This window comes from Cydia fagiglandana, chromosome 14 (genome assembly GCF_963556715.1).
Source record: "Cydia fagiglandana chromosome 14, ilCydFagi1.1, whole genome shotgun sequence".
Lineage (NCBI taxonomy): Eukaryota > Metazoa > Arthropoda > Insecta > Lepidoptera > Tortricidae > Cydia > Cydia fagiglandana.
In genome coordinates, this window is record NC_085945.1 from 4,811,941 (window position 1) to 5,277,799 (window position 465,859).

A 465,859-nucleotide genomic window follows, 5' to 3' on the forward strand; every position below is an offset into this window, starting at 1 on the left:
TGATCGTGATGATGATGTTGATGAACATTGAGGTAATATTTTTTTTTAATGTAATTGCTGATGCTGCCTTTTCGAGTGTACATTTTAATTGTAATCATTTATATTCTCTTTCTCTCTCTCTTATATAATAAATCTTACAGAACAAAAATATGATTGTTTTACTTGTTTTATTTAATATAACCAAATTAATTTACAAGGTGTTATATTATTTATTTAAAAAAAATTGTTCAACAATATTCTCTTTAGCTATCCAACTTTTTTCATTGAAGCCAAGCCATTTTACATTCACTTTATTCCCGCGTCGTTTCAAATCATTCCACTAGATAAATATCACTGTTTATAGAACTTTCTCACGGTCTTTGTTTCGAAATGGCCACACCATTTATATTTTACCACTTAATATTTTATATACATAATTTATTTCTGCTTCTCTCGGTGAAGACAAAATCGAATAAATCTAAGATTATTCAAATCGTTTCAGACGTTTTTGAGTTATAGTTGAAATTACATAGAATGGAACTAAATGCGAAACAGTACCTACACAAAGCACCGTTGGCACAAAAAAATCAATCAACTATTTTTTTCTTTAGATACAAAATACTTAAGCACAAAAATAAATTATTCGATCGAATTCGTGTGGACAGCCCTCAAAGTCGGTCGTGTCAATTGCTATTTCTGAATTTTTTATATAAAGAAATAAGATTTCTTTGAATGGTCTACAATCTACTATGCATGACTCTGTCGGTAAAGTATAAGTTTACTTAGCAAGACCAACAGATAGCGCTGCCACCGTCATCGCTACACTATCGGTAAAACAGGATTTGTTTTGGAAAGATGGGGAATGTGCTGTGGTGAGGTTATAAAACCGGAGAGTGAAATACAACAAATTAAATAGTTTGAAGTGTGAAGTGACATGCCAACAAATATGCTATGCTATGTAATATGATATGGCAAATGCCCACTTTCCGTGTTTAACAGTAACGTTTTGGTTTAAACGCACATGCTTGTATCAGAGACAATCTAAGGACTGTATCGTTTATTTTATACAGATAAAACCTGGTCTAACTGTTGACGTGTGTATTATTTTGTATTACTATGTTCTTAAGGTATAATCTGGGGGTATCTTTAAGCCATATTTGATATAAGAAGGTTTTACATTTATTTTATTTTAGGGACTTTATGATGATTTTAATACCGTCTAGCAAATGTAATTCGGACAAGCCTATCGAGCTTAATTTAAGACTATTTCACCGATTCCTTGGTCCGATTTAAAGAAACAAAAGGTTAATATGCTGCCAAAATATGCCATCTAAGTGTCCTTTTCATGATTGCTCAATTGAACATCCACAGAATAAATGTGGTGAATTTTTATCTTTACATGAAAACGACTTTTTATGCAACATTTTGGATTCCCGTCAATTTCTGACGCCAGCGAAATGAGGGAAACAGCTAAAAGAATCTACCGAAATCCAAAGCCTAACGGACATTCATGGCGTTGAACCATGGCTAGAACAGGTCGATAGAAACGCTCCATGATGGTTATATTGTATACCAAAGTCGGGGTTGTCGTAAGTAACATGCCATATTCTCTAAAAGGCCACCAAGCACAGATCCAAAACTTTTTTTCCAACTAAAAGAAATGATTAGACTATGCCCAGATGTTTCGCTTTACGAATCATATGTAATTGCTGTTTACATAGTACGATTTTTTTTGTGTAATATCTCGTCTTGTTCGCAAACCGTAAATTTTCTTGTAGTATTTGTCCAAAATCGTTGTAGTTATTCGGGAGGATTGGGTAAATATTGTCCAAACCATATGCTTTACGTGATCTCCCAGGACGAAATGTTACTTATTATTAAAGCACTAATTAAACTATATGTGTAATTTTTTAATAAAAATATAATACCAGAAAAAACGGCTAAGTAAAGTTGTATTCATAACAAACGATACAGTCCTTACGTGTATAAAAGGTTATAAGGCATGATGAAATAAAGGAGATTACTATAGAAGACTACACGCGTGGTATTACCTACTCGCCTACATGACTCTCCTGTTTCTGCCCGGCCACCAAGTAATCCGCATCCCTTTTGAATAACAACTACGGTTGTTATTGCAGGACGGTGGGAAATGCATTAATTAATTATAAAGATTGGATTGTGTTATTGGGATGTGTTGGAGCGGAAGTGTTTTCATGTGTGATGTTTACTTTAAAATCATTTAATTACGTACTTAATGTAATATTTTGTGTAATTGGAGCAAACATCATTGACGTTGGGGCGTGTGTAATATTACATTTAGTACGGAATTAAATGATTTTAAAGTAAACATCACACGTGAAAACACTTCCGCTTCAGTGTTTTCACGTGTGATGTTTACTTTAAAATCATTTAATTCCGTACTAAATGTAATATTTTGTGTGATTGGAGCAAACATCTATATATTATAGTCTTATAGTTCTGACACCTAGAGACATTTACACATCAAAATATTATAGTTTTTTTTTGTGTTTTGTATCTACATATTTTTATGTAATTCGACATTAAGAGACCATATACATCCGTTAGTAATTTTAATGCGTTAGATTGAATTGTTAGTTGTATTTTATAAAATTGTTGATGTATTGTTATTATTTTTGCTTGTATGTAAATTCAATGTTGACGTGTAAAAGTGCCCTTGTGGCCTTTTTGCTGAATAAATGTTAAAGTTTGAAGTTTGACAACATTGTGTTGGAGCGAAAGTGTTTTCACCTGTGATGTTTACTTTAAAATCATTTACTTAATTACCTACTAAATGTAATATTTTGTGTGATTGAAGCAAACATCATAGCATCACCTGATCATAAAGATGATGATTCTGATGAACATTGTGGTATTTTTTTTTCAATGTGATTACTGATGCTGCCTTTTCGAGTGTACACTTTAATTGTAATCAATTATTGAACTTGGCTGGACACCCTACCGCGTGTCTAGATATTCTCTTTCTTTCTCTTATATATAATAATACATAGAGGTGTTTTATTTAATTAACCAAATTAATTCACAAGGTGATTCAAAATAGAAGAGTTTATTTATTTATGATAAACAATATTAGCTTTTTTCATTTAAGCCAATTCATTTTACATACACTTTATTCCGGCGTCGTTTCAAAACTTTTTCCACTAGATAAATATCACTATGTTAATTTTTCTGTAATTCTTGCTTATAAAAACCTCCAGAAATAGGTTGATGATGGGCATCTTCAAGTAAATACGTCATTGGGTTAGTGTTTGATTACTTTAAATATTTCTGTATTTCAGTAACCGGTGTAGCCTTTCGCGAAAGTTGATTCATCATCATCATTATTTAAGAGCTATGCTCTTGTCGGTGGAGTAATCGCCACTCTTCTTTAGGCCCAGGCTCACATATCTCAGCCAAATAAAAGAAAAAGTTTCTGTCGTGTCGTACGAGGGAGTTAAAAGGCTGGCCCAGCAAAAAAAAAAGAAAGTTGATTAATGTTTTCTAATTCTCACGGAGTCACGGAATAGATTAATATTATGTTACGTCATAAGCGATTATATTTGACATTGAAAAATTCTTTTCCGTCATAGGATTGAATATTTTTAGCATTTCGCTCGTTTCAACTTAAAATCTTGCGCATTGCCTTTGTAACATCTTCAGCGCTCTTGGATTTAACCCAACAAACAAAAATTCCGCTTCTAGTGGCTTATATTGCCAAAAATAATATTCTTATATGAGCCATATTATCGCTAATAAGGGTGCATTTGGGCACAAATTATAAGGACAATTACCTTATATCCCCCTTGTATTTGCTTTATTGTGAGCTTTCTTATTCTTGTACGTGCTTTATTATGACACGCAACAAGAAAGTCAAACTTATAATGGCAAAGAAAGTGCTCTTAAAATGATAATATACTTATAAGAATCATATTGAAAACATTAATAAGGGCAATAGCCCTTATACACGTTTTGTTATCGTCAGATATAAGGGAGTAAAACTGATAACGGCTAAACAGAGGCTATTAAAAAGTCTTTGGGATTTATAACTGTGCGTTTATGACTCTGCAAAAAGTGTTTTTTCTTAGTGATTTACTTTTTTGTAACAGTTTGACAAAAAGTAAACATGTAAACATTTTACTGAAAAGAAAACGGTAAGTTATTGAATTTTTATGTATAGATTACTCGAATATTTGCTTTTACTATGAAAACTGTGTGGGAATTTAATTTCATGGTAAAATGTGGTATGCAGTGTGTTGTTTTATCAACGCGCCCTTGTATTTCAGCGGATTTGTGCTAAAAATGCGGATAATTATTGTGTCATGTTTTGAGCAAGGCCATTATAAGAGCAAAAGGAATTAGCACATCGTCTACAAATACTCTATGAGAGTTAACACTTTATAATAGCAACAGGTGTTGCTTATGATTCGCCATTTTACATATAGTTAGGGTTCCTTTCTCACAAGTGAAATCCCGTGCCTATCTATGTACTCATATAAATTTTGCTTGTCTGCAGATTATACAATGGAATTCGCGGATGTTGACAAATTTTTAAAATACAACGATCTCGATTTACATAACAAGAGATGGCCTTGGAACTGGACACATTTTATACTAAAAAATAAATGTTATAATTGTCGACATCCGACTCATCCAAATTTACCTTTACACTTTGTGATTGGTCGTGAATACATAAAAGTTTTGAAACAATTAACTTTCATTTTCTGCCAAAATTGTAAAGAGTATTTGATTTACGACCACTTTATTGGAGATGAATGCGAATATTGTAATCCATAATTAAAATAGTTACAATATTTCAAAATTAAAAACTATCAATAGGAAGAGTAGGTAAGTAAATTGAATATTTCTATAAGTTTACGTACTTGCCTAATAGGTTAAGTTTACATATTTAATTACACAAACGGGTCTACCGCGATATAATTTCATTGTTTTTACCTTTAATTCCGACTCAACTCAGCAACTGCAACTCAGCAGCTGGTGCAACTCAGCTGAAACGTCGGAATTAAAGGTAAAAGCAATGAAATTATATCGCGGTAGACCCGTTTGTGTAATTAAATATGTGTACAAAACGCGAGAGTTTAAAGTGTTAGGTTAAGTTTAGTAGCTTTGTACTATGCGCAAAAGCATGGTATAATAATATACTCCGCCTGGTACTCCATTCCCGTCTTTTCTAGGTCACCTAACTGACACGGGCCTACGTCATCATGCGACAGCGCTATATGATAATATGCGATAGCGCTATATATAGCGGCCATGTTGTTGTGACGTAGGCCCGTGTCACTCTGGGAATGGAAGACCATGTTTTATTAGACTATGCGCAAAAGCACTTGAGATATATCGGTCTCCCTCCCACAACTACGGTACGAAATCAGTCATTCCACGCTACGCTACTTGCGCCTGCGATATTATAAGTAGGTATTTATACGATGCCACGTTGACGTTGGCGGTTGTGGCGCGTGTTCAGTGTCGTTCGCGAGCTCGAGCCAGACGGGCGTACACGAATGCGTAAGTGTCTCTTCAACGTGAGCTAAACGGGTATTTTTTGCAGCAGCTTATTTATCTGATTATAGTTCGTTTTTTTAGCATGAGAAAGAACTTGAAAGAAGGTAAGCGATCTTGACATGTCTATTAATTGAAAAACGCTTTTTAGAAATCAGTAACTATTACTTATGAAAGCAGAAGAATATAAATGATCGTATTAGATTCATAATTGTTACATATTTGCCGTAACTTATTTTTAAAATGTGTTTTTCAATTAAAAGACACATAAAGATTGTTTACCTTATTTCTAATGCTAAAAAAACGAACTATAGGAAGTACAACGAATATTGCCCAATAATAAATATAAGGTTATGGTACTTTAGGTACCTAAAGAAATTATATACTTAGTAGTTACTTTATTTTAAATTAAATTTTTTTAAGTTTTAATTTGTTTTTCTTTTCAGATTTATCAATAATGCCATACAAAATTGTAAAAACTTATGAAAAGGGGGTCACACAACTAACAGCCGTACCAAGTACTTGGGAAGAAGATGGCGTCCTACGATGGCCTAGATATAACGAAAATAAATTAAGAAGAATTGAAGGTTCGCTTCCTGATAACAGCTGGCGAAAAATAAATTGCCAAGTGAAGAGATCCAATCTAATTACTTTTCTTAAAGCGGAACAGGAAGTAGACAAAATGTGTAAATACTCTGAAACAGAAACAGACGCTGATGAGCAAGATTTAAATTATGTGACAGACAATAGAGATATAACGTTCGAGGAAATTGTTCGAGATTGCATTGAGGTAAGTAACCTTCAGTAAACCTTCCACTGAAAAACGTAGGTAGCTACAGTCGGCCGACTGTAGCTACCTATTATGAGGCCTAATAAGTAGCTGAACGCCTAAGTACCTTGGTAGTTTAATGGTTATCGCACACCAATCACCCGGCAAGGGATCAGCACCATTTCGCTTCACCACTCGCCGTCAGCATAGCTCTGGTGGAAAGACACCCTAAGTGTGCGTTGCAGTATGGAGTTTCATACAAATAATACTGAACGGCTCGAGGTGGCGGTGCGAGGGCGATTACTGGGGGCTGATTTCTGTTTGACATTTCATGTGGCAAGAGCCGGGCGCACGCATGTCACGACACGTTTTAAGCAGGCCACTGACGAGCCTTCCAAATGGACGCCGTTACAATGGATTCATCCAAATGGACGGCATCCTAATATTAAACATTGTACGTTTTTGACATTCACGGACCGATTTTGGATTGCAGCCACGCTATTTGGACTGTTGGAAGGCTCGTCAGTGGCCACCTTTACTATTTAAGTCAGTGACGCGCTAGGTGTTTGCCACACGAAATGTCAAACAGAAATCAGGCCCCTGTGCGACACAGTACAAAATTTCCTTGTGAGGCCAACCGTAGATATCCTATTAACCACGATCAGGTTTGCATTGTCTGCTGGCCCTGTCTCGCATAGGTAAGCGGGCCACTCACACACCTGCCGCAGGGGCAATATTGGAATTGGATCCTTAATTGCCTCTTTAATTGTGATGTGCGTAGAGAAGCAGAGGCAATTTTTAGATTGGGCCTGCAGCAGGGCGGCAGTGGCGCAAGACCTTCCTAGCTCCCTAGATTGTATCTACCGCCCTGCTAGGTTGTTAGATGTGTAGTACGATTGGGGAAATTCCAGTCAGTTCATTGGCGACTACCGAAACAAACGGAGGTCACTTGTCACAATGAATAAAGAACGTGAAATTTGGACACGGATAATAGATGTATATAAAGGCCGGCCCCACATGTGGGATAAAAAAAAACAAAAAATATTTTGACCGCGACATGCGAAACCAAACTTTCGAATTAATGTTCGAAATATATCGCGAATTTTTCGGTAGCACAGAAAGTGCCAAGGCGATACCAATCCTTTGGTGCGTTGATAACACAGGAGCCATTCTCGTCGACGTGCGTTCAGTGGGACTATCACTTACACACTGAGTGGCAGGCTAGTGTGTAGAAAACAGCCTAAAATTGCTCCGACCGCCGTGCGACCGGTATTGCCCCTGCGGCAGGTGTGTGAGTGGCCCGCTGTACTTTTGTTATAAAAAAATAAATGAATCATTTATTCAGATGAACTTCTTCTGCCAAATTGCAGGGCAGTGTGTTGGCAGAAGGAACTCCCTTAAAACATAGATGGGTAGACTTAGCTAATTGCCTAATGAATTGTTGACTTAAGTACATCTTATTGCTTATGCTGGTAACTTTAACTTAATTCTTAATCATTCTTAATCAAAAGGTACCACGTTGTTGCTTATGGATTCCGAGATATCAATGATTTTGTAAATCAAGTCGAAATTGACGAAATATTGTTTTGTTCAGAAACAGTCTCTACCGCTATCTCCTTAACTTTGCACTAGAACTTTTTAGAATTATTTTTTCGTGTCTTTTAACCCCCAATGCGTGTCTTTACACCCCTTTGTTGTATCTAATCACCCCCTATGGCGTAACTGTTCACCCCATATGCGTGTCCACTGACCCCTTTATCACGTAAATTTGCTTGTTATTGGTTTATTGCAAAGAAATGCTTTATTATAGAGAAAATTTGTGATATTATTTATTATTTCGGTACTACAGATACTATATTATCAGGTTAGCTAACTTTTACTTAGTTAATGTCAAAACATTTACCGCTAGAACAAAGTTCAGACAGGCTTCATTTCTTACCTCGGCGAGACCTTACTTTAGAGTCAAAAAAATCTAACTTTTAGGCAGTTTGATTAAGTTCTTTTGGTATCAATGTAGAGAATAAATAGTCTACTTTATACGCATTCCAAAAAATCTAATTTTAGAGATGTACGTTTTTAAATATAACAACTTAAAAGAAAAAGTTCAAAATTTCTCTATTCACCCCGCGATTTCTGTTCACCCCGTTTTACGGTACCTAAATAATAAATAATATCACTAATTTTCTCTATAAAGAAGCATTTTTTGCAAAAAACTAATAACTACCAATTTTACGTGATAAAGGGGTCAGTGGACACGCATTTCAAAAGTAGGTATTTACTGAAATGTAAATACCCATTTATTTTTACCGATCTTAATTATTAAATTTTCTCCCTCAACTTACACTTTATTATTGAATTTAATAATGCTTTCGAAGAGGTTTCATGGAAATCGGTTTACTACTTGGAACCAGATTCTGAGTTTTTTACGTCTAACAACTTGAATTTCGAAATAAACATGTACATAAATGGGTATCGATAACAGGATAAAATCTATTTATTTGTTCAGTAAATATACTGGAAGCGAAGACATTTTTGAAATGAAAACTTCTTTAGCGGCGCTGAGCACTTTTTGTGATGGGGAAAAAATGTTGAACTCGTAACAGGTGTCACGTGACCGTAAGACGTAACCCTCTTTTTCTACCGCGCGGCGAAAATGTATGCCTGAGCCTGCTGTTTCGTTTAGGCGGCGCAGGGGGCTTGCGTGACGTCACGTGTGACGGACACTGTTACAATGTCATTGTGTTTTTCTTTTTCGTTTAAATGCCATCTAGTGAGTTTCCCTCAAACTGGTATTAATATAACTCTAGTACACGCAGTGATGTGCTTAGGGGTTTCAAGTAATACGACGAAATAACGCTAGATGGCGTTAACCTCAATTATACATAGTGCTGCAGACATTTTGCACTAGATGGCGCTGTTATTAATATTTTGAGTTATAATGTCGTTGAGTTTTCACTTCTGCCGGCACTCCTGGAGTGCAATCCGTTGTTTTTTTTATTATATGTATATGTACTATTGTTATATTTATGTCATTGCATAATTCAGACAGACGGACGGAAATGTTGTTTTTTGTACCGATTTTGATAATTCCTTCACATATCTTATACCACAGTAGTATGCGGCGCTCCCAAATGATTTATCACAACCATGTGATTGCTTTCAATTGCAATTTTTAATACAATTTTTAATTCGTTTGTTTGTATTTTCCTTGCAGCGCGATAGTATTTCTCCAGGAGCATTGACTAACATAGTCGAAGCATCATCATCAGAGAGGCAAGAAAATGATGTACTATGTCAAATTGATGAAACAAGCCCTTTAGAAAACGCACCAATAGAAATTCATACTGATTCCAACGTTCAACAAAATGTGTCTCAGCCTGACAAAGCAAGAAACTTAGGAAACTCACTAATATTAATTCAACCTCAAGCTACCAATACTGATTCCAATGCTCAGCAGAATACGACTACCGAAGTACAAATTGATAACGCCTCTTTAACTTTGATGGTTCTGGGAAAGATAGAAACTTTGCAAGAAAATTACAAAACTCTCAACGAGAAAGTAACAGAAAATATCAAAGCCCAACAAGATGACAGAAAATTTATAAGTGAAAGCATACAGTCCATTATGGCCGCTATATCCAATATTAGCGTTCAGTTTGAACATGTAATGAAACAGTTTAGCAGTGCAGAAAATAAAAAGCAAAAAGTAACCATACAGAATATTGCAAGTGAAAACGATCTTAACAATTTTGAAAAAGAGTTGGAAAATCCGGATACAGAAGTAGAATGGAAGAAAAAGTTTTTGATTATTTGCGGGAAAGGAAAAGGTCGGGGGATAAATAACGCATATCCCCTCGTCAGTGACTAGGCCCGATTTTAACATTTTGCCCACCGCCAGCTTCTGTGGTGAAGCCCGATGTTAACTTCGTTGGCGACGTTACGAATTTATGTAATAAAGCAGACAAACGTGCATCTAACTCTTTTACACTCATTGACGTGTATTGCCAGTGAAATAGGACAGACAGTAAGCTTGACCTTGACCAGTGTCCCTAAGTAAAAAACCCGCGAAATCGCCAGTGTTCTTACTAAGCGTTGCAACAGGTGGATGTTTTGGCGTTTTAACTGTATTTTTAATAGTACAAGGAAGTTGTGTATTTATTTGGAGCCTTCTGCATATTAAAATGTAAGTACTCATACATATTTCATCCATAGTATATGTGTAGGTTATGTTTATCCAACAGAAACACTAATCAAAATAGCAGCCTAACCTATGCCGTATCATTCATTCAAAATTGTTTTGTCTGTTCCAAATCTTTTTGTCTATTAAATGCGTTGCGTAAACTTCTGTATCGGTTGACAATGTTATTAAGATTTATAACAGCTTGCTACATAGATGAATCTTTAGTGAAATCCTTATTTATCTAAAGAAAACTAGCAACAGGTATATTTGCGGCCCGATTGTGGCCGCCGCACAGATACTGGGCGGCCCGGATCGGGCCGCAGAACAGACAGCAACTAGAGTTAGTAAAATGGCCGACCATGCAGTTTGCATAGTATGGATACGCTGAGAGCAGCATATTCAATACATTATTAATTATATTTTTTTGATCCGATTTATTTAACACTTAATAACAAATGTTTCTAAGTCGCTTTTTTATAATTTTACATAATTGTTTAAAAACAGCGGTTCTTAAATTGAATAACTATATTAAAAATCTTAATAGACATATTATGATTTTTAACGGACACTCATTGTTTTTTCATTGGTTTGGTTGTCACCCGCATGGAAATTTTTTGGCACTTTTATGCTTATGTGCACTAAACTAACTGCATGCTATATTTTTGTGTGTGTGTTTTTTTAATTTAAGGCCACGAGTCTCAAAAACTCGCGGCAGCAGAGGTGGTGGTCGTGGCCGTGGTCGCCATACTAATAATGATCGGGGCCCTCAAGAAGGTTTGGGCACTCGAGAAGAAGTAGAGACTCGGGGGATTGTGCACGCTAGGGGCAGTACACGTACTAGGGGTGGTGTGCGGAGTAGGGGTGGTGTGCGCACTAGAGGCGGTGTACAGAGAAGGGGCGGTGTACGTACTAGGGGTGGCGCAAATACATCGCACCCGATTTGTCTAGAAAGGTAAATATAATATTACTTAACACAAATAGAGGTAAATAACTATTGCGTAGGTACTATTACAGTCAAAATTTAAATCAGTATTTATTAATTTATGTTTCTCTATTTTTAGCATTTATTGTGGCCCTCTTAAAGACTGGCCAAGTGGCTTGGCCATCGAAGTTCCTTTACGGAAAAAGTAAGTAACTATCTACATTATATTTAATTTAGATGTTTTTTTTTCGTATTTTAAATATTCTTTGTATTTCAGATTTTTTAGGAGGACGACACCGAGTCCCGAACCCGCACGTTCAAGAACTCCCATACTAGTACAGCATGATGAAATGTAAGCTTGTTTTAAATCTACAATAAATGACTAGCAACAGGTAGATCCTATAATCCATATATTGTATTCTTTATCCCATAGACTATCTGCAGCTGAAACATTAGCAGCGCTGAGTTCAGCCCCGCCATCGCCTGGTTTAGACCAAGGAGCCATATCCCATATATTATCGGCAGCTGAAACATTAGCAGCTCTGAGTTCAAATCCGCCGTCGCCTCTTTTAGACAAAGAAGCCAGCTGGCCCTCGTTGCCCCGTGATTTTGAGTTAGTATAACAACTAGTACAATTTTCTCGTGCCTACGCAGATAATTATTTCTTGACTAATTTTTGCACTTTTGCAGATTGTTTGATACTGCAGTTGCATCACGAGTCGTTTCACCTGCACTTTCATTAGTTTCAAACGCACCTTCTCCAATAGTGTGAGTATTTTTATTACTTATATAAATTATTTACTTCTATTTTCTTTATTACTTATTATTTTTACAATATTGTGTCCCAGAAAGATTACGTGGTTATATTTTGTTTTTATTTACAGAAATATTGAAGTCGACACGGTTCAGACATCTGCCCTTAGAACAGTGCGCCTTCCCAAACGCAGAGAGGAATCTCCTTCCTATCAGTAAGTATCACTTCATAATTAAAGAATAATATACCCGTGATTCTTTTATGTTAATAATAATAAAAACTATCTTTTCAGATCTCCTGCAGTTTGTCGTGGCCCTCCTCGTCCATTAAAGGACTCAGAAATAGAAAATGTCCTTTTCTATGGCAAGTACCTACTTTAATAATCGCTCATTTCACGTTTAGATAAATAGCTTTGAGTTTGTTATAATGAGCTGACATTATATCCTTTGTCTGGCAGGAAGCGAGGAAGATGATAGTGATGACGAAGAGACTGAGGAGCTGGCGCCTGTTATTGTGCCAAGGGTGGCTCGAATTTACCTTCCGGACGAAGAAGACGAAAGTCCCAGTCAGGCTCAAGCAGATTTGCGTTGGCCACCAATCCGGCCCGTCCAACCAGCCCAGCAAGAAGCTGCGATTCCAATTGAAGCTCCTACTGAAACTCCGACTGAAATCTCACTTTTTATGCCTTCAACAGATGCGATACAAATGGAGCCTATTAATAAATTTGATTTTAAATGGAGACAGATGCCAAACCCTCAGATTCCACCACAATTGAGGAGGGAGCATTTTATACAAAATAAGGGCCAACTCGGGCATATGTCGATCCATATGATGCATTTGTTGCTATTTGGGATCGCCCAATTATGGAGCATATTGTTAGAGAAACAAATAAATATGCAGAACAGCTTTGCGAGGCAATGATCGTCCAAGGCATTGCCCCGAATAGCCGGATTACAAAGTGGGTGGATACCTCGGTAGATGAGTTATACACCTACTTTGCGATAATACAAGCCACCGGTATTGTAATAAAATCCCGCTTGGAAGAGTATTGGTCAACATCAGCCAATATTTTTATCACCCCTGAATTTTCGGCCGCAATGTCTTATGACCGTTTTTGTCTTCTGAACAAATGCCTACATTTTAATGACAATGCTTTATGTTCGACGGAAAGATTAAACAACAGTGAGGCGAAATTACATAAGTTGCAGCCAATATTGCAGCATCTTAATGACAAATTCACTTCACTGTACATGCTAGGGCAAAACATTGCACTTGATGAAAGTTTGACGATGTGGAAGGGTCGCTTAAATATTAGGCAGCACATCCCAAACAAAGCAGCGACAGTAGGCATCAAGACGTACGAAATATGTGAATCTCAGACGGGATTCCTGTGGCGTTTTGAGGTAGAAGCACGCCAAGCCTCCACGAGCGAAGAAAAAACAAATCCGCTGTCAGGGAAGATACCGACTTTGGTGCTTAGGCTTTTACGAGGATTAGAGCACAAAGGACACACTGTCTGGATGGACAACTTCTACAATTCCCCTACTCTTGCAAGAGAGCTCAAAGTACAGGGGTTCGACTGCGTCGGAACTCTGAGGACTAACCGCCAATATGTACCTGCTGAGTTGACAAATTTACAACTAAAAGACATGGCCGTTGGTCAAGTTTGTGGATGCACCTCTGGGGACGTCGATCTAATTGTGTGGAGGGATAAAAAGCGAATAGCTCTTATATCTACTTACCATGGCTTAACTACAGTGGAGGATGCAGACACAATTAAGCCTGCTTTAATAGCTGACTACAACATTTGCATGGGGGGAGTCGATAAAAAGGACCAAATGCTTGCCATGTACCCCATAGAGAGAAACCGAAATAGAATCTGGTACAAAAAATTTTTTAGAAGACTTTTAAACGCTAGCACATTAAATGCATTCATTTTGCTTAAGGCATTCAAACAATTTACTCATAGGCAATTTAGGCAAACATTGGTGTTACAGTTATTAGAACGCCATAACACTAACAGAAGTCGCAATCGACCTGCTTTACTATCCCAACGGCATGTGCCGCAACACTTTGAGCGACCCGCCGCAGGGTCTAATGACACTAAGCGTCATCTTCGACGCAAATGTGTTGTTTGCTCGAAAAGAACGACAACTTTCTGTGAAGGCTGTAGTGGCAAGGCTCTTTGCGTACCTAAATGCTTTTCTCAGTATCATGAATAACTTGTGCTTATTTATGACATTGTGAGAATTTGGTAGATAATTGTCTGTGGTAATACAAACACAAAAAATGGAGTGTATGTCTCTATAAAATAAATATACTTACTTACTTTATTGCGTAAGAGAACGGTAGACCTATAGAGCATTGTCATTAGTTTTAATTAAGTTAGACGTAAATCGACCTATTGTTGTTCTGTTAATGTTCTCATATTTTTATACTTCGTCGGTGGCTAACAAGCGTACTACCCGCCTGGTGTTATCCAGATTTAGCAAGCTATGTACTACTACAACCTCCCAAAGACTCTCAAGGCTTGTTGCTGTGAAGATTGGCCGTGTTGAAAGCGAGATGAACAAAATGTAACACATAATATTATTATCATTTTTTAGCCATTTTTAATTATAATAATATTTTTAAATTTTTAATAAAAAAAATTTGGGATACTTGTTTGTTGCTTTGCCTGTTTACAAAACTTAATAACAACCAGCCCCTGCTTCTTCTTGTTAGCTCAAGTATTAGCCCCTCGCCAGTACGTTTGTCTGCTTTATTACACAAATTCGTAATGTCGCCAACGAAGTTAACATCGGGCTTCACCACAGAAGCTGGCGGTGGGCAAAATGTTAAAATCGGGCCTCGTCACTGACGAGGGTAAGTAGCTTTTTGACAATTAGTCGTATCCATATTATTCAACGCTGTTGGTTGCTTACAACAGTAGCGTTTTTGTTGGGTTTATAATTAAAATATTTCTATGCTTCTGTTAGAATGTAGTACTTTTATTAACTTTATCTTGTTGTAAGTATATCGAAATTATCGAAACATATCGTTTCTCTCACCAGAACATAATGATTAGTCTGCTATAATAAAATATGTAAAGGTGTTAATTTTGAAAGACTGAAATAGACTTTTTTAAACCATGTACTGGAAAAAATGTACTAAATCTAACAGCTTCGTTTGTCTGTGAAACTGAGCTACTGGATCATTTTTACTGTTTAAAAAAGAAATAATATACAAATAAGAGTCATTCTTTGAATTATAAGCATGTAAAGTACCATCTACTTAAGGTAGTTCTAAAGACATACCCATTATGGTATGTCACTTAAAACTGTTTTTTTGTATTTTTTTTCTATTGCAGGGTATTAAAAAGGCTAATGTTTAGCAATACTTAGTGGTAAAGGCATGTAAATAAAGCTAATTTGAATAATTATACTTGTCTATTTAATTTAAAACACTAAAAATACCCGTTAAGAATTTGATGTCTTTGGTTTGCTCGTCCTTGTGAACCACAAGGAATAGATTAACTGTATGATGATGATTATTATTAGATAGCAAAACTAATAAAGATACAGTTTTCTGCTAATAGTCATACGTATTATGAAAACAAAGCTGCACTTTAAGGTGGAAGCAAGCCGCTTTGCATGGTGATAATAGACACCAAAGTAAGCGATTTTTTCCGAAGCACCCAAAAATTCACCCCTTAGGAGCCGAGATTTAGCGAGGTCTTTTAGGAAAAAGAAAAAAATTCCACAAGTTTCAGGGAACAACAAATATTGAAAAAAATTATATCATTTGAAAGAAAATCACTTTTTTTAACATAAAAAAAATAAATACAAAATCTTTTCAAACAATATTAGTGTGAAATTAGTAAAAAACATTTTTTTCTCTTTTGCGCTTTATTCTTGCAAATAATGTCTTCGACTTTGAAGAATGTCTGAAAATAAGTATTTTTGGTTAAAGTCAAATATATTTCTTACTAAATAACGAAAACCGCATCCAAATCGGTTCAGCAGTTTTTGAGATACAAGTTTCAGAAGTTGGCTTACTTTTATTTATATGGGATTTTTCGTCTTACATAGTCCAAAAGGCGAGTAAGTCGTAGTAAATTATACGTAAATTAGAAGGTACTTAATTTATCTACATTAGGGATATGTATATAATATATATTTATATGTGGAAAACGGCCATAGTCACTATCTTACATAAAAAAGGAGATATATCGAAGCCGAATTTTCGCCCCACAAGCCTCCTTTCCCATACGTACAAACTCTTTGTAAAAGTTTTATGCAACCGCCTAACTTGTATCCTCGATGAATGCCAACCTCCCGAGCAGGCTGATGTCCGGAGCGGATTCTCTACAGTCGACCATATACATGCGGTAAAGCAGTTAATGGAGAAAAGTCACGAGTACAACCGGACCCTGTGCATGGCCTTCGTAGATTACGAAAAATCCTTCGACAGTGTCGAGCATTGGGCGGTGTTTGACTCTCTCCATCGCTGCTCAATCGACAATCGCTACGTGGATCTGCTCTAGGAGCTATACATATATACCTCGGCAACAATACAAGTTTGGCTTTACAAACTTAGTAACCCAATATCTATCGAAAGGGGATATCAGTTCAACTAAGTTTTTGACGGCAGTGCTAGACGACGTCATAAAAACGCTTGCATGGGACAGAACTATCATCAGTATCAATATCCAAGGGTCTTCTTGTCACACCTGCCGCCTTTTTTGTTTGCCGAGTCCCTGGAAAATCTTCAAGGCATGGTTGAAAGCCATGCTTCTTTGAATAGATCTTAAGCTGACTACGTCCAAGACTAAAGTTATGACGAACATCTCTAGTAAATCGATTCCAACCATTACGGTTAGGAACGAAAGACAGGAGGTGGTCGAGAAATACGTGTATCTTGGATATATTCTATCATTTGACAAAACACATCAGCAGAAGGAGGTCTCGAAATCGGTTCAGCAGTTTTTGAGATACAAGTTTCAGAAGTTGGCTTACTTTTATTTATATGGGATTTTTCGTCTTACATAGTCCAAAAGGCGAGTAAGTCGTAGTAAATTATACGTAAATTAGAAGGTACTTAATTTATCTACATTAGGGATATGTATATAATATATATTTATATGTGGAAAACGGCCATAGTCACCATCTTACATAAAAAAGGAGATATATCGAAGCCGAATTTTCGCCCCACAAGCCTCCTTTCCCATACGTACAAACTCTTTGTAAAAGTTTTATGCAACCGCCTAACTTGTATCCTCGATGAATGCCAACCTCCCGAGCAGGCTGATGTCCGGAGCGGATTCTCTACAGTCGACCATATACATGCGGTAAAGCAGTTAATGGAGAAAAGTCACGAGTACAACCGGACCCTGTGCATGGCCTTCGTAGATTACGAAAAATCCTTCGACAGTGTCGAGCATTGGGCGGTGTTTGACTCTCTCCATCGCTGCTCAATCGACAATCGCTACGTGGATCTGCTCTAGGAGCTATACATATATACCTCGGCAACAATACAAGTTTGGCTTTACAAACTTAGTAACCCAATATCTATCGAAAGGGGATATCAGTTCAACTAAGTTTTTGACGGCAGTGCTAGACGACGTCATAAAAACGCTTGCATGGGACAGAACTATCATCAGTATCAATATCCAAGGGTCTTCTTGTCACACCTGCCGCCTTTTTTGTTTGCCGAGTCCCTGGAAAATCTTCAAGGCATGGTTGAAAGCCATGCTTCTTTGAATAGATCTTAAGCTGACTACGTCCAAGACTAAAGTTATGACGAACATCTCTAGTAAATCGATTCCAACCATTACGGTTAGGAACGAAAGACAGGAGGTGGTCGAGAAATACGTGTATCTTGGATATATTCTATCATTTGACAAAACACATCAGCAGAAGGAGATCTCCAGGAAAATCCAGCTGGGTTGGGCGGCATTCAATAAACAAGCGGACATCCTCAAACCCGTTAACATTCCACAATGCCTGAAAACTCGCCTCTTTAACCAATGTGTCCTACCTACCATGACCTACAGTGTCGAAATATGAACGCTCACTAAAGAGGCTGTGTATAAAATCCGAGTGGCACAGAGAGCCAAGGAGCGCGCCATGCTCGGCATCAAATTTCAAGACCGAGTGAGGCAGGTCGAAATCCGACGCCGCACCAAGATGCAAGACGTTGGAGGCGTCATCACCAAACCTAAATGGAGCTGGGCGGGACATGTTGCCAGGCAGAGTGATGCCAGGTGGGCCAAAATTTTAACGGAATTGTGGCCGCTTACAGACGAAAGAAGTGCCTGGCGTCCGTTGGCTCGTTGGGTGGACGACATTCCGAAGATTGCGGGTCACTTCTGGATGAGATTGGCTCAGGACCGGGATAAGTGGCGTACTCGAAGAGAGGCCTATGCTCAGCAGTGGGCGATTAAAGGCTGATATGATGATATTATATATTTACAAGAAAAAGATTATTCATCTTCAGCTTCATTCCCACTGGCTAAACTGGTTAAACTAGAGGATGAAATAAAAAAGAGAATAAAATGTAGATCTTTTTACAGATAAATATACTTTATATTGAAAAAGCGATATTTTTTATAAAATTATATGTTATTATACGTTCTTTAATGTACCTACTAACTTTAAAACTTTGATTTGCCCAATATTCGGTAGGGATTAAAGTACTAACCCTGCTTTTAAACACAATGCCTCATAATAAAATTTGTTTAATGAATTTGAAGATATATGTATAAATGTTTATATAATACATAGATACAGCTAGGTGTGTTTTATATTAATAAGAAAAGCACAACATAGTTAGAACTTAATACAGTACTTAAAATTAGTCACTAATTATAAATCGTCATGTCAATAAAACTAGGCCAATTTCTGGATCATGAATCTTATAAACTACTTAACCGATTTTGATGCGGTTTTCAGTTTCTGATAAGAAATATGTTTGACTTTATTATTAAGTACTTATTTGCAGACATTTTTCAATGTGGAAGACACTATTTGAAAATTAAAACGTAAAAGGTATTTTTTTAATAATTTTACACTAACACTATATTTCTTTAATATATTTTTTTTATATTTTTTTTACATCAAGAAAAGATATAGTCTTTCGATTGACACCAAATTTATCTTAATCGGACGATCCGTGAAACTTGTAGATTTTTTTTTCTGTTTTTAACAGACCTCGCTTTTTCTCGGCTCCTAAGGGACGAAATTACGGGTGCTTCGAAAAAAATAGTTTTATTTGGTCTCCACTATTATCGTGCAAAGTGGCTTGCTTCCACCTCAAAATGCAGCGTTACAGCAAAAAAGCTCCATAATTAGTATGACTATAAACAGCCACCCGCAAAACAATAATCACGATAGAAATTACAGTTTAGTAGCAGTAGGTGACCTGGCCGCGTAGCCAAGATGCACATCGCTTACGCTCCGTAGCGATCGAAACGCAACTGTCACTGTCAGACTAATACGGAAGAGTGATAGAGAGACATGATGCTTTTCGTTGTCGAAGCGATAGCGATTGTAACCTCGGCTAGGCCGGCTGACGTTCCTTATCTGTGACAAGGCCCGATTCGGGATCCACAGACAACGACTTTTCGCCATTTTTGTCGCCACTGACGAGGGGCTATCTATACTTTTTATTCTTGATAGTTGAAGATGAATTTCTCTTTTTGATGAGAATGATGTACAGTCAGCTGTTTTTTATATGTTGTACTAAATTTATTACTGTTTGTTCCGGAAGGTGGTTAATTTAAAATTAAATAATATTACTTACTATAGATGTGTAGGAGAATAATTAAGTACAGTCAGTCACATATTTGGTGCTGTTTTTACCTTAAATATATTATTACTAGCTTAATGATAGTGAATTGCGGTTTTATAAATGGTGGCACAAGATATTCATATTAAATATGTAGTACTTTTGGAACCTTAACACAGTAAGTTAAACATGTGAAGAGCATACAGGGTGATTCTAAAAAAAAAATTGACATCCATTTAAGTTTTGAATAACTGGTTGACCTCTTAATTCTTTAATAGTTTAACTTAGTCCAGCGTGCGCATTTAACAATATCCGGGTTCATTTCTTTGAGGTTTGTCTTTATTGTTGAATCTTATTGTAGTTGTTTCGTACGGGAGTTATGTTAATTACCTACTTTTCCTTATCTATTATCTCGGCTTAAATCGAGTTTTTCCTTATTGTTGTTACTTTAGATGGCGTAAATACTTACTTATTAGTTAACTATCGGTGATTGCGCGTTTTTTTGTTGATGTTTCGGTAGGAGTTTTTTTTTATGGTTGCGTGCAGGAGTTTTGTTTACGTATTACTTTCTTTCGATCGTGTCTGAGCAAACGTAACTCAGGCACGTGGTTTGTTTGTTGTTGGTGGGCGAAGAGGACGATTTAAAGACTCTTCGCGTGTTTTACCGGGGTGCTGGCGTTTTAAACCAGCATTCCAATCGGCACTGGCTGGTCGGGTTTTGGCGGACTTTAAACCGTCAAGCTCTTAATAGCAGTGCCGTCTACCTTGTTAACGCTTTGCGGTATGACTTAAAACATATGCGTGAACGTTAATGTTGATGTTAGGGGGTTGTTATGCGGTACACGCCTTAAAGCGTTGTCCGCAAACATCGGATTATTGTGTGTCAGACTGACAGACTTGCATTGCCTGAAATGGAGCCTGTACAGTCGACTTCCTTGTGTGTCTCGTGTTGTTTCGAACGTTACCGTCTGCTTGTCGTTCAGACACAGCTGGTCAATGTATCGTCATTGTTGTTGTGTTATTGTCTGATTACCGCGTTCAGACCTTGACGTCTGATAGTCACGGCCTGATATGCGCGTATATATATTTATATAATATATATTTATATATATTTAAATTAGTTGTAGTACAGTCACCGATATTAGTTAGTTTAATTTCACTTGGCTATATGCCGTCTTCCGCTATATCACTTGGACGCATAACCCGCGGCCTGGGCCGTTCGTTATGTCACCAAGAAATATACGCGATGCGATGTTTTGTAGTATTGTAGCTTAGAGCTCGACTTGCAAACGTCGTGTTTATTATAAAGTAAGTATAGTTTAGTGCGTGGGTTCGATTTGGGTGGTTGTTTTTGTGGGAACACACTTGGATGGCTAATCCCACAACGCAGCAAAATAGAATCGACGCGCGGGACGCGCGGGGGGTTAGCGTCCATGTATGTTCTCACGGGCCCCGCCACTTCTGTCTGTACCTTTCTTGTGAAAACACGCAATAAATTTATTAGTAATTTACATCGGAGTTTTCAATGGGTCACCACCTCTCCTAGACCTTGAGTGTGCGACACTAAGACCTAAGTCGCACAGTGGTGACCCCGACGTGTTTATCAAGCGTGATAGACGAGATAGGACTATTTTCGTACATAATGACTTGCTCACGTGCACGCATGTTTTCCTTAGAGACGACACGGTGCGCAAGCCATTAAAACCGCCGTATGATGGACCCTACAAGGTCATCGAAAGGGGTGAAAAGGTATTTTTAATACAACTTCCCGGCAGACAAGCTCGTGTGTCTATCGATAGGTTAAAGCCAGCATTCTTACTTAATTTGGATACTGACCAAGACGTCACCGAAAATCAAAGTGGCACAGGAAATAAGAGTACGTCTCAGGATATGGGGGATCGGGAAACGCCTTCAGCGGCACCATCGCCCATACCTGTCCCGGTGACTATATACTATACCGGTGACTAGGATAAATAAATAAATATGTGCACATTAGATTTTAGGATCGATCCGTAGTATTAGTATATTTTTTTTTTTAATGTGTAATATTATAGTGTCATGTAATTAAGTGTCGATTTCCGTATAAGGGGAACTTAAGCATTCTTGCGAAAAGAAGCAAAGTCCTCCTGAATACAAGTTTTACCTACTGTTATGTTTTATTTAAAATATGACTTATTACTTAATAGTTATGGCACCAAGTTGCATTGCTGTTGTAACATCGCACGGTTCGGCCGACCGAGATGCAACGTCAGTAATGTTTACGAGGTCCGCTGTAATGCAAATGAATCATTAAATTGTGATTAAATTATACTTACCTATAGCGCTATATCTTAGGTTGCAACCTAGTTAAGTAGTGTTTAGAATTAGACATACTTTTTAATAAATCTTGTGTAATTTTATTTTGTATTTTGCATGTACGCAAATTTTGTAATACTTAAATAGCGATTTCGATGGGACGTAACCAATTTCTATCAGAGACCAGCGTAAGCGCTACTGTCTTACGTTGTGTTATTATTTTTTATTAATCATTATTCTACTTGGAAGAATGGGTCTGGGTCAAAGTAAAGACGAGAAGTCCCTGAACAGCAACATCGCGATAGCCCAAGTACAGTCGATCTCCGGGCAGGTCGAAGCGAAACTAAATTACGTGGGAATAGGACTCATAGCAGTTGGCGTGGTCCTGTGCATAGTGCTGGCGTATATACTACGGGCCAGATGTAAGAGTCATGTTAGAAATTGGTTGCGCAAAGCCGTCGCATCGCTGCCGCCTCCTACTGCAACTCGAGCCGGCAATGTGATACCGGAGCAAGTGTATTAAGTGTAAACAATTGTGTCTATCTTTAACAGTGCTATTTAAGTAAGGTCCGTAATTATTGATTATTTTTCTTTGTGTTTTTTTTCCTTTTTTTTTTCAAAAAGGGGGGGATTACTGTGGGAACACACTTGGATGGCTAATCCCACAACGCAGCAAAATAGAATCGACGCGCGGGACGCGCGGGGGGTTAGCGTCCATGTATGTTCTCACGGGCCCCGCCACTTCTGTCTGTACCTTTCTTGTGAAAACACGCAATAAATTTATTAGTAATTTACATCGGAGTTTTCAATGGGTCACCACCTCTCCTAGACCTTGAGTGTGCGACACTAAGACCTAAGTCGCACATTTTTTTTATTAAATTTATTATTTTGTGCGGGGTAACTATTGTTTACTTTCTGCGGATAGATGTCTGGAGCTGGAGACCAGCTCAAAATTTTGCCTACGTCAAAATTTTATTCGGGGAGGGATGTACTGTAACAATATTTTTTTAAAGCCTCATAGGTATTAATATATTTTGTTTCTAATATTAAGGCCATCTAGCGTTGATCGTTGGTAATGCGTGTCTGGAGGCTAATTAGTTGCTGGAAGGATCGACAGAGGGCGTGAGTTAGCTCGCTATCTGCATTTTCTTAAATAAAAGGTTTTCTTTTATTAAGTTACAAAAATTAAAACCTAATTAAAAGTATAATTGCTGTTCTTCTTTCCTTTTTGGAAATTATTATTAGGTATCCTTTCTTATTGAAACGAGTTTTGGAAGCTGTATCTACATCGTGCGCGCAACGAAACGCAGCGCAGCAGTGGAAGTATCTTCGGTTTGATCTGTCAGCTGTCATTTTCAATTCGGATGAGATGGTGTAGTTCGATTCGTTTTCTTCAAAGGCCAGTGAGCCACATTGTTTTTAAATCGCGGCTTAAACCGCTTAATCGTAAGTATATTTCTTGATCTACGTATCAAATTGTTCGAGACGTGTTCAGTGCTTATTGTTTTATTACTTATTTTCAGGGAGAATATTATGTTCCTCGTACCATAACCTCTGAAGGCCCCATGCATCGACATGAAAGCACGGACTTACAAGCCGGCTTCTTTTCTGCATTGGGTAAGTTGCTCAACCGTTCTGGCGAATTTCAACTCTCGTCGAGAATCGGCAAAGCCACATACTTATTGTTTTTTTAAATTATTTCCAGGGCCTTCAGGAAGGGCTTTCAAGAAAGGGTATTTCAGAAAGAGGTTTTTTAAGAAGAGGTTTTCGTTTACCCCTTCAGTCCCCTAGTTAGTCAAGGGCGTCGGCATGGGCGAGGATGTGCTCCAGGCCGCGCTGAGCTGGTGCTTCCTTGGCGGCTTAACTAGCATGGACGTTCGGAGGCGGCAGCTGCGGCACCGGGGTGGTTGAGCTCACCACCACGAAGCTGCAGGGATCGTTTCACATACTTTATCTAACTGGAGGACAGACTGTTCTTTTTTTAAATTTTATAAAGGCGCCCATAATTTAAATATTTTTACCCCTAGTTACCAAGGTCTTCCAGCCTGTTGAAACACAGACTCACCCCCTGTGCTCTAAAATTAATACCTATTTATTTAAGTTACGACTGAGCTAGCTATTATTATAATATTGCCACTTAAATTTCTTGTCGGAATGGTAAATATACTTGTTAATACCAATTTCTTTATTTTTTTTATTTTATACCACCATAGGGTCCCCGAACCGTTACAATACATAATTTATTTCTGCTTTTCTCGGTGAAGACAAAATCAAATAAATCTAAGATTATTCAAATCGTTTCAGACGTTTTTGCGTTATAGTTGAAATTAAATAGAATGGAAATAAATGCGAAACATAGTACACAAAGCACCGTTGGCACAACAAAATCAATCAACTATTTTTTTCTAATATTTAGATTTATATATTTAAGTACAAAAATAAATTATTCGACTCGATTCGAATTCGTGTCGACAGCCGTCAAAGGCGGTCGTGTCAACTGCTATTTCTGAATTCTTTATACAAAGAAATACGATTTCTTTAAATGGTCTACAGTCTACTATGGATAACTCTGTCGGTAAAGTAGAAGTTTACTTAGCAAGACCAACAGATAGCGCTGCCACTGTCATCGGTAAAACAGGATTTGTTTTGGAAAGATGGCGAATATGCTGTGGTGAGGTTATAAAACCGGAGAGTGAAATACAAGAAATTAAATTGTGTGAAGTGGGAATCGACATGCCACTTAATATGCTATGTAATGTGGCAAATGCCCACTTTCCGTGTTTAACAGTAACGTTTTGGTTTAATGCGACATAAAAGCATATTGCTTGTATCAGCGACAATCTACGTGTATAAAAGACTAGGCATTATGAAATAAAGGAGATTACTATACAAGACTACACGCGTGGTATTACTCGCCTACAGTACTCCCCTGTTCCTGCCCGGCCACCAAGTAATCCGCATCCCTTTTGCATAACAACTACGGTTGTTATTGCAGGACGGTGGGAAATGCATTCATTAATTATAAAGATTGCATTGTGTTATTGGGGCGTGTTGAAACTTGAAGCGGAAGTGTTTTCACGTGTGATGTTTACTTTAAAACCATTACTTTAATTACGTACTAAATACGTATAAAATAAACGTAAATACGTATTTTGTGTGATTGGAGCAAACATCATTGTGTTGTTGGGGTGTGTTGGAGCGGAAGTGTTTTCACGTGTGATGTTTACTTTAAAATCATTTACTTAATTCCGAACTAAATGTAATATTTTGTGTGATTGGAGCAAACATCATTGTGTTGTTGGGGTGTGTTGGAGCGGAAGTGTTTTCACGTGTGATCTTTACTTTAAAATCATTTAATTACGTACTAAATGTAATATTTTGTGTGATTGGAGCAAAAATCATTGTGTTGTTGGGGTGTGTTGGAGCGGAAGTGTTTTCACGTGTGATGTTTACTTTAAAATCATTTAATTACGAACTAAATGTAATATTATGTGTTTGGAGCAAACATCATTGTGTTGTTGGGGTGTGTTGGAGCGGAAGTGTTTTCACGTGTGATCTTTACTTTAAAATAATTTAATTACGTACTAAATGTAATATTTTGTGTGATTGGAGCAAACATCACTGTGTTTTTAGGGTGTGTTGGAGCGTAAGTGTTTTCACGTGTGATCTTTACTTTAAAATCATTTAATTACGTACTAAATGTAATAATTTGTGTTATTGGAGCAAGCATCTATATAATCTTTAAGTTCTGACACCTAGAGACATTTACACCTCAAAATATTATAGATTTTTTTTGTGTTTTGTATCTATATTTTTTATGTAATTCGACATTAAGAGACCATATACATCTCTTAGTAATTTTAATACGTTAGATTGAATTGTTAGTTGAATTTTATAAAATTGTTGATGTATTGTTATTATTTTTGCTAGTATGTTAATTAAATGTTGACGTGTAAAAGTGCCCTTGTGGCCTATTTACTGAATAAATGTTAAAGTTTGAAGTTTCACATTATTGTGTTGGAGCGGAAGTGGTTTCACGTGTGATCTTCTTCTTCCTGGCGTTATCACGGCATTTCGCCACGGCTCATGAGAGCCTGGGCACTATGGTTCGCGTAGAACAAGCTAGCTGGACAAAAGTCACTTTCACATTCCTTGGAAATTCTTATCAATACTGATAAACAAGACCCTGACGATAATGAGTCCACGTCTAATTATTTACATAATTACTTAATAAGGGAGTAATTAAGGTGAGTATAGAATGCATAGTGATATTTTTGCAGTAATCATTTGCAAAAGTGCGTTTGGATTGTCATCTTACTGTATGTGTATTAGAAACCTTGTGAATAATTTAAGTGTTGAATATGGAGCATAAAGGTAAGGGATATCTACTGATATTATTATTTTAGTAAAACTATTATCTATTATATTTTAAATCGGGTCATGTTTGCCAAGAGTAGTAGGTATTTTCCCTCTTTTTGAACTTCATTGGACAATCTATTACATGTACCCGCGTGTACCCGGGCCAATTTTTACATATATTGTAGAAAAATTTATCTACTTTCATATAAATGTAGTTTGACATTGCACACGAGAGTACAACATTATTTGTTTTCTTTTTTTCTAGATGCCGTGTATGAAGTGTCAAGGAAGGACTTTTTTGAAGAATGGCTAAAACACTGAAAGTTAACCAGAAATTAAGATTTGTTTCGCTTTGTTTTATCAATACATGACTTCAGTGGGGTTGCCGAAGAATCTATCAGAAATATAAAAATGAAAATTGCGAAAATTTCAGCTATTATTGATGAAAAATGGAAACACGCAGGAAAAAAACCAGAACGGTTTAAAAATAAGCACATAGAGTGGTTACAAGGTGCAGATTTATCTTTTGGAGTGTCAATAATACCTTGCTCCCCATCACGGTCCTCAGATTGCACTGAAAAACCTGGTCAACCTAAGACAGATTTTTCAGATTCGAGCCTTAAAACTAAGCGTCGGCGTGTTGATGACTTAATCCAGACCCGAAATACCGACGAGTTAGTCTATGCTGCAGAATTATCAGTGCGTTTATCTGGCAAAAGAAACACCGCAAATGCTATAAAACATCTTAGTGAACCTTCGAATAGTAAAGAAATAAATAGTTCAATAAAGCCAAGTGTAAATAGTCACGTATTGCTACGAATAGAGATTTACTTAATATGTTGTTGATAACCTCTGACCCTGTTATTAACAGTTTAAGAGATGTACCGCGAAAAAAAGTTGGAAAGTTACCTTCTGAGGTTTTAGATTTACTAATATCCTCTAGTATATAGCGGTATCTAGTAGTAGCGGGATAAGTAATATAAGTTTAGATACTAACCATAATATTAATGTCAATAATTCTCCCGATTATTCCCCAAATGATTCATCTGATGATAGTGATGACGACTAACAATATTATTTGTATATTTAAGTAAAAAAAAATTGGAAAAATGCAGTTAATAATATTTTTTGTATACATTTTTTATTTATTTTTCCAATAAATATATTTTTAGATGTATGTTTTCCATGTAAAGGAACATTAAATAGGTTAAGTATATTTAATAAGTTTTTTTGTAAATTTTTGAATACGTTTTTCCCAAAAAAATATTTTTTTTTTCAATTAAAACCCTTAAATATAAAAAATAAATATAATAATACATAAGATATACATACCAACCGATATAAGTAATAAAATAATTTTGTCCAGCTAGCTTGTTCTACACGAACCATAGTGCGACCACCTTCATATTTTGTCGGTGGTTTGGTCGGGGCAAAGTCAAGTGTGGGAGGTGACTCGGCGGGGGTAGATTCGTCAGGGAGACAGGGAGAGGGGAGATAAAGTCATCGCGCGACAGAACATAACCGGACCGACCACCTTCATATTGCAAATAAAGACTTCTTGCAATGGTCTTTAGAAATACAAGAAATTTCCAACAAAGAGTCGGCAGCTTTATATTATACACCGTACGTGTCTTGAGTTATACCGAAAAAAATATTTATCTACAATACTACCAGGACGTATAGTATTTAAAAATATACCTACTAAAATCCAGTAGTAATAACAATGTTGTATCGTGTAAAATTTGTTTTTTAAACGTGACTGTTTAATTGCAATTTACTTTGTTTATTTATTTTGTTTTGTTTAAATGCAATTTAGTACTGCTTACAATTTCCTTGTATATGTAAAGATGCAAGTGTTGTAAATATTAAACGTTTGTCTCGTTTAATCTATGCATTGTAACACTAACTATTGATATGTAAAAATAAAGATACGAGTGTACCCTGTACACGTTACAAGTTATTATGTTATGGTTACTATAATGCAATGTATTCGGAACAAATCAAACAGTTACGTCAACACCACGGTGTATGCGCGGGTGGCGGGGGAGGGTGAAAGGAATTGCGCAAGTCACGGAACAGCCATTGCGCCAGCGTCTTTCGTTGCGCTGGTCGGTATTTTTATTTACTTATATCCTGTCCATAATATTATTGTAAACTAGTATAAGTGTGCTTAAAAACTTGTCTGTTTTGTGAACATGGACGAAGACCTAAGAAACCTAATAACGTGGAACCTAGAGGAATAAAAATACTTTTTTTGAAAAAAGTAAGGTGAGTGTGATGGACACTTTACGCCTCATAATGCACTTTTTTAGGAAAGATAAAGTAACACAGGCGGCGCAAGACGTAGGCGTAACAAAAATGACCGTCATACAAATTTATCACTACCTCAGAGAGGTATGTGAGGTAGCGGAAGCGCATGACCGAACCATGATTGGCGGTCCAATGGATATTGTAGAGGTTGACGAAAGTCACCTCTACACGAAAAAATATCACCGGGGGCCAGACTTGGTCATTCGGCTGTGTCAGCCGTTTGACGAAAAAAGTGCACGTGGAGCTGATTAAAGATAAAACCCGCGCCACTTTGGACCCCATTATACATGCCGTAGTGCAGGAAGATTCCTTTATCATGTCCGACATGCACCGCGCGTATACTGGGGTCCATTTGCGGACTGTGCAACCGCACAGGGCAGCGGCTGAGAGGAGCACAAACTCCCCAAATCTTACAAGGCCGTAGAGAAAACGCTCAGCAAAAACCAACCAAAACCCTGCAAGAACCAGAGGTGGCGGGGCGGGGCACTAGCAGGGGAGCAGAGACTGAAGTAGCTTCAGCACAGCTTCAAAGAACTGATGAGCGGCACGCACCCACTCCAGAAGGGCCGAACCACGTGGGGTATACGGGCGCCGCACGCCCGTGCGGAGAGGCGGAAGCTGGCACTGAGGAGGTGAGGTCCTTCATAGACTTCGAGAAAATCGACAGTGGCAATTTGTGGAGCCAGGGGCAGGAGTTGGGGGAGGGAGAGATGCCCAGGGAGTCAACCCCTAGCACGGACAAGGAGGAAGCCCAGTGCTTAAACCCTACACCGACGGGGAAAGACCCAGAAGACGGGAAACTCATCTTACCAGAACTGAGTGCTGCCCTGTGTGGATGATATAAATGAAGAATTGGAAGGGATGGTGGGAAATAATTAATTATTAAGATTGGATTGTGTTGTTGGGGTGTGTTGAAGCAGTAGTGTTTTCACATGTGATGTTTACTTTAAAATCATTTAATTACCTACTAAATGTAATATTTTGTGTGATTGGAGCAAACATCATAGCATCACCTGATTATGATGATGATGAACATTGAGGTATTTTTTTTCAATGTAAGTACTGATGCTGCCTTTTCGAGTGTACATTTTAATTGTAATCATTTATATTCCTTTTCAATCTCTTATATAATAAATATTTTTTTCTCAAAAATGGACGGCAAAGTCGACTTTGCCGTCTAAAAAATAGGTCGCGAAGCGCGCAGTTTATGGTCACTTAAAAATTAAAAAGTTAAAAACATTGCAGTCTCGCTTTTGGGACTGCAATGTTGCATACAAATTCCATTATTTGTCGCGTTCCAAACTTTTTAAAATTTGAAATGGCCATATTAAATGAAGGCACAGGCCTATTAAACAGCCAAACAGATGATTAGTACCGCGACTATTTAGTTGTCTCAAATAGGTTGGCGTATTTTCGGCAGAAAAATACACTTCTATTTTTTTATTAAAAAAATAAAAAGGCGACAAGGGCTTTTTTCTGTGAAAATATATAAGTAAGAACGTTGGTTTTGTAAAATATTTCTATGATATTTATATTTCTTGCACCATTTTTGAGAAAAGCACTATATATGACTCGGCTGGAAGGCTACTTGCTGGCTTCGGATTCAATTAAACGGACTCCCAAGGTCGTCCGTTTAAAACGAATCCTCAGCCTGCAAGTAGCTACTTCCGAGCCTCGACAATAATGTACTAATACACAGAATAGAAAAGCAGCAGCAGCGAAATTATTTTTTAATGAGAACCAAAAAGGGCGCTCCGCGCTTCTTTATAACGGGCACAGGTACAATTTAAGTCACAACAACAAAAAATTCTAACCCGTTTATGTTGGTTTTACCATGGTAGAATTAAGTAAAACTTTAATGTACAATTTTCATTATGACTATAAATCTACCTAAATATGGTGAAAATGAGAGGCTGTTATACACAGACACCGATTCTTTTGTTTATGATATAAAAACAAACAACTTTTACGAAGACATTAAGCCGGACTTACAAAGTAGATTTGACACTTCGGACTTTCCGGAAAATAATGTCTATGGCTTACCACAGGTGAATAAAAAAGTTGTAGGCGTGATGAAAGATGAAAACAAAGGCATAATTATAAGAGAATTTGTAACATTAAGATCGAAAATGTATGCTTATATATTAGACGAAAAAACCAAGGACAATAAAAAAAGTATATAGAAAAGAATAAAGGTGTCAGCGCCGCTGCCGTCAGATGATTAAATTTTAATAAATACTACAAATGTTTAGATTTAAGTCAAAAACCGCTTTATGATGACTTGTATAACTTGATTAGTGATAGCATAACATGTTCACTCGAATTAAAAGAAAAAAAATCTCTCTGGCAGAGATGAAAAGAGATTCATCTTAGATGATGGTATCAAAACCCTAGCATGTTGACACAGACATTTCTTTGGTGGATGAAACACAAGATACTACACATTCTGAGGTCCCGGTATATGCAGCTGGTCCAAACAAGCAAATTCCGAGAAAAAGAATACAAACGAACGCGCCTACCTTCTTGGAGATGGGGCATTTGCATTAAGGTAACATGTGATGAAACCATTTCCAGGAAACCATACCATTGGTTCAGTACAAATGACTTTTAATCAACGTTTCTGTAGTACCCGTGTCATTGTTGAAAATGTATTTGGAGTTCTAACATCAGATAATTGGATTGGAATTTGGAGTAATATGTATAAATGTATTTGCATGCATTGTTCTATATTTTTATCTGCAAATAAATGATTGATTGGTTGAATTCCAGTAACTGATCATATTCCACAAACTGGATCCGATCCGAAATTAACATCCTGTGAACCGATTGTATTGGATAGATTCCAGGAACTGATCATATTCCACAAACTGTGAAGTTCGATCCGAAATGAACAATCTGTAAACCATTTGTAAAAGAAGCACGGACGCGGCCGACCCAGACGGAGATGGCGGGACGACTTAGACGCCTCCATCAGTAACTGGCCGGAAAAATCACTACAACGGGAGTTGTAGAAATCAAGGGGAGAGGCCTTTGCGCAGCAGTGGGACACTATTACGGGCTAAAAAAACCATTAGTGAAATTGCACAGAATGTTAATATCTGAACTTAATCTTTATTTAAAAGATATTTGCACATATTATCCTTCATTATAATTTCGCTATCCAATTGTTGTTTTGAAAAAATTGCCTATATCAGAATTATTATCGGCCTAACAAATTTCACAATAGGCTCTTTCATTGTCGTATTTACAATCTGACTGTGTTTTTGGAACGTTTTCCAATAAAACAAACAGTAGGTAGCTATCGATATTAAGGGGAAAAAACCACGCGGGCGACCCAAAAAAAATAAAGGGGTACGTATGGAAGCGAAACGAATGCTCACTTAAGGCAGCTGGAAAAATACGTCGGGACCGGGAAATTCATAGAATCACTGTGATGTGAAATATTCTCAACAATATCCCGAAGTTCAAAGCTTTGAAGAAACTGACACTTGAAAAGAGACAGTTATAGGTTTTTGTGCTAGTGCGATCACAATAACCACTTTTATTTTATTTTATGCAGCTCACTACTGATACCTACGATATTAGTCCAAAATATGGGAAATATAGGTATTTAGAAATTAAAGGTGTCTCGAGCTCCACCTGCGACAAAACCAAGCTTAGTGAATGACCTTGATGATATTGACTTGGGTGGTATTAGAAGAATAGGGCACCAATTTTATTTTGCAAACAAAGTTCGATGCAACAACCTATGATTGAAAACAACATTTCCATGCAAACCCGGATGGCATCCAGCGCAGCGCATGTACAAGAGATCGTGGAAGTTACATAGTCGTGAAACGTACCTATATATATGTGGAATAACCGATACATTCTACTACACTTCTCATTCAGCACAAACTCTAGGCAAAAAGTTATTGGTAAATGGTTAGGTAGTACTTTACTGCAGTTGCTGCGCACATCTCCGCGCCAGATTGTCTGCGCAATTGTTAAAATGTCTGCGTGGCATGTCAAATTCAATCCTTCAATTCAAACAGTCAAATCCTTCGTTTCGAAATAAAATCTTATATTAAAATTAATTATTAACGGTTTATTCAAGGTGAACCACCTTCTTTTTAATGCAAAGCTTGCTGTTAGCATGTTACTGACTTTACGTTATGATATTACGAGTATTATGAATTTATATTGGCTTCAAGACTGCCAAGGAAAGGGTAAAATATATAACCACTACGTTCTATGAAAGCTGCCATTTCTCCAGAAAACTCTTTGAGTATAAACGTAAAAGAAACGCGGACAAGTGCTGCCCAATTCCAACTTCTGGTGGAATTCATGGAAAGGTACCTATGTATGTTACAAGTTTCACCGTCATTATATACGATGATATATTTATTGGAGTTGAGGATTGTAGTTTAAGAGCCCTTATTCCTTAGAGCGTTCGCCGATTTTGCGAAATAACACTCGATAGATGGCGCTGGCGCTTGATACGCGAGAGCCGGCAAAGCTATGCGCGTTTCAACGCAGACGAGAATAATATTGATACTTTTCAATTTAATTTGCAAGTAAATTTATTTTAACGTTATATTGGCACTCTTTTATAAGCTTGATAGTAGTGAATAGAGTGTATGTGTTGAGAAAATATATAACCAACGACGAATAAATAATAATGATTTTTTCTCAAACATGCAATGAAATATTGATGTTATGTTCCTTATAATAGGCTGCGAAGTATGACGTTTCAGGTGCGGCTAGGACAAAAGGTCGTTAATGGAATTTCATACACATCTTGCAGGCCTAGGCCGGCAAAGTCCTCTTTTTTAATTTTCATTTCACAGATATTTGTGAAACAGCATCGTGGCATTCATCCATTAAAAAAAACTAGAGGCAGTATTTGCTTTATGGTTCGTAATGACACTCTGGCACTACGCCGATAAAAAAAAAACAAAAAACAATGTTTGCTATAATTTGCAGTTTTATTTGTATAAAATCAACATGAACTTAATAAATAATACATTCTATAATTTTAAATTATAAATTTAACTACACAAATAAAAACATTTAAAATATTTCATCTTAACGTTCGCGGTAAAAAGGTCTATTCAAACACGCGTAGTTATATTTTTTAAATTGCTATGGAGTTGAAAAATATTCATTCTGTTTTATTGGATTTATGGTGCGTTGTTGATTTTTTGACTTTAATATGAGTTCCGACGAAATAATGAAATTAATATTAATTGTAATCGTAGGTGTTGGAATTGGCAGCGTAAGCAGAATTGATTTTAAATAACTTGCTGCCTCTGCCGCCAAGTCAAAGACGATGTATGTATATGGTTGCTTATGGCAATTTTATTATTTGAGAAACTAAGAAAAATGCCTTACAGTTTATTAGAAACAATTTTGTGGCATATTTTAAATGAATGTAACTACAAATTCGTCAACACTGTGGAAATTATACTTATTTACTCCATGCATAAAGCAACGATGTATGTGAAACATGATATCAACATGAAAGACTATGTAAACTTATGTGACGAAAACGACAGTCAGACGGATACAAGGCGAAAAAATCAAAGATACATGAAAATATACGGGTAGTACAAATACACTACTCGTGTAAAACATACGCGTGATAGTGATATAGGTACGTGTTGGTTATATTTTGGGTGTAGTTTACTTTTAGTTTTTTCTATAAATAAAACTTGGGTTTCGTTGATTTTTTATTTTATTTATTTCATTGCATGTTTGAGAAAAGCACTATACATACCTCGGCGGGAAATGGGGTTGCCCGCGCTCAGACCTATCCGGCCTCGCTTCGCTCGGCCGTCTATATGTCTTCGGCCGGCAACCCCTTTCGTCCCGGCCTCTGTAGTAATGTACTATTTACCTATGTCATGGAATTATTGCGACAATTTCATCCATGAAGTCAAGGAACTATTCAAGTCAGTTCACCAAGGAAGTTGAATAATTAAATATTTGAAAGATAATATTATACTAAATTATAGTATATATACATACGGTGTTGCTTATTTCGTCGAAATTGAAAGGACCATGGGCAACTTTGTATGGAACCTTGCCCCAAAACCAACACAATTGAGAGTTAGGTCATTAGATAGGTATTTCTCTGTACTTCATTTCGTTCTATGGGCACCAAGCGGAATTCCATTGCAGGACTGAGATACTGGTATTTTAGCCAAAATGTCGTCACCCTTATTACCTAGGCAATAGAGTCCACCGCCGGGCGAGCGCGGCAAATCATTCAGTGTGCTCGCCCGGCGGTGCGCGAACATCTACCCTGCAGCAATTAATTTACTTACTTGGACCCTATTGCCTAGGTAATAAGGGTGACGACATTTTGACTAAAATACCAGTATCTCAGTTCTGCAATGGAATTCCGCTTGGTGCCCATAGAACGAAACGAAGTACAGAGAAATACCTATCTAATGACCTAACTCTCAACTCTGTTGGTTTTGGGGCAATTTTGACGCATAGTCCTTTTCTATGTCTCAACCCCTTAAATTGTTCTCTTTCACTAAAAAACAAATGTGTATTTTTTTCAGAATTTTCAATTATGTTTTAGGGGTCGCTACCGAATTTTGAAAATTTGCACCCTCCATACAAGATTATTTTTTTTAGTCTTTTTTCTTGTTTTTTTTATATGAATCAACGGGTCAGGATCAGGGTGTATTAATGTGCAGTTTAACATAAAATAATACCACTATTTTTTTAAAGCTTATTATGCGTGTTTTAGGCGTTCTAAATATTCATTCAGCAGTGCGCACTCCTAAAATAGGAATAAAAATTAAAATATATTGACTATACCTAGTATTGAATTACATGTAAATAGCTTCCATATACTTTGACTCACTGTCTCACTAATTAAAAACTAAAAATTAAAAAAAAAAATCATAATGTATGAAGGATTCAAATTTTCTAAATTCGGTAGCGACCCCTAAAACGAAAAAAAAAAAATTCTAATTGTTTTTTAGTGAAAGAGAACAATTTAAGGGGGTGAGACATAGAAAATTTTAATTTCGACGAAATAAGCAACACCCTAATAAATACCTGTATGCATATACAGGGTACCCAAATATAAGGGCATTCCCGTTGCCAGGGAGCTTTAGTGATTATACTGAGCAACTTTTAGTATGGGACCTACACCGAAATCGCAAAAAAAAATTACTGTTTCATAGATTTTGGCTAGTCCATTTTCTATGGGAGGGTACATTTTTTAGCAACCATTTTCTTGCCAGGAACGGAAAAGCACTTATTTTTTGGCCACCCTGTATAAAAACAATAAATTTGAGAGTACTAACAATGTAACAACTCTCTGCCACCCAGATTTTTGATGTAAATTTTTAGGGGGCGGAGGGGGGGGGGGGCGGGGCTCACAACTTGATCTTGATATCTGTATCATTTAAGCCACTAGGCCAAGTTTAGTATCATTTTCGTATAAATCGGGGGTGCCGAATTCATTGTCATTATCATCATCATCATCAGGTGTCACCATTGCGAAGTAAAAACACATAAAATATGAAGAAAAAAAATACTTTTTTAAATTCCTCTTCACACTTAAACTGCTGAACCAATTTAGTTAAACCCACATTATAGACGGGTCTAACGCGGGTATGTGAGTTAATATGTGTTCAAAACGCGAAAGTTTAAAATATTCAATTTATTTATTTATTTTTATTTTTATTGAGAAGTTCAACAGCGTTTACATTAAATAATATACAAAAAACATGAGAACTTATAGCATAGCCAATAACAGAACTTCCTGGAATTTATACATAATAAAAAATCATCTGTGGGTAGACTTGTAACTTGTGCTGTACAAGAATTGTAAATATAACTTAATTTGTAAGTCTTTAAGGTACAAGGAAAAAGAGAAAAATTTAATATTAACTGTAAACTGGAAAAAAAATCCTAAAATAGTAGGTATAGCTCTAATTTCGCGTAAACAATAAATAAAAAATGGTACAATAAAAATACATACAGTACATAAACGAGCGAATCTATTAGTTTGTATGCATTTATTGGAATTTATGTGTTCGTGTGTGTGTGTGTGTGTGTGTGTGTGTGTGTGTGTGTGTGTGTGTATGTGTATGTGTATGTGTATGTGTGTAAGTGGGTGTGATAGTGCGAGACTACCAGGAAAGTTGCTTTGCAATTTGTGATTTGAAAACACGTCTGGAGGAGAAGAAAGGGTCGATGTTTTGGAACGATTTATTATAGGTACGTGCGATTCTACTCAGGATAGAATTTTGGCCATAATTGGTACGATGACAGGGAATATGGAATAGTGTGGTGTGACGAGTACGGCGCGTGGGAGCGCGGAGCCCTAACTGTGACAGCAATCCAACGCAGTCTAGATGCCCGTTGAGAACATCGTGGAGGAACATCATGTCTGCTACAGTTCGCCGATTACTAAGTGGGATAATGTTATGAAATTTGCATCTATCCTCATACGTTTCAGGGATTTTTCTTAAGCGATAATTTAAAAACTTTGTAAATTTTTCTTGTATGCGCTCGATCCGGTGTATGTGGGTTATATAATGCGGAGTCCACACAGTGCTAGCGTATTCGAGTATACTGCGCACATACGCGTAGTACACAGTTTTGATACAGGACAGGTCAGTCATAGGGCGGCATATTCTGAAGTTTTAGTTCATATTTGGTAGGTACAGAGATAGTTTGAGTCCCAGGGAATAACATAGCAAACTTTTAATCTCAAAAATTATCCCTTAAGGATGTGAAAAGGGAGGAAGCAAATGAAGCTTTATTTGTAAGTATATAAAATAAAATAATATTAATAATCTATCAACCGCATCTAGATCGATAGTGCTCGTCAAGGCAAATCTATTGAGCCCAAATACGATGGAGTTATGATGAGTAGATTCGGAGTTCTGGTGACCAACTCCTGACTCCATCATGAGAACCTGGGCTTCATCTAGATCGATGGTGCTTGTCGGGGCAAATCTATTGATCCCAAACACGATGGAGTTATGATGAGTATTGAGTAGATTAGGACTTCTGGCGACCAACTCCTAACTCCATCTCATTAATGGAGTCAGGAGTTGGTCACCAGAAGGGGCTCGTGACTCTGGACATCATCTAGATAGATGGTGCTCGTCAGGGCAAATCTAATGAGCCCAAACACCATGGAGTTATAATGAGTAGATGAGGATTTCTGGTGACCAACTCCTGACTCCATCATGAGAACCTGGACTTCATCTAGATCAATGGTGCTCGTCGGGGCAAATCTATTGAGCCCAAACACGATGGACTTATGATGAGTAGATTAGGACTTCTGGTGACCATCTCATCATGGAGTCAGGAGTTGGTCACCAGAAGGGTCTCATGACCCTGGACCTCATCTAAACAGATGATGCTCGTCAGGGCAAATCTAATGAACCCAAACACGATGGAGTGATAATAAGTAGATTAGGAGTTCTGGTGACCAACTCCTGAGTCCATCATGAGAACCTGGACCTCATCTAGATCCGTGGTGTTCGTCAAGGCAAATCCATGGAGCCCAAACACGATGGAGTTAAGATGAGTAGATTAGGAGTTCGGTGGCCAATTCCTGACTCCATCAAGAGAACCTGGACATCATCCAGGTCGTCCGGGTATAATTAAAATGCAAACCCTAACCAGAATTCAAGTAACACTGAAAATCTATCACATAAGCGGGAGTCGGTTGTTAAAATGTAATATGGTGTGAAAAATGTACTCTCCCTTGGATCAAGATTTTCTAATCATAGTATACAACAGTTCTCGGAACTCGCTCAATGTTTACGAAGCAATGAGCGCCTGACGATCGAGCGCAGGTCCGTTCCCTAAGCGCGCTCGGCGGAGAATGAGCGCGCGGCGTCGCTGCAGCGTGATTTATAGGTCTTTTAAAAAAAAATATATTTACGGCAAGGTAGGTCCTATAGTTATGATTTTTTTTAATGAGTAAACATAAAGTTACTGTTTGTTAAAAGATTTTTTTTGTGGCAAAATATAAGTCCAATTAGCGATAAAAAAATGTAATGTAACCCTGTTTTCACCAAAAAAATGAAGAAAACTCGGAAGGTATTTTATCATGTTTTTTAAATGAAAGTTCGATTTTCAAGCATGTAAGCCCCTCGTATAACATATGATGAGTTGAATTGTAATCATTCATATACCAAATGATTCTTGTTTACTGCAAAATTGAGAGCCGAAACGACCCTTCTCACAGCAAATTTTGAAAAAGACTTCTAAGAAAACTCATTTATTTTAGGTTCAAAAAGAGAAAATGAAAATTAGAACGTTTGCAGCCCCTAGTTTAAGAAATGATTATTTAAGTACGTTATCAGTTTTTGAATAAATACTAATAGTTACGTCGTAATCTTGAATGAAAAAGGAAGCATTTTGCAAAATACGCTCGTCTGTAGGAGTAAGGACTCTTAAAGTGTCTTTTCTCTCCTTACAGAAACGGCGACCTAAGTAAGCCGACTGATGGTCCACTAGGAAAGGCTGCCAACGTTCGCATGTGGAAACGTTGGAAAAACGTTGGAAAAATAATAAAATATCCATACAAAACTGATATTAGTCCTAAATATGGGTGTCTAGAAAATTAAGTTCCACCTACGACAAAACCAAGCTTAGTGAACGAACTTGATGAAATTGACTTGGGTGGTATTCGAAGAAAAGTGCACCAATTTTATTTTGCAAACCGTAAGCAAGATGCTTGAAGCTGTGAACAACGATGACATTGTACCAAATTGATCAAGAGCTTTACCCGGCATCACCAACAGGAAAGTCCAGGCAAAATTGTCAGCATCTCACAGTTGATGAGGCCAGGGAAGGGATTTATTTATTTCTGCAAGAGAACGCTGAGGAGTGTCAGTTCTCTCTAGAATACTCTAGATGAACGCATGGACCAGATTGAAGGAGAACGACCTCAACCACGTACAGTCAAAAAAAACTGGTTGAAAAATGGAGAAATTGGAGGACATTTTGATCGTTGAGAGATACCAAGAAACAAATGTATCAAATTGTCACAAGAATTGAACTAAAACATTTTTGCGATTTGGGCAGGCTGACTCCAGTCGAATCTCAGGTGAAAATTAACTCGGATGCGTACTCGGCACGAGGTATAGCAGGTTCGCCACTTCGTACTAGTATTTACGGTTAGGTCAGGAATACCTAGTTAATCAAGTCAACAGCGATTCAGGAGCAGAATTAAACAACGAACTCATCAAGGAATTTGTGACACTTTATAAATTAAAAATGCCTCTCAGAACTCCAAATATCCCTAATTCTATAGGAATTGACTTTAGTATACATGGATGGTATGAACATCTAGAGTTCTAATGACTGACAAATTTCCTGAAAATGTGATACACCAATTACACCTTTTGTCTCCTAAAGGTCACTTTATTTAATTTCACATCCTGTAAACTAATTGTAAACACAACGAATTTCATCGGTCTATACATTCAAGACGATAACGAGCGTTAAAGAATCGTTCTAGGTAGAAACATCGACCACCTCCATGGTGATCATATCCATTTCACACTTCATGCATAAGGTCAATCCCTATATATAAATATGTATATCCAAACGTTTGAGCCGCAACCCTTCCAAATGAGCCAGGATTATTCCCAATGGCACGCACGTGATGATGTGATGGTGTGATGCATTCTAGACTATCAGTTGGACATATACTAATGTCAACATCCTGTCTTACTGTCAACTGTTTTCTGTTATCTTAAACAGAGTCTTGTTGATATTTTGCTTTTTACTAAGTTAATTAGTAATTAATTTAACCGTGGATACATGTGATAAAGGCTAAATCGTGAAATCAAATGATAAAAGTTACCATTAATCGGAATATTGAACAGAATCATGAACAAATCACGCGATTGATCTACCAGGTGAGCTTTCTTTCACTGCTAAAAATGTAAGTCTGTATACTATGTAATAGGCATTTGGCCAGTCACAAACTCACTGCCATCAGTACACCGAAAAAAATATTATTCTACAATACTACCAGAACGTATAGTAGTTTAAAATATAGTTATACCTACTAAAATCCGGTAGTAATACCAAATAATGTTATATCGTGTAAAACTTTTTTTTAAACATCAGTGTTTAATTCTAATTAAATGCAATTTAGTATTGCTTACAATTTCGTTGTATATGTAAAGATGCAAGTGTTGTAATTATTAAATGTTTGTCTCGTTTAATATATGCATCGTAACACTAACTATTGATATGGTAACATAAAGATACGAGTGTACACGTTACAAGTTATTATGTTATGGTTACTATAATGCATTGTATTCTGAACGAATTAAACAGTTGTGACAACACCACGGTGTATGCGTACCCACGTACGCGCCCATGACGCCGCCATACCCACCCCCCGCGACGTCCACGTACCCGCTAGTGACCCCGTACCCAGCCGCCACGCCACTACGCCAGCCGCGGATGGAGAAGGCGTCAGGTCACACAGTTATAACATCCTTTGTGTGTGGCCAGGATCCGTCGGAAAGTAGGATCCGTGACTACAATTACAAAAAGCCAATTATTTAAACTTAAATTAGCTTTAGCTGTAGGTATTTGCTATGCAGCTATATCAACACGTGTCGATTGAGGGGATTGACGCCGAAGTCCTTTAAATATTTTTCGGTGGTGTGCAACACGAACGCGTGCTTCATGGACGAATGTCGCTTAACAGACAGTCAATTTGAACAGTGGAAACTTTTGGCAGCTGGCACCAACATGGACACTGACATCAAATACAAGGAACGCACAGTGGTGGAAAAATGCTGTTAGCACAGTGCCGCAAATCACTCGCAAAAGTTTAAATGTGATGGGTTTTAAATAGCATTGTGTAAAATAAGAAATGTGGATTGTTAGATCAGATCTGTTGCTTGATCATGGAGGTTGCAACTACCTATGAATATGCAGAACTTGGGAACATATGTGCAAACAAGCGGACCACAAGATGCCATCGGCGAACGAACAATTCAGTACGACTTTAACAGGCCACTCCCGAGTACATAAATAGTTCTATTCTATTCTATATTCGTCTGTGAATCCTTGTGGAAGACCTACAACATGATAGTATGACGCAACGCAACGTTGATACATAACTGATAATTTTTTCTTGATTGGACTTACTTTATAACATTAATTATTATATATATGTACACTTGATACTCGTTTGGATAAAGTGGTTGTTCGAACAATGCCTTTTCACTCCTACCGCACAATAAGGTAGGTAAGAAAGAGATGAAACGCAGACAACAGCCTCGCTGCATGTGTGGCCAGGATCTGTCGGAACGGAAAAAAGTAGAATCCGTGACGACAATTACAAAAAGCCAATCATTTAAACTTAAATTAGCTTTAGCTGTACATACGCGGATGGCCGGTACTGGCATGTGACCTGGCGCCGAATGGAGTAGCTGTCGGCGTTGGGACCGCTTTGGACGACATATGGATTTAGAGGTTTTGCTGAACGACGTTGATGATTTGTAACCGTGTAGTAATGTGGCAAATGTCCACTTGCAGTGTTTAACAGTAATGCTTTGGTTTACTGTGGCATAAACGCATGTTGCTTGTATCAGAGACAATCTACGTGTACAAAAGGTTAGGCATTATGAAATAAGGGCCCCCCCCACATCTGGCGTCTTTCGAGCGTCGGCGTCTACAATTCTATGGCCGACGTCGACGCAACGTCGACGCAGCATCGACGCAACTGCGCAGCGACGTCATTTTCCATAGCGCTGGACCGACGCCGACAGACGCCGACGCTCGAAAGACGCCACATGTGGGGGGGGGGGGGGCTAAAGGAGATTACTATACAAGACTACACGCGTGGTATTACTATCCTACATTATTCCACTGTTCCTGCCCGGCCACCAAGTAATCCGCACCCCTTCTGCATAACAAACACATTAAACGCTGCTATGCTCTCACGGTAGAAATAATGTTCTTGTAGAAGTAGCAACGTCGACGTCGCAACACAACGAAGTTTAGGGAGTACACTGCTCTCCGTTTTTTCCCTTCCGGTTCAAAAAGGCACAACGACGACATATCGTTAAACGAGTGGACAAACATTGGAATGGGAAACGAAATTAAATGTTGTTAAAATTTCTATGATGTCTTATGAAAATTTGCGTATGACACATTTACGGCTGCAAGAGTTCAAAAGCAATAATTCCTTGTTTGGAGGTGTGAATGTATTATTATGTGGCGATATCATGCAACTACCACCATCAAAAGGGCCTAAGTGTTTCGAACAACCAGCGTGGTTAAATGCAGAAGTACATTTATATTTATGGCGCCAATTCTCCTTTGAGAACTTACTATCAGCATGAGACAAAGCAGCGATACAGAATTTACACTTCGGGCTGGTAAAATGTTTGCATACCGATTGATAGACACAATGTTATCGTGAGAAGTTGTCCCGTTGTGCTCCTGGTTTGGAGAAGCCGGGGAGAAGTTTCCAAAATAGCTATGAAAAAATAACACATTGTTTAGATGTGGTTTAGATTTTTTTAGATCTGGTGCGTATCGTTCATGGAGTGCTACCTTTACCATTAAAGGCACAGAAAAGTTTATTAAGACGACTTTGAAAAATTCTATGAATAGAAAATCCATGAAGGCCTTACACAGGACATTAAAATTACTCAAAATGTATAAAAATACATCTGTAAGGACACAGTTGTCCCCGCCTTGCGACCTGCCCGGTAGTTTTCCCAAAAGTGTAATCACACTTGTAAACTATTGTAACAGTTTTGGCTATCAATATTTATTTACCTTCAGTGTTAACCCAAGTTTTAATACAACAGTTGTGGAACTTTAAATAAACTTTTATCTGATATTTAGTGATTTTAAATTGACAATTCCATCCTTCTGATCCCGGAGCTCAAATAGTGGATACGGACACCCATACACATCCTCAGAAGAAGGAAGAGTTATGTATTTATATGTTGTGTGCCGTTACAAACACATATTTCAAATATTTTTTTACATAAGAAGACGTCAAAAAACGTTGGATCTAAATAAAAATAAACCCAAACGCGGGCAAGCTGCCTGCTCAGGTTTTTTAAAAGCGCAATTGCAAGACCGTGGCAATGGCATTGCTAGCAGAGTCACGGTCTTGGAGGAAGATCAAGTCGGGGCGATGACGAGCACTAGCCGAAGAACCAGTGCCTGGATGTTCCGGAACGCAACGGTCCATGGATTTACCTGATAATACAGTGGAAGCATCTTTGCCCTCAAACTCAACAGATACACAACCGCTTAGAAGATTTATATACACACTTAGAGACTCAAATCGGGGAATCAGCCACCTGCCAATAGTTCACGTCCAGTACAAACAGTGTGTTCCGTAGATCTTTTAAATTATTTAAGGGGGATGGATTCTACGAGTAGAATAAACAACCACTTGGACGATTTTAGCAAGCACATTACGTGAATTACGCAGAATCCCAAGTTCTAGAAAATTCGCAAATATATATATGAAAGTGTCCTCAATTTTGAACGAAAACATTTTGGGTGGATTGACTCCAGTAGTCTCATGTGAAAATAAACTATGATGCTAACTCGGCACGAGGAATAGCAGATTCGCTTCTAGAAGTACCAGTAATGAAGATTTTCCTGAGGATCGACTGGACGCCAACTCGTTACATGCATCCTCGGAAGAGGATGTTCAGCAAAGACCCGAGAAAGAGGAAATATTAAAAAAATGAGACAAGGGAAGAATCAGATGAAGACGTGGCATCAGTAAGTGATGCTTGCAAATCAAAGACTGCCTGCCTGAGAAATATTCCAGTCACAAAGCAGTCGCAACAAAAGTTACTGGATTTACAAAATGAAATGGCTCTTTGTGTTCATTTCCTTTCAAACATTCTCAAAGTGTTTTTAGAGCCATGGCATTAACAAACGAAAATTATAGACAAAGATTTCGTTGGTACTTATAGTTGCTGGGTACCCATACTCAACACCAACATATTATTATGGCCCACTACAAAAAAGGCTCTTGAATTGGACCGGTTGAGAGCGGAAAAAAATTAAGCCCTCCAACTCCAACGACTGGGTCCGATTGCGGTGCGTAGTAAAGGCCAGTGAAATTAATATGTAGTTACATCTAAGGTCACAAAATTTGTAATATTTACCCATTTGATAAACATAGTGATCGTCCCGCATCGCACCAGCAAGGCAGAATTTTATTACAGCACGTGTGGAAAGCTCGTTGGCGCCGAGTATTGGATTGCATGACCTTGAAAATAATTGATAAGATTCCTCAATATATTTTAGCAACATGCGTACTACACATATGTATTTTAAATGGTGACCTGGTGTCATTTCAAGAACCCGCAGCAAAAATACAAGAAAGCTGGGGTCAATTATCAGGTCTCCTGGTCATCTGACATCAGCTGGTACCATCAAGCGGAACTAAAAACTATTTTTTATTAAAAAAAATTGCTATGCTGTTCGTGGACTCTGTAAGTTGGCGCGCGATAAGGCTGTGGCCTCCGCGGCTGCGCATGGCGTAGCCTTGCTCGGGGTCGCGGTGCGGTCGGTGTGGGGGATCGTGCAATATATTGCCGTCTTCGGGACCGAGGTCGGCCATCCGCTAATGTGTCCTTTTAACCCTGCGCCCGGGCTAGGAGAAGTTTTGGCCGATATTGCAAACATAAAAATAATGCTACATTTCCTTCAACCTTGTGCTTAGGACTCGTGTGAAGAACAAAGGAAATGTTTTCCTATATAAACCCGCACATTTTATTATACAATACAATTGATGTCCAACCGTTTCGTGTATCAATCATAAACCACCTTCTGTAAAGTACGGTTCGTCGAACGGTGACAAGTCCTAGACAGCTGCACGAGGCTACCCGCCGAGCTCTGCACGAGAGATAAGTACCACTACGGGCACCTCCGAGCTTTTAGCGATCCAACGCCACCGCATCATGTCGGTGGAGGAATATGGACTCCCCGGAGCCCATTACTACCTGAAGAAACTGAGTTGTAGAATTTCCCGTAGAATAAGGTACTGAAGTTCACTACCTGAAGAAACTCGAGTTGTAGAATTTCCCGTAGAATAAGGTACTGAAGTAGTGTAAATTCATTTTTATTATTTTTCATTTACCTTTCATTAGAGACAAGTTATCGCTAAAACTCATCAAGACAAATACATTTCAAGTAAATTATAGAATTCATTTGGACTGTAAAAACTGGAATGGACTGGAATTGTAATTTATACGGTAAAAAAACTAAATGGGAACATTTAAATCTGGTACACCACCACAACAACTCGACTCCGACTCGTCACTTTTCTCTTTCAGTATTATTTCCATATTACTCATCCTCGTCGTAGAAACCACGGTATCAAAAATGCGCCCTAAAAAGGTGCAAACTGTAACCGATGAACTCTTCCAAGAATTAAAAGTAGCATCAAGATCGGCTTAGTATTTGCACGCGATTTGTGTGACAAATTTCCACAACTATATGATAGAGATGCTGATACAAGAGAACTCATTGGAACACTTTTTTTACGTTGAAGAAAGAGTTCATTATCTCCAAAGGCCGAATAAAATATTGAAGAGAGCCATACGTGACGATGCCTTAGGATCAAGAAAAAAATCTAGAGTCAACAAAAACTTGACTTCGATCTTGTTTATACCAAGTGGTCACAAGACTAATTACTTTTTTATTTCCATATTATTTAACATGTATATAATGAGTTTAGTGTATTATGTAAACGGGTCATATCTTCCAAATAAATCAGTTGTCAAGTCATAAAACCGTGTCTTATTCCAAGCCACATATAACACATTTTGGCGCAGTCGGTAGGATGGGTTTTAACAAAGAACAATCCTACTGCCTTTAAAGTTAAAATTATCAAAACGCGTTCTAATTCTAATGAGACCAATATGTCTCTATCGGGACATTCGTGTTGGCGAATGGCGCCACAGGACTACTAACTGATCCACTCCCTTCCTATTCTAGATTTTCCTATAAAAACGATGGAACAATGTTCCTTAGCGACGAATCCTGGAAACCTATAATCCACCGAGACTTAAGACCCCTCTTGCAAGACTCACTCACGTGATTAGCGACCACATTCGACATTATCTCGACCCGATAATTTTACCCATTAAAAACAAATAATACTTAAAAATAATCCTTGATAAAATTAAAAACAGTCGTGCTGAAGTAAACATTTAACTAGACAAAACGCGAATTGACAGTTAACCCCATCCTTATATAGCTCATTGTACGATTGCTGCATGAAGCGACTCGCAAAACGAGGGAAATTATTTCCATTGGCCACGGAGAAATGGCAAGCTTCAAACCCAAAACTGCTAATTCTATGGAAGTAGTCATTGAAACTGTTGATTTAAACTAGATAAGACTGGTTGTGTTCCCGAATCAGTCACAAATATAGAGAACAAATTCTATAATATACTTAATGTCTAAAATGTAATGGAAACCAGGTCAAAGGTTAAGGAAAACAGGAAATGGCATTAATATACTGGTAAAAACTAAATTAAAAGCCCTAAAAGGTGCAAACTGTAACAGATGAACTCTTCCAAGAATTAAAAGTCATCAAGATCGGTTTAGTGTTTGCACGGGATTTGTGTGACAAATTTCCACAACTAAATGATAGAGATGCTGATACAAGAGAACTCATTGGAACACATTTTTTTAAGTTGATGAAAGAGTTCATTATCTCCAAAGGCCGAATAAAATATTGAAGAGAGGTATACATGACAATGCCTTAGGATCAAGAAAAAAATTTAGATGATAGCAAAAACTTGAAATCGATCTTGTTTATTCTAAGTGGTCACAAGACTAATTACTTTTTTATTTTTTTATTTTTGTAACAAGTATACATATAATGAGTTTAGTGTAAGTATTATGTAAACGGGTCACATCTTCCAAATAAATTACAAAACCGTGTCTTATTCCAAGCCACATAACAATTTTGGCGCAGTCGGTAGGATAATAGGTTTTACCAAAGAACAATCCTACTGCCTTTAAAGTTAAAATTATCAAAACGCGTTCTAATTCTAATGAGACCAATATGTCTCTATCAGGACATTCGTGTTGGCGAATGGAGCCACAGGACAACTAACTGATCCACCCCCTTCCTATTCTAGATTTTTCTATAAAAACGATGGAACAATATTCCTTAGCGACGAATCCTGGAAACAATCCACTGAGACTTAAGACCCCCCTTGCAAGACTCACTCACGTGATTAGCGACCACATTCGACATTATCTCGACCCGATAATTTTACCCATTAAAAACAAAAAATCCTTAAAAATAATCATTGATAAAATTAAAAACAGTCGTGCTGAAGTATAAACATTTAACTAGACAAAACGCGAATTGACAGTTAACCTCATCCTTATATAGCTCATTGTACGATTGCTGCATGAAGCGACTCGCAAAACGAGGGAAATTATTTCCATTGGCCACGGAGAAATGGCAAGCTTCAAACCCAAAACTGCTAATTCTATGGAAGTAGTCATTGAAACTGTTGATTTAAACTAGATAAGACTGGTTGTGTTCCCGAATCAGTCACAAATATAGGGAACAAATTCTATAATATACTTAATGTCTAAAATGTAATGGAAACCAGGTCAAAGGTTAAGGAAAACAGGAAATGGCATTAATATACTGGTAAAAGCTAAATTAAAAGCCCTAAAATGGTGCAAACTGTAACAGATGAACTCTTCCAAGAATTAAAAGTAGCATCAAGATCGGTTTAGTGTTTGCACGGGATTTGTGTGACAAATTTCCACAACTATATGATAGAAATGGCATACAAGAGAACTCATTGGAACAGACATTTTTTTTACCGTTGAAAAAAAGAGTTCATTATCTCCAAAGGCCGAATAAAATATTGAAGAGAGCCATACGTGACGATGCCTTAGGATCAAGAAAAAAATCTAGAGTCAACAAAAAATTGAGATCGATCTTGTTTATACCAAGTGGTCACAAGACTAATTACTTTTTTATTTCCATATTTTTGTAACATGTATAAATATAATGAGTTTAGTGTATTATATAAACGGGTGATATCTTCCAAATAAATTACAAAACCGTGTCTTATTCCAAGCCACATAACAATTTTGGCGCAGTCGGTAGGATAGGATTTAACAAAGAACAATCCTGCTGCCTTTAAAGTTAAAATTATCAAAACGCGTTCTAACTCTAATGACACCAATATGTCTCTATCAGGACCTTCGTGTCGGCGAATGGAGCCACAGGACAACTAACTGATCCACCACCTTCCTATTCTAGATTTTTCTATAAAAACGATGGAACAATATTCCTTAGCGACGAATCCTGGAAACCTATAATCCACCGAGACTTAAGACCCCTCTTGCAAGATTCACTCACGTGATTAGCGACCACAGCCCACATTATCTACACTGGAATGTAGGTATAAGTAACATAATCTATTATTGTAGTAGGTACATATAAGGAGAAGCATGTAATATCACTCTCCTCCATATTAGGTTAGGAATGTAGTCCATATACGGAGACTCATGTAAGATGACTCTCCTCTATATAAGGAATGGAATTCAGATCAAGCTACTGGACACCTGAACTGGATACCTTCCACATGTAAGCCTCCCCACCTAAACACGTATGACCTACATTCCCAAGTTTATATATACTAGGTTTTAATCAATAAATTACAGTATTTACTCTGCACGCATGTGTTTTACTACTGTCCTGGGTCCCATCCTTACACGCGAATTGATAGTTAGCCCCATCCTTAAATAGCTCATTGTACGATGACTGCATGAAGCGACTCGCAAAACGAGGGAAATTAATTCCATTGGCCACGGAGAAATGGCAAGTTTCAAACCCAAAACTGTTAATTCTATGGAAGTAGTCATTGAAACTGTTAATTTAAACTAGATAAGGCTGGTTGTGTTCCCGAATCAGTCACAAATGTAGGGAACAAATTCTATAGGTAATATAATGTCTAAAATGTAATGGAAACCAGGTCAAAGGTTAAGGAAAACAGGAAATGGCATTAATATACTAGTAAAAACTAAATTAAAAGCCCTAAACGGTGCAAACTGTAACAGATGAACTCTTCCAAGAATTAAAAGTAGCGTCAAGATCGGTTTAGTGTTTGCACGGGATTTGTGTGACAAATTTAAGCAACTATATGATAGAGATGCTGATACAAGAGAACTCATTGGAACAATTTTTTTTTTACGTTGAAGAAAGAGTTTATTATCTCCAAAGGGCGAATAAAATATTGAAGAGAGGCATACGTGACGATGCCTTAGGATCAAGAAAAAAATCTAGAATCAACAAAAAATTGAGATCGATCTTGTTTATTCCAAGTGGGCACAAAACTAATTACTCCTTTTTTCCAAATTTTTGTAACATGTATATAATGAGTTTAGTGTATTATGTAAACGGGTCATATCTTCCAAATGTCACAGAATGGTTACCAATAGACACATCGAGAAAACAGAAAAAACCGAATACTAGATGGAGAGATGAGCTACGAAAATTCGATAGATTCTGGTGGAGAACAGCACAGAATAGGAAGGAATGGGAAAAACAGGGGGAGGCCTTTTCCGCACACGCGGCATGCAAATGAAAAAAATAAATTGAAAAACAATAAAAGTTAAAAAATAATAATAATAATTTAATAAATAAGTGTAATAACAAAGAAAGTGTAAAAATAACAAAAACGAATGAAATAAAGGCTATTACTATTACTATCTTCCAAATAAATCAGTTGTCAAGTTATAAAACCGTGTCTTATTCCAAGCCACATAACAATCTTGGCGCAGTCGGTAGGATGGGTTTTAACAAAGAACAATCCTACTGCCTTTAAAGTTAAAATTATCAAAACGCGTTCTAATTCTAATGAGACCAATATGTCTCTATCACAGTGGTTCTTAACCTTTTCAGTCCGGTCACCCCTATGACTAACTAGGGAACCTGATTTTACCCCTCCTCCCAATGGTAATAAAAAATAAAACGTGTACGTTTGTTGTATTATTATATTAGGTTCGTTTATTACCCCCGTAAAATACCAGTTTTACCCCCACGGGGGTAATTACCCCCAGGTTAAGAACCACTGCTCTATCAGGACATGCGTGTTGGCGAATGGAGCCACAGGACAACTAACCGATCCACCCCCTTCCTATTCTAGATTTTTCTATAAAAACGATGGAACAATATTCCTTAGCGACGAATCCTGGAAACAATCCACCGAGACTTAAGACCCCTCTTGCAAGACTCACTCACGTGATTAGCGACCACATCCCACATTGTCTCGACCCGATAATTTTACCCATTAAAATCAACAAATCCTTCTTAAAAATAATCCTTGAAAAAATTAAAAACTATTGTGCTGAAGTAAACTGTTAGCCCCATCTTTAAATAGCTCATTGTACGATGCCTGCATGAAGCGACTCGCAAAACGAGGGAAATTATTTCCATTGGCCACGGAGAAATGGCAAGCTTCAAACCCAAAACTGCTAATTCTATGGCAGTAGTCATTGAAACTGTTGATTTAAACTAGATAAGGCTGGTTGTGTTCCCGAATCAGTCACAAATATAGGGAACAAAATCTATTATACACGGTGTAACATGAGTAAACCGAATAATTTTAACAGCGTATTCCTGATCATATTTAGAGACAAAAATGTCCTATAAACTTTTTTGAACTTCGCCTAGTTTCAGAGATATTATTAATTAAAAAAAAGCAAGTTTTTATTGTTACATAGTTTAAAAGGCCTTTTTGATGGTGATGTTGCTGCTATGGGACGTAGTCTAAATATCCTTATTGATAGATTTCAAAAAGTGACAAGTAACACTTTGCAAAAAGTAGGTTCTACGAAAAAAAAATGTAAAAATCAATTTTAAGTGACAAGTTTACCAATAACATTTATTATTTATGTGCAAATACATCCAAAAAATTGAAAAAAACAAAACAAAAAAAAATTTTTTTTTGGCGAAATTGACCTTAACTCATATTACATTTTTTACTTCTTTTGACCTCAGAAATGCGTGGTTAAAATTATTCGGTTTACTCATGTTACACCGTGTATAATGTCTAAAATGTAATGGAAACCAAGCTTAGGGTTAGAAAATGGCATTAAAATACCGGTGAAAACTAAATTGTACTGAGAAACATATGAAGGAATTGGGTATAGGCAGTTCCACAAAAGAGGTCGACAGTGAATCGAATTAAAAATAAAAGAGGATTCGTTGACAAAATAAATTCGCACACAAACACATCAACTTGTAAAATTAATTAATTTAAGAGATCATTAAAGTGAAACGAAATGTGTTACACATGATAAAAATTTGTAATCCATTAAAGTTTCTTTTTCACACATGTCAAAAATATTGAATAAAAAATAACAGCCCATTGTTCCTAATCTTATGGACTTTGTTTGATTATGCTGTACCTTTATTCTTTGGTAGCAGATACCATATAAAAGATCATTGCGCTCCAATCCTAGGTGTTCCCATTCTCAGAATACTCAGAATATACCATCAACACAGTCATACAGAAAAACTATCTTAGTTCAAAGGCGACCCACGCATGCGCTTGGTAAGATTTATGATGTAGAGGCTCACTCAGGCTCTGCTATGAATAAGAACACCTTGCTTCATAATGTTGCGACAATAAATTCCAACTCTTATAAACCGCTGTTTCAATGAATAGCTAAAATTGAATAGGCACTAAGATAACAACACCACATTAATAGGACAGGACGAGAACAAATATCAGTCTGCTCTACTATCAACAGGATGCATATGAGAATGATACCGCTACAGAGATAAGGTCTTTTATTAAGTATAGCTATTTATTTATTTGGTTATTATTTCACAACATCACAGACATTGGTTTAAATAAAATTTGAAGTCTGACAATAAATTATACCAGAGAAATATAAGCATGGAAAAAATAGTACTATGTAGCTTTTGGGGATAGCAGCAAATAAACTGAAGAATTATAATATCACAATAACAACCTCATGTAGCTAGCTTACTGTGAACTAGACCGACTAAGTAATGTATCTGATACAAACTTATATTCAATGTTTAATATCCACATTAAAACAAGAAATAACTTCAGAAATAAGCACTAATTGTGTTTAGTGACCGATAATAAAATATATTTATATATATTTGTTTAGATTAGTTATATTTATCTGGGGGCATGGCAGTACCCAGTGCTCATAGCACAGCAATCTAGATGTGAATTATTATAACTGACTGCTGACACTAGACAGATTTTACAGCAATTACTAAACAACATTAAATATATTAAAAGACTGTTAATTTGTACTTTTGTACTCTTACTACAAACTATTATAGTATAAAGACAAGTATCCACCACTCACAATGACTGACTGACTGCGACGCATCTGCGACTGCGACGTCTGTGACAGTGACAGCATGGTGAAGTGAAGCGCACCGCACTGCGTTCGTTCGTTATGGTTCCTCTACACGATGGAGCAACGCCGGCCACTCCAAGGGACGCATTTATGCGTTAGAGGGAGCACGTGATATTGCTATCTCATTCTACCGCATAGCTGCGTCCCTTGGAGTGGCCGGCGTTGGCCCATCGTGTAGAGGAACCACCCAGCCCCACGTAACCTTAAAGTTCTAATAGACGGACGTACCGGACTGCGATATTGGTCCGGTCTGAGACTTATTCAATCGTGGTAGGTGCGCCGTACTCACGTCAAGGACGCAGCTATTGGTGAAAGCGAGAAAGAGGTATGGTGACCGGAACAACATCGCGGTCCAGTACGCCCGTCTGTTGTGTAGTGGCTTCTGAATCACGCGCATAGTCTGGAGGGGGCTTAAAGCGCCCTCCAGACTATGCGCGTGAATCGCGGGCGAAGCCGCGAACGCGAGTGTGGAGTCTAGTTCGCTGATATGCGAAATCGACTCCAGACTCGCGTTCGCGGCTTCGCGCCGCGATTCGCGCACGAGTGTGGAGCGGGCTTAAGAACGGGACCCTATTATGCCGGCTACATACGTAAAGCCCGCTCCAGACTATGCGCGTGAATCGCGAGCGAAGCCGCGAACGCGAGTGTAGAGTCGATTTCGCTGTCTGCGAACATCGACGCCACACTTGCGTTCGCGGCTTCGCGCCGCGATTCGCGCACGAGTGTGGAGGGGGCTTAACGATAAAACTGTGCAGTCCGATAATCGACAACGATTTGTCATACACACGGTTCGATTTATCTGCACAGTCGGACTTGTACTTGTACTCCGGCTCGCAGGACTACGGCGTAGGATATAGCTCACTCACCATCCTACGTTGTAGTCCGCCTCGCAGGACTACGGAGCAAGAAATAACTGACACACGGCGGACGGACGGACAGCGAAGTCAGGCGAAGTCTAAAGTAGCTAACACACTATCGCACCGCACCAAGGTCATTGTGGGACGCACCCATAAGTAAAAGGGAGAAAGCGATATCTCTTTCTCCCTCTTACTTATGGGTGCATCCCACAATGACCTTGGTGCGGTGCGGTAGTGTGTTACGGCTCTAACCCCGGCTACATACGTAACGATAAATCGTTGCGATAAAACTGTGCAGTCCGACTGTGCAGATAAATCGAACCGTGTGTATGACAAATCGTTACGATAATCGACAACGATTTGTCATACACACGGTTCGATTTAGCTGGGGTAACCCCGGCTACTCACGTAACGATAAATCGTTGCGATAAAACTGTGCAGTCCGACTGTGCAGATAAATCGAACCGTGTGTATGTCGATTATCGTAACGATTTGTCATACACACGGTTCGATTTATCTGCACAGTTGTCAATTTTTATCTCTTTTCATTCCCGATTCGATTGTATAAAATGACCGAACGGGATAGTCTTATCTTAAGCCCGCTCCAGACTATGCGCGTGAATCGCGGGCGAAGCCGCGAACGTGAGTGTGGAGTCGATTTCGCTGTTTGCGAACATCGACGCCACACTTGCGTTCGCGGCTTCGCGCCGCGATTCGCGCACGAGTGTGGAGGGGGCTTTATGTAGAATATGTAGTATCTTTCAGTAGGAGTACCAGAGAAAGCGCTATTATTGTTTGTCCTTGTCTTAGTTTCGCATTTTTTTATTCTCCGTCGTAAATTTAGTATAGTGTATGGTAGGCAACAAATAAATTCGACAAATCATAAGCCCCCTCCAGACTATGCGCGTGAATCGCGGGCGAAGCCGCGAACGCGAGTGTGGAGTCGATTTCGCTGTCCGCGAAAATCGACGCCACACTCGCGTTCGCGGCTTCGCGCCGCGATTCGCGCACGAGTGTGGAGGAGGCTATAGTGTCGCATTGCTATGCGTATAAGTATTTTGTCCATAGACTTATAATATATAGAGACGGGGTCTCAGCGAGCTGTCACTGTTGCCACTTTTGTTTAGTGTACGATTAACAATTTAACACCACCTTGCTGTAGCCATGTCGATAAAGTCATATCGATAAACTAGCGACATTTCTGACAATTTTAATTTTACTTCAAAGGTTTGACGATATCTAAAATGAACAAAAACGCTTTTATTCTTTATTGTGGTTATCAGATCATAATTTTATCGTCACGCCCCAGCAGGGAACCAAGGGAAAGTTCAGATATTTAATTAAAATACATAAATACCTACTTAGATATGTGTTCCGCAATAATTGAAATATTTTATTATATTTTAACATATTTATTATTCATTAGCATTTCAATTATGTATATGTTTAACGAAGATATTGAAGCTTCAATTAATAGGTATTTCGTTCCGCTGTGTAGCGTTTATCGATATATAACATGATTAAAATCGACTTTTCACATCCCTAAAAGAGCACACATACACGGTTTTACGCACACATACACAGCCTGGATGCATCAAAAAAGGCAACACTTGATTTGAAGTTCACCTTGTCAACAGTATGGTTGTCCTTTTTTGACAAATGGCATTTTAAAAGAGCGAGGAGAGAGAAATGATATTAGTTGCTGCGCCGTGAAAGAGAACAGAAAACGTTGGGCCCTTGATTTTGTCCCTCACGGATGCACGCATATAGCGCGTCTATAGGATCATACCATCTATGAGTTCCTCGGAGTAATTAACAATGGAGCCGCCATTAACAGGCGTTCCCCTCTGTCGAAAATAGGCGGCCAATGGTCAACCTCATGTCAACCATATGTATGGACTGACGTTTATCTGACATGACGTACCTATACATTTGATGTGCCCCTCCCCCGCAAAAAACGGCAGACTATTTTGTACCGAAAATTTTAGACATGGCGTCTCCGTTGGTTATATCCTCCAAGATGAGTTCAATTCATGCCATGTTGTGGAATCGGTGCGGTAGTGTGTTGAGGCTATAAAATCGGATGCCATTTGTTGCAACGTCTGTAGAAGCCTTTAACGTACGGTAGCGTCAGTACTGACAGGGGTGCGAAGCTCCTGACTTCGGCCTAACTCGGCTCCGCTCGGCTCAGCATTGCTCCGAGCAATTTTTAGGGTTGGCACCACTTGACTTCCTTTTGCGTGCACGACCACAGATAAGATAATCACTTAAATTTTGACAACCCTAAATAGCCGAAAGGGATAGTGCCATATATTAGAAAGGGATAGTATGATTCGACCCTGAACCGCTGTCAAACTTCGGTTTTGTAGGAAGCTTCCTTTCTGTACGGTAGTACTATTATTTATTCTGTGGTACTGATTATCTGTTCTGTCTGCTGTCTGTTCTGAGGGGCTACCGCAAAAACCGAAATTCGCAAATTGCGTGGATCTTTCTCTCTCCAATGAAGGCGTAATTAGAGTGACAGAGAAAAATGCCCGCTATTTGCGAATATCGATTTTCGCGGTTATAGACCTGAGTGCTCTGTCATTCTGTGGCGTGTAACGAGACGTCTCGGTTGGGTGTGCTGTGTGTTAGCGTGTTAATTGATCTATTTTTAGATTGTGGTATTTTCGCACTATTTCGAGTAATTGCAGATTTGCAACTGATTTTCATTGTGTCGCTTTTGTGTTCAGCATTGTAATTTATTCGCCAAGTTCTTACGAAATATCTGCATCTGTTCTAACGAGTTCGCATGTTGTCCTTGTAGGCAAGATCCTACAACTTTCATTTTTATTGTTTTGTGACGAAATCTATTGCGTTTTCTTTTCGTTGTGTTGATATGTTCCACTGTTAATAAGGAATCTTGAAAAAAAATCGTGAGTGATACGATATTTTTGTCCGTCACCAGCAAGTTGAGTCTTAATATAGGACGCAAATAAAAGACGCCATTCTACATTCGTACTGCAGGCGATTGTCTGCCAGATAATTTCGAGGTCCTGCGTTGAGTCTAGTCAAAGATGTATTTACAAATGCCCTGTGTGTTTAGAACAATAACTTCTTTTTATAAATGTTAGTCACTGTGACAGTGATTTTAAGAATATCCTTGAAATTAAGCTCTTTCTATACTCTAAAGGGCACAGGTCAGACAGGGTGGTAAGCTTACGTCACATTATGAGGCAAATTATTCACCCTTTCGGATGAGACTCCTTTATTATTAGAAATTTTTATAAAATATGTTGTTGTTAATTAATCTGAATGTCAAATAAATATAAAAAATGAGTACTTTTAAAATGTTTTATCAAACAAGCAACAAAATCGTACTAGACTATTTGAAATGGTTAAGAATGTCCTATGTTGAAACTGAGCTCCTTTAAAATTGCTCAAATTTTATTGTCCTGCGTTGAAAATGAACTAGGTTGTTTTTGGGGCAATATTACTTAATTAATATCTTATTAGCGGGTAATCTGGGGTATTTCAGAATGAGCTGAAACAAATAATTATTCATTACTATAATACCAATAAACTAGTCTATCAAAATACTATACAGTTAGATTAAAGGCAGACATTCTCGATCGCTTCGTCGTGATCACAGCGTTGGTATACACTATAATTATTACAAAACATGGAAAACATTGAGCCAAATGTCGTCAAAGTTTTCCAAGTCTCTGTCGTCTTCGTCGGACAGTAAATGTTTTGGATCAAAGTTTGGCATGATAGGTCTCAATTTTGCGAAATTATACATAATATTTTTTGTTTTTGGTGTACCAAGTCTGCGAATAATAATTCTATCCCATCTTCTAGATAAGTGAGTGTGTTAGTTTATTCATTTTTTAATTTGATCTGTAACATACTCCTTTCCATTCTATTCTGACACACTTACAGTTTTTCCAACGGGGGTATGGAGCGCTCGGTAGGGGTGGGTGTGTTGGGGGGGGGTTGTTGGTGGTGTGCGTGGTGGCTGTCCTTGTGGTGTGTAGGCCTGTACTTCCGCCGGTTTGCCTTCCAGCTCAGGCAGCAGCATTGGTGCAGTCAACTCGCCAGGGCTGCTAGGGCCGTCGGACATCGCCAATATTGATGACAGCGACCTGGTCCTCCTTCTTTTTTTTCCCCCTGCTTCACACTCTGGCCGTTTGCATTCTTCTGTTGCAGTGCCGCCTCCCCCGGATCCGCGAACCCCAGATTGGACGGTTGGATGAGGTCCGTTTCGATGATGGTCGTGAGGTCCATGGGCTCCTCGTTTCCTTCGGTTAATGTTTTTGTCTTTGTTTTTCCGTGGGGCCCATGTTTAGCTCCCATAGGTAAGACAGGGTAATATACATGTGTTAAAAACTTCCTTCTTGTAATGAGAATTTTGGATTTTCCATAACTTCTTTTAGCGACCAATACCTTTTCCATGCATTTTCTATTCTGGTTGCTATTTCCTTCTGAATTTGATCCCCGGGTCCGGGTGAAATTATTTGTCCTAGGTCTGTGTGTGGTGTACATATTCTATATTGCTGTTGTTCTATTTTACATAATAAATTCTTAAGGCACATTTCAGTCGACTTTTTTATTTAATAGTATAATTTTTTCTATTGGATACATAAATTTATATAGTTCGGTTAACTTTTTGAAGACGGTGCCATTAGTCTGTACTCCTTGTGAACATACATGTCTCTCCGAGTTTCCTATATTGTCAGGAATTTTATGTAACAAATGTTTATGTTAATGAATATGGATGTCGAATAAATATATTAATACTTTCATAGCGTTTTTGAAATGGTTAAGAATGTCCTGCGATGGAATTGAGCACCTTTAAGATTGCTCAAGTTTCTTATGTCCTGCGTTGTTTTCGTCCGTGGAGTAACCCTTACTACAAAGTTAAATATCTATTAAATTCTCGTATCTCGATGTACGAGTATTCAAATGTATTTCCAGTCCATTTGACATTATTTTATTAATACAGATCAGAGCATATGGTTTTCTTTGATCATGGTCTTTGTGTTTATGATATAGATAACTCGATCATAACAAATCATTTACAGTAATTCTAGTGCTAGTCATATAATTGCTCTTTTACATGTCTGTCTCTACTAGCGCTTCTCATGTAGCATAATGAATTAATTAATGTTGTAACCTGGTTGGAGTGGACGGTTGAGATTGAAACGACGGAAGTGAAATATAGTTTATAATGGAAATGAAGTCAATTACGGTACAGAGTAGGTACACTTAATTTACCGCCAATTACTAAAGTAACGGTTCGGGAGCCGAACACATCACATTAGTAGTATAGCAGGATCGTATCTAGTGAGCCGGGAGTCCGTCAACACCGGGATAATCCGTTGAAGAAAGATGTCGTGCAAAAATAAGCAAGCCAACTTAAGGAATCTACGTCGACCAAGCGTTCGCACTATCTATCTCTACGCCAGCGGCATCTTTCGGAATAGGTAGTCCCTAACGGCGTAGCTTTGCTACTCGCTATCTGGGTGGCGTTAGTAGTGGTGCCAATCTGTGATTCTAGTTTCGCCCAAACATTTGTCTCTTAGTCTAGTAAGCAGCCAATCATGATCACCATTACAGGTGATTGGTTACAACGATAAGTATACATTTTGATTAGGCCTGAGTTACACTTGTAAGTTTTATTTGTCATTCTGTAGTATAGCCGTGTCCCTACTTACGTAAGTAAAACTTACAAGTGTAACTCAGGCCTTAGGATATCATCTTCAGTATGGATTTATTTATACATATAGTTCGGTCGGTTGGAAAACGATCAGTCTAGTCCGTGTGAAGTGTGATCGTAGACGTTTCACCGAGTCTCCTTTATTATCAGGAATAATATATAAAACATGTTTATGTTAATAAATCAGAATATCGAAAAAATATATAAGTATTACTTAAATACTTTCAAAACGTTTAATCAATGTCGCGTTCTTGAGCGTTCTAACCTACTAGATGTCCCGCTAGGGATGGGAAATTATAAATGAGTAGGCAGAAGAACGGTACAAAATAATTATTTATTACCACAACCAGCTCAGATGGTAAAAATGGGTAAATGTCGTGGTTCGCGCTAATACTTTTTAACGATCGGATTCCGCTAGTCGTTTGCAGCCGAAGTACTCCCCTGACGGTGCCGAGGTGGTAGGCGCTGGTGTTTCTGTCCGGCGCTGAGTTCAGCGCAGCTTCGAACTGCGTGGCGCTGAGTCGGGGAATGGGCCAGAAGCACGCCAGTAGCAAAACGGCAAGCGGGCTGCAAGCAGGAAGCCAACAAGTCACTTTGGACTTTGGACCCCAATTCGGGGTACACTTAAAAACATAATTAAACACCACAGTGATTTTATAATGGTTGAGGAACACGTAGGGACGAAGTTAAAATTCGATTACGGTTTCTATATTTGATCCGTAGCAGAGATCGATAATTAAGCGACGTGCGTTCTACTCAACTGCAATGGTAAAAAATGAACGAGCCAACGCCGTGCGCGATGACACAGCGCACCGATCAGTGCATTCGTTCATGCACTCGCGAATGTGAACATTATTGTGAGTGAATGTTATAACTATGGCGTGACATATTTAAATTAACCAGCGTGATGATGATTTTATAATCTAAATTACCTAGTTCTAAGACAGTATTTTTGTATATTTTAGTGTGTACATTAGTTTAGTATTGTAAATATATTTTAATTAGGTAAGTAGTAGTTCTTAAGGTCTATTTTTATGAAACATGTAACGTATTACGTTACATCAAACAAGCTTATCAAATCAATCTTTGAGTTTTTGAAATGGTTAAGTTAAGAATGTCCTACGTTGAAACCGAGGTCCTTCAGAATGGCTCAAGTTCTATTATGCCCTGCGTTGAAAATATCCGTCCATCTGTCCATTTGTTAATGTCCATGTTGGGGGCGAGCGCCTCGACGCTCGAAATGAAGAGAATGTTATTTTCTGTCCCATCTCCAGCACGTTTGTAGTTGTGTACTTCATTATCGAACCATAATTTAACGCACAATGCAATAGCGTAATCCATTTTTTATGTATTTTAATTTAAACGTTCATAGTGTTTGCTGGTCTATAAAATAATGAAGACAATAAATTGTTAAAACACATCCGATGCAAATAGAGGAACAAGTGACCCAATTACGCAATTAGATAATAGCGAATGAAATCTGCTGTAGTAACTGATAACAGAATAGATCAAATCACTCGCACGCTATATTTGATTAAAACAAAAGTACAGCCAATGCGGGCTTCAGGCCCTCGACGTTGAATTGAGCTGGATCCCGCTTCCGAACTCTTCTCTTGAGGTAGTCCCATGCATGCTCGATCTGATTGAGGTCCGGGCTCAGAGCTGGTCAGTCCAGCGTTGGGATGCCGACTTCATGAAGGTAACCCTTGGTGATAATGGTGATTCTTGCGGTATGACAAGGGGCGTTATCCTGCATCAGATGGAACCCCTCGTCGAAAAACCCCGCGAAAGGAACCACATGCTCCTCCAGAATGTCGGGGATGTACTTTGCCGCGGTCAAACCACCTACAATAACAAGAGAAGTTCTTGTTTCAAGTGGTGTCTCTAACTGACGACGGAGTGGTGATGATGAGGGAAGAGCAGCGTAACGGGATAGGCGGAACGAAATAACTCGAATAACACTAGATGATTCGACAGAATGCATTTACTTCGTAAATACTTCTCATTATATACATGTAGGTTGTCGCTGACACAAGCAATATGCGTTTATGTTACGGTATAACGGTGCTACCGTTAAACACTAAAAGTGGCTAATTGTCATATTACACCGAGGTCCCCTTTTACGATCATGAACGTTGCCATCTATATCAGTCTACTCCGTGTGAAGTGTGATCGTAGACGTTTTACCGAGTCTCATTTATTATCAGGAATAATATATAACATGTTTATATTAATAAATCTGAATATCGAAAAAATATAAGTATTACTTAAATATTTTCAAAACGTTTTATCAAATCACTCTTAGTTTTTGAAATGGTTAAGTTAAGAATGTCCTACGTTGAAACCGAGGTCCTTCAAAATTGCTCAAGTTCTATTATGTCCTGCGTTGAAAATATCCATCCAACAGTCCATTTGTTAATGTCCATGTCGGGGGCGAGCGCCTCGACGCTCGAAATGAAGAGAATGTTGTTTTCTGTCCCATCTCCAGCACGTTTGTAGTTGTAGGTAGGGGAGAGTGGGGGAATTGCGAACACTTAACTTATAACGGTAAAAAATAATAGAAATAGGTCAAAAGATAAATCAACTTTTATTTAAACTTAAACTTTATTTATCTATCTATTCAGGTATCATTAAAAAAAACTCAATAATCAACGTTCTGTTAAAAATATAAGCAAGAAACAAAAAACTTGCCGTTCCATTTTACCCGAGCCCCTATGGGGTAATTGAGATCAGGCCACGGGGAAAATAGGAACAGGGGGGGTAAATAGGAATGGCACGTTTATCAGACTTAATAATAACTAACATTTCTTGTTATGGCACATATCACACACATAACCTTTACTAGTCTCACCAGAAGTACATTGTTCATGTGCCCAGAGCTTACAAATGGCGCACATGATCCAATCTTCCGTTGGTGGGGTTACATATTTTTCGTTACACATAATGCAATAAAACTCTTCTTCGTTTTCAGTTCTCTTGCTCTTTCCTTTCTTAGTTTTTGTCTTATTTTGTGCTGTTTTTGAAGTGTTTGATTTTTTTATTGGAGATTTTCCACTTTTAGATGGAGCTTTTGCAGTTTTAGTGGAACTTTTTTCTTTTTTCATCTGTAATAAAACCCGTCTTTTCTGTTTTTCTTCTAACTGAGTTTTTATTGGAGTGCTGGATAAAATCTCAGAATGTTTCTTGTTGGACCTGGTGGTTCTTGTTGTAGGAATTACTGGCACAGTAACAATCGCATCAAGAGGCACAGGGGTGCTTTTTATTTGTGTAGCTGGAGTGGATGGTGGTAATATGGTCACGTTTTGGTTATTTTCAGGAGTAATCTGCCCGGATTCAAGATCATGTCGTGGCGGTGTTTGATTTTGCTCGAAAGTTCCAGGAACATTTCGTGGTGGTGTTTGATCTGGACAAACAGTATTTACAGTTTCAGGAATATTCCTTATCGGCGCTTGACTCTGGCTGACAGTATTAGAACTTACAGAAATATTTCGTATGGGTGTTGAAGTCTGAGCAACAGTGTTTTGAGACTCGTCCAAACTTTCCTCAACTGCAGTTTCATGAACAATTGATTCTGGATTCAGGTTATTCTGAGCTTGCTGGAACACCAAATTTTCAAAGTTATCTTTAAATTTGTCGGGATCAAGAGGATAAATTCCAGCGGCTCTAAATCCATTAATAGCCTTGCTTATGTTTGCCGTTTTATTGAACGCTTTTGTAAAAAGTTCACCAACCTCGTACTGACTTATGCGTTTACCAGGATTGTTAACCATGTAAAGCTCACATTCTTTGTTATACGCCATCTTCAGTGAACTGAAAATCGTCAGGTCCAATGGCTGCATTTTGTGAGATACATGGGGTGGCAAGGAGAGCACTTGCATGTTATGTTTACGGAAAAGCTCGTAGGCTCCCAGGCTGATGTGGCTTTCGTGATTGTCGAGTATTAATAATACTGGTTCTTCTTTGGTGGGTTTGACAAAGGATATGAAGTGTCGCATGTAATCAATAAAAATAGACTCATTAATCCAACCGGAATCAGATACTGTGGCAACCATGTCATTATTACAGCCCCTTATTAATTGTTCATTCAGCCTTTTTCTTTTGAATATGAACATTGGAGGCACATATATGCCACTGGCGCTGACAGCACAAACTACTGTTGTTGTGACACCACGTTCTCCACTTGTCGCTTTTGCTATTTGTTTTAGTCCTTTTGGAGCCAAGATCTTGTAATTTTTTTGAACGGTGCTAATACCGGTCTCATCAATGTTAAAAATACGATGGCCAGGTATGTTGTGTTTTGTTTGGATCGATGTTAACTGATCAAAAAATCGATTTACTTCCGTAGCGTTAAAAGCTGTAATTCTGTTGAGTGAAGTAGCCTCTGGAACGCGCAAGCTGATATTCGGATGTCGATCCAAAAAGCCATAGTACCAATCTTTGCCTGCCAGCTGAGTTTTTTTGTTAAAATTGTGTTTGATTCCGTTTGCTTCGGCAAACCTAAAAGCAATTTGGCGTAACGAAATCGGTGTTACACCATAAAAGGATTTGCAGCAGTCGAGCACATATTTTTCCAGCTGACTTTCTTGTTCTGTATTAAAAACCGCGCGCCGACCTTTTTTGGGTGGCTTGGGCTCTTTTTGTTTTATTCGATTATATATCGTTGTTTTTGGTACAGAATATTGCAAGGCAGCCTTGCCTAATGAAAGTTTTTTATTTTTTACATCTTCAACTGCACGCTTAAGATCTTCAAAGTCGTACTTTGTTTCAGTCTTTCTTTTGTAATTACGAGGCATCTAAAACAATTTTATAAAGTTAAACAATGCTATATGATTAACCAGCAGCAAGAAGGGGTAAATAAGAACGCAAGGGGTAATTGAGAACGGTCGCAAATACCCGCCACAAGCCGTTCCCAATTACCCGCCATGGTCATTTCAAAACAAACCGGCCGCCATCTTTAACAGTATTTTTTGTGAACTACGAACGATGCGAAATTTAAAATCAGATACCACGTGCAAGATATTATTAAAACAAGATGTCATTGAATGCAAAAATGTGATCATAACATACATTTTAACACACTACCAAAATTACATCAAAAATGCAAAAAATAATGTTCGACTTACGGTGACGTCGCGCGCGCAGCCTTCCGCTCCCACTTTCACTCACGCACTGAGGGCGCTAGAAGCGTCCTTAGGATAGGTGTGGGACAGGGTCGTGCGGGGGGAAGTACTACTTATTTAGTTGTTCCCAATTACCCGCCGTTCTCAATTCCCCCACTCTCCCCTAATGCCTTCATTGTCGAACCGTAATCTAACACAATGCAATCGCAATTGCAATCGCGTAATATTGCATTGTGCAATATTACAATACAGACAGACCATTGAAAAAAACGGATCAAGTCAAGTGTTATTGCCATACAAGACAATGATCATTTGTCTAATGCGACTCCACAGAAAAAGCGTGGATGCGTTAAATATTTTGCGAAATGATACATAATATTTTTTTGTTTTTGGTGTACCAAGTCTGCGAATAACAATTCCATCCCCAGTCTTCTAGATAAGTGAGTGTGTTAGTTTAATTTTATCCTTTAATTAGATGTGTAAGATACTCCTTTCCATTCTACTCTGACACACTCTTAGAGCCCTTTGTTTTTCCGTAAGGGTCCATGTTTAGCGTTCCTAGGTAAGACAGGGTAATATACATGTGTTAAAAACTTTCTTCTTATCTTTCAATGAGAATTTTGGGTTCTTCATAACTTTTTTTAACAACCAATACCTTTTCAATGCATTTCCTTTTCTGGTTTCTATTTCCTTCTGAATTTGATCCTTGGGTGAAGTTATTTGTCCTAGGTATGTGTGATGGCCTGCGTTGAAAATATCCATCCATCAGTCCATTTGTTAATGTCCATGTCGGAGGCGAGCGCCTCGACGCTCGAAATGAAGAGAATGTTGTTTTCTGTGCCATCTCCAGCATGTTTGTAGTTGTAGGTAATACCTTCATTATCGAACCATAATCTAACGCACAATGCAATCGCGTAATATTGCATTGTGCAATATTACAATACAGACCAATGAAAAAAACGGATCAAGTCAAGTGTTATTGTCATACAAGACAATGATCATTTGTCTCATGCGACTCCACTGAAAAAGCGAAGTCCACTTTATTGCTCTATGCCTCTTGGCGGGAGACAGAGCAGAAATATAGATTTAAATGTTTCTGCAATAAAAAATGCTAATGCTAATAAGTTTAATCGTGAAGTATCAAATTTAACATCAGATATAGGTAAAGAGTGGGATCTCTGTGAACAAACAATAGGGTTTCCACGGAGCATGACGTGTTTTGGGAGCTCTTTTTGGGATTTTTTATCCACCCTGATTGAAAATTCGACACCTATATTGTCTCGCACCACTTGCGTGTAGATGTCTTTCGACCATGTCTGTTTAACGGTCACCTCTCTACGCTTGCGAACTAGTGTTCTCTCTCGTGAAATTTCCCATCTAATCACATGTTTATTTTAACAGCAACTTTGACCGTGCTTCTGGTGTTTTGTTGTTGTTGTTACAGAGAGAAGATAATATTTTTTGGCACATTCGGTGGTATTATGTTATTTTATTATTTATTACATCTTGATTCTATTTTGTTTCCACAGTTGTTCCACTATCCGGAATGGGGGCGGTCATGGGATGGTAATAGTAGGTATTTTTCATTTGATTGCAGGGCATTGGCAGGGTCGCCATGAAGAGTAAAGAATGAATGCTTAAAAATGCATGCCTTATATACTAGTTTATCATATGTTAATTATTGTTCACTAGTGCGTGAATGCATCTTAGGAATGCCGTTTGGTTGGGTTATTATAAATTAAATGTCTATTTTATGGGTAACAGCTGATCAGCTGTGTGGCCCCACTACACTGCTTTCCTGGTACTCGGTTAAAGGGATTTCGAGTCTTAAGCGCACATTAAGCAAATGGATTTTAGGAGTCAAGATTCTTTAAAATTGATATCAACGCTTCTGCTCCCCTAAATTTTATATGCTCTGCTATAGGGACGTTGATTAATACGAAAGTCATATAGTGAGTGCCTGCAACCTGTTATAAAAGTTTTCTATTGGGTCCGTGTGGAAATAGGCGATTGCATATTAGAATCAAACTTTTCAGACCGTAATATTAACTTCTCATAAGTGTCTTATGACTATTTAAGGTTAGGACACGTTTACACGTCAAATTTTAAAACTACAGGCGCGATTTTCTATTACCGGTCGCGCGGTCGTCATGGTATTAAAATCCTCGTTGAGAAGAACTGGCAAGAAACTCAATGAAATTATTGATGTGAATAAAATTATGAACATCGCTTTTTCTATTTCGTCACGACGATAGCATCGAACGATAGACAGATTTACGTAGCGCATCATTTTGGTTTGCAAATTTTTTTTTTCATTGAATGCTCATACATTTGTGCCGGTCATTTCGATTAATGAGTACAAGTTCGCTGATATGTCCCCATTGTTTAGACGTATTAAATATAGATTAAGGTGCTTGCGTCTTGTTCCGCAATCTCGAACGTGTGGACAGAAAAGCTTCCAAGGGCTTTTGCGAACGTGGTTATAAAATTTTCGTGATGTCCAAAAATCTCTAGTGTCGGAGCTACTAAAAATTGTAATCTGATTCGATTTCGATTATTCATAATGTCTTGCCTGTTAGTCTCAGAATATTTTCTGAATTTACTTGCTAGGAGCCTGCCGTACAACTCGCAGTCGTCCTCTTTAGTTTTTTCGTCTTTATTATTGAGCACTTGGTTTAATGTGATGAAAGCCTGTGACATTTATTTTTCGGGTTAAATGTTTTACAGTCTGTAAATTACAGTCTGTACATACAACAGTCGTTGCCCCGATGACTATTTTGAAGCGAAGCGATGATTGCGTAACCCGATGTATGTATGCTACGATGTACCGCTGCGATACTCGCGCTGATGACGATGACTTCTAAATATCGTGCTGATTCTTCCCCCTAATGGGAACACTAAAATGTCGACGTCAAAGGCGGGCAATCCTGAATTTCGAGACCGCTCTAGTTTAGTTTAGTTTATTTATTTCATAATGATAAATTACAGTATAAATTATTCTTACGCTAATCTATATGAATTTACATTATGATCGTCAATAAAATAGTTCTCTGTATTTGGTGCTCGTAGTGGACGTGTGCCACACCACCGCTCGTTTGTGTGATGGTGACGGTGGTGGACGAGGACGTGAGAGACGAAGTCGAAGTCAGTGGTAGTGGCGAAGACGGTGGTGGTGACGTAGAGGATGGAGATGACGATGGAGGTAGTGTTAGTGGGGTGTGCACTGTACATCACCCCCGGTTGTTGTGAGTGATCTCTTGGTAACACCACCCTCCCCCTCCCAAGACTATTTATAGGTATGGACGAGGTAATCGTATCCCCGTCCCATGACCAAGTCCTACCGGTGATGGAGGTGGTGTTGGTGGAGTCCACATTGTTACAATGAAACGACGACTGAAGATAGAGCTTTAAATTGTCCTTTGATATGCGAGTGTCGCGGTAGTGAGTAGGGGTTAATTAGGTTTAAAGTACTTTATTTCTGAAAGAAATTTACATTTCGCTTAATGAGAAAAATTACATATTTATCTTAAATTAAATTACAAGAGCATCAGAAAAGCAGTTTACATGAGTAGGTATTCACTATTTTATCTAAAATAAAAACTTATATTAAATACATATAGGTATCGAGTACCTTTATATATTATTTAAATTTAATAGTATTGCTTGTGTTAATGAGCGATAATATACATACTAACGAATTTTCTGATATGTACATATAATTATTACATTCCGTGGAATGGATGATAAATGTAATGATTTATGTTCTAGTTCTTATTCTTCAAGATTTTGTTTTACGTCTACGAGTCTAAAATAAAATCTAAATACATCTCCTGTTATTTTTATATTAGATTTATATTTTATATTTTCATCCAAAAAATATTTTGGATTTTGGATTATACTTTTCGATTAATATTTCAGTAATCATGATTATAAAACATATAACTATCAGTTCGCGGATTCGCGGTATGTGGCGCCGCAACGGCGTCGCTCTGGCAGGGTCGCCATGGGTAAGGTTGCGGGAAGTAGTAAATAGGAAAACGTCTGGCTTGTGTTAACGACTATTTATTAAATCATTTCCATAATACAGTGAGTGATATACTTACAGCTATCTTATACTCACAGTATAACAGTTACTTTCATTTTCTCTGAAGTCTTCAAATATCACTACGGTGTAACTTTTCGCATCATAACATTCTTGGGTTTTGCGTACACACAAACTTTTCCCAGGCCTGAAATCCAATCATGTAATTTGCGTGGATGTAATCGGATATCTCATATCACGCAAAACGAACTAAGGATGTGCGAGTATCATACGAGTATGCAACCCGCTCTCCGTGGCCATAAGACAGATAACGTACGACTCACGGTTACGAGGACGATCGGCGCTCCGTGCTGACGACGATCCAGGCGAAGACGATGTTAATGCAGCTGCGCGGCGTGCGCAGAGCGGTCCTACGCCCTCAGCGCAGGCTGAGATGGCGCGGGGACGTCGGCCGCCATTGTGTCCCTTGCCCACATTGACTAGGAATCGCCCCGTAACTTGCGGCGGCGTGGTACAAAAGACAGCGGCGCCAGGCCAGATTAGACCTGGGCCCGCGCCGTGTGCCGGGGAATTCGCGCAGGTGCGGATGGGCCTATCCCGGCCCGTGCGAGCATGCCGAGATGTGAACCGTCGGCCGCTCGCCCATCAAGATAGGATCTGACTAAATTTTTTCGTATCTTGCTTCACTAGCTGCCCGTTTTGCAGCTAATAATTTTTCACTCTGCTCCATGGTAATTTGTCTGTAACGAAATTCACAAATTAAATTTAAAAAACTGGCCAATTGCGTGTCGAACCACGCGCTATGTAGTCTTCCACAGAGGAGATAGACATCGCGGACTTTTTGTAGAACTTTTAAAGATATACAATTCTATAGTACATTATTTTGATTCATCTTGTCAGACTTAGGGCGAGGCCAAACGAGTGTGGTTGTGGTGACGATAGAGGTAGTGTTAGTGAATTGCACATCACCACCGGTTGTTATGGGTGATCTCTGGGTAACACCACCCTCCCCCTCCCAAGACTGTACATCAGTATTGGACGAGGTAATCGTATCCCTGTCCCATGACAAAGTCCCGTTTTTCCAATTTCGTAATAGGAATTTATATAATTTCAAAATTATCGTATATATTGCAAGTCATCTTTTAAATTCCGGTTTCTCCCGCTGCGCGCCTGCCTTCATGCCTGGCACCATCTCGTCTCCATGGCATGTCGTATCATTGTCACAAGTTTAACGTACAAATACTAAGAGATGTATATGATCTCTTAATGTCGAATTACATACAAAATACAGATACAAAACACACAAAAAATTATAATATTTAGCGGTGTAAATGTCTCTAGGTGTCAGAACTATAAGATTATATAGTTTATCAAGTTATCCTTAGAGATGTATAGGGTCTCCAAGAGTCAATTTCCTGTCTCTTCTTGGCGGTCTAGTAGCTGTTGAATTCGCCGGCGTTCTTTTTCTCGTTCCCTCTGCTCTTCGTATTGCCGGCGTTCTTCTTCGCGTTTCTGGCGTTCGACTTCGCGCTCTCTCTCCTTCAGCCCGTGGCACGACTCTGCAAGATTTGTATTTTCTCGCTCGATCGAGTAGGAAGCTTCTCTTCGAAGGTTAGTTTTGAGATGCTGCATCTTTGTGCCTTGTTGATTGTTGGATTGTTATGGACGGTTTCTATCAAAAGATCTTTGAAGGAAATCCATTGGTTATAGTTTCCTGAGAACTCGGGGTACCGAGATGCGCGGTGCCGATTTTTGATAATGTGACGTTGTCAAACTCAAACTGCGCCATAAAGTGAGTTATCGGGGCCATAAAACGTCACACGCGCATGCCGCTCTGCGCTTCGTGCGCACGAATACAGACGCAGGGTCCGACCACGGCCAAGTCTTCTGTCGTGTCCTCGTGTATAGTGCTCACCCGCACCTCGTACTTCGTGTTCGGGTATGGGCCCCTCCCGTGCCCAATATCGTCGTCGTGTCGTCGTCGTAGAATTTAGAATATCGCTCGCAGTTGTATCTGCATGTTTAAAGAATAGTTTATACATTATTACGATTATAGATTAGATTTAATAGACTTTATTTAATGATAATTTTCGAGAGAAAGAGAGAAAAAAAAATGTGTAAAGAAGATTATTTAGTTTGATGTAGGTACCTTTGTCCAGTCTTCATCCTGGTCTTCTATTGTAGTATTATTGGTGGTTATGGTCGCTTGGATGTGGCGTGTGGCTCGCCCTTTATTAACTATTCTTCCTTGACGTGTTGGCTTGGTGGTATTGCTGAGTACGCTGTACTGGCGGGGTTGTGGCGGTTGGGGTCGATGGCGGGTATGTGGCTGCTTCCTTGTCAATTGTGCTGTTCTTGTAGGCTGTCCATCAGTGTTTACCTTTACTGTTACTGTGATCGTATTGCCGCACTGGGCTGAAGCTGTGCTCGGTTCCATAGTTGTTCAGGGTCTAGTGCTGTGCTTAGTGGTGCTGGCTAGCTGGCTTGCTGGTTGACTGGGTGGCTGGCTGGATGGCTGGGCGGCGCAACTTAGACGATTCCGAAGGTGGTGATACCAGAACTGCTGAGCAGTTCCACTGGCAGGGTCGCCATGTAATGTGGGGCGTTCGGGTAGTAATGAATACTATGAAAGTCTGCTGAATACTGAACGTCTTTATTGAGAAAATTGGTGCTTATATACTAGTGGCCTACGTGAGTGGCATTTAGGTGACCTTTATGAAAATGTAATTAGAATTATTGTTTATTTTATTAAATATATTTTCTATTTATTAAATGTCACATGACGTGTTGACCCTAATACTCAACACGTCATGTGCCTACTCACAGTACACACGAACGCGAACTTGCACTATCCCTCATCATAATAGTCATCATCACAGCGCACAGACGTCGTGTCTGCCTGTCACCATTCATCTCTGAATGCTGGCAGCCGAAACTCCACTCTATACACACAAGTATCGTGCGGCTACGGAAGTATCTTTTATCCTCCAATTCTCCTTTTTTAATCTTCTTTTTAATTTGTTTTACTACGCATCCCACTCCTCGTCTAACTGATCGACGAGGTTGATGGGTGGTAGTCCTTGATCCCGCCGCTCCAACCGCTCTTAAGTTCAGCTGCTGGCGGTGAAATAGGTCCAACAACCGTTGGATCCTAAGACATCGATCAGGTTCCAGTTGGTTAGGTCTAACCACAGCCGACCCAAGCCGTGCCGGTCTGGCGACCGCTCGTCAACATTGACAACAATGTCGGCATCAACAAATGTGTCAACATGTTCAGACATGATCTGTGGACAATAATATATACATGTACACACACAATAATAATAATAAACACAAGTAAAATAAAAGAGAACTTACCAGTTAACAGGAACACGTTGACGGAAAAACTATAGCCAGGTACGGTGCTGAGTAATAGGGGCACCCGCAAGTCTAGATAAGATAGCGTCAATCAAACGGAAATACCCGCATGCTATTTGCATTTGCAATCATTATGCACTTAATCAGTATGCAAGCACCCGCATGGGAATGCAGTTTCTAGATAAGCGCGAATAAATTGCATCCGCCGAAGCGGGCTTGGTGATTGGTATAAAAACACGAGCGAAACGGTGAATAGAAATGTTTAATCGCTTATTACTCATAAAGTAAATTGATTACACAATATTTTTACATGTCATCCTAAGCGGCTTTATAAACTCTATAATGTGTGCAAGTTTCATAATTTTCCTGAGTAATTATCGTAAATATCATTCGAAAATTTACTTTTTTGTCTTGCACTTTTTACGGAATTTTTTGATCTTAATTACTTGTAATCCATTAAAAAATAAGTTTAAGATACTTTGAATGAATGTCATACACTTAGAATATCTGTAATTGGAGTTTAAAGATTTTATAATTTCAATTGAATGGCGTAAAGTGTAGTTGATATTGATAATAGAGTATGATTTTTTAACGCATTAGAAATATATTACATAAAACAGAACTCTGATTGGTGGAATAGTTCTTGAGATATTCACGTTGTAATTTTTTAAAAGTTGAAATTTCCCTTTTTTTGACATTGCCACGATGTAGGTTAATGTTTAAGGGGTTTTGAGTTAGGTTTGGTTTTGTGTTTTTTTTTTGACATTACCGTTACGATATAGGTTAATGTTAATGAAGTTTGAGATTAATAGATTAAGTTCAATTGAGTTAGGTTTCATTCATCATTGTTGTATTGTATTGTATTGTGTTGTGTTGTGTTAGGTTAGGTTACTACTACTACTACGTTACACGTGCATGGCACATGTAAACGGGGTAAGGGGTAAAGAATAAAAAAAAAAAAAAAGAAACCATAAACATATATTACGTCACATACATCTATATTAATATACAAACATATTGTCTGTTTGCCCCAGTAAGCCCCAGCCGTGCGATCTCCTTGTGAGCGGTCTTCAGCTCGACAGCCATAAGGCACATGGGGCAACCACGGCTGCTGCAGTCATGCCGGCAAGCCATATCCCTAAAATAAGAATAAAACACACAACATAGCACACAAAACACAAGCATTACACTCGCGTGCAAAAGTATTGCATCACTTTGCATTTTTTCGTCCGCACCCAATATCTTTGTAATTCTAGAGCCGATTCTGAAAATTTTGGTATCAACTGAAAGCTTATAATCTAACGCATTAAAAAATTGGGAAATTTAATGAAATTTCAAATCTGAAGACTAAAAAAATCAGAAACTGAAAGTAGCGACATAATGGCCGAGAAATAAATTTAGGAAAGTTAAGAATAAAAGTCATTTATTTAATACAAAATAAATTATTATTATTAAATTAATACCTGGTGTTGCCACCCCTAGCCCTCCTCACAAAAATCAAGCGGTTTTTCATAGACCTAATTAATTTTCTAATGAAATCTTGTGGAATAGCGTCCCACTCCTCCAGCAAGGCTCCCTTCAGCTCCTCAACATTGGCCGGGGCAGGATTCCGCTTCCGAATCCTCCTTTTCAGGTAGTCCCACACGTGTTCAATGGGGTTAAGGTCCGGGCTCATCGCTGGCCAGTCCATGGTGTCGATGCCCACTTCTAGAAGGTAGGCTGCGGTGGCCCTAGCGGTATGACACGGGGCATTATCCTGCATTAGGATGATCCCCTCATCAAAAATACCGGCATAAGGAACAACATGTTCCTCCAGGATGTCAGTAATGTATTTTGCAGCGGTCAATCCACCGCCACGGCCCCCGCCAGGCACGAAAACCACAGCTCTGTTCGCGCGTCGTAGGAAACGCCGCCCCAGAACATCACGGATCCACCGCCATAGGCGACCCTTTCCGAGAAGCAACATTGAGCGAACCGTTCTTCTGGCCTTCTGTAGACTCTTCCTCTTCGGTCACAGCTATAAGGGTTCTAAAAGCTACACGCTTATCAACCTACTTAAACTTTTAATCCAACAGAAGTATTTCTTCTCACCATCTTTGATTATAAGCATATTTATATGACGGTCGCGTCGCTTTTTCGTATGATACATAGGTTCCGCTATAGACTGCTCCATGATTTCAAATACGTTAAAACTTATATTATTCATACTTCAAAACGTTTAATCCCACTCAATGAGATGGGAAAAGACACTCCCTCAAGTTTTTTAGTTTAATATCCTTATAGTGGGGAGATGACGAGGGACGATAGGTACCCATGTTCATCGACTGGATATAGAGCACTAACAACGGCCCACGCAAAGCATGCGTTATATCATATTTTTTTTACATTAACACGTTCCAGACCAGAAAAATTGTCGTGAAACCATTCTACGAGTAGTACGCGTTCCGGGGTGACTCAAATCGTGTACAATTTGAACGCTGTCTAAATTTTTCTGGTATATATGGTCGTACCTATTCGAATGACATTTCGCAATACACGGATTTATTGCAAGTAGGTATTGTTATCAATTTCAAACTTATGTTACTATTTCCGTCCGGTTGACCTGATTGCGTCATGTTTTTCAACCATTCGTCTTTTCCTTGTTTATCAGCGAGTTCTGAGTAATCGAGCACTGTGGGACAAACAATGGTCTCTATGCGAGACAAAGTACTTATCAACAATAACGTTCTCTTTCCCACTTATGTGCCTAATGTCGGTTGTGTAATGTGTGTTGATGGGTTAATGATGCAGTTTATAGTACAGCATCGCAAAGCGATAATTGCTACAGTACTGTCTGGTTGACAATACCTACTCATATGTGTTATCTAAGTAGCGATAGAAATTGTTGAGATACAAATTGTAAAAGTGTACTTTAGACTTTAGTAAATCTGTTTTGTTACAGATGCAAATTTTAACTAATTATTGTGTCATGAATTTAATATTTTATAAGGCCGCCATTTGTTATTTATATCCAATGTTAAAAATCTTAGCTTGGTGTGCAGTCAACACGCAGCGCGTGTCATAGTCGGGGGAGAAAAGTCTCATCTCTTAGGCGCAGGGATGACGTGTTGATGATGATAGCAATGTTGTGAAATTTGCACGTGTTTCAGTCGACTGGGGGACAAAATATCACATTGATTAAACTATTAAAAGATTTCGTATTGAACACTGCGCGTGAAAAAGTTGCGCTGTAATACCGCCTAAAAAGACAATCCAGTCTTGATAGTTGATTTGAGCGTCTGCCACTGTCTCTTCCACTTTCGTTTACTGCACGTTACACTATCACTACCTCCTCCTTTCTATTGAAAAACTTTAGTTCCGAAATTGTTACGACAGACGTAAGAAAAGTAAAGTCAGCGATAAAAGCTTGTATCAAAAAGGAAATTTTTGCTAAATATTTATTTAAAGTGCCTCCTAAAACTTATGGCAGCAATCGCCGTTAGCCCAAACGCATCGCGCAAATACGCGCTTCCTGCCAAACTTTGTTGCCTTTTGTTTGTCGCAAAATGTCATAATCTGACAGGAAGCTCAAAAGATGTTTGTCCTCCTCGAACGAAAATGGTTCTTTATTTCGTGCTGCAGCGGTCAGCAATTCGGTCGAGGACGACAAAGGTTCTAGAAAGTTTGGATGTAGTATGGATGGGGATACAGGGCGATTCGACACGTACTTGCCTATCTTGCTTTGCACGATACGTTTCGGCGGGCTTTTTGCAGCTTATGTGCACTATCGTTTAAATTAACCGGTAAACATGACAATCGTCATGGTGACCTTCGATATATAATTGTTTTAATAATCTCGCTACTTCCGCTCTAAATGTGTGTAATGGCACGGGGAGGCGCTATCTATTAATCAGAGTATTCTTCTGGAACGCTTTCCACTTGTTTTTTACATTCTTGATAAAAAGATTTCATTTCACCGCTGGTATTTCTCTCGGAAGAGCTCTCATGGCAGTAAAGTGTTTTTTTCGTGTCTCCGTCACCTTGTGTTTTTGCTATTGCCATCGGTTGTGAAGTGATCGGCGATTGTGAAGTGGAGCTGCTACAGCCACCGTCACAGACATCGTCATTCATCATTTATTTAAACCCATCATACTTCTCGATCTCCTTTGTCCATCGCCGGTGGTCGTCTCCTCCATTGTTTTGAGAAGAAGGACAGTTTTCATGTTGGCCCTGAGAGGCCCTTTGTAAGGTTTATATTTGAAACTTTCATATAAATCCTACGGCTAGGGTGACTTAAGCTGCACAGCAGGTCACCCCGATATCATGGTCCGCAATAGGGGTTTGTGGGTTTTTCCTAAAGGAGTAACGTTAATCAAAGAAACAAAACACATCCAGTTTTCCAAGAACCACTGGCAAAACTCAACACGGGGTTCAAAGGGTCGGAAAACTATTGACATCGCCGGTGCTGGTGGTAGTCTTTTAAAATACGCCAAATAACTACGTGGTTGGCAAGCATTATCACGAAAGTACTCCAAAACTGCCTCTTCGAAATCTTGATGGCGTTGGATATCTCTTTCTACGGCCATTGGTGGTCGAAAAGTAGCGTTACCACGTAAAACGTCGTAACGCTACTTTTCGACGCTCCTCTTGAAAACGTCGTACTGACTAAATTGACGTTATCGTTGCAGCGTGCTACTGCTAACATCCGTAGCATTTCGTAGTATTGAACATTATCTTGTGATGAGGTCACGTTCGCCGGGGCGGGGCTCATACAACTTCCAAGTTCAAGACGGGAACCAGGGTTTCCTAGTTAGCTCAGAGGAGAGAGGGGTACAGGGTGGTTAATAGAAACACCGATGCAAATCGACGGACTTTTATGCCGGTTTATTGAATCTAAACTATTTAGTGCTTAAGTTTAGGTATCCTAGGCTAAGGCGGTTGTGACATTGGGTGGTATGCAACTTCCTCTCTTGATTCCGGTCGGTATTTTCCTGGGTCCAGATCCAGGAAAATATTCGGCGTCTTATTCCCTGATCCATTTTTGATGCTTTGGTGTGACGTGCGTGCCGCCCCGTTTTTATATCCTTTATTACGGTGTAAATGTATGGGTTTTGCTCTGTGCATATTTCGAGTTCACTATTTTACCTATTTTTATCGTGATTGATTCTGCGTCTTATATCCTGTTGCGCTGGGTCCAGTTTTCTGTGGCTCGCTTCCCGATCGGCATTGCTCGTGTGCGTTGTGTTTATTTTCTTCGGGGGTAGTTTTGGAGTTATCTTTTTAGTTTTCCATCCCTAATGGTTGCTTTTGGTGCTAAAATTACATTTAAGGTCCCCAGGTTTCATTTCTGTAGGTAGGTAATGTGTATGCGTAATATTTATTTTTAATGAATTGTTGAAGGCTAGGTTTTTCCCATTTTTGTTCTTGGCTCGTTCTTGAAAGACACATTTTAGTGTTAATGTAGTCATTTTATTTATTTTATACCCTTTAGTGACATATATGAACTACTTTCATGAATTTAGGAGTTATGAAGATTCCTCAGTCGATTTAGTTCTTCGAGTGACTTTTTATCATGTGGGTCCTTAATAAGTTTTCTAGGATCCAGGGCGTTAATTGCCAGACCTAGAAGGTTAAGCGACTTATGTTGCCATACCTTTGGCAAATATTTTGCTTCCAAGATCTACGACAGCCTTGTCTAGCGTAGTGCCTTGCAGCTTGTGCACTGTCACAGCCCAGCACAATATTAGTGGCAGCATACGTCGCTCTACTTTACCCTGGCCTCAGCGCTTGAAATGCTGTCGTGCTTAGTCTCAATTTTGATCCCCAAACCCACAATATTGTTAGATATAGTTTTGTCGCCGAACTCTATAAAAAACAGCACGAGGCAGCTCCCCAGGTTCGAGCTTGTCACGTCACGGCGCAGTGCCCACTCGATTTTCTTAACGACGTCCATAGCTCCGTTGACTAAGCCGTGGCCAACATTTAAATTCTTTCGCAGCATTACTCTTGAACCTACAGCGATCTTTATTGCTTTGGGAATTCCTCCAGCTTTGTTCGGGTCGGAAGATACAAATTCAGCCTTCGGTGTCTGTCGATAGGTTTTAGCCTCTAAACTCTAAAGACACGTCTACCGCCACAATATCATACATCTAATGTTATTTAGTCTTTCGCAATTGAAAATCACGTAAGCGCCATGTATGACGTTTAACGTCTTATATATCTGCAGCAAAGCTTGGGTAGGTCAACCTAATATCATTTATATCCCACTCTCGTAAATATATGTATCTGTATTCGTCGCCCTTTCTTGTTTGCAATTTGTATTGTATGTGTCTATACTCACTACATGAACTCCGGGATCAGAAGGATGTTAATTTAAAAGTCATTGAATATTAATTAGGGTTTAATTACTGTTTCTGCAATGGAATTTACACGAATGAGCAGGTCGCAAGGCGGGGAATAATTAGCGTGCATCTAGAATGCGTTGGCAGCATTCCTGTTACATTGTGTCCCTACAGCATCAACTACAAAAGTTTTCCTCAACTGACAGGGGAAGAACGGAACCAGTTTTACTGGAATATATTAAACACATATCAATTGTATAGACCGGCCAGTGGAGGACAACCTTTTAAACTATATCTATAAATAAAACAATACACTTGTATTTTTATTTCGCAAAGCAACACAAAATACATTAATTCGCATCAGGCTCTTCTTCATCAAGCAATACTTCAGCCAAATCAGTAACAGAATACAAAGAATACATTGTTTTCCAACACATTGAACAATTAATTGTAGGACGATAGGCACTATCGTGTTGAGAGGGCTTCGAATAATCAATCATTTTAACGCATCGAAAATTAGTACACACTTTACGAATACAATCATAACAATATGAATGCCAAAATTGGACAGGCACAAAACAAGGCATATACATTGTATAGGTGAGACGTACGAGAATCTTGTGATTGTGAGGCCGAGTAACTGCGTCCAAATGTTCGTAAATGTTGACGCCGCCGAGGTCCTCGGGCGACAAGACTTGCGGCACCAAACCTTTATTCATTATTTCACGAACAGTTTTGCGGGCGTCACCCAAGTTGCGCTGATGTCCAAGCTCGTGTTCGTTCAAGGCGTCAATCATCTCGGCGATACGTTCACGGGAGGACGACATGGTACTGTACATAACACATAAAAAAAAAAAAACAAATATATAACAAACAAAGTTTCGTATGCCTGTTCCGTCCACTGATCGATGCCTTCCATTCCACAGCAATGTCGTGCGCACTCACAAGTTTTAATAAGTTGCTTACTGAGAACGTCTTGTAACACTTGACGACCATTGCCAGAATAAATATACTTGCGTATACAAGCAAGACAGTTAATAGAGCTACATTTGTAGGGTCTTTCTGGAATAATTCGACCCAGTTTAGAATTAAATCCCCACTTTATTTTTAGATATGTATATGAGGTGTCAATGCCGTCTCCTTGTTCCATCATGGATAGCGTTGAGTTTATAAGGTCCGTTATAAACTCCTGGCAACGTACTTTCCTGTTCTGGTCTTTACGAACCAACTGCAGATACTTGTCCCACGCTTCCATCGTTCTCTCTAATTCGTTCGCAGCTGTCTCCTACGAGGGAATATCTTCTGGTTCTTCCATTTCGCCATAATACTCTGTACTCGCAGTGAATCTTCATCCTGTCTATTTTATATAAATAAATATACAGTTTTTCTTACCAATCACATTTTATCCTCGGTGTTTTTATTTAAAAAATCGGGTGTTATTTCTGCAACAACTTTTAAGTCTCTCATAAGGATCTGTATACTACAACACTGCACGCACACGTGCACGTCACGCACACGCAGCCAGTGTGCACAGGCCTTTAGTCTTTAAAATCACTCAATACTTTTATTTGTCGATGTATGCTTAATATGCTTTGCATTTGCCAATTATTTCAGTAAGACACAATTCGCAGCGGATCAATACTAACTACGGAACTACTGAAAAAGCTACAAACCTCCATGATAGAGCCTCCATCAGGGCCAACGCAGGTTTTGCATACGGCCATTATAAATATGATCACAAAATTAATGACCCACCATGTATGGAACTAAGTATGGTGAACGAACTTAATTCCCACCTGGTGATTATTAAATTGAGGCATTAATACATTATTATTTAACCAATGTTCAGTAATACATAATTGCACCAGGTGGGTATACTTTCCATGTTTGCAGTATTTTTCATTATATTTATCAGCGGATCAATACTAACTACGGAACTGCTGAAAAAGCTACAAACCTCCATGATAGAGCCTTCATCAGGGCCTGCGCAGATTTTGCATACGGCCATTATAAACATGATCACAACTGGGAGCAGGCGACCGCCCACATCGGGTAAGTGTACTGGCCATACGATGCCGGCTCGTATGTAACGATTTTCAATAGTAAGATGACCTGAAATCAAAACATGGACACATCACCGACTTATACTTTTACAGTTTTCCTTACCAATCAGATTTTTTTCTTTAACGCTTTTATTCTCAAAATCGGGTGTTATTTCTGCAACAACCTCCATCCATACTCTATTTTTAATTGTATTCCGGCTAGTGGAGGCGAACCTTTTAAACAAGATCTATAAATAAAACAATACACATGTATTTTTATTTCGCAAAGCAGCACAAAATACATTAATTCGCATCAGGCTCTTCTCATCAAGCAATACTTCAGCCAAATCAGTAACAGAATACAAAGAATACATTTTTTTCCAACACAATGAACAATTAAATGTAGGACGATAGGCACTATATGGTGTTGAGAGAGAGGGCTTCAAATAATTAATCATTTTAACGCATCGAAAATTAGTACATACTTTACGAATACAATCATAATAATATGATAGCAAAAATTGGACACGCACATACATTGTATAGGTGAGACGTACGAGAATCTTGTGATTATGAGGCCGAGTAAGAGTAAGACCATTGACCTAAATTAAGCACATACATTTAAATACAGTACCTATAGAGCAATACAACCACATAATACATATAATGTTTTGTACGAACATGTAAGTCGTAAATAAAAATAGCATACAAAAACTGATAAAAGTAGGACTATTATTCAGTTTTTGTATGCTACTATCTCTATCTCTTGATTGCACAGAAGGGCTACGTCTAGAAGGGTAACTTTTTTTTTCTTCTTTCTCTCTCTTTCCTTTTCTTATCCGCCATCTAACCTGTGTAAGAAGTGATAAATCAACCATTAAAAGAGAAAAAAACCGTACTAGTGCGAGTCGGACTCGCGTTCCAAGGGTTGGTTTGGTTCAGTTGTTTTGGAGAAAATAGGTTGTGTCAGACGGACAGCCAGACGCATTAGTGAACCTATATATATGAGTTCCGTTTTTTGCTTTTGAGGTACGAAACCCAAAAAAAGAAAAAATAATTTAAACAGAAACATACCGATACTTACTTTTTTTCGAATTTCTCTCCCGTGGTCAGCATAAAATTCGCTAAGGCCGTGGTTTTTCTGGCCCGTCACACGCGACCGGCGGCGTCTGGACGTGCGTCGCACGCTGTGCCACACGCCGTCGGTCGCGGGTGCGTGGGTTTTCTGGCCCGCGGCCACCCGTCGTCGGGGAAGGAGCTCAGTCGCATTGTGCCCGCTTTGAGAATTGGTGTGCTGTGCTTTAAATGAAATGAATAGAAAAATACTAACATTTTTATTGTTAGAAGAAGAAGAAGACGATGAAATATTAATATTATCAAAAAATAAAAGAGAGCCAACCGATATATTTAAAAATCGGGAAAATGAAGGTGCATTTTTTAACCTGGTTCTCAAACACTTGATGTGCAATGAAGAAAAATTTACATCTTATTTTCGACTAACTCGAGAACAGTTTGCAAAAGTATTGAATCTGATTGAAAGTGATATTACTACGAAGCGAAGTAATAAATATCCTGTGCCTATTTCTCCGGCTCAAAAACTAGCGGTGTCGATAAGGTATGATTAATAATACGTATTATTATTAAATGTACATTTAATAAAATAAATCGAAACAAAAATAATCATTTATTTGTAATTGAAAATTAGATAGGTAGCTTTCATTTCCTATCATCAGGTAACAAAATTTAACAAAAAGTTAATGTTTACAAATATGTAGCCATATACTTAGACAGTTCTTATTTGCTTAATCAAAAAATCAACATTTTTTTATAATACATAATTAGGTTCACCTTACTTTACTTATTAAATTTAATAAGGCCAACTATCAGAAGAATCGTAACTTGACGGCATAGGTGTTAATGACAATGATTGGCTATTCTTTATTTCTAGTTCATTAACCATTTGACAAACTTTCAAGCGGGCCTCAGCAATAAGATGCGGTGGAAGTTCGCAAACAATATCTGCCATCGACTCAAAAAATTTGTGTATAGGAGACTTTTTTGGGTCTGATAATAATTTATCAAAAACACGTGCTCTTTCGTCTTGCCTGTGTTTTAAAAGAGAAACTAAATCATTCGTTTTTTTACGTTTTTTTACAGTAGGCTCCACAAACGAGTCATCAGTATTTTGTGGAGAATCTACACTCATATTTTTATCTAGATCTAGATACACACTATCTTGAGATGTATTTTGAGGTGTGTTTTCTTCACATATACTCTCGTTTTGTTCTTCACTTATTTGAACCTCTGATTCTACATTTGTAAGCGTGTGTCGCTGTGATGGTGCTTGTGACAGAAAAGTCAATTGTGACATATATTCCCATGTGTTATTATCATTTTTCGCTTGGCCAGTGCCTGAAGCCGCTTTCTTTTTCTTCATATAGTGATCTCTTAAATGTTTCCAGCGTTTTTTTAAATCTGAAACTAAATAAAAGTTTTCATTAAAGTTACGTTTAATACTTACTTATATTTTTTCTGTTTCAGATACTTGGCAACAGGAGAAAGTTTACGATCGCTAGCATACCAGTATCGTATTTGTCATTCACATCTGTCAAAAATATTTTATGCAACATTTAGAGCTATTTGTAAGCATTTAAAACCATTATATTTACCACAAGTGACAGAAGAACTTTTAAAAAATGTTGCAAGTAACTTTTTAGCTAAATGGAATTTTCCTAACTGTTGCGGTGCCTTGGACGGAAAGCACTGCCGTGTGCAATGTCCGCCAAACAGTGGATCGTTATTTTATAACTATAAACATTTTTTTTCTGTCGTGTTAATGGCCTTAGTGGATGCAGACTGCAAATTTATATGCGTCGATATTGGATCTTATGGAAAAGAGGGAGACAGTGGTATATTTTCAAAATCGGTACTAGGAAAGCAGATCGAACATGGTGGATTTCCTTTTCCTGGTGACGCAAGATTACCAGGTTCAGATATTTATTTTCCACACTTTGTCATAGGAGATGGGGGCTTCAAGTTATTGCCTAGACTTATGAAGCCATATTCTAATGCCCAAAGTCAAGTAGATATTCTTAAACGACAATACAACTACAGGCTTAGTCGTGCACGAAGAACTGTGGAAAGTGCGTTTGGTATATTATCTAATGTTTTCCGAGTGTTTCATACACCTATATTACTCAAAAACACAGACACAGTAGACTACTTAATTCTCGCAAGTTGCTGTCTTCATAACATGCTAATGGAAAATAAAAGCAATGAAAACCCCACAAACTCTAATACCAGCAACAATAACACGAATCAAAGCAATTTGACGGCACTTCGACGGACTGGTGGTGTAGGTGGAGTCGCAGGAATAAATTTAAGAAATGAGTTGAAAGACTATATATGTTCACCTCAAGGGTCAGTGACATGGCAATTAAATATGGTGTAATTATAGGTACTAAGAATGTAAAATTGTAAATAAACACTCACCTGGAATTTTCATTGTTTCACTAATATTTTCCCATTTTCTGTGCTTTAAATTGTTATTTTTATAATCTTTGTCAGACGCGTCGAACAATATAGGATTACAACGTATTAGATTTATTAATAATTCATCGTTGTCTTTATTGAAATGAGACATTTTCAATATCAAGACGCCACCCGCCGTTCGTCGCTATTCTACAAAAATGATAGCGACCGACGCGTAATGGAGCGCATCCAACAAGACGCGGCTCGTCCTTCAGCGCTAATATGCGTGACCGAGAGAAAAAGCGTCATCGATTGAATGTTGCATTGATCCTGGCTCTCTTTCCTTTTCTTATCCGCCATCTTTAACCTGTGTAAGAAGTGATAAATCAACCATTAAAAGAGAAAAAAACCGTACTAGTGCGAGTCGGACTCGCGTTCCAAGGGTTGGTTTGGTTCAGTTGTTTTGGAGAAAATAGGTTGTGTCAGACGGACAGCCAGACGGACAGCCAGACGCATTAGTGAACCTATATATATGAGTTCCGTTTTTTGCTTTTGAGGTACGAAACCCAAAAAAAGAAAAAAATAATTTAAACAGAAACATACCGATACTTACTTTTTTTCGAATTTCTCTCCCGTGGTCAGCATAAAATTCGCTAATGGAGCGCATCCAACAAGACGCGGCTCGTCCTTCAGCGCTAATATGCGTGACCGAGAGAAAAAGCGTCATCGATTGAATGTTGCATTGATCCTGGCTCTCTTTCCTTTTCTTATCCGCCATCTTTAACCTATGTAAGAAGTGATAAATCAACCATTAAAAGAGAAAAAAACCGTACTAGTGCGAGTCGGACTCGCGTGCCAAGGGTTTCGGACATTACGGAATGACCATTTTTTGCATATTTTCTTAAATAACTTTAAATAATAAAAAAAAATATTTTATATTCTCACAATGAGCACTTTCATTTGATATATGTATAACAGGTTATAGTTTGCAAAACTTTGTTTTATAATGGTATCATTTACCTTACACACGTGTGGTTTACATAATTACATAAGTATATGTACCAAATTTCAACTTAATTGGTTCAGTAGTTTTGGAGAAAATAGGTTGTGTCAGACGGACAGCCAGACGCATTAGTGAACCTATATATATGAGTTCCGTTTTTTGCTTTTGAGGTACGAAACCCAAAAAAAGAAAAAAATAATTTAAACAACAACATACCGATACTTACTTTTTTTCGAATTTCTCTCCCGTAGTCAGCATAAAATTCGCTAATGGAGCGCATCCAACAAGACGCGGCTCGTCCTTCAGCGCTAATATGCGTGACCGAGAGAAAAAGCGTCATCGATTTAATGTTGCATTGATCCTGGCTCTCTTTCCTTTTCTTATCCGCCATCTTTAACTTATGTAAGAAGTGATAAATCAACCATTAAAGAGAAAAAAACCGTACTGTCCTCACCGCTTCCTTTAATAATTAGCTTGTTACTTCTGTTTCTATTACTGATGTTAGCGGAAGTTCGGTCCGTGATGGCCTTCGTAGATGTTGCTTCTGCATTAGAAGCGGGGGACGGAATTACTGGAATTCTGTGGGCGCTAAATACTAACTGCAGGCTCCGTAGTAACGTTTAGTCTTGGTGTAGACATAGAGTTAGACTTACCACTCCTGCGGCGCCTGTTACGCTTGGTACCCGCGGGTGAGGCAGGTATTATGGATGGAGCCGTTACCTCTGGGGTAATTTTCGTTGAATGGTACCCGCGGGCTCGACGAGCATCTTCGGTTTGGGTGACTGGGGAAGCGGTCGGTCCCGAATTTGAAAACTCACAGTTAGGACATTTAGTGCAAAGCGTTACTGTTTGCATCCAGTTTTTTAATAGGGAACAAAGTTCGGCTATTTGATTTTTTGGGGGTTCTTTTCTACTTTGGTCTTGGTGTTTGGACTGGTCTAGGGAGTTCAATCTTTCGTGCAACAGCTGGTTTTTGTGCCCAGTAGAGACCACCTCTGCTTGGAGGGACGTTACTGTGCTTTCTAGCTTGTTTCCTCAGAGTTTTTAGTTTCCTCTATCCTCGCATATAACTCCGTTTTTATACTAAGCAGGTCCCGGGATAATTGATCAAGTTGCTGCGACTTTTCGTTAATTTGCCCCAACAGGGTTTCTGTGTCTATGCTCACAATCGATGGTGGGTTGTCGCTATTGTCTGGTACTTGCTCGTTTAATACGACAGAAGTCTTGGGTGAGTTCGTTGTAGATGTTTTCTTTGTTAACTTACATTTAGGACATCGCTATTTTTTGATGTTCATAGGCAGGATTTTTTAAAACTCTGTTTCATAGAGACCAGCGCAACCATAGTGTAGTTTATCGGAGCATATCGTGCATTTAATGCAATCTTTTGACAACAATTCTAGAGTGCATTTGTTGCATTCCATTTTGCTCGGGTCTAGAAGCTGTTCAATCCGTAATAGACTCTTAAGTTGTTGTAGATAAGGTGCCGGTTCAGACGCATATGTGAAAAGGGCTGTTACTAGGGAAAGCAACAGGGCTCTGCCAATGTACTGACAATTTTGTTTCGAGCCCATGCATGCAGCAGTGCTGTAGGAGAGGACAATAAAGCCCGTCCACGAAAAAAAGTGGTCGGTGTTACAACGACAAATTAGAAAAAAAACTAAGAAAAACAATTTCATGGGCTATTTAAATTAAAGTTTTATTAGTGTTCTTTAAAATTAATAAACCTCCTGTTTAACAAATTAACACTGGTAAAATGCCCTGACTTTGCTTCGGACTCCTTCCATCAATCTCTGTACATCACTTTCGGTCACCTTTTTACATGTCGTATCCCACATTCTTTTGAACTGTTGCTCATTTGTAGCAATTTTACCACTATTTTTCAATTTTCTTTTCATTATTGCCCAATAATGCTCTACCGGCCGGAGTTCTGGGCAGTTTGGTGGATTTGCTAATTTCGGTACAAAGGAGATATTATTTTCAGTGTACCATTCTAAAACAGATTTGGCATAATGTGAGGACGCTAAATCAGGCCAGAATATGACAGGCTCGGTGTGGTTTCTTATAAACGGCAATAAACGTTTTTTCAAACACTCTTTCGTGTAAATGGATTGGTTAATCGTACCCGTAGTAACAAACGATTTGCTTTTTTGACCACATGTACAGATGGCTTGCCAGACAAGGAATTTTTTTGCAAATTTATCAAGTTTTTTTGTTGTAAATTTTTTATCGGCATTCCCTCTTTGATTTGCCACATAGAACTGCAAACCTGGTAATTGCTTAAAATCTGCTTTCACGTATGTTTCGTCGTCCATCAAAATACAACCAAACTTCGTCAAATATTTTGTATACAACTTTCGAGCCCGGGTTTTACATAATTTATCCTTTGTAGCATCGCGATTAGGAACTGTAGTTGCCTTGTACGATCGTAAACCTGCACGCTGCTTGATTTTTTGGACATACGATTTCGATACCTTACATTTTCTGGCGACGTCACGGACAGAGAGAGTTGGATTCTTCTTAAAATGCTCGATTACTTTTTTTGCCTTAGTTTTATCAGCAGGACCGCGTTTTCTACCCGAACCACCTTTTCTTGAAACAGACAATCTGGACTGATAATTAGCCAATACCTTTTGCACGGTTGACTTCGGAACTTTTAATAATTTGGCTAAGTTTCCTTGCGATATACCGACATTTTGGTTGTAGGTGTACACGATCTTTTTTCGGATGTCCAGTTGGCTAGACGACATTTTATAAATGTTACGAATTTATAAACTCCAAATAGCCCTAAACGATAGTTTATTCTTCCCGCTATTTAACAATCAAAGTGACAGATGTCAGTTGTCTTTTATTTTATATTTTTTTTTTATTAAATGCTGACCACTTTTTATCGGGGACAGACCTTATGATTTGGACAACGTTTTTGAAAAGTACGTTTTTTCAGCAATAAAAGTTTCATGCAATTTTATTATACGATCAAAATAAACTACATTAAACATTACTATTATGGTTCCCAATACTGGGTCATTTTATGTTCATGTGTAAAACTGTAAAATTTATTAAAATAAACAAAATTGTTGCGTGGAACTAGACGAAATAATTTGCATCGGGGCTCGTACTATATTTTGATTTATTAATATAAAGTTATATAATAAGAAATACTTGTCCGTCATATCAGCAGATTATTTATAATCATCTTGAATTTAAATTAAATTAATTTAAGGTCAACTGCCTTTAAAGCACGTTCGAATTATGTTTTTATCTTCCGAGTTTAAGTACACTTTGTTTTATTGAATATGAAGCTTACTATTTATTTTATTCATAATATATGTATTTAGTTTAACACATACAGGATTTTTAAAACTTCATGGTCATATCATGTCGTTTTTCTTCAGCCTATAGTTCCGAATAACTGTTAGTTAATTTGCTATGTTTATTAATTAAGTAGTATGAATTCAATATACACATACATATTTAAAACTAACAATCATTTGTATTAATTTGGATAGAAATATAAAAAAAATATGTTTCTTGTGCCGACAGTGCTCTGTGTACTGTTTCGCATTAGGTTCAAAACACCTAAGTAAGTTTGTACTGTAAAACGTCACCCTTAGATTTATAAGATTTTGTCTTCACCAAGAAAAGCGGACATAAATTATGTATATACAATATTAACTCCACACTATTTCGAAACAAAGACCGTAAGAAAGTTTAATGATGGATGTCATATCTCATATCGTATAAGTTCAAAATTAACTTTACACACGTATGTTTGAATAATCTATAAGCTGCTTTATTTTGTTTCGAACAGAGTTCATAAATGCATCGTTAGATCTGAGATTGGAGTCGTTTTTTGATGATATACATTAAATTACAATACGTCTCAGAAATGCTGACTCTACGACTTCAACGTCATCGTTATGAATTTTACTTGAACCCGCAATTGGCACCTGGTGATTATTAAATTGAGGCATTAATACATTATTATTTAACCAATGTTCAGTAATACATAATTGCACTTTCCATGTTTGCAGTATTTTTCATTATTGTATTTATTTAATTCTAAATTGCCAGAGACAGAAACTTTTGTCTCAACAGCTAGTAGTTTAAATCATTGGTTATGACTGGAACCAATTCCAAGTTCATACTGGGCTGCTCAATAGGAGCAGAGTTGTCTGCCAAATTCTTGGTAGAAATGTCAAGTAAATAGGATAGCAATAAAGCTATTTGTCTTTTGTAATAATTTGAAAGGCAACACTTACCTTTAGGTACCCAAAAACACCATAGGCATATGGTATTTACTAACAAATTTGTTAGTGTCAATTATGCTAAACTTACTATTATATGTACAAAGATTGTATAGAGATATATTTACCTTATGTTGTTTTCTGCCTCTGATATTTGCTCACAATAGGGGAATGTGAAAAAAATAATTTCATGTGCTGAGAGCTTAAATTTAATGCTTTTTAAAAATAAAGGAATGTCTCCTTTAAGTAAAATGAGCCAGCTTAAGGATTTAAGGTAGTTTTATCCGACCCGACTTATTTTTCCACACTGTATGGGTAGAATCACATCTGTCAGCATCGAGCCGCATTTTATATATGAGAAATTGCTCGTTAGTATAAAGATGCGTACGCATCGGAAAGCTGAAAGCCTGCAATAAAATGCGGCTCGATGCTGACAGATGGGATTCCACCCCATATATATATATTTCATGCATATTGATATATTATTTGCAAGTTTTTTTTTTTAATTTAATTTTAGTTATTAGAAGCATTAAATTTACTGATTAAGGTCAGTTTTATAAAATTTAGGATGTGTTCATTAAATGGTTATATTTTGCCATTAAGTGGCCGTTAATGTATCATCATCATAATTATAGTGATTTTATTGTATCTTTAATAAGATGGCAAGAAAAAAGAAATATTACTTATCAGTTGGCGTGTTTGCTCTCTTGTCCGTCTTCATATTCTCTTCCTTCGTCTTCTATGGTTTTCGATGCTGTTTTGGTCGTCATGTTCGCTTGGCTGCGGCATACGTATCGGCTTCGGTTCTGCTTCCTGGAAGTGTTGACTCTGCTATGTCCATGAGGCGGTTGGTGATCCGGCCGGGTTGGTAGTTGGGGTCGACGGTGAATACCAGGTTGTTTTGTGGCCCACTGGACTGATCTTGTTGCAGTTTTCTGTCCCGTGGTATCTACCGTTATCGTTATTGTTATCATTGTCACTGTGCCGCTGTGAGCTTGGCTGGTGCTTGCGCTGTTGGACGCCTCGTTCGGAGCGATGATGACCTTTCCTTTTTGGTAGGTTTTAGCGGGCTGGCTGCCCATGACCTCGGGTTGGTGCTTGGTTCGGGTACGGCTTGGCTGGAGGTGGGCGGCGTCTAAGCCGGGGCTGCCTCGAGCAGCCCGACTGGCAGGGTCGCCATGAAAAGATGCGGAAGGGTAGAAAGTAACACCACTATAGTCGGTTAAATAATGAACGCTTTATTAGTAAACTGTTGGCCTTATATACTAGTTACATCCTTTGTCTGAGTTCAGTCATGTGGAAAATCGCAATGAGTCATAATATTATTAATTGTATTAACCTTTTGGCCGCCGGACCTAGTCCGCAAAGACGTTCACTCACACGCCAGAGCAAATTTTAAGTAAACAACTAATAAAAAGTTTAGGGATTGCAAATAGTGATATCGATATTTACAATTTATGGTAAAAATCTTTTTATTTTAGCTTTGTTCTTATCCTGTTTTAATTTAATTCCAAATTGCCAAAATTAAACATATGTTTTACACCCGAAAATGTTTAAAATATAGGGATTTAACATAAAAAACAACCACTAAACAATGTCGATTCAAGACGTGATATCGCCGCACTAGGCTGTACGAAAAGTCTTTTATACAAGACAACGGCGCGCATGGACTGCCCGCAGTGCAGATCGACAAGGACTGTTTCCGCGCGGATCAAGTAATAATAGTCTCTAGGTCAACGGCGTAAGCGCTTGTCGGTACGTAAACTTTATTGGCGTAACGTTAAAGCTGCGCATCATGTGTCGATAAAGTCAATATACCGGAACTGTTTTAGTGAAAATTACACGTGGGTTGAATTTTTAATGAGTGAAGATATTATTCCGGAATTAGACTCTATCATTATAATTTCAGTTTGGTTTACATTAACATAGGTAAACTCTTATCAAAAAAACGTTCAACGACTTGTTATAAAAAAATTACACATTAACTTCAATGTTATAACAAAAAACTAAAGTCTGATAAACAGGTATGTCCCTGTACCACTCTTGTGCGAAGCGGTCGCTGCGGTGTATCCCTTCCCACTAAGCTATAAAATAACATCAATTATTTTTTTTATTTATCTCTTCTGCAATTAAATAGTCCACAATCTACAAGGGCAAATTTACTTGTCTGACTCTAGTTTATAGAACTAAAGAAGCTGCCTGAACTTTAAATATAGTTATGCCTGTCTGACTCTCGTTCTACGTATTCTAGTAAGTAGTTATACCTACTATTCGTTGAAAAAAATTGGCGATTAACAAGTGTTCAAATACTTAGATAAAAACATATTTCTGACTTTATATTTACTTTACAAATTCCCATATCGAGTTAACATTCCCATCCCTAGCTGTCTTTTATACAAGACAACGGCGACGAGGAACATGAAAAATGTTGAAAATTGGAGCAATTTTTTTAAATGCCTTATTATCAAAGAAGGGATTTATATAGCGGCTTAAAATGCAAATAAATGAAAAAACAAAGACCTTAAATATGAACACGAGTGTAAATGAAATTGCAATTGTTATTATTTTCACATTAACTCAGTGGTTGAATTTGTGTCTTGTATACAAGACGACGGCGCCAGCGTATCGTTCTATCGTTGTCTTCTATACCGGACAACGGCGGTCAAAGGGTTAAATTCGTCGTCTTGAGTTACATTGGAATGCCAATGATTATTGAAGCGTGAAAATGAATTATAATTTATCTATTTGCCAGCTGATCAGCTGTGGTCAGCTGTGTGGCCCCACTACAAACCTTTTTCTATCCCGACTGTACCTATTATGTGTTTGCCGTTCGTTATTAATAGTTACGCCGCTTGGTTATTCTGATAAACACAACTCTTGCTAGAAGTTGTTCAAAAGACTGCCAATCACTCCCTTTAAAACACAAGCCCTTGTCACTTAAGTGACACACACGGAGTTTACTGACTTGGTGTTATTTTTACGCCTGCAAACATGGCAATCTCGTCGTTACTTCCTAGTGGGAATACGAGGCACATGCACTACGTCCCTCCTCAGCCGCATATCGTCCGGAATGGAAATAGTTGATATTTGTCGGGCGATGTGCCATTATCAATGAATTGTATACGACACTTTGTGGCCTTTGAAAACCTCGTTTCACGGAATTTGAATTTATCATTCCAATATTTTGGTGATTTCTTTAAACCATACAAGGACTTCTTTAATTTAACAACATTTTTATTACCACTATATGCACCTTCTGGTAGTTTGTAATAGGCACTTGGAATTGTGATCCTGAAGTATTTATAATATTTTATTTTTAAAGATAGACACTATGGAAGACACCGTAGTACTTTAGAGTAGGTAAGAATCCCCAAGTACTCACTACTCAAAAATTCTAAAATACTCACGGCTAACGAAGGGTATAAGATAGGGTCGCGGTTCAGGCCACTATGGAGTGAGAATATAATATATCCATATATTTAAAATAGGACGCCAGGATACTATTCTCATCAAGCGTATGACATGTTCAAATGAAAATCAACATTTATTTAATAAACAACTTTAATTAATAACACTAATATGCGACCTCCTACGGCAAGACACATATTAACTTATTTTACCCTCTAGGGTTGTAACAAAGTATAGAAAAGTAAAACTAAGACAGTACTTAATTAAATACAGTAGTAACTATTCGTTGAAATTAAACTAAGCACATCGTAGGCAACCTCGTGCCCATATTAAACACAATATCAGTTTTTGGAAAGTACACCTGCAGTAAAATGTATACATAAACCACCATGGATATATGACGATATTTATTAGGTATAGGGATTACAGGTTTCCCGTTAGGTAGAAACGTGCTATTTTAAAAGGGTAAATTAAATTGCAAAGCTCCGGCTTGTTCAATAAAGCATAGCACGTTAGCACAAAAAAAATGAAATTAAAATAGTAAAAATGTGGTGTCTAAAATTGCTTGCTGGGGAACCTATTTTGGGAGATGAAAAAGCGTACAAACTTATATTTAAGAAACTTTATTAAACCTAAGATCTTGCCAGTGGTAAGTTTGTACTTTAATCCGAACCTGCGACTTCTGTGTGAACCTTTAACTTGATTTGATGACACTTAATGGTAGAACTTAGCTCAGTGGACAGCTGGGCCGCTTAACAGGTCCAGAGTAAAGCTTCACACAGAATTCTACTTATTTAAGAACTAATTTACTTTAATACTAAATACTATGTACCAGGATTTTCAAATGTCTTTATCTTTAGTGGTTGCTCAAAATTCTAAATTTACTCTAAACTTTGCAGCTGGCGCTGATGCCCTACAAAATTAAAACATGGAAAGGACCGACCTCAGAATTTAAACGTTCCTCAGATGCAGCGGGGTGACAGGCTGCTTTCCCCCGTGAAGCTAGATGCTGAGCGGAGACGTAGAGCTCAGGGGCCGCGCACGTGGTACCAAGATGACGTGGCAGAGGCAGATGGCGTGCTTAAATCCCTCGCTCCAGGAGGTCTCCAAAACTAAATTGACTTCTAAGATTTTTGAAGCTTTTGTAATAATGCTGAAATAAATTACTCAATGAATGAAATAAATGAATCCCGGCTCCTGAAACTCGAGAAAAGGTTATATTAGCCGACGCCCTTTATGGCCGAGAACAAATGAAACAATTGGAAATTTGGCTCACCGCACTGGAAGCTGCTAAAACTTCTGGCGGAGCGCTCCCTTCCCTCGAGCAGGAGTCACTCTGCAAAGAACCAAGATCTGGTTAAGAACAAACCCACAACGTTTCGCGCCATTGTGGAGTTGATCACCACGATATTTAATTTGTACTCACTCAGTGAAGCTTCCGAAGGACTCAAGCCGTTTCCATCTTTCAGACCACCATGTCGAAAGTGTGGTCTTCCCACAAATTGGGCTCTTGCGAGCGAGTTTCCCCAGAGGGGTTCCCGAATCAAATGTGCATATCATTCTCGAATGACCTCCTCCAATATGGAGTCCCTGAGGGCCTAACTAAACAAATGGTAGGGTGGCAGTCCCTTGAAGACACAAATCCTTCGAAAATTCTGACTAAATTACTTAGACAAATTCACTCCTGAGCCTAAGAAATATATTTTTATCATTAAATCTAATATTGTTTCATTCCAGAGCCACTTTGTAAGTCTGTAATTTTTATATTTTGCTTTACATCAAAATTATTTTTTATCTAAAAAATCATACCTAATTCATACAAAGTTTTCCTGAAGTGACAACCTAAATATCTCAAGTTCCAATTATTTTTATTCATATGACAACCCCGACAACAGATAAACATCAAGAGGTGCATCTGAATACAACAGATTATGCACAGAAGTGCAATCATTATAGTTTGTTTCGGATACTGTTAAAAACGTTGAAATAATAAAAGGTATTTTTCTTTTAATTATGAATCATCCCAAAATATTTATTCTAAATTTAGGAAAATGTACTACGTTACAAGGTATTAGGTTTTAATATTAAAGTTCCCTTTAAAAAAGTCAGTCTTAAAATTGTCTATACTTTCAGTCCAAGGAACACCGTCACTAAATTAAATCCAAATTTTAACTCATAGTTTTAGCGGTTATCCACATCACCTCGAGACATGGCATCCTCGGGTTAATACTAAAGATGAGAACAGCCCTTCCAAAAGACTGACGCCTCCAAAAAGAATAGCGCTTCCAAAAAGAGCGGCGCTCCAAAAAAGACCCGGTTTTTTTACGCCGGGTCCCTTATATAATACACCAGCGACGGCAAATGTATGGCCACGCGGTGAGACGAAGAGGTGCCTTTACATTTAGAGATGGATTGCAAGTTGTTTAGATTGAAGAGGAAATAGATACCTAGAGCTGCCATTACCGGCGCTTGACGCTAAGTTATAATATAACAACTAGAGATGCCCCGAATAGTGAATTTGGCCGAATACCGAATATTCGGCACCTCTCTCGGCCGAATCCCGAATATTCGGCATGACATGCAAACATTTTGAGTCACAATTATTATGAAAATTATTCGCCAACAAAGCACAACGTTTGCTAAGATATATTTTTATGTTGAACATAATTAATGAATCTAGTTAGAATCAATCGAATCAGACCCATGATAAAAATTAAATATTTTGAAATCGACAAATGCTCAATAGGATATGGCACGTTGAAGAAGAAATGCTCAAAAACGTGCCTTCGTATTTAACTACATCAAGAATACATTTTAAATATTAAATACTGTAACAGAATATATTGGTGTTTTCGGTTTTCATGAGCTATGGACTATCAGTGGTACTCAGGGTTCGTGGGTCTGACCCTCTATTGTCACACTACACGTCTGTGTTATTCTTAAAAATCTATTTAATAACTAAATTAATTTTACACAGAGAGTGAGAAGTAATGGGCGCCAGCACCCTGTAGTGCGTACAGAAAGGTAAAACTAAGATGAAAAAAAAAAGAAAACTATTGTTTAAGCTCGAGACAATTAAATATAATATCAATGCTTCACACAAAGAAAACAGTAGTACAGTAAGGCAATGTAGGAGATAACCTTATACTATCACTAAGTACACTTAAAAATACTATGCTAACGGACTGGTTAAGCAGTCTTAGTTAAAGTTCGTTAAATTTATACGCTAGATATGCACTGAGTACTTGAAGTCTATTAAGAGGCCACTATTGCGTGAAGTTAATTAAATTTTATAGATACTAGCACACCTAATCACGTGTCCATAGTGAAAAGCAGACGAGCTATGATCACGTGTTACGCCAGAGGCGCATAGATGGCAGCCAAAAGCCGCGGTGACACGTGCTGAAACCGTCAGCCACGTGTCCAAGTGGCTGCTGATCTACCACGCCAACGTCGCGATGCGCAACAGGAATCACGAGCTCGAAAGAGCCAACAACAAATTAGATCTGACCACACCTGAGTCACGTGTCCGTAGCAGAAGACGGTGAAGCCGTGGCCACGTCCTGCTCCAGAGGCGCGCAGGGGAACAGCCAAGAGTCGCGGCGACACGCGGTGATACCGTCAGCCACGTGTCCAGGTGGCTGCCTGTCTGCTTCGCCAACGTCGCGCTGAGCACGAAGCTCCAGCCCAAGGTCCACAGCAACGCCCAGCGCCGACACGTGTCCGAAGAAAAAAACCGGCATTAAAGCTAAAGGAAAAAAACACATATTGAAACCAAATATCAAAAAAAAAGATTGAGGTTACGCACATGTCAGAACTTGTCTTTACAAGTGCATTTGCTGCCCTATTTTCCACAGAAACCAACTAGACAATAATCAAATAGATTGCCACGTGATCATTTGCCACACATGGACAAAGACGAAAAGGAAAATTACACTTTCTACAGTAAAATCACAATTGCTTACCCGGATATTAAGTGAAGCGATTGGTGCTACACTGCTGACATTTATAAAAAAATTTTTTTAAGTATCCCTTACAGGGATTTAGTATGGGACGCCATATTGTCTCGCATGCTGTAACAAAGAAATGAAAAATCAGTATAGACGAACGTCATAGAGACCGGGCTATATTTCTCCTGACACTAAACATTTTTACTGCGACAAACCTTGCCTTTAGAAATGTAGAAGTGTTTCCATATTATCAGGGGTGGTCCCCGTAGGACAGATGAGACCTGGAAAATGTGATGCACAGCCCGCTCACATCGCTGTAGAAATCCAAGTGACTCGTCATGTTCCACAAATTAAATTCCTCTGCTCCTTACTTTTTTAAACCTAGACCCATGCTCCAGAGCCAAGGAATTTTGCCAGGCATTGCAAACGATGTCCCAAACAATATTTGGAAATTATCATATTAAAAGACTAACGATACTGAGTACTAATATTTTAAAAGAATTAAACCTAAATATTTCAACCATTAAAGAAAATATTTAATGTTAAATAATAACCATAAAGTATCATAGAATGACAGCTCGCGACTAAGTGATCAAGTGCCTCTTTATGCGGATAGATGGCGCTGAAATAATCCTGTACCTGTTTTACTACAATGCCGCTAGGTGTCGTTGTGAGTATCGAACTAAAAAAAAAGAAATTGCCTTAGCTACGTTTGAAACGTAACAATACCTACCTAGTAAAACCTACCACAAAAAATAATTCATTGCTTTTCTGAGCGCAATGCTCTCAATTTCTCTAACTTGTTCATTAGACAGACCAAACTTCATTATTGTGATTACTCTAATGACGCTTGTTACAAAAATTATTTTAAGGTGGCTATACTAAAGATTTTAAGGAGAGAAAAGAAAATACAACCAATGTAGTTACAACGTTTATTCTATTATAGAAAACAAAGGAAAGTTATTACCCGGGCCTTAAGGGCCTTGCATGTACACTGCAGTTATCTTAATCTAGCTTTTAATTTTATTTAAGTTGAGACTCCAATAGGGACGAACACGCGAATGTGGGTTTAGCGGCTAAAATCTTATGGTTGAACACTTTTACTCAAATATTTGCAATTGAACTAGAATAATGTTGGGCGCCGTAAAAATTAAAGGTTGGAAGGAGCTGACCTTGTCCGTAGAGTTTAGGGTACCAACATCCTCGCCACGTCGTCAACCTCTCAGGTACAGGCCAAGGCAGCACCCGCCGATCACCAGTCAACGCTGTCAACCGGGCACACAAGGAGGTAGAAACCCGCGCCAGGCGGATTTACAGGTAAAATGTAGACCCTGGAAAAGTTTTCGAATAGTAAGACAAGAGTACACAACGCTTTAGCAACGCTGGAACCTAAATAACTTTGCAACAAAATGGAGTCCAGACATACATAATTTCGAATTTGGAACGGAACGCGTCAGGTCAAAGTTTAACGTTTGACCAGCGCAGTGGAAGGTTAAACTCTTAAAAAAAAAACAAATAATAACTTACTCGCTGTGGAAAAATGGCCCGCAAATATGTGTTTGCAACATATGTCAACACAAGCGAGGTCTGTAAATCATGGCCTCAAAGGCCACTAAATTTGGGGCGGCATGTGCTCCAGTATTTCGCCTGGGTCAAAAGGGAGATGTCTCCCAATGGGGTTAAAAGTCGCCTGAAAAGGCTTTTTGTTTGAGGAACACCACCAACGAAAATGCTCGTCCATCATTTCGACAGGAATAATGACAGACCAAATGGCAGAGTTGCCACAGTCCGAACTGGGTTCGTGCGATCCTAGGTGATTTTGAAAAAAAAACATTACCTTTCTTCTTTAATTTACTTGGACTAATATTGAATAGAACGCGCCGGCGAATAAAAAAAAAAATTGAAGACAATTTTAATTTACAAACCCCTTTCGATTTAAAAAAAAAACCAAAAATGTAGGAAGAAGCCTAAATTATTTTTAATATAGCAACACGGACCAAGCTTAGTTCGATAGGGCGCTGCGTGAATACGACTGCGCTCACTAGATGGCGATAAGGGTATCAAACGAAGATGGGTCACAAACTGTTTAATATGGAAAAATGAAGAATTCAAATTTTGTTGTTACACGCTTTACACTTAAAAGCTTAAATTAACACTTATACTAAACACCTAACTAATAGAGTCACTATCTGTGGCACGATACAGTAGTGTCCGCAGTATACACAGTCACAAATTCACAATATTGCCGCATACACGAAAACACGCTCGCATTGTACCTACTAGGGAATCACTGGCCAGCTGGGCCCGGCAAACTCGCGTCAAAGCTCGGTAGACAATTTATGGAATGCTCCCTAAATCGAAAGAATCGGAGACCTTCAAATCAAGGGGTTTAAAAAAAATCTTCACAATGTATTTATATATAGTATTATCATCTAATCAGCCGTTCATTTTGGCATTTGTGTTTGTTAGAAAGAGACAAAATAACATAACACAATAACATAACATAAATAATATTTGTTGTAACTAATAACAATTATGGATCTATATTAGAGTGCTTCACTTTTGTATGGAGAAAAAAAAGTTGTAATATTTTTCCTGACTTTGCTCAACAATGGAGTCACCCCACCTAGCGGCCATATCTGTCCTGATCGTGACAGACGTTTTGTTAGAGAGTGAGTCTTCTGTACCTAGTACTATTATTTATTCTGTGCTGATACTAAAAACTGAATTTTGCGTCTAAAACACGATAAAAGCACTTTTCCTTTGGAAACAGGCGGAAAAACTGAAAAATCTTAATTAGAACATTTATCGAGTAACCAACATCCAAGTTTACTACTAATTTTAAAATTTATTTATATGTAGAAGGTTCAGTATCACACTACTCTCCGCTTTTATGGTAGCCGCTTTAACCATTTTCTACCCTCCGATGTAGAGTCGTTGGTTATTTGAAAAATCTTTGTTGATGTTGTGCAACCTCTAAATGTTGACCGATTTTAATTTTGTTTAACGTATAATATTTTTTTATCAGTTAGGACAAGAATTCGAGCAAACTCAGATGAAAATCGAAAATTCGGAAAAATGATACACCGTTATCTATATATGGATTCGAATTAAATTAATAATTGAAAACTAATTGAATTGAAAAATAGAACATCGTTAAAAATTAAAATTTTCGAAAGGCGTCCACCTGTTTCTTTTTAGTTGTTTTTTTATAAAAATATTTTTTATTTTTTGTTCTGCGACCATCTCCTGAAACAAATTTCATTATATTAACCAAATATTCATATAATAGATTTCTAAAAACAATACCTATACTGTTAAGCAACTGACAGATAGACAATTAGACAGACGTGATGAAACTCTTAAGGATTCTGTTTTTATTACAATTCTGGCTTGGGATTTTTGCTTTTAATAAGACTTTAATTTTAATAAGACTTTTAACTTTAATTTTAATAAGTTTCAAAGCGTCAGCGTCAAGATACGTGAAAGATAACTTGACATCAAGCTGAGGGGAGACCTTTTCAGTGACGTTTATGTTTTACACTAATAAAAGTGTTGTACAGTGTAAGCGTCCTGAATAAATTTAATTTCTTCTTTGTTCTTCTTCTCAATAATAACTAAATAAATTGCACCCGGTGCACAAAGCCTACCTTCAGGTGTAGCGTCTCCTGCTTTAGGCCGGCAACAAACTGCGAGGTGGGCTTGGTCGCAGCATCCAGCGCGCGGGCCGGCCGGCGCCGTTGCTTCGCGCGCGGCGGGGTGCCCTGGGTGGCCGCCTGCGTCTGGGTCCCTGAACCGCTGGGTCTCGGTGAAGACTCGGTGCAAGGGAGCTGAGGACTAGCCATGAGATTCTCGATCTGTAAATAATAATAATAATAGAGATGGTAACTCATTATGAATGAAATAAATAATTTAAGCTTAGGTAATAGGTAATTATTTAACAACATTTTGGGCCGAGCCCTCGAATTGATTGCCGATGAATTGCATTCCACCTCTTCCGCTCCATTGAGCTTAACTAACATAACTTTTGATCCTGAAGATCAACGCCACCCATTGTATTCGCAATGGATGATTTTATTCAAAATGCTTGGTAATTTTTCTGGTGATAGTAATAACCATCCCCAATTACAGAAAAAAAAATCAGATTTTTTAGTAGCGTAGTTATTTTTATAAAAATAAAAACATTTTTTACTTCCTCGCGTCCACCCCACATCAGATTTCTGTGTGCCTGCCTTTGTCTTAAAAAAATAACACGTGAATTTGACGTTGACAGTTCAAGTGACAGTGACATTTGTCTTGTCATGGGGCACATAACCTTTTGTGCTTTCATCTGGTTAACCGTTTCCTCTGTTTTTCTGCGAATTTTACGACTGTATTCTTGACCCGGACCTCTGACTGTGGCTGCCTCAACGACGACCTTCGCTTTTGTACCCCGGACCTGATCTCGATACCTACTACGACGACCACTGCTCAACTATTTGTGCTGTTTTAGACCTGTTTGGTCATCACCATGAATAGAGAAACATATCAGCGATACAGGGAGCCTAAACCGTGTTTTATACCAACATGCCCTAGGACTGATAAAAAAAACCCGGGCCTTAAGTTCTTTGCTATTAGAAAAGAGCTGAAAGAACGTTGGTGTCAATTGGTTGGAAGAAATTGTCCGAAACGAGACCTGTATTGTTGTGAAGAACACTTAAACGTAAGTTACTTTGTCTAACATACAAAAAAAAATTGAGTGGTCTTTTGTTTGTTTTGTCGTACCTAGTTACATGCTTTTATTTGGGTAGTAATAAAACCTCCGAAAGAAAACTAACCTAACCTAACCTACTAAAACTAAACGTACTTACTGAAATACTAAATTTCCGAATGTGCCTGGGCGACTAGTGACTAGTCGCCCATTTTAGTCGGAGGTTTAGTTTTTCGTTTGGAAGGTTTATTATTTTTCCTTTTATTTTGTTCACATGTCCCGGTGTCTAATCAAATCTTGGAAGTTAAATTTGTCTGATTTGAAGTTGCATATGTACAATATCGATTGACAATGCAATATTATGATGACATGGAACTGATCTGTGCTGGAGTTGGAAGGTGGCCAAAAAAATAACTCGACACTATCAAGATTGGGCTTGTTTAGTTCGTACTGATAAGCAGTTAGAAACTATACAGTCGAGGTCATAAATATGTTTACACATTTTTACCTAGTCGAATGCGTTTGCATACTAATTGTTAGCGACCGCATTCGAGTAGGTAAAAAAGTGTAAACATATTTATGACCTCGACTGTACAAAGATAAGTACAGTCGGTATCGGTATAAAAGCTTGTCTCAAAAATTATTTATAGAAAACAATTTTGGACAGTCACATTTAAACTTAAACAGTCAATTTGTTTTAATTATATGGTAGTATATATATATGTGGTAGTATATATGAATATTATCCTCCTACTTTTACAACACTGTTCTTTAAAATCTTATAAAAAATTAAAATATGTTGCGCAAGGAAGCTGCCAGCTGCTCGGTCACCTGTGGAGTCGACTAGCCTTTTTGAAATCTCCTTAAATGAATGATATAAAACTACCAACCTTTTTCATACTTACAGGTTGAAGAAGATTTGGAAAATTATGAACAATGGACATCTGGTGCAAAGCCAAGATTAAAGATGAGTGCCACACTCAAGAATTTTTCAAAAAATCCATTGACGGCAAATGTCAATATAATGAATACTGAAGATATCAGTCGGCCATCAACTTCAAGTGGTGATGGGATACGAATCCCTCACAATGTAAGAAATCGTTTTGATATTCGTGTACAATTGTACAGTCAACTACAAAGAAATGTATCCACTTTTGGACCTTATTACGAGGAAATAAGATGAAAAGTGGATACATCTCTTTGTAGTCGACTGTACATTAATGTTTTAAAGTTCTTTCAATAAAACACATATAATTATTTTTTTAAGCTTTCATGCTAGGCTCAGAAATGTTATTTTACAAGCTTTTATTTAACTTGCAATTTTTGTATGTTACTGTTTGTTTGGGTGTAATCTTGCAGGTCACTTGAAAATAGTTATCCTTAACTAATCGAGCTCTAATTGTGCGTACGCGATTAGTTTGGATGACGATGCATTATTCATGTAAAAATACAGTTGCCGTGAATAAAAACTTGTATAAAAATTAAATTTTCAAGATCAAGTTGCCTGATGATGATAGACCAAAACGTGGTCATTAATGGAATAATGGAATCAAATTCTGTTTTGCTAGCATTAACTTGTTAAGTAGAAGATGACTTTTACGAATTTAAAGTTGCTGTTAGACACGTTAGAGTCAATCAAACAAAACTAACTACCCCATGAAGTGTCAAACCATATATATGACACCTAATGACATTGTTTGTATGGTTTGATTTAAACTAGCATTATTACTCTAAAAGCTTGTGTTAAAAAATAATGATGATTATCTGGTCCTGACCTTCAAGAATACTAAACAAACAAGAAGGAAAACTGTTTTATTTATTTCTAACATTTTGTTTCAGATTGATGTAGCTGTCCAGTGTGAAAAAAAAATGGGTGTTTCAAATAAGTCCATCATGGCCCAGCCTCAGACTCAAGACAGGGATACACAAATTCGTGGACGAATAGTAAAAAAAAAGTGTTGCCATCAAGTAAGATGTATATATCTAGCAGTGAGGACAGTCCCAATCAATCACCATCGCTATTTGGAACCTCTAACTTCGACTCATCTTCCAGTGCACAACAAGATACTGAGAAAAGCGTCAGGGAGCATATGCTGAAAATTATAAGAAAAAAGCCAAAACTGTTTTTAGGATTGCCTAAAAGTTTTTGGTGGATCATCAACTTCTTAGCTCAAGACTGTCGTTGTGTGGCACTTCATGTAATTATAACATTATTCAAATTAAAAAACAATGACTCGTTTGCCAGAATGAGTGAACAATTTGAAATGGCCAGATCGACTATCCGACTGGCATTTGAAAAAAATGTAGCTACTTTGTCAACTTACTTTCAAAATTGTATATATTTGCCACCGCTTGCACATATTAAGAAAAATTTGCCTTTGGCATTCAAAATCAGATACTTCAATGTCCAGTGTATTATTGACTGTTTTGAAATTCAAATTGAAAAAGCACGGGATCCAGATAAACAAGCGGGGACATGGTCCCAATACAAGTCATGTAACACAATGAAATATTTAATTGGATGTACACCAGCTGGATACATAGCATTTCTTTCAAAGGGTTATGGGGGAAGAACATCTGACAAAGCGATCACAGAGAAAAGTAATTTTATTGATGTTATTCCTCTTAACGCAGTAGTTATGGCTGATCGAGGGTTTAAGGAGATTGAATCATTGTTAAGCGTCAAAAATGCAAAACTGTTAAGACCCCCAAGTGTGTATGCAAATAAAAAGATGACAAAACAAGAAGTTTTAGAAACCAAGGTAATAGCTAGTCTGCGGGTGCATGTAGAAAGAGTTATAAGACGAGTAAGAGAATTTCATATGTTAAAACCTCATGCTGTTGTAAATAGCAAACACATTAAGTATTTGGACGACCTGGTGATAATAGCTTGTGGATTAATAAATCTGCAGAACCCAATAATAAAAGACTGCTGATTACATTATGGCGTTTTATTTCACATCATGATAAGTATAAGTAATATTAACAATATTGGAAACTCTAGGTCTTAACTTAAATTAAGTGAAGAAACTATGTTAAGAACTTTTGTATGACCGTTTGTTTGTGGTTTGTTTCATAATAAACCAAATAAAAAAAAACAAAAGAATTAACCTTTTCGACGCCATATCCGATGCAAAAGCAACCTTTCACACGCCACATCATGGAAATGTCAAAACTGAAATTGAACTTTATGCTTGTTAGATTAAGATTAACTTTAGATTAAGCTCCGGTTGAGTGAAACCTTACCTCATAAGGTGGCAAAGCAGACTTATGCTGCAAGTGTAGAGCAAGTTTAGGAGTACCAGAATATAGTAGTCTGCCATCCCATAATCTGGAAGAACATTATTTTTTTAGGGTAGTTTCAGTTTTTTGTATGAGGTAGCAGCTTAAACCGTTACGCAACCGCAAAAGCTTCCTTTGTAGATGTAATCCCGCACTGGTTGCCTGTCCTCAGTCTAGTAGGTTTCGAGATCAGCCAGGTTTTATGAGGCCAAAAACGGGGTCATTGTAGGCTCATAAAACCTGGCTGATCTCGAAACCTGCTAGACTGAGGACAGGCAACCAGTGCGGGATTACATTTACAAAGGAAGCTTTTTCGTTTGCCTGACTTTTCAAGCTGCCACCCCAGCTGGTACTCCTAAACTTGCTCTACACCTGCAGCATAAGTCTGCTTTGCCACCTTATGAGGTAAGGTTTCACTCAACCGGAGCTTAATCTATTGTGCATGTAAGTCTAATTTACTTTGTGGTCGGGTATACGTCTTTTTGGCGTTAAACCTGCGCTGCCGATATATACGTCCTTGGCATGGAAAAGGTCAATATCTATATTCATCCATATTGATTCTACATATATCTAACGATAAAACCATAATTCCGTGGAGTAAATTGACAGGAGGGTTCATACAAACGAAACATGTCACGCTTAATACAAAACTAAACTTATAGTCTAATTACTAGTACTTATTAAACTTATAGTCTTGTTTAATGTACATTTATTAGCTTATTACACACAAAACCAAAACTTGCTAAGGTCAAGTTTATTGTTTTTTGTTCCAGCCATATGACGGGTTCACCTTAGAATATCTAATTTTCCTATTTAACACATTCAAGAAGAGGCACTTTTCAAGATAATGGGAAACACATTTATTTTCCAGAACTCCTCAGCTTTCTTCATCAAATTTTTAATGTATGTTAAATCAAAGTCGATGATGATTGTCTCTATCCTTCCGTTAGTTTCAAATTTTGGGTCTGCGACACAGAACAAACACTTATTTTTTCCCGCTGCAAGCATTTCCAGCTGCACCTGACCCATGAACAGTGCTGCAAACTACAACCTGCAAGAAAACAGGAGACCATAGTGAAAAAAATCAGGAGACTACAAAAAAAATCAGTAGATTAAAAAATATACCTTTTTAGGCATTAAAAGTTAAACTTACGTGCAATTGATTAGTAAATAATGGTTTTGTTGCGTTTTTTCTTGCTAACAACACTTATTTCTTTAGCATTTCAAATTTGACAGGGTATTACTGAACTGAATGACTCATGACATCATAAATTTGTAATTTGTTATAATGGTTGGTAAACTTCTGAAAAGAAAAGGAATAATATAGAAAAAATAAAATATAAAAATAGACCCACCAAAATAATCATAAGAAAAAATTGGGTACCTTATTTTGTTTTTTTAAATGTAGGTTTAGTATATTAGTAAAGCGGAACATTAAAACGCATTAAGACATGCCTTGTGTTGTAATGTAAATCTAAGTCTGTCACTGTCACCATCTTAAGATTGTTAGTTGTGTTTTAAATGAAATCAGTTGGTAGTTAGTAGAGTTATTAAAAATTAATTTATGTCTTCCTCGTGCTGACCATCTCCATCTTCATACATATTTTTATTGAATAGTGAGAGCATTTTATTATTTATATTATGGGCAAAGCAGCTACTTTTGTTATACAACCTCTTACTAATACAGTCATTATATGTTTTGAGACAAACAAATTAATATAGTTTTCAAACCTGTGTGACGTGATACGTCTAGGTGTACTGTTTAAAATGCACCACTCTCCCCCCCCCTCCACCTGACGCTCGACCCCCCCCCACCTTGAAATGTGTCCCCGTTGGTAGTTTTTTGGCATTCTCACGAAAACTATAATAGATATCAAAAAAGTTTCAAGGACAGAATTAATCCTCATTAAATTTAGAACAAAAATGGTCTTATGTGTTTTATTATAAGTTGGACGGTATTCAAGCTATAAGTACTTGTATAACCTTAAAATAACAAAATAACCATACTAGTATGACGAAATGCAGAATATCTTCAAAACGGCTAGACCGATTTTAATAAAATATACCTAAAAAATCACCGCAGTGAAGCCAGCTATTAAACAAAAGAAACTACATCAAAATCGGTTCATCCGTTTCGGCGTTACGAAGTCACAGGTAAACACAGAAATACAATTTTTTTTCAACTGCACCCAATAATTTTGTAAACCGATTAATTTTGATCAATTATTTTAATGAGATCATGTCCCTTGAAGTTTTAGCTTTACGAAAAGTTAAAAAACATGGAAAACGGCCCAGTATTTTTCAAATTATCGGCATTTTGCCGATTTGTGAGTGGTTTCGTGTTATCACGCGCACGAGTTGCCCTTGACCCCTATAAAACGGGGGGTAGGGGAGGGGTTGTTATCAGTCACTTATCAGAAGTTGACCGGTACACATATCCGCATATTTTCCCGTAAAGAAGACCTGTGAAAAATGGAAACCACTGAAGCTGAAGTCCGCCAAGTCGTCCAGCTCAGCTCCTGCAAGAGGGGCGTAGCCAACGTTCAGTAGCTGCCACGCTAAATTTAAGTCAATCTACAGTTTGCAGAGTTTACCAGAGGTTCCAACGGACTGGATCCTTTACTTCAAGACCAAGAAGCGGCCGCAAAAAGTGTACATCAGAGAGGGACGACCGCTTCATTGTCACAACATCTCTCCGAGATCGACACCTGACAAGCGTTGCCATCCAGCAGCGTCTGCGTGAGATACGAGGAGTGGCTGCCAGTGAGTGGACAATAAGAAGAAGACTTAACAAAGCGAACTTGACATCCAGGAGGCCTGCAACGGGGCCCAGATTGCTGGCGCGACACCGTACAGCCCGAAGAGAGTTTGCAGAAAATCATATGAACTGGACCATTGAGCAATGGACCGCAGTTCTCTTCTCGGACGTGTGCAGAATATGCTTGAATGGATGTGACCGAAGAGGAAGAGTCTACAGAAGGCCAGAAGAACGGTTCGCCCAATGTTGCTACTCCGAAAGGGTCGCCTATGGCGGTGGATCCGTGATGTTCTGGGACGACGTTTCCTACGACGCGCGAACAGAGCTGGTTTTCGTGCCTGGCGTGCAGTGTTGGGCATTCAAGAATAAAATCATTATTTGAATAAGAATTTCTAAGAATAAAATCATGTTGATTTTATTCCCGTCAAAATTATTCAAATAACTTTGGTCGGGAATAATTCGTATGTGAAAAAATTTAATAAGAATAATCTTATTCTTAATCAAATAAATGTAATCATGATTTTATATTCTAAATAATATTCCGGGATTAAAAATCTAGTCTGAGTGCCGTTTAGGCGTTACGTATAGATAGAAGTAAATAATTGTAGTTTTTTCTCTAATTTATATCGATTTTTATGGAATAAAATCTTACAAACTTATTGTAATTGGTATTGGTACCCGTATTGCTTTTAATGTGATAACTAAATCATCAGGTACAATTCAGCTGATCTGATCGGATGGTGGATAGCGGAACTCTTGACTGGCTCACTGTACCTAAAATAATGTAACAATTAAAAAAAGATGTTTTTAAAGGTATGATGAGAAATGGCTCGATATGGTGTATTCCTATTTCTCCCCGCCGGGCACAGATGTGAATAGGCGCTTCATATAAATTATTCCCATATGTCCCCGCCTCATGTATCGCGGCGGTCACGTGGGGTAGGAACAAATGGGGAAAACACTCATGATTTTCTTGTTTTCGAATTATATTTAGTACTTTCAGAGTCCGAGTTACTATAGTTAGACCAAGAAAAGTCTGCAACGATTTTGATAGCCCGTGCAATTGCAAGTGTAATTTTCAAATGTCAAACTTCTATGAAATTATGACGTATAAATAACACATGCACTGCGTGGGCTATTAAAATCGCTGCAAACTTTTCTTGGTCTAACTCTACCGAGACTTATGGTGTTTTTAAAAGTCCTTCTGATATTTAATATTTGCATTTATTATTAGACGGAAATGAACAGTAGGCGTTAAAATCGTTTGACATACCGCCTGCCGCACGTGTTTAGCAAATGCTGACAATTCACCACGCCACGACTTAATCCTAATTGTTATTGCCAATGAGTAATAAATGACGGTCTCAAGTGGAAACACGCCAAATAATACAATACAATTCATGCTGCGACCTGCGACTTTCTGCAAATCTAGCGATAAGCGTAGGACTTTTTCTTACCTGGTGTAATTTACTATCTCATTCATTTTCCGTAGGTGTGAAAGACATATCATACGTAAGACCTCAAGGATTAAGGTTGATAGGAATAATAAACTAAATATATACTTAATACGCAAAGGAATATACCATCATAGAATATCGCAGTTTACTTTCTATGTAGCTTCATTATCAAATTATTATCACCGTTTCGAAGGCACCAAAAAAAATTACTTATCTAGCACAATAATATATTTTTACGCTAAACAAATTCAAATCAATCCGACCATTGAAAAGGGGTGAAATTCATTTTACAAACTATACTATAACCAATTGTACCACAAAAGTTAACTTAATTCAGACTAACATTTTAATTGAATGAAACGTTATTTAAAATAATCCTACAACTGGAATAATTATTCCGTTTTTTAATCTTAATTTAAAATAAAAGTGACATGAATTATTCACTTTCATTTTATTCTAAAATAACGAGTGCAGGAATAATTCTTATTCAAATCGATTGGAATAAGAATAAAATTTCTGTTGTTATTCTTATTCTTATCCAAGTTAATTTTTGCCCAACTCTGCTGGCGTGGCGCGACTTTCGGAGAAGCAACATTGGGCGAACCGTTCTTCTGGCCTTCTGTAGACTCTTCCTCTTCGGTCACATCCATTCAAGCATATTCTGCACACGTCCGAGAAGAGAACTGCGGTCCATTGCTCAATGGTCCAGTCCATATGATTTTCTGCAAACTCTCTTCGGGCTGTACGGTGTCGCGCCAGCAATCTGGGCCCCGTTGCAGGCCTCCTGGATGTCAAGTTCGCTTTCTTAAGTCTTCTTCTTATTGTCCACTCACTGGCAGCCACTCCTCGTATCTCACGCAGACGCTGCTGGATGGCAACGCTTGTCAGGTGTCGATCTCGGAGAGATGTTGTGACAATGAAGCGGTCGTCCCTCTCTGATGTACACTTTTTGCGGCCGCTTCTTGGTCTTGAAGTAAAGGATCCAGTCCGTTGGAACCTCTGGTAAACTCTGCAAACTGTAGATTGACTTAAATTCAGCGTGGCAGCTACTGAACGTTGGCTACGCCCCTCTTGCAGGAGCTGAGCTGGACGACTTGGCGGACTTCAGCTTCAGTGGTTTCCATTTTTCACAGGTCTTCTTTACGGGAAAATATGCGGATATGTGTACCGGTCAACTTCTGATAAGTGACTGATAACAACCCCTCCCCTACCCCCCGTTTTATAGGGGTCAAGGGCAACTCGTGCGCGTGATAACACGAAACCACTCACAAATCGGGAAAATGCCGATAATTTGAAAAATACTGGGCCGTTTTCCATGTTTTTTAACTTTTCGTAAAGCTAAAACTTCAAGGGACATGATCTCATTAAAATAATTGATCAAAATTAATCGGTTTACAAAATTATTGGGTGCAGTTGAAAAAAATTTGTATTTCTGTGTTTACCTGTGACTTCGTAACGCCGAAACGGATGAACCGATTTTGATGTAGTTTCTTTTGTTTGATAGCTGGCTTCACTGCGGTGATTTTTTAGGTATATTTTATTAAAATCGGTCTAGCCGTTTTGAAGATATTCTGCATTTCGTCATACTAGTATGGTTATTTTGTTATTTTAAGGTTATACAAGTACTTATAGCTTGAATACCGTCCAACTTATAATAAAACACATAAGACCATTTTTGTTCTAAATTTAATGAGGATTAATTCTGTCCTTGACACTTTTTTGATATCTATTATAGTTTTCGTGAGAATGCCAAAAAACTACCAACGGGGACACATTTCAAGGTGAGGGGGGGTCGAGCGTCAGGTGGAGGGGGGGGGGAGAGTGGTGAATTTTAAACAGTACACCTAGATGTATCACGTCACACAGGTTTGAAAACTATATTAATTTGTTTCATTTTCCCATACATTGATTACATAGAATGACTCAATTATACTGTGCATGATGCCACATAATGTTTTTGTGTTCAGACAGTTTCTTTGTTTAGTTTTATTCAAGTTTATGGCCGAAAAAACGCGTTCTACTGCTGCACTGGAGTGTGGCAAAACCATCAAGCAGTTCATGAACTTGGACAGAGTGGGAAATGCCTCCTCATCTCCTATCTTTTCCTTTCCAACATTATGCCAAAATTTAGGAATGTCAGTTTCATCAAAGTTAATACTAGTGGTATTTCTTAACAATCGCCATTGATCATCTAACTCCTGCCATTTTGATGCTTCAACAATGTTAGGGAATTGCATGGCTAATGGTGCCAAAGAATTATATTTTTTTTCTTTTACAATTTTCGGGTCCAGTACTTCTATTAGCTTCAGCACAGGGCTGGTAAACGGAAATCTTTTGTAAATTTGGGTTACCCCTTCTATATAAAAATTCATAATTTTTAATTTCAATGCTTGTATATCATTGTCCGGATAATTGTTTGTATTTAATACTGCCTCTACTTTAGCTCCCATATATATATCCTTTAGCTCTAGAAAATTTGATGGGTTACGGTAGTTGACCGATTCAATATCTGTAGATTCTAAGTAACTAGGCTTTATATAAAATTCCAATATGGTTTTCAAGACTGAAATTATGTTTTTTCTCAGATTGTGTATTTGTACAGTCTCAGACTGCATCAACTTGTTTAAATTGTTAAAGTGAGGCAAAATGAAGTCTAGAAAAAGCAAGTAAAGTTTTATATGTATATGGGTTATTCATATTGTCTAGGATATGACGGGCACTTGCTGAGGAGCCTGCTTGAGATACTGCGTATATGAAAAACAGCTTGAGGGCATTATATTGTTCGAGAACCCTAGCAACAGCAGCATGTAGCGATAGCCATCTTGTCTGGCTTGGGTGCAGAAGCTTGTGAGGCTTGATTTGTAAAAACGTTTAAAACATTTTTAAGTCACCAATCCTTTTGGGACTACTTTGTATATAGTTATACAAATCTTTGACCAAATCTTCAGCCATTTGTGGCAACTTCGCACACGCATATGAAGCACAAAGTGCAAAAGAGTGGCATATACACTTTAAAATGAATATATTTGGAACTTCATCTTTGAGCAGGGTGCTAACAGAGTGGTTATTTCCCATTAAATTATTGGCACCATCTGACGCAAAACCAATCAATTTGGTTCTCCAAGGTATAGAGTCCTTATCAAAAGAGTTTACCACATGATTATAAAGATCTATAGCAGATGCCCCTTCAATGGGTATGAGGTCATAAAAGTAGTCGCAAACTTCATTATCAATAGTCAACCTAACCACTAAGCACAAGTGTTTGATAGCATCTCCTTACTGTATTTGCCCAGAACATTTTTCGCAATATATGTTGCCTTGGTTCGGCTCAGGGAAATATTTTTAACAACATCAGAATCAGGACATATAACTGACAAAAGTTTTGGCAAATGTTCTACAGCTGTAAATGGCAAATTGTGTTCAATTATATAAGAAACTAAATGTATTTCTGCTTCTTTAACTTTTGTTTTTAATGTTGACCCTGAAGTTGATGCAAAAACATCTGTCAATGTTCTCTGGTTGATAAAACTATTTGCATTGTCTGTATGTTTTTTTGTTGATTTGTGTTTTTCAACGTCAGATTTCCCCCCCGAAGCGACAGAAAAATCGCACCTACACCATTTGCAATGTGCATTCGTGTTACAACTTTCACTCGCAGAAAGCCAACCTTTGTATGGCTCGAGATGTAACCACTCATCCTTGAACTTTTGTGAATACTTCTTTTTTTTTGTTGAACTAGCCATCGTGATGAACCTCCACCTTTTAAAGTAAAAACCAATTCATGCCGATTATTACTTATGTATTAGTTCGACCCAAACACACTCAACACACAAAAACGAATTGGTCCGCAAAACAAACGAATTGACTTACCCCTTTTCTGCTAAACTTTGAATTCAAAAAATATATCTTTTACTGCAAGAAGACTTTTTAACTTTTTACAGTTCTTACCGAAACTCGAAAGACTCACGGATTCGTAACGTAAGAGAGCGCGGCAAAGCGATAAAATAGACAAGAAAAACTTGAAACGAAAAAGTGAAGTGACAGTGACAGTTGACTTGACTACTATAGTGACAGTGACAGCTTAAAAAGCGAGCGAAAATACAGTGGACAGATAACAAACTGTCAAACAAAAATGAAATGTCTAATAAATCCATCTTCACCAACCTAACAAAAGTAATAATAAATAAGTAAAAAATATTTTTGTTTACCAAGTTCGGTAAGAATCCCTAAAAATCAGGAGATTTTACACCATTCTCCAAACAAAGCAGTAGATCAGGAGACAATGCTAAAAATCAGGTAATCTCCTGATAAATCAGGAGAGTTTGCAGCACTGCCCATGAATTTGTTACGTATTTGCCCATCTTTTATGTAAGTTTTTTTTGTTTTGTCAGAAATGGGACACTTAATCTCAACTACGAAGTCATCACCAATCCCATCGGGTGAAGCACCAAAAATCCCGTCCACAATTATGAATCCAGTTTCATTAATATCTTTGTTTATTTCTTGCTGTAGTTGGTTTAATACACTTTTTTCTAAATTTTTCCCTCTTTTTATGGCTTTTGTCTCTGGTGCCTTGCAACCACCCAACAACTGCTCCACAAGACTGCCATTGGGAGTTTGACATTGAGCAATTTCATAAATCTTAGAGCCCGTTATTCTGCCTTGGCGAATACTGTGCCACTGTTTGGAATGGACTTGGCCTTCCGTTTCTTTCTTTATTTTGTTCTTATTTTTTTTTACTAATGTGTCACAAAACTTCTTATATTTCTCAAAATTATGATTATTTTCTTTTTCTAAAAATTCAACCATTAAATCGAATAAACAGAATCTTGTTATTTTCTTATTTAAATGGTCGGGATCATATGCCATGAGCAGGCTATTTCCACAACCTCCATGTTTTTTTGCTTCATTTCGCAACCTTTCTAATACAGTTGGGTCCTTGGGACCCCTCTTGGCTACTTTACCCTTTGCAAAATCTTCACACATTATGGGGTTTTCTCTAACCCGTTTTAAATTGGGTTTAGTCCAGTAGCACTGTAGACTTGTTCTTGAAGGTTCATCACTTCGCTTTTGCAGCCAATGTAAAAGGACTACAGTATGTTTACAGCCACCTGAGAAACAAAATAATAGCCATATTAAAACACTCAAAAAGCAATATAGCCAAACACACTCTGAAAAGATTGTAACAAGAAATAGAAGAAACCACAAACTGAACTGGCTTGCTTTGTTGAAAATGACATCATTATGTACCAGTATGTAAGCTGGTGTTAATATTTACATAATTTACTAATGTGTGCAAATATGTCACTGCCTAATGAATTCATCAAATGTAAAAAATATTATTAGAATATTATTATAGCTTTTTCCCACTAATGGTCCCCAAGGGTATTAAGCCTCCTCCATCTGTTTCACCTCTCCTTGATCGTGGCAACACCCATCCAATTTCCTCCCGCAGCCCGGTTTGGCCCTTGGTTTGGTTGGTTTTCCGGCTCTCCTTTTCCCATCGGGGCCAGGACATTTCGTCACTAGTGACGAAAACTAGTGACGAAATGTCACCATACTTAACCATAATTTCACTTATAAATTAGTTTACTAAGCTTGTGTGATGAAAAACATTATGTGTGACTTGGGTGGGAGGCAAAAATATTGCAATCTCAAGTCTCATTAACATGAGATCCTTGTAGAAATATTTCATTTACCTCCCTAAATACACAATGTACTCTTAGGAATGACCCTAGGAAACCAGGCATGTCCGTACCTGACCGGTTTGTGATGTAAATGAGGTCCATTAAGACCTCACTTGCATCTTAAGTGGAGAATATCATGTGTGAATTTAGCCCGCAGTGACTGTTTCAGATTCAAGGTCTAAAGGTCACCACAGATTATCCGCCGGCAGTCAGCCTTCAGGCCACGGACTGCCGGCGGCCTGATAATCGGTGGTCACCTTAAGCAGTAAAGAATGGACCAGCTTGATATCCTAGGACATGCTCGTAAGTACGGTATGATAGGTTAAGGTAGCAATTTAAAAAACAAATATTGAAAGAAAAGAGACAGGTAAAATTAACATAATATAGCCCAGCTTACCAGCTCCTGCCGTACAGTCACATGAAGTGTCCGTAATTGCTTCCTGTGACTTGTCTATATGGACCATCACAACATAATATTTGCTTGATATTTTTTGTTCCGGAACAACTTTTGCTTTAACATCACAAAGGTTTCCAGTACGTTTTACTTCAACATATCCAATGGCATTCTCCACATATGAGTCCCGTGAAGACCTAAAAAACAATAAACAATCAAATACTTACAATTTCTTATTCCTAATAAACAACTTAACCTATGATCCCATTTTATTTTTAGGGTGATACCACTGATACCTTAAATAAAGATATCACCCTAAAAATAAAATGGGACTTTTTACAAGGCCTACAACTTCCTTTAACATTTTCCTTCTCAATGACAGTTTGCAGATCCACAAAAACCCTAAATCAAAGCAGATCTGATCTGATTAGACACAATTTTGTACACAGGTCTAAATGTAAATTAATACTTACGATAATGCTTTGGCATCTCTTATCTCAGCGACATTATGTTTGTCGCTGTTCTTCATAAACTCCATAAGCATATACGGATCTACTTTTGGCAAATTAGATGAGTCGGCTTTATGAAAAGAGGAGGCATCCATGTTAGCCGATTTCAAATTCCAGTGGTCGTCGTAGTAGGTATCGAGATCAGGTCCAGGGTACAAAAGCGAAGGTCGTCGTTGAGGCAGCCACAGTCAGAGGTCCGGGTCAAGAATACAGTCGTCAAATTCGCAGAAAAACAGAGGAAACGGTTAACCACATGAAAGCACAAAAGGTTATGTGCCCCATGACAAGACAAATGTCACTGTCACTTGAATTGTCAACGTCAAATTCACGTGTTATTTTTTTAAGACAAAGGCATGCACACAGAAATCTGATGTGGGGTGGACGCGAGGAAGTAAAAAATGTTTTTTATTTTTATAAAAATAACTACGCTACTAAAAAATCTGATTTTTTTTTCTGTAATTGGGGATGGTTATTACTATCACCAGAAAAATTACCAAGCATTTTGAATAAAATCATCCATTGCGAATTATTGCAATCTCTTACAGCCACAGGTCTCACTAGATCCCGTCCTGCTTTTTTGACCACGTAAGTTTCGGCAGTGTGATACGTCGAAATCATGTTTATAATCATGTATATTCGCCTTAGAAAGACTAAAGAGTTTCCCGTCTTTTATAGAAAAAATTGCGGGAAAAGATCTGCAACCATTGACGATCTTGTCATAGGTACCATTCACGTGGCTCAGCGTCATCATTCGTCACGTTTATTGCGTCTACTGGCATAAGTCTTGACAGTGAGTCAGGCACAACGTTAAGCGATCCCTTTCTGTGCTCAATATCAAAATCGAATTGAGACAGTCTGCAACCCCAACGAACTAACCTGCCTAACGGGTTTTCTACTTTCATGAACCTTTTGAGCGACGCGTGATCCGTTAGTCACTTTAAACTTACGTGAGCCTAAATATGCCTGAAATATCTCCACTGAAAATATAACCGCAAAAACATCCATTTCAGTGGCGCTGTAATCAAAATAATCTAAATCACAATATATTTTATTTTAGATAACTATGATCCATACATTGATAAAATTATAGATAACATTACGCATCACGATAATAGTCATACTTCACCATATCTTCTTCCTCGCGTTCCTGGCATTTTGCCACGGCTCACATAGGAGCCTGGGGTCCGCTTGACAACTAATCCCATGATTTGACGTAGGCACTAGTTTTTACGAAAGCGACTGCCATATATCAAATGATATTTCGTACATAAGTTCCGAAAAACTCATTGGTACGAGCCAGGGTTTGAACCCGCGACCTCCGGATTGCAAGTCGCACGCTCTTACCGCTAGGCCACCAGCGCTTCTACTCATACTTCACCATATATATAATACAAATGTTAAATTAAATTTAAATACTAAAAATAAAAAATAAACTAATAATAAAATCACAGTTAAAATTAATAAATTTAGCATAGATATAAAACAAATTTGATTTGAGGAATATTAAATATTATTGTAATACTGTTTAGTATAATGTAAATTTAAGTTTATATATTATGTTTGTTGTACCTCTTCTTTCCCCTGCCCTTATCCCACGTTATGTGGGGTCGGCACAACATGTTTTTCTCTTCCATTCTCCTCTGCCTTTCGTGTCCTCAGCACTCACTCCTTTCTTTCTCATATCCTCTTTCACACAATCCAACATTCATCCCTAACATTCTTTGCCTATATGGCATTCAATTCATCCCTCATTACATGCCCATACCACGCTAACCTAGTACTCCTCATTTTCTCCGTGACTGGAGCTACTCAAACTTCCTCTTATATACTCATTCTTAATCCGATCCTTTCTCGTCACTCCACACATCCATCTCAGCATTTTCATTTCCGCTGCGTGCACTCTTCTTTCATTATTATTTTATTATGTATGTTGTACCTGCGGGAAATAAAAGGCTATTTTTTTTTTGTTTTTTAGGCTAGGTCATTTTTAATATTGAATAATATAAAAGTAAAATATATAAACACTTACAAAACAAAAAAAACCATATAAACAATTTTTATATACATAATTATATTATATCATCATCGAGCTTACTGTGGGACTATGCCGAGCTATGTATAAAATTGTCCTATAATTTCATTTAGAGACCGTTCGCTGAGACAACTATCATTGTTGCGATCAACCGTCGTCGAGTCAACCTCCCACATGGCGGTTATCTCGTATATAGACTATTAGTAGGTGTCACTAGTGAGATTGAGTTGGAAATCAAAACCTGAGTGTGCGCGGTAGTTTTTAGCGAATGCGAGTTCTTAGTTCGGGGCCAACTACTAGTAATTAAGACAATAACTTGGCATTTTTCCTGTTCATTTTAGTTTTGGTTTTGGCTGCGTAGTAACGTTTATTTTCATATTTTTCCAGAAAGTGGGCTCGCATAACTACATGGATAATTATTTTTGATAAATGTTTGGAATGGTCGACACATCCAACTTTTATCAATGCTAATTTTTGTAATTCTTGCGTAATTTCACTGATCGTTTATATATTAGTTAAAGCTTTGCTTATTGCTCTTAACACACATTTCTCTATCAATTTGGTCAGATTCAATAGATCGTCACTAGCGTAAATTAACCCGCCGTATACATCCATTTTATTGATTACGTCGTTTCTCACTAACAGTTTTCCCTCATTTGTATGAGTTTTAAATCAGAGGGTTAAACAAAATTTGCCCCCGAGTGACACACAAAATTTTTCACCACACCAACCCGAAGGAAATATCAAACAAAATCAAATCCAAATGAATGTTATTAAATATTTATAATCCAAAATCATCATTTAAAAGTCAATTCTACCAGCAAACATAAGAAAACAACTATACTATAATTACTAAATACTTTGCCTCACATGTGAATAAAATGCAACTTTGCTATCAGTTTTTGAAATGCAAAGTAAGCCTTTCCGAGCTGGTGTGGTGAAAAACTATGTATCTTGCCAATTAAGAGGATTGCAATCCAGCTGGGACTTGTAACTAGATTGCAGGCCTCATGTGGGCCTAACATTGCAACTTTAAGGGTTAGGCTAATATACTTTAATAAAAACCTACAATAGGTACACTATCAACAGGCGTTATGGGTGTTAAAATGAGTAATAATCGGGTTAATACAAATATATTTATTTATGATAAATACAAAGTTCATAATGAATTATGCTGATAGATGCACTTTTCAAAATTACAGGATACACATTCTTTTCCCAAAATTCCTCTGCATCTTTCATCAAATTATCTATACATATAATCTTTATCGAAGTTTACTATAATTGTCTCAACTATCCCATTGCTCTCAAATTTTGGGTCTGCTACACAGAACAAACACTTATTTTTGCCAGCCGCTAGCTTCTCTAATTGCACTTGACCCATAAACTTATTAGCAATTTCCCCATTCTTTATATAGTTTTTTTTAGTTTTGTCAGAAATGGGACATTTAATTTCGACCACAAAGTCATCTCCAATGCCATCAGGTGACGCTCTAAAAATTTCATCTATTATCAAAAATCCACATTCTTCTATTTTTTTATTTATATCATTCTTTCATTTATTCAGTAAGTACGCGTTTTTCTAGGATTTTACCCCGCTTCATGGATTTCGTTTCCGGTGCTTTGCTTCCTCCTAATATTTCTTCGACGAGACTGCCATGGGGTGTCTTGCAATGAGCAATTTCATATATTTTTGACCCTGTGATTCGGCCTTGTCGAATGGAATGCCACAGCTTCGAGTTCACTTGACCTTCAGTTTCTTTCATGTTTTTTTCTTTATTTTCTAGCATTAATGCTTTGCTATATATTTTTAATTTATTGAAAGTAGGCCTATTTTCTTTTTCAAAAAAAATCCACCATGTCAAAAATGCAATATTTTGAGTTTCTGTCTGTTGGTCTCCGTCGCCATAGCTTCCACAATGGCACTGACACTAACGCAGGAGCCTCTGAAAGGTGCAATACTAGCCCGATAACAGTACCCGAGGGACAAGCAGGTAAATTGATTAGACTTCATTCCAAAAAGCAAAAACAAGGAAAACAAGCCTCCTAACAAGCCACCGCGAGCTCGCAACGTCGCCAATAGCTTCCACAATGGCACTGACACCAACACAGGAGCCTCTGATAGGTGCAAAACTACCCCGATAACAGTACCCGAGGGACAAGCAGGTAAATTGATTAGACTTCATTCCAAAAAGCAAAAACAAGGAAAACAAGCCTCCTAACAAGCCACCGCGAGCTCGCAACGTCGCCAATAGCTTCCACAATGGCACTGACACCAACACAGGAGCCTCTGATAGGTGCAAAACTAGCCCGATAACAGTACCCGAGGGACAAGCAGGTAAATTGATTAGACTTAATTCCAAAAAGCAAAAACAAGGAAAACAAGCCTCCTAACAAGCCACCGCGAGCTCGCAACGTCGCCTTAGCTTCCACAATGGCACTGACACCAGTGTTGCCAGATGGTCACAAAAGTCACATTTTTCGTGACTTTTCGCCTTCTCGTGTGACATGTGCGTGACTTTCGATCATGAGGCAATTTTTGTGACTTTTTAAGCTAGTCGAATTTTGGACAAGTTTAATTCTGCAATTCGTATTATTTAGGAACGCAGTGAATGCACCCAAGTTGACACTTGCAATAGCACTTTGACGTTACATCCACCATCATGTTTATTATAATAGTCGTGGCAAAATGAGACTTGTTATCTTGACATGACGGTGTTATTTAGTTTGATAGTATACCTTGTAGTTACCTATACGCCTCTGGCGGCCTCTGATTCGATCGGGCAATTTAATCAGATTGGCGAAGAATTGACTAATCTGAATACACCTTTAATCGGAGATTGACGCCAATTTTATTTCTGATCAAATCAATCGATTTGGCCATCCCGTTTGGATACCGCTTAAAGGCTCTCGTGATTGTTCAAAAAGTGATAAGTAAGTTGCATTTTATCCACATGTTAGGCAAAGTAATCAAATGCAAATTTTGCTGGTAGAATTGATTATTTTCAGGAAGAAAAATATCAATAGATTTATAGTGATATTAGTGCCCTCTAAATTGAAAAAATGCCCCAAAACGAAAATAATGGCGTCACAAATTGGTATTCTTGCGCCCGCACTCCATTTTATCGGTCATAATCGGCGGTTTAATTCGGCGAGCCAAATTGGCGTTTGCGTCCGCACGTCCTGATTCGATCGGGAAATTTAATCAGATTGGCGATTAATTTTACTAGTCTGGATACGACTTAAAATTCATGAAATCGATCACACATACCATTAAGTATGAAAATGTGTGTGTTTCAAAAAGAAAAATCATATAAAGTTTGTAGATTTGTTGTGAAATATTATATTTTCAGAATTTTTTTCTAACAAAATCGATTTAAAGTTGGTTAAGCATGGCTTTGTCAGTAGAAAAAGGCGGCAAATTTGAAAAATGTAGGCGCAAAGGGATATCGTCTCATAGAAGATTTTAATTTCGCGCCTTTTTGTTTTTTGACCAGCTATACCTATCCATACGATACAATAATATAAAAATGTGACTTGAGCAGCAAAATCGTGACTTTTAGGGAAAGGAAACGTAACTTAGGACTCCAGAGCCCTGGCAACACTGACTGACACTAACGCAGGAGCCTCTGAAAGGTGCAAAACTAGCCCGATAACAGTACCCGAGGGACATGCAGGTAAATTGATTAGACTTCATTCCAAAAAGCAAAAACAAGGAAAACAAGCCTCCTAACAAGCCACCGCGAGCTGGCAACGTCGCCATAGCTTCCACAATGGCACTGACACTAACGCAGAAGCCTCTGAAAGATGCAAAACTAGCCCGATAACAGTACCCGAGGGACAAGCAGGTAAATTGATTAGACTTAATTCCAAAAAGCAAAAACAAGGAAAACAAGCCTCCAAACAAGCCACCGCGAGCTCGCAACGTCGCCATAGTCTCTATAACGGCACTGACACTAACGCAAGAGCCTCTGAAAGGTGCAAAACTACCCCGATAACAGTACCCGAGGGACAAGCAGGTAAATTGATTAGACTTAATTCCAAAAAGCAAAAACAAGGAAAACAAGCCTCCTAACAAGCCACCGCGAGCTGGTAAAATAGGCGCGAATTGACAGCCTCAATTGAAATATGTGATTCATGGTTGTCACATATTACCAGGACCGGGTTCTTAACTGTACATAATGTATGACGTTGAATGTGTTTGAGAACTTGCATATGTAAATCGCTCGTCATCCAGCCACTTTTGTTGGAAAGGCCAAGGCTTCCTTCTGGAGCTCCATTAAGGAAGTGCTCTTTGAGGTGTACTCTCGGGAACACAAACACAGGCGGGAGAGCAGTTCCAATTGCTGTAACTATGCAGCAGAACGTTACTAATTCTCCTCTTTCAGCGGACACTGCTTGACCAACTTGTCTTTGGGTTTTATCTGCCAGAATCTTTAGGGTAGGCAACACTGTCGATATGCCAGTTTCGTCTAAATTGATGATTCGATCCGCTGTAAAGGGTCTAGCCGCATTCCTATAGTGAAACTGCCCCTCGCTGAAATGTATAGCTTTCTTTGGTGTGTTTGTTTGTTTTATATTAAGATGTCGTTTTACCAAATTTCAAGCTCAGAATCCTCTTGGTTTTGCTAAAAATTAAAAAAAAAAGAAAAAAGTTTTTATTTTTTTATAGCTAAACTTATGGTTCGATTTCATTCAAATTTAGATATTTTAGACACCTAATAGTAATTCATTTATTAAAAAAAAATTAAGGTTCTAACTTGTTTACAAGTGCCAAATTTTTTTTTTTTAATTTTTTTTTAATTTTTTTTGTTACTTAAAAGAGGGTGACAACCTCAATTTTTAGTTATTTAGTGCACAATATAACATTGCGCAAAATATATTTTTTCCGAAAAAATCCATTTGTGGCATCAAGGTAAAAATATCTTACATTTGCATACAGGCCGTCCGTCTTACGACCATTAGTAGGTATTTACATACATGCCGCATAAAAGACAAGTTCATACTTTAAGATATGGGTATAGGCACAGAGATAGTTGAGATATTATGTTATTTTGTTGTACGTAGATTTCATTCTTGTTTTGTAAATACGCAATACTGGAATAAAATATTAATATAGGTATATCAAAAGAAACTTTTTTATACACAGTAAGGTACATTTTATTAAAACTCTATAGTTTACAACTAAACACAAGACTTATAATTACTCATCCTCATCACTATCTGTATTAATACTAACGTTTATTCCTTCGTTTTTGAACAGTTCACAGAGTTTATGGCTAGGCCGCGGAATTCTGGACAAAAATCGGTCATGTGACAAGTAATAAATGATTGCCGCTACATGGGAACAACAACCAATTGTTCTTAATCCGTTTGCACATTCGCAACAATATTCGTCGATTGCCTCTACTCCTCTGTTTTCGCCATCATACTTTATGAAGCATCTATATGTCTTTTTAGACAGATGCCGAGAATGTATCTGTATTTTAAGGATATTTGTGCAATCCTTGACGTAGGCCATATTCATGTTTCCATCTTCGTCTAGAACCTCGGCCAAATACGAAATAGCTTGTCCGAATTGGTAACTTCCTGTAAATAACAACTTTAATTCGTATTCTGTTAGTCGGGGGAAATCAGAAACACAGTTTTTAGCAGAAAAAGTTTGGAAGGGGAGTTTTTTCCGTAGCCAACCTTTGTCTTCTACCATAGCTGCTAACATATTTTTTTCATCGGTATTTTTCAGGCTCATTGCTTCAAAAATCTCACTGGACATGTTGTCATCAGGGTTTAGGCGTTTTCCAAAACGATTCAGCAGGTATGATCCGATGCGGAAAAAACTCTTGATCTTAGGAAGCAACTTGTTATCTAGCGTCCGATCTAAGAGTTTAAATCTCTGTTTTAATGCTCCGTGTACTGCCTCAACCACCCAACGGACTTTAGTAACGTACCGTGAGCAGATAGCTTCTTGAGTTGTTAATTGTTTTCGCTTGCCTTTCAGAGAAGGCATCTTAACCCGGTAGCCTTTTGATTCAAGAAGATGTACTGCGTCTCGAAAGCCACGATCTAACACAAATATGTCACCTGGTCGTATAAGGTTGGATAAACTGTCTATTATTTTGATCATTATACTCGCGTCATTCTGGGTAGCGTAGAATGGTCCTAGCATGTCAACTATAAATCCATCTGTTGTGCAAACAGTAAAAGGCTTACACAAGTGCGTTTTTTTTTGCCCAGAATATGACTTACGTTGATACTCATTATTATTGCTTTTCTGATGGTAGGCGTATGTGCCGTCGCAAATGAGTATCAAGCAGTTTCTCACATCAAAAAGTTTTCTAGCAATTTCCGAAGTGTGGTTTTCTATAAGCCATTCTCTACTAAATGCATGGAGGCCAAATTGACGTGGAAGTAAATGGCTTTCAAAAGATGTAATAATATTTGACACGTATTCGGAAATGATTTGCTCTCTTGATAGTTCTAGCATCGCAGAGATTAATTTATTGCTGCCTCCGGTTCGAAGTTTTATTAAAAACACGACAATAGCTGGCAACATTTCACTATGGTCGGCACAACTTTGATGAGAGGCTAATTCAGTTAGTATAGTATTAACATTTACCCAGGAAAATCCGGTCATTACAGTGAAATGTTCGTCGGATATGTTTTCAGTAACAATTTTTTCAAGAAGCGTTAGTGGTTTCTGAATCGCCAGACTTCCAAATAGCTCTGTTATTTCAGTTACTTTTACTGTCGATGTAGTCGAAAAAACGGCGATCTGGTCTAAAACATCTTTATAAAAGTGATCATTCATTAAATGTGTCGTGCAGCATCTATTTCCACTTGGTATGAATATGTTTTTTTTGGCATAAACTTCTAATCGAGCAGTTTTAGGCACTGTTTGTAACGTATTTGTTTTAAAGCAAAAAAAGCAATAACGATGAGTAGATAATGTTCGATTCAATGGTAAGACGACGCTTTCAGGTTCAGTTTTCATTTTTAAAACAATGGTAAATGGGGTATCTTCATCTGAGCTGCTTGATTCGCTTGTTAAACTATAATTTGAATTCCCAATAACCTTTTTGCGGTAAGCCTTTGTTCGGCAGGAAGAACATATAATATCACCTATTTTAAAATCGTGACCCAGGAAAATTGAGAAAAATTCTACATCCTCACATGTAGTTAATATTTTCTTAGGTCCAGACCTTTTATAAAATCGTATTTTGCAGCAATCGCAATCACGTTTACTTCGTTCACAGTTTGACGACATTATAATAATATCTAAGAATTACATGTTTCTACTAAACTGATAAGTCTGATAACAGTATCATTACGAGTATACTATATTACTCATTCTCATTAAATACATTCGGTATTGCAATACATATAGGATATGCATTTAGTTATTTAATCTATAATCATACTGACTACTTAAGTGACAAATACTTTAAATATAATCATCGTTACAATACAATTTTCCAGCACAATTAATGCAGTAGGTATAGGGTGTTTAAGATTACTGTATCACTTCCGTCGTATTCTGTGTCAGTTCCACATCGCGAGCATTTTTCTAACATCAAAATTCCTTCACCCGATAGTGACACGTTTTCATCGGGCAGTGCGTCACGGTACAATGCAGCTAGAATGCATCTAGGTATGTTGATTTGTGCAAATATTTCAGCTCTTACTGTTTCCGCCTACAAAATAAATGTTAGTAAGTAACTTCCTGCGTATTTTTCAAATATTTTCGTGTGCCTACTAGAAGAAAGTACTTTTATAATAAACAACTGTAAGAAACTTACGATTTCTGTTAGGGTCTGCCGATGTCCATTCTCAATATACTTTTGTATATATTGTGTTATTCGGGTCTCCACTACTTCATATGAAGTAACAAATAAACTTTTAATGTAAAAACGCGTTTTAAATAATCGACGTATTGCATTTGTTTTATCCATCACTCTAGAATACTTGCAACTGGTGAAAGTGAAAACTTTTACCAAATGGTGAAAATGTTTTACGGTTCTCGCCCGTTTAATAGTTTTAATTTTTTTTTAGAGCTATGGCATGAAGGGTCGTCGGCAGTCGGGCATAATCGAATAATCGTGCTTAAAAATAACACGGCGTTCCGAATTCAAATTCCAAACACATATTCCGAATTCAAATTCCAAAAATGTTTAGATTTAAATTCGAATACAAGTTTTTTATCGGCGTTTAAAATCAATGATAAATTATTACTTTAATATGTGTAAGAAGTTTTATACCTTTTTATTCAGAAATAATAATTTATTGATTCCAATATATGCACGCCATTTCATTAAAAGAGAGTATATTTTTAATGCAGTGAGTATTAGTTAATTTCAATAGAGGAATAGACGTAATTTTGATAGGGAAATATATCAATATCTTAAAGGTACTTGTCCTTCTAGCGTAGTACCTATGGTCGTAAGACAGACGGCCTGTATGCAAATGTAAGATATTTTTACCTTGATGCCACAAATGGATTTTTTCGGAAAAAATATATTTTGCGCAATGTTATATTGTGCACTAAATAACTAAAAATTGAGGTTGTCACCCTCTTTTAAGTAAACAAAAAAAATTTAAAGAAAATTAAAAAAAAAAATTTTGGCACTTGTAAACAAGTTAGAACCTTAATTTTTTTTTTATAAATGAATTACTATTAGGTGTCTAAAATATCTAAATTTGAATGAAATCGAACCATAAGTTTAGCTATAAAAAAATAAAAACTTTTTTCTTTTTTTTTTTAATTTTTAGCAAAACCAAGAGGATTCTTAGCTTGAAATTTGGTAAAACGACATCTTAATATAAAACAAACAAACGCACCAAAGAAAGCTATACATTTCAGCGAGGGGCAGTTTCACTATAGGAATGCGGCTAGACCCTTTGTGTTTAGTTAATACGCGTTCATAATTGTCAAAAAACTCGGTAACAGCAGTTTTGTTGAATGCGAAACTTCTAGCTGCACTTGTATTTTCAGGTTTTCTCAAACTAATACTTTTGTTTCTCTTTCTAAATCCCAGCACCCAGTCTTTACCAGCAAAACCATTCGTTTTCCAGGACTCAGGATACTTACACTGTAAATATTCAGCATATTCATAGGCCAAAACCATTGTCTGCTTTAATGTTAGACCGTAATGCATCTTGCTGCATTTAACTTTGCGCAACTGTATATTTCGACGCATACTCCCCACGCGACAGCGCTGGATTTTCTACACCGTTCTTATTTTTGCTATTCGGTGTTGTAGAGTTGATACTGCAATATTGTATTTATTTGATGCTGCTCTCAGTGATAATGTTTTTGACGCAACTTCAGAAATTGCAGTTTTTACAATATCTTCGTCGATTTTGTTTCTGTCGGTCTTTGCTTTGTAAGATCGCACCATTTTCTAAAACAAAAATACTTTTTTTAAATTTTTTCTATCGAAAAACTGACAGGGGCACTTAGGTACACTAAAGGGGCACTTTGATACGTTCAGAACTGCCCCAACCAAAGTACCCCATTCGACAAATTAAAATAATATATTTATTAAAAATTTACTATGTAGTTTTAGTTCTAAATAATAAGCCAACTTGATAACTGAATAGATATACTTACTGCTTTTGATAATGCTCATCCATTAAACTCTTTAAATTTGCGGCACCACTCGATCATAAACACGTAAAATTTTTAGTTCGGGACCGCGAAAACACGTTTCGACGCGCTGAGCGGCAACGGCTGACTGGCGCGGCCGCCGGTACGTCCCTCACACATACAAAGGCACCTTTGAGTGTTGCCGCAGGTGTATTTAAGCTTGTAGGTAAGGAGTTAGTGTGGGTGTTCAAAACTGCCCCTTGTGCCTAACTACCCCGCTTCCCCCTACAGCAGCTGCGTCCCCGTTACTATGATCAGAAATTCGAGCAATTTCGTTATCCAATAATAAACAGTAATAATATTATTGTTAGATTGTAAGCTACATACTTAAATTTTAGTGCCCTTACAGGGTTCATAGCTTGTTCACCATTCTAATGTAAGACCTAATTGTACCTATGAAAGCAATAAATTACTGATTACTAACTGTACATAGGCCAGTCAGCCTTTGCTGTTTGGTATTTAAATCTAGGAGAGAAAGAAATAGAAGGAACAGGCTCAGGGAAAGATAACAGGACAGGAAAATGGCCACTTCCAAAAGAATATGGAAGAACAGCCCATGAGAGTCTAGAAGATAGTGAAGAAGAAGAAACGGAAATATCCACAGCGCTACTAGGATTTTGTGAAAAAGAAACACGTCTTGTAGGGGAACCATCATTAAGAACACATAAATTCAGAGAATCAAATAGATGTAGAAAATGATGAGAAACAGAGTCACAATGATGTGAACCCCAAGACGTATGGTGAACATTAAAGTCACCAAGAATTACTAAAGGGGAGGGAACAGATGATAAGATATGCAAAAGTTCAGGAATCATAGCAGAGTGTGGTTCAGGAATATAGACTGAGAGAAATGAAATGTTATTCACCCTCACAGCCACCACATTTAAGTAGTTACTATGAGAGGGATCAGGAAGTTGAGAAAATTTTACAGACCGTGCAACTAGAATAGCTGCACCACCGGCACCGTGCCCATCACTTATGTCATCACACACCAGATGAGATCACAAACGGTTATAAGAATACGGCGAGAAGAATGACAAGCTGTCAATCAACTGTCAATGTCATGCCCACCACAGATTCAAGTAGCCTTAACTTTTTAAGACTTTGAAAAATGTCTTAACAGCCGGAACGGGCCGGACGCGCTTTTATTTTTATAAAATGTATGGCGCAACCGAAAAATCTGAAACTTTTTTCTGTTACTAGAAATGGTTATTCCTATCACCAGAAAAATAATCAGGTACTTTTAAAATTTTCATCCATTCCCCATTCTATTATAATTGAGCATACACAGATAAATAATACAGTTTTTTATGGCAATTTTGAAATGGCGAATTGACTAGCACCGATCGTTCGAAATAGCACCGCTTTTTAATAACTTTACCATTTCTACACAGCCATTGGGGTTCCTGACATCGAAAATGTGAACCTTTACTATTTATCTCAGCACTTTGGCCACAAGTATTGCACTGTATTGTGGTTTGATAAAAAAATCTATTGACGACTGTTCATCTATAAAAATAATACGCATTGCGTCTCGGAGCTGCACAACACAACCGTTACCCGTGTGGAGGGCGTTATCGGTATATGTGGTATAAAGGAAAATACCGCTAATTAAACCCGTCGTTATAGGCCGGTAGGATATAAAGGCCGGCCCACTCTGGCCCCCGCTTCCCTATGCCAATGCCTGAACCCGCTTGATAAGATAAGGACATTTGTATTTACGGGTTTATGTAATTAGGCAGTGCCAGCCTGCCCGAAAAAGGATTTCTTTACAATTACCTATTCGGCCCTGTTCTGTGTTCCTTCATTGAAGATAGTGGTAGTTAACCGGCACTCATTTTGAATTAACTAGGCCGCCACGGCATCTACGCAGTGATCTTGACTTTTTGACGTCGGGCGTTTTTTTCAGCGGGGGCCTTTCGCAAATTACACATTTTACCGGACATCCTGCTGATAGTATTCTGCACCTCAACTTTTACTAAACGGGTAGGTGTCTCATCCTCCGCTTTTTTCTTGAACACGGCCTCTGTGGAAGAACGCAAGATATGTGAATGGATGTTCAATTTCCGCGCAGGAAATGTTTGCTCACAATTTCCCTAATTAAACGGAGTCATTAAAAGCGATTTTTTCTTCGGCTCCTTGTTCAAATCAATAGAAAGCTTTTTCACTATCGACTTATATCACAGTTGGTTCAAGAATTTATTAATTCAAACTGTTCTTTTCAGGTTGTGAGTATTCCATCATCACCTATTGTCACTGTAAAGACAGTAACTCATCAAGCTTTGGCAGAATATGAGAATAAGAAGACCTACACAATCCAATCCCTGTTGGGTGGAGAGGCGGATGAAAGAAATAAATATTATAAGAGGATTCAATCCCTTGCCAGTATCTTCATCGAACTCCAACAGGAGGCCACACCGTTCTGGCATCTAACCGGCCAGCACAGCCAGCAAGTGATGTTGGTCGCACTGAAATAAATAAACAATATTAACTAGTTTGATGATTGTCAAATGTAATAAAATTATATTATTTAAGTGGGTGGTATGATTTCCCTAAATATACACATGAAATATGTTGATCACTGAGCAGGAAATTAAGTGAATCATTAGTGGTTTGATTTGACTGTCCGCAGTAGAAGCTGGACTTGTTGTACTGTATGGGAATAACTCATATTTTTATATTTTAAATCGTTCAGTCTACATTTCGTTACTACTTCCTGAAGTTGTTGCTGGCCAAAGATGGCCTGCTCTGTGGAAAGTTGTCTTAATTGTGTTGCAATGTATTTTCCAAATATGTCAAATTCATCTTCCTTTTCTGAATGCAACTAGCCGTCATTGACCTGCTTCATGCTTTTAACAATTGAAGACAACTGTGCTAATCTTGACTTCTTTCGGCTGTGGTGTAGAAGTTTCTGGAGTAGGGCAACGAGGCTGGGCTGTAGAAGTTCAAGGAGTAGGTGAACGAGGCTGGGCTGTAGAAGGTCCCGGAGTGGCGGAATCTTCATCGGCATCGAGAATGGGTTTCGGAACAAATGGAACTTTCCCCATTGCTACGTAGCGTGTAATGGAAAACATTTTAAAATCAAGGGTGCTAGAGTGTACGGAAGTGTTAATTTTGAATTTTTGATTATAAAAAAGATAATAGTATTGTTTTAATGGCTCTAGTTGACCATGACTACTGCTTTACGTACAGGGGTCGTACAAAAAGTGCGGATGACGTCAAACCACTTATAGGATGATTTCAAATAGTATTTTTGATTTTCATAAACAATTATCACTTATCATTTATCAACCTCTTTATTAAACGATATCGCCACTTGAAATGAGTAAGTACGTTTTTGACTGACACGTTGTCAATCAGATGAACAATAAATTGACTTCGTTATTGTTTAGCTATTGTATCTTCACGATTATATTTAGCTAAAATTTATATTTACTAATGTATAAGAAAACGCTCTAAATGTCATCTTTACTCGAATATTGTGGCAATTTTCCGTTTTTGGAGGTACGTGACAAACACGTATACTGCTCTTGCTGTAATCAAGATATACCAACGAAGGTAAGCAATATTAAAAGACATTTATTCGTGAAATTTATTTTATTCACTACATCACCCTACCACATGTATTATTAATTCCATGGATTTATTTACGATTATTTTGTTACCTCATTAATACTACTTTGTTACTACATGTCACACGGAAGTTTAAATACAAACTCAAACATCATCCTGTGTGCAAGATTACGTCATTTTTACGTCATCCGCACTTTTTGTCCGACCCCTGTTTACGTATATCAACGTACTTCGAAATAGCAGCGCTTTTTACTAACTTTACCATTTCCACACAGCCTTTGGGGTTCCTGACATCGAAAATGTGAACCTTTACCATTTATCACAGCACTCCTCTCAACATAAACACGAGGGCATAATCCGCGAAATCATTTTTTCTCTCGCCAAGCTCCATTAACCCATTATTTTTATCTTTGTTTTTGTCATACGACAAGCCAGCCTCCCATGACACCCGGGGCGGACCGCGCCTGCCGCCCCCCCCCCCCCTAGCTACGCCACTGTACCCATCACACTTGCTGCGTTCAATTGCGATGGACAGCCAAGAATGACTCGCAGCGCGGGTCAAGGTCCCTTTTAAATTACAATTATTACAATGAAACTGTATAACTTTTTAACAGAATGAAAACCATACTACAATATTCCTTTTATTAAAATATATTTAAAACCGGGTCTAACGCGATTTTCTGCTAGCCCTCTGTCACTCAAGAACATCAATTTTAATATTTCAAGCAAATTTGGATAAAACTAGTTGAAATAAAAAACTTAATTTCTAATTTTTTTTTATTCCGCGACAAAAATAAAAAAAGGGACCGTTGCTCGTAGGCAACATTGAGTAACAAGCATATCAAAAATATTCAAAATCCTGTCCTTTCCGTCTTTTACTAAACTAGTGCCTATGACAGATGATAGTTTCTAAAACAATTTTTATTTTTTGTGTAGCATAAAGCTACGCCGCACTTCTCACATACATTGTGGGTGAATCCGATGCAAGACGGAAACTTACAGCGGATTTTCTTGTCAGACCATTGCGGCCAGTGCCCAACCTGGTCCTGTCGAACTGCTTGTAGGGGTGCGTGCTGAGCAGGTCCTTTACGTTTTTTAGCCACGATTTCAGTTTCTAAAGATCGTCGAGTTTTTGTAGATGGCTTAGTCCCCATTTGGCATAGACTAGCGGCGACATCCGGAGGAAAATCTGCCGAACCTTTGATGGATTTCTTGGGAATTATTTTGTGTTTGCACACTTTTTGTACAGTAGCCATGCATTTGCCATTGACTAATCCAAGTAGTGGTAAAACAAACGCATAGGCCAGCGTTTGCTCCGCAGTTATATTTTGTATATACCCATTATACTGTCGATAAAGTCGACACCGCCCATGTGACGATTATATTCGGCTACCACAAAAGGTCTTTTGATATCAATGTACTTTGATTGCTTTTTGTCGTATCTGCTGACATCGGAAATGGGGTATTGGCCAGCAAACGTAGATGCGAAGGTGACAACTTTATTGTCTTTCCATACAACTGTTGACACCTCCACGTCATTGACATTAGCAACGTATTCTTCAGAACATCCTCGTTCTTTCTTCTTGATCACTTTCTCAGATGAAAGTTTACAGTCAGGGATCCGATTTCTTCGAATAGTTCCAAGGGATAAAATACCTTCTTTGACTAAATATTCCTGGAGAGGCAAAGAGGTAAAGTAGTTGTCAAAATACAGCCTGAAATTTTCATGTCTCGGTATTATGCGTGCCAGTCTCATTACAACATTGGACGAAGCCCCCAAATCCGGCTCACCTCGGTTAACTACATTTTCTGTGCCAGTTTCTATCTCGGTTTTGTAAGCGAAACCGGAAACACCACTCAAAACGTATATTTTGTAACCCCATTTATGGGGTTTGTTGGGGTTGTATCGTTTCAGCACATTTCGGGCTTTAGTGGAGCACATTTGCTCATCTACACAAAGCTGCTTCTCCAAGGTGATTTGTTTGTATGAAGTATTCAAGATATCAACAACCGGACGAAATTTAAAGATTCTATCGTGATTTGGATCGCTTCTGGGAACTGCTTTGACAAAAGTCAGTGAAATGCAGCAACTGTCTTATTTTTTATTAGTTCTGTGCCGAGTATAGGTGCCCAGTGACTGGTAACCCTGGGTAGTTTAATCAGGGACATCAGGAATACTATGCCGATGAACTGTCGTATATCTAGGTCAGTTACACGAAAGGTATTACTTAGATCCTTCTGTACCACATAGAGGTTGGTCTGTTCAACAATCGTTTGAATTAACTCTGGTGGGAACAACTGCAGAAAGAACTGCACGGGTGTATCGAGTTCTAAAGTATCAGGACTAAGTGTCTCATTACCTTTGAATGCTAGCTGAAGTGCGTTTAACTCCAGGTTCTTCTTTTTCCACCGTAACTTCAGCTTTTTTGGCTTCTTTCCTTGGGACCTTGAAGCTGAAAGATTATAATCGCTTGAAGTCGATTGTATTGGTTCTACCTGAGTCGAAGTGGTAATTTCGTCATTTTGTAAGGTTCTAATCAATGTGTCCACATGATTATCAAACTCCCCGTCAGAAGAAGCATCGCCAAACTCATCAATCAACTCCTCAACCATCTCCTCAGTCAACCTAACCCCTCCATCTCAGGATCAAAATCAGGGTCGGCAATACTATCGCCATCAAATTCTAACCCATCTTCACTCGCATCATCATCACACAGTGCCGCAGCAATGTGTATCTTGCAAACGACGTTTACGAGAGGTCCTAGGACAAGATATTAATTACGTTAAAAACATATACCTACCGTACTAAACTTTGACCCTTTTACGATAATGTAGCTTACAAACACTAAGTACCTACTACTTTCATAAAAACAAGGAATTACTTGAAGATAACAATATATGTTATGATCTATACACTTACCTGAACTTTTTTCACGATAACAGGCACAAAAATCACCAACTACTATTTTTAAAAGATTTTAACAAATTCACAAACACAATTTTCAAACTCCGAAACACTAAACATTGTTGTGTTTGACCGAGTAACGCCATCTAGTTGAAAATTGAGTCTAGTCCATGCATCGGTGTGTAGACTACAAGATACAGTGATAAACTAGCGTTTAAAAATTCCTTTAAAATTGAGAAAGGTAAAGAGTATGTTGCCCGTAGGCAACAGTATGATACAGAGGGCTAGGCCATCAGTTAGCCGCGACCACGACCACTAGCGGAGGCAGTTATAAAGTTGACCCAAAAATTTTTTATTAAGCTATGAGCTTAATCATATATGTTCCTTGAGTAATTCTAAGCATTTCAAGCCTGGGAGGCAATAAGAAATGTGTGTCTACTCGGATTTGTAATGGATTCAAACTTTCAACCTCTTTTTAACCCTGTTAGGGGATGAATTTTACAAAACGCTGAAATTACTTTTCCTGTCTTTTAATAATATCCCCAAATACAAAGATTCAAGTCCCGCGTTCGAAAAAATTTTTGATATCCATACAAACTTTCAACCCCTTTTTCACCACCTTAGGGGATGAATTTTCAAAAACGCTGAAATTAGTTTTCTTGTATGTTTATAATATATCGTTTTACGAAGTTTCAAATTCCTAGCTTAAAATAAAACTTGAACCCCATACAAACTTTCATCCCCTTTTTAACCCCCTTAGGGGTTGAATTTCCCAAAATCGCTTCTTATCTCTTGTACACTTTATAAATGTAATCTAGTGTGCAAATTTCAACTTTCTATCTTTTGTAGTTTCGGCTCCGCGTAGCAAAAATCTCCAACCAAATTTTTCACCTTTTTACGTTTTTCTTGTAAAATTACTATGAAACTGAAAAAAACAAATATCAGCAATGAATTCTACGTCTTTGGTTTATACGAAAATGATACCAAACTTGCCCAAGTACCCACCAGGATCAGAATAGATTTTTTTTAAAGATGACGGGTGGCGGCCGTCTTTGTACCCCACCCTCCCCCCCACCCCAGGCTAGAAATGCTTAGAATTACTCAAATATCAGATGTGATGAAGCTCATAGCTTAATAAAAAATTTTTGGGTCATGTATGGCAGCGTTACATAACTGATTCCAGTACACTGAAACCTGCGTCGGAAAGTCAGAAATAAAGGTTAGAAAATAAATTCGCGTAAGACCAGGTTTTAACTATGTTTTAATATGTGATCAAAACACGAAAGTTCACTCATTTAATATGCCTTTTCTTCTTTAGTTTTTTTTTACAATCTTCGCAATGTATTTTTTATAAAAAAATATGATTTCATGATATTGTTTAAGTTATCAATTAATGTAGATCGCCTAAGATGTTATGACGTAGATATAATACTTACCTCTCTTCTTATTACTTACAGTTGCCTCCAGAATCTCGCGAACTAAATTGACAGGTCAATGTGCACAAATAATACCACAGTTTGGCCAGTGCTGTGCATATCGATATTTTCAAAAAAGTTTGAATTAGAGAATATCGCGAGAATTCACCGCTAGGGGCGCTACTGTTGCGCGGTCAGTTTATCTTTAAGTAATTTATTTTACAAGTTACTTGGTATTTCGAAAATTGTGCAATTTAATAGTAATAGAGACAATAAGGATATTGGATAAACATATTATTGTAATTAAATAGATATTTATTTATTACGTTAAATAATACAAATTTTAAACGTATTTAAAAAACAGTTGTGCGGTAGAAAGAAGAGAAATCTAATCTTCAAGGATGGGTATTCCACAGCCGTCTTCAGATCCAAATCTTACTATCCTTCTTCTCGTTCCTCTAATTCTTAGAGAGACCGCTATGATGATTGGTAAGTATTTGTATTTTGACTTTGATCCAGTTCATTATTTGTGAGTATGGTTTGGACCATTTTTCATAGAGCTTAAGGGAATTTATTTTGTTTCATTTGTTAGGAAAACTTACAGCTAGAATAACAAGTAAGGTGATAACATAGAAACAGTGATTTTGGCTCAAAATACAAAAAAAGGCCGGCCCTGATGGGGAAATATTTCGTACAATGTGATTAATTTCTCATTTAATTTGTGTCCTCTACTGGTCACATGTATAAAATTAAGTCACCAATTTTAGATTTATGGCGACAACCGAGATCTTGAAACAAACAACTTGCCCCCAAACCTGCATAGAGTCCGACCAAGAAAAGTCTGCAGTGGATTTGATAGCCCACGCAGTGCACGAGTTATTTTAAACGTCAAAATTTTATGAAATTATGACGTATAAATAACACTTACACTGCGTGGGCTGTCAAATCCGCTGCAGACTTTTCTTGGTCCGACTCTAGGATAGAAATTTGTCAGTTTCGCATCCGCACCTCCTGATTTGATCGGTAACGTCACATCACAATCTTACAATTGAATCAACCACTTTTCTCGTGACATTCATATAAATCGAAATCGGTTGTGACCCCTTTATAACTATGACTTGGGTAGTAATTGCAATAACTTACCTACTTATCGATATCATTTTATCGACATATACCCGTGACTATTTTTTCTTTGCTATTCCTGGTATCATTTTATTTGTCAAACTCATGTCAATTTAGTTCGCGAGTTTCTGGAGGCGACCTTACATCAAATACTTGAGGACAAATTCCAGACTCGATCTTAAGTCCTGCAACCATTTTATTTAGAGTCGATCGCGACGGCACGATAAAAATTTGTGCAGGAACCTATAGCACTTAGGGCTTTGCTTTATTATGAACAGTGCTATTAGATTTTCTTCCAATAAAAATCGACGCCTTTTCTTACTTTTATTGCAAAGGTTGATTTGCATTTTCAAAATAGTTTTCGCATACGGATTCATAATTTTTTAAAGGATATCTCTTTGTTGAATTTCAAGGCCCTCTTAGCCCTGTGGTAAAAATCTGCCTGACGTTTAGATTTTTTATATTCGTCATATATCATTCGGCCCGTTGGTCAGAATTTCCTTTATTACCTATATTATATTGATATATTTCCTTTTTTTTTTTATCATTATCATTTATTTCCTTTATCATTACAACAGTTTGTTTCTGCAATAAAAAATACAGTTAATAATAAAAATAATTGTGGCGAGCTGTTGGGGAGTAACGACCCCACGGACCCGAGTGCTCCCGAGAGTCGGTCAGGGTCTCCGTCTCCAGCGTGTCTTCGTCGGTCGGAGTGGACCCCAAGGAGACCCGCAGGACTCTCAGCTCTGGCTTGCCTTCATTGGCCGTCCAGAGAGGAGTCGCTAGAGCTATATGCTCCAGGGGTGGAAGTGAAAGATGCATAAGACGCGAGTTGGCACAGTGGCTGGTAGTACAGTCATTATATCCAAAAAACCGACCCTACCCGTGAATAATTAGTTCTTGGATTTTTTTTTCGTAGGTCCCTCGGGGGGGTCACTGGGAGTGTAAATTCAAAAAGTAGGCTTAATCAGGCTCCTGCGTATATTCGAAAAATGGTTTTTTTTCCAAAAAAACGGTTTTTCTTCAATAACTCGGCCATTTTTGATTTTACAGTAAAACCGTAAGGACAAAAATTGTAGGAAATTTGATTCTCTACAAGTTAGTCTAGTCATTATATCCAAAAAACCGACCCTTCCCGTGAATAATCAGTTCTTGGATTTTTTTTCGTACGTCCCTCGGGGAAATCACTGGGAGTGTAAATTCAAAAAGTAGACTGAATCAGGGTCCTGTGTATATTCGAAAAACGGTTTTTCTTGAATAACTCGGTCATTTTTGATTTTACAGTAAAACCGTGAGGACAAAAATTGTTCAGAATTTGATTCTGTACAACTTTGTTTACCTTCATTTATGCCGTAAAGCGTGGAACATAGGAGATAATGATAATATTTTGAATTTGTCGCGTTTTTCAGGTTTAATTTCTAAAATATCGATTTTGGGGGAAAGAAGGTGGGAACCAAAATTGTTCAGAATTTGATTCTCTACAAGTTTAGTCCTCTTCATTTATGTCGTAAAGTTGAAAATAAACGAGATGTTGAAAATATTTTGAATTTGTCGCTTTTTTCAAATTTTATTTCCAAACTATCGATCCTAGAAGAAAAATTGTGAGGACCAAACTTGTAGAGAATCAAATTTTCTAAAATTTTTGTCCTCACGGTTTTACTGTAAAATCAAAAATGACCGAGTTATTCAAGAAAAACCGTTTTTGGAATATACACAGGACCCTGATTCAGTCTACTTTTTGAATTTACACTCCCAGTGATGGCCCCGAGGGACGTACGAAAAAAAATCCAAGAACTGATTATTCACGGGAAGGGTCGGTTTTTTGGATATAATGACTGGACTAACTTGTAGAGAATCAAATTTCCTACAATTTTTGTCCTTACGGTTTTACTGTAAAATCAAAAATGGCCGAGTTATTGAAGAAAAACCGTTTTTTTGGAAAAAAACCATTTTTTGAATATACGCAGGAGCCTGATTAAGCCTACTTTTTGGATTTACACTCTCAGTGACCCCCCCGAGGGACCTACGAAAAAAAAATCCAAGAACTAATTATTCACGGGTCAAAATCTATAATGACTGTACTATGGTAACAGCCACTGGGTAGAAAGCGGCGCACACCTCTCGACACCCCTGAGCCGCTCACACCGATGTTGCCCCTGGTCGTCTTCGCTTCTTCCATAGCCCGGTATACTGTTCTCTTTTTCTACAATAGTTCCAATGCCTGCTGAGACCGGTTCATGGGTGTTTATTGTTGCACCTGTGAACGGGTTTCAGCAGGCGTTCTACATGACATAAAAGCTCTCCAAGGGGCCTCTACGTGTTGGATCTGTGTCCCCACGCAAGCCTATAAAAAAACCGGGATCATAGGCCCGTGATATCCAAGAAAATAATATCCATTAGTAATTAATTATATTACATCATACTTTCTAACTTTTACATGTTGTTTTATATGTGTTTATTACAACAATTCAAGTTAGGCATTCGAGTTTTGCATGTTGTAAATTCTATTAATGTTAAATTAGGTTTAAGTTTAAATTGTATTAATGTTAGATTCTGAGCAACATAACTGTTATAATTCATTAGTGGAAACTGTGTGGCTTGTGAGTGTGTTGTTTTTGCCTGTTTGTTTCCCCAAAGGTTTAAATAAATAAATCAATGAATGTGTTTGATTTTTAACACTTTCGCAACCAGGCAAAATTTCAAACAATACCCCAGAAACCGGCAGTACCCGCTAGTCGGGCAACGACGTGCAACTCAATGCCGCACGCCGCGAACCCGCTCGTCGGGCAAGCGGCGGACGCTCAGGGCTGTGCCAAGTAACTTTCGTGTAATTACAGTAGCGGAAAAAAATCTATCATATTGTGATTTTTCTGTAAAATATATCAAAATAGATGAAACCAGGGACTGAATTTGTTGATAACTAATCAAAATAGGTTGTATTGATTTATTCTAGGCCCAATATATGCTAACAGGCCGGTACATATTTCAAAAATCTATTTGAATTCGTATTTCTGGAACATGACGTCCGTCACTTGTAGTATATAAGTCGATAAAAAACAGAATTTCGTGTTAATTCGTAACAATATTTGTAAGTATTATCAGTTCCGTCATTGGGAGACTTCGTGGAAATAAAAACTTATCAGTAGCTATAAAAGAAGCAATTGTAATGGGGTACAAAAATGGCTTAACGCAATCGACGCTGGTTAAGCAATATCAACTTCATCAGTCGACTATATCGAAGGTTTTAAAACACGAAAAGCTTCACGGATGTGTAAAAAAGCCCAACAAACCTGGTCGCCCACGCTGCACATCACATTTGGTTGACCGCAACATTTTGAGATTAGCCAGAGACAATCCACGATTCACGGCGAGCGACATTATGCGAGAAATATCGGCTGGATATTCAGTTTCTGTGACCGTACGTACTATAAGAAATCGTCTGATTGATGGTGGACTTCGTGCTCGTCGCCCTGCTAAGAAACCACTTATTTCCAAGAAGAATCGGACAGCTAGAAAAAAATATGCGAAATAACATCTTTCTTGGACTGCCGAAATGTGGGAAAAGGTAATTTGGAGCGACGAATCCAAGTTATTACTGTTTGGAACAGATGGAATTACGTACGTACGACGCCCCGACAATGCTCGCTATGACCCCAAGTACCAGCTCCCTACAGTCAAGCACGGCGGCGGCTCCCTTATGGTATGGGGATGTTTCAGTGCAAGTGGCGTTGGTCCGTTACATCGAATAAACGGGATTATGACAAAGGAAGTATATGAAGAAATATTACAAGATGTTTTTCTTCCCTGGGCACGCCAAAATTTCGGCAGGGCGTTTATATTTCAACAAGATAATGACCCGAAACATTCATCGAATCTTGTTAAGCAGTGGTTCAAAAAACGTAGAGTGAGGAATTTGGAATGGCCCAGTCAAAGTCCGGACTTGAATCCGATAGAAAATCTATGGAAGGAGCTAGGACGTCGTGTGAGTGCAAGAAAAGCAAGAAATATCAATGAAAGATTTGAGCAATTAAAGGAAGAATGGGAACGCATTCCAAATTCTTTCCTCGCAAAGCTGATTGCATCACTACCCCGAAGATGCCAAGCTGTTCTTGATGCAAAGGGTTTCAGTACCAAGTACTAATCATATATTTTGATTTTCAGTCAAGAATCTGTTATTTTTGTTGTTTTTTTTTGTTAATAAACCACTTTTACCTATACTTTGCGTTTTAGTTATTTTAGGTACTTTTAAATAAATTTGTGCAAAACGAGTGTCTTTTATGATATCATATGAATGTAATATATGATTATACTCTCCATTTAAAGAGCTTTCATATGATAATAGTTAAGGTAGGTTTAGTCGATCACATATAGAAATATTTAATAAAAACACAAATATGATAGATTTTTTTCCGCTACTGTACGTGGATAAAATTAAATCTGCTGTCTCATCTGTTTAGGCTCCCCGTTTTATCAATTATCACAATGCATTCAGTGGGGCAGTACCTAGGAAATGAATAAAATCACACAAAGCCAAATCATCAACATTTATTAATATGGCACACACGGCATAACACACTAAAATCAGTCTTTTTATAATAATTATTACAAGAAAAGTCCTAGCTATAAAGCTAAATCATCAACATTTATTAATACTGTACACGAAATAACATACAAAAAACAGTCTTTTTTTATCATAAAATTTTCGAGAAAAGTCCTAGCTATAAAGCTAAATCATCAACGTTTATTAATATTGCACACACGGCATAACATACTAAAATCAGTCTTTATTATAATTTTTACCAGAAAATCCCTAGCTATAAAGCTAAATCATCAACATTTATTAATACTGTACGACACGAAATAACATACCTACAAAAAACAGTCTTTTTTTATCATACATTTTTCGAGAAAAGTCCTAGCAGTAAAAGCTAAATCAGCAACATTTATTAATACTGTATACACTAAATAACACAAAAAATCACTCTTTTTATCACAATTTTTACGAGTAAAGTCCTCTTAGATGCAAAGCTAAATAATAGTAGCTCCCGATATATATAATAAATAAACGAACAAGAAAGAGTGACTGGATAAACCACTAATGACACTCGCCGCACGTCATTTTCACCGTCAGTAGCTCGTACATCAAAACACACATGGCAAAGACCCCGTTCTAGATAGGTAACTAACCGAACAACCAGTCTTTTTATCACAACTTTTACTATTAAGATCCTATGTGTTAGGTATACACAACTGTAAATGTATGATTTTAAACTAACATATACGTGGATAAAATTATTATAGAAAACGGGATATTTACCACGTATTTCTATAATAATTATACCTATTCATGTTGTAAACATAAAAACTACGAGGTCACCCAGGTTCGAATATTATAGTCGACTGTGGTATCTAGATACCGGCGAAACTTTTCGTGGTCGGCTGTAGCTGACTGTGACGGTCAATAATTATGAAACCCTCTGAAGCATTCTAAACAAAGACCGGGTGTGTTCGGACAATCAGGGCAGCAAAATAAGGTGTTTCGTCTAATTTTCCTGATGTCATAACAGTACTTGCACCTTTTGCGTTTAGTATGACCCTTTTCATTTTTGTCCAAAGCAGCAGGCAGGTGGATGTTGCGATTAGGCATATTAATGTTATTATTTATCCCATTGTTTGGAGGTGGCAGCAAAAAGGTGATCACTGCCTCTCTGAATTTATATAAAGTCATAGCGCTCGTCGCTGGCATTGCTTTGTACAAAAAGTAGGCATTCAACATCATCATCTGAAAGATGTGAATACCTACTTTTTTGTACCAACGCATGGTTTTGTGTTCGCATGTGTAATAGGACAGCATCTGATCCTGACGATCAACACCGCTCATGTATTTGTTGTATTCAACAATTATTTCAGGTTTTAAAATTGTCTGTCCCCTTCTGTTTATAAACGGAATCAATTCAGGGGACTGTTTGGTGGTGATTGTCAGGACATCGCGTTTGTCTTTGCACTTGCAAACACAAATACCATTTTTGTCAAAACGATATATACTGCCACCTTTGCCCAATTTCTTCGTGCAAACACTTTTTGGGTTACCTTTTCGTCGGGATCGCAACGTTCCTGTTAAGTTCGTTTTATTCCTCATCAGAAACGTTGCCAGCCCGACACGCTATTATAAAAATTATCCATATAAATATGACGGCCCTTTTGCATGTATGATTGTAGAAGCTTAGCCACTACCTTATCTGTGTGGCCCTGCCCTCCAACTTCAACGTCGTTTTTGCCTCTATAGGCCAAGAAATAAGAAGTTATAGAGGGAAATGCTAGGAACACAATTTTTGACTCCGTAACTTTGTTTGGAGTAGTTAGGAGGTGAACATATCAAAAGTCCCCGGCCGTAGCCCCGGTGCTGGGGGGGAGAGGGGGGAAAGAAGGTCTAATTTTTCGGTTTTTCACTAATATCTTGGAAACTGTGCGTCTTAGCGACATGACTACTGAGACAAACCAAAAGCTGATAAAATTTGTTACAAGTTTTATTCAGTCAAGTTTTTCGATATCTTGAATAGTTTTTGAGATATCCGCTCTTGAAAGTTTATTTAGGGCTTTCAATTTAATCTTGATATCTACATTAGTGAAGCTGCTAGGCCGTGTTTGGTATCATTTTCGTATAAATCGGGGGTGTTGAATTCATTTTTGGTATCACATTGACACCATTCCTTAGAAAAAACATATAAACTTTAAACAAATACCTTTTTTTTAATTCCTCTTCACGCTTAAACCGCTCAACCGATTTAATTGTAATTTGGTATACAGATATTTCGAGTCCCAAGACAGGACATAAGATACTTTATATCTCAATAATCATCCTTTAAAGTTGTGAAATGGAGTATGGGGGGAATTCAACTTCGTCGACGAAACTGAATTCCTGAGGTAAATACTGCTTAAGGTAAAGTTTGAAGTCATGTTAGGTATCATTTTCATCTAAATCACAGATGTATACCATCCTAAATTTCACCTAAACCGGTTCAGCGGTTATTGACTCCTCATACAAACTTCCACCCCACTTTTCACATCCTCAAAAGATGCTTTTGGTTATAAAAACCATCCTATGTCCTGTGTCGAGACTGAAACTATTTCTATACCAAATTTCAACGAAATTGGTTCAGCGGTTTAAGCGTGAAGAGGGATTTTTAAAAATATATATTTTTTTATTTTGGTTTTACTTCGGAATAGTGCCAATGTGATACCATAAATGAATTCAGCACCCCCGATTTATACGAAAATGATACCATACATGGCCTAACAGCATCACTGATGTAGATATCAAGATAAAATTAAAATCCCTAAATAAACTTTCAAGAGCGGGTATTTCAAAAACTATTCAAGATATCGAAAAACTTGACTAGATAAAACTTGTAACTAATTTTATGAGCTTTCGGTTTGTCTTAGTAGTCATGTCGCTAAGATGCAAAGTTTCCAAGATATCAATGAAAAACCGAAAAATTCGACCTTCTTACCCCCCTCTACCCCGCAGCACCGGGGCTACAGCCGGGGACTTTTGATATGTTTACCTCCTAACTAGTCTAAACAAAGTTACGGAGTCAAAAATTGTGTTCCTAGCATTTCCCTCTACAACGTTTTTTGAGCATTCATTTACTGACCTACTATACATATGTGTCTAGAGGACAAGGCCACCTGGAGTGGCTAAAACATAAACATATTTATGGCGTTTTCCTTTAATATATTGCCGAATGCCACTTCGACCTCTAGACAATATTAAGGATTCGTCTATGCACAAATTTTCTCCCGGGGTATAAATTTCTATCATTTTTTTATTGAAATAATTAATTAGGCTAATTAAATTATTTTCCCCAAATCGCAAACATCTGAATATGGCTAAAAATCGGGATCTTGCCATGAACTGCCCAGCAAACAAGTTATATAAATAATGTTTCTTCCAATAATCTGAATACCGGTTCAGTTTAATGGAACCCATATGGAACAAAATTCCCAAAAAAATCAGGAACTCTGGCACTTGTAGAGGTTTCCATGAAACGTTTCTATTTTCCAATCTGGATTCTGCTAGAAATGACGTAGCACACACGTTGGTCCAATTAACCACATCCAAAAGAAACTCGTTATTAAAAAACAGTTTAAAATAGTCAGTGGGACTATTTGTTCCTTGAGGGACTCTCAGCTCTTCGTAGGAGCTAAATTGAGGCACTGTAAATGGTACAGTGCGAGGACGATGCAGGTTCCATCCGTCGTTCTCCCCCTCAGGTAGATCTCGTGAACCACTGGGCCCTTGACCGTCTTCTTCGTCACTGGAAAATCCCTCCATGTCAACGCGATCCAAACTAAAAAAAAACATAACTGTTACTACGAGAAATAAGTTTAAAGTTAAGAATACTTATTCTAAAGAAGATTCTGATGACGAAGATAGTAGTAAAGACAAGTATACATTTACGTTACCACAGTACACTAAGACGTTACTGTGTTTGTCCAAAGCTGACAAGGCAACGCAAGTGAATAATGGGGACATTTTGGATTGTGCCATTTACAAAAGAAATCTACGTAAGCCTTCGGATGTAAGGGGTAAAATCAGTTTTTTATATATGTCCAACCTGAGGAACCTAGACCCAAGCCACAGAGAATTCTTAAAATTGGTAGCTTTTGAACTGGATCGGGTATCAATTGAGAAATGTCCCATGACGAACTCTAAAATGTTAGATTATATTATAAAAGTACGAAAAGAAAAGAGTTTAGGTAATGTTAGTTTGTCGTTTTGATGAAAGTGACTCCGAGTAACTTTTTGTGTATTATTAATTGTTTATGAAAATCGCAAAAAAAATAAGTTTTTAATTGTGTATCTAAGTGTTTTATTTATCCCCTACAATTGCAAAATATATATCTTAAATATATTTCTATATAATGACTATTTTAATCATAATATTACGTTTACAATCGATTTCGAATTATAATATATTATAAAGCCCCCTCCAGACTATGCGCGTAAATCGCGGGCGAAGCCGCGAACGCGAGTGTGGAGTCGATTTCGCTATCCGCGAAAATCGACGCCACACTCGCGTTCGCGGCTTCGCGCCGCGATTCGCGCACGAGTGTGGAGGAGGCTGAATATTGTACTGTAGATCTCAAGGGCCCAACGTTTTCTGTTCTCTTTCACGGCGCAGCAACTAGTATCATTTCTCTCTCTTCGCTCTTTTAAAAATGCCAACCATACTGTTGTCAAAAAAGGACAACCATACTGTTGACAAGGTGGACTTCAAATCAAGTGTTGCCTTTCTTGATGCGCCCAGGCTGTGTATGTGTGCGTAAAAGCGTATATGTGTGCTCTTTGAGGGATGTGAAAAGTCGATTTTAATCATGTTATATATCGATAAACGCTACACAGCGGAACGAAATAGCGATTAATTGAAGCTTCAATATCTTCGTTGAACATAAACATAATTGAAATACTAATGGATAATGAATATATTATAATATAATAATATAATTCAATTATTGCGGAACACCTATTTTAGGAGGTATTTATGTATTTTAATTAATTATCTGAACTTTCCCTTGGTGATCTGATAACCACAATAAAGAATAAAAGCGTTTTTGGTCATTTTAGGTATCGTTAAGCCTTTGAAGTAAAATTAAAATTGCAAGAAATGTCGATAGTTTATCGATATGACTTTATCGACATGGCTACAGCAATTGTTAATCGTACACTAAACAAAAGTGGCAACAGTGACAGCTCGCTGAGACACCGTCTCTATATATTATAAGTCTATGGTAGATCTTAATTTTATCGCACAGCGAGTCGTTTAAATAACGTGCTCAAACAGTTTCTTTTATGTCAGTGGCAACATAATTATTTAAAATCAGAATCCCGATTTGCCGGTGTTATGATTGTTTCTTTTTGTTTATAAACACCGAGAAGTTTAAAATGATGTAAGTACTTATTGAATATCGCGCACATTGGACCTCTATGACTTTTGCTATCTATGTACGTCACTCTATCGATACTCTATCTGTGACAGTCACTTCTCGTCAAACCTCCACAACCAAAATATGGCTCCGTGTTTGCTCTTTTAAATTATAATATTAATCTTATTTAATCATTGAAGTTTTACATCAATCGTGACTCACAATGTGGTAAATTTATTATTTATACAATAATAAAAAGGCATTGGATGGATTTTGGGTTTTTATTGAAGAGCATGTAAGTACCTAACCTCAACAACCTCTCTCACATATCCACGGCAACGCGAACAACTGCTGCGCATTGGTCTGCTAATAGTACTGAATGTTTGTACAACCATATTATACTTAGGGCCACTTGCACCATCCCACTAACCCGAGGTTAAGCGGTTAAACCGTTAACTTAGTGGAAAATTGTACTGGTAACCATGGTAACTCCAGGTTTAACCGGTTAACCCGGGGTTAGTGGAATGGTGCAAGTGGCGCTTAGTAAACTAATTTCAAGTAATATTTGATCTTATCACTAAAAATCGTGTCTGAAGTGGGTTTGAGTCTTATTCCGAGACCAAGGGTACAACGACGTCCAAGAAACGTCGAAAGGTAATTTTAAATGTTATTACACGATTAAGGCCTGGTTTTTAGTGATCATGTGTAACAAAAATCGTAAAAACTTAAATATTAATATTTCATCTTTATTAAAAGCTTATGTTAATATAAAAAAGCAGACAGCAGACTTCTACCTCCTCATCAAAGGGTAGTCGGTTCTGGAGGAAATTGTTAGTTTTCTTTATTAGGCGAATTACTAGGAGAAGGCTGTGATGTAGAAAATCTATTTTCCTTTTGTATAATGGAAGAATCGGCTATGGTAATTGTTCTTAAAGGCTTGGGAATAGATATAACGACTGGATTATTTAACGGAAACCTATTAGAAGCTGGTGACTGGAATGGAGATTGTGAAGAAGAGGATTGTGGCGGACGGGCATTTAAATTTAGAGAAGTATTCATCGTTAATTGAACTTTCCCATAGAATAAAACTTCCGAAATATCCGATTATAAATTTTGACATTCAAACAAAAAACATACTGTTTTTAAATGTCGGCATTCAAACAAGCTTTGGTAAGATGTCCGAGGACTGATCCTCCTGACAAGGAGGTGAAGCGACTGCATAAACATGTTGAGACGTGTTTTGCTGACTCTCCATAGCCTGACAGTCAGGCCCCTGTTTCACCAACGTGACAGGTGCGACGAATTGTAAAATCACTGTTGCTGACGTCACAGGCATCCATGGGCTACGGTTACCGCTTACCATCGGGCGGGCCGTATTCCTGTTTGCCACCATCATTGTATTATTAAAAAAAACTTTATGATATCGGAAAAAAACAGATATTTCTCTTGCTAAGTTTATGACAATTGTCACAAGAAACACTACAATTGTCACGAAATTCCGACATATAACTCATTACCTGTCAAGAATTACCTACAATTTTTCTAAATCTTTGACAATTGTCAGAAACTTCGCAGGAGAAATATCTGTTTTTTCCGATATAATAAAGTTTTTTAAAATAATACAATGATGGTGGCAAACAGGAATACGGCCCGCCCGATGGTAAGTAGTAATCGTAGCCCATGGATGCCTGTGACGTCAGAAACAGTGATTTTACAATTCGCCGCACCTGTCACCGATGTGAAATTGGGGCCAGGAGGTGAAGTGACTCCATGAACATGTGGGGACATGCTTTGCTGACTCTCCATAGTCTAAAAGTCAGCAGGTGAAGCGACCAGTGTTGCCAACTTGGCATAAATGATGCCAGATCTGGCATATTTTTGTGAGGGGGCAGGTAGAGGAGCCTCACGGGGATGATGGGAATGAAAAGGCAGGATCCAGAGCGATGAGGGGTATTTATTATTTAAATAAAAAGGCACAATATGTGCCTTGGTGATGATGTAGATATATATCTGGAAGGTGTGCAGGGCCACAAAACGAGCACTATACTGAACTGCACGCACTTATGAATTATTACGTTTACTAATAAAAATCACACTTAAACGGTCGTGTTTAGAAACTTGGGAAGTACAGTCCGTTAGATAAAATGATGTTTATCGATCAAAGTATGTGATCGAACTGAAAATAAAAATCATTGAATGGAATTTGGAATAGGATTTGAATTTCAAAAAGGAATTTAGAATTTGTATGGTGCTAGAAATAGTATGAAGGTCGATAGTGTAACGCTCCGTTACACGCACCGTTACACTACCGGGGTCGCCCTGGAAGGGAAAATCCTGGGGCTTATGGCCAAAGGATTTTTCCGTAATGTAAATATAATGTAATGAATATGGGTATGAGTGATAAATTTAGAAGGTGGGGATGTTATATACAATGTTTATCATACAAGAGAGGCGATTTAAACATGCATACCAAAGGTCATTCATACATCATCTTATAAAATTTTGGTTAATTGTTTAACCAAAATAAGTTTCAATAGAGTACTCCTTTAAGTAGAGGACGTACTCATTAAATCGCTCTCCATTAGTATTAAGGCTTATTAATCAGTAACCACCCGCTGAATATTAATGAATCTAAATATAATATCTACAATAATGTGTACCTACAAAGAGTACGATTGTTGAAATTTATTCAACAAAATAATGCCGTATGGAATGTAGGATTACTACAAAATATCATAAGATAATTCCTTAATGGAATTAATAAATGTACTGTACGGTACGTATGTACCTAAGTACGTAAATATGAACGTTATGTCAAGGGAAGAAATATATAAATAAGTATTGTTCTAACTCTGGTAGAGTTAGCTTTGAATAACGTTATATGAACGTAATATAACGTTATATAAATTAAATAGTATAAATGAACGTATAAATTCGTACTAAGTAGGTATGTACGAAATGTAATGAGTCCGAAATGTATAATGGGGATGAGATATAATTATAAATGTATAACATTATATACAATATTTTACAAGTTAGGAGCTTAGGAGAAAAGTAGCTAAGTTTGAGCCAAATAAGAATCTAATTAAGGAAAAACAGTATATTATTTATTTTAGAATTTTGGGGATAGGTTTAAGGTCTCTAATATGCCATCGTCCGAGCATTTTGCCGGACATGTCTTGTAGGACATATACTAAGGGTGATATTTTTTTTAGGATAGAACATTTAATAAACTTGGGTGCAAGTTTAGCAGAATAGTGTTTAGGAGAATTACTAATTGCGTAATTTCGTTTCCAGACTATGTCATTTTCGTTGAATTCGAAATGTTGGTGATGTTTATTATACGATGAAGAATTGGTTTGGTGTGCTCTCCAAAGACGGGCTTGTACTTCGGAGAAGACAGGCTGGAGAAGACCAAGATTATCAGCGTATTCGTCTCTGGGCGCGAATATAATATCATCTGTGAGATCAGATTTATCGTATGCTGATCCACATGTGACTAATTCGCGACCAAATACAAGGAAAGAAGGAGTATAATTTGTTGTTTCATTTACGGAAGTATTAATAGCAAATTGTATCTTATGTAGGTTGATATCCCAATTCCTGTGGTCATCCTGTATGAATGAGGATATTGCTGTGGTAACAACTTTATTATATCTCTCCACGGGATTTGGTTGGGCGCATTTAATTGCGCAATAGTGTATTTTTGGGATCTGATAGGAGTGGAATAAATCCGTTGTCTCTTGACTAACGAATTGAGGACCATGGTCAAGAATTATGGTCTGTGGGATTCCGTACACTAGGAAAACTAGGTTTTCTAGAATATGAACGATTACAGATGACGTAGCACGTTTAATCGCAAAGAGGAGGCAGTATTTTGAAAAACAGCAAGTAACGACAAAGATGAATCTGTTGTGTTTTAGTGTAGTAGGCAAGGGGCCGATCAAATCTATTGAAATGCATTGAAAGGGTCGAGAGCATTGCTTAGGTTTACCCATTAGGCCAAGTTTTAGTTGGGTTTGGTGTTTGCAAGCTAAGCAAGTCTCGCATTTGGCAATAAAATTTGAAATATCTTTGTACATTCCTGGCCAAAAATATTTCAATTTAACTTTATTGTATGTTTTAAATGTTCCGAAATGAGCGCAAGTTGGGGTGGAATGATTTTCTGTGATAATGGGTATTCTGTACTCTAGTGGGATAACTTCTTTCCAATTATACTCAGATTGGAGTAACGAAGGGGTTTTTGAGTATCGGTATAATTTATTATTATGTATTATGTAATCTGGAGTGGTGTTGGGGTTAGAACTGCATTTAGCGTAGATATTATTATACCAGTCGTCATTGGTATTAGAACTATTGTAGTTAATAATGTCTACTGAAGGTAAGCGTGATAAAGCGTCAGGGATTAGATGATCTTTACCACGTTTATGTTTAATTTCGAAGTTAAATGTAGATAGACGAATACTCCAGCGGGCTAGACGTCCGGTTGGATTATCTAGATGGAGAAACCATTGTAATGCGGAATGGTCTGTGTAGATTGTGAACTTTAAGCCGTTGTCAAGATAGCAACGCCAATGTTCTAGGGCTAGTAAGACACTTAAGAGTTCTCTTTCTGTAATTGAGTAATTTCTTTGGGGACCAGTTAGGGATTTGCTCATATAAGCAATGGGTTTCTCAACGCCATCAAATTCTTGGGTCAGCATGGCACCGATGCCGAAGCTGGATGCATCACAGTGGACTGCGAAGGGTTTTGAGAAGTCTGGGCAAGCAAGAACAGGGGTAGAGACTAGAGCTTCTTTAATGGATTTAAAGGCATTGTCTTCTAGTGATGTCCATTTAAATGGTGGTGCTTTTTTGGAAGTGGAGGTAAGTTTAGTTAGTGGTGCAACCTTTGTGCTGAAATCGGGGATAAAGCGTCTATACCAACTTGCTGTACCTAGGAACTTTTTAACTTCTCGAGGAGTTGTGGGAGGTGGGATGTTAAGTATTGCCTTAACCTTGTCAGGATCTGTTTGAAAGCCGTGTTCATTAACTATGTAACCAAGATATTTAAGTTCTTTTTTGAAAAATGAACACTTGGGGAAGTTTATAGTAATGTTGGCTTGTACTAGCCTTTGGTAAACTTTATTAAGTAAAGTGATGTGTTCATCGAAAGTATTACTTATGATGATAATATCATCTAAGTAGGTAAATACTGAGTTATCGAGGTTTTCAGAAGGGAATAACGCATCCATAAAGCGTTGTTGGGTAGCAGGGGCATTAGTCAATCCAAAAGGCATTACGCGAAACATGTACATGCCTTTTGAGGGTACATGGAAACTAGTTTTAGGTCTATCAGAAGGGCGTAGGGGTATTTCCCAAAATGCTTTTGCTATGTCTATCGATGATAGATATTTAGCATTTTTTAGATTATCTAGAATGTCAGAAATGAGTGGGAGTTTGTAGGCATCTTTGCGCGTAATCGAATTTAGTTTACGGCTGTCGATGCAAAAACGCCACGTTCCATCTTTTTTAGGAGTTATTATGACAGGGTTTAGCCATGGGCTTTCACAGGGTTCGATAACATTAAGCTTTAGCATTTCATCAACTTCTTTGCATAAAGCTTTTTGTTTCTCTGGAGAAAGCCTATAGCATCGCTGTTTGATTGGTGGATGGTCACCGGTATCTATGTGATGTTCAATGAGGTGGGTTCGTCCTAAGGGTTTGGTTTCTGTTGAAATATTTTTAAATTTTTCAATAATAGTATCTGAAATTAACTGTTGAGTTTCAGAAAGGTTGTCATAATTAGTGATGTGTTGGTCACAGGTGGAAATAACTAGGGTATCTATATGTTTATCAGAATATGACGTTATGTCAGGTAATATGTGGGGAGCTATATTGAATTTTCTCCAAAAATTTGTGCCTAGAATCAAGGGTTGCTTTACAGTAGGGATAACATGAGCGGTAATAATAGCCACAATATTTTTGTACGAAATTGGTAGTTGAATTGTACCAATAGAGTATATAGGGTAGCCGTCGGCTACAGAGCCTACGACTTTATGGTCGTAATTTATGGTAAAATTGTGGGATAAGAGAATTTTATGGGAATTATTTCCGAAAATAGTTAAAGCACTGCCACTGTCTAAGAGGCCACATAAAGTTAAATTATTTGTCTGGATGTTGACATAAGGTCGTTCATCGTATGGATCTTGAGTGAAAAGTGCTGATGTAGTATTGTATGATGACATAAATAATTTAATGGTATCTAACCATTGGTTCCATTCTGTAGCAGTAGTTTTATTTAAGTTACTTTTCTCCTTTATGCGTTTTTTGGAAATTTATGGCAAACTGTACATTTTGCAAAAGTGACATTTTGTTTGCCACAGCGGAAGCATACTATATTTTTACTTGTACAAATATCTATAGAATGATCGTTTGTTCTGCAACGCGGACAGGAGTAACGTAACGTAGAAGGTGGTGCTGTTACAGTATGGACCGGTTTATTAAATGGGAATGGTGGTATGTACGGTTGGGAAGGGGGGGTATGGTTAGAATCTTGTTGAATGTTGGTATAGTTGCTAGGTAGTATTACAGCTTTCGTACCATTTGCACGATTGGAATAATGTGTCTATAGACGTAACATCTGTAGGAACTAATCTGGAACTGTAATAAGGGCTCATGTTTCTACGGAGGATATCTATTTTTTGTTTTTCAGAAAGGGGTTCATGTAATTTGGAAAAGAGGGCTTCCATGGCTGAAAAATACATTATTATTCGTTCATGTTGTTTTTGTTTACGGGAATGTATATTTTGTAGTAAGTTGTGGTCATGGTCATGCAATTCGAAATCTTTTAAGAAGTGGGTTTTAAATGATTTCCAATCTGTAAGGGTTGTTTTCTTTGACCTATACCAATCTAAAGGAGTGCCTGATAAAAAATCGTATATATATTTGTGTAAGCGTTTGTCGTCAATGTTACGCGCTGTTGCAAACTCTTCGATGTTTCGAATAAAATCATAAGGGCAACTATCGCCTTTATAGTTGAATTTTTTAAAATCGCTTGGTTTTGCTTCAGAGAGGTTGGTTAATTTTCGAGCAAGTAGGTCTAAATTTGTGGAATCATCTATCAAAGAGGTTGCTGACGCGTAAGTTGACGTTGTTGTTGACGGTTGTGACATGTAAAATTTTGTTTGACATTTTGACAAAAATTCGCATATTTTCGAATAGTTGTCAATAATTTCTGGAGATAATTCAGTGGTAATATGGAGACGTTCTATTCTGTTATATAAATGAAATAAGAAAACCGCTATTCTATCGTGCTTCGCTTGCACCGTTACAATTTTCACTCGCTTTGGTACCAAAATTTTTCATTTAGCATCTGGCATAATTTTTAGCATAATTTAGACTAAGCCAAGTTTTCACCAACTTGGCAACAACAATATGAGCCATCGCCTTGTGTGGTTCATATTTTCATACGAATTTTGACTTTGTGGGCGGATGGACATCTGATATTGTCAGTCAAGCAAATATTGTCAGTCAAGCAAATATTGTCAGTAGAAAAAAGCAGCAAATTAAAAAAAAAATGTAGGCGCAAAGGGTTATCATTCCATAGAAAATTTAAATTTTGTGCCTTTTTGTACTGACAAAGTACGGTGTTTTTTACAGAATATTTTTAGACACCACATTATTTTAAGTTTGTATTTTCAAGTGATATTTTAGCATTTTTTTAGCATATTTCAAAAAGCTTTGGCATAATTTTGGCATAATCTAGACATTAGTCTAGCATCTTTTCAAAATCCGAGTTGGCTATTAAGTATGTCGTGGGGTATCGCAGAGTGCGCGTGGACCCCGCAGACTAGGGGATAACTTACTTGATGTACACGAAGGAAACTCAGTCTTGTTAGTGAACTTATTATATTGAGTATTAACATACAGCCAGACTTGTAATACTAGGACTCTAGGAGCGGAGCGGCGAATCCATGCTATCGTGACGGAGGTTTCGAGAAAAGAGGAAATATATGGCGTCAGACATGCATAGATAAAATAGACACTTCAGTGTTGTCATACCATAGAGCAGGATAAGATTAAGTGATGCATACACTGACAGACTTCAATACTTCCCCTTAGGCATTACAATCTTATACAAAAACCATGCTAACATATGCAAAATGACTCTACATGACATATAAATTTGACTCTACAAATCATGCAAATGGCTCTACATTTCATATAAATGTGACTCTACATTTCATATAAATGTTGCTCTACATTTCGCATAAATGTGACTCTACATTTCATACAAATGTGACTCTACATTTCGCATAAATGTGACTCTACATTTCGAACAAATGTGAACCTATTACTAAAAACTTGACACTTAGTAACATTACATTCACATTCAATACATGGGCTCTACATGCAAACTCATTATGCTCAACATTAACTTACATTTTAACAACGCCTTAAACACATTGCATTCATGAACAAACTATTTTGTTTACTGTTTAACACTTTAGTTAAAGCATCTGCTATCATACTGCCTGAGCATAAATACTTTACTACCATAAAACCACTTTCTACTAAATCCTTAACAAAATGGTACCTAATGTCTATATGCTTTGTGCGCTTATGGCACATTTCTTTCTTATCTACCAATTTAAGTGCACTCTGGTTATCATTATACAATGTTATATTTACTACAGTTTCTGGCATTATCTCTGACATAAGTTGGTTAACAAAACATAATTCTTTAGATACATCTGCTATTGCTAAATATTCAGCTTCACAAGAACTTAATGAAACTGACCGCTGCTTTCTGGATTCCCAATTCACTGTGTTAGAACCAAGCTTAATTATGTAACCAGTATATGATTTTCTATCAAGACAGTCATTGGCCCAGTCAGCATCGGTATATGCACTTATTGACAATTCCTTACTTTTTATATAATATAAACGGTAATCAATTGTCCCCGCCAAATACCTTAACAAACGCTTAGCAGCAAGCCAATGAGTTTTACTAAAACAGTTGTTAAACTGGCTAAGTTGACTACAGGTGAAAGCTATATCTGGGCGTGTACAGACAGATAAATACATAATAGAACCAATCAGCTGTCTGTACCTATATGTATCATCATTTAAACATTCACTTTCTTTCACCAAGCGGGTCCCCAGAAGCATGGGTGTAGACACAGGTTTACAATCTTCCATTTTGTACCTTTTTAAAATATTCTGTATGTACACAGATTGATCCAAAGTTAAAATGCTTTTTTGTCTATCTCTAGTAACACGTATACCTAAATAACTTTGTATGGGGCCTAGATCTTTAACTTGAAAATCTTTTTCTAAAGCTTTTAAGCAATAAGCAATTTACTTTTATATGCACTGTTTTTACTGTAAAACAAAAATATATCATCCACATACAAGGTTAATATGGCAATATCAGATTTGGACTTTATATAGTACACACAGGGTTCACTTTTGCTTTGAACAAAACCAATAGTACACAAAACATCATGAATTCTTAAATTCCACATGCGACTGGATTGTTTTAAACCATAAATGCTTTTCTTAAGTAAACACACCTTATTTTTATTGCTATTAAAACCTTTAGGCTGTTCCATATAGATTGTTTCATTTAAGTTTCCATTAAGAAAAGCAGTTGTGATGTCTATATGATCTATATTTAAATCATATTCATTTGCTATACTAAACAATAATCTCATAGTAGAGTGACGTACGACAGGTGAGTATGTATCATTATAATCTATTCCCTCCTGCTGAGAGAACCCTCTAGCGACTAACCGAGCCTTATGGCATACAAAATTTCCTGAAGCATCATTTTTGGTTTTATAGACCCATTTACTTTTGACAATGTTAACATTTCTAGGCCTATCAACAATAGTCCAAACTTTATTAGACATTAGCGAGTTATATTCTAGTTGCATAGCATCCTGCCAATCATCAGCATTTAAACTAGACATTGCTTCCTCATACGAAGTTGGCTCTAGTGTATAAGCGTTAGTCATCAGAGACATATCATAATCACCATACCTCTTAGGTGGAATGGAGCGGGTACTCCTTACTGGACGTTCTAACGTTGATGATGGTGGAACGTGCAGGTCTGCCAGGACTTCCCCTGAAGCGTCCTCTGCACCGGGAGACCACACAGACTCCCTGCCACTGGGTGAGCTGCCATGGGGTGAGCTGCCACGGGGTGAGCCGCTATGGAGTGATCCACCATGGGTTGAGCTGCCCCGGGGTGAGCCGCCATGGGATGAGTTGCCACGGTGTGAGTCGCTGTCACTGGCTGAACAGTACTCGTCCCCAGACCCTGAAAAATTCAAAGAATAATTATGATCCTGTCTTATACTATTTAAAACATTATCAGCTTGACTCACAACTCTGGAGTCACTGCTGTCATTCATGCTTTTATTACAACTTGTGCTACTTTCGTTTGCACTTATATTGGTGCATGCAGTACTCTCTTTCCCTCTGCCATTTATTATGCTACTATCTTTCACACACTGTTTACTGGGTGTAGTACTATCATTCCTATAACCCACTGTGTTACTTTCATTCACACACTGTATACCGCTCGTAGTACTGTCGTTCCTACAGCCCTTTGTGCTACTGTCATTCACACACTTTATACCGCTCGTAGTACTATCATTCCTACAGCCATCTGTGTTACTGTCATTCACACAGTCACATGAAACGACATTACTTTCATTCGTGCCTTTCACTGAAATGTTACTCTCATTCACACTATTACTCATGTCATTAATAAAATCATTATTCATATAATTGTTTAAAAATTCATAATTAAAATGATTATCATTATTATTAACATGTCCAAAATTATAAAATTCTTTCTCTAAAAACTCCACATCTCTAGACAACACAACTTTCCTTGGGTCTGCACAATTAGCCAACCTATAACCCTTGGTTGTCTCCGAATAACCCACAAAAATATATGGTTTGCATTTTGCATCTAATTTTGTCCGTTTAACATCAGGTACCTTTACATATGCTACACAGCCGAAGACTCGAAGATGGCTGAGGTTAACCTTTGACCCTGTCCACAATTCCTCTGGAATTTGGCCACCTAAAGCGGCTGTTGGAGATCTGTTTTTAAGGTAAACAGCGGTCATGACTGCCTCCGCCCAGAACCTTCGGTCAAGACCGGACTGCTGCAGCATACACCTAACTTTACTCATTAGAGTCAAATTCAGGCGTTCGGCTACCGAGTTCTGCTGTGGACAATATGGAACTGTAACTTGATGCAAGATGCCCTTACCCTTGAAAAAATTAGAAAGTTGTTTGCTGGAGTATTCACCACCTCCGTCACTTCTTATGCACTTGACAGAAGAACCAGACTGCTTTTCGACCATATTAATGAATTCTATACATTTATTACATACCTCTGATTTTCTTCTTAATAGATAAACAAATGACTTTCTTGTAGCATTGTCGGTAAAAGTGAGAATGTATTTTGCGCCACTCCAGCTGCTCGGCAGAGGTCCACATACATCCGTATGAACCAGCGCCAGCTTGTCTCCAGGCGGCGTTGTACTCGCTTTAGGAAAAGGCTTTGTTGCTTGTTTTCCCTGCAGGCAGGGAACACAGGTCCTTTCCACCTCCAGGTCCTTTCCACCTCCAGGTCTCCATTCTGCAACATAATATTATTAAACCTGTCCCTAACAGCCATAAGGTCCCTAAGATTTATGTGCCCCAGCCTCTGGTGAAGTATATCTGTTGTCACCACAGGAGCAGCAACTGCGGAGCTTGACATCTCTCGCACTGGCGAGGGAATGCAGCCCCCCCTAATGCGCAAAGGCTCACTACAATGTAATTTATACATTCCATTGTGCTCCGAAGCAGTCGCAACTACATTTTTTAATCTGTCAACCACTGCACACCCATCATTGTTAAATTCTACTTTGAAACCACCTTTGGCCAATTTACTAACAGACATTAAATTAGAAATTAAATCAGGTACATACAGAACATTTGTCAGCTTTCTAATTACACCATTTAAAGTTAACTCTATATCACCAATACCAATACCTTGAAGAACACCATTGCTTGCAACAGTCACTTTTGTACTATGATTCTTAAAGTTTATGAAGTAGTCCCTATTATTACACATGTGACTAGTACAGCCACTATCAATGAACCACTCCTTCTTCGACTGCTGCTGCACCATCAAGGAAGCCTTGATGCTTGATGCTTGGGCTTGTTCCTCCCTATGTGGTCGGTTCTTCTTCCGCTTGAAGCATTGTGCTTTTGTGTGACCTGGCCGCTTGCAGAAATGACATTTCCCTTTAAAGGGCCTGTTCTTCGAAAAGAATGCGGTGTTGTTTTCCACGTCGGATTTCCTCGACTCTTCTTGCAATAGGCGAGCCCTGACGATTTCGCTTGAAAGTTCCTCGGTCATTCCTACCGTTTCTAAGTTGGACACTAGCGAGTCATATTCCGCTGGCAGGCCGCTGAGAAGCATCTCTGCAACCTCGGTGTCTTCTATTACTTTTCCAATGTCTGCCAGCTGCTGCACTATTGTCATTACATTTTCTATGTATTCTGACATGGAACTGAATTGACTAAACTCTAACCTGTGCAGCTGCCGCAGTAGTAATACTCTTCTCACAAGGCCAGCATCCTCGAAGACGTCTGCTAAACTCTTCCACGCTTCCTGAGCAGTTTTTGCAGACCGTATATATTGGTAAAGGTTACTTTGCACCGACAAACAAATTCTGGCGAGAGCGCGCTGTCCACGTCGATCGCCCTCTCCTGCACCGTTACTAATTGTCTCCCACAGGCCATCATGCATTAACGACATCTTCATGGCAAATTTCCACGAGTAGAAGTTTTTGGCACCGTTCAATTTTTCTATCGCCACGTGGCCCGAACCGGCCGACATGGCTCCAACAGGCGCGATGGGTTGGTCGACCATGCTCCCTCCTTGAGTAGGTAATTCGATAATGAATGTGCTTTCTTACTTGCTTCTCTTCGCAGCGTGGTCTGGGCCCCGTAACCTATTAAGTATGTCGTGGGGTATCGCAGAGTGCGCGTGGACCCCGCAGACTAGGGGATAACTTACTTGAAGTACACGAAGGAAACTCAGTCTTGTTAGTGAACTTATTATATTGAGTATTAACATACAGACTTGTAATACTAGGACTCTAGGAGCGGAGCGGCGAATCGATGCTATCGTGACGGAGGTTTCGAGAAAAGAGGAAATATATGGCGTCAGACATGCATAGATAAAATAGACACTTCAGTGTTGTCATACCATAGAGCAGGATAAGATTAAGTGATGCATACACTGACAGACTTCAATATTGGCAACACTGGAAGCGACTGCATAAACATGTCTTGATATGTTTTGTTGATTCTGTATCCTTTTGGGAGATGGTGAAGGAGAACTGTAACTGTTCGTACTCCTCGATGAAGAAGGTCGATGTATGACATATGGGGATGATGGATAATCATCCGTCATTTTCCGGAAGTCAAAGCTGAAGGACGATTAGTGCTCAAAATAGGTAACTTGCGATGGTGATGCTACATAGCGGCGGCTAATTAATTTTCTTTATAATTAAGCCGTCGATTTCATGTCTAAGTTCTAATCTATCGATCTCGTTAAATTCTCTCAGGACTTTAGCAAGAAGCCTACCATACAGGTCGCAATCATCGTCCTCAACAACTTTCTCAACTCTGTTCTTTTTTGCTGTTAACGCATCATTAAGTGTAGATAGTGCTGATTTCATCTGCGCACTAGTTTCTGCGAGTTCTGGTGGATTATTAGAGCGCCGCTTCTGAACTGGGGTAGATACCTACTTGTGATGAATTTATTGATTGTTGCGGCCGTGGTGATGGCTGCGTGTCCGCAATTCCATCAGCATCGTCTTTTACCTAAAATAAATAAAATTGCATTAATACTTATTAGATTTGGAATATTTTATTTTCCGATACCCAGTACTACGGAAGTGTTGGAAAGTTGGAATATATGTACACCCTTTAAATTAAATACAGTTGTTTAGTCTGTGACATAAAGTGACATCTGTCAATATCAAAAATCGAACTCAGTGTTGCCAACTTGGCATAAATGATGCCAGATCTGGTATATTTTCACTCGTTTTGGCACTAAAATTTTCCATTTAGCATCTGGCATATTTTTTAGCATAATTTAGTCTAAGCCAAGTTTGCACCAACTTGGCAGCAACAATATGCGCCATCGCCTTATGTGGTTCATATTTTCATATGAATTTTGACTTTTGTGGACGGATGGACGTCAACGGACTATATAAAGTTGGTAAATCAGATCTTGTCAGTAGAAAAAGGCGGTAATTTTGAAAAATGTATGTGTTTTAAGTGTCTAATTTCAAGTGATAAAATATTTGGCATAATTTTGGCATACTCTAGACATTAGTCTAGCATTTTTTCTAAATCCCAGTTGGCAACACTGATCGAACTGTCTCTAGCCGTCCACATGTAAGCATGTATCTTCTAGTTAAAGTATTAAATGCGTTCCGGGCAGTTCCGGCCAACTCAAAGAGGGCCGCGTGTCGCGATACTCGTGATAGCAACTATTTAAGAAGGTAACCTAAAAGTTTCTCGGTTGCACTGTACCAAAGTGGCTGTCAACGTCAACGTGCTTATAACCTAACTTTGTATTTTTCAACGTGAACCATGAACTTTGGAAGCTTGGTTTCGAAGACGGATTCTTTATTCGCTTGAGAGTCTCCACGCTGCTACTGTATTTGCTAAGACTGCACTTGCTATTGACCATTTGTTTGCCTGGTTTGCCTCGCATTGAGGGCACAGCTTTGAATCGATTGTTCTTTGGTCATAAGGATATAGAAGGATGCCAATGTGGCAGTGGGCGACCACATGACTTAGATATATAATACATTGACATAGTAAGTTGCTGTAATGTAGCCTGGACTGGTGTGAATCTTCGAGAGGGATGACCATCCCTCCCTATAGGACCCCCTTCGGAGGGGTCCTATCAGCGCTGTTAAAGTGAAGAATTTATATATTTATATATGTACACCCTTTAAATTAAATACAGTTGTTTAGTCTGTGACATAAAGTGACATCTGTCAATATCAAAAATCGAACTGTCTCTCTGTCTCCAGCCATCCACATGTAAGCATGTATCTTCTAGTTAAAGTATTAAATAAAATAATGTGAGTTCTCCAAAAACCGTCTATACTTTAATATCCTATCAACCACTCCACCGCGCTCTGCCAGGCACAATTTCCGATAGGAAGAATGGCTTGAAAATGCTCAAAAATTCCTTTACCCTCACTGCCTAGGGGCTCTGGATGGAAAACACATAAATATACTACCACCATCTCACAGCGCATCAGACTATATCAATTACAAGGGTTATTTCACTATTGTTTTACTAGCATTAGTAGACTACGATTACTATTTCATGTTTGCAGAAGTAGGCGCAAAAGGACGGATTAGTGATGGGGGGGGGGGGGTATTTAATAGCAGCGTGTTATTAGAAAGAATTACAAGTAACACCATTAACTTGCCGCCACCTACCCCACTTCCAGGCTGTAATATTGAACTACCTTATGTATTCTTGGGTGATGGAGCATTTCCTCCTCTGGGTGATGGAGTATACTACCTACATTAAAAAACGCGTTGAAAAATTGAGTACCTACAGGACTTGACCACACACATTGCTATTTTTTGACAGAAAATACCGTTTGTAAAATTTTTATATTTAGGCAAGTAGTAGGCCAATGTCTGGCCTACAACTAGAAAAAAAATTAGAGGTGACGCTACTTCACAACGACATTAAAAAAATGTTTTAATTATTTTTTACTTCATTTTTCTTTTTTTTTTATATGACAGCTGGTATTTGTTTTTTGAGGATCGATGCATACCTAAATAAAGAACACTAGTTAAAAAAAATTAAGCAAATCGCTTGAATACATCCCGAAAAACAAACATTGAAGAAAAAAAATCATAAAATTATAAGTCAAAAACTGACACTAGTAGGATGTTGATACTCAGCAAAAATATCCTTCACCATAAGAGGTACTCATAAAAAAAAACCCGAATCAAATTGATTTAAAGCCCAACTTACTAGGGAAAACCGACTATGGCCTTTAATGAAACCTCCCTGTGGAGGTTTATTACAATATTTATGATATTTTGAAAGGCGACGTACCCCGGTAGAAAATAGTTGTAGAGTTGGACCAAAAAAAGTCTGCAGCGGATTTGATAGCCCACGCAGTGCAAGTGTCATTTATACGTCATAATTTCATAGAAGTTTGACGTTTAAAATAACACTTGCACTGCGGGGGCTATCAAATCCGCTGCAGACTATTCTTGGTCTGACTTTAAACAAACTGTTTATCATGAATACTTTTTATTTAAACCCGGACCATGTTCAGGCTGCACCCGGCCGCCGGTTACGGGTAGATCGTCCCTTACGCGTTGCACTGCGATTGTAATTAAGTACGCGGCCTTTTGCTGGGTGCCTCCGGTTTGGGTACCGATCTCGATATAAGTAACCTTAAGGCTTCATTGGCATTTCCTCTAGCTTCTCCATACAGTAATATCATTTCGCACAATTCCAAAGAGTCGTAGCGGTTTCGTGGCATTTTGAACCAATGATCTCAATATTCTCAAAGATGGCTATTGACAATGCGTGTCAATGTCTCTATATAGTTTTAAAATAAGATAACAACGGTAGAGCAATAAAAAGTAAAAAGAAAACGTGGCTTGGTGTAAATACAACTCTTAATAGGTTTACTGATACATCAGGAACGAATAAGGTGGCATCTATGTTGTAACCATCACCTTTTTCTGTCTTGACTGTTACTCTTCCTTTTCCTTCAATGTTACTTGTGCATTTCTTTGATGCCAACTTGAGCGTGCCGTTTTCTGAAGTTATGTTGGAGAATTTAGATTTGTCGCCACAAATGTGGGAAGAACAGCCGCTATCTAAACACCAATGTCTTCTCTGGCGCTTAAATTTACGGTACTCAGACAGACGTTGAAGTTGCTAGTCTGTTTGCTGTTCGTTTTCTCATTTGAAGTCTTCTTCTTGTTCCAACATGCTTCAGTAGTGTGACCTTTCTTTTTGCAGCTCTTGCAGTACGGTTTCGAGTTCTTTTTCTTGAAATGGTACGCTTTAAGAAAAAGAACTCGAAACGCACTCCTGGCCTGATATTCTTCAAGAATTTTTACCTTCAGGTCGTCAGGAGAAGGCAGGGCGTCTCTTGATTCAATTGCGATGTGAAAGTTTTCATACGTTGTTGGCAAACTGTAGAGTAACATTATGCTTAGCAATTCCGACGGTATTTTTATGTCCATGTCGGCTAGCTTGTCTTTGACGTCCATGAAATTATTTAAGTGATCACCGATATCTTCTTCTGTGGTCATCCGTTTTAGAACTAATTATTTTAGCAAAGTTGCTTTCCTCGCAGGGCCGGTGCTTTGATAAATCGCCTTTAATTTGTCCCATACGGCTTTTGATGACGTGCAGGTCTTCACTTGTTTTAGTTCGGAAGGTGACAGCAAGAGAAAAATTTCAGCCCTTGCCTTCAAATCTTCCTTGGTGAAACTTGACTTCGTCACCGCTTCTGGTAGCAATATTTTCTCGCCACTGACGTTGTCCCAATAATCGTTTTTTATCAGGGGCCAGTTTCTCAAAAGCTTGTAACTTGTAATACAAGCGGATGTCACTTTTTGACAGCTTTTGTTAGAAAGGGACTTCCACTTGTATTACAAGTTACAAGCTTTTGAGAAACGTGCCCCTGGACGGCATGCGCTTGTAAGCACCATGTGTCATAATTTGACTTGTTCAACGTTTCAATATTCCTATAACTCGTCGATGCCATAACCAGGCTCTGCTATACCATTTGTGAGGGCGATATTAAAGAATGTCTAGAGTATATAGATATAATTATATATTGAATGCGTAACGAATGACAACAATAACAGAAAGATATGTTTGAAGTAATGGCATCCGAGGATTCAGTTCTTTTGGCGGCGAGAGTCCCGTGGCCAAGGCCAGTACCCACAGTCTCACACCACATCCCCTATTTTTTGTTTTCCAACCGATGCCCAAAATCTTGGGACATCGGCTTCATCAAAGTTTATGCCAGTGGTATTTCTGTGCAAACGCCACTGGTCATCCAATTCCTGTAATTTTGAAAGAAAGAAAGAAAATGCATTTTTCACCTCAGCAGCTCGAACAAGGGTACTTTGCTTCTTAAAAACAGTGAGCAAAATGCGATTTTGCTCACCGAGTCATTTTGTCTCACTCAGTGAGCAAAATCGCATTTTGCTCACTGAGTGAGACAAAATGTCATTCAAGTGACCTTTATAGTCAAATGTCATTTTTAACATGCGGGGTCTAATACAAGTTCGATATACTTGGGTTCTATTATCTCTGTCCCTCTAGGTATGTTCTCACTGCTTAGGGTGAAAAATTTTGTGTACCACACGAGATCAAAGTTATTTACATCTCGTGCGCTTTTGAATCCCTTACTACGCTCAAGATTCTTAATTAGATTTACTCGCTACGCTCGTGAATCTATTATAGAATCTTTCGCTTGCACGGGACTCAAAATAAGCACTCGAAGAAATATCAAACTTTGATCTCATGTTGTACAAATAACTATATTTACGTCAACCAACCAGTTAAATTACAAATTGATAAGCCTAGAAAAGAAGGCAGTGCGAAACTCTCAGTGTAAAAATGTGTACATTGATTTAATTGCTTGTTTATATGTTTCAGGAACATTTTCCATATGTTCTTCGTCATAGCACAGGTAAGTATTATCTTCTGACTTTTTTGTACCCATATTCTTTCTAGGTCTCAGCTCCATCTTATTGACTGCAGTTGTATCCAGAGTTGTATCAGGTATATAATCACTGTCTGAGGTAGACCTGTTTTCATATACTGTATCATATGAGCTGTCTAGACTTGTGACATCTGTGTCACTGACACTTTCATTTGCTTCCTCCTGGGTATTATTATTTTCTGCCGGGTCACTTGAAGATAGTTCTACAGGAACATAATCTCTTTTCACAGTAGATTCTATAAATACAGCATCTCTGCTCTTTATTACTGTAGTGGTCTCAGGTACTTACTATAAATAGGTAGCCCTTAGTATGATCACAATATCCAATGAAGATCATTTTGTGTGCTTTTGGGGTCCCATTTCTTACGTTTTTCCTTGGGCAGGTGGACCATAGCTGCACAGCCTGATATGCGCATGTTTTTCACATTCGGCTTTAGTCCAGACCACATTTCTTGAGGAGTTTTGAATGATAGAGACTTAGTTGGAGAGCGGTTGATGACATAAGCAGCGGTATGTACTGCATCAGCCCAATATTTCTTTGGTAGCTTGGCATTCTGAAGCATACATCTTGCTCGTTCCACAAAGCTTCTATTCTTCCTCTCTGATAAGCCGTTGCTTTCGGGGCTATAACTGCTATAAGGTGTGGTTGTCTGGTGTATGATACCTGCACCTTTTAAGTAGTCAGAAAATTTCTTGTTCACATATTCGGTTCCACCATCGGTACGAATAACCTTGATCCTGGTATTGAGCTGGTTGAACTTCGTTTCTAAATTCTTTAAATTATTCTAGTGCATCTGACTTGTTCCTGAGAAAGTACACATACACTTTCTTTGAGAAGTCATCAATAAATGTAATGAAATACTTTGCTCCGCCAAGCGACTGAGTTTCCATAGGTCCACACAGGTCCGAGTGAACAACTTCAAGTAAACTTTTAGCTTTGGAGCCTTCACTTTTAAAAGGTAGTCGGGTCTGTTTACCTTCTTGGCATGTTATGCATGTCAGATTTTCTGTTTTTGCTGTGAAAATTACATGGTCAGTATTTTCTGTCATTTTATTTAGACTCTGAAAGTTGAGATGTCCCATTCTCTGGTGCCACAAGTAAGTATCTTCTTGTTCTTCAACATCAGACATGCATGCATAGCCTTTACCAGGTATATCTAGCCGGTACATGTTGTTGACATTAGTGCCTGTTGCTACTACGAGTATCTGACCTCTATTGTTTATAATAGCGCACCCATCGTTATCAAAACTTACTTTTCCACCAGTTCTTGCGATCTCACTTACTGACAGGAGATTGTTAGCAAGATCAGGAGAATACAGCACATTTGTAAAGAGCACCTTGTTTTCTTTACCTTTATCATTATATGTTTCTAAAGTTACTTGGCCTGCGCCATGCACGGATAACACTTCTTTGTTAGCAACCTTTATATTATTTATCGGAGAGGCTACTACATTCTGTAGCAAATTTCTGTGCTTCGTAAATGATATGCTGCTCCTGAGTCTACATACCACACATCATCTTGACTTGATGTAGCTATAAACACTGCAGCATATGATGCACTACTTGGTTTATGACGCTGTGTATCCTTTGGCTTTTCCTTGCATTCTGGGCTTTTATTTGTTACAGGAATAGCACTTGGCCCTTTAGACTGCTTCTTGTGGCTTCGGTGCAACTTCTTGCTAGCGACAAATACTGAAGGTGAAGAATCAGTCTCGGTACATCTGACATCTTGCAATAATTTTGCTTTTACAGAATCTGAGGTTATTTTCACGCCAGAGCTTTCAGTAGCTATGATCATAAGCCCCCTCCAGACTATGCGCGTGAATCGCGGGCGAAGCCGCGAACGCGAGTGTGGAGTCGATTTCGCAGACAGCGAAATCGACTCCACACTCACGCGCATAGTCTGGAGGGGGCTTTAGGTTGGTATGACTCAGGTAGACCAGAGAGTAGCAATGTTCCGAGCCATTCATCGTCCACCTTGACATTCAAATTTTGATTGGTCAAATATATTTGGGAACAGCATTCTTTATTCTTTATTCTTCCATAATTGCATACATGTAGTAGGTACAAAAGATATTAAATATTATATTAGGATCTTACATGCTACCCGATTCGGGTGTGCCGATTCGGTGGGTATTGCTAGTGGTGCCACGGAGTTATATGTTTTTCCTTTGATAACTTTAGAATCTAACACTTCTATTTGTTTAAGAAGTGGGCTAGCAAATGGGAAACGTTTACATATTCGTATAACTCCTTCAATATAGAAACCCAGAATTTTTAATGTTTTGATATCATTGTTTGGATATTTTTTTTCTCAAATTGCACCTTTTACTTTTGCTCACATTATATATCCTTGATGTCTAAAAAAATATCTGGGTTTATGTAGTTCACTGCTTCCATGTCAGTAATAACAGGTCATATTTTTCCTTTGGGATAACTGTTGGGTTAAAAAAGTAGATACCTCCTTTTTTAAATCCGCTTTCTATAACCTTTGGTGTCATTTGGCGCCAAGCATCTGCAAACAAATCAGTAAATTGTTGTTTTTGAATTTTCGTGCCTACATTTTGTCGTTGCCATTCAACAAGTCCATGTCCCACGTGTTTTTAAAGGATTTAAAAATGCAAGGTCCAGCGGCTGCAATAAGTGGGATGTGTGAGCCGGCAATTTCAAAATAGTTATATCATTCTCAATGGCTAATTTTACAACCCTTTCATCGAGGTGAGTTGTATGGATGTCCATATTCTTAAAAGTTCAAGTGTGTCTGGTGAGCGGTTCGCCATGAGAATTTCGCTCTTCTGCTGGATGGAGGTGACGTGACCTTAGTCCTTCGGTGATGCTCTGCGGTGTCGGGTCAGATTCCTGCTACTGCAAATCGGCTCCGGCACAGTGGAGGATGACACGTCGGGTTTGAACTGGTGGAACATTGTTATGAGGTTGGTGTACGCTTTCCTTCCATTCTAGTAGCATTTTCCAAATTTAAAGTAAAGAATTTAGTAGAATCATATGTGATGGCAAATGATAATTTAGGGACTAACAAATTTAGATAGGTCTGCTTGTAAATCATTTGAGAACCATTTCTGGCACGACCCAGCTCTATCGTCTGACATTATTAATATAAGGTGCTTTTGCTAGCTTGATGATTTACATGTAGAATAACTGTCCGTGTTCGAATTAGTAATAAATGATGTGTCACAAGTACTAACTTTTCATTTCATATCCTTTATTGCCCTGAATAGCTGATGGAAATAAGTTTAGCACCTGCTTGAGCTTTTTGGTAAGATTTAGTTTTTTTTATTTAATTTAGTAACTTTAATTGTCCGTGAGTTTCCTCTGGGAGAGCCCCTGCCGGGCTAGGAAAATTCACGTGACAGAGTCGCTAACCTTAAGTTGACGACAGTAAAAGGATACAAATACATAATTTACCTCTAGGTTAGGAATTATCCACATTAGCTAAAAAAACATACCTTACAACAGGTTTCACAAGAGGATTTACATACATACATCATTGGCTCAGTGACCCAAAGTGGATCTTGGCTTCTGACACAAGAGAGCGCCACTCTGCGCCACTTCGCGCCAGTTGGGTATTCCGAGGGCGGACAGGTCTTTTTCGGCTTCGTCACTCCTGCGGTATCTGGGACGCCCGGACGGACGTTTCCGCTGCAAAGCTCAATTCGCTGGAAATTCAGAGTCCATCGAAGGTTTTATTGACGCCATTGAAGTCTACAAAAATTGTGCAAATATCTCGGACGATAACGCCATTCGAGGGTTATCTATGCTATTAACGTATTCAGCCGCAGATTGGTGGCAGAGCATAAAACCTGAGACAACTAAACTTCATGGGCCGAAGTAATTGACAGCTTGCGTCATACCTACGGCGATAATCGCGCTCCGCCACGCATTTACCGCGACTTATTTGCTACAGCTCAAGGCGACGAAAACACTCATATTTACGTCGCAAAGTGTCGAGCGCTGTTTTCAAAAGTGCCGCGCAACGAGTTAACTGAGAAAATACAGTTAGACATGGTATACGCACTTCTACACAAACGAATACGTAAACGTAATATGTGCCACACAAGAGGATTTAGGCTTCTTTTTTTTCAAAGGATTATTTTCTCGAGGAATTCTCGGTTAAGGAGCTACCCGGCCGAAATTGCTGTTTTTAAGTCGCTATAGGATACTTGAACATTGTATAAACAATAAAGTTCTATATACAATATCTTAGCTTGGTTCTTGATCTTTAATTACGTCCTAACTGATATTTCAAAAAAGATACTATATCATAGAAAAGATTTTTTTCGTAAACCCTTATCTCGAGCTAAAATCCCAATCTAATCTCTTATTATGCAACATTTAGACTTGAAACTTTGACCAATAGTGAAAAATGATGTACACTTCAGTTTCATCCTACGATTTTTTTTATTAAATAAATAGTTTTTGAGAAATCGAAACTATTCAACTTCGTGCGTAAGCACGGCTTGCGGGTGTCTGCGCGGGCGACGCGGGGCGGGGCAGTCGCCTCACGGCCGTCGGACGGGGAACCTGTGCCACTTGACGCGACGCGCGCGCAATTATTCTCCTCTAGGATTGTTCGTACGATTTTGAGTTTTAAGTGATAGGACACTATTTATTTAAGTTGAAAGTGAGTGGGTGAATTTTACGTGAGCGAAAGGACGCAATAATTTGTTTTAAAGATGCCGAAAGTGAAGAAATTAAAACGTTGTCAACAACAAAGGACACTGAGGGTTAACTGGTAGAGAATGCCTTCTGGCATTAAGTTCGCCTTTTGTACAATTTTTTACTGTGCAATAAAGTTTAAATAAATAAATAAATAATGAACTAAGAATCGTAGTGTAAGTAATCACTTTCATTCTTTTTTATATCTGGTTTGTGCGTTTTTTTATTTTTAACCTAGAGAGAAGATCACGATATTTTCTACGTAATTACTACGAGTACTACAAGTATGTGAGGTGTGCAATAAAGAGTATTGTATTGTAATTACTGCAGTGATGGGAATAGGTAGTGCCATTTCACGGGAACTCGGTGCGTAAGCTTAGTATGGACATAGCTTTTAACCCCGGGATTTCATATGAAAAATTTTAAGTTTATGTTTAGTTCAGAAATGTTATGTGTGTTTTTTTTTTTGGTTACTGTAGAATATGGCATCGACAAAATATGAAGTAGATACACTAACTTTGACATCCATGCAAACAAAGAAAATAAGCACGTCTTATCAGTTATCTTTTTGCATTTGCATGTTGTTTTTCTAAGTGCATTCTTAAATTATCTTTACCTGGTTCGACCTTGAGATAACTTTCTATTGTTTACCTCTATGAAGAGCTCGGGGCAGGGTGGGACAGTAGCAACAGATGCCAATATTTGTCATGCTATCTCTTTTTAGTTGAAAGATAATGTTTTAAACAAGGCAAGTATTTTAAGATTACTTATGTTCTTCTGTTCGTTAAGTTCGCACGTATTACTCATGGTTGGTTCAATTCGACTTTGGCTTGTTTACCGGACTTTGTGATCGATCATCTTATTGTGACGACGTTGGCTATCCCTAATTGGACTCTGATTTACTTGTGATTGGACTAAGTGGAACTTCTTATCTAGCTAAACATGCCTCAGCGAGCTAAGGAAGAAACTATTCTGAGTTGGATTGAATCCTATCCCGACTTAGAGTTTGATTCAACAAGACATTTAATACATTGTACTAAATGTGACGTTAATATTGGATGCAGAAAGAGTACAGTGAAGCGACACATCGAAGGACCTGTACACAAAGGATTACATCACCAACCAAATGAAAGTTTTTACTTTGATCTGATCGAGTTCCTCATACTTTGCAATATCCCATGGGTTCAAATCGAAAATCCAGCATTCACAACCTTCTTCCAGAAGTATTTTTGCTGCACTTGTACAAATCAGCCTCTACGTACTCTACCCAGTGAATCGACAATAAGAAAAGTATACCTGGACAAGTTTTATCAAGCCAGAATAGCAGCTATACGCAGTGAAGTGGCAAATAAAAAAAATTGGATTTCGTTAGATGAAACGACAGACTTTCTAGGCAGATACGTGGTCCATTTCTTGGTGAAACCTTTGGATGCAACCGTTTCTCATAAAACTTATTTAATGGCGTGTAAAGTGCTCACGGTAGTGAATGGGGAGACTATTGCTAAGTTTGTTACAGACTGCTTAGAAAAAATGTGGGGAGAAGGCTATGAAAATCAACTCGATAATGTGCTTCTCTTATGTACTGACAGCGTTGCGTATATGTTGAAGGCAGGCCAATTTTAAAAAGTGTGTTACCGAATATGAAACACGTTACATGCTTAGCTCATGCTCTGCATCGTGTGGCAGAGCAAATAAGATGTCAATATCCGGACGTAGACGCCCTGATAGCTAACTTGAAAAAAGTATTTTTAAAGTCTCCTAGTAGAGTGCAACTGTTAAAGGAAATGTATCCAAATTTGCCTTTACCTCCTAAGCCAGTAATTACAAGGTGGGGTACTTGGCTCGCTGCAGTATCTTACTACGTGAAGTATTTCACTGAAATAAATACGGTTTTGTCAAGATTAAGAACATCAGATGCTGTTTTAATTAAAAAGGCTAAAAAAGTGCTTGAAAAACCCAACATAAAAAAAGAATTAGATTATATCCACGAAAATTTTAATATAATAGAGGTGGCCTTAACTCGTTTACAGGAACGAAATATGTCAATGGTCGATGCCTTAATCGATTTTGATCAAGTTAGGATGGTAATCAATTGGTCTAATAGTTTACCCATAGAAAACAAATTTGAAGGGGTTATGGCTCGAAACCCGGATTTAGATACTATAAGAGAATACGCAGGAGATATTTCAAAAGAAACCGCATCTGAACATATTTCCTTTTACAAATTTGCCCCGCTGACATCAGTAGAGGTTGAAAGATCGTTTTCCACATATAAATGGATATTAGACGTCAAGAGAAATAGACTGACAGTTGAGAACATTGAAAAAATAATCGTTTGCTATTACAATTTTAAAGAAAGCAAGGAATAAACGATGTAAAATAAAATCTGTAAAGTTTGACTGGAAGAGATCACTTATAGGTGATAAGACGCTTATTCTTTACCTCTATTTTTGTGTATAATTTGTTGTATTGTATAATTTTAATTTGTATAGTAAAAAATAACGAATGTTTTAATAACGTTGATTTAATACATATGTGTACTAATGTTGATGTTTGACGATTTATTTTATGATTGTAATTTGTAACTGTTAAAAGTTATGTTGAATAAATAATTGACGTATTTATAATGACAATTTTTTATTATTTTGCATCTTCTTAATTTAGGTCACTAATATTCACACTAATTATTCAAATCCCAAGGCTTATCCATGTTATGTTTAATGTTTAAGGTCATTCACCCGAAATGGCACTACCTATTCCGATCACGTAATTAGCAATATCTGGGAGACCGAGCATTGCTCGGAAAACATAATATAAAAACTCAAAAATGCGGGTTTTCCCAGAGATAAGACAGAGGCTAGATCGATTTATCGCCCCCACAAACCCCGTACTTATAGCAAATTTGATTATATATATATATATAAAATATAAGTAACATAAATAAACAAGAATTGCTAGATTATTATTTAAGAATAAATAGAATTATCATTACTTCGTATTGAGTTCGCATGGAGAAATTGTTTTACAAACTTGTTGTTGTCGAGTTTGTTGAGAATTACAAATTTATAAATAAAATAATCATTTATTATTTTATACAGAGCTCAAAGAAAACGTCAGGCTCTACAACAACTCGATGGAAATATCGAAAACCAAGATTTAGCCTTTGAACATTGTCAGCCAGCCTCGAACGTGCGATGTCACTCAGTAAGTAGACCAAGAGCCACACTGCGTTTTCAGCCAAGAATATAAACTACGAATATTGACGATATTTACGCCTCGCTTCTAATTTATGCGCATAGAAAGATTAAAAAATATATAAATAAAATAATCATTTATTGTTTTTTACAGAGCTCAAAGAAAACGACAGGCTCTACAACAACTTGATGGAAATATCATAAACAAAGATTTAGCCTTTGAAAATTGTCAGCCTTGAACGTGCGATGTCACTCAGTAAGTAGACCAAGAGCCACGCTGCGTTTTTATCCAAGAATATAAATCATGTCTTAATAATCGCTAACGGGTTGACTCATCCCATTTTGTATCAAATTTTATACACCGTGTTTTTTTTATTTCCGTTAATTTCAAGGTTGCATTCCTGAGCTTAACTCAAGTAACTTTTTCAAAGACACCGAAGATAATCAATAATTGATTTTTTTCCTATAAGGCCTCTACAAGCGTGTACACTTGCCTTAGAGCCGGTTTACATATTGATTAGTGTTTAGAATGAGTTCATACATTTGCGAGTAAACTTAAGCACAATCTCGGTCGATCGATGTTTGAAAATGTCACAGATTTCAATTCTTTGGTTGAGTTAAATGTAATGCCCGTCTTACAACAACGCTATATGCTACATTTAATTACTTTTTAAACTTAATTATTTTTTACTAAAAGGCAAAAAAAAATTTTTTTTTTAAATTAACTATGCCATTTAGTTCTCTTAAACGTACTTAACCATACCCCGAAGTTAACGGAATTCAATAAAAACACGGTGTATACGATAATGGTTGCCACTGGTTCTATTAGTCCTATCACTATTCGACGCATAGGACTTTCGTACTGGGGTAAGTAACTGCAGTGAGTATGCACTTTTGCCTGAGGCGATGCCGCTTGGTACGATGTTCCGTAGGTCAAACAAAGCTGATTAAGGGTCGGTTGCACCAAACCGTCTGTTACCGTTAAAGCGTTCGCTAAATTTTATTGTATGGGATATTATAGCCACTTGACCGTCCGGCCCGCGAGACTGTTGTTGAGACTATGCTATCGTCGGACGGTCAAGTGGTTATAGATCTCTGCTGCGTGATGTTAATCAGTCCGTTAACTGTGATTGGTGCAACTGGCCCTTAGCCCGGTAGCCACGGGATCGTGCCGTGACTGCAATTCAAAACTGTTAGTGTTTAAAAAATAGGCAACTGAGTCATGTAGACCCATTAGCGACTATGGGCCCGATTCGGATTTTGAAATAGACATTTATTAGATATATTTTAGACATCACTAAGATACGATAACGATATGTTTAAGATCTATCCTGTCAGATTTGACATTTGCGCGATTCTGGAGATACTCTTGAACGATTTCCACAGGATATGACTTAGAGATCCAATTCACATCTAATAGATATGTTACGCAATATAACGTAAAAGTGACATTGGTTGCCCGAATTGCGCTGCAAAAGAGAACTAGTTGATATCTAAACTATAACGTATCTAGAATGGATCTAGTACGTGTCGTCTCTTGTGAATATCTTGAAGTTCGAATACGGCAGTATAGAAGTGTCAATGAGTATAAAATATTATCTATCTGAGTAAATGTATATTCTTTTCAGAACTATCTACAAAGAAGTTTCACAAACCGAGGATTTACTTGTGCATATGGAACATAAGGAAAAAAAACAACGGGTTGCTCTCCGGGAGTGCCGACAGAAGTGAAAACTCAATGACTAGTCCAAAATGTCTGCAGCACTGTGTATAATTGACCCATTCTCCTTTCTATTTAAAAACTTTAGTTCCGAAATTGCTGGCCAGTGAGCTAAAATTTGTAGCGTTAATTGTTTAAAATTCGAATAAATTGTAAAGTTACCTTGCAGACCTCGCATCTAAATATATTTGGTCATGATACTCATGATGTTTTGAGTTTTATTCACCAGTACTAGAGTTCACTTTTATTAGCGATTTCATCAAGATGTAGCTTTATTGAATTATATTTGAGTGATATAAAGTTAGGATGTAACTGTGAGATCCTCGTATTTCAGGCCGTACAAGATTAGAACATTGAGCTTTATTGCTTAATATAAAAGTCCAGTTTTAAATAAGTGACCTGATTATGATACGTTATGACTAAAGTTCTTTGGTAAATAACATTGTCCGTGACACATGACGTCAGCGTTACGTTACGCGTTACGCTGTATCGAGTTTATCATTTTTTCCCCACCTCAAAAAGTGCTCAGCGCCGCTAAAGAAGTTTTCACTTCAATTAAATGAGACACAGCCAAATAATGGGATTAATTCTAGCGATAGTCAGGGATCAGATAGTCAAGAAGAAGAGGTATTTCCATTTTAGTTATTACTTTATTATATTTTATCTTACATTCTCTTTCAGGCAAACAAATAAAACGAGTATATAAAGGTTGGGTTCGAATCCCGGCATTTATTTGTGTGGACGTTTTTATGTAGTTTAAGTGTAAGTACAGTAAATTATATTCTTAGGGTTATTCCCACTATGGGGCTGTCCATAAATTACGTCATCGATTTTTGACGATTTTTGACCCCCCCCCTATAATCATCCAAAAATCATGCTTCAAATGACCCCATTTCCTCCTACTTCATGCTACCGTCATCCGATGTCCAGACCCCCCCCCCTAATTTGAAATGACGTAATTTATGAATAGCCCCTTTTTACCACCAACTTGTTACCAGTGGTAACTACTGGGATTTTTTTCCCACCTTTTGCCACTAGTAACTACTGGGAAAAATAATTCCCAGTAGTTATCAGCAACTCGGTTTGGTAAAAGGTGTCCCCACCTTTTTTTTTCCACCAAACCGCCAAAACCAAAATTAGGTACCAAAATTTGAAGAGTGCTTTAATAAATAATTATAAGTCGATTAGTGTTTCAGCAAACTGCCTTAAAGGTGATCAAAAATATCAAAATTGTTTAACCGGTACAAGTGCAGAAACTAAAATGTGAATGTAAGGATAAATTTAATCAGTCATTTAGATTATTTTTCAAGTGATTTTTATTAGGTAATTAAATAGTTAATGCTTTAGTATTTTTGATCATTTTCAAGGCAGTTTACTGAAATGAAACACTAATCTATTTATATTAATTTATTAAAGCATCAATTTACTTAAAAAAGATTGGCTGTGTCATACATTTTGCCCTGATGTTGACATTTGTATGGGAGAGTCCATTTTTTTCGATATTGGTTTCATAGTAATACTTGTTCAGTATGATATGACCTACATATTTACCCCGTAAATTATTGCAGGTGACTATAAAAAAACAACCTGTAATTATACATACAGACAGATGCGACGGGGGACTTTGTTTTATAAGATGTATAGATTTCATCACCATTTTGTTGCGTTTTCTATGAACAGTGCACCATGTTAATTTTACATAAAAAATGTTACGAAATGTTGACAAGATTATTTAGTAAATACGTACATACATACAAAAAGAAAAAAAAATATTAAAAATAAATAACATTAAAAAAAGTGTGTATATTAATCCTTTATATCAGTGGTTCCTAACCTGGGGGTAAAACTGGTATTTTGCGGGGGTAATAAGCTGACCTAATATGACAATATAACAAACGTACACGTTTTATTTTTTATTACCATTGGCAGGAGGGGTAAAATCAGGTTCCCTAGTTAGTCATAGGGGTGGCCGGAGTGAGAAGGTTAGGAACCACTGCTTTATATTCTATAAAATGAACAGACAACAGACAATGAACTGAGAAGTAGCTGAACGTTTAAGAACCTTGTCGTAGTAACGTAGTTGTTAGAATGTGTAACATTAATGACAGCGATAAGGTACTTAAATGTTTAGCTTCTGACCAGGTCGACTTTGTTGTTCCAATAATCCCTACCCATTCTTTACTGTAAGCTGTTAATTTTCAATTGGCCAAATTTTGTATAGGTACTTGTACTGTAGTGTAGTCAGATCATACACAGCTGCTATCAGCTGATACAGCTGATACTTGATGCCTATCTCCCATATATGTATTTTACTACTTTATAGAACATTAAGTTAACGATGCCATAAACCTTGACTTACTGTAATTTATTATACAATGTTTAATGACCATTGCCATAACTTCCACTCGATTAAACCTGTTAAAACCTTAGTATATAAGGCGAGCGCTTTCTACCAATATATTCAGTATTTACTCGACTCTTGTGTTATCATTAAAATCCCTGAACGCCGAACACTTCATGGCGACCCTGCCAGTCGGGCTGCTCGAGGCAGCCATAGCTTAGACACCGCCCAGCCAGCCAGCTCTACTGCTCCACTGCTGAAGCGAGCACAAATCCGTGAAAATTATGGGAAGCCAGTGCACCAAAAACGACAAGAAAGAAGAGGTGATTATTGCACAGAACGGTGCTTCCAACAACGCCAGCGCTAAACAGGCAGACAGCAGCACAGTTGCAACATATATAACAACAGCTGTGCTGGTAATCGTATGCGTCATTTTTTCATACGCCATTTGGAAAAAGATACATAAGTGTCTAACAAGGAAAATTGAGCGACAAGCAGTAGCCACGATAATGCGCAACACCAACAAGGCAGAGCAGAGCGTCTAGGAAGAGCATCAACCCCACCGCCACTACCCAGCACCTGCAGCGCATCACCAGCACCAGAGCCGTCGCTACGACCACCCCCGGTGTCCAACAACGACCATACGATGTTAAGAGGTACAATTTAAGCATAACTGTGTTAAACCAATTTCAATTATTGTTGTAAGCAATGTGAATATTTCCGTACCATCTAAATTCATAAGAATATTATGACCAATATTCAAAAGTTATATGACCAATTAAAATCACTACAGGAAGATATTAGAAAATTAGGACCAAAACGCCGAAAAGAGGCTAATGGTCAAAGTAAACTTCAGCAAGTAAAACTATTATATAATCAGTACGAAGAATATATAGAGCTACATAGTTCTAAAGTAGAAAAATCTGAAATTTCTATACAGGACAGTGAGTTAATCCAGTCTTATTTTCTAAAAATAGAAGAAATTTACAGTAAAATTATAACTCAATACGACCAAGACAACAAAGATCAGGTCACAATGACGTCGAATGACAACTTTAACCTGAAAACAGCAGTAGCATTGCTACCAGCTATGGACGGTTCGGAGGCCGTCACTAGACAACTTATAGACGCCATAGAGTTGTACTCTACAATGATAAAAGATTCAGATTCACAATTATTGATGAATTTCATTATTAAGACTCGATTAACACAAAGTGCTAAACTTAGAATATCCGAAAAACATACCAGTGTAAGCGATTTAGTTGATGAGATGAAACTCCGTCTTTTACCGACTAAATCAGCTACCGCGATACAAACCAAGCTATTTACGGCAAAACAGGGAAATAGGTCAATCGAGCGATACGGACAAGAGTTAGAGGATTTATTTGTAAACCTCACAGTAACACAGGCCAATGGGAAACCAGAGGCATATACGGTCTTACAATCGTTGAATGAGAAAATGGCAATAAATAAATTCGCGGAAGGCCTGCGAAATGACAAACTAAGTACCATTATAGCTTCACGAGGATACACCTCGCTAAAAGATGCCATACAAGGTGCAAAGGACCAAGAGGTGTCCATATCATCTACGCCCGCTCCGGAGCAAGTTTTATACTTCCGGAACAAAGGGTATAATAACCACAGACAATACAGGTCTAATTACAATAATAAACCAGTGGGTAAATACCCACAGCGTACATGCCCTACTAGGGGTAATACGTCAAACAAGCCACCAAGGGTGCACACCCAGATGAAAAACACTCGACCTATACAAATCGCGAAAAACTATAATACGCGTACTTATACAAATTATCACCGTCCTCGTCAAAATATACCTAACAAACGATATCAAGTTAATACGGCGATACAAAATACACCAGATGACAGCAATTCGCCTCAGCTGTTACAATTTTTTCGTGAATAACAACTATATCCTAACTTATTGCCATATGAATTCAGTTCAATTTGCGATAAACGGTACAACGCACAAATGGCTTATTGACACAGGCGCGAGTCTAAGCGCGATAACAAACGACGCAGCATTAATATCTCGCGGACACATGGTACCAAAGATGACTCATATCAACGGAGTCGGAGGGAAAATAACGTCATACAATACAATTACTCTACACTTGCAGAGTGAAAACCAATCATTTGAGCATGAATTTCATGTATTCCAAAAATTACCATTACAGGTCGACGGAATAATTGGGCAAGATTTTCTGATAAAATACAAATGTGTCATAAATTACGAAAAAGGAGCAATCACATTAAACAATAACAACGAATTAATTACAATACCATTGACATTACAAAATGACAACAACAGAACCATTAGTTCAAATCAAATACAATTACCCGCAAGAAGTGAATCTATTGTAAAATTACCCACAAATTATACAGGGGATTACGTCGTATTATCAAGCGAAATTGGGGAAGGAATTTTTTTGGCCAATACCTTAACACATAGCAAGAATGGGAAGATAACTGTTAAAATATTAAACACACGTGAAGAAGACGTAACTTTAAACAATATCACACCAGAAATAAAACCATTGCGGGTTTAATAATATGACGTGTATATTTTGTATACTTATGTTATTTAGCACGAATAAATGAAATGAAATGAAATGAAATGAAATAATTGTTTCACATATGAGAAAAGTAAAAATAACGCAGACCGAGTAAAATTACTTTATTCTCTTTTAAAATTCAATAACTTAAACAATGAAGAAAGTAACTCCATTGCCAGCATTTGCGCAAAATATGTCGACATTTTTCAGCTGCCGGGTGACTTGTTAAATACTACAAACCTATATGAACAGAAAATACATTTAAAACCCAACGTATCACCCGTATATACTAAACCCTACCGATTACCTCAGTCACAGCAATCAGAAATAAATAGACAAATAAAACAAATGTTGGAAAATGACATCATAGAAGAGTCGCAGTCGGAATGGGCAAGTCCGTTACTACTCGTTCCCAAGAAACCAGACTCAAATGGAGATAAGAAATGGAGATTGGTAATAGATTACAGGAAAGTAAATGAGGTAATAGAAAACGATAAATTCCCTTTACCCAACATCACGGAAATCTTAGATTCTTTAACCGGCGCTATGTATTTTAGCACCTTAGACTTAAACCAGGGTTATTATCAAATAAAACTTGATCCCGAGAGCAGGAAATACACCGCGTTCATAGCAGATAAACACTATCAAATGAAACGCCTACCTATGGGATTAAAAAAATCACCAAATGCTTTTAGCAGAGCAATGACCATAGCTATGTCAGGACTAAACTACGTGCAATGTATAGTTTATTTAGATGACATCATTGTCATGGGTCGAAACTTGCAACAACATAATAAAAACTTAACAGATATTTTTGAGAGATTAAGACAAGTAAATTTTAAACTAAATCCACTAAAATGTAATTTTTTGCAAAAAGAAATATTGTACCTAGGACATGTAGTAACCTCGGAAGGGATAAAACCCGATCCAAAAAAGATTTCAATAGTTCAAAACTATCCAGTACCGAAAAACTCAGACGAGGTCAGACGTTTTGTAGCTTTTGTAAATTATTACAGGAAATTTATTAGGAAATTCTCCGAAATAACACAACCACTAAACAATTTATTAAAGAAAAACGTAGAATTTAGTTGGACGAAACAATGCGACGACGCATTTAAAAAGTTAAAAATAGCCATCAGTACCCCACCATTACTACAATATCCGGATTTCTCAAATGACAACACTTTTACGATACACACAGACGCATCGGGCATAGCTTTAGGATGTGTCTTATCAAATGAAAATGGATTACCAGTAGCATATGCAAGCAGACCTCTAAACAAAGCAGAGAAAAATTATCCCACGACAGAAAAAGAATTACTAGCTATAGTATGGGCAGTGAAATATTTTAGACCATACTTATATGGACGAAAATTTAAAATTGTCACCGATCACCGCCCACTCATTTATTTATTCAAAATGAACAATCCCTCGAGTCGACTCACCAAGTTCCGGTTGTGCCTAGAAGAATACGATTTCACTGTAGAATATTTGAAAGGTAAAGATAACGTAGCTGCAGACGCGTTATCTAGGATTGAAATTTCCAGTGAAGAATTAAAGAACATGACAAAGCAAGTGGTATCAGTAATGACTAGAGCACAGAGGAAACGCATGGAAGAGCAAGAAAACAATAATAAGTCACAAGACAAGGGTTCCAACTGCGACTGGCCTGCGCAACCAGACATAGTTGAACTCCTCAAAAAACCTCAGGAATTACCGGAATTAAGTTTCAATAAACGCGACTACTACAAAATACTAAAACAATCAGATCGCGTCATGAGTAAAAATAATGAAATCATATACTCGCCATCCTTGGCGACATTGTGTGTCAGGCCTATTACTCCATCGCGTACGAAACGAGCTTTCTTCGCGAGAGAATTAGGTGCATTTTGCAAGGCACAACAAATAAAAGAGGTATGCATATTATATAATGATGACACCGCATTTATCATAAAGGAGCTAGCTCAATACATGCATACACACAATACCGGGTCCGGACCCCGATTATGTATTATTAAAGGTGTCACAAAGATAACAAATAAAGATGACCAACGCGTCATATTAAACGATTTTCATTTATTACCTACTAGCGGTCACGCAGGAATTCAAAGAATGACCAATAACGTAAAGCGGTACTACTACTGGCCCGGAATGGATAACGACATTAAGAAATTCGTAAAAAAATGTGATAAATGTCAAAAACAAAAATTCCATAAAAACGTTAAACAACCGCTATGTATTACTAGCACGGCAACAGCGTCATTCGATAAGGTATTCCTAGACTTATGCGGACCCCTAACTAAAGATACAAATGGATATTGCTATATACTTACGTTACAGTGCGAGCTCACAAAGTATGTAGAGGCATATCCACTAGCGTGGAGCGCTCATTGTATGAAAATTTTTTTTAATGGGAAATTCGATTTTGCGGGGTTCTTGAAAGTGGCCAATTAGCCTTAATATAATGTATACAAAATCTTATTTAAATTAATCCACGGGAAGTATTGCCACCAGGCTCCCAAACTTTCAGAAAATATCAAATTTCTCGATATTTCCGATAGGCTATAATATACTTAACTAATAAAGTTTACTTAAAAGATTTCTATTATTCGAGTTATTAATAACATAAATACAATTAAAAAAAATTGAAAAATGACATATTATATTGCAAAGTAATTTTAAAACACTTGCCATTTTCGTCTGCAAATCGCGCGATGGCGGGAATTCGGGAGATGCACTTCGCCCCCGCGCAGGTCAGGGGCGAGGGGCGGGGTGGTTTGACCTTCAACTAGCAAGTGTAATTTAGTGTGATTTGTCAATTCTAATTGATCGCACGCCTGTTTTGCTTTAATTTCTGAAGAGTTTAGCGAACATAAATCACGGCGGGAGCGCGCGCATATAATGAGTTTACGCAGTGGAAAGAAGTGTCCAATATTTGTTAATGGACAGGAATTACCTCAAAACGTACTACCTACTTACGAGGATGTTATCAGGTACTACTTACTTGTTACACAAAATATACAACAACGCCAAGATCGCGTCAAAATAACGGCGGAAACCGTTGCTACTGAAATCGAAAAGATTTGGACGAGGGCTTCCATTCCCTTTATAGAACATCGCACCATTGTAGCTCGTATAAAAGCATATCACGATAAGTACCGCTTTATATTAAAACCTTACCAAAAAAGGAAAAGTAATGATAATTATTTGCAAAAGCTACAGCAGTTCAAAACAGACAGCAAAAAGTTATTCGACATAGCTTCTTGCAAATGTTCGTGCTTCATTTCATGTTTGTGCGAAAAACGTCGAAAAATACCGATACAAGAAAGAGATTTTATGATTGATCAGAGGAATGAGAGAAAAATGATGATTGGGTCCATAGATTTGGTAACTACGAAACGATTTGAGAGAAAACTTGAAAGAGAAGCTAAGAAAAACCCATGTGAAAAACAAGAATTATTGACCGAGACTGGGGCGATTGATATCCCAAAACCTAGAGATGGGTCGAGTTTTTCTAGGGAGATAAATAATGAAAGCAGCTTGGAACCCTTGCTATCTGTGAGTGAGGCTCCTCGTAACACAAGTGTGCCACCAGTATCGTATGCGACAGTTGCAAGAACATTGGATCGTTATGGGATTTCTGATAGAGCCGGTGCTGCGTTAGTTTCTGCCACCCTCCAAGACATTGGTTTAATAACAAGGGAAAGCTCAGATAACATTGTTGATCGGTCAAAAATTCGCAGAATGCGATCTAAAGCAAGAGAAACAGTTATGAAACAAGGCTTCACTGATATTCCAGAGTACATTTGCATTTCATTTGATGGCCGGAAGGACAAGACGTTAGTTCAAGAAGACGGTAGAAGAAGAATTATAGTAGAAGAGCATATAACTGTGTTGATGGAACCGGGGTCAAAATACTTGGGCCATATATCTTTGAAGTCCGGGAAAGCTAAAGAAATTGCTACAAGTTTATGTTCCTTTTTTGCGGAAAATTCAATTAGTCTGACTAATATTCTGGCTATCGGTTGTGATGGGACTGTCGTTAACACGGGCAACAAGGCAGGAATTATAAAACTGATTGAAAACCAACTACAAAAGCCACTTCAATGGCTAATATGCCAACTGCACGCAAACGAATTGGCTTTAAGACATCTATTTGATAAATTGGACGGCTCTACCACGGGTCCAAAAAGCTTTAGTGGGCCGATTGGCAAGTCACTAAACAATTGTGAGTTACTTCCTGTTAAATCCTTCAACGCTATAACGTGTTGCTTACCGGATATAACGAAGAGCCGCGATGATCTGAGTACAGACCAATTGTATCTGCTGGAAATGTGTCAAGCGATCAGTAAAGGCGAGTGCGACGAGAGATTGGCAAAACGCAGGCCTGGAAAAATATGTCATTCAAGATGGCTTACTACGGCAAACAGTATCCTCCGACTCTACATTGCGACTGAAAACCCAGCTAAAAATCTGAAAATACTGACAGAGTTCGTAATTAAGGTTTATGCCCCCATGTGGTTTCGCATTAAAACTCACCCGAGCTGCATTCATGGCGCCAAACATCTATTTGATACAATTCAACTCTCACGATACCTTCCGGACAAACTTAAGAAGGTGATAGATCCGGTAATACAGAGAAATGGCTATTTTGGCCATACAGAAAATATCCTGATTGCGATGTTAGCAGATGACCGGAAGCACATTAGAGAACTTGCACTGAGAAGGATTTTAAAAATACGCGATAGTTCTACTGGTCGTACTCCTATGCGAGTCTTTAAAGTACCAAAGTTTAATTTCGAAGCACAGGATTTTACAGAACTCGTGGCCTGGGATAAGCCATCTGAACCACCTCTCACCAAAATTTACCCTACCGACGTCATTCTTGCGGCCTTGATGGATCCCGAAAAAAACACCTCAGAAATATTGCAGGTCTTTCAGGATATCCCTTGTCACACTCAAGGAACAGAAAGATGCATTAAATTAGTAACGGAATCTTGTGCAGCTGTTTGTGGACAAAATCGAAGAGAGGGCTGGATTAGAAACAAAATAAAATCGTTCCAAGTAATGCCCTCATTCAACACGAAAAAAGAGTACAAAATTGAGTAAATTGTCGATTTTACAATGTTAATTTACATTTAAAAAAACCAGAATATCGCTGTTACATTGATTAATTTTAATTATTTCACTTGTATTTAATTACTATGCTTTTATAATTTCATGAAAAAATACTTAGAAGTGCACTTTTAATTTTTTTTAATAAACCATTGTTTTTCCTAATTATCAGAATTTCAATGCCGTGGTGGCAATACTTCCATCCATTTTACGAGTTTACTCCCATAATACATTTTAATCCTAATACCAATATGCAACTTTCCCGCACCCCGCCTTTTTGAAAATCCACAAAAAAAAAATAACGCTCCACCCTAATATCCACTGCTAAATAAGGAGACAGACACAGTCGCGAGAGCTTTAGTTGATAATTTTATATTACGATATGGTATTCCCAAAGAAATAGGAACAGATAGGGGAAGTGAATTCATCTCATCAACTATGCGCGAAATTTGTAACATTTTAGGTATAAAACAATTGCAATCAACCGCGTACCACCACGAAAGCCTTGGTTCCTTGGAAAATTCACATAAAGCTCTAGGAGCATTTTTAAGAATACAAACAGACAACCAGGCTCACCAGTGGTCAGATTGGTTACAATATTGGTGTTTTTCCTATAATACGACAGTGCATTCAGCAACTAAATATACACCGTATGAATTAGTATTCGGTAAATTATGTCGTATACCAAGTAATATTGTTAATCAAGTAGATCCAATGTATAATTTTGACTCATATCCAATAGAATTTAAGTATAGATTACAAAAATCCCAAGAGGATGCTAGAAATAATTTAATTAAGACAAAATTATCTAGAAAACTAAGTTATGATTTAAAAACAAATCCAATAACATATAAAGGTGAACCAGGATCTATTGAGGGTGCGCCATGTTACGGAAATTTGTTGGTACTAATTTCTAGCAATGGCAACAATTTTAATAATAGACAACATCTACCCTCTATGATAGTTGTCAATATTGACAATGTAAACATTGCTTTGTCTAGTTTCGTGTGAATTATTATTAGACTGCAATAATCATGCCGAAAGTTTTACATTTTACAGAGAAAAAAGTTGTAAATAGTGTATATAGTTATTTATTGGAAAAAAAAACGTGCGGGAGAGGAATTTCTTCCATTAGAAAACATAACGAAATTAGCATCTGAATTGACGGGTAAGTTTCAAACTTATGGACAAATGTCACTATAGTCAGGTCGTCACGATTTGGTTGATGTCTTGTAATAATTTGATTTGTGTATTAGATGTATCGCATGCATCGGTATCACGGATTGCTTTTGTTCCAAACGCACTGTTGTCATATAATGACAAAAAAAAAGTGACTACCACGAGTTCTTGAATAAAGATAATTTTAAAAAGTGGGTCACAGAAAAACGTATTCCCAATCTCGACAAAAAATCCTGTGTTGTCATGGACAACGCAATATATCTTTCTTTTCAGGTCAATAAAGCACCTAACACTCAATGAAAGAAGGGAATAATTGTCAAATGGCTCGATGACAATAATATTAGTGATCCGCGAAAAGCAACTATAGCCACTTTGCTAGTTATCGTGAGGAAAATAAGCCCGATTCGCACTTTATTAAAGTTGTCGGAATAAAACAAAAATCATCTGCCAATTTCCATTGTCCCCACTATACAAATTGTTGCTATATAAAATTCAAAACGAGCGCCCTCTTGACAATACTCCCAAAGTTCTGGTTTACCTATACAATAGGAGATTTGGTATTAGTCAAAAAGGAAGATAGAGATAAAATGGACCCAGTGTATAAGGGACCATATACAGTTATTGAAGATCAAGGTACAAATGTAAAAATATTAGTTTTAGGTAAAGAACACATTGTACATAAAAACAGAACAAAACCTTACTATGCATCAATAAAACAACAAACACATTAAATACACGTATAATAAAAAAAAAATATATACAGGGTGATTCCGGGGTCGTGACCCCAACCCTTTTTTTCTGACTCAGTAAACGATTGCGATGTTACCTGTATATATTTAAATTGAAATGCTAATGATTCATTTTTTACTTATTTTAACTAAAAAAAGCATGATTTCTGAAAATGCGTGGTTACCCTACTTTTCATATTGCAACCTCTTTGAAAACAAAACGTCTGATAGAATACTTAATAATTTATGAGTAATTATTGTCACAGTACGTCAAAGTCAATACACGTGTCAATAAACATTGTAAACTGAAATTAATAAAATAATTAATTAATTATGCCTCCGGCGTACCCTTTTTCCAATATCGAGCGTTCAGATATGGTAAAATTTTACCATCAAACGAACAACACTGTGAGAGCACGAGAGATTTTTCACCATCATTATCCCAATTTGCCAATACCAACCAGGCGTTTGATTGATTCAATGGTGCGAAATCTTCGAGAACACGGGCAGTTCAGCGTTCCAGCCCATGCCCAAGCACGAGGTGGTGATAGGCCACGAAGGCGAAATTACGAAAACCTGGATCAACGCATACTGAGATATTTTTACCGAGATCCGCAACGCAGTACCCGACAAGCTGCTAGAAGGTACAATGTCAGCCAAAAGTTTGTCTGGAAACTGCTCAACGCTACTGGATTGCATGCATACCATTTTCTACCCGTTCAAGATATCTCCGCCCCTGATTTCCCCTTACGGATGAACCTGTGTCGATGGATTTTAGACAATGAAGAAACAAACGTCCTGTGGACTGATGAGAGTACATTTACACGTGTTGGTTTGTTCAATATCCACAACGAGCATTTTTGGAGTGAAGAAAATCCGCATTTAACTCGGAGAAACGCGTATCAAACACGATTTAGTTTGAATGTTTGGGCGGGAGTTATTAATAACGTTATTATTGGCCCTCATTTCATCGAAGGCAGATTGAATGGAATGAATTACCTTGATTTATTACGAGAAGTGGTCCCGGAATTATTGCGAGGCGTCCCGGAGCTTTACTTAGAAAACCTGTATTATCAACATGATGGTGCACCTGCTCATTTTTATAACCGTGTTCGTGATTATTTAAATGAACAATTTCCCCAACGATGGATCGGTCGCCTTGGACCCATTGCATGGCCACCTCGCAGCCCCGACCTCACACCGTTAGACTTTTTTCTCTGGGGAGAGGTGAAACGGTTGGTGTATGAGCAGGAATCTAACACCGTAGAAGAGCTACGCCAGCGAATCATTTTAGCCTTTGAAACGGTTAAGCAAAATCACTTTGCTCTGAACAGATTAAGGGGCAACCTAAGACGACGGGCGGAATTGTGCATACAGGAGGAAGGTTCACATTTTGAACAACTTTTGAAGTACATTTAGTGTTGTAAATTTTGTGTAAATAAAGTATTAATTTTTATTGTTATTTTCTTAGAACAAAAATACAAAATATCATAATTTTCGTAGGTATCGATGCAATTATTCCTATCTGATTATCAATTTAATCATAGCATAACAATTTCATTATCTGTGACGATTGCAGTCTTTTAGAGTACACGCACTTGACATAAGTTTTCCTGGGAAACAGTAGGGTGACTATGATCTGAAATCATTCCGGACATTTTGTTTTTTTTTTGTGATGACTAAAAAAAACCACAGGATTGTTGTTGGTCCTACTCTATCGTGATTCTCAGGAGAAACTAAATTAAATGCTCCTTGCTTGCTCCACGACCCCGGAATCACCCTGTATATAACAAAAAAAAAAAAAACAAACCAACACAATTAAACAATATCGCCTCCATCCCAAAACTCATCCAGACCACTAAACAACGACTTCAAGTCCACATCACTAAACTCAAACACTTCTCCGCCCAAGTCGACAGCCTCCTCGATGGCCACCGACAGCCACTGCATGCGCCGCCAAATCACGTGCCAATAACGCCCATCAGGCGTTAGCAAGTGATCGACGACCAAGGGCTGACCGTCGGGACCCACCACACGCAGCTCCGTATGCAACAAAGCCTCGAGATGGGGCGCGGGATTGTTGGGGCACATCAGATGATGCCCAACAGGAGCATCAAAGATACTAATATACTCCGCCTCGCCCGCCACAGTCCTTATGGTGGAGCAATAAAATGACACCCCGTGTCGCAAACTAAACAACTGACATGCCATAAATGCGGCATGCAGCGTAACATCAAGATCCCAAACATTCACCAAATACAAAGACAAAATTATATTAATCGTCGCAGAACAGTTCCCAACAACAGCAAGGAAGTGAATAAGTAAACCATAAAACCTAACATCATAAAGTAATAGGAAACCTAAAACAGACCCATCCCATTGCATACCACCATCCATATAAGGAACCACTATCTCCATGACACAGAAAATTAATCAATAATGCCTAACAAATAAATATCATATTAACAGATTCAATAAAAGTAAACACATGTTAATGTAACAATGTATTCCATAACCATATAAGGAACATGTAATCTTAGAAATAAGCATGTAAGCAAATTGCATATCCAAATAGCATTAAGATTTTTATTACATTCATAATTTTAAGAACCAATATATATACCATAGATATAAGTTCACTTAAGCAAAAAAATAATACTTGTTATATATTTTTTGTCTTAAAAAAAAAAACGGGAAAGCTGTAGTGTAGTCAGATCATACACAGCTGCTATCAGCTGATACAGCTGATACTTGATGCCTATCTCCCATATATGTATTTTACTACTTTATAGAACATTAAGTTAACGATGCCATAAACCTTGACTTACTGTAATTTATTATACAATGTTTAATGACCATTGCCATAACTTCCACTCGATTAAACCTGTTAAAACCTTAGTATATAAGGCGAGCGCTTTCTACCAATATATTCAGTATTTACTCGACTCTTGTGTTATCATTAAAATCCCTGAACGCCGAACACTTCAGTACAATCGAGGACATTCCCGGTGAACCACAATAAGGGCAAAAACAAAAATCGTTAAAAAGGGCAGAAAGCATACAAAATGTGGCACAATTAAGAATTACAAATTAACACTCTGTATGAGTTGACACACAAATTTATTGAACCGATTTTACTATTTATACCTTATACACCGTGTTTTTTTTGTTTTCCGTTAATTTCAAGGGTGCATTCCTGAGCTTAAATCAAGTAACTTTCTCAAAGACACCGATATTCTAATTAACTCCATTTCGGAGATAATCATTATTTTATTTTTTTCCTATAAGGCCTCTACAAGCGTGTACACTTGCCTTAGGGCCGGTTTACATATTGATTAGTGTTTAGAATGAGTTCATACATTTGCTACTAAACTTAAGTACAATCTCGGTCGATCGATGTTCGAAATGACATTGATTTCAATTGATTGGTTGAGTTAAATGTAATGCCCGCCTTACAACAACGCTACATGCTACATTTAATTACTTTTTAAACTTATTTTTTTTTAAGCAAAAAAAATTTTTTCTTTTTTAATTAACTATGCCATTTAGTTCTCTTAAACGTACCTACTTAACCATACCCCGAAGTTAACGGTATTCGATAAAAACACGGTGTATAATTTGTTTTGTTTTTAGCATTAGAAAGAACTCCATAGATGTAATCGTGCAGTTTTTACCAGGCTTTTTAATTGTTAATGATAATGGAATTATCTAATGTTGCATGATCTATACTTATAATTTACTTCAAAATTTTAGCGCGAAACAGTGATCGATTTGGAGCCACAAGCTTACTTCTGCGAAGTTCTTTCTAATACTAAAAATAGCTTAGGTAGTAAAATCGGTATTCAAAGTTAATAATAAATAAAATATAATTTGGGTTGTCAACTCTTGGCCTATAAAAATAGAGCAATGACTGCGCATCGTAATAATACGGAACAAATCCGCTAGATGTCGGTAGTCTCGTCGTAGTTTACTTAGTATTTACTAGATGGCGGTGCACTCAGGTAACGTTGTAAGGTGAAGAACGAGGAAGGGGGTCGAGGGAGTTGGAACGCGCGAGGTCATTCAAATAGGGGACGCCTTTAATGAAATAGCAGGTTAATATTTTTGCTTTTGCTTATAATTGTATATCATATGCTTATAAAAACAAGTGCGAGTCGGAGTCGCGCACGAAGGGTTCCGCACCATAAAGCAAAAAAAAAAAAACTGAAAAAAATGCAAAAAGAAAACGGTCACCCATCCAAGTACTGACCACGCCCGACGTTGCTTAACTTTGGTCAAAAATCACGTTTGCTGTATTGCTACCGAGCCCCACTTAAATCTTTATTTTATTCTTTTTTTAATAGGTATTTGTTGTTATAGCGGCAACAGAAATACATCATCTGTGAAAATTTCAACTGTCTGGCTATCACGGTTCGTGAGATACAGCCTGGTGACAGACAGACGGACAGACGGACGGACAGCGAAGTCTTAGTAATAGGGTCCCGTTTTACCCTTTGGGTACGGAACCCTAAAAAGGACAATGACAAGCATTCATTGCAGCAGTGTTGGGGGTAATTAATTACTCGTGTAATTTAATTACTAATTAATTACATGTAATTAAATTGTCTGTAATTTAATTACATAAAATTTAATTACATTCGGTGTAATTTGCAATTGTAATTACATTAATTAGTAATTAAATTACTCAATTACTTTTCATTTACCTTTTTAATAATATGCAAATATAAACAAATTTACTTGGAGTAATTATAAAGAAAAACTTTTATGAATTCCATTATACGCTGGATAACGTTATAACATATTTTTTATCCCGGGAATCATACCTTTACAGGGTACTATGTGACAAACCACGTTGAATATGGCGGTCGGCGCTTACGTCGCGTAGCACCGCGTTAGTATTGGGGCGCCGCTAATAATGACGTAAGCGCCGACCTAAGGTGCCTTTCGGGTTGAACTGTAGCAACGGGGGGCTGGGACTTAGATTTTTTTTTGACAAAGTGGTGTCATTATGACACCCTTTGTCCCTCCCAGCTCCCTTCAAAAACATCAATCTTTGGAGGCGTCTAACTCAGCCATTTTTTATTTTAGAGAAAAGTGTTTTCAATAAAAGATGCTTATTTTGACGTGATCTACACATTAAAATCATCTAAAAATAGTGTCATAATGACACCACTTTGTCAAAAAAATTCTAAGTCCCCCCCCCCCCCTTTGCTACAGTCGGTAAACTCTCTTTTATTTAAGTGTCTCAAAAGCTTGTAAAGTAGCCTAGTTAGTTTTAAATTAAGTCTGCCACATTCTGTGGTCCTTTTGGCTCCGGCCTTCCTTTAAGATAAATGTAACCCGTGGTAATTAATATATTACAAGTATGTTCAAAGGCAATAAGTTTGTTTCTCTTCTCTCCTAGCCCGCCTTAGTTTCTATTTATCTGCTATTTGGACTCTCAACCGAATTCTGTGCTCTCTGCCAGGCGCCCGAACTTTTATTTAAATCTTGCAGCGGGGGTGCGCGGGGTGAGAAGAGAAATCAAGGCGGTTAACGTGAGAAGTGTATTTATTTATACAAGCGATACAATGCTTGAGACGAATGTAGGACGTGTTCACCAGCCAGTTAGTCGGAAATATGGAACTGGAGCGGATGCACGTTTTATTAGAGACAATGACTAGCCATAGCTCGTCGAACGTTCCGCAAAGAAAACAGGGGGCTATAACTAGAGATTATTTCGATCCCTAAGATTCGATACAAAACAATTATTAGGCGGCGGACCTAACCAAATCAGGAAAAATCTTAACACTGCGATCTACGAATCGTATGGAGCCTTACTAGCGACATCTTCCGGGATATTTGGGTACTAGTAGGTTTACTACTCGTCGCTGGAGGCCACTGGTGACCTGCGGTTGCGGCCTATCTAGCGACATCTTCCGGGGTTGTGCTGTTACCACTATAGGTTCGCTGCTAGCCGTTGGAGGGCGCTAGTGGTATGCGTAGGCGCCGTATGGCTGGTGAGGAACTAGTGTTACAATCTTTATTTTCCTTTTTTTGTATTTTTGCTAGGGTATTTACCCTCTCCATTATTTAGTTTTTTATGAACCTTTTTAGGCAGAAAAGACAGGCGGTTAAGTTTTAATGGAAAACGTGGCGTGGTGGCCACTCACTGAGCCTAAGTCAGATTTTCAGAACGACTCATAAGGCACGTTACAGAGTCTTCACAACCATTTTTGGCATCTGAAAATCCACAAAATCCTGAAGAACCACAAGAGGGAGGCTCTGGTGTACAACAAATCCTTAAAATAGCTACAATGAAGAAAACACAACAAAAAAGAAAACAAACCAAACAAAAAGTCATCAAGGGCAAAGTTTTTGAACCATTGCCACCGACACTGACTAGTCCTGCCAAACCTAACAATGATGTCATACAAAAAATACTTCAGCCCCACAAATTCTAACTGAAAAAGAAAATAATCAGCCTATATTGACATCTGGCAAACCGAAGGATTCAAAAGAACCATAGCCGGGATGCTCTGGAGTGCAAAAAAAAGTAAAAACTAAAACTATAAAGAGAAGGCAATCTAAACAAAAAGTTTCTAAACCCACTCCAGCCCTGTCACAGCTAAATGTGAACACCAACATCTGTGGAACTTGCACGGGTGATTATCAGCAAGATGTCAAGAATAAAAATGGACCAGAATGGATTGAGTGTCAATTCTGCAAGACCTGGTATCATATGAAATGCCATAGTATCCTAGATCCAGCTTTTTTCCTTTGTTCTGAATGTCAACTTTCTGACTAGTTAGTTAAATAATTAAGCAAATTTGTATTTTTAAGTAATGCATGTGATTAAAAAGTTCCTAAAGTAATAAATAAGTGACACAAAGCTGATTGTGCCAATACAGATGTTAAACTTTTAATAAATGTAAAAAGTTACAAATGTTAGTTGTTAAATTGTCTTTATTTCTATTTTTAAACTTTATCACAGCTTAACCTGACTATATCACAGAATAACCAAGCATATGTCACATATTAACCTGAATATCACTGAATTACCTACTGTTTCATGGGTCAATAAAAATGTTTATTAAATTAATTTAGTACATCATAAATATAATCATAAGTTCCGAAATGGTAGACAAATTCATCTACTTTTTACACAATAATATTTCAAAAATAATTTCATTGATACTGAGGTAATATTATATTGTCAATAAACCTAACTATCACCGATTAACCAAGGTTTGCCCTACTAAAATTTCAAAAATTCTAAAGTGTGCTCAACGTGCTCATAACGCGCGCCATTTTGCGACAGATGATGGGTGCAATGCAAGTCTGCGGCCCCGTCGCCCCCGTCTGACATACCAAGGGTTAAACCATATTTAAAAGATTATGGTATCAACCCTAGCAGAATCAACGAATTCAACGATAATAATCTTTAGTATAAGTAAATAATTTTGTTGTGTATTCGCACAAGAGGGCACTTCAACACTTAGTGGCGAGCTGTTGCTCTAGGAAACTTTATGGTTCTTATTTAGTATTAAATATTTTCTTTAGTGGTTGAATTATTTAGGTTTAATTCTGCTAAAATATTAGTACTCGGTATCGTTGGTCTTTTAATATGATAATTTCCAAATATTGTTTGGGACATCGTTTGCAATGCCTGGCAAAATTCCTGGGCTCTGAGCGTAGGTTTTTGTTTAAGAAAAAAAGTAACAAGAGAGGAAATTTATTGTCGAGCGCGATCAAGTCACTGAGATTTCCGCAGCCATGTGAGGAAGCTGGTGCAGATCTTCTCTGGTCGCTTTGTACGGGAGCCATCCCGGTAAAATATGGAAATACATCTCCACTTTTTGTAGCAAGCATACGAGACAATATGGCGTCCTACATTAAATTCCTGTAGGGAATTCTTAAAGAAATATTTTTTTATAAATGTCAGCAGTGTAGCATCAATCGCTTCACTTGAAATCCGGCTTTAATGCCGGTCCCTACCCTGGGCTTTTTCTTCGGGCACGTGTCGGCGCTGGGCGTTGCTGTGAACCTGGGCTAGGGCCTTGTGGTGCTCATCGCGACTGTGGCTTGCGGGTTGGTCAGCCACCTGGACGCACGCCTCGACGGTTTCGACGTGTGTCATCGCGACTTGTGTGCTGCCCCGTGAGCTATTGGAGCAACACGTGGCCTCGGCTTCACCGGCTTCTGCTACGGACACGTGACTCAGGTGTGGTCAGATCTGATTTGTTATTGGCTCTTTCGAGCTCGTGATTCCTGTTGCGCATTTGGCGACGTTGGCGTGGTAGATAGGCGGTCACTTGGACACGTGGCTGACGGTTTCAGCACGTGTCACCGCGGCTTTTGGCTGCCACCTATGCGCCTCTGGCGTGACACGTGATCATAGCTAGGCTGCCTCTTCCTATAGACACGTGATTTAGGTGTGCTACTAATCAATAGACTTTAATAAGCTTCACGCAATAGTGGCCTCTTAATAAACTTCAAGTGCTCAGTGCATAATTAGTGTATAGACATAATAAACTTTAACTGAGACTGCGTAACCAGTCCGATAGCATAGTGTTCTTAGTATAATAATAGCATAAGGTTAGTTTCTGTATTGCCTTATTGTACTACTGTTTTCCTGGTGTAAAGCATTGATATTATATTTAATTGTCTCGAGCTTAAACAATAGTTTTCTTTTTGTCATCTCAGCTTTACCTATTTTGTACGCTCTACAGCGTGCTGGCGCCCATTACTTCTCATTCTCCCTGTCTAAAATTAATTTTAGTTATTAAATAGATTTTTAGGAATATCACAGACGTGTAGTGTGACAATAGAGCGTCAGACCCACGAACCCTGAGTACCACTGATAGTCCATAGCTCTTAAAAAAAACCAAAACACCAATATAGCCTGTTACAGAGTTAACTGAGAAAATACAGTTAGACATGGTACACGCACTTCTACACAAACGAATACGTAAACGTAATACTTGCCACACAGGCACACAACAGGATTTAGACTTCTTTATTTTCAGAGGATTATTTTCTCGAGGAATTCTCTGTTAATGAAATAGCATTGCCCGTTCATGGTTAATATTTTTACTTTTACTTATAATTTTATTTTTAGGAAAGCAGGATTATGCAACGGTATTCGGTTAATTGTAAATGAAATGGAAGAAAATGTTTGTTGCTACATTGTTACAATACAGATTCATTTATGGTACCTACCTATGCGAAATTTGTGGCCTAGAAACTGGTAATGGCTTAAAAAGAAAGCAAAAAATTATAAAAGCTAAGGAATTCTCCGCACTAGTTAAAAAAAAACATACCTCGCAGCAGATTTTACAAGACGATTTAGATAGGTACTTCTTTATTTTCAGAGGATTCTTTTCTCGAAGAATTCTCTTTTTTTTATTTTATCTTATTTCTGAGGAATTTTTAAGAGGTGAATATTTGCACTCCCGTGTGACGGGACTACCTTTATCTGTGGGATAAAGTTAAAAGTTCTAAATAAATTTATATTTTTAGCTCAAATTTTTGGATCATAATAAAACCAACGTACACACGGGCGTGGCCCAAGATCACCCATATGAAAATGTAAACGAGATCCAGGAGGCCGACACAGACTTCGGCGAGGCACAAGAGCCTGACACAGACAGATACAGTTAGTTGCACAAGTGAACCAATGTTCCCTACTTTGACATGTACCTTTACTTTACATAAAAACGATAACTAATTAATTTTATATTTCACTATTTTCTGTTAGTGTACTATATAGAGATGGTCTGCCATTACATAATTACAGATTGAAGCAATGCATTTTCTCTATAAGGTCATATTAGTATTGAATCAATTTTGCTCCGACCTCTTTCGATAGCAGGCCGTTTGATTAATCGGACTTAAAACTAAACTTATATCCGATGTGCATTTATTTTAATGATGTGTCATAATTGAAAATAAAACGTTAGCCATGAAACCGTTTACCAAGCCTATCAATGATTTGATTAAAAAAATGTTGGAGGAAGGGCTGTCGACTAGGAAAATAGCCAAGAAATTAACCGTAAGCCAGTCGGCTGTGCAGAGAATAAGACAAAAATGTACAAAACCTTTGAAAAAGAACAGTGGGGGGCGAACAAAAAAGTTAAGCCCGCAAGACACGCGTAGAATTGTACATTATATGGTCACTGGCGAAGCAAAATCCACATCGCATGCCGCCTCACTCTTACGAAAACAAACAGGAAAGGTCGTAAGTAAATGGACAGTGATAAGAAGTCTTCAGGGTGCAAAATTCCGAGCAGTGGAGAAGAAAAAGAAACCGCTTATTAGTAAGAAAAATGTAAAAGCTCGACAAGCATTCGTGAAGAAGTACGAAACGTGGACAGAGGAAGACTGGGCGAAGGTAATTTTCTCAGATGAAACTAAAATTAACAGATACTCAACGGACGGCCGTCAATGGAATTGGAAAAGAGAAGGAGAAGGGAAGAATGTGCGAGATTTCATACAAACTGTTAAACATGGAGGTGGTAACATCAAAATGTGGGGCTGTATGACTTGTTTTGGACCTGGTTCTATTCGTAAAATTGATGGGATAATGAACAAAGAGATCTATCTTGACATATTAAAGAGGCAGTTAGGGGAAACGCTGGAGAATATGCCGTTCCCAGTCAACGAAATATGGTTTCAACACGATAATGACCCTAAACACACTGCAAAAGTTGTTAAAAAATGGTTGTCTGAACTAGACGTGTGCGCCGATTAAAAAATGATCGGCGGCGGCGTTTGCCAAAAAATTGGCGGCGGCGGCGTGTTTTCGGCGTGAAATCGGCGTGACCTTGACTTTCAGGTTTCTTAAGAAAATACATTAATTTGTAGTTTTTCTTGAAAATTTTATCAATGCACGTTACTGGTCAGTTAACTACGTTTAGTTTGAATATGCTGTGGGTAAAATAGGGTTTCTAAATTAATATAGGATAGATATAATAACTTATTTTCCCTCGTAACTGGCATTAAGAGGTTACCTGATCCCCATGACCTTCGATCCGATCTGTAACTCTCCGTTTTCTCAAGCTTTCCATGGCTTATCCTATAAACTCCACATATCCATGACATTTGCTAGACTATTGTGTTTTCGTAGTTTTTCGTAGTTTCTTGTCGCACAAGCACCAGGCTCACCGAGACGTATCTTTTTTCTCGTTTTCTCATTGCTGATGCTCGCGACCACATATAATTTGTCTCCATTGCGTGCGGTCATAAGCCGTATGGACTGCACAGTGCAGACTGCTGCAAGCCGACCTCTTCATAGCGTTCAACCATCTCACACACGCTGCAACTCGAGCACGTTTGCCATTCATTGGGTTTAAATTCATGTGTTTCTCCACGTTATGCGTTGGATAATATGTCCAAAGAATCTAAGGGCTCACCCATGGCAGGGCTTTAAATACCGTTAAAAAGTTGGTATCGTTACCACAAGGTGACATATTTAACGTTAAGTTGTAACTAACGTTAAACCAGGTACCGTTAGTTATACTACTCTTTACCGGTAACAAAATGGTAACGTTAGCAGCTGTGCTAACGTTAGTCAAAGGTATCGATACACCATTGTTAACGTTAGTAGGTAACGTTAACAGCTGCTTATTTACCGTTAGATTCACTGATAGATGTCATCAACATCATCGTTGACAATCGAGCGAATGTTCAGTCAGCAGCAGAAGTCGCTATACACTCCAGGTGCTCAAAGAGAGGTAAACGTTTAAACTGTCAAAAAGTTGTTGACTGTCATGGTAGTATTTACTTGTGAGCGCTCAACGTGTCACAAATATGTTAACAGTCGCTATTCATTAATTTCTACACTTACAACAAATCATTGATACCTTAGCTGTGAAAAAACCAATGGTATCTAAGCGGTCAACGTGTCAAATATATCTGAACAATATGGAAAAATAGACTTTAAAGCATACAAGTATGGTTGAATATTGAATAAAAGATAGCCATGCTAATTTCAGGTAAAGCGTTTTGACAATCATCGAAAGCAGTACAGTCTTGTCATCACATACATCTATCTCACGTTTTGCCCTTCAACCATTTGACAGGAGCCTCTCGGTCAACTTACTGCAAACTATTTCTTTTAACAGAATCGTCAAGACGAATGACACAGCAAAAGCTAACTGAAGCCGAATTTAGAGCCAATTGTCAAGGCACGTCGTGGTCTCAGTAACAGGCGTTTGCTTTTCAAAGCAGAGACCGCGGGTTCAAATCTCAGTCGTACGCACCTAGAGATTACAGCTTTTTGTTTTTTTTTTTTTTGGATTTCATTTCTATTATTAATTTGTCTTCTGGTTTTATGTTAATTTCGCATTAGTTTATATAATTTTTGAAGATAATGGCACATGTAGCGTATGTACGTCTTTCTATCGGGACGTTGTAGGTTTGAACCCGCAGTGGGCGTTACTTAGATTACTCCTGTGCGGAATTCCATTTGATATTTACTACTCAAAAATCACGTTTGTTGTATGGGAGCCCCACTTAAATCTTTATTTTATTCTGTTTTTAGTATTTCTTGTTACTTATAATAGCGTCAACAGAAATACATCATTTGTGAAAATTTGAACTGTCTAGCTATAGCACGGTTCCTGAGATACAGCCTGGTGACAGACGGACGGACGGACGGATGTCGATGGACAGACGGACGGACAGCAGAGTCTTAGTAATAGGGTCCCGTTTTACCCTTTGGGTACGGAACTCTAAAAATGCTGGTCTCTTCGAAAACTGACTAAATTAAATTAAAGGATATGAAAACAATGCATTTTATTAATTTCAGACATGTTTCATAGTAACATTTATTGCTTAAGACCTACACAATCGATATCTAAATATAAATAGTCTTAGTTTTATTTTTCAAAACGTTCGGGGTTCGATTCCCGAGCTGAGTACACATTTTTTTAATGTATGAATGCAGTTTTTCGTGTTACTAAAATTGATGACATGATTCCTAAGAAGAGATCGGTGTATATCGTATAGTATCAGATTTTCCCATACTGGCCGATCTAAATGGGCCACCCTGTATAGTATATTTTACTACAATAAGTGGGCTAAATAAATATATTAACATAGATATATAATATGATCAACGGTTTGGAAGAACAGCTGCATATGACAGTTAAAATAAAAAAAACCGATCATTCTAGTAGAACCTACTTTTTATTGTATAAGTTTGACACTTAACGATAAAATACTTATTTAAGAAAGGAGGTGTCAATTCGTAGTGCTACAGTATTTATTTTAAAGTTAAACAGATAAAATGTTGATGCTTAGTTACCATTGAAATAACAACTGCTTAGCAACTGGTGGCACCCTGGCTGCTGACGTACGTGATTGGCAGTGCGTGTAGGTATTAATGACAGCAGCTTGAATTTGATTGCTTAGTTACCACTGACTTTTTAACCGTTATTGTCATTGTGATTAAATAAGGGTGTATACGAAAATGTGTTAGTGTGCGTGTTGTGACACTAGTCACTCGTCCGTACACAAAAAGAGATCGAGGTTTGCAAGATTTGTCTTTGACGTGTGTCATTTTCTATGTATTTGTGTCGTCATTACAGATTGGATTTTGTATGTAAGTGTATGAGAAATGCGACTGTGTGCACCTTTCCCCCCGCGAAAAATGGCAGAAAGATTTGTACGGCGAGATATCGCTTGGGCCCCTCCCTTCCGACGTGTCGGAAGCGGGTGTTGCTCGAAGCATGTAATAATGTCTCAAATATGAATTTAAGTTTCACCATTCTAGATTAACATAAAGAATAATGACAAAAGACTATGAACTCTAACTACTAGCATTAAAGTTGAGTTTTACTAACGTAGGTACCTACATAATTATCTTTAATTGAATCAATTTACAAGCAAGCAGTAACATCAATAAATAGGTGTCTCATTTAATGTAATCCGACTAAATTACATTTCAGCAAAACCTCCATATTTCACAAAATAAATCTAGACATTATCCGATCTATATAATCTTGACGTATATTATATCAAAGACGCCTGTACCTAATATAAACCGACCAAGTAACGAATTAGCTATACCATCATATTTAACAAACTAATTTATGACGTTTTGCAACCTCCTTATTTTGGCATATATATATATCCCGACACAGCCGGGTGGTATTCTATCTGTCCAATCTCGGTCCAATGTGTATTTGCGTCTCACATTTTGCTTAATGAGAGAGTGAGACGCAATGCATATTGGACAAAGATCTTAAACAAGTAGAATACCACCTCTTTCATTTGATAAACATAAAGAATAATGACAAAAGACTATGAACTCTAACTACTAGAATTAAAGTTGAGTTTTACTAACGTACATAATTATCTTTAATGTATTTTGACTGATTCTATTTCAATTTGACAGAAGCCCTGCCGTATTTATGGTCAATAAGGTCTACTGGCCTTAATATTGTGTATGAAATTACAAGCAAATATCAGCTTTATGAATGATAGTGTTAACGTTAGTTTGGTAACGTTAGTTTATAATGTGAATTGGGTAACGTTAACAAGCCCTGCAATAAAAAGTAGATTTACCGGTAAAATTAACGTTAACTAGCTAACGTTATAATAATGTTAAGTTACCAAGTATCGTTACCATTGACTACCGGTAATAAGGTATATTTATGATTTTAACGTTAAGTAACGTTACTTTATAATGTGAATTGGTAACGTTAACAAGCCCTGACCCATGGCATGTTGGGAAGAGATGAGTGGCGATATAAAGCTCTTTGATGCCGGAACCACACTTCGCTATGCGTTATTTGTTATGCGACTACGCTGTATTCGCTCAAATATTCGTTATGTGAGCGAACAACAAACACGGCATCCACACTTCGTGCCGGTGTGCCAAACTTATTATTCGTGTCCTTTGAAGTGTGTCAAAAAACCGACAGGTGGACGGATAGGCGTATTTGCTATTCGCGCTTATGCGTTATGCGGGCAAATATAGCAAATATAGACGAATGAACCCTCCACACTTCGTCGTATGCGGCCGAATAACGCGCATAACAAATAACGCACAGCGAAGTGTGGTTCCGGCATGAGAATGGAGGGTTTGCTCTTCTAGCTATCCAAGGTGCAGCACTAGCAGCAGTCTTCGTTCGTTTGTTAACAGTTGACGGTGAATACTTAGGACTACTCAGTTACTTTAATTGGTGTGTCAAATAGTTTCTGCAACTGGCTATTCAGTTTCATTTAATTAATAATTCATGTATATTTGACAACTGTAACATAAATAATACAAAAAAATCCATTTTGTAATCCAAAAACCAACTTGGAATAGCTAATTAACAACACTCAAGGTCACGCCGATTTCACGCCGATCATTTATCGGCGGCGGCGGCGTGGCCAAAAAGCCCGGCGGCGGCGGCGCGCCGGCGCGGCGCACACGTCTAGTCTGAACAGGGTTTTCATGTGTTAGAATGGCCAGCTCAAAGTCCCGATTTAAACCCCATCGAAAACCTATGGTCTATGTTAAAAAAAGCGTTAGTGAATAACTACGACTCACCGCCATCGTCATTACACATATTGTGGGCTCGAGTTCAAGAACAATGGGAGTTACTGTCGCCTGCGTACTGTGAAAAAGTAGTAAAGGGCATGGGTAAGCGTTTGGCTGCAGTAAAAAAGGCCAAAGGACTATGGACAAAATATTAATAGTGTAAAATTTCTCATAAATATATGGTGCAATACTGATTCAATGTTTATCTTACTAGGAGGAGCAAAACTGATTCAATGTTAATTTGAGTATAAAAGTTTATTACAGTGATTTCAAACTTAATGATTACACTTAAATGTAAGTTAATAGTGTACAGTTTCTTATAATAAAAGTATTCAAGCGAGACTGTTTGTCCCTTTAATTTTTACACGATAAATATATGAGAGTCATTGACATTGGTTCACTTGTGCTACTAACTGTACATATGTATATATTGAATATTACTAAAACATACGTACTATGTTCTTATGGTTGACATTGGTATTTTCCACTTCTCATTGTGTTTGAGTGTGGAATCAAGTCTCACTCTAAGTAAAATACTTACTGCCATCTATGAGTAGGTGTAAGAACATTTTTGGGATTCTAAAATGAGTAAAATGGCAATGCAATATAATATATATTTAATAAATCCATAATAATAATCCATAATTATTAATTATATTATCATATAATCCATTTATTTAGTCCATAATAGACATATTAAAACAGTAATACTTACGTAGCATTTAATAAATATATTCATGTTTTCTTCGTTTAGTAAAAGTTATGATGTGTAGATGGACTTACTGACAGTGACCTTGTGGCGTTGCACCGTCACTAGCCCTTAATTCCAATGTACGTAAATGTTGGCTGCATTGAACTACAAATGTAAATAACCCGTGAGACCCGAACTAGTCACTAGCTGAATTGTTAATAATCCGGAACTTGTATATGACGAAGCAAGTGGTGTCATATTTTGTACCAAATGAGAGACCTCTTTGAAAGCCACGAAGAAAGGCAACGTTGATCGGCACATCAATGGAGCCATACATCAAGGCAGGCGACAAAATCCTGAGAAAGAATTTTACTTCGACTTAGTAAATTTTTTAATTTTGTGTAACATCCCTTGGTCGCCAGTTAATAATGCTGCGTTCCAATCTTTTTTTGGCAAATATGTTTGCTGCATTGATCCGGCCTTCAAGCGAAGACCGGATCACTGATTGGTTGAGCTAGCGCGAGTGAGATATTCCGTTCAAAACGCTTGGGAGTGAACGAGTGCCGTATATAAACTCCACTCCAGCACCATTCGCTCCAGCTCTCTTTCTGTTCTGCCTTCGATATAGAAATATAGACTACGCTCCTGTACCTGTACGTTAATAGCGACCATGTAAGTCATGACTACATCACATCACGTAATATACAGTGTTCTCCAATACTAGTCTTATTCTGATCTACATCACCCGTTAGGATCCCGAAACCCAAAACCTTAACCTGATATATGAAATTATGTGATATTGTTAAATGTTGTTTCTGTTTTAGGTTATGCTGCAAGAAACAATACAAAACCACCCTACACAAGCAAAAAAAAATGCTGACATTATTAAAAGAGGCATGTGAATAGGTAAGTTACTAGGGAGAACTGGCATAATGTGGTGGAGCGAACAAAAAAAAAATCTTAGAAGATTTTACAAGAGACGTGAATTTGTCATCAATGTGAACGACTCATCAAGCTCTGCATCATCGGATGACTCTTCACCAGATAACAGTGATACAGTTTAAATAAATTATTTTGAATACTGAATTGTGTTTTATTTAAGGTATACAGCCAAAAGACCATGATATGTTACCAATTTCAAAAGCATGGTCATTTTAGCACCCAATCATTCAAGGATTTACTAAGTTAACTCTTTGTGTGTTAGAGCAACAATGAACAGACTACTAAAATTGTATGTGGAAAATCAACGGTTAGAGCACATTTGTTATCATACAACTGTTACAATTAAGTGAACCCAGTCGGGAATGAATAGTTGATGAAGGTTAATGACAGTTTACATAAGTAATAAGGTTGGTATTTAAGTATTTATTTCACTTACGCGGGCGGAGCCGCGGGCACGGCTAGTACAGTATATCTTTGGTTGGAAAGGTGGCAACAATACAAGAATAATTTAAATTGCCATGTGACTACTGGCCAACCTCGCTGCACCAATGTCAACGAAGATAGGTTAATGGTGCAAAGAGTACGAGTGGATAGATTTGTGAATACGAGTGAAATCGCTTCACGTATGCACATTTCTAATAGTACAGTAAGGAGACGGCTTAAGGAACAAGGTCTAAACCAGGGGTACCAACTCAGTGGTTACCAATTGAGGACGGAGGACATTTTTTTGGGGAAGCTCTAGCCCGTGAGTTAGAAGTTGACTCGGGAAGTGAGCCAGATGAAGAGTTATTTAATCAGGAAGAACTCCAAGAGCTTCTTCAAGAAGGCAATGAAGCTGAAGCCGAAGAAATAGATGAAGTTGTCAATCCCGATACCTACATTTGGGAGGAGGACTTTCACTCGTTCCGTCCCAAGTAGCACAGATAGCTCTATAACTAATCACTTTTAGTTCTATCTAACGCTCTGCGCGTATTAAGACACTTATAACAGCACTATCGTGGTCCTACAGCTGTATAATAGATTTCAGTGATATTTATATAGCTTAGGGCTGATTAAAAGCTGCATTACCGCTCTGAAAACTACCATTAATACGCAAAGAGTGATATAAAGGTATATTTGCTACGACCCTATACAGCTTTAAGGGTTATCAAATGCTTTAACCGTTATAAGGTCTGTTTAGTGGATAAAATTACGCCATGTGCTGTATAAGGAGGTAATTGTGGACTTTTATTACGTTGACTTATTAAGGGAGCACAAGTGAACTATTATGAAGCTAATAGACGTATAATGGAACACATGTGGCACATAATACAGCTTGTCGCTGAACATGTTTACCGCTAAGCAGCTTTTATTACGCTGACTTTTAAGGGAGCACGAGTGAACTATTATGAAGCCAATAGACGTATAATGGAACACACGTGGCGCATAATACAGCTTATAGCTGAATATGTTTACCGCTAAGCAGCTTTTATTATTCTGACTTTTTAAGGAAGCACGAATGAACTATTATAAAGCCAATAGACGTATAATGGAACACGTGGGGCGCATAATACAGCTTATCGCTGAACATGTTTACCGCTAAGCAGCTTTTATTACGCTGACTTGTAAGGAAGCACGAGTGAACTAATATGAAGCCAATAGACGTATAAATGGAACACATGTGGCGCATAATACAGCTTATAGCTGAACATGTTTACCGCTAAGCAGCTTTTATTATTCTGACTTTAAGGAAGCACAAATGAACTATTATGAAGCCAATAGACGTATAATGGAACATATGGGGCGCATAATACAGCTTACCACTGAACATGTTTACCGCTAAAGCAGCTTTTATTTCGCTGACTTATTATAAGGGAGAACGAGTGAACTATTATGAAACCAATAGACGTATAATCGAACACATGTGGCGCATAATACGGCTTAGCGCTGAACATGTTTACCGTTAAGCAGCCTATTATACTACCATTGAGACTGTCTGCATAGCGGCTGTTTAAACGTTCACAAGATGCCTTATAACTGTTTAGAGGTTCACTAGTGTATTGAAATAACGACTTGGACTTTATAGTGGTTCACTTAAGTATCTTTATCAGTCGTATGCTGCATATTAGAATTTTAATGGTTCACGTTGCTTTTTAACATTGACCGCCATTTTATCGTAGATAACCTACAAAATTGGTATTACTTTTTCAACTTTTAAGGGTAACAATATTTTTTTGTGCATGAGTTCTTAACCTAAATCATTAGTTTAGTACTTTCTATAACTTATTATTAACTTTTTATCTCATAATTCTGTCCAAACCACTGAGATAGTTTTTATACATAGCTTATTTATATGATTAATTTAAATAAATACTGATTATTTTCGTGGCGCACTGAAATTTTCTTAGATAATGTATATACACGCTGAAATTTTTATCGTTTTGTTCCCGAAGCGTAGTGGTTAGGTATCGATTACACAGCCAAATAAAATTGTCAAAAAAAATCTAGCTCTTAGTTTCAAAATTGCCAAATAAATAAAAAATAATACAGAACTCGAAGCCGTGAGAATAAATAGTAACACAGAAAAATGCCGCCTCAAACCGTCGCCGCCGCCGCGATTTCATTCGTGCTGATTTTCTAAGGAGCTATCCCTCCCGCACCCCGCACGTCCCGCCGTCACCTGCGCAGTTCACCCCTGCACGGCCCCGTCGCCCACGAAACACCAGTCGCGATGCAATTAGTCACCAATAGGCTACTTGACTCATTTTTAAAATTCAGATTAGAGGAAAAAAAATATCACCTTATTTTTCCTCGACCTAAAAAACCGCAAAAAAATATTTTAAAACTTTACTTTTCGTAATCGCCCAAAAACGATGACCGCCATGTTAATTCATAAATTAGCTGTCGTGTGAGTCATCAGACTTGAAAAACGGTTGAGGTTTTGTCCAGGGTTGGTGTCACAGATAGAGCTAGATGGAGGTAATTGAGCAGGACTTGTAAAAAGTAATGCTTACCTTTTTAATCTCAAGAAGTACGCCCATAAGGTAACGAGATGACACCAATCAACTTGATGTCATCGGTCTAATAGTTGATAAGTCAATGTTTGGTGTCAATGTCAAATGTTATTGTTACAAGCGAATGCTAACGAATTTCACTCGTATAAGATTCTGTGTGTAAAAAAATGGATCGTAATTATGAGTATTCCAACGTGGAATACGTTGCCATGCTGGATGCCTACGTACGTTCTGGTTTCAACATGAACCAAGCCCGGATACTGTATGCGCAGCCTGAAAATTTGAACCATTTACGTGCGCAGGGGATTGCCGAACCACAAATTCCGGCCCCTAATACGTTTTTGGCTGTCAGGCAGCGGCTCCTGAACCATGGCCAACTCCGGCACGCGGTCGACCACACTACGCGGCGGAGCTCGAGGAAGACATAATTGAATACTTCGAGCGGCACCCTATGAGAAGCACACGTATGGCCGCTCGGAGATTTGCTGTCAGTCAGTATTATGTCTGGAAGATATTAAACTCCGAAGGGCTGCACCCGTTTCACTTTCGCAAAGTGCATGCTTTGTACGAGAACGACGGGCCTGCTAGGATAGCGTTTTGTCAGTGGATTTTAGAGCATCAAAACGTAAACGTATTGTGGACGGACGAATCTACGTTTACACGTGTGGGGCTCTACAATCAACACAATGAACACTTTTGGGCGTTTAATAATCCGCACTGCATTCGTGAATCGTGCCATCAAGTGAGATTCAGTGTTAACGTATGGGCTGGGATAATTAACGATTCAATCATCGGACCCTATTTCATTGAAGGTAATTTGAATGGCCTCAATTATTTGGAAATGCTGAGGGAGGTGATTCCAAATCTAATGGAGGATGTGCCCATCGCTTATTTACGCGATATTTTTTATCAGCACGATGGATGCCCGGCCCATTATCGGCTGGAAGTGCGGAGGCACCTGGACGAAGAGTTTGGAGACCATTGGATTGGGCGCGGCGGACCAGTGGCCTGGCCTCCACGTAGTCCGGATTTAACGCCAATGGATTTTTTTTTGTGGTCGCAAGTGAAAAGACTGGTTTTTACCGAGGAAGCTCAAACTCGCGATGAACTGAGACAAAAAATAATTCGTGCTTTCGAGACTGTGAAACGTGACAGAGACATTTTACGTAAGCTTAAAGACAATTTAGTAAGACGTGCACACATTTGCATTCAGCGTAATGGACAACATTTTGAACAATTATTGCGTTACCGTGAAGTGTGATTTGTGTACATAGCTAAAAACTAAGGGTACTCACCGACCGAATCCAAGAAGGTACTTGATTATTAAAATTATTGTAAATACGCGTTGATTTCAATCTTTTAAATACGCCATAATACCTTATACCTACCTAGCCGATTCGCTGGTCCGCTGTTTCCAGTGTGGCTACTTGTTCGGGCCCCGCGGGCGCGGGGGTAGCGGGTCGGGATGCGGGGGCGTCGCCAGCTGTGAGCTCGGCGAGGTCAAGGTCCTCGCTGCCTTCCAGTGAACCGGGGTCAAATCCGGGGGGTAGTTGGAAAAAGCCTGATCCCCAACTACCCTCCATGTCCACCGGGGGCAGCGGTGATGCCCCCCGCCTCCGCGATGTTGATCTTGATGATGAGGGTAGGCCGCGAGACCGAGATCTCGGTCTACCCACACGTTTCTTCTTTTTTTCCTCCATTTATGTGGAGCGGCTTTTCGGTCTGCGTGACGCTCGTCGTCGCCGGCTAAGCCAGTCCCCACATTCCCTCCCCCGGGGCGTCCGTTTTAGCGGGACCGGGATCGGGAGATGTGGCGAGGGCACACCAACGACGATGGCTCTGTTTGTTTACGCAGTGATCCCCTCCGGCGGTTGCCGGGCCGCTGTATCCTAGGTTTATTTTCTCAAAAAATAACTTAGGATGCGCGAGGTAGTTATAAGTGCGTCCGAACACGATGACCGTTGCTATCCAAACTCGATTTTCCGGGTCCGCTCGTATTTGTATGATTTCGAGCACTGAATTATAGCCAATGTCGATCGAGTAAGAGCGGCTCTCTTTACGGTAATTACGGGCGCGCGACATTCTTAGAACTATGTCGCACCAAGTAACGCGTTCGGTCTCTCGATCGTGATTGGCTTATATTCTTTGGTAAAAATGCACAAGTTTAGACGTATTTGCCAGCGTTTTTGTCTTTCAATTTGGTATAAATCTAGGTTTCCTACTTTAAGCTAAATCGTTCGGCTATATAACTATATGTTTTTAGATAGGTCTAATTACGTTCTATATGCTGGTAATAGTTTAAACTAGTGTATGATTACGGTCTAGCTACAAGGTCTAAATTCAATGAGCCAAAGTTTGCCAGAATGACTTTTGTTATGCACATTTTCTTGTCCTACGGTTCGAGGAGAAAAGTGTGTGTCTAGATTTTACCTAGATCATAACCGTTACCATTTTCCACAATGTTTGTCATACGTTCTTCTAGCCGCAGTTCTAAGCCTGAAGTAGGTATGAGTACCAAAGTTTTTCCCCAATTATTTTGGGGAAAATACCATTTGTTTACCTATCTACACACACACTCTTACGCTCTACTCTCGACCAATTACAGAACGCCGTGGCATGGCTCAACCACGTAAATATAAATTGAATGTAGGCAAATTTATGACTCATTCTTATTATGGCTGGGATAGAGATAGGTTCTAATACTTATTATAAATTAATGGTTCAGTTAGGTCTCAAATAACATTACAACTTAGGCATAATACATAGTCTACCTAGATCTTAGGCTACCTACGGTGATCAAGATCTTTATTGTTAGCTATTACAACTTAAGTATCGGATTTAAAACTTAGGATCATCTATGAGATAAATATGGTCGGTTGTGGTCCGCGGGTCGGCTGTCGCCCACAATACAATTCTACTAGGCAACTTAATGACATCAACGTATCAATATTTGTCTCTAAAAGCATTTCTCTGTGTGGCGCGGGCAAACGCTTTTCGTTTCGTGCCACCTGTGCGAGTGTGCGTCCGAGGGCGCCACTGCCGCGCGACACCGGTCTCGCCGGGGCGGGGTTCCACTGCACCACTGCTGACATGAAATAACGGTCCGATATTTTGTGCTCTATAACAGCTGAGCTTATTATTGCCGTGTCAACCGAAGTTCTTATGTAAATATGGTCTAAAGAGGATTCTACAATCTTATCAATTACTATTTCTAAATAAATGCGGCAGCAGGATCGAGAGGAGTGTGTGTTTATATACTGCCCTACCACTCACTTCGCTTTCAACTTTCGGCAGTGGCAGACGTCGAAATAATTACAGCGGCCGTGTCTTTATGCGAGCGATTATGTTAGATATTTAAAAAGATATCGAATGCAAAAAAGAAAGTTCGTCAATAGGTATGTCTAAAGAAAGACTGATTCTGTTCCACGCGTCGTGAACCTTATGTTTCAGTTTATATTTCTTATCCTTAACACCCAAAATTACTTTGTCCGTTTCCAGTAATTCTAAGAATTGTATTGTAATCTCATTGCTCCATTCCGGAATTTGTAGATCTTAAAAAAACGAACAACACACGTCTTTCTCCTCAGGCGCTCGGCGAGTACATGACACAAACATGACGAAGGCCTTGCAAATTCTCTATGGGGACATGAATGAGATCTTCTTTTCCAACCAGTCTAAGCCGGTTGGCAATGCTGATCCGTTGGACAAAATATTGGCCAGCCCTCTGGTCACCGGAAGCCCCTATGGAGCGCTTTGACAGCTCCTCATAGAGGCGACGCGCGCTAGGTCCCCACGGTTAGGTCCTCTTAATTGATGTACTGACAGTGGAGGTGCGGCAAGATTTAATGTTCTTTTTTTTAGCTTATTTCCTGTCTTCCCAAAGTCTCTCCGGTCAAAGTGGTCACCACCAACATGACGAAGGCCACTTCTCTATGGGGACATGAATGAGATCTTCTTTTCCAACCAGTCTAAGCTAAGTTTCACATCTGTAAACAAATAATTTAAGTATGTATTTTAGAAAGGTAGCTAAATATGAAAGTGAATTATATAAAATTTTGGCTCTTGGCTTTGGTTGAAAACATCAAACCAAGAATTAATCACTCTTGCTTAAAAACTTAAGTCTCAAAGGAAAATGTTGGTGCTTCTTCTTTGGAATTGGGTAATATTTTAAGTTTGATTGAGCTACAACCGTTTTTTAAGAGCGTGCAATATCTTTTGCTAAGTCGTTTTTAGGGTTCCGTAGCCAAATGGCAAAAAACGGAACCCTTATGGATTCGTCATGTCTGTCCGTGTAAGTCAATGCCACTTTTTTCCAAAACTATAAGAACTATACTGTTGAAACTTGGTAAGTAGATGTATTCTATGAGCAGCATTAAGATTCACTAAAAAATAGAAAAAAACAACAAATTTTGGGGGTTCCCCATACTTAGAACTGAAACTCAAAAATTTTTTTTCTTCAAACCCATACGTGTGTGGTATCTATGGATAGGTCTTCAAAAATGATACTGAAACTTTTTTCTGTACTTTATTATTGCTTTTCTTTGTGTTTGAGGTAAAGATTTTCGTAATCTACAAATATCTGTGCCTTTTAATATTCTATTACGTTACACCAGTTGAATATTGCAAATTTCACACTGCAACGCTTGAGTAATACCCTCTCAACCCTACATTTAAAGATATTTAATATGACTTCATTACTTTTTTACAGATAATGAACTAAAATTGTCTCAGGACCTTACTTGATGCTTAAACAAACTTTTTTCTATGATTGGAATGTCAGGTACTTACCTATTTTTATGAGCTCGTACAATATCCAACAAATCGTTTTTTTTGCATTTTATTTTAACTAATCCATGATTTCATTCTTTAGTGATTGTGTGTTTATCTTTTCTAATTTTCTTGAATGGTATGGGGCGTTATTCAGAACAATTACTGAGCCATTTGGAATTTTACCCAGCACCTTCGAGAGCCATTCTTCAAATAGGTACCTCTGCGTTCATGTCTTGGTGATAATCTCCTTGTTTTTTATATTCGAACATTAATGTGATCAGGTCTGAGGTTCTACGGGACAACTGCATTAAAAATACGGGATTCGAGGTTAAAATACGAGACATGCCGCTTTTTTATATTAAAAAATAGCATTTAACAAAGCAACTTCTGCTGTGTAATTACATTTTTCCCGTCGCTAGGGCGTTGATTGAGAATGAGAACACAGGCAGTAATCTTAACGTCGTCGTGTATTAGAGTGTGTAAGCAGATCTTAGCATCTTTCTTGCTGCCGTAGTCACCCGTAATAAGCTACGTGTTAAATTTTTCGCTGCTTTTAATGGAGTGATAATTGTTTTTTACGCGTTTTTAATAAAACCATGTAACTTACGTTACTTGTTGGTAAAATAACTAACACAGAACCTTACCGATTTCTTAACCGTCCGACCACAGCGTGTAACATAGGGTATAGAATAGAATAGAATAATTTATTGCCCATCACAAACTAGTTATAAAGGTGGTACATATTATTGGGTTAGTTTAAGTGACGCCCTGCAAGGACACAGCAACATATTTATACCTAGAATACAGTTAACTTAAAACTACTAGCTTAACAATTTTCGTTACATATTATGAGATCATTTTAATCATATTTTTCGTTAAAGTCTTTCACACTACGAAAGCACTCATTAATAAGGAAGATTTTTAACTAGTTATTGAATAATTTGTGATTTTCTAAGTTTTTCGAGAATTCGGAAGGTGATTGTAAATTTTGATACACATAAAATGAGGGCTAGATGTGACAAGGTTTAATGAGGAAAAAGGCAATTCTAGTTTGTTTAAATTTCGCTTGTTTCTGGGTACGACGCTTCGCTATTCCGCTAACCGCTTATAGTAATTCCTGTAATGGCTCCTCTACACGATGGGCTAGCGCCGGCCACTCCAAGTTACGCATTTATGCGTTGGAGGGAGGGAGCAAGTGATATTGCTATCTCATTCTACCGCATGGCTGCGTCCCTTGGAGTGGCCGGCATTGGCTCATCGTGTAGAGGAGCCATAAGGAAATACATGTATGTAATTGAGTTTTGTGATGAATTCTTGTGATGAATAAGTACACGTTAAAGGGAAACAACTAGCCTCGAGTATGGACGTATAATGACTTTAATAAGACGTACATGCACTTATATATGTTAGGGCTATGCTTGTGTGTGGGTGACGCATAACATAACACACACTCTACACCTCCCCCCTTGAAGAAAAAAAAATTAAAATGTAAAAGTTAATCTAATTTTTTTTAGTATACAGTGGGCCTCGGGTTATTGTGTACAGGCACGGCAATTTATGATTTTCCCATATTTTTTTATTAGCACACCCACCCATGTTGTGGGAAAATAACACGGGTGGGTTTTTTTGGGTAGTCTTTTCGATTAGACGTGTTTTTTGCTTTATTTGCTGCCATTCTTCATCAGTAAATATTAGGTATACTGCATTTCAAATACCAAGGCCCGATTGCACTTGAAACTTAACAATGGGGCTCATAATGTTTGCTTTTGTTATCTAATTTGGTGCACTTCAAATTGCAATCTGCATGCAACTAAAACGTGACTAAGAAATGTTGGTACTTGAAAATAAAAATACGTACTTTGGCTTGCGGGGATCCTAGCGGGTGGTTTTGATGATAATAAGACGAGCCTTGAAGATTATCGTGTATTGCATGATGCGGATGGATTACATGGATAACTTACATGTTAGCTTAGTTACGTAGGTACAGATACAGTGTAAGTTCTATGTGGTTTCTATCCCGAAGGCAGAGCAGAAAGAGAGCTAGAGCGAATGGTGTTGGAGTTTATATAAGGTAATCGTTCACTCCCGAGCGGAGTGAACGGAATATGTCACTCGCCCTAGCTCGACCAATCAGTGACCCGGTCTTCGAATGAAGGCCGGGTCAATGCAGCCAATATTAACATTACGTAGGTTGCCCTGAAAGTTTCGGGAATTGGAAAAAATACGCGTTTAAATGAAATAAAAGTACTTTTATTGTTTTTCAAAGTATTCTCCTTTGTGTTTAATGCACTTTTTCATTCTCTGAAACCAGTTTTCAAAACAGTTATTGAACTCTGAACTGGGGGTTGACGAAATGGCCATTTTATAAGCGTGGACTGCTTCTTCCGCGGTCTGAAAACGCTGACCACGCAACCGATTCTTTATTTTCGGGAAAGTAAAAAAATCGTTGGGACTTAGGTCGGGGCTGTACGGAGGATGGTCCAGTAATTCGACTTTTTCGCCCTTCAGATAGTCGTTTGTTTTCTGAGCAGTATGAGGGCTGGCATTATCATGGTGTAGTATAATACGGCGGTTAGGGTTATTTTTTCGCAGTTCAGCAAAAACAATCGGTAAACAAACGCCTATATACCAATCGGCATTGACAGTTCTTCGATCTTCAAGAGCAATAGTCGCCACGTGACCCGATTTGGAGACAAACGTGGCTACCATTTTTTTGATCGTGCTGCGAGAACGAACAACTTTTGTTGGCTTCGGCTCGTCTTCGTAAACCCATACTCGAGATTGGTTTTTGGATTCAGGCTCATATGCGTAAATCCATGACTCGTCACCTGACACAATACTAAAAACGGCAGTTGAGCTTCCTCCATTAAATCTTTTTAGGGTTTTGTGGCACCAATTGACACGGACCGTTTTCTGGTTGTCAGATAACAAGTGAGGAATCCACCGGGAAAACAACTTCCGCACGCCCAACTCTTGCTGTAAAATAACTTGTACCTGACTCATTCCAATGCCTAAAGTCTCCTGAATTTCCCGATATGTAACATGCCTATCTTCTTTTATCAGTTGGCGAACAACATCGATGTTTTGATCGGTAACGGCAGTTTTCGGTCGACCCTCACGTACGTCATCCGCAAGAGACACACGGCCACGTTGAAATTCCGAATACCACCTGTATATTGTCGTCTTCGAAGGTGCTTCACTACTAAAAGCAATAGTCAATCGGTCTCCACATTGTTGTTGTGTTAATCCACTTTTAAAGTCATAATAAATCATTGCTCTAAAACTTTCGCGGGACAGCTCCATTTTCACCAGCGACTCAACGACTTTAAAAAACAATTGAAAATAGAACATTGTTTTTTTTTTTCTAAGTGGCCAGTGTTTTCGAATAATGAGACTATGCTTGTAACAAAGAGGTATAACACATGTCAAATATACGTTCCTAAGTATGCAATTCCCGAAACTTTCAGGGCAACCTACGTATAATTAAGGGCTAGAGGCGGTGCGACGCCACACGTACGATTAGTTTTTTACGTTATTGTTTAAATATAATAGTATGGTATCTTTATATTAATTGACCAATATTAAATGTAACGTCTAATAATTAACAAGATACAGACATTCAGATAACTTAAGTTACGACTAGCTTAATTGATTTACTTTTAACATATGCGACGACCGGTCTGGCCTAGTGGGTAGTGACCCTGCCTGCGAAGCCGATGGTCCTGGGTTCGAATCCCAGTAAGGGCATTTATTTGTATGATGATACAGATATTTGTTCCTGAGTCATGGGTGTTTTCTATGTATTTAAGTATTTGGGTCAAAAAGATCACTGTGTTACGTTCTTTCCTGTAGACATACACTAGAGTTAAGGGCTATAAAGATTAATTTTCTTATTTAACCCTTATCCACGTAAAAAGGTCCTCCTTTAATTTACAGAACTATGATAAAATCATTACTTACATGCCCACAAGCTGTTAACTATTGCCCACAGGAGAGAAAACTAGCGTGTTCGCGCGAACTGTACATTTTTCTCTCCTGTGTGTGGTATCTATGGATAGGTCTTCAAAAATGATACTGAAACTTTTTTCTGTACTTTATTATTGCTTTTCTTTGTGTTTGAGGTAAAGATTTTCGTAATCTACAAATATCTGTGCCTTTTAATATTCTATTACGTTACACCAGTTGAATATTGCAAATTTCACACTGCAACGCTTGAGTAATACCCTCTCAACCCTACATTTAAAGATATTTAATATGACTTCATTACTTTTTTACAGATAATGAACTAAAATTGTCTCAGGACCTTACTTGATGCTTAAACAAACTTTTTTCTATGATTGGAATGTCAGGTACTTACCTATTTTTATGAGCTCGTACAATATCCAACAAATCGTTTTTTTTGCATTTTATTTTAACTAATCCATGATTTCATTCTTTAGTGATTGTGTGTTTATCTTTTCTAATTTTCTTGAATGGTATGGGGCGTTATTCAGAACAATTACTGAGCCATTTGGAATTTTACCCAGCACCTTCGAGAGCCATTCTTCAAATAGGTACCTCTGCGTTCATGTCTTGGTGATAATCTCCTTGTTTTTTATATTCGAACATTAATGTGATCAGGTCTGAGGTTCTACGGGACAACTGCATTAAAAATACGGGATTCGAGGTTAAAATACGAGACATGCCGCTTTTTTATATTAAAAAATAGCATTTAACAAAGCAACTTCTGCTGTGTAATTACATTTTTCCCGTCGCTAGGGCGTTGATTGAGAATGAGAACACAGGCAGTAATCTTAACGTCGTCGTGTATTAGAGTGTGTAAGCAGATCTTAGCATCTTTCTTGCTGCCGTAGTCACCCGTAATAAGCTACGTGTTAAATTTTTCGCTGCTTTTAATGGAGTGATAATTGTTTTTTACGCGTTTTTAATAAAACCATGTAACTTACGTTACTTGTTGGTAAAATAACTAACACAGAACCTTACCGATTTCTTAACCGTCCGACCACAGCGTGTAACATAGGGTATAGAATAGAATAGAATAATTTATTGCCCATCACAAACTAGTTATAAAGGTGGTACATATTATTGGGTTAGTTTAAGTGACGCCCTGCAAGGACACAGCAACATATTTATACCTAGAATACAGTTAACTTAAAACTACTAGCTTAACAATTTTCGTTACATATTATGAGATCATTTTAATCATATTTTTCGTTAAAGTCTTTCACACTACGAAAGCACTCATTAATAAGGAAGATTTTTAACTAGTTATTGAATAATTTGTGATTTTCTAAGTTTTTCGAGAATTCGGAAGGTGATTGTAAATTTTGATACACATAAAATGAGGGCTAGATGTGACAAGGTTTAATGAGGAAAAAGGCAATTCTAGTTTGTTTAAATTTCGCTTGTTTCTGGGTACGACGCTTCGCTATTCCGCTAACCGCTTATAGTAATTCCTGTAATGGCTCCTCTACACGATGGGCTAGCGCCGGCCACTCCAAGTTACGCATTTATGCGTTGGAGGGAGGGAGCAAGTGATATTGCTATCTCATTCTACCGCATGGCTGCGTCCCTTGGAGTGGCCGGCATTGGCTCATCGTGTAGAGGAGCCATAAGGAAATACATGTATGTAATTGAGTTTTGTGATGAATTCTTGTGATGAATAAGTACACGTTAAAGGGAAACAACTAGCCTCGAGTATGGACGTATAATGACTTTAATAAGACGTACATGCACTTATATATGTTAGGGCTATGCTTGTGTGTGGGTGACGCATAACATAACACACACTCTACACCTCCCCCCTTGAAGAAAAAAAAATTAAAATGTAAAAGTTAATCTAATTTTTTTTAGTATACAGTGGGCCTCGGGTTATTGTGTACAGGCACGGCAATTTATGATTTTCCCATATTTTTTTATTAGCACACCCACCCATGTTGTGGGAAAATAACACGGGTGGGTTTTTTTGGGTAGTCTTTTCGATTAGACGTGTTTTTTGCTTTATTTGCTGCCATTCTTCATCAGTAAATATTAGGTATACTGCATTTCAAATACCAAGGCCCGATTGCACTTGAAACTTAACAATGGGGCTCATAATGTTTGCTTTTGTTATCTAATTTGGTGCACTTCAAATTGCAATCTGCATGCAACTAAAACGTGACTAAGAAATGTTGGTACTTGAAAATAAAAATACGTACTTTGGCTTGCGGGGATCCTAGCGGGTGGTTTTGATGATAATAAGACGAGCCTTGAAGATTATCGTGTATTGCATGATGCGGATGGATTACATGGATAACTTACATGTTAGCTTAGTTACGTAGGTACAGATACAGTGTAAGTTCTATGTGGTTTCTATCCCGAAGGCAGAGCAGAAAGAGAGCTAGAGCGAATGGTGTTGGAGTTTATATAAGGTAATCGTTCACTCCCGAGCGGAGTGAACGGAATATGTCACTCGCCCTAGCTCGACCAATCAGTGACCCGGTCTTCGAATGAAGGCCGGGTCAATGCAGCCAATATTAACATTACGTAGGTTGCCCTGAAAGTTTCGGGAATTGGAAAAAATACGCGTTTAAATGAAATAAAAGTACTTTTATTGTTTTTCAAAGTATTCTCCTTTGTGTTTAATGCACTTTTTCATTCTCTGAAACCAGTTTTCAAAACAGTTATTGAACTCTGAACTGGGGGTTGACGAAATGGCCATTTTATAAGCGTGGACTGCTTCTTCCGCGGTCTGAAAACGCTGACCACGCAACCGATTCTTTATTTTCGGGAAAGTAAAAAAATCGTTGGGACTTAGGTCGGGGCTGTACGGAGGATGGTCCAGTAATTCGACTTTTTCGCCCTTCAGATAGTCGTTTGTTTTCTGAGCAGTATGAGGGCTGGCATTATCATGGTGTAGTATAATACGGCGGTTAGGGTTATTTTTTCGCAGTTCAGCAAAAACAATCGGTAAACAAACGCCTATATACCAATCGGCATTGACAGTTCTTCGATCTTCAAGAGCAATAGTCGCCACGTGACCCGATTTGGAGACAAACGTGGCTACCATTTTTTTGATCGTGCTGCGAGAACGAACAACTTTTGTTGGCTTCGGCTCGTCTTCGTAAACCCATACTCGAGATTGGTTTTTGGATTCAGGCTCATATGCGTAAATCCATGACTCGTCACCTGACACAATACTAAAAACGGCAGTTGAGCTTCCTCCATTAAATCTTTTTAGGGTTTTGTGGCACCAATTGACACGGACCGTTTTCTGGTTGTCAGATAACAAGTGAGGAATCCACCGGGAAAACAACTTCCGCACGCCCAACTCTTGCTGTAAAATAACTTGTACCTGACTCATTCCAATGCCTAAAGTCTCCTGAATTTCCCGATATGTAACATGCCTATCTTCTTTTATCAGTTGGCGAACAACATCGATGTTTTGATCGGTAACGGCAGTTTTCGGTCGACCCTCACGTACGTCATCCGCAAGAGACACACGGCCACGTTGAAATTCCGAATACCACCTGTATATTGTCGTCTTCGAAGGTGCTTCACTACTAAAAGCAATAGTCAATCGGTCTCCACATTGTTGTTGTGTTAATCCACTTTTAAAGTCATAATAAATCATTGCTCTAAAACTTTCGCGGGACAGCTCCATTTTCACCAGCGACTCAACGACTTTAAAAAACAATTGAAAATAGAACATTGTTTTTTTTTTTCTAAGTGGCCAGTGTTTTCGAATAATGAGACTATGCTTGTAACAAAGAGGTATAACACATGTCAAATATACGTTCCTAAGTATGCAATTCCCGAAACTTTCAGGGCAACCTACGTATAATTAAGGGCTAGAGGCGGTGCGACGCCACACGTACGATTAGTTTTTTACGTTATTGTTTAAATATAATAGTATGGTATCTTTATATTAATTGACCAATATTAAATGTAACGTCTAATAATTAACAAGATACAGACATTCAGATAACTTAAGTTACGACTAGCTTAATTGATTTACTTTTAACATATGCGACGACCGGTCTGGCCTAGTGGGTAGTGACCCTGCCTGCGAAGCCGATGGTCCTGGGTTCGAATCCCAGTAAGGGCATTTATTTGTATGATGATACAGATATTTGTTCCTGAGTCATGGGTGTTTTCTATGTATTTAAGTATTTGGGTCAAAAAGATCACTGTGTTACGTTCTTTCCTGTAGACATACACTAGAGTTAAGGGCTATAAAGATTAATTTTCTTATTTAACCCTTATCCACGTAAAAAGGTCCTCCTTTAATTTACAGAACTATGATAAAATCATTACTTACATGCCCACAAGCTGTTAACTATTGCCCACAGGAGAGAAAACTAGCGTGTTCGCGCGAACTGTACATTTTTCTCTCCTGTGTGTGGTATCTATGGATAGGTCTTCAAAAATGATACTGAAACTTTTTTCTGTACTTTATTATTGCTTTTCTTTGTGTTTGAGGTAAAGATTTTCGTAATCTACAAATATCTGTGCCTTTTAATATTCTATTACGTTACACCAGTTGAATATTGCAAATTTCACACTGCAACGCTTGAGTAATACCCTCTCAACCCTACATTTAAAGATATTTAATATGACTTCATTACTTTTTTACAGATAATGAACTAAAATTGTCTCAGGACCTTACTTGATGCTTAAACAAACTTTTTTCTATGATTGGAATGTCAGGTACTTACCTATTTTTATGAGCTCGTACAATATCCAACAAATCGTTTTTTTTGCATTTTATTTTAACTAATCCATGATTTCATTCTTTAGTGATTGTGTGTTTATCTTTTCTAATTTTCTTGAATGGTATGGGGCGTTATTCAGAACAATTACTGAGCCATTTGGAATTTTACCCAGCACCTTCGAGAGCCATTCTTCAAATAGGTACCTCTGCGTTCATGTCTTGGTGATAATCTCCTTGTTTTTTATATTCGAACATTAATGTGATCAGGTCTGAGGTTCTACGGGACAACTGCATTAAAAATACGGGATTCGAGGTTAAAATACGAGACATGCCGCTTTTTTATATTAAAAAATAGCATTTAACAAAGCAACTTCTGCTGTGTAATTACATTTTTCCCGTCGCTAGGGCGTTGATTGAGAATGAGAACACAGGCAGTAATCTTAACGTCGTCGTGTATTAGAGTGTGTAAGCAGATCTTAGCATCTTTCTTGCTGCCGTAGTCACCCGTAATAAGCTACGTGTTAAATTTTTCGCTGCTTTTAATGGAGTGATAATTGTTTTTTACGCGTTTTTAATAAAACCATGTAACTTACGTTACTTGTTGGTAAAATAACTAACACAGAACCTTACCGATTTCTTAACCGTCCGACCACAGCGTGTAACATAGGGTATAGAATAGAATAGAATAATTTATTGCCCATCACAAACTAGTTATAAAGGTGGTACATATTATTGGGTTAGTTTAAGTGACGCCCTGCAAGGACACAGCAACATATTTATACCTAGAATACAGTTAACTTAAAACTACTAGCTTAACAATTTTCGTTACATATTATGAGATCATTTTAATCATATTTTTCGTTAAAGTCTTTCACACTACGAAAGCACTCATTAATAAGGAAGATTTTTAACTAGTTATTGAATAATTTGTGATTTTCTAAGTTTTTCGAGAATTCGGAAGGTGATTGTAAATTTTGATACACATAAAATGAGGGCTAGATGTGACAAGGTTTAATGAGGAAAAAGGCAATTCTAGTTTGTTTAAATTTCGCTTGTTTCTGGGTACGACGCTTCGCTATTCCGCTAACCGCTTATAGTAATTCCTGTAATGGCTCCTCTACACGATGGGCTAGCGCCGGCCACTCCAAGTTACGCATTTATGCGTTGGAGGGAGGGAGCAAGTGATATTGCTATCTCATTCTACCGCATGGCTGCGTCCCTTGGAGTGGCCGGCATTGGCTCATCGTGTAGAGGAGCCATAAGGAAATACATGTATGTAATTGAGTTTTGTGATGAATTCTTGTGATGAATAAGTACACGTTAAAGGGAAACAACTAGCCTCGAGTATGGACGTATAATGACTTTAATAAGACGTACATGCACTTATATATGTTAGGGCTATGCTTGTGTGTGGGTGACGCATAACATAACACACACTCTACACCTCCCCCCTTGAACAAAAAAAAATTAAAATGTAAAAGTTAATCTAATTTTTTTTAGTATACAGTGGGCCTCGGGTTATTGTGTACAGGCACGGCAATTTATGATTTTCCCATATTTTTTTATTAGCACACCCACCCATGTTGTGGGAAAATAACACGGGTGGGTTTTTTTGGGTAGTCTTTTCGATTAGACGTGTTTTTTGCTTTATTTGCTGCCATTCTTCATCAGTAAATATTAGGTATACTGCATTTCAAATACCAAGGCCCGATTGCACTTGAAACTTAACAATGGGGCTCATAATGTTTGCTTTTGTTATCTAATTTGGTGCACTTCAAATTGCAATCTGCATGCAACTAAAACGTGACTAAGAAATGTTGGTACTTGAAAATAAAAATACGTACTTTGGCTTGCGGGGATCCTAGCGGGTGGTTTTGATGATAATAAGACGAGCCTTGAAGATTATCGTGTATTGCATGATGCGGATGGATTACATGGATAACTTACATGTTAGCTTAGTTACGTAGGTACAGATACAGTGTAAGTTCTATGTGGTTTCTATCCCGAAGGCAGAGCAGAAAGAGAGCTAGAGCGAATGGTGTTGGAGTTTATATAAGGTAATCGTTCACTCCCGAGCGGAGTGAACGGAATATGTCACTCGCCCTAGCTCGACCAATCAGTGACCCGGTCTTCGAATGAAGGCCGGGTCAATGCAGCCAATATTAACATTACGTAGGTTGCCCTGAAAGTTTCGGGAATTGGAAAAAATACGCGTTTAAATGAAATAAAAGTACTTTTATTGTTTTTCAAAGTATTCTCCTTTGTGTTTAATGCACTTTTTCATTCTCTGAAACCAGTTTTCAAAACAGTTATTGAACTCTGAACTGGGGGTTGACGAAATGGCCATTTTATAAGCGTGGACTGCTTCTTCCGCGGTCTGAAAACGCTGACCACGCAACCGATTCTTTATTTTCGGGAAAGTAAAAAAATCGTTGGGACTTAGGTCGGGGCTGTACGGAGGATGGTCCAGTAATTCGACTTTTTCGCCCTTCAGATAGTCGTTTGTTTTCTGAGCAGTATGAGGGCTGGCATTATCATGGTGTAGTATAATACGGCGGTTAGGGTTATTTTTTCGCAGTTCAGCAAAAACAATCGGTAAACAAACGCCTATATACCAATCGGCATTGACAGTTCTTCGATCTTCAAGAGCAATAGTCGCCACGTGACCCGATTTGGAGACAAACGTGGCTACCATTTTTTTGATCGTGCTGCGAGAACGAACAACTTTTGTTGGCTTCGGCTCGTCTTCGTAAACCCATACTCGAGATTGGTTTTTGGATTCAGGCTCATATGCGTAAATCCATGACTCGTCACCTGACACAATACTAAAAACGGCAGTTGAGCTTCCTCCATTAAATCTTTTTAGGGTTTTGTGGCACCAATTGACACGGACCGTTTTCTGGTTGTCAGATAACAAGTGAGGAATCCACCGGGAAAACAACTTCCGCACGCCCAACTCTTGCTGTAAAATAACTTGTACCTGACTCATTCCAATGCCTAAAGTCTCCTGAATTTCCCGATATGTAACATGCCTATCTTCTTTTATCAGTTGGCGAACAACATCGATGTTTTGATCGGTAACGGCAGTTTTCGGTCGACCCTCACGTACGTCATCCGCAAGAGACACACGGCCACGTTGAAATTCCGAATACCACCTGTATATTGTCGTCTTCGAAGGTGCTTCACTACTAAAAGCAATAGTCAATCGGTCTCCACATTGTTGTTGTGTTAATCCACTTTTAAAGTCATAATAAATCATTGCTCTAAAACTTTCGCGGGACAGCTCCATTTTCACCAGCGACTCAACGACTTTAAAAAACAATTGAAAATAGAACATTGTTTTTTTTTTTTCTAAGTGGCCAGTGTTTTCGAATAATGAGACTATGCTTGTAACAAAGAGGTATAACACATGTCAAATATACGTTCCTAAGTATGCAATTCCCGAAACTTTCAGGGCAACCTACGTATAATTAAGGGCTAGAGGCGGTGCGACGCCACACGTACGATTAGTTTTTTACGTTATTGTTTAAATATAATAGTATGGTATCTTTATATTAATTGACCAATATTAAATGTAACGTCTAATAATTAACAAGATACAGACATTCAGATAACTTAAGTTACGACTAGCTTAATTGATTTACTTTTAACATATGCGACGACCGGTCTGGCCTAGTGGGTAGTGACCCTGCCTGCGAAGCCGATGGTCCTGGGTTCGAATCCCAGTAAGGGCATTTATTTGTATGATGATACAGATATTTGTTCCTGAGTCATGGGTGTTTTCTATGTATTTAAGTATTTGGGTCAAAAAGATCACTGTGTTACGTTCTTTCCTGTAGACATACACTAGAGTTAAGGGCTATAAAGATTAATTTTCTTATTTAACCCTTATCCACGTAAAAAGGTCCTCCTTTAATTTACAGAACTATGATAAAATCATTACTTACATGCCCACAAGCTGTTAACTATTGCCCACAGGAGAGAAAACTAGCGTGTTCGCGCGAACTGTACATTTTTCTCTCCTGTGGGCAATAGTTAACAGCTTGTGGGCATGTAAGTAATGATTTTATCATAGTTCCGTAAATAAAAGGAGGACCTTTTTACGTGGGTAAGGGTTAAATAAGAAAATTAACCTTTATAACCCTTAAATCTTGTGCATGTGTACAGGAAAGAACGTAACACTGTGATCTTTTTGACCCATTTGTATATTATATATATCGTTGTCTGAGTACCCACAACACAAGCCTTCTTGAGCTTACTGTGGGACTTAGTCAATCTGTGTAAGAATGTCCTATAATATTTATTGATTTATTTATTTATATAGGTAAGTAGGTACATAAATTATAAAAAAATATAAGATTCATTCGCTTTCTGACATGTTTTATTCCGAACTTGAGGTTTCGCAGGTGTTTATGATGACCAGATATACAGGGTGGGCTAAAAACCCATTCTCCACTTTGATGACATGCTCACAAGCATTCTTCCAAAGCGTGGGGTTCGTCATGTCTACCACAGTTCATAAATTTTGAATTACGGTATCACCCACTGTTGGTGTAATGTTCGTCTTACGAATTCGTTTTTTCACATGACTCCACATAAGCTCGATTGGGTTTAACACACAATAATAGGGGGGAAGCCTTAAAATTTCATGCCCAGCCTCAGCCGCTATTTTGTCGATGACGTAAGTAAGTAAATAAGTAAATATTCTTTATTGCACCAATAACCATACATCTTACATACATGTAAAATTACAAAGAAATTTTAGTGTTACAATAGAACCCGGTAACAACAGGCGGTCTTATCGCTAAAAAGCGATCTCTTCCAGACAACCTTTGGGTAGCAGGAAATGTGTAACTCAAACAAAAGTCAACAGGTAGTGCACGGAGTGAAATATGGAGACTATTAAACACAAACACACATATTACATACTACTTATACAACTATTACAACAAAACCGAATACACAAATAAATATACAATATACATAATATATATTTTATACTTACATATATACCATATATAAAATGGCAACTTAAGGCAGAGATAAAAAGTATACTTTCAGCTGATTTTTGAAAATGGGGAGAGATTTAGCTAATCTTAATTCTACTGGCAAAGCATTCCACAACCGAACAGCCCGGAAGGTAAACGAGGAGTTATAAAATTTTGAAGTAGATGAAGGAGGAGCAAGAATATGAGTCCGAGAACATCGGATAGAAGAGAGATACTTGAAACGTTCTTTCAGATAAGGTGGTGTAGCGGGGTTAAAGAGAATGCCATAGAGAAGGGCGAGGACATGAGAGTCACGGCGAAGTCGAATAGGAAGCCACTTGAGCTGAGAACGGAATTGTGACACATGGTCATATTTGCGCAGGCCAAATATAAACCTTATGCAGAGATTCTGGAGGCGCTCAAGCTTATTCAGCTGGTCCTCCGTAAGGTCCAGATAGCAAATGTCAGCATAGTCTAATATGGGCAGTAAGAGGGTTTGAGCTAGCGCAATCTTAGTGGAGTAAGGCAAGAAATTTCGAAGTCTACGGAGTGATGCACTTGCGGCAAACATCTTCCTGCTAACCTCACGCACCTGAGGCGCCCAAGAGAGACACTGGTCCATAATGAGGTATTTCTTTTCAAACTTTATATTTTCTACAATTTCCAACAACTTCTTAATAGTTATTTTCTCAGGTATAGTAACATGACGCCTTCTTAAAAAAGCTATTATGTCCGCTTTTCTTGTATTTGTGTTGGGAATGTTTTCGTCTTGCCGGCTATGATAACGCATTATCCATAACGATAACGCTGTTGGCAGGGATATTAGGTAAAAGCTGCTCCATGAACCATCTTTCTATACTTTAATAGTTGTTTGTTTTACAAGGGGGTAAAGTTGTTGTTTAACTGCTGGTCCCAATATTGATACCCGAGCAGGTGAAAGACTCCATAATTGAACCACGAGCGTAGCGAGTGGTTCGTGAAATGAAATCTTAAGCGTTGCGAGGGTTTCAAAGCACGAGGGTTAAACAAAATTTGCCCCCGAGTGAAACACAAAATTTTTCACCACACCAACCCGAAGCAAATATTAAATGTAAAATATCAAACACAATCAAACCAAATCAAATCCAAATGAATGTTATTAAATATTTATCAAATCATCATTTAAAAGTCAATTCAACCAGGAAACATAAGAAAACAACTCAAAATTTGCATTTGATTAGGTACTTTGCCTCACATGGTCACATGTGAATAAAATGCAACTTTGCTATCAGTTTTTGAAGCGCAAAGTAAGCCTTTCCGAGCTGGTGTGGTGAAAAAGTGTTTTTGGTTGTACCACAGACTTGGTATCTGGTGATGCCAAATGTATGGTACAATCCGGACTTGGCCACCCACAATTTCATTAATGGATGAGATAGTGATTCATCCATTGTTTTAACCATTAATGAAATTAGTGACTGCTTGATTTGGGTTTCATGGCGATTTCGTTTGATAAATTGATAAATATGCCTAGGCGTCGATTTGTTGTTACCTTTGCTTGAGATAAACCGGTGGTGCGGGACCGTAGTTCTTATTCCATTATCCCTTTGCAGTCGACTCTCTTAGAGGGTTAGGGTGAGGTGGTTAGGGGGTTCTTAGAGGGTTTCGTGCGGCACAGCTGGTTTTCGAGGTCCTAAAAAGCATGCATAAGCAATTAACATAAAAAACCTCAGATGGTTTTAGCATGAGAGGCTGTCTCCGCAAAAGTAATTTTTTCCATTCTATTGTTAAAATGACATTCTATTGGATGCAGATTATGCACATTATAAACAAGAAATTCTTAGGTTTAGGTTTAAAGACATTTATTCTCATAAAGACAATACATCACTGACATGAGAACATATTTAAAAATACATATTTACATCTATTTTCGTCGTCGCAACATAACAAAAATAAGACAAGTACATATTTAATTTTATTAGGATTATCTGAAAAACATAAATTAACTAACACGTTCAACTCGTTTTATATTATAGGTTTGGCTGCAATGACATGTTTAGCAAGTTCCTTTTTAAACGAGTTAAATGCGTCGAGATGTTTAATATGTGAGGGTAGGTTGTTATACATGCGCGCACCCTCAAAAGTAATCATTGATTTGCCGTAGTTAGTACGAATCTTCGGTAAGATAAGGAAACTAGCGCGGCGGCTATGCCGAGTACAGGGGTTCGGAACATTTCTTCTACTTTTAAATGACAAGTTCGTGTGTATTTTTTTATTTAAAGTTTTACGTATAAAAATGCAACTGTTGTAGACATATAATTGTTTAATACTCATTACTTTTGTTTCAGCGAAAATTTTTTTTGTAGGTGTTAGGTAGTGATAATTAAACAGCATTTTAATTATTTTATTCTGTAAAATTTGTAGTTCAGCCAATCTTGTTTTTGCAGCACTGCCCCAAATTTCAATAAGGTATAGCAGGTGTGGTTTTACAAGCGCATTGTAAATAGTAACTTTTTGGTTTTTAGGTATATACTTAATAGTGTTATGAAGAGAACCTCGCAGGGTTACCAATTTCTTTTTTATTTGTTCTATATGATTGTTCCAGGTTAGGTGTGTATCCATGTAAAGGCCGAGATATTTTTCATGAGTTTTTTGTTTTAAGGGGATGTCATTTATTGTTAGAGGCGCGTGTGTAGGAATGGGTTTGTTTTTGGCTTTAAATATTACGTAGCAAGTTTTGGAAACATTAATAGTCAACAAATTACATTGCAACCATTCGTAAAGGATATCTAGATCATGTTGAGCTCTAGTAATGATATCATGTATAGATGAACCAAAATAGAATAGACAGGTGTCATCGGCGTAAAGAGTGATGTGGCCATTTAGATCTAGTTCATACACATTGTTTATGTAAGCTAAAAATAGGAGGGGACCCAAAATCGAGCCCTGCGGGACGCCACATGTTCCGGGAAGTGGGTCACTAGTGTAATTAGAATTAGAGCCTTCTATTTTAACTACTTGTAACCTGTTTGTGAGATAGGATTCAAACATTCGAAGAGCTGTCCCGGTTATGCCAATGACTTCTAATTTTTTAAGGAGTAAGTTGTGACTAACAGTGTCAAAAGCTTTTTGGAGATCTATAAAAATGCCAAGAACTATATTTTTATGGTCTATGTTATGTTTTATTTTGGTAATGAGATCGACAGTTGCTGTGAGTGTGTTACTTTGGGGTCTAAATCCGTATTGGCCTTTAAAGAGAAAATCAATAGAGTCAAAATATTTTTTTAATCGTGTGTACAATATTTTTTCCAGGATTTTAGACAGCACTGGTAGTACAGAAATAGGCCTGTAGTTACCAGGGTCAGTTTTCAATCCTGACTTATATATAGGAGTGACTTTCGCTATTTTTAATGTATCCGGAAACACACCAATTCGTAAAAGGTTATTAAAACAGTACGTTAGTTTGTTGACTATTAAGACTTTCAAACATTTAATAACTTTCGTGTTTATTCCGTCTAGTCCGCTACTAGTGTTAGAGTCAAGCTTATTAATAATATTTTGAATTTCTTCTTCAGAACAAGGTTCAAAGTTAGTCATTTTAGAATTTGGAATATTATTCTGTGGCAAAGCGTATATGAAGTTATCATGATATTCTGTAGGTATGTCTCTAGCCAAACGTGACCCTATTGTTGAAAAATAAGTATTGAATGTTTGACAGATGTCGTATGGCTTACTGATTTCATTGCAGTCAACTATTAATTTTGAAGGTGCGCTACGTTGTTTGATTTTGTTATTAGTTAAGGTGTTCACTAGATCCCACATTTTCTTTGGCTTGTTGTTGCATTTTTCAAATTCTTTGTAGTAATATGAGTCTTTTGTGTCCTGTATTAATTTAGCAACTTCGTTTCTTTTTGTTCGAAATTGTTCTCCTAAGTTAGGATCATCCGGATCTTTCTTTAACTCCGTCCACAATAAATTTCTTTTGTCTATTTCCGTGATTATATTTATATTTATCCAGTCTTTTTGCGGTGGATTGAGAATTTTAGTTTTAGTGATTTTATTTTCTATAGTAACATGTTTTATCTTCTCTTCTAATGTGGTGAAATCATTGACTTCCTGCAGCCCAGTCCTTTCTAATGATTGAAATAAGTTTTCATAGTTTATTGCTTCGTACTGTGAGTATAGGGACTTAAATGTAGACATACTCAAAAAAACGACATTATCTAAGAACTTAATAAATTTACTATTAACTTTTAACTTTACACAGCATGTAAAAGAAGCTACAAGAGTCACCAAAAATACTGCAAAATGCCTAGATGTTATTTTTACTAATTTTGATTCCGATAGATTTAACGTAGATGTCCAAGATTTTGGGTTTTCAGACCATAAGGGACTAAATGTCACAGTGCCTGTCGCGAATGAACAGATAAATAAAAAACATGAGAGTCATACATACTACAAACGATCGTTTACAGAAAGAAATGTACAATTATTTAAAACGGCACTACAAACTATTAATTGGTTTTCCATCCTATCTCCGCAAAATACTATAAATGAAAATTTCAACGAATTCAGTAATATATTAAAAATGTTACTCAACTACTGCATACCTAAGAAACGAAAGAAATCTAAAGCAACCCCAAAAAGAGCGTGGTTAACACCTGGAATAAAAAAATCCTGTCTACATAAACGATTATTAAAAAACCTTGTTGACCAGTCAGCCGAGCCTATATTAATTCAATATTTGGAAACCTATACAAAAATATTAAAGAAAAGTGTTACTATAGCAAAGAAAATGTACAATAATAAAAGGATAAATAGTTCGAACAACAAAATAAAAACACTATGGAAAATAATAGGAGAGCAGACAAAAAAACCTCATTTAAAAAATAAACCTAAGAAAAATATATCTCTTAAAATAAACGACACAATGACAGATCAACCGCAATTGATTGCAAATACTTTTAATACGTACTTTTCTTCAGTTGGAATTAATACAAATGATAATCAACCAAGCGGACGTCCAGTTCTTAGTTCCACACACAATACGATGTTTCTATCTCCGGCAAACCACATAGAAGTTGAAAAGACTATAAGGAACTTAAAAAACAAACACAGTTACGGAATTGACGAAATACCCCCCTCACTAGTGAAAACATGTTCAAATGAGCTGATTCTTCCGTTAACATTTTTAATAAACCAATCGTTCACAACAGGTACATTTCCAAATGCTTTAAAAGTAGCCGTTATCAAACCTATGCCTAAAACAAAAAACCCAACCGACCCAGACCAATATCGCCCCATTGCAATGTTGCCAACTTTCTCTAAAATCTTTGAATCGATTATGGTCAAACGCTTATCAGACTTTTGTGAAAAATATAGCATATTTGATGACAGCCAATTTGGTTTTAGAAAGCAGAGAGGTACAGTACTCACTGTTTACAAATTCATTCAGGAAGTCATAAATATTATAGACAGTAACCATTCTGCTTTTGGACTAATGCTCGATATGAGTAAAGCGTATGATCGTGTCAAACACGACATTTTACTAAATAAATTATATGGAATAGGGATACGTGGAGATGCCCACAACTGGTTCAAGTCCTATCTGAAGAACAGAATCCAATTAGTTGAAGTAGAACATTATGACATTAAAAGGAAAACCGTGACGAAAATATATTCAGAAACTAAACAAATTACATGCTCCATTCCGCAAGGTAGTGTCCTAGGTTGTATCCTATTTTTGATTTACATTAACGACCTGCCAAAGATAATAAACTCCATCAATATCAAATGTTTTTTATATGCCGATGACATTTCCATAGTATTCTCAAGTCAAAATAATGAGGAAGTAAACCAAAAAATGAACAGTATCCTAAACGTAATTGTTAAGTGGTTTGATGACCATAATTTACTATTAAATCTTAAAAAAACTAACCTTATACAGTTTAGACCCCATCAAAGATCCCCCATAGATATAAATTACACATACCTGAATAATACTCTCCAACAAATTAGTAATTGCAGTCTTCTTGGTATAAATATCGACGAAAATATCAATTGGAAATCTCATGTTGACAAAATTAGTACAAAACTTTCTCGATTTACCTATGTCTTAAGAAATATTAAAAAAAGCACAGATTTTAAAACGGCCGTTGCTGCATATTATGCATTTACTCAAACCTGCCTCCAATATGGAATCATTTTGTGGGGCAATAGCACAGATATACTACAACTATTTATACTGCAGAAAAGGTGCATAAGAATTCTTACAAATATTAAAAATCTTGAAACCTGTAGACCTCACTTTAAAAACTTAAAAATTTTAACTTTACCTTGTCTATATATTCTAGAAGCCAGTAAATTTGTCCGCAAGAATCCAAGTTTATATACAAAAGCAACAGACCGCCACACGTGTGCCATAAATATAAGAAATAAAGATACAATAGCCATACCATCAAGTAACTTACAAATTAGAAACAAGAGCCCTCACGTTATGACTATAAGAATTTATAATTACCTTCCAAAAGAAATAACCAACGAAAAAACATACACAAAATTTGTTACCAAGTTAAAAACCTACCTAATAGACCATAGTTTTTACTCCCTGCAAGAATTTTTCAATGAAAATAAGTATAATTCTAAGATACTAAAATAATATTTTTGTTATATATTATAGGCATAGAAATAGATAAATTATAGTGTAAGTACCTTTCTTATGTGTAATACATATTTTATATGCACGTGTATTTGCAATGCCCTTGTAGGGTAACATATTGTAATCTTATTGTACTTTTAGAGTAAGATCAATATGTGAGCAATAAACTATTCTTATTCTTATTCTTATATTTTTGGAGGAAGCTTCACTTTCTTGATCTCTAAGTAAATCTGTTTGTGGTCAGATAATGATGAGTTAATTGTAATCATGTGGAAGTAATCGTTTTTTAAATTTGTGCTGACGTGGTCTAAGATAGATTTTTTTTGGGATCCCTCTCTTGTACAGTATTTTTGATTTATTTTATTAAGAATCGTATGACCCGATTCCCTTAACAGTTGATTATACTGTTTAGTTTTTTTGTCTTTTGTTAATAGATCAATGTTAAAATCGCCAAAGACAATTGCTCTATTTCTGCGTTCTAATTGTGCCCCATATACTTCAAGGAAATTGGTAAAATCTGTATGTCCTGGATTGTACACAACGCCTACCTCTAAAGCATAGTTTTCTAGTTTTATCCATAGGTAGTTATTCCCTCCAGTATACGTAGATTCTGACAGAGTATGCTTTAGGTTATTGTGCACGAACGCTGATGCGCCACCTCCACCAGTATCCGTCCTATAGTTGTAGTAATGTGTGTAGTTAGGGAGTTGGTATTGTAAAGCTTGCGCTTCTGTGCGGAACCAAGTTTCCGTCAATAAGATGACTTGCACAGTATTTGGAATTGCCTGTAAGGTGCACTTTAATTCATCAAATTTGCCCTTTTTGCGTATACTTCGAGCGTTGAGGTATAGAAAAGTAAAGCGTGATTTATTATTTGGAAAGTTTTCGAAGTTATCCACTATTTCGTATGTATTTGTGGTATTATCTTTAGGATTAGGGCTTATTGCTTGTAGTTTTTTGGAGCATTTTTAATAATTTTTGGCATTCCGTTTATGTATTTTATAGTGAGATCTCTTTCGCCATCACTTTCGCGACGCTGTAGTTCATCTTTAAGGCTTTTGAGGTAGCTCTGCTGAGCAGGAGTTTGGTCAGAGTAGATCCTAAAGCCGTCTGGCAGATTTTGTTTATTACGGAGCAATGTTTTTGCATGTCCAGGTGCTTCAAAGCATATTTTGATACTTCGGGTCTTACCGGGGCGGTATTTGCCAATTCTGAAAATCTTGGTTGGTTTTGGAATGTCCGCGTCAACTGAGGCGATTATGTTAATTACGTCGGTTTCTTCTTGGGACAAACGCTCTTCTGCTCTAGCTGACTCTTTTTCTTCTAATCCCACAAGTATAATATTTTTCTCCCTATTGTTACGGTCCTGCATCTCTTGTATTAGTTGCTCTCCGTGGTGCAACTGGTTTTCATATTTAGCCGGTGTAATTTGAGAAGCATTTTTGATATTTTTTACGTCTGATTCGAGTGATTTGATTTTTTCTTCGCCTTTAGATATAGAGTCTTCTAACTTATTCATATGTGTATTTATTTCCCTCTGTTCCGTTAAGACGTTAGCGGTTGATAATTTGATTTCATTTATTTGCGTAACAACTCCATTCACATTCTCTTCAATTTTTTTTATTGACTGTTCATTGGACGATTTTATGTCTGCGATCTGCGTTTTAATGTCCGAAATATTGTCTTGCATCTGTTTTATTATTACTTGGTTCGACTGAATATACGTTTCTAATAAAGAACTGACACGAGACATCTCAAAACGTATCTGCTTCACGTCATCAGAGCATTCAGTGCAATCGCTATCAGATGGTTTTTTACGTTTACGAAATGTGATTTGAGCATCTGAATTTGTGTTAACTATTTTCGACAAATCGGGCTGTGATCCACCTACTTGCATGACGGCGCCAGCATTCGATGTTAAATATGTTGTTTCTCTTGTCCGGGTTGGCGATCCCTGTCCTTCCATGTTTGTGACGTTGGACATGGCAGTGAGCGAGTGAGTGAGTGAGTGATCTACCTTCCGTGTCCTGCGTTGGTGAGAGCGGGATACAAACGCTGCGCAGCGGCACCGCGCGTTTAGCGCGCAGAAGAGTTAGGATGTAAACAACGGACACTTGTTTCACTATTTACGACTCTAAGTTAAATAACTTAAGTGACAATTTTCAACGGCAATTTTTAAAGTATTTTTGAAATAATTCTTATACACGTCTGCTCGGTGCGACGACGGATCGTCTATCTTCACTATAGAAGACTCGAATATTTAGGATTAGTCTCATGTGAAGTTAATTATTAAACCGTCTGTGAAAGTCTCAGATTGCGCACTTTATATATGAGCGGTGAGCTTATAGACCGGGAGATAGTGACACATTTTACTGGATCATTTGTACCAGTATGGCGGTTCGTCAGGGGTCTAAGCACGTAATGAAGGAAAGAAAAATGATGGTCATAGCGCTGGTACCGGCGGCCCAATCGCGTGGGCGTTAGTCGAACGTGTCGGATAAAATACGAGTGTCGAACGATTTGTTCCACAAAAATCCTCGTATTTTCCGATAGTCCATAAAAAAGAAGTAGGCGGTAGCGTAATGCCATACTTCTCCGGTGTGACTTACAGCCCGCCATACTGAGGCGCTTAGTACCCGCGTTTTATTCGCGAGAGCAATATTCGTCAGAAAGAGCCATCGAATAGTTATCAGACTGGTAAGAGCGAGCAAGACATATAGCAACGCGTTTATGACGGGATTAGAATGCGCCGCATGCACGCACCGTACTGGCAACGTTGCGTGCCATGCACGGAGCGTTTCGGCACCGGCAAAATATCCTCGCCGACTATTTTTGACGGTCCGTGCATGGCACGCGACGGGTATGGTCGGTGACGGAACGGACTAGTAGGCATAGTCTCATACTTTTTCATACAAAGAATACAGTGTAGTGGGCAGAGACCTTAACTCCTACGGCAGCAGTATTTACTGACATTTTCTTTTTTTGGTCTTCAGAGATCGTTTCCTTTTTGTTGCACATGTTACACTTAAATATATGTATATTCGCTGTGTAAACCCTTACGTCTTTCATTAACAAAGGCAAGATCAGCAAATGTACAATTTGTATGATCGTGCCTGATATTAGAGATGGCAGAAAATAAATATTTTATGTCCACTATTCTGCGACCTTCCAAAATTTTGTTTTCTTTGTTATCATGATCAAAAAGCTCAGCCCAAGTACGTAGCCATAGGCTTGTGCATTCGATAGTTATGGAAGAACTCTTGTTCAGGGAGCTCGAAAGGGTTGGCTAAATCCCTGAGACGAGCCCGCTGAATTCATCGGGCCCGTTTTTCTTCGTTTAAAATGAAGAACAAAGCCATTCTGAAAAATGTTGTGTTATTTGGAACACTGTACTTGTTATATAGTCCATGTTGCTGCCGGGTAGCCAACGCACCTTCCAACTCACGGCACAAGTACATAGCCATAGGCTTGTTCATCCTATATCTAATTGTGGAAGAACTCTTGTTCCGGAACCTCGAAGGGGTTGGCTAAATCCCTGAGACGAGCCTGCTGAATTTTACGGGCCCGTTTTTAGTGTTCCGTACAAAACTTTGTTTACGGAACACTTATGGGATCACTTCGGTCTTGCAAATCAGTTAAATACGTTTTTCTCAGAGACCGTTTGACATAGATACCTAAAATTTGGAACAGTTATAGCAATTACCACCACTCATATTGTAAATAAGTCAAAACTGCTTATTTCTTATTAAAGGGGGAAATTTAGGGGGTTGAGAGGGGTAGGCTGAAACTTTTTTCATTTGTAAGAATCGTGTGGGGTACCATTAGAAAGCTTGCAAAAAATTGAGTCGATGGACTGATTTTGACTTCATTTTAGACTGCAAGTTTCGTCAAAAAATGCATTTAAAGTTGCAAGTTTTCATACAAAAATTTTCACCTCTGTCCTGGCGATTTTCGCGAAAACTATAGCTAATAGGCAGCTGACCAGTCAATACCCAACTTAAAGAAGCATGGAGACGGCGGGAAAATTATCAGCTTAACTTTATCTTTATTAGTTTTTCAACTGGAGCCTGGTCTTTGGTTGCTTAGGGCTAGCTAACTAATGCTTACACTGGTCATTTCATATTACGCAGTAGCTTTAATGAGAAAGATCCTTAGTTAAAACTTTTGCATTGAAATTTATGACTTATGTCTTTGATACAAAGTTTAATTCTGCTTGCTTATTTTTGTGGGATATTTAATTTTGTCTGAATAGCCTACTATAAGTATGAGAGAGATCTACAAAATACAACCTTATTGTATTGCAAATAAAGTTTAAATTTCGAATGGGCTTTCCAACCAATGGACTAGGTATCTCAAAAATATGAAAAATTCAAATTAAGAATTCCGTTCTTCACCGTGTTTTTTTTATTCACAATATGACACATAGAGTTTGTAAAGCGTATAGAGATAATAAAGTCATTTAATATTTATTTACAGCTATGGCCTCATCTATAGATTTTATTGAGAGTATCTGATTCGTCGAAACAATATACACAATATTCGGAAGGCTGAGCTCTACGTAGGACCGATTCGAAGGTCTGAAGCGTCCGACAGACGCTTGCCTCCCGTAACTTTTCCAAGTATTTTAAACATAGATATATAATATACAAAGATTCCGTCTAAGCGAGCTGTTACTGTTACCACTTTTGTTTAGTGTACGATTAACAATGTGGCCCACCTTGCTGTAGCCATGTCGATAAACTATCGACATTTCTTGCAATTTTAATTTTACTTCAAAGGTTTAACGATACCTAAAATGAACAAAAACACTTTTATCGTTTATTGTGGTTATCAGATCACAATTTTATCGTCACGCGTCACGCCCCAGCAGGGAACCAAGGGAAAGTTCAGCTATTATTTAATTAAAATACATAAATACCTACTAAAATATGTGTTCCGCAATAATTGAATTATTTTATTATATCATAATATATTCATTATCCATTAGCATTTCAATTATGTTTAGGTTTAACGAAGATATTGAAGCTTCAATTAATCGCTATTTCGTTCCGCCAGGCGTGGGCGTGGCTCACTCCGCTTTGCTACAGGTAGCTAAAAGTACATCCGTTCGACCCCAATTTTGGGGTTTGCCATAAGCTGCGCGTGGCGCTGTCGCCATCCAGCGGTCATATCTGTGCTGATCGTGACAGACGCGTTTTGTTAGAGAGTGAGTCTTCTGTACCTAATAGTACTATTATTTATTATGTGGTTCCGTTGTGTAGCGTTTATCGATATATAACATTATTAAAATCGAGTTTTCACATCCCTAAAAGAGCACACATATACGTTTTTACGCACACATACACAACCTGGTTTCACCTAAAACGATAACACCTTGATTTGAAGTCCATCTTGTCAAGAGTATGGTTGTCCTTTTTTGACAAACGGCATTTTTAAAAGAGCGAGGAGAGAGAAATGATACTACAAGTTGCTGCGCCGTCAAAGATAACAGGCAACGTTGGGGCCTTGATTTAAAATTTTAAAGTACAAGTGTCTAAATCGCAAGATCCAAAGGCACTGGTCCCACTGCGAGCTAGTAAGCTATGAGCTATCGGCTATAAACACGAACAAAAGATAAGCACTCCCGTGTAAATAAAAGAGACACGGCGATATTTATAGCTCACCGCTGGACGAGTAACTATAAATATCGCCGTGTCTCTTTTATTTACACGGGAGTGCTTATCTTTTGTTCGTGTTTATAGCCGATAGCTCATAGCTTACTAGCTCGCGGTGGGACCAGTGCCATAGGCTGAAGTCGCGTTGGGCCGAAAGCCCGAAGCATCCAGGAGGTCAGTTCTAAACACAGGTCATTAGTACAAGTGTCTAAATGCGAAGGCCGAAGGCTGAGCTCCGCGTAGGGCCGAAGCCTGCAAGATGTCAGTGGTTAAACACAGAACTAACAGGCTGTACGCTTCGGGCCTTCGGCCCTACGCGGAGCTCGGCCTTCGGCCTTCGCATTTAGACACTTGTAATATTATTGTGTTAAAGCACTGACATCCTGGTCGCTTCGGGCCTTCTGCCCTACGCGGAGCTCGGCCTTCGGCCTTCGCACTTAGTCACTTATCTTATACTATTGTTCTGTGTTTAAGTACTAACATCCTGGACCCTTCGGGCCTTCGGCCCTACGCGGAGCTCGGCCTTCGGCTTTCGCATTTAGACACTTGTACTATTGTTCTGTGTTAAAGCACTGACATCCTGGACGCTTCGGGCCTTCGGCCCTACACGGAGCTCGGCCTTTGGCCTACGCATTTAGACACTTGTATTATTGCTCTGTGCACGCGGAGCTCGGCCTTTGGCCTTCGCATTTAGACACTTGTACTATTGCTCTGTGCTAAGGCACTGACATTTTGCTAAAGCTCTGCCTTCGGCCTTCGCACTTAGACACTTGTACTGTTGTTCTTTGTTTAAGCACTGACATTCTGGACGCTTCGGGCCTTCGGCCCTACGCGGAGCTCGGCCTTCGGCTTTCGCATTAGCTGTCTACCATAGCGCCTGTGTCCCTGATACCGCCTGTCTCCATTTTTTTTAGTAATATTCCGAATTCCATATTTACATATGTTGAAAGTTTTTTCAGCCACCACAAACAAATTTTGTCTCAGAATTAATGATATATTAAATATGTAGTAAAAACTACAAGGGTTGCGAAACTATATGGGTTCCTATAGGGTACCTAATTGAATACGGTATCCTAAAAACAGGCAAACAACCCCTGTAAAATGTAACGATGCGAGCGGTACGATATCGTGAACGTAATTTAAAAAAGCGGGTAATAATATATATATCTCTTTCGCACTAATATGTCAGTACGAGCGAGATGCACAGAAAGTAAATTACGTTCACGGTAGCGTTTATGTCAATGCCAAACTGATGGTAGCCGTACGGAACACTAAATGCCTCGAGCTATCTCGGGCTTGGCCAAATTATTCTTCGTTTAATGAACAAAGCCATTCTGAATAATGTGTTATTTGTAACATTGTACTGGCCTCTATTTCTATAAGAATCTCGTTTCAGTGTACCTGTTGGCAAAGGCCTCCTCCAATGGCCAGTACTTTAGAAACCCCTATTTCAAAATGTTGAGCTTCCATATTTTCGTGGTAATCACCGGTCTTTTTCGCTTCGAACACCCATTCACAATCTTATAAAAATCCTTGTTCATTTCCGATGTGAATGACAATGAGCCTTTTGCCTTTTGAAACCGGGTCTTTTGCTCCAGTGGATAGCTCCCCTTTAAACGCTTCTTTGGCTGATTTTATAGTTGTATCTGTAACATTAAATAATAATGCTAACTGAATAACTAGTAACTAGGTATTACTTTATTGTAATGTATTAACATTTTACATGCACAACGCTAACTTTATATATGCAGTGTAATGACAGTGACAGCTTGCAGCGCGGGGGCCTCCAGCCGGCGGCGGCAGCGGGAGTCACTTTAAAGATGCGTTCCATCTCAGTATCCACCCAGTTCTTTCCCACAGTATGGCCTAAAAATACATTTGATATTAAAAACCACACGAAAATAATACGTTATAGTTAGTAGTAGCAGTTATTCTGGCAGGCAAACCTTTGCTTTTGCGGTGAGCTTTGAGGTCATAAAACCTTTTTGGCATGTTACTTGCATTTATTACAGGTAAATAGTGGCTTGCCGATAAGGGTGATAAGATAACGCGTGCGTTCATTGTTCGCTATTGACGCGTTATCTGGCGGCCAGTATATGTAGTATGTTTTTTCCCTTTACGATTATTAACGATACTTCATAGGAAGCATGGAGCGCTTTCTCAGACTCTTGCGCAAAAGATCCAGTTCGATCCAATTTCATTCGTTTTAAACTTGCACATTTTGAACCAAAAAACTCCCTCGGCTTGTCTTTTAAAATATTATGTTTTGTTAACAAGTGGCGTTCAAGACAAGATGGCCTCATAGAATCATTACTCAACACCTTATAACAAATACACTACGGATGATCGATATCACTTTTTTGTATCGTAACAAAACCGTATTTGATGTAATCATCATTGATGGCACGTGGCCGTAGGTCGGAGGATCTTGAGGGAGTTGGAGAGAAAGGTCTGCTGCTTACGGTGCATATTGGAAAAGTGTCATGAGTACATTACAAATTAGCTAGCCTAAAATAATTAATACTAATTACAGCGCCACCTATGCACTACATAGGAAACTAAGTAGGTACCTTTATGTAGATCATTAAGCCATCTAGGGATTCTAGGCTCGATAAAGTACGTAAGAGCGAAAAGATGGCGCTGTTAACTACACATGTTATCAATCATTATATTTACGATTTTTTGCCGAACTCATATAGGCACCGTGCGGAAACTATAGATGGCGTTATAATCCCGACAGTAGAGACACCGTGCGAGTATAAGAAGAAACTTTCCAGACCCATTAGTTGCCACTGTCTGTAAATGTGATTTTACAATTATTAAAATTATAAAATACTTATGGTTTTCTACCAATAAACAATGATCGGCAGCGTGATCAAAATATATCAAAAGGCCAAAAGCTATTCGAATCAGGACATGTTTTCGATGTCACAAAAACAGATGGCCAAGAACAAGAAACAATATTAACTGGAAAAATCGTTGCTCAGGCAAAAATTTCAAATGTATATGATGTTAAGATAACAGTAAGTACCTTTTTTAAATTAATTGTTATTACAATATCTTTAGAAATCCATTATTTCTATTTTTAATTTTTATCTCTGTCTTATCAGCTTGATTGCAATAGAAACATCAAAAGTGCAATTTGTAAATGCAAGGCAGGTCTATCAGGACAATGTGAGCACGTCTGTGCCTTAGTCCATTACGTAAATTCTGCAGAAAGTGCAGAATCGAAAACCAGTCATGCACAACAATGGGGCAAACCAACGTACCGACAGTTACTGAGTTGTGATAAAGGAGTGACAATGGCAGAGTTATTTCCAACCCCACCAACAAGTATTAAACTTAAGAATTTGATGAAACAACTAGAATCAAAGGGTATTTCTACAGCTACGTTAGGTGAATCGTTAGCTCATACACCTTTGTACAAAATTTTACAGTTAGAAGAAACACAAGAGAAAGAAATTATAGCAGCAGAAACGTTGGTCGACTTAGTAAGAATTACTGAAAAAACAAAATTAAATGAAAAAATTAGCCAGCTAGTGCTAGAGATTTTTACATTGCAGGGATTTGCTTTACTCCTCTGAAGTTTCACTACCAAAACATTTATATGACTTTTATAATGATAAAATTTGTTGTAATGTTGATTCTGATTCAAATATTTGTTTTGAAACCATTGACCAAGCAAACAGTTCTTGTTGGTACACGGAAAGAAAATTGATAATAACAGCAAGTAATGCACATAAGCTAAAGGGTGATCGTTTTGATGTAAACAGAGTAAAAAATGATTTATTAAGTACCAAAAACATTGAAACATCAGCTATGAAGTACGGTAAGAAGATGGAAGAAGTGGCTTTAACAGAATATAAAAATAAGTATTTTCCACATTGTGAAGTATTGAAGGTTGGTTTAGTGGTAAATATCCACCAGCCATGGTTGAGCTGCTCTCCAGACGTTGTTGTGATTTGCGGCAATAATATATGGGAAAGAAATTAGTAGAAATGAAGTTTCCTGCAACATGTACAATTAAACCTGTAATTGAAAGAGATAATTTAGTTACAAATGTAAAATATTTACAATTTGATGAAAATGGTTTAAAGTTGAAACAAAATCACTCAATTTATACACAGGTTCAGATGCAAATATATGTTACAAATATACCTGTCTGTGATTTGTTTGCATATTCTCCTAAGGGAAGTGTACTATACTGTAGTGTCTATAAAAAGGGATAATATGTTTTTTTTCTAACTTAGTTCTTCGTCTAGAAAAGTTTTATTTCACTTATTATTTACTGAAGTTATATGCCAATTTATTAGAAGAAAACAAAGAATAATTTTGTACTTACTTTATGTCAAGTAAGTAGGTTATTAAATAAAATAATTGAAGTTCAGTTAACAACATGCTTTTATTTCCTCTGTTTATAATTTTTTATAACTTTCAAATTACTAAACTGACAAAGCGGATTTTATAAATTGTACTAGAAAAATTCAACTTATGTCAGGCCAGGAATCGAACCCGGCGTGCTACACAATCATAAGGTTTACCAGTGTGTCGGTGCGGTGGCGGAGTGGTATAAGCATGCGCCCGGATTGTGTAGCATGCTGGGTTCGATTATTGGCCTGACACAAGTTGATTTTTTCAAGTACAATTAATAATGTTTAGTTTACATAGTGTTAGTCAGTATAAAAATATGTTATAAGCGGAGTTTCACAAAAATGTTGCTTTAAAACAGTACATATTACATTTATTGTTTAATAATTGGATTTTCAACATTTACTAACGCACAAACAACATACTTAAACTATTTGATCTCTATATTGTAACAGACTAATTGGTACTTTAATCAAAAATATGAAATTGCTTAATCCTCTGTATGACTCTTTCTATGTGGATTCGCAATGAAGCAATTTTATATGTTTCTTCTACTTACTCTGGTGAAAATTGTTGTTCATGAAGAAATATTTTCATATCAACTGATGTTTTAATAGCAGGAAAACCTTTATCGGAAAGAACAGTATCACCAGGCTCCAATAAATCTATCACTCCGCAATGGTTTGTTATGAAACAGTCGCTAGAGCGACCTCCATAACATTTAGATACAAAACTTATGAATCCACAAGGAGTACGAGTACAACCAACTAAAAATTTTACTGTATAACTGTGTTTATAATCTGAGTACATTTTAACCCTCTGTTTAACTGTTTAGTCATATGCCTTATGGGAATATAGTTCAGAGCCGGAAACCGCTACCAACTTTTAGTATGTTGTTGGGCATGGCATTGGGTCTCCAAAACTGCCGGGAGACAGCGGCGCCGGCCATCTACTTCAGCGGAATGACGTCATCAAAATGACTCCCGATTCGTTGCGAATATTGCATATTGTACCCAAACTATGCATGGCACATAATTATGTGGGGTATTGAATGAAAGCCAGTTAAATATGCTATATTTCATTTATACAGTGTGTATCAAAATATTCAGCCGTTTAAGAGCCATTTGCAAAAGAATCAAAATGATGTAAAAAAATATTCAATTATTTGGGTTTTACAACCAAACCAAAAGTCGGACGTTAAAGCAATGTACTACAAAATTAAAGACGACGTCTGACGCCATACGTTGATATCAATCAAGTTAAAATTGGGCCAAATATGTGGAAATTAAGCATCAAAATGTAGATATTTGCCCATACAAATGCATTAAAGTTAAAAAAATCCAAATTGGTCATTTTCAGGATAATCCGCGTAAGCTTCTAGTATGTTATTAGCAATATACTGGGTCCTAAAACTGCCGGGAGACCATCTTTATTGTCCCCCAGTCACGAATAATGACGTCATACAAATAATCACTGCCGAATTTCGTAAAATGTAAATTATAGCTATACTATGAGTCACACATACATGTGTGTACATGTAATGAAAGGTTATTAAATTTAGTATGATTCACCTAAGCATTGTTTGTAAAAAAAATGTACGGTTTAAGAGCTAGAAACAAAGAAATACCACTTTTTATGGAAAAAGTAGATGTATATCAATTTTATAGCTAAACTAAAATCGTCAATAAAATGTTGCGTATAATATTTAAAAAACCAGTTATTCAACTATATATCACAATTTAAATTTTACATTTCCGACAAAAACTGTGGAAGTTCTGGAAAAAAAACTAAAGCGCCCCAACAATTCTACCTTAATGCGCTCATATTGTTCTAATCATCGAGTATTAAATGAATGAACATTACATAAAATACATGAAAACGACATTTTCGAATGGAACCATAATTAAAAAAAGAATAATTTACTTGATAAGTAAGCAAAATACTGTTTCTTTAAGTACCTAATCTCCTCCTTTCAAAGTCGGTTAAAATGTGGCTTTTGTGACCTGGGCTACAAAGACAAATAAATTGACACCTCATTTATCAAAATCAGTTCAGTTGTTTCATGTAAAAAATACATAATTACATACGTAGATAGCAGTTCTTGCTGTAGTCGCGGTAAATATTAATATCAAATAGACTCTTATTGTCATGGCCTAACGCTACATTATTAGAGAAATGTAAAGTTACATGCCAGTAAGTAGGTACATGCCTAATACAAAATGCCTTATCTCGGTAAATGCCATATCAGTTCACTTAATGCGATACATAATTATATATTTAAGCCTCGATTAGCCTTATACATACATACATACATACATACATCACTGGCTCAGTGACCCAAAGAGGATCTTGACCTCTGACAAAAAAGAGCGTCACTCTGCCCTATTCTGCGCCACTTCGCGCCAGTTGGGTATTCTAATAAAAGTGGAATCTTGAGTGGTGCAAGGGTTTCAAGGCTGAGCTGAGAAGGCTGGCAGAATTTTCCCTCTGATCCTCCGAAATACAGAGGTCACCCCTCTGGTCTGCTAACATCTACGGCCTGAGCGTTTCAACGTTAGATGCCAAGCCACGCCAGGCCATAATAGTAAAGGTCTAATTATTGAATTTTAATTTTTTGTCCGACTACGGCAGAATTTGCTATCTATGCGTGCATGTGTAGGTACCGTTTGCATGAAAGTACTGAACTGATTTTGATAAATTAGGTGTCAATTTATTTGTCTTTGTAGCCCATGTCACAAAAGCCACATTTTAACCGACTTTGAAAGGAGGAGATTAGGTACTTAAAGAAACAGTATTTTGCTTACTTATCTAGTAAATTATTATTTTTTTAATTATGGTTCCATTCGAAAATGTCGTTTTCATGTATTTTATGTAATGTTCATCCATTTAATACTCGATAATTAGAACTATTCTTTGCATAATATGAGCGCATTAAGGTAGAATTGTTGGGGCGCTTTAGTTTTTTTTCCAGAACTTCCACAGTTTTTGTCGGAAATGTAAAATTGAAATTGTGATATATAGTTGAATAACTGGTTTTTCAAACATTATACGCAAATTTTTTATGACGATTTTAGTTTAGCTATAAAATTGATACATATCTACTTTTTCCATAAAAACTGTTGTTTCTAGCTCTAAAACCGTACATTTTTTTTACAAACAAAGTTTAGGTGAATCATAATCTATATATATAAATGCAAGTGTCCTGAGTAGTCCTGACTGACTGACTGACTGATTCATCAACGCAGAGCCGAAACTACAAAAGCCAGAAAGTTGAAATTTGCACACCAGATTGCATTTATAAAGTGTACAAGAGATAAGAAGCGATTTTGAGAAATTCAACCCCTAAGAGGGTTAAAAAGGGGATGAAAGTTTGTATGGGGTTAAAGTCTTTTTTTAAGCTAGGAATTTGAAACTTTGTAAAAATATATATTATTAAAACACAAGAAAACTAATTTCAGCGTTTTTGAAAATTCATCCCCTAAGGTGGTGAAAAAGGGGTTGAAAATGAGTATAAATTTCAATAAAAAAATCCGAGTGGTGGAATTGAATCTTTGTATTTAGAGATATTATTAGAAGACAAGAAAAGTAATTTCAGCGTTTTGTAAAATTCATCCCCTAACAGGGTTAAAAAGGGGGTGAAAATTTTAATCCATTACAAATACTTTGAAACTTCTTAGAAAGGCATAATAGCCGATTACAAAAAAAAGTGATTGCAACGTTTTTGGAAATTCAACCCCTAAGGGGGTTAAAAAGGGGATGAAAGTTCGCCTTCGGGTGCAAATTTTATTTTAAGCTAGGAACTTGAAACTTTGTAAAAAAGTATCAAATTCAAATACAAGAAAACTAATTTCAGCGTTTTAGAAAATTCATCCCCCAAGGTGGTGAAAAAGGGGTTGAAAGTTTGTATGGATATCAAAAATTTTTTCGAGCGCGGAACTTGAATCTTTGTATTTAGAAATATTATTAGAAGACAATAAAAGTGATTTCAGCGTTTTGTAAAATTCATCCCCTAATAGGGTTAAAAAGGGGATGAAAGTTTGTATGGGGTTAAAGTTTTCTCTTGAGCTAGGAATTTGAAACTTCGTAAAAATATATATTATTAAAATACAAGAAAAAATATTTCAGCGTTTTTGAAAATTCATCCCCTAAGGTGGTGAAAAAGGGGTTGAAAGTTTGTATGGATATCAAAAAAATTTTCGAGTGGTGGAGTTGAATCTTTGTATTTAGGGATATTATTAGAAGACAGGAAAAGTAATTTCAGCGTTTTGTAAAATTCATCCCCTAACAGGGTTAAAAAGGGGTTGAAAATTTTAATCCATTACAAATGCTTTGAAACTTCTTAGAAAGGCATAATAGCCGATTTCAAAAAAAAGTGTTTGCAACGTTTTTGGAAATTCAACCCCTAAGGGGGTTAAAAAGGGGATGAAAGTTCGTCTTCGGGTGCAAATTTTATTTTAAGCTAGGAACTTGAAACTTTGTAAAAAGGTATTAAATTAAAATACAAGAAAACTAATTCAAGCATTTTTATAAATCATCCCCCAAGGTGGTGAGAAAAGGGTTGAAAGTTTGTATGGAGATCAGATATTTTGTGAATGCGGAACTTGAATCTTTGTATAAGGGCATATTCTCATAATAGGTACCTATTATGAGAATACAAGAAAAGTAATTTCAGCAACCAACATCAAAATTCACTTGACTTAAAACTTCATACAACTTGCTAAAAAAGAAAAGGACTTAATTTCAACATTGCTTGGATATGAAAATTATAGGTACTATAGTTCGTTTTTTTTAGGATTACAAAGAACTTGAAAGAAGATAAGCGATTTTGGCATGTCTTTTAATTGAAAAACGCTTTTTAAAAATCAAAAACTTTTACTTATGAAAGCAGGAGAATATAAATGATCGTATTAGATTCATAATTGTTACGTATTTGCCGTAACTTATTTTTTAAATGTGTTTTTCAATTAAAAGACACATCAAGACTGTTTACCTAATTTCTAATGCTATAAAAAACGAAGTATAGAGATGTAAAATAAAAATAAAAAAATAAAATAAAAAAGTAAAACGTAAGTGAAATGTTTAAGATAAAGATTCCACGCGGACGAAGTCGCGGGCAACAGCTATACATTTAATAACCTTTCATTACATGTAACACATGTGTATATGAGACTCGTGGTATAGCTATAATTTACATTTTGCGAAATTCGGCAGTGATTATTTATATGACGTCATTATTTGTAACTGAGGAACAACAGAGATGGTCTCCCGGCAGTTTTAGAATCCAGGTCATATTGCTAATAACATACTAGAAGCTTATGCGGATTATCCTGAAAATGACCAATTTGGATTTTTTTAACTTTTATGCATTTGTATGGGCAAATATCTACATTTTGATGCATAATTTCCACATATTTGGTCCAATTTTGATTTTATTGATATGAGTGTATGGCTTGAGATGTCATCTTTAATGTTGTAGTACATTGCTTTATCGTCCGACTTTTTGTTTGGTTGTAAAACCCAAATAATCGAATATTTTTTTACGTAATTTTTATTTATTAGTAAATTTCTCTTAAACTGTTGCATATTTTGGTACACTTTGTACAAATAAAATTAAGTTTATTTAATTGGCTTTCATTTAATACCCCGCACGTGTATGTGCTATGCATAGTTTGGGTGCAGTATGCAATATTCGCAACGAAGCGGGAGTCATTTTGATGACGTCATTCCGCTGAAGTAGATGGCCGGCGCCGCCGTCTCCCGGCAGTTTTGGAGACCCAATGCCATGCCCAACAACATACTAAAAGTTGGTAGCGGTTTCCGGCTCTGAACTATCTCTGCGACCGTTTCCCATAAGGCATGGCACTAGTTGGAGGACATTCTGTGTGAATCGCAGTACAGTCTATTATGACACGAATATTTGGATAATAGATTTTAAATGACTCTGGCATATTAATTTGAACAGTTAATTTTGAGGCCATATAATGGTTTTATTTAACACAGAGTGTAACAAAAACAAGTAGGTTTCAAATATTCTATGTACGGTTGTTCTGTGTATTTGAAATATAACACTCAATGCTGAAAAACGTAATCCTGTTTTTGGTTTCATCAGTGTAATAAGTAACTTTGTTTTTTTATTTATAAACTTGGTTTCGACATCAGGAAGTAAATTCAAGAGTAGATTAAACACTGAAAATGAAACCCCTGTTGTGTTAATTAGATTTTCATCCGTTTTCATTGAACTTATCCCATGAAATCCAGGGCAAAGCAGAATTTGTGAATGTTGGTCAATAGGGTCACAACTAAAATCCTTCATAACTTTGTTTAATGTAACAATATTTGATTCATAACTTTTATGTGTAATCATTTTTGATACAATGTTACACTGGACCTCAGCAGTGCAAAAACCCTTAGAATTAAATAAATTACATAAAAAGAATGGAGTATCAATCTCATTTTCACAAGATAGTTTATTTACCAATAACAAATAAAATGATAATAAAAACAACATTAAAATTAAAACTAAAATTTAACAGATCTTAAATTAACTTATAGGTAAAAAATGCTCCCCAGGTCACCTTCCTTTGTTATGGTGCCCAGGAGGCTGGATGTGTTTCCTTTTTGGATGGCCAGGCTTATTCTCTGGCTGAGGTAGCTGCCAGCCCTCTAGTCACCTGTGGTGTATTTTCACATGATATATTATCATTTTGACATCCGACCTTCGACTGGATGGTTTTTGAGGTTCAAGTTCAACACTATTTTCAGGTCTAAATTTCTGACAGGACTTATCTTCTTTTTACTGATCCAGCTCGTTTTTGGATGTATTACAGCATCCAGAAATACAACAATACATTTTAATAACTTAAATTAGCAAAATTTAACACAAAAATTCAGAATTATTTCCGTGGTTTGTCAGTAGAATTTTTGACACTTGAGGTAAAAGTTTCGGATACGAGTCACGAGATGGCAGAGTCATCGCTACGCACTGTGCCTACAAATAAAACGAACAACATCGCCACCCACAAAACCCCTGCCCTAGGGTATGTATGCACAGTCCAAGGCCCAATATAAATTGTATGTGTAGGTACATAACAGCAGAGCAAATCTTACCAAGATGGTATTGTTATGCTGAGCCTGTCTCTGGGATGCATATACAGCGGGAGGAAGTGGTGCGATAGTGAACAAAGCAACGTCGTTCTTTAAACACCATGTATTTTCAAAATGCACAAATGTAAAGTCGTCAGTAAGCACATTAACATTAAAATAACTTATAATATTGTGAGAGTAAATCTAATAAGATGTTCACCGTACGATCCGTGATAGCAAAGAGAACGTATGACAGGGTATCAGTTGTCAGAGTCAAAAATATACTAAAGACACCTATATACGTGCATGTCAATTAATAAAGTGTGCCATTGACTTTCCAATAGGTATCTTAATCCTTTTTTAATAACATTTTCATACTGTGAAACATTATCCCATGATGGCCCTACTGCAAGAATGAAAGGCTGGTTTGGAATACCTTTCGTGATGCAAAGAGTTTCCCTTTGGTTACAGTACGTCTCTATCTCCGAAGCTGTTGCAACACGAGCGAAACCATTTCTTGCTTCTTCTCTGAATAATTTCCACACTTTTTACAAGCTTTTATTCCTTGTCAACTTACTCATATTACTCATCGAGGCAATTATAACAGACTCAAACACAATTAATTTGAAATGTTTTCTCAAAGAGTTCTTATAGCCACCTCCAGTGTCCATCATCAGATCAGCGCAATGGTACCAAGTCCGGCTCACGCTTGACTACATATTTCTAATAGATCTGGAGTCTCATCAATCATGACGGAAATGAATTTCACCCTATCTAATTCACTTTTGATCTCGTCAGAAATAATCGCTGCGACGCAATGTATCAAATCATTTTGTATCTCGTGCGATAAACCTGTGAATACGGAATGAGAAGACGCACACTGTTCCAAGTGAGATTCTATTACGGAATCGTATTTACTTAAATATAACAATGATTCTACATAATTACCACGATTTTCCGAATCGGGTCGTTCGTTATGACCGCGGAAAGCTATCTCTTGCTTATCTAAAAATACAACCGTGTCAATAAAACGTTTCATCAAACTTTTATTACGTTCCACTTTGCGGTTGTGGGCATCAAAACTCTTGCCAAGAGAAGTTTCAATTCTACTCTTTCCAAAATAATGTACGTATAACGCAAAACAACTCCGTAAATGGTTATCACTTTGACCGTGTTTTTGCGCGGAATTTGTCAAATTATTGATGTCATCAAAAGCCGTTGTATTCCAAGCACTTTTATAATCAGAGAATAAAAGACATGGAAAACAAAACATTTTGTTTAGTTCACAGCTGCCAGTCATCCAACTATATTTGTCCTATTTGTAACGTATATAAAATAAGAGTCTACCATATGTGGTTGTGAGATAAGATTGTGAATGTAAAAGAGACGTTACACTAAATACTTACTGATACTTACTAAATCTAAGCCGGATAAATCTCTGGAGAGCAACGGACCTTTAGTTCAAGGACCGTCCTGTGCTGTCCTGGATATAACTGGGAAGGATGCTTTTGGCAGAAGTAAAAACAACATCTTGTTTGTGGTTAATTAATACTTGTATTGCGGACCCGCGCACATGGCGGCCTACCGCACCGCTTTGTTCAAATTAAATCATTACTCTTAATCTATTAAATTTGCGGGGCCCCTTGAGGTATGGTGGACAGTTGGAATAAAAGACGTGAGTCTAGCTCGATGGTTATAATCAGACTGACTAAACTAACTTACGTGTTCTCTCTACATCTAGTTACATACACGTATAGTATATGCACACCTCACCTGGGGGGTGCTTTTGAAAAAAAATTAATTGTTAAATTACATTTTTTTTTGTATTAAAATAAATGTATAAAAATATACAATGTATTTTATTTTTATTTTATATGTACCTAAATTTTAATCTTATGAGTAAAGGTTACAATGACAATTATAATAGAAAAGTTAACTACAACATTTTAAAACATTAAAATTAATTGTTACACACTAAACATTAAAACATAATATCATAGTGATACATACTAATTATAAAAAGGTTTAGTTCTATTTTTATGGACAAGATCGATCTTACCATCTATATCTAACTTAACATTTACTCCATCGTCCTCTATGACTTTAAAAGGTCCTTTAAAAAGGTTATCAAATTTTTTCCCAGTTTCTGACTTAATTAAAACAAGATCATCCTTTTTATAAGTCATTGAGTTCGATAACTTATCATAATATATTTTTCGTAATTCTTTTGTTTTTAACAAATTTTCTCTAGCATCTTTATGTGCTAATTGTAGTCTGTATTTTAATTCTAAAGCATAATCTTCTGAGTTATACATAGGTTCTACAGTGTTAGTTAAATTACTAGGGATATTACATTTCTTTCCGAAAACCAACTCGAATGGTGAATACTTTGTGGCTGTATGTACTGTTGTATTATACGCGAAACACCAGAACGGTAACCACTGACTCCACGTGTCAGGGTGTCCGTCGCACTGTATTCTCATAAATGCGGCTAAATGTTTGTGCATATTCTCTAATGCGCCTATTGATTGATGGTGATATGCGGTTGAATTAAATTTACTTATTTTTAATAACTTACATACTTCGTCCATAGTAGCTGACATAAACTCCGTACCGCGATCTGTTGTTATCGCTCCTGGGATGCCATACCTTAATATAAAATTACTTACTAGAGATCTTGCTACGCTAATTGTATCCTTACGCTGTAGGGGATACGCCTCAATGTACTTGGTCAGTTCGCACTGCAATGTGAGAACGTATTTGTTATCTTCCGCGTCGGCATCGAGTGGTCCGAGTAGGTCAAGATATATTTTCTCGAAAGCGGATGTCGCTGTCGTTGTGATAGTCATTGGCTGCCTTAAGTTCTTAGAGTATTTAGTTACTTGACATTTACTACACTTTTTCACATATTCCCTAACGTCATTTTCTAAACCTGGCCAGTAGTATTTTGACTTAATATTACTTATCATTCTGCGAACGCCGGCATGTCCGCTTGTTGGTAACAAATGATAGTCGTTCATTATAACTCGTCTCTCATCTTTGTCAGTAATTCTGTTTATTTTTCCTAGGACATTTACTTTCGGTCCGGACCAACTTTTATTTAACTTTATTTCATTTACCAGAGATTTTATAAATAACGCGTTTTTATCATTTTTTATTATACATAACTCGTCTACTTGTATCTCTTTACAGAAATCACCTAACATACTCACAAATACGGCTCGCGTGAAATATGACGTATAATTAAGGTTAATGTAAAGACGTAATTTACCTTTTACGTACGCAAAACAATCTTTTTCTCTGGTTATTAACTTATTTTTTCTCAATATTCTTAACTCATCTTCTGACCCAAATAACATTTCTACAGAGTTATTAGGCTTTCTTAATATTTCCGCAATTCTCGGCTGATCAGACCTTAAATTTTCGGATATACTAAGATCCATAATATTACTGTCACTCGATCCGTCATCTTGCATTAATTTTTTACTCTGGGCCCTTGTCATAACCATAATCTGTTCACTCATATTTTTTAATTCGTCCGATGTTATTGTTATCCTACTTAAAGCGTCTGCTACTACGTTAGTTTTTCCTTTTATGTATATTATTTTATAGTCATATTCCTCTAACTGCAATCTAAATTTTACTAATCTGCTGGACGGGTCTTTCATACTGAAAAGATAGAGAAGTGGTCTGTGGTCTGTTAATATTGTAAAGCGTCGTCCAAACAAATATGGTCTGAAATATCGTACACTCCATGTGATTGCCAAAAGTTCTTTCTGAATAATGGGATAATTTAACTCTGATTTATTTAGGGGCCTACTGGCATACGCTATAGGCCTTTTGTCTTTATTACATAGCACGGAACCGATCGACTTTGCTGACGCATCTGTTTGTAAGATAAATTCGTTTTCTATGGAAAAATCGGGATATTGTAAGATTGGTGGCGTTATTAGTTTTTGTTTTAGTATGTTAAACGCCGTATCGCACTCGTCGGTCCACTGAAATATTACGTTTTTTCTACATAATTTGTTTAATGGTAAAGTTATCTCCGCGAAATTAGGGATAAATTTCCTATGGTAATTGCAAAAAGCTACGAAACGTCTAACTTCGTCACTATTTGTTGGTGTTGGGTAATTTTGTAATACTTTTGTTTTTTGTGGATCTGGTAACACACCTTCCGCCGATACAACATGACCCAAGTAAAGTAATTCTTTTTTTAGAAAATCACATTTTTGAGGATTTATTTTCAAGTTAACTTTACGCAACCTTTCTAAGACATCAATTAAGTTTTTATTATGTTGATTCATATTTCTTCCAAAAATAACTAAATCGTCCATGTAAACAAAACATTTCTCGTACGAGAGACCTGACATTGCTATTGACATTACACGGGAAAATGCACTACCACTAATTTTCAAACCCATGGGGAGCCTTTTCATTCTAAATTGACCTTGACTTGTTGAAAACGAAGTGATATTTCTACTATCTTCATCCAGAGATGTTTGGTAATATGATTGTTGTAAATCAAGGTGGCTAAAGTATATTGCGCCTGACAAAGAATCTAGAATTTCGACAATATTCGGAAGAGGGAATTTATCGTCTTGAATAACGTTATTTACTTTACGGTAATCGATAACTAATCTCCATTTTTTTGTGTTATCCTCTGATTTTTTCGGTACTAAAAGTATGGGACTGTTCCAATCGCTATTTGATTCCTCAATTATGTCATCTTTAATCATTTGTTCAACTTGTTTATTTACTTCCGATTTCATTGCTGCTGGTAATCTATAAGGCTTTGTATATATAGGTTTAGTATTTGGTTTCACGGTAATACTTTGGCTCAATATATTGGACGTTCCTAATTTATCCCCTTCTAAGTAAAAGACATCGGCGTATTTGGCACATATTGACTCGATAAGTCTACGGTCTGTATCGTTTAAATGGTCTAATTTTAAAGACGGTAATAATTTTTTAACTCGACCTACTCCGTTGTCGGTTTTGTGAAAGCTGCAAATGTTATAATCATTTAAATTTTCTAATTTTGGTAGAAACATGGGTAATTGGACGTCATGGTCACTTGTATTTAAAATTCGTACCGGTATTCTATTTTGTTTAACTTTAACTATACTTCCGGCTAAAAATATATTTTCGGCTAATTTTTCAGAATTTATAACGTAATCCTTTCCCAAGTCAAGAGATTTTACTTTAATTAAATGTAATGATTCACTTCTCGCTGGTAGTGATAAACAAGTTCCGTTATTGCTACTTCTCTGAATTCGTAACACGTATCTCTCGTTCCCATCGTGTAACGTGAGTTCGTCCGTCATTAAGTCTATAATTGCGTTATATCTTCGCATGAAGTCGAGTCCGAGAATGCCATCCGCGTGACATGGCATATCCTCATCCTGTAATATATGAAACCTATGCGTAAGCGATATCGTATTACTGTATTCTAAAGTCGCGTCTGTCACATGTTTACTTGTAATTTTTCCACCTACGCCTGATATTATAGTACCTTTTTCGTATGTCGGAGATTCTCTGGGAACCTTGCTACGTTGTAAAATAGATATACTTGCACCATTGTCAATCATAAGGATAATATTTTGTCCACCTACTGAAACTCTAACATAGTCTAGTCCGTCACATATAGTCAAAACTTTATGCTCGAAAAAACTGCATCTGTGAAGGTTCTTCACTCACCGTGTTGCGTGAGGTCTGCGGCTCGTGTGTATATGTATACACATTTCCTCGACGGCCGCGGTTCCTTTGTGTACCACGTCCTCTAAAATTTGCACGCTGTCCGCGTCCCCTATAAAAATTATTAGTGGGTACAGTACCTCTGCTCATCGGGTAGCTCGGTACCCAATGATTGCGGTAGGCTCTGGCTCGAGGCTGGTAGGCATGTCCGCGCCAACCATAACGCTGGGGTTGCTGGAAACCTCTTCTGGTCATGTTCATGACCACAGGCTCGGGCTGCGGTCGCGCCAGCTCCTCGTCTTGAGCAGCTCTGACGGCTTCCTTCAATTCTGTGTACTCCCGGGCAGCTAGAATTGTACTTAATCGGCGGTTTCGCAAACCGTCTGTAAACTTTTTAATAGCCAAGGACTCATTTATCGGTCTAAGGACATCGCAAGCTTCCGATTTCCCGTCAGCTTGCGCTATTGTTAGGCCGATAAACAATTCCTCTAGTTTATCGCCGTATTGGCTAATTGACATTTCTCTTTGTGAAATGTTGTTTAATTGTATTAGCAAAGAATTTGCGGATTTCTTAGGTAGCAAATATTTTTTTATATCGGCTACTAGCTGGGTAACGGTGTCATATGTCGATTTTAGCTTCAATTGCGCGATTTTATTAAGTCGGGTTTTTAAAACAAAAGAAATCAGCAACTTCTTTTCGCTACTATCTGTTAACATGCCATCTAACATTTCAATTCCCGCTATCATCCTTTCCACAGTTTCCTCCTTATCATCTAAAATTGGAATTAAGCTATTAGCTTCCCTAATTTCAAATTGCTTCGCCATTTTAGTTGGTTTTTCGGACACGCTTTCTATTATTTTATACTTTAAAATTCTATCGTAAACTTCTTCTATTTTCTCACACAATAATTCCGAAAATAAACATTCCTTTGACAGTTCATTTACATTAACAGAAACAACTAACTGCTTATAGTCCTCATATATTAATTGCGCTTCAGAAAATTTTATTAATCCTACTTCTTGTTGTCTTCTACTCTCGCCTAATTTTCGCAGGTCAACTCTAAGTTTTTCTAACTTTTCATATATACTATTTAATTTTAAATCCATACCTTTAACAACACACTTTGACGCACTGAACTCTTAACGCTTTTCACTTCACACACGCGTATCACGTAAAGCTCCTTGCTACTTCCTTCGCCTCCGATCCTTGGTGCCTAGACATCTTCTTCGGTGACTTTGGCCGGGGCTGCCCGCCTTCCAGACAGCCTGGTCTGCATCCTGCTCCAGAATTCGCGTCGCACCTCTTTTCTGACACAATTCGCTTGTGCTTTTCTCGCCAACACGCATAGTCCACAGCAGAAAATCAGCGCTATTATGACAAATAGGATGCTCACTAGTATATTATTGATTCTGGTGTGTTCATTTGAGCTCGTTGCATAGTTGCTCCCAATTGCATTCTGTGTGATGATGAACTCCCTTTCTTCCTGTTTACTGTACTGGTGCCCCATTTTCACTTTCACTTAATTTATAAACTGTCCGAAAATTCACTGATTTAAAAGTTCATCGCTCGGTCGGTACGCGCTCGCTCCGCGGTCGGTCGTTGTTTATATGATATCCGATATCATCGCGCGCCGAGGTACGTCGAGGCCACGGTCAACGGTCGCCATGAGGTATGGTGGACAGTTGGAATAAAAGACGTGAGTCTAGCTCGATGGTTATAATCAGACTGACTAAACTAACTTACGTGTTCTCTCTACATCTAGTTACATACACGTATAGTATATGCACACCTCACCCTCTAAAACCGATCGCGAAAAGACGTTCGGACGTTGTATACGCTCGCGTTCATGGCCATGAAAAGTAAGGAGGAATGATTCACGATTGTCCCTGTTCGGGCGCCAAATGTAGCGTATATAAAATAGGAGTTTACCATGTGTGGTTGTGAGATAAGATTGTGAATGTAGAAGAGACGTTACACTAAATACTTACTGATACTTACTAAATCTATCGCCAACATTGTCACATTGTTTCCCTCTAGGACTTAAAAAAAATTAAAAATATTTCAATAATAATTTGCCCTTCAGCTTCATTCAACATTAGAATATTTTGCATTAGCATTGGACAATCATCCTTTATAGACTTATAAAATAATTCCTTATGGGTAGCCAGTTTAAAAGTATGATCCACGCGAGGTAAATGTCGCCATAAAAATGTCGCGACATGTCGCCAATAATGTTTTTTAGCGATATTTCCTACACAATACAACCGATTCACTTATTTATTTTCTATATATTTTAACATTATATTTGCAACTATTATTATAAAATAATCATTTTTATTTCAACTATGCAACGTATTAACATTCCCCATTCACACTTGCTACTCCGCCAAGTCCTCTATCTCCGAGTGAGTGCATTTAGTGGAGATGCTTTCTCTGGTAATATCGGCTTCAGCGATTACTTTTGTCAACTCGTTGCTGAACTTTTCCCAGTCGGCCTTTGCAGTGTTGAAAATTTTTGTAGTGTTTCTGCTTGGATTCTCTCTCTCTGCTTTTGCTGACAGCTCGTACTGGATCTTCTGCTTGTATCGTTCGTCAAATAACAAGATGTGCCTTGTTATACACGGTGTAACATGAGGAAACCGAATAATTTTAACCACATTTCTGAGGTCATAAGAAGTAAAAAATTTAATATAAGTTTAAGTCAATTTCGCCAAAAAAAATATTTTTTGTTTTGTTTTTTCAATTTTTTGAATGTATTTGTTCATAAAAAATAAATGTTATTGGTAAACTTGTCACTTAACATTGATTTTTACAATTTTTTTTCGTAAAACCTTCATTTTGCAAAGTGTTACTGGTCACTTTTTGACATCTATCAATAAGGATATTTAGACTACGTCCCATAGCAGCAACATCACCATCAAAAAGGCCTCGTACACTATGTAACAATAAAAACTTGTTTTTTTTTAAATTAATAATATCTCTGAAACTAGGCGAATTTCAAAAAAGTTTATAGGACATTTTTGTCTCTAAATATGATCAGGAATACGCTGTTAAAATTATTCGGTTTACTCATGTTACACCGTGTATATGGTTTCGAGCAGGTGATGGGAGTAGAAGTTAGCGATGTGACGAGTCCACTTTTTTTCGATTCGAATCATTCGAATCGATTCGGCCACTGATCCGAGTTGAAATTCGAACTGACTCGACTCGGTGGTTTGCGTGGTTCGCGACAAGGTCACGGGCCGCGGAGCCGCATACGAGTCAAGCGGCAGTTGTTGTAAACAGAACCTTCAGGGCACCGAATTAAGGTATATTTTTCAATGGCCATACTAGCAGTGAACTCGACTCGGGATGGCGAATCAAGCGGCAGTTGTTGTAAAAAGAACCTTCGGGCTACGGAATTAAGGTTTATTTTTGAATGGTCATAGTACCAGTCAACTCGGATTGAAACGGCGAATCAAGCGGCAGTTGTTGTAAAAAGAACCTTCGGGCTATCGAATTAAGGTTTATTTTTGAATGGCCTTAGCGTAGCGTTGACTCGGCTCGGAGAGTTGGTGAATTGGCGATTCATTCGCCGAGTCAGCGGATCGGATACCAAGTTTTACCAGTCAGTTTAGTGGCCGAGTTGATTCGGATTGCCAATAGTCTTGATTCGAATCAACTCATCTGTAGGTTGATTCGGATTATTCGAATCAGATAACTCGACTCGCCCATCGCTAGTAGAAGTCGAACACCTTTATGTGTGATAGTATAAGAACGTATATTCTCTAAATGCCTGCCTATATATACACGTGTGTGTGACACAAGCAATATGCGTTTATGTCGCAGTAAACCAAAGCGTTACTGCTAAACGCTTAAACTGGCTAATCGCCATATTACACCTCCCCCGAAAGATCCTCTCACCGCCGGGGAGGCAGAAGAAAAAAATTAAACGCATGTTACTTAATATACGAAATAAAGGTTCCGTCACACAGACGCGTTTTCCGGACTGTGCGTGAGCGTTTTAGCGAGCCCCGCCCGCGCCCGGAAAACGCGCCTGTGTGACGAAGTCTTAAGAGCTAATCAGTTTCAAGGCAGGTTTCTTGGGGGGGGGGGGGCATATTACGGACCTTATATCTATCGTGCCGATTTAAGTGACAAAGACCTTCGTGATATATCGAAGGTACTGATTCAGATAACGAACGCTAGATTAGGTAGTTATTGGTAGATAAGGTTTGAGTATAAGTACCGTGTAAATGTAAGATTAAACCAGTTTTTTTAAGATTGGCTGGGTTTCATTTTATTTCTCCAACTACCACTGTTAATGTTAAGTACATGGATACAAATGCGAAAAGTAGGAAATTCGCAACGAGTGGCGATAAATTGAAACACGATCGAAGGGAGTGTTTTAAATCGACACGGGTTGAGAATTACCTTTTCGCACGTGTATTATACAACGTTTTACAGTAGGTACATATGCCATATGACCCTTGAAATTTTCAACATAGGGCACGTATTGTGCTAATTACCGCACTAGGGCAGTAAAGTAGCACCCTATGTACCTACTGTAAACGTTATTGTAGAATATTACCATATAAAATTAAATTGAATTAGTATTAGCATTAAATATAATTGATATTTTAACTAAAACATTATTTTTGTACGGGAGAGCCTCAAAACATGATCTGACTAGTCGAAAACGTACTATGCATCGGGGTTCGTATATTAAAAACATTTTCTAAGATGAGTTTCAAGAACAAACTGTTTTTAGTTGAATTATACCTCGTTTTTTTAGCATTAAAAAGAATAAATAATCTTGACGTGTCTGTTTATTGAAAATCGCGTATGAAAAAAAAGCGTTTTTCAATAAAAAGACGTGTCAAGAATGCTTACCATTTTTCTAATTCTAAAAAAAACGGGTATAGGTGGTGGAGTTTACCTAAGTCCAGAGGACAAAGGACAAAATAAAGCTTAAGATTCAGGTTTATTCTAATACCATGTCAAGGTAATAAAATGAAAAATACCCAGTTCAATCAACAAGTTTTAATGTAAATAATTAATATAACTGGTCAAGTAGATCTTGTCAGTAGAAAAAGGCGGCTGAAAAATGTAGGCGCGAAGGGATATCGTCCCATAGAACATCTGAATTTCGATCCTTTTATTACTGACAAGATTTGCGTGACCAGCTATACATTTTCTACAAAATATAGGTAACCTAATATAATATATCAGTGTTGCCAACTCAGATTATGAAAAAATGCTAGACTAATGTCTAGATTATGCCAAAATTATGCCAAAGATTTTTGATACACCTATGCTAAAAAAATGCTAAAATATCACTTGAAATTAGACACTTAAAACACATACTTTATTCAAATTTACCGCCTTTTTCTACTGATAAGACCTGCTCGACCAACTTTATATAGTCCGTTGACGTCCATCCGTCCACAAAAGTTAAAATTCATATGAAAATATGAACCATATAAAGCGATGCCGCATATTGTTGCTGCCAAGTTGGTGCAAACTTGGCTTAGACTAAATTATGCTAAAAAATATGCCAGATGCTAAATGGAAAATTTTGATGCCAAAGCGAGTGAAAATATGCCAGATCTGGCATCATTTATGCCAAGTTGGCAACACTGTAATATATAGATACATATATAAATTGGCCACCCCACGCTAGCGTCTTTTGAGCGTCGGCGTCTAGTCAGCGCTATGGAAAATGGCGTTGCTGTGCAGTTGCGTCAACGTTGCGTCGAGCAGCAGCCACAGAGGTTGACCAGACGCCGACGCTCGGGAAACGCTAGTGTGTGGGTGGCTCTACATTACAAATTAAAACTATAAAGTATCATCATTATCAGTCTGAATTTATATACTAATCACTAAAACTTTAATTTGAAGCAACGGGAACTTTGGAAGCTGAAGGTTTATTTTGGTGATAAGAATCACTGGCGGATGAGTTCGGATAACCTTCTTCTTCAACTTTCTCCAACGCTTCTTCTAGAGTCAAATTGTAGATAAAAGTCTGCACAACCCCGTTCTTGTCAACTGTGATGAATAAATGTCCAAAGCCTGGCTGGTCGAGATCCTGCGTGTTGACGATTGCTGCAATCTCATGGTTCACCATGAGCCGCAGTTGATGGTCAGACAGCGTGTGATTGAAGCCATTAATACCAATCAGCTGATAAGTAGTGGTTACCGGTACTTCTCCAGATTTTAGCTTTTCGCTCAATTCAAGCAAATCTTGGGATGTCAAGATAGTTTTGGTGCCATCCTTGGTCACTGATTGGATGTAAGGCAGGTAAAGGCGTTTGTACGATCCATCGTATTCGACCCTGTCGTCAACAGGAGCTGACGCGACCTGTTGGTAGAAAATTAAAGTGTTATAGTTATTAATTTTATAGATCCTAATAATTGAATCTATCTAACTTAACTTAAAATAACTGTATAACTTTGTAAACTTAAATATAAGAAATTAAACCTTAGTTTAAGATAATAGTTATTTGTTTTACAAGGGAGCAGAGCTGTTGTTTAAACTCTCGTGCTAATATTGACACCCGAGCGAGCGAAATATTCCAAAACTGAACCGCAAGCGCAGTGAGTGGTTCGAAAATGGAATCTTGAGTGTTGCGAGAGTTTAAAGGCACGAGGGTTAAACAAACTTTGCCACCGAGTGATTACACAACATTTTTCACCACACCAACGTAAGGAAAATACTAACTATAAAATAAATCATTACTAATCAAATCCAAATGAACGCTATTAAATATTTACCTATAAGCAATTTTCTCATCAGTTTTTGAAGTAAAAGAGAGCCTTTACCAGCTTGTATGGTGAAAAATAAATTGTATGACTGAAAGGGGTAAAACGGTTGATACCTCTCAAAAATGTACGTAGTGATACTCCTTGTACCTACACTGTTGATAACAGTAATATTCACAATAAAAGGACGATGGCCGCGTAAGTTGAGTTGAAGACGCCGTAGTAACTTTTTCTCTAGAATATGACATCTATTTCGGTTTACAATATATTCTCATTATTAAATAATCAGTAAAATTATAACAAAATATGACGTTTTACCTGATATATCGCAAGGGTGAAAATAACTACGAACGTTGGCACAAACATGATTGTTATTAATTATTTTAGTTTCGATCACTATGAAATGAAAACTCAGACTAACAATGCGTGTGCAGATCATGCCATATTTATAATTGTCTACCGAAAGATGACATCATTGATGCAGTGAAGTAAGTATAAGGAAAATTGCACAAGGAAAAATAAGCTATGCATACTCAGAAATGATATCAGTAAGCTCCCCACACAAAGAAAATTGCAGTAAACAATCGTTACCCAGCAGGTAAACCCCCGATATTATTTATGGATAGTTGAATCACACAATCGGGAAGACTTGATGTGTAATGGCTCCTCTACACGATGGGCCAACGCCGGCCACTCCAAGCGACGCAGCTATGCGGTAGAATGAGATAGCAGTATCACTTGCTCCCTCTAACGCATAAATGCATCCCTTGGAGTGGCCGGCGATGGCCCATCGTGTAGAGGAGCCGTATCGTAAAAATATTGTGAAACAAGTCGTGGTTTGGATATAGATTCAATAAAAATATTATTGTATTATAATTGAGTATATGATACAATAATGGGTTAAAGTTGACGGGCTCCTGCGTAGGTATGCTAAACTGGTTCTTATTATGCGTTACACTTGGTGCTATTTTATCGTAAATTTGAGCAAGACAGGTCCATTTTCGGGTATCATTTCTACCCTACCTATCGATTCCCGAAATTGAAGTGGCGCAGATAAAATGCTCAATAAACAAAAAAGATGCTATATAATAGTTTGATATTTGTAAGCACGTGCTGAACCACTCATTCTACGCACTCACCAACCGCTGCCATCTATCTTCGGCCCGCACCTAGGAATACCCGAGATAACAGCGAACAGAGTGCAATGGTATGCAATAGTTTTCAGTGTTGCCAACTTGGCATAAATGATGCCAGATCTGGCATATTTTCACTCGCTTTGGCACTAAAATTTTACATTTAGCATCTGGCATATTTTTTGCATAATTTAGTCTAAGCCAAGTTTGCAACTTTGCACCAACTTGGCAGCAACAATATGCGCCATCGTCTTATGTGGTTCATATTTTCATATGAATTTTGACTTTTGTGGGCGGATGGACGTCGACGGACTAGGTATACATATACCTATTATGTTTATATTTTTAAAATGGCAAATAAATTCAGTTATTGACCTCTGATTTTTTCGTGGATTGACATACCTATTTGAGTTCCGTTTTGCAGATTTGATCAAATTTAATCAGGTTGGACGAAAACTGTTCCACCTGGACTGGACTGCATGGCCTTCACTTATCTTGTAGGTGCTTACATAAATTTAGCCAAATCTCTGTTTTGCTATTTTGCTAGGATGGGACAGCAGTCGGCATTTTAGTCCTAGCAGAGGGCCTACCACGAACGTCGATATCGAAAATTTTGAGCAACTAACTCTTTTACTCCAATTAAGGCGTAATTATATTGACAGTCACCACAAACTAAACCCCCTTATTCATAAACGTTTACTAAAGTTGACAAGCCGATAATAATCGTTTGTCACTTTCCGACGCATTGGTATGATGGAAAGGGACAAACGGTTATTATCGGCTTGTTAACTTTAGTTAACGTTTATAAATAAGGGGGAAAGATACTACGTATCAGACAAACGTCTGGCCTACTTGTAGTTTAGTCTTTATGCCATAATGTCGTTTGTTTTTTTTTTATGCAAATGGCGGGAATAATCAAGGAATTTGAATTCTACGCATCTCACAGCGCGGGAATTTCAAAGTTATATTTTACCACAATTTCATAATTCATAAAAAGGTTATTTTAATAGGGAAAGTTATTCAGTTTATCCAGAATCTTCCCAGATAAACTGAAACAACCTTTTAAATGAAAGCACAATGTAATATTTATTATCATTTATTCTTAAACCTTTTCTTATATTTTTTGTAAGCCTGTGCTTGTATAAGAGGCAAGTTTTTAATGTTCAATCTTGACACATCGGTGCCTTACAAAATTTTATTGTGTTCCAAATATACATTAGATTTTTCGACAATGTTGCCAAAAATCCTCACAGCATGCTCCAACCTATCCCTCGGTCAATTTTTTTTAAATTACATTATACGCTCTCTTAGATATCCATTTGAGGATATCTGTTTCTTCTGTTGTTAAATCTTTCTCACATTTTTTGCAAGCAAGTATCTTCAGTACTTACAGTGACCCATCCCGCGGTATACGCCCGTGAGTGTACATCTAGATGCTCCCGTGTGGCTTGAACCAATAGTTGTTCTGCGCCGTCCTCACGATCGTTGGAGGTCGAAAATGAGGAAGGCGCAGAATCAACCGATATGGCAGTATTCTCGTCCATTGTACTGATTTCTTCGGTGTGCGAAAACAATGATTGAATTTTAGTAAATTGCTCAGCACAGTCTTCTTAATGAAATTTTATAAAATTTGTTATAAGTAATGACTTAAATGTGCACTCAAAGGCATGGCAGGGTTTTCGATCGCTTCAGAATTAAAATACCGCGGGCGTATTATCTTTATTTATTTATTTATTTAAGTATTTTAAACTTTATTGCACATACAAAAAGTACAACAGGCGGACTTAATGCCGGTGTAGGCATTCTCTACCTACACCGGCATCTATCTTTATCTTTATGTTTTTATCTTTCATCTTTGAAAACTTTTTAACGTCGTCACCCAATTTCTTAAACTCGGGACTGTGGTCAGTTTGCCGTTATGATCGATGAGTTTCATATTTTCGATGATAGGTATGGCCCTCGCCCAGAAGACGTGATGTTCACAATTTTCTGTCACTACAGTCCGTAATGTTTTTCCTTGGTGTGCTTGTGGTGGGTGCTGGCACCGTTGACGCTGTCGAAGAGGTCGTCGAGGAACGCCACCAACTCCGCTGTGTTGGCTAGCGTCGCGCTCACCGGTGTGCCGTCCGCGTAGGGTAAGACCACCAGTGAATGAACACTTAAGCAATTATCCAAGTTTGAAAAATCATTGCTCAGCATTCATTAATAATTGGAATAATTAACTGCAATTTAATCAATCCTCATTTAATAAATAAGAAAGTAATTTCTGCGATTTTTAATTACTTTCATAGTTTTTGAGTTATACCAGAATTTACGAAAAACTACCCAAAAACCTAATGAATGAACATAAAAACTAGTGAATGAACACCGAAAAACCCAGTGAATGAACATTATTTAACTCTTTTTAATTAGCATAATATAATTATTTTTATCACAAACACCGTTTCCAACTCTATTTTAATAGGTATAGCGATAGCGTTTATATCATTTTATTCCTCCATATTTACTTCGAATCGATTAGAATGTAATAAAATGATGGTTAAACACCAATAACATAGAAACCCGTTACATATTAAAAGGAAAAAATAAAATCAACCATCAAAACAAGAACCAACGTGCATATTTTGATGAAAAGGGGTCATGCTCACCAAATAATGCTTAAAATAATAAACTTGTCACTGAATTGTTCGTAGTTACACTGTTCATACATAGAATTAGTAGAAATCCAATAAATGAACAAGCCAAATTTTGTATTGTTCATACATAGGCATGACAAATCTAGTAAATGGACTATAGAAATTTGGTTTGTTCCAATACTGGCTAAATGAATCAGTATCGTTTTCTATGCAGAATCACAAAAAACAAGCTCAATACGATTGCATTTACATATACATTTGGAAAAAAAACTAAATCTACGCGACACCAGTAAATGAACACACTGTTCATTTACTGGTTTCAGAACATTTGATGAGCCAGTAATGGAACTCTAAAAAATATAGACTTAATCGCATAATACGCCGACAAAGTGTACATAAATAGAAGGTTCAACTCTTAATCTAACCAAATAACTACACTTTGTACAAGTAAACATTAAATAAGCACTTCATATGTTGCTCCAAACGTACACTGTTCTTATCTGGGATCTAAGATTTCCATACAAAACTTCAAATCCAGAAATACGTAAACTTCAAACGCCAGTCACATCCTAACTGGTCGAAAATAAATTTATTATGGGTTGTCATCGCATAGGAAATAGAGTTGTTAATAAGAAAAAAAATAAGACAAGTGGAAGAAATTGCTATATTTCTTATTTTAGACAAAAAACGTGATTTTGTTCATTCACTGGGGGGTGTTCATTCACTGGAGGGTTTACCCTAGTGCGCTGGAAAATGTTATAAATATCGTTACGAAACGGTGCAGCAAATTCTCTTTTTTTATGATAAAGTCGAAAGTTCGGAAATAGAAGAGTCGTGGAATGTATTTCGCCCCATACATCGACGAGCACAGACTCTACAGTCTATTGGTACGACCGTGATGCTCACGTTGAAGTCTTATGTAAGTGGATAATCTCTAATACTTTATGAGCTAATTTGGAGGTTATGCAATATATCCTTTAAAATTCATAATAATAAACATTTGGGGACATTTTTTTTTTGCATTAGAATAAAGGTAGACAATCTTGACGTGTCTTGGAAAAACTCTTTTGAAAAAAACTGGTCAAGTGCGAGTCGGACTCGCGTTTCAAGGGTTACGTGAAGTGAGTGAAACGTCTTGAAAAACCCGAATGGGTCAAACAAAAACCAGATGTAACATGAAGCTTTCTGGCGTGATGGCTTATATCTCTACATCTCTGAATATTAAATGCCGAACAATAGTACAAGTGTCCAAGTGCGAAGACTGAAGACCGAGCTCCGCGTAGAGCTGAAAACTCGGAGCGTCCGACGGGTCGCGCTTCCTACAACTTCCGAAAGTGTTTTAAAAGCTAAGGCCAAAGAGAGATAATACTTATACGGCGGCCAAAAAATAAGTGTATTCCCGTAGCCATAGAAAACGGACCAGCCAAAATGTATGAAACAGCCAAATTTTTCTTCGCGATTTCAGGGTTGCACGTTGGCAACGGGAATACACTTAGTTTATTTTTTAGCCACCCTGTATACCTAGTGCTTTTTAAAACACGTAACAATAGTAACCTAATCAATCAGTACAGCCAGCAGCAGAAGTTGCTAAGCGGGCGAGTGGTTTAAAATGATCTGGACGCGACTTTATAGTTAAGACAATAAGAGCATGTCAAGGTAATTTTGAACACCTCGCCCGCTTAGCAACTTCTGCTGTTGACTGTACTACAAGTACCATTGCGGCTGTGTGCCAGATACAGCCTAGCCGCATTTTTTGTCTTCAGTCCGACTCACGCTTTAAGCTAAAGGCACGCCTCTTTGGGACCCTTCGAGCCTTCGGCCTTATGTGGATATCGGCCTAGGGCCTTCGCAATTGCTGTCTACATCACGTTTCACTTAAACCATTGCGGCTGTCCCTAAAAAAACGTTAACCGCATTTTTGTTCTTAACTCCGACTCACGCTTGACTCTAGATTTCTAATAGGTTTTCCTGTCATCTTTAGGTAAAGGACTATTTTGTGTATTTTTTTCAGAATTATAGACCTAGTAGTTTCGGAGATAGAGGGGGGGGGAATGGTCATTTTTTGTCCATTTTCTTGAATAACTTCTAAACTTTTTATCGTAAATTTATAAAAAAAATATATTTGAGACTCTCACAATGAGTTCTTTCGTTTGATATGTAACACGATATACTTTTCAAATCTTTGTTTTTTAATTTTATCGTTTACCCCCCAAAAGTAGCCCCTATGTTTAAAATTCATTTGTTGACGTTACATATCCGTCTTTGGGTCACAGACTTACATATGCGTACCAAATTTCAACTTAATTGGTCCGGTAATTTCGTAATAAAAACATTCATGATGATGACTCAGGTACAAATATTTGCGATAAACACACAAATAGATGGCCGTACCGGGAATCGAACCCGGGACTACCGACTTGGTTAGGAGGCCATACACTTACTTACTTGATTTATTTATATTCATACGTACCTCTTGTTTAATGACATTAAAGACTTGAATATTAATGCCAGCTTCAATGTTCACTTTTAATAACAACTTGTTAAGTGTCGTTTTGCATGGCAGGATGAATGTTCTATGCAAGAATCTGTCGCATTTTGGGCTTTGCTTCATAATTGAAAGTGCAATAACTTTTTCCTCTAGGCTAAACCTTCTGCCTTTTTTACTCGTAGTACAGAGTTTAATCTGCATCCACAGAAATTTTCTTGCCACAGAGTTCATTCCTGCCACTAATTGTTTGAATGAAGCCTCTTTTGACAAGTTAGATGCCATCTTGGCTCGTCTGAAGTAGTCCACTTGTTTTTTGGCTTTTTTGTAGTGTTTGTACAACGCCTCGCACTCTGGCGACAGTCGATCGGCGTGAGATACAACTCGAAGTCGTTATTTCGGAGTCCGTTCCTTTCTCGTGTTCTGTTCTTGAACACCCGCCGCCCGTGCGAGTTCTGTAATAAAAATTTATTTTACTGTAAGCCTGCTTGATATATGTTAAAATTGTAATTTGATTATTAAAAAATAAAATATAATTAAACCGAAAAATTAACATTATAGGACGGGGAGGTGAGGGCGAAGAGCTGACGTTAGGTACTTAGCGCGTGTATTAACAAACTTAGGGCTATTACAATACTGTTAGTCTTTACTTGCCGAGCAAGACCTAACGTGGTAGGCGCGAGCTAGACTAGTAAATTTACTACGGCACAGACACTAAGATACTTCAACAGAGGTGAAGGTATATAGCGTGCGGTACCGAAGTCCCTACTTGCATTTTTCAAATAATCCTCGGTCCAGGTTGGAGGGTCATGTTTCTACGTCGTACAACCGTTATGCCGGCTACATACGTAACGATAAATCGTTGCGATAAAACTGTGCAGTCCGACTGTGCAGATAAATCGAACCGTGTGTATGACAAATCTTTACGATAATCGACAACGATTTGTCATACACACGGTTCGATTTATCTGCACAGTCGGACTGCACAGTTTCATCGCAACGATTTATCGTTACGTATGTAGCCGGCATTAGCGAGATCTATCTCGATCGCGTCGCCATCTATTGGTAGACGTGGAGTTGCATAGTGCAGCGGCTGCGCTGCACCGCGGTTGTGCACCTTGCGGTACTAGTAGCGCCATCTGTTGGCGTGTAGTGGTAGGGGCGTTACGACTCTCCCCCTATGTCCACGCAGTCGTCTCGACAAGTGAGACATAAATTGGTAATCTCTAGTATCTGGTCTGGGTGCGTGGTATGCCACTGGCTCTAGTTACTCCTGCAGGCTTGACTCCCTAGGCGCATTCGTCGGCGGTGGCTCCCCTGTCTCAATCACATGCTCGAAGCCTTTTACTCCTCTTTCTCCATTAGGTGGGAAAGCGCCTTGATTTATATCCATTAAATCATCCAACACCGTGAAATCGAATGCTGAGATTGATGTTGATGGAAAAAGCGTGTCAGCAATACCATTTAGGTCACATTCTTCATCGTAGTTCAGAAGGTCTCATTCACAATTCTCGCATCTTCATATAGGGCGTCCAGTATAGGGGAGTGATTCTCAGGATATACAAGATGAGGCCTCTTTTTGGGTGACGGGGCATCTATCCTGACGAGTGGACCGCATGAGCGAGCCGTAGTGTTGCTTCCTTCTGGTAGTGACGACGGTGACAGAGAAAGGTCAGGGGTTATGGCAGCGACCGCAGTGTTATTGTTATTAAAACTTTCTGGGTAGAGCTCGAACACCTGGGTAGGGTCATCAAGGAAGTGCCAAGTGCTTTGTGACAAGCTAATTTCGATTCGAGCATCCTGAATAAATCCCACTCCTAGTAGAGTTTTGTTTCGCCGAGAGTCGGGGAAAACCAGGAGAGTCGTAACCACTGTACGGCCATTAATTGTGACTGGCGCTTGGGTGACCAGTATCATCTTAGGCTTGGGATCACCGTCAGCTAACGTCAGCCCGATTCCATATTCTCGGAATGTGAATCCCTTTTTCTTCAGCTCGCATTATAGAGAGTAAGAGGCGACACTTGATTTGGCGCAGGTGTCCAAAAATACTGTACCAATACCAACTACTCCACTGATCTCGACGAAAACAACTGAGCGATCCCTCGCGTCGATTACAGCGTCTACAGAGCAGAACCCGATCTCCGGTAGAGGCCGCTGACTCTTGTTTGCATGGCACGTCGGGCAGTTGGTTCGTACTACGCCAGGGGCACCGCAGCCATAGCAACGAGGAGAAAAACTGCCGTTTTATCCCGCCAGGTATCGCACAATCGACACTGCTTAACCTCAACTTGTCATCTGTCAAATCCTATACATTTTTTGTTAATTACATCGTGAGATTACAATTATTGGGTAATATCTTATTAAAATGGCCCTGTGTAGTGCTTTAGACTGCAAAAATAAAGGCGTTCACGCTTTCCCTAAAGACCCAAAGCGTAGAAAGGCTTGGGAGAAAGCGTTAAGAATCAAAAACTTTAAAGCAAAAGACTCATCGCGATTATGTTCCATGCATTTTACATCAGATGACTATTACGGACAAAGTATATACACAAGTAAGTTACTTAATTTATTTTCGATTTTCGTGATCTATAGCCAAGCAACGAAACTTTAAAGCAATGGTAACTTTCTTTCAGATTACGAGCCGAAAGCGAGATTCTTGAAGAAAACTGCTGTACCTTCAATATTTTCATTCAACATTTCAAGATTAGATACAGCAAGTGCAACAGCCCGTCAGCAGCGACTTGAGATGAGGTCTCAGAAAAAGTTACGGTTTGAAGAGACTGTGACCCCATCAACAAGCCACCAACCATCAATTAATGAAGAAAGAATGGTGCCCCACTCCATGGACGTAGAAGAAACTGTAACTCCAACATCAATAAATCAAGAAAGTACAGTGCCAATCTTCATGGACGTTGCTAGTGAAATAGAAATCAGTGCGAATATAAATGATTTTACAGTACCTATTTTAAATAATCCTAAATTCTCATCTAAAGAGACGCAAATTGACATGGAACATGTATTTGGAACAATACATAGATTCAAAAATGATGATAAAGCAATTCAATTTTATACAGGCTTCGAGTCTTACCGGAAGTTCTTTTTTGTTTACTCAACTTTGAGTCCTATGGCCCATAAAATACAGTATTATGGTAGTTCTGTTATTTTGCTCAGTACAAAAGATCAGTTCTTTTTAACAATAATGAAATTAAGACAAAATAAATGTATTTTTGAACTAAGCAGATTTTTTAATGTAAGTACTACAACAGTGTCAAATATATTTATTACCTGGATAAATTTCATGTATCAACTATGGATAAAACTCGACACATGGCCAAGCAAAGACTTGGTACATTATTATATGCCGGAACATTTTAAAAATTATAATGCGAATATAAGGGTGATTTTAGATGGGACCGAATTTCATGTACAGAAACCTAAAAACCCAACGTCTCAACAAGCGTCATGGAGTAGCTACAAGCATGCAAATACTCTTAAAGTTCTTGTTGGAGGAACACCGGGGGGATTGTTATCATACTGCTCTCCTGCATATGCTGGGTCGGTCAGTGACAGGCAAACAGTGGAGAGAAGTAATTTAATTAGTAAATGTGAAAGTGGTGACTGCATTTTAGCAGATCGGGGATTTAATATTCAGGACATGTTTGCACACAAAAATGTTGCTGTAAATATACCTACTTTTTTAAAGGGCAAAACACAGTTACCAGGTTTAACAGTGTTAAAAGATAGGAATCTAGCTAGTAAAAGAGTGCACATTGAACGCTTAATTGGCCTCACTAAAACATATAAGATTTTAAAAAGTGATCTGGATCACAGTTACATTCCAATTGCAGGTAAAATATTTTTTATATGTACTATGTGTTGTAATTTTAGAGAAAGCATAATGAAATAAGCATAATCGAATAGAACACAACGAGTGGTTATTAATGGAACTCAATCTGCCGGCTCCCCAGTAGCACTTGGAGTGCCTCAAGGCTCAATACTTGGCCCGTTTCTGTTCTTGGTTTACATTAATGATCTACCGAAACTTGTGCAAGATAAACATGATATAGTCTTGTTTGCTGATGACACATCTCTGTTGTTCAAGGTAGACAGAAAAGCAATTAACTACGACAGTATTAACAATGCACTATCCACCGTAGTTAACTGGTTTACGACAAATAACCTTTACATCTCTATGTGACAGTAATGTATAGTTATTAATTAGGTTGTGACGACATGTATGTAATCATACAAAATAAGCACAAAATGTGAAGTCTCACCAGCCTAAACGTGTTTAGCTTTTATTATAAATAGAGCCCGCCAGCTTGAACATGTCATGCTCGCTGAAAAGTCTTTGCTTATGGTGGCGAAGTTGATCGGGTCGCCACTTTCCCAAAGAAAGGTTGAGGGAGGCGATGGCTGAGATACGCGTCATACTCGTGAACGGGTGCTGTTTGTGAAGACTGGTCTGTTTTAGCTTACTGTGGTTCCATATTTATGTAGTAACACATTATGAATATATTGAGATTAATTTGGCGTGGAGAGACATTTCATTCGGTGCTAGTTATACATAATTTTATCTTTAGTTTTTATCTAGAATATAGGACACTTGGAGACCTTTTACATCTCTAAGGGTTTTTTTTTTTAATACAATTCTGTAAGTTTGATTTCATTCTAAAAGAGAATAATCTCTTTTTAAATTTGTAATTTATGGTAAAGGACACAGTTCAGGGAAGAAAGTATATCAAACGGTAAGCAAAGCACCTACTTAAATTTTTGCAGTTTAATTTCACTCTTTTATTTTTTTGGCGCGTTCTTTGTTGATAGCTGTGATTTGTCTCTTAAAGTAGTTTGATATGTTTTCTCACAGAACAGTGAAAGTATCTTAATATAGTCTTTAAGTATCATTGTACTGTTTTGAAAAAATAAGTCCCGCCGAGTTTCTTGGCCGGTTCTTCTCGGGTCAGAGGTGTAGGGTGGAATCGGTGGTAGATTTAGGTTCATTTTCTTTTTTTTTCTGTTTAGTACGACGTGTAAAAGTGCCCTTGTGGCCTACTTACTGAATAAATTTTATTTTATTTTTATTTTATAAATAATTGTGTTAAGTTTAGTTGACACGGAAAATAAATAAAACAAAAATATTATTTTATGGTTTTATTAAATCATAATTTCTGTAATAATATTTATTTATTATTTCTGGTTTTAAATGATTTTCAAAAAAAATTACTAGTTTTGTAACCATTTCATTAATGAAGCAATCATCTCGCTGCAAAAAGATGACTTGAATTTCTTTAAAAGTATATATTATTAAATTACAATACTTTCTTTTGGAGCAATATAGCTGTCCCTGTATCTGATAAAAATATGGATGGTTTCTTTTCAAATGCAGTTTGCCTACAATACTTTCAAGGTATGGAACTGTGACAGCAGTTATAGGCATATATCTTGCAGCATAGGGACATTTAACTTCAATGACTGTCTCATCGCCTAAGAGACCATCTGGTGAAGCTGCCAGGAACGGAAACTCCTCAGATATGTGCAGTCCACTTTTCTCTACTTTTAATCCAAAGTATTCTTCATATTTAGCTATAGCGGTGCTTTCATGGATTTTACCATGAGTGATAGCTCTAGTGTGAATAGCCCTTGGATTCATTATTCTCTGAATCAAATGATCCTTGCCTGTTGTAGCATGGCAAGCTACATGAAAGTTGCTGGCAGTTACCCTGCAACAACGAAGGTTGTGCCATTCTTTTGACTTATCCTGCACCTTAGTAGCTTTTTCTGTATTCACTATTTGCTCCGGCGTCACATTTTTTAAAAGTAACCGTTCTAGCAACAATTCTTTTTCATTACGGTTGGTGTAGTTGCTATGATCCCACTCGATAGCATAAGGATTCGCTGGTTTAATTGTTTGGAGTATGGGCATTGTTGACTTCCCAAAGTTGATGGCCAAATTGTGGACATAATCTTGATAATTCTCCATCATATCCTCTCTCTTGAGTGGGTTAAAATTTACAGCTTGTTTTCTTGGCCTGCTCATTGGTAAATTTTGTGCCTGAATAGGCGACCTATAAAATACCTTATGAGGTCTTTTGAACGTCATCAGCTTTTTTTTTTTTTTTTTTTATTTATTGAACACAATGTAAGCTTACAGTTATAGACCAGATCACTTACACGCTAGAAAAACAGATACATTGTCAAAATAGTAACAATTAAAAACATACAAAAATATAAAAACATGCACATAAAAATGTCATACAAATTAAAATTATAATTTTACGTACACTCTAAGAAAACAAGAAATTAAAATCAGAAATAGGGTAAAACAATAAAAATAAAGTAAATTAAATGTCAAAACAGATTACAATACATGTTACCAGCAATGTCATGCAGTATGAAAATTTAAAAATTGTCTAGCAGTTTTGCACAAGTTTGCTAAACGATCGGCGAACATGTCAGCGTCAACGTGTTGAGTGAGCATTATATGTAGAAATGATAAAGCACGCGTGGTAGGTGCGTGCCTCGCGTAACATGTGCGAGCGGACGGCCGCAGCAACACACACGGCCGGCGACGCGGCGCGACCGCCCCGTCCACATCCCGCGGTATCCTCCTAGGAACCAACAACCCTATCTTCTCTAACACCTCTGGGCTATCAACTTGGTGGTGAATGATTGAGAGATAGTGCACCAGAAGCAACAACTTCCGCCTCAATGCGAGCGTGTCTAGCCCAACCATCCCCGAGACAAAGATGGAAGGGTAGAGGTAAGGGTAATATCCATAGGCTTTTTTATACAACCAACGTGCAAATTTTCGTTGTATTTTTTCAAGCATTAGGGAATACTTGTCCTCATATGGATCCCAGACAACCGCACCATATTCCAACTTACTGCGCACGTATGCGTTATAGAGAACCTTAGCCACTCCAACGTGAAATTGCTTGGATATTCTCATAACAAATCCTAAGGTTTTACTGACCTGCTTGCAAATACTATTGATATGCGAATGGAAGTCAAATTTACTATCTAATATTAAACCCAGGTCTCGAATTTCGCTAACTTTCTCCAAGGAGGAACCCGCTAAGCTGTACCCAGTTTGAAGAGCAGAACGTTTGCGCGAGAAAGTGATCGCCTTACACTTTTTTACGTTAAAGGGAAGTCGATTCCTCTCACTCCACCTGGCAGCAGCATCAATATCAGCTTGCAACTCTGCGCTGTCGCTAATACTACGAATGCCTAGGAACAGCTTCAGGTCATCAGCGAAAAGAAGACATTTAGCAGCACTGATTGTGTCCGGCAAGTCATTTATCATAAGGAGAAAAAGAGTGGGCCCCAGGGTACTGCCCTGACTCACACCAGACAGCGTACAGTAGTCATTAGACTCGAAGCCGCCCACCCTGACGTACTGCTGCCTGCCACTCATGTAATTAGCAAAGAAATCTAATAGCTTTGGTGTGAAGCCCGCTAGCGCCAGCTTGCTCAGCAAGACGTCGTTGTCGACCAGGTCGAATGCCTTTCTGAAGTCGAAATATGCAGCATCGACCTGGTGCCCTTCATCCATCTCTTTGCAGACATAGTCAGCGAGGGCAACGAGATTCGTGACTGTAGATCGCGACTTACGGAAGCCGTGCTGACTGGGATGCAAGCGATTAGCCACCTGTAGACTTATTTGGCGGTTAAGCATGATTTCAAATATTTTACCAAACACAGGAAGAACAGCTATAGGCCTAAAAGAGGTTATATCTGTATTGTTACCATCCTTAGGAACCGGTGTCACCCTAGAAGTTTTCCAGCGATTTGGATAGGCGGAGTGATTGAGTGAGAGATTATATATGTGCAACAGAGGTGTAATCAAGGTATCAGCGCAATCTTTGGCCAGAAATACTGGGATACCATCCGGCCCGCCCGAAGAGCGGGGTTTAAGGTTGCGAATAGCCGCCCTAAAATCAGACTCAGAGACGAAGGGAATGGAAACTGACCTGGAGTCACCAGAAATGTATGCCCCACGCGCCGCGGCCGCCGCGTCCAGGCTCGGCCTATCCTGCTGAAATACTGAGCTGAAATAATTAGCGAAGGCATCCGCAGCGCCCTGACCACTTACCACATTTCCATCGACATAGAATGATTCATTACTGTGTTGTCGTTCCCTTTTTTTGTCTTTAACATAATCCCAGAACCTTCCCGGACAGTTAACAATACTGCATTGTAGATTTTGAATGTAAAGTTTATATGCTTCATCAATTAAATATTTCACTTGTGATCTATAATATTTGAACATATGTCTGTTGAAGTCTTTGCCCTCCTGCCTAAAGCGTTTCAAGTGAAAGTATTTTAATTTAATATAACGTATAATTTCCCCTGTGAACCATTTTGGGTATACGTATTTAGAATGGTTATTAGAGCGGCTTTTTAGAGGAACAAATTGATTAATGCAAGAGTAAAGTTTGGCATACAGGATTTCAGTAGCGCAGTCGACGTCAGTAGCTGCTAGGAGATCGGTCCAATCAATAGCGGGCAGGGCCGAATAAAGCATTTCGAAGTCGGCCTTACGCCAGTTCCAGTCAGGGCAAGAAGTGGCGCGTGGGCGCGGCGGCACAGACGGCGGAGGCAGGCCGCATGGAAATGTCACCAAAATCGCAAGGGGTGGGTGGTAAGCGTCCATCGGGACTAGCATTTCTTCAGAACAGGCATATACCGACAGCCGTTTCCCATCTAAATCACTCAGCACGAGATCTAACATGCCCCCGTGGTCGTTAAAAACATTATTATACTGAGTCAATTTACAGAAGTCACAAAAAATATCAAAGTCAGTTTTTACATTAGACGAACATGAATTTAGATTAAAATCGCCAAACAATAAGAAACATAAGTCAGGATAGGTACATACAGCATTTTCAATACATGTCATGACATTCGTATACTGCTCAGCATTATAGCTTGGAGGTAGATATACGACACAACACAAAAATTTCAAATCCTTATAAGTAATTGTTGCAAATAACAACTCCATATCTGCGGTAAGCCCATCAATGTCATGAAGGACACGTATTGAGTAGCGCTCGCGTGCGGCCAGCAGCACCCCGCCTTTTGTGTTGTCACTTGATGTACCATAATGGTCTTAGTTCGGCACATATCTTCCACTGCACATAATAAAACAGACACATGCTTGCAATGAGCTTCAATACCACTGCCAGCAGCACACTCGCAGTTGGCCTGTTCGATATTACCTTCTTTAGACACTTTTACATTCACTATGTAAGTAACTTTCTTCATTTGGGCTTTACACTGCCCTTGAAAGTAAGTACTCGCCCCGACCGAAGCATATCTAGCGGTTAGCAGGCAACGAGACTCGTACATATCTTTGCCTTTATTCTGGGCATTAAATTTTTCAAAATATGCCTGAATTTCGTGCCTATCTAAAGGTGGAATGGGCGAATCGGCATTAATATCCTTAAAGCACGACACAGGCGGGCACTCGTACCTAGGATCTTCACTAGGACCAGGGTCTGCACCAAAATTAAAGTTTCGGTCATACGCTTCCAATCTAGAACAAAAGGCGTAGCATTAATAAAGCAAATAACCATATAAAAGCTAATTTATTATTCATAACCTCAAATATTGTTTTTGCGTACCTTTCGATCAAATCAGCTTTTTTACCAGTTACAGATGCATTTCTCTGTCGCAATTCATTTTTTAACTGCACCACAGTCATAAATGAATACATTTTTGCTATAAATATCGAGAATTTCCGAAATTACTTCTGACAGCCAGAGCTAACAAACGCAATAGAGCAGGGTCGCTTGTGTCGCCATCTACGTAAATTTTTTAGTTCCGCTCCTAACTGAACTTAGCTGCCGATGATGATGGAGCTTGGGTCACCGCCTCAGAAGTAGAACCTTCAGCCTTTTCCTTCTGCTCGTTAGCTCGGCGCAGGTTCCTGCACTCTTCTGCCGAGTGTCCAAAATTGCGGCAGTACCTGCATTTGATTTTCTTAACATCTCACTTGTTTGTAATGCTGGGCTCCTGTTGAGTTTCGCTTGACTTCGTCACGCTTGGTTTTGTCACGCTCTGTCTAGCAACGGCATCCTTTTCATTAATAACGTGCTCCGCCGCTTTTGCCGCCTTCAGGAGTTCCTTGAAGTCTTTGACATCCGCGCGTGGGACCTTATCCCGGATCTCCAGACGAAGTAGTCCGTAGATGATGTCCAGCTGGTCAATTTCACGCTGACCCCTGGACTCGGTAATTGCGAAAACAACATTCGCTTGCGGCTCACGAAAGCATGGGTGGTGGTACCCTTTTGCTGCTTTTCTTGAGTTATTTCAAGGTAAATCTGGTACGCTTCTCGAACGGGAGCGAAGTTTTCACCCAAACGTGTTTCAAAATCGTCCCACGAGGTCACGTCGTTCTTGACTCCCAACCACCAAACTGCAGCTTCACTTTTGAGTAAAAGAGTAAGTAAGTAAGTAAATACTCTTTATTGCACCACAAAGAAAAATACAATAACAGATTTACAGTGTAAATAATGGTACCAACAGGCGGTCTTATCGCTGTAAGCGATCTCTTCCAGACAACCTTAAGAGGTACTTCACTTAAGGCTGTCACATCACCTATGTCTGCAGAGCGTTTGTAGATGTTTATTGCCGAGAGGAAAGCTTCCACAACCTCAGCATCCTTTTCGCTACTATATGTGTACTTGCAGTTAATGAAAGAGCCCCTGTTTGGTTGTGGTCCAACTGGCATCCTCTCCAAAAGTTGCGTGAAAGAGAGAAAACTGAGCATATGCATATGCTCAGTTTCCTCTCTTTCTATACTTAATAACGCCAGATCTACCAATCTTTGTTCCATTGTGGCTCTCAGATATGAGATTATTAGTTTTAATTTATTGAACGATCGCTCACAGCTTGCAATCGATACTGCAATAGGCAGCAGTATTTGTAAAGAGATACGTAGAAGACCCTTTCATTTCCATATTGCACTATAAACTCTAAAAGTTCTTGTGGCTTCGTTATGTTTAAGTCCGTTCATGTGGACAGCAACATACGAGCAGCAACAATTTCTTCCATCAGCTGGTGGCCGTCTATGTCACGACAGGTCGGACAGTATCGTCTATGGGACAATCAAAGTATCAAGACATTTTTTATTGTAGGAAATGTTTCTTGTTGGTTCTGGTTGATTTCTTATCCTAATTTAAGGACACCAAACTTTTCGCTGTATCCCTGCCTGCCTGCCTGTAGGTCTCTTGTGACCTTAGTAATAACATAGAAGGTAGCTTCTTGAGTTTGATTTCTAACTCTTATTTGTGCTTTAAATGTGCCTTGTAGAGATATCGGAGTTGTACTCCCATAAGGTACAAATGTTTCTTAAATATTCATATCATTGTTTTGGTCATAAATCTGGACTTTACTTCTTTTCATTTATATTTCAACCCAGGTTTCTTCAGTTATCAAATTTCTTCTGGAGCCGTAATCAATCAACATATTTATTATGACTCCTCCAACTTCACATTCAATAGTATCACCATTGTCAATAGTGAAGACATTGTATTTCTTCTGTTACTTGTGAAGTCATTAGGTTAATGTCCTGAGATTCTTTATTACTTTTGAATTTCTTAATGTTGAAACTCCCATCATCAGCATCTGCTGGAAGTGGCCTATGCGCTTACATCTAAAACATTATTTAACAATTGCTGGGCATTTCGCATGAGAACGGCTTCCGCCTCGTTGGCAATGTTGGCATGGTTCTTTAAATTTCTTGACATTGTTATTATTTTGCTTTGTACTTATTCTGTTTAGTCCTTCCTTGCTTGCCACTTTGTCCTCGGAGTCTTCCAGCTGCCTATTGACTGATTCCAAAGAATTGGCCACCATTATTGTCACCATTACAAAGCCATGTCATCTCCTGCGCGTAAGATCTTCTTTCTTAATTCGCTTGAGTAACCCTTTTCAATGATTTGGTCCTCAAAATGAAATTGGCATTTGACTGCCTGTGGCCTTAGTCGCACTAAAAATTTCTTAAGTTTTTCGTTAATTTCTGGTTTCAAATGTCTGAATAAATGTGGTTCATAAACTTAGTTTCGATGAGAAGTAAGAGTCTAGCTTCGACAATGCAATTTTAAACACATCTATTCTAGGTCGTCCATCTTCAATATCGGGATCTGCTTTGGCGCCTGAGCGTATATGCTAAAACCACTTTGTTATCACTAAATTCGATTCACCAAAACGCAACGCGCAGACGGTTTATGCACGTTATGAATTTCCTGCTTGTATATTTAAAGCCATACTTAATACGAGTACCACGGTGTTGTTGGTAAGTCTAGTTGTATGTCTGCGTACCATCTTCCTTTATCCTGTACTTCTGTGTTATATTTCCAATAATCATTCCACATTTTTTTAGAAACTTATGAAGTAATAGTGATGGTTAGTAAATGATACTTTAAACGATTCTAAGGGGTCCAGGTCGTGGTCCCCACGGTCGATTTGTTTAGGAACACAGAAACAGAGGTGCAAAGACAACACAGGTGTTGCACGAAACGCAAGGTAACGAACTAGGTTTAGCATTCCTGAATGCTTACTAGAGATAAGGATGACAAAGTTGTGCAAGCGTGGCTTATCCCCACTCCTTTTGTTTTTCGTAGTGATAAGCCCTGGGATATTCCCAGGTAGCAGTCGACCGTGCGACAAAGTCGAGATAAAAAGAGCGAGATAGAGCAAGTGGATGTTATGTTGTCTCATTCTCCTGACCTTTTGAGAACGCGGACTCAAAACCAATAAGGTTCCAAGAGGAACTACGGCAGCGTGTGTTCCAGGCAGCACGAAACACCGAAATTAATTTAAGGAAATTAACTAGAAATTTTACAAAACGGTGCCAAGCGTGCATACGAGCCCGGGGAAAACAATTCGAGCATCTACTGTAACATTTTTAATAAATCAAATAAACTTCAACTTGAATTTTATTTTCTTTGAACCTTTATCAACTCAATGATACCCCTAAAAAGGGAGATAAGCATTTTCCATCTCTTTCTTTTAGGCATTCGGCAAATAGGTACTAAATGGGCGATTTTTTATTTCTGTATCCAGAATGAGATATCTTAACATTAAATCGTTATTTTTACTAAGTAGCAACGGATTGCAGATTTCCTAGTTTTAACCTAATTTTTATGAGGCATTCGAAAGATGATTATAATTCTTATTTTATTACGGAAAGGTACATGTATGATACCATTTTTGAATCTGCATAACATGCTTAATAGCTTGACGTTATTTGCTCATTACTTTTCTAGTATTTTTTTTTCACGACAGGTGGTCAAAGTCGAAATTAATGTTTCGCTGTGAATTTAATTCAAGATTAAACCGGTATTTTTTTGCATTTTACAATGTTTATCGATAAAATACCTCTTCTGTTATCTTAATCAACTATTCATGATGCCGTACACATAAAAAAAAACTAACTTCGAGACCTTTCCGAGTGCACACTGGCACTAACAATGTTAAAAACGGTCAAAATTCATGAAAAACCTTAATTTGGCAATAACTTGAAAACCGTGCCACTTTTACTGGGGTCATGTTAAGTTGGTTTGGGTCCTCTTGGCCTGGTCTACCTCCAGTGTCACTGTGTCGTGTCACTTATGGGACACCCTGTATAATCATTTAAACGCATTTCTTGTTTCATTTTAAACATTATTAATTACTTGATAAACATTATTGTTTCCCGAGTGTTAAATGTTTTATTTTTGTTAATGGCAGAATGTTATATTTACCTACCTGTTTTTAATTTGTAAGCGGAAACCGTGACTGTTTAGTTTTTTTTGCAATCCTAGTACATTTTAGCTTCATTGTACAGCTACAGGTCCTAACTTCCAAATGTCTGCCCAAAACAAGGGAAAAATAAAATAGGTAATAATCAAATGTATTTTGTAACTATCAAAATATTATTTATTGCACCAATAAGTAAACTAAAAATATACAAAGCTATTAAGCACAATATAACTAGTATTAGGTAGCATCAGGCGGACTTATCGCTAAGAAGCGATCTCTTCCAATTAACCTTTGTGCAGTAGGGAATGAGAAACTCGTAACGAGTAGTTCACTTTCACAGACAGTGATATATTAAGATGTCCTTCTTTATTTTAATACTGCTACTTACTTTATTAAGGTTTTATTGTTATACAAAAAGTTTGTTTGATGTCAAAATAAAACTTAACATAAAAATACATCTAATTCTAATACATACTAACACCAAAATGGATGCCACTCAGCATTTGCCGATGGCTAAGATAATTAGCCATGGCGCTGGTTTTCAGGGCAACCAGAGAATTTATTAATGTTAATTAATATACTTACATACATGCTTTGACTGCCTTTGTCACGCGTAGACGTGTGCGCCGATTAAAAAATGATCGGCGGCGGCGTTTGCCAAAAAATCGGCGGCGGCGGCGTGTTTTCGGCGTGAAATCGGCGTGACCTTGACTTTCTAGTTTCTGAAGAAAAATCATTAATTTGTTGTTTTTCTTGAAAATTTTATCAATGCAGGTTACTGGTCAGTTAACTACGTATAGTTTGAATATGCTGTGAGTAAAATAGGGTTTGTAAATGAATATAGGATAGGTATAATAACTTATTTTCCCTAGTAACTGGCTTGTAATAAGAGGTTACCTGGTCCCAATGACCTTCGATCCGTTTTCTCAAGCTTTCCATGGCTTATCCTATTAAAATGACGTTTTTTAACAAAATAGAACTCCACATATCCTTGACATTTGCTAGACTATAGTGGACTGATGACTCGAGATGCCTGGTATTGAAGCACTGATCATGAATCATCATCTAAGGTGGTGTGGCCATGTCATGCGTATGGAGAATAAGAGACTGCCCAAAGCAATTTTCGACTCGGAGCTCTCTTGTGGAAAGCGGAAGCAGGGGGGCCAATATCTGCGACATAAAGATGTTATCAAACGCCACGTCGTCGCGTGCCGACTGGGATACCGACGGACTGCTGGGAGGCTGAGCTGGGTATTGCATTACAAAGATCGGAATGGCGTTCTAGTGTCCATAAGAAAGTAGATCAATTTGAGCAGCAGCGTCTGGAAGACCTAGATGGTAAGCGTCATATCCGCAAGACGCGACCTAAGCCCTCCTACACATACACCCGCAACGGCCGCAACTCGACTGGACAACTCCATTGCGCATCGTGTGACCGCATTTTCAAGACATAGTTTGGTTTTGCGAGTTTTCATAATCCGGATAAGAATTGTTGATGGGGTCGCCATTGCCGGATATGGCAAGGAAGGACTATAGTGGACTGCTATGGCTTCTTTTAATGGTTTTCTTGTCGTACAAGCACCAGGCTCACTGAGACGTATCTTCTTTCTCGTTTTCTCATTGCTGAGGCTTGCGACTACATGTAATTTGTCTCCATTTCGTGCGTTCATAAGCCGTAAGGACTGCACGGTGCAGACTGCTGCAAGCCGACCTCTTCATAGCGTTCGACCATCTCACACATGCTCGAACTCGAGCACGTTTGCCATTAATTCGGCTTAAATTCATGTGTTTCTCCACATCATGCGTTGGATAATATGTCCGAAGAATCTAAGGGCTCACCCATAGCATGTTGGGAAGAGATGAGTGGCAATATAGAGCTCTTTGAGAATGAAGGGGTTTGTTCTTCTAGCTGTCCAAGTTATAAGCAGCACTAGCAGCGGTCTTCATTCGTTCGTTAACAGTTGACGGTGAATACTTGAGATTACTCAGTTACTTTAATTGGTGTGCCAAATAGTTTCTGCAACTGGCTATTTAGTTTCATTTAATTAATAATTGATGTATATTTGACAACTGTAACATAAGTAATACAAAAAAACCATTTTGTAATCCAAAAACCAACTTGGAATAGCTAATTAACAACACTCAAGGTCACGCCGATTTCACGCCGATCATTTATCGGCGGCGGCGGCGTGGTCAAAAAGCCCGGCGCCGGCGGCGCGCCGGCGCGGCGCACACGTCTAGTCACGCGTCGCTATAAGGCGATATCTTAGGTGTTTTATTTAAATGCGTGATGAATGCGTGTATATTACCTAATCATAATATATTTGTGCTATACAATATTTAGGTACTTATTCATCAATATATTTTAAGGTTATTTTATGGATAGTAGGACATCCTCCATATATGGGACCTTCACCAATTTGTCTGACGGATGAAACTATGAAAATATGAAAGAAAATATGTTCCAGAACATAAATAAATAGGGTTGCCTAAAGAAATATGGTCAAGGCTATTTTTAATAATTTTTTCGGCAAATTTCACCGATTTGTCTGACGATCGAAATAAGGTTCAATAGAAAGTATACAACTTGTACAATATAAATCAACTAGGTTGCCTATCTTTTTCCGGTCACTATTATGTGGTTGCCGTGTTTAAAGAGGTGATTTTATATCGATAATTGCACTCATCTGTCTGACGCTTGAATTATACATCAAAATGATGGTAATTTTATTGCAAATACAATGGTATAGGGTTGCCTGCGAAAATCCGGTCACAAATAAGGGTTGCCAGGCTTTTAATTAAAATAAGAAGGGAAGACTTTTAGCGATAACTCATAAACGGCTTAACTGATCAAGTTTGTTTTAATTTTATTTGTTTGAGTTTTATAAGCACTATTTTTACGATTTTTTTCATATTTTTTGGACAGATGGTTCAAAAGTTAGAAGGAAAAGCCTTTTTTTTTCTTTCTAAACGATTATTTCCGAAATGATTCACTTTATCAAGAAATGATGTTTAAAGACCCCTATGTATTTTGAAAGGCCTATCCAAAGACATCCCACACTATAAGGTTGAATCGATAAAAAAATTGTCACTCACATTTTGTTTCTTTCAAAGCGATCGAAGCAGCGAAGCGAGCGAGCGAAGCAGGAGCTGACTCAGGAGAGTCGGGAGTCGCCGGAGCCGACTCAGACGTCGCCGGAGCCAGCAAATCGGACGTCGATAAACGTTGCGAAGCGGCGGTATCGTTTGACCTTGATGAATGATTCGAATTCTCTTGTTTGGTATTAATTCCATGTTTAGAATTCAAATGTACATGCAAACCTTTAGTCGAACGCCCCGTAGTCTTAATGATGGCTTTACATAGCTTGCATTTCGCAGTCTGCGAATCTTCCGCCTTCAAAAAATAGCTCCACACAACAACAGTACTAGAATACACTTTATATATTGTCTCCGACATAATTAACACTACACTATTAAAGTTAACAGTATTTTCAAGCACTTGTTCACGTAAATAAACGTTTATCTTTAAAATCTTATTAAAACAATAAGAATTCGTTACGTAACGCCGTAATAACAATTTCAAACTGGCTAAAAAAAAATAGACAAATTCGGACGAAATATTCTTCCGGGTGGATTTCAAAATCGAGCGAAAAGTTATGGTTCGGTCTTTATAAAAAAAACTAGTGGGTTGTGCAAGTTGCAACTTTTTTATATGTTTTTAAGAACTATTATCTTAATGTTCCTTCAATTACCATCTCCAATAACTTAATAGTTTTTTTTATATAAAATGTTTCATGTGTCTAAAATCATCACCGTCTACCGGAAAAATGTAAACCTTTTTGTTTGCAGTGAAAATTATAGCATACCTATCGTACGATTGCGATTTTTCTTTTAGTTATATCTTTTCCATGTTGTTGTTTAACACATGAATAAATATGCAATAATTCCTTCACCGAGAAAGTACATTTAAAAATATTTAAAAATATTGTCACGAATATTCGTCAACACCGTCATGGTTATGTCAATGTGAGCTTATCTCCGTGTATAAACAACAAAATACCGCTAAAGGTCCTTGCCCTATTTATCACTTTAGTATAAAATTCAAAAAATGATTTCACTATAAATTCACATCATTGAATCGTAAGAAATATGACGAACAAATTTGTAAAACGTAGTTTGTCACAACAGAGCATCATCACCGTTATGCTTTGGTTTAAAGAAGTTACGAATGATATATTAGAAATAATTATCGAAATGAATGGAAAAACTACATAAAATTTATTGTGTGGCAAAGACATTAACTACTATTATTCCCATTCTAGAAATAAAAACAAGAAACTCTCAAATCGTCAACACCATACCCATCATCACCGGGAAAAAATGACGACCGGTGATGATTTCATGTGTATTGTGATGACGGTTCTCAGAAACTTTTCTAGTTATTTTGGTATAGTTCACTATGATATTAAGCTGTACGTTTGAAAAACGTTTTCTATGTTTTCTAACACTATATAATGTCTACCTTATAAGTGTAGAATAAATGTAAAAAAATATATAACTATTTCTTTCACACTAGAGGGATGGTTAGGTTTTATATAATATGTTGAGTAAGTAGGCAAAATTTAGGTCACTTAGAACTTAGAACATATTTTTTTTGTTTTTTATAATCTAATACATGTAAATCGTGCAACTTAGAGTCTGTAATTGCATGTTAGTCGTGTAAAACATTGTATTTAAACAAGCAACATCTATTAAGTTTTAAGCGACCATAGGCTACGGTACTGGCTCACTATCCAGATGGCCTTATGTTTTTTGATGATATTACATTAATTGATGTATATAATTACAGCAATTAATAATTATACCATTTGTTAGTCACCCGACCCATTCGGCCCAATACCTAACATTTTGTAACTTATGACATGCATTAAAAGTAGGGATCTTGCAACTTATAAAACACTGATTATATAAAAATGTTTAGCTATTAAACAAACTATATATGGATTTAAATCATTACAACTATTTTTAAAGTTAGTTTATAAAACAACAAAAATACAAACATTACAAACTTAGGTAATGAATCAAATTATCAAATAAAAACGTAATATATCATAACAATTACGCTCATTGGTAAGCCAGCAATTTTCTAATATGATATAAATACCAAGTTATGCAGTAGATAAAAGAAGATGCGGGTTTAAACTGATAATAAGAGTACAATATTGATACTATGACTTAACATTGAAAAAACCCAAAAAAATAACATACATAAATTGCACATTTCTGAATATAAATTATTTAAAATTATACAATACAAATACTCGTTATATATTTATTTAATACATGAATAAAATGTATTTTTTATAATTTTCTGAAAATAATTTATGAAGCTAGTCTTATGTTCAAAAGTTAAGTTATTTGTAATGTTTATTAAAGTTCTAAATCCTTACAATTAAAAAAAGTTTATATTTTTTTAATACGTTTTTAAGACATATATAATTTAGTTCCCAAATCGTCATTACCGTACGTGCAGTGTCATCACCGTCTATAGAAGAGTCATTACCATACCATGGTTGTCATCACCATCTTGCGTTTTTATTTTCCGAAAGCGATAACTTCAAATATAAGCCACAAATGATTGTATAAATACCATAAATATCCTCAATATACAGCCCTCTATTACTTTACACAGCTAGAATCGTGTTAAATTAAACATTTAAAAAAATAAATTTTTTGTATGGTGAAATTTTTAGTGATGAAATCCACCCTTCCGCGTCCTTGACCTTACCCCCTTCCCCCGCAGATGCATCTAGGCTCCGCCGCGAAGAAATTCCTGTTACTTATTTCGGCAGTAAGCGCGCGCCCGCGCTACGAGTAACACGCATGAACTACGTCGCTCCTCAATCCCGCAATTCCCGCGGGATCCCGCCTAATTTACGTGCGGGATTAATCCCGCAGATTGCATGCGGGATCCTGGTATCCCGGTATTGCATTCCCTAGTGACAGGCAATATAAATGTAACCATTCTGCGCCCGCAGATCAAAAAGCCTTGTGTTTAATCAGTAAAAAAAAAATGAAAAACCGTAAAAGACGGATATTTCAAAAAAACAAAATTAAATGCAGTACGAGTTCCGGCAGAGTAACTGCTGACTACATTTGGGCTGAACAGCTTCGATTTTTAGATGATTATAATGTGAACAGAAGAACACCCTCTAACGACACCACCATCAAATCCAACTTTAAGTTAAAGTTCAGAGAGCCAGCAATCGGTTACAATAGATACGGAGGAAGCCTCTGCCGGTTCACAGTCGCCCGAGTCATCTCGTTCAACTTCGGATAGCGCAGCGTACATGCTTGCTGCCGGCAAGATTTTGAAGAAAAAGTACACTAAAGTACGACACGTAACTTGTTTCGCTCATGGACTACACAGAGTCGCGGAGCAGATAAGATCTGAACATAAATTGGTCAATTCTTTAATATCTAATGTCAAGAAGATTTTTTTTAAATCACCACACCGCGTCCGATTTTTCAGGGACCATGCGCAGAATGTGCCTTTACCGCCGGAACCCATTATCACTCGTTGGGGCACCTGGTTAAATGCAAGTTTTTACTACGATAGACATTTTGACGTGATTAAAAATGTTGTGATGCAATTGAACAGTAAAGAAGCTATTGCCATTAGAAAAGCCCAGAAGTTGTTTGAAAACGAAAATTTAAAAAACGAGTTAAGCTTTATAAAACATTGTTACGAAATTATACCTGAATCGATAGAAAAATTAGAATGCACTAAAATTCCGATAGAAGAAAGTTTTCTGGTAATAGATATAGTTAGGAGTATTTTAAGCCTCCAAGGAAGTGAAACCGTGCGAAATAAACTCGAATTGGTTCTAGATAGAAACCCAGATGCTGACGAATTAAGGAATATGATTACAATGGAAAATTATAAACAAGTCCTTAAACATGCAACCATGACATCGGTAGATGTAGAGCGATCGTTTTCCACTCATAAATGCATCTTCAATAAATTAAGAAACTGATTCACTCCGAAAAACCAGGAACATGTGGCCATAGTCCAGTCATTTTATAACATGGATACGCACTTAAGTGTAGATTGTGAGGAGGACCTCGAACACATAATTCCAGTCCTCAATTGTAATTGAATGGTCTTGAAAATAATATATCGTTTGGCAGGTATAACTTCTTAGTCTAGTATGTACTAAATACTTACTTAAGGCCTGATTCGAATTCAATCTGCCTAATTGAAAACCCTATTAATGGTACTGAAGCTAGCTGAATCAAGATTTGTTTTTCCATAATTTATTGAAAATTTGTTTAAAAATTGTTATTTATAAGTAAATTCATCATTTTCCATTTCTTCCCGCTCCTGTCGTTAGTTTTGTTGTATGCCCTCCATCATACATCCGACAGTGTTTTTTGACAGTTTCTTAGTTTGAGTCCTATCAAGAACAATGTTTATTTTGAAATATTATATTGCATATAGTTTTTGTTGTTTTAACGAACTAATTCCTTGGACACTCCACTCCATACCGTTCAATAGGTCAATACTGTGGGACTTTGTTGAATCAAGTTTTTTGGTCCGATTTCGAGGGTACTGGCTTAAGCATGCTGATTGCCTCATAAACATCGTGGATCATCTCCAAATATTATCAAAGTAATATTGGAAATCCGCATTATTAAACTAAAGCTGCGAACCGTTTCTTTTAGTGATGTTGGTGTCGATTTCTCTGTCGAAAAGTAACCAATGCCCGGTAACTGACACCACATCGACGAAATTCCTGATACGCCAGATATTTGAAGATATGTCTAGATCCTCATTGTTTCATGGATATTGCAATGAAATTACCTTTCAGTATTGGTATAATATTAGGTAACAGGTTATGTTGGAAATTAGTTATGTGCAAGTTTCTTCCATACTTATCAAGTTTTTGACAGCAATTTGGCGCCTAATTAAAAAGACGGCGGCGTTTATTTGATTTTTTTGATCATCTTAGAATTGATAAAAAAAAATTTTTTTGGTATAATAATTTTGTGATTCTGATAATTATAATGTCGTAGTGTATATATAAAGTAAGCTAGAAAATATCCAAGAAAAATCACTCTGAATTTGTCAAATTTGTTTCGAATCAGGCCTTAAGGTGGCGACTGACTTGTAACATTTCGGTGTAATGTAACGTGTTACAACCCGAGCATTACAACAGTCAGTGCAGCGAGCCGAGCCGCTCGACGCGAGCACCGCGTGCTCCACTCAGCTGTCGGTTTTTACGCGAATCCCTTTGAGTGTTACATTACAAGTCAGTACAGGTTCGCAAGTCGCCGCGAGTGCACTTCTTCCGTGATTGTGCTTTTGGAACAGGATTTTAATAAATATGGAATGGGATAAAGAGAAAGTTCTATTATTTATTGACAAATACAGAGATAAAGAAATACTGTGGGACCCCACGCACGGAGATCACTTCAATAAGTTTAAAAAAAACGATGCGTGGGTAGAATTATCCGAGGATATGAATATAACGGTTGAAGAGGCCAAGAAAAAAATTACCAGTTTACTTGCCTCACTAAGAAGAGAGAAGGCTAAAATAAAGAACAGCACTGGAACGGGCAAAGGTAAGTTTAAAATGTTTTTTTACGCGTCACTGGGCCTGGGCCCCGATTTTTGAGCAAGTGAGTGATTCGATATCACGTTTTTTCCATACAAAAAAACGTGATATCGAGTCACTCACTTGCTCAAAAATCACCCTCCAGGGCGGTAAGTGAGATTTGCCGCGGGGTAGCGGCAAATCTCACTTACCGCAAAGGACAAGACTTAAATTCGAACCACGGGCGGTAGGTAATAAACAGGGAGCGTACCTTTCGTGCCGATGATAGCAAATTGACGTCACGTTGCATATAAATATGTAGGATAATTCCAGTTAGTCTTATTGTAGTCATCAATCATTAATCATCAATCGTTTATTCATATGTGTTACATACATCATAAGTATCATGATGAATGATTGATAATTTCAAAAAAAATTGTATCATCCTATATGCAACCTGACGTCAATTTGATGTCATCGGCATGAAAGGTACGCTCCCTGGTAATAAAAAAAGGCCTCAAATCGCTTGTTTATAGTATTTATTTTTAAAGTGTCCTAATGATATTATTCATTTTTCAGGTGCCGACGAAATCTATACTAGTACATGGTTTGCATTTAAACCATTACTATTTGTGTTGGACCGAAATAAACCACGAAATACAAATGATACGGTAAGTTTTTCTAAGTATATCTTTCTTGCCAGTTCAAAGCTCCCTCCCGTGAACAGTATTCTGCAATTTCGTGGCGTATTTGTTTCGCTGTTGTACTTGTTCTACGCGGTCGCCTCTCCAAAGCGAAAAGGCTTGTAAGTTCGCTGTCGTTTCTCCAATTTCCTGGTCTAACAACTCCTTCTATTTCATGATCAAATGTCCCTGAAGGTGTGTAAATGTCACTGGATTCATCACTTTTTCTGAGATAGTTATGAAGATGCGTTATTGCCATTACTACTGAAGAGGCGTGGTTTGGTTCTAATAACATAGGCTTTCTTAACACTCGAAAAACTGCTGAAACTATACCAAATACGTTTTCCACTACTCTTCTCGCTCTGCTAAGTCTGTAATTAAATGTTCTCTCTATAGACCCTTTTGCATGGAATCCCGAGTAAACTTTCATTACATTTTCTGAAAGGGCAAAAGCTTCGTCACTAATGAAATAGTATGGGATGTCTAGAGTTCGCAAAGGTAATGGGTTGGGTTCAGGAATATTTAACGATTTATTTTTTATTCTTTGACAAAGTTCAGAGTTGTTAAATACACCGCCGTCCGATATTCTTCCTTGACATCCCGCATTTACATATACAAAGTTGTATTTAGCGTCAACTACAGCAAATAATACGACGCTAAAGAAATTTTTATAATTATAAAAATCACTTCCACTATTCATCGGTGATTGTATTATTACATGTTTGCCATCCATAGAGCCCAGGCAATGGGGGAAATTCCATAATGTGTCATATTGTTGTACTAAACCTTGCCATTCCTCAGGTGTTGTTGGCATCTGCAACAAACAATAATAATATTTTTTTATGTATTTTTTAGTTAAACCCCGATGAAGAAAGCGAGCAACGTGGTGCGACCGCGGATACAGTTTTGGACAACGGGTCACATACCGAGCGACCGATTCATGTCGCTAAAAAAAAGAAAAAAGCAGTCATGGATCCCGAGGAAATAATGGCTTCTACATATGACATTTTAAAAAAGACGTCAAGCGAGAAAAGTTCGAAAAGTTTGGACGAGTGTGACAGCTACGGAGCTTTCATTGCAAACAAATTGAGATCGTACTCTAACCAGACCAGAAACTACGTACAACACCATATTTCAAATATTTTATTCAATGCTGATCGGGGACAATATGAACCCAACTATGGTTACGGTTATTCGACTCGTCAAGGCTATTTTTCTACACCTGGACCAATTCAAACTCATTCTACAAGAACAACAACTTCGCAGCAATACAATTATTCCACACCTTCACCTCAAATGTCGGATTGCAGTCAAGATAGTGCTGGATTACAACGCCCAGATACTCACACCCTCACTTCAGCCCGCAATTATTCGTCACCTTCACCTCAAATGTCGGAGTGCAGTCAAGATACTGCTGGATTACAACGTCCAGATACTCACACCCTCACTTCATCCCAACGCAATTATTCCTCACCTTCACCTCAAATACCGGAGAACAGTGAAGAAACTGCCAGGTTCTTGCGAGAATTTGGCGACTTGATTGATTAGATATATAGAATGTGTAAGTCTTGGTTTCCTATTTTCAAATTACATTTTTAAATAAAAAATAACTAAAGCACATGTTGGTTTGCTTACCTTTATACAATTCTTCAATACTTTCACTATTGCTTCACTGACTTCCTTTACTATGAAGCCTATTCTCTGTCTAGAAATTTTAAAAAGATATTGCAAGCTTGTAAAAGAATCTCCAGAAGCGTAAAAACGTAGTGTAACTGCTAGCCTATCTGTAACAGATATAGCTTTTCTCAATCTTGTATCTTGCTTGCCCACTAACGGTCCAATTAAATTAATGAGTCGGTCGAAATCGGTAGACGACATTCTAATAAAGTTTCTGTATTGTCCAGTAAACTCTTGGTTTCGAAGAATATTCATTATATTCGTATCATAGTTCCTTCTTTGGTACAAATTAGATATCCAATATCGTTTCGTTTTTTTCTTCTTGTATTTTAGATAGCAATAACTTAGTACAATAAGTGAAGCACACGCGACCTCCATATCCGACATTTTGAAACAGAATGGAGCACAAACGAACAGAGCGCTCAGGGCGAGCGTTCGCCGCGTAGCTGTAATGTAACTGTAATGTAACACGATCGCCGCGAACGATACATTACACCGAAATGTTACTAGTCAATCACCACCTTTAGGTACTCCGCCCTCTATTTATAATATGAATTTTTGGTTTCTTAAATATTAATACTTTTTGAGATATTTGGGAAATAGGACAAATCTACTTTTTTCTCCGTTTTTTTTTTATATTTTTTTATTTTTTTGTGTGCTAATACACGCTTCGAATACATTTTTCTAGACATCATTACGAATCTAATGAGGTATCACACGGATTTTTAGGAGTATTATCTATATTCTTCACCGTTTTCCGTACCTCGAATATCTATATTCTTCACCGTTTTCCGTACCTCGAACAGACTATATGTATGTCCACTACAGGACTGGCTATGCCTAGTGTGGTGGCTAGCATAAATGTTATACCTATTGCTGTAATTTTATTTCCGAAATAAAACATTTGTATTTGTTGTATACCTATTGGTAGGAAATCATGTTGGTAATGGTCACCTATACAAAGGTGGTTATATCGTTTTATAAGGTTATTAGCGAATTTTCATATGCATCCTAAATAGTGCGATGCGATGCAATTAGGGAGAAGAAAATCGAGAACAAAAATGAAAGAACTGTGTACCTATACTGGGTGTCCCAAGACAATGGGACATCAAGGGAAAGTACCTTAAATATCGTAGATAGGATATTTTATTGAAAGAAGACATTATTTTAATTTAAAAAACAATTTAAACTGCATTTATAGATTTTTAAATAATTACACGGTTGAACCGGGACATTTTATAGTTAATGGCACTCAGATTATTAATATTATTTTATTTTATACATATATTTATTTTGCTAAAAATAATCCTTATGATGAATCCTTTCGATCGGTTTGATAAAGCTACAGGGTAATTTTTTTTTCTCGTCTAGCGGGTTCAATTCCCGGTTCAACCGTGTAATTATTTAAAAATCTATAAATGATTATAATACGTTATAACTAAAGTTCTTTGGTGAAAAACATTGTCCGTGACACATGACGTCAGCGTTACGTTACGCGTTACGCTGTATCGAGTTTATCATTTTTTCCCCACCTTAAAAAGTGCTCAGCGCCGCTAAAGAAGTTTTCACTTCAAAAATTGGCGCGACAGTAGTGGCGGCTGGCGAAGGCCCGTGCAGCGCTCAGTGTTGCCGGGGCGAGCATATAGTATAACCATGTTCCTCTAAACATAAAAGAGGCTAAAAGCAACGCAGTATTCTCTTAAAACCTGAAGGCAATGTTAATGGACCTAGCGTGTTACACTGTCTCAGAGTTTCTGCAAATGACCTACCCGTTGACCCTAACACATCAAATACCTGTGAAAAAAAATGTAAATCATAACCTGTAGGTATGTTTACTAAAAACAAAGGAATGTAATAAATAATTTTAAGATAATATACTTAATGCATAATGTAAATAATTGACTAATTATGAACTGTGTGTACCTATTATGTGACTTATAAATATGTATGTGATATTTACGAATAAATCATCTGAAATCTGAAATCTGAGTATCTCGCCGCGAGATAGACTACCGGTCTTTTTCAAACTGTAGTACTTAATTAAAGAGGGGCGAATTTAACGATTCGTACGTCGCTCCGATGTTTGAGTGAGACAAGGCTATGCGCGTATTATAGCGACATCCCGCTGGCACGTCGAAGCGGTGGTCCGATCGGTAGTACAAAGAAGAATTACAAGTCCTGGCAGTCCACCAAAACCAACAATCAGAATTTACAACACGAAAAAAGCTAACTGGACCAAATTTCAAAACGCCATGTCGCGGGAGCTCCGGCAAAGGGATCTAACAGAATACTCCATGAGCAACTTTGGAGACACGGAAGAGCTGGAGAGGGCAACTAACGCCTATATCAGCTCAGTGTCAAAAGCATGCGAGGAGAACATCCCAAAGCCGGGTGTCCCAAAGACAGATGCAAACCCGCCGTGGTGGTCCTAAGAACTGGACCGACTGCAAAAAGAGGTATTAAGGCGGAAAAGGCGAATAAGGAACGCCGCCCCAAACAGAAGGCAGTACGTAGTTGACCAATACCTTGAGGTAAAGGAAGACTACTCAGCTAAAGCAATGGAGGCTCAGACGGCTAGCTGGAAAATTTTGCACCACGCAGGAGAGGGAGACAATGTGGGACAAAATCTACAGAGTTCTAAGAAAAACGGCTAGACGTCAAGAAGGCACGTTGCTTAGGGACGAACAAGGGCATACCTTAACACCGAAATAGTCGGCCCAACGACTCGCGCTGTGCTTCTATCCGGATGACCGCAGGGAAGAAGAGTCCGACCATCACAGGTGCACCAGGGAAGATACAGAGGGGGAAAATCCAGTAGTGGAAACAGACCTCACTGACGACGACCCACCATTCACGTAAGTGGAAATGGACATGGCCGTCAAAAGTATGAACCCGAAAAAAGCACCTGGGTCGGACGGACTCACTGCAGACATATGCGCAGACGCTATCCAGTGTGATAAGGAAGTATTTTTGTGTCTAGCGAATTCCTGCCTTAGGCTAGCCTACTTCACCAAAGCCTGGAAGTCAGCACATGTTTGCATCCTGCGGAAACCCGGAAAGGGGGACTACACCCACCCTAAATCGTATCGTCCCATTGGTCTATTGTCGGTACTAGGGAAAATCCTGGAAAAAATGCTGGTAAACAGGATCAAATGGCACATCCTTCCAACCCTGAACGAACGTCAGTATGGGTTTATGCCACAGAAATCAACAGAGGACGCCTTCTATGACTTGATAAGACACATAAAAACAGAAGTAGAAACGAAAAAGCGCATCGTACTACTAATCTCACTTGACATAGAGCGAGCTTTCGACAACGCATGGTGGCCAAAGCTAAAAACTCAACTGGCAAAGAAACGCTGCCCGAGAAACCTTTATCACACGGTATGCTCCTACTTGGAAGACCGGGTGATAAAGGTACACTACGCGGGCGAGGTCAGCGAAAAGCCTACCACAAAGGGATGTGTTCAGGGTTCTATAGGCGGTCCAATTTTCTGGGATATAATTCTAGACGACCTCGTAGAGCTACTCGTAGAGGATACGGAGGCCCATTGTCAGGCGTTCGCAGACGACGTCACCCTAGTGTTCTCTGGAAACAACTCAGGAGTCATAAAGGCACAGGCTGAACGCACACTCCAGAGGGTGGTCAAATGGGGCTCCGAAACAAGCTAAACTTCGCTGCGCATAAAACCGCAGCCATGGTTTTGACAAAAAAGCTGAAATGGGACCCCATCAAAACGCAACAAGGCAACGGATATCTACAGACAGCTGTCGTGTGCTACAAGGGTGTCATGGGGTCTCAACAGTGAAATAGTGAAAACCATTTACATGGCGGTGATAGAGCCGATCGTCCTGTATGCTGCGAGTGCGTGGCATCAAGCTGCTAACAAATTGATGGGACCAGCTGGATTCAATTCAGCGAGGTTTTGCCCAGAAAATCTGCAAGGCATACAGGACGGCCTCTCTGACATCGACGCTGATCCTGTCGGGAACACTCCCACTGGATTTGCGCATTCACGAAGCGGCAATGCTCTAAGAGGTTAAAAAAGGATACAGTGAGGATCATATGCCACCCGGAAGAGAAATTGAGAATAGAACTGACGCTCTAGCGAGGCCGCACCCGTCAAACACCGTGACAATTGATTACGTCAGCTTGGAGGAATTCAACCAAGACGTGATCGATAGGCACGGCCTAGGAGGCCCTCAGATTTACACCGATGGTAGTAAAATTGACGGGAAGACGGAAGCGGCACTCACATGGTGGGAGGGTGGAGGAGAACTCCGCCACTCGACCTTCAAATTAGCACCTCACAACACAGTGTTTCAGACTGAAATGTACGCGCTCCTTAGAGCAGTGCAGATTGCGATGAAACACAAGGTGCAAAGCGTCAGTGTTCTCAGCGACTCAAAGTCCTCGCTGGAACTCCTAAAAACGCCAGAAACGACACAGCCTCTGGCCCAAAAAATAAAACAAGAAGTGTCAAAAGCGCGAAGACATGGGACCAATATTCAATTCTATTGGCTGCGAGCTCATATTGGAACGCCAGGAAATGAGAGGGCAGATGAACTGGCAAAGCAAGCAGCTCTTGGAAAGAAGACCGCTCCCGAGTATGACAGTGTGCCTATATCCTACCTCAAAAGGTCGATAAGACAACACACGGTCGAAAAGTGGCAGGCATGCTACGAAGCCTCAACAACCGGCGCAACAACCAAGAAGGTTTTTCCACAAGTGAGGGACGCAAACACCGTCATTAAAAAACTAAAACTCACAAACCTCTTAGTTCAAGCATTCACCGGACATGGAGGATTCGCAGCCTACCTAAATCGTTTTAAGATCAAAGACGCACCCTCGTGCGTCTGCGACCCGACCATTGGTGAGGACATCTGGCACATTGCGTGCGACTGCCCGCGCTTTGGCACGGAGAGGCTCGAGCTCGAAATAAAGACCGGAGTAAAGATCAGTCCGGATAGCTCGAGCTGGAGAGAGCTGTTGGGGTCAGAAGAAAAACGGGAAAACACGAAAAGGTTCTTGGAGAAAATTGTCCGCGTATCATGCAAAAGGAACAAATAGTCCGGGAACCAAAAGACCCGGACACATTTGGAAGACGCGATACGCGGCACAAAAAACTAAACCCACAAATCACCATCAAATCCCAAATCCCCCTGGCTTTCTCTCCCCTCCCACACCCACACCCACAGCACTTAACCAGAAAGTCAAAATCCACAGAAGTTAAACCAAACGAACGTTAAACGAAGTCTGGAAAGACACCGGGGTAACGAGGGAGGTGACCTTCGACGGTCGGAGAGTAAGTGATGTGTATTTGTACATATCTATACGTAGTTATAGGGCGTTTGCACCGATTGCTTAACCAGTAATAAACTAGCTTGCGAACTAGACGGTTGTTTCACTTATACATATCAGTGTCGAACGAGGATTCTTAAGTACCCGCGCGAAGTGAAAAAAAATAATGGCGTTTTTTGGAAATTTAACGAATTTCGATCACAAAACAGGCGAATGGCAAATATTTCACAGCAAAATTAAGCAATTCTTTGTGGTGAATAAAGTTGTGGATGAAGAGGACAAGCGCGCCCTTTTGTTCACTCACTTAACGGACGAAACCTACCGCTTGTTACGTAATTTGGCTCATCCAAAGGAATTAGAGGAGCTCGAGTTCAAGGAGCTAGTGAAATTACTCGACGGCCACTTCAAGAAAAAGCAGTGTACATACGCTGATAAGGCCAAGTTTTATGCTGCGACGAAAGTACCAAGCGAGACTTTAGGGGACTGGGCAGCGCGATTAAGAGGATTGGCAACTTATTGCAATTTTGGCGCGGCTCTGGAAGCGAATTTAGCAGATCGTTTCATCCTAGGCTTGGGCTCGGGGCCCGAGCGTGATAAATTATTTGAAAAAACGGCTACCCTGTCGATGGCGGAGGCTCTGGAGATTGCAGAGAAAGCAGCGGTCGCTAGGGAAGCGAAGACGGAGATGGCGGCAACTGTCAAAGAAGAGCCCGTATTTTATGGGGCTAGTAGAAATGGGCACGGCCGAGGCGGCGGGTACAAAGGGCATCGCGGCGGTAGCAACAGCGGTGGCGTGAACCGGCCGGCCGGAGGCGAGCAGCGGCAGCGAGATGATTCCCGATGTCCCATTTGTGGAATGAGAAACCACGATGTAGATAGTTGCCGTTACAAGAGTTATCGATGCCAGAAATGTGGAGTTATAGGACATTTAAAAAAAGTATGTAAAAGCAAGATTCCGCGAGTGAACTGCATCGCCACTGAACTGGAGGAAAACGTGAGCGATGGAGCTGAGCAGTGTTGTAGGGAGTGCCAAATCTTTAACTTAAGGTACGTGACTAATATTAAACCAATTACCTTAGATGTGGTTTTAGATGGTAAAAATTTAACCATGGAACTAGATTGCGGTTCAGGAGTGTGCGTCATTTCAGACAGTTTGTATTACGAGATGTTTTCTGAGTACCAGTTACAAAAATGTGACATTAAAATGTGTTTTTACACCGGCCATCGAATCTCGCCACTCGGCTGTTTCCAAATAGGGGTTACTTACAACAGTAGAACCGAGAAAATTAATATATTTGTTGTAATTAACGGTGGCCCGCCCTTGCTTGGTCGAGATTTTATGGCCGCTTTTGACTTGATTGTAACAACAAAAACAAACCTTAATAGTATTGGAAATGATAATAATGATGTACAACAATTGTTAGAACAATATCCTAACGTTTGGCGCGATGAGCTCGGTTCATTTAACAAGTTCAAGGTCACGTTGCGACTCAAGGAAAATTCATACCCAAAATTCTTTAAACCGCGGTCTGTTCCCTTTGCCTTAAAAACCAAAGTAGAGGAAGAATTGGACAGGTTAGTAAAGTTAGGTATTTTAGTTCCCGTGAATTACTCAAATTACGCGACCCCTATAGTGCCTGTGCTAAAAGAAAATGGTAAGGTTAGGATAGCTGGCGACTTTTCCGTGACACTAAATAAAGATTTGGTAATTGACAAGTACCCCCTACCTCGAATAGAGGAGGTTTTCGCCAAGTTAGGCGGTGGCGAACATTATAGCAAAATAGACCTTAAAAATGCATATAATCAGTTTCTATTGGATGACTCATCGCAGGAACTCACGACCATAAATACCTCGAGAGGATTATTTAAATATACACGATTAGTATACGGCTTGGCTAATGCGCCGGCGATTTTCCAAAAATCTATGGAAACCCTTCTCACAGGTATTGATGGCGTGAGTTGCTGGCTTGATGACATTTGTATAACAGGGCCCAATAAAAAGGTGCATTTGGAAAGGTTAAATTTGGTTTTAAATAGATTAAACGATGCGGGGCTGCGTTTACAAAAAGAAAAATGCGAATTTTTCAAAACTAGTGTCACCTATTTAGGTTATGTTATTAATAAAGACGGGCTACAGACATGTCCCACTAAGGTTGAGGCCATTTTGAATGCACCAGAGCCAACAAATGTGACAGAGGTGAAGTCGTTTCTAGGCTTAGTCAATTACTACAGAAACTTTATTCCTAATGCTTCCGCGTTAATGAGTCCCTTACACGAGCTGTTACGTGCAGGAGCTGAATGGAAGTGGGGAGAGAGGCAGCGGGGCGCCGTGCGCGCGGTGCGCCGCGAGCTGGCCTCGGAACGCGTGCTGGCGCACTTCGAGCCCAGCGCGCAGCTGGTTCTCAGCGCTGATGCTGGACCCGGGGGCCTGGGCGCTCTTCTGGCACAACGAGCCGCCGACGGACAGGAGAGACCGCTGGCGTTTGCATCCCGCTCCCTCACCTCCAGCGAACGTAACTATAGTCAGATCCAGAAAGAGGCGGCAGCCTTGATTTTCGCTGTGAAGCGTTTTCATCAATACCTATACGGCCGTAGCGAACCATTTATTCTAAAAACCGACCACAGACCGTTAGTTTCGATTTTCAATTCCCAAACCGGAATATCAGCCACGACAGCCTTACGTCTTCAAAGGTACGCTATTATATTGTCGGCATATAACTATACTGTGCAATATGTTTCTAGCAGTAATAACTTAGTAGCAGATTATTGTTCCCGCGCGCCCGTGGCGGATACGTCCAGCGATAGTGATAAAGAATTCGATTCGTTATGTGCACTAAATTTTTTAGATTCGGTTTCGTCGGCAGTAACCGCGCATGATATTAAAAGGGCTACCGAGGTCGATTCAACTCTTCAAACGGTAATTAAATATTTGAACAAGGGTTGGCCACGTAAAATCAATTGTAAATCGGTCCAGCCTTATTATAATTGCCGAACCGATTTACAATTTGAAAATGGATCCTTATTGCGAGGGCATAAAGTCGTGATTCCAGTATCATTGAGGGAACGCATGCTAAGCGAACTGCATAGCACGCACTTAGGTATTGTGAAAATGAAATGCGCAGCGCGCAGTAGGATGTGGTGGCCAGGTATCGACCAGGACATCGAGCGCTGCGCGGGCGCATGCCAGGCTTGCGTGGCGCTGCGGCCGGCCCCGCCGCGGGAGCCGCCCGCGCCGTGGCCGCGCGCGCCCGGGCCCTGGCACCGGGTACACATCGATTATATGACGATAGGGCAAAGGGTATATTTGATTGTGGTCGATTCCTATAGTAAATGGGTGGAATGTCTACACATGCCAAACGGTACTAGCACGCAATCATTAATAGCGAAATTAAAGTACATTTTCTCAGTATTTGGTATACCTAAAGTTTTAGTATCGGATAACGATGTAAAAATTCATTGCACTGAATTTAGGTCATTTTGTTCTAACAATGGTATAAAATATATGAATTCGCCGGTGTATCACCCCAATAGTAACGGTCAGGCGGAAAATTCCGTTCGCACGTGTAAAAGAATGTTAAAATATATTTTAAAACAAGATGTAATCTCACACGTAGTACATGAAAAATTGTTGAATTACTTATTTGACTATAGGAACTCTGTGCACTGTACTACCGGGGAAACTCCGGCCAAACTTATGTTTGGAAGGGAGCTGAGAACTCGTCTTGATTTAATATTACCCTCAGACAGTACCGCGAGCGCGACTGATAATACTGATAACAACACAACAACAGCTGTTTGCACGCATAAGCGAATATTTCAAATTGATGAAATAGTTTGGGCCCGGTGGTACAGTGCAAGGAAAGAAAGTTGGGAGTTGAGTAAAATTAAAGAAAAAATAGGAAATAAGATGTTTAAAATATATGTAAACAAATACGATACGATCTGTATAAGACATGTGGATCAACTTTTAAAATATAAAGGTCAAGCTGTTGACAATTTATTTAAAGGGAAAAATGATGTCTCTAACCATCCCATATTACCATTGCCCCCATTTCCTCCCCCGTCTATTTCAAGCAGTATGCCACCTTTACCTACCGATTCTGCGGAGGATAGCCCACCACCTTCCGCTGAAATAGTTGCGGAGGAAAGAAGTGCAGATGATGCTGGGGAAGAAGTGTGGGCAGAGTGCGAGGGAGAGACAGGTGAGCGTGGGCCGTCTGCGAACGAGCCCACTGTCGCCACGCCCCCGGCGTCGCCTGCGCAGCTGCCGAGCGCGGCCGCACCGCGCGAACTTGGTACGTCTGCCTTAGACGAGTGCCAAATGCGACATAATTTGCGCCCCAGAAAAAAGGTAGATTATAAGCTTTAGTTAGTTAAAATTAATATAATGTGTCAATTAGGTTATGTATATTACATATTTAGTGATTGATACTCATGTTACCTATCAACTTAGTTTTAAAATAGTGGTGAAGGGATGATGTGTATTTGTACATATCTATACGTAGTTATAGGGCGTTTGCACCGATTGCTTAACCAGTAATAAACTAGCTTGCGAACTAGACGGTTGTTTCACTTATACATATCAGTAAGGGAGCCAAAACTGGTGCGGTCCACAAGCACCGCGACCAAAGAGGAAGGCCCCCTTACTCCCCGCCGGAGGACGCGAGCGTCACCTGGACTCCTGCTACCTGTCGAAAAACGAAGTCTTCCAGAGGGCCAGGCTTCACCTGACCTTTATACATAATAAGGAAGCAGTCGTAGGCCTGAACTTGTACGTGGCGGGAAAGGTTTACCTAATAAACAGCGGCCTCCCGGCAGACAATGACCATTTGGAGAGAATCTTCTTCAGGTTCTGTTCAGAAAAAGGTCTGGACAGGGAACTGGTGGAAAAAGAACTGGTGAAAGTAAGGGCAGAACTAAGCTCGAAATGCCTTGCTCAGAAAAACAAAAACTCCGCCAGGAGAAATTTCGACGAGTTCCATGGCCTAAACCGAAACCGAGGACTGGGCTCGCGGCCACAGCCAGCCTCCCTGGCTCGCTGTGACCCCGAGTGCGTGAGTGCTCTGAGAAACGGCACCTGAAGTTGATCCCCCCCCCGGCCGCCCTTCAAAACTAACTCCTAAACCGTAACCAGACCCACCTCCTCATCAGTGGGCAAAAGATAGAAAGCCCATAGTTATAAGCCTTGCATGCATTAGAAATTCCCCACACACAAGTCGACTCATAGAATAGAAAATGTAGTTAGTTTGGGCGATGGTCAAACATGGAGAAGCTGGAAACGGCGTCAAAATGTCTGACTTGAGCACCCCGCAGAAACCAAACGGGAGAAAGCATGTTCTCTCCCGGCTTTGCAGCACTGGCTGAAGCAAGGATCTAGCGGGTAGTTAAGCTTCCCTTACACCTTCCCCCCCAAACCTCCTTTTGAACAACGAAAAAATTTTAAGGTTTTTAGACGGTAAGAGTCCAACACTGTCTGGCCCTCCCTTCCCAGTCGTCCATGATGGATTTTCCTTAAATCGCAGTCTTTAAGCAAAATTTTAAATTCATAAATAAAAGCAAGGACTCTCGTCTTTGTTCACGCGACTCCCCCCCGCAAAAAAAAACACCCATATGAAGGCTGGCCCCCAGCAGAGGGAAGCCCAATTCCCGCGGCTCTGGCGCCCTTTTTCACGCTCTCGGGCGAACCGGGGGGGGGGGAGATTCCGGAGGATGAACCCATAAACCCGATAGATCTCGCGCTCCGAAGACCTCAAAACACAGAAGATCAAGAACAGAGCGAGTGGGTTCTACGAACGCTTAGGGGAGATGACGACGTACCCACTCCCCCGGGCGGCGAGGCCCTATACCCGCTCGATCTCACGCTCTGGAGACATGAAAATAATGAAGAGGAGGAACATTACGCGTGAGCTCAAGGAGCGCCGGGGGAGGGAGATGGCGCGTTGGCCCCTGCAGGCGGCGAAGTGGAGTGCAGTGGTGCCGCGGGGCTGCCCCGGCTCGACTTCGAGTCCGGGGCATTTGGCCTCCCCGCAGAGGAGGACGAGGAGCACACCGAGGGAAACCCGGAGGCTTATGTGGTGGCCGACAGCGCCCCCGACCCTGTGAACGTAGGCATGGCCTACAGCGATATTACAGATCCAACAGAGCCTGATGAGGCGGCGCTGCAAAGCGCCTGCAGCCGCAGCCTACGTGGGACGGCACGACCGCACCAGCTGCAATGGAGGAAGACCCGGCCTCCTCGCCAAGGAGCGAGCGCCAGAGCGAGGTCTCGTCTGACTCGCACTCACAGGAGGCCGAGGACCCGTATCAATCCTCGGGTAGCGAATGGGAGCCGGCCGTTGCCCGGAGGGTTGAGGAAGCGGCGGGGGGCAGTGGCAGGGTCCGGTGCGTGGAGGAGGAGGTGTCCTCCACCAGTATGGCCACCAGCACTACCAGAGCCAGCACCGACTCCTCAGGCATCAGACTGCTGCGCCTCAGGGAGCTGTACCAGGGGAAAAAGGGTGAGAAGGCAGTCCAGCAGTCCAGCACCGCCGCAAGCCGAGGCCGTGGCAGGCCGCCGAAGGGTAACCCAGTCGGAAATATAAAGATAAAACAGTGCACACTCTGCGGCTACGTCACTGACGGCGGCCGCATGTTGCGGCACCTTAGGAACAAGCACAGGGGCCTGGGGGCGGGCGAGGAGGACATGGCTTTCGCCAACCATGGCTACATAAGTTCTGTGAAGAGACCCCTTAAATATTGCCCCCCCCCAAGGGATTCCCCCGATTTGGACGATTGAGAAGGTCGCGGGGTGAACACAATTTGGTTGGAGGCAATGTTTACGGGGGAAATAGGGATGTGAGCCGTGGGGCGAGGTCTCCCTCCTCCAAATTTAGGGCTTGCAATATCTGATGGTTTCCAATTCCGGAACTGATTTTCGATATTGGATTCCAATTCCGGAATTCCAGAACTGGTTCCGGAATTAGGGTTTATCATAATTTTATAAGATTTTTTAGTAAAAACAAAATAAAAAGGTAAAATTCTGATACTTTACGTTTATTAAAATTAGTATTGTTTAAGAGAACTTTAATTTGATGTAGGTACGTTTTTTTCACCTCTTATTTTACCACCTTATTAAAATGGTTACTTTTATTCACTTCTATGATACGGGGTATTTATTTGGGGAAACCATAGTTGCTAAGAAACTATTCGATGCATAATTTTATAAAATAGTTAAATATAACAGCTTCCTAATCTTCCTAACCATATGATTATATATGATCTTAATTGTATACATATGTTAAACTATACTATATACACTTCAGTCGTCACATAAATAAGGACATCTAAGTTGACATTTTCACGTATGCTTTCAGTTCATCACATACATCTTAACTTCTGAGTTTTTCTTTAACACATACACCCTTATTTAATCACAATGATAATAACGGTTAGAAAGCCAGTGGTAACTAAGCACTCAAATTCAAGCTGCTGTCAATACCTACACGCACTGCCAATCACTTACGTCAGCAGCCAGGGTGCCACCAGTTGCTAAGCAGTTGTTATTTCAATGGTAACTAAGCATCAACATTTTATCTGTTTAACTTCAAAAAAAATACTGTAGCAGCTTCGAATTGACACCTCCTTTCATAAAGAAGTATTTTATCGTCAAGTGTCAAACTTAGACAATAAATAAGTATTAGGTTCTACGTGAAATGATCGGTTTTTATTTTAACTGTCATAGGCGGCCGTTCTTCCAAATCGTAGAGCATATATATTATATATGTTAATATATTTATTTAGCCCACCTATTGTACTAAAATATACTAAAATACGATGCTCCGAATCGATCAAAGAACGAAGGACAAAATAATTGAATTGAAACGTAACACGTTCGCTGCCCCAATCTGACATGTAAACCTTATGGTTTTTTAACACATTCACTGCCCCCAATGCACATGTGCGTTCACCGTCATACAAGTTGTTCCTAGGCCACGCCCCCTGGCAGTGAATGCGTTAATAGAGGCTAGCCGTGGCCCCACGCGAGGAGCATGGGCAGTAAAGGTGTTAAACATATACAATCATGACTTCTCTCTTTATTTTGTTGGTTGGACTCATGACCCGCAACAACGGTGACTCCTCTTTTACAGATATAGGGTAAAAGTGGGATGGATGCCCCACATTTTGAATTTACTTGTTATCTCTTAGTACAAAAAAGCAAGATGCCTTATTTGTAAAACGGGTAGGCAGTGTACGAGTAAAAACACCAGAGCACCACTTATAGTCTGAAAATAATATGCGACGCCGTCCTTGCGCAAAACCAATCTAAGATGGATGACACCTCTATTGATGTGGTATTCCGGTTATGGTAGTGATGTACAGCACCGATAAATGACGGTTCCTCGTCGTCGTTCTTAGGTGTATTATCTTCAATTTTATGAAAGGAATAAACATTATCTTTGATACTTCCAGAGTATTGGCGATTATTGCGAACCTCTAAATTTTGGGACAACTATCTCCTACATGGGATAGTTGCCTAATCCATGTAAATTACGTTTAGGATAGATGCCCCGTCGAGAAGGAGGATATTTATCCCGCAAAAAACTTTGATAGCACCTAGCCGTCCCATGCAATTGTACAGAGATATGCAACACGGTCAACTTAGTTGTAGTTGCAGTCTGTCGATGGATAAAAAAAAATAACATTTATTTCATTCGCGAAACTAGAGTAATTGCAATCAAGGCAACTATACCCCCGGGGCATGTATCCCACTTTTACCCTATGCGATAAAAACATCACTGCCATGCATATAAGTAATAAACTGTTGACCATAGGAATGAGGAATTTTGTTTTTACAACTTAGTATAACCTAGAACGTCCTGTTAGAAAGTCGTACATACAATACATGTGACATATCTTCAAAAATTATATAAACTAATGCGAAATTAACATAAAACCAGAAGACACAAATTAATAATAGAAATGAAACCCAAAAAAATAAAAAGCTGTAATCTCTAGGTGCGTGCGACTGAGATTTGAACCCGCGATCTCTGCTTTGTAAAGCAAACGCCTGTTACCGAGCCCACAACGTGCCTTGACAATTGGCTCTAAATTCGGCTTCAGTTACCTTTCGCTACCTATGTGTCATTCGTTTTGATGATTCTGCTAAAATAAATAATTTGCACTGCAGTATGTTGACCGAGAAGGCCCCTGTCAAATGGTTGAAGAGCAAAACGTGAGATAGATGTATGTGATGACAAGACTGTACTGCTTTCGATGATTGTCAAAACGCTTTACCTGAAATTAGCATGGCTATTTTTCATTCAATATTCGACCATACTTGTATGCTTTAAACGTCTATTTTCCCATATTGTTCAGATATGTTTGACACGTTGACCGCTTAGATACCAGTGGTTTTTTGACAGCTAAGTTATCAATGACTTGTTGTAAGTGTAGAAATTAATGAATAGCGACTGTTAAGATATATGTGACACGTTGAGCGCTCACAACTAAATACTACCATGAGAGTTAACAACTTTTTGACAGTTTAAAAGTTTACCTCTCTTTGAGCACCTTGGAGTATATAGCGACTTCTGCTGCTGACTGTACCTATCCAGACTATTCTGACTATTCTAAGCAAGTCAATGGCTTTGGTTTATTATTTTTTATTATTATTGGCCCATATTGTCCCACTGCTTTAGTAAACTTAACGGAAAAGTAAAACATATACTATAGTTCATTGAATGACTAAGAGGCACGTATTATCGACAAAAAGCACCAGTAAAGTATAATTTCTTTACAATTTTCAATAAGAAACGTATTAAAACCTAAAAAAAGTACTTAGATCCAATTCCGGAATTTTCGATATTCAGTGGTATCAATTCCAAAATTGTAATATCGGAAAATTTGTCCGAGATTCCGGAATGCAAGCCCTAGGCGCAATAAACTAAAGTAGATTCAAAAACTGTCAAAAGAAAATATAGTTCAAATGTTAAGTACTAAGTAGTCAGTAAGATTATCTGTACGCGCCAAATCGTGACCAACCAAGAAGGCGCAAGTCCTGCGCCAAATTGGTTGGGCACAATTTGGCGCAATAAACTAAAGTAGATTCAAAAGTGTCAAAATAAAATATAGTTCAAATATTAAGTACTATGTAGTTAGTAAGATTATCTTATCTATACGCGCCAAATCGTCCTAGTCTTTGGTTCTAGACTCCGGACGGTTGACAATGTTTCTCTAGCTAAGTAATAGATAAGTCTTTTAATCCTAAGCCATCCTTTATGTAAAGTGGTACTGATATTGCTCTGGTTTAATGAATAAACTCCGTGCAACATATATATGCGTGTTCTGGATTTATTTTCTGTCTCATCATCCTGAAGTCCTGTTGCAAGTGTGCAGTTCTGCCAAGAGGTTATCGCCCCAGCACTACACACCGCCATTTCAGTTGCAGTTTGGAGTTTGCCAAAAACAGATCGGCAAAGCGGGCATGTCTGAATTGTCTGATGATGAAAGAAGAAATCCCAGACAGAATGATGCACCTTCAGGATCCGGTACGGTCGCCGCGTTGCCTCCGTCGCAACCTGGACCTTCGACTAGTGGTCATGGAAGTTCTGCGATCGGCGGTTACCACGTGGAGAAGCTGAATGGTCACCAAAACTTTAATGCTTGGAAATTTGTTATGCGGAATATTTTCATAATCGACGGCTTGTGGAAATGTGTCCTAGGAGAGGATCTTGACCCCATATGCGACGAGCGTGCGCTCGCGCGTATATGATTGTCAGTAGCCAGCACTTGCCACCAATATATGCAGAATGCTAAAAGTAGTAAAGAAGCCTGGACCAACCTAGTAAAAGTATAACACTTCAAACGTTTTGTACACATATTCAATTACACAAACGGGTCTCCCGCGATAAAATTTCATTGTTTTTATCTTTAATTCCGACGTTTCAGCTGAGTTGCACCAGCTGTGGTCACGGAAAGACTGACGTCCCAACAAATGTCAACGGAGATATTAATAAAACAACACTCAACTACCCGAAATTAAAGGTAAAAACAATGAAATTATATTGCGGTAGACCCGTTTGTGTAATTGAATACTAGTAAAAGTATTTCAGGACTCCGGTTTAGCAAGAAAAGTTCTTCTGCTAAGAAAATTACATATAATGGAACTAAGCACATACAGCACAATGACTGAATATATTCAGGAAACGATGGCGTTGGTGCAGCAGCTTGCCGACATAAATAAAGTCATGGATAATGGTGAGGTCGCTGAAATTTAACTGTCTGGACTACCGAAAGACTACAAAACACTGGTGACTAACCAGGAAAAAGTGAGCATGACATCGACAGAAAGCATCGAAATAGTGAATCTATCACTATTAAATTATTATTATTGGTAGTGGAATGATAAGTTTATGAAACGGGATGGCATGCGGTGTTTGCTTACTTTGCTTTCGGGATAGGTACGGGTCTGCAGGAGTTGAAGGACTGTGCTACTTGCCTCAAGGGAAAGATGGTGAGCCAGCCATACTTCAGCCTCCACACACCGTGCCAGTCAAGCACTGCAGCTCATTCATTCTGATGTCATGTCATAAACATAACGAAGCCACAAGAACTTTTAGGGTTTATAGTGCAATATGGCACTAATGTTTTGTGTTGTTTAGTTATATTCAATCGACTTTTCATATTTTTTCTTTGCGCCACCTACCGTATATTCTAATTCTTATGTCTCCGATACCCAAAGGTTGTCTGGAAGAGATCGCTCTTAAGCGATAAGACCGCCTGTTGTTACCATTATTGTCTTTGTTTATGTTATTGTCCATTTATTGTAAACTACGTGTATGTGAGGTGTGCAATAAAGAGTATTGTATTGTATATGGAAATGAAAGGGTCTTCCCAAATCTACGTATCTCTTTACAAATATTGCTGACTATTGCAGTATCGATTGCAAGCTGTGAGCGATCGTTCAATAAATTAAAACTAATACTCTCATATCTGAGAGCCACAATGGAACAAAGTTTGATAGATCTGGCGTTTCCTCTCTGTTCACGCCAAATCAACGAGAATCCATGACTCAATGTAATTAAAACTATTGAGACTGAACTGCAACTGGTGCGGTCAGTCATTCACTTCATTCATTCGCTGCGAAGGACATTCATACTGTCCCTAGCAACACCCTGTTCGATTTGGATATGCGTCGCGAGCGGACGCGCGCCCGGGGCGCTGGTGGGAGCTGACCGGGTCAAGTCAGTTCCATCATTTTGTTCTCAGTATAATTGTCACACATTATGGCGCGGCGGCCCTAGGTTATTATGTCAGTAGTATACGGTTAGAAATAAGCACTCAATCAGTGTGGCAAATGAATTACATAATAGTTCAGTAAAGTCAGTGCCTTTCATTCAACGCCACGTGTCATACCTGGAGCAGGTAACCTCATCACCCCAGTCGCTACGGCAGCGACTGTACTTACTTCATACATCCAGCCGGAGAGCTGGAGTCGTCAGCGGAGCGCAGCGACGGCACACACGACGGCCGGTAGCTGGTCGTCGCAGCCACGTGTCTCCAGGTCAAGAGTATACGGAAGGCTAAGTACTAGATTATAGAAATAGCTGAAGCAGCTCCTATAGTACATGTGTACTTGTGCGCCAGGGAAGCGCCAAGGACCATGTTGGTGGCCCATGCTTAGTAATAGAGACGAGAGAGAGAGAGTAGCTGACGCAGCTGCCTGCCTTTGTCGTCGCCATTTGGTTGCCCGCTCGGGGATCTAGGATTGCCTGCTTGCCGTATACATTTTGGTGGTCCATGGAGGGTCGGCCTTTGTATTCAACATTATTGGTGGCCCATGAGGGGACAGCCTTTTATCCGCATCACTTTCTTTATATACTTAATAACGCCAGATCTACCAATATTTGTTCCATTGTGGCCCTCATATATGAGATTGGATTTATGATTTACTTGTATTAAGTTAGGTTACTTATCTAATCTTTAAGTGATGATTGATCTCGATTTGTAATAATGTAAAAATAAATGTTTATTTTCAGTTTTATTTTGTTTTATTTTTTAATAATCCATTTACAATTTAACATAAGTCATGCAGGCTTACAGTAAAATAAATTTTAATTACAGAACTCGCGCGGGCGTCGTGTGTTCAAGAATAGAACACGAGAAAGGAACGGACTCCGAAATGGGCATGTCGCAAACGACTTCGAGTTGTATGTCACACCGATCAACTGTCGCCAGAGTGCGAGGCGTTGTACAGACACTACAAAAAAGCCATAAAACAAGTGGACTACTTCAGACGAGCCAAGATGGCATCTAACTTGTCAAAAGAGGCTTCATTCAAACAATTTGTGGCAGGAATGGACTCTGTGGCAAGAAACTTTCTGTGGATGCAGATTAAACTCTGTACTACGAGTAAAAAAGGCAGAAGGTTTAGCCTAGAGGACAAAGTTATTGCACTTGCAATTATGAAGCAAAGCCCAAAATGCTACAGAATCTTGCAGAGAATATTCATCCTGCCATGCAAAACGACACTTAACAAGTTGTTATTAAACGTGAACATTGAAGCTGGCAATAATACTCAAGTCTTTAAGTTTTTTGCAGGTTTGCGCATACCTGCGAACCACGTAGGTACACACTATTTTTTTTTGGTTACAGTACATGCAACGGTTACGGTTACGGCTCGCTAATGAGTATCCGGCTTAACATGTTCACTTTTGAAGCCATCAACATAGTATAGAAGTCATGTTTATAATTTAAAAATTCAAGAAAGTCGTTTTTAACTAAGTCTTTAGATTTAACATCAAAATAACTTAGTATAGTACATATTACTATAAGAGTAGGTAATAAGTACTTATAAATTGGCCACTGGTTATTGATGTAGGTACATATATATTGTCACATTTTTGATGTTCATTATTATCATGGATATTTCAGGCAAAAAACCTGTAATCAGAGTATTCACCGAGAGTTAGCTGGCTGAGTAATTTTTACTCGGTGTAGCACTTTATCCAAGACAACATGCTTCTCACAAGACAACTACTATAAAAAACTCTCTCAGCCAGCTGTAAACGACGCAAGGGTTCCTTTAATCTAGTCATATAAAACAACCGGTCAAGTGCGAGTCGAACTTGCATCCCAAGGGTTCCTTACTGCACACATTTTCCAACGAGCGAGCAAAGCGAAGTTCATAAGTACATTCAACTCTTCATTCAAATTTTCCACACGGCTGGCTATCTTTAATTTTGTTCGAAGTTCGCAAATTGCTGGCATCTCACTCTGTCACTCTAATTACGGTTTCATTGGAGTAAAAGAGACATCCCCGCAATTTGCGAACTTCCGTGTTCGGCAGTTCAGCCTTCTCATTTATAGCTACTCGTACCTACTTAAACTAATGTAGCGATGTTACATATTTGCCTATGATAGATACATACTTTTTCATACAAGATAACCTGCGGGCGCAGCACGGTTCCATTTTTATCGACTATCACTAAGCGCGTCCCTTTCGCACTTACATACTTGTTAGAACGTGACAGGCATGGTGACAAGCGATAAAAAGGTTACCGTGCTAAGCCGCCTGTACAACATGACTGTCGCATTTCCAACAAAATAACATACACCACAGTGTGACACTTAGGTAAAACCGTAACGTACCTTTCTAGCTGCAGGTTGATTAATATATCCTGCCTCCTGGCTAACTGGTTTCGAAGAAACAAGTCTAAAGAGCATGCCACTTGAACGGAACTTGTCACCCAGGTTGTGCAGAGGTTGTTGAACCAAACCTGGCTTCACGCATATCAAAATGATCCTCGTGATCCACCCTAACTGCTCAAGTAGGTCACATCCTAATTTAATTCGTATTTTAGAAACATTTATGAAATTATATAGAAACATAAAAGAGACTTTCGTTGGGTAGTCGCCAGTGTGACAGTCCGGTGACAGCTAAGAAAATAGGCGTTTTGTTCAGGCATAAGCAAGGATATTGTTTACGCCAAGTGCAAACACCTTTCACATGTGCCGTGTGCAATAATCGCAGGCCAATTCCCTAGAGTCTCAAGCGTAACTTAAATGGTATGTCACTACATTCATTATGGTAAAACTTCATATCGATGGATTCTATTTCCGCCCCAGGACGATTCAGAGCGTTGTAGCGAACGCACGTAGGTTGCATTACTGCCGGGTTTGACGCTAGATTTGGGCGCAGCCTTCGAGCAACACCGGCTTCCGACATGTCGGAAGGGAGGGGCCCAAGCGATATCTCGCCGTACAAATCTTTCTGCCATTTTTCGCGGGGGGAAAGGTGCACACAGTCGCATTTCTCACACACTTACAAACAAAATCCAATCTGTAATGACGACACAAATACATAGAAAATGACACACGTCAAAGACAAATCTTGCAAACCTCGATCTCTTTTTGTGTACGGACGAGTGACTAGTGTCACAACACGCACACTAACACATTTTCGTAGAAGTATGTCATTGTATTCTGAGAGATGAGAAGTCGGATTTGTCGCTCGACCGATCCGCAATTTGTACTGAGCGAGCAAAATCGATAAATCCAACATTACTTGAGACTAAAATATAATAATTGTATTTAAATGTAATTTAACGTATGATATGTAAAAAAAAATATTACATGTGAAATGTAACACTTTCTTTTTGTAAATTTGATGTCCCCGACCTCTTTTTATAACAAAAAACCGAGCAAACAGGCATTTTTGTGCAGCAGTGTTCACGCGCGCGTCACTCGGTCTAGTGAAAAATCCAAGTGCAACTAGTTTTATTACCCGCGCTAGATTAAATTGACGCGCTAATCTTGTACCTCGGCAGAGGGGAAATAGTGCGAATGCCGCCTCCCTTCCGTGTTGCTCGAAGGGCGCAGCCATTGACCACGCCGCGTGTGTTTTCAGTGTATAGTTAATTCTAAGGATAGTAACCGTCGTATCACGATGGTCACGCATCAGGCGTAAGTGTATGGACGAATTAAGTGTAGGTTAACGTAAATTATAAGCGTATGTGAAAATATTGAGTTTCTTTCCATCGCCACTCCTACCCGAAACACCCAAGGCCGGAGCGGCCAGGGTCCTCAGCAGCATCACAGCAGGCTTAGGAAGGCCCAGCTCCTACATGACCGCGAGGCGTCACACCGGAGCGGTGGAGGCGCTCCTCACAAGCAAACGAGCACCAAAGGAAAGAGAAGTATCTGGGCGCGTCTCGGGAATCCGGGGCTACCCGCCTAGCGACGTAGATAGATATATTCCAAAGGAAACAAAGTAGAAACGTAGGATAAAAATGTAATTATTAGTAATTATTATTAACCACTTAAAATATTACAAGTATTAATGAGCATTGATATTTTTCAAGAATCATTTGATTCGGAAAAGGTTTAAGTTGGTTTGACTTTTGATGCGTCGATATGGATCGAAACGGAGCGCTGCGGTACTTGGGGATTGGTGACGGATGAGTTAGTTGGAATTGGGTCTCGCCGGCATTTAGATAGTTCCTAATTGAATATCGAAATAAACCGTTTCGCCCCCTTCCGCCGCCTGGCCCGGCCGGTGGAAGATTGGGATGTAAAGTGCGTGTATCGCCGTGTGTGTGTTGTGCGCGAAAAGGGCGTAGCCTACCGAGTGCTTTCCATGTCACCGGCGAGCGCAAGCATGGCCGATGGTCGTGCTTCTCCGAGCGTCGTTGCGCGCTCCCGAATTTGCTGAGCGTCGTGGTGACGCTGTCTTTCACCGCAGGGCGCAGTTTTATAGGCCTGTGGACTGTGTGTCGAGCAGTACGGCGTGCCGCCCGGCGAACCCGAGGTGCTTCACACAGGTCTCTCTCTCACTTGCGTGGCCTGTCGACTCCACGGCGCGACATGTTGGCGCCGCCATCAAGCCGTAGGGCACGGCCTTGACCCGCGAGCCGTGTGTCGGACAGCCTTGCCGCGGTCCGACGACCCCAAGGTGTCATCACGCGGGTCCTTCTCGTGGAACTCCGAGCGCCGCGGGTTGTTCTCGCCCTGGCTTGCCAAAGCCGGAGCTTGAGGAACGCCTGCCGCCCACCGATAGTGATCCGCCTGATGCGTTAAGTACCAGTAGGCCTGCGGATGATAGCTACGTTCGGTATCCGTGAGTGCACTAGACTTTTATCCTAGGTTTTGGCCAAAACCCCGCGTCTCGTCCGTCTCGCGACCGTAGGTTAAGGATTGCCATAGTGTCACCCCACAGCCGCCAACGGCTTATAGGAACAAATTGTATTTTGGGCAGCGCCCGCCCCGAAGCGGAGTGCCTTGTAATTATTTAGTGGGGAATATTAAATTGCATGTCAGATATTTGGTTGTGTCTTTTCAAGACCCTACCAAGTCCCCCATTATCCAGGTTAGAATAACAAGAGGACCCTTGTACTCCAATAGCCCAAGGTTTTACGGCAGATCCTACCCGAGGCACTATTTCCGTTAATTATTAAAATCAGTTAAAAACACCATTTTTCCTGCCTTACATTCTACCTAGCTTTAGATCACATTATTATACACTACACTAATTATTTGTTCTGTTTGAGTACTAACCTCCTAAAGCTCATCCTTCGACCTTGAGTGGAGGCGCACCTCTCTTGGATGCTTCAGGCCTTCGGCCCAACGCAGAGCTCGGCCTTCGACCTTCGCACTAGCTGTCCACACCTCGTTTCACGTAAATCAATTGCGGTTGTGGCCCTGATAGAGCTTATCCGCAATTCTTATTCTTAAGTCCGGCTCACGCTTAATTTCAGACTTCTTATACGTTTTTCCAGTAATCTACAAGTAGGTATCGGGCCCAATCGCTTAACAAAAGAACAAAATGCAAATGCATGAGCAAATAGGCTGTGACAGGCGGAGAAACGGACAGACAGACGCACGAGCTTACGCGCCTAAGTCCGCGCGCCTGCGCGATGCGCCACCGCTGTCGCTATGCAACGGTTATACCTACACACAATACCTTCTGCCTAAGACGAAAAATCTTACGTTATTTTTAATTCGTTGTATTGTGGAATTTATTAATTTATGTAAATAATATTGTAAATATATTTGTAAATACTCTCCGCGTCTTCTCTTGTACATGACATAGTTTCCCCTGCATACCATCCACATTGGTGACCTTCCGACATTGGACAGCTATGAAGACCGCAAGATCCTGATGACGCTGCCTCGCAGCAAGCCATTTCTCTCTCTCTCTCTCCGCTCACCTCTCTGGCTCTGAGCAACTGCGCTCGCCTCTCTGGCTCTGAGCAACTACGCTCGTCACACTGGCTCTGAGCCGCTCAGTTTCACTTATCGAAAATCACACTTGACCATACCAAATATTATTACGTAGCTGGGCAATTAGAGGCGCGCTATGCAATGGAGGTACAGGATGTAATTACTAACCCTCCCGCTACCGGGAAATATCCCCAAATTACGGCCAAATTAATAAAACATCTGGCCGCGTCGCAAGAGAAACGGACGCGACAACTGCTTGTTCAAGAGGAGCTGGGCGACCGCAGCCTGCAATTTCTGCGACACTTACACTGGACCCGGGTATGTCCTTAAACTACGACCAAGACCACCGGAGGATGGGCAGCAGCGTCCCTTGAGTGCGGTGGAGATACTGCGATCGCCAATCCGCATGCCAAGCGTGGCGATTAAGGCATTCACCCCCCATGAAAAAGTCACATAAACCACGGCCCCGAGGTTCCGGCGACCCCGGTGCCCTGGTTATGGTAGCGGCCAGGGTATTAGCGGGGTCAGGGGTTCTAAGAATCTCCGGCAAAGGTCCGGCTACCACCACCGAAGACTCCTGGCCCTGGAAACATATAATACGCGTACACTGCGGACCGACGAAATGATAGTGGAACTGGAGGAAGGATTGAGCAAGTTGCGCGGGGATATCATAGGGTTATCTGAAGTCCGAAGAGAAGGGGAGGACACGATAACGTTGAAGTCCGGCAACTTGCTATATTTCCGGGAGGGCGACCAGCAGTCCCAGGGAGGCGTCGGGTTCATCGTCTACAAGTCTCTCGTGAACAACGTAGTGAAGATCGAGAGTGTGTCGGCTAGGGTGGCGTACCTTATACTCAGAGTATTCAAGAGGTACTCGTTGAAGGTCATACAGGTGTACGCGCCGACTTCGACACACTCCGACGACGAGGTGGAGGCTATGTATGAGGATATTTCGAAAGCCATGCATAGCTTCAAAACGTACTTCACCGTTGTCATGGGGGAGTTCAACGCGAAACTAGGTAAGAGAGGCTGAGAGTGGGGCAATTTGGAGTTGGAATTCGGAACCACCGGGGCCACCTACTGCCTGATTTCTTGGAGAAGGAGAGACTCTACATGATGAACTCCTTTTTCAAGAAACGCGAGCACAAAAAGTGGACCTGGATGAGTCCCGACGGTGCAACTAAAAACGAGATTGACTTCATTTTGTCGACAAAGAAGCATATATTTAATGATGTATCTGTGATCAATATAGTCAAAACCGAAAGTGATCACCGTCTGGTGAGAGGCACATTGAATATATCTGTAAAGTTAGAGCGCTCTCGAATGATGAAGTATACGCTTCGTCCAGCAGCAGTCCAAATCCAAAACCCCGAGAGCTTCCTGTTGGAACTCCAAAACCGTTTCGATTGCCTAGGCGGCGATGTGGACGAATTCGACGACGGCTGTGTGGAAGCTGTCCATAGCACTGGGTCTAAGTTCTTTAAGGCCCAGCAGACAAACAGAACCAAAAGGCTTTCTGACTCTACTCGGGGACTCTTGGAGGAAAGGAAAAGAATGGTTCTACAATCTTCAGCCGATTCGACATTATATCGGCAGCTCAATAGACGGATCTCTAAGTCCCTTACCCGTGATCTGCGCCAATTCAATACAAGTCGTATTGAAGATGCCATTGAGCGGCATAAGGGCTCTAAAGTTTTCGCACGAGACCTGTCTATTGGGCAGAGTCAGCTCGCCAAATTAAAAACTGAGGATGGTAGAATCGTTTCATCCAGACCCGAGGTCCTGGGTGAGATAGAGAGCTTTTATGGACAGCTATACACATCGACTATAAGCCCCGGAGTTATACCGAAGACATCAAGGACATCAGCCTGTACGAGATTAGAATAGCTCTCAAACAGCTCAAAAACAAAAAGGTACCCGGTGAAGACGGAATCACAGCGGAACTTCGGAAGGCGGGTGGTAAGCCGGTCCTTATGGCCCTTCAGAAGTTGTTCGACTCCATCTTACTCGAAGGGAGAACGCCTAGGGCATGGAACAGAAGTGTGGTGGTGTTGTTCTTCAAAAAGGGTGACAATGCCCTACTCAAGAACTACCGACCCATCTCACTTCTGAGCCATGTCTATAAACTATTTTCAAGCCAAAGTGGACAAATGTATAGTAAATTTATTTGTTTCAAACATGATTCCTTTACATGTTGTCGAAAGCAAGTCTTTTGGTGCGTTGATAAAAACGTTAAACCCGAGCAAAAATTCAATTTCAAGAAGAACTTTGGGTAGAGGCATTACTGACGAACACATTGAATTGAAGCATCTACCATACCACTGAAGCTGATAAGACACGCAGGGGAACCGCTCGCGGAGATAGAGTCTGACGACTCCACCTCGTCATCCTCTTTCTCTGCGTCTTTATCGCCCTCTGGAGATAGATCCTCCGGAACGGAGGCCACGAACCCTAACTCCGTAAGGGCGGATACCCCGGCAACCAGAATCAGATGGAGCTAATGTTCCAGGGCCCCATAACAACTGGTACCACCAAAGGCAAAGGAAGAACCTTACCGACAGTGTGTGTTCTGCGGATACTATACAAAGACCAGAAACGTACACAGACATCCGGAACATACACGGAAGAGGGTTGGGAGCCCATGAGAGCGCTCAAATCTTCACGTACATGGATACTTCAGGACTGCCAACCCTCACAAGTACTGTCCCCCGAAGTTGGCGACCCACCAAGGGAAATCTTAGCGAAATGCAGAGGGTGAATAAAATATGGCTTAAAACAACTAAGCAAGACCCGCGGGGGAAAAATCCAAGCAATTAAATTCCACATATGCTATTACGCCAGGCGTAAAGTAATACATATATGTGATTTGTTGATTTTGTAATTGTAAAACAAAAATACGAGTAGTTACTTGGATTATACCTGATTTCTGTTTTTTATTCGGTCACCAGCCCATATATTTTAAGAATACTGTACTAATCTACTAACTACTACTGTACTGTAGTAATCTGTCTTATGTAAATAAAATTGTGACGTGTGATATGTAATAATATTATAAATAAATGTGTACCATAAGTGACAGGGTCAGGAAGCACCCACTTTACACTGGATTACATCGATGTCTACTATGTCTAACCATCTACTTTGTCTGTTCAAGTTAATGCAGCGCAGATAGAGCCCATAAAAGCGTGTTTTTTAACCTATTAATTTATTTGTATTATGCGGTCCTGTCAGGCATGTTTTCGAGATTAAAGTCAGACTTACCGGAGGAAACGAAGCTAGACATCCTGTTGCACAACGTTCGCCCACATTATACCCAGCAGTTGGCTTATTAGTTCTTAAAATGACAAAATTGTTACGATGCATAAAAAATAACAGTTCGTAAGATTAATGTTAGAAGGTGTTCAATAGCTTGAATGCAGGCAACCAAGCAGTAATCCGGTCCTAACATTTTACATCGATCGTAATTTGCACCTCGGAGGTCACTACTCTACGTCGACACAGCGTTAGTGTGTTCTATCTCGGAGGTGGCGACATCTCTCGACGAGTTTGGGTACTACACATGTAAAGTTAGCTTTGTATGAAGCATATGTGTTTTACTTAATTGTTCAGAAAAATATGCCATTTAAAATCATAGAGATATGAGAAGGGACAAAAAGGACTCTGTATCATACCAAGTTTTTGGAAGTCGCAAGGCGAGTTAAGATGGCCAAGAAAGCGATTAAATTTAAATCAATTAATAAAGGATCAATTGGCTACTTGACAGTTGTAACAATAAAATATAAAAAGTGTTGAATATCGTAGCTTTCAGTCAAAAAATAACTACACATATTTTTATTTGCAATAAAAATATGCTAAGTACCTATTTTATTTTTGCAAAATAACATTGTCGTTTTTTACCTGTGGCTTCAATGAACCCAAACTCTCGCCAAACAGCGAGCGGCCATGACTGATTTACGTGTGACGTCACTTCAGCCTAAATACAAAGTTGGTTATATTCTCTTTGTACAAAGTTATGAAACATCTCCGTAGTAAAAGCAGTGGCGTTTTTAATGTGGACTCATAGAAGGAGTGAGGAGCCGTCATGTACTGCCACTGAATGTTATTGGAAGAAAGCAAAAGTTTCTAAAGTGGGCAGCACACATAAATTTATAAAAATTAAGGAAATGAGTGGATCTAAAAGTTCCCTATCTCTTCAACCAAGTGAAGGTGTGGAGGTTTTTAGAGGAGAGTAGAAAAAGGAAATTGCACAATAGCCAAATCTTAAAACATCTGTTGGATTGTGAAGGTGACTTAGTTCAGTCACTCAGCGGCTAGACCCTTTGTAGCTCAAGTAATGCATCGAGCATTACTTGAGCTACCCGCGATCTTATATTAAACTGCCCCTGGCCACAGATTATATAATAGTTCTTACGAACAGATACTTATCTCTCAAACAAAACGCAAATACCTACCGTTTTGATACCTACACAAAAATACAATGGAGTGACCTTCAACGCGCCGCTCCCCGCACCGCGCGCACCGGCACAACACTAGGGTTGCTGACGCTTAGAAATGATAAATAAATACCTACTTCAACAGCGGAGTAAAATAATAGAAAAGCTAAATCTTAAATTATACCTAATATTCCGATTATGCTTTAGTGTTTGCGAAATAGTCATTTTAAAAGGTCATATGTCCCTGCACTAACCGCAGTGTTTACGCCGTTTTATAAACCGCGCAATAATCCCAGCAAGAATTAGTTTTAAAACTTCGTGTAATTTAAAACCAGATAGATTATGTTACACAATAAAGAAAAATAATAGAAACCCCATGAAAACAGGTAATTAATTATAAGTTAACCAGAGCAAAAATGAGTAGGCACTTTCCGGTGTAAATTTAACTTACTGTCGTTAAAATAAACATTTACCAAAATAAACTAAAACTTTGCTACCTATTTCCAAAAAGATAGATATCTAAAACTATACATTTGTCATACATAATAAACATTACATGTTTAATTAAAGAAATTCAATAGTAGGTAGGTACCTACTACGTACTCGTAGCTTGTAACTATCGTTAAAATTGACAGTGCGGCGCGCGGTGACGTGCGTACGTGAGCGCGTGTGGCAACCAACTGGCTTGCTTTTCTACCGTGAACGGGAGCAGATTCGTAGGTATTAATCCGAGCTCGCGCGGCGAGTTCCATAGGCCTGCCCTGGCTGAAATGTATACCTTTCTTAGGCGCGTTTATTTGTCTTATTATAAGATATCGTTTTACCAAATTTCAAGCCCAGAATCCCCTTGGTTTGGAAAAAAAAATTAAATAATTTTTACTTTTTTGTAGCTAAACTAGTGGTTCTATTGTTTTGAAATTTGGATGTTATATCCACCTAATAGTAGTTAATTAAAAAAAAAATCAAGATTATAAATTGTTTATAAAGGCATAAAAATATATTTTTAACTTTTTAAACTTTTTTAATACTTGTTAGATAGCGACAACTTCAATTTTTTGTTATTTAATGCAGAATATACTATTGCATAAAATATATTTTTTGTAAAAAAAAATGTCTTACTAATGCATACAATATGCAATGGTTCACGTTAATCACGTTTGTATGGGAAAAATTCAAACTCTAGCTAGAAGAAGCGGCACCCGCTTATTTTGTTACATTTATTAGTTTTGTAACTTTATCTCAACTACAAGGGGGTGCTCAACCACTTTGAAAATTTTCAACGTTGTATGAAATCCAAAAATAAACAAATCATATTTATTTTAGATTTTTGTATGAGTAGGTAGTTGTTTTTACATTATTTGTAAATGTGATTTATAAGTTAAGAAGTAAAAAAACATTTATTTTCATAATTTTTCAAGTATTTTTATAATTTCACCTGAAAAGTTCTTAATTTTTTTTTAATCTAATGAAAATAATGAAACTAATGAAAATAATAAAACGAATGACTCTAATGCAATATAAACAAGTCAACTATCTGCAAATACTAATCTGCCTACTGCCAGCTCTGCCAATCGCAAAAGGAAGGCCACTAAAAAGAAGGCAGAAGCCTCATCCGTTTTAGACACTACCAACGAAGACATATTACTACAGAATGCTTTGGATGTACTTAATACCAACGATGATACGTATGATGTCTTCGGAAAATTAGTAGCATCTGAATTAAGAAAATATGACCCCCGCACTTTAACATGCGTAAAGAAATATATAATGGACATAATTTTCGACGCAGACATGGGAAGATTTCAGAGCAATTATGGATATTTTACGCAGCAATCTCAAAATGAGTCATCTTCTGCATCCAAATACACATCTTCAACATATATTCACAGACTAATTTAATAACTTGACGAAAAACGAATGGGACGACCCAAGACGATACCCTCATTACCTCTTCAATCTTAAACTGATTTTTAATAAACACAATAAACATATAAATAGTGCAATAGGGAATATTAGGCAAAGCTCTGCGTAGGTGGCACCACTAGCACATACAGTAAACAAACTATGTACGTCAATCACATGGCCTACCGCGAAACACGACAATCGAAAGTTCGGTTTTTGCCTCTCTATCACTCTTGCTTATTCGATCGATAGAGAGGCAGATAAAGAAATCCCGATTTTCGCGTTTCGCGGTAGGCCACCTGTAAGCAAACCGCCTTGGTGCATCAATGTCAGAGTGAAAACTTGCCAAAAAACTGTTTAAGGCCTAGTATGTATAAGTTACTCTATGGTTTACTAAACAAATTTATGTTGCTCTCTGGCGGCAGAACATAGCAGTAATAGTCTCTATTGTAACAGTGCGGTTTGTTATTTTAACCATGCTTCTAAATTCACACATTCAGTTTTGTTTTTCAGATGGGCTGAAAACAAAATCATCTAGCACCAGCTTAGAAGAATCAATCTCACTGCGTACAAAAATCAAGCGGCTACGTACGGAGATATCAAGGTTACAGAAAAAATCTAAGTCATTTGCAGCGAGGCTGGCAAATGCTGAAGACCTCACAACCAATTCTGCATTCCAGGATATTGCAAATAACATGACAAAACCAGCGCGACTATTTATGCAGATGCAGCAGCAAGCGAAAAAAACACCAAAAGGACGACGTTTCACTGTTGAAGAAAAGGTGCTATCATTATCCGTATACAAAAAGAGTCCAAAATGCTATGCATTACTTCATAAATATTTTACCTTGCCATCTACAAAAGCTATGAAGCGCTTACTGGGCCAGATAAAACTTAGGGGATAAACCCTATAATTTTCAAAAAATATATCTAGAACGTCTCTTACCTACTGATTATCTTGAAATCCGAATATGGCGGTTGGACGTATGTATATCCGAGCGTGCCCGTATGCGGCGTGCGAGCGGTGATAAGCCCCCTCCAGACTATGCGCGTGAATCGCGGGCGAAGCCGCGAACGCGAGTGTGAAGACGATTTCGCTGTCTGCGAAAATCGACGCCACACTCGCGTTCGCGGCTTCGCGCCGCGATTCGCGCACGAGTGTGGAGGAGGCTATAAATTCAGACTTGTTATTGCTCACGGCGCGTAGGTTTTGTTGACTGTTTTGTGTGGTTAAATTCAATATTTTTCATAACAACGTTTGCCACTTATTAGTTATTCGTCTTGTATTAATAATGGTGTGGGATAGTGAAAAATTTAGGTCCCTGCTGTCAAAAAAGATACGTCAATCGTAAAAGATACATTTTCGCGAGCTTTGAATATAAAAGGTGGAAAATAATGTAACACGGCTGTTTTGAAAGGGGGTAAAATAAATGAATGTAAAGCTCCGGCTTGTCTAAAATGGAAACAGCCATGTTAACAAGATAAAATTAAATTAGATAGACTAAACGAAACCTTGCTGCAGGAAAGCTAGAAGGAGAAACACTTAAACAAATTGATATCTGACAAACTTTATTAACCTAATATTATGTAAAAGCTTAGTGGTACAGCTGGGCCGCTTTAAGGGTCCAAGTTATAAAGGTTTACAGCAATTAATTAAATACTAAAAACTAAATCTCGAAATACCTACGTTTTATGCACCAGAACTTCCAAAACTTTAAATCAAAAAAACTATTTCTCTTAAGTTACATTTTAAATTTGTAGCTAAGCGCAGATGCCCTACAAAAATTAAGGATGCATTGGACCGACCTCAAAACAGCTGCTGGAACTTGAGCAGCGGGGAGCGACCTCGCCAACCCCGGGAAGCTGACTAAACGCGAATACAGGGAAGCATATGGTAAAACTAAAAAGGGAAATAATAGTGCTAATCAACAACTTCTCTCTCCTGCGACTGAAATTATTCCTCAAGATCAAGACCCAGGTTAGTGTAAACTATAGTACAAAGGTGACTCATGATCAGTAGCGTAACTAGGGGGGGGGGGGTTGGAGGGGGCACGTGCCCCGGGCGCCGTCCAAGGGGGGGCGCCAAAATGGGCAAAAGACTACCTCTCCGCCTTGCCAAAGGCACAGCAGGGATACTTTCGTCAGTCGTATTTACCACCACTGTGAAGTGTGAAATGCGGATGGTAATCTGGCCCTCCGGCAAATTTGGTGCCTGCCCCGGGCGCCATATCCTCTAGCTACGCCACTGCTCATGATTAAGAGCGCTCTCACGTTTCGGCGTTGAGCGAGTTTAGGTATTTTAAGCACTGTGCGAGCTCAGTATGCTGATCCTTTCTATCACATTTTCCCACTCGCTCGCACTACAATGATGGATTAAACAATCATGATACTTTGTGAAGCATATTGAAAACAACTATAACAACATTTCTCTGTAATCAAATTTTAAAGTCCTAATAAATGGTTATTTTTATTTCAGATATCTCTGAAGATATTACATGGCTGAAAAATTGTTCAGATCCTTTTGATATGGTAATCGGAAAATGGCAAAATACATTTAAAGTTGGTCGTGCTGAAATTCTGGATAACCCCAAAACGACAGTTGCTGATTATATGAATACATATCCATGTCTAAAAAAGCCTGCAGGATTCCACCTTCTTGTAGAGGATTTCAAAAACCTATACCCTAATAGTTTCGAAAGACTCAAGGAAGAATTCCCATTAGACAAGGATGAGATCCTCGATCTGACTGTAAAAAAGTTTACCCGACATCCTGACGTTTACAAAAAGATTCGCAGAAGAATGCTTGGAACTTGGTATGTATTTTTCTATTCTATAAGGAATACACATTAGTCCAGATTTTCATAAACCAATAAATAAATAGAGTCGGACCAAGAAAAGTCGGCAGCGGATTTCATAGCCCTTTTTTTTTTTTTTTTGAGGTTTATTAATGGAATTTAGAGACTGGACCTCTATCCTATCCATAAGATTGACGCCGGGATGTCCCGGAGGGACATCCCGGGGGAACTTTTCATAGCCCACGCAGTGTAAGTGTTATTTATACGTTATTTTTTCATTGAAGTTTGACGTTTAAAATAACACGTGCACTTGCGTGGGCCATCAAATCCGATGCAGACTTTTCTTGGTCTGACTCTAAATATTGTGATGGGGCAATCTTATGGTACGTTTACACGCTTGCCAAGCCTTGGCAAGCCTCGACAATCGCAAGCATGTAAAAAGGGCGTTTGGCTTGGCTTGCGTGAGCTTGTAGGTGCTTGCTTCCGATCCAGTCGAGTGTCGGTGTTTTTACGCAGATCAAAGGGCGTTTGTGGCAAGCGCTTGCGACGCATTTATACGTTGGCCCGCGTTTAGTAGCCATTTTGATCTCGCGGCGTGTACACGTTTGTTGTTTGTACGAAAAAAATAATAAAAAATGAGTGGCTGGTCAAATGAAGAGACTCTTTCGTTTCTGGAACATTACCAGATGGAATCCTGCATCTGGAATCCGAAAGATTCAAATCATAAAGATAAGAAGAAACAAGCAGATGCATGGATTCGTCTTGCTGAACTTACCGGACGGCCAGTAAAGGATATAAAAAATAAAAAAGAGATATTGATGACTACTTTTCGCAAGCACTTGAAAAAAAAACGGGAATCTATGCGTTCGGGTGCAGGTATGTTCCTACGATATATTTATAATTATTTTGATAGTCTTATTAGCAAGGTATAACTTGTGTATAGTTTCTCGAGTATTTATTTAGCAAGATAGTTTCGAACCGCAACTAGGTATCTTGCGGAATAATCGATCTAATTTTCAACGTTTTTAGGGTTCCGCAGCCAAATGGCAAAAACGGGACCCTTATAGATTCGTCATGACATAGACATAGACATTATTTATTGGTAATAAAATAAAATTACAAGTCAAACATATTACCTACTTAATAACATTACAATTAAATTGAATTTGTAAATTACAATGTCATTAGTTTATACATAATTATCAATACATTATTAGCAATTAGACTTATTAACAAATTCCTCAAACGAATAAAAACACTTCTTAATAAAATTTCTACATTATTGAAATTTGGTGCGAAGATGTATTCTGTTAACCGCATTAAGATTTTAAAATAAAATCAGAAAAAATCCAAATTTTTTGGGGTTCCCCATACATAGAACAGAAACTCAATTTTTTTTCATTAAACCTATACGTTTGGGGTATCTTTGGATAAGTATTTTAAAATGATGTTGAGGTTTTTTTTTATTTTAGGTGCCGCTGAAATATACAATCCGTCTTGGTATGCTTACGAAACCATGGAGTCATTTTTACTACCAGTTTATACTTGCAATGAAGGGATAAACAGCGAAACTGTAAGTAAAAAAATCATTTATTTAAAATAAAAAAAAATACCATTGGTTATACATTTATTTGTACATTTTAACTGACTTTAAAAAAGGAGGAAGTTTCTCAATTCGACCGTATATATGCTTATTTTTGTGAACTTATCTCATCCTATTAAAATATGAAGTAAATTCTTCCCTGACTTCTTTGGCATTCAGCGGAGATCTTCGTGGTATTTGTGGTAAATTTTGCAATGCATTATATATGTCGTTATCTCTGCGCCATGAACCACGGGTTACCATATTTCCATTACTGTCATATACGTCAAACGAACTCGGAGGAGTATATCGGTTTGAAGAACTTTTACTTGTTCTCAAGAAGTTATGTAGTAATACACAAGTCATCGTAAATTCCGTCACAGTTTGTGGTGCTAAATCGATAGGGCGTCTGAATATTCTGAAAACTGAGGTTAAAATTCCAAACGTATTTTCAACTACAACTCGGGATCTAGATAAGTTTTGGTTAAATAACCTTTTTGGTGAGCCTACTTCATGGTTTCCAGGGTAGGGCTTCATTACGCGTTGACTCAATGCAAACGCACCGTCAGCTAAAAACACGTATGGAATATTAATATTCGATCCTGGAAGTGGACAAGGCGGTGGAAAATCTATCTCGTTTCTACATATTCTTTTCCATAGTAAACAATTATTAAAGACGCCACCGTCACTTATTCTTCCTTGAGTCCCGATGTCTGCGAACACAAATTTGTATTTGCTATCCACTAACGCCAAAAGAACAATGCTAAACGTTCTCTTATAATTGAAATACTCTGTTCCACTATGAGCTGGGCTTTCAATAACTACATGCTTGCCATCCAATGAACCTATGCAATGTGGAAATTTCGTCCTGAATCCTTCTTCTATATTAAGCCATCCTTCTGCTGTGGTGGGCATCTGTAAAATTAAGAAAATGAAGTGTAAGAACAGTATATTATTTTTTGCAGCAATCACAACAAATAGAAGAAGATGCAGATCAGACAGAGGATGATCCTCTGATAAGAGATCGTACAAGTACGGTTGCCGCGGATCAGACAGAGGATGATCCTGTGATAAGAGACCGTACAAGTACGGTTACTCCACTATCCAGACCACCAACCATACAGGCGGTTACTAATAAACGTCGTCGCCCTTGTTCTGAAACGGCTGAAAAGCAAATGGCCGTGGCTTTTGGACAATTAACAAATGTTTTAGGTCAAAAGCAGAATGAAAATATACCTGCTTACAAAGACGACGATTGCGATCTATATGCTAAATTATTGGCTATAAAGCTACGTGAATTGCCAAGTGATGAACGAAAAATTTTGATGTACCAAATAGATGGGTTGTTTATAAACAGAATAAATCAAAAATCAAATGAGCGTCATACACCATACCCTCAATATTATTCTAGACCGTCGTCAATGGCTGGTGCATATTCACGCCATACACCATCTCAACTTTTTCCGAATCGGCCAGCATCAGTTAATAGCGTTAATTCTGAACCCATTCATAACAATCTAAGTTTTTTTCCCTCTCCAACCTCCGAAACCTCACATTCAGCGCCAAACATAACAGCTTCATCTACATCAACAGCATCCTCGTCATCTATTCGCATTATATCGGACCAAGTCATCAATCCAGTTCCACGTGAAACCAACATTATAAACATGGCTTTATTGAATGCTTTTGAAGATTTTGATTCGTCGACATAATGTTTATTAAACTTGTTGAATAATTAAACAATAATAATAAAGCAATGATTCTATTAAACTCTAAATAAATGTATAACATTCTATTAAACTCTAAATAAAAGTAGTACAGCAAAAAAAATATATAACATAATGTTTTGTTTTATTCTTACCTTAACTTGATCCTTTAGAATCTCATTAAGAGCTCGGCAAACTTCACGAATGATTATCGATATCGTAGAGACAGATACTTTAAACAAGTAGTGAAGGCTTATGTAAGAATCACCAGATGCTAAAAATCGTAGCGTAATGGCAAGACGAAATTTGGCTGGTATAGCTTCTCTGAATTCTCATGCTTGGATATCATTGGTGAAATTTTCTGCAGTAAAAACTCAAAATCAGGATAGCTCATTCGGCAAAAGTTATCGAACTCTCCAGATGGTTCATATAAAAGTTCACTAAATTTCTCTTCCATAAATTGTCTGTAAAAAATATAATATATCGTAAGTATTGTGGTATAACGTAACTGCAACAGATAATGGTTTAATCAAAATAGTAGTCACCTGGTACGATTACGATGAATCTTTTTCATCCACCATCTTCGCTGTCGTCGAGCTCTCCTTTTTTTTGTTTCACTTTGCTTGCATTTTAAATAAATGTACGTTAAACCAAATGCAATAGCCGCCACAAGTTCGGTGTCCGCCATGCTTGGATGTTTATTGCAGACTGACGCATTCACAAGCGTGTAAACGCCATTCAAACGCCAAACGAGATTTGTATAGGCTTGGGGCTGTTTGCCGTTTGCCAAGGCTTGGCAAGCGTGTAAACGTACCATTACACAAATCGACCTTGTCCCAAACTAAGCAAAGCTTGGGTACCATGCGAAGATATACATACTTATATACATAAATAAATAAATAATAAAGACATACATAACCTCCAAGTCTCAGGTACAATAAATATTGTGGGGACAATCTTCCACAAATCGACCCAGTCCCAAGTCCCACAGAGCTATTCCCACTAGTTACCACTAAGTTGTTGCCAGTGGTAACTACTTCCCACTTTTTACCACGGGTAACTAATGGGAAAAAATTCCCACTAGTTACCACCAAGTTGTTGCCAGTGGTAACTACTTCCCACTTTTTACCACTGGTAACTACTGGGAAAAAAATTCCCACTAGTTACCACCAAACCGAGTTGGTGGTAACTATCGGGAACTTTTCCTGAAAACTAAACTTATAATTATTTATTAAAGCACTCTATATTTAAACTGTCTTTATTAATATTGAACTGTAACAATATTTTGGTGGTAACTACTGGAAAAAAAATCCCACCTTTTACCAGCGGTAACTACTGGGAATGTTTTTTCCCGGTAGTTACCACAGGTAAGGTCGTTACATCCAGGTAAGGTCGGCCCCATTACTCCCATAATCGTTATCACACATAGCCATAGCCCCCTCTTACTTTCGGGCTGACCTACTTTCAGGTCCTTCGAAATTTATATTCCGCTCCATTTCTGGTGAAAAATGTATTTTGTTGATAGATACAACTGTCAACTATATGAAAAACAACCAGTGTTATGGGATCCCAAAAACAAACATTATTTCAACAAAAACTATAAGCGGGACGCGGAGCACAGCATTTACGATGCTGCTAAATGTGCAAACGTGATGTGGTATGATAACACGCATGGCAACTTTTCTACTTATTGGCCCAATATCTTTGGGCCAATAAGTAGAAAAGTTGCCATTAGACTAGCTTAAGATTTCTCGTCAGTAGGTATCAAGTTATCATCCAGAAATCGTCGCAACAAGTGCGACCACGCGGAACAACGTTTCAAGAATTTTATAAATGAAGACTTCGTTCAGTGGTTAGCTATAAATTTATAATTAAACTAGTTAACACGTGTGTAAAACTCATTTGTAAACTTCAAAAAGTCGTATTTGTAGTTTCTAAGTACATAGTTTAGTACAAATCGAGTGGTAATGTGGCGAGTCTCCCCGCCACCACCATAACATATTGTATCCGTAGTATATAGGTATACGATAAGTTAGAGCCGGCTGCGCTCGGCGCGTAAGATTAGTCTCATAGTAAACACCAACTAATGAACACGCATCTTTTAATTTATTTACCGTACCTTCTGATCCCATAGTAGTACCCAATTACATATACTTACTTACATACGGTAAAGTGGTGACTCCCGACGAGTGGAGTGGTGGTTGAGTGGTGTCTCAAGTGTTCCGCGCGCCAACTTAGAACTTTTGATTAAATCGGCTTCCGTACCTCGCATCACCATGACGCTGACGGATGAAGTAACTCAAGACCAGCTGCAGCCCAACCAACAACCTGTCACCCAGCAGTTCCCGCAGCAGCTGACCGCCATCACCCTCTCGTCGCGCATCCCTGAGTTTTGGCGGCAACAGCCAAGGCTCTGGTTCCACCAGTTCGACGCCATAGTGGATCCACAAAAGGCAAGTGAAGTGACCTTCATAAGAGTCAACTTTTAATTGCTAAGTTGGGGAGGGTCGTCCTTAAGAGACATTAGTGACATTTTAGAAAATATGCCTGAAACCAATAAGTTCGAAACAATTAAAGCCCGATTAATATCTGTGTATGAAGAGTCAGAGTCGAGGCAGTTAAATCAACTTTTGAACGAGATTGAGTTAGGAGATCTAAAGCCTTCGCAATTACTCAGACGTATGAGAGAGTTAGGTAAAACTCGCGTCCAAGACGACACATTAAAATTACTATTTGTCGGTCGTCTCCCTCAGTCAATACGTGCAGTGATAACGGCGTGTGACTCGGGGGAAGTAAAATTAGATACTTTAGCTGCGATGGCAGATAAAATAGTAGAAAGTACCAAACCATCGGAAATGGCCGCTATAGTAAAATGGCGGAAGAAAAAATCAAAGCGTAAAATCAAATGGCTAAACGTGTCGGGCATGTTTTAATTCGGGTTATATTTTATCTTATTTCCTACACAATGTGTTAATTAAAAAAGCCGATAAATCCTTAAAAGAGAAAAAAGTTAATGACATCTATGAGGACCCCAAACCAGGACTGTCCCAAATCCATTTGAAACGCGGACAGTCTTCAGTTCTATTCTATTCTAAGAACCCGAAACCACGATCGTCAAGACTCTCCAAAAGGCGTTTGAAACGCCGCGATTCTTCTACGAGTGTTTCGGGCTCAATCAGTAGCCATAGCGATTCTGACCTAGCTGATATCGAATCAGATACAATCTTAATAGACGAAGATCAAAATAGTATTACGAGCGTCGAACCAAGACCCTCACTAATTTAAATATAACTTAATAATTTAGATAGCTAGCTCGTTCCGACGTGGCTTAAAAGTGTATTCCATTTAAATAGTATTTTTCCGAATATTCATGTCTGAAAACCTAACCTGAAAAACGGAAAAAGTAACAAACTGTTTCAACGAGCACACTGCATTTAATTAGTTGGAGGTTGGAGTCCCTGGTGGCCTAATTATAATATTAAACTACTACAAATTTCAAACAAAGAAAATGTTGACGGCAAAAATAAAGAAAACCTTCCTTATTATGCGGGAGACAATGTTTTAGTGAAATATCATGGACGTCAAAAATTTACATACTAAGAGCTCTGTGCAGACGCCAGCGCCCTTAGTGCCTCAAGCGACGCCCCAGATTATCCCTCGTTCAGGTCGTGGAGTAAAACTTAAAAATATTTTAGATCTTTAACTTTAATTATAATTACCTAAAGATAGATTTTAAACTAATTACTCATATCTGTTACTAGTTAAGTAGTTAGTAATAATTATCTTTGTGTCATGACGGATAATTAAGTTAGTATTTTGTATGGTACTTACAGTATTCTTATTGTACTTACTTTGTAGTTGTACAGTACTTGTTTTCTCCCTAGATCCCAAAACGATCTTACTACGATAGTTTAACGAAAAAAGTGATATTGCTTGCTGGAATCGAGCTGCAAAAGATAGCCGAGAACTAGATGAGATCTAATCTATCAGATATCTAGAACGTCTCTAAATGATCATCTTGAAATCCGATACTGCGGTTGGACGTAGGTATATCGACGTTCGGGTCGTAGTCAAATTTAAAAATATTTTAGGTATTTAACTTTACTTAAATAATTATTTTTTATTTTAATTAGTTTTTAAACTAAGTACTCATATCTGTTACTAGGTTAAGTAGTCGCATCGTCACACAGGCCCTTAAACTGTAAAATATAAATATTGGCTTGCTGTTTTTCCATCTGGAAGGTCGTGAAGCTAAACTGCTGGATCTCGAAGTCCATAGCTTATGTAGGTGTGTAAACTTCGCCGATTGCATCTAATGCCTTATAAAAGTGGCGTGCGAGAGTTGCCTTTCCGCATGATAAATAATTTATAATAATAAAAAATCTGCGCAATCACATTGTGTACGTGGAGGAGTAAAAAGCTACGCACTGAGGTATTCCCAGGTCAAAGGTAACGGTAAGCCGAGCTCGCACGTTCTCCGCTGCCTCGTAATCCTCGGGGAGCGAGCCTCATCCTCTTTAAAAGAAAAGGTATGTGATTGATGATTGTGCACTATTTTAATTCGACGTTTTGAGTGATATTATATATTTTTTATGTAAACCATACAGTCCATTTAATTTTCGGTTAAACATTTGGTAGGAAACAGTAGTCTGGCCATCAAAACGTGATATTGACCTTGAAACAGAATTCTTTATATGGCAATATTCAAGACTTGTCAAACCATACCATTGCGACCATAACGCCATTGAACAAATAAGGAGTTTAAGCTAAAAGGAAAGTTGGCAGCGAAAATATGGGTCTTACTGTAAAAGAAGTAGAAAAAGCGATTTCAACTGAATTTGGGACAGTAACTCCAGAGGACTGGAAAAATGCACTATATATGCATTATGACTGTTTTCCGCTACTGCAGCAATTTCTCAAAGAAATCATCTTCAAATCGCTACAGACGTGGAATTCAGTATACGTGAACATTTGACAAACCTGACAACGCCTTTGGAGGAATATTTTCCAGAAGAAAAGATTCAGGTACAGGAAATCGAATGGGTCCGAAACCCATTTAGGAATAGTACCTACCAAACCTTCAACATTGACTGTGTTGGAGTATGAAAATTTAATTAATATTAAAAATTCACCCACACTCTAGTTCACTAACAGCTTTTCGCATCAAACACGAACCCGAGCCAATTTTGGTTTGGCCTGAAAAACGAATACCCAGGTATCGCTGAAAAGGCTATCATGGCCTTACTCCCATTGTGTCAACTAACAGATGCGAGGCTGGGTTTTCAGCTTACGCCTACACGAAAAATAAGTTTAGGAGTAGGTTGAATGCTGCACCAGACCTCCGCATCCAATTGTCAGACATAAAACCTGACTTCAATGTTATTTTAAGGAAAACTATGAAAAACTATAGAAATAAATAACATCACAGGATCTCAGCTATGGACAACATCAACGCTTACTTGGTAAGCACTATTCATTTGTAAGAAAATATCACTTGGCTATTAAATTATTGGAGCCATTGATTGCACTCATGTGGCTACTGCCAAGCCTGACAGAGAGGAGCACTTATATTTCAATAGAAAAGGATACCATTCCCTGAATGTGCAAATGGTAAGTTAAGTTACTTTGGGCTCTTAAAATCACGGTGGAGGTGTCTGAACAAAAAACGCACAATGAATTATCAACCGTATGTTGCCAGCCAAATAACACTTGCATGCTGTGTCTTACACAACATTGCGCTTAATGCAAACCTTCCACCACCGATGGGTCAGACATTAAGGATTACGGGGACGACCATAGCTCATCTGTGGCTGCCAGCCTCAATGACGGCAGTGAAGATGATCTGCTCCGAGGTCGACTGTATTAAATAATTTAATTAGTTGTAACGTGTCAAAAGGTCACGTCACATGTTTTACTCATACTTAATAAGGTTCTCCATGAGTTAACCTACATTTGTTTAGATTTATTTCCAAATTAGAAACTATTTCAATCAATCAATCAATCTTTGGGTAATATGGCTCCATCGATACTGTCGATGATTTCGCCAACGTCAAAGTGGATCCCACGTGGGATCGAATTAATATTATTTGTAATAAATAAACTTTAGCCAGTGTACGGTATAAAACTATCAAATTATGGCCTCTAGGGCTCTAGCCAGCCACGGTTAGAGGTAGAAATACCAAATGCTCGTAGAGCACGACGTTGTTCGGTATTAGGGTTATGAGCTCTTGTAAGGTGATAGCTGGACTTTACAAGGACCCTCGTGGGCTACCCGGCGTTGACGCCAGAATGGTGGTTAAACGCGTTTCATGATTAATTTTTCATTATCTGCACACTTCCACATTAATTTACTGCATAATACGCTATCAATATTACACTTTAAACAACATTAATGAGCAAAAACAAAGAAATGAATCACGAGGCGATGTTACCAATATGGCGGTCGACGAATATCCCCGAAACTATTTCCAATTCCTGTTCTATTTACAACCATTCGCTTGTCACTTTGACGTTTGACAGCGAACTATTTGAGTTTCGTTGTCTTTGACAGATTCGGTAACTTTCATTCCAATGTTTTTAAAATTGTCTCAAACGTTTTCATATTTGATAAATTCTTCTTTTCGTTTAAATTTCGCAAGTGGTAGTTTTGTTTTAGGAAAAATAGATCCGACAATATTTGATAATATATTTAATAATATATTCGTCAAAAATTGTTCAAAATTTATTACAATTTTAGCATTTTGGTTAGCAAAAATCATTCTTATTTCGTATCTGGTAACATTTCTTCTTATCGATGGTTCGATGTGATTTCCGTCTTGTCACTTTACTGGGAGCTTTCTCATTGGAAAACAGATAAAATTTTGATCCGTGGAAATCATTGTAAATTTCCATTATTTTGGTGAAATACCAGCAGTGTTTTGTTCCGGAGGTTTCCTCCGTCCCTCAGGAATGGATTAGGGGCGAAAATAGTGCCGCCACGGCAAACCCCGGCAACCTAATGAAGGGCTAACAAACTTCGTCTCCTCCATTTTCCCGCCGCTATGTGCCGGCTATGAGATCGCGGCGAGTGAGCTCATGATGCTTTTCTGACCTCCGTACCCCACGTGCTCGCCCGGGTGGGCGATGACGGAACAGCCCTAACCGCCTACACCTGCGGGAAGTCTGTTAACATCCTTTCCGGGCTCTACGATCCTTGTCTCCGCGCAGTGAAGCTCGTGCCGCGTGAGGACCTCTGCCCAGTCTGCCCAAGGCTTCTAACGGGTATTATGTAGTGCCCACCCACAGGTCGGTGACCCTTCTTTATTTAGTGTGTCTCAAAAAATCTTATTAGAATTATTTAGTTTAAATTTAGATACCACCTTCTGTGGGGCTGCAAAACCAATATCTTGTCAACCTAATTGTTACCCGTACCTTCGATACAATATAAGTTGTAAGGCAATAAGTTTGTTTCCTTTTTCTCCTAGCCCTCCCTAGTGTTAAAAGTCTATTTTGCTCATACGAGGTATCTGGTCACTTAATCTGTTTCTGTGCTTTCTGCCAGGCGCCCGAACCTTTAGTTAAAACTTTATTTCTTTCTTTTTGTACTCTGGTAGGGTCTTTACCCTCTCCATAATTTAGTTGGTTAAAGAACTTCTTTAGGCAGAAGGTACAGACAGATTAATTTGTTGGAAAAAGTGGCTTGGCGGCCGCTCACTGAGCCTCAATCAGATCTAGATAGCGTTACCCAAAAAGGGACGTTACATATTTGGCGCCCGAACAGGGACTTGACTTTTTCTTGCTTTTTCAAACTTATTGCCTTAGCGGGAATTTAATTTTCATTAGAATATTGTACCTTTGAATTTAAGTTTGAGACACCTGTGGTATATTGTTTATTGTATTGTTTAATACTGTGTTTATCTTTCTTGAATTTCTGTGTGTGTTCCACAGCTTGTTTTGTAAAAATCTTCCACTTAAAAACTAAAGTTTTACATACAGTGATATAAAAATAGTTAATCATTTGCAAGTAAAATAAACTTAGTGACTAGGTATAATACCTACTTCAGGTCAACAACTTTTTTATATACAGGGTGTAATTGAAACCATAAATTTTTAGTATTGAACTTTATTTAAAATTAAACTTGAATAATTTACGGTTTTGGTTTCCGAACATACAGGGTGTTATTCATTTAGGAGTATACAGGGTGAGATTGAAATTGTGATTGTTATTTAAATTAAATTTTGAACTTAGAATATTTTGGCAACTGTGACCTTTGGTTATACAGTGGTTTAAATTTTTGTGAAGGTTTTAAAAATTTTATTTTCGACTTAGAAACTTTAATTAAATTTTAAATTCGGATTTATTTCGGAGAAACTTATAGAATTTTAACTTTGAACTTTAGATTTTTGACTTTTGTTTGTATACAGGCTATATAATTTAAAAAAACTTTAAATTTTTTAATTCATATTTCTTTTGCATTTGTAAAGTTTTTGGTTATAATTATTACTGTTTATGTTTTTATTATTGAACGCTGAAGCTTTGATTCGGTTAAATTATGTTCTAATGTATGGGCAAGAAAAACTAATTATAGCCAGCATTCTATGAATGTAGTATGATACCTTTGGGTATGGTGCTTTACGCACACTAGCGTCCCTCCCCCTCCCCCTGACGTAACCCCCCCTTTTAGCATGAAATATGTCCCGGTTTACGGTTTTTTTTTATTTTTGAGAAAAGTATTAGAGTTAGGAAATAAGTTTCAAGGTAAGAAATAATCCTTAATAAATTTTAAACAAAAAAGGTTATATACTACTTTTTGGTAAGACTCACCATATTCATGTATTAACTTGTTGAAGTTCATTATAAGTTAGTACGTGATAGTACTGAAAAAAATCTTATACGGAAAATAAGCTTGCAAGGTTATTGTCCTGTATGATTTCTTTTAGTACTATCACGTACTATGTTATATTGATCTTCTGCAAGTTTTTCAACGGTTAAATTTTGTCGAAGTTCATCTAGCCATAGCATGAATATGGTGCGTCGTATCAAAAAAATGAATATAACCTTTTTTGTTTAGAATTTAATAGGGAACATTCCTTTCATTGACACTTTTTTCCTATATTGTATACTTTCCCCAAAAAACAAAAAAAACTCCCAATCGGGACATATTTATGCTAAAAGGGGGGGGTTGCGTCAGGGGGAGGGGACGGGACGCTAGCCTGCGTAAAGCACCATACCCAAAGGTATCATACTACATTCATAGAATGCTGGCTATAATTAGTTTTTCAAAAAACATAATTTGACCGAATTACTTGTACGCTTAGCTTGTTTTTGGTAAATTAGTGGATAAACGTATAACCTAGTGGTTGTTACGAATAATCAAACTTGTTTAAAGTGTAAGATTGTTAAATAGTTAAGAAGCATTATTTGTTTCAAATACTGTAAAAGAGAGATCACCACCTTAACTTTAGACAAGTGTAAGTCGGGACGGACTTATCCGGCAAGGTTAGAGGTTTCAAAATCAAGCGAGCGGTGGTCGAACACCATTTCGGTTTGAAGTGTGTAGTGATTCGGCTGGTGACTTTTAATTATTTTGGACATTTTTTGGATGGCTGAATTCCTGTTCTCTCAATTATTTGGATTTTAATTCTTGGATACACACTGGTTGTTTTGGAACACACTAGAAAACTTTTGTTTTTGACTTGAATTTCTTTTTTGTCTTTGTCTCACGGTTTCTTAACCGTAGAGCTTTTTGAAATTTTTTTTTGTTTCTATGGTTACTAAACACTTTAACATTTAACTTTTTGTTTGCGATGTTCAATTCTCTCTACGATTTTATCTTTTATTTTTTTTTCTCTTTGCAACATCGTGGAAATTTATATTGAAATTTTTCTTCTCTTTTTGTTTTCTCCCCATGTAGGGATGGGTAGTAGAATACGGTTCCCTACCGCAGCCAGAAGCGTGACGTAAGAGGCGTCTAACTGTGCAAACCAGTCCCCATGTAGGGATGGGTTATAGAATACGTTTCCCTACCGCAGCCAGAAGCGTGACGTAAGAGTCGTCTAACTGTGCAAACCAGTTCCGAAGATTAGAGGAGGAACAATTCTAAATTCTTTTTCCTCATTCTTTTGTTGTTTTACCGCTTCCTCAGGGAAGTTGGTCATTTAAAAGGCTACACTATTTAGTGCTAGTTCCTCTTCTTCCGTTGTGTGCGGAAAGCTGGTGGTGGTGTGCCAGCCACAATTGGTTTCATTGAGTTGTCTCAGTACACTCATTTTATTTTATTTCCTTCCGTTGTGTAAGGAAAGCTAGTGGTGTTGCGCTAGTCACAATTGGTTTTATTTGAGTTGTCTCAGTACACTCATTTTATTTTATTTCCTTCCGTTGTGTAAGGAAAGCTAGTGGTGTTGCGCTAGCCACAATTGGTTTTATTGAGTTGTCTCAGTACACTCATTTTTTATTTTTACTCCCCTCTGTGAGTGGAAAGTTGGTAGGGTTGTGCCAATCACAGTGGTGGTAGTTTTTTGTGTTTTTACACACTTTTTTTTTCCTCCCCTTTGTGAATGGAAAGCTGGTGGAGTCGTGCCAGTCACATTGGTGAATCTTTTTGTGTCTTTGCACACACTTTTTGCCCTGTTGTGGATGGAAGATTGGCGGAGTTGAGCCAGTCACATCAGTGGTATCTTTGAGCTTGATGCTTGGAGTTTTTACAGCTTTTGCTGTCTGAGTCAGTGGCGAGGGTGCCTAACTGCACTCATTGGTTTCTGTTGGAGATAGTCAGTGGCGAGGGTGCCTAACTGCACTATACTCATTAGTCTTACTTCTTTCTGTCTTGTTAGACTTAGGTTTTTCAAAAATCTTGTAAGTCAGTGGCGAAGGTGCCTAACTGCACTTAAATATTTCTGACAGAGATAGTCAGCGGCGAGGGTGCCTAGCTGCACTATACTCATTTGTCGAATATTGTTTTAGTTTAAAACTTTGTTTTTAGAATATTATTGTTTCAGGTGGAAATAGTCAGTGGCGAGGGTGCCTAACTGCACTATATTCTTACTTGTTAACTCTAGTATCTTCTAATAGACTTGGTTTAGATTCTCATGTTAGATCTTCTTCCCTCCTAAATAGTCAGTGGCGAAGGTGCCTTACTGCACTAATTATCCTCTCGTTTGTTTTATACTAAGTATCTTATTTAATTGTAGTTTTTCTGCAAGTTATCTTAATACTAGTCAGTAGCGTTAGTGCTTCACTGTACTATAGTTCTCTTAGTATAAATTTATTTTTTCTCTTAAATAGTAAAAATTTAATTTTGCATTGCATTCGCATGTTAATAATCTCAGACAGTGGCTTTGGGGCTTAACTGTCTTGAATTGTTAGTTTGTTTGCGTGTGTTGCATCTGCACGAGTAGAGTTTAATTGATTGGTGGCTTGGGGGCTTAACCAATCAAGAGTTTGTAGAGTTAATGGTTAATTTTAATTTTGCATTCTTTAAATTTAAGTTTGTTTAATTTCAATTTGCCTTAAATTAATGTAGGAGGCGAATTGAATTGTTGATAGGTGGTGCTGAGGCCCGTCGTTCCTCATTCTTTCTCTCTTATATATTATAAACGTTAATAATAGCAAGTTTCAAAGTTAGTTTCAGAATTTTCAACTTTGGTTTTTCTATCTCCTTTAATTACAATAATTGCTTTTACAAGTTTGCTCTAGTTTTCAGTCTAAATTATTCCTCAATGAACTCTAAACTCTGCAGTTCAGCTCTTGTCTAGTTGTTATTTTTGGTTAGCTTTTGTGTTCTTCCATAAAAAATAGTTCCTATTTTTTATTTTTTCATAGACAGGGGGTAATGTAACGTGTCAAAAGGTCACGTCACATGTTTTACTCATACTTAATAAGGTTCTCCATGAGTTAACCTACATTTGTTTAGATTTATTTCCAAATTAGAAACTATTTCCAATTCCTGTTCTATTTACAACCATTCGCTTGTCACTTTGACGTTTGACAGCGAACTATTTGAGTTTCGTTGTCTTTGACAGATTCGGTAACTTTCATTCCAATGTTTTTAAAATTGTCTCAAACGTTTTCATATTTGATAAATTCTTCTTTTCGTTTAAATTTCGCAAGTGGTAGTTTTGTTTTAGGAAAAATAGATCCGACAATATTTGATAATATATTTAATAATATATTCGTCAAAAATTGTTCAAAATTTATTACAATTTTAGCATTTTGGTTAGCAAAAATCATTCTTATTTCGTATCTGGTAACATTTCTTCTTATCGATGGTTCGATGTGATTTCCGTCTTGTCACTTTACTGGGAGCTTTCTCATTGGAAAACAGATAAAATTTTGATCCGTGGAAATCATTGTAAATTTCCATTATTTTGGTGAAATACCAGCAGTGTTTTGTTCCGGAGGTTTCCTCCGTCCCTCAGGAATGGATTAGGGGCGAAAATAGTGCCGCCACGGCAAACCCCGGCAACCTAATGAAGGGCTAACAAACTTCGTCTCCTCCATTTTCCCGCCGCTATGTGCCGGCTATGAGATCGCGGCGAGTGAGCTCATGATGCTTTTCTGACCTCCGTACCCCACGTGCTCGCCCGGGTGGGCGATGACGGAACAGCCCTAACCGCCTACACCTGCGGGAAGTCTGTTAACATCCTTTCCGGGCTCTACGATCCTTGTCTCCGCGCAGTGAAGCTCGTGCCGCGTGAGGACCTCTGCCCAAGGCTTCTAACGGGTATTATGTAGTGCCCACCCACAGGTCGGTGACCCTTCTTTATTTAGTGTGTCTCAAAAAATCTTATTAGAATTATTTAGTTTAAATTTAGATACCACCTTCTGTGGGGCTGCAAAACCAATATCTTGTCAACCTAATTGTTACCCGTACCTTTGATACAATATAAGTTGTAAGGCAATAAGTTTGTTTCCTTTTTCTCCTAGCCCTCCCTAGTGTTAAAAGTCTATTTTGCTCATACGAGGTATCTGGTCACTTAATCTGTTTCTGTGCTTTCTGCCAGGCGCCCGAACCTTTAGTTAAAACTTTATTTCTTTCTTTTTGTACTCTGGTAGGGTCTTTACCCTCTCCATAATTTAGTTGGTTAAAGAACTTCTTTAGGCAGAAGGTACAGACAGATTAATTTGTTGGAAAAAGTGGCTTGGCGGCCGCTCACTGAGCCTCAATCAGATCTAGATAGCGTTACCCAAAAAGGGACGTTACATAGTAGACTATAGAATAATCTGAATATTAGATTTTACAAACGATGAAAAAAATATTTTCAGTGACGTTGTGTCAGCTTATGAAATCGATAAAAAAATAAAAGCAAGAGCTTACACAAATCAACACCAGCTTATTTTAAACCCAACAACTTCCAAAAAATTAAAGTTGGTTTGGCAACACAAGTACTGAGCCAATCTGTAGCTGACGAACTGTGGTAGCCACTGGAGAATGGAGAATTAACTAGCTATAGTCCGTTTTTTTTAGCATTAGAAAGAACTTCGCAGAAGTAAGCTTGTGGTTCCAAATCTGGCACTTTTAGTGGGTATAATTTGAAGTAAATTATATGTATTGACCATGCTACATTAGATAATTCAATAATTATTAACAATAAAAGAGCCTGATAAATACTGCACGCTTGCTTCTGTGGAGTTCTTTCTAATGCTAAAAAAAACGAACTATAGATACCGCAAACTTCATTGAAATTATTAATAATGGATTTGACGCACTAAATAGTAAAAGGCTAAGACTTTTTGCATACACGGGAATCATAACGCAATCGCGACTTGACACTCGTGCGACAGTGTTCCGTTCACTCATAGAAAACTTTTACATTATCCAAAATGGGCAAAGAGTGCTCTAAGTGTGTGTGCGACAACAAGGAGGTCATCGTGAATCAGCACGGCGACTTACACAATTATGGCGGCAAATATCAAAGAAAACTCATATATATGCGTGGTCATTCCAAAATATACAACAGTGTGGAGTTTCAAAGTCACAGAAATAACAGTGAACGCCAGATTAGGAGAGCCGATTCCCGGGACAAACAAGACACGTGTCAAAGTACCCAGCAACACGTTTCAAGATGTAATTTTTCTCTTTAGCTTTAATGCCGGTCCCTGGGTACGTCCACTCTTTCTTCGGGTACGTGTCGGCGCTGGGCGGTGCTGTGGATTTGGGCTTGGTTCGGTTCGTGCTGCTCACCGCGACTTTGGCCTGACAGGAGATTAGCCACCTGGACGTACGCTTCGACGGTCTCGACGTGCGTCACCGCGACTCGTGTGCTGCCTCCTGGGGGCCATTGGAGCAACGCGGGGCCACGGCTCCACTGCCTTCTGCTTCGGACCCGTGACTCAGGTGTGGTCAAACTAATCTACTGTTAAACTCATTTGGGCTTGTGGTTTATGTTGCACATCGCGACTTTGGCGCAGCATCAAAGCGGCCATTTGGATGCGTGATCGACGGTTTCGACACGTGTCTGAAGTGGAGTGATAAAAGCCCGCATACAAGCGGAAAAGAACTGGAGACGGACCTAATGTTATTATTAGAAGAAAAGCGACGCCTAAAAAGCCAATGGAACGAGGTGAGGTGGACATTAAACGAATGCATGGTTGCAATGAACCAATGGCATCACGTGCCAATGTTATCCAAATTATCTCCGGGCGTGTGAACAGCTGGGAGTGATAGAAGCCCGCATACAAGCGGAAAAGGGACGGATAATGGATAAGGTTAAACTCACTTAATGACTTTTTCTGTGTACATTATTTTTCTTGACCCTAACATGAAATTGTGATGTGGTTATTTTTTTTATACAGGCCTATTTCTTATATTCTGTGATGCATATGTTAGAGTATGCTAAATTATATAGAAAATCAATGAAGTTATTATTAAATTCCGCAAAATGTGAAGATAGTATTTTCTTTTGTTTTAGCTGCTGGACCGGACGCATTTTTCGTGAACAGGCGGAAGTGATGGGATTTAGGTTTAGATTTACATTAAAAATATACATAATTAAGTTTAGGGAATAATATATACAATAAAATATTTATTTAATGTGTGAAGATATTACGGTACTTAATTTTATTCATCAAATTTTTACGTGTAGCACATATCACAGGAAACAGTATATCCATGTGAAATAGTGTTGAAGAAAAATGTAGTAGAACTTAAAGGTTTCATTTCGCTTTCAGCATTTGGTGGCATTTGATAATTAATAGTGATTAGACACTAATTCGAATTTCTCTTTAGCATTTTAGTAGCTAAATAGTACATTTAGACAAAAAACAGGCTCCAATTGCAAATGGAAAAAAGTTTGCTCGAGTGAGCATAACTTGCAAGAACGATACGTCGCCGGACCTCGGAGATCTACGCCAAGCTTCGTGTCGCAGCCGCGTGCGCCTATTGGCCGTACGCAACGCAGTTCAGTCCGCTCCGTTCCAATAGCAGCGTGGCAGGAATCCTTCGTTTATGCATTCACTCATTATCGGACGCCGACGACGACATTAATTTCATTTCGACAAAGAAGAATCCATGTCACTTTGTGCTTTGCTTATACTTTGTTTTCTAATTAGCCAATTTTTGTTTGAAAGAAGATGCAATTGCATAAACAATAGCGATAATTAACCGCATGAGCGCTAAGTTAGTGCCGAGCCAGTGTTTTTATAAGTTATTTTAATTTGTAAGTTTACATTGTGTTTATTATAAGTTATTTGCATTGCAAATTGCAATTTATTTGCGGCACGGTGTGCAAGGCTTATCAATTTGTATACGTTTTGGTTAATCGAGGTAACTATAAGTTATAGTTATTGTCAATTGTATTCACATACGTGTGACGAGTGTGTATAACTGTATTTAGATAAATTATCGAACTTAAGTTTGTTGAATATTGTTTAAAGGTGTTAGCAAGTCTCCATGGCAAAATGGCGGACGACGATGTTAAGAGACTGCGAGCGGCCAGAGGACAATTAGAAGCTGCTTTAACGAAGATGATGGCGTTTAAAGCGGTAGCGGAAACGGCGTCTTCTAGCGTAGACGCGGACCCTTTGCTTTATCAGGAAAATATGGATAGGCTGGAGAAGATCTTTGAGGAGTATAAGGAGCTGAACCTTGAAATCCTAATATTGGATCCAGCTGATGCCGAGCGTGTCGAGGATTTTGAAGACAAGTACGATGTGCTGCGATTATTTTATGCGGGCATAATAAATACAGCTTTTATGCGGACATAACAAATACTCGCGTCGCCGCAGCGATCCTTCGCGTTCCCCGGGGGATGTAACGTAACCTGATGATGTTTGAGATAAGATAAGACCTTCATTTGCATACCAGTATGTTACATATCATATGCTTTGGACGTATCTAATAATAATCCTACTGCGTAATGTTTATTTCTTAATTCTTAAGTAATTAAAAGCTGCAAGAGTAGTAGAACGTTTTTTACGGAATGCGAACTGATTATAGTGTAGCTGACGTGTCCGTCCACTACATATGTAGCATTAGAATATATATGTATAGAATAGTATTAATAAGTAGAATAAACATGTTAGATTAATTTTTATAGTAAAGCCAAAAATAACAATTATGTCTTGTAGGCCGGGCCCGTAACGGCAAATATTGTCTGGCCATAAAAGTGCACTTTGCTATTATACTATTATTGCAATGCATACCTAAGCTCTGACCGCTACGCGCGGCCTTTTTATTCGTTAAGTTCCTGTAACGTTATTTTATTCGTTTATTATGGTCTATTATCCTTGCGTTTTACCTGACCTAACGGCAGAATCATTGTATTTTATTATTGTGTAATTTAGCGTAGTTTAGTTGCGTGGGAAGCTCTTGGTACCGTACAGCGTACCGTTAGCAGGACATAGTGGGGATGCACATGTTCGCATAAAACAGTGAAGGATACGGCTACCAAAGGCATTCTACCACACGCAGTCCTTCGGCAAACATCGTTACTATCGCTAGTCTGTGGATTACCTACTGTCGCGCTAGCAGTGGCCAACTGTGTGGCCCCTAGCCAAACTAGTCATCTAGTTAGGGGTCATCCATTAATTACGTCACACGAATTTCTAGGTTTTTTGACCCCTCCCCCCCTCCTTGTCACACTTGGTCACATTTGGCAAACCCCTCCCCCCCTAGTGTGACGTCACATTTTTTCTACGAAATCGCCAAATCGAATTATGTAAGTACCTAAGTATTATTAATATTTTATCAAAATATTTTTGACGATATAAATATTAGTAATTTTATAACCCAAAACTGCTTAGGAAACAAAATTAAACGAATAAAAACGATTCTCGTTTTAAAAACTTGTTATTTAAATGTACAGCGAATAAAATAATTTAAATAAATTTTCGGTTACTGATGAAGTTAAAGTGACGTCACGAAGTTTGTGTCCCCCCCTCCCCCATGTCACAATATGTCACATTTTCTTGACCCCCTCCCTCCCCCTAAACGTGTGATGTAATTAATGGATGACCCCTTATTATAAATAAACCCTCGACACGCAACATAATCAAGATCTCTTCTTAGGAGATACGACCTCCTTGACCCAAGTATCTATCTCCTAAAGTAGTTTAACAAATTATATTTTTCTAAAAAACTGTAGATGCGGTTTGTCACTTTTCGAAAATTTTAGATATAACGGGGAGGAGCGCAATCGGTCTATAGTGAGCTGGATTATCTGTTTTACCACCTTTCTTTAGGACGGGTTTTATCTTGGCTATTTTCAATTTATCCGGGAAGCTACATTCATTAAAAGATTGGTTGACTAATTTTGTGATGGGTGAAGTTACACACAGTTCGATACCACAGCTTGTTTTATTGGGTAAGTGTTGTATAATATTAAATATTTCGTTTTCTGTTACTGGATATGATAGAGGCGACGCGGTGCCGCTGCTGCCATCTACCGGGGTTTTACCTGATACTGTGTAGCTGCTCATATTAATTTACGAACACGGACTCTACGCGCAAGCGCGCAGGCACATGTGAGATACTTACGGAAGCCGAGTTGCGTGTTACATTGTGGCAAAGCAAGGAGCCGATATTAAATTATTGTGTTGTGGATACAGTGTAAGAGGCAAATAGAACAGTTACCAAGGCAAAAATTGTTAAGTGTTACTATAGGCTGTCAAAACATGAGTGGGCAAAACAAGGGCCTGGAAGGTGGAATCACAACGAAATTTGCAGAGAAAGGTTGAAAAATTCCGCTATTTTTCCATTGCATTGTCCATGAAGAAGCGCTTTGTAGGAGTTCTTGCATGGAAAGAAGTTATGGTCGTCGTGGTTTCTACTGTAAACTTCATCCGAAAAAATGGGTTGACATACCGTCAATTTCAGCAGTTTCAGTCAGACATAGAAATGGATTACAAAATAAGTATTAGCAAAATGTCTGAAATTCATAAATCATGTTACAACATACATGTTGTAACAAAATTATGGCACTCCAAAATTTGTTTTCATCTGTTATATCCTAATACATAATTTATTTAAAGCTTATCATAGTTCTTATAGCATATCATTCTTTCAGTGCAAACACTGATACTACTACTAGTTCTTTTAATTGTGACTTTAATAGTCCTAAAAAAATGGAAAACATAGATTACGACACTATTTTCCTCCAAGTTCCGGTGGTGTGGCAAAGAACCCACTGCAACTATCGAAACCGGATTTAGCGGTATGTGCGAATAGAGTTAATGAATCAAATTAATGCTGAATTGGAGTATCACATATCACGTCTCCTGCTAACTTATCCCAATTGATAAGGAAGGATCTTTGCACGGCGTCAATATTGCCAACCCAGAGGGGTATGTATATTTTCCAACCCATTCCAACCATAAAAGTCTTATTAATAGAGGATTACGTAACTTTGAATCCTAAACAGTATGTTGTCAATAGTGTGGTGGACCAGCTATTACACATTACAAATAAAGAAACGTTTTATCTGGTTATGGTAGAGCGATGTAACTGAAGAACTGAATAGTTCTTTTCTCAATGCTATACTTACCACTGGATGAACTTAAGGAAACAGGAAACAGTGTTTCCGATATGCCAACACAGCCATATACGATGGTGATACTATCGTTAAAGCAAAAAACCTTGGAAATAATTGATCCCATGGGAAACTAGGGTACGTTTTGAGCATACGAGTAGAAAGTTAATGGTGAAAATGAATAGGTAGACGATAACCGTTTAAAGCGGAGTGGACTAACGCGCCTAAGCTTACCCCTAACCAGCGGAACCAGCACTTGAAGAAATAATGGAGCAAGATTTCGGGCCCCCAACTGTGATTTGTACCGGGAACATCCAAGATTGCCTTAAGAACATTGAGCATGCCCTCAGACGATATCCACAGTGCCTCAGGTATCTTGTGTCTTAAAACCTAGAGAAGGGTGATATCAAATAAGAAGTTTTCTTACTAATCACCTGTGGCGGCTCCTCTAGCTGTCACTGCCAACGCCGTGCCACAATATTCTAACAGATGGCGTTAGGAAGCTAAGAACGCACAAACTACTAAGAAGACACTACGTCTAGAAGGCAATTAGTATGCAAGATCTACATCGCGCTTACGGAGTTATAATGTCAGTATTCATATATATAACTTCCGACTAACTCTCAATGGACTTCGGTCCCCAGGCATAACACCCGCCTGGAGAGAGTACTCTCTATTGCCTCTCTACCTTCTTCAGTGCAATTTGTAAATTTATGTAAATAAATATTGTAAATATCCTTGTATATACCCTTTCTACATTGGTGACCTTCCGACATTGGACAGCCATGAAGACCTCAAGATCTTGATGACACCGCCTCGCAGCAAGCCATTTCTCTCTCTCTCTCTCTCTCTCTCTCTCTCCGCTCACCTTTCTGGCTCTGAGCAACTGCGCTCGCCTGAGGGTTCTGAGCAACTACGCTCGTCACACTGGCTCTGAGCCGCTCCGCTCGCCTGTGACTCTGAGCATCTTCACTCGCCACACTTGGTTTCGCTGCACACTTCATACGTCGTCGCTGACCCCTCCGCTCAAAGGGGGGCTGATGTGGCGGCTCCTCTAGCTGTCACTGCCAACGCCGTGCCACAATATTCTAACAGATGGCGTTAGGAAGCTAAGAACGCACAAACTACTACGAAGACACTACGTCTAGAAGGCAATTATTTATTTATTTTATTTATTTAGAAATTTAATTCAGGCAACAAGGCCCATATTACAAATACCTTACAGACTAACATACATAATGTATTTTATAAACTTAAAACTAAACACTATTTAGTCGACAAAACGGCGTGGCTCCGTTGCATCGGCTGCTCTTGTGTCGCAATTAGTATGCAAGATCTACATCGCGCTTACGGAGTTATAATGTCAGTATTCATATATATAACTTCCGACTAACTCTCAATGGACTTCGGTCCCCAGGCATAACACCCGCCTGGAGAGAGTACTCTCTATTGCCTCTCTACCTTCTTCAGTGCAATTTGTAAATTTATGTAAATAAATATTGTAAATATCCTTGTATATACCCTTTCTACACACCCAACGAGACTCTAACAAGCGAATTCAATTACATGACTCTAAATTACGAGTTCGAACAACTACAAAACACTACAACATTAAAGAATACTAACGATGCCTAACCGAATTTACAATTAACAGCAGGGCCGAGGGACCACTGACATGGGAAAACTTCAGCCAGTGAGACCCTAAAATACCAACCAAACTATTCCAAGGAACGAGAAGAGGTGCTAACAAATCCATAATAAATTTCAAAATAAACGCAACCTCTTAGCTCGAAACAAGCTTAAAAAAAAGACGAAAAAGAATGCCGGACGTTCTTCAGAGGGCTAGCCAAATCACACCTGTCGATGAGAATGAAAATAACCTACAATTTCTATAACCCGCACAAGCAAAAAGAAAGGCGGCGGATCAAAAATACCTTTATTCCAATGTCAAAGTGGGAAAAAGATCTCGACAATACGCATCAACATCAACAATCAGGTGGATTAAAAAAGGCAAAGGCGTATAACAGGGGTGCCCTTTCTCTCCCAATCTATTTATTATATTAATGGATGACTTATTTGTAACTTTGTGAAGTTTGATCAGGACAAAGAAATACAATTACCGATCATTGTATGTCCCAGGAACAAAAGGCTTCGTATAAAATAGGTTTCAGGTGGCGACTTCATCGATTGGATTGCAAAGTGATCTTGTCTCCTACACAAAACACGTTTTTTGAGAATTTGTTGGTGTTTTTTGCATACAAATGGTGGTGGCATTACCGCGCCAATGTTAATGGTGCTTTTGTTTATTATCATATTACTGTTTAATTATCAAGTTAGTAGTTTCTATATAATAATTAGAAAATATATTGGATTCATTCTCCTTAGTTCACTGAGAAAATGGTACTTATATGGTTAATACTTATTGAAATACATGAATAATGAATTATTATTTTTGGTCAATAAAGGCTATTCTGATCTTATAACAACCCCAAATAATCCTCTATTCTTAAGCTACCAAGCTAGCAATCATGAGCTGTCAGGCCGGAACTGACTCAGATAGGGAGCTCCGGACTCCTGCCTTAGTTATTGAAGTATTTTTTTTATATAACCACCCGAAACAATCCCCTATTCTTAACACTTTGACTACCGAGAACCCGCCTGGTAGGCACTCGTAATGTTAGCTCAGATGCCGGACAACCCGCCCAGCGGGTTCTTTTGTACGCAGATATAGACGACCGGTTTCTGGGGTAGTGCGCCGTTTTTTGCCCGGTTGCGAAAGTGTTAAGCTATCATACAGGAGCTACCAGGATAGAACTGAACTGATCGACTCGCATAAGGAGTTCCAGTGCTCCTGGCTTAGTTGTAGTTTTTTTTTTATATAACAACCCAAGACAATCCTCTATTCTTAAGCTACCAAACAGGAGCTGTCAGGCCAGAGCTGACTCAGATAAGGAGCTCTGGACTCCTGCCTTAGTTATAGAACTTGTATACCATTATAATAAACTACGACTTTGTATACCATTATAATAAACAACATGTGTTTACAATCCATAGACTACAAACAGATAGACTAAGATAAACCTAACCTAGTAAAAAATTTTCATGATGACCATCTTAATCACAGTTTGATTATTAATACATTATTTGCCAGCTCCTTGATATTTGGAAGCAATACGAAAGCTCGATAGAATAGAATGGTAACGAATCTCACAAACAATTGGTATGACACACAATTCCGACATAGCGTAACCATAGGGAGGCAAAGCGGTCTAACCCGAGACTCGAGAGTGGCCCCAATTTTCACAAGCAACTGTGAGCACAGACCCCATTCGATGATTTTGCAACGGGCATCTTGTTTCACCACTGCAAACAAAGTATAGCAGATCGAACAATAAGAAAATAGAATCGTAGTCGTCTTGTACTCTTGTCTGACAAGTGAAGTGACAGCTAAAGAGACTAGTGTTGCCGGCTAGTAAAAAATTGAGTCAGTTAATGTATTACCAAGTGATGTACAGCTTAATAGTGCGAACAGATGGGCGTACCGGATTATGACCTTGGTCTGGTCAGTTTAGCTCTTTCTTGAACCACTTTCCACTCTATTGATCAGGCCAAGGGATCCGCTACGCCCCGTACACCCGTCTATTAGTGCTTTTAAAGCCCCCTCCAGACTATGCGCGTGAATCGCGGGCGAAGCCGCGAACGCGAGTGTGGAGTCGATTTCGCTGACATACGTATGGCGAACAATACTTTTTTTATTTAACTTGCACCAAAGTCGCGGTGCGGTGCGGTAGTCTGTTGCGGCTTTTATAATTTAACGGTTTTTGGACATACACTATTAATATTGTTTAGACAGGTAACACTTCAAGAAAAATGTCATGTCATGTCAAAGTCATTTCCTCTCCCTCCTATTCCTAGTATTTCTATCCTAACCTTAGTTTGCTTTGCTTTGCATTATTAGGTTCTTGCCAAGCATTTATTTTATATGCAGTGGAACTCAGGAAATGTGTCAGCAATTAGTTATGCATTTTGTACCGGTCGGGATACGGGGGTCGTCTATAAATTAGATTCATTCTTGGCGTCATAACTGTAGGAAACAGTACGGGTGAAGTGTGTTGAATTTTCCTTTCTGTGTCTTTTTTTCGTTGCTATTATGGTCCTAAAATATTTATCTTCAGATATTCAACTGGGTTAAAATGAATAATGTTTTGAGTTGGATAGTTTTGGTTTTAATTCGGCCGTTTAACTGTTTTGTGATAGTCTAACAGGTTTTAATATTCTTTGTTTTCTGTTGATTGTTTTGTTGAAGTGGACATTTGCATTTAATTTTTCGTTGTATATAAATTATAATGCATAATAAAATATGGATAATTGTAGTGGCTCTTGTAGTCTAATCAAGTTAAATGAATTTAATTGTTACTAGTTTAGTTCCCACTTACAACATTAACTTGTCTTTGCAACATAGCTTGCTTCAAAAGCCTTCCCCGTTGACTTTGGTCTCTTGTTCTCATCCATTATTTGTCTTTCTTTTTGTTATACATATCACATATTGGACTACTCTGTAAGTGATATTGTATAGATCGTTGAATATAAAAAATAAATACAAAATAAGTTGTTTGTTCTGAAAGTGTAACTTAACCTCTTGGGGTTCAATGTCCTAATACTAGTACAAATTACCTCCAATGAAATTTAAATCTTAATGAAATGGAATAGAGTTTCTTTTATTTCATTTTTCGTTCGATTTTAAAACAAAACAAATTCAACTCTATTTTCTAATACCGTTGATTCAAATTCGATTGCCAATTTTCCTTGTATGGTGGGCCGCTAGAGGTTAAAAGACGTAATCTAACAAGTTATTAATTTGGGTATATGGTTTTTGTTTCAAAAGGTTTTCCTGATGTTTTTTTGCTGCTAATATGAATCTCTCAATTTGTAAATTTCCTTCGCACTTTTCATAGGTATGAAGATACTTCCAGATTGGCATACTCAGGCTGACTTGAATTTTTATTCTAAACTTATTTCTACTTCAGTCTGTTCAGACTCTCATCTGCAATTATGCTGTTTCTTTGAATAACTCTCAAATTTAGCTGAAACCTATGTTGGTAATTTTGGTTTAAAGATCTTTATTTTCTCAAAAGAATAACAATAATTCATTAATGAGTCTTCTAATTAATACTTTTTAATTTTACATATTAGAAAACTTAATTCAATTGTAATGGGTTTATTTAATAACAATAAAAAGTAAACAAAATAACACTATAATAATTAAAAACTAAACTTAAATATAAATATAAACTAAATACTAATGACAAACAAAAATAAATTTACTTGGGAAAAGAAAACAACATGCATAATTTAGCTATGATACAAGCTAGTGAGTGTAACATTAATGCAATCACATTAAATTTGTTGACTTGCATGAAATTATATGGGGCAATGTCCATTATAAAAGTACTAACGCTGTTAACAAAGAGTAGACGGCTTCAGTATTTTGGTATGTTCTAGCTTCTAGCTTAGCATAGCTGAATAGCATCGCAAATTCTAATAAGCTCAGTGTACAGTAGTCATAGTACAGGTGTTCGGCAGGCTACTTGTTGTACCTAAGAATCAAACATGTTAGCACAGTTGTTCAGCGGTGAGGTGGAGGGACTGGTTCTGTAGGGGCGAAGAAGTAAAACCGTCTTATAGTCAGAATAATATATTGAATATAAAAGCACAATTACGATAAGCACATATTTAGGTGGTAATGTGAAATATTTATATCATTCACCTGGTAACCAAATTCAAAGATAGAACAAGAGCATAGACAAATGTAAAAAAGATTTACTTCTGTCGGACTTGCCAACACACCAATTAGTTGACTAATTTTACCAAACATCAGTAGTTGTGGTTTATTATGTTGAAGTCAACAGTGATTGGACAGAGTGGCAGATTGTGATAGATAAAGATTCATACCAAATTGGCAAATAAATGTCTTTGGCAGCTTTGTGAAGTCCATGCTTCAATACTATTGGTACTAATTCAAAAATGTATCCTGTATTCCCAAGTCAATACAACATTGAAATGTGCACTGATAAGTATGTTAATTATTTTGAATCACAACTTTTCATCGAATTTCCTTGAAACTTCCCAGTAAAGTACTACTTAATGTAATGTAGCTTTGCATGTATCGGAATAGGACGTCTAGGCTAAAATTATTAATTGAACAGAAATTGTTATTTAACAGAAATTGAAAAAAAAAAATGCTCTGTTGGTGGCTTTCACGAGCTGCTCGACCCAGAGCCAAGCTTGTATTACCGCTGGTTAAGCTGATTTTGGACGGCCTCCTTATAAACATCAGTATCTTTCTGCCTGGCGTTTAACTTGGATGCTCCTTTTTCTTCGAGCGACCCATATTCAAGGGCTACCCCAGTACCCCAACCTCACCATCATTCTCTTGCCCTTGTCCCTTGACCATGTTCCAGTACCCCAACTTCTATACAAAAATTGTGGAACATAGCACAACTGTTCAGTTTGCTGCCATGACTGGCGAATATCGCAACTTGCCGACTAGGCATCGCCATCTTGACTTTAGCTGCCCAAAGCGCTGCTCTACGGTGTTGCGAGCTCTAATTTGGAGCATAGAGTTTGACCAGCGAGTGGCTGCACAAAAAAAAAGCGGCAAATTCAAAAAATCTTTAACTGGTAACACGAAGCATAGTGCAAAAAAAGTAATTTGATACTTGGTAATTCATACGTAATTAATTTTTGTTTTGATTAGTGACTGACTGAAGTCTGCAACGTAGCAGACTGTAAATTTAATACAGTAAACAGACTGAGGATATCGTTGCAATGCAATTATAACCCTGGCTTCTAATTTAGCCCACTTAAAAATTAAAAATATGATTGAATAGTTATCATTATTATCAGAGATACTAAAAAACGAAGGAACCAATTGTTAGTAGACTAATCAGTCAATCATTACAAAAATATGTAGTAAACATAAATATCTTTACTTCAACTGTACAAAAAGTAAGTTATTATATTATCCTAAGATTCCTAAGTTATAGAAAATGATACTTTGTTGTTACAAATAAATTTCAGGACTGACCATTAAACGGCACCCTTTAAATCTCATTTCTTTGGTCGTTGAAGTCAACAACCAAGGCATATGTCATAATATTGAACTTGGTTCTCATATGACATTTATATTTTTGATAGGATTAAAAATTACTTTATTTGTGTTTTATTTTGAAGTTTTGAACTCGGGTTAATTACAGGCGATTATTTATTAAGCATAAATATTTCCCTTGTGCTATTAAAGTAAACCTTCACAAGGGAAATATTTATGCTTCCCGTTGTACTTATAAAGTTAGTAATAATAAAAAGTCACATATTGTATAATGGAGCTGAACTGAAGGTAGGTGAAAGAAAACACAATTTAGTTTCAATCTACTTTTAATATTGTTAGTTTATAAAGAAGGTGCCTATTTATTTAAGAATCATAATCGAAATCGGATTCAAGAAATTCAATTCCTGACAGAGAACTATCACTGTCATTGTCACTTTCCCGAACTTCTATTATGAATGGAGCTAGTTCAGTGTCTGTAATGTTGTCCTTAGACTTGTATTTTCGTTCCACATTTATTACATGGTCTGTACTTTTTTTCCAATCTTCCGGGGTAATCATTGCAAAACATTCTCGGATCAAGTTTTCCGTATCTGAACCCGGTAGCCCCACATTTCTGCTGGCTATTTTTCGCTTTGTGAGGCTCCATATCAACTCAATAGCGTTTAGATCGCAATGGTATGGAGGCAATTTAAGGACCTCATGCCCATGCTGCTTCAATAACTCCTCTGCTGCATATATGGGACCAATTTTATTTTCCTCAACGAGGCACATCAATTCCTCCTTTTTGAAACACTCTTCATATGGGATATTATTTTCCCTTAGCCATTTTTGAATATCAGCCTTTAAGCTGTGCATGGTTGGAGGCTTATTTATTTGTGTTACATGGTAACTGGCATTGTCCATAACAATTACACTGGGCTCAGTCAAATTTGGGATTAACATTTCTCGTAGCCACTTTAAAAAATTAGAACTGTTCATGTCATCATGATAGTCAGCTGCTTTGGATTTTGTGCTAAAAACAAGCAAAGCATTGGGCACAAATCCTTGCTCTGATCCAGCATGCACTATAATATGCCGCTTACCCGAGGAAATTTTTTCAACTAAACCGGAAGTTGAAGGCCCTTGCCATGACTTCTTCGGTCTGTAATTTTGATGGACATATGTCTCATCAAGATACACAATATTTTTTCCTTCTTCCCGTTTTTTATGTATAGCTCTAAGAAACCTTTGCCTCCACCCAGATATTTCAAACTTTTCCATGAGGATGGAGCGCTCTTCTTTATTTTTTTTAAACTCAAATCCGTTCTCGTGTAGTATTTTCCTCAGTGTTTCACAACATCCTGAGAATCCTATAGATTCTTTCAAATCCGCATGTAAGGCTCTTAGAGTAGGTACCTGCTTTTTGACGCAATAAAACTCATTAATTTTATTACGGATGGCTGACACATCAAAATTGTCTAAATTTGACACAGTTGGTGGCCGGGGTCGTTTTTTCCCTGGCGTATTCCATTGGCCTTGGTTAATAGAACCCTCTTTTTTAATTGTGCGTAGTGTACGAATGCTTGCACCTGAAAAAAAAACAGTTTTAACAATAGGAATTTTAACAAAAGAACACTAAAATATTAATAAACCTAGATGTGAAAATATAGATTATTTATATTACCTGTCATAGTAGACACTTTCTCTAAATAACTTGATTCTGATGCGTTATTATCAATAACATTCTTCAGTTCGCTTGCTAGCTTTTGAATAGTTTCTCTAACATTTTCGTCATCTACGCCCGCTGTAATATAAATAAATCATAAGTTTAGTAATACAAACAAATGTCCTATCTCGTAAATTAAATTTGGTACAAGAAGCATCAACATTGTTTGATAATGACTTACCGGTCGCCTGAATGATTTCGTCCAATATTCGCTTCTTTTCTAGTAATCTCTCATTTTCGTCGTGTCGAACTTGATTATAGTTACAGATTATCTTAAATAACATGCTCCTCACACTGCTTCTAATCGGTTTAGCCATTATAATACGATATGAACTATAAACTTCCGTAACGAATGAACTAACATGAGAATTTGAGAATCTAGGTTATGTGTAAACTCGTTTGACAATATTTTTGACACTTTTGACAGCTAAAATTATTGCCATATATAGAATTCTCTAAAAACGCTTGTGCAGCGACTCGCTGGTCAAACATATGTTATATGATCAAACGAGCTTCGCAAGCGAAGTTCGATCAATATTATATGACTCGCTTCATTGGAAGATATAATTAAGTTTACATTATTGTAGTTTATTTAATCTACTGGCAACATATTGCACGCTTATTTTTAGAGATTTTGAAAAATAAGTATTTCTATTGACTAAAAAACCTTCCCCACCCCCAACCCATCTTGGTGGGGTCGCTAGAAGCAATCCTCATTTCTTTTAGAGATCTTTGGATACAAAACTTTGGTGACTGGGTTTACTGGGAGGGAGGGTAATTATATCTTCCAATGAAGCGAGTCATATAATATTGATCGAACTTCGCTTGCGAAGCTCGTTTGATCATATATTAATATTTCCTCGCTTCATTGTTCGATATAATTAAGTTTACATTATTGTAGTTGTTTAGAGACAAAGTTTTGTCTATCAGGGTGTATAATGGCAAAAACCTTTAAGTATTCGTAACATGATTTATTAAATTTTGTCATTTATTATTATCTAACAGTAAATTACAATTATCTGTTAAGATCTAAAATCAGTCTTATATGTTTATAATTAATTAAAGATTACACACTGATCTTGCAAATATAGTTTCGTCAATCACTTGACGATTATAGAACCTGGCGAAGGTTAGAGATGTGGAAGACCAGCCGGCCGTCTTTCTAATGAGATCAATATTCACCCCCTTTAATGCAGCTGTAGATGTGGCAGCATGTCGAGTGCTGTGAGCACTGAATATTGTCACATCTATGCCGCTCTCTGCCAGAACTTTCTTTATCCACCTGCTTATTGACTGTGCTGTCGCGTCTCTGTAGGGACGCTTCACAGTTATTAAGAGGCGTTCAGAGTTCTGGGGTCTTCTAGTACTTGTTACAGAGAGATATTCCCTGAGGACTGAAGCCGCACAAATTTCTGGTCTTTCCTCAAAGAATGGGAGAAACAATATTGGTTGCTCCCTACCTATAGCTGAGGTCTTAATTATATCCGTTATAATTATTTTTACCCCATTGTGGCAAAATTGAATGTTTTGCCATTTAATCAGTGAGAAAGTTTGCACGCGATGTGCTGTGCATAACGCCAACAAAACGACTAGTTTCTTAGTAATTTGCTCTAAAGAAATAGTCGAGTTTGGGTACCATTGAGCAATATGATCCAACACTAATTTGGGATCCCAAGTGTGTGTATATTTTGGCAAATTTGGTCTTAATTTATATACACCCTTGAGTAATCTTTTTATGTGTTCATCCTTTCCGATGTTATCACCGAGGAAAAGAGATAGTGCTGATCTGTGACTGTTAATAGAACCGTAGGACGCTCCCTTATTAAACTGCTCAGTTAGAAAACCAATAATTAAAAATATTGAGTTGTCAAATACGTCTTTACCAAGATTTGAGCAAAATGCCCACCACAATTTTAGTGTTACATTATATTGCTGCATGGTATTCTTGGACAGGGATGCTAACATTAAATCCCAAGAAGTCTCTGGTATGCCGCGTCTCCGGTAGGCTAGCCGGAGAGCAGCGCTGCACCCAGGATAAGTTGCCTGTGGAACGGGCTCCTAGTCCTGTAATCAGAGCAGACTTTATGTTCCTCGGGGTTCATATATATTATGTCAGATTGTAATAATGACATTAACAGGGGGTACCACGGTTGGGATGGCCAAACCGGGAAAATAAGAATTCCAGAAGCTTTGTCATGGAATATCTTTTGTAAACATTTCAATATGACCGAAAAAGGAGGAAACATATAAAAGAAACTATGACTCCAACATAAAGTGAAAGCATCTATGGCAATCGCATCTGGGTCCTTTCCCCATGACACATAATTATGGCATTTTGCATTGGCGCGAGATGCGAAAAGATCAACTTCTGGATGTCCAAATCTTTTTATTATGCGCTGAAACGCTTCCTCGGACAATTCCCATTCTGTATCGAGATTTATTTTCCGTGATTCTCGATCAGCCTCGATATTGTCTTTCGTATTTATATACGAAGCGAAAATCCATAAATTTCGCTCCTCGCACCACTGCCAAATTTGCCTCGAAAGGTTGTTCAGGTGAGGGAACTGAACGCCACCCATGCGATTGACATAGCTGATAGCCGTCGTATTATCTATACGCAGTAATATAGAACAATCATGTCTATCATGTGCGAAATATTTTAAAGCCAGAAAAACAGCCAAAAGTTCGAGCTGATTTATGTGGAAAGATCTTTCTTCCGATCTCCATGCTCCGTGCGCTCGGAGATTATTCGAGAACGCTCCCCAACCGGTCCGAGATGCATCAGAAAATATCTCGAGTGAATAGGTGATAGGTAGCAAAGAGTGTGAGCATGAAGATATCTTATCTTTCCACCAAATCAGATCTTTTAGAATAATTTTTGGTAATTTTATTTTACTGTTATAGTTTGCATCATGTTGCAAAGTTAGAAATTTCTGTCTTTCTAATATTCTCGTGTAAAGCCACCCATACTTGGCCGCAGGGCAAGCGGCGATAAGAACTCCTATGAGTTGTGAAAATTCCCTAATTGTACAAGAAGGGAGTGACGAAAACTTTTTAACAAGGGCTGCGATTTTTTCGCGTTTTTCGGTGGGTAAAGATAGTGTCATATCCACTGAATTAAACATGAAGCCTAGGTAACGACAGGTTTGCTGGGGTTCCAGACTACTCTTTTGATAATTTATCACAAAGCCCAGACATTCTAATAGTTTAATGGTTTGTTTAACATTACACAAGCATTCATCGTAACTATCCCCAATGCATAAGATGTCATCCAAGAAAAACACAGATTTATGGCCTTGCGCTCTTAGATAGGTAACAACCTCTCTCATAATTTTTGTGAAGGTTCTTGGAGCCAAAGAAAGCCCATACGGCAAAGCCGTGAACTCATAGGTTAGTAAATCTGAGTTTTCATCTTCAAAATGGAAGCGCAAATATTTTCGGCAATGAGCCGCCATCGGAATCAACAAGTATGCTTCTTTTAAATCTACCGTGGCCATATAGCCGCGATAGGGGATTAATTTTGCAGCTGTTCGGTGATCTTCCATTTTAAAATGATCCTTGGGTACAAATTTATTCAATTTCGCTAAATTAAGAATAAAGCGTATGCCTCCATTAGATTTTGGGGCTAAAAAAGTTCTAGAAATAAATTGGTCTCCTTGCTCAGTGCAAGGTGCAACAGCACCTAACTGCAGTAAATTTTGAATAGCCCCCATCATGTCGGCTTTTTCTGAGGCAGACCAATTTATTTTGGGAACAAAATCTTGAATGACTTGTCTTTCAAAAGGGATAGAGTACCCCTCTTTCAGCCAGGTCAAAATAACTTCATTTGAAGTTATTTTGCACCAGCAATCATAAAATAACCTTATTCGTCCTGCATGAGGTACCTGGCTCATTGCTGAGGGGCAACACGAGTCTTGCCCTGACCCGCCGGCTTGGCTTGGGGATTCGGAGCTGGTTTGCGGCCCGCTGTAGCTTTCCTCTGTCCTCCCCGCCCCCCCCTGTTTGACTGGTACCGTGTAGGTCCTGCCCAGTTTCCCTGAAACTGGTACTGACTGCGTGGGACATTAGGAGTCGAGCTTGAGGAGGCTGGTGTATTTTTAACGGCAGGTACAGCTTTCTTGATCTGCAACCCCTGTTTTTCAATAGCTTTTGAGGCTTTGATTTTCTCTGGAAGCTTGTTTCCAAATAGTAGCTCATCCCTTTCCTCATCTTGGATGATGTTCAGGAAAGGTTTGGCTAGCCCTGGGGTTATCAGTTTTATGCGGGTTTTGGTCTCCCCAAAATGCAGGTCAGACAGGATCCGACAACTGTCACTTAACAGCTTTATGGCTGTGACTTTGTCGTTGGATGAGAGTAGGATCGATAGGGCTCGATTCACAGCTGTAATTCCTAGGCCAAGCTGTTGCTGGCTGGCCTCCAACTTCTTATCCCTGTTGCGAGCCATCTCTGAAATGGCTGCGGAGATTTCCGGGTTTAACTTCGGTGCCTGTAACAGGGTACAGTTTTCTGGAATGAGGTATTCATTCTTTAATTTTTCTTTTGCCTCTGAGGGCAAGCCTTTCCGCAGTAGCGGTAGCCAGAGGGATGCCAAATTTCCGTGAATCTTGTCTCCGAATTTGGGTTTGTCATCTGTCGCTTCGCCAAGTGCAGTGACGAGTTCTGGGTCCAGATCAGGTATTTCAGCACTCTCGGGGACTGGGGCTACGTCGGGCGCGTGAGACCCGTCTGCCGGTGCAGCCTCTGGAACTTCCTCATTGTAAGGCGCATCCGCGCCTTGGCCATCGTCGGGAGCATCCGGAATAACTAGGACTTCTGGCTCGAGGAACTCCTCGTCTTCTGTATGGAACAGATAACAAACGGATTAGTTTAGTGAAAACTAATAATGGGCCAGGTAAAACCTTGGACAGTACGTGTGCGAGTGCGCATTTTACTCTTAATCTTATCTCTCGGATAAAGGTTAAGGTGGTATTATTGACATATTAACATGTATTCGTAATAGAATCCCATGTCTTACATGTGTAATGCCTTCGTGTTGACTCACGGCCAACCCCCAGGCTCGCGTCTTTCGTAAAGTACGCGTATGGGAACGACTGTTAGTCGTTATAGAAACATTTACTTACCTGAGTTTTCATCTGATGAAGACGATGAAAACCTTAAACCACTATACTTTCTCAATTTTCTTTGGTAATGCTCTATCTTTTCTTGCCGCTTGCGTTTGGTCATGATCGCCGCCATATTTTTGCTTTGCAATCTATAACCACGCCGACCAAAATGAAATTGAGGTTATAATGATTTTTTTTTTTTTTTTGGTAACGGTAAGTGGACGCGTGCGTCTGTTGCCGTGCACGAAAAAATAATGAGGATTGCTTCTAGCGACCCCACCAAGATGGGTTGGGGGTGGGGAAGGTTTTTTAGTCAATAGAAATACTTATTTTTCAAAATCTCTAAAAATAAGCGTGCAATATGTTGCCAGTAGATTAAATAAACTACAATAATGTAAACTTAATTATATCGAACAATGAAGCGAGGAAATATTAATTGCAAATAAAAACTCACATAAATGTGACACAAATATCAATATTGTTTGGTAACAGAAGCTGTCAACATTTTGACAGTTGTTTGACACTTTTGACAGATAAAATTGTTGCCATATGAAGAATTCTGTAAAAATGCTTGTGCAGCGACTCGCTGGTCAGACTCTATTATAATGGGTTTCGCTGCCCTCCTGTGCTCCTAATACTAGGGTCATCATTGTGCCTGTGCAGTCTCTTTTAAAAACGTCTCAAACAAGATGTGTATTTTAGCTTGTTGACTTGTTGGTAATTTTAATACCTAGACTTGACGCTAGATATCGACTATGAAAATAAGCAGCGTTTTGGGTTCAAGCATGTCAAGGGGATTGGCGGTCCAGTGTTATTAGTAGCTTTCCTTTTGGCTGCAGTTACTGCCCTCTGGTGGCAGTTTCCAGAGTTAGGCAAGCTCTAGGTTAAGGTGCCAATGTTTCTACCTTAAAAGGAAGAACAAACAGACAAAGATTTCTACCTGTCTAGAGGCTACACATACAATGATGAAGGTGTCGTAGAAAAGCAAGATACATTTTTAAAGAGAATGTTTTGTTAAGCAATTTGGATTGGGCTTTATGGATTGAAATAGCTTGCTGCAGTGAACCATAGTCTGACTGCAGCCTGAGTCTACAAGAAACGCATTGCTGGAGGCTGCCACGGCTGAGGCAAGAAGCTGTGAAGGCTTTCTTCTTCATCTTGAGTTTAAAGCAGAATTTTTTTTGATGTCCAGTTTTGCCACACAAAGTACTTAAGTTAAATTCAGATGAATGTTAAGACATGAAGGCCGGTCCTTTACTGGGACTTGCATCAACTCTTCTAGCCTCTGCCTGTAAAAGTCTGGTCATCACTATTTCGCTGTTAAGTTTTGATGAACTTGGAAACGGTGAGCACACCGTTTCCTAGTCACTATTGTTTCAAGGTCTTTAGCCAGTCCAGAGAGTAAAATTTCAGCGACCTCGCCATCGTCTATGACTTTATTTATGTCAGCAAGCTGCTGCACCAATGCCATTGCCTGTATAGATTCGGTCATCGTGTTATATGCACTAAGTTCTATGTAGTTTTCTTAACAAAAGAACTTTTCTCGCTAAGCCAGAGTCCTTAACTAAATTGGTCCATGCTTCTTTGTTAGTTTTAGCATTTTGCACATACTGCTGGCAGGTGGATGCTACCGATATACATATGCGCGCAAGCACAGCTCGTCGCGCGTGGGTTCAAGATCCCTCTTCCAGGACGTATAAGCCGTCGATGATAAGTATATTTCTCATCACAAATTACCACGCATTGAAGTTCTGATGGCCATAAAGCTTTTCTACATGGTAGCCACTGGTCGCAGAGCATCCATGACCACTTGGTGAGGTCTAGGTAGCGACGGAGACGGCGTGGCGACCGTACCCGATCCTGTAGGAGCATTATTCTGTCCCGTATTTCTCCCCTCATCATCGGACTTTTTGGAAGACGCTTTGCCTATCTGGTTTTGGCAAACTACAATGGCGGCCTGTACCGCTGTGGGAATATAACGTCTTGGCGCTTGGAATATATGCGCAAGTAGCAAGAGTTCTGGTTGATGATAACTTAAAATAAATCCAGTAGACTTCTTTAGATAATGCACGCACTTTATTTAATAAACAACAGCAAGATCTGGTAAATAAAAACGTAATAGGTTTATCTTAAATACTGAAAACTTATCTCTAGAATGATGCTAACAGAGCGTTGTATGGAAGCAGAGAGAAAAAGCAACAAATCTATCAAACGAATGTGACGGTAACAAGCCTCTATATACAATACAACAATGTTAAAACAATACTTACACAAAACCTAAAACTAACAACTAAAACTAAATATTAAATATAAAATATCTCTCCTAAGCTGCCCGCTTCCGGAATGGACCCTAGAATGCTGGCGGCGTTGCCCCTTTGAACCGCCAAACTTAATCTTTGAGCCAAGAAGGAGCCCGCCCTATGTTCGCCCGAGACACCTATTAATCTGGCCGACACTTCCTTTATTAACTGTTTATGACGGTGAAAGTCAATTGAGACAGTTATCATGTATGAGCTTATTTAAGAAATGTTTATGTCGTTTGAAATCCTATATTATTAACAATTAATCTCATCTCCATGTGGAGGAAGAGGAAGTTGAGAGGAGGGATAAGATTGCTTCAATTTCATTCGATTTTCAATAAAGCACATCCTGCACGTCCGTCATTACGGTCCTCCTGGAGGCCCGGGAGCCTAAACCGATATACGGGTCTTAGTCACGTCTCCGAGATGGCTGCGACAGACACAGAATGGTCATTAATCAGCTGGATAAGTTCTGTGTTTTAACGATTTCATTTTCCCAGTCGAAATATTCGTATTTTTTTGCGAACCTTACACGTTCGTTTCGATGTGCTTCTGTTAACTTTATCTTTTTGGCCGGTTTAAAATGGTGTATGTTAGCAGCATGAAGGTGTCCTCTAACCGTGTTAAGTCACACTTCAGAAGTTTCCGCAGTGGAGCGAGTGCTGGTAACGAAGCATGAATTTGCACTATATTACGATGCCGCTCAGATTCTTCAGTGTAAGCCAATGTCATTTTTCGCCGGTAACTATGTATATTCTGAAACCTTTTGCGTTTCTCGCATATCCTAAAACACTCCTTCAATAGCTTTCGCAGTCAATTTTCCTCTGCGATTTTTATTCAAACAGAAGGATGAGGGCCTGGTTTCTCACATTCCACATCTCCTTGTTTTTGGTAACGTCTTACCCACCTACGAACCGTGTCTCTCTGCAAATAAAAATACGTATAAAACAATCCATATTATGTTCCTAATGGACCTAATCGTGTGTAAGAGAATAACACAATAGTAAACCGAATTTTTAACTACGTCTAACTTACTTTCACAAAAAATTCTCCCGATGTGTTTTATTGGTTTGGCATTTCTCTAAACAGCCCCAATTCAAAAAAAGTCTTTAAGTATATTATACACCGTGAAATTTTAGTGGTTGTTTTCCCGCGGCAGGGCGATTTGCTATCGGTAGTACTTTCGAATTATGATAGACAAACTTATAAATAAACTGTTTTCCAAAAAAAATAATTACAAAAAAATAACCTAAACTCGAACAAGCGAAAAACAATAGTAACACACTAAAACTGCAAGTCGACGACAGTTCCCGATATTGTAAACAGATAAACAAATAAACAAGCACATGTTACTTTTTTAAACTGAGTAACAGGCTAGAGTGTTTTACTGTTTGACAACTGAAATTAAAATTTACTTAGACTGTTCCTTCACGATTAACAGTTGAAATAAAACCTTTTTATTAGTTTGATGATTGCCATTACGTTGTGTCAACTTTGGTAAATCGAATAATTACATCCTCTTCGCTTATTAAACTAATGTGATAACAGATCCTGTCAATGTCATCACTGCTATTTCTAGTAAAATGGATCGACATTACGAATATTCTAATTTAGAGTACGTCGCGATGGTGCTGTACGCTAGGGCTAACTACGACTCCCACGCCGCCCGGCGACTTTACGCGGAACCGAACCATTTACAGTCGCTGCGTCTTCGGGGGATTTTAAACCCCCAAGTTCCACACGGACGAACAATTGTCGCCGCAACACAGCGGCTGCTTAACCACGGGCAGTTTCAAACGCCAGCACATGCACAGGGCAGAGGTGATTGTGTATTGAACGTGGCGGATTGCAGTTCGAACAATTATTGCGGTATCGGGAAGTTTAAGTGTTTGTTTAAGTTTTTGATCATTAAAAGCTTGATCTTAACTTGTTATGTTTACTTTTAAAAATGTGTGAAGGAAAAATAGATGGAACTACTTGTTAGGTTATTTTGTTTCATTCACTCAAAATAATTAGGTAGGTACTACTGCAGTGCTACTACTGGTGTTAGGTCACTTTCGAGTTTCGTTCGACACATTTATAAATCTGGCATTTCTTAACATTATTTAAAAAAAAGATTACACATCGACTGTATATCGATAGCAGAATCATTTCGTTGCGGGAAAACAACCACTAAAATTTCACGGTGTATACCGACACACAATATATCTGTTGGTTTATCTTATTTGGTAATACAATTCTACATTGACAAACAGAAAAAAAATCATTAGTTACAATAGTTACTTACCGTAATATTCAACTTTCGTGCTATTTCCTTGATACTTTTGTTATCTTCCCAAAGATTGATTTTGGCTTTAAGAAAAACTGTTAATCGCACCATATTGTTGTTCGAAATTAGAAACGGGCGTGGGCTATTAAGAATTCAAAGACAAAGATCACAAAATGTAATTGCTTTGACATACGATAGGAATTACTTGGATTGCAAATTGCCCTCAAAGTCTTCGTTCCGTAGATAGGGAAGAACTGTTTTGTTGTCGGATTGTATGGAGACGGTGGAGTTCGCCAGGGTTTCACTTTATGTATTCCCTTCCCCATTCCGCGTCCGCCGCGTCCGTGGTCAAGAAATGAGTTATGTCTTTGTTCTGAAGCAGAGTGAAGAGCATTCCTCCACCATTGAAGCGCGGCTAGAAACCCTGCCGGGATATCCTCTTCTGTCGTGGTCTGTTCTGACAGAATTGTGTGTGGAATATTTGCATGTTTCTGCAGTTCAGTTAGCCCCTGTATACGACTATGTTGACGAAGTTCAAACCATTTGAAATAATTCCGATTTTTCTTATAAAGTATATTGAAATAAATTGTAAATTTGGTAATGAAAAGAAAAAGGCTTTACTGTTTTTACCATATTATTGAATAAAGTGAGTTTCTCAATTTACAGCGGAGAACTTCGTTGTCTAAAAAGTGTAACAAAAATAATATAGCATTAATTTTACTGTCTTTCATAAATAGTTTAGAGCAAATAAAAAGAATATTTGTTAATTATTTACAAACGATTTAATAATGTGAGCAAAAGCCAAAGTACCATTATGTATTTGCTTTTGTAGCTCCGATATGAACGCAGCATAATACAACTGCTCCGCTCTTTGCTTAAGAGTTAGTAAATTTTCTACTTCTGTAAATATAAATAAAAACCGTCAAATGCTAGTTCCAGCACAAATCTACAGAAGGACAACTTGCAGAATTATTTTTTTATTGAAAAATGGGTTTACTAATGAATGGGCCAAAACGTTTCCCAATCACATCCGAAATTATTATACCCAAATTATCATTTCCCAAAAAATATATTTGGCAATAGTTATTTTGTTTTACAAGGGTTGTTGTTGTTTAACCTCTTGTGCTAATATTGATACCCGAGCAAGCGAAAGATTCCAAAATTGAACCACGAGCGTAGCGAGTGGTTCGAAACATGGAATCTTGTGCGTTGGGAGGGTTTTAAAGCACGAGGGTTAAACAAAATTTGCCCCCGAGGGAAACACAAAATTTTTTACCACACCATCTCGAACCAAATATTAAATCTATACCTATATATAAAAATGTCCGGGTCACAAAACCCATGGTCCCTGTGTTTAAGCTTCCTGAAAATTCTGGAAGAAGTACTGGAACAGCGGAGTCTCTGTAAATATAAATAAAAACCGTCAAATGAGAGTTCCAGTTCCAGCACATATCTACAGAAAGACAATAGCAGATTTTTTTTTTTTGAAAAATGGGTTTAGGTACTAATGAATGGGCCAAAACGTTTCCCAAAGTATCGCATCCGAAACTAATTTACACAAATTATCATTTCCCAAAAAAATATTTGGCAAAACAATTTATCGTAATTTTACAGTTAGCAAAACTCTTTTCTGGCAAGTTATTGTTTAACAAATAATTACTTGGTCAAGCGTAATTTTACAAGTAGCCTCTGGATAGCGATCTTCCACGACGGTAGCCTCTATACGGTGGTCCGTCTTGGAATGAGTGCAGATGGTTGTAGGAATCGGTCCATGACTCATAGTCTCGCATCATATGTCCGTGTTTCCCACATCTGTGACACACGAGGAAATCCTCTTCATTATTATACGTGGCGTCTTGGCCTAGCTTCAATTCTGCGTCTAGCAATGTAGCCTTCACTGTAACTACTACTATTTGGCTGTCTGGCTTATCTGTAATTAGCGTTGCAATGCCGCGTGGTCGTGGTGGATCTAAGAAATCATAGTCCCAAATTTCTATTGATTCTGGATCTGAAAGATCGTTTTCGTTGTTTTTATTATTATTTGTATGTCTTTCCCATCACGGAACAATAGTGTTCCGGACCTTTGGGAGGCGTGCGCGGAGCCGAAGCTAACACTTAGAGGCCCTTTTGACACTTTAATGAAATGTAAGGGGTACACCGAGCGGGCGGTGCTGCCCTTACCCTACCCGTGTCATGGGACGCACGCAGAGGCAGCACCCGCCAGGGTGTAAGGGCTATTGAGATTATTTTTATTTGTACTCCATTTTGGAGTTTACGGGCCTATAAATCCCGGTCTTTTGATAGGCTTGCGTGGGGATATAGATCCAACACGTAGAGGCCCCTTGGAAAGCTTTAATCATTAAGGAAATACCGTAGGAGGCAAGTCATTGCACATTTACTTACCTGGTAGTAATAATTGTATTTTTCATTCCTAGACAAAATTCCATTATTTTCGACCATAGGAAAGTTTCTATTTTCTTTTATTGCAGTGAGGATGTCCTGATTTTTCCTGGCTAATGAAGGAAAACATTTTAAATATTTCCAAGACTGCCGCCTCTTCATTTTGCACAGTACCTAAAAAAACCTAGAGTTAGTGACACATTGACTATTCGGCAACCAAAACAGTAATAATTACATATATAGGTATTATCACTGCTTATTATCCTATCGTCAGGGCTAAGAAGGGAAGTGAGAATTATTTTCTCAAATATGGGCAAATCGCATATTTATTATTGTTTATTTATTTATTTAATATGATTGGTATTATATGCCATCTAGTGCGCACACGCTTTTAATACACGGGGCTGACATTATTGAACATTTCGGTATGCGGCTTAGTTCTTGCACTACCAACTACTCTTATTTTTTTCTGTTTGGCACCGCCTTCAAAAACTAACTTTAATTTTATCGCCTCTACAACATAATCAAATGTTGCTGGCAACATTCGGCAATATTCTTTAAATAGCAGTGGTTGGGCCCGCAATTCTTCATATGAATTATGAAACTCGCATAGATATTTTGGGTGGTGGTGTACGTCGATTTAAATGACACGACACTTCTTGCTGATAATATTCATTTGCCAAGCTTACGCTAGATGGCCACAGTGACTTCACAACGTTAACTACATTATAATCTTAATATATAACTTAGTTTTATCTTATCTTATCTTATCTCATTTAACATAACTTCTCTCACAATCGACAAGTTACTATCTCTCTCTAGAGTCCCCACAGTGTTGCCAACAACACTGCAATTTACTTTTTCCTCGACAAGAGGTGTGTTTGAATGCGTGGCGATTCGCCACAGATATTTCTTTCCAAATATAAAATATTTGTGTCGTTCCTCTGACGCACCTACTCCGTAATTTTTTGGGGTTTATAATAAATAAGTACTTAGTTGTTTACCTTATACATGTCTTTGATGATTGCTTGATCAATTGCGCAGTTTTTTTTGTCACAAACATCTGAAACATAATCAACAGAATTAAAAGTTGAATAATACAAACAATTACTCATAGGTATAGAAAAAAATATTAACTCCATACATTACTTTCATGTTACTGTCGGCATAATGGAAACCTGACCCACAATGGAAATATGTATGCCAAAGTGACGTTACAATTTAAATCAATTAAATGTAACAAAGTAACAACTCTGTTACAGTACGTTAATTTAACGTGGTTCCATGAGGTCAGGGTTCATTTTGTCGAAGCATTAGAAAGAACTTGCAAGAAGGTAAGCGTCTTGACATGTCTTTTAATTGAAATACGCTTTTTAAAAATCAGTAACTATTACTTATGAAAGCAGAAGAATATAAATGATCGTATTAGATTCATAATTGTTACATATTTGCCGTGACTTATTTTATAAACGTGTTTTTCACTAAAAAGACACATGAAGATTGTTTACCTTATTTCTAATGCTAAAAAAAACGAAGTATAGATACACACAGAAGTTGCATAGCAATAAATGGCGGGCTTTTCACATGATGAAGGGAGGTATGAGCTATGACTGGTATGAGACTTATAGTTTACCGGTCACATTAGAAAATGTAACTTCCAGCTTCAATCCACTACTTGATATTTTTATATTTATGTATGTCTAAACGCCGCAAATTCAAAGAATGTTGCTTAAACAAAAAAAAAAACAATTCATTTACGTGATCATTACTCTTACTTATAATAACACCACCATATGGTGATAGTGTGGACTGAGGCAGAGCCGGGGTATTAGGGTAGTATAATGAATAGTCGAGTGTAGGTATAACAATGAACGTGTTTATTAGGATGTTTGCCTGTTTTATACATATGAAGTTATCGCTGATCCAAGCAATGTGCGTCTATGTTACGGTAAAGCAGAGTGCTACCGTTAAACACTGAAAGTGGCTAATTGGCATATTACACCTCCCCCGAAAGTTCCTCTCACTCTGACTTGTCGTGGGGAAATTGGGGAATGATAGTTCTGAGGAACAAATGCTGAATTTAGAGCCCTGTCTTTGCAAAAGAGGACTTTTCCAAAGTCTTTTGTTATCCAGGTAATATTTAATCTAAAAAACATATTATTTTATAGATTTCGTATAGAACAATAGTAGAGTTGTTGGTGTAATTCTAATGAGTATAAATTTTGTCTTTTGACTCTTCATTTGAATCTCCCACGAATCATCTGGACAAGAATCTTCAATTTGTAAAAGCCTTTCTACATTTCTTCTGGGCCAGTGTAAAGTTCTGTTCCTATTTGTCCGGTACAATTTGTAATACATTTTTACCACAGCATTTTTACCATAGCAAAAGCAAAACTTTCTTCTCTGGAGACGGTTTCACAGTTTCAACAAAAGTTAAGTCTCTGGGTTCGTCTTCGGAGAACCAATAATTTTTACAGCGCAGAGTAGTCTTTCATAATCTTGTCCGGGTCATACTTCTTTTGTAATATTCTTAATTATATATCTGTAATCACTAATCAAACAACAACACTGTCCTATAAGGATTTTTCCTATAATATCCAAATTTCTGGTGTCTCCTTCCGCCAATGTCAAGGTTTGCTCGCTTAGAATAAGTACTTACTTAAATTCACCTACTTGAAGATGAGTATACCAATATAAAGAGACGGCGTAGTTTGGCATACCACATGATTAACTCATTTGGTTAAGAGCTGTGTCTAGTCGAACACGTCACAAATCCCAGTAGCCACTTACAAGTCTTGCTAGATATACACAGCAAGACTTTTAAGTGGCTTATAGTCCACTACCCATTGGCAGGGGAGGACATGGGCAATGTCTCAGTGCTGTTGGCATGGAATATGTGACAATATCTCATGGCTACTGGCAGTGAATGCACCTAGTGTAGTACGCCAAGGTTGCCAAGTGCAAATATCAAACAGACACTCCAAAATGATTAGCACAGCCATTTTATGCAGTTAGAAACAGATACGCCTAGAATAGCGTTCCAGAATGCATGTGCACAGCACACACAGCAATTAGCATTTGGTATTTGCTCCACTCTATTTCTTACCGTATTAATGTTCCTTTTCAGAATGTTAGGTGTATTAAATAATTATTCGAATGCTGGCACGATTGGAGAGCGAGGCTTACATCTGGATACCGAGCGAGATCTACTTCTCGACGTCGCTGGCGGAGATAGGGATCTAGATGATGCAGGATTGCAGACCTAGAATAGGTCCAAGACCGCCAGATATGTTACGCGTCTGGGTCTATGCCGACGATAGGACGCCGCATTTGGCCTTGATCGCGTACGTTCTTGAATCTTCCTCCCCGATCTTCTTACTTTTTCTTCCAATTTGCAATATAGACATATATAATCTTATTGTCTTCTTGACATATTTCGTCCTTTATTAAACAAAAACATTTTTTATTTTAATAGTCTCCAAGAAGGACGCAATTATGCAATGGTCTCCATCTAGCTTCCATTTTTGTGAAGAGCTGCGAGTTCTTCCGCACTCTGCTATCGTGGACACTACCAGGCCAGCGGGCACTCACAAAATAAAATATGCCAGGTACAATTAATGGAATGGTTTCCATGTCGATCCACAAATTGGTCTTCCTGGATTCGTGGTGCGTCAATATCGATTAGGGTGCCATCAACACTCCCAATCACAAGTGGCACGCCAGCAATTACATGGTATTATGCTACCACCTGCAATAAATAAAATGAGTTTTTTATAATGTTTGTATGTTTCTTCCCAACTTTGAGCAGAGAAAGTCTGTCCTGTCATATGTTAACTGTGTACAACGCCACTCCGCCCACACAAACAAAAACACAAGCGCGCAGCTTTAATGACAATAGTGTTTTAAACACGAGTAGAGTGACGGCACCAATCATGGACATGTTAAGCGCACTAAATTAGAATTTCGTTTAAAAATGGGATGTTTTTTGACGATACAAAAATGGTGATTTTTTTTTCGGCACTTAAATACATGAGGAACATTTAAACAAAACCAAAAATTCTGTATGTTTAATACATAATTAATAAAAAATATATAAATTGAAATTTACGAAATCACCATTGATGGACATCAAAAATTCAGTAATGGACACCCAGTCATGGACATGGACCCAATTATGAACATCCATTAATGGACACTTTTGTATTGAACACATAAATGAAACAAATAATGTCACAAATCAACTTTTATTAACGCTATTTGAACTTTCATTTAGATTTCTAAGTTATACTATAAGAGTTCTAGGACTAATCCGGTTGCCGGCTGCATGAAACAAACCTGATCAAAAAATAGAATATACCTACCCTGTAGAGGTACCTGACATTTAGTACCTTCCAACGCACTTGGTCGGCCTAGGCTTAACCTGGCAGATTTTGTACAAATGGCAAAAACGTTGGACAAAAAAACATCAAAAAAATACCTCATCGAAAAATGGAATTAAACTTGTATGGTAGGATACCTGACCTTGGGGACAGTAAAAAAAAAAGTGGTCGGCCTCACCTTAACCTGACAGCTTTTGCAGTCCGACCAAATTTATAAAAAAAAAACATGAAAAAGACCTATCGAAAAATCGTATGAAACTTGTATGGTACGATAGCTGCCTTTGAGGACAGTAAAACAAAATGGTCGGCCAAATCCTGTATTGGCCGGCCGATTGGCGATTGGGTCGATCAAATTTGTGGTACCACGTGAGAGCTACAATTTACCTCATCAAGAAATAGAATTGGCAGTTTTTGCTGCCAGGCTACGAGTTTTTGCAGTCCAACCAAATTTGTGGTACCACGTGACAGCTACAATTTACCTATAGGATGAAAAAAACGGATTATAATAGCTAAAATAAACCTATTGACGTATGGCTTGGTCGGCCTCACCTTAGCCTGGCAGTTTTTGCAGTTCGACCAAATTTGTGGTACCACGTGACAGCTACAATCCCTACAATTTACCTCATCGAAAAATAGAATGAAAAAAACAGATTATCTTAGCTAAAATAAACCTGTTGACGTGTCTTGGTCGGTCTCACCATAACCAGTCAGTTTTTGCAGTCCGACCACAGTTTTAAAAAAATCATCAAAAAAATCTTATCGAAAAATCGTATGAAACTTGTATGGTACGATAGCTGCCTTTGAGGACAGTAAAAAAAATGGTCGGCCAAATCCTGTATTGGCCGGCCGATTGGCGATTGGGTCGATCAAATTTGTGGTACCACGTGAGAGCTACAATTTACCTCATCAAGAAATAGAATTGGCAGTTTTTGCTGCCAGGCTACGAGTTTTTGCAGTCCAACCAAATTTGTGGTACCACGTGACAGCTATAATTTACCTTGTCGAAAAATAGGATGAAAAAAACGGATTATAATAGCTAAAATAAACCTGTTGACGTATGGTTTGGTCGGCCTCACCTTAGCCTGGCAGTTTTTGCAGTCCGACCAAATTTGTGGTACCACATGACAGCTATTATTTGCCTCATCGAAAAATAGGATGAATAAAAAACGGATTATAATAGCAAAATAAACCTGTTGACGTATGGCTTGGTCGGCCTCGCCTTAGCCTGGCAGTTTTTGCAGTCCGACCACATTTATCCATCCATCTAAGACAAAACAAAGAGCCCAATTATGGACAACTAAAAATACCCAGTTATGGACATCGTCTATTATTGGAAAATAAAGAGCAATCACAAAATCAACCCAACTCAAATGTTTAGTGCAATAAATTAAATAATTTAACACAATAAACTAAAAAAGTAATAAAAAGCTTAAGCTTGGACACTTGTCCATTACTGAATTTCATAAAATATCGAATCCAGTAATGAACAAACCCCACAAAAAACTTATTGCTGTGATTGGACATATTCAACTTAGCTCAATTTACTTGCAATATAGTATTATTCAGTAAAAATAACATTAAATCTCATTACAACATAACACAAGATAACACCATGCACAAATATGTACTCACCTTCTTAACGATTTCAACAACAATAACGGATTTTTATGACCACCGCCCGCAACGAGATTTTACTTCGCAGCCATCTTAGAACAAAACGGCTGATTTTGGTGACATGTGTCAAAATGACAGCTCAAACGTCTATTGGTTATGCTTTAGTGTTGCCAGTTGAAAAATGTTGGGACAGTTGCTTAATAAATTCAATCAACGTAAAAAATGTCCATAATTGGTGCCGTGTCCATTACTGGTGCCGTCACCCTAACACCATTACACAACACAAACAAATGGCACCAGCGCATGGAGTGCTTATTATTCGGTTGTGTTACCTCCTGCGCAAGGAGTAGCGTTTTACAACCAGGCGACCATACCGCCTAAAAGATGGGTACCGCATACTATTCTCCTCAAAACCTTCATTAATTATGGTGCGAAAGGAGCTAGTGACAGTGCCTTATTCTCAAGAAATGGAGGTCCAAGTGACATCTCTGAAGTCGATGGGCGTTTTAGAAAAAGCTCAGCATTCGCCAAGCTTTGACTGGGAATGGGCTCTTGTAATCAAGGCAAGGCCAGAATATAGTTACAGTTAGTAAACGACTTCTACGAAGCTAGAGGGCGTGGGAGGGTGGTTCGTCATCTTCATCTGATGAAACATGTTTATGATCTCTCTTTATTTTGGGTTTGCGCTGCGTTTCTGTTTGTTCATCCGTCTGGATATCCGATGTTTCCTCCACTAATTTTATGGTACGTTTACACGCTTGCCAAGCCTTGGCAAACGGCAAACAGCCCCAAGCCTATACAAATCTCGTTTGGCGTTTGAATGGCGTTTACACGCTTGTGAATGCGTCAGTCTGCAATAAACATCCAAGCATGGCGGACACCGAACTTGTGGCGGCTATTGCATTTGGTTTAACGTACATTTATTTAAAATGCAAGCAAAGTGAAACAAAAAAAAGGAGAGCTCGACGACAGCGAAGATGGTGGATGAAAAAGATTCATCGTAATCGTACCAGGTGACTACTATTTTGATTAAACCATTATCTGTTGCAGTTACGTTATACCACAATACTTACGATATATTATATTTTTTACAGACAATTTATGGAAGAGAAATTTAGTGAACTTTTATATGAACCATCTGGAGAGTTCGATAACTTTTGCCGAATGAGCTATCCTGATTTTGAGTTTTTACTGCAGAAAATTTCACCAATGATATCCAAGCATGATACAGACTTCAGAGAAGCTATACCAGCCAAATTTCGTCTTGCCATTACGCTACGATACGATTTAGCATCTGGTGATTCTTACATAAGCCTTCACTACTTGTTTAAAGTATCTGTCTCTACGATATCGATAATCATTCGTGAAGTTTGCCGAGCTCTTAATGAGATTCTAAAGGATCAAGTTAAGGTAAGAATAAAACAAAACATTATGTTATATATTTTTTTTGCTGTACTACTTTTATTTAGAGTTTAATAGAATGTTATACATTTATTTAGAGTTTAATAGAATCATTGCTTTATTATTATTGTTTAATTATTCAACAAGTTTAATAAACATTATGTCGACGAATCAAAATCTTCAAAAGCATTCAATAAAGCCATGTTTATAATGTTGGTTTCACGTGGAACTGGATTGATGACTTGGTCCGATATAATGCGAATAGATGACGAGGATGCTGTTGATGTAGATGAAGCTGTTATGTTTGGCGCTGAATGTGAGGTTTCGGAGGTTGGAGAGGGAAAAAAACTTAGATTGTTATGAATGGGTTCAGAATTAACGCTATTAACTGATGCTGGCCGATTCGGAAAAAGTTGAGATGGTGTATGGCGTGAATATGCACCAGCCATTGACGACGGTCTAGAATAATATTGAGGGTATGGTGTATGACGCTCATTTGATTTTTGATTTATTCTGTTTATAAACAACCCATCTATTTGGTACATCAAAATTTTTCGTTCATCACTTGGCAATTCACGTAGCTTTATAGCCAATAATTTAGCATATAGATCGCAATCGTCGTCTTTGTAAGCAGGTATATTTTCATTCTGCTTTTGACCTAAAACATTTGTTAATTGTCCAAAAGCCACGGCCATTTGCTTTTCAGCCGTTTCAGAACAAGGGCGACGACGTTTATTAGTAACCGCCTGTATGGTTGGTGGTCTGGATAGTGGAGTAACCGTACTTGTACGGTCTCTTATCACAGGATCATCCTCTGTCTGATCCGCGGCAACCGTACTTGTACGATCTCTTATCAGAGGATCATCCTCTGTCTGATCTGCATCTTCTTCTATTTGTTGTGATTGCTGCAAAAAATAATATACTGTTCTTACACTTCATTTTCTTAATTTTACAGATGCCCACCACAGCAGAAGGATGGCTTAATATAGAAGAAGGATTCAGGACGAAATTTCCACATTGCATAGGTTCATTGGATGGCAAGCATGTAGTTATTGAAAGCCCAGCTCATAGTGGAACAGAGTATTTCAATTATAAGAGAACGTTTAGCATTGTTCTTTTGGCGTTAGTGGATAGCAAATACAAATTTGTGTTCGCAGACATCGGGACTCAAGGAAGAATAAGTGACGGTGGCGTCTTTAATAATTGTTTACTATGGAAAAGAATATGTAGAAACGAGATAGATTTTCCACCGCCTTGTCCACTTCCAGGATCGAATATTAATATTCCATACGTGTTTTTAGCTGACGGTGCGTTTGCATTGAGTCAACGCGTAATGAAGCCCTACCCTGGAAACCATGAAGTAGGCTCACCAAAAAGGTTATTTAACCAAAACTTATCTAGATCCCGAGTTGTAGTTGAAAATACGTTTGGAATTTTAACCTCAGTTTTCAGAATATTCAGACGCCCTATCGATTTAGCACCACAAACTGTGACGGAATTTACGATGACTTGTGTATTACTACATAACTTCTTGAGAACAAGTAAAAGTTCTTCAAACCGATATACTCCTCCGAGTTCGTTTGACGTATATGACAGTAATGGAAATATGGTAACCCGTGGTTCATGGCGCAGAGATAACGACATATATAATGCATTGCAAAATTTACCACAAATACCACGAAGATCTCCGCTGAATGCCAAAGAAGTCAGGGAAGAATTTACTTCATATTTTAATAGGATGAGATAAGTTCACAAAAATAAGCATATATACGGTCGAATTGAGAAACTTCCTCCTTTTTTAAAGTCAGTTAAAATGTACAAATAAATGTATAACCAATGGTATTTTTTTTTATTTTAAATAAATGATTTTTTTACTTACAGTTTCGCTGTTTATCCCTTCATTGCAAGTATAAACTGGTAGTAAAAATGACTCCATGGTTTCGTAAGCATACCAAGACGGATTGTATATTTCAGCGGCACCTAAAATAAAAAAAAACCTCAACATCATTTTAAAATACTTATCCAAAGATACCCCAAACGTATAGGTTTAATGAAAAAAAATTGAGTTTCTGTTCTATGTATGGGGAACCCCAAAAAATTTGGATTTTTTCTGATTTTATTTTAAAATCTTAATGCGGTTAACAGAATACATCTTCGCACCAAATTTCAATAATGTAGAAATTTTATTAAGAAGTGTTTTTATTCGTTTGAGGAATTTGTTAATAAGTCTAATTGCTAATAATGTATTGATAATTATGTATAAACTAATGACATTGTAATTTACAAATTCAATTTAATTGTAATGTTATTAAGTAGGTAATATGTTTGACTTGTAATTTTATTTTATTACCAATAAATAATGTCTATGTCTATGTCATGACGAATCTATAAGGGTCCCGTTTTTGCCATTTGGCTGCGGAACCCTAAAAACGTTGAAAATTAGATCGATTATTCCGCAAGATACCTAGTTGCGGTTCGAAACTATCTTGCTAAATAAATACTCGAGAAACTATACACAAGTTATACCTTGCTAATAAGACTATCAAAATAATTATAAATATATCGTAGGAACATACCTGCCGGCCTAGCCATGGTTACAATCGCTATCGCTTCGATAACGAAAAGCATGATGTCTCTCTATCACTCTTCCATATAAGTACGACAGTGACAGTTGCGTTTCGATCGCTACGGAGCGTAAGCGATCGGCGTCTTGGCTACGCGGCCTGCACCCGAACGCATAGATTCCCGTTTTTTTTTCAAGTGCTTGCGAAAAGTAGTCATCAATATCTCTTTTTTATTTTTTATATCCTTTACTGGCCGTCCGGTAAGTTCAGCAAGACGAATCCATGCATCTGCTTGTTTCTTCTTATCTTTATGATTTGAATCTTTCGGATTCCAGATGCAGGATTCCATCTGGTAATGTTCCAGAAACGAAAGAGTCTCTTCATTTGACCAGCCACTCATTTTTTATTATTTTTTTCGTACAAACAACAAACGTGTACACGCCGCGAGATCAAAATGGCTACTAAACGCGGGCCAACGTATAAATGCGTCGCAAGCGCTTGCCACAAACGCCCTTTGATCTGCGTAAAAACACCGACACTCGACTGGATCGGAAGCAAGCACCTACAAGCTCACGCAAGCCAAGCCAAACGCCCTTTTTACATGCTTGCGATTGTCGAGGCTTGCCAAGGCTTGGCAAGCGTGTAAACGTACCATTAACTTTTTCTGAGCGTTATCCAAATGATCTAAAAGACAAGCCAAAACAAACACACAAGTAATAGTTTATAACTGGGTAGCACCCACAATTGCCCCGTAATACCCGCCTGTGCAGAACTATGCTCATGCGGTATTTCTTGAAGGCTGCCCTCGTCTAATTGGTCATTTTAGTCTCTATCTCTGTTGCCCTTTGATACAGGTGCAATAGAACATTAGAAATAATAGTTTGAGGTAACACATCCGCGAAATTTAAAACTTTATCCACTGCACGTTCAAATCCTAACAAGTGGTGTCCCAGAACATAACTAATACTAATCTCTCTAGACTACTGGACTCTGGTGGCGGTGATGTTCTTGATTGGGGCTGGACAACCCCCACTGTTGTCGGTTCGCTCGCCGGCGGCGTGGGCTGCTGGTTTGGTGATGGCGGGCTCGCTGGTTCGGTTTGCACTCGAACCGTTCCTTGGTCCCCTTCGATTGTGAAGGTGAGACCTGGGAGTTAAACCCTCCAAACGAATGTTGACGTTGTGCACGGTGATCGTAATTGCTGCCATTTTCGTCTGTTTTCTTGTTTCTGTTTCTTTAGATGTTCCGACTTCTGTATATTTCTGACTACGTTGGTGCGTTGGTTCACTTGTGCAGGAATGTGCTTTTCTTGAAATCTTATTGCTTGAATCCTGAGGTTCTTCTTTCTTGATCTCCTGAAGATCTTTGCCGGTTCACTGATGCAGGGTTGCCATATAATATTATAAGAAGTTATAGTCGCAGAGGGTAGCTACGTAGGGAGGCGGAGTGATACACAGCGTTAGGTATACGTAAAAAGTTTTGTCGCAGTAAACCAAAACGCTACTGCTAAACACTAAAAGTGGACATTTGCCGCGTAATAACCGCCTATGCAGAACAATGCTCATGCGGTATTTCTTGAAGGCTGCTCTCGTCTAATTGGTTATTTTTGGTCTCTATCTCTGGTGCCCTTTGATACAGGTGCAATATATAATAAATATTGAAAGCTAAAGGCCCACATATGTTTAAATGAACAGCGAGGTCTACAGCAAGTTCTGCACATCCATTCATTATAACCGGGTAGCACCCACAGTTGCCCCGTAATAACCGCCTGTGCAGAACAATGCTCATGCGGTATTTCTAGAAGGCTGCCCTCGTCTAATTGGTTATTTTTAGTCTCTATCTCTGTTGCCCTTTGTTCAAAAGTTGTGTGAGCTCGGCCCACCGTCGTGTATTAAGTTCCTTTCCGTGTGGCCCATCATTTGGTTTGCTAAGGTCACCATGCCTGTTAACACATGAGATGAGAGGGACCTTAAAATACTTTGCTAACCGCTTGAAACTAAAATATTTCATCATATTATTATAAACTAGGGAGACTGTATAACTCAAATTAAAGTTAAAGTACATAGATACTTACTTTTGCATGTAGTCAACTAGAAGTTGAAATTGTGACGTACTAGTACGCATTTTTTTAAATGAAAACTTCTTTAGCGGCGCTAGGCACTTTTTTATTCACAGGAACACAATCAAAAACACAATTAACAAAAGCAACAACAGCCAACGGACGTCAAGCCAGTCAACTCAAACTTAAGTAGAGAACTGTCACATTGACAAAGTAACCAACACAAATACAAGACCCCACTAACACTTTACATAATAATACTGTGCCATGACGCTTTAAATTAGCACCGTTATGTTTATATTTTTTAAACGAATGCTTGGATACTTAGCGTTTCAGTATAGTCAAAAAGAGATAGTTTTCTTTGCTGTGAAGTTAGGCACGTCACTCCAAGGTAATTCCCTATCGTAACGTTAACTACACGATGAATCGAGCTTACGTTAGCGAGTATAGTAAACGAGTAATTGACTCATGGTACCGGTTGTTTCGAAATCTACACGAACCGCGTTTAGGCGCTAGCGATTGTAGTAACGTAATCTAAGTTCTCGATAGCAACTCATGTAATGGTACGGGCGGCAATACCAAGAAGTCATACCGGTTGTTACACTGCTGATAAGTAAAATAATATGATGTTTACAATGACATATAATTTAACTACTGGAAATTAACATTTGTTTCATTAAATTTACAAATAAAATTTTGACAAATATAAACACAATTCTGAAAATCGTAAATGGTAGTTTTTCTTAACTAACACATTTTACACACAAGGGTACTTATGTCACTTGCACGAGGAAAATCTCTGTTTGTAACACTTAGCACACCGTAGTTGGACTGCCTGGGGTGGTAGGGTCTGAACCCGAACCACCGGAGTTGCCAAACTCGCTGCACTCACTTCCTTCCGTAACCAACGTCTTGTTTTCTTAACACAAAGTCGACGAATTGCAAATAGGAGACTTCTGGCTATCAAGCCAGCTACCAGTATTAATATAATTGATAGGGTGTTCAATCGCGTCTCTACTTGAGTAACATTTGACACCACTTGGACTTGAGCGATAACTTCGTTATTAGCAGGTTTACTTTGAGCATAGCCCATCTTGCAGATGATGATGGTAATAAATGTCTATGAAGAAATGAAAGCAAATTAATACTACGACTCTTTATATTCCCAAAATATCATTAAATTGCAAATTAATTAACATAATTTTTCCTTGTGCAATGACTTACTAAACAAAAATATAAGTACCTAGGCATGTTGTTACACGTGCGCTTAAAATGACCTGATTGCATTTACGCAACATCGTTATATCAACAATGAAATTATTACAAACACTTCAAAAAATAAGTAAATTAAACATGAACATAACATTTGTTACTAAAACATCTGTTATATTCATCTAAGCCTAACTAGTTGTAGTTACACGACCAGTATAACTTGACCTACGGGTATTCTACATCAAAACGAATAGGTCTACGAACGACTCGGCCACTTCTCTTTGTTCAAGGAATGGGCTGTATGTACGTCCGTACTTGTAGGATTCAAATTAGTCTGTTCGTCGGTAATGTCAGTATAGTCGGTAGCCGGTTGATCCGACTCTATGTTACTAGCGTCATTTAATATGTACGCAGGTTTAAGACGATCTATGGAGATATTAACCACACGATCTGGAAGTTTAATTTTATAGACTTTGTCGAAACGCTTGAGAACTTTGAATGGACTCGTATGACGAGGATTTTAAAGGTCGTCTAACTGTGTCGTCTCGGACAAAAACTTGAGTACATGTTTTCAAATCGGGATAAACAAAAAATTATCTACCACTGCTGTGTGATTTTAAAGCGGGTTTAAGCTTACCTATAGTTTTGCGAATCCGGTCGACGAGAGTATCGTCGTCACCTAGGTCTCTGTACCAGTTTAAAAATCACCTGGTAGTGGTACCTAAACGAAGTTTTCTCCTAAATGTCATCTCGGCAGCACTAACGCTATTGTCGCTTCTTAGCGCTGTCGATCAACAATTTTTTTTTTATATTTTTCACGTTGTGGGCTTTCAGAGTATACCCTATGTAGACATGTTAGCCGATTTTTCATAGTTTTCGAGTCTCATTTTTTTAACTTTTGATATGAAATTCCGGGGTGAAGCAAAAAGCATGTCAAGCTTAGGGTTTGCGCTTACCTAAATAAAATAAAAACGAGTACCTATGCTACTGTTTTACAAACTCACCTGACCCGAAGCTAGTTCGCAATTAGCCGACAGCGCGTTCTACAGCAAGTTCTGCAAATCCATTCATTATAACTGGGTAGCACCCACAGTTGCCCCGTAATAACCGCCTGTGCAGAACAATGCTCATGCGGTATTTATTGAAGGCTGCCCTCATCTAATTGGTTATTTTAGTCTCTATCTCTGGTGCCCTTTGATACAGGTGCAATAGAGTATTGGAAATAATAGTTTGAGGTAACACATCCGCGAAATTTAAAACTATCCACTGCACGTTCAAATCCTAACAAGTGGTGTCCCGGAACATAACTAATACTAATTATCATCTCCACCTACCTTCCCAAGGATATGTCATATAATGGTTTGATCGTCTTAAATGGCCGGTGTTGATCGATGCAAGGTTGAGATGCAACTAATTAATATTGAAAGCTAAAGGCCCACATATGTTTAAATGAACAGCGAGGTCTAAAGCAAGTTCTGCACATCCATTCATTATAACTGAGTAGCACCCACAGTTGCCCCGTAATAACCGCCTGTGCAGAACAATGCTCATGCGGTATTTCTTGAAGCTGCCCTCGTCTAATTGGTTATTTTTGGTCTCTATCTCTGGTGCCCTTTGATACAGGTTCAATAGATTCTTCGAAATAATAGTTTGAGGTAGCACATCTGCGAATTTTAAAACTTTATCCGCTGCACGTTCAAATCCTAACAAGTGATGTCCCGGAACCCGGAACATAACTAATACTAATTACTTATCATCTCCACCAACCTTCCCAAGGATATGTCATACAACGGTTTGACCATTTTAAATGTCCGGTGTTAATCGATGCAACTAATTAAATATTGAAAGCTAAAGGCCCACGTACCTATGTTTAAATGAACTATCTATACCTTACGTATCTTGTCTCGCACTCTATAATTCCATATCCAAAGGGTTAAAACGAGACCGTAAGACTCCGCGTGGTTCTCATGGTTGATATAATTTTGTGTGTTCTGTTGATGATCGCATTTGTGCTGTTTCGATTGGCTAGTCATATCGGTTGCTTCGTTTCCAAGTATGCCAGCATGTGCTTTGATCCAGCAAAATTGTATTACATGTCCATTTTCTCTCATGGTTGATATAATTTTGTGTGTTCTGTTGATGATCGCATTCGATTGGCTAGCTCTTGTAGTGCAGCCTTCGAGTTAGAAAAGATGGTATTTTGCTTTAGTTTGAGTTATCTGTAGAGGTTGCAGGCTTTTTCTATGGCCAGGCATATTTAAACACTGTGCAACTGTTGTGTAGTTTTATTTTCTTATTTGTACTTCTTCCGTCTGGATGATGGATTACTACTGCCGCACCCACAACATCGTCGTGTTTGCTTCCGTCTGTATATATCCTGTTCATTTCTGTAGTGTAGTATGGTTCTACTTCTTCTGCATTGTTTACTTCTGCTGATATCAATGTGTGGTCTTTTGGCTGGGTGGAGCAGTCCGTTGACTGCAGCTCGTGTGTCATACTGGATGTCACCTGGTAGGAATTTGGTTGTGAGTGTACTCTTAACTTTTTCTATTGACCACTTCTTTGATTTTATCAGGGAGTGGCGTTAGTCCAGCTAAGGCTATTCATGCTTTGGTGGGCAGTGTACTGAATCCATGTATAATTTTTATGGCAAATCCTCTTTGTAAACTGAGTAGTGCATTTTCGACCTTTTTGTAGTTAGTTGCCTTTACCCATATTTCTGCCGCATAGGTTATTATTGGTTCTATTACTTGTCGGTATATCGTTTTAGGTATGGGTGACCCTATGGGGAGATGAGGTAAACAAAGGTTAACTTTAACACCGATTTATTCTGACTCCATATATATTATGTCAGAAGGTTACGAAATTAGATTTTATACAAGGACGGGACCAGAACCAGGCGGCGCCGCGGTATCGAAGTAGTTAATTAAGTATGTGTGCACTGTATGCCTTGTGCTGAGCGACTGAGTGGACGTGGACTAAATGCTCCTTCGAACTGTATACTGAATATGCTGACTCTAAACCGAGTCACCGCCATGTCCCATCATTGGGGAATCATGTAGGGACATGGCGGTGACTCGGTTTAGAAAAGGGGGGGCCCTTTTCTGAAGAAAAAAGGAAATAATTGTCAAAATACAGTGATACAAGAGACATAGAAAAATATCAAAGCTAACAAAACAAACTTACTAGCTATGAGTGTGACACATACCTTACCATGCTAAGGTTCATAATTCACATCTTTATTGCGTCCATGTTCATGTGTACATAGGATGGTATTAAAACATTATAAAGTCGGTACATGGTACCCTGTTAGGGCATGGCAATAATCTTAATACTAAATACGGTGACTACATATTTACAAATAATACTAAAATTGTCATAACATAATTTGAGAATACATTGCAAAATTCATTATAATAAATAATAGAAAATCTTAATTAAATAGGATTTATGCGGCATTACGGTTCCAAGAATGCTTACATTGAATTTATCGCTCACATTGTAAACAAGAGCTGTGAAATAATATCTGTACCCATTGTATTACATTACTGATTACACACTGAAATAATACATTGTTGTTTTATTTATAATGAACATGGTGGTCTAACTCTGAGAACTTGAACAGTGATTACAACATGTTAGGTATTACTCTTACTTAACTACAACACTTATTGATACATTTGTTGTGGTGGATTAGTTTGGACGGTATGCACTTTGATAGCTGTGGGTGGTAAATTTCCGACAGTCTTCTGCACCCATGATCTAGCACATTGTTTACATTTCACTCTCACAAAATAACATAACGCCAAAAACAACATTATTCCAAACACGATTAGTCCCATTCCGACATAATTTAGTTTCGATTGCACTTGATTAAGTAAGGCCTGATTCGTAACGGATTTGAAAAATTAAAAAATCTGTTTCTGTCAGCTTAGTGGTTTAATTGACAAACATATATGATTTTATATTAAAAAACAGTATAAAATTATCATCTCGTGACTATTATGGAAATTCTACTTTTTCTCCCACTCCTGCCGCAATTTTTGCCGAATGCCCTCCATCAGCCGTGCGACAGTGTCATTAGCCACTTTCCTGCTCGCTGCGTTCCACTTTCTCAGGAAGTCTTGCTGATTGCTGGCAGTCTTACCTGTCTTCCGTAAGATTCTTTTGACCAGAGCCCAATACCTTTCGATAGGGCGACACTGTGGAATATTTGGCGGATTCAGTGCTTTAGGCACGATCTGGACATCATGTCGTTTGAGAAAGTTTAGGGTATCCGTTGCATAGTGGGCTGTAGCTAGATCTGGCCAAAATAAGGCCGAGGAATCGTGTTTTTGAATGAATGGTATTAACCGTTTCTTCAAGCATTCATTGATGTAAATGTCTTTATTGATTGTGCCAGTTGTAACATATGCACTGCTGCGATCGCCGCATGGGCAAATTGCCTGCCAAACCAGATACTTGGAGCCAAACTTCTCCATTCTTACGGTAGTTTCCGAATCTGGAAGATTTTCTCCATCAGCTATAACATAAAACTGATTGCCAGGAAGTGTTGAAAAGTCCGCCTTCACATAGGTTTCGTCATCCAAAATCAAATGAAAATTGTCTGTACCCAGAAAATCGTACAGCTTTCGAGACCTGGTTTTGATTGTTAGTTTTTGCTTTTCCGATGTTTTCGGCACTTTTCGCTTCTTTTTAGACTTCATACCAGCCCGTTCCTTGGCACGTCTCACCATTGACTGATTGGTAGAGTTTTTTTTAGCTATATCCCGTTCAGACATACTGCGGTTGTTGCGAATCGTCTTAATGATTTTCCTGTCTAGCCTAGGATCACGAGCACCACCATGTTCTACGGTTCGAGGCTTCTGAGCGGTAGACAAGGTCTCAAAGTATCGGTTTAGAACCGTATCAACGGTATTTCTTGGGATTTTTAATTGTTTTGCGATGAAGTGGTTCGGTCGCTGTGTATTTTCCATCCATTTGGCAACAATCTGATCACGGCGTTCACGTTGATTCATCTTTTTTTAGTTTTTTCAGCTCTTACGTAATGAAAAACGATGCCTACATAATTTGGAGACATTAGTAATGTCAATATTAAAAACAAAAGAGGGATATTTGTCTTTAGAGCTATGTGCCAGCATTTTGAATTTTTCAAATCCGTTACGAATCAGGCCTTAGATAAATTTTCCACTTTCGCTATCGCAATAGCATTATATGAGTTACTGTCGTCCTGCTTTCCTTGGGTTAATCTCATTTTCACAATTTTCCACAATAACTTTACTGACAGGAAATCTAACTCAGACGTCTAACAACGTGCTGTACTGATTGTATATTGAATAAAAGTTTATCTAAAACGTCTACTTAAATATGCTACAAAAAACTTAAATTAGTAAATATTTACTTCCTATAATATTGCCTCGATACGTGTATAAAAATCAAAACAATGTCACGACAACTCTATGACACAGTATATAGAAACTCTTAACTACGGTGCGGGACTCGAGTTTCAGAGCCCGACTTGAAACTGACAAAAATCCGGTATAAATTACATTTGAATGTAGCCATTCACCCTGTGAAGTGGCTAACCGTATACTACTTTCGGTAAGCAGAAAGTTTACCTCCCCGAAATAAACTTTCTAACCCCGGGGTCCAGGCTCCATCCAGGATATGCTAAATTAAAGACAAAGTAGTGGACCCGAATTTCACGTTTTCCAAGAAATCTCAAAACATTAAAATGTGTCACTCGTGGGCAACCTCTCCGCACAAGTGACCTTATCCGCAATGCAACCCTGCATTACATCCAATATAGTGAAACAAGTTGTTATACTTTTTATACTTTAAAACTGTGTAATTTATGTATGCACATGATACAATTTTATTTATCAAGCAAAAATCTAACTGGCCTATTTATAACACGTCCGCTCCACGTCGTACGAGTCAAAGGCACTTTTTTGAGACACTAATGGCGTATAGGCTCATTTATGTTCAAATCCGAACTACTACGTCTTGTTCTATTACTACTGGAATTGTTACTGCTTTCAGGTGACTCATTTAACAAAAATGGTGGTTTCAACCTGTCAATTGATATTTCTACTTGTCTATTGGGCAACTGAATTTAAAAAGTTTTTGGCCTCCTATTCTTCAAAACTAAATATGACATTGTCTGAATGAATACCCCATGTATGCCTTATGAATATGCATAACCTCTTGTATATTAAATTAAATTCACTAATGAGATTAATCAGCATTTAAATGACAAAAAGTATGTTTTAGCCATTTTTGTTGATTTTAGTAAGGCATTTGAAACTCTACGGTACGATACACTTTATGCCAAACTTAAAGGAAGTGGAATACAGGGCCCTCTTCTTGATTTTTTCAAAAATTACCACCATAACCGTTACACTACAGTAAAAGTAAACAATATAGTCATATATTTATTCAAAAAAAACAATACAAGTATTGTGTTTGAAATACATGGCTTAAAACTAAAATTATTAGACACTTAATAAAATGTAAAGATAATAATGTAGGTATCATAAATGTTAAACATTATCATAAATTTCATCCACTGTGTAAAAGCAACTTCTCAATAAAAATCTTTTCAAATCCCTATGAAACAGCGAGTGATCCGTAATGATTTTTAGTTCAGTATACTAAGTGATCTAATCCCAACCGAGGAAGGCACGGCTCAAGGCTCGATTTTTGCTCCTACCGAATATTTATTGTATGTAAACGACATGTGTAACATATTTAAAGAGGGCTCGGTATACCAATTCGCAGATGACACCTGCCTCCTAGTGGCGGACAGGGACATTGAGAAGGCCAGATGTCTCATGCAAAATAACTTTTACGGCCCCGACACTATCATGGATACTGACATTACTTTGACGGAATGACGTTTTTAGTGATAGTGTAGGGAGTGTCATGAAGGAATGACGGCAAGTAATGAAGCTTATTTTAATAATTTCCGTCAGTATTGGAGTTAAATGTCAAAGTAATGATACTAGAAATGACATTATACTGACAGTGAATTGGTTAGAATGATGGAATCAGAAATGACAGAAAGAATGATGGACGATAATGAAGTTATTAAACATTTTTAATATTTTTGAAGAAATGTCAAAATAATGACATTATACTGATAGTGAGTGAAGCGCATCACTCTAATCCCTCATTCCGTCATTTAAAGTATTTTAGAAGAAGGTTTTATACTAACAAGAGTCATTACTGGCATTTAAATCAATAAGTGAAGTATACCTATTCTATTATCATTGCTCTAAAGTTTATTTTCACTTGACTCTTAAGAAAAAAGGAAAACATGCAGAATACGATGCACAAAGAAAATCTCTGTCCCTTTCTAAAAGTTTCCATACATGAAATAAAAATTAAAAACCTTTTATTTTATGTTGTTTACAACAATTTAATTATATTTTTACCGGGAAACGCGAAAATCTAAATTTAGTTATCTGCCTCTTTATCGTTCGAATATGCAAAAGTAAGGATGATGATGATGAAAAGTGATAGAGAGGTTAGATAACGAAATTTCGTGTTTCGCGGTAGACCCCCAGATTGTGATGGATTGTGGTAGTGGCGCCCCCTACGCAGAGTTTCGAGTAATATTCCCTATTCAGGGAAATAGAATAATATTACGCAATATTCTGCGTAGGGGGCGCCTCTAGCACATACTGAGGGCTTACCGCGTAATTTCGTTTTCTGCCTCTTTATCACTCTTGCGTATTCGAGCGTTAGAGACTGATAACGAAATTTCGATTTTCGTATTTCGAAGTAGACCCTCTGAATTTGCTAGTGGACCCTACGCCGACTTTTGCGTAATATTCCCTTTTGCGTTTTATTTCGTGCATAGAGTTCAATATATTTTTTTAAATATGGACAACATACCTATTTTGTATATTCTTATATAATAACATGTTGTAAGTATGCATCTATCTTATAAGTAAACTCTCTGGTTTATGGCATTATTTATAAACGCGTTACTGACCTGAATTAGCTATGAATAGTTTTGATCTTCTCGTTTTGGTCTTTATCTCTCATTTTGACTTATGTATTTGTAAGAAGGATAAAACATATTAACTAAATCAGGCCTGTAAAGCTTAAAAAGTTTTATGACTAATTGAGAATGAATAGTTAGTGTTTATGGTTGAATGTTCCATATAAGACTATCCCGTTCGAACTTGCTTTATGACGGACTCTTTTTTTATACCTCCTTACTTCGAACCTCCACAGATATTGTTTTTACTAAACGTCAGGTCAACCGCAGAAACCCCGACTAGTTTTAATCAGCAAAATCCTAACCACTTTTTTAATAATTAATATAATTATGTACAAGTATTAGTATTTCGGATACCCCAAAAACCTGTGTCTTAAAGTGGGCTGTAATGGTTTGTACAAAATAAAACGAAAGAACATGTACATTAAATTACAATGAAACTACACATTAAATTGAATATAAACCAATCCAGTGCTTACGGTGCACGGAAATCTCAACGCTACGACTACACATATTTCGTCGGCTAGAAGACTGGCGTCAACCAATAAACAAGTTGTTGTGTTGCTGTTTGCGAGCGAGAAAATTCGAATATTGGCGAGAACTTTTAAATTTTAGCAGTGTTTTAAGCTGTTATTTTATATTTTAGCGCTTTGATTCACTTTACCGGATCCGGTGAATTTTGCCGGATCCGGTATCTTGAAAAATGTGCCAGATCCGGCCGGATTACCGGATCCGCCGGACCGGATTGCAATCCCTACATATCAGGTACCTTTTTTCTTAACCAAATTATACATTCTTACATAACAGAAGAATCCAGTAGGTACAGTCAGCGTCGTATAGTAGGTAGCATCCAAAGTATTCAAATAGTTCGGTACACCATATAATAGGTATGTATGGCGTACCGAACTATTTAAATAGGTACTTTGGGTGCTACCTACTATATGATGCTGATTGTACTTTAAGAATAGTTTGATTCCCGGTTCGTGGTAAGAATAAAAAAAAAAATTTGGATACATTTTTTAACTACCAATCTTTCACACAGTCATGGCGCACGCACGCACGAAAAGGTTGAAACAAATAAATATTCTTTTCAATTAACTATTTCTTTTTCTGCATTTTTCTGGCTCATCGGGCATAGAGTTGCCACAGTACATAGTATAATTACGACAGGTTAGAAATATTTGAATCGATGATTGAATAATGTCTTGGTTTTGTGTTCTTCAAAACGTACACTACAACATAACTAAGAACGGTTAGGAAAATAATAGCTTAAAATTCCCCGTGAAAGGTAATGATGAAAATACTGATAGAAATACTGATAAGTGTGTGGGGAGATTTAGGAATGTCATGACCTGACTGGACCAAACGCTGGAGCGTTATGAAATTTCATGTCATTGCTAATGATAGTGTCGGGGCCGTATTTGACCTCCTTTGCAAATGGGCCCACGACGTGGGTCTCGTCTTGAATTACTCAAAAACGAAACTAATGAACATTCACTCAAACTATATGCCCAAAAAAGACAAGCCGGTAATTAGAGCTCACAGTCATCAATGCTTTCATAACAACAATTGTTACGATTCAAAAGGTCCATGTAACTGTGAATCACTCGAACTAGTCACCGAACACACGTACCTGGGATTCGCAATTATACATACGACGATAAGAACTAGACTTTTCGTCATCTCCACAAACCATATCATTAAACTCGAAATGACGATAATGAACAACTAGATCTTTTATGCAAGAAAAACAGAATGATTGTGGTTGACCGATAGAAACAGTATATAGAGGTACATAAAATTTAAGATTAATACGAACACAGTTGGAACGTATAGAACCAATGCGTTGATAATAAGATAAAACGGCTGTGTCATGACGATCGTCGAGGAGAGGATCCATTGTTGAGGGTGACGCACGACGACGTGTTTCAACACGACGTGCAAATAAAGAATTGCGTTGCAATGACGCCATCGGCTCATCCACGTTTACAATGAGGTCAGCATCGACAAATTCAGACATGATCTGTAAACAATAATATATACATGTACACACACACACACAATAATAATAATAAATACAATTAACAAACACAAGTAACATTAACCTTACCAGTTAAGTGGAACACGTTAGTCACAACCAACAACTCAAGAGAAACTATAGCCAGGTACGGTGCAATACCGCTTATAAATACTGAATAATAGGAGCAATGCACTTTATAAAAGATAACGCACCAATCAAACGGATGCACTTAATTGGTATGCACATGCAAATTTAAGATAACACAATGCAATAAGACAGGTTTTAATCAGTCAATATGCACACATAATTAATACCGATAAGAGTGCAACACGACATCCGGTGAAACAGGTTTAATGTTTGATATAAAAACAAGTCTAATTAATATGCACATAATTAGTACGCGCACTGCATTTTTTCGAGATAAGACATGCATCCGTCGAAACAAGTTTGATAAACCTAATTAATATGCACATAATTAGTACGCGCACGAACCGGTATAGCGATAAGACACTTGGAATATTTTTATACAATGTACGGGTTAATGAACTTAGGTTTCATACGTCATTGTTGTGTTGTGTTGTGTTTAGGTTAGGTTAGGTTTTTTTTTTTTAAGTATAGCAAGTGATTTACTTGCCATCGTCAATCCTCGGACATGATCCGAGACTTTGTTTGCATTTTTGTTTTATTTGCTTATTTAAATAATTCTTTATTCTTTAGTTTATATTTCTATTTATCTTTTTGCTATTATTTTGATTACATTTTACTTTAAGTTGCTGGAATATCATGTCATCTAGCAATCAATATGTGTCATAATATGTACACATATTGATTGTTAGATAGACTAGTTTATATTTATTTCTAATTTATCATATTTATCTATTACTTCCATTATTATTATCATTTATCCTTTCTTGCCCATGGGGCTGTACTGCCGTTTTGGATACATACTTTCCGAATTATTGTTTTGCAGTATGTGGCAAACGTTTCATGGGTGGATTTACCGACCAATAGTATATTGAAATTACATCTTATAATTTTTTCCTTCAATTTTAGTTCGGTGTTTAATCGGAGTTCCTCAAATCGTGGACATTCTGTGAGTACATGTTCTGTTGTTTCGATTATGTCGGGGTCACATGGGCATGACGGGTTGTCCTTTACTTTGAAACGGTGTAGATAGTAGCCCGTTCCGCCATGTCCAGTGATCACTTGTGTTAGCAAATTGTCTGGTGTATGCCTTGTTGCATACCTATACGCCGACGTTGCATCAGGGAGGAAATCTGCGATTTGCTTTTCTTTTGTTAGCTCTTTATATATCTCTGACCATTTATACAGCGTTTCCTCCCTGATGGTCCGCTTGGCGTATGAGGTTGGAAACAAATCATACGCAGCTTTTGTTTTCTTCCGAAGAGCTGCATATTTAGCTAATTCATCGGCCCGTTCGTTGCCTACCGTACCACAGTGAGCCCTTAACCAGAACAGCCGTACGGTTATTCCGCTTTTTTGCAGTGTATATATTTGCTCCCTGATTCGGAAGACAAGTGGGTGGAGGCACGTCTGATTCTCTATAGCTTGTAGTGATGACATGCTGTCACTAAAGATGTTAATTGTAGTGTCTTTTAATTTTGCTGCCAACTCTCCTGCCTTCAGAATCGCGAGGAGCTCTGACTGGAACACACTGCAGTAGGTTTCCAACCGGAAAGTGCACTGTCTTATTTCTTCGTCATTTCTCCATGCAGTTATTGCCGCACCGACCTTTCCTTCTATTTTACTGCCGTCTGTGAAAATACGAAGCCCTTCAATTTGGTACTTGGCCACGGTTTCCTCTGACAGGTCTTCGACCTTTTCAAAGGTAAGCGGGGCCAGGTCCACAGGATGAGGAGTATTTGTATATGGCACCCGAGCCTCGTATTCTCTGTCTGGCAGCTGCAATAGAGGGCTTCCTCTTTTTATGCAGTAAAGACGGGCAGCTTCTTGAACTCTCAAGTCCAGTGGGAGCAAGCCTGCAACAGCGAGGGCGGGTAGCAATGCAACTGTCCTGTAAGCCTTACATATACGTCGCGCGAATCCTCTTGTGTAGCTCTCAATTTTTTACAGATTTCCAGTTTTTCTGTTGCAGGCGCCCACACACTTGCAGCGTATAGTGCTATTGGTTCGACAACTGCTTGGTATATTGTTTTCTGGACACTGGGATTCAACCCCCACGTAACCCGTGCAGCTCTTTCTAATCGTTGGTAAAAGGTTACCAGCTTTTTGCACATAAGGGTCACGTGATTGTTGAATGTCAGCCCGTCGTCGAGTTGTATACCAAGCAGTTTGAAGTCTTTAACTATCGGGATCACGATGCCGTTCATTTTAAGTTGGATGCCTTTTCTGTCGATATGCTTTCGCGTCAGAATCATAGCGTTCGTTTTTGCCGGCGAGAAGTTCAGCTTGTTTTCTAGACCCCACTTGTGGACCCAGTCTAGCGCTTTGTCAGTTATTTGAGTTAGTTCTGTCAATTTTTCGCCGGCTATCACGAGAACTACGTCATCGGCGAAAGCTTGGCAGTGAACGTCGTTTGATTGTGTGAAGTGTCTAATGAGTGGGTCAAGTATAACGTTCCATAAAGTCGGTCCGGCAATAGAGCCTTGCACACATCCGCGTGTTTGATTTTTCTCCAATACTTCACCGGCATAATTAATTTTTATACTCCTACCTTCCAAATAAGAGCTCAAAACCCGTTGTAGGTTGCCAGGGCACTTTCTTGCTGCTATCTCAGCCTTCATTTTTGGCCACCAAGCGTTGTCAAAGGCTCCCTCTACGTCCAGTGAGATCAGTATAGCTATTCGCTTTCCTATTATATGTTGTTTCAGCATTTTTACTAGATCGTAGAGGGAGTCCTCTGTGCTTTTTTGTGGCATAAAGCCATATTGATGCTGGTCTATAGTTTTGTATACGTGCCATTTCAATCTAGTAACCCACATTTTTTCGTATATTTTCCCTAAGACTGAAAGAAGCCCTATTGGTCTATAAGATCTGGGTTGATTTGGTTCGGTTAGGTTAGGTTAGGTTCTAATACGTTACACGTGCATGGCATACAGTAAACGGGGTAAGGGGTATGGCTACTACTACTACATTACACGATACCCTTAAAAAGAAAAAAAAACTACTACTACTACGATACACGATGCCTTTAAAAGTAAAAAAAAAAAAAACTACTACTACTACGATACTAAAAACAATATATTTATTTATTTATTCATTCATTTATTTATTTATTTATACATTTATTTATTTATTTACTCAACACGTGACCACACCCAAACACACCTAACCCTAACCATACACAAAAATATCACCACCACGTCACATAAATCAATAATAATACAACACAACGTCACAACTATATATCATCAATAATAATATAACGTCACTACTACATGTCATCACCACAACCAACACAACCCAAACCTTAAACCCAAGAGTTTAATTGGGGGCCACACATAAACTACGTTTGTAACAAACTAAGATCAGTGCTGGCAAAATTTGCAGTGTTAAAATTTAAAATACCTTATACGTTACTCAGAATGTTATACCTGGCGCTAGCACAATCCATTATTGACTATGGATTAAGTAGTTACGGTAGAACGTATAAAACATACATAAATAAAATATATAGACTACAGCTAAGTTTATTAAAAACTTATTATTTATTATTTAAAAACGATCGTCCCAAATAATGTAAGAGGAAAAATAGAGAGACATGAAGAATTATTACAATATTGTAAAATTATTAGTATACATAAGAAAATAGATATGGCAATAATCAATGAGGAGATTTTAAACATAGGAAGTCTAAACAAAAACTGTAGACCTCAACATTTACGAAAGTTATCCTATTTGCCTCGATTTGTCCTACCAAAGTGTGTTAATACATATGGTAAACGACGATGGGAATATTTGTTACCACATACCCTAAACAAACTACCCGAAGTAAATTATAATAATATCAGTAACAACCCACATAAATGTAAACAAATATTGAAAGCCCTATATCTTAGTTAAGTAAATTATAGGTATACGTCGCACTTATAGGAGTGTCTCATATCACGAAGATGGGGAATCTAGACTACAACACCTCATAATAAGAAACATGATTGCCGACTTCGTGAAATGAAATACTCCATAGTTTAATATACTTAATATTAATAGTAAATAAGAGCGATTACAGCGGCAGTTAAGCCTCAGGGGGCTTTGTTCGCTGTCATGATTTTTTAAATGTATTATTTTGTGTTAATAAATAAATGAAAAAAATAATATTCTGTACTTTAATTATTATTGTATATTATCCATTTACCATTCCTTAAACAACAATGTGGGACCTCGATCCTGAACTGTTAATTATCGAACTAGGGTCTCGGCCGTTATTATACGTAAATTCGCTACCAGAGTACGCAAATAAAGTGCCTAAAAATGATGGGTGAGAGGAAATCTCCAAAATTTTATCCTATGACTGGGATATTGTAATTTATTGTGCAATAGATTCAAGCTATGTACAGCACATTAAGTACATTAATAACTTATATAATTAAAATCTTACCTTTTCAGGCATTTACACATTACATAGCTAATACTAACAAAACAATTAGGTAATTCAATTCAAATACAGTGCTATTACAATTAGGTATTTTAATTTAAATGTACAATAATCCATTGAATTCAATAGATACGCTATATACGCTTTCGCCAATGGAAAAAAATAAAAGATGTAAGTAGGCACAATGTTTCTTTTTAATTTACTTTAAAAATACATATAAGCTTTTACCTTACAAGTTCGTCCGTCTATTAATAGCATCGTATTGCGATGGAACGGAACCTTGTGGTGATGTAAAATATTGTGAAAATAGTCTCGTATCTACTTCTATACCTCGATTATTATTTCTTAACCCTTTCCTTGTGTTGCTGTGCTGTCATATAAAGTGTCTTCAAATTGGAATCCATCTTTGATCCTGACAAAATTATGTAGCACACAACACGCTTTAACTACTTACTGATACTGTGCGCTCGGGTTGAAGATCTATGGCTCATGTTAAAACTATCCACTTGTGAGATAGAATACCAAAACTACATTCTATCATTCTTCGTGCACGTGTACATCTAATACAGTTTCTTTTTCAGAACTCACATCTTCATTTAACTTTTCCAAATCAGAAATGGCTTGAAAAATATCTCTAGCCCTCTTTTTACCTCTCGCAGTATTTCCGGTATTGGTAACAGTCGTAGTCACAGTAACTGGTACTTGCTGGTTGTCGGATGTATTAGCTGGTACTTCCTGGTTGTTGTTTGAGTGTGAGGGCAGGGCTGTTGTCCTAAGATTCCTGATAAGCAGTGTCTTCATTAGCGGGACGACGAATCTGTGAAATAGAATGAAAATAAATTACTGTTTCAGGTACCGCAGACCAATGAAGAATGGAAAGAAATAGAAACATTTTTACTTATCCTACTAAAAATAAAAAACAAAAATAAGATTTACTTCAATGCTTCTTCATATTTTAATCAACTCCATGAATCATCTATTTTCTTAGTATTTATTTTTATTTTAAATCAACTGTCATATCTACGAGGGGCGGCTGAATAGTAATCTACCTAAGTATGAAATAAAAGACTGTAGTGTCCAGTTTTATTTTATTTTTCTATGTAGTCCCCTTCGAGGGAAATGCACTTATTACATTTGTCAAATAATGACATTAACCCATGAAAAAAAAAATCTTTTGGTTTGTCGTCAAAAAAGTCCGTTACAGCAGCCTTCATCTCATCATCAGTAGAAAATTTTCTGCCTCGGAGGTCTTTCTTCAGATTTCGGAAGAGAAAATAGTCGCAGGGGGCTAGGTCTGGACTATACGGTGGGTGGTCAATGGTACCGAAGCCTAATTCTTTCATAACCAGCTGCGTTGTGCGGGCAGTATGGACAGGTGCGTTATCGTGTAACATCAAAATTCCTTTGCTTAATTTGCCTCTCCTTTTTTCTTTTATTGCATCCCTTAACTGGCGTAGCAGGTTAGAATAATATTCGGCATTCATGGTAGTTCTTTTTGGTAAATAATCAATCATTAATATTCCTTCTATATCCCAGAACACCGTAGCCATAAGTTTGCCAGCTGACGGTCGAACTTTAAACTTCCTAGGAGGCTTCTCGTCTTTGAACTTCCATTGTAAAGACTCTTGCTTACTTTCTGGGTCCCACTGTCTGATCCAGGTCTCATCACACGTCACTACTTTTGACATAATTTCTTCTTCTTTCCCCCGACTCATGTTCAAAAAGTCCTTACAACATTTCACCCGTCTGTCCATGTCAAAAGGCGTTAACATTCTGGGGACCCAGCGCGCACTCACCTTAGACATGTTCAAATGTGTATGAATTATTTCATTAACTCTCTCTTTACTTATGCCCACATCTCGGGCTATCTCCCACTGCTTCACCCGTCGGTCTTCTAGAATTATTTTTTTTACTTTGGCTACATTTTCCTCCGTAACCGCAAAAATCGGCCTTCCACTACGGGGGTCATCCTCCAAGCTTTCACGACCAATTTTAAATTGCTTGGACCAAAATTTTATAGTGAATTCTGAAGGGCACGAATCACCAAACACACGCAACATACGCTCTCGGATATGCGAGGGCGTATTTCCTTCTTTTGTTAAGAATTTGATCACTGCACGGTGCTCAATTTTAACTATTTTGATTTTTTCACCCGACATCTTGCATAAATTCGAAAATTGTACACAAATGGCATTTACGGAAACAAATGAATGTCACAAAATTTGAAAAAAGAATAAATAAGGAATAAAATTGCATTGCAACCAGTAACATAATTTAATATTTTTTTGACCAAGGAGATTACTATTCAGCCGCCCCTCGTAGTATAATTTAATCTACTGTAAGCTCGCCCCCGGATTAGTTATTTCATTTTTGCCCTTGTAATATCTGGAAAGGTGTAATCTACAAGGATGTGCACATTTTGGAAGGGGATTGCGGCGACAATATAGGGGCCCTCGTAGATTGCTTCGAATTTTTTTGTGATTTTTTGTTGCGCGTTTGATTTGTTAATTTTCCTTATTTTGACCCAATCTCCTACTTGATATTGTATTAATCTAAAATTTTGATTAGATTTAGCCTGTCTAGTTTCAGCTGTCCTTTTTAAATTTAATTTTACCTTTTCTCTTATGTCTTCTAAATTCATTTGGATATTTTTTCTAATGTCTTTATCGAAGAACAATTCAGTAGGCTGACCGTACATTACTTCACACGGTGTGTACCCAGTGCTGTCATGGAAAGTGTTGTTATACAGGACTTATAATTTTGGTAAAACTTTGACCCAGCTCTGGTGTTTCTTTTCGCAATAAGTTCTGAATAACCTGCCAAGCTCCTTATTGTGGTATTTGGCCTTGGGTTACGCAACGTGGTATATATAACCTTTACCCCTTCGGTCTTCATAAACTTGCACCATTGTTTGCTAGCGAACTGGCTACCATTGTCTGTCATTACCGCTTTTGGTTCTATTGTTATGAACGTAACCTAACCCTTCATTTTGCTTTCTATTTGGTATTTTGACCTCTTTTGGCGCGCGCAATCCCCTTCCGTTTATGCCCAACAACTGTCCGGGTTTCCAGTACATTTTATTCATCATATTTAAAATTACAACCCTAAAATCGATAGCTGATCCGGGGACCTTTTCACTAGCCGTGTTTAGTTTTCCGATTCTTCTGCAATCTCTATTGCCGCGGTGTTTCTTCGGTCTATGTTCTCCGGTCTACGCCAGTTGGTATAATTATTCTGGGGCTGCGTCTTCTTGTCATTGGCTTTTGTGGTTGTAGTGTTAGCATTGCTGAAGCGCGGCTCTTGTTTATTGACGTCATCCATCGAACGAAGGAACTCAGCTGCCTCGAGGATGCTAATTGCTTTAGATGTGACGAACGCTTGTCGGATGTAGCGAGGGAAATGCCGCATAATGTCTGTTACCAACTGTTCTTCCGGTACTATGTAGTTTAACGTTTTGGCTTGACCTACTATTTTGATAAAATAATTGTGCATTGATGGTTCTTCAGCTTTGTCCCACAATCCATGAACTATTTTCTTTCGCAGCTCGTTTTGCTCGTAGTCCCCCCAGTGTGACTTAAGGAAATCTTTTTTGAAATCTTCTACTGTAGCCCAACGATCTTTGTAGACCCGCGCCCAGCCCCGCGCAGGTCCTTCGAGACATTAGAGTATAGTTTCCAATTCGTGGCCTTCAACTGATATTTTATGTAGATATGCGTCCAAGTATGGTGTAACGAGGTTTTACCGAACTTGGGTTTTTCCATATTGATGTTTTTATTTTTTCCAGACAGTTGGCAAATGTATAATTTCCGAAACTCATGGCGAGAACAGTTTGGAAAAGTTTTGTTTACTATCCAATTCGTATTGGTATTTCTTGAAAACGCCGTGATAAAGTTTTCACATTTGTCGTTATACGTATCACCATTTGTCAACTTACACTGGATTTGTGCGTGAATATTATCCACACTCTTCTCCTCGAACTTAAGATAACAAATATTGTCACCTAAAGGATCACATAACACTCTTTTTAACATGATTTTACACTTTTATATTTGCAAAACACATAACCGTAAAAAGACAAAATCTACTCACTACCGCTAAACATCACGATCACAACAAATGCGAAGTAAGGCACGAAACGCGCTGGCGAATCATATCTGCGCAATGTTCACAGTAAACCAATATGGCGGCGGCGGCGAGACTCCGCCGCTTGCTCGACTAGGTTTTGTGAGAGCAAAATGTTTGTATATATCGCGACAAAAGCTAATCCATTTCAGTAAATGAGTATTATTAAAAATTAGATATCACATTCAAACGTGACTGACGTTACTGAACTCGACTAGGTTTTGTGGTGAATAATATATGAAAATATGTAAGCAAAAAGCTAATCCATTTCAGTGACTACTTTTTACCGACACGGTATAGGTATTGTTAACTAATATGCATAAATAAAAGCTCCCCTATTAGAATCTGCGTCGTGACTGAAATAGTATAGCTTTTGTAAATTCGCCCCCGGGAGACCAACCACTGCGACCAATCCACATAATGTGGCAATTAAATGCGAGATGATAATGCAAGACCGACGATTAAAAGTAAGGGAAATAGCTGACATCGTAGGCATCTCCTATGAAAGAACCCAAAACATTATAGTCAACGAATAGCCTAAGCAAATTAGAAAAATCTGCGGAATTAATTCGTGTAGTTTTGAAAATTGGTACAGGTATACCTTGTGGTGTCCAGATAAACATACTAAAAGTCCTCGAGGGTAGGGGGTGTGCTGGGGGTGTAGAGGGGGGTTGAAGGTACTTTTTTTCATATTTTTGCTCATATCTCGAATATCTGTACGAATAGCATCATAATTACTTAAGACAAAAGTTTTAACATAAAATTTACTACAAATTTGGTTATGTTTATTTTTACTCTGCGATCAATACTTTAGGGGCTACAGGCTGTTAAAGTTAAATAAGTAATTAAAAATAGACGGTTTAAGAAAACGTCGTTTTTTTGTAATTGTTCATCACAAATAAAAAAATTAGCTTAGAATAAGCAAGCTAAGCAACCTGCTGATAAAATATAAAAAAATAGGCCATATGCATGTCGGGCCATGCTCAGTGTAGGGTTCCGTAGTTACCCGTCTGTCAAAATAGACTATTTGCCATAACTCAAAAACAGCTGTACCGATTAGGTTCGCTATATTTTTCCTTGAAAGTATTTACTAAGTTATGTTTTCACGATTTTTTTCATATTTTTTGGAGCCATGGTTCAAAAGTTAGGGGAACTAAGGGGTAAATCACAACTTTTTTTCTTGCAGATCGATTATTTCCGAAAATATTAAGTTGATCAAAAAATGGTTCTTGAAGACCCTTATTCGTTTTAAAAGACCTATCCAACGACACCCCACACTATAGGGTGGAAGCGAAAAAAAATTTCATCCCCACTTTAATGTAGGGCAACCACCATAAAAAAATTTTTTTCTAGTTTTCATGTTTACATTTGACACGAATATATAAATCAGTTACGCTGACAAAGTTGTAAAATATAAATTAGAAAAAATATTTTTTTAGGGTGGCTGCCGTACATTAAAAAGGGGATGAAATTTTTTTTCGCTTCCACCCTATAGTGTGGGGTGTCGTTGGATAGGTCTTTTAAAACGAATACGGGTCTTTGAGAACCATTTTTTGATCTGCTTAATATTTTCGGAAATAATCGATCTGAAAGAAAAAAAGTTGTGTTTTCCACTTTAGTTCCCCTAACATTTGAACCATGGGTCCAAAAAATATGAAAAAAATCGTGAAAGTAAAGCTTAATAAAGACTTTCAGAGAAAAATATAGCGAACCTAATCGATTAAGCAGTTTTTGAGTTTTTGCAAATAGTCTATTTTGACGGACGGGTAACTACGGAACCCTACACTGAGCATGACCCGACATGCTCTTGGCCGGTTTTTTTATATTTTATCAGCAGGTCATTTAGCTTGCTTATTCTTAATTAAAAAATTTATTTATGATGAACAATTATGAAAATACAACGTTTTTTTAAACCGTCTATTTTTTATCTCTTATTTAACTTTAACAGCCTGTAGCTCCTAAAGTATTGATCGCAGAGTAAAAATAAACATAACCAAATTTGTAGTAAATTTTATGTTAAAACTTTTGTCCGAAGTAATTATAATGCAATTCGTACACATTTTCGAGATAAATAAAATAAATAAATAAATAAATAAATAAATATTATAGGACAATTTTACACAGATCGACCTAGTCCCACAGTAAGCTCAATAAGGCTTGTGTTGTGGGTACTAGACGACGATATATATAATATACACATATATATAAATATTTATATACATAGAAAACATCCATAACTCAGGAACAAATATTTGTGAAGAACACACAAATAAATGCCCTTACCAGGATTCGAACCCGGGACCTCGTGCTTCGTAGGTAGGGTCACTACCGACTAGGCTAGGAGGCCGTTAAGAGCGGAGATATGAGCAAAAATATGAAAAAAGGTACCTTCAACCCCCCTCTACACCCCCAGCACACCCCCTACCCTCGAGGACTTTTAGTATGTTTATCTAGACACCACAAGGTATGCCTGTACCAATTTTCAAAACTACACGAATTATTTCCGCAGCTTGCCCAAATTCGGCTTAATTTGACGTGGCTAGAATTAGGTTTTTCAAAGGTGTCGGCGAGATGGGTTCCGAAGCTCCTTTCAGTGGAACAAAAAATCACTCGTCTAACAATTTCACGCGACTGTCTCGACTTGTTTGAAGCTGACCCTCAAGACTTTTTGGACAAATATGTTACTATGGATGAGACATGGGTCCATCACTACACGCCACGCCCGAGACTAAACAGCAATCAAAGCAGTGGGTTCGTGCTGGATCTCCGCCACTCAAAAAGGCAAAGGCCATTTTGTCGGCGAATAAAGTCATGGCATCAGTCTTCTGGGACGCAAAGGGAGTAATAATGGTTGACTATCTCCAGAAAGGTACCCCTATAAACTCGGACTACTATTGCGACCTTTTACGCCGATTACGAGAAGATCTGAAAGTAAAAAGACCTGGATTGTTGACAAAAAAAGTTCTCTTTCACCAGCACAATGCAATCAATAAAATCGATAGCAGAAATTCACAACTGTGGGTTTGAATATTGCCCCACCCGCCCTAATCGCCTGATTTGGCACCATCGGACTTCCATCTATTTCTAAATTTAAAAAACACATGGGCGGTAAGAAATTTTTTACCAACGACGAGGTCCAAGCAGAAGTGGATACCTATTTTAAAGGCCTGGAGGAAAGTTCTTCAAAAGTGGTATAATGGCTTTGGAATCCAGATGGAACAAGTGCAAAGAGCTCGACGGGGCCTACGTAGAGAAATAAAAATATTAAATAAAATCTTTGGATTTGATTTCATACTTCGGCCGTGAACTTTCCAATCACCCCTCATACTTAAATATATTTGTGAAATAATATATTATGACAATAAGTTGTTTATCTACTCTCTGGATAACCTTTTACCTTCATTTTAGTCACTAAACTGCCTACCTAAAAAGGATATTAGTAGGAAATGGAAAATAAAGTAGATAAGGTAACTAGCAATATATTTTGTTGTCAAAATTGAAATTCAGATATTTCTAATACTTTATTTTTTGTAACAAGTTTCTTCCCGTTAATTTAATTGTATAATTTGTTGATTTCTTGAATTCATTCACTTGTGTGTGACTTTTATCATGTATACCATATCATATGGTGTCAATCTAACCTGAAAAGAAAGCAACATGATATTATTATACTAAGTCTGATGGCTTATTTCTCGCGTTTGTCCCGGCATTTTGCCACGGCTCATGGGAGCCTGAGGTCCGCTTGGCAACTAATGCTTAGACCAAGCAGTTTTAAATTAAAGTACAAAAGTAACTCAAATGCTTGCTACTAACTAACAGTTATGCATTACTTTGTCAACAATATAATTTGAATTTTTTCCCTAACTATTGTCTTTGCTTCATAGTTGTAGATAGCGTAGTTAGCGCAAGTAATCACTTATGCATGCTTGTGCTTAGGGCTCTGAAAGGACTGAAAGTAGGAAGCTATAAGTATTAAACTAATAAGATATCTTACCGTGCAATCTCGGTCCTTGTTTGATTTCGACTTTAGCTAGGCCATTCAACAATCGTAGTCAGACATTTCACTTTAGAGTGCCATGAAGATACATTGTTTTTAAAATATAATTTAAAATATAATTTAATAAGGGCTAATCTTTACTTTATGGACCGTTGATTTGGAGGGTGTGTTTGGTATGGGGGGGTAGAGGGTGCAAAGGGCTACCCCCCAGTCCAACCGCCATGGCGCGGAACCCCATGGTTATGGAGATATCCATGGTTAAAGTTTGTAAGAAATTACTATGAAATAAAGTAGAAATGTCATAGTAGACGTCGATAGGTGCCGTTTTGTGTTAATTTATATTACCTTTTATACCACACCACCATCCTCAAGGTCACCAAAATCTCAAGGTCACGAAATCTTATGGGCACCTAATTCTCAAGGTCACCAGAATCTCAAGGTCACCAGAATCTCAAGGTACCCAAAATGTCAAGGTCACTTAAAACCGAATCAGAGCACCCCACTATCCACGTGGTCTTGTCTGTCCTACCCCTAGAGAGCAATTCCAAAAACGGAGGCGCGGAGGGAGGGCAGCCTTCGCCCGCCGTGACGGAGCGCGGGAACGAGCGAGGCGAGCGGCTGAGGCTGGTCGCCTGCCGAAGCTGCGGAGCCGAGTGTAGTGAGCGTGCTTTGTCACGCGAGGGCGGAAGGGCTGCTCCTCCACAGCGCCGGAGCTAACCCAGATCCAACAGCTTCACAGCGCCCCCTTTCACCGCTCACCCCCTCCCCCTTCAAATTTTGCTGTAATCCCTTATTTCATAGTAATTCCATACAAACTTTAACCATGGATATCTCCATAACCATGGGGTTCCGCGCCATGGGAGTTGGACTATGGGGTAGCCCTCTCCCCCCCTCCCCACCCCAAAAATCGACGCTCCATAAAGTAAAGATTTACCAATTGTTGAATATTTATATTTAAAAGCTGGAAGGAAAGTTTTCTCGTTGTTGAGAATTCTGACAACTTTGGCAAGTACGACTGGGTTGCTATATTAAAAAATAATTCCCCCAAAAAAAATTGGTAGGATTGCGTTATTTTAGCGCTCAGTTATTTTATGGTTGGTGCAACGCATTTTATTTAGCAATCGTTAAGACCCCCACGTCAGCGTTAAAATTTAGCGAACCGTGCTTACGTTAGCAGGTGGTTTGGTGCAACCCGCCCTGAATCATTCAAAATTATCAATAACTGAGCGCAAGTACATCGCACACGCGTCTGCGACCTTGTACCTTTGACCGGCCCCCCGGCAGTGCCGGCCACGCCGTCGACTCGTTAAGACGGGTGCTAGTTTTTATTTGGTGAATAAAAAACTAGCATCGGCGGTCAGGGAGACCGCATGTAACTGGTTACGATACTTTTTTTCCGAGACCGCACGTAGGTGGTTGTGTATTTAATACTTATAATCTTTACTATAGTTTGAAACGTTTCTTATTTTTTTCTAGTAAAACATGCTTCCTAGTGATGCAACAATTCAAAAGTGGCTGGAAGAAGTTTCGTCTGATGAAGATGACCAGTTGGATGAAGAATGCAGTGACGTAGAACCAGAACTTGCTCCACTAAATTTACCGGAGGAAAGTTGCGAGTCGGATTCTGAGATCGAGGCTGATGAAGAATCAGGGTTACAACAAGAAATTTCAAGTCTAAGTTCCGCACATGCGTCTCGTGACCCGATCGCACATACAGGACGGCAAGAGCACGAGCAGTCAGAATCGTCGGATGATGATGTGCCAGCGGCGATCAAGACCCAGAAAGAAGAATTATTTTGGGAAAAATCGGTTTCGTTGGTCATCTGAACCGCCATCTCTGCGATCAAGAACTTTGCAACATAATATACTGCATGAGGGAGAAGGCGTAAAACGAGCTTGCCGCGATGAAATAAACTCTTCGTCTACACCATTAGATATATGGCAGCATTTTTTTACAGACGAAATGCTTGAAAAAATCGTTCTACATACTAATATAAAGATTTGGCAAATAAGGCCAAACTACAAAAATCAAACGTGCGTCTCGGATTTGGATATTGTGGAGCTCAAAGCTTTTATAGGTTTCCTGTTTTATACCGCCATCTTCAAAGAAAATCGTACACATTACACGTCTTATTATAATAAAGATGGTTCTGGAAGAGATATTTATCGCTGTATTTTAAGCAAAAACAGATTGGAAGTTTTGCTTAAAAGCATCCGTTTTGATGATGCTGAAACCAGACTAGCTCGGAGAGACACTGACCCATCTGCACCAATTTCTCAGCTCTTTGACTCGTTCATCCAGCAATGTCAAGCTGTGTATTCTATCGGAAATAGTGCATGCATTGACGTAATGCTTCTAGCATTCAGAGGAAGGTGTAGATTCAAAATATATATGCCAAAAAAACCGGCCAAATATGGCATTAAGATTTTATGTCTCACCTACGCTAAGTCAGGCTACCTTCTTAATGCTTATATTTACTTGGGCAAAAATTCAGATGGTCTAAATTTGCCCGCCGAATACCAACGGCAAAAGAAACCTACACAGGCGGTTATGCGTCTCATTTCTCCTATTGAAGGATCGAATCGAAATGTTACTACGGATAACTGGTTTACGTCTATTGAGCTTATGGTTTTGTTAAAACAGAAGCAGCTGACACTTGTAGGTACACTAAGAAAAAATGTGCGTGAAATTCCACCACAATTCTTCCGTTCCAGAGAAAGAGATATAAACTCAACTTTGTTTACTACAGATATGACTATCTCTTCATATGTCCCAAATAAAAACAAAGCAGTCGTCACAATCTCAAGCATGCATCATACACCAACTATTGATGAAGCGACGAAAAAGCCGGAAATAATAATGTTCTATAACTAAACCAAATTTGGTGTTGATGTTCTTGATCAAAGGTGCTCAAATTATTCTACAGGTCGTCGAACTCGCAGGTGGCCCCTAGCAGTATTCTACAGATTGTTGGACATATCGGCCTCAAACAGTTATGTTGTCAACGTATCTACGCAAACCGGAAAGCCTGAAAAAGGTTCAAAATGAAGAAACTGGCAGAACAATTAGTAAGACCACATCTAGAGCGTCGTGCAAATAATCAGCGTCTTCCGCGGGACATGAAAATTGCTGTGAGCCAAATCCTCAAACAAGAGACCAGTTTACCAATACTACCGGGTCTCAGCAATACTGAAGAACGGTTAACGATCACAAAAACGTGCGTGACTTTTGACCCCAAAAAGAAACGAAAGACAGTATATCTGTTTTGAATGTAAAAACCCGATTTGCGTTGAATGCTCTAATAAGTTGTGTGTTGACTGCCGACAAAAATGGTTATTTTAAAGGCCAGTAATTTTATAAGGCTAGCCTATTTCGAACCAAAATATATAGTTTAATAGCGTATTAGCATAGTTGATTACTCAATTTTATAATGAAAAGCTTTATATAACATTCCAAAATATTGAGATCTCATGTCCTGAAGGATACCTAGTTTTGTGATTAAAAATGTAACAAGTTCCTAAGTATGTTAAGTATGAAAGATATAATGTTGATTATTTTTGTATAAGTTTTGGCTAATAAAATGCCTTTAACTATGTAAAGAGTACTTTTAAATCACCCTTCAGTTACCTCAAAGTAAATAAATCAGGTCCCATAACGAAGTCTCCATGACCGCAAGTAGGTGGTTGTGCAATACAAATAGGACGTAGGTAGTTAAGGGTTAAAGCATAACTGCCTCATCGTCGAACAGCGTACGCCTGGGTCACAACGGAATAACATGAACATGGCTTTGCCAGCTACATGCCGAGTTGTGACCCTTTTATAGTATTTAGCACTAAATGTTATACATTGTATATTTGTCAACATGTTTTTGTCATCTGTGTTTGTTTGTCATAAATAAATGTTTTTCTATTCTATTCTAAAATTAAACTTACACTTTTCATCATGCTCATTAAGACAAATCTTACAGAAACCTTTGTTCTTTTCAATAAATTGGACCCTATCATTAGCATTAGCTAATTTAAATTTAGGGCATGTATATAATCTATGTACCTGAGAGTTACAATACTTACATTTTATCTTATTTTTAACCGACTTCCATTTCATAGAAGGAGGAGGTTCTGTATTCGGTTGTGGCTATTTTTTTTTTCTATGTACGTTCACCGATTACTCCGACATCCGTAGTCCGATTTGAGTAATTCTTTTTTTGTTTGAAAGGAGCTACCTCCGAGTTGGTCCCATTTTAATTTGGTTCTGTTCTGATGATGGGATCCATGAGGAATTGAGGGAACTCCTCAATTTTTAAAGGCACATACAAGGTGATTTGGGTGTTTTCTTAAGCAACTCGAGCATTTTCTTCCGAAAACCACCACTTTGTTGAAGTAGACCTGATGATGATGATTGTTTTGATGGTAATGATAGTATGTACAGCGATTACTCCGGCACCTGTGATCCGATTTGAGTAATTCTTTTTTTGTTTGGAAGGAGTTACCTCCAAGGTGTTTCCGTATTATTTTTGGTTCTGTTCTGATGATGGAATCCATGAGGAATTGAGGGAACTCCTCAGTTTTTAAAGGCACGTGTAAAGTGATTTCGGTGTTTTCTAAAGTAACTCAAGCATTTGCTTCCGAAAACCGCCAATTTGATGTAGTGCAAGTGTAGCCTGTAGCCTGTACGAGTTTGACATTGACATATTCGCTAAGTTAGCGACGCTAGTTAGACGTTAACGTCTTCGTAAATTACTCTTTATGCATCTCGCTCGCACTAATATGCCAGTACGAGCAAGAAGCAAAGAAAGTAAGTTACACACACGCTAGCGAATAAATCAATGTCAAACTCTTGGTAAGCTGGTAAGGCTACTGATCGGGGGTTAGGGTTAGGAGTTAAGGGATCGGGGAATGGCGGTTGAAGGGCTGCTGGTTCAGGGTCGAGGGGTTCATGGATCAGGGGTTGATGCGCTGTGAGGTAGAGGGAGCAGGGGGTTGAGGGATTGGGTCAGTGGTGGGGCGGAGGATGGATTTAGTGTAGTGACAGGAATTATAATTTCCCAGACGGACTCGAGAAAATTCCTGATTACAAATATATTAAAGTAGGTACATGAATAATTATTTAGGGTTAATCATGATGTTGTTTTTCATTCATGCGTCGCGCTCTTAACAATGCGTTAAAACTAAAAATGGAAAAAAAAAACTTTTTACAAAAAAAAGAAAACAGACTTCAAAAAGGATGAAATAAAATATGTATTATCCTTTTTAAGTCTATGCGTTACCAACTGATATGTTTGAAGTCGGTGCCAAGCCAAGTAGTCACAATACCCGTCAAAAATAATCAGCTTTATGACTATAAATCCCATTATAACTGTACTAATAACTATTATAAATGTGTAAGTAATTCTGTCTGCCTCTTTGTCGCCTTTTCATGGCCAAACAATTGAACCGCTTGAGGTGAAATTTGGCAAGAACGTAAATTCCTTGAATTGTTTTATATTTTGAAATGTAGTTGAATAAGGGACGGGAAATAACTCAGTCCCAATCCCATGCTTGCGTGCCGACAAACATGGTACGGACTCTATCAAGAAGGTTTGATCGTGTGTTCTGAGGTGTGTTCTTGTGGGTACTTACAGTCGACGTCAAAGATATGTTTACACTTTTGCACCTTACTCCTTTGTAATAAGACGAAAAGTGTAAACATATTTTTAACGTCGACTGTACCTACAGAAAGTACGTTCATTGTCGTCGTGTAAGGCAATCCAACGTACCTACATCCTTATCGAATCGCACCAAAATCGTGGTATGCTTCAAAAGTTGGCTTGGCACCGACTTCAAACATATCAGTTGGTAACGCATAGACTTAAAAAGGATAATACATATTTTATTTCATTCTTTTTGAAGTCGGTTTTCTTTTTTTTGTAAAAAGTTTTTATTCTTTTTATTGTCATATTGTCAACGCTTGCCTCTCGGCTAAATGCCAGAGAGACCCTCCTCGGCCTCTCACGTTGTTGAGAGCTCGAAGACTGCGACAATGTCTCCAGAGCTGCAGCCTTCTTTTCTATAAAGGTATAAAGCGCATCTAAAGTAGGCATGTCCGTAGATTCCTGCTCTAAATAAAAGGACCTTACCGTGTACTGGTCAAGTTTCTTTTGAATAATACAAACCAATATGCTATCCTACTGCCCAGTTTGCAAGTCTAATCTCTTTAATGCACCAAGATGCTGCTTGACTACAATTAAAAGATTTCGCAATGCGACCGGAGTGCATTTGGTTATAGGGGGAAAGTCTAAAATATTATTTAAGTATGTGGTACGTAACAACTCATGCCCTGTTGTCATACCTCTGCTTTAACAAATCTAACGCAATGGGGTAATTCTCGCCCACGAGGGGTAAATGTTTAATTACATCCAGGGCTTCGCCCTGCAAAAATGAGGTTAAATAATACAATTTATCACACTGTGACAGGGTCGGGTTTTTATAAACTACCGATTTAAACAGGTTAATAAAGTGCTGATAGTCACTTAATTGACCATTGAATGTTAGCTAGTTTGACAGTGCACAACGTTGTATGGGGACCTTGCACTTTGAGACTATGCGCTGAAACTTGGCACAGTTGATTGTTAGCTGGTCTTGAGCAGATACAGACCGGTAGACATCGAGAACCACGTCTCATTTAGTGGGGGGGAGGGGGGAAGTTCGACGCCGCCGCGCTTCACTTGGAGCAACATTTCTCTAAAACTATACCTATTAGGGCATGTGATATATCATTTTCGGATAAAGTAAGGATGAGAAATCTAATTTTGGAACTAGAACAATGCACTTTCTAACAAAAAAAAGCGTAAAGTAGAAAAGACTAAAAAACGTATTTGTGATTTTTTTTAAATTACCAATTTTTTTTTAAAGTGTAGCAGTAATCTGAAAATAATAAATACAGTTGTAAAGCCACACTTATTACGTTTAAGAAAATATATAGTTTATTATACAAAACTTTTGATAAATGGGAGATAAAAAATAATATTAAGCGTGGGTCAGAGTGATCTCAATACAAAAAAATACTATGAATGTGGGAAGGTTACTTATAATTTTGTTCTACCATCGTTTATTTTTTTTAGTTTTTCGTAAATAACTCGTAAACGGTAGCCCACAGCAAAAAATAATCTTTTACGTAAATAATCTGTTTCAGATTTCTTATAAAGTAAGTGCTACTTTTTTTCGCTAAGATATTGATCTTAGCGAAAAAAAGTAGCAATTTAAAAAAAATATTGAAGGGAGAAAATAAATACTAAGGTCCCCTTTTTTAGTCATTCGTAAATGACTCGTAAAGGATAGCCAATAGCAAAAAGTACCTAAGTATTTATTTTCTCCCTTCAATATTTTTTTTAAATATTGATTGTAGCGAAAAACAGTAGCACTTATTTTCTAAGAAATCTGAAACAGATTATTTACGTAAAAGGTTATTTTTTGCTGTGGGCTACCGTTTACGAGTTATTTACGAAAAACTAAAAAAAATAAACAATTGTAGAACAAATTTTAAGTAACTTTCCCACATTCATAGTATTTTGTATTGAGATCACTCTGACCCACGCTTATTATTATTTTTTATCTCCCATTTATCAACAGTTTTGTATAATAAACTATATATTTTCTTAAACGTAATAAGTGTAGCTTTACAACTGTATTTTTTGTTTTCAGATTCCTGCTACACTTTTTAAAAAAATTGGTTATTATGAAAAAATCACATATACGTTTTTTAGTCTTTTCTACTTTACGCTTTTTTTGTTAGAAAGTGCATTGTTTTAGTTCCAAAACTAGATTTCTCATCCTTAATTTATCCGAAAATGATATATCACATGCCCTAATAGGTATAGTTTTAGAGAAATGTTGCTCCAAGTGAAGCGCGGCGGCGTCGAACTTCCCTCCCTCCCCCCCACTAAATGAGACGTGGCTCTCGACGGCTCCCGGTCTGTATCTGCTCAAGACCAGCTAACAATCAACTGTGTCAAGTTTCAGCGGATAGTCTCAAAGTGCAAGGTGTCGTGCAGTAACAAACTAGCTATGTACTAATTACAATACGAGGCAGTTTCTGAAATCCTTTAGCAACTGAGGAATGCTCACCGTTAACGCTCGTGGTAAGTAAGTAAGTAAATATTCTTTATTGCACCAATAATCATACATCTTACATACATGTAAAATTACAAAGAAATTTTAGTGGAACAATAGAACCCGGTAACAACAGGCGGTCTTATCGCTAAAAAGCGATCTCTTCCAGACAACCTTTGGGTAGCAGGAAATGTATAACTCAAACAAAAGTCAACAGGTAATGCACGGAGTAATATGGAGACTATTAAACACAAACACACATATTACATACTACTTATATAACTGTTACAACAAAACCTAATACACAAATAAATATACAATATACATAATATATATTTTATACTTACATATATACAATATATAAAATGGCAACTTAAGGCAGAGATAAAAAGTATACTTTCAGCTGATTTTTGAAAATGGGGAGAGATTTAGCTAATCTTAATTCTAGGTACTGGCAAAGCATTCCACAACCGAACAGTCCGGAAGGTAAACGAGGAGTTATAAAATTTTGAAGTCGATGAAGGAGGAGCAAGAATATGAGTCCGAGAACATCGGATAGAAGAGAGATACTTGAAACGCTCTTTGAGATAAGGTGGTGTAGCGGGGTTAAAGAGAATGCCATAGAGAAGGGCGAGGACATGAGAGTCACGGCGAAGTCGAATAGGAATAGATGGTGCCACTTAGCTTAAGATTCAACCCGGCAAGCAACTGACAATACTTGTCTTCCATCACATCGAAATCTTCCTTGTCATTGGGGTCCAATATTTGGATTTCGATCGTCAACTCCGAGTATTGGTTAAAGACTGAAATAAGCCGGTCCTTATTCACCTTCATCAGCTCCAAATCTGGATCGGCGCCCAGGCCGCTGAGAAATCTCTCTGTCTTCGTAATTACTCTCTTACACTGGCCTTGACAGACCACCAGACGTTTTAACTCGTCCATATTTTATGAAAATCGTACTATAAATAGGCAACACAAATGAAATATTATGGTATAAGACCAAAAACAGCAAAATATGGTCACAAGAACCACGCGGCACAAAATGTATTGAATCCTCTTATTATTGAAAGAAGACGGGATTTCTTTCAATAATAAGAGGATTCTTTCAATATAACACATAGAGTTATATATTCTAGGTCCATGATATAACATATGTGCCTTGTATGGTACATAACATAAATAATAAAAGATCGATCTATCATTCCAAAATATTGGACAACATTTCGGACACCACGCCATGAACCATGTTTAATGAGACCCTCAGGAGGTCAGCGATTGTCTCTGCATGGGTGGTGTCGAAATTCATACAGTTATGGGCCGAATCGAACACTACAGTCTACTCTTGTTCTCCTGGTGTGCAATGATAATTGCATACACGCGTCCCGTGATATTTAAAAATTTAGTTTGCAAAGGAAGTTTATCTTGTCGATATTGGAAACTTCCCCGAAGGCGATTTTTTTTGTATTCGTCTTGGTCTGTAGAAATGGAGCAGTTCCAAATTATGATTGGACTCAATACGCCAGAGAAAATTTCAAATACTTTAGTAAAAGTTATTAAAAAGTGTTGTGTCGACATTACAGAAACAACAGAAAATCGAGGTAAGAGAGGTTTCTGACCAGTCGGACGTAGAAATTTTAATCGTTGCCTCGGACGAGGAACGGTCGCACCGACAGAATTCGAATTATTTCGAGGGTCAGAATGAGAGTTCTCGCTCGTCTTCGGAAGACAAAGAGGACTCCGCATCGCTTCCACCTAAGAAGCGTAGAAAATTTAGTTCACACCGTCGCTTTTAGGCTTTGGAAAAGCAAATGACGTTTATACTAGGCTGCTTATCGCAACTGCCTCATTATTTAGAAATCGTTCAGTTCCAAATTAATTTGACTTATCCCAATGACAGTTTGAAAGTATTTTTTTTCTAAATACTTGACACAAAATTTAAGCAGGTATAGTAATACCCCTCCGATCGACTTTGGCCACTTGTAAATAAAATTCAGGCCTATCTATATACACCGTGAAATTTTAGTGGTTGTTTTCCCGCGGCAGGGCGATTTGCTATCGGTAGTACTTTCGAATTATGATAGACAAACTTATAAATAAACTGTTTTCCAAAAAAAAAATTACAAAAAAATAACCTAAACTCGAACAAGCGAAAAACAATAGTAACACACTAAAACTGCAAGTCGACAACAGTTCCCGATATTGTAAACAGATAAACAAATAAACAAGCACATGTTACTTTTTTAAACTGTGTAACAGGCTAGAGTGCTTTACTGTTTGACAACTGAAATTAAAATTTACTTAGGCCCGAGTTCACCAACTACAATATAAACATTGATTACGTAATCGCTCCTTTAAAATTTAACAGTTGGTTAAACAATACACGTTCTTTTTATGTTCACCACCCATTTTTAACAAACGGTTAACCAACCAAACGTTTTTGAATGAATGAGTCGTAAATGAATGAATGGTATAGTATTACTATGTAAAGATGTCAGTGTATCTCCATACATTTGCTTTTTCCCCAGTAACATTGCGAAATGGTAGGGTAACATTATTGTTTGACGAAATATTATTACCTGTTTCGTCAATGCCATGTCCATAGCGGGAACGCCTTTGTTATTTAGCATCCTTTTCAAATGTCTTGTCAATGCCAATGTCACTTTTTCGCTGTTTTTCGTCAAGTGTTGTGGCGGTTTGAATTGAATTTTGAATACAAAATTACCATTATAGTGCTAGATAATAGATAATGGAAGATAAACGCAAGCGTACGTTAAATTTTACAAGTGACGAGAAATCGTTGTTAACCGAACTCGTTTCAAAATATAAAGCTGTAGTAGAAAATAAAAAATCAGATGCGACAACAAACGCCGATAAAGCAAGGGGTTGGAAGCATATATCCCAAGAATTTAATGCTCTTAGCACATACTGCTCCCGCCCTCCCGAAAGTTTAAAGACTTGCTGGGAGAACATTAAACGCCAGACAAAAAAACTATCAGCAAATCGGAAACGGGAAGTATTTAAAACTGGTAAGCAGACCTGATTGTGCAATTTTCTCTGGTTTAAGATGTTTTAGATTGAAATTCGAAATATTTATAATATATTCTATTTAGGTGGTGGCAGACCCCCTCCACCATCTCCTGGTACTGGAGCAGGCCGTATTGTGGAAGAAATATTGGGGCCTGCTTTGGAAGGTATTGAAAATCAATATGATAGTGATGCTTTGCTATATGATGATGTAAGTACAGAGAAACTTATACCTATACTCTAATTTAATTGTACATACATTCTCTTATCTCATCAATGCATGTAAAATAACTAATATCGTCTTTCAATGTATTTTCAGTGTAACAAAGATACGGCAAAAATGTGCTCTGACGCTGAGGAGATAGGTACGGATGAAGTTATTAATGCAGTTGTGGAGACCGAGGATGAACCTTCATGTTCACTTACTTTTCCCATCGCTGAGGTAAATTCTGACAATAAGGTATTGCATATATCATATAAAATATAAATGTATAAATATTATAGGACCATCTTACACAAATCAACCTAGTCCCACGGTAAGCACATAGAGGCTTGTGCTGTGGTTACTAGACGACGATAAATATAATAGATATCATATAGATAAATACTTATATACATAGAAACATCCATAACTCGGGAACAAATATTTGTGATGCCCAAACCGGGATTCGAACTCAGGTCTTCCAGCTTAGTAGACAGAGTCACTACCAACTAAGCTAAAGAGGTTGTCGATATATCATATGTTAAATCTATTTATTAATTTATATAATAACCATACAGCTAACCTTGAAATATAATAACCTTTTTAGGGTTCCGTAGTCAACTAGGAACCCTTATAGTTTCGCCATGTCTGTCCGTCCGTCCGTCCGTCCGTCCGCGGATAATCTCAGTGACCATTAGCACTAGAAAGCTGAAATTTGGTACTAATATGTATCTCAATCACGCCGACAAAGTGCTAAAATAAAAAGTGGAAAAAAATGTTTTATTAGGGTACCTCCCCTATACGTAAAGTGGGGGGTGTTTTTTTTTTTCGTTTCAACTCTAACGTGTGATATATTGTTGGATAGGTATTTAAAAATGAATAGGGGTTTACTACAATCATTTTTTGATAATGTAAATATTTTCGGAAATAATCGCTCCAGAAGTAAAAAAAAAATGTGTCCCCCCCCCTCTAACTTTTGAACCATAACTTTTAAAAATATGAAAAAAATCTCAAGTGTAGAACTTTATAAAAACTTTCTAGGAAAATTATTTTGAACTTGATAGGTTGAATAGTTTTTGAAAAAAATGACAAAACTACGGAACCCTACACTGGGCGTGGCCCGACACGCTCTTGGCCGGTTTTTTATTTAGGTTATACATATAATCATAGGGTGACGGCACCAGTAATGGACACGGCACCAATTATGGACATTTTTTACGTTGATCGAATTTTTTAAGCAACTGTCCCAACATTTTTCAACTGGCAACAGTAAAGCATAACCAATAGACGTTTGAGCTGTCATTTTGACACATGTCACCAAAATCAGCCGTTTTGTTCTAAGATGGCTGCGAAGTGAAATCTCGTTGCGGGCGGTGGTCATAAAAATCCGTTATTGTTGTTGAAATCGTTAAGGAGGTGAGTACATATTTGTGCATGCTGTTATCTTGTGTTATGTTGTAATGAGATTTGATGTTATTTTTACTGAATAATACTATATTGCAAGTAAATTGAGCTAAGTTGAATATGTCCAATCACAGCAATAAGTTTTTTGTGGGGTTTGTTCATTACTGGATTCGATATTTTATGAAATTCAGTAATGGACAAGTGTCCAAGCTTAAGCTTTTTATTACTTTTTTAGTTTATTGTGTTAAATTATTTAATTTATTGCACTAAACATTTGAGTTGGGTTGATTTTGTGATTGCTCTTTATTTTCCAATAATGGACGATGTCCATAACTGGGATTTTTAGTTGTCCATAATTGGGCTCTTTGTTTTGTCTTAGATGGATGGATAAATGTGGTCGGACTGCAAAAACTGCCAGGGTAAGGTGAGGCCGACCAAGCCATACGTCAACAGGTTTATTTTGCTATTATAATCCGTTTTTTATTCATCCTATTTTTCGATGAGGCAAATAATAGCTGTCACGTGGTACCACAAATTTGGTCGGACTGCAAAATCTGCCAGGCTACGGTGAGGCCGACCAAGCCATACGTCAACAGGTTTTTTTTAGCTATTATAATCCGTTTTTATTCATCCTATTTTTCGACAAGGTAAATTGTAGCTGTCACGTGGTACCACAAATTTGGTTGGACTGCAAAAACTGCCAGGCTACGGTGAGGCCGACCAAGCCATACGTCAACAGGTTTATTTTAGCTATTATAATCAGTTGTATCATTCTATTTTTTGATGAAGTCAATTGTAGCTCTCACGTGGTACCACAAAATTGGTCGGACACAGGATCCTGCCAACACAGGATTTGGCCGACCACTTTACTTTTACTGTCCGCAAAGGCAGCTATCGTAACATACAAGTTTCATACGATTTTTCGATAAGATTTTTTTGATGTTTTTTTTATAACTGTGGTCGGACTGCAAAAACTGACTGGTTATGGTGAGGCCGACCAAGACACGTCAACAGGTTTATTTTAGCTATTATAATCTGTTTGTTTCATTCTATTTTTCGATGAGGTAAATTGTAGGGATTGTAGCTGTCACGTGGTACCACAAATTTGGTCGGACTGCAAAAACTGCCCGGCTAAGGTGAGCCCGACCAAGCCATACGTCAACAGGTTTATTTTAGCTATTATAATCCGTTTTTTTCATCCTATTTTTCGACAAGGTAAATTGTAGCTGTCACGTGGTACCACAAATTTGGTTGGACTGCAAAAACTCGTAGCCTGGCAGCAAAAACTGCCAATTCTATTTCTTGATGAGGTAAATTGTAGCTCTCACGTGGTACCACAAATTTGATCGACCCAATCGCCAATCGGCCGGCCAATACAGGATTTGGCCGACCATTTTTTTTTACTGTCCTCAAAGGCAGCTATCGTACCATACAAGTTTCATACGATTTTTCGATAGGTCTTTTTCATGTTTTTTTTTTATAAATTTGGTCGGACTGCAAAAGCTGCCAGGTTAAGGTGAGGCCGACCAAGACATACGTCAACAATTCTATTTTCTATTTTTCGATGAGGTAAATTGTAGCTGTCATGTGGTCCAATAAATCTGGTCGGACTGCAAAAACTGCCAGGCTAAGATGAGGCCGACCACTTTTTTTTTACTGTCCCCAAAGTCAGGTACCCTACCATACAAGTTTCATTCTATTTTTCGATGAGGTATTTTTTTTATGTTTTTTTGGTCCAACGTTTTCGCCATTTGTACAAAATCTGCCAGGTTAAGCCTAGGCCGACCAAGTGCGTTGGACGGTACTAAATGTCAGGTACCTCTACAGGGTAGGTACATTCTATTTTTTGATCAGGTTTGTTTCATGCAGCCGGCAACCGGACTAAAACTCTTATAGTATAACTTAGAAATCTAAATGAAAGTTCAAATAGCGTTAATAAAAGTTGATTTGTGACATCATTTGTTTCATTTATGTGTTCAATACAAAAGTGTCCATTAATGGATGTTCATAATTGGGTCCATGTCCATGACTGGGTGTCCATTACTGAATTTTTGATGTCCATCAATGGTGATTTCGTAAATTTCAATTTATATATTTTTTATTAATTATGTATTAAACATACAGAATTTATGGTTTTGTTTAAATGTTCCTCATGTATTTAAGTGCCGAAAAAAAAATCACCATTTTTGTATCGTCAAAAAACATCCCATTTTTAAACGAAATTCTAATTTAGTGCGCTTAACATGTCCATGATTGGTGCCGTCACTCTAGCTCGGACAACTCATGGCAAAAACACCAGCATTTTTGCAATGAACAGTCCGAGCTATGCATATGTATAATAATGAAATGTAAAACTAACTCTTGTCTGTGGAACATATGTGGCTACAATGATGAAAAATACATATCCAATTGATTATGTTGCTTTTTGTTATTTGTTTATAGGACAATAATCCGAAATGGGAGGGCTGGACACCAAACTCTTTAAAAAGACCTATTTCCGATGTTTTAAAATCTTCTAAGGACTCCAAAGTCAACAATAGTTGGTTGAAAAGAAGGAGACCAGCAAAATTTAGGTGACCAGCTTGTACAAGAAAAAATTGATTTGGTAAAAACATTAAAAGAAAATGCACGGGAGGAGTCCAGAAGAAGAATTTTAATTTTAGATGAACAGCTAAAGCAGGAGAAAATTAAAACACAAAAAATATTACAAACAAATGTATAACCATTTATATATTTGAATTTTTTTTGTTAGCCGGATAAATATTACTTTAATTTAATGTTTCAAAGTTTTTGGCATTTTGTTAATTCTTTAACTCAATAAGTAAAAAATAAATGTGTTTATTTTTGTAACTAGGTATGACTGTAACTAGAAGTTAAATTTAATACTTAACTAGGTAGGTATGTATGTAGGTACCAAAAGTTATGTAAAGTATTCATGTTTTTGTGATATAGTTTGATGGAACTTGTATTTTAAGTGTAATCCTAAGGTTACCTACGAAATATATTGATTTGATTTGATTTATTCCTAAATAAGATAAATAAATAAAATAAGACAGGAGCTAAAATACTTAACTGCTTTTATTTTGTAATAGTAATAATAATATAACGTTACTATACAGGCTTCTACAAATAGTGTAAAGTTTTAAAATAATTATTAATTAACCTTCTCCTCACTGGGTTAATGTCTCTTGCATTACCAAGAGACCGCTGCTCTCTTATCCTGCCTTGTTCTATAATACCATCCCATGGAGTAGGTAGTTCCAACTCAGGGTCGTCTGGAGGGCATTCTTCTCCTTTGGATTGTAGGATATTGTGAAGAACAGCGGTGGCAACAATTATAGGTAGGCAGTTTTTTAAATGCACATGCATTCCTAGTGCAAGTACTGGAAAACGTCTCTTCCATATCCCAAACAACCTTTCTATTGGATTCCTAGTCCTTATCTGCGATTCATTGTATGATGCCTCTTCATTTGTCTGAGTTCTATCAAGAGGCATCATCAAATAGCTGCGATTCATGTAACCGCTATCTGCCACAAGAAGAGAGTCGTTATATGTACCCATCTCGAATATTGCGTTTCTACGGGATGCACTGAAAATGCGCTCATCGTGAGCACTACCTGGCCATCTAGCAACAAGATCAGTGATTATGAGTCTGGCATTGCATACAGCCTGAACATTTATCGACATATATCCCTTTCGATTTCTAAAGGTTTCTGCATGATTACCTCCAGGTGAAATAATTTTAATATGGGTACAGTCCAATGCCCCTATCACTTTGGGAAATTTGGCAATGTTATAGAACTCCATTTGAGTTTCTCTGATATCTTCAGGAGTTTCTGGAAACCGTATGAAGTCCTTACTTAAAGAGGCCAGTGCAGCAGTCACTCGATGGATTACTCTGTTCGCTGTAGGTCTGCTAACACCAGCAAAATCTCCCATAGTTAACTGGTGACTCGCTGTGGCATAGTATCTCAAAGTGAGCAGCAGCTGATTTATAGGTGACAGAGAATTGTTCCTGAAAATAAACAAACATAATTATTTACTTACTAGCCGTGCCCGCAGCTTCGCCTGCGTGGAATTGTGTGTCAGTAAGCACCCCTAATTTAAGTATAATATATCCCTATCTACCCACCTCACCAAGCCCCCCCTTTTCCTCGGCTTCGGGTGACACATTCTAACAAAACTACTGACCCCCTTAGCTGGCCTCAGTCTAAAGGCTATCTAATTTGGTTGATTTCTTGGGAAACGTATGGTACTCTTCTAAAATAAAATTGTCGAATCGTGTTCTGTTATAGTTTCTAAGAGCTACCAGCCAATTTTTTTGTTAATATTTCGATTGTATAGATTTTCGACCCTTACGCGTTTATTATATGTATAGATAGATAGATAGAAGAAGATAGAAGATAGATAGGTAGGTGCTTACAACCACAAAATCATCCCTACATAAATGAAACATTTCATTATTTATGCTAGGAAGTAGGAGTTATACAGGTAGGTACTCACCTAACCTCAAATTATTGAATTGATAAATACCTAGTATAATTAATAATTATGTAGTCGAAAAACTTACCGATCGCTTGGATATTCCAACTTTCTTTCAACTAAAGTAAGCAATTCCAAGGCACTACGCTTACATAGACGAAATCTGGTAGAAAAAGCTCTCTCGTCATATTCTTCGAAATAACTGCGCCGTATTTGGAATACACGAGGTGCGCGTAATATTCGCTCAATATCTTCATAATCGTCGAGCACATTATTTTCGTCAAATATATAATTCAACGCGTCTTCCATTTTTTATTGTAAATTGTTTTTAAATAAACCTAAATAAATGTCGCGGGCACAGCTTTATGTCACACTAACCTATGTTTAAACTATGTCTGTTACTTCGTTTAAGTAAAACAGTCGATTACAGCACATAAACTACGGTTAGTGCGTGGTGGACAGTAAAATATTGTTAATCAGTCGTTAATTGTTTAAACAACCGATTAAAATTTAAACATTTGTTGGTGAACTCGACCCTTAGACTGTTCTTTCACGATTAACAGTTGAAATAAAACCTTTTTATTAGTTTGATGATTGCCATTACGTTGTGTCAACTTTGGTAATTCGAATAATTACATCCTCTTCGCTTATTAAACTAATGTGATAACAGATCCTGTCAATGTCATCACTGCTATTTCTAGTAAAATGGATCGACATTACGAATATTCTAATTTAGAGTACGTCGCGATGGTGCAGTTGTACGCTAGGGCTAACTACGACTCCCACGCCGCCCGGCGACTTTACGCGGAACCGGACCATTTACAGTCGCTGCGTCTTCGGGGGATTTTAAACCCCCAAGTTCCACACGGACGAACAATTGTCGCCGCAACACAGCGGCTGCTTAACCACGGGCAGTTTCAAACGCTACCACATGCACAGAGGTGATTGTGTATTGAACGTGGCGGATTGCAGTTCGAACAATTATTGCGGTATCGGGAAGTTTAAGTGTTTGTTTAAGTTTTTGATCATTAAAAGCTTGATCTTAACTTGTTATGTTTACTTTTAAGGATCTGCAAATTAAGTGCACGTAAGATGTGTGAAGGAAAAATAAATGGAACTACTTTTTAGGTTATTTTGTTTCATTCACTCAAAAGAATTAGGTAGGTACTACTGCAGTGCTACTACTGGTGTTAGGTCACTTTCGAGTTTCGTTCGACACATTTATAAATCTGGCATTTCTTAACATTATTTAAAAAAAAGATTACACATCGACTTTATATCGATAGCAGAATCATTTCGTTGCGGGAAAACAACCACTAAAATTTCACGGTGTATGTATATACAGGGTGATCAATCCAAATGGGTCAGTATGGAGAAGTCAGAAACTATGAGAGATAGCAATATCTGTTCTTAGGAACCATGGCTTCGATTTTAGATTTAATAATAATGGCATTCAATATTTTTTTAAATCTATCATACATAACCGGGATTCGAACATGGTCAATATTCTTGTTGTTTGTTTGTATGGCAACTTTTAAACGATGCGTGATAGGTGGGGGGTTATCGACCAAATATCATAGAGGGCCCCGAGACAAAACAAAGTACATTAAAAAAAATCAAAATGGCCGACTTTTTTTTTAATTTTTTCAAGTTGGTCCGAGCGCGCTGAGATTCGGCATGCGGCGAGCCTGGGGGCCCAAGATTACAATGTCAAAAAAATATTTTTGGAAAAATGCAAAATGGCGGCGGACACGGGCAAAGTAAAATTTTCAAGTAGGTTAAGCGAGCCCGAAGGGCGAGCTTCATGCCGGGAGGCCGAAGGCCGCCCCGGTGGAAGGCCGAATGCCCTGAGCCTCCACCCCTACTCCCAAAACGCGAGGTCGAAGGCCGAACTGCGTGAATTCGGTGCTTCCAAGCGTTCTACCAAGTCAACTGTATTGATGACCGAAGCCGGCAGGCCGAATGCCCCACGGCGAAGCGTCGAGGCTTGCGAAGGCCGAAGGCCGAGCTCTGCGTAGGGCCGAAGGCCCGAAGCGTCACACGAGAGGGGGAAGTTGGAGCTTAAACACGACCCAACACTTTTCCTATTGGGAGTCGCTTTTTGGGCGTCGGGGTGGAGGCTTCGGGCCTTCGGCCCTCCACCGGGGTCGGCCTTCGGCCTCCCGGCCTGAAGCTCGCCCTTCAGGCTCGCTTAACCTACTTGGAAATTTGTCTTTGCCCGTGTCCGCCGCCATTTTGGATTTTTCCAAAAATATTTTTTTGACATTGTAATCTTGGGCCCCCAGGCTCGCCGCATGCCGAATCTCAGCGCGCTCGGACCAACTTGAAAAAATTAAAAAAAAAGTCGGCCATTTTGATTTTTTTTAATGTACTTTGTTTTGTCTCGGGGCCCTCTATGATATTTGGTCGATAACCCCCCACCTATCACGCATCGTTTAAAAGTTGCCATACAAACAAACAACAAGAATATTGACCATGTTCGAATCCCGGTTATGTATGATAGATTTAAAAAAAAAATTAATGCCATTATTATTAAATCTAAAATCGGAGCCATGGTTCCTAAGAACAGATTTCGCTATCTCTTATAGTTTCTGACTTCTCCATACTGACCCATTTAGATTGATCATCCTGTATATTTCGAGGGTCAGAATGAGAGTTCTCGCTCGTCTTCGGAAGGCGAAGAGGACTCCGCATCGCTTCCACCTAATAAGCGTAGAAAATTTAGTTCACACCGTCGCTTTTAGGCTTTGGAAAAGCAAATGACGTTTATACTAGGCTGCTTATCGCAACTGCCTCATTATTTAGAAATCGAGCAGTTCCAAATTAATTTGACTTATCCCAATGACAGCTTGAAAGTATTTTTTTTCTAAATACTTGACACAAAATTTAAGCAGGTATAGTAATAGCCCTCCGATCGACTTTGGCCACTTGTAAATAAAATTCAGGCCTATCTATATACAGTGAAACCTGGTTAAGTGGGACCTGGATATGTGAGAAACCTCTATAGCTGGGATTCATGGTGCGGTCCCGACACTTTAGCACTGAATTACCTCTGTTAGTGAGAAAAAAAGAACCTCTATAACTGGGATTAGTTTTGTGATTTTATAGTCACATTTACCTCTATAATTGAGACAGAGAGTGTAATTTACCTCTTTTACTGAGACTATATTTATAAAATTACATTTTCCTAATTGTTTTTTTTAGAATTTTATACGAATTACCTCTGTCACGTCAATCTATGACTTCTCTAATTTGGACTTTATTGATCTATTTCCGTATTCTTCCTAACTCTTAGTCTATCCACAAATCTCGCATTTTCTTAATTGTGTCTTAACGACTTCAAGTTTCATTTAGTTACTATGTAGTTAAAACTATCGAAACGAAAGCTGAAATCATGATAAGTAACAAGAATAAACAAATTTTCATTTAATTAATTTCTAATACTCATTGCGTCTTCCGTCCGTATCAAATTTAATTGAAAATCTATCCTTTGGAAAATCATTCAAAATAAATTCAAAGAAATATTTAAATAGACTTAAAAATATTTAGGGACAAGGATTATTTTACCTAAACATTTAAAGATAATTACAAAATACCTTATTAACCACCTCTATAACTGAGATATATCCTCTATTCTCACCTGTATTAATGGGACCCTCTGTAAATGAGACAGAAATTTATTTGTACCTGGCTAACTCTGGGAGCCTGTGTAAGTGGAAAACACAACACAGGCTCCCAGAGTTAGCCAGGTACAAATAAATTTCTGTCTCATTTACAGAGGGTCCCATTAATACAGGTGAGAATAGAGGATATATCTCAGTTATAGAGGTGGTTAATAAGGTATTTTGTAATTATCTTTAAAAATAAATAAGGTAAAATAATCCATGTCCCTAAATATTTTTAAGTCTGTTTAAATATTTTTTGAATTTATTTTGAATGATTCTCCAAAGGATAGATATTTCAAAACTAAATTAAATTTGATACGGACTTCATTGCGTATTAGAAATTTAATAAATGAAAATTTATTTTTTCGTGTTACTTATCAAAATTTCAGCTTTCGTTTCGATAGTTTTAACTACTTACATAAATTAACTAAATCAAACTTAAAGTTGTTTAGACACAATTAAGCAAATGCGGAATTTGTGGATAAACTAAGAGTTAGTAAGAATACGGAAATTTTTCAATGAAGTCCAAGTTAGAGAGGTCATAGATTGACGTTATCTCAGATACAGAAGTCAATTCCCTATAAAATTCTAAAAACCAATTAGGAAAATGTAATCTTATAAATATAGTCTCAGTAAAAGAGGTAAAATACACTCTCTGTTTCAATTATAGAGGTAAATGTGACTATAAAATCACAACAACGAATCCCAGTTATAGAGGTTCGTTTTTTCTCAGTAACAGAGGTAATTCAGTGCTAAAGTGTCGGGACCGCACCATGAGTCCCAGCTATAGAGGTTTCTCACTTATCCAGGGCCCACTTAACCAGGTTTCACTGTATTTCGAAGGTCAGAATGAGAGTTCTCGCTCGTCTTCGGAAGACGAAGAGGACTCCGCATCGCTTCCACCTAATAAGCGTAGAAAATTTAGTTCACACCGTCGCTTTTAGGCTTTGGAAAAGCAAATGACGTTTATATCAGGCTGCTTATCGCAACTGCCTCATTATTTAGAAATCGAGCAGGTCCAAATTAATTTGACTTATCCCAATGACAGTTTGAAAGTAACTTTTTTTTCTAAACACTTGACACAAATGACTTTGGCCACTTGTAAATAAAATTCAGGCCTATCTATATATATATATATATATATATATATATATATATATATATATATATATACACGCTGAAATTTTTATCGTTTTGTTCCCGAAGCGTAGTGGTTAGGTATCGATTACACAGCCAAATAAAATTGTCAAAAAAAATCTAGCTCTTAGTTTCAAAATTGCCAAATAAATAAAAAATAATACGGGTAATTCCATGATAACTTACGTTACAATTAGAACTTTTCATTGCAAAACAAATGTATTTTTTGAGTACATTAATAAACAATCCGAATTCTTTTTTGTACGTTTAAATACAACATCGGACCGCCCTTTTTGTTTAATTTAACATCAGCAAAAACCAAACAATAGTCTCACATAAGTTCACACTAAAATGTAGTGGTAACTCGTGTTACACGAAATGGACACATCGTTTTGAGACCTTACTGTAATTGAATATTTCTCTGATATTTACGATCAATTAGGTTTTGTTTCAATGAAAACTGTTAAGTCAGTAATCAAAGTATTTTAATGTGGTAAGAAATAATAATAAACATTACAAGCAAAAATTTTAAAAATATTTTAGTATGGTAACTTGCGTTACCTAGAAATAGTAACTTTTGTTACTTCTAATTATACTATTTAAGTACGCATAGGTACTAACTTAAACATAATGAAAATTCTGATTTAAACTTTCACGATTATTAAACATTATCAAACTGCACAACGGGACTTAATCGCGTATTTAAGTTTTAAGATTTACCTCCGACGTTTCGAGGACGGCGTTGTCCCCGTGGTCTCGGAGAAGACTGGCTCAAGTTGACATCAACATCTTCTAGCCGCGCGAGTTTTTCGAACTACCCGCACTTGGTCTTGTTTATCAGTTTGAACGTTTTGCGCACTAGGGATGTCACTCTGTCGACACACAACACTAACGATATTCGATTTATCGACTGTCGATATTCGTTTCCGCTTACATTTACTAATGACTGGATTCCATGTGGATGAGATCTTAAAACCCTCGTCCCGATTAAAATTGCAATGTTTTTTGATTTCAATGGCTTCCCGCACTTTTCTACTGTACTACACAAACAACTACCTGTAAACTGTGTACTGTGTGTTGTGTAAACTGATAAACAAGACCAAGTGCGGGTAGTTCGAAAAACTCGCGCGGCTAGAAGATGTTGATGTCAACTTGAGCCAGTCTTCTCCGAGACCACGGGGACAACGCCGTCCTCGAAACGTCGGAGGTAAATCTTAAAACTTAAATACGCGATTAAGTCCCGTTGTGCAGTTTGATAATAATGAAAATTAAAAAAAAAATAGACGATTGTTCTCGTACTTCTCCTCCGTAATATTTTTATCGTTTTATTCTTCGATATTATTGGTTATAAGACTCTTTTGGAGTTTATTATCCTTCCAGAACACTTTGTGACACTTCGACACTCCTGGAATAGCTGGAGCCTTTGAAAAGCATTCTTCTAGTTTCAGAAGTTCTGCTCTTGCTTCAATTTCCTCCGTTGGAACTACTGCCACTTTTACCGCCGAGTCTTTAGCAGCTGAAGCAAACTGCTCAGCATTTAATACATTTGCTTTCCTTTTCAAGACCTTTCCACGTACAAGCCTTTTTAATGCTCCTCCGATTCCATCAACCGGGCCTTTACCATGCGAGGTGGCAAAGTAGTTCCAAATCAGGTGAAGGTTGTGCTTTTTTTCCAGCTGTTGAATACATTCGATAACAAATTTGTTTTTAAACTGGGAAGCTGGGCCGTCCGACCACAACTGCACTTCCTTGACGTCTGTTGGTAAATCGTCTAGTATTCGGTCGATGTAAACCATTGCTGTCTTTTTATTATGATGACGATCATCAGACACAAGAACAATTGGATGTTGTTTACCTGTCATCCATAAAGATACTGTAAACAAAGTAACTTGAGGCTGCACCCAGTGAAAACTCTGCACTTCATCCTGAGCTACGCACGTGTAATTTTCAGAATAGTCCACCTGAATCAGCACTTTCTCAAAATCAGTTGTGTTAGAAATTTCAGTTTTGTGATTATGGTAGGAGGACGCCTGATTCCGTTTGATGTAAGCATGTTCAAAAAACTTAGGACCCATTTCGACTATGTGCTGGATCAATTCATTTACTGTGCCCATTACCTGAATTTTACTAAGTTTGCCGTTGTGGTTTGCCCATACAAACCAGCTAGTTTCGACCTCAGGACCCACGTTTTCGCAACATTCCAAATACTCGTTAAGTTTAATTTTAAGCATTTCCTTGCAATTGTTACAGTCTTTCAACCAGCATGCTCTTGTTGGAACTGTGCAAATGAAGCCATTTAAAAAATTATGATCGTAGTATGGACTTCCTATCACGTGATGCAATGAATTAACTGCCAGAGAGAAATTTTCATGGTATTTGCATAGACAATCATTATGTGGCAATTTATTAGACAGGTAAACATGTTTTGGTCGAAGCTCAGCAAACTTGCTACGTCCTACAATGTTGCCAAACTCTTCCACAAATAGACCATAGGTTTCACTCACTGAGGAATACAAATGACGGATCTGTATTTTTTCTTTTTCTCCTCTTTCATTTCCAACTGTGATATAGTCTTTTAACCCAGGAGCTTGGCGGCTTATGCCCTCGCGTTGGTAAAATGTATGTATATCATTTATTATTTTTCCGTCCAGTCCATATGCACCACGTGAAAGTTCGGCGTTTTCCTTTGGGCACTCAGCCAAAAGTTTTTCAAGCACCAATCGTTTTTTCATGGGACAAGTAGGTAATACCTTACGGGCACGAGCTACGGCTTTTCCAAGCGATTGTGGGGTAAAACGGATAGAAGTGTCATTCAGAGTCTGCTGATTAATCTGTTTTTTTAAAAGTCGATGTTTTGCCACCCTTTCTTTGATTTTCTTTAATTACTTTTGCTTTTTTTGATGGCGGTAAACGTTTGAATTTCTCCTTCTTCTTTTGTCTTGTTTTACGCCCAGCCTCGTTTACTTTTTTTTTATATTCTTCATATTGACCGTTTTCCTTTAACTTCTCCCTTCTTCTCTTCATCTTTTCAGCAGCACTGAGTGGCATTTTAACTGCTAAAAATATCATATTATTAAGGTAACTGTTGTTACATTGAGGTAACACAAGTTACCGGTAACTTGGGTTACAAACTTTAAAAGTGAATTTAAAATATACTTTTGTTATAAGTAGCAAATTAATAACGCAATATCATTCGCCTTAACGATATGAAAGAGTTGCGTGAGAGTTATTAAGGTCAGTTTAATATAACTTAATATAATTGAAAAACAATGCATAATGGTAACTTTCGTTTCAAATAACGACTATAGACTTTCCAGCTGCTATAGCCTTATGCTCAGTTTCAAAAAAAATAATCCGTTTATGGTTTTACATACAGCAATAACAGTATTAGAAGTAACATTGAAGTACTTACCGAATCCTTTATTAATACTTTAGGTAATTTGTAATCTTTTAGTCCGTTTTTCACCCAGTTTTGTTACAAAATCGAATGATAATGTTTAATGCGTTATATTCAAAGAACACAGTGACACATATGTGACAGGCGTTTTTTATACATTACTTTATAATGTCAAGACACAATTTGTCAGTAAAATGTATTGATTTACCCACAAAAAAAACACGAAGTTTTTTACTCTCTGTCATGGATATACCCATACAGAACTCGAAGCCGTGAGAATAAATAGTAACACAGAAAAATGCCGCCTCAAACCGTCGCCGCCGCCGCGATTTCATTCGTGCTGATTTTCTAAGGAGCTATCCCTCCCGCACCCCGCACGTCCCGCCGTCACCTGCGCAGTTCACCCCTGCACGGCCCCGTCGCCCACGAAACACCAGTCGCGATGCAATTAGTCACCAATAGGCTACTTGACTCATTTTTAAAATTCATCTCAAATTATCAACTAATTATCAGATTAGAGGAAAAAAAATATCACCTTATTTTTCCTCGACCTAAAAAACCGCAAAAAAATATTTTAAAACTTTACTTTTCGTAATCGCCCAAAAACGATGACCGCCATGTTAATTCATAAATTAGCTGTCGTGTGAGTCATCAGACTTGAAAAACGGTTGCGGTTTTGTCCAGGGTTGGTGTCACAGATAGAGCTAGATGGAGGTAATTGAGCAGGACTTGTAAAAAGTAATGCTTACCTTTTTAATCTCAAGAAGTACGCCCATAAGGTAACGAGATGACACCAATCAACTTGATGTCATCGGTCTAATAGTTGATAAGTCAATGTTTGGTGTCAATGTCAAATGTTATTGTTACAAGCGAATGCTAACGAATTTCACTCGTATAAGATTCTGTGTGTAAAAAAATGGATCGTAATTATGAGTATTCCAACGTGGAATACGTTGCCATGCTGGATGCCTACGTACGTTCTGGTTTCAACATGAACCAAGCCCGGATACTGTATGCGCAGCCTGAAAATTTGAACCATTTACGTGCGCAGGGGATTGCCGAACCACAAATTCCGGCCCCTAATACGTTTTTGGCTGTCAGGCAGCGGCTCCTGAACCATGGCCAACTCCGTACTCCTGCACACGCGCAGGCACGCGGTCGACCACACTACGCGGCGGAGCTCGAGGAAGACATAATTGAATACTTCGAGCGGCACCCTATGAGAAGCACACGTATGGCCGCTCGGAGATTTGCTGTCAGTCAGTATTATGTCTGGAAGATATTAAACTCCGAAGGGCTGCACCCGTTTCACTTTCGCAAAGTGCATGCTTTGTACGAGAACGACGGGCCTGCTAGGATAGCGTTTTGTCAGTGGATTTTAGAGCATCAAAACGTAAACGTATTGTGGACGGACGAATCTACGTTTACACGTGTGGGGCTCTACAATCAACACAATGAACACTTTTGGGCGTTTAATAATCCGCACTGCATTCGTGAATCGTGCCATCAAGTGAGATTCAGTGTTAACGTATGGGCTGGGATAATTAACGATTCAATCATCGGACCCTATTTCATTGAAGGTAATTTGAATGGCCTCAATTATTTGGAAATGCTGAGGGAGGTGATTCCAAATCTAATGGAGGATGTGCCCATCGCTTATTTACGCGATATTTTTTATCAGCACGATGGATGCCCGGCCCATTATCGGCTGGAAGTGCGGAGGCACCTGGACGAAGAGTTTGGAGACCATTGGATTGGGCGCGGCGGACCAGTGGCCTGGCCTCCACGTAGTCCGGATTTAACGCCAATGGATTTTTTTTTGTGGTCGCAAGTGAAAAGACTGGTTTTTACCGAGGAAGCTCAAACTCGCGATGAACTGAGACAAAAAATAATTCGTGCTTTCGAGACTGTGAAACGTGACAGAGACACTTTACGTAAGCTTAAAGACAATTTAGTAAGACGTGCACACATTTGCATTCAGCGTAATGGACAACATTTTGAACAATTATTGCGTTACCGTGTGTGATTTGTGTACATAGCTAAAAACTAAGGGTACTCACCGACCGAATCCAAGAAGGTACTTGATTATTAAAATTATAGTAAATACGCGTTGATTTCAATCTTTTAAATACGCCATAATACCTTATACCTACCTAGCCGATTCTAATTGTATTATTTTATTAAAACGTTAAAATACCGATACAACAGGGTAAGTAGGTTAGGTTATGATGGTCCTAAGCCCATAAAAGTATGAAGGAAAGATTGAAAGCAAGTCTAACAGTAACCCTTAATCTTACGTACATACCACTAAACATTCGTACGGCGGCGCCACGATTAGGTACATAGCCGGTTCCTAGCGCAGGCGGCAACGCGGTGGTTATGACTTTTTCGACGTGACGTCAGCGGTGTTACTACGTGTTTTACTCATTTCGTGAAACTGATTTTTCACTTGCTTATTTTTTTCATTTGAAGAGCTAGATTTTTTTTGACAATTTTATTTGACTGTATAATCGATACCTAACCTCTATGCTTCGGGAACAAAACGATAAAAATTTCAGGGTGTATATAAATGCGCCTTCAGCGTATTGATATTTCGGACACTGAGCAGCATTGTAATACTTATAAAAGTCTCTTATCGAAATCGAAATTCACCACCTTAAAATGCGTTTTTTCGTTTTTATTTGTTACCGCGAGCTCTGATAAAAGTGATAAAAGGTCAGAGGATAACTAATAAGACTAATTGTTGTTGTGGAGGAGGACGACTAGGTAATTGTTGTTGCAATGTTACAGTGTTGCATGCCAGAATATACGCATTTTTGAAAGCATTCTGCATTTAGCCTATAGGCTACCTGTGAAGGAACACAGAGAAAGGAAAACACAGGACGAGAAAGAATTAGAGAAAAGAAAATTGGAAATCCAGGAAAGATTCAGGACAAAAACTGGTCTGTTGATAGATAGGGATGCTTAAAGCAAACTTCGGCAATACCAACGACGGTAATACAAGAAGATTTTTTGAATATACCGAATTGGCTGCTGATATTACAGGGATTAACCATGAATTTATTCACAGGTGCAAAGTAATTTTCGAAGCAATTTCTAGTGGGCACAAAATTGACGTCGTCAAATACAACGCATATGCCACGGCAGAGTTGTACGTTAAAGAGAATGGTCGACGATGCATTTATAAGATACTATTGCACGGTGCAAATATAATCGAAAACGCAATATTACCAATCGGCCAACTTTCGGACGAGGCAGAAGCCCGAAATAAACATTTTCGAGCATATAGACTGAACTTTGCAAGGAAGTTTTGAAGGGAAGAGTGCAACCTCGATATCTACCACAGACTATTACTTACATCGGATCCTCTTTAAGATCGGCTATACTATCCAAATTCCCTGAGAAGGTAGTTTATGAGTTGCACCTATTAACATTGACAGACAACATAGATAATATACGAAGCGGTCTCAAAAAAATTATTACAGCAATGGAGAGTGCGAAAGAAAGCGTTCCAAGTAGTAGTGAAAAAATCTCCACAGCTGCACTACATATTACTGCCTACCAGCGGAAAGGGAAGTGAGAGACATGAAGTGATTTCCAAATTTATGCTCATTCTAGATTCTAATACAACCTACATTCTATTCTGATTGTTTGGCGGAGATTCTTTCTCCGCCGCGGACCTCCACAACTCCCCTTATAGCCCGACCCTGTCCACTCACAGCCCTTTGGCTTATTCTTGGCTGTTTATATTCTAATTCTCATTCTTAATTATCCTTTCATCTCTCTAATCCAATTACTGATGAGACTATATTTCTAACACTCACCGATTTAAACCCGCAGGTCTTCTTTCTTTCTATCCAACTTACTTCCCGCCACGCGAACATTGTTCCGTTGGGAAAAAACGTCTTCTTCCTCCTACTGTGAAAGATTCGTTAACCGTTTTTAAACATTCTGTCAGTGCTGCCAGTATAAACAATTAAAACTGTCCAAGGCATACACTTACCTGCTATTTTGTTGAGGATCGCGTACGTCACGACACCTCCCATGGCCATATCAACACCCTGGATTTTTGCAAAGAGAATGGCATTACTTTGCTCTCATTTCTTCCGCATTGCTCGCACAAACTCCAGCCATTAGGCCCTATATGTGTGCCTATGGACGGGCCTATACATGGGCCCATATGTGGGGTCTATGGACGGTTTCCAGGACACAATGTGTGGTCTTATTGGATAGATTTAGGCATACGTTTTAATTTTATTTACGCCTTTTAACCATAAAACAAAAAAACTGCACATTATCTTAAGTTCCCAAGAGTTCTTCCAATACTTGTCATAACCTCAATTTTTTAGTAATGTTTACTATTAACGAGCATGATTGTGCATTGTAGGTTTAGCTTTGCTTAAGGTCATGCACAACCTTATTCAATATTAAATCTTGTTAATTCTCGTTATTTCTACAAATTAAAGAATATAAAATATTCTCAATTGTGACTCGCCCTGTCTTTGGACATTTAAAAAGGTAAGTCCATACTGAGATTCTTCAAAACCTTTTAACATTTTTTATCATAAATCAGTGCCAATCTTTAGATGCCTTTGATCTTCAACCCCTCTGTTTCCCTTTTGTTTTAGAATCAAGAAATTATCAGCGGCTGCCGTTCCGATGTTTCTGTCCCTAAATTCAATTCCTCCACGCAAACATCCCCAGTAAAAATAATATTTCTTACTTCCATTTCCCCTTTAAATCATGCTGCTCACCCTTCCCTCAATAAGTCTACCCAAACTCCTAGAGTCCTCCCCATTGCCATAGTGGCTCCCACTTGCAATCTTCCTCACTATTACATTCCCCCTTCAGATCCGCCTTCCCTAAACAGCAGCAGTACTTCTGCCTCTGATCCCATCAGACTGTATGATCCAGCACTACTGGACGATACCTTTGTAATTGTCTCTCTAGCATGATCTCTTGTGTCTATAAACCTGCCGGGTTTTTTTTATAACTTGAAAACTTCTTTTATTGAAATATTTTAACTTTCTAGAAATTGACGAGGTGATGTAAAGTAAATGGAAATAGACCCTATCATTATGATAATACGGTTCGTTTTAATGCAGTTTGGAGTCGTAGAAACTTCTAGAACAACGGATGCATTTAGCGGATTTTAATCATCATTCTCTTGCCCTTGTCCCATTCACTTGGGGTCGGCGCAGCATGTCTTTCTCTTCCACACCTCTCTGTCGCCCGTCATTTCATCATTCACTTGCATTCGTTTCATATCATCTCTCACACAGTCCATCCACCTTTTCCTCGTACTTCCCTCCACATTCATTCGTAATACCTTTCTCGTCACATGACTTTCATCCCTCCGCATCACATGCCCGTACCACGCTAGGCGATTTGCCCTTACTTTTTCTGTTATGGGTGCAACTTTCAGGCTTCCTCTTATATACTCATTCCTTATCCTATCCATTCTCGTCACGCCACACATCCATCTCAACATTCTCATCTCCGCTACATGCAATCTCTTTTCATCAGTCACCTTTAGGGCCCAACACTCTGATCCATACATGACGACAGGTCTTATGACTGATTTATAAATTTTACCCTTCAACCGAAGAGGCATTCGGGCGTCGCAAATGGTTCCCGTGACCTGTCGCCATTTCATCCATCCTGTGCTAATCCGGTTTTTCACGTCACGGTCAATATCGCCATCGCACTGTACGAGCGAACCGAGGTACTTAAAGTCGGAGCAGACCGGCAGTGTAACGCTGTCGAGTTCTATGGCAGCAAAACTGGAGAGCCCGCCAAAATCGCAGAACATGTGTTCCGTTTTAGATCTGCTGATCTTTAGGCCAACATTCTCCAATTTTTGCCGCCATTTCTCAAGTCTGCTCTGCACCTCAAGTTCGTTTTCACCAACAAGCACAATGTCATCGGCAAACAGCATACACCAGGGTGCCTCCTCCTGTATGTCTGACGACAGAGCGTCCATAACAAGCAGGAAGAGGCGAGGGCTTAAAGCCGATCCCTGGTGCAAGCCTACCGTGGCACCGCGGGCATTAAGCGGATTTTAATATTTTCACAAATTCTATAGGAACTTTTTGAATATTTTCTAGGGTTCTTAAGATAAATAGATATATTTTTATTTCAAAATGTAGTAAACTATCAAAAAGTAATAAACTATCATTGGAAGTGTAGAAATACAGCTGCGGTACTTCCTTTCTGATTGGGTTTGCTTTTGCCAACAAAAAATTAGACAAAGCTAAATCTATGTGCGAGTCCCGCTACTTAACCCTGGCCAGAGCCTCAAATATTGGAGACTTCACCTATGTTAAAGGTTATTGTAAAAAGACCATGAAATCATTACAATATGAAGTAGATATTAAGCTGCACAAATATGGAAGTCAATAAATTGAGTAAAAAAAAACACAATTATTCTATTCTATTTTATCGATTTTACCTGTGAAAAACGATGATTTCGAGTAGTCTGTGTATAAAAAACTATTGCAGCATAACCTCGAACCCTTTTCGGGTTTTAAATTAGGTCGTCTGGTAGCTTTTAGCCATAACTTTCTTAAACGAGCGTCATCAGGAAATTTATGCCCACCAATTTCTTTACAATGCATCACTTCACACGCCCTCGGCATGATTAAAATAAATTAATTCGCTTCTTCTTCATACAAAAATGCTTCAACTAGGAGAAAGCTATGTTGGCGCCATCTATGCAAACTTTTGACAGTTGCCAACCCCATTGAATGTTCAGAGGGCATTCAAGTCATAAAAGCTCGTCGCCTAAATAGAAAAGTTATTGATGACGGCACAACTAAGTGGATCCCTACCCAGTCTGTCGCTCTCACCTTTACGGGTCAAAATTTAACAGAAGATTTTCTGTGTATACAACTATACACCGCTTTGCCTGTGGAGATTTATCGCCTTCCCATTGCTGTAGGTTTGGCCACGTTAAGGCAGTCCCAGATGGTGTGTGCTCAGCCTCACGAAAGCGCTGGCTGCACAGTTCCGACGGAGTAGGCTTCTTGCTCGTTGTGTAGTGGCCCCCACCCAGCAACTCACCCATCTTATCCCGAACATTGTCGCCAGAAATCCATTAAATTAATTATGTCAGAGGAAAGTATTTCTTATACAGATGCCGGCAAAGCTTTTAATATACTACTTGCTACTTGACGAAACCCAACTTAAAGCGCACTCTTTTTTGGAAAAGGAAAATAGACCAACTTTTAACAAATTTAAAATATTTAGTAAAGCATACAATGCAGCCTTTGGGGGATGATTGGCTGTCAGTTATGTTTCATAATTCCGGTTTTTGGATTCCTGAGTGACGTCGGGCCGAGCGGCTCACGCTGGAGGGTAGCGGGATCCGAGGCACGGTCTTGCCGGTGGCCGACCGCAGGAAGTTGGGAGCCCAATTGTACGACAGCCACGTGCGAGAGGCTGCCCCGCCACCTAGCGAAAAATCCTGGAATAGCTCCACCGTGCCAGTTGGCGACTGGACGGGAGGACCCGGTGGGTTATTTCAGGGGGGCTCGGGCGTCCCCGCAGTCTCCAAGTGAGCTCCTCATTGTCCGGATTAGCTCAAGTGATCCAATTGGTAAACGCAACACCTCGACAGGCATTTTTTCACCCATCCCACACTCCACAAATATGAAATTGAAAAGAAAAAAGAATAGGGTTAAACACCGGCTGCACTTCCTCCCATTGAAAGTGCACCTCACCAACATCAGGGGGTTGCACTCAAATATCGATCCGGTCCACCACCATCTTGAAACCGAAAAACCGCACCTATTCTTTTTGACGGAGACGCAAATCAAAACCCCAGCGGACGCGTCGTACCTCAACTACCCAGGCTACTCACTGGACCATAAGATCAGAGCACGTGCTGGGGTCTGTGTGTACGCCCGCGATGACATTTGCTGCAAGCGTCTCCGTTGCTTTGAGGCTGCCGGGTTTTCCACTTTGTGGATTATGGTTGACTCGGGCTCAGAGAAAACTCTGTATGCCTGTGTCTACCGATCGCACAGCGGAAACCAGGAGACAACTAGGCTCTTTGACCACCTTACTGAGATGGCAGATAAAGCCCAACAGCGGTACCCTGCGGCTCAACTCGTATTCCTTGGGGACTTTAACGCCCACCACGAGGAGTGGCTGTTCCCGTTCAAGAATACTTGCCACGCTGGGAGGGAAGCGCGCAAATTTGCTGTATCCCTAAACCTTACCCAGCTGGTAAATGTTGCGACGCGGATACCGGATGTTACCGACCATACACCGAATTGCCTTGACCTTCTGCTGACAACTGATCCAGACGCACTCGGTTTCGGTCTCAGCTCCGCTAGGATCGTCCGATCACTGTCTAGTGAAATCCGTGTCGATCCACTCTCCTCCTGATCTCTGCCCTAGGGGCACGAGGAGAGTATGGCGGACTGAGATGAGATGCGGCATTTCTTTGCGTCTTTCCCCTGGCAGCAGGTCTGTTTTTCTTCGGGTGACCCCTCGTGTTCTGCTGAGGCTGTTGCGGATGTGATTCGGCAGGGAATGGAATATTTCATTCCGTTCTCCGACCTACCGCTCGATCACAAGACCCGAGCATGGTACAATTCGGACTGTGCTCGAGCCGAGGCCCTTAAGCAGTCTGCATACCAGGCTTGGGTATTAGCCCGCGATACCAAAGCTGGAGCACAGAGGGTTCGCGCGAGGAAAAAAGCCTTTAACTCAGCTGCCAAGTCCTGCAAACGGGTGCTTCGAAAGGCTCGATTCGACCACGTCAGTCGAATAGGGGCCAAACTCGCCTCCTACCCTCCTGGTAGCAAGCGGTTCTGGTCCCTGTCGAAAGCGGTCGAATCCAACTTTTGCCGACCCACATTGCCACCTCTGCAGAAACCTGATGGGACACTGGCCCACTCCGCGACAGAGAAAGCAAACTTGTTTGCTTCTCTGTTTGCGAGCAATTCACGTCTAGACGCAGGCTCAAAACTTCCACCTACGCTACCTCAATGCAGAGAATTGCTATTCATCAAAAAGAGGTACGCCGAGCTCTGCAGAATCTTGACGTGAATAAGGCCAATGGACCAGACGGTATACCTGCACGTGTACTAAAGCAGTGTGCGCCTGAGTTGTCTTCTGTACTGACACGCCTGTACCGCCTCTCTCTCCAAACAAGAACGGTGCCGAAATCCTGGAAGCTTGCAAACGTGCAGCCAGTACCCAAGAAGGGTAGTCGTGCTGATCCCTGCAATTACCGACCAATCGCCATTACCTCCATGCTCTGTAAAGTCATGGAAAGGGTACTTAACGGCAAGCTGCTGGCATACCTCGAAGCAAATGATCTGCTCAGTGACCGTCAATATGGCTTTCGCCGAGGTCGGTCTACTGGGGATCTTTTAGCGTATGTCACGCACTGCTGCGGCGAGGCCATCGAGAGGAACGGTGAAGCGCTTGCTGTTTCACTGGACATCTCGAAGGCCTTTGACAGGGTTTGGCACGCAAGTCTCCTTAGCAAGCTTCCTGCATACGGCATCCCTGCTGACTTTTGTAGCTGGCTATCTGATTTCTTGAGTGAACGGTCGATCAGTGTAGTTATTGATGGCTGCTCTTCGGACCTCATGGCCATTGACGCCGGTGTTCCTCAGGGGTCTGTTCTCTCCGCAACCCTTTTCCTGCTCCACATTAACGACATGCTGCAACCCAGCATTGTAGGTTATGCAGATGACAGTACGGTTGTAGAGAGATATTTGGCTAGTGCAGGGGACAGCAGGGAGGATATACGTTCACAGAGAAAGGCCATGGTTGAGCGAATGAACTTGACCCCTAGTCTCGTTTCCCAGTGGGGTGATGACAATCTGGTCACGTTCAATGCCTCCAAAACGCAGACGTGTCTATTTTCCGCAAAATGGAGTCCATTCGACCTGACTCCTTCTTTCCGTGGTGCATCTGTACCTATTGCCGACAGCCTGGAACTCCTCGGCATGGAGCTGAGTTCAGTCCTCAGCTTCGGCAGCTTCATTGAGTCTAAAGCACAAACTGCGGCCAGAAAGCTGGGCGTCCTAAATAAGGTGAAGCGTACTTCACACCTGGACAGCTTCTAACACTTTACAAAGCTCAAGTCCGGTCGTGTATGGAGTATTGCAGCCACCTGTGGGATGGCTCAGCTAAATACCAACTCGCCGCTTTGGACTCAGTGGAGCGCAGAGCCAGGAGGATGATTGGCGACAAGAAGCTAACGGCTAAGCTTCAGTCTTTGGCCCATCGGCGGAAAGTCGCCAGCCTGTCGGTATTCTACAGGTTGCACTTCGGGGAGTGTGCCCAAGAGCTACACGAGCTTATTCCACCGTCCCCATTCTACCATCGGACTTTTAGACGCACGGCCGGTTTCCATCCTTACTTGGTAGATATTCCACCAATTCGCACGAAGCGCTTTGCTTCTACTTTCCTTATGCGCACTGCCAAGGAATGGAATTCCGTGTCTATATTTCCGTGTTCTTATAACCCGGCAACCTTCAAATCAAGAGTGAACAGGCACCTTCTGGGCGAGCTCGCTCCATCGTAGGCCACGTCTACGCCTCGGCTAGTCTGTGGCCATGAGTAAGCCCATTCATAATTTAAAAAAAAAAAAAAACAATAAAGAAAAAAAAATAAAAGAAAGTGAACGGCACGTGAACTCAAAGCGAAGGTATTCCATTCGACAAGGCTAAATCACTGGATCAAATTTTTTTGAATCTGCTCATTGCGTGGGGTGTCCCCACGGTAGTCTTGTTGAAGAAATACGAGGAGGATGCTAAGCACCAGAAGCAAAGTCCATGAAAAGGGGTAAAATCCTAGAAAAACGAGCACTAAATCAACTAAAGTCATATAAACAAAGAAATAGAAGAATGTGACTGTTTAACAACTTATAGATGGAATTTTTGAACAGCTTAGTTAGCCGATTCGGGTGCAAGCGTGTTAATGAAAGCCTTTAGTCACTTTGTGCGAGAAATGGCGATGATACATGGCCAATTTTGCGAAGAAAGTGTAAGGCTAAGCCCGGCTAAGGAGTGGAACTCACTTTCTGTATATTTATTCCCAACCCACAGTATGTAACTTGGATCTTATATCGAGAGTAAATAGACATTTTAGGTAAGAATGCGTCATCTTAGATCGCCTCGGGAGTCGGGAAATGTGTTTTTTATACTTTTTAGGGTTCCGTACCCAAAAAGTCCTATTCCTGGCAACACTGGCCGGGACCAAACGTCAAATTAGCTCTGCGTATTTAAATAAGTAATTATAATTATTATAATGGAATAATTAACAAGTTATGGTGATAAATAGAACCTGCACGTCGCAATTATAGTGCTGTATCATTATCTAAAGTGTTACATTAACATAAGAAGAAATATATTGACGACAAAAAACATGGAAACTGTCAACGATGTAACGTTCCAGATTTAAAAATTACACCGTTTTTGCCTGTATTTCACCGAAGATTTTACAGATGAGTATTGTTTTCATAATTTATAAGCCTAGTTTTTAGTTTATTTCTAATTGTCATACTTTTTTTTGCTACCTTCATACGATTTGAGGAGAACTTTGTTTAAAACATAACAGGATTTTAACATACCTAAATATCTTAATTCATTCTTAAATCACCTTAAGAACCATTAAATCATACCCTGCGGTAAGCAGTTAACTTATAAAACAGCAAATTATGAAATTTATTGTATAAATTCTAAGAAGCTTATCACAGTTATCACTTACAAATCAAGTCATTTGTAGTTTACATTTTTTTTTAAATCACTATATTCTGTTAGAAGCATTGAATTTCATTCATCTATTTTGCTCAGATGTCATACACTACCAATATGTTTACAGCTCAAACTACTAAGATGACTACACGCAGGGATGTCCTGGTTGCTAAAATGCAGCAATTACAGAAAGAACTGAAAACAGCCGAAGAATTGAACAAAAGACTCCTTCAAGAACAGGAAGAGAGTGCAGAGCAATTTGAGCAAGTTGTTAGAATAAACACAACCCTCAAGTCTCAGCTCGCTAACCAGGATGTTGAGTTCGAAGACATGCAGGGGCAGCGGGATGAACTTCAAGCTGCCGTTGATCAGTTCAAGAATTGTCAGGAGATACATGAGCAGGCATTACAACGCATCCAGGACTTAGAACAGCAGCTGGAGGAGTCAGAAACAAAACATAGTTGCAAGTATTGCTCCGGCCACTCCGGACTGCGAGACAATAATTTAAGTATTTTTGCTGAAATTAATAGCTTTGATGTAGATTCAGTCGATGATAGCATAGGGTTCTCCCCAATGGTAGAAACAGTAGATTTAAAAAGTTCTGTGCACATTGAAGGCAGTAGTGATATTAGAGTCGCACTGAAAGGATCCAAAAAAATAAAAAAATATTTAAAACTCAGTAGATTCATAAAGAAATCTAAACTTTTGCTAAAACGCCATAATTCAATATTCAAAACGATACAATCCAAATGTAACAGTGTCGCCTTAAGCGATGAACTTCTAAACTGCCAATACCAACTAGACCGGACAGTAGAAGAATTGAGTCATCGCTCCGATGAACTAGAAAAATTAGAATTAAAGTTGAAAAACTTAAATAATAGAGACGAACTGTCAAGTAAAGCGTTACAGGAATACATAGCCTTTATGAATAATGTTCTAGAACCGGGGAGCGGCTACACTCTGCGTATGGACTCGCCGCGGCCCCCGCCCCGCCCCGCCGCGCCGGACTCGCCCGCGCTGCGCGCCGCCCTGGCCGCGCCGGGCTCGCCCGCGCTGCGCGCCCTGTTCGCGTCGCGCGCCGCCCGCGCGCCCGAGCTGCGCGGCGGCTCCGCGCCCGCCCCTCGCGTCGCGGATCCGGCGCCCCCGCCGCCATCGTCACCGCCGAGCCGAGCCGAGCAGGTTCCATCGGGGCCGGGCCGAGCCGAGCCGACTCCGTCGCTGCCGTGCCTCGTCGAGCCGGCCCCTTCACCGCCGAGCCTTGTCAAGCTGGCTCTGTCGCTGCTGACCTACGTCGAGCCTGCGCCATCCCCGCCGAGCCCTGTCTCGCCAGCTCCATCGCCGCTAGGCCTCCCCTCGCCAGCACCAGCGCCGCCCCGCCTCGGGTCTGGGGCGGCCCCGCCGCCGCCGCCGCGCCGCCCGCGCGCCGCCGGCCGCCGCACGCTGCTGTACTCGGACGAGGTGGGCGCCGGCCTGGGCGTGCTGCTGGCGCAGCGCTTGTCGCAGGGCGTCGTCAACCACTGTCACCCGGGCGCCTCTGTCGATCGTTTGATCGAATCTATTTCTGCGGGCGAGTTTGACCGCGACTCGACGCTTGTAGTTTTATTAGGGAATAGTTTAGACTGTACTAAGCGAGATATCTTAAAATTATCCGCTACGCTGTCGGCGATTGACCGGGGAGAGGTTGCTAAAATAATTATCTGTGCGCTCCCTTATAGAATGTCGAGCAAGGTCAATAAGAGGGTATTTCATTACAATTCTTTATTGTATAACCTTTCCTTGTACAGTAGTACGATTTCGTATTTTGATACGAATAAATTTATAGAAGATTTTGTTATGCCCCATAAGAGGACCTACCTACCGAGAAGATGTCTTGTAGAGTGTGCTAACCTGTTAGCATATAATATTGAAGACCCCGTCGTGGCTAGCACGGCGTCTAATAGCCTTAAGTCGCGTAGTATTTTACGCCTTGGTAGCATAGGGTTTGAGATGGAGCCGCCTGGTGATTTGAATTTAAACTAATCGCTACGACAACGTGTGCACCAGCCGGCTCCGTTCATATTGATCACTGTGATGCTAGTATGTTTGGTAAAACCAATTTATTGAACTTAGTTCATCAAAATATCCAAGGATTTACCTGTAAGGAACACGAAATTGATTTGTTTATACAGTACTCGAATATTGACATTCTCTGTATAACTGAGCACTGGCTTAAAGATCATGAATTTATGTTTAATTTCAATAATCATAGTATAGTAAGTTCATTTTTTAGGAGATCTTGCAATCGCGGCGGGTCATTGATAATGGTAAAACATAATTTAAAAAGTAAGGAGCGTAAAGACATTGTTGACATGTCAGTGGAACGCCTTATAGAACTTTCTTGTGTTGAATTGGAACAATTTATAATTATATGCGTGTACAGGCCCCCATCGGCAGACTATAACTTATTCGAATCGGTCATAGATGAAGTACTTAGTAGTGTTTTTGGAAGTCATAAAAAAATAATTGTATGTGGTGATTTCAATATTAATTTGCTAGAAAATTCGCCATTATGTGGAAGGTTACTAAATACTTTTAAATCCTTCAATTTAGTCAATTTATTTTGTGAACCCACTCGAGTCACAGCAACCAGTGCTACATGTATAGATAACATCTTTAGTAATAATGACGCGATTAGTAAATCTGTTATTAACAACCTAAGTTCTGACCACTGTGGACTAAAAGCTTCTTTCAGCGGGAAAACTGAAGAAATTCCTCAAGATACTTTGTGCAGGCCGATTTCCGAAAGTCGCCTAGGTTTATTCAATCGTAATATTACTAAACAATTATGTTGTCTTTCATGTACCCAGGAAAACCCTGACTGTTTGAGTTCCGAGTTGTTTAATTGTATTAAAAAGGAATTTGATGCCTGTTTCATTCAGAAAAAGGTGCAAGGCAAGGCTAAGACTAAATTTAGCGACTGGGCTACACCGGATATTCACGAGAAAAGACGCCGGCTCTACGACTTATATGATTTAAAGGCAACTGATAAAAGCCCGGAATTTCTAGAGTACGTCAAAAATTATTCTAAATCTTTTAAAATGTTGTGTGTCGCCGCTAAAGCCGATTATTTGTCGAAAAAGATCCTAAATTCCAGCGATAAAGTCAAAACTGTATGGCAAGTTATCAGTAATGAAACTGGAAAACGTAAACTGAAGGATCCGCACTACAACCTACGAATTGCTGACACTTTAGTAAGTTCCGACCGTGAAGTAGCAGATCATTTTGAGCGGTTTTTCTCGAATATCCCGGTAGAAACAACAAGATCCCTTAATTCATCGCCAGACGTCGCTGAAGAAATTTTGAAGACAAATGTGGCAGAATGTACAGAAATCTTCAAATTTTCGTATGTCTCATCGAATATAGTTCTTAAGACTTTTAGGTCTTTAAATTTAAAGAAAACAGAAGATCTTTGGGGCCTGTCTGTCAAAGTATTAGATTCCATCATTGAGTCAATTACACCATACTTAGCTGAGATTTTCAACAGATGCATTGATGCTGGAATTTTTCCAGATATTATGAAACATAGCAAAATTATCCCTCTGTTTAAATCAGGAACGAGAACAGATCCCACGAACTTTAGACCGATTTCAATACTACCGGCATTAAGCAAAGTGTTCGAGAAACTTATTCTGAATCAACTATTGTCACATTTCAACAGAAACAAACTGCTTGATAGCAATCAATTTGGTTTCACCAAAGGTCGATCAACTACTGACGCCGGTGCGGTACTTCTAAAACACATCTTTGATGCTTGGGAAAAAGCTCAAGATGCTGTTGGAATTTTCTGTGATCTGTCAAAGGCATTTGATTGCGTTGATCACGAAAATTTAAAGAGAAAATTAAGCCGCTATGGGATAAAAGCTAGTGCCCTTGACCTGGTCTCATCGTACCTTTCGGATAGAACTCAGCGAGTAGTTATTAATGGAACTCAATCGGCGGGGTCCCCGGTAGCCCTCGGAGTGCCTCAAGGTTCAATTCTTGGTCCCTTCCTGTTTTTGGTATACATTAATGACTTACCAAAAGTTGTGCAAGATAGACATGATATAGTGTTATTTGCAGATGACACTTCCCTTATATTTAAAGTGGACAGAAAGGAAAATAGCTTCGAGAGCATTAATGACGCGCTATCTACCATTGTAAACTGGTTTACGGCAAACAATTTGCTTTTGAACGCCAAGAAAACCAAATGCATCAAGTTTACGCTACCTAACGTCAAGCAGGTAAATAACGGCAAGATTAAAATAAAAGGTGATACGCTGGAATTTGAGGACCGAACTGTTTTCCTGGGAGTCACTTTAGACTCCAAACTGCAATGGCATGCACATATAGGCACTCTAGCCGGAAAACTTAGTTCAGCAGCCTATGCAGTGAGGAGAATCAAACAGCTGACAAACGTAGAGACGGCCAGGCTGGTATACTATAGTTACTTCCATAGTGTTATGTCTTATGGAATTCTGTTGTGGGGAAAAGCGGCAGATATTCAGACAATATTTGTGCTGCAAAAACGAGCTGTACGTTCCATCTATGGACTGGGCGCTCGAGTATCCCTAAGAGAGAAATTCAAAGAAGTTAACATTCTTACCGTTGCATCTCAATACATACTAGAGAATATTATGTATGTTCGGAAAAACATCCACGAATTCAAGGTTAACAGTGATATCCATAACTATAACACTAGAAACAAACATAAACTTGCCGTGCCCGCCCACCGCCTCCGTAAGGTTAGTACGTCTTTCGTCGGGAACTGTACACGTTTTTATAACAAAGTCCCCACTGATGTAGTGAATTTACCACTTCACAAATTTAAGTCGCACATTAAGCACTCCTTGTTATGTAAGGCGTACTACACTGTAAATGATTTTATAAACGATAGAGATGCTTTTAAGCCGGTAGCTTGATTGGTTTCATTAGTATAATAAGAATTAAATAAATATTGTTTTTTTTTTACACTGAATTAAATATGCTAGTGTCCAGTAGAATTGACACATGAGACAATGATGTTCTCGCTTGATTATATTGTTTAATTTAATTTTAGTTTTGGACACTTGGAGACCTTATACATCTCTAAGTACATATTTATTTATTTGATTTTTATTTTTGATTGTACATACTTACCTATATTTTTAATGTTTCTGACACTTAGAGACCTTTACATCTCTAAGTCAACTTAGGCTAGTAATTATGTGAAGCTATATTACTGTCTTTTTATGTAACATATGAGCACAAAATGCCGTGTCTTACAGCTACATGTTATTACTATTTTAATATTAATATAGGCCGGTAGCTTGAACATGTCATGCTCGCTTAAAAGTCTTTGCTTACGGTGGCGTTGTTGATCGGGTCGCCACTTTCCCGAATGAAGGTTGAGGGAGGCGATGGCTGAGATACGCGTCATACTCGTGAACGGGTGCTGTTTGTGGAGACTGGTCTGTTAAGCTAACACGAGCTATTATACTTAGTAACTTTTATTAATTAATTACAGTGAGACGCCTCATTCTGTTCTCGTATGTTTCTTTTCTTTTAATGAATGTATTAATTATACAGGATATTGACTTTTGGAGACCCTATACATCTCTAAGGATAACTTGATAAACTATATAATCTTATAGTTCTGACACCTAGAGACATTTACACCTCTAAATATTATAGATTTTTTGTGTGTGTTTTTTTATCTGTATTTTGTATGTAATTCGACATTAAGAGACCATATACATCTCTTAGTAATTGTAATACGTTAGATTGAATTGTTAGTTTTAATTTATAAAATTGTTGATGTTATTATTTTTGCTTTTATGTAAATTCAATGTTGACGTGTAAAAGTGCCCTTGTGGCCTATTTGCTGAATAAATGTTGATATTGATATTTGATATTTAAAGGGTAAAAACGAATATTACTGCAAAACACATTCACACGATTATAAATAAACCAAAATGGTTTTAGGGATCGTGTTTTGAATCTTTTCATTAATATCACCTGAACAAGATTCCAATACCATCGATAACTGTAGTAGTTTAACACGCTGCTCTAAAAGTACAGAATCAGAGTCGTTAAAATATTAATTTGGTAATTGCTGTCGAAAAATGGAAAACTATCACACCCTTAGAAAAATAATACCGTAAACGGGCATTAAAAGTGGCATTTGGTTACTTCTAGCCTATAATATCCTGCTCCAGACATACATAGTAGGATAAAACCCCTATCCATAGTAGGTTTGATTGTGTTTTTTTTACTTTTTTAATACCTTGAGTGATTTAATTTAGGATGGAAAAAATTCGTGTCACATAGTTGATATTTCGTTTCCACACTGTCCTCAACTAACTCGTCAAGCTGGGCCAAACTTGCCAACACAACAAGTCTGGAATAATTAATTTTCGTTTAGCATTAATATTGTTAGTTCACTTTCTCAGTCTTTGTAAAGTATTTTACTATGAAGTCTACTATTGTCTATGACCACATTTCTATTGTTTGTGGGGTTGGGTTTTAGTTTTTTATGAAAATGGAGGATGACGTACGACTTGTTAAAGTTGAAATAAAACCGAGTTATTGAACATTATATGTGCGTTCTATAGAAGTTGAAGTCAACTTTTCTACTTATTTATCTAGTACTGCACTTGTTTTCTCGAAAATTCACCCGATTAGTGAAAGAAAAGTGGCAGAAATCCAACCAAAACTCCAAGGAATTTAGGCGAAAGTTAGCTTGAAGCTGTTGATTGGCGGAGCTATATACAAACAATTAAGTCGTCCTTAATTCTTAATTCAGGAGATTCTATACCTATACAGTCAACATTAATAAACCTAAACCTGTAAGGAAACCATGTACCTACCAGAATGTTCAGCGTCTTCAGTAGGAACTATAACAAAGAAACCTTGAAAACTCTTCGAAGATTTATCGAACAGGCAAAAGAAAAAGAAGTGAAAGTTTTACATCAGAAGATTGGATTGAAAGTGCATCTGTAGGGGCACAACTTCTGAGAGATGGTGGTTGTCAAGACGTATCATTCATTATCGAATATATGCTTAAAAATCTGCCAAGATACATAAAACGCCCGAGAAACCAGAACTTCCAAAATTATTTACACCAGAGATGGCCCTCGGTATGTTTATATCTCTAAAACGAAACATTTACTATGTTACTCTTAGGGAAACTGCCATTAAAAAAGAAGCCCCAAAGCTTTATCCATCTTACTACCAGGTCTAATAGGTGAACCCGTAGTGATGTCCTCCGAAAGCAGACGAGACCACAACGAAACGAATAGCAGTCGTTCTTGAACACAAAGAAAGAATTATGAAGAAATCAGGGCTATTCTTCCAACGGAATAAGGAACAAAAAACTTAATTCATCTAAAGATGACAATGGTTGATGGCAAAATCTGTACCTACCATTCTGCAGCGAGGTCAAACGCAACGTGCTATTTACCCAACAAGCAAAATACAGTTTTATGATTATCCCAAGACCATCCTTTTATCAGGACTACAAAGGAATTATAAGCGGTTACGAGCCCGGAAAAGGGCCCACTTTATAAGTCTATTTGCATTCATAAGAAATTTATAATGGCCAATTACGGCAGTAGTACTTCTATAGTAGGATTTTGATGAACATAAAACCTAGATACTGATCAAACAATCGGAATTTCAAACACAATTTGAAGGATTCATCAAAAGTTCGTCTACAACACCATCCAAAAACCACGACAATACCATAGAACTCATTAAAACTACAAATAATTTAGAAGAGCTTAAAAAGAAATACTTTCATATGACAGATTATGAGCCAGCCCTGAAGGCAGCACTGGAGCAGGTGTCGGGCGTCCCCACAGTGGGATGCTACTTCCATTACACCCAGGTAAATAATTCAGAGATAACATTTCGTTTTCTCCGTAAATATTTCAATACCTGAAACGACGCTGTCAAGACGAGGCCACCGCGTTCATGGCCATAGTTACTTGGAGGAGGCGGCATGGTATGCAGATGTTTTTATACTTTAGATTTAGCCTGACTATTGGAACCTACGGCGCTGGAAAATCATGGCCAGTTTTCTAGGCTGTATATGCACAGTGGAAGCAGCAGGCGGGGGTTTGGCTGTGATACTTGGCCCGTCAGGGTACCAAGAAATCCTGGCGGCAGCTGACACCATACTCGCCGATGGTACTTTTAAAACTGTGTCTACTGGCCTGCACGCCAGCCAAATACTAACTGTCCATTGCACAATCAATGGACATTATTACCATCCACTAGTAGCCCTCATGGAATACTGCCAGCGACAACTTTAAGCGGCCGTGTTCCAGCAAGTGTGGAAGCCCGTCAGGGTACCAAGAAATCCTGGCGGTAGCTGACACCATACTCGCCAATGGTACTTTTAAAACTGTCTAATGGTCTGCACGCCAGCCAAATACTAAATGTCCATTGCAATTGCGAGTGTGGGAGCTTGCAGGCAACTCTCGCCTCGAGCATATAGTGACAGATTACGAGCCAGCCCTGAAGGCAGCACTGGAGAAGGTGTCGGGCGTCCCCACAGTGGGATGCTACTTCCATCACACCCAGGTAAATAATTCAGAGATAACATTTTATTTTCTTCATTACCTAATATTTTTTTATTAAATAATATAATCTTGTACCCTGCAGCGAGTCGGGTGAATTTTTAATTCTGGTATTCGGCCTGTGGGACTCCGGAGGCTACAATATGGAAGCAATTAGTAATTTCCGTAAAGATTTTGAGTGGGTCAAAAGAGACGTTTATTTTTACAGGGCATCACGGAGGTGAGGAGGAACTACCAGCTACACATGTACGGCGGCAGCTTGCAGGGAGAACTACAACGTGCAAGACGGCGTGCTAGGACAAGTTCGCGGACATTGCGACCACGACGAGGAACCCTGAATTACTATCAGGTAAGCAGAATTTAGGCCACAGGATTAAGGCCGAGAACACGGAGCCGCGGGAGGCTACAATGGAAACAATTTGTAATTTTCACAAAGATTTTGAGTGGGTCAAAAGAGACGGTTATTTTTACAGGGCATCACGGAGGCGAGGAGGGACTACTGCGACTAAGCGACAGCGCTGGAAAATCCCGGCCAGTTTTCTAGGCTGTACCTATATAGGCACATTGGAAGCAGCAGGCGGGGGCTTGGCTGTGATACTTGGCCCGTCAGGATACCAAGAAATCCTGGCGGCAGCTGATATCATACTCGCCGATGGCCCTTTTAAAACTGTGTCTGCTGGTCTACCCGCCAGCTAAATACTAACTGTCCATTTCACAATCAATGGACATTAGTACCATCCACTAGTAGCCCTCATGGAACACTGCCAGCGAACACTTTAAGCGGCGGTGTTCCAGCGAGTGTGGGAGCTTGCAGGCAACCCTCGCCTCGAGCATATAGTGACAGATTACGAACCAGCCCTGAAGGCAGCACTGCAGCAGGTGTCAGGCGTCCCCACAGTGGGATGCTACTTCCATTACACCCAGGTAAATAATTCAGAGATAACATTTCGTTTTCTTCGTAAATATTTCAAAACCTGAAATGACGCTGTCAAGACGAGGCCACCGCGTTCATGGTCATACTTGGAGGAGGCGGCATACAATGGAAACAATTTGTAATTTTCACAAAGATTTTGAGTGGGTCAAAAGAGACGGTTATTTTTACAGGGCATCACGGAGGCGAGGAGGGACTACTGCGACTAAGCGACAGCGCTGGAAAATCCCGGCCAGTTTTCTAGGCTGTACCTATATAGGCACATTGGAAGCAGCAGGCGGGGGCTTGGCTGTGATACTTGGCCCGTCAGGATACCAAGAAATCCTGGCGGCAGCTGACATCATACTCGCCGATGGCCCTTTTAAAACTGTGTCTGCTGGTCTACCCGCCAGCTAAATACTAACTGTCCATTTCACAATCAATGGACATTACGTAGGTTGCCCTGAAAGTTTCGGGAATTGCATACTTAGGAACGTATATTTGACATGTGTTATACCTCTTTGTTACAAGCATAGTCTCATTATTCGAAAACACTGGCCACTTAGAAAAAAAAAACAATGTTCTATTTTCAATTGTTTTTTAAAGTCGTTGAGTCGCTGGTGAAAATGGAGCTGTCCCGCGAAAGTTTTAGAGCAATGATTTATTATGACTTTAAAAGTGGATTAACACAACAACAATGTGGAGACCGATTGACTATTGCTTTTAGTAGTGAAGCACCTTCGAAGACGACAATATACAGGTGGTATTCGGAATTTCAACGTGGCCGTGTGTCTCTTGCGGATGACGTACGTGAGGGTCGACCGAAAACTGCCGTTACCGATCAAAACATCGATGTTGTTCGCCAACTGATAAAAGAAGATAGGCATGTTACATATCGGGAAATTCAGGAGACTTTAGGCATTGGAATGAGTCAGGTACAAGTTATTTTACAGCAAGAGTTGGGCGTGCGGAAGTTGTTTTCCCGGTGGATTCCTCACTTGTTATCTGACGACCAGAAAACGGTCCGTGTCAATTGGTGCCACAAAACCCTAAAAAGATTTAATGGAGGAAGCTCAACTGCCGTTTTTAGTATTGTGTCAGGTGACGAGTCATGGATTTACGCATATGAGCCTGAATCCAAAAACCAATCTCGAGTATGGGTTTACGAAGACGAGCCGAAGCCAACAAAAGTTGTTCGTTCTCGCAGCACGATCAAAAAAATGGTAGCCACGTTTGTCTCCAAATCGGGTCACGTGGCGACTATTGCTCTTGAAGATCGAAGAACTGTCAATGCCGATTGGTATATATAGGCGTTTGTTTACCGATTGTTTTTGCTGAACTGCGAAAAAATAACCCTAACCGCCGTATTATACTACACCATGATAATGCCAGCCCTCATACTGCTCAGAAAACAAACGACTATCTGAAGGGCGAAAAAGTCGAATTACTGGACCATCCTCCGTACAGCCCCGACCTAAGTCCCAACGATTTTTTTACTTTCCCGAAAATAAAGAATCGGTTGCGTGGTCAGCGTTTTCAGACCGCGGAAGAAGCAGTCCACGCTTATAAAATGGCCATTTCGTCAACCCCCAGTTCAGAGTTCAATAACTGTTTTGAAAACTGGTTTCAGAGAATGAAAAAGTGCATTAAACACAAAGGAGAATACTTTGAAAAACAATAAAAGTACTTTTATTTCATTTAAACGCGTATTTTTTCCAATTCCCGAAACTTTCAGGGCAACCTACGTAGTACCATCCACTAGTAGCCCTCATGGAACGCTGCCAGCGAACACTTTAAGCGGCGGTGTTCCAGCGAGTGTGGGAGCTTGCAGGCAACCCTCGCCTCGAGCATATAGTGACAGATTACGAACCAGCCCTGAAGGCGGCACTGGAGCAGGTGTCAGGCGTCCCCACAGTGGGATGCTACTTCCATTACACCCAGGTAAATAATTCAGAGATAACATTTCGTTTTCTTCGTAAATATTTCAAAACCTGAAATGACGCTGTCAAGACGAGGCCACCGCGTTCATGGTCATACTTGGAGGAGGCGGCATGGTATGCAGATGTTTTTATACATTAGATTTAGCCTGACTATTAGAACCTACAGCGCTGGAAAATCATGGTCAGTTTTCTAGGCTGTATATGCACAGTGAAAGCAGCAGGCGGGGGCTTGGCTGTGATACTTGGCCCGTCAGGGTACCAAGAAATCCTGGCGGCAGCTGACACCATTCTCGCCAAAGGTACTTTTAAAACTGTGTCTACTGGTCTGCACGCCAGCCAAATACTAACTGTCCATTGCACAATCAATGGACATTATTACCATCCACTAGTAGCCCTCATGGAACACTGCCAGCGAACACTTTAAGCGGCGGTGTTCCAGCGAGTGTGGGAGCTTGCAGGCAACCCTCGCCCCGAGCACATAGTGACAGATTATGAGCCAGCCCTGAAGGCAGCACTGGAGCAGGTGTCGGGCGTCCCCACAGTGGGATGCTACTTCCATTACTAATTATTTTGTGCTGAGCGTTCCGACTGAACATCTAGCGACCTTCACCAAGGAGGAGTTTTGGCCGAAGGGTGTCAAGTTCTGGCGGTTCCGCGGCCGGCTCCCTGACACTGCGGGGTTGCGAACTGCATCGCAGCCATAATTGTGTTTTTAGTTTTAAGATATATTTTGTATTAATATGTATGCTAGTTTTAAGGTATGTATCTATGGGCCAATAGTTGCCTGAAAATAAATGTTTTCATTTCATTTCATTACATTTATGTTATTTCTGAATTATTTCCACTCTGCCTATAAAAAACGCCTGGAAAACTGGGCGTGATTCTCCAGTGCTGTCGCCAAGTCGGCTATAGTCCGAGGCTCTGGTGGCCGGTTAGCTCTCCGAGGGTTAGCTCGCCTCCACTTTCTCATTGACAGCACGACATTGTCATATAGTAAATGTGGAGCGGCGTCAGCAGGATATCTAAAACAATCATTAATACATGGAACATTCACGTTGCAATACCCAAACTGCTCAAGTTAAACCTAGACCTAAATGCCGTATATGTTTAACTGTTCCCTCGGATATTCCTAATATTTCCTCTTTTTAGAACATTCCAAATGTGTCTAATACTTGTCCTCGGGCCACGTATTGTATGTAGGTATGTTTGTAACAGTTCATCACCATAACTTTTTCGAAAACATTTGAGTTTTGAAAAGAAAACTAAATGTCTCTGAATTACTTATCTGGGTGTAATAGAAGTAGCATCCCACTGGGGACGCCCGACACCTGCCCTAGTGCTTTTAATACTGTGTACTGACCACAGGGCCGTTTAAACTGGTCACTGCCACGGGCAGTGTTCCATGAGGGCTACTAGTGGATGTTAATAATGTCCATTGATTATGCAATGGACAGATAGTTATTAATGATTGTTTCAGATATCCAGACGCCGCTCGCCACTTACTGTACGAAAATATCATGCGTTCAATGCGAAACCCAACTCCCATTTATGGACCAAATTCAGCTTAGTGAGACAAGAACCTCAGTCACGCCACTAGCTTTTTCACCTGAAATAGAACATGAACATCGCCAGCGACCACTGTACGCGGCGTGTTCTAGCGAGTGTGGGAGCTCGCAGGCAACCCTCGCCCCGAGCACATCGTGACAGATTATAAGCCGGCCTTGAAGGCAGCACTGGGGCAGGTGTCGGGCGTCCCCACAGTGGGATGCTACTTCTATTACACCCAGGTAAGTAATTCAGAGATAACATTTTATTTTCTTTTCAAAACTCACGTGTTTACGAAAAATGTATGGCGATGAACTGTTACAAACATACATACAATACGTGGCCCGAGGACAAGTATTAGACACATTTGGAATGTTCTAAAAAAGTGGAAATATTACGAATATCCGAGGGAACAGTTAGACATATACGGAATTTAAATCTAGTCTAATCTAATTAAGCAGTTTGGGTATTGCAACGTGAATGTTTCATGTCATGTATTAATGATTGTTACAGATATTCTGACGCCGCTCCACATTTACTTTATGACAGTGTCGTGCCGTCAGTAAGAAAGTGGAGGCAAACTAACCAGCCACCAGAGCCTCGGACTATGGCCGAATTGGCGACAGCGCTGGAGAATCACGCCCAGTTTTCAAGGTTGTATATAGGCACAGTAGAAGCAGCAGGCGGGGGCCTGGCTGTGATACTGGGCCCGCCAGGGTACCATGAAATCCTGGCGGCAGCTGACACTATACTCGCCGATGGTACTTTTAAAACTGTGTCTACTGGCCTGCACGCCAGCCAAATACTGTCTATTGCACAATCGAATGTTTCATGTATTAATAATTGATTCAGATATCCGGCCGCCGCTCCACATTTACTATATGACAATGTCGTGCCGTCAATGAGAAAGTGGAGGCGAGCTAACCAGCCACTAGAGCCTCGGACTATGGCCGAATTGGCGACAGCGCTGGAGAATCACGGCCAGTTTTCCAGGCTGTATATAGGCACAGTGGAAATAATTCAGAAATAACATAAATGTACGGCATTTAGGTCTAGCTTTAACTTGAGTAGTTTGGGTATTGCAACGTGAATGTTTCATGTATTAATGATTGTTTCAGATATCCTGACGCCGCGCCGCTCCACATTTACTTTAAGACAATGTCGTGCCGTCAATGAGAAAGTGGAGGCGAGCTAACCAGCCACCAGAGCCTCGGACTATGGTCGAATTGGCGACAGCGCTGGAGAATCACGCCCAGTTTTCCAGGCTGTATATAGGCACAGCAGGCGCATTCAACACGTGGCCCGAGGACAAATATTAGACACATTTGGAATGTTCTAGAAAAGTGGAAATATTAGGAATATCCGAGGGATCAGTTAGACATAAACCGCATTTAGATCTAGGTTTAACTTGAGCAGTTTGGGTATTGCAACGTGAATGTTTCATCCTGACGCCGCTCCACATTTACTAAATGACAATGTCGTGCCGTCAATGAGAAAGTGGAGGCGAGCTAACCAGCCACCAGAGCCTCGGACTATGGCCGAATTGGCGCTGAAGAATCACGCTTTCCAGTTTTCCAGGTTGTATATAGGCACAGTGGAAGCAGCAGGCGGGGGCCTGGCTGTGTTACTGGCCCACCAGGGTACCATGAAATCCTGGCGGCAGCTGACACTATACTCGCCGATGGTACTTTTAAAACTGTGTCTACTGGCCTGCACGCCAGCCAAATACTGTCTATTGCACAATCGAATGTTTCATGTATTAATAATTGATACAGATATCCGGCCGCCGCTCCAAATTTACTATATGACAATGTCGTGCCGTCAATGAGAAAGTGGAGGCGAGCTAACCAGCCACCAGAGCCTCGGACTATGGTCGAATTGGCGACAGCGCTGGAGAATGACGGCCAGTTTTCCAGGCTGTATATAGGCACAGCAGGCGCATACAATACGTGGCCCGAGGACAAGTATTAGACACATTTGGAATGTTCTAGAAAAGTGGAAATATTAGGAATATCCGAGGGATCAGTTAGACATAAACCGCATTTAGATCTAGGTTTAACTTGAGCAGTTTGGGTATTGCTACGTGAATGTTTCATCCTGACGCCGCTCCACATTTACTAAATGACAATGTCGTGCCGTCAATGAGAAAGTGGAGGCGAGCTAACCAGCCACCAGAGCCTCGGACTATGGCCGAATTGGCGCTGAAGAATCACGCTTTCCAGGTTGTATATAGGCACAGTGGAAGCAGCAGGCGGGGGCCTGGCTGTGATACTGGCCCGCAAGGGTACCAAGAAATCCTGGCGGCAGCTGACACCATACTCGCCGATGGTACTTTTAAAACTGTGTCTACTGGCCTGCACGCCAGCCAAATACTAACTGTCTATTGCACAATCGAATGTTTCATGTATTAATGATTGTTTCAGATATCCTGACGCCGCTCCACATTTACTTTATGACAGTGTCGTGCCGTCAATGAGAAAGTGGAGGCGAGCTAACCAGCCACCATACCCTCGGACTATGGCCGAATCATTAGTACCATCCACTAGTAGCCCTCATGGAACACTGCCAGCGACCACATTAAGCGGCAGTGTTCCAGCGAGTATGGGGTTTTGCAGGGAACTGTTATATAGTAAATTACAAGGTTGGCCATAACAATGTAAACGCCGAGTTGCATTGACTCATTGACGTCAATTAACACTAATTAGATCGGATTGGACTCGCGCGTGGTTTACACCTCTTTGTCATTGCATTCACTTTTTCTAAGTCTATTAAAGTCGTGTTTCAAAATTTGTTATTTTTTTTAACTGACCCACTTCGTAATCGCCCCGGGCACATCGTGACAGATTATGAGCTGGCCCTGAAGGCAGCACTGGGGCAGGTGTCGGGCATCCCCACAGTAGGATGCTACTTCCATTACACCCAGGTAAATAATTCAGGGTTTCAGAGTCAGAGAACATTTGTTTTTTTCGTAAATATTTCAAAACCTGAAACGACGCTGTCAAGACGAGGCCACCGCGTTCATGGCCATACTTACTTGGAGGAGGCGGCATGGTATGCAGATGTTTTTATACATTAGATTTAGCCTGACTATTAGAACCTACAGCGCTGGAAAATCATGGCCAGTTTTCTAGGCTGTATATGCACAGTGGAAGCAGCAGGTGGGGGCTTGGCTGTGATACTTGGCCCGTCAGGGTACCAAGAAATCCTGGCGGCAGCTGACACCATACTCGCCGATGGTACTTTTAAAACTGTGTCTACTAGTCTGCACGCCAGCCAAGTACTACTAACTGTCCATTGCACAATCAATGGACATTATTACCATCCACTAGTAGCCCCCATGGAACACTGCCAGCGACCACTTTAAGCGACGGAGTTCCAGCGAGTGTGGGAGCCCGTCAGGGTACCAAGAAATCCTGGCGGCAGCTGACACCATACTCGCCAATGGTACTTTTAAAACTGTGTCTACTGGCCTGCACGCCAGCTAAATACTAACTGTCCATTGCAATTGCGAGTGTGTGAGCTTGCAGGCAACCCTCGCCCCGAGCACATCGTGACAGATTATGAGCCAGCCCTGAAGGCAGCACTGGAGCAATTGTCGGGCGTCCCTACAGTGGGATGCTACTTCCATTACACCCAGGTAAATTTTTAGTGGGTCAAAAGAGACATTTATTTTTACAGGGCATCACGGAGGCGAGGAGGGACTACCAGCTACACGCGTACGGCGGCAGCATGCAGGGAGAACTTCAACGTGCGAATGTCGTGACACTCACTTTCCTATCTCGTCGTGGTGATTTTATTTTTTTCGTTGTTGAGTCTTTGTGTCCTGGTAAGTTTTTCGTTGTTGTTTCTTTTTGCTGATACTGTGTGAAGTTTGTATCGCGAACGTGACTTTTGTTTTTACGAAAGTAAAATGGAACCTGTGGCAGGGCTCTCTCACTAAAGGGGAATATTTCTCTTTCCCCACCCAAGAAACAACTCATAACTCAAATGTTTCCGAACAATGTATGGCGATGAACTGTTACAAACATACATACAATAGGTACGTAGCCCGAGAACAAGTATTAGGCACATTTGGAATGTTGTAAAAAAGTGGAAACATTAGGATATATCCGAGAGAACAGTTAGACATATAGTCAAAGGGTACAATACGGCTGAAGAATTCACTCCACCCAAGAAACCTTGTCCCAGCTTAACAGTATTTGTAACGGATTGACCAAACCCTGACACTGAGGATAACGTTTCTACAGCACCATCTAGTGCAACCAACGCACAGAATCCTGATTCTGTGAATAACAATCCTGGACTCAACAATCAAACGTTGCCACCTCCGGATTCTACATCGGGGGTATCTTCAACTCCATTTATGGATCAAATTCACAGTAAAATATATGTAAGTGAGACAACAACCTCACTTTTTCATCTGAAATAGAACATGAACACCGCCAGTGACCACTTTACACGTCGGTGTTCCAACGAGTGTGGGAGCTTGCAGGCAACCTTCTCCCCGAGCACATCGTGACAGATTATGAGCCGGCCGTGAAGGCAGCACTGGGGGGCAGGTGTCGGGCGTCCCCACAGTGGGATGCTACTTCCATTACACCCAGGTAAGTTATTCCGAGATAACATTTTGTTTTCTTTTCAAAACTCACGTTTCCGAAAAATTTATGGTGATGAACTGTTACAAACATACATTCAATACGTGGCCCGAGGACAAGTATGTAATTAGACACATTTGGAATGTTCCAAAAAAGTGGAAATATTAGGAATATCCAAGGGAACAGTTAGACATATACGGAATTTAGATCTAGGTTTAACTTGAGCAGTTTGGGTATTGCAACGTGAATGTTTCATGTATTAATGATAGTTTCAGATATCCTGACGCGGCTCCACATTTACTATATGACAATGTCGTGCCGTCAATGAGAAAGTGGAGGCGAGCTAACCAGCCACCAGAGCCTCGGACTAAGGACTGTATCGTTTATTATAAATACAGGTAAAACCTGGTCTAACTGTTGACGTGTGTATTATTTTGTATTACTATGTTCTTAAGGTATAATCTGGGGGTATTTTTAAGACATATCTGATATAAGAATGTTTTACATTTATTTTATTTTAGGGACTTTATGATGATTTTAATACCTTCTAGCAAATGTAATTCGGACAAGCCTATCGAGCTTAATTTGAGACTATTTCACCGATTCCTTAGTACGATTTAAAGAAACAAAAGGTTAATATGCTGCCAAAATATGCCATCTAAGTGTCCTTTTCATGATTGCTCAATTGAACATCCACAGAATAAATGTGGTGTATTTTATCTTTACATGAAAACGACTTTTTATGCAACATTTTGGATTCCCGTCAATTTCTGACGCCAGGGAAATGACGGAAACAGCTAAAAGAATCTACCGAAATCCAAAGCCTAACGGACATTCATGGCGTTGAACCATGGCTAGAACAGGTCGATAGAAACGCTCCATGATGGTTATATTGTATACCAAAGTCGGGGTTGTCGTAAGTAACATGCCATATTTTCAAAAAGGCCACCAAGCACAGATCCAAAACTTTTTTTCCAACTAAAAGAAATGATTAGACTATGCCCAGATGTTTCGCTTTACGAATCATATGTAATTGCTGTTTACATAGTACGATTTTTTTTGTGTAATACTTATCTTGTTCGCAAACCGTAAATTTTCTTGTAGTATTTGTCCGAAATCGTTGTAGTTACTCGGGAGGATTGGGTAAATATTGTCCAAACCATATGCTTTACGTGATCTCCCAGGACGAAATGTTACTTATTATTAAAGCACTAATTAAACTATATGTGTAATTTTTTAATAAAAACATAATACCAGAAAAAACGGCTAAGTAAAGTTGTATTTATAATAAACGATACAGTCCTTATGGCCGAATTGGCGACAGCGCTGGAGAATCACGCCCAGTTTTCCAAGTTGTATATAGGCACAGTGGAAGCAGCAGGCGGGGGCCTGACTGTGATACTGGGCCTGCCAGGGTACCAAGAAATCCTGGCGGCAGCTGACACCATACCCGCCGATGGCACTTTTACAACTGTCTGCTGGTCTACCCGCCAGCTAAAGACTAACTGTCCATTGCACAATCGAATGTTTCATGTATTAATAATTGATTCAGATATCCGGCCGCCGCTCCACATTTACTATATGAAAACGTCGTGCCGTCAATGAGAAAGTGGAGGCGAGCTAACCAGCCACCAGAGCCTCGGACTATGGCCGAATTGGCGACAGCGCTGGAAAATCACGGCCAGTTTTCCAGGCTGTATATAGGCACAGCAGGCGCATACAATACGTGGCCCGAGGACAAGTATTAGACACATTTGAAATGTTCTAAAAAAGTGGATATATTAGGAATATCCGAGGGAACAGTTGGACATATACCGCATTTAGGTCTAGGTTTAACTTGAGCAGTTTGGGTATTGCAACGTGAATGTTTCATGTATTAATGATTGTTTCAGATATCCTGACGCCGCTCCACATTTACTTTATGAAAATATCGTGCTGTTAATGAGAAAGTGGAGGCGAGCTAACCAGCCACCAAAGCCTCGGACTATGGCCGAATTGGCGACAGCGCTGGAAAATCACGCCCAGTTTTCCAGGCTGTATATAGGCACAGCAGGCGCATACAATACGTGGCCCGAGGACAAGTATTAGACACATTTGGAATGTTCTAAAAAAGTGGAAATATTAGGAATATCCGAGGGAACATAATGTTAGTATTGTTGTATTTAAAACATAAAACATAAACATAAAACATATTTATTCATCTTTACAAACAGTTAGACATATACGGCATGTACATAGTTCTAGCTAAAACTTGAGCAGTTTGGGTATTGCAAGGTGAATGTTTCATGTATTAATGATTATTTCAGATATCCTGACGCCGCTCCACATTTACTTTATGACAGTGTCGTGCCGTCAATGAGAAAGTGGAGGCAAACTAACCAGCCACCATAGCCTCGGACTATGGCCGAATTGGCGACAGCGCTGGAGAATCACGCCCAGTTTTCCAGGCTGTATATAGGCACATTGGAAATAATTCAGAAATAACATAAATGTACGGCATTTAGGTCTAGGTTTAACTTGAGCAGTTTGGGTATTCCAACGTGAATGTTTCATGTATTAATGATTGTTTCCGATATCCTGACGCCGATCCACATTTACTATATGACAATGTCGTGCCGTCAATGAGAAAGTGGAGGCGCGCTAACCAGCCACCAGAGCCTCGGACTATGGTCGAATTGGCGACAGCGCTGGAGAATCACGCCCAGTTTTCCAGGCTTTATATAGGCACGGTGGAAATAATTCAGAAATAACATAAATGTAATGGAAGTAGCAACCCCCTGTGGGGACACCCGACACCTGCTCCAGTGCTGACTTCAGAGCCGTTTAAAGTGGGCAGTGTTCCATGAGGGCTACTAGTGGATGGTAATAATGTCCATTGATTGTGCAATGGACAGTCAGTTATTAATGATTGTATCAGATATCCAGACGCCGCTCCCCACTTACTGTACGAAAATATCATGCGTTCAATGCGAAAGTGGAGGCAAGCTACCTAACCAGTCACCAGTGCCTCGTACTGACGCCGATTTGGCGACAGCGCTGGAAAATCACGGCCAGTTTTCCAGGCAGTATATAGGCACAGTGGAAGCAGCAGGGCCTGGGTCTCGAGAGAGCCGTCGACTGTCGCTACAGAACAGCTAAGCCTTGCATTAATTATTTTTCCTAAACGGCGATTTTGGACTACTCACCTTTTAGTATTACCTTTCGAATAGCGCAATCGACCAAGTATCACCAACGATCATTAGAACCTGGTTAAATACATATAAATTTTAGAGTTTAACTTATTACTGATAAGTGGTTAAGTAGTGATTAAGCGTAAAAGTGTAAACTTAACTAGCCCGACAGTTAAATTGGTCTTCTTCAATATCGGGTCGTTTGTTTCGTCTCCTCCAGGGAACCTTATTTAAAAAAAATTGTATTATATACAGTCTTTACCCATTTAAAAGAAAGGTTGCCTGATTTGGCATGCATAAAATGCAGTTTCCACATGATACATCTGGTGGTATCTAAAGCCTGTTTAAAACTACCCAGATCAATTGAGGGTCTCTTGAGAAGTATAGGATCTCGTTATAGTTGAAGCTCCAATAGACAAAACAAACTTAGAGAATTCCAAACATTCTTCCAATTTTAGAGCATTGACTCTAGGAGTCATAGACCCTGTAATGCAAATCAAATAGACCACTTCATACGCTATACCTACTACCCAGGCCTGATCACTGACTGTGCAGGCCTCATCATTCTATTGCAGGAACTATAAGATGACCTATTCAGAAGTGCAGAAACGATCATTCTTTGGACCAGTATTAAAAAGTAATTGAATTGTCAACAGAGCTTTGCTTTTGAGTACATGATGGAGCGCTCGAGCAGATGCCAGGAAAGCTTTATACAATTCTTAGAAGCATGTTCTTGCAGCATTAGAATACATTTGTGAAGATGTAAATCAAACTAGAGAGACCAAATTGAAGAGGAATACTTAATAGGTAAGTTGAGAACACCAGAAATGACAACAATGTTGTGTTTTTGGAACTCTGTGCTGGTTAAATTTCAAAACGTTAATAATTATTAGTAATATGAGTCTTGGGTACCTACCTGCGTAGTTTTTACATTTACAAAAATAATTATGGTCAAACTCAGGTATGATTGCAGCAAAAATTCTACAATAAACATGCAAAAATATCTTTCCAATTCTTGTTGAAATGTCAAGATATTTCATGTTTATTAGTAGTCTAAAATTTGTACATATATTTACCAAATATTGATAGATATGTTCGATAAACCTCAACCACCTGCCTCACTCCATGAATACCGGCCAGAATGGTATTGCCGAATAAATTTAGTATTTAATGATTTTTTGTAATATTCTCGGTTGAGTGCTAATACAGACAGACATGTAAATGAGTTATTATGTCTTGCTGAATCAATTTCACTCTATTGAAATTGTGATTACCAATTTTGTACTGGTCCAGATACATTTTGCTATTAGACAATTTCACTTTTCTTTTGTATGAGTTCAACATTCAAATAGTTTTATTACAACACATTTTAATATAAGATAAGAATAGCCTGTATTGACCAAAATAATAATAATTCATTACATATTACATTAATTCACATTGCATTTATATTAGTTTTAATATTTTTCTTAAGTAATTTTAATAGATATATTGCCTTTTTAAATTATTTATTCTGCCTTCTTAGCATAGGCCACACATTTTACCAAGTAAAAACAACTATAACTTTGTTTTAAGACAAGCATTTATTAGGTATATTACTTCCATAAAACAATAAATTTCATTCTCATCCTAACAAAAAACTACTAGCCATGTTTCCATGCATTCACAATATTTTCCCTTTCCTAATGAAGAAACTTCCCCCACATAATTTTATTTTAAGTACCTAATTGGCTTTTAATTTGAAACCCAGTAAGTATGAACATGGGTGAAGACAACTTAGACAACAAACTTACTAACATAAACAATATTGACCATTTCTAAATGATGTCTTCAAGGCAACAAAGAACCATCTCAAATACATCAGACAGGAGATACCCTTGAAATATGCTTATCCTTCCCTTAATATATAACAACAAGTACTTTTCAACTTTAGAACATAGTTACTATTTCAACTAACAGAGTTTCAAAGTTAAATGCATGAAATGTGGCACAGGGAACTTGACCAGGCCCCTAAAATCTTTTTCACTCTTATAGTAGGCATTACATGTTAATAATGCGGTTAAATGATTGATTGGTAACAAATTTCTGGTGTAAAATTGTAAGGTCAAGAAGGAATTCCAAGAAAATGTCAATGTTACAGGCGAGTTGAACAGATTTTCGGACAAATAAGACTAGAGGACAAATTTTCGTTGAAAAGAGCTAGCAAGAAATCCAACGCAGAATCATTGCGACACAAAACTTCTTGAGATTCTTGTGAACACTTATTTTCTAGCGGTACAGTTAACACTCACTACAGCGTCGAGAGTGACCGTGACCTATAAATAACATTCCACTCTAAAATTATTGACAAAACAGCACAAAATACAAATAGAACTGCAATCTGAATTATTTCAACGGACTGGAGATTCAAACAAACATTCAAAAGTCGAAAATCTCTCTGTGATGCAATAAAATGTATGCAATGATTGCATGGCAGATGAAAATGACACTCAGGCTACGCTTACAACACAAGTTCAATCTGAATTATGAATGAGAATTGAGATACCGATGGATTTTCATGGAAGCCGATGGTGTGTCGCCTGTGGCGGGCTGGCGGGTATGGGTTTGACAATTTTGACATGGTGGGCTTGACTTGACGTTTAACTTTCTTTTTTTATTGAGATGATGTTGCCAGACTGCTAAAAAAGTCAATAGAGTATACCGGCTAAATGAACGATGAACCTGCAAAAACGAGCGAGATATTTTGACAGCACCAAGTTCGCTGTCCGGTGCGGTAGTCTGTTACGGCTTTAACAGACTACTGCACCACGACCTTTGTGTGGTGCGTCGCACCTATCGATAGTGTGTAAGGTGGTCGCCCTACGTGCGTTAAGGACGCAGCCATACGTTAGAGTGAGAAAGAGATATTATGACCGCACCAAGGTCACGGTGCGGTAGTCTCTTACCGCTATAAAACACATCGTGATCTCTCTTTTGCACACAGTCCGTGAAGTTGGGTGTTCTGTCAAGGCAATTAATCAGTTCCAGTGAATTCGTTCACTGATCAGAGGGCCTACCGCGAACCACGTTCGATGTGGTGCCTCCCTGTCACACTTGCGTACGAATTTACAAGTGCGACAGAGAGGCAAAACGTCGAACGTGGTTCGCGGTAGACCCTCAGTTTCCATCTTGTGCCTCCTCCACACTCGTGCGCGAATCGCGGCTTCGCCCGCGATTCACGCGCATAGTCTGGAGGGGGCTTTGCACTCTTTCCTTAATTTTCCCTTTTTAGGGTTCCGTACCTCAAAAGAAAAAAACGGAACCCTTATAGGATCACTCGTGCGTCTGTCTGTCTGTCCGTCTGTCACAGCCGATATTCTCCGGAACTACTGGACCAATGAAATTTGGTACACATATGTAAGTTTGTGACCTAAATATGGACATGTAACGTAAACAAATGAATTTTAAACATGGGGGCCACTTTTGGGGGGCAAATGAGAAAATTAAAAACTATAATTAAAAACTATGTTTTTCAAACTATATCATGTTATAATATAAAATGAAAGAGCTTATTGTAAAGATCTTAAATACATTTTTTTTTATCATTTTCGAATAAACAGTTTAGAAGTAATTCAAGAGAATAGGCAAAAATTACCATTCCCCCCCCCCCCCTTTATCTCCGAAACTACTGGGTCTAAAATTTTGAAAAATACATCAAATATGTCTATACATATAGATGACAGGAAAAGACGTTCCACGTGTTGCCTCTCTGCCGCACTTGTAAATTCGCACGCAAGCGTGACAGGGACGCAACACGTCGAACGTGGTTCGCGGTAGGCCCTCTGGGAGGACTTCGAAGACGCGGGTTCGATTCTCGCCTCGGCCACCGGTGGATTTGGTCACTTTTTCTTTGGTGTATAATTTCTATATCAGTTAAATTTTTTCACAAAATAATTTGATTTGTTCCCTTCAGTCGGGTCAATGTACGATTCCTCGTGCTCGGCGTCCTTTCTTTACATCCTAAAGGCCTGTCCACACCGGCTG

The 465,859-nt window shown here is 38.5% G+C and overlaps 19 protein-coding genes and 2 pseudogenes across 20 annotated transcripts; 9 read left to right on the forward strand and 12 right to left on the reverse strand.

Moving 5' to 3' along the window:
- Positions 1–6,110: 6,110 nt before the first annotated feature.
- On the forward strand, positions 6,111–10,325 carry LOC134670620 (uncharacterized). The gene is made up of 2 exons (XM_063528420.1): positions 6,111–6,304; positions 9,498–10,325. The coding sequence occupies exons 1-2, from the start codon at positions 6,197–6,199 to the stop codon at positions 10,149–10,151; spliced, it is 762 nt and encodes a 253-aa protein (XP_063384490.1). The 5' UTR covers positions 6,111–6,196; the 3' UTR covers positions 10,152–10,325.
- A 2,618-nt stretch (positions 10,326–12,943) lies between these two features.
- Positions 12,944–15,562, forward strand: LOC134670619 (piggyBac transposable element-derived protein 4-like). Its single transcript, XM_063528419.1, has 2 exons — positions 12,944–14,403; positions 14,435–15,562. Exon 1 carries the CDS (start codon positions 13,003–13,005, stop codon positions 14,359–14,361), a length of 1,359 nt encoding a protein of 452 aa, XP_063384489.1. The 5' UTR covers positions 12,944–13,002; the 3' UTR covers positions 14,362–14,403; positions 14,435–15,562.
- Positions 15,563–54,925: 39,363 nt separating this feature from the next.
- On the forward strand, positions 54,926–292,223 carry LOC134670655 (uncharacterized). The gene is made up of 4 exons (XM_063528469.1): positions 54,926–54,977; positions 289,474–289,950; positions 290,502–290,593; positions 291,461–292,223. Exons 2-4 carry the CDS (start codon positions 289,713–289,715, stop codon positions 292,151–292,153), a joined length of 1,023 nt encoding a protein of 340 aa, XP_063384539.1. The 5' UTR covers positions 54,926–54,977; positions 289,474–289,712; the 3' UTR covers positions 292,154–292,223.
- Positions 86,995–398,095, reverse strand: LOC134670654 (histone-lysine N-methyltransferase SETMAR-like). The gene is made up of 2 exons (XM_063528468.1): positions 396,421–398,095; positions 86,995–87,009 (listed from the first exon to the last, which is right to left on the reverse strand). The coding sequence occupies exon 1, from the start codon at positions 398,019–398,021 to the stop codon at positions 396,951–396,953; it is 1,071 nt and encodes a 356-aa protein (XP_063384538.1). The 5' UTR covers positions 398,022–398,095; the 3' UTR covers positions 86,995–87,009; positions 396,421–396,950.
- LOC134670621 (uncharacterized) lies at positions 100,638–104,452 on the forward strand. Of its 2 annotated transcripts, XM_063528422.1 has the most exons (3): positions 100,638–101,525; positions 102,421–102,603; positions 103,353–103,883. In XM_063528422.1, exons 1-3 carry the CDS (start codon positions 101,334–101,336, stop codon positions 103,608–103,610), a joined length of 633 nt encoding a protein of 210 aa, XP_063384492.1. In that variant the 5' UTR covers positions 100,638–101,333; the 3' UTR covers positions 103,611–103,883. The 2 variants fall into 2 exon arrangements, with proteins under 2 accessions (XP_063384492.1, XP_063384491.1); XM_063528421.1 differs by having other exon boundaries at positions 100,638–102,603; positions 103,353–104,452.
- On the reverse strand, positions 110,916–112,753 carry LOC134670978 (uncharacterized; annotated as a pseudogene).
- LOC134670980 (uncharacterized) lies at positions 113,283–115,865 on the reverse strand. The gene is made up of 3 exons (XM_063528800.1): positions 115,565–115,865; positions 115,095–115,288; positions 113,283–114,121 (listed from the first exon to the last, which is right to left on the reverse strand). The coding sequence occupies exons 1-3, from the start codon at positions 115,693–115,695 to the stop codon at positions 113,283–113,285; spliced, it is 1,164 nt and encodes a 387-aa protein (XP_063384870.1). The 5' UTR covers positions 115,696–115,865.
- On the reverse strand, positions 259,592–261,757 carry LOC134670506 (uncharacterized). The gene is made up of 2 exons (XM_063528321.1): positions 261,644–261,757; positions 259,592–260,924 (listed from the first exon to the last, which is right to left on the reverse strand). Exons 1-2 carry the CDS (start codon positions 261,689–261,691, stop codon positions 260,454–260,456), a joined length of 519 nt encoding a protein of 172 aa, XP_063384391.1. The 5' UTR covers positions 261,692–261,757; the 3' UTR covers positions 259,592–260,453.
- On the forward strand, positions 269,806–271,475 carry LOC134670981 (uncharacterized). The gene is made up of 3 exons (XM_063528801.1): positions 269,806–270,128; positions 270,210–270,725; positions 271,465–271,475. Exons 1-3 carry the CDS (start codon positions 269,945–269,947, stop codon positions 271,473–271,475), a joined length of 711 nt encoding a protein of 236 aa, XP_063384871.1. The 5' UTR covers positions 269,806–269,944.
- Positions 276,541–277,399, reverse strand: LOC134670982 (uncharacterized). Its single transcript, XM_063528802.1, has 2 exons — positions 277,203–277,399; positions 276,541–277,114 (listed from the first exon to the last, which is right to left on the reverse strand). Exons 1-2 carry the CDS (start codon positions 277,292–277,294, stop codon positions 276,541–276,543), a joined length of 666 nt encoding a protein of 221 aa, XP_063384872.1. The 5' UTR covers positions 277,295–277,399.
- On the reverse strand, positions 290,592–292,802 carry LOC134670652 (uncharacterized). Its single transcript, XM_063528465.1, has 2 exons — positions 292,241–292,802; positions 290,592–291,419 (listed from the first exon to the last, which is right to left on the reverse strand). Exons 1-2 carry the CDS (start codon positions 292,667–292,669, stop codon positions 290,604–290,606), a joined length of 1,245 nt encoding a protein of 414 aa, XP_063384535.1. The 5' UTR covers positions 292,670–292,802; the 3' UTR covers positions 290,592–290,603.
- On the forward strand, positions 292,686–432,348 carry LOC134670986 (uncharacterized). The gene is made up of 3 exons (XM_063528807.1): positions 292,686–292,809; positions 430,160–431,362; positions 432,218–432,348. Exons 2-3 carry the CDS (start codon positions 430,297–430,299, stop codon positions 432,346–432,348), a joined length of 1,197 nt encoding a protein of 398 aa, XP_063384877.1. The 5' UTR covers positions 292,686–292,809; positions 430,160–430,296.
- Positions 296,349–297,353, forward strand: LOC134670983 (uncharacterized). Its single transcript, XM_063528804.1, has one exon. It carries the CDS (start codon positions 296,349–296,351, stop codon positions 297,351–297,353), a length of 1,005 nt encoding a protein of 334 aa, XP_063384874.1.
- On the forward strand, positions 297,598–301,949 carry LOC134670622 (uncharacterized). The gene is made up of 2 exons (XM_063528423.1): positions 297,598–298,631; positions 299,876–301,949. Exons 1-2 carry the CDS (start codon positions 297,751–297,753, stop codon positions 299,880–299,882), a joined length of 888 nt encoding a protein of 295 aa, XP_063384493.1. The 5' UTR covers positions 297,598–297,750; the 3' UTR covers positions 299,883–301,949.
- On the reverse strand, positions 326,525–329,013 carry LOC134670507 (uncharacterized; annotated as a pseudogene).
- On the reverse strand, positions 354,562–356,272 carry LOC134670623 (uncharacterized). The gene is made up of 3 exons (XM_063528424.1): positions 356,140–356,272; positions 355,917–356,036; positions 354,562–355,821 (listed from the first exon to the last, which is right to left on the reverse strand). The coding sequence occupies exons 1-3, from the start codon at positions 356,240–356,242 to the stop codon at positions 354,617–354,619; spliced, it is 1,428 nt and encodes a 475-aa protein (XP_063384494.1). The 5' UTR covers positions 356,243–356,272; the 3' UTR covers positions 354,562–354,616.
- Positions 359,788–361,193, reverse strand: LOC134670984 (uncharacterized). The gene is made up of 2 exons (XM_063528805.1): positions 361,079–361,193; positions 359,788–360,794 (listed from the first exon to the last, which is right to left on the reverse strand). The coding sequence occupies exons 1-2, from the start codon at positions 361,191–361,193 to the stop codon at positions 359,848–359,850; spliced, it is 1,062 nt and encodes a 353-aa protein (XP_063384875.1). The 3' UTR covers positions 359,788–359,847.
- On the forward strand, positions 371,939–377,263 carry LOC134670625 (uncharacterized). Its single transcript, XM_063528426.1, has 3 exons — positions 371,939–375,035; positions 375,117–375,432; positions 376,379–377,263. The coding sequence occupies exons 1-3, from the start codon at positions 374,764–374,766 to the stop codon at positions 377,168–377,170; spliced, it is 1,380 nt and encodes a 459-aa protein (XP_063384496.1). The 5' UTR covers positions 371,939–374,763; the 3' UTR covers positions 377,171–377,263.
- Positions 375,451–377,996, reverse strand: LOC134670626 (uncharacterized). Its single transcript, XM_063528427.1, has 2 exons — positions 377,303–377,996; positions 375,451–376,328 (listed from the first exon to the last, which is right to left on the reverse strand). The coding sequence occupies exons 1-2, from the start codon at positions 377,429–377,431 to the stop codon at positions 375,582–375,584; spliced, it is 876 nt and encodes a 291-aa protein (XP_063384497.1). The 5' UTR covers positions 377,432–377,996; the 3' UTR covers positions 375,451–375,581.
- Positions 378,968–394,249, reverse strand: LOC134670985 (uncharacterized). Its single transcript, XM_063528806.1, has 4 exons — positions 393,530–394,249; positions 393,039–393,209; positions 383,602–383,766; positions 378,968–379,342 (listed from the first exon to the last, which is right to left on the reverse strand). Exons 1-4 carry the CDS (start codon positions 394,247–394,249, stop codon positions 378,968–378,970), a joined length of 1,431 nt encoding a protein of 476 aa, XP_063384876.1.
- Positions 419,715–421,673, reverse strand: LOC134670508 (putative nuclease HARBI1). The gene is made up of 2 exons (XM_063528322.1): positions 421,270–421,673; positions 419,715–420,714 (listed from the first exon to the last, which is right to left on the reverse strand). The coding sequence occupies exons 1-2, from the start codon at positions 421,488–421,490 to the stop codon at positions 419,823–419,825; spliced, it is 1,113 nt and encodes a 370-aa protein (XP_063384392.1). The 5' UTR covers positions 421,491–421,673; the 3' UTR covers positions 419,715–419,822.
- Positions 432,349–465,859: the final 33,511 nt, after the last annotated feature.

Excerpts from the sequence above, each read along its gene's own strand:
- LOC134670623 (XM_063528424.1), bottom strand. The coding sequence starts at position 356,242 with ATGTTATTTAAGATAATCTGTAACTATAATCAAGTTCGACACGACGAA. Across the intron at positions 356,037-356,139 it reads CGAAATCATTCAGGCGACCG|CGGGCGTAGATGACGAAAAT; the intron begins GTAAGTCATTAT and ends TTTATATTACAG. Across the intron at positions 355,822-355,916 it reads GAAAGTGTCTACTATGACAG|GTGCAAGCATTCGTACACTA; the intron begins GTAATATAAATA and ends TTTTTTTTTCAG.
- LOC134670652 (XM_063528465.1), bottom strand. The coding sequence starts at position 292,669 with ATGTCGGATATGGAGGTCGCGTGTGCTTCACTTATTGTACTAAGTTAT. Across the intron at positions 291,420-292,240 it reads TATTGAAGAATTGTATAAAG|ATGCCAACAACACCTGAGGA; the intron begins GTAAGCAAACCA and ends TGTTTGTTGCAG.
- LOC134670654 (XM_063528468.1), bottom strand. The coding sequence starts at position 398,021 with ATGTCGGGTGAAAAAATCAAAATAGTTAAAATTGAGCACCGTGCAGTG.
- LOC134670619 (XM_063528419.1), top strand. The coding sequence starts at position 13,003 with ATGGAGCATATTGTTAGAGAAACAAATAAATATGCAGAACAGCTTTGC.
- LOC134670626 (XM_063528427.1), bottom strand. The coding sequence starts at position 377,431 with ATGATGTTGAGGTTTTTTTTTATTTTAGGTGCCGCTGAAATATACAAT. Across the intron at positions 376,329-377,302 it reads AAGGGATAAACAGCGAAACT|CAATCACAACAAATAGAAGA; the intron begins GTAAGTAAAAAA and ends TATTTTTTGCAG.
- LOC134670982 (XM_063528802.1), bottom strand. The coding sequence starts at position 277,294 with ATGTATTCATTTATGACTGTGGTGCAGTTAAAAAATGAATTGCGACAG. Across the intron at positions 277,115-277,202 it reads AAAGCTGATTTGATCGAAAG|ATTGGAAGCGTATGACCGAA; the intron begins GTACGCAAAAAC and ends CTTTTGTTCTAG.
- LOC134670980 (XM_063528800.1), bottom strand. The coding sequence starts at position 115,695 with ATGGATGCCTCCTCTTTTCATAAAGCCGACTCATCTAATTTGCCAAAA. Across the intron at positions 115,289-115,564 it reads AGAGATGCCAAAGCATTATC|GTCTTCACGGGACTCATATG; the intron begins GTAAGTATTAAT and ends ATTGTTTTTTAG. Across the intron at positions 114,122-115,094 it reads TGACTGTACGGCAGGAGCTG|GTGGCTGTAAACATACTGTA; the intron begins GTAAGCTGGGCT and ends TTTGTTTCTCAG.
- LOC134670506 (XM_063528321.1), bottom strand. The coding sequence starts at position 261,691 with ATGTTTGTGCCAACGTTCGTAGTTATTTTCACCCTTGCGATATATCAG. Across the intron at positions 260,925-261,643 it reads TCACCCTTGCGATATATCAG|GTCGCGTCAGCTCCTGTTGA; the intron begins GTAAAACGTCAT and ends TTCTACCAACAG.
- LOC134670625 (XM_063528426.1), top strand. The coding sequence starts at position 374,764 with ATGGTACGTTTACACGCTTGCCAAGCCTTGGCAAACGGCAAACAGCCC. Across the intron at positions 375,036-375,116 it reads ATTCATCGTAATCGTACCAG|ACAATTTATGGAAGAGAAAT; the intron begins GTGACTACTATT and ends TATTTTTTACAG. Across the intron at positions 375,433-376,378 it reads TTCTAAAGGATCAAGTTAAG|ATGCCCACCACAGCAGAAGG; the intron begins GTAAGAATAAAA and ends TTAATTTTACAG.
- LOC134670621 (XM_063528421.1), top strand. The coding sequence starts at position 103,487 with ATGTATATATCTAGCAGTGAGGACAGTCCCAATCAATCACCATCGCTA.
- LOC134670985 (XM_063528806.1), bottom strand. The coding sequence starts at position 394,249 with ATGTGGGTTACTAGATTGAAATGGCACGTATACAAAACTATAGACCAG. Across the intron at positions 383,767-393,038 it reads GCAGTAAAATAGAAGGAAAG|GTGACATCCAGTATGACACA; the intron begins GTCGGTGCGGCA and ends AATTCCTACCAG. Across the intron at positions 379,343-383,601 it reads GAAGCAAACACGACGATGTT|GAGATCAAGAAAGAAGAACC; the intron begins GTGGGTGCGGCA and ends AAAGATCTTCAG.
- LOC134670984 (XM_063528805.1), bottom strand. The coding sequence starts at position 361,193 with ATGGCGGCGATCATGACCAAACGCAAGCGGCAAGAAAAGATAGAGCAT. Across the intron at positions 360,795-361,078 it reads TTCATCAGATGAAAACTCAG|AAGACGAGGAGTTCCTCGAG; the intron begins GTAAGTAAATGT and ends TGTTCCATACAG.
- LOC134670983 (XM_063528804.1), top strand. The coding sequence starts at position 296,349 with ATGCCACCCGGAAGAGAAATTGAGAATAGAACTGACGCTCTAGCGAGG.
- LOC134670981 (XM_063528801.1), top strand. The coding sequence starts at position 269,945 with ATGGCCCTGTGTAGTGCTTTAGACTGCAAAAATAAAGGCGTTCACGCT. Across the intron at positions 270,129-270,209 it reads CGGACAAAGTATATACACAA|ATTACGAGCCGAAAGCGAGA; the intron begins GTAAGTTACTTA and ends ACTTTCTTTCAG.
- LOC134670620 (XM_063528420.1), top strand. The coding sequence starts at position 6,197 with ATGTGTAAATACTCTGAAACAGAAACAGACGCTGATGAGCAAGATTTA. Across the intron at positions 6,305-9,497 it reads TTGTTCGAGATTGCATTGAG|CGCGATAGTATTTCTCCAGG; the intron begins GTAAGTAACCTT and ends TTTTCCTTGCAG.
- LOC134670622 (XM_063528423.1), top strand. The coding sequence starts at position 297,751 with ATGGCGTTTTTTGGAAATTTAACGAATTTCGATCACAAAACAGGCGAA.
- LOC134670986 (XM_063528807.1), top strand. The coding sequence starts at position 430,297 with ATGGATCGTAATTATGAGTATTCCAACGTGGAATACGTTGCCATGCTG. Across the intron at positions 431,363-432,217 it reads TGCACACATTTGCATTCAGC|CCTATAGGCTACCTGTGAAG; the intron begins GTAATGGACAAC and ends TTCTGCATTTAG.
- LOC134670508 (XM_063528322.1), bottom strand. The coding sequence starts at position 421,490 with ATGGAAGACGCGTTGAATTATATATTTGACGAAAATAATGTGCTCGAC. Across the intron at positions 420,715-421,269 it reads TTGGAATATCCAAGCGATCG|GAACAATTCTCTGTCACCTA; the intron begins GTAAGTTTTTCG and ends GTTTATTTTCAG.
- LOC134670655 (XM_063528469.1), top strand. The coding sequence starts at position 289,713 with ATGGAATGGGATAAAGAGAAAGTTCTATTATTTATTGACAAATACAGA. Across the intron at positions 289,951-290,501 it reads CAGCACTGGAACGGGCAAAG|GTGCCGACGAAATCTATACT; the intron begins GTAAGTTTAAAA and ends TTCATTTTTCAG. Across the intron at positions 290,594-291,460 it reads CACGAAATACAAATGATACG|TTAAACCCCGATGAAGAAAG; the intron begins GTAAGTTTTTCT and ends TGTATTTTTTAG.